At 49.6% G+C, this 576,716-nt stretch overlaps 2 long non-coding RNA genes across 4 annotated transcripts; both read left to right on the top strand.

Moving 5' to 3' along the window:
* Positions 1 to 150,549: 150,549 nt before the first annotated feature.
* Positions 150,550 to 442,808, top strand: LOC140384831 (uncharacterized). 3 transcript variants are annotated; one of them, XR_011933158.1, is made up of 4 exons: positions 150,550 to 150,643; positions 154,041 to 154,110; positions 422,744 to 422,842; positions 442,776 to 442,808. It is a non-coding gene; the product is annotated as an uncharacterized lncRNA (long non-coding RNA). The 3 variants fall into 3 exon arrangements; XR_011933159.1 differs by lacking the exon at positions 442,776 to 442,808 and adding an exon at positions 439,670 to 439,750; XR_011933160.1 differs by lacking the exons at positions 422,744 to 422,842; positions 442,776 to 442,808 and adding an exon at positions 154,632 to 156,153.
* A 20,732-nt stretch (positions 442,809 to 463,540) lies between these two features.
* LOC140430654 (uncharacterized) lies at positions 463,541 to 573,158 on the top strand. Its single transcript, XR_011949488.1, has 4 exons — positions 463,541 to 463,614; positions 548,932 to 549,029; positions 561,030 to 561,115; positions 572,617 to 573,158. It is a non-coding gene; the product is annotated as an uncharacterized lncRNA (long non-coding RNA).
* The last annotated feature ends 3,558 nt before the right edge of the window (positions 573,159 to 576,716 follow it).

The following is a 576,716-nucleotide window of genomic DNA, read 5'->3' as shown; positions in this document are numbered from 1 at the left end:
TCTGTGGGCCCCGAATGAGACAAAGAGCCTAAATACTATATGTGGCATGCTGAAAGGAAATTCAGGGAATAGTGACAACATACTTTGCCAGCAATTGTCAATTAGTAGACATACATATTGCTGAAAATAGTTCAGGCATTGAAAACCGACTAAAGAGGCTGCCTACCTTGGAGGGTTACATACACCCATTCAAACTACAAATTTGGAATGCCTATTAGTTTAAGAATAAAGTACAGTCTTACATTGGTGCTCCTTACCTCTATGTGCCGTTGGACAAGTTTGAGCCAGTTCATTAGACAAGAAACATCCAGTGACAGCTAATAAATCGTCAGGCCCCAGATGGGAAGGGTGGACCCTTGGAGATTTGCAAGGCCGGGGGCTAGGGAATTTTCATTCTTCTCGCATGTTCAAAGGCTTATTCCCGGATCGACTTCTTTATTATGAGTAGGGCGCTGATAGCGAGAGTAGAGGATACCGAGTACTCGGCGATAGCCATTTCAGATCACGCCCCGCAGTGGGTAGACCTAGAGCTGGGGGAGGAGAGGGACCAGCGCCCGTTGTGGCGCTTGGTGGTGGGGCTGTTGGCGGACGAGGAGGTGAGCGAGCGGGTCCGAGGAAGCATAGAGAGATGGTTGACCTGGAGGCCACGATAACGGGGAGGTCCGAGTGGGGATGGTATGGGAGGCGCTGAAGGCGGTGGTTAGGGGAGAGCTGATCTCCAATAGGGCCCACAAGGAGAGCAGAGAGCAGAGGGAGAGGCTGGTGGGGGAGATGGTGAGGGTAGACAGGGGGTATGCGGAGGTGCCGGTGGAGGGACTGTTGGTTAAGAGGCGTAGCCTCCAGGCCGAATTCGACCTGTTGACCACCAGGAAGACAGAGGTGCAGTGGAGGAAAGCCCAGGGGGCGATTTATGAGTATGGGGAAAAGGCAAGTCGGATGCTGGCGCATCAGCTTCGGAAGCGGGACGCAGCAAGGGAGATCGGGGGAGTTAAGGATAGGGGAGGGAGTGTGGTACGGAGTGGGGTTGACATCAATGGGGTCTTCAGGGACTTTTATGAGGAATTGTATCGGTCCAAGCCCCCACTGGAGGATGGAGGGATGGGCCGCTTTCTGGACCAAGTGAGGTTTCCGAAGGTGGAGGAGGGACTGATAGCGGGATTGGGGGCCCCAATTGGGCTGGAGGAGCTGGCCAAAGGGATAGGGAGCATGCCGGCGGGGAAGGCACCGGGGCCGGATGGTTTCCCGGTCTAATTCTACAAGAAATATGTGGACCTGTTGGGCCCGTTGCTAGTTAGGACCTTCAATGAGGCAAGGGAGGGGAGAGCTTTGCCCCCGACGATGTCCCGGGCACTGATCTCCTTGATCCTGAAGCGGGACAAGGATCCACTGCAGTGTGGGTCTTGCAGGCCGATTTTGTTGTTAAATGTAGATGCCAAGGTGCCAGCGAAGGTCTTAGCCACGAGAATTGAGGATTGTGTGCCGCAGGGGATACACGAAGACCAGACGGGATTCGTGAAGGGGAGGCAGTTGAGAGTTTTTTGTTCCTGTTCCAGTGCCTCCCCATGTTTATCCCGAAGGCCTTTTTCAGGCGGGTCAAAAGAAGCATAACGGGGTTTGTGTGGGCGCGAGGGACTCCGAGGATGAGAAGGGTGTTCCTGGAGCGGAGTCGGGATGGGGGGGCTGCTGGCACTGCCCAACCTCTGTGGGTACTACTGGGCCGCCAATATGGCGATGGTGCGCAAGTGGGTGATGAAGGGGGCTGCATGGAAGAGGCTGGATGCGGCATCTTGTGAGGGTACGAGTCTGGAGGCGCTGGCAACGGCGCCGCTGCCGCTCCCTCCAATGAGGTATACCACGAGCCCGGTAATGGCGGCTACCCTCAAAATCTGGGGGCAGTGGAGGCGGCACAGGGGGGAAGTTGGGGCCTCGGTGTGGACCCAAATACGGGGGAACCACCGGTTTGTCCCAGGGAGAATAGATGGAGGGTTTTCAGGGTGGCACAGGGCAGGGATAGGAAGGTTGGGGGACCTGTTTGTGGATGGGAAGTTCGCGAGCCTGGGTGAACTGGAGAAGTATGGGCTCCCCCTGGGGAACACCTTCAGATATTTACAGGTAAGGGCGTTTGCCAGGCGGCAAGTGGTGGAATTCCCGCGGCTGCTGCCACGCACAGTACAGGACAGGGTGCTCTCGGGGGTGTGTGTTGGAGTGGGGAAGATCTCGGAAACTTACCAGGTGATGCAGGAGGAGGAGGAGGCCTCAGTGGTGGAGTTGAAAGGCAAGTGGGAGGAGGAGTTGGGAGAGGAGATCGAAGAGGGGACATGGGCAGATGCCCTCGGGAGGGTGAACTCTTCCTCTTCGTGCGCGAGGCTCAGCCTAATACAGTTTAAGGTGCTGCACAGGGCACACATGACCGGGACAAGGATGAGCCGGTTCTTTGGGGGAGAGGACAGGTGTGTTAGGTGCTCAGGGAGCCCAGCAAATCACACCCATATGTTCTGGGCATGCCCAGCGCTGGGGGAATTTTGGAAGGGCGTGGCCAGGACGGTGTCTGGGGTGGTAGGATCCAAGGTCAAGCCGGGCTGGGGGCTCGCAATATTTGGGGTTGCAGGGGAGTTGGGAGTGCAGGAGGCAAAAGAGGCCGATATTTTGGCCTTTGCGACCCTGGTAGCCCGGCAAAGGATTCTTCTTCAGTGGAGGGATGCGATGCCCCCAAGCGTGGAATCCTGGATCAATGATATGGCGGGGTTTATTAAATTGGAGAGGGTGAAATTTGCCTTAAGGGGATCGGTACAAGGGTTCTTTAGGCGGTGGCTACCGTTCTTGGACTTCCTGGCAGAGCGGTAGACAATGGTCAGCAGCAGCAGAAACCCGGGGTGGGGGGGGGTTATTATTAATTTTTATTTATTTACCCTGGGGGATCTGAGGGGGTGTATATATTTGCTATGTTTGCTTTGTGTTAACTTGGGGTGTTAATTTATTATTTATGTATAGGGGGGAGGGGGGGCACGGGGTTGTTTTACTTTGTTCTGTATTTAATTCTATTGGGTTTATTTTTCATTCTGTTGTTGATATTTTGTGAAAATCCTAATAAAAGTTATTTTTTTTAAAAAATCGTCAGTCCCTGATTCTTCGACAGTGAATGAGGGTAAATAACAGTGAGGGAATTAGCATCAAATCGGGTAAAGTAAAAGTGACAAAGAGAGGAAAATAAGGATTGAATTGAAAGAGAAAAAGCGAAAGAAGTACAGAAAGGAAAAGTACAAATAAAAATTTGGCATCTTTAAAATATCCAATAACTTACTGCATGTGACAATGAGGCTGAAAACTTTAAATTGTTCCCTTTCTGGGCTAACAAGGTTGCTTGGCCTTGCATTCACATTGCATTATCTGATTTGATTACCCATCCTTCTTCACTGCATGTCTCTGTCTCTTTCTCACTTCTTAATTCTCATTATTTAAGAAGGTCGACCGTTGGTCCCGCTGTTCACTAAGATCCCAGATGCCCTATTGCCTCACCATAGGGCATTGTAAACTTGCACTGCCAGCAAATTGTGGCGCAAAACATTTTGAGGTGAAAGGCACAGGAAAGGTTCTAATGGAATATGCTGCCGCATGATCCAGTCCAACTTCCTGCAGCAAAGTTTAATGTGCAATTAATGTGTAAATTCTTGTATTTAAATATAAATTTAGAGTACCCAATTATTATTTTTCTAATTAAGGGGCAATTTAGCATGGCCAATCCACCTAGCCTGCACATCTTTGGGTTGCGGGGGTCAGACCCACGCAAACATGAATTAATGTGTAAATTCCGCAAGTTCTGAAAACCTACAGGTAGGTTCAGGGTGCGATGCCATGCATATGAAGCAGCATTATTCGACCAGCAAGTTATGGAGATTTGCAAATCTCTTATTTCCCTCAGTTATTGGCCATTTTGCGCATTAAAAAATGTGCTCCCTTCGGCCAAAGCGATAGTCCTTCTCTGGTGTTTCAAACAGTGGTGCCCTTGGTCTCGCTCTATTTCTTTGTGTTGTGCATGTCTTTAATAAAACATGTAAGCTTCAAATTCTGTTAAAGATAGATGCTGTTACTTTTGCTGCTACTGCGTCATTTTGAGAGTGCCACGCCCACATTGTTATGCTTGCAAATTTATGAAAAATGGACCCTTAATTTTAAAAGCAGAATGAAAAATGGACAATTTATTTTGAAATAAGATGGAGTCAAGGGGGGGGGGGGGGGGGAGGGGGTCAGGTGACTTCCCTCCTTGTATGAAACAGCCCAAGTTTGGAATTAGCCTGTTTGTCTGGTTAGGATGTTAAAGTGTAACTGACTGTTTTGGGATAGTCCATTGAAGGGACATTTGAAAATGCAACAGATCTCTCCTGTGGAGTTAACAGCTACCTTTGTCTAAATGTCTGCAGAAACAGATGTAAAATGGCCATATAAACGTAGTGGCTGCAGAATGAAACTCCACAAAAATGGGTGTGAAGAAAAAGAAGCATTCTACCACAAAGAGATGCATGGTTGAGATTCAAACCATATTGTGCGTCACTGTGAATGTCATTAGGGACCAATTGGGCACACTGAGACTATGGGTTCTGTGATGATATGTGCCTGCATGCATTATACGGTAAAGGTGCTTGACACAGCAAAGGTTAACATCCAACTGGAGAGTGGCACCACCCACAGTGTCATTTATATAGTCACATGGTCAGAGAATAGTTTAGAAGAACACTCTAAACTAGCCTGCATGGTGGTAATAACACCATACTTGGAACTGTAAATAGTTAAAGCCTACCAATAAAGGTGTTTATGTTTAAGCTCACAAGCCTCAAGATCTCATTGATGAGCCACCACTACTGAAGCATGAAGAACCCATGCTATGTACATGTTATGGCCAGGTGTCGGAACGGGATTTGGGGATAGTACCATGCTGAACGATGATGGTGATCCATAGTGGTAAGAAAGGTGGCAACTAAATGCAGGAACACAGAACTATATCCAAGGTATGGACCACTGAAACTAACTAGAGGCATACCTAAGAGATATTGCCAGACCCTAAGTAATGTTGAGTCAAAGAACAGGGCAGTTACAAGATGGGTGAGCACTATGGAGAAAGAGGCAAAACTCCTGAGATAGAATCCACAAGAAAAGTGAGAAAAATACAGAAATGTAGCTGCACTTACATTTTTGAATAGGTGGTGGTTCCAAGAGGCTCAGTAGATTGAAGAAGCTAAAAGACAGGTGAAGAAAAACATGTTCAAAAAATCAGGTACAGAAGAAAAACCTATATTTAATAAAAAGGCAGATAGAGAAGAAAAAACCTGTAAAATTATCCGGCAGATTTAGAAGTTAAAAAATTAAACTTAGAGTTTAAAAAAGAGAACTCTGTGGAGCTGACAGCAGGGATTGCCGTGGCTTTAACTTAAAATGATAAAATAACATAAGTAACAAAAGAGTTGCTACTGTTCTGAAGGTTACGTGCCATAACAAGATTGCCAAAATGGTCGCACTAATGGTAAACCAATATGCGTCGGTGACATGGATGCTGAATTGAAATGCCTAATGCTGGAAAGGAAAAGAACTAAATATCAACTTATCTTAAAAAAAAAGCCTATGGAAATTGAGCTATTTGCCGGAATTCTCTGGTCGTTGCGATTCACTTTTTCCGCTGGCAACGGAGCCCCGCCCATTGGTTTCCCGGTGGCGTGGGAGTGGGATGGTTTCAATGGAAATATCCATTGACAAGCGGCAGGATTCCTGCCCTCGGGGAATGGCACGCTGCTGAGAAACACATGGCTGGGGAAACGGAGAATCCCACCCATTGTCTGTTAAGGATGAGCTCTCAGTTATAAAACAAGAACTTAGGAAAGTAACTGAGGAAAAAGCAGTTTTGCTAGATAAACTAAAACAATGAAGAATATCGTCAAATCTTTGAGAGATGAATTAAAGTGAAAGGCCTGAAAAGCTATCTTCATATTACAATATCCAGTTAGCAGAGAAGAAACATTATCGGAAGATCTAAGTACCAGAAATACTGAGTACTCCTACCATTTCTCCACATGTGACAGACCGAGATGCGAAAGAACTGTCAAGACATAAGACCCTGTTGTATTGTGACAGGAAGTAGCCATTGTATTGTAGTCTCTGTTAGAGGTGAGGAAACCTTCTGAAAAAGGATTATGTGCCTGCATTCATTATAGTGTAATGGTGTTCAGTAGAGCAAGATTAACATGGGACTGTAGAGTGACACTGCACACAGTGTGATGCATGTAGCCAAATGGTCAGAGAACAGTCTAGAAGAACACTTTGTAAGCAATTAGCCAGTATGGTGGGAGCAACACAATACCTTGAACTGTAAATAGTTAAAGCCCGCCAATAAAGGTGTTTATGTTTAAACACACAAGCCTCAAAGTCCCATTAATGAGCCACTACCATTGAACCATAAAGAACCCCAATTCCATGCATATTATGACAGTTACTTGACAGAAACCAGCTTATGATAAGAACACACATCTTACGAGCAGAAGTGAGTCATTCTTGGAGACAAGGAGACCTCAGAGGGAAACGATCCCACCCAGCAAAACAAGAACCCTATCTACATCCCTGTAATAGGCAGAGAAGTGGGACTATCACTTTACCTGCAAATTTGCAGAACCAGGCCAAGTTTGCTACAGGAACCCGACTGCAACGTGACTGGAGCAGAGCCAGAAACTACTGTTGAAAGGTGCAAGCCACTGTGAATTCATTGCCAGAAACTTTCAACCTCCATTTCCTTCAGTGAATCAAAAAACAATCACCTGGCCAGCAACATTCGCAGCTCCCATCTCAAAGGACAATATTATAGTGACATTTCGGACTCTTCAAAGCCCCAATTGCATGGTATTTCTTTTGTAACTATATTTTCTTGTATGTGTTTGAGAGTGTGAATGGGTGCTGCTGTGGTTACATTCGGTTGTTGAGAAATAAACATTTATTTTTCCTTTTGTTTCCAAACTTAAGAGAAAATATGTCTCGAGTCTGCCCTTGAGAGTCACAGATTTAAAGCAGTTAAACACTTCTTTCAAACACATCTTGTTGCGGAGAGATGGAATATGGAGGGGAGGGGAACCAACCGACCATCCTACCCTGTCTGTAAACTGGGTCAGTAGTCCAGTCTGTCCAATGCAACTTCCACAAAATGGACCTTCGAGCAAGAACTGATGGCTGATATTTCACACAAAGTAGACACCATTTTCATGCCTAAACATTGTTTCATTTGGTGCTTGCTTTTACAAGCACTATCAGAATACTCAGAAGTTTGAAATAGGTATAGAAGCCAAGATTTATTGGCAGCTTGACATTCTCAACGTTTCTCCGAGAACACAAATAACTTGGGCTGACTCATAAAGCTAAACAAGTACCTGATAACTCCAATTAACTCAACTATGTGCAGTTTTTTTTATTCAAGTATTCCTTGATTACTGCTTCTCTTTTATCCAGCTTTTCACAAATTCAATTAAATCTAGCTGATAAAATTCTGCAAGTATATGTAGATGTTTCAAGTGAACTGGCTAACAATCCATTGTAATCTGAGGATGATTACTAACCTATTACTGCCCTACAAATAGCTCAACAATCTGCAAATTCAGTGCAGATCAATTTGCCACCAGATAAAAATTTAATGAAACTCTTCAGACCAAAGTCCACTCATTCCTGAAGTAGTCAGCATTAGTATCTGTTTCTCCTGCATGACTTCACCTTTATCTGCGAGAAGCAATTCTAGTTTTTAACGTAAATCATAGGGAACAGTTATATGGCCTCGTTGCGCCCAGATTAATGTCACGTCGAGGCCATTGAATCTCACTAGAGGCTTCTCGCGAGATACGCAATGCTCGAGACGTCTCGCGAGATTCAACTGAACCTCAAGAAACGTTGCGATCTGGATCTCACCTGGGCTGGGCGAGATCCAGATCAGCATATTTAAATGAGCCATGGCCTAACGGCACCTGGGCTTCCCCAGCCCATTGGAGACCGCTGGATGATTGAGGACATGGCAGGGTGGCACCCGGGCACCTTGGCACTGCCAACCTGATGTGGCGAGGGTTAGGGTAGCACTGCCAGGGTGCCAGGGTTGCAGTGCCAGAGTGCCCAAATGCCAGGGTAGCACTGCTAAGGGCTGGGGCCTGAGGGACCATGCCTTTAAAAGGGGGGATGAGGGGGGTATGAAGGGTGGGGGTGAAGGGCAGGTATGAAGGTTGGGGAGGTGAAGTGTGAGGTTCCTAAAATGGGGGATCTAAAAGGCGGAGTGGGGGGGACCCAAAAGGGGGTTGGGGAGACTTGAAAAGAGAGGCCTTATCAGGGTATCCTCACTTAAGGGGAGGGGAAATGCTCATGTGTGCGAGGGGTGATATTGCCCATGGGTGGGGGTTGTGGGGGACCTTCACGCTCATTTAGAGTTCGGAGCACCCTTTCAAAATGGCGGCCTGATCTCTGAGGAGCTGGGCTTGCCAGCGGGTTCGGCTCCTCAGTGATGAAAACATTTCTAACTGTGGGATGGACGAGGGAGAAACTCCCCAGGGCCAAACAAAATGACCTAAGGGCGCGGTTTAACGGAAAAGTTGTAAGTGTGGTAGCGAGCGGGAGCTGCCGCAAGCTTCGCGGTGCCTGGCTCAGCGTGGCCGTCACCAGTATCAAACATTAATTGGACCACTTAAAGAGGTGCCGTATGGTACAGAGGTGAGGCTCCACCGGGCCTCACCAAGATGACCTGTCACACGTGAGTTGTTAATGTCATAAAGACTGACCCTTCGCTCCCACGACCACATGTCCATTCTCCTGCAGGATCTCCACCAGAGCACCAAACTGAGGAGCATTGCTGAGGGTGTCGACACGATGCTACAGACATTGTGATATGCCAGGGTCAGCAGTGCTGTGCCCTCCACCTCCAGCACATTGCCACGCTGCTGTGCCAGGTTGTGGAGGGCACAGCAAACCGCCATGAAGCGGGCAACCCTCTGGGAGATTTATTGCAGTGCACCACCAGAGCGGTCGAGGCATCGCAACTGCATTTTGTGGAGTCTAATGCACCACCCAGTGACAGCCTGGGTGGCAGCATGGACCTTGTTGGATTGGGTCTCCGCATAAATAACTGGCCTCTGCACCAGCACCATTAGCCAAGTCCTCAGCGGCTACCTCTTATCCCCCAAGAACCAACCGACTATCCTGGGGTGGTCCTCGAAGAGGCCGGGGTGTCCGACTGCCCCAGGATGTGGTTGTCGTGCATTTTCCCTGGGAAGCGTGCACACACGTGCATGATCTTCATGTGGTGGCCACACATGAGCTGGACGTTCAGGGAGTGAACCCCCTTCCTATTGATGTAGGGCACTCTCTGACGGCCTGGTGTGCGTAAGGCGACATGTGTGCTATCTATTATGCCCTGGACATGGGGCATCCCATCAATGGCAGCACGGTAGCATTGTGGATAGCACAATTGCTTCACAGCACCAGGGTCCCAGGTTCGATTCCGGCTTGGATCACTGTCTGTGCGGAGTCTGCACATCCTCCCCGTGTGTGTGTGTGGGTTTCCTCCGGGTGCTCAGGTTTCCTCCCACAGCCCAAAGATGTGCAGGTTAGGTGGATTGGCCATGCTAAATTGCCCTTAGTGTCCAAAACTGCCCTTAGTGTTGGGTGGGGATACTGTGTTATGGGGATAGGGTAGGGTGCTCTTTCCAAGAGCCGGCGCAGACTCGATGGGCCGAATGGCCTCCTTCTGCACTGTAAATTCTATGATAATCTATGATAATGGCGGAGAATTCTTCTGCCCGGGCATCTTGTTGAGCCTTCAAGTCAATGTAAATGTTTATATAATTCGCTGCCTGGGGAAACATTGCATCTATTACCTCACAAGCCCCCGCTCGAGCCGTGGAATGATTTCTGAGGCTGTGGTGACCTTGAGGGTCACCAGGACCGGGTATCCTCCTCCTCCATGTGGTGCCAAATCCGCGAGGACATGGCACAGGTGTGGCACAGTCCCCTTGTTGAGGCGGAGCCTCCTTTGGCACACACTGTCTGTCATCTGTTCAAAAAACCAGTGAGGCCTGTACACCTTGGGTCATCGTCAGCCTCCCCCTCTGGGTCCCTCTCTGGCCTGATGGGCGGCTGTGTCCTCGGGGTATGGGGTGGGGCCCTGCACATGGGCTGCCGCCTTGAGCCTCTGTCGCACTGCTGCCGCCACCTTCTCTGTCGTCTGGCCACCTGGCCTTCAAGCAGCAACGTGAGGGCAGGTCCAAGATAGCATCCATCTCGTGTAATATCTATAAGGAATTGAAGAGGGTGTGAGATTGACAACCAGTGGTGTTTTCCACCCCATTGTGTGTGTGTGTGTGTGTCCCACCCCACATCCCCTGCCATCCAACACACCCTGCCCATGCAAGCCCGGCTGCAAGGGGGGTTCCTGGTCACCAGACCCCACACCCTGTACCACAGACACCTGCACATAACGTTACCTGTACCGGGCGCTGGCCCCCTCACCGGTGCATCACTCACTCTCTGATCGTGGAAATGTCCCAGGTGCTGGGGCTCAACCCCTGGGTGTTCAGATCTTGGCTGCTGCGTCCGTAGCGTTGCTTCCTGCAGTGCTCAGGCATAGTGTCCAGGCATCTGATTGGAATGCTGTGCAATAACTCCCACATGCTACATGGCCTACCCACGCAAAACCACTTGAGAGCTGTGAAATGCTCACTTAACTATGATTGACAATTCCCTATTAGCAAGATCCTTAATGGGCGGCACAGTGGTTAGCACTGCTTCACAGCGCTGCGAAACCAGGTTCAATCGCGGCCCCGGGTCACTGTCCGTGTGGACTTTGCACATTCTCCGAGTCTCTGCGTGGGTCTCACCCACAACCCAAAAAAATGTGCAGGGTAGGTGGATTGGCCACGCTAAATTGCCCTCTAATTGGAAAAAATTGTTTTTTAGATTTATAGAATTTACAGTGCAGAAGGAGGCCATTCGGCCCATCGAGTCTACACCAGCCCTTGGAAAGAGCACCTGACTTGAGCCAATACATCCAACCTATCCCTGAAACCCCACCCACCATTTTTTTGGACATGAAGAGTAATTTAGCATGGGCAATCCTCCTAACCTGTACATCTTTGGACTGTGGGAGGAAACCGGAGCACCCGGAGGAAACGCACGCAATCACGGGGAGAACGTGCAAATCTGCACAGACAGTGACCCAAACCGGGAATTGAACCTGGGATTGTGGAGCTGTGAAGTGACAGTGCTCACCACTGTGCTACCATAAAGCAACAGTGCTAACCACTGTGCTACCATAAAGCAACAGTGCTAACCACTGTGCTACCATGCCCTCCCAGTCTCTCAAGGGATGAGGAATTGAAGCCAAGATGAGCCAAGACTGTATTGAATGGTTGAGTTAGTTCGATGGGCAGTACAATCTAATCCCACTCCTCCTTCTTGTGTTCATCCAAGACTAGATGTTAAGATTCAATGTTAGCAGTTTGGACAATTCAAAAATTGCAAACTCCAAGCTCACTATTTTTTTTTTCAGTTAAGGGGCAATTTAGCGATCCTTGGCTTGTGTGGTGAAACCCACGCAGACATGGGGAGAATGTGTAACTCCACACAGACAGACCCGATGCCGGGACCGAACCCGGGTCCTCGGCCCCCCGAGGCAGCAGTGCTAACCATTGCACACCGTGCTGTCCTCAAGCTCAATATTTAATGGATTTTTAAAACATAATCAACACTGGGTTTTGCACGGAGAAGCCTCTACAAGGAAAGATCAAAGGCAGTAATTCCACAAATGCTACCAACCTCTCTCACTTCCTCCATCCTGTTCCCTTCGTCCTGTCACTTTTTAACCCTCTCACTCTTTCCTCACCCACTTCACCCCACCCACACCCTAACTCTCTCAACCCTAATCCCACATCCCATCAACCCTTTAACCTACAATGGCCTCCCCACCACCACCTCATCTCCTACTTCCCTTGCCCACATGGTTCCCCCCATCCCACTCCCCTTGCCCACTTTCCCCCCACCCCACCCCCTTGCCTGCCCTCTAACCCGTGAACCCCAGCCTATGTGCCCCCTTGCCTCATCCCTTGCTTGCTCTCTCCACTCCCACACTAGTCCACTTGCCCGCTCCCCCCACCGGCCCGCTCTCCCGCCACGCACACCCCCTGGCCTGCTCTCGCCCGCCCCCTGCCATTCTTCCACCTATCCACCCACCTCTGCCCTCTCTAATCCCCCCCCCCCCCTACTCCAAATTTATTTATTTTTTAAAGAAAATATTTTTTTTTTAAAGCAATATCCTTAAGCCACGTGGCCTTAGGCCTCCACGGTCAGTGGTAGTTATGGGTGATTGGGGTTGGGGTTGCCCCTGTAGCAATCCAGGGGGAGGCATGGCAGACCCGCAGGCGCTGAGTCACCCACCCTCCCTCCAGCCCATAGGCGATCTCCCCCCACCGATGACGGCCCACCCTGACCGAGGCTGGCCCCTTGGGGGCTGGGCTTTCCCACCCTCCGAGCATCGGGGCAGCAACCCCAGTGCTCCTGGGCTTATTGCCTGGGAGTGAAGATGGCTACTCACTTCCTCGGGTCCCCACAGCAGCCATTCCACTGACTTCACTATTTTAAAAAGGTGAACTATTGGGCGCCATGTGAACACTTGCTAGAAAGGTGGTTAGATCAAGGGAGGCCGTTAGATACGGGGTCTTTCCTGTTAATTGTATGGAGATTGGTTTAAGGTGTAATTATTGGTTTCTCGCCATTTGTGGTGGGATCCTGATTTCGCCAACGGGAGCAGGCCGGTTAGATCGCAGATTGACGCCTGTGGTTCTCAATTTTGGCCTCTCCCATGATCTGACGGCCACGTCGCACTCTCACTCAAGTGCAAAGCGTCCATTAAATTGCCCCCTAAATGTTGTTGAACACTGGTGTGGATCTATCCCAAAAGGCCAGCGGGAAACACCCCGCCAAACTCGCCCAAAATGACACCTAGAAATTTGTTTGGTTAAATCGCCCCCAAAGTTTCTTTTGTTCACTGTGGCCTGACTTTCACTGAGTTGGATTGACTTGGGAGCCCTTGCAAATGGCAGGAAAGTCAGGATTCTGGGATTCCTGACCACATTCCCGGGCTATCTGAAGCTTGCATCCGGCATTCCCAACCTGGCCAACTCCATTTCGGAGACAGGCATCTTATACTTTGTTGCAATTTTCATGTAGTCGGGCAAAGTTATAAAGAATCGTGGTTCACAGCCCCTCAGAGAAGTTGTGCTAATGTCTGGAAGAGGACGGCATGGTAGCACAGTGGTTAGCACTGTTGCTTCACAGCGCCAGGGACCCGGGTTCGATTCCCGTCTTGGGTCACTGTCTGTGCAGAATCTGCACGTTCTCCCCATGTCTGCATGGATTTCCTAAAGACGTGCCTGTTAGGTGAATTGGACATTCTGAATTCTCCCTCAATGTACCCGAATGGTGGTGTGGTGACGAGGGGATTTTCTCAGTAACTTCATTGCAGTGTTAATGTAAGCCTACTTGTGACACTAATAATGACTATTATTAATAGAATAACAGGGTGAATCTAGGCACTGCAGGCACCAAGAAACACCCCACCAAATGCATCCAAAAGCAGACTCGACCTTTTTTCCACTGAATCACACCCTATCTCTAAATTAATTTAAATTGTGCATTATATTTTAAAAATAAATTTCTCAAGGTTTTGTACTCCTGAGTAGGACTGGGTGAATCACTTGACTTACCTTCAGCAAAAGTAGGTATTGTTTGAGAGTTGTGAACAAAAGGACGGAGATTTTGGAAGTGAAATTGGTCTTTGTTAAAAGGGCAAAATGCGCAATAACAAATGGCAGCTTGTTTCACACATCACCCAATATCCATTACATTGAAGACAATTTCAACCTCTTGTATCCAGCCATATCTAAAGATTACAGCTGATAATTTGTGGTGCGTTTTATGCTGTGTTGAAATTGTAAATTTGTAAGTACTGAATTTACCTTCTACCTCTGTACCTCAGCATAAGCATCCAGTATATTTATATTAGGCCACCCAGGAATAATGAAGGGAAAATCTGGCAGGAAATATCTTCCCAACACTGTGTCAAAGCGTTGAGCGTTGAAGTGTCGAGTTCCCCAAGCTGTCAAGGTTTTTTATAGTGTGCATTCACTTTCAGGCTTTGTATTTTATATGTATACACAAAGACAAATAATTATTAACGTTCTATCAATCTGTTGACTGTGCAATGAAATTATTTTCACTCTCTTTCAAGCACCTTCACCATTCCTTCACTATCACTGGGCCAAAATCCTGGAACTCCCTTCTTTACAGCCACCATATGGATGGCAGTGGTTCAAAAAAACAGCTCACCATCACCTCAGTGATCATTCAATTGATCAGCAGATGTTGGGATATTTATTGGAAGGATGCTTTTAACTGCCCATTTCCCCTCTTTGAAAGGGTGCTAAAATATTCTTTAAAATCAGATTCAAGGAATAACCTGTCTCTGGCTCCCGAGATGAGCCTCACAGCCACTAATCAGCAAACTGGTGCAGTGATTCTGTGCCCAGTGGATCCCAAGCCAGGAACAGGGAAATACCCGGCTTGGAATGCGTGGCCCTGTCCTAAACCGAAAATTCATTCATAAAATGAATTCTTACATAGGGCGTCCGTGTCGCTGGCTAGGCCGGCATTTATTGGCCATTCCTAATTCTCCTCGCTGCGCTGATGGCCCATGGGCAATTACCAGACAAATAATCTAAAATCCAGACCAAACACAAAATGAGGACTTTGGTAAAAAGGATTCTTAAGACATGATAGCTTCAGGATTAAATAAAAAGACAGAAACTGAACTGGTGAATACACAAATTTATTCAGTAGGTCTGATAGCCGTTGATAATATTGTGAGGCAAGGAATAAATGAATCCTGCGGTAAATTTGATGAAGTTCTAAAATTTGTTACATATATTTTAATCTAACACGCAACAAACTTTTAGAGAAAACAACCATGATCTTAAATCAGAACTCATGAAGAACAGAATTGTTGGCCCGAGATGCTGATGATGCCCTTTCAGATGTACGACAGGATAAGGGAGATTTGACTTCAGAAAAGTCTGTCCTAATAGTCAGACAGTCTGAAATTTGTCGACAGCACTGACCCACCTTATATGGCAAAAGCATGCGTGGTACAGAACAACTCCAGCTGTTCAGCTAGTAATGTAACTGAAGCAACCAAAGTGGTTGAGAAACTCCATGCCTTGAAAAGCAATGCCCAAACCGACCACAAGAGGGTAAGTGGCCATGTCAGTGCTGTGGAGCCAAACATCCACATAGATGAGGGCGATATCCAGCAATCTTAGTGCAGTGTTAAACTGCAACCACCTCGGACACTTTGGAAAACTATGTAAAGCACAACCCCCCATACGAGTGGAGGATCCCAAGACAATCCAGGAGATTGAGGTACCTTACCAGGAAGAGACCCAACCATGCTTACTGAGTGAGGTCAAGGATCCTGGATTCTCTTGTTGGACTGTAGACATCTCAGTAAACGGTCACCTCACCAGTTACAATCCTTGTGAAGAAGGAGCCACAACTTGTGACACAAGATCACAAAGCCTGATGCCACCCTCAACAAAGCTATACAGACCAGGCAGCATCAAATGCACAAAAGGCTCCGCTGTACTGGGATGCTGGCAGGAAGCAGCGTTAACACTGAGCACAAAATGTGAGTTCTCCAAGACCTCTACTTTAGTTCTGTCAGCAGCAAAGGATTGACAGCGGACCCACAAAAACAGAAGCTATCAGTAAGTTCCCAACCCCATCATCTATTCCAGACCTCCAGAGAACCCGTGGCATGGTGAACCAGTTGGCAAAGATTCTACCCAGCCTACGCAAGTAATAACCTTTATTAGTGTCACAAGTAGGCTTGCATTAACATTGCAATGAAGTTACTGTGAAAATCCCCTCGTCACCATACTATGGCGCCTGTTCGGGGACACTGAGGGAGAGTTCAAAATGTCCAATTCACCTGACAAGCACGACTTTCGGGACTTCTGGGAGGAAACCGGAACATCTGGAGGAAACCCACGCAGACAGGGGAAGAACGAGCAGACCCCGCACAGACAGTAACCCAAGCTGGGAATCGAATCCAGGTCTCTGCCGTTGTGAAGTCACAAAACACCTGCAACATTTTCTCAAAACAGGCCAGGCATTGTACGAGGACGCGCACCAAGAGCAAACATTTGGGCACATCATAACAATGCTGCTCTCACCCAATATCCTGGCCCATTATGGCCCATCCCTGCCCACTACTATAGCAGCAGATGCCTCGTCTACAGGCCTAGCAGCAGCTTTATTTCAGCAACAACGAGATAGTTGTCACCGACCAGTATATTATGCATTTACAGAACCGTCAGACCAGAGATATGCTATGCGATTACTGAAAAAGAAACTCTCGCAGTCAAATGGGCTTGCACAAAGTCCTTTGTCTACATTATCAGCCTAAAAGTCACCATTGAAATGGATCATGAGACACTGGTCTCACTGTTAGATGAGAAGGAAATTGAAAAGCGATGTAGTATGTTAAGGGAAACATCACACGACTGCAGACACACCCATGTAGGGCCACAGATTACATTACTGTGACACATGGGGCAGGATTCTCCGCAAATGGCGCAATGTCCGCCGACCGGCGCCAAAAACGGCGCAAATCAGTCCGGCATCGCGCCGCCCCAAAGGTGCGGAAGTCTCCGCATCTTGAGGGGCCGAGCCCTCACCTTGAGGGGCTAGGCGCGGGCTGGACTGATTTCCACCCCGCCAGCTGGCGGGAAAGGCCTTTGGTGCCCCACCAGCTGGCGCGAAACTGACTTTGCCGTGCGGCGCATGCGCGGGAGCGTCAGCGGCCGCTCACGGCATCCCCGCGCATGCGCTGTGGAGGGGGTCTCTTCCGCCTCCGCCATAGTGGAGACCATGGCGAAGGCGGAAGGAAAAGAGTGCCCCAACGGCACAGGCCCGCCCGCAGATCGATGGGCCCCGATCGCGGGCCCCCCCGGGGCCAGATCGCTCCGCGCCCCCCCCAGGATCCCGGAGCCCACCCGCGCCGCCTTGTCCCGCCGGTAAGAGAGGTGGTTTAATTCTCGCCAGCGGGACAGGCATTCCAGCAGCGGGACTTCGGCCCATCGCGGGCCGGAGAATCGCCGGGGGGGTGGCCCGCCAACCGGCACGGCGCGATTCCCACCTCCGCCGAATATCCGGTGCCGGAGAATTCGGCAACCGGCGGGGGCGGGATTCACGCCAGCCCCCGGCGATTCTCCGACCCGGCGGGGGGGGGGGTCGGAGAATACTGCCCATGATGTCAACCTCTTTGAGGAGCCCAAGTCGTACTCCCACTTGGTGAGGAGATGACTGTCAGTTATCTCAGGGCATTTCAGCAGATCCTCTAGGAGCAGATGTGAGAAGAGAGGTGTGATTGCATCCGCTGTTACTGTCAACAAGGGTGGTCACAGCAGAGGCGAGGTGGTAGCAGTATGAAAATTTGGTTTGAGCAGCAGAAACATTTGGCCATCCCAGTCTCCCTTCCACCGGAGGTTCTCCAAAAACTTCACCAAGGCTAGCTGGGCATTACAAAGTGCAGAGCACGTGCTAAATCTTCAGTATAATGCCCGGGCATATCCAGGCCCTTTGAAGAAACAATTGCAAAGTGCCAGATGTATGCACTGCACAAACCAGTCAAAAGAGAGCCCCTAATCCCAAAAGAGTTTCCATATGGTGAAATAATGACACTCGATGACCAGTGAGGCGATTGTGAGATCTTTGAAGGAAATATTTGTGAACCATGGCATCCTGGGCCGGGTGGTGTCTGATAATGCCCTACAATTTGCAAAAAAGTACTTCTTGCAATTTGGCACCAATTACAGCTTTCAACACCCTACTAGCTCCCCAAGTCATCCACAATGAGGCGGGCAGCATGGTAGCATAGTGGTTAGCACTATGGCTTCACAGCACCAGAGTCCCAGGTCCGATTCCCGGCTTGGGTCACTGTCTGTGCGGAGTCTGCACGTTCTCCCTGTGTCTGCGTGGGTTTCCTCCGGGTGCTCCAGTTTCCTCCCACAAGTCCCGAAAGACGTGCTGTTAGGTGAATTGGACAAACTGAATTCTCCCTCTGTGTACCCGAACAGGCGCCGTAATGTGGGCGACTAGGGGTTTTTCACAGTAACTTCATTGCAGTGTTAATGTAAGCCAACGTGTGACAATAACGATTATTGTTTTTATAAAGAAAGGGGGGTCTACACCACTAAAGCTCCCTTGAGAAAGAACAATGACTTCCCTATGGCGCTTTTAACTTATGGATCCAGTTGCAATCTAGAGCTTCTGATGGGCAGAAACGACTGCCCCCAACTCCCAATGCTGCCAAAAAAACTAATCCCAAGGGTTGGCAGTCAAGGACTACCGAAGCATTCAATACTGGTAAGGGTCTTAGAGGAAGCAGCAGGCAGTGGCCTACAAGAAGGTACCACACTAGAAACCTGCCACAATTACACAAAGGAGACAGGGTAAGGAACATGGACCTTGAAAGAGAAAATATCATTGTCTGGAGAGACGATGACCAGCCGAAGTCAGAACACAGCCATTCACTGGAAGGTATGATCAGGGCGAGCAGGAGGAGCAGGATAGGGTGGCATAATAGTAATGTAAATACTTTGGGTAACGATTTGGGGGAAAGTATATTTTTAGGGTAGCTGGCATCACAAGAGTTAACTTGGGACTGGAAAATAGAACCGCCCACAGTGTGGTGTAAAGAGACATGTGTCAGTTAATGTTCAACACACAAGACGTCAAACCTCTTCGTGAGACCAACCAAGGAGATAGAACAAAGCTCAATTCATAGAATCATAGAATTTACAGTGCAGAATGAGGCCATTCGGCCCATCGAGTCAGCACCAGCCCTTGGAACAAGCACCCTCCTTAAGCCCACACCTCCACCTTATACCCGTAACCCAGTAACCCCACCTAACCTTTTTGGACGCTAAGGGCAATTTAGCATGGCCAATCCACCTAACCTGCACATCTGGACTGTGGGAGGAAACCGGAAAACCCAGCGGAAGCCAACCCAGATGCTAGGAAAACGTGCAGACTCTGCACAGACAGTGACCCAAGCCAGGAATCAAACCCGGGACCCTAGAGCTGTGAAGCATTAGTGCTGAGCACTGTGCTACCGTGCTCTCGCCTATTATTCACGTTCTAATATGAGTTATTTAACAGCAACCGAGTGTAGAAACCTTTGCTGACATGGTCTAGACTCTAAGGGAAACCACTAACCTAGCTGAAATTAGCGAACACAGCCTAGACCTAAGACTGTGTGTGTCAGTCACAAACGCAATGGATGGTACTGTTACCTGCTGGGCTATTGAGGAACTCACTTACTGCAGATTAAATTAAAGCAGACAATATGGGGAATACTCATCATCATCTGTGGTGAGAGAAAAACAAGATTAACATTTCAGGGCGAGATAGTTGGTCTGTTTTTATGCCATTAAGGAACTCTATTCTTCTTTGGAAAGTACCATTTTGGCATTTTACATTACAATTTTACAATCAGAAATCAACTACTCCCTAAGACAGTTGGTCACATGAATAAGTGCTGCAGATACTCTTGTCCCATTCAAATGTTATCAGCTATATACAGAAAATCCTGAAAGCAATAAGGCTTTACAATATTAAAAATATGCTCAAAGTATCTTTAAGGTATGCTGAGATGCTGAAGAGTATGAAATTACATCCGAGAGAAAAATAATGGTGCTTCACTTTGTTGTGATTAAGGGTAATGTCTTTCCCGCAGCAGTTAAAATTATGAATAAAATAAGTAATTACCATTTATCCTATGCATTCTAAACAATTGCACAATGCTTTAAGCTATTTTTCCCTCAAACACAAGCTCAATTTTAGTCCATGGAAAATTATGAATGTTATATTTTAAGAAACAACATTCATTCTTTTAATTTTCTGTCTCAAAAATTGTAATGTTATCAAATAAAGAATGCATATTCACTATTAATCTGCTAATTAAGTTAACATTTATTTATAAGATTTGAGGAATGACTGACTCAGCTAATATTGACCATTAAATGCAACGATTTCCACTGTTCCTGCAAAGGTCAAAGGACAAGGTTAGTTTATGAGCTTATTCTGCCATGTATCACTGCAGGCAGCACCAGTGAACAGCAGGATGGATAAACGCCACTCACCTCTCCATTTATTACCCCTGTCAACTGGTAAGGGATTTCTTATGTTGTGAAAAGCCCATCAACAATGAATCAGTGGAGTGAATATGACAGTTGATTTGTGAATTCAGATTATATGAAGTGACTAGATTTCAGTGGACTATGTAGATAAAGAAACTGTCATGATAAAATAGGATGCACAATTCAGCAAACAAAACTCATCATATATCTGAAAATGCTCTTTCAATGTCAGGAAATAATTTGAAAATGTAAATTGTTTGACACTTAATTTCTTTCTGCTTTTATTTGTTGCACAAAGACAGTAAAACGTTCATTGACACTAATTATGCTGCACATTAGCATTTATTACCTTGCATAATCTATGTATGAATCATCATTTGTTTCTGATTTTGTCCAACACAAGATGTTAATCATATGCAATAGGTCTTGTAGGGAGTTAGTTTGATACCTCAAAAATCTTTAAGATGCCAACAATACAGTTGTTGTAACCAATGGATTAGAAATATTTACTGAATGATTATTTCCATTGAGTGCAGTATCCAATCGTTTTATTGAAATTTGCCCATGTGCCAAACATGCAAATGAAATATTGATTTACATTTGGTCTCGCAGCTTATTCAAACTTTTGCTGGTAATCATGCAAACTAATTTTTTGTTGTGTGATTAACAATGTGCTTGATACACCAAATACTGTATAGATTAAAAATAATTCACTGTTAAAAGAAATATGCATTTGATTCATTATTCTGATCTGTGCATTTTAGCATGGGTTTGAGCTAATGTATATGTTGCACTGTAAATGTTTGCCTCATTGACCTTTAATTTAATTGATCCCATGAGCAATTAATATGAGCTTATTTATTTAGATATAGTCATATTTTCTCTTTCTCTAACATGAACTGAAAATCACTCAGAATTCTCTTTTTGTAAACTGACAGCTCTGAAAGGTGGCTTTAATGTGAATATCAGCTACTTTATTGCCTTGACTTGTGTGACCTCATCTACTCGAATGAAGTCATTCACTGAGCTAAGGAAGACAAACCTTCGTTCCAGGGAATTAATCAAGTCCATCAAGTGCCCCGCTTTACAGCCTTATCTCTAGCTAGTGAGAGAGTGAGCAGTAAGAAACTTGACAGCCACCAGATAGCCTCCTGTCCTTCACGTTATGCCAACATCAAAGGGGAACAAAGAGGTTTCCAGAAGCTGAAACTATCTCTGCACGGATAAGTGCAGCTGACATAATTTCTAGCTCGGGGATTACATTGTTTTAGAACAAGGTATTTTAGGGAGAATGACTACAATACATTGCACTGAACTTTAACTTTTTGACGATTAACTCCTCCGATAGGAATGCTCAACACATAATCGCTTGGCCTGCCTTTTCATCCCAAGCTATCGCAGAAGCCATAAACATTCCAATTAGGCAGCCAATTAAAATGAGAAAGAACCTCCTGAATTATACAGCAGTTGGAAGCTGTTCTGCCTTTTAGTTGTCAGACTGTGAAAGGTTTTTATTGCATTTGAACTGAAGGAGGTGAAAGAATTAAGTGAAACAGTTGTTTGAAAGGATTGTATGAAGGGGCAGAGCAGTGATAATAGTTCTCAGCACTAGTGTTAGAGAGCCATTAGTAGGGTATAAAAAAGTATTGTTATGCTAAGGGTGGACATTGTAGAAGTTAGACGGATCCATTGACGCAATGAAACTAAAATCAAATTTTATTTTATTGTTGCCTTACTGGTGAGCGGCAGGACAAGGTAGCCATTTGCAGCTTTCAAATAATAGGAATGTGCACTCCATCCTTGCAATTCTTCCCTGATGACATGCAGGAAAAGTGAAAATAACTTTTTGTAGGATTTTTAAAAAATAAAAAGCTCAACTCAAAATAAAATAACGAAATTCACACCATCAGTATGGAGCCCAAGTACTACCAAAAACAGATGGTTTCTTGTACATTATATAGATTTCTTATTGTCACTCATTTAGTCATTGGTGGCAGACTGGAAAGTTAAACAAATGATACCATGAATGAAGCTGCCTTTGAAGCACTGAAGTAACCACTTTCAGTAATTAGGATATCCTTGAACAAGTGTTTCTGAAGTATTGGCTGGTTCCTTGGCATTTGCGTCCTTTCCTGCCTACTAACTAGGAAGGCTTGATCTTAGATAATTATCCACCCACTGAGCATCCAACTATGACAGTCAGCTCCCAGGGGATTCTGGGATGCCTGTACTGTTGACTGATGACTTCAAAATGCCAGAAGCGTTAGGTCTGAATGTTAAGCAACAAAATTATCTGTTTTCACTGCCTTCAATCAAAGTTATTATGGATTTTGTAATTACTTACTGTGGGAACAATTTCCTCCAGTAAGAGTAGGTGAAGAACAAATAGCACAAATGAAAAGTCTCCAGTATAGAAGGTTTCATTATCTTCTGCATTTAAATCAACTCTAAAAATAAGTGCCTTTGCCACAGATGTACGGCATCATTGATATGATGTACATTTCTTTCCTCGTTTATATTAAGCCTCTGATCAATCATTGCTGACAGTGCAGTGTCTTTGTGTGAGAGGCTGTAGGACAAATGTTTTACCTTGTGAGAAGAAATTGTTAGCATTTGAAAAGGGAACAGTGCAGGGAGGATTAATGGCCCACTTTGATGGATTATAATGTAGGGAAATTGCTCAATATTGATATGAAAATGTTTGTGAATTGGCTGCATGGAACTGCCAATGGAAAATGAAGGCTGTTAATTTCATCTTGTCACCGTTATCAGTCCAGGCTCAGCTCGTACGAAAGGCTGGTCAACAAAGACCGATGAGAGTGCTTGAAAAACAGATGAATAGGGCTGCAGTGAAAATCGATGTAATCAAAACACTGAACTGCCCAGTGTTACAATGTCAATTATTTTGTGCTTTATAATAATATGATTATATGAAAGAACAGTTTCCTGCTAAATACCAATTATGGAAGGCTATTTGAGGCTACAGTGTTTGTTTTCCAACAATATAATTGTCGACTTGATATGCAATATTTATAAAACGAGTAATTATAATCTGCACCCCAATGATGTGTACATTTACTCATTTTATTTGGCCTTAGAACTGCCAGGAATTGGATAATTGCAATGTGGCATTATAGTCAAAAAGATACATTCAGATACCAAATTTGAAGCAGTTTAATTTTTGTCAATTTTGATCGCGATGCCACAGAAACCACATTTTTATTATAAATCTGTACCATCAATTTAAAGATTATATCCATACTATGGATATATGCTTAATGCAGTGTACTGCTTCTTACTTAATGTTCATTTCACAGTGTATGGCATTAATGTACATATAAACAAACATTTTATTGAAATATTTATTGTCCATATAACTGTTTACATGGTAACTAAATTGTAGGATAAATTTACTTTTATTTGTTCTTGGGATGTGAACTAGGAAGGGGTATTGCTCTAACTGGGCTAAATGGAGTAAATGCCTGTGGGAAAACACTTGGGTAAGAGTTTAGATTACATAAACATAGACATAGAATGTAAAGTGCAGAAGGAGGCCATTTGGCCCATCGAGTCTGCACCGGCTCTTAGAAAGAGCACCCTACTCAAGGTCAACACCTCCAACCTATCCCCATAACCCAGTAACCCCACCCAACACTAAGATTAGTAATGAAGAAGAATGAGGCGGCACGATGGTTAGCACTTTTGCCTCCTGGCGCCGAGGACCCAGGTTTGACCCCAGCCCCAGGTCACTGTCTGTGTGGAGGTTGCACATTCTCCCTGTGTCTGCCTGGGTCTCACCCCCACAACCCAAAAAGATGTGCAAAAAAAAGAATTGGGTACTCCAATAATGAAGAAGAATAAGAAATAATCCAAAGAACAACCTAAATTGGTAAAAGGGCTAACTTAAATGGGATGAGGAGCAACCTAGCCAGGGTAATGGAACCAAAGTTTGACAGGAACAATTGGCAGGTGAACCAAAGCCAAATCTCCTTGGATGAGAAGAGAGATAGAGAAGGGGAAATCTTCAAGGGAGGACCGGGTCAAATTCTATAAATTGAGAGGGGAAGTAAAAAGGAAAATAAGATTGACAAAGAGTGTATAAGAACGGAGTAGCAGTTAACATAAAAGGTACCCCAAAACCTTCTACCGGCGTGTAAATAGTAAGCAGGTAGCAGGAGGTGGTGTGACAAAAAAGGTGATATATGCAGGCCAAGACTATAGGATGCCCATTGTGTACTTTGTATTGGCGTTTACTAAGTAAGAGGATGCTAACAAAATATTGGTCGATACAGAGATGATAATGGTAACGGATCGGGTGAATTTAGAAAAAAAAATCTTCAATGGGCTATGAGCATTACAGGCAATGCCAGTATTTGTTGCTCATCCTTAATTGCCCTTGAGGAAGTGATAGTGAGCCATCTTTTCAAATCACTGCATTCCATCTGGTGTAGGTGCACCCACAGTGCTGTTAGGAAGGGAATTCCAGGATTTTGAATTGACCACAATGAAGAGCAGCGATGTAGTCCCAAGTCAAGATGATATGTGGCTTGGAGGGGAACTTGTAGATGGTGTTGTTCCCATGTGTCCACTGCCCTTGTCATTTTAGCTTTAGAGGTCACAGGTTTGTTTGGTGATGTCAAAGGAGTCTTGGTGAGTTACTGTAAGGCATTTTATATGTGGTGCACACTTCTGCCTCTGTGCATCGGTGAATGTTTTTAAAAATAAATTTAGAGTACCCAATTTTTTTTTTTCCCAATTAAGGGCCAATCTACCTAACCTGCACATCTTTGGGTTGTGGGGGTGAAACCCACGCAGACATGGGGAGAATGTGCAAACTCCACACAGACGGTGACCCAGGGCTGGGATTCGAAACTGGATCCTCAGTGCCGCAGTCCCAGTGCTATCCACTGCGCCACATGCCGCCCCCTCGGTGAATGTTTAAGGTGGTGGATGGGGTGTCAATCAAGCAGGCTACTTTGTTTTGGATGACGTTGCGCATTTTAACATTGTTAACACTGCACTCATCCAGGCAAGTGGAGAGTGTATTCTATCACACACCTGACTTGTGCCTTGTCGATGGTGGGTAGACATGGGGGAGTCAGGAGGTGAATTACTTGCCACTGAATTACCAGCCTCTAACTTCCTGTTGTAGGCATGTATTTATATGGCCATTCATTTAAATTTCTGGTCAATAGTAACCTCCAGAATGTTGATGGCGGGGGATTCAGCGAAGTTAATGTAATTGAATGCCAAAGTTCATAAGTTCATAAGATCTAAGAGCAGAATTAGGTCATTTGGCCCATCGAGTCTGCTCTGCCATTCGATCAGGGCTTATCTCATCCTGGCCTTAACTCCACTGTCCTGTCCGTTCTCCATCACCCTTCAACCCATTACCAGTTAAAAATCTATCTAATTCCTCCTTAAATTTACTCACTGTCCCAGCATTCATCGCACTCTGGGGTAGCAAATTCCACAGATTAACAACCCTTTGGGAGAAGTATTTTCTCCTCAACTCTGTTTTAAATTTGCTACCTCTTATCCTAAGACTATGGGGTGAGATTCTCCGACCCCCCGCTGGGTCGGAGAATTGCCGGGGGGGCGGCGTGAATCCCGCCCCCGCTGGCTGCTGAATTCTCTGGCGCCGGGGTTTTGGCGGGGGTGGGAATCGTGGCGGCCGCTGGCAGCGCCCCCCCCCGGTGAATCCCCGGCCTGCGATGGGCCGAGTAGCCGCCCGTTTTCGGCGGGTCCTGCCGGCGTCAATCACAACAGGTCCTTACCGGCGGGACCTGGCTCCATGGGCGGACTGCAGAGTCCTCGGGGGGGAGGGGGGGGAGCGCGGGGGGATCTGGCCCTGGGGGGTGCCCCCACGGTGGCCTGGCCCACGATCGGGGCCCACCGATCCGCGGATGGACCTGTGCCATGGGGCACTCTTTCCCTCCGCACCGGCCGCTGTCAACCTCCGCCATGGCCGGCGCAGAGAAGAACCCCCTGCGCATGCGCTGGGATGACGCCACCACACGCTGATGCTCCCGCGCATGTGCCAACTCGCGCCGGCCGGAGGAGGCCCTTCGGCGCCGGTTGGCGTGGCGCTAAGCCCTTCCGCGCCGGCTGACGCGGCGCCGGAGTCCTCGCCTCTGAAGGTGCGGAGGATTCCGCACCTTTGGGGCGGCCCGACGCCGGAGTGGTTCACGCCACTCCTCGGCGCCGGAGTGGCCTGCCCCGCCGGTTCGCGGAGAATCCCGCCCTGATCTCTCATTCTAGAATGCCCCACAAGAGGTAGCATCTGCTCCACGTCTACTTTATCCATACATTCTAGCATTTTGCATGCCTCAATTTGATCAAAGGGGGGAGATGATTAAATTCTCTCTTGCTGGAGGTGGTTATTGCCTGCATGGCACTGTGGATTGAATATTTCTTGTGACCATATTAGGTCAAGCCTGAATGTTGTCCAGGATTGCTTCAGTATCTGGAAAGCCCCAAATGGTACAAAACACTGTGCAATCATCAGCAAATGTCCCTTCTTCTGACTTTAATGGACGGACGATCAATAGTGAAGCAGCTGATGATTATTGGGCCTAAGAATCTAACCTGAGGAACTCCCACAGCAGTGTCCTGGGCTGGGAGAATTGGTCTCCAAAAACAATAACTGTGTTCTTTTGTGGTCGGTATGAATCTAACCAATGAAGAATTTCCCCCCAAATTCCCATTGACTCCAGTTTTGTTCGGGCTCCTTGATGCCACATCCCATCAATGCTGCCTTGATATCAAGGGATCTCACCTCACCTCTCAATTTCAGCTCTTTTGTCCATGTTTGAACCAAGACTGTAATGAGGTGAGGAGCTGAGTGGCCATGGTAGAACCGAAACTGAGCATTGAGAGCAGGTTATTGCTGTGTACGTGCTGTTTGATACCACTGTTGATGACCCCGTCCATCACTTTGCTGATGATTGAGTGCAGACTGATTGGGTGGTAATTAGCCAGGTTGGTTTCGTCCTTTTAGTGACCAGGACAAACTGGACAATTTTTCAGATTGTCGGGTAGTTGCCAATGTTGGAGCTGTGCTGGAACAGCTTGGTTAGGTGTGCAGCTAGTTCTGGAGCACAAGCTTTCTGTACTCCTGCCAGAATGTTGTGAGGGTCCATAGTCTTTGGCCTTCATCTATTTCTTGATATCACATGGAGTGAATCAAATTGGCTGAAGACTGGAATCTTTGATGCTGGGAACCTCAGGAAGAGGCCAAAATGGACCATTCACTCAGCACTTCTGGCTGAATGCAGTTAGAAATTCCTCAGCTTTATATTTTGCATTGATGAGCTGGGCTCCCCATTATTGAAGCTGGGAATGTTTGTGGAGTTTAATTGGCCACCACCATTCATAACTGGATGTTGAAAGACTGCAGAGCTTTATCTAATTCAATGGCTGTGGGATCACTTAGCTCTCTCTGTTGCAGACGGATTCTGCTGTTTAGAATGCATATAGTCTCGTTGGAGCTTTACTAGGTTGGCACCTCATTTCTAGGTTTGCCTGGTGCTGCTCCTGGCATTCTCTCCTGTACTCATTAACCACGGTTGATCCCCTGGCTTAATGGTAATAATGGTGGTGAGAGTGTTATGCCAAGCCATGAGGTTGCTGAATCTGGATCAATACAGTTCTGCTGCTGCTGATAGCCCACGGCATATCGAAGGTGCTCAGTTTTGAACTGCTGGATTTGTTCTGAATCCATCCAATTTAACGCTATGGTAGTGCCACACAACTAAGAAAAGGTTAAATGATTTAATCACTCTTTGGCATCTCATCTCCTTTTAAATACAATGGGGCACATGTCCCGCAACATGAAACAGCAGGGAATAATCCAATAAGACCCAAAAATGAGGGAGATATATTCCAATAACTCACTGAATTCCAACTGAACTCGAGGGTGGATGGACATTGTGTTTATCTTCAGTTCCCCATGTCAGTAAGAAGGTGAGGCAAGGGTGATGGTATTTCTTGTCAAAATTACCATACCTCTCACCTTGTGACTGTCCCGTGACATGGGTGCCAGGTCTTGACCTGGAACATTAAGAAGATTGATATTGAATATATATATATTTATATATATTAAAGTTCTTGACCATATGTGCAGGTGAGCAAATCAATTATCCACAACCAGTGAGCAAATCAATTCCATAGCCTAAATAATTGCGTAATGTGTAAGTGACCAGCATTTCTGAGTACAAAACACCCAAATCGCCTTGATCCTTTACAATAGCTTATTGTTCCCACTGCCCAAGTACATCACTGACTGTTCCCAACTCTCAGAGCCTCATGTACAAGCTTCCCGCAATCAACGTTGTTCAAAGGCTATCCTGCAGTTGCAATCCAAAATCACTTTTTGCTGTTGAAATGTTTTGAGAGTTTTTAAAACTCAATGAGTGAGCATGACAAAAGCAAAATACTGTGGATTCTGGAAATCTGCAATAAAAATAGGAGATGCTGGAAGTACTCAGGTTGCCTAGCAATATCAGTGGAGAGAGAAACAGAGGGCAAGATTCTCTGGCCTCCCTGTCAAGTGTTTCCTGGCGGTGGGAGACGGGGTTCACTGTTTGACGCCGGCGGGATCTAGCCCTGAGTTAACTGGCAAAATGTAATGCTTCCCCAGGAGCTGACCTAGAGGTGGGGAGCATATAATGGAGCAGGAAGGTTTATGGTGGAGATCCTGTCACCTTTCCCCCCAATTAAATCTGCGATGGGAAAGTGCATTGCTTGCATTCAATTTAATGGTCCATTAAACTTTTACCAGCCTCTTGATTGACAGGTCCGGGTATTTCAACAGAGGGATTAGCTTTGTTTGTTTTTAGAGCTCTTCACGGTCCCTTAACTCTAAAGTGCATTCTCTTTTGAGCAAGTGTGCTTTCTAACTGCAATTTTTCCATAAAGGCTTTTTCCATGTTCTGAAGTGCTTCCTAGAAAGACCAGGGGTGGGATTCTCCGACCCCCCGCTGGTTCGGAGAATCGCCGGAGGGCGGCGTGAATCCCGCCCCCGCCGGCTGCCGAATTCTCTGGCACCGGAGATTCGGCGGGGGTGGGAATCGCGCCGCGCCGTTCGGCGGGGCCCCCCCCCCCCGACGATTTTCCGGCCCGCGATGGGCCGAAGTCCCGCTGCTTCTATGCCAGTCCGCCTGCATAAATTGAACCAGGTCCCTTACCAGCGGGACCTGGTGGCGCAGGCGGGCTCCGGGGTCCTGGGGGGGGGGCGGTTCGATCTGGCCCCGGGGGGTGCCCCCACGGTGGCCTGACCCGCGATCGGGGCCCACCGATCTGCGGGCGGGCCTGTGCCGTGGGGGCACTCTTTTCCTACGCGCCAACCATCAGCCTCCGCCATGCAGCCGCTGATGCTCCCGCGCATGCGCCGACTCACGCCGGCTGGCGGAGTCCCTTCGGCCCCGGGTGGCGTGGCGCCAAAGGCCTTCCACGCCAGCCGGCGGGGCGCCAACCACTCCGGGGTGGGCCTAGCCCCTAAAGGTGTGGGCCTAGCCCCTAAAGGTGTGGAGGATTCCGCACCTTTGGGGCTGCCTGACGCCGGAGTGGTTCACGCCACTCCGTCCCGCCGGGACCCCCCGCCCCGCCGGGTAGGGGAGAACCCCGCCCCAGGTGTTGTTTCTAGCGGTAGATTTTGTCTGCTGAGGTTTCATCTGTTCTTATGTCCTTCCTAGAAAGACTAAGTGCTCTGTCCGAGTGCCGCCCCCGCACCCTGGCAGTGCCAGCCTGGCACTGCTAAGGGGAAGGACCTGAAGGGGGAAGCTGAAGGGGTGGAAGGCATGAAGAAGGAGCCCTGGGGCGAAATTCTCCCCCAACGGCGGGATGTCCGCCGACTGGCACCAAAGCCGGCGCCAATCAGACGGACATCGCGCCGGCCCAAAGGTGCGGAAGGCTCCGCATCTTTGGCGGCCTAGCCCCAACATTGAGGGGCTAGGCCGACGCCGGAGGGATTTCCGCCCCGCCAGCTGGCGGAAATGGCGTTTGTTTCCCCGCCAGCTGGGGCGGAAATGCGGCGCATGCGCGGGGGTGTCAGCGGCCGCTGTCAGTTTCCCAGCGCATGCGCGGGAGCGTCAACGGCCGCTGTCAGTTTCCCGCGCATGCGCAGTGGGGAGAGTCTCTTCCGCCTCCGCCATGGTGGAGGCCGTAGCGGAGGGGGAAGGGAAAGAGTGCTCCCACGGCACAGGCCCGCCTGCGGATCGGTGGGCCCCGATCGCGGGCCAGGCCACCGTGGGGGCACCCCCTGGGGTCAGATCGCCCCGCGCCCCCCCCAGGACCCCGGAGCCCGCCCACGCCGCCTGGTCCCGCCGGTAAATACCAGGTTTGATTGACGTCGGCGGGACAGGCAATTCCTGGGCGGGACTTCGGCCCATCCGGGCCGGAGAATCCAGCGGGGGGTCCCGCCAACCGGCGCGGCCGCATTCCCGCTCCCGCCCAATCTCCGGGAGCGGAGACTTCGGCGGGGGCGGGATTCAGGGCAGCCAACGGCCATTCTCCGACCCAGCGGGGGGGTCGGAGAATGACGCCCCTGAAGTGGGTGGGGGATCTTTGGTGAACCCATAACATGGTGTTGCTCACTTGGAGGGGGGCCTAGCCAATAAATGTGGTGGTGGGGGGGGGGGTGGGGGGGGTGGGGGGGGGGGGTTGGCCTTGCCAGTCAATTTGTGAGGAGCTTTAATGTTATTCTGGGATCGGTGGGCCCTTTAAGAAAAGGCATTGCCTGCTTTTTCAGGTCACACAGTGAATCACCACGGCTCCAAAAAAATCTCTAAGTGTGGGTGGATTGCAATCTGTATCACGCTGAGACTGCTGGCTTCAATCACACCCCATTTCCCACCGGAAACCACACACAGAAGGTCTCCCCAACGAGGCCTCGACGGGATGCCGATTAGTATTGGTCCACAAAAATGTGCAGCAGGCGTAATGCCACGGGGGTGTGTGGGGGTGGGTTGGGGGGGGGGGGGGGGCGGGTGGGGGGGGGGGGGGGCAGGCCACTGGAAACTTCGGGGGGCAGGCCATTGGAGCCATTGCAGACTTCACTACAACACTTAGAAGTCTTTCCAGAGAATCGCGTCCACAATATTTTGGTTGAATCACTCCGGAATTTCTCCTGACTTCCCTTTTGGCTTTCTTAGTGAATATCTTAAATTAATGCTCCTTACTTTTGGTTCACACACAAGTGAAAGCATCTGCTCTGTTTCTAGGGTGGCGGGGGGGGGCAGGCCATTTGAGACTTCTGGGTGGTGGGGGGCGGACAAGGCAGGGTGACCCCCTGGATCTTCTTCTGGCTCTCCATCCGGGCACTGCCAAGGTGCCCGAGTGGCACGTCCAAGCTGGCAGGGGCACTGCCAGGCTTCCTGGGTGGCTGGGTGGCACTGCCAAAGGTCTGGGACTGAGGGCGGCCATGCCCATGAAAGGGTAGGGGGGGGTGAAGGGCAGGTATGCATGGGCCTCATTGAAAGTTGGGGAAGTTAAGGCTGGGGGTTCTGAAAGGGGGACCAAAGGGGGGGTGGGGAGGCCTGATTAAGTGGACCAATTAACGTTGAAGCGCATTGCCGGCTTTGCTGGGCCGAGCGCCGGGAAGCTCGCTGCACTGCCAGTCGCTACAACACTTAGAAACCTTGGCAGAGAATCGCGTCCACAATTTCTTGGTTGAATCACTCCGGAATTTCTCCTGATTTCCCTTTTGGCTTTCTTAGTGAATATCTTATATTAATGCTCCCTACGCAAGTGAAAGCATCTGCTCTGTTTCTACCTAGTTCAGCAATTAAAATTTTCCAAACAACTACCTGTTTATCTATGGACGCGGTTTAATACCCTAAAAACGTTTTGGGCACATTTTGCGGGGTGTTTCTCAACGGGACTCTGTTTCTTTTGGACTCTTGTCGGGAATGCCCTGCCGAGGTCTCACTCACCTCACTTCCTGCGCTGACGAGTTGATCGGGGAAGCATTTAAAGATGCTCTCAGCCTACCACCACAGCTTCTGAAACCCCCCACCCCAAGACCCAATTTATCTCTTAGGGGGTCCTCGACCCCCAACTCCCCACCTTCCCACCTTTTAAGGGCCTGATTCCTAGCACGGGCCACAGTGGCACTGCCAAGGAGCCCAGGTGGCAGTGGGAGTGGTAGGGTACCACCCTGTCCAGAGCCTGCCCACCAAGGGGCCTCTGATGGCCTGGGAGATAACCCCAGGTGTCATGCACGGGTGTTCGTTTCCGGGCCTCAGGAGAATTGGACGCCAACATATTTAAGTGAGCCATTAAATCGGGATCTCGCCCTGTGAGAGTGAGATCCAAATTGCGACGTCTTGTGAGATCTCGTTAGATCTCACGAGGCGTTCCGAGCATCGCAAATCTTGTGAGAGGCCTCTCCTGATATTTAACGCCCTTGTCACATCACCAAGTCGGGCTGCTCTGCCCATCTGACCAACCCATCTATATATTCCTGTAATCCACGATCCTCTTGTTAACCACCTTACTAATCTTGGTGTCGTCTGCAAACTTACTGATCATTCCCCACATGTTCTCGCCTACATCATTTATGTTTAACAAACAATAAGGACCCGGCACTGATCCCTGTGGTACGTCGCTGGACACTGGTTTCCAGCTACTCAAACAGCTTTCTACCACCATCCTTTGTGTCCTATTACTAAGCTAGTTTCAGAACCAGCTCGACAAGTTTCCTTGAATTCCATGGGCTTCAACCTTCTCAATCAGTCACCCATGTGAGACCTTGTCAAAAGCTTTGCTAAAATCTATATAAACTACACCATCTACACTTCCTTCAGCCACACACTCAGTCACTTTATCAAAAAAATTCTGTCAAATTTGTTCGGCATGTCTTCCCTCCGACAAAGATATACTGACTATTCCTAACCAACCCATGCCTCTACAAGTGGAAATTAATTCTCTCCTTCAGAATTTTCTCCAATGATTTTCCTACCACTGACGTGAGACTCACCGGTCTGAAATTCCTTGGTTTATCTCAACCACCCTTCTTAAAAAATGGAACAACATTCGCTGTTTTCCAGTCCTCTGGCACTTCCCCCATGGCCACAGAGGAATCAAAAACTTGCGTCAGAGCCCCTGCAATTTCCTGCCTCACCTACACACAGCAGCCTGAGACGCAATTCATCCGGGCCTGGGGATTTGTCTATTTTTAAGCCCGTCAAAGCCTCCAATATCTCCTCACTTCCTGTGTCAAACTCTCACGGTCCTCACAGTCCCATTCCCTGAATTCCGTACCTATGTTCTCCTTCCCCTAAGTGAAGACCGATGAGAAGTATTCATTTAACATCCTAGCAATTTCCTACGGCTTCACACACAGATTGCCCCCTTGGTTTCTAATGGGTGCTATTCTTTCCCTGGTTAACCTCTTCCCATTGCTGTATTTATGGAATATTTTGGGGTTCTCCCTAATCTTACTCGCAAGTCCTTTTTTATGCCCCCCTTTTGCTCTTCTAATTGCTTTCTTATTTTCCTTCTTGCACTTCCTATATTCCCCTACGGCTGCAGTTGAAGCTTCTCATATTCTTGTCAGCCAAGAATGTGGCAACAGCTTATTTTTCACCCGTCCACGAATGTTACCCTTGATCTATTACCAAATAGTTAGGAGAATCCTTCTGAGATGGCACCACACACCAGTAAAAGGATTGGCACTCTGGCTGGGGTTGGGAATGAGATTTAGGAATCTGCACATGGTACGACACCCAGCACTGGTGAGCAACAACAGGTACAGTACTAATGCCAAAAAACAGGAGCCAAGTCACAGGAGGGCTAGATCCCCTCCCAATTCTGCCAAGGAAGCTGCTTGCTTCACGTAGGCAGTCCAGGTTTGGAATAAGCTGTTTTTTACCAAAATGACTGTAAATATGGAAGAGTGGCTTCTCATACGGCACCAACATTCGGCAATCTACTTGGGAATGTGTGGCCACCCACAGGGATGCTGTAACCAAATCCTCTCAAATGGTAGAACCCCCCATGAGCAACAGCAACTTTCTATCAGCTCTGTTAACTATTCCGCCATTGTTGGTAAACGTTCTTAAGGAATTCATTACAATAACTGCTAGCAATTAAAATAATCACCTTTATTAAATATTAGACTTAGGTCAAGAGTTTCTTTTCAATATAACTTTTTAGTTTGCATTTTCAGCATATCAGGAATGTGTAGTTTGGATAAAAGGTTTTGGCATTCTTTGACAGAAAATCAAGGGGGTGAAGTTGGGGTATCAAGGATTTTCAATGCAGAAAGGCTTTATGGTAGGAGGATTGATCAGGTTGTTGAAAACCATGCTCCATCAACTGCTCCATTTGCCTCTCGAGCATTAATGCGATGATGAAGTAGAAGCCCTCCCTGTTAACAAAATTGCCTGGCTCATCCTCTGAGGTTTTGATAGCTGCACAGATACAATATACTAAGTCCTAGATAAAAGGCCTCTGATCTGATCTCGCCAAGGTCTTCTACAAGCAAATCCTCCCACCTCCTCGAAAAGGAAGGAAAAAATAGTTCAGACCAGTATTCTTATTTCCCCATTTTACTGTTTTTTAAATAAATTTAGAGTACCCAATTACTTTTTTTCAATTAAGAGGCAATTTAGCGTGACCAATCCACCTACCCTGAACATCTTTGGGTTGTGGGGGTGAAACCCATGCAAACACGGGGAGATTTGCAAATTCCACACGGACAGCAACCCAGAGCCGGGATCGAACCTGGGACCTCGGCGCCATGAGGCAGTAGTGCTAACCACTGCGCCACCATGCTGCCATGCTTTACTGTTTTTTCCCTTCTGGATCACTTGATGCTTGCCCGTGTTTTTCATGCTGTCGTTGCTGCTGCTCTTTCTCCAACTATTCCGCCATTGGGAAAAATTAAGCCCAGAATATAAGCTGTAAGCAATGAATCAAGGACAAAGTTGGTAAGAAGCAAATTCCAAACTTGGAAGTTCCTTGGAAATCCATAAACAAAATGGCACACAGATCCAAATGAACTGAGGGCCTGAAACAAATGTCCCTTTAAATATGGATTCCCATCATATCAGTCAACTCACCGACTCATGCAGCGTTTACCACTGGGCAGGTCTATGGATTCTTCCAATTGAAATAGTGGCAGGTCCTGCTGACATCATTTGACCCCGATTTATATTCAGCAAGGAGTCACATTCGTGTTTCTGATAGATCCCGAGTTAAAATGGTGGTTGCTAGATTTCTGGTGCTCTTGCAAACGGCTGCAAGTCAATTTCTGTCATTTGAACCACTCATCTATCCTGTTCTCACCAGGTGGAACATTGAAGTCAGTAGTTTTTCATTCTAATGGTAACTGTCATAATATACACCAGTAGATCATGGTGCAGACACACACTGATGGACACACAGTGGGACCAATCAACATACACAACACCGCAGCCAATCACCAATGAGAGCACATGCACTATAAAGACAGGGGACATCAGAGTTCCCGTTCATTCGAGTATCAGCTAGCTAGGAGGCAGAGCTCACAGCCTGCAACACAGACATTCACCATGTGCTGAGTGCATCAACTGGTTAGGACAAGGCAAAGGTCTTTAGTTAAAGCTGGTATCGTATTTACCCACAGTTCAAGTATGTTTAAATAGTTAACCTTTTAATAAAATAGTGTTGCACTACTTCAAGTGTTGGTGACCTGTATGCGATCCAGAACACCCAACACATCATGATACCAGGATTGGTTGCATACTAGCACTTCTTAGACCTACCTGCAAGTGATCTGCCTTCCGCCAGCATTCCGTCATCCTGCAACATGGACAACATCAGCCCGCTGCCGCCGCTCAGCATCGCCGGCAACCTCGGGGTCAACTGGAAGATTTTCAAACAGCGCTTCCAGCTCTACCTCGAAGCCACGGACAGGGAGGGCGCCTCGGACACCAGAAAGATTGCTCTTCTCCTCTCCATGGCCGTGGACCATGCCATCCATATTTTCAACTCTCTGACCTTTGCAGATGACGAAGACAAGACGAAGTTCAAGACGGTTCTCCTCAAATTTGACACTCACTGCAGCGTAGAGGTGAATGAAAGTTTTGAACGCCAAATGTTCCAGCAGCGTTTGCAGGATAAGGACAAACCTTTCCAATCCTTTTTAACGCACCTCTGCATCCTTACGCAATCTTGCAGCTACGGGCCCACCTCCGATTCCATGATACGCGACCAGATCGTTTTTGGTGTTCAGTCGGACCCCCTACGTCAGCAGCTCCTCAAATTAAAGCAACTCACCCTAGCGACCGCCATCGAGACCTGTGTCCTACATGAAAATGCCACGAGTCGGTATTCCCATATACAAGCGGCTGAAACAGCGCGGCAAGGTCACCACGAGGCGGAACGGGTCCAAGTGATTGAACACCTCCAGGGCCTCAGCCTGGAAGAGGGCGGCCATTTTGCGTGTTTTTCGCGGACTCCCGCATTTGTACGCACCAAACGAGGGGACGGCGACATGGAGGAACGTAATGTGCAGGCGCGCACCACGCAGGACCGCACCGCGCATGCGTGGTGGCGCAGCGAACGCGCTGACATCACAACGTGCACCAACAGTGGCTCCACCCAGTTAAATCGGCAATGCCCCCCAAAATCTCGACAATGCCTACGATGTGGAAGACTTGGCCACTATGCTGCCTGCTGTCGAGCAGCTCAGCCTTCCAATTCATATCGCTTCAGCCAGCCTCGCAGGAATGTTCGGGCAATTCAACCCACAGTCACCGAGTCCGATGCGGACCTCCCACACAGCAGTGACACCGAGGGCCTGAAGGCGCCTTTTTGAGTCGGTGTCGTAACGAAAAACAGGCTGTCCCCGAAGCAAAGACACCAGCCGCTGTCGGTATACAGCATTGATCCAGCCGACGAGTGGTGTGCCACCCTGACGGTCAACCGGTCCCAAAAACGATTCCGCCTGGACACTGGTGCCTCCGCCAATCTCATGGCGTGGTCTGCTTTCCAAAGCCTTCGTGTCAAACCAACCATTCTCCCATCGGCCTGTCAGCTATTGGACTACAATGGCAACATCATTCCTGCTACCGGCTCATGCCAACTCGAAGTGATGCACAAGTCACGAAAAGCCATCCTTCCTTTCGAGATCGTGGGCTCCTCGAAGGACTCTCTGCTTGGCGCACAGGCGTGCAAATTGCTAAACCTCATTCAAAGAGTTCACTCTCTCTCTCCTGATGACACGTCTGCCTTCCAGGATGCTGACTTCAGGGCGCAACTCAACGCCATCATCGACCAGCACCGCGACGTCTTCGAAGGCATGGGCATGTTCCCATATACGTACAAGATCATACTCAAACAGAACGGCACGCCTGTGGTGCATGAACCTCGCAGAGTCCCAGCACCCCTGAAGGACCACCTCAAGCAGCAGCTGCAGGACTTCCAAGACCAAGGAGTGAACTCCAGAGCTACGGAACCAACCGACTGGGTCAGTTCCATGGTGTGCGTAAAGAAGCCTTCCGGCGAGCTCAGAATCTGCATTGATCCAAAGGATCTGAATCAAAACATAATGAGGGATCATTACCCAATCCCCAAGCGCAAAGAGATCACATGCAAGATGGCTCGGGCCAAGCTCTTCACCAAACATGACACCTCGAAAGGATTCTGGCAAATTCAACAGGACAGATCCAGCAGGAAACTGTGTACCTTTAACACCCCTTTTGGCAGATATTGTTACAACAGGATGCCGTTTGGGATCATATCGGCGTCAGAAGTATTCCACAGGATCATGGAACAAATGATGGAAGGCATTGAAGGTGTTCACGTCTATGTTGACGACATAATAATTTGGTCCACCACTCCACAGGAGCATATCAGTCGCCTCCAGCGCGTGTTCAAACGCATTTGGGAGCAGGGCCTACGCCTCAACAGAGCCAAATGCTCCTTCGGCCAGATGGAACTCAAGTTCCTAGGGGACCACATGTCCCAGTTGGGTGTGCGGCCGGATGCGGACAAGGTGGCTGCCATCACAGCCATGAAAAAGCCAGAGGACAAGAAGGCAGTCCTCCGATTTCTGGGCATGGTCAACTTCCTAGGGAAGTTCATCCCTAACCTCACCTCTCATCCACAGCTCTCAGGAACCTGGTCAGGAAGACGACAGACTTCCAATGGCTTCCTGCCCACGAGCGCGAATGGAGAGAACTTAAAACCAAACTTACCACGGCCCCGGTATTGGCCTTTTTTGATCCAGCGAAAGAGACAAAAATGTCAACCGATGCCAGCTAATCTGGCATTGGGGCAGTGCTCCTGCAACGCGATGAGGCCTCATCATGGGCCCCCATTGCATATGCGTCACGCGCCATGACCCCCACGGAACAGCGCTACGCGCAGTTGGAAAAGGAGTGCCTGGGCCTGTTGACCGTTGTCGTCAAATTTCATGATTATGTGTACGGCCTTCCCCAATTCACCGTCGAGACCGACCATCGCCCGCTGGTCAATATAGTACAAAAAGACTTGAACGACATGACGCCTCGTCTCCAGCGCATTCTGCTCAAACTTCGGCGTTACGACTTTCAGCTCGTATACACCCCGGGCAAAGACCTGATCATAGCCGATGCTCTGTCCCGGGCAGCCAACACCCCGTGTGACCCAGCGGGATTCGTCTGCCAGGTTGACGCCCATGTGGCCTTCGTGGCCTCCAATCTACCGGCCACGAATGAACGCCTCGTCCAAATTCACCGCGAGACTGCAGCTGACCCCCTGCTACAGCGTGACTTGCGCTACCTAACAGATGGGTGGCTCAAGGGCCAATGCCCATAGTTCCACAACATCAGAGACGATCTGGCGGTAGTCGATGGTGTCCTCCTGAAGCTGGACCGCATTGTTATCCCGCACAGCATGCGCCAGCTTCGCTTGGAACAGCTACACGAGGGCAATCTTGGCGTGGAGAAGTGCCGCCGATGGGCCCGAGAGGCAGTGTACTGGCCCAGCATCAATGACGACATCGCCAACACAGTACTCAACTGCCCCGCCTGTCAGCGGTTCCAGCCGGCCCAACCACGCGAGACCCTACAGCCCCATGAGTTGGTCACGTCCCCTTAGTCCAAGGTCGGCATCGACCTGTTCCACGCGCTGGGCATGGACTATGTTCTGATTGTCGACTATTTTTCAAACTACCCAGAGGTGGTACGTTTGCACGACATCACATCGTCTGCAGTCATCTGTGCCTGTAAGGACACCTTTGCTCGTCACGGCATCCCACTCACTGTGATGTCGGACAATGGCCCCTGCTTCGCAAGCCAGGAATGGTCCAACTTTGCCAGGAGGTACAACTTTGTGCATGTGACATCCAGTCCCCTGTACCCCCAATCCAATGACAAAGTGGAGAAGGGTGTCCACATAGTCAAACGGCTCCTCTGCAAGGCTACCGATGCGGGATCCGACTTCTACCTTGCCCTGCTGGCCTATCACTCGGCCCCACTGTCCACTGGCCTGTCGCCAGCCCAGCTGCTCATGGGTCGCACCCTGAGGATGACGGTGCCGTCCATTCACGTCCCAGACCGCGACACGTTCCGGTCCTTCAACGAATGCAACTGTCTCGTCCACAGCACAAGGCAGCTCATGACGCCCGTGCAGCTAATCTCCCTGCTCTGGCTCCAGGTGACAACGTCCGCATCCATCTTCCGGATGGTGGCTGGTCTGCAACTGCTGTGGTTCTTCGGCAGGTGGCTCCCTGCTCCTTCCTAGTTCGTCTACCGGATGGTTCCATTCTGCGCCGTAATCGGCGTGCCCTTCGTCTCGTTCCGCGCTCGCTACGTGATCCTCCGCCAGTGCCACGTCCTCCTGTTGTCCCTGACCTGTACTATGCAGAGATTCCGGTTACTCTGCATCCTCCTCACTCTGACGCAGTCGAGCCCGCTCCTCAGCTGGTGGCTCCTGACCCACCCTTGAGGCGGTCAACCAGAATTCGTCGCCCACCTCAGAGACTTAATTTGTGAACTTTGCATTAATGGAATCTCTGGTCTGTTTTGTTCTTCCGTTTAATCGTTCAAGTGGTTTGTATATAGGGTTCATCTCGTTATTTGTGTGACACACTTTTTTTCTGCACCAGGCACCTTCCCATGTAAATAGCTTCGTTTTATGTACATAGTCCTGTAAATATTTCATACACACGTAGTCAGGAACATTCACCACACACTATTTATTGTCATGCAGGCACATTTTTTTATATAAAAGGGGGGATGTCATATTATACACCAGTATATCATGGTGCAGACACACACTGATGGACACACAGTGGGACCAATCAACATACACAACACCGCAGTCAATCACCAATGAGAGCACACGCACTATAAAGACAGGGGACATCAGAGTTCCCGCTCATTCGAGTAGCAGCTAGCTAGGAGCACAGAGCTCACAGCCTGCAACACAGACATTCACCATGTGCTGAGTGCATCAACTGGTTAGGACAAGGCAAAGGTCTTTAGCTAAAGCTGGTATCGTATTTACCCACAGTTCAATTAAGTTTAAATTGTTAACCTTTTAATAAAATAGTGTTGCACTACTTCAAGTGTTGGTGACCTGCATGTGATCCAGAACACCCAACACATCAGTAACCGTCAATTCCTGGTGACATTCTAATGAACCGATACTGCACTTTTTAAAATGTTTTTATATCTTTCCTGTAACGGGTGCTCAAAGTCATACAGAGTAGATCAAGTGTGGTCTAGCGAAGTTTCAAAAGTTCAATATCACTTCCTGCCTTTGTACTTTATGCCTCGAGATACAAAGAAAAATATTCTATTTGTATTTTTATGGACTCATCTACTTATGTCACCAGCTTCTATGACCTATATTTTTCCAACCGCTCTACTCCTCTATTCCATTTAAAATCTCACCGTAAAATTACACTTCATCTCAAAGGCCACATCTGTTTTCCTTGGCAAACTGACCAAACTGGAAGCTCCAAAATAGCATCGGCCTAAAGCTTGACATACCTCAGGATTGATTTTATATTAGTGACAAACTTGATGCATGAAAAGTGCCGAAACTGGCAGTGGACCATCATTCAACTCCCTGCATCTACTTCCACAAAGCCAGAGAACTTAAGTAAAAGGCAATGTTTTAAAGATTATGGTAACAGCAGGTTTCTGGGTGCAAATTTAATTTAAAGAAGCACTCCAAATTTTGTGTTGTATTTACAAATATGAACATGCAAATTAGGAGCAGGACTGAGCCAGTCAACTCCTTGAGCCTGCTCTGCCATTCAATAAGATCATGGGCAGATCTGATTGTAACCTCAAATCCATATACCTGCCCACCCCCAATATCATTTGACCATAATTTTTAATGTAAAATCTATCTGAAATGCAACACTGTAAGAGTCCACTCCTATACACTTTGTAAGAAATTAGAATTAAATTATTGTTATGGGCCAGGGTTTTGAGAACCCAAAGTGTATCATGGAGTTCACCTGACCCACAACTTTTAATAGATTGTGGTATGGGGAGCACACGGCCCACACTACAGGTGTGGTACAGCAGAAATGGAAAAGTATTTTTTAAAGCAAAACAATGTTTATTCTATGAACTCAAGTTAACCTTTTTAAAACATACAGCAACCATTAATTCAAATACAACCCCCAAAGAATACAACACTAAGTAATGTTTAATACCTTCCCAAACAACATCCCGACAAAAGAAACACCTTTTAACAGAAGCACATTAGGTTTATATTCACTACTGAGAACATTTATAATTCTGAATTCACCAAATGGTCAAGAGATAGTCTTTTGATGGCAGAGAGAACAGTAGTACCTGCTTGGTCTGGCTTCAGCTCCAACACTGAAAACAAAACTAAAACACACCCTGCAGCCTGCTCAAAAATGAAAGTAAAAAGTTGACAGACAACCCAGCTCCACCCACTCTCTGACATCACTGCAGTAGTAAACACCAATTTCTTAAAGGTACCCTCACTACAGATATTTATATACACACCCATTTTTAAACACCCATTTCTGAAAGGTACTCTCACATGACACCTCCCCCACAGAAAGAAAACCCCATCAACTTCAAGATGATTTCATTTTTCACCTTTTCACTATCCTTTAAGAAATGCACACAGTAAATATACTTTTTTGTTTAAAAAAAAACAACACACGCAAACAGGCACAATAATATAGTCCATTTTTCTTTCTTCCTCCAACTGAAATCCTTCTTGATGGACAGTCTCTTTGAACAAGAAGGTTACTGCACGATCCGTCCATTGCTCTACGCCTCGGCATTTCTCTTTAAAGTCAGATACTTTGGTTCAATCTGATCACAGATGTCCTTGCAATTCTCCAACCCATGAGCATTGGTTATCACAGCTTTCAGGCAGTCAAATGCCTGTTGAAAGACCGCTGTCCATTGAAATTTTCAACGTTTCTTCAGCAAGTCCATCGTGCTCCAAAACGTTTTCACAAATGTTCGATCAAATCCGCTCATGCCAAGAAATCGCATTATTTCCCATTGTCTTGAGGGTACCGGAAACTCCTCAATAACTGTTGGTTTCACATCCCGTGTGACCATTCGACCGTGTCCGATTGTATGGGCCTTTCCAAATTCACTTTTGGCTAGATTCATCACTAAACCTGCCTCCTGAAGTCGATCAAATAACTCCATCACATGTTTTAAATGTTCTGTCCACATCTGGCTGAAAATTACCAGATCGTCGATGTATACTATACAATTGGGTAATCCTGAAACAACTTTGTTAGTTAACCGTTTAAATGTGGCTGGGGCATTTCTCATGCCAAATGGCATAACTTTGAATTGGTATATACCATCTGGAGTCACAAAAGCTGAAATCTCCTTCGCCCTTTCGGATAAAGGTACCTGCCAGTAACCTTTAAGTAAATCCAGTTTGGAAATAAAAGCTGATTATCCCACTTTCTCAATGCAATCCTCCAAATGTGGGAGAGGATAAGAGTCCGTTCTTGTAACTGCATTAACCTTTCTATAGTCCACACACAGTTGTTGGGTACCGTCTGGTTTAGGTACCATCACTATGGGTGAGCTCCATTGGCTGCAACCCACTTCAATTATGCCATTTTTAAACATATTCTCAATCTCTTTGTTAACCTGTGCCAATTTTAAAGTGTTAAGACTGTATGGATGTTGTTTGATCGGAGCAGCCGTTCCCACAGCTACATCATGCATAGCCATTTTAGTACTTCCCAATTTATCTCCACAAACTTGCCCATGTGATATCAATAACTCTTTCAGGTCAGCCCGTTTTTCCTCTGGAAGGTAACTCAACAATTAATCCCAATTTTTAAGAACATCTCATTTTCCAATTTAATTTGAGGTATGTCAAATTCACAGTCATCTGGATATGGTTCATCACTTTGAGTTAGAATCATTAAAACCTCCTCCTTTTTCTCTCCTTCCATTTCAAAGTACCTTTTAAACATATTCACATGACACACTCGGTGAGTTTTCCTTCTATCTGGTGTTTGTACCACATAATTCACCTCACTTAGTTTCCTTTCAATCTGATAAGATCCACAAAATCTAGCTTTTAAAGGTTTACCTACCACTGCTAACAGCACTTTTCCTTATTCCCAAATGACCTCCCACTGGTACCTCATGTGCAACTCGCAACACCTCCTTTCTATACCCTACCGGCAATACTACTTGATGAACTTCTGCCCACTTTTCATCTGCCTGCATATGTAAAGGTCTCCATTTTCTCATCAAGACATCGCTTTTACGGTAATAACACTCTGGTATACACTCAGATTCCTCTTCCGTGTATGCTTTCTGATTCATCCGTTTTATTTCCACATCTTTTTGTTGTAACTCTGCCAATTTTCCTGAACTAAAAATATCCGTCTCATCCTCCACCTGTTCTTGTTCTTTTTCAACCATCTGATCAAAAATTGTTTCTGATAATTGCACTTCAACTTCATCTTCACTCTTTGATTTCTCGTCTTGTCTTACCTGTGACTTTGTGACCTTGTTACGACACAATCCGGAAAAATCCCAGGATATTTGTCCTTCAACACTTCAGTTGTCTGATTTTGCACTGGCTTATCCACCACTGTAGGCATCACTCCCACCTGAGATCTAGCTATATCATTACCCAAGATAAACCGTATTCCTGGACAAGATAGTTTCTCTATTACTCCTACTACCACTTCCCCACTCTTCACTGGACTTTCCAACCTTACCTTATATAATTGAACACTACTCCTCTCACTTTGAATTCCACATATTACCACCTTTTCTGGCAACATTCTTCCCAAACTACATAACTCCTCATCTCTTACCATTAAAGATCGACTAGCTCCCGAATCTCTTAAAATTGTGACTTCTTTACCTGCTCCTCTTGATGCATATGAGTAAACTTTACCCACACAAGTAAATTCTTTCACGAGATCTGGCACCTTCTTATCAACTACTTCTTGATCAGGCTGTACAATCTTTTGCACCTCCTTCGCTTCACTTGGGCTTTCCTTTACCACGTTAACAAACCCCACTGTCTTATCCTGTTTTACCACATCAGCCTTCCCAGTGCTTTTCTTCAACCACCAACACTGTGACTTTACATGGCCTAGTTTATTACAGTGAAAACATTTGAAACTTTTCATTCCTTTTCCACCCTTCTGGATTTCTTTTTATTCTGAGGTACACTCTCATTATCTCCCATCAGATTACCTTTACCTTTACCTCTTGAGTATTTCTTATGTCCCCAGTTTCTATCCCTCACAGGCTGAAACTGATGTTGGAAACCAAGCTTTGATTCATGAACTAATTCATAATCATCTGCCATTTCTGCTGCTATTCTCGCAGTTTTAACCCTCTGTTCTTCCACACGAGTTCTCACTGCATCTGGAATTGAATTTTTAAACTCCTCCAAAAATATAATTTCTCTGAGAGCTGCATACAATTGGTCTATTTTCAAAGCCCTTATCCACCTATCAAAATTACTCTGTTTGAGCCTTTCAAACTCCCTGTATGTTTGACCAAATTCTTTCTAAAAATGTTCTTTCTTTAAAAATTATTTCTTAAATTTCTAAACCTTTGTCTATAGGCTTCAGGTACCCGTTGATATGCACCAAAGATGGATTTTTTCACCTCCTCATACCCAGGTACCTCCTCCGGTAGTGTTGCAAACACTTCACTTGCCCTACCTACCAGCTTTGTTTGAATCAGTAATACCCACATGTCCTGTGGCCATTTCATTTGTTTAGCCACCTTCTCAAGTGAAATGAAAAAGGCTTCTACCTCCTTCTCGTCAAACCTTGGCAATGTTTAGATTCCCACGAAGCCTTCGACTTAGATGCTCTTTCCCACTATCCTCATCACTATCCTCCAGCTGTACGTTTCCCTTTGCGTCTGCCAATTTTAACTGACTGTCATGTTTCATGGCCATTTTCTGAAGTTCAAACTCTCTCTCTTTATCTTTTTCCCTGATCTGTATCTCCCTTTCTCTTTCTTTTTGTTCTGCTAGGGCTATTCTTTCTTTTCTCCTTTCTTGTCTCTCTCTTTCTTTTTCCTCTCTCTTTCTTTCTCTCTATCTTTCTTTTTCCTCACTATCTTTTTCATATTCAAGCTGCTTTAATTCTTTCTCATGTTACATTTGTTTAATTTGCAACTGAATTTTTGCCATTTCCAATTAGTCAAATTGTATCTCAGGCAACTTTAAATGCTTAACCACTGCCATAATTACCTCATCTTTTCGCATTTTGTCAGGTAATGTTAACTGCAATGTTGTTGCCAAATCTAACAGTCTGCTTTTAGTCTCTGTCCGTAAGGTACTGCGTGTGACTGTTTCCACCCCCAAAATCTTCTGAGCCTCTGAAAGAGCCATTGTCCACAACACACTCCCCACTTAAACTAGAATACCACGCCTGAAAAGCAACCACAATATGCTCACCCCTCACTGTCTTTAAGTTCGCTAAGCCAATCCAATAGATAGACTTTTATCCCCCTCGAGCCCCCAATTTGTTGTGGGCCAGGGTTTAGAGAACCCCAAAGTGTATGATGGAGTTCACCTGACCCACAACTTTTAATAGATTGTGGTATGGGGAGCACATGGCCCACTCTACAGGTGTGGTACAGCAGAAATGGAAAAGTATTTTTTAAAGCAGAACAATGTTTATTCTATGAACTCAACTCAACCTTTTTAAAACATCTTAGCAACCATTAATCCAAATACAACCCCCAAAGACTACACCACTAAATAATGCTTAATAACTTCCCAAACAACATCCAGACAAAATAAACACCTTTTAGTAGAAGCACATTAGATTGACATTCACTACTGAGAACATTTATGATTCTGAATTCACCAAATGAAATGAAATGAAAATCGCTTATTGTCACAAATAGGCTTCAAATGAAGTTACTGTGAAAAGCCCCTAGTCACCACATTCCGGCGCCTGTTCGGGGAGGCTGTTATGGGAATTGAACCATGCTGCTGGCCCGCCTTGGTCTGCTTTAAAAGCCAGCGATTTAGTCCTGTGCTAAATGATCAAGAGATAGTCTTTTGATGGCAGAGAGAACAGCAATCCACCTGCTTGGTCTGGCTTCAGCTCCAACACTGAAAACGAAACTAAAACACACCCTGCAGCCTGCTCAAAAACCAATGTAAAAAGCTGACAGACAGCCCAGCTCCACCCACACTCTAACATCACTGCAGTAGTAAACAACCATTTCTTAAAGGTACTCTCACATGACATTATAAATAATCCTGTCTTTGTTCACTATTACCTCGATAAATTTCTGCTTTAATTTACTCATCTGTTGGGGAAAAAGAATTATCTTAAAATTATTTGACATTTTTGCATGTGTTCATAATAGGGGAGCTCAAACAACATGCAACAATTCAAGAAAGCTATAAGGTGGAATTCTCCCAAAAGAATTCTGGGCGAGATTCTCAGCGTGAGAGGGAAGTGGTGGAGCCTGCTGTAGAGCAGCGAGCGGCAGTGGGGTACGTGCAAGCCGCCCAGGCCACAGTGCCGCACGCCCAAGAGGCGCAGGAGGAGCACCACGCCATGCAGGAGCAACAGCACGGGGATGCCGAGGGGGAGGCGGAGGTGGAGGAGGAGGGGGAGGAGGGTGTGCCACAAAAGCGTCCGATGATATACCGTGTGTACCGGCCCCTCATGTCCTTCGAGGACCTCCCGGACAGGGCGTGCAGGAGGAGACTGCGGATGAGCCGTGAGACCGGCGCCCACATTTGCCACCTGATGGCACACCTGGCACCACGCGGGACCGGGGGTGGACATGCCATCCCGGTGGCCGTCAAGGTAACGGTCGCCCTCAACTTCTTTGCGATGGGGTCGTTCCAGTCGCCGAGTGGGGACCTGTCTGGCATTTCCCAGCCATCAGTGCACAGGTGCATCTGGGCCATCACCGACACCCTGTACGACATCGCGGACCGGTACATACAGTTCCCTGCGGACTGCGACCACCAGGATGCCCGCGCAGTGGGGTTCGCTGCTGTTGCCCAGATGCCCATGATGCAGGGGGTGATCGATGGAGTGCACATCGCAATGCGGCCCACCTCGGAGGAAAGTACCATGTGCCTAAACAGGAAGGATACACATTCAATGAACATGCAGGTTGTCTGCGACCACAGGATGACAATGCTGCACGTCTGCGTCAGGTACCCTGGCAGTGTGGATGACTCCTTTATACTGGCCCAATCGTTCATCCCTGCCATGTTTGAGGGATACCCCCCTCCTACCCCCGGCTGTGGGGCTGGTTGCTGGATGACAGTGGTTACCCGTTGCGGTCGTTGCTGATGACGCCTATACAGAGGCCACAGACCGACGTGGAGCAACGCTACAACGATGCCCATGCAGCGACCAGGAGTGTGGTTGAGAGGTGCTTTGGGCTGCTCAAGATGCGCTTTTGATGCCTGGACTGCTCTGGAGGAGCCCTCCAGTACCCGTCGGAGAGGGTCGGCCGCATCGCCGTGGTCTGCTGCGTCTTGCACAACGTAGCCCAGCAGAGGGGCGATGTGCTGGAGGAGGACGGTCAGGATGAGGGGAACTCCTTCCCAGATGAAGGGGATGGCGAGGGGGGAGCCAATGCACGTGACATGGAGGATGGACGGGAACACGAGTCTGCCCGGCGCCGCTGGTTGGGCCAGGAGGCACGGGAGACGCTGGTAGCTGCCTGTTTCGGCGACCACAGTGGGCGGCAGTAGTGATGGGTATGGGCACAGGCAGCGGGTCGGCACCTCCCCAACGGACGACCACCCTCACCTCCCCCTTCCCCCCCACCACCACCGCAACACCCGCACCTCCCCCCACTCCCCCCCCCACCCCCACCCCCACCCCCACCACAATACCCGCATGCACACCACCGCTCCTCGACACATCCGCCTGCGGCACAACGGGATGGGGGCACGGTCGATGGTGTACGCGGGTCTGCTACAAGGCATGGAGGATGATGACAGCCCGCTCTGCGATGGGTTCCGAGCCATACATCGCTCGACAATGTCTGACTCATGGCCACATCACGACCCTCCACCTGGGTGGACTCTGCACGCAACCCTGACACTGCATCACACGGCCCTGTCGTATGGCCGGGTGGCGTCGGGGAACCATTTGGCGGGGGGCTGTGGGGGGGCATGGGGAGGGGGGAGGTTGTGGGGGGGGGGAGGGGGGCCGTGGGAGGGGGGCCGCAGGTCACACGCTCTGGAGCCCAACCTCTATCGCAGCACCCCTCACACACACTGGCACGCAGTCCCCACGCCACTCCCGCACGCATCAGACAGAGTACAGAGGCTGTTCGCATATATGTGGAATGTGTTTAATAACAGACGGCCTGTATATGTGCCCTAGCCCATCTAACTAATCTGTGCCCTGCACCCGTGTCAACTCACTCATCCGTGTCTTCCTTTCTGGCCTTACGGGCCCTGTGATTACGTCTCGGTGTTCCCCCAGACAGTACAGCAGAACTGGAGGTGGACTCCTGTGATTTCCTGACCTGCGACTGGGGTCCCCGTCGGCGGCCGCTTCCTGGGGCGGCCCGGCCTGGATGGGCCAGGCCGCACCTCAGGCAATTGGGATGGCGTGCTGCCACCCTGTTCTGCCCGCTGCCCACCAGGTGCACCAGGGGCAGTGGGGGGAGGCGGAAGTGGTGGGGGTTCCAGGACCCCCCTTGCAGGGGGACCTGGGACGGGCCCCTGCATCTCCTCCCCCCCTCCTCCCACCCCGGGGTGCCCGGTGGCCCCCGGGGCTCTCCATGGGATGGTGGTGTGGGCGGATCCAGCACCTGGGGCACCGGCATCATCTGGCATTGCCAGTCCTGTAGGCCCACACTGGTATCGACCAGGGTCTGGGCGTTCACGGCCATGGAGCTCAGGGAGTGCGCCATTCGTGTCTGGCTCTGTACAATGCCATCCATCACCCGGCCAATGGCGCTGATGCAGTCAGCGATGGCCTGCCGAGACTAGGCCAGGGCCTGCTTAGACTGGGCCATGACCTGCAGAGACTGGGCCATGGCCTGCTGGGACTGGGCCGTGGCCTGCTGGGACTGGGCCGTGACCTGCAGAGACTGGGCCATGGCTTGCTGGGACTGGGCCGTGACCTGTTGGGACTGGGCCGTGGCCTGCTGGGACTGGGCCAGGTTGTTGAGCGCCTCTGGGATGTTCAGCTGGCTCTGGCCCATGGCTTCCTGTGCGATGGCAGCCCTGTCCCAGGCCTCAGAGTCCGTGTGCCCAGATAGCCCTAGGCCTTGCAGGCTCAGACCCATGCCCGACACCGTCACCACCATTGTCTCCACCGCGGACGCCACCCGTGTGGTGTTGGCCTGTGTGGCACGCTTGACTGACACCATTTCATGCTCCTGGACGCGGATGCACTCCTGCACTTGCGTCTGCAGGTGCTGGAAGCCGCCCCTCACCTTCTCACGCCCCTGAATCCCTGATTGCATCGGGTCTATGGGTTGGCAGGGGAACTCCAAGGACTTGGGACCCGTCCGGGCGACAGGTGTTTGCCGGGGCTGGACCGCTCTCCCACCGTCCGGCCCCTCGGCTGCTCCTACCTCCACCTGCTGTACCGGAGCGGCTGAGTGGTGCGCACCAGTTAGTGTCCCAGAAGCCTCACCACTAACATGGCCAACCGAGGTGAGAGTCTCTGCGATGGCAGGGGGTGGAGACTATAGCTGTGACGCAATCTCAGTGTCTTCATCGGACCTGTGGTCAGTGTCCCCTGGGGTGCCGTGTCCTGTCTGTCCATCCCCTCCGTGTTGGTCATGTTGTGTCCTTTCATGTCTGTCGGTCCCCTGTGTGCTGGTGTTCTGTGTGGGCGTGTCGTGTCCGTCTGTCCCTGTGTGCTGGTGTCCTGTGTGGTCGTGTCGTGTCCGTCTGTCCCCTGTGTGCTGGTGTTCTGTGTCGTCGTGTCGTCACTGGATTGGGCCGGAGGGCTGTTTTTGGAGCTGCCCTCCCCGTCGCTGCTAGAGACCCTGTGGGTTGGCCGCCCAGGCGCTGGCTGGTGGCGGTGTAAGCCTGATACGCCCGGTTGGTCCGCGTCGGCTGGCTGTCCAGGTGCTGGATGCGGGTGGTGTCTGCCAGGTGCGCCCGGTTGGTCCGCGTCGGCTGGCCGTCCAGGTGCTGGATGCGGGCGGTGTCCGCCGGGTGCTCCGGGTCGGTCACCACGTGGCCCTGCAACACACAATACACCATCATGGTTAGGCAGGTGCAGGGGGGTCTGGGTCGTGGTGAGGGGAAAGGGCTGAGGGGAGAGTGCTGAGGGGGAGGGCTGAGGGGAAGGGGGCCAGGCAGGGGGGGGAATCCCCGACCTCGGCATTGGCAATCTCCCAGTCCTCGGGTGCACCGGCTATAACCAGTGCCCTCTGCTCGTGCACGGTGAGCTGGTGCAGGTCAGGTTCACCCCCTCCAGTTCGGGCACGCTCCCGTTGGTTATGGGCGCTCTTCTCATGGTGGGGGGAAGGAATAACAGCATTGTTAAGCAGTCCACTGCATGCAGTTGGGTCTATGTTGGCATGGGTGCACAGTGCACACGGCCAACACGGCTTGTATGGATGGCTGCAGCCATGTACCTCACGGTTGCGGTTGTACCATCCCCCTGGGGAGAGGGTGGGTGTCACACATGTGGGGGCTAGGGGGGTTGGTGCCTTGGGCACACTGCTGGGTACTGACCCTGGCTGCACTGCTCCCCAGTCCTGGGTGTCACCGCGGTGGCACTCACGGCTACGCCCACCTCCCTCCACAGACGCCAGGCCATGTTGGCTGGCACCCTCTGGCTGGATCCGGGGTACAGCTCTCCACGAGGGCATCCAGCAGCGTCTCCAGGTCGTGGTGTGTGAACCTGGGCGCTGCTCGGCGTGGCGCCATGGTCCCCCATTGGCCTGCGCGCTCACGTCACCTGTTGTGCGCCACGTCATTTACGTGGCGCCGGGTCTCCGAGGCCGCACCCCTGCGCTTCCCGCCATGCCCCTGCTAGCCCCCTTGTAGGCCGGAGAATGCCGTCTCGGAACGGGTGCCGGCAGCGAGGTAAAACGCTCCCGTTTTCCCTCCGGCGCCCGCACTCTGTCGCCGGAGCGTAGAATCGTGGCCCGGGTCTCGGAAACGGCGCCGGAGTAAAGTACTCCCGTTTTGGCGCTGGCACTCTGGCGCCGGACCAGAGAATCGCGGCCAGTGTTTTCGGGCCTTGGGAGAATATGGCACAAACATATTTAAATGTCTAGATCTCACCCAGCGAGTCCTTGACGATCAACGAGATTCAGATAAATCTCATGAGACGTTGTGAATCTCGCAAAAGGAACCTCGCGAGATTCAACGGCCTCGTCGCGACACAAAGTCAGGCCGTTGAATCACGCCCTTCATTTCTCAAGGAGTGATTCGAATGTGAAACTCTATGGATGAAAAATCTTAGATATATTTAAAGGGGAGCTTCATAAGCACAAAGGAGAAATTTAAAGGTATGCTGATAGGGGTAATTGAAAAGTCCGGGCTGGGATGTGTGTTGCTGGAGGCTTGTATCAAGCATTTTTTAAAAAATTTTAATTAAGAGGCAATTTAGCGTGGCCAATCCACCTACCCTGCACATCTTTTGGTGAAACCCACGCAAACACGGGGAGAATGTGCAAACTCCACATGGGCAGTGACCCAGAGCCGGGATCAAACCTGGGACCGCGGCGGCGTGAGGCAGCAGTGCTAACCACTGTGCCACCGTGCTGCCCTTGTATCAAGCATAAACACTAGCATGAACCAGTTGAATTGAATGGCTTGTCTCTGTGCCGTACATTCTTTGTAGTTCTACATAAACTGTTAGAATTTAATACTGGAAGTCGAGACACAAAGAGTGGTTTTGAAAATTCCCTTGAGTTTGTATTGAAATGTATGCCAACTAATACCATGATTAAACTAGCTTGTGAACACATGCATTTTCATGCTTGCATGAGTTCAAAGTGTACAATTTAGCAGGATTTCTTCTGCCAGGTTCATGCAAGAGTGTTGTCTAGGCCAAAGTCACTCTGGGCTAAATCTGACAAACAAACAAGGTATTGGATTTGACTGCAGAATGGGACCGGCTCTGAAATCAGTCAGACAGAATGACATACAAACCTTGTCGCATTTCCCAACAGATTAAGAGGTGAAGAACTCACTTTCTTCATTTAAGAGGTTCCATCACGTATATTTTATTTTCAGTGAAAGGCCAAGTTCAAAAACAATTTCATTCCTTACATATTCTGCCCATGGTCCTTGATTATTTGCAAGGAAAATTCAACTCCTGTTTACAAAACGCGGAGATAAATTCAGACAGTTGTGATTAAAATTCAATTTCCTGGCTATTTCCCTGCTTTCAACAGGATAGTTCACACCCTAAAAATGTTCTTTGATATTAATCTTAAATATATAACTAGCTTTCTATTGAAGAAGTTAGTGATAGCATGAATACAGATTATTTCATTGGTTCAACAAAATATTATACGTCAGATGCTTAAAATAAATTAATTATTTGTCATGAACATGTAAAATGGTTGTTAGTTGGGGAACTATATTCCATTAATAGATACCTCAGAATGAGAAGAATATACAAACAGAAACCAATTTTGTCTTATGTCATTTATGTTGTCTTCTTACATTCCTATGAAGTGTTTTGGGCCATTTTTTACATTAAAGGCGTCATATAAAGACAAACTATTATTGTTGACTTGTTAATGGGGTGATATCAACTACTTTCACAGACATCCACATTTTTTCACCTATGCTGAACTAAGAATTTTGTCAGCTATTGTCTATCATATGTGGTAGGGTTAGGGCGGGGGAGTTGGTCTGGGTAAGGTGCTCTGTCAGTGGGTTAGTGCAGACTTGATGGGCCGATGGCCTCCTTCTGCACTGTAAGGATTAGGCACAGTAGTCAGTGTTACAGCCCTAAAGGACAATACAGCATAGGAACAGGCCCTTCGGCCCTCCAAGCCTGTGCCGACCATGGTATCGGCCTAAACTAAAACCGTATGCACTTACGGAGTCCGTATCCTTCCATTCCCACCCTATTCATATATTTGTCGAAAGAACAAAAAACATGGCACCTCTGACAGTACAGCACTCCCTCAGTGCTGCACTGGAGAGGGACTTTAACCCACAACCTTCTGACCCAAAGACAAGAATTTTACCCACTGACCCACAGCTGACATACTATCCTGTTGGATAAAGAACCATGGCTGGTGACCCAGGGGCTTGCGTCGCCCATGAAATACCTACACGGGGCAGGCGCTCCTGGGGAAAGGCACTCTGCAGAAGACACTGATATACAAGAATAAAGCAATCCCTGAGACCCTATTCGTAATGCATAGCCAGGACTGTTCATTACCAAACCGCAAAGCATGTGTTGAACTTAACCTGCCCCAGAAGATTGACGAGTTAAATCAGCAAGAGTCTGGCTCCAAGTACAAAAGCAAATTCCTAAAACACTTCACACAGGACAAGGGCAACAGTAAAATGCATACAAATTCACACAGAGAGGTTGCTAAACCTGTGTGCCTATTCACACCAAGTTACCCCATCTCCTCCCTTCAAGTCCTTGAATTCAAAGGTCCAGGCAATCTGCAGGCCACAAGACTGTCGGTCTTTATTGCTGCTGATTTTTCTGTAGGTTTTGTATGGATTCTTCCTGTTGATTCCCTTAGTTCCTATTTCTTTTATTTTGCTTTTATTGTTTTGATGCCATCACTATTATCTACCTCCTCTTTTTAAGGTCCTTGTTCAGTGCTGGTTCCATGCATTGTGCCTATTGCAGAGTAAAGTTGGTGCAGCACTCTGCAAATCATGAACAGATGAGGCTTTCTTGTAGGTTGCCTTGTAGGAAAATATTACATCTGTCCAGGTAACTGAATAATTTTTAAGCTTTCTAAAGGTCATTTTACGAAGGTCATAATTGCAACAATATTTTATCATGTCACCAATAGGGCCTTGCTAACGTCAAGTTAATGCTGTTTGTGGGCTAATATAAAAAAAGTATATTTATTTGTGAAAGCTATTTTATTTTTAAACAGGGTGGCCATGACCAAGAATCATTGAGGAAGGCAGCACAGTGGTTAGCACTGCTGCCTCACGGTGCCGAGGTCCCAGATTCGATCCCAGCTCTGGGTCACTGTCCGTGTGGAGTGTGCACATTCCCCCCCGTGTTTATGTGGGTTTCGCCTCCACAACCCAAAGATGTGCAGGGTAGGTGGATTGGCCACGCTACAAATTGCCCCTTAATTGGAAAAAACAAATTGGGTACTCTAAATTTATTTTTAAAAGAAGAATCACTGAGGATGACCTTCAAAGTGTTACAACTGCATCTGCAGTGGTAAGGCTTTCGTGAAATTTCTTAAATGGTTTTACATTTGTACTTTTGTGGAAATTGAAGTGTTATTGATATTCGATGAGCTCTTTTTTTCATCATGTTGATCCCAAATGTTAGACTCCAGGAGGAGTCTGACAAAATGTTGGTGAAACCGGCAGGGATATAGTGGATTCTCGCGGACTTTCAGAAATCTGAGCCAGCCTTGTAAAGGCTGGAACTTCTGTCCCTCAAAATAATGCACGTGTGACCTGACATAAGAATGCAGGATGAGGATCGTTAGGAGCAGTGAGGCATGGCTTGCAGAAATGTGCAAGTGAACCCATTGTGGGAAGGGAGCAGGTCCAGGATATAGAAGCTGCATGAACCTCCAAGGTTAAGGTAAGATTTTCTATTTAAAAGTCTGTGGCACTATCCCTACACTGGAGCTGGGATAGTACTCTCAGGGGGATTGGTGGTGAGGAGGGGATAGAAAAGGACTGGACCCCCCTCCCCACAGTGGCAGTTAGATGCTGGATTTTCTAGAGCTGCATCTGCCTGACCCATTCTAATTAGGTGCATTTCCAGGAGTTCACAGGTTTTGGGGGCCATTATTGATGTTACTGCTTGCTAATAATCATGCCTTAGCTACGGCACATCGCTGAAAAGAGAGACATGCTACTAAAGCTTTTCATTGTGCACTCATCATGATAAACACAAGAATACCAAATTTCAAACAATCACATCAATATATATTACAGGAGAAAAGGATGCTGATTGATTGACAAGTCAACTCTGACTGAGGTGCGGAGAAAACAATGGAAAACTATAAGGTCAAGGCTTGAACATATATGGAGAACAAGTCCCTTCATGTGCGTGTATGTCGCTTCCAGCAAGCATAAACGAGCCACTTTACACGCTCAACTGATTACCTTAAACTGGTTGTTGGTGAGGCTATTGGCACAGTCAGGATCGTTCAACAATCACAGGGAGACATTTTTTAAATGACATATTGTTAGTTACTCCAGTTACTTTCTTTATTAACCTAGAATCTCTTTATTAATAATGCATGTGCTAAACATGCTAGTGGAAGCAAGGAGTTACATTACATAATGTAGACTGCAGTGTTCATTAAGAATCAAAAACAGAAAATACTTTTTTTTGTGGGGGCCACGCTGGCAATGAACTGCCACGAGACCCAGAAGTTAAAACTTTAATATGCTCCAACACAGCGTCCCAGTGAAAACTTGTTGGCAATGACATCAACATCAGCACTGGGAAGTTAAAATTGATGACCGCTGTGAGAAAGGTCCGAAAATGGTCCTAGCAGTATAATTAAAGATTTAGGGAGGAGAATGGGTCTATAATCAGGATTATGATCAAGTGTTTTCCAATGATGAAGTAGGGTTTATAGAAACAACAATGTAAGGATAGTACTGGGCCTCAACTTGACTTTACCCCATTCCTCTCCTTCTCTGCCCTCCATGTCAATGAATCTTTTCAATGGCTTCCTCAAAGACACTCAGGGACCGTCCTACAGTCCATTCCTGCTTTTTGCCATTATGTATTGCTTAGGCCTGCAAACAAATAGGAGAGTTGAGATGGGTGTGGTAGAATACATCCATCTATGCACCCTACAGCTATTCATGTATGTGAGTGAGTACATGCACATGATACATTTACTCACAGCCATGATAATGACCCGGATTTCCCGCAATGTAACCATCAGCATAGGTCGCTGCTCGACTTGAACTTTTTCATGACTAGACACCGCTCCACATTTCTTGCTGGGTCTTTGAGCCCAGCTTCTCCAGAAATGTGGAGCATAGCATCCAGTGGAAAGCTCCATCGCAATGTTGGAGCATTGTGGGAAAGAGAAAACTTGCCGCTTTTATACTCTGCTGGCTGCCATATGGTAAGTTTAAATGTTAAGTGTGAATGTCAATGACTGGGTGAATGAATTAATTAATTCGTGAATGGGTAGGATGGTAGGGTGAGTAGGTGGTGAGGTAGGTGGATAGATGGCAGGTGGGTGAGGTGGCAGGTGGATCAGGAGGTAGTTTGATCGGGTAAGGGGAAAGTTGGAGAGATCAGGAGAGTAGTTGGGGGTTGGGGGGGGGCGTCAGAGGAACATAGGAAAATGAATAGGCCATTCAGCCCTTCGAGCCTGTCCTACCATTTAATGCGATCATGGCTGTTATGTGGCCTAACTCCATATCCCTGCCTTTGGCCCATATCCCTTAATATCTTTGCTTAACAAAAATCTATCTATCTCAGATTTAAAATTAACAACTGTTTTAGCTTCAACTGCTGTTTGTGGGAGAGAGTTCCAAACCTCTACCACACTTTGAGTGAAGAAGAGGGGTCAGCATGAGCAATTGGGGTGACAATTCTGTAGTTACCCAGGAGAAGACTAGGATTTTTTTGTCCAACATTTCCGGGGTAACTATTCAAGTGAGGCTCATGGAATTGTCTGAAGTTTCCGACTAGCAGAGGGTTCCAAGGATTAGAGAAATTACTTGTCGGAAGTTCAAACTTCCTGGGCAGTTCTCATGGAGGTCAGTACATCGGGACCTCCGTGGGGATCCCGACAAGCATCTTGGGTTGTTACATTCGGTCTCTGACAATCCGGAGACCGGAAAATCTGGGTCATATTTGAAGTAATTTTTCGGGTGAAACCCTTTAAGGATATCTGTTTGGCAAGTGTACTTATAAGTCATTGGTACAAACTGTGCTCTACTGCAGAGTTGCCATTTATGATAAGCATTCTGAAGCCTGTGCAGTAAACTGAGTGGAAGAAAACGCATGCTTTGCCATCCACTTGGTGTACAGTTGTTATGGACAGTGTTACCTTGGCTGATGTTCTGAAGTGCCGGAACACTTTCCCTATTTGCAGTCAGGTCCCCTGTGTAATGGTAGCAGCGGAGTCATGGACTGACACCTCCTCCTAAGCACCCTATGCGGTATGACTGTCGAGAAATGTGGGACACCCTTTCCCAAACACATTGCTTTCAGGAGCATTTATTCTAATGGCACAGCAAATTGAGGAACTTGTGGGTTTCTTGACTCCATTATGCCAGTGATTTATAAGGTGGTGAAACTTTAATTCACCAAAAATACTCTTCCCCTGGAACCTGCTGCTACAGGCATTTTAACCGCTGCAGCAGCATCAGATATCCCACGCCTCCCCCAACTGTAAGGTTCCAGTGATTGGAACATTGAAGGCAAGCACCCACTGTGCATGAATAAATTGACCTCACCCTGGAGCGGTCAGCAGTGTCAGGTGTTTACTGTGCTAGGCAGTAAAGTGTAACGTTCTATGTAAGGCTTTTACCTTAAAACAATCTATTCTTGATTTAGAAATTCTTCCAATCTCGGCATTGAATACAAGATACTCCCATCAGAAGGACAGAGAAGTAAAGATGCAAGAAATAGTAAACAAAGTGGGGATTCAGTCTTTTGCGAACAATGGTTTTCCTATTTCCACTGTTTTTGAAGTATATCCTAGGTACACTGCCAGAAAGGCAATCAATCTCTTTAAGCTGGATGGATACATTTGCTATCTTAACTGAGCCAGCTCTGCTTCACCAAATGACCTCTTTTGTATTTTTAAAACCAAAATTGTTTCCTTTGACCTTTGGACATTGCATAAGAGTAACTGTGGGAAAATGTGTAACAGTGCACCAAGTGTCATTTGCAGTGCCAGGAAGAAGAAGAATTTTTGCATATCGACATTGAGTTGTGAAGCATGAAAAGTTATAGCTCTGCCAGTTTCCAGTTTGTTCGCAGTATTGCCTTCCGTTTCTGGTTAAAGAAGCTTTTTTAACAAAACCCGATCTGTTTAGCCTGGACAGAAAGCCTTAGCTGTCCTTCCTGTGCGACCACGGAGAGAATGAGAAATGAAGGGTGAAGGCCTAGACAGTTTGCAAGGGGAAATGCACACAAGGTCAGGAAGAAATGAGAACTTGCTCGCTTTGTGCTCCCCGGGTGATATTCAATAACCCTTTCAGCTTTCAAACTGTAAAACACAGATTCATTTGCTCAATTCAGAGAGACAGGAGCAGATTTTGTCAGAAACTTAGCTGGAGTTAAATATGACAGAGCCTTACATAGTAGAAGAAACACTTCCTTTATCTAAGCAACTGGAGGGCATGAAAATGTAAGGACTTGGCAGAAATAACATAAATTCAGTGTTTTTCTGATCTGACCCAGACCGGGTGGAAGGAATGCATAGTTTTCTTTTGACCGTCTGATTTCCTGACTGACGTTTGAGAAGTTGTCTAGCCTGGCCACTAAAGAAAGTCTACATCAATTACTTAAAAGGAAGCCAGCCTTGGCTCTGAAAGCTTTGCTGTAGAAGTGGTTATTGTTGAAGTAGAGCGAATGAACTTACTCTTCTTGCATTTTCAAAGACTCAATTATTTGACTTAAGGTCACAAGACCCTTAAGAACTTCAAACGCAGCCTGCTATGGAACTGAAATCTCATTAGATCAGATAAATCGCAGCAGGCTCCTCATGGTGTACTATGAAGCTTTCTCTGCTCCAGTTTCTCATTTTCTGAACAAAAAAAATCTTAATTATGGTTCGCTATTTTAATATGCATGTGACAAAAGCTCACCTCACAACTTCTTACTGTTAGTTGTGTTTCACAAGTAGGACTGAGCTTTATCCCATAGATGTACACACCTGCTGCTATGTTGGTAAAGTACTTGCAAAATTCTTTCTGAAAAATATTTATCCACCTTTGAAAGCCTGTTTACTGTACTTAAGGATATTTCATCATGTTTGTCCATGTATTTGTAAACGGATCGGCACAGCAGGTGAAATGTAGATATATGCCTGTCAAACCCAACGTACTTCGGAACAGTTTTCTCTCCACAGGGATAGTTGGAACCTTTGATGGTGTTCAACAGGCGCTATTGGATTGGGCATTCAGTATATTCTGAATTCTCCCTTCCATCACTTCATGGAGCAAGTCCACTGATGGTACAAATCTCAATGTGCAGTTTGAGAATCAACTTTCAAAACTGTAATACCACTTCGAGGTTGAAAAATTTGATCAGAATCAAATCAATTTGAGAAACACTTTGGGCCCGATCTAATGGCCTCGTCGCATCCGACTTGGTGACGCGACAAGGCTGCTAAATCTTGTGAGAGGCCAATGTAGCTCAGTAAGGGCAAAGGTAAAAGTTGAATGGGGTTTGGTGCAGATTAGGATAAATCGCGGCCCACCGATCGGCGAAGCCGCACCCCCCCCCCCCCCCCCCCCCCCGGGGCCTACTTTCCAGCGCAGCCTGCCCCTGAACACAGACCCCATGTTGGGTCGGGGCCGGCACATGTAAGAAGTTCCCCGCGCATGCGCAGGATGGCGTGGCCCAACTGCGCATGCACAGGATTGAGCTGGCCTAACTACACATACGCGGGTTGGCGCGGCGCCCATTTGGCATAAGGAGGCTGGAGCACTCCAGCATCGTGCTGGCCCCCTGCGTGGGCCAGAATAGGTCATGCCGGGGGCCTGTTCGCGCCGTCGTGAAACGCGACGGCGTTCACAACGGCACGAACACTAGGCCTCCATATCGGAGAATCGCCCCACTAATAGGAGAGATTCAAACAAGGATAATGAAAAGATTGACACAGATTTAAGGTGCCGCCACATTCAAAAATTTTGGAAAAGATGAGGAGGTTGGAGATGGGCTGTTATTTTAGGAGGAGATCGGTTGAGAGTGCAATGTTAAAAGCAATCAATATGAATTTACAGACAGATTAACTTTAATTTGGGCTATTTTCTGAAAAACAAATTTGGGGCTGTAAAAACACGCATACTTCCCAACGTGAACACTTCTTCAACAATTGCCTTTGCCCCCTGAAGATCCTTTATTAATAACAGGCTTAGATTTTCAGAGTTTTGGGGCAGCACAGTAGCATAGTGGTTAGCACAGTTGCTTCACAGCTCCAGGGTCCCCGGTTTGATACCCGGCTTGGGTCGCTGCCTGTGTGGAGTCTGCACGTTCTCCTTATGGATTTCCTCCTGGGTGCTCCGGTTTCAAAGATGTGCGGGTTAGGTGGATTGGCTATGCTAAATTGCCCTTAGTGTCCAAAAAGGTTAATTGGGGTTACTGGGTTAAGGGGATGGGGTGGAGGAGGTATGTGCTTGAGTGGGGTGCTCTTTCCAAGGGCCGGTGCAGACTCGATGGGCCGAATGGCCTCCTTCTCCACTGTAAATTCTATGATTAATAAAATTAAACCAAAGTGCTGGACAAACCCAGCAGGTCTGGCAGCATCTGCGGAGAGATAAACAAATTTAATGGGCAGGATTCTCCGGCCTTGTTACACTCTTGTTCGAGCGAAACGAGGCCGGTGAATAGCAGGACAGGTCAAAAATAAGAAACGCGCCAAGCACCAAACAGTTTGCAAAATTGGGACCTCGCCGTAACATGGCGAGAAACCAATTATCACCACTTAAGCCCTTTTTCCATGCAATTAACGAGAGCCACCCCATATCCAACGGCCTCCCATCATTCAGCGGCCTCCCCAACAAATGGTCACGCAAATGGCACTGATTACTACTCTTTTTGAAAAACCTGAACCTGGCGGAAGGGCTTCTGTGGGGAGCCAAGGAGGTGAGTAGCCACCTTTGTTCGCAGGGAAAGAAATAGCCCGGGCACTGGGCGTGCAACCTCAGTGCTCAGCGGGAATTGAGGGGGGGACTCTCTGCAGGGGTGGGTCGCTATGGGAGGGTGGGGGAAGACACTGGGGGGGGCAAACTCACGGGGCACCAGCATGTGAACCCCTGGATCATGTGTACCCATTCTGAGGGAAACCCTTGTCCCTGCCCGTCAGACTCACCGACAACGCATAATGCCAATCGACTGCCGAGTCCTCTGGCCGTACGGCTGATGGCTATTGCTGATAGGGAATTGGGTTGTTTGAATTCAGGAACGGCAATCGGGCAGAGAATTTCATCTGACGCCGGATTCAGGGTTGGCGCCAGTTTGACGGCGGTGCACCCGCCCCTCCAAATTGGCATCATCGGATGAACGCAGCTACAATGCCGTTGGCATGTCATCAGCTGCCCCACCCACGAGCTTCCACCCCCGATGGACCGGGTTTCCGATGGCGCAGGCCATGTGGGGTCCCAGCGGTCAGGAACTTGGTGTGCTGGCTGCGGAGAGTGTCCAGCGCCGCCATACTTGGCTGAGATCCGTTCTGCTGCCCGGCGGGCTTCTGCTAGGGCTGTGGGGTCGGGGTCAGCGGGTACACAGTCCAGCACGGCTGGTGCCATGATTCCCGGCAACACCAGTGGGGGCGTAGACGTGCCTGACTGCAGCTTGTCAGCCCTGCGCATGCGCAGCCTGGGACCCAGCGATTCTCAGGGCTTTCTCTGCGCGATCCGCGGGTGTTCCACACGGTGCCGGTTCTAGCCCCTCACCGGTACCGGAATTGGTGATGGATTCGCGCTGATTTTCCTGTCGTGGAGCACCGCGGATTCTCCGTTGGCGCTGTCACTCAGCCTCAGAAACGGAGAATGCAGCCCCTATCTCGCTGATCTTCCTCCCCCAAGCCAGCTGAGACAGGAACAGCGAGGTGCGTCTCCAGCTCCAGCAGTGTGGTATAAATGGAGCGCAGTGAGGGAGAACACCCCCCACTGTAGGTGTTTAATGGTGCTATAAAAGGGAATAGATAAGTTTCAAAGGTAAGTGGAGGTTCAAACATAGGAATGGGATGGGAGGCATGGGGCGGGATTCTCGTCTCGCTGCATCCGTTTTCTGGTGCCGTGCATCTCCATCGGCAGCGGGAGTCTGCATCCCGGCAGCCGGCCAATGCAGTTTCCCATTGTGGGCATCCCCACGCCGTCGGGAAATCAGCGGGTGTGAGTGCACCGCCGTCAAAACGGAGGATCCTGCTGATGGAGAATCCGGCCCATGGTTTCAGACTGGGTGAGTGGATTCGGATAAGGGTGTAGATGGAGTTGGACGGATCTCAGAACAGAGTCAGATTTGTTTGAGGGTGGTGGTGGTGATGGGTCGGTGGTCGGGCACAGTTTGATGTTGCGGGGGTAGGGGGGGGGGGGGTCGTACCGGAGAGGTTGGTCGGACTGGGGGGGGGGGGCGGGGGTAGTTGCACATCAGGGAGGGGTGTCCGATGTTGGTTTGTGCTAAGGGGCAGACCAGGGGTGGGGATGTTGTCTGATGTCAGGTCAGGCTGGGGTCGAACCGGGGGGTGGGCCTGGTGTGGGCGGTCATCTGAAAATCAGATTTATCCCATGTGGGGCTCTGTCCGAGTCTTTTAATAATAATGATAATCTTTATTGTCACAAGTAGGCTTACATTAACATTGCAATGAAGTTACTGTGAAAAGCCCCTAGTCGCCACATTCCGGCGTCTGTTCAGGTATACCGAAGGAGAATTCAGAATGTCCAAATTACCTAACAGCATGTCTTTCGGGATTTGTGGGAGGAAACCGGAGCACCCGTAGGAAACCCACGCAACGCAGACACGGGGAGAAAGTGCAGACTCCGCACAGACAGTGACCCAAGTCAGGAATCAAATCTGGGACCCTGGAGCAGTGAAGCAACAGTGCTACCCACTGTGCTACCATGCTGCCCACAGGTTAAATAGTTACTCTGAAGTTAAAGTGCTATTTTTCCTTCTAGCTCTTTCAAGGTAACAATGAAGGTAAAACTAGCAGAACCATCTGAAGTTAGCGATTTAAATCATTTTATCAGATGGTTCCCAGCCCAGCGCAGTTGTCCAGGGGAAGTTAGCCCTTCTGAACAATTGCTGGGTAAATCCTTACAGGGGAACCAGAGGGATTCCCCAATGCACCTTTGGGCTATCCCCTAAATGTGATGCTGGGGAGCCAGGAAGTTATGGCCCCTTGTCATAATGGAACTCAAACAGTGAGATCTCTCTTTGTGTCCTTCTATTGGTCAGATTATATTTGTTACATCAGACGTTAAAATATTTTGCCCACAAATTTGTTGGAAGTGCAAGTTGCTAAAAGCGTAATGAGGGCATCAAGGCAATTAAGAACTTGGTGAACAATGGGACAAACCAATTATCAATGAGATTAAAGGATGGAGAAATAAATTGAGGAGGGACTAAGAGGGAGTGTAATTTAGATGGGCTGAATTCAATGTCAAACTCTGAAGCCAAAATAATTAGAGAGATAAAAAGATTGGCTTGAGAGAGAGAGAGAGACAGACAGACAGACACAGAAAAGAAAGGAATGAAAAAAATGTAAAAGTTAAAAATTTGACTTGGAAAATCTTATCACATTAAAAATCTCCTGAAATAATTCAAAAGCCAAAAGAATTAAATTTCATATTAACTGGGAAAAAGAGGTGGACTGGCAGCCATTATAATGACAGGATTATTGTTACTTATGCTGTTACTCAATGTAATTTTCTGTGGCATGTTTAATGGGCAATGAAAATCATGGTGGAGCTTAAGCGTGAGTTGCTGTTTTCACAAAGCTGGTAGGAGAGTAACACAAACTGGCCAGCAACTGGTGGTGATTTGAACGTACTTCTTCTTTGTCACAAATCACTAGCCATTTTTCACATTAATAACCATGTGCATTACGTTTTTGAGGAAAAGCAGCCCATTGTGTTTGAACGTGTCCTTCTTTCAACTTCATTGCATTCACCATTGCATCCTTCAATTGAAAGAAAATAGAAGGTGAGGACCTACAAGGGTTGTAAGAGTGCGATATAAATTCTGTCAAAATGGACTGTCATCTTGAGCATAAAGAATGAAGCATCCAGTTTTCAACGTCTCTATCATTTGTTGTTTTAATGGTATTTGGAAACAAAATCATTTGAAGACTGCTTCATCTCTACTGAGTAATTTGCTGTATTTTCACAATCTGAGACCCCATTTGTGGCACAGTTATGACCCTTGGTTCTTGGAGTCACAATAAGCACTTAGATACCTTCTCACGTTAGATGTTTCACTATATTGAACATGGTTTTCTGTACTGATGTAGTGTACAGCCAGTATTTTATTTCATTTCATCTGATGCCTTTGCAGCATAGATCACAATGTAATAATACAACAAGCTGGAAATACTTATTGTATAAGGTCAATAAAATAAGTGTCACTTCACCTCTACAGTTTCAAAATTACATCTAGGTTAGAAGAACATATTTCTTTTGATATATTTTAAAGGTATTCCTCATCACAAAGTCACCCTTTAAGACAACAAATTCCATTTATCGAGTTCCAATAACATTGAAACAATCCCAACAGTGTTCACAACTAGGCATAAGAAAAATGGATGCCAGGATGTGGGTAGATTAAGGTGACATAAAGCTTTGACAAATAGGTGGATTTTCAAGAGGAATATCGAGGAAGGTTTAAAGAGGGACTGCCAGAGAACAGGTCCAATGGGACTGAAAACTTGCCAGCCATGGTGGGCTACAGGATAGGGAATATACTTCAAGGACGAAGCATGCAAGTGGGGATTTAGTGCTGGAGAAGTTTGCAGAGAAAGAGTGTAATGAAGCTATATGGGGGTGTGGGGCAAGACAAGAAATTTAAATTTAATATATTGGAAAACAGGGAGCCAATGCTGATCAGCAAGGATGGACCATGAGTAAGCATGACTTGGCATGGGATGGGATCAGTCAGTCGATTGATCAGAGGTAAACAAATGCTCACAAACTTTGACAAGGTTGCTATCAATGGCAGCATGTGATCAGCGAACAGTAGTTGGGATTCAAAGGTGTATCTGCCAATATTCCCTATTGCCACCAAGTGATTGATTTCCATATTGTGCTCCATCCACAAACACAAAAGAAAAAATAATGTTTTGCAGTGTTTTTAAAAATATAACTTCTAGCAAGACATAACTTTATTTATATATGAGAAGACCAGATGCAATCCACACCTGAATCCAAAATGCTTGGAATATTTTTAAAATTTACATAGGACCTCCACAATTTTTCAATGGACGTTGTAAACTAATTTAGCTGTGTTCTTCCTGATTTCTTGGTGCAGCTTCACAAGTGCACCTTTTTCTTATTTTTTTGGTCCTTACTGCGCTTTTCACTCCCAGACTTTTTGTGCTGATCAAAGGTGTGAAATTTCTAATCATTGAGCCCCAAAACACACAGCTTCAGCAGTGAAGAATATAAAGTGTGACAACTGACAGAATTTAAACAATGCCTTAAATTAAATGCCTAATAAATAAATAGAAGTTTTACAATATGCAGCTGTTGTCAACGTGAAGTATTTTGTATACCAGGAAGAATGTAAGAAACATAGCCAAACAATATAGCCACAGTCGGTTAAAAGGCTGTCTAGTCTCTATGGATTCTTCATGCTGCTCATTGTCTGAGATTACTTTTTCCCTCCGATTCATTTGCATTTGAGGGACAAAGACCTTCTGTTAGAGACCCACAGCAGCTCTTCACATTTTATCTTTCAAGCAACATTGGTATCCATAGGGTGGGGAGTTTTCATTACTTCACTCCTTGAGTCTACAGGAACCAATACAAATCTGCCTTTTAACACAACTAACAGCACAAAAGTGGTGCTTTCTCCAAGAATAAAGCTGATGGTTTGAAAAGCTGCCTCAAGAATAGAAGCCTTTACTGTGAAGGGGTTGAGGAAAGGAAGAATGCTCAGGATGATCAGATTGCTTACACAAATAAGATTGTTAGGGGGTCTATTCAGGCTGTCTGCTCTTAGTTTATACTGTAAGGAAGTTGTGACTTCTGGAATGACAACAGAGGACTCCCAGCTTCCGATGCCTACATGTGTTATATGTCTCTGAATTATGTATGTGACTTTTATTAATACTCAGCAACAAGCTGCATGCTAAGCATATCTTGTACCTGGCAAACTATTAAGCGGCAAATATGTTTAACTTTCACCACTTGTGAATGAAAAGAATTAGATGTTTTCCCATTGAGTAACTATAATATGGTTGGTAGGATCATAATTGCTCGAAATGTGAAATCAGCAATTTTCCCTTATTGATGGACTTTGGCCACTAAAAGTGTTGTAATTGCTCTGTACAAATTACACTGTAATACAGTAAATTACACTAGTGTCTACTGGTGGTCTGGAATACTTCTAAACTGCATGTTAATTCCACTTGAAATCTTGAACTCATACCATAAACGAAATGACCACTAAGACGTTATTTAAGTATCAAATTGCAGTCTGTTTTACTGGAGCGCTGTGGTACATTTCCATTACTGCCTTATGCTTGGAGTTTACTATTAGTTGGCAACTCTTAACGACCGAGAGAGACACTGCTCCTCATGTTTTTTTTAAATATAAATTTAGAGTACCCAATTCATTTTTTCCAATTAAGGGGCAATTTAGTGTGGCCAATCCATCTACCCTGCACATCTTTGGGTTGTGGGGGCATAACCCAAGCAAACACGGGGAGAATGTGCAAACTCCACGCGGACAGTGATCCAGAGCCCGGACCGAACCTGGGACCTCGGCGCCGTGAGGCAGCAGGGCTAACCCATTGCCCCACAGTGCTGCCCTGCTCCTCATGTTTTTAAGGGAGTTTCTGACCTTCCAACCTGAGAGTAGACCTAACCAGTTGTTGAAGATATGAAGTATAACCAAATTTGATGGTGATCTAGAGGTAGTGTATGATCCCAGAAACTTTAGGGAGTCAAGTCTTTTTTTCTGTTTAATGCAAACTATAGCAGTAAACTAAGTAAAAGTTATATGTATATTCAAAAATGGGTAGAGTATTCCGAATATTGGGTATTTTAATGAATACATTGATTCCTGTTAGAGCATACTGTGCTGCTAAATTCTTATGATGTCACCTATAAACAGGCAAGAACTTTGACATGCACACAGCATGAAGCTACTTAAATCAGGGCCTCATATACAGGATCCCGCTGTCTGCAAAATGGCTCTAATGGCATTATCCCCAGGCCTGAGGGGCGAGCTGAATAACAAAACCCAAAAAGCTCTCTTATGTGGAAAAATAAAGCTAATCTCTGATAATATAACCTAATCGCCTCTTGATCTGCTCTCAAGCACCTCTGAAGTTGAGCAAAAGAAATCACAGCAGAAGACTTTGTAGAGCAACAGTGTAATGTGTGTAGGCAGTCCTATGAGGAAAATAATTGTTTTAAAACTTTTGGACACCATCATTACCATCAGCTGCATACCATTTCTTTACGACCTGGCTCGCAGTGAGGACTGAACCTTTATAATTTTCTGACAATTAGCACAGCTGAGAGATATCCTTCATACAGTTTCATAGTTTTAACCTAATTCAAGAATATTAAATCATTGCTCAGTGGGCCTCAAACATGCTTTACATTATGGCTTATTTCATTAGTAATTATATGGAATTCATCAAGTCTTATGCAATCGTGTATGTTAATAAAAAAGCACATTTTTTTTCAAAAACAGGTTTACTTGCAGTTATCCACAGGACCTCTTACGACTTCAGCAATAAAATTTTATTGAGCATCCACCTGATCTCAAATTGGAAATTTGTGTTGGAACCAACCTAACCAACTATTATGGTTCTCAACTGTTGTTAATTTTACATTTGACCAATAAAACACAGCAGGAGTTACAGTAGTTCTCTGTAATAGGCAGTTTTAACACAAATTGTTTTGGGCTAATTTCTGAACTTATTGCTCTAACATTTATTGAAGCAAATGGAAAATACTCCAGGGCCTGATTGTAATTTATAATATGTTTTTTTCCAGTTTCAATAAGAGCATAAAAATCTCGGGTTTTCTTTCCAGTTGTTCACGGCAGTGGGATTTTCCGTCCTTGCCGACGGCCATGGGTTTCCCGGCAGCAGAGGGTGGATTCAATGGGAAATCCCATTGACAGGAGGGGGACCAGAAGATGCAACGGCATGCCATCTCCCACCACCAAGAAACACTCCTTGGGGTACGGAAAATTACCCCCATTATTTTAGCGAGCTAAGAAGTGATAAGACAATAATACATCATGGGGATGCTGCTGAAGAATCCAAAACATAGCACAAGGAAGGCAGAAAATATTTTATTTTATATTCTCTTTGAACACCGGTCGTGATTTAACGGAAATGAAACAGAGTCCTGTGTCGAGCACGTTTAGCTGGGTGTTTCCCAGCGCTACGACCCCACTATTAAAGAGGACTCTGCATCATTTCTGTGCCTTGCCGAGGAACACCCTGCTGAGGCTGCACTTAGTCCTGTTTCCTGCATGAATGAACTCCTCTCGCCAGTGCAGGAAGAGATCGGGATGCCATTTAAAAATGGTGCCCTGATCTCTAGACTGCTACCGGACCCCCCCCCTCCCCCCAAACACCACAACTCACCAATTAGGGGGGTCATCAAGCCCACTGCACCTCACCTCCGTGTAGTTTGCACAATTGCAGTGGCATTATTTGCTGATAAATTTGAATTGTAGCAAAATGTATTGCGGCTTCAGAGGAAGTCTACTTGCATTTATCAGTTTAGTCCTGCTGTGCAAGCAAAGATTAAAACGCTATATTCAAAATACAGTCCTAGTGTTTCCTTCCAACACTAAATGAATGTTGCTTTTATTAGCATTTCTTCATATGCAATGTAAAATAAGCCTTGATTTTTGCGATTCATAATGATATTTTCCCAGGCGATGGCATGGTGGTGCAGTGGTTAGCACTGCTGCCTCACGGTGCTGAGGACCCGGGTTCGATCCCAGCTCCGGGTCACAGTCCGTGTGGAGTTTGCACGTTCTTCCCGTGTCTGCGTGGGTCTCACCCCACAACCCAAAGATGTACAGGGTAGGTGGATTGGCCACGCTAAATTGCCAATTGGAAAAATTTAAGAAAACAGCTTATTTTCCCATCAATGACCAACCAGTTAGTTGTGTTTTTGTATCTGTTCATACAAAGCTCTTTTTGCATGACTTCTCTATAATGTTGCTCAAGACATATTTTCATTTACTAATGCGGTTGACAAAGCAATGATTTGTTAAGCACGAGTGAGCTTTCTGCATCTTTTTTGTAGTAATTGGTTACAGAGTAAAGTAAAACAACAACTGACTATTAAGAGAAAGGATCTAAAAATTGTGAACTAATTTTCCTCTACCGGCTCAATATTCTTTGACTTGTAAATAACCAGAAACATATTCATAACGAATTGCCTGAGGATTTTCTTGGCTCAGACAGGATTGATGTGTTTGTGTGCTTAATTTTCATTAACAGTTCTTTATCATTCAACAAATCGAGTACAGGAACAATGATAGCCTTGAGACTTCTCTAGGTTGTTAATGACATAAAATCGCTCACTCAATTTTGTGTGCTTTCTCCTATGAAAACTGATCTCGCAGTGAAACGCTGATGAAAAAAGTGACCTTGTAATATAATTCAAAATTCCATTATTTATCATCATTAGTGTGTGAAAGCGTCTTTGGATTCAGTTTCCTGATACGGGGAAGAATGTAGTCAGCATGAAGATGGGGCGACAACTCAATTTAGAGGAATGTAGATTTGAAGGGAAATGATCCTTAAATAGGATTAATACTGGACTGGGATACACAGTTCACGATTGAAAGTTTTCCCCACTTACATTTCTGCACGTGGTAAAGTGTTTGAAAGGAAGTCAAGTTTTTTTTTCAGTTCTTGCCGCATATTGTCACCATCAATCATGTTCCGTTTGTTGACTGAGCAACATGTTGTCAGTGTTTATTTCATGGATGTTCTAATGGGGTTCAGAACAAAGAGCTCTCCTCCCAACAGGCATTTGATTTTTACACCTCGCCTATTGAATTGTTCGTTCTCTTGTTTCTTGTTAGTGATATTAGTTCATTAGAGAAAACCTTGTTTTTTTTGTCTGCATTATGGTATTTTTAGAATGATTTATAAACAATAAGAAAGTCTACTTAGCATATTTTATTCATTGTAAGAAGCAAAGATATTAACTCGTTAGGCAATTGAAAAGCCCTTCAATACCAACTAGTAGCTCAAGTACCCTTTCATCATATTTATAAAAAAAACACTTTTAGATGTCAGCACTGCACACTCTAGATTAATTCAAATCAGCATCACATAACTACTTCTATTGACTGGTGAGTTGAACATTCCACAAAGGAGTTGGAGAAGCTAAAACTTGCATATTTCATTTTTTAAAATAAATATTTTTGGGGAAAAACAGTTGGTGTTAAGGGGATAGGTATGTGCTGAGGGTTTTACAGTCAAAGATCTATGCATTGAAAATAATTGTATGAAACTCTATGAATAAGGACGTCTTCTGCTATGAACTGAGATAAAGGCACATAAATTTATTAAAACTCAGCTCAGCTTTTATAAACTAAAACAGTCAGCTACGCTGCAACTGGTTTGAATAGTTTCATCATGAAATACAAGTAGAAACTGTCACTGGTTTCACATGTGTATCTTTAATATTTGTTCCTAAACATGATTATTTATTACCTTCTTTATTATTTTAAGACCCTGGGTTCTTGTAGGATGTGTTGTATCAGGTCAAACATCTCCCCTTCTTCAATTTATCAAGCTTTTGATCTCTTGTCAGTTCTATACATTGGCAAGTCATACCTCTAACAGTATGTTTCAGGGTCACAAAAGGGCACTATTACATCTCAAAACTTACGGGAATCCTGGTGTTGCATCCCCACATAGCAGTACAGATGTGGTTTTCTGTTCCTGTTAGTCTGCTCTACCTTGCTGTCCATTATATTTTTATAGGTCTGTTCTGCATTCCTTTGAGTCAACCCGTAGGAGATGGAGGCCTGTTAGTTTATTACTTACATATGTCTGAGCCCCTTTACCTCAGCAGGGAAAGACAAAATATGAAGGAGTAACTGTAGATTTGGGACGGTCGACTAATCTTTCTCCACCTTGAACTAATCGACAAGCCTATGTGTTATTGCACTGAATGTTGTTCTGCAGTGCATAGCCAGTGGGGTTTCAATTTGTAGAAGCATAAACAGATACTAAACTAGAAGAAATGGTGCAGTGATTTATTAACAGTGCACAGATCAAATTATCACAGCAATTCCCTGCTGTCAAACCAACAATTGCCTCCTTATTCCAGTTACTGCAAGTTTTTCTACATTATTGTCTGATTTTCTTCTGTTAGACTAAATCATTTGACCTGTGTACCGGATCATTAAAATTAACTTCAACATTTGTTTCTACTCTTTTCTTCCCTCTCCTTTCCCAACCCTTGACTTTCTCCCTCTTGTAGTTACATTTGTACATTTCTTACAGTTCTTCTGGGACTGATTTATCATCATTTGTGACCATATATGTCTCAAAACCGTGGCTTTGATCATGTTGTATTTTATAACCTGTGTCTGTTGTGAGCTTAACCTTCTGTTATGAAGTTTTAAACATCCATCTTCTAAGATGCAAAGGAATTATTTAGTTGGAAACAATGAAATTCTGTCTTTAAAAAAAAAATCTATCATCTTCATCTCCTACCTCTTCATCTGCTGTTATCATTCTTTCTGGAATTCTGTTTACATCTTTTTTTCTCCACTGATCTTTAAGTGGCTTAACTCTTGTCACCTTCCAACTATTTTTAAATCTTTAAACTTCACAGTCCCAATCCCTATCCCTTTTCCAATGCTTACAGCTTGATCCAGTGGAACATGATTGGATTCGCTTTGCTGCTATGGGAAACACAGCTGCTTTGACCGACCTTTTGCTCCAGGAGCCAGCCCTTGCATTATAAAAGGTAAGATGCAGAGAATGAAAATTCAGTTAGTTGAAGTGTATGTTTGAAAATTACTGAAGTGCTCAAAAACAATGCGTTTGAAAACTCTTTTAAAATGTCTGCATTACTCATTGCAAAGCACAATTAAAGCACCAGCTCAAGTGAATAAACCTTACAAATAGAAAGCAATAGATGATTTAGCCAACAAGATTTTTGCATGCATGGTATTAATTGGTGAAACCATACATCCGCAGTGTATTGGCCTCATATACTTGATGCTGCTGTGGTAAATCTTGTAATGGTTACTTGCTGCTTTCCTTGTTTCTTTTTTGTAGAGCTCACTAAAACATTGGAGGCACTTGAAATTCTGGATAATATGTTAGAGAGTTTTCTTAATATTCAGGTAAAATCAGCAAATCTATTTATTTTAATAAAATATGGTTAAGGAAGATTATATTGGCAAAACAAATCTTGGTTCGCAAACATATTGCAGGTTAAATATTTTTAATGTCTCCTATAGTCAATACTCAAATTCTAGACCACTAGACACTTCGGGTGGATGACTTCACAACTCCAATCTGAATTCTAAGAAAATTGAATATAACTTGGGGGAGAATCAAAAGCTCCATTTCCATGGCGTTTTATTTGATGTGAGGTCGATGTGCCAACCAGTTTCGTATCAAATTTGCTTTCACTTCATAATCTGAAAACACTGCCATTATTCTGCTGTGAAGTTGGCAAGTATTTTTAATGTGGTGTTTAAGCTGGTCTGAATTGTTAACTCTGAAGCTGAAGTCAGGAAATATTGGTGGAGAAATATTCATCCTGAATCACTAACAACAAAACTGAGTTGGAGAAAAACACCCAGTCTAAAGAAAATATTGATTTTTGCGGTAGGAACACCATCTTCTTGTAATGAAATTTGTGGAAACAGAAAAGCTGTGTCTCCAATTAATATCACACACCAATGATACATTAAGGCTTTCCACTGTGATTTACTATGCTGCTTGTTTGTAAACAAATGAAAAAAAGTTTTCAACCCATTTTTCATGAAGATCGTGCTCCTTTAATGTTATAATCAAATAACAGATAAAGTCCAGTTTAAATTATTGTTTGATGAGGGTTGCAGGTGTAGGGATCACAAAGGTATCATATTTGTCCAGATAATTTAAGGGAAGACATTTTGATTGCATTTATCTTTTTTTTAAAAACACTTTGAACATGCCGCTCAGTGCAGCCCACTTATGCTTTCTCAAATCAGTAAAGACTCTGGTTAGTAGATAAGGGTTTCTGACCACTAAAGGGCAGATGGCTGCCTTTCATCTTCCACTTCACTGTGTAAAGTGCAATGTTTGCTTGTCCTAGTCTTGGTATCAGGAGTGGGTTTTTAAACTCACCCCAATTATTTAGTTTTTACACAGTATACAAACAAATGAGTTAAAACTGTTGTGCATGTTTCAAAAAACTATCTTGAAATAATACATTTGCTGCACATACTTGACCTTTATGTATTAAGTAGCATAATAGTTAACACCAATAGTTGTCAATTACTAACTAGATAAATGAGGGATCATGCACTCAGGCGCTTTGGTTTCTAGCATGCATTATACGGGGAAAATAATTGCCTCTATTCAGTATGATAACAACTAAATAAACATTCCTTGTTTTGAATAGTTCTTACTTCAAGGAAATTGTAAGAAGAATGGAATGTGAATGACTATTTTAACTTTTGCACACTTGCAGCTTGGGATTAAGAGAGTATTTTTTTCAACCAGCTGTAAATAATTTCAGAGAATAAGAAAGATACGAATTTGATAAATTCTTCACAATGAGTAGACAGATATAAATGAAATAGTTGGAAGCAGTTGTGCTAACAGTGGTCTTTTTTGTTTTGCCAGAGGAAAATAATGTAATTTCTATGAGCCTAAATTGTGCTGGGCAGCATTATCAGCTGGAAGACCCTACATTTTGACAGGCTGCACTGTATAATGATTAATTACTTCTCAGCTTCATTGGACTTTTCTAATTTCCTTTTGCCATTTGCTGGAGGCTACAAGCGATAACTGCAGCTCTTATTACTTTGTGCAAAAGGGAAATGTCTATTACTGCCCTTATTCTACAAGTGATCAGAATGAAAAGCTGGCCAATCAGCGGTTCCTATAAGTGCACTTAACTGTCATTATATGCCCTCCATCCTTGATATTCTCTTCCACATATAATATCAAGTTTATGAACTCGAAATTAAACTTGGCAGGTACAAACCATGAAATTTTGACCCGATTCAAAAGGAACAATGCCTATTTCTGCCAGGGGACACATTTTCAGCAGTATCTTCCATTAATCCTTTAGATTCTAAAATTTCATTGTGAATTTAGTTTTTTTTAAAAGCATGTCCCTAATTATCATTCATATTATTCTTTTCATTTGTTCATTTGTGGGCATCACTGGCAAAGCAAGCATTTATTGTCCATTCCTAATTGCCCTTGAGAAGGTGGCGGTGTGCTGCATTCTTGAACTGCAGTCCATGTGTTAGAGGAATACCCAGAGTGCTGGTAGGAAGGCAGTTCCAGGATTTTGACCCAGTGACAGTGAAGTGATGGTTATATCGTTCTGAGCCAGGATGGCCTGACCTGGAGGGGAGTTTGTAGGTTGTGGTTTTCCCATGCATCCCTTGCCCTTATCTTTCTAAAAGGATAGAGGTCACCAGTTTGAAAGTGTTGTCGAAAGTGCCTCGGTGAGTTGCTTCATTGCATCTTTTAGATGGTACACACTGTTGTTATTGTGCATTGGCGGTGGAGGGAGTGAATGTTTAAGGTGGTAGATGAGGTGCCAATCAACAGGCTGCTTTGTCCTGGATGGTGTTGAGCTTTTTGAGTGTTGTTGGAGCTGCACTCATCCAGGCAAATGGAGTGTATTCCATCACACTCCTGAATTGTGCCTTGTGGATGGTGGACAGACTTTAGGGAGTCTGTCCACCATAACAGGTGAGTTATTCCCCACAGAATTCCCAGCCTCTGACCTACTCTTGTAGCCACAGTATTTATATGGCGAGTCCAATTCAGTTTATGGTCCATGGTAGCCCGAAAGATATTGATCGTGAGGGGTACAGCGATGGGATACAGCAATGGTAATGCCATTGAATGTCAAGGGGAGTTGGCTCTTGTTGGAAATAGCCATTATCTGCCACATGTGTGGCGCAAATGTATTTTCCACTTATCAACCCAAGACCAGGTCTTGCTGCACAGTAACTGTGTCTATGGAGTCGTGAATGGTGCTGAACATTGTGCAATAATCAGTGAACATCCCCACTTTTGTCTGTGTGAAGGAGGTAAGGTCATTTATGAAGCAGCTGAAGATGGTTTGGCCAAGGAAACTACTTGAGGAACTCCTGCAGTGATGCCCTGAGACCGAGTTGATTGACCTCCAACAACCACAACCATCTTCCTTTGTGCTAGGCGTGACTGCAACTAGTGGAGAGTTTTCCCCCGATCCCCATTGACTTCAATTTAACTAGGCCTTCTTGATGCTATGCTCAGTGAAATGCAGCAGTTGTCAAGCGCAGTCATTCACACCTCAAAAGAGTTTGGCTCTTTTTTCCATTTTGGACCAAGACTGTAATGAGCTGAGTGACCTTGACCGAACCCAAACTGAGCATGTTATTGCTGACTAAGTGCCGCTTAATAGCACCGTTGATGACACTTTCCATCACATTGCTGATGAATGAGAGTAAACCGATAGGGCAGTAATTGGCTGGGTTGGATTGGTCCTGCTTTTTGTCAGCAGAACATCTGGACAGTTTTTCACATTGCCAGGTAGATGCCAGCATTGTAGCTATACTGGCCAGGTGCATGGCTAGCTCAGGAGTACAAGTCTTCAGTGATATTGCTGGAATATTGTCAGGGCCATTATCCTTTGCAGTATCCAGTGCCTTCAGCCATTTCTTGATATCACATGGAGTAAATCAAATTGGCTGAATATGGCATCTGTGATGCTTGGGAACATTAGGAGGAGGCCTACATGGATCACCCATTCAGCACATCTGGCTGAAGATGACTGCAAATGCTTCAGCCTTGTCTTTTGCACTAATGTACTGGGCTCTCCCATTATTGAGGATTGAGATATTTGTGGAGCCTCCACTTCCAGTTAGTTGTTTAATTGTTCACCATCATTCATGACTGGATGTGACAGGACTGCAGATGTGCAGATGTGGGAGTGTGCTTAGCTCTGTCTATCACATGCCGCTTCTGCTGTTTGATATGCAAGTAGTCCTGCGTTGTAGCTTCACCAGATTGACACCTCATTTTTAGATATGCCTGGTGCTGCTCTTGGCATGCCCATTGATCTAGTGTTGCTCTCCCGCTTGTTGGTAACGGTCGAGTGGGGATATTTTGGTACATGTGGTTATAGATTGTGGTTGTATACAATTCTGCTGCTGATAGCCCACAGTGCTTAATTGATGTCCAGTTTTGAGTTGCTATATCTGTTCGAAGTTTATCCCAGTTAGAATGGTGGTAGTGCCACAAAACATGATGGAGGGTCTCCTCAATTTGAACACAGTACTTCATTTTCACAAGGACTGCGCTGTGGTCACTCCTACCAATACTGTCATAGATAGGTGGATCTGTGGCAGGTATATTGGTGAGGATGAGGTCAAGTAGATTTTTTCAGCACCTGCTGAAGACCCAGCCTAGCAGTTATGTCCTTAAGGACTTGGCTAACTTGGTCAATGGTAGCAGTTCCAAGCCACTCTTTTTAATGGACACTGACGTCCTCTATCCCAAGTATATTTTCTGTCCTTGGCACCTGCAGTGCTTCTTCCAATTGATGTTCAACATGATTCAGCAGCTGAGAGGGGACGATTGCTAATAACCAGCAGGAAGTTTTCTTTGGAGCATATGAATGAAAGAACAACAGTATTAAGTATTTAATGAAATTATTCTTGTAGCCTTCATTGACTTTTTTAACAGCATCCTTTTAAATAAAACTGTATTACATGTTGCCCTCTTGATTAAATGTTAGCATGAATTTTCAATTTCAGATTAGAAGTAGTTTGGTAGTTTCTTGCCTTTTATTTGAAAATGGGTTGGCTTCTTGTGGGTGTAAAAGTGAAAATATGTCTCATACTGAACCAATGAAAGAAAGTAAAGTGGAATTTAAATTAGCGTAATGTTGATAAAATATTGCCTGTTTATAATCTAATCCCAGAAAATTATGATCATGTTCCACAAAAGCTAAGAAAAATAACCTAATTTTAAAATACTTTCTATGAAAAACTTTTAAAACTAAGTAATCTATATTTTGCTAGCAAGTTTTGGGATTTTATTTATGTCAAATTACAAAATCTAAATTGTCTTATCGTTGAGGCAAGAGATTTTAAAATTAATCATAACATAAATTTAATAATTTATGACAGTTAGATTTACATATATAATGCTATAAAATTACAGTTAAGATACAAAACCCTAGTGCACGGTAGCACAGTGGTTAGCACTGTTGCTTTACAGCGCCAGGGCCCCAGGTTCGATTCCCGGCTTGGGTCACTGTCTGTGCGGAGTCTGCACGTTTTCCGCGTGTCTGGGTGGGTTTCCCCTGGCTGCTCCGATTTGTTTCCACAAGTCCCGAAAGACGTGCTGTTAGGTAATTTGGCCTTTCTGAATTCTCTCTCTGTGTACCCGAACAGGTGCCGGAGTGTGGTGACTATGGGCTTTTCACAGTAACCTCATTGCAGTGTTAATATAAGCCAACTTGTGACAATAATAACGATTATTATTACTATTAAGTGTGTTAACTTACTAGCTATGGGATAGTGGATATTGCATTGTACTATAAATGACAAAAACATTTCATTTGGGGAACTGGACCACATAGCTTACAAGTAACAAGGTTATGACGACGATCTAGGAATCCAGTTCTCTCAATTATTATCAACAATATCATAACTTTGTGCTTTTGTTTAAAATGAAATAAGGGCGGCACGATGGTGCAGTGGTTAGCACTGCTGTCTCACGGTGCCGAGAACCCGGGTTCGATCCTGGCCCCGGGTCACTGTCCGTGTGAAGTTTGCACATTCTCCCCATGTCTGCGTGGGTCCCACCCCCACAACCAAAAGATGTGTAGGTTAGGTGGATTGGCCACGCTAAATTGCCCCTTAATTGGAAAAGAAAATAATTGGGTTCTCTAAAATTATTTTTAAAATGTTCACGAAAGAAGAACCATCTCTACACGATAGGGATCAAAAGGCATAATTGCCATTGTATAGCTTCGAGGCCTTATTTGCAGTAAGCAGACTCACAGCTAGTGTAAAAACTAGTTTGTCAGTCTTACTGCACTGATGGTTGTACTCTTTAGTAACTCGCACAGATATGGCTACCAAGTCAGTAACCAACTCACAAACTATTTGTACAGTAGTTAATGGACTATATTAAAGTACAGTACATAATTTTCACAGTTATATTGACAATGTTACTGTTTTTATTACTTTGCATATGTTTGTGAGCTTTAGGGAGGCAACTCATACAGTTCTCGTGGCAGATGGTGGTGCTGCATAGTTCCAATGGAGCTGCTTCAGGTTAATCAGTTGTCAGTGTGGTGCTGGTTTCCATGGAGTTTAGGATATGCAGTGATCTTTGAAAAGGGCTGCTGGGAAAAAAGGCAACTTTGGTTTACTGCTTCAGGATTATAAACATGACAGAGATAGCAGCAGAGTATTTTCCCCCTGTGGGTTCCTGTCTTTTCGGTTGCTATGGCTGTTTTAGGAAATGAAGCACTGGTAGGAACTGGATTTTACCCATTTGTCAAGGCCTACTGAATCACCTGAATGAAAATCACACCGCACATTGGATGGTCCAGAGCACGATACATCCAAAATGTCATTCCATGGACCAATTGCATACACAACATAAAAGGTTACACTTTAACTATTGGCTGGAAGCCTTAAGAGAGAGTTTGGAAATATTAATTAGAAAATTTAGGTATACTACTGTTTGCCTTTTCCCAAGGTAAATTGAATCCTTTAAATAATAATACGATTCAGTGGCAGTGGTGCCAATTGGGATATTTACTAGCAAACTTAATTTCTGAAGCAGCCTGCTTCGTAAATGTTGCTGCAGTTCTGTCATATTGATTGTTGATGAAAGTTCAAGGAGTACAAAATGCTATTGTAGCAATGCCATATTCTTCTGGTCTATGGGTGGGATTCTCCATCAGCCGACACCGGAATCTGGAAACGCGATTAGCTGGAGAATGGGTTCTGACGCTAAAATCGCGGCGAACGCCGATTTCACGCCAAATCGCAAATCTCCGTCGCCTCAACAGCGGCGTCAATGCATCCCAGAACGCACGTACTGTAAATGCCGTTGGCATAACATTCGTCGCCAGACCCAGTATTCTCCAGGGCCTCCGCGATTCTCCACATACAATGGACCGAATTCCTGACAGCGAGGTTCACTTGTATTGATAAAAATTGTGAAACAGGCGCTGTGGCTGCTGAGGGAGAAAGAGGGGCTACGGAAAGTGTCCAACATCACCATTGTTTGCTGACAGTTGTGCCGCTGGTCGGAGGGCTTCTGCCAGGGCCAAGGCAGTACAGGGGGTGGCCAGGAGGTGGGCTGTGGGGTTGGGATGGGATAGGCACGGAACACTATTACCGCAGTCTGCAAGGCAGCCATGCAGCTGCGCACGCCGCTGACTGCCCACTGTCATATGGGTGTACCCCAGGTTTCCCCCCCCACCCCCAGGTGCTCTCTGGCCCCAGTCAACCCATCAGCCGTATGGGCATGCTCCAGCACAACTAGTGCCATCTTGTTGGCCGGGATGGTATTTGTGGGGAGTGAAGTGTATATATGCAGCTGCAGCTTATTGGCCTCCTGAGTGTCAATCGCGAATCCGGCGAATTGGCCACCGTTTCTCACTGGAAATGATTGTGTTCCACGTGGCGCCGGTGCTAGCCCCTTAACAGTTGCTGAATTGGTCCAGGTGCAGTACCAGTTTTGCTGTCCTGGAAGTTCGCGAATCCTGTCCTGGTGTCAACACTTGGTCTCAGGAACTGAGAATCCCGCTGTGTATTTTTCTTCTCCAAAGCTATACAATGAATAGTGGACTTGTAGGGGCAGGTTGAATCAATGTTATCGTGATGTGATTAAATTGCTGTCCACCAGCCGTGGCGATCACTGGTAGCTTGATCCCAAAGCTTGTGGTCCACATCACAGGACTTCATGTGTCATTTGCAGACAGCATTGAAGTGGAGGAATGGGCAGCAAGTGAGTGTGAGGACACAGTCGGTTCACACACCATGTGTGGTGGTGATGCACCATTGTACTGGACTATGCCTTTCACATTGTCACGTAATGAGGTGATGATGCTCAGTAACTTTGGCAGATATCCGGGGCGGGATTCTCCACGCCCGCGTCGAAGTGCCCACGCCGTCGTGAACGCCATCGAGGTTCACGACAGCGCGAAACAGCCCCTATCCCGACCGATTCAGGGCCCGATAATGGACTAGGATCGGGGACGCGTCATCTACACGCGCCAGGCCTTGTCGCCGCGTAAAGGCGGCGCCGCATACATGACGTGGCCGGCGCCGCATAACTGGCGTCACCCGCGCATGCGTAGTTGCCGTCCTTTCCAAGTCCGCCCCGCAAGAAGATGGCAGACGGATCTTGGGGGGCCGCGGAAGGAAGGAGGTCCTCCTTCAGAGAGGACGGCCCGACGATCGGTGCCCACCGATCGTCGGGCCATCCCACATTTGAGGTACCCCCCCGGTGCAGGATCCCCCCTTCCCCCCCCCCCCCCCCCTCCCCCCGCAGGCCGCCCCCCCAGCGTTCCCGCGCTGTTCCCGATGGCAGCGACCAGGTGTGGACGGCGCCGGGGTGAACCCGCCGTTTTGGCCTGGCCGCTCGGCCCATCCGGGCCTGAGAATAGCGGGGATGCTGGAGAATCGCCATTTTGGGTGTCTCCGGCGATCCTCCGGCCTGCGGCCCGCGGAACTCGACGGGGCCGTTCCTGCTGCTTGGGAGAATCGTGAGAGGGCGTCGGACCGGCGTCCCGGGAAATTTTGGCAGCCCAGGTGATTCTCCCAACCGGCGCGGGAGTGGAGAACCTCGTCCCCGATCTTTGCTAATAAATTGAAGAGCCCACATCTGCTGATGATGTCAAAGGCTTTGGTAAGCTCTGTGTAAGCAATGAAGAGTGGCATCCATTGCTCGTGGTATTTCTCCTGTAGTTGGCAAAGGGAGAACAACATGTCGATAGTAGATCGCTGCACGAAAGCCGCATTGTGCCTCAGGGTAAACACGATCAGACAGCTTCTGAAGTCTGTTTGAAATCGGGTAAAGGTTTTGCCTACTGTGCTGAGCAGGGAGATTTCACGGTAGTTGTTGCAATCACCGTGGTCACCCTTGTACTTAGAGGGTGATGATGTTGGCATGTCCTGTGGTACTGTTCCTTCATCCCAGCACTGGCAAAGCAGTTTGTGGGGCTTTGAGAGAATAGCTGGCTTGACACACTTGATTATTTCAGGGATAATGTTGTGCTTTCCAGGCGCCTTTCTGCTGACGAGAGAATCAATGATGTTGCTGAGCTCCGGCTCTGTTGGCTGTTCATCCAGTTCATCTATGACTGGCACAGGCTGAACTGCATTAAGGGCGGCATCAGTGACAGTGTTTTCCCTGGAGTATAGTTCTGGGTAGTGCTCCCCGCAGCCGTTCAATTGGCTGCTTCGGTCAGTGATTGTTTCCCCTGATTTATCTTTGGGGGTGGGGGGATGGTATTCTTGATGATTGGCCCAAATGTTTCCTTGATGCCTGTTGTGAGGGCCATGAAGAATCCTGCATGTATTTTAAGGATACAAAGAAATAACATTTATTTACAATAACATATATATATACACAACAGCAGCAGCAATTTCGCTTGCTGCTCACTCCTTCCTGGCTGGTTCCAAACTGGCCAGCTTTATTTATACAGGGAGTCTGCTAATGATTTCTTTGCCCCCCCTAATTGGGGAAGCTCATACTCCCACAGGATTGTGGGATTGTCATTAGTTATCAGCTAATGGTAAGCAGGCAGGTGATAACATCCCTCCCCCCCAAAGTCCAAGGAATCCACCGAAGACCCTGGTGAAGGTGGGCGTCGGACTCGTTTTGCCGCAGGCCGGACACCATTTGCATGAGGCGCTGGATCGGGCGGCGTGTAACGAGATGAAGACCGGCGCTTCCGTGATGAACGGCGTAACGGTTGTACATCCACGGCCCGTGGGCCCGAGGATTCCCCCTCTGATACGTCCTGTGTCTCCATCTCGGAGTCAGAGTCTGCTGCCTCCTTCATTCCGGCGTTTCTATCTCCACGCGGTTCTGTAATGACCTGCGATGGCTTTGAGTGAGGCACCAGCGGAAGATTGTGAGGACTACTTTCCATTGCCTCTGGTCTCTGTGGCTGTAGAAATGAGCTCTGGGGGCGGGGAATCTTTGGAAGGGATAGTCTTCTGGACCGAACGTGGTCTACATGTTTGCTCTGGAGACGACCCTGGGCTTGCACCTGGTAAGATATAGGGCCCGTTTGGCAAAAGATTACGCCAGGGACCCACTGGGCACCACCAGCAAAATTCCGAACGAACACTGGGTCAGCGGGCACAAACTGCCGAATCGGCCGATGCCGAGAAAAAGCATGTCCCTGCCGTTCTTGTGTGCGGCGTACTTTTGCGCCAATGTCCGGGAAAACCATGATAAGGCGGGTGCGAAGTCTCCGGCCCATTAGGAGTTCTGCGGGAGCTACGCCAGTCACCGCATGGTGAGTGGTCCTATACGAAAACAAAACGCGAGCCAGTCTCGTGTCCATTGACCCGGAAGACTGCTTCTTTTGGCCTTGTTTGAATGGCGCGCTCCGCCAACCCATTTGAAGCCAGGCAGTGCGGATATGGCGTATGCCGTTCATCTTCATGAACCTTGCAAACTCCTCACTTGTGATTGGAGTGCCGTTATCCATGACCAGCACCTCGGGGAGGCCATGCGTACTGAAAGACAAACGCATCTTCTCAATTGTTGCGCAGGACGTTGTCCCCTGCATCTTATGCACCTCTAGCCATTTAGACTGGGCGTCGATTAATAGAAGGAACGTGGATCCTTGAAAAGGGCCGGCGAAATCCGCATGCAAGCGCGCCCAAGGCCGCCCTGGCCATTCCCAGTGATGGAGGGGCGCGGCCGGTGGAAGCTTCTGATGCTCCTGGCAAATGGAGCAGTTTTGGGCCACCTTCTCAATGTCGGTGTCGAGGCCTGGCCACCAGACATAACTCCGGGCCAACATTTTAATTTTGATCACACCTGGATGCCCATTGTGCAAGTCTCTTAGTATCAGCTCCTGTCCTTTTTCCGGGACAATCACACACGTCCCCCACAAGAGGATGCCGTCTTCCACGCTGAATTCTGACAGCTTGGAGGAAAATGCTCGCAACTCGCCTGGGAACTTTCTATGCTACCCACCATACAGGACTATTTGCCGAACCTTTGACAGGACTGGCTGCGTCTGGGTCCACTCACGGATCTGTGATGCCGTGACAGGCAAGGTGTCCATAAACTTTAGGGTTGCAACCACCTCACAGGTCATGGGGGTCGACATGGGGCCGGTCGATAAAGGCAATCGGCTCAGTGCGTCGGCATTCGCTATCTGCGTTCCTGGTTTGTGCTCCAGAGAATACTCGTATGCAGCGAGCAACATAGTCCAGCGCTGGATCCGTGCTGAAGCAATAGGCGTATTGGCTTATCCTCTCTGAAAAGTCCCAGCAGAGGCTTATGATCAGTCACGATAGTGAAGTGGCAGCCATACACGTACTGGTGGAAACGTTTCACCGCAAGGACCACTGCCAGGCCCTCCTTCTCGATCTGCGCGTACTTTTTTTCCGTTGCAGTCAATGTGCAGGAGGCGAACGCTATCGGCCGCTCGGCCCCGTTCTCCATCTTGTGGGACAGGCTGGCCCCAATACCATACGGGGATGCATCACATGTGTCGAGCAAAGGCTTTCCAGGATCATAGTGGGTTAGTAACCCAGACGACGACAATTGTTGTTTTACCCGCCGGAAAAGGGTTTCTTGCGGCTCAAACCCAGGTGTGATTCTTCTTTCGCAGAAGGTGCAACGGGGACGGCGTAGTTGCCAGATTGGGGAGGAACTTCCCGTAATAGATTAGGAGGCCGAGAAAAGAACGAAGATGCGAAGTGTCAGTCGGGGCGGGGGCCTGTTGAATTGCGCGCACCTTCTCTGCGACGGGGTGCAAACCTTCGCGGTCCATTCGATAACCCTGGTAGACTACTTCCTTCACCTGAAAGACACACTTTGTGCGACGTAAACAGACTCCAGCCTCCGAAAAGCGTCTAAGGACAGCCTCCAGATTTTCCAAATTTTCCAGCTCCGACGTCCCTGTGATCAAAACATCATCTAAGTAGACAGCGACATGCGGTAACCCTCTCAAAATGCCCCATAACGCGTTGAAAAATAGCGCAGGCAGAGGATACTCCAAAGGGCAAATGTGTATATTCATACAGGCCCCGGTGTGTATTAATCGTTACATATGGTCGGGAGGCAGGGTCCAGCTCCAACTGTAGGTAGGCGTGACTCGTATCTAATTTTGTGAACAAGAGTCCGCCTACAAGCTTCACGTAGAGATCCTCTATGCGAGGCATTGGATATCGGTCGAGTCGGGAAGCCGTATTCACTATAAGTTTATAGTCGCCGCACAAGCGAACTGTGGCATCTGGCTTCATTCCAGGTACAATTGGTGCTGCCCAGTCAGTGAAACGGACGGGCCTGATAATACCCAAAGTCTCCAAATGAGTGAGCTCCCCTTCAACCTTCTTGAGCAAGGCGTAAGGCACCGGGCGCGCCCGGAAATAGCGTGGCGTGGCTCCTGGTTCGACTTAGATACGGGCTACTGCCCCTTTTATCTTCCCCAAACCGGGCTGGAATACATCTGGGTACCGTCCTAGCACCTCAGTCAACCCTCCAGAAACTGTTTGGAGGGTGTGCTGCCACTGCAACCACAAACAGTGCAACCAGTCCCGACCCAACAGGCTGGACCCATGGCCACACACCACGATAAGTGGGAATCGCCCCTCCTGGCGTCCATAGACAACAGGGGTCATCGTAGTTCCTGCAATGTCCAATGGTTCCCCCGTGTAGGTGGCCAACCTGGCCTGTGTGTCTGTAAATATAAGGGTCTGTATACCCTGCTTGATGCGGTCGAATGTCCTCTGGGTGATCACGGAAACCGCTGCGCCAGTGTCCAACTCCATCTCAAGCGGGTGACCGTTGACCCGTATTGTCACCTGAAAGGGGGCCACACGGGGAGCTGCCACACAATGCAGCTGCAGGCAGTCGTCCACCGTCTCCACGTCCTCAGGAATAGTCGCCGCAGGTTCATCCACATGGAAGGTACGGCCCCTGGGCTGGTCCCAGTTTCGGTTGGAACGTCGGCGCCTCTGGCGCCCTCAGGACCGGTGTCCGCGATGGGGTCGGCGCCTACAAGTCTGACATGGACATGGCTACTCATCCATTGGTTCTGGAGAAGGCTCCCTTCGGGGAGGAATGTCCGACTGCTACTGGTGTCAATCTGGATGTCGCCTCGCCCAAGGTACCGCAGGAGTGCGGGGGGATGTTTTCGGACGGAAGGGGTTGCGCTCCAAGGCATGCACCTCCATTCCCTGTAGCTCCTGCACTCCTCGTTCTGTGCTCTCTCGGGACAATACTATTTGAATGGCCTGTTGAAAAGTCAATGTTGGCTCAGCTAACAACTTTCTCTGGGTGGCCGCATTGTTAATACCGCAAACCAAACGGTCGCGTAACATTTCTGACAAGGTGTCACCATAGTCACAGTACTCCGCAATCCTGCGTAGCCCGGATAGAAAGTCGGCAAGTGATTCTCCAGGGGTCCTCTCAGTGGTATTAAACCGGTAACGTTGGACTATCGTGGACGGGGTTGGGTTAAAATGTTGCCCCACTAAATTCACAAGTTCATCAAACGTTTTGGTGTCCGGCGCAGCTGAGTACGTAAGGCTCCTAATCACCCCAAACGTATGCGGGCCGCAGGCGGTGAGCATTATGACCACCCGCCGCTCATTTTCGGTGATGTTGTTTGCCCGGAAATAGTAACGCATCCGTTGTGCATACTGGTTCCAGCTTTCCAGCGCAGCATCAAAAACGTCCAAACGTCCGTACAGAGGCATGGTGTAATAGAAACCAACTTCCAACATGTATCCAACAAAAATCCAGGGAGGTGGTTTCAGTAGTATCAACAGCTATTCACTTTAACCCTCGTCACCAGTTTTGTGAGGGCAACGAAGAATCCAGCACGAGTTTTAAGGATCAAAGTAATAACATTTATTTACAATAACATATATATATAACAGCAGCAGCAACTTCCCTTGCTGCACACTCCTTCCCGGCTGGTTCCAAACTGGCCAGCTTTATTTATACTTGGAGTTTACTAATGATTTCTCCGCCCCCCTCATTGGGGAAGCTCATACTCCCACAGGATTGTGGGATTGTCATTAGTCCTCAGCCAATGGTAAGCAGGCAGGTTATAACATTGCCATCATACATTTCCCTGATTTTCCCAGTGTTAGATTCCAGCTGAATATGGCTGCATAGATGTTGCCAGTAGTCATTGCACAGTGCCTAACTGTTATTTGTGTGATGCCTCTGGCAGCTTTAAGTGTGAAAGATGTTTTCGCACTGAGGGCTTGCTTGTAGTTCAGCAGTTCAGCATGCGTGGCAACTAAGACTGGTTCCATCTCCTTAAAATGGACTTGTAACCAGTCGATATTCTACTTCTCGCATTTGCCAAAGGTAGCCCTTGCTGAGTTATAGATGATGTCTCTAATAGTTTGAAGGGCTTATTTAATGGAATTGAGAAACTGCTGGAACAGCGATGGGTGAGAAATTCTGGTAGTGATGATACATGGGTGACCATTTTGCTTGGAATGATGTATCCTCTTTGGTTGGAGTTCAACATTACTGCACACCAGGGAGTGGCCAGTGTCACAGTCCATGCTGTGGAAGCTGTGTGTGATTAGAATACTTTATAAAGTCTCTCCTGGTGGTAATGCGGTCTAGCCTTTGCCACCGGCATAATCTTTGATATCTCCATGAAATCTGGCGACATGGTTTGGTTTGAAAGAACACATTGGTAATGCAGAGGTAGTAAACATACTACTCCAGCAGTCTCTGTCCATTCTCATTCATCCTTCCAATGCCATGTCGTCCAAGCAGGAGGGCCATAAACCATGGTCAGCCCCAACCCTGGCATTAAAGTCACCAGCAGGAACAGATGTTCGGTGTTAGGGATGCTGCTGAGTTCCTTGTTGAGTTGTGGGTTGTGGAGTCCCTTGCCTTTAACGTTGAGTGAGGAACAGAGTGATGGGCATAGTTGCTGAGCTGGTGTACAGGCCTAGGAGCAGTGGACAGTATGTGTTCCCAGCCATTTGTGGATGGCTCAATCATACCGACCAAGGGGTTTCTGATGGAAAAGCCCACTCCATGCTGTCTTGGCTCTTTTGTGTCTCTGTGCGGCCAGTAAAAAGTGTAGTCTTGCTTCCTTATTAATCCACTTGCAGGGAGGCGTGTTTCCTGAAGTAGTACAATGCCCACATCAAGTCTATTCAGCTCGCAGTTGATAATGGTATTCTTCCAGGAGTCATCAATCTGTGAGGCAGGCCCAGGCACATGATTCTGATGTTCCAGCTTGCAAAGTGAAGGACTGGTACCTTATTTCATTCCCTCATGTTGCTTGGTACGGTCCTTGACATCCCGGATGGTCTAGATAAGGTGTACGTGCAAAGGATGTTTCCACTTGTGGACAAGTTTGTGCTAGGGGGTACTGTTTAAAAAGAAGGATTGCTCTTTTAGGCAAAGATTCCAGAACGCAGTGGAAGGGGGGTCACTGAATATTTTCAGGCGGAGATCGATAGATTCTTGTTAGACAAAGGAATCCTAGGTTATTGGGGGTAGATCAGAGTTTGGAACTCGAAACACAAACGGATCAGCCATGATCTTATTGAATGATGCAGCAGGCTCGAGGGGCCAAATAGTCTACACCTGTTTCATATGTTCCTATGTTTGTAAGGAAGAATTTGCCTGTGGCATGAAAGAGCCTCGTAAAATTGGCCAATGGGAATCAGGGGGAAAACTCTCCACTACCTCAAGTCTTATATAGGACAAAGGAAACGGTTGCGCTTGTTGGAGGCCAATTATCTCAACCTCAGGGCAGAAATTCCTCTGGGCATTGTCCTAGGTCCAACCATCTTCAGCTACTTCATCAATAACCTTCCTTCTATCATGAGGTCAGAAGTGGAGTTGTTCACTGACGATTGAAGTATTCAGTTCCATTCATTGTTCACCAGATAATGAAGTAGTCCATTATCTTTCATAGAAAAACTGGAATAACATATAATGTTTGACTGATAAATGGCAAGTAACATTTGCACAACAGAAGTGCCAGGAAATGACCATCTCTACGAAGATAATGCCTAATTGCTTCTTCTTGACATTCAATGGCATTACCATTGTTATCTCCCAGCATCAAAATCTTGACAGCCAGAATTAACCAGAACCTTAACTGTGGTCATAAGAATAGTTCAGGCACTGGGCATTCTGTAAGCGCTCTGACCCTCTCGCAAATGAGTATGAGTAGCTGCAAATCACTTGTGCTGGTGACTCACCATGTGCAGGTCCGAACTCCATACTACCCTCTGAAGTTCACACAGTGCCAACATTGGAGCTAGTGGCTGAGTGTCAGGTCAAACGATGGTGCTTCTTCATCAGTGATATGCTGCTGCCCTCCCTCTCCCTCCTGAGCATACAGTGGTGGGCAGGCAGCTGTCACTGTGTACCTGAAAGCAGAAAATCACAAGGGAAAGTTTGAGATGAGGGGGAAGGCAGGGTGGGAAACAAGAGGCTCATAGGGCACGATTTAACGGAAACATTTCCAAGTGTGATTTTGGGCGTGATGGTTTTGACAGGGTTTTTCTCAACGGCTGTGTTGGCAAGATCACGGCCCGAATTTAACAGCACTTAGTGCTGGAAAAGAGCCCCCAGCCATTACTGGCTGCCGTGTGGTCTGATTCGCCAGATCCATGCCTCAGCATCTCGCTGTTAACAAGAGGGAGCTGCTTTTAAACGCTCCCTCACCATTCAGTCCCAGTCAACACACAAGCATGGCAGCACGCAAACCTGCTTATCGCTTTGGGGTCGCTGACCTGGCCAGACTTCTCGACCCCGTCAATGTGAGATGTCCAGCATCTCCTTGAAGGACCAACGACGCCTGTAGACCTTGGGCCGTCGCTGGCGTTCCCCTCTGCATCCCGCCTTGGCCTGATGGGCAGCCGGGTGTTCAGGATGTGCAGCAGCCCCCTGCACATCGGGTGCCGCCTCCAGCCTGCACCAAAGCTGCTGGTGCCTTGTCCGGCATCTGCCTGCTTCAGCTGCCACCAGCCCCGCGAGGGCAGCTTCTGTGGGACCGACATAACCAGCTGTATTGTTACATCTGTAAGGAATTGTAGAAGGTGAGAGACAGCCAATCAGTTAAGGCTTCCACCCCGGGACCTTCAAATACCCCAAGCCTCTCCCACACTTACCTGTCCCGCTTTCTCAGAGTGCCATCTACCAAGCCAGTTGTGCTGGAAAACCTTGCTCTGCACACCCATCCTGGCGGCAGAAAGAGCCCCTAGAGCCCACAACCCTGCTGGGAACATCAGGGAGACCATGCTCAGGTGCCCTCCCCTGATCCACACACATCCTATGGCCGCGAGGATAGCCCCAGTGCTGAGCCTAGCTCCTGAGTGCTTGCTCATTGGTTGCTGCCTCAATGATGCTGACCCTTCTTGAGTTCAGGTAAATTGTTCAGGCTACAAAATTTGATAGAAATGCAGTGGAATGATCATCATCTGAGACATGGCACATGTACCTATGAGAAGCCCCTGGAGAGCTGTGAACTGAGAGCTCTCACAACTAATAAAGCCAATTACTCATTAGCAATAGGCTTCTGTTGTGAAGCTGGAGGCTACTCACAGTTAAAGAGAGTTATAGTGACCTTCAGCATAGAACCAAGAGCAGGGTTCTGTCCTGTGAGTGTTTGGCAGGACAGACAGGCTGCAGCTGTAATTGCCGATGTTATGGACATCCCCCCCCCCCACCCCACCCCTGCCCGGGGGTGACCCCCGGCCTGGAATGTTTCAGCCCCCGACCAAGCCTGACCCCCCCCACCCCAAAGGGGTCCCCCACCTCCCCCGAGCACTGGGGTAGCAGCTCCAGTGCCTTTGAGCCGCATGCCGGATAATGGAAATGGCTATTCACCTCCTCAGTTCCCCTCAGCACCCATTGCACCAGATTCACAATTTTAAAAAGGAGTATCAAATGACGCCCGCGTGATTTCTCGCTAGGGAGGTGGTTAATTCCTGCGAGGCCGTTGCATTCGACTTTCTCGAATGAGCTGGAAATAAATGTAAATAAGGGTTAATGATATGCTTACCATATTTGAACGTGATCTGGAACTCGCCATTGGAAGTGGGTCGGTTAGATAGCAAACCGATTCAGCACCGGCCCGAATCTCGATTTCAACCGGTGAGCCGAGATCTGCGTTCGACGCAACGCGGTGTTTAAATCGTACCCAAAGTCTCACCATCTGTAGGTTGCGCTTCATGCCAGATAGCAGCATGAAAATGTGCTGGAAGTTTTGAAGGGCCATAAGGCAGGAACATACCTTCATCCGTAATTTTCGCATTGACATCCAATGCAGCACGCTCTGTCTCAGCCGGATGGATCCATGATATGGAGCACCATCTTCTCTATGTGACTCAAGAGATGCAGGTATGTCTGTCCTGCAGCAGTTCTGTTCTGCTCCCTGTGGTTGTGCCTAATCTTGTCATTTAGGAGAAAGAGAAGAATGTCAAAGATTCTGTTGTGCTGTATTTAGGTGATGCATTGCCAAAACTGAATAGCTGCACATGTTTGGAAGCTGAAAGGGGTAGGATTTTAAAAAAATTATTTCTTCAGATGTGGGTGTTGCTAGTTAGGCCAGAATTTATTGTCATTACCTAATTACCCTTGAGAAGGTGGTGATGAGATGCCTCCTTATAATAATAATAATCTTTAGTAGTGTCACAAATAGTCTTACATTAACACTGCACTGAAGTTACTGTGAAAATCCCCGAGTCGCCACACTCCAGCACCTGTTCGGGTACACTGAGGGAGAATTCAGAATGTCCAAAATTACCTAACAGCACATATTTCGGGACTTGTGGGAGGAAACCGGAGCACCCGGAGGAAACCCACGCAGGCACGGGGAGAACGTGCAGATTCCGCACAATGACCCAAGCCGGGAATCAAACCCGGGTTTCTGGCGATGTGAAGCAACAGTGCTAACCACTGTGCTGCCACCATTAAGCCATTGCAGTCCATGCTTTGAAGGTACATTTACAGTGCTGTTAGGAAGGGAGTTCCAAGATATTGACCCAGTGTTAGTGAACGAATGGTGTTACATTTCTAAGTCAGGGTGGTTGTGACTTGGAGGGGAATTTCCAGGTGGTGATGTTTCCATGTGTCTGCTGCCCTTGTCCTTCTAGATGGTAGTGGTTGTGGGTTTGTAAGGTGTTGTGTTACGAGCCTTGGTGAATTCCTGCAGTGCATCTTGTAGATGGTACACACTGCTGCTACTGTACGTCAGTGGTGGGGGGTGTGAATGTTTGTGGATGTGGTGCCAATCAAGTGGTTGCTTTTTCCTGGAAGGTGTTGAGCTTCTTGAGTGTCGTTGGAGCTGCACTCATCCAGGAAAGTGGAGAGTAGTCATCGATTTTGTGAAGTTATATAAAAGACCTAATCAATTTGATCTAGAAATTCCAAAGCTGTACTTGTGTTCAAATTATTAGATTGTGCACAAATCTCACATATAAATAGACTTTTGGGTTTGACAGGTGTTCAATTTCATGGTGAGGACTCTCTTTTTGAAGAAATGGCTGCTGCTCTCAAAGGTTTTTGAGGAAACAATTGTTTCCACCTACCTTTTGTGAGCGATGTTGGAAATTTTGCAGTGGTACAGAGAATTAAGAACTCCATGATTACTGACTTTCAAAATAAAAGGGCACCTAGTTGCAGGCGCTTGTACAAAAAAAGGAATTGCTTGAAGATGTTCTGAGGTGGGTCATACCTTTTAATCTACCTTTGGATCAAGGTGAAAAGCAAGATTGGGGTAATAGTCAGCAGCGAGTGAATCCCAGAAATGCACAGGGAATCATGACCATAAATGTCACAATATAAGGAATTGTCCAAAAGTCAGGAATCATGAAGAAACTCATGAAACAGATGGTTCTGATGACGAAGGTGATCAGGATGAATGGCAAGTATCGTATTAGTGACAGAAAGCTTAATTTGGCCCATGAGTATCTTGGTTGCCGATTCATTCAATTGTACGAGATAGTGACAGTGTGGGGATCGATTGACTAAACTGTTATTTGGAAGTCCTTGACAAAGCAGATAAAAGGAGTGTCAAGGAATATGAAAGCACTACCTGCTTTAGATTCAGAGATGATAATACATTCATGTCTTTAAAGAGAGTGGTCCTTCTATGTGAAATTGCAGGAATGTGTCATTTCATCAGCATTGATGTGGTTGAGCGTGACATACCGTTATTGCTGAGTAAGTCCTTGATGGATAAAAACAAAGATGTGTTTGGACGTGGAGAATGTAAACACAGTTATTTTTGGTGAAGCGGTGAACTTACAGTTCATTGGATCTGGATATTATTTTATTCTGTTGTGGAAACGGAGTTTCCAGTCATGAATTCAATAAGTATTGTTGACCTCTTGAGGCAAGAGTCTGGCTAACAAAACAGAATCATCTGGAAATTATATTAACAATTTTCCCATCCTTCACCACAAAGGTTAAAGCTACTGCTAAAGGGTGCCAGAGTTGTGGATAAAGAATATGAATCCCTTGTAGAACAGGTCACATCTAAATGTGATGTATGTATTAAAAGTCGGGAGACACCGCCATGCCCGACTGTAAGTGTTCCACTAGCCCAGGATTTTAATGAAGTGGTATCTATTGACTTGAAGGTGAGGGACAAGGATCAGGGTATTTATCTGTTACGTTTTGTAGATATGGCAACGAGGTTCAGCATATCTGCCAAAATAAACAACAAGGTCACATGACAATCGTGGAAAAGTGGGTCGGCACACGCCTTGGGTCCCCAACAAAATTCCTAACAGATAGTGGAGGCAGATTTGCGAATGAAGAGTTTAGGGACATGTGTGGGAACTTAAATATTAGCATCATGGACATTGCTACAGATAGTCCGCTAAGCAATGACTTGTGAAAAAGAACCATGCCATAATTAATGAAATGTTACACAAAATATTGGCAGATCAGCTAGGTTGCAAATTGGACATGGCACTGGCATGGACAATACATGCAGATGATTGGAGGGAATAGTCCTTACAAATAGTATATGGCTGGGATCCAAAATTGGGTTTGGTATTATATGATGACCCTCCAGCACTAGAGGGAACAACAAGTAGCTCTATCTTTGCCATTCACTTAATGTGCTCCATGCTGACAGAAAAGCACTTATCAAAGCTGAAAAATTAGGAGAGCCTTAAGACATCATATAAGACTGTCTGGGGGAGATTTCTGTTCTGGTGACCTGGCTGTCCTAAGAGAGAAGGACTCAGAAAATGGAATAAAATAATTGGAAGTAAAAAAGACAACAACATATTTAGCACACTAGTTAGCACTGCTGCCTCACAACACCAGATACCCCTGTTCAATTCAGACCTTGGGTGACTATGCGGTGTTTGTACATTCTCCCCGTGTCTGTGATTTCCTAGACCCGTGGAATAGAGCCATAGAATTCCTACAGTGCAGAAGGAGGCCATTCAGCCCATCAGGTCTGCACCAACCCTCTGAAAGAGTACCCTATCTGGGTCAACTCCCCCGTCCTATCCCTGAAACCTAACCTGTAGATCCCTGGACACTAAGTGGCAACTTAGTGTAGCCAATCCACCTAACCTGAACACCTTTGGACTGCGGGAGGAAACCAGAGCACCCAGAGGAAACCCACGCAGACATGGGGAGAAAATGCAAACTCCACACAGTCACCCCAAGGCTGGAATTGAACTCGGAACCCTGGCAGTGTAAGGCAGCTGTGCTAACCACTGTACCACCATGCTGCCGGCATTTCCTCTGAGTGCTTCGGTTTTCTCCCACAGTCCAAAGATGTTCAGGTTAGGTGTATTAGCCATGCTAAATTGCCGCTTAGTGTCCAAAGATTAGGTAGGGTTCTGGGGATGGGCAGGGAGCATGGGCCCAGGTAGGGTACTTTTTTGGAATGTCAGTGCAGACTTGATTGGCCCAATGGCTTTCTTCTGCACTGCAGTGATTCGATAAATACTAATAAAAAGAAAATCAGGGGCGTCATTCTCCGACCCCCCGCCGGGTTGGAGAATCGCCGGGGGCTGCCGTGAATCCCGCCCCCGCCGGTTGCCGAAGTCTCCGGCACCGGATATTTGGCGGGGGCGGGAATCGGGCCGCGCCGGTTGGCGGCCCCCCCCCCCCCCGCTCGATTCTCCGGCCCAGTTGGGCCGAAGTCCCGCCGATAAATTGCCTGTCCCGCCGGCGTAAATTAAAGTACCTATTTACTGGCGGGACAAGGCGGCGTGGGCGGGCTCCGGGGTCCTGGGGGGGGCCCCCCACGGTGGCCTGGCCCGCGATCGGGGCCCACCGATCCGCGGGCGGGCCTGTGCCGTGGGGGCACTCTTTCCCTTCCGCCTCCGCCACGGTCTCCACCATGGCGGAGGCGGAAGAGACTCCCTCCACTGCGCATGCGCGGGAAACTGTCAGCGGCCGCTGACGCTCCCGCGCATGCGCCGCCCCGACATGTCATTTCCGCGCCATCTGGCGGGGCAACAAAAGCCGTTTCCGCCAGCTGGCGGGGCGGAAATTCCTCCGCCGTCGGCCTAGCCCCTCAATGTTGGGGCTCGGCCCCCAGAGATGCGGAGCATTCCGCACCTTTGGGGCGGCGCGATGCCCGCCTGATTGGCGCCGTTTTGGGCGCCAGTCGGCGGACATCGCGCCGTTTGGGGAGAATTTCGCCCCTGATGTCCAAGCAAAAAGCCCTGGGATGCTTTTAAAATCTTATGACCATACTCTAAATTAAAACATACAAACATTTTTAAGCATGAGAAACGTAAAATTATATAATAAAATAGTTCAGATTTAAATAGTTTCACAGATTTAAAATAAATAACCAAACAAATGCACTTATAAATAATCACGTTTAACCATTAAAAAAAATTAAAAATTACTTTAAAAGAATCAACAACAATAGTATTGCCTATTTAAAAGAAAGAGCAAAAATAAACTGTTAAAAAAATGTCGACATACTTTGAAATCACTTGTTAAAATAGTTGCCTGTTGTTTTCAATATAAATCATCTATTTAAATGCCTTCCCTCAATGGTCGTTCCCAAGCTGGCCACGTCATCAGAGTACGGGGCTGCACTCCTCCTGCACTGCTCTGGAGCCTCAGGCCTCCGAAAAGAAAGGAAGGTTCGACGCATCATCGGAGCCCAGGTAAGTGTGCAGATTTCTCTTTCAAAATCGGCGGCCCATGGCTTCCCGCCGCAAGCAGGACGTTACGGACCAATGTCTTCTGCTGCCTAATTCAGTAAATGGACATTCATTTGTAAAACACTTCAAGCATACACCAATTATCCTCTATTATGCATAGAAATTCTGAGGGATGTCGCCCAAGGTGTTAGAGGAATGATTGAGAATGTGTTGTCAAACACAAAGTTGATGGGTGTAAGCGTGAATATATTCTTGGTTCATTTCTGTAACCCAAGCAGCAAATGTTTATCACTTATCGCTCAAAAGCTTAAGGTAATATTTGCTTTTTCATCCTCTTGGGCTGAACTAAATAAAAAGTATGGAAAATTGCAATGGCCCAAAATTGGCTTTGTGATCCCAGCAGGTTTTATTTTCTCTGCTACCAACACGAAACGGTGACCAACATGTGTTTACTAACAAATGACCCTTTTTTAACAAATCACAGTTAATATTTTAAGTGAAGGAGCAGATTATCCTGAAATCAAGAAATGTTAAGAGAAAGCTAATTGGACAATTGAAAACAACTGTTAAATTTTCCAGGAAGGATGTGTATATGGTACATGTCTATCAAATCAACCTAATTGAAGTTGATTCAAAGGAAAATATCACATGCATGTAAATTGAGAGCAATTATACAAAACAAAGACAATGGAAGGTAAATTTATTGATTATATTCAAATGTACCATTAGAAAGACTGTACCCCTGACACTTGTGAATAGTAAGATGTCTACTAAATATTACTCGGGGAATGAATTCTTCTTTCAGTTGCGTCTGGTCAAGGGCATAAATATTGGTCCATACAGTGCATTATAAGATTTAATTTGATCAGTGATTAAAAATGTGTTCAGAATATGCTCCAAACAGGCTAAAATTCTAAGGTCATAAAATTGTTGTATTTTGTTTTAGAGCTCGAAAGGAAAAAACATTTACCTTTTTTTTGGGGGGTGTTGCCATTGCTGGCAAGGCCAATCATTTGTTCCTCATGAACTGAGTGGCTTTCTGGACCTTTGCAGAGGACAGATAAGAGTCAACCACATTGCTGTGGATCTGGAGTCACATGAAACAACAGATGTCCTTCCTTAAAGAAAGAGAACTAAAGGACATTAGTGAACCAATGGGTTTCAACAACAATTGGCGATAATTTCATGGCCACTATTACTGAGACCAGTTTTATATTCCAGATTTATTACTTGAATTTAAATTCCACCAGATGCTGTAGCGGTATTTGGGGGCCGAGCCCCAACATTGAGGGGCTAGGTCGACGCCGGAGGAATTTCCGCCCCGCCAGCTGGCGGAAACGGCCTTTGTTGCCCCGCCAGCTGGCGCGGAAATGACATCCCCGGGCGGCGCATGCGCAGCGGCCGCTGACAGTTTCCCACGCATGCGCAGTGGAGGGAGTCTCTTCCACCTCCGCCATAGATTATCATAGAATTTATCATAGAATTTACAGTGCAGAAGGAGGCCATTCGGCCCATCGAGTCTGCACCGGCTCTTGGAAAGAGCACCCTACCCAAGGTCCACACCTCCACCCTATCCCCATAACCCAGTAACACCACCCTACACTAAGGGCAATTTTGGACACTATGGGCAATTTAGCATGGCCAATCCACCTAACCCGCACATCTTTGGACTGTGGGAGGAAACCGGAGCACCTGGAGGAAACCCACGCACACACGGAGAGGATGTGCAGACTCCGCACAGAGAGTGACCCAAGCCGGAATCGAACCTGGGACCCTGGAGCTGTGAAGCATTTGTGCTATCCACAATGCTACCGTGCTGCCGTGGAGACCGTGGCGGAGGCGGAAGGGAAAGAGTGCCCCCACGGCACAGGCCCGCCCGCGGATAGGTGGGCCCCAATCGCGTGCCAGGCCACTGTGGGGGCACCCCCCGGGGCCAGATCGCCCCGCGCCCCCCCCCCCCAGGACCCTGGAGCCTGCCCACGCTGCCTTGACCCGCCGTTCAAAAGGTGGTTTAATCCACGCCGGCGGGACAGGCAATTTATCGGCGGGACTTCGGCCCATCCGGGCCGGAGAATCCAGCGGGGGGGCCCGCCAACTGGCGCGGCCCGATTCCCGCCCCCGCTGAATATCCGGTACCGGAGACTTCAGCAATCGGCGGGAGCGGGATTCACGGCAGCCCCCGGCGATTCTCCAACCCGGCGGGGGGTCGGAGAATGATGCCCCAGCTGTTCGTAAATCTGAGTGATATGAAACTGCATCGTTGACAGGTTTACCAATGACACGATGGGCGGGATTCTCCCGTACCCGGCGGGGCGGGGGGTCCCGGCACAGAGGGGTGGCGTGAACCACTCCGGCGTCGGGCCGCCCCAAAGGTGCGGAATCCTCCGCACCTTCAGGGGCTAGGCCGGCCCCGGAGTGGTTTGAGCCGCGCCGGCCGGCGGGGAAGGGGCTTGGCATCACGCCAACTGGTGCCGAAGGGCCTCCGCCGGCCGGTGCGAGTTTGCGCATGCGCGGGAGCGTCAGGTCCCGCCAGTAAGGACTTACTCTAATTTACGCCGGCGGGACCGGCAAAAAACGGGCAGCCACTCGGCCCATCGCGGGCTGGAGAATAGCCGGGGGGGCTGCTGCCTGCGACCGCCGACCGGCGCGATTCCCGCCCCCTGCCAAATCTCCAGCGCTGGAGAATTCGGCAGCCGGCGGGGCGGGATTCACGGTGCCCCCTGGTGATTCTCCGACCCAGCGGGGGGTCAGAGAATCGCGCCCCATATCTAACCAACTGCAATCCAAAGAGGACTTAACTTTGGAGAAGGCAACAATCAAAGGCCCATTGACAAAATACTAAGAAGACCAAGATAAACCGTGGTTCAGAAAACCCCCAATGACGGTACAGCTTATTAAACAAAAGAATGTCAAAAACACTCCAGGAGCTTTACGGAACAAAGGTTCAAGATGCCATTAAACCACGCCAGTGCTGTGACACCAGAAAGCCCCACAGGTGTAAACCGAATCATAGAATCCCCACAGTGCAGAAGCAGGCCATTTGGCCCATTGAGTCTGCACCGACCCTCCGAAAGAGCACCCTATCTACATCCAATCCTCTGCCCTTTCCCCATACCCCCCTAACCTTTGGGCACGAAGGGGCAATTTTGCATCGTCAATCCACCTAACCTGTCCATCTTAGATTTAAGCTAAGTGATAGGAGGTTTAGAGGGGATGTGAGGAAAACCTTTTTCACCCAGAGGGTGGTGGGAGTCTGGAACACACTGCCAGAAATGGTGGTGGAGGCAGAGACTCTCATAACATTTCAGAAGTATTTAGATGTGCTCTTGTGATGCCAATGCTTACCAGACTATGGGTCAAGTGCTGGAAAATGGGATTAAAAAAGTTTGGTGATTCTTTTTGACCAGCGTAGATGCAATGGACGGAAGGGCCTTTTCTGTTCTGTAGTCCTCTATGACGCTGATGCCTGAAACCTTCTACAACCCAGTTATATAACCTAGGAGGAATCAAGCTACAGGTCAAAGATACTGATGCACAATCAATTACTCGCGAGACAAGGTGAGTCATAACTAATCGGCTTTAATCAGCTAGAACTGTACCCAGCAGCTTCGATACAGAAAGTGAAGGCTGCTGGGATGGCATTGGTTCTTATACCCCGCCTCTCAGGGCGGAGCTATGTACGTTAGCCAATGGTAGACTCCTAGGTCTAGCCAATGGGCAGCCACCTCTCAGGTACTGCAATACCTGGTATTACCACAGATACGTTGCAAGAAATGCTCCAATATAAGAACAAATAGGAACGGGAAACATATGTGCTTCACAACCAGGAATGCTCTCTTCTAAGCCGAAATGCCTGGGTCAACTTGAACCTCATCCAAATGATTGAGGAAATCAAGGGTCTAGGTCTGAATTCAAAAATAATTTTCCAAACTGATTCACATGGGCTGAGGCAATTGAAGACTGAATACAACATAACACTGGAAAAAGATGCTAAAACTGTTTCATTTCACACCAAGGAAGAGACGGCATTCACTCATGAATCAAGTCCAACTTCAACTTGACAAGATGACCAAGCTGGGAGCCACCTCCTTCATTCCGAAGCAGTCGGAGTGGTGCTCTGGTATGCTTCCAGTTTCTAAGACAAATGGGTCTCTGCTCTGTGGTTAACCTGACTCAAACCAACAAGGCTGTGGTCAGGGACATCTGCCTGCTGTCCCCAGTGGATGGACACTTGATAGGATCTCCAGGAGTATAGTATTCTCGAAACTCAATGCCAACAGTGACTTTTGGCAGGTACTGTTAGATACAAACCTAAATTTATTGACAATCTTTATTACCCCAATCAGCAGATTGTGCTTTAATCATTTGGCATAACCCCAGAATCCCCAATTTTTCAGCAAGCCGTGTCTATCATCTTGCAAGGCTTTAAAGGTGTAATATGCTACATGGATTACTTCCTTCTCCATGGAGCAGCTGCCGAAGAATACAGCCTGAAACTTAACGCTGTATGAAGAAAGACTGACACTTAACGATAAGTGTGAATTCTCAATGTTTAGGCCACGTTGTGAGTAGCACAATGGACCCCCCCCCCCAAAAAAAGGGCCATCAGTCAAGTTCTGACCTCGTCATCCATTCCAGATCTTCACCAATTCTTTGGTATGGCAAATCAGCTGGCAAAATCCCTGCCGAATTTAGCGCAAGGCATAGAGCCCTTGACACATCAGTTGAAAAAGGCTGAAGAATGGTGTTGGGATGCACACCAAGAGCAAACGTTCCACCAGATTAAAGACAGGCTGCTCTCACCAGATATCCTGACTCACTACAACCCGTCCCGATCGACCACAATCGCAGCTGACGACTCATCTAAAGGACTAAGGGCAGTCCTGTTTGAAGAGTAACTGAATGGGTGCTGTCAACCAGTCAATTAGGCCACTTGGGTACTATCTGACAGGGAAATGAGGTACAGAAACAGAAAATACTGGACAATCTCAGCAGGTCTGACAGCATCTGTGGAGAGAGAAGGGAGCTAACGTTTCAACTCTGGATGATTCTTTGCCAAAGCTCTGACCTAAGTTTTGTCAAAGCTCAAATGAAGCATGCAGTTATCGAGAAGGAGGCTCTCACAGTCACGTGAGCTTGTGGGAAAGTCTCTGACTATTGCATTGAAGTAAAAGTATCCACTGAAACAGACCACAAACTGTTAGTCTCAATACAGAATGAAAAGGAACTCATCAGAATGTCCCCAAGAATCCACAGATTCCCCTTGCGACTAATACGATTTACTGTTTGTTTGCATCCAAGGAAATCTACAAATGACTGCAGCCACATTGTCCAGGGCCTCATTCAACCAACCAACAATACATGATATTAATCCGATCAGCAAGGTTAAGTCCTATTCCTAGTATGTGGCAATGCAATTGCCATTGAGTTCCAGAAAGTTACAACAAATACGCCAAGAGCAAATGCAGGATTAGGACTCCATCCGCTTTCGTCAATACTACATTCAGTAAAAAGCTTGGCACAGCAGCGACCCAGTGGAATGGTAATGAAAATATTCTTCAAACAATGGAAACAGAGTCACAGAATTGTTACGACGCAGAAGGAGGCCATTTGGCCCATCGGAGGAGGGGAGTTTCTGTGTGACCACGTAGTGTATTTCTCGGCGGCGAAAGTCAGCCTGTCATTGCCAGCTGCGAGATACTCTGGTTAGCCGCTGTCCACCACCCCCCACTTCCGGGAAACTGCCCATTGGATGTTCGCCATCGGCGGGACCGGAAGATTCTGCTAGCGAGAATGGCTGGACGGCTGGTTCCTGATGCAGAGCGATGCCAACAGTGCGGGTTCAATCACCGTGCCAGCTGAGGTTATCCATGAAGGCCCACCTACCTTCTTAAACTTGCCCCTCACCTGAGGTGTGTTGATCCTCAGGTTAAATCACCGCCAGTAAGCTTTCCCCCTCAAAAGAGGAAAGCAGCCTACGGTTATTGGGACAATGGCACCTTTACTAACTTCTATATATTCTGTCTATTTTTGTATACTTAATGTCTCAATTACTTTCGTCTAAACTTCATTGTAGTTGAGACTATATTAAAGATCAGTATTCTATTATTTGCAACATATTTGTTCGTTTATTTTTGGAAAATGCTTTTATATGCTCGAGAACACCACTTGCACATATAACAAAGTTTCCTAATGTAGTTTGCATAATTTAGAAAGTGGGTGAAATTCAGTATTCAACATTGCATGCATTTGTTACAAATAATACAACCTAATATAAAATATTTTCATAAGACAACGTGCTGCAAAAGTTCCGTTTAAGGTCATTTATAGCAGTATTTCATTTTTAAATTTGCGCAGCACAGACACAATGTGCGGAATCTATTTGAGGCATTGGGGGTTTCACTGACTGGCTGGCGAGCCAGTGCGAAACACATGCTGCTTCTTTACTGCTGAGCCACAAGCCAGTCAGGCAGTGGGGAGGCCAGTAGCTGGCCTTCCCCTGGAAACAAGACCCCAGGGGCCGCAGTCTCAGCTACTGAGAGCTGCCAGTCAATCCGGGAGCTCCTGTACTCGGCAGTGGCACAGGGGAGGCTGTGGCAGCTGCCGGAAGGACAGGCAACAGAGTCCCAGGATCACAGAAGGACCCAGGCCACAGGTAAGTAATGGAGTAGGGGATTGGGTTTGGTGGACGATTCGGGTGTGTGGGATGGGCGGTGTTCTCGGGGAGTGGGAGGGGGAGAACGGGGGGGGGTGCGGTGTTCTCGAGATGAGGAATTGTGGGGAGAGGGGTCTTGGGATGTCAGTAGCAAAGGCAGTTTGTTTCCTCTCAGTGCAACCCCTCCACCCCTCCTGATGTCTACTCCCTCAATCGGGCACTTGAGTGCCTTTGATCAAGAAGACCCTCACGAGGTGAGAAGCTGGTCACGTGGTTTTAATGTCTGAGCATGCCGAATAGCAACAAGCCTGCCTCCAGCTGGGTTAACATCAGCGGCAGTGGGTTGAGGCTAAGTGGTTACAAGGGCCTCAATTTGGGATGGGAAAGTTGACCATGGACCTTCCCACCCACAATCTAAACGTGGCAGAGGCAGGATGGCGGCAGGGTTCAGATACCCCACCTTCCCAGCTACTTAAATGCCTTTCGCACCTCCAAGCTCACAACCAGAGAGAGAAGACAATTCCGCCAATATGAATGGGTATTTGGAAAATATAGTTATGAGAGTGCAATTTAATGCTCCTCTTGCTCCCAGAAGTGGGCTTGGAGGGGGAGGGAGTGACGTGTAATGAGATGGGAAGGCTTGAGCTGGAGAGCACATTGCTGTCCCAACTCCCCACAATTAAGTCTGAGATAGAAAGAGTCAAGAATAACCGTCGCGCTCAGAGGCCAATTGAGCTCCTGAAGTAGCCTTTTAAGAGCCCCATCCTTCCGCTGCTGGTATTTAAATCCCTGGATTTCAGCCCCCACTGTCCATGATCCTACATGCCAGGTGCCTGAGCACCACTGGATTGGGTGGGCCTGCTTGGAAAAAGGCAACGCGGGTTTGTCACCGGCTTTCCAACTGGTGGCCGAGACCCTTAACGCCGCCCCAAGATTCTGCCTGAGAAATCAGGATTCACTGTGATAAATTCAAAATAATCAATGTGGATTCTGGTTCCACTTAGACCAGGCATTGTCAAACTCGGGGGCGCGACCCTCGGGTGGGTCGCGGGCGGGTGTCGGGAGGGTCGCGGAGCCGTCCGTCGCGGCGCTCCCGATCGCGCAAATCTGCGTGCAACAGCCGCAGCAGCCAGCTGTTAATAACGCCGGCTGCAAGCAGCCATCAAAATGGCCACGAACATGTAAAAGAAATGTGGCCGCACTACGCATGCGTGGCAGATCATCGGCGGCATGCGCAATGCGCGCCGATGATCGGGGACGCATGCGCAGTGCGGCTGATTTTTTTTTTAAACGGTCGCAACTTTTTGTTTTACATGTTCCGGAGTGTTTTATTCATTTTATTCTTTTATTTTATTCCTTTTATTTTTATTTTTTTCATTTATTTTATTCATTTTATTTTTTTATTTTTTCGAAGTTCGGGGGGGTTTTATTTGACAAAATTTTACAGGAAAAAAAATGCAGAACTTTGGATCGATGGAGACTCCATACTTTCCGACACCGGAAGGCTTCGCCTTCATCCAACAGGTTCCATTGGAGGAGCGTGTACGAGGCCAAACGGACCCAAAACCATTTCCTCCATTTTTGTCAGCAGCAAACAAGGTAAGAGAAAAGAGTGGGTCGCGCAGGTCAGCTGGCGTCGGCTGCGAAGGTCGGCTGGCATGGGTCGCAAAGAACGGCCGGCGTGGGCAGCAAAGGCCGGCCGGCGTGGGTCGCGAAGGTTGGCCGGTCAGTAAAAATGGGTCCCCGGAAAAAAAGTTTGAAAAACACTGGGCGTCATTCTCCGACCCCCCGCCGGTACCGGAGGTTGGGCGGGGGCGGGAATCGGGCCGCGCCGGTTGGCGGGACCCCCCGCTCAATTCTCCGGCCCGGATGGGCCGAAGTCCCGCCCAGAAATTGCCTGCCTGGCCGGCGTAAATCAAACCTGGTATTTACCGGCGGGACCCGGCGGCGTGGGCGGGCTCCGGGTTCCTGGGGGGGGGGCGCGGGGCGATCTGACCCCGGGGTTGCCCCCACGGTGGCCTGGCCCGCGATTGGGGCCCACCGATCCGCGGGCGGGCCTGTGCCGTGGGGGCACTCTTTCCCTTCCGCCTCCGCTACGGCCTCCACCATGGCGGAGGCGGAAGAGACTCTCCCCACTGCGCATGCGCGGGAAACTGTCAGCGCCCGCTGACACTCCCGCGCATGCACCGGGAAACTGTCAGCGGCCGCTGACGCTCCCGCGCATGTGTCGCATTTCCGCGCCAGCTGGGGGGGCAACAAACGCCATTTCCGCCAGCTGGCGGGGCGGAAATCCCTCCGGCGTCGGCCTAGCCCCTCAATGTTGGGGCTAGGCCGCCAAAGATGTGGAGCATTCCGCACCTTTGGGCTGGCGCGATGCCCGTCTGATTGGCGCCGTTTTTGGCGCCAGTCGGCGGACATCGCGCCGTTGGTGGAGACTTTCGCCCCAGGTCTTAGACTACCCATATATACTGTGGATATCTGTACATGGGCAAAGATCAAAATCGAATAATTTTGCAGAATGTACGACTCCAAGGAAATCTGTAGTGTTATGGATAAATTAGAATGCTCAGAGAATTGTCAATCTGAGCATTGAACATTTTTTAAGAATACGTAGAATTACATTGGATGTACTGCACAGAAACAGGCCACTTAATCCAAACAGCCCATACCAATGTTTATGTTCCACTCGAACCTCCTCCATCTTTTCTTATGTAAAACTACAACCATAGCCATCTTTCCTAAATACTATACTGGATCAAAAGTAGGCCATTCAGCCCATTGAATCTTCTTGACAATTTTATTAACCAAGACAGCTTTTAAATGCTTAAAACTGCATCCTCTCCTTTTAATCCATGTGCCTTAATACCACTACCGTATGCAAGTATGAGCTTCCTATTAAATATCTCAGCTGATTCTCTTTCTATCTTTCTGGACAGTATAGTTTGCAATCTGACAAACCCTTAGGGCACGATTTAACAGAAATGAAACAGGGTCCTGATTCAAGCGGTTTCTTTTTGGGGCCTCAGCGAAGAACGCCTCGCTAAGGCCGCACCTAGTCCCGTTTCCTGCACTGAGGAGCTCCGCTTACTGCAGCACCTTAATACGCAGATTAGCTAGATCACGCCATCTCACGAGGCGTGGCAAGCCGGGTAGATCCCGCGAGAGGCCTCTCGCGTGATTTACTGGCCACGTCCTGTCCCGGTTCAGGCACAGACGTTAGATTTTGCCCTTTATTTGGATTCACAATTTACCAATTTAGTTTTCACTTTAAGAATATTTTGATTTGTCTCTCAATTTAGAAAGCCTCCTTCACTTATTTAATATGAGCATTTGAATCAGTGAAGCAGGCCTTATGACTCACATGACATAGTATTGAGGGTAGTCAGACAAGTCTGCCTCCCATAAACAGAGAAGGACACAAAGGCTGCAAAGAGATATAGGCAGATTAAGTGAGTGGGCAACAAGGTAGCAGATGGAGTATAATGTGGGAAAATGTGAAGTTCTTCACTTAGGTTACAAGAATAGAAAAGCAAGGACTTGGATGCGTTCGTATAAGAAACAGAGGAAGTTAGCATTCTGGTACTGCAAACAATGAGTAAAACAAATGGCACATTGGATTTTATTGCAAAGGGATCAGAGTACTAGAATACAGATGTTTTGCTGCAAATGTACAGGGTTTGGTGAGACCACAGCTGGACTGCTGTGTGCAATTTTGATCTCCATGTTCAAAGAAGGATATTCTCGCATTAGAGGCGGCACAGTAAAGGTTCACCAGATTGGTTCTTGGGGTGAGAGGGTTGTCCTGTGATGAAAGGCTAAGTCAATTGAATCTACATATTTGGAATTTAGAAGAATAAGAGGTGATCTTATTGAAACATACAAGATTCTGAAATGGCTTGACAGAGTAGACACTGAGAGGTGGTTTTCCCTGGCTGGAGAATCTAGAACGTGTAGGCACAGTTTCAGGATCAGGGAACAATCATTTTGGAATGAGATGAGGAGAAATGTCTCTACTCAAAATGAATCTTTGGATTTCTCTACTCTTAGAATACATTGAATCATTGAATACATTTCAAGCTGGGATAGACAGATTTGTTTCTCTCAGGAAATCAAGGAATATAGGGAACAGACAGGAAAGTGCAGTTGAAGCCAGAAATCAGTCATGATCATATTGATAAGTGGAGCAGGTTCAATGAGGTGTATGGTCTACTCGAGCTCCTATTTCTTATGTTATTATGCCTGTGCTGAAAAATGTCTGACTCGTGTTCTCATCAAGCGCGTGATTTACATCACTGTGTTTTGTATTTTTGTTGGTTTAAATTAGGTTTTAGAGCCATATTTACTTGGGAGGAATTTATTTTCCCAATAATGTGGAATTGTATGGTTTATGGAGCTTGTGCTGTACATGGAAGTGGCTTCAGACAGTAGCGCAGAATGTCTGTAGTTTATAATGATCCCACAATATCACAGGAGCACAGATTTGTTATAGCACAGAAGGAGACTATTTGGTCTATCATGTCCGCATTTGCTCTCCAAACAAGCGACAAGACTTAGTACCATTCCCCTGCCTGTCGCTGTACCCCCGCATGTTGTTTCTATTCAAGTAATCATCTAATTGCCTCTTGAATGCCTCGATTGTACCTGCCTCCGCCACATTTCCAGACGGTGCATTCCAGACCCAAACCACTCACTCTTTTTTCACATCACATTTGCTTCTTTTGCAAATTACTTAAAATCTGTATGACAAGTGTCTCTCATTGTTATGCTGGTGACATTGTGATGAAAATAAAAGTTCTCATTGTAGTTTTCACACATTCTGCGATAAACATTGCATCTCCTGGGCAGGAAGACTGGTTTATTTCATGGAAATCATCACATTATATAAACGGGGCATTCCATGCTTTTGAGAATGGGTTCTCTCTCCTTATACAACAGAAATAAACCATTTGGCTTACAAGGCCTGTAGTTATTTGGAAACAGATGGGTAGTATTGACAAAACTATGGCATAAACATGGAATTTTACAAGAAACACAATTGTGTTATTATTGTTCTTAAAATAAAACTAGAAAACCATAGGGTACTGACCTTTATCTCATATTTAAAACCCTTGCTTTAATAGAAATTCATTTTCAATTTATTTTTCAATCATATAAAAGGAAAGAAAAAATTACTACACTGAACCCTTTTAGCTCGCAAAAGGTTACAATAAGATACACTTGAGGCTTTCCAGGGAGTAACCAAGAATGTCCCTAAGGAACAACCTTAATCGAATAAACTAATCTTTGCTGTGGAGATTAACTGGATGGGTTCAGCAGTGTAATATCAGCAGAATGCTAAGTATCAGCACCATCAGCTGCTTCAAAGGTACTGGAGGCAGTGGGAGAGGCTCCCTGTTGGGCTCGGCAGTGGGAGAGGCTCCCTGTTGGGCCCACCCTACTGATCCTGCAAATTTGGTAAACTTCATAGAAATTTAGTAAGTCCTGCTGCTTTGTGTTTGTAGAGCAAACAGCCTGGTGCTGGGAGGCATATATGCCATAATTTACAAGCATTTTGGAGGCTGTGGTAGCTGTAGAAGCCTGGGGCCTGTGCCGTTTAAGCCAATATACGTACATCCTTAAGGTAAATAATATTTGAAGGTAATGAATTGGTTCAAAAGCTTTAGCTGCTTTGTATGTAACTATTATTTTGAACATCATGTGTGTCTAAACATCTTCCATATTGCACACAAGATTTCTGCTTCTGACTTTCTCACTGTCTGGTGGTAACCGTATTCATTTACATCTTACGACTACCCCGCAAGCATATAATAGATGAACAGATATTTGGACACTTAAAAAACTTATAAAACACCTTCTTCGAATGCAACTCTATTGGCAGCAGACAGGCTTGGCTGTTTAATAAGATCTGAGTTCTTTGTCTAATGGAGAGGTGGGAGAAGGAAGTAGGAAAAATGTGTAACAAGAAAAACAGAGGAGGTGATGGGGTTGATATTAATAACACATGGATAAAGAAAACCAAGGACTTCTATGTTTAATATGAACTAATATAGTTTGATAAATCTCTTGTATTTTCCTCAAGCTATTTCTTTTTATTTGGTTTCCAGCTGCTTTTCCATTTCCAACACTTCATCATTCCCTGAATCATCTAAACCCAAGCCTATTCTGTATCCCAGTCATGCAGCTGCTGTACTTGCATGTCTGTGGTTAAAAAGATTGGAAGGTGTTTAGTTGCTTTAATTTCATCCTTGAAATTCATGATTGCTAACAGGACAACTTTTTTATTTGCTCTATTGTCTCGAATCCCATAGCTGACAATCTGTTCCACGAGGTAGGCTTTTTAATCAATCAACTAGATAATCAAATGTCACTGGCTATCTGCTCCATGTAATTACTTTTGCAATTAAACACCAACCTCTAGTTGCCTCATCTAATTAGAGGGATGGGCAGATTTTCATCGAGATTGATTTTTTAATAAATATTGACTTAAAATATCATGATCTCATCATATTCCTTCATTTCTTTGCACCAAAAATCAAACAAATGGTCAATTTAACAAGGAGAGAGATTCCTGGGACATCAGAGGGTTTTCTCAGTTCAGCATACACAATTGCAATGAATAGAAGCGCAGCCAATATCATTCTAATGATAACACTCAAGTGCTTCCACTACTTTATGAAGGAAAGGGAACAACAATAAAGTGAATGACAAGTGAATCAAGTGTTCATTTTGAAAATACACAAAGAGAAATTAAAAATTGTGGATGGCTTTTCAATTAGGAAGAAAATGCAAATATAATTATCACAAATTTGAATCTAGATTAATGCATATATTTATTCACGTTAAATATTATCACCGCCTCTTCTTTTATATCAACCATATTTCCATACTGATATATTTGTGTCAACCATTATAAAACATATACAGAGTAGTAGGGCCCTACTCTCACCTGGCATGGTGCTCTCACTAGGCTGCTAAACCATAAGCTCACTGAAACCCCAATCACTGCCAACATCAAGTAAGAGTTCCCCAAATTGTCCAAGGACTTTACAATGACGCAAGGTAGCCATTGCTACCTCATGGGGCTTTACTTTGTGGTGACTGCCTAAAAATTACAATATGATTACAATAGATAAAAACAAGTAAAAACACTTGTTCAATTTTGGGTTGATTTTGTGTGTAATTTTATTTATATTGAATCTTGTTGATTTAATGTGTGACACATTGTAAATCTCATGTCAAATACATGCTTGATATCAGATTATTATTACTGAGCATAGCATTTTTGATGATCTTTTTGTTGTTTAGATAATGGTGCACAAGAGTAAAAAGGTAATGGTAAGTATGCATAAAAATGTTGATTAAGTCACAGGTGGATGCAGGTTTCGGCATCCGAATACATTAAAAACACAGACAGTGTCATCCACTAGAATGACGCCAGGGATTGGAAGCTAAATTACGAAGACAGGCTTATTTCCAACTGAAGCAGAGAAGAAATGTAACATAACATAAGAACATAAGAACTAGGAGCAGGAGTAGGCCATCTGGCCCCTCGAGCCTGCTCCACCATTCAATGAGATCATGGCTGATCTTTTGTGGACTCAGCGCCACTTTCCGGCCCGAACACCATAACCCTTAATCCCTTTATTCTTCAAAAAACTATCTATCTTTATCTTAAAAACATTTAATGAAGGAGCCTCTACTGCTTCACTGGGCAAGGAATTCCATAGATTCACAACCCTTTGGGTGAAGAAGTTCCTCCTAAACTCAGTCCTAAATCTACTTCCCCTTATTTTGAGGCTATGCCCCCTAGTTCTGCTTTCACCCGCCAGTGGAAACAACTTGCCCGCATCTATCCTATCTATTCCCTTCATAATCTTATATGTTTCTATAAGATCCCCCCTCATCCTTCTAAATTCCAACGAGTACAGTCCCAGTCTACTCAACCTCTCCTCATAATCCAACCCCTTCAGCTCTGGGATTAACCTAGTGAATCTCCTCTGCACACCCTCCAGTGCCAGTACGTCCTCTCTCAACTAAGGAGACCAAAACTGAACACAATACTCCAGGTGTGGCCTCACTAACACCTTATACAATTGCAGCAGAACCTCCCTAGTCTTAAACTCCATCCCTCTAGCAATGAAGGACAAAATTCCATTTGCCGTCTTAATCACCTAACAGAAGTTTAAAAGTTAGAGAGGGTAAGGGAAAATACTATTTTCTATGGTCGAGGAGTTAGTGACAAGGAGTTTAATTTAAAATTGTCCCGAAGAGAGTGTGAACGAGTTTACGAGAGATATCTTGGGCTGGATTCTCCGTTCTTGGGACTAAATCACCACGCCGTCCGAAAACTGTAGTCTTTTACACCAGGAAAACTGGAGTCAAAAGACCACATATTCCACGTTTTGCTAGGGGCTAGCAGGCAGCCGTCGTAGAGCTCGCAGCTCCAGCTGCCGATATGGCCCCCCACACTTCGAGGTCAGAGGCCGCGCATGCGCATGGCGGCGGCCTCCAGCGGCCGCGCCGTGCTCCATGGTGGACTCGCCGTGCTCCATGGTGGACTCGCCGTGATCCATGGCGGACTCAGCCAGCGGACCTAGACCAGCAAAATAATGCCCGCATCGGCCGCCTGCATGCGCCTCGGACTGCCCGCACACATTGCCCCCCACCCCAAATGAAGCCCCCCACGCCCACCAATTTTTCCTTCCCGACTGTGTCGGCCCCAGACTGCCGCCACACGAGGATCCTGAACGGTGGGACCATGAGAGGTCCACGTCGTAGGGAATTCGGCCGGTCGGGCATGGAGCTTACGGGGCGGGCCTCAGGCAATGGCTTGAGGCGGTGGATACTCGGCGTACGCCGATTTTTGGGGGGGCGGAGAATTGGAAATCCAGCGTCACTCCCGATTTTGTGCGCCAAAATGGATTCTCCGCCCCGTCGCCGAACACAATTTTGCCGTCGGGGGGCGGAGAATCCAGCCCCTTTAATCAGATAGTTGCTGAAATACTAATTGTTTTGCTGTAGGAAATAGTTGATTCAGCGTACTGAATCTTTGAATTTAAAATTGGATAACTATTTGAAACAAGTGAACATACAGGGCTTTGGGAGATAGAGGCACAGTGAGAGTGGTTCTGGATTAGACTGACAAAGAGCCTATGTAGTAATCATAGGCCAAATACAGGAGCATCCCTTATCACTACCCAGTTGCAGAGGGGGGTCCCCCAAGTGTCCTGGGGGTTGGGTTGGATTGGGCTGTGGATAAGGGCTTCACCCCAGGACCCCATCCCCCACCAGGATGGGGGTCCCATGTCTGATCTGCCCCTTCCAGCTAAGGGTGATCTTCAGGTTGGTTGCCCAGGGCTGGAAGGAGAAGACCAGGCACTGAACCTCAATCCTGGGGGTTTGGAAATCCTGGGGTCAAGCCCTCACCCATAGCCCGTGCTCAACCAATGACCAGGACCCTTTGAGAACCATCCTCTGCAGTTTGGCAGTGGCAGAGGGGCACATTATCAATGGCCTTGGGGCTCCAGCATGCCAGGGCTGTGCTTGGCAAACCTCGCACCAAAGCCTGACCAGTGAATTTCCAGCTGTGGGGGTCGGAGCATCACGGTGGGGGTTGAGATTTGGGCTCCCAGCTCGTTAATTGCATATTCCTGCTGGTGTGGGGTGGGTAGTGCGCTAAGGCTGGTGGTGGGCAGTGGAGAATGGCGACAGGTCTGGCCCCCGGCACCAATCCTGTGTTACGGCCGGCACTCAATTCTCCGTCCGATTGGGGATTCCCAATCATAGCGGAGGGGAATGGAGAATCCAGGCCTGAGTATAGATGAGCAGGTTATTGGTGACTAAGTGCCTCTTAATAACATGGCGGACAACTCCTTTCACACCTTTTGTATTGAGAGTAGACTGCTGGAGCAGTAATTAGATGGTTTGGATCCAAAGCCTGTCCACCATTATCCATTGGATGGGAGTGCAGTCTATCTATTCAGACACAGCCAGAGAATTACCTGCTATGGTTTCTCTTCTCATTTCCACACCAATACCCCTGGAGTGCTGTAATGATATATCCTTGTCTTCATTCTATTTCACATCTACTTGCTGCACCTTGCAAATAGCACTCTAAAAGATGGTGTCAGTTTCCAAATGCACACTGATGGACCCAAGTCGACCTCACCATCATTTTACCAACCCTCCACTGATTCTAAGTTGTTCGATTGCTTGCCCACATCCAGTAGCAGATGAGCAGACATTTTACCCAACAAAATATTAGAAAGACTGAAGCCATTGGTTTTGGTCCTCACCACAAACTCCATTCCTTAGCTACTGGTTCCATCCCTTTCCACGGCAACTGAAGTTGACCCTGAAGGCCCACAACCTTATATGCCTAATTTGACCACATCAAGATCTTCCAACTTTGTTTGCATGCCATCACTTAAACTGCACTCAGACTCCATCTCCACAACTTCATCCAACTCTGTTCCTGCCTCAGCTAATCTACCTCTTTTGCTATATCTAGGCTTGACGACACTCCCAGCTGATGTCCCTCATTCTACCTTCTACAAATGTGAGGTCATCTAAAACATTGCTGCCTAACTGCGAGCTTGCGCCAAACCCGGTTCGACAATGTCCCCCGTGCTCACTGACCGACATTGGCTCCTAATTAATCAAGCAATTTAAAAATGCTAATCCTTGTTTTGAAATTTCTTCATGGCCTTACTATCTATCCCTTCTATCTCCTCTTGCTCCACAACACCCCAAAGCTATGTGTTCCTCTAAATCTGGTCTCATGTGCATACCTTGCTTCACCACTGGCAGTAGATGCATTCATGTTCATTTTCTAAAATTCACTGAGATTCTAGAAAGATTCCATCAGACTGGAAAGTGGAAAATATAACCCCTCCATTCAAGAGGGGAAGGAGGCAGTAAATATGAAGCTAAAGGCCAATTAGTTTGACAGCAATTAGCTGTCGTGGAAGATGTTCAAATCAACCGTTAAGGCAGTTATAGCTGGACACTTAGAAAAACTCAAGGTAATTTGGGAGAGTCATCATAGTTTTGTGAAAGGGAAAACATGTTAACTAATTCATTAGAATTATTTGAAGGGGTAACATGTTCTATGGATAAAGGGGAATCTGTAGATCTACTGTACTTGGATATCCAGAAGACATTTGATAAGGTGCTGCATCGGCAGCACGGTAGCATTGTGGATAGCCCAATTGCTTCATAGCTCCAGGGTCTCAGGTCCCAGGTTCGATTCCGGCTTGGGTCACTGTCTGTGCGGAGTCTGCACATCCGCCCCGTGTGTGCGCGGGTTTCCTCCGGGTACTCCGGTTTCCTCCCACAGTCCAAAGATGTGCAGGTTAGGTGGATTGGCTTTGATAAATTGCCCTTAGTATCCAAAAGTGCCCTTAGTGTTTGCTGGGGTTACTGGGTTATGGGGATAGGGTGGAGGTGTTGACCTTCGATAGGGTGCTCTTTCCAAGAGCCGGTGCAGACTCGATGGGCCAAATGGCCTCCTTCTGCACTGTAAATTCTATGATAATCAAATGTTAGCGCAGAAAATAAATGCTCATGCTATAGAAGGTAACATATTAGCATGGATAGAAGATTGGCTGGCAAGCAGAAAGCAGAGCATGCATAAATGGGTCTTTTTTCCCTGATTGACAGGATGTGACAAGTGGAGCCCTGCAGGGTCTATACTGAGGTCTCAACTTTTTATAATTTACATCAATGATTTAGATTAGGAGAGCAAAGGCATGGTAGATAAATTTGCAGGAGGACAGAAAGATAGGTAGGAAAGTATGTTGCGAAGAGGACATAAAGAGGTTGCAGATGGATGTAGAGTAGGCGAAACATCTGGCAGTTGGAGTATATGTGGGAAAATGTGAAGTTGTTCACTTTGACAGGAAGAATAAAAAAAGCATAGCTAATTAACCGGAGAACAACTGCAGATTTCCGAGATGCAGCAAGATCGAGGTGTTCTATTGCATGAGTCATAAAAGGTTACTGTGCAGGTACAGCACATAATCAAGAAGGCTATCCTTTATTACGGGAGGAATTGAAGATAAAATTAAGGATATTATGCTTCAATTATACAGTAAGAAGTCTTACAACACCAGTTAAAGTCCAACAAGTTTGTTTCAAATCATTAGCTTTCAGAGCACTGCTCCTTCCTCAGGATTCACCTGAGGAAGGAGCAGTGCTCCGAAAGCTAGTGATTTGAAACAAACCTGTTGGACTTTAACCTGGTGTTGTAAGACTTCTTACTGTGCTCACCCCAGACCAATGCCGGCATCTCCACATCAGTTATACAGAGCATTGGTGAGACCACATCTTGAATACTGTGTGCAGTTTTGGTCTCCATATTTAAGGAAGAATGTAAATGTATTAGAAAAAGTTCATAGGTGCTTTATTAGATTGATTCTGAAATGAGTGGGTTGTCTTATGAGGAAAGATTGTACTAACTGGGCTCGTTCCCACTGAAGTTTGGAAGAGGGGGGACTTTATGAAGTATACACAATCCAGAATGGTCTTGGCCAGATGGGCGTGGAAAGAATGTTTCCTCTTGTGGTTGAGTCCAGAACTTGGGGCCACTGTTTTAAAATCAGGATTTGCTCTTTTAGGACAGAGATGAGGGGAATTCCCCCCCCCCCCCCCCGAGGTTTGTGCAACTTTGGAACTCTGCCTCAGGGGATGGTGGAAGCGGGGGGGGGGGGTCAATGAATATTTTAAAGGTGGAGGTAGATCATTCTTGTTAGGCAAGGGAATCAAAGGTTATCAGAAGTAGAAGGAAATGTAGAACTCGGGATATAAACCGGTCAGCCATGATCTTATTAAATGGCGGAGAAGGCTTGAGGGACAGAATAGCCTATTTCTGGTCCTAGTTCATATGTTCCTATATTTGTATGTTTGTCCTCAGCTGCTGAGGACCTAAGCTCTGGAATTTCCATGCTAACCCTCTGCACCACTCTATACTACTTCAGAACTTTCCTGTAGGATAGAATCCGTACAGTTCAGAAGGAGGCCATTCTGCACTGACCCTCTGAAAAAGTACCCTACCTAGTTCCACTCCCCAGCCCTATCCCCATAACCCCACAAACCTGCACATCTTTGGACTGTGGGAGGAATCCGGAGCATCCGGAGAAAGCACACACAGACACGGGAGAACGTACAAACTCCATGCAGACAGTCAGCCAAGGTCGGAATTGAACCCGGGTCCCTGGTGCTGGGAGGCAGCAGTGCTAACCACTGTGCCACCGTGCCATTTCTATCTCTAAATCTACCTCTTTGCTCAATCATTTAATTGTCTGTCCTAATATCTCCCTAAATGATTGCGTTTCAAATGTTGTTTGCTGCGAAGCATCTTGGAATGTTTCACTACATTAAAGGCACTCTATTAATAAAAGTTGTCACAGTAGTAGATAACTTTTAATGGTTCCCTTGCCCATTCAGTGAAATGGGCACTGATAAAAGAAGGGAATAGAGATTACAGCTGCTAACTATGGAGAACATTTGCTTCTTAAGTACTTTGTGAGAAGATTCAGTTGCTGTGACCTCTTCACATTGGACATTGTAATATGATTATTCGTATCCATTCAAGGGTTGCATAACAATACTGCGGGAGGATCTTGCATTACTGACATCAAATCTCACCAGTGGAAGTGAAATCACTCATATAAAGGATACATTCCATGCTGTCTCAAACTTGTATTTTTCTAGCCTTACATTGTAGCTTAGGCTCCCAGAAGGTTCAAGTGCTGCTGGTGGCTGTCTTGCCAGAGTCCCAAAAGGAAGGCCTTATCAATCAGTTTTCTAGATATACAGGTACTGGATCCCAGGAGCCACTCTCACCACTGACAGGCATTTATTAAACAATAAGGAAGTATACATAAGGCCAAAAGGGAATATTTTGTACCAGTAAAGCAGTCCTTCCAAGTTGAACCAAGGATATTTTCTGAGACATTTTCTTTGTGTCACCATAATCCATCCTTGAGATTGATACCGGTGGGCTGGTCTCCAGGGTACACGTAGTTTTATCTGTAGAATAACTACCATCTCAAACATTTTCTTGCAAATGAAAGAATTCACACCATCTATACTAGAATCGACATGTGCTGTTTGAGTCTGCAAAATAATGAAACTAAGTTTCTCTTGGTTATTTAATTTTGAATAAAAGTGATAAGACTCCTATGATTGTGAACGTATGCATGTTGATGCAAAATACTAGTTGGTTCATCAATTCTGCCACGTTTAAACACCTTCAACTGGCCCCTTGCCCTCCAACCACATCCCCCACCACAACCCAAACGTCGACCATATAAGCTCCTGGGAAAGGCAAAATAAAAATTCTTGACAATCCCAAAAGGTGTTCGGCCAGGTTCCAGGATAGCACAGCAACTGGGAGATACATCACCACTACTGCATCTGCCCCCTATACATAGTCACGTTGGCCACAATGGAGAACATTCAGCATTTTTAGCTTGACTATTTTGGAGTAGAAGGCATCTTTCATATTCAACACTGTAGGATGGTACATGTCTCTATAGAGTTTTCTTTAAGGTGTGCATTGGTCCAATTTCATAGACAAGATAGTAATTTTGGAGATTATAAGCATGAATCTGTTCATGGTGACCCAAGATTAATGGCAATTCAAAAAAAATCATTGTTTTTTGGGAATTGCAAATCAAATGGAATGTCAATTTTGTTTTAAATCATAAGCAGAAGTTCTCTTTAGTTGCACTAGTTTTTCACAGCGCAATTCGGCTGAAAGTAGCCAAGGCAGAACAAAAGATTGAAGGCCCGATTGAACGTCCTTGTCATACCCTCGGGATGCGCCAAGGCTGTTAAATCTCGCGAGAGGCCTCTTGCGAGATTTGCGATGCTTGGGCTACCTCGTGAGATCTAACAAAATCTTGCAAGCCATCGCAATCTGGATCTCGCCCTCACTGGGTGGGATCCGGATTTGCATATTTAAGTGAGTAGTTAGGCTCACTTAAATATGTCTGCGGCAGGTTCTCCCAAGGCCTGCAATCGAATGCCAGAGCCTGGGAGACCTTCCCATGGTGCCATTTAGCACTGGTTCACACAAACGTGGAGCAGGCGAAATGATGCCTGCGCGGTCCACCAGCCCATCAAAGGGTCCTGGGCAGTCGGGCTCTGGGCAGGGTGATTCCCTGGCACTCCCACTGGCACCTGGGCACCTTGGCACGATGCAGCATTCAGGCTGGCAGGGGCACTGCCAGGGATTGGGCCTGAGAGTGCCCTGCCCTTATGAGGTTGGTTGAGGGAGGGCTTGAAGACTCCCTAACAGCTAAATTGGGGGTGGGGAGTACTTGTCAGTGCACGATATGAAGGTAAGTGCGGCCTAGGCGGGGTGTTCCTTGCCTAGGCCAAAAGAAAACAAGTCCCTCTTGATAGCGGGGTCGTTCTCAACGCTGCAGGTGCCAAGAAACACCTCACTATACGTGTGGGACTCTTTTTTCCTGTTAAATTGTGCCCTGAGAAATTTCAATGCCAAATTATGCCGAAGCAAATAGAGCTTCTGTGATTTTCTGCCCTAGTTTAAATAAATCAGCCGCAACCACAAAATTGGCCCAGCCTCCAGATTGAATGACTGGATACATTAAATTTCCAAGAATTTCACATATTTGTGGGCCTTTGTGGAGGCTCAGGAATTAGGTTTTTATTTGGCACAAGAACATTATTGGGCACTTTTTAAAGGTTTTTATATTTTTAAATTTAATTAGGAACTGACACCTGTGAACCAAATACAAGCAAATGGTTCTGAATAGTTTTCAAAAGTCAATTTCAGTTATTTAAAACCACATTACGCCTCGAGGGTGGATGAGATTTAATATATTTTTTACAATAAACCCATTTTACATGTACTAATAAAACAGCTTTTAAATGCCACTTAAATTTATTACTTAAATATATCAAGGAATAATTTTTAATGCAAACATCTTTTTCAAAATGTTAAGTTTAAAACACTGTTCAATTGTGCTGGTTAATGGAAAGTTTTATATTTGGTGATGTGTAAATGAGTTTGATCGAAAATTTTAGCAAAAAGATCATTTTAAAATTAGCATTATTTTGTGCACAGTTTATGCTCGAATCACCGATTGTAACGAAGGTGCAGACTCTTTGCCCACATGTGGATGCAATGTCAGAATTCCAGAATTATTTCATACAAGGGGCGGTGCCAAATCACCCTTGTGCATTTTCTGAGTGCCTGTCTTCCATGAGCCATTACCTGTCAACATGCTCCCCCAGTCTCTGCAGCATGGCTGGTGGGAGTTGCTGCCTTACAGTGGAGGATGGCCTTGCAGGATGAACTCAAGCAGCTCTAGCCCTAGAAGCTCCAGCTGTGGACGACACTATCCCACCTGGAGTGGAGCAGTCTGGGCTAGCTGGCTGACAGGTAATAGCATGGGCATTGGCAGAGTTGCAGGGGTGGAGCACAAAATGCTGTCATCCGGAGAAAGCACATCGGGTTTGTGCTCCATGGAGCCATTTCCACTACTCTGGGGTGGTGCATCAGCTATCCTGTAATCTATTGGAGGACAGATCCCTGCACTGCAATTGCAACCAAAAGCCCCTTTTTAAGCCCCCAACAGTGAGGGCTGACGTGGCAACAAGTTGACTTTGCGTGACTGCAGTCTGAGTTTCCACTGTAGCACTCAGACTTGTGGTGAAAGCTGTTTATACTGCACTGGAAGCTGAGACATCAACTGTTGCATTGTGGGTGTGTCCACAACTGTGAAAATGGAGTTGGCCACCACTTCCATGCTGGAAAGGGCGCACTCCATCTCTCCCCAAAGCTTTGTGCCAAAGTGGTGCCAAAATTCCTCCATGATCCAACCCCAGGCTTTCTGGTAAGCTTCACAATGCACCAAACATTTTGTTGTGTATACCTACCAACTTTCACCTGTATGCTGTCCCATTGAAGTCCTCGCCAGAGTCCTCTTCGAAGAACTCATGTGCGGCCTCATCCTCCGGCGATCTGGGAGGAGCTAGTCTTTCCACCTGCCCTGGCTTCAGGTCACTCGTGCCCAGTGTCTCACAACATGTAGACCCTGCCTCTATATTATCCTCAAAATTACATACAGTCAGTATATGAACTGGTAACTGATGTGAGATCCAGTGACAGTGTTCTGTTTTCATATTCGGTGTCTTCTTGCTGCTCCAGCTTTGCTTGGCCAGGTTGCACCTTTTGGGTCTTTGAAAGAGCAAAGATACAGGGTTAAGGAAGTGGTGTGGTCAGCTGGACGAAAGAGATGTATGCTTATACCGTTGCTCTTTGTAAATCAGAAGATGGGGGAATGAGGGGCAAGTGGGAAATAAGGAGGAATGGCAGAGGATACCATCATCTTCAAAGGTTTCAGCACCTTCACTGGCCTCAGCATCCCAATAATCCAAACATTGTCTCTTCCATGCAGAATATATCATGCAGATACTTTGTCCCCCTCTGGTTAGTTTCTGTTGCCTCTGGTTATGTGCCACCTTGTCCTGCCAGAGAGGAAAATATGTCATGCAATCTGATTGGCTGATTTGACTGTCATGGTTGAATAGCTGGCAGTGTGTGTAAGGCATGAGATGTGTTGTGAGGCTTGCAGCAGTCCAAGTTGTGTGGGAGCGCAGTGCAGTATTTGAATATCAGGTATGAGTCCTGATTAATAGAGATTGTGGTTAGCTGAATGCGTGATGGGCTCTTTGGTGTGCATTAAACCGTACCTAGTAGGATAAGGCATTTGAAGATGCATTCACTGACCTTGACCATGCACGTGAGTCATTGAATTTCTGGTGACACTGCAGACACTGCATCAAGGTTCCCTAGGCTTGACTCCTGGCATTGACCTCCACAACTATCTGCTTCCACTAACTTTTAAACTTGATTCTGGAGGGTCTCGTGGCTCTCTGTTGATACAGGGTGTAATGATACATATATATATAGGTAAGTTAGTGAAGGGTTAGTTATTACATCTCTGTGTAATTCAAACACTAGAGGGCACCACCATTTCTCTGTATGTAAATCAGACCTCAGGGAATGCTGGGTAGTTAGTGAAGGAGAAAACCTTCAGTGTGAGATTAGAGAGAGTTTACACGTATGAGATTAGAGAGCATTTACACAAGGATATTATTAGTGACTATTAGATTATTGATTACTGCTAGACAGATTCAACATTACTTTATTATTAACTATAGCTCAGTAGCGTGTGCAAACTTCATTTAATTAATCGTTATACAATAAATTAGTTTTATTTCAATCGAATGATTGGTGGATTCTTTGTCATCAACTCGACTGACTATTCTGGAACAAAAGACAAAGGACACAACATATTACCACCAAGGGTAATATAACACAGGGCAACTTCCTTCCATCCACCTTCTCCCCCATTATAGTGTCAGATAACTTTGGAGCCTGTTCTTTCAAATGTTATGCCATTCTTCTGTCCCTCCCAAGTCAGATTCAACTTACAAAGTACTCCAGACATCTGCTCCAGCCACTCCCTTAAGAGTGCAGGCCAACTTTAAGTCAAGCAGGTGAGGTTGAACTGGTGCTAGCCACGCTTGATTTTTCCCATGCTCAGTCATCCAGCCAGTCAACAGTGCAGTTAACATGGTACTGCAATTATGTTAAACAGCAGGCAACACAAAATTAGCACGCTGCTTGCATTGCAGTCAAAGTGTGCAAATTAATCAGGCACCGCATTTCCGGCATCTGGTTTTGTTGTGTATCGAATTTAACCACCAATTGTCTTATATATTTAACAAGCTTTTTTTTTTCTTTACCTTTAATTCAAAGGTTCCTATACACATTATCTAATCATATTAGACCATTTTATTTTTGCACAGTTCTTTCTAGGTTTCAAAGAAATCATTAATGGTATCAAATAAAAACCCCAATAACAGTTCACTGACTTCTTTAATGAAATGTGTAGTTAAGTTACCTTTTTCATCTGTTCCTTTTCCATATGAATGTAATCTCCCACTTTGGATCTCCAACATGTCTTCTACGCACATATCAGCTGAGTATTTAGAATAGCTTTCAGAAGTTTGAGTTAACATTTGGCCTAACACTCGTAGGTTCCCAATCATAAGGGCAAATTAGTTTGTAAATATTACTCGAAGCATAACGAGGAAGGTGAGGTGAATTTCATAGAATAGCATCATAGAAACCCTACAGTGCAGAAGGAAGGACATTTGGCCCATCAGGTCTACACCAGCCCTTGGAAAGAGCACCTTAAGCCTACACCGCTGCCCTATCCCCGTAACCCAGTAACCCCACCTAACCTTTTTGGACACTAAGGGGCAATTTAGCATGGCCAATCCACCTAACTTGCACTTGGATTTGTTTATTGTCACGTGTACCGAGGTACAGTGAAAAGTGTTGTTCTGCGTGCAGCTCAGACTGATCATTCCGTACATGAAAAGAAAATACATAATCCCGGCAAACATAAAATACACAATGTAAATACATAGTCATAGGCATCAGGTGACGCATACAGGACAGGAGTGTGGTCCTACTTGATAGAGAATATGTGTGAAGAGATCAGATCAGTCCATAAGAGGGTCGTTTAGGAGTGGTAACAGCAGGGAGGAAGCAGTTTTTGAATCTGTTTGTGCGTGTTCTCAGACTTTTGTATCTCCTGCCCGATGGAAGAAGTTGGAAGAGTGAATAAGCCGGATGGGAGGGGTCTTTGATTATGCTGCCCGCTTTCCCCAGGCAGCGGGAGGTGTAGATGAAGTCAATGGATGGGAGGTAGGTTTGTGTGATGGACTGGGTGGTGTTCACGACTCTCTGAAGTTTCTTCCGGTCTTGGGCCGAGCAGTTGCCATATCAGGCTCTGATGCAGCCAGACAGGATGCTTTCTATGGTGCACTTGTAAAAGTTGGGAAGAGTCAATGTGGACATGCCGAATTTCTTAGTTTCCTGAGAAGGTATAGGCGCTGTTGTGCTTTCTTGGTCGCTGCGTCAACGTGGGTGACAGCATTTTATGACAGCAATGTATTCTGTAAGCTAGTATCCCATTGTACGAAGTAACTTGGGTGACATGGTGGCACAGCTGTTAGCACTGTTGCCTCACAACTCCAGGGACCTGGGTTAAATACTGGCATCGGGCGACGGTCTGTATGGAGTCTGTGTTTTCGCCCTGTGTCTGCATGGGTTTCCACCAGGTGCTCCAGTTTCCTCTGACAGTCCAATGCAGATAAATCCTTCCTTAGAAATGGAGACCAAAACTGCACATGATACTCCATGTGTGGTCTCGCCAAAACAATTGCCACAAGAAATCCTTATTCTTGTACTCCAAATAACAGTGCTATTAAATGAGTATCTGAATGCAAAATGTAAGTTTATCAGAACAAACAACACTTAAAAAATTTTTTTTTACAGTACCCAATTATTTGTTTTCTAATTAAGGGTCAATTTAGTGTGGCCAATCCACCTAACCAGCACATCTTTGGGTTGTGGGAGTGAAACCCACGCAGACACGGGGAGAATGTTCAAACTCCACACGGACAGTGACCCAGGGCTGGGATTCGAACCCGGGTCCTCAGTGCCGTAGTCCCAGTGCTAACCACTGCACCACCATGCTGCCACTACACTTAATGTTAGTATTCTGAAATAATAACCTTCCGGGACCTTGGATTCATGTCGCATTACATTCATCCCCCACCATCCGGCCTGGGGTTGCAAAATCCTACCAACTGTCCTGTATTGAGACAATTCACACCTCTTTAACCTGGGGTTACCCCTATCTCTGGATCTGTAAAGACTTAATTACCTGCAAATGCTCACATTCAAAGCATTGTCTTGCACCTTTGACTTTGTCTATATATATGTTTCTGGAACATACCTCTTCATTCACCTGATGAGGAAGCAGTGCTCTGACAGCTAGTGATTTGAAACAAACCTGCTGGACTTTGTAATGTGAGAGTACCTTTACGAAATGGGTGTTTATAAATGGCTGTGTATATAAATATCTGTAGTGAGAGTACCTTTAAGAAATGGGTGTTTACTACTGCAGTGATGTCAGAGAATGGGTGGGGCTGGACTGTCTGTCAGCTTTTTACTTTTGTTCTAGGCTGTTTGCTGCAGGGTGTGTTTTAGTTTTGTTTTCAGTGTTGGAGCTGAAGCCAGACAGAGCAGGTGTACTGTTGATCTCTCTGCCATGAAAAGACTATCTCTTGATCATTTGGTGAATTCAGAATTATAAATGTTCTCAGTAGTGAATGCAAACCTAATGTGCTTCTATTAATAGGTGTTTCTTTTGTCTTCTGGATGTTGTTTGGGAGGTTGTTAAGGATTACTTAGTGTTGTATTCTTTGGGGGTTGTATTTGAATTGATGGTTGCTAAGATGTTCACTGTATGTTTTAAAAAGGTTAACTTGAGTTCATAGAATAAACATTGTTTTAATTTAAAAGTACTGTAAAGCTCTGTTGGCACCATACCTGTAGAGTGGACCCTGTGCTCCCCATACCACAATCTATTAAAAGTTGTGGGCCAGGTGAACTCCATGATACACTTTGGGGTTCTCTAAACCATGGCCCATAACAAATTGGGGGCTCGAGGTGGATAAAAGTCTTATCTATTGGATTGGCTTAGTGAACTTAAAGACAATGAGGGGTGAGCACATTGTGGTTGCTTTTCCGGCGTGGTATTCTAGTTTAAGTGGGGAGTGTGTTGTGGACAATGGCTCTTTCAGAGGCTCTGAAGTTTTTGGGGGTGGAGACGTTCACACGCAGTACCTTACGGACAGAGACGAAAAGCAGACTGTAAGAGTAGGCAAAACATTGCAGTTAACATTACCTGACAAAATGCGTAAAGGTGAGGTAATTATGGCGGTGGCTAAGCATTTAAAGTTACCTGAGATACAGTTTGACTCATTGGAAATGGCAAAAAATTCAGTTACAAATTAAACAAATGGAACATGAGAAAGAATTCAAGCAGCTTGAGGAAAGAGAAAGAGAGAGAGAGGAAAACGAAAGAGAGCGTGAGGAAAAAGAAAAGGAGCGAAAAGGAGAAAAGAAAGAATAGCCCTAGCAGAACAAAAAGAAAGAGAAAGGGAGATACAGATCAGGGAAAAAGATAAAGAGAGAGGGTTTGAACTTCAAAAAATGGCCATGAAACATGACAGTCAGTTAAAATTGGCAGACGTAAAGGGAAACGCATAGAACATAGAACATAGAACATAGAAAAATACAGCACAGAACAGGCCCTTCGGCCCACGATGTTGTGCCGAACCTTTGTCCTAGATTAATCATAGATTATCATTGAATTTACAGTGCAGAAGGAGGCCATTCGGCCCTTTGAGTCTGCACCAGCTCTTGGAAAGAGCACCATACCCAAACTCAACACCTCCACCCAACACCAAGGGCAATTTGGACATTAAGGGCAATTTATCATTGGCCAATTCACCTAACCCGCACATCTTTGGACTGTGGGAGGAAACCGGAGCACCCGGAGGAAACCCACGCAGACACGGGGAGGACGTGCAGACTCCGCACAGACAATGACCCAAGCCGGAATCGAACTTGGGACCATGGAGCTGTGAAGCAATTGCGCTATCCACAATGCTACCGTGCTGCCCTTAAGAACAAATAAATCTACACTATATAATTTTACCGTCATCCATATGCCTATCCAATAGCTGCTTGAAGGTCCCTAATGTTTCCGACTCAACTACTTCCACAGGCAGTGCATTCCATGCCCCCACTACTCTCTGGGTAAAGAACCTACCTCTGATATCCCTCCTATATCTTCCACCTTTCACCTTAAATTTATGTCCCCTTGTAATGGTGTGTTCCACCCGGGGAAAAAGTCTCTGACTGTCTACTCTATCTATTCCCCTGATCATCTTATAAACCTCTATCAAGTCGCCCCTCATCCTTCTCCGCTCTAATGAGAAAAGGCCTAGCACCCTCAACCTTTCCTCGTAAGACCTACTCTCCATTCCAGGCAACATCCTGGTAAATCGTCTTTGCACCTTTTCCAGAGCTTCCACATCCTTCCTAAAATGAGGCGACCAGAACTGTACACAGTACTCCAAATGTGGCCTTACCAAAGTTTTGTACAGCTGCATCATCACCTCACGGCTCTTAAATTCAATCCCTCTGTTAATGAACGCGAGCACACCATAGGCCTTCTTCACAGCTCTATCCACTTGAGTGGCAACTTTCAAAGATGTATGAACATAGACCCCAAGATCTCTCTGCTCCTCCACATTGCCAAGAACTCTACCGTTAACCCTATATTCCGCATTCATATTTGTCCTTCCAAAATGGACAACCTCACACTTTTCAGGGTTAAACTCCATCTGCCACTTCTCAGCCCAGCTCTGCATCCTATCTATGTCTCTTTGCAGCCGACAACAGCCCTCCTTACTATCCACAACTCCTCCAATCTTCGTATCGTCTGCAAATTTACTGACCCACCCTTCAACTCCCTCATCCAAGTCATTAATGAAAATCACAAACAGCAGAGGACCCAGAACTGATCCCTGCGGTACGCCACTGGTAACTGGGATCCAGGCTGAATATTTGCCATCCACCACCACTCTCTGCCTTCTATCGGTTAGCCAGTTCGTTATCCAACTGGCCAAATTTCCCACTATCCCATGCCTCCTTACTTTCTGCATAAGCCTACCATGGGGAACTTTATCAAATGCCTTACTAAAATCCATGTACACTACATCCACTGCTTTACCTTCATCCACATGCTTGGTCACCTCCTCAAAGAATTCAATGAGATTTGTAAGGCAAGACCTACCCCTCACAAATCCGTGCTGACTATCCCTAATCAAGCAGTGTCTTTCCAGATGCTCAGAAATCCTATCCTTCAGTACCCTTTCCATTACTTTGCCTACCACCGAAGTAAGACTAACTGGCCTGTAATTCCCAGGGTTATCCCTAGTTCCTTTTTTGAACAGGGGCACGACATTCGCCACTCTCCAATCCCCTGGTACCACCCCTGTTGACAGTGAGGACGAAAAGATCATTGCCAACGGCTCTGCAATTTCATCTCTTGCTTCCCATAGAATCCTTGGATATATCCCGTCAGGCCCGGGGGACTTGTCTATCCTCAAGTTTTTCAAAATGCCCAACACATCTTCCTTCCTGACAAGTATTTCCTCGAGCTTACCAATCTGTTTCACACTGTCCTCTCCAACAATATCGCCCCTCTCATTTGTAAATACAGAAGAAAAATACTCATTCAAGGCCTCTCCTATCTCTTCAGACTCAATACACAATCTCCCGCTACTGTCCTTGATCGGACCTACCCTCGCTCTAGTCATTCTCATATTTCTCACATATGTGTAAAAGGCCTTGGGGTTTTCCTTGATCCTACCCGCCAAAGATTGTTCATGCCCTCTCTTAGCTCTCCTAATCCCTTTCTTCAGTTCCCTCCTGGCTATCTTGTATCCCTCCAATGCCCTGTCTGAACCTTGTTTCCTCAGCCTTACATAAGTCACCTTTTTCCTCTTAACAAGACATTCAACCTCTCTTGTCAACCATGGTTCCCTCACTCGACCATCTCTTCCCTGCCTGACAGGGACATACATATCAAGGACACGTAGCACCTGTTCCTTGAACAAGTTCCACATTTCACTTGTGTCCTTCCCTGCCAGCCTATGTTCCCAACTTATGCACTTCAATTCTTGTCTGACAACATCGTATTTACCCTTCCCCCAATTGTAAACCTTGCCCTGTTGCACGTACCTATCCCTCTCCATTACTAAAGTGAAAGTCACAGAATTGTGGTCACTATCTCCAAAATGCTCCCCCACTAACAAATCTATCACTTGCCCTGGTTCATTACCCAGTACTAAATCCAATATTGCCCCTCCTCTGGTCGGACAATCTACATACTGTGTTAGAAAAGCTTCCTGGACACACTGCACAAACACCACCCCATCCAAACTATTTGATCTAAAGAGTTTCCACTCAATATTTGGGAAGTTAAAGTCGCCCATGACTACTACCCTATGACTTCTGCACCTTTCCAAAATCTGTTTCCCAATCTGTTCCTCCACATCTCTGTTACTATTGGGGGGCCTATAGAAAACTCCTAACAAGGTGACTGCTCCTTTCCTATTTCTGACTTCAACCCATACTACCTCAATAGGGTGATACTCCTCGAACTGCCTTTCTGCAGCTGTTATACTAAACTAGCATAGTTGGATGATAGTGATGAGGATAGTGAGAAAGAGCGTCAAAGTCGAAGGCTTGGTGGGGATCTATTTAAATATGTCCAAGCATTGCCAAGATCTGACGAGAAGGAGGTGGAAGCCTTTTTCATTTTATTTGAGAAGGCAGCTAAACAAATGTAATGGCCACAGGACAGGTGGTATTACTGATTCAAACAAAGCTGATAGGTAGGGCTAGTGAAGTGTTTGCATCACTACCGGAGGAGGTATCTGGGACGTATGAGGAGGTGAAAAAATCCATCTTAGGTGCATATGAACTAGTGCCTGAAGCCTACAGACAAAGGTTTTGAAATTTAAGGAAAGAATTTGGTCAAACATACATGGAGTTTGAAAGAATCAAACAGAGTAATTTTGATAGGTGGATAAGGAATTTGAAAATAGACCAAATGTATTAAGCGCTCAGAGAAATTATAATTTTGGAGGAGTTTAAAAATTCAATTCCTGATGTAGTGAGAACTTGTGTGGAAGAGCAGAGGGTTAAAACTTCGAGGTTAGCAGCAGAAATGGCAGATGATTATGAGTTAGTTCATAAATCAAAGCTTGGTTTCCAACATCAGTTTCAGCCGGTGATGGATAGAAACTGGGGACATGAGAAATACTCAAGAGGTAAAGGTAAAGGTGATCTGATGGGAGATAATGAGAGTGTACCTCTACAGATTAAAAAAGAAATCCAGGAGGGTGGAAAAGGAATGAAAAGTTTCAAATGTTTTCACTGTAATAAACTAGGCCATGTAAAGTCACAGTGTTGGTGGTTGAAGAAAAGCACTGGGAAGGCTGATGTGGTAAAACAGGATAAGACAGTGGGGTTTGTTAAAGTGGTAAAGGAAAGCCCAAGTGAAGCGAAGGAGGTGCAAAAGATTGTACAGCCTGATCATGAGGTGATTGATAAGAAGGTGCCAGGCCTCTTGAAAGAATTTACTTGTGTGGGTAAAGTTTACTCATGTGTATCAGGAGGAGCAGGTAAAGAAGTCACAATTTTAAGAGATACGGGAGCTAGTCAATCTTTAATGGTAAGAGATGAGGAGTTATGTAGTTTGGGAAGAATGTTGCCAGAAAAGGTGGTAATATGTGGAATTCGGGGTGAGAGGAGTAGTGTTCCATTATATAAGATAAGGTTGGAAAGTCCAGTGAAGAGTAGTGAAGTGGTAGTAGGAGTAATAGAGAAACGATCTTGTCCAGGAATACAGTTTATTTTGGATGAGGATATAGGTGGATAGCAGGTGGGAGTGATGCCTACTGTAGTTGACAAGCCAGTGCAAAATCAGACAACTGAAGTGTTGAAGGACGAATATCCTGGGATTTTTCTGGATTGTGTAGTAACAAGGTCGCAAAGTCACAGGTTAAGACAAGAGGAAAAATCAAAGAGTGAAGATGAAGTTGAAGTGCAATTATCAGAAACGATTTTTGATCAGATGGTTGAAAAAGAACAAGAACAGGTGGAGGATGAAGTGGATATTTTTAGTTCTGGAAAATTGGCGGAGTTACAACAAAAAGATGTGGAAATAAAACGGATGTATCAGAAAGTATACACGGAAGAGGAATCTGAGTGTATACCAGAGTGTTATTACCGTAAAAGTGATGTCTTGATGAGAAAATGGAGACCTTTACATTTGAGGCGGATGAAAAGTGGGCAGAGGTTCATCAAGTAGTATTGCCGGTAGGGTATAGAAAGGAGGTATTGCGAGTTGCACATGAGGTACCAGTGGGAGGTCATTTGGGAATAAGGAAAACTCAAGCTAAAATCCAGAAACATTTTTATTGGCCTGGACTACATAAAGATGCAGTTACATTTTGTCAATCATGTCACACGGCCTTTCCAGTCCGTAATATTACAGCTAAAAAGATTGTGGAGGAGTTACTTAAATTCTTTACTCGATATGGACTACCCACAGAAATACAATCGGATCAAGGATCAAATTTTACCTCAAGGTTATTCAAAGAAGTTATGGATAGCTGGGGAATAAAACAATTTAAATCAACTGCGTACCATCCAGAATCGCAGGGGGCATTAGAAAGGTGGCATCAGACATTAAAGACAATGTTGAGGGCTTATTGTCACGATTATCCAGAGGATTGAGACAAAGGAATTCCATTCGTACTGTTTGCAATTAGGGATGCACCTAATGAGTCAACCAAATGTAGTCCTTTTGAACTAATCTTTGGTCATGAGGTAAGAGGACCACTTAAATTGATTAAGGAAAGATTGGTGAGTGAGGAGTCGGAAATTGCATTATTGGATTACGTGTCAAATTTTAGGGAACGATTAAATAGGTGAATTGGCGAGACAACATTTAAAAGTTGCACAAAATTTGATGAAACGGGTAGCGGACAAGAAATCCAAAGTTCGTAGTTTTGCCAGTGGAGATAAAATTTTAGTATTGTTACCAATGGTAGGCGAACCTTTAAAAGCAAGGTTTTGTGGACCTTATCAGATTGAAAGGAAATTAAATGAGGTGAATTATGTGGTAAAAACACCAGATAGAAGGAAGACTCACCGAGTACGTCATGTGAATATGCTTAAAAGGCACTTTGAACGGGAAGGAGAGAAAAATGAGGTTTTAATGATTCTAACTCAAAGTGACGAACCAAATCCAGATGACTGTGAATTTGACATACCTCAAATTAAATTGGAAAACGAGGATGTAATTTCTTGCGTGCGCGATTGGACCGGGCTTGCCCGGTGTGGGTGTTGTGGGGTGTGGGGCGGGGGGACCCTCCTATGTTGCGTTCGGGTTGGGGGTGGGGGGAGGTTGGGAATTCTTTTTGGGGCCCCGGTGATCGGGATGCCATTCAAAAATGTGTTTCGGGAAGCACGGTGGTGCAGTGGGTTAACCTTGTTGCCTCACGGCGACGAGGTGCCAGTTTCGATTCCGGCTCTGGGTCACTGTCCGTGTGGAGTTTGCATTTTCTCCCCGTGTTAGCGTGGGTTTCACCCCCACAACCCAAAGATGTGCAGGCCAGGTGGATTGGCCATGCTAAATTGCCCCTTAATTGAAAGAAATGAATTGGGTAGTCTACATTTATATTTCGATCAATAGCAAAGAAGTTTCCACTTCTCGGCCATGTGAAATGTGTGTTTATACCAAAATTGTGACCAGCGATCTAACTCCTAATCGCATTAGAACATGGGAAGCAAAATACACACTTGAACCATAGATCCCATGTAACCTAACCACGATCTTCAAAATATCATGAACAGTCGGTGGGATCTCTAGAATATTGTCGCACTATGACTACAATATGTTGTCAAGGCTTCAAAATCTATGCAAAGTCAGAACATCATTGGTTTTGAAAAAAAGTGCAATTCCCCTTTCCAGAACACAATGAAGAGTGGTTTATTATTCCCTCAGGAAGATGAACTTTTACTGCATAAAGTACATTATTTGGCAGGTTTCTTGTGTTCAAAGCTCATGATTTAAATTTTGTGTATTAATGTTTCTTACCATAAAAACAGTAGAAGTATTTCACATTAGATCAAGATAAAATATTTGTACTTTAAGCAGAGTAAAAACATGCAAGTCACCATTTTGTTCAGGTTTGGAGCAACGATCTACCTAATTTAGTGCAATTCAAGCAAGATTATGTGCACTTAAATAATTGCTCAGATTACAAATTGCAATATTGATTTGTGTGCAGAATAATTGCCTTAAATTTCTATTTTTAGGGGCAATAAATTAATTCTACAATGCCATCAGACGTCTCCAACATAACCATCAACAATAATTATAATGTATGTACTGTTGTAAATTAAGTTGTGGAGGATATCCCTACTAGTACGTACATACATACGTAACAATGAGCCTGTTGCTGTACATCTACTTGTGCCAATAACCATAATTTCCTTGACCAGGAAATAAACTGTTTTGCTTAACCCTCGAATTTGTCTTGCCTCTTTATTTATTTCAGACTCATAATGTGATATAAGCAAAAGGAAGAAAACATGGCTGTTACCTGGAAACCAGAGCCAGGATTTTTATGCCTCCAACTATGTTGGAATGCAAGTGGGTATTTAAAAGTGGTGAACGTGGCCTGATTCCGAGAATCCTGACCCTATTCCCAACACCGCCAATTTTCCATTGGGAAATTGGTGGGATAAGGATGCAGGAAACAAGCCCGCACCTAGCACTCCCAGCCTGGCTGGCTCCATTGCTGGGGTTGATATCCTGTAGCCCCCTGCATATTTTGTGGAGTCGGGCTGACTTCTCCATAGCACACGGTTCAAGGATCCCAGAGGCAACATTAAGCATTCAGGAAGCTTTTAAAAGATATGTTCAAAAGGTCTAACCCATCCATCCTCCATGTCCATTTCATATAAACCCATGCTTTGTTGTAATGTGACTCTTGTTGTATCTTTCCTTGACTCCATTGACAGGTGACATCAGCCAGAAGCTCAAAGGGTAGTTGTGGGGAGCCCCCCACTTAATCTGCTCAGAGTTGTGAAAACCTGTGGTAGAATTGACTGGTACGCGATGATGAAGTTATGGCAGCTTCAATGAAATCTTGCGCATACATGCATAATAAGCTACTGGTTGATGAATGTTACAGAATTATCCAATGGCATCATGACTGTCTCATGTGCAGTTGATGATCTCCTGAACCTGTGAAAATCTAGCCAATGCTGCAAAGGGCAGAGCTCTGTTTCTGACTGCCATCTTAGGTGCACATATTGGCACCCTTGGCACACCTTGGTCTTTGAAGTGGGAGACAAACCTTTGGGCTGCAGATTGTGAGATCCTGCGGATGTCTCCAGGCTGATGCCTTAATAGAGCCAAAGGCAAACAAATTCCAGGTTGTGGTTACCTTGATGGTAACAGGCAGTGCAAGCCTATCCAACCCTCTTCGAAGGAGGTCTTCATAGAATTTACAGTGCAGAAGAAGTCCATTCGGCCCATTGAGTCTGCACCGGCTCTTTTGAAAGAGCACCCTACCCAAGTCCACACCTCCACCCTATCCCCATAACCCAGTAACCCCACCCAACACTAAGGGCAATTTTAGACACTAAGGGCAATTTAGCATGGCCAATCCACCTAACCTGCACATCTTTGGACTGTGGGAGGAAACCGGAGCACCCGGAGGAAACCCACGTAGACACGGGGAGAACGTGCAGACTCCGCACAGTGACCCAAGCCGTGAATTGAACCTGGGACCCTGGAGCTGTTAAGCAATTGTGCTAACCACCATGCTACCGTGCTGCCCTAAGACAATACAAGACAATACAAATATCCATAATTAAATATCCACAAGAGCCTGAGCCTCCCGAGACACTGTTGCTCGGTCATGTTGATGAAGCTAATCCTCTGTCAAAGGCATATAACCCCCTTTGAGCTTCATCTCTAAATCCTTCCCTTCTTCTCTGTGGAGAGGTGTGTGGCTGTGTAGAAGTCAGCTGTTGTTGATGTTCCTGGTGTTGTTGGTGTCAGTGTTGCTGGTCATCTTGTTCCTCTTCAGAGGTCAATATTATGACCTCAGAAGCTATTCCAGTTTCACAGTGAAGGCTGAGAGCTGATAAGCTTACATCGAGGTCTGTATGATCCAAGGTACTGCAAGTCAAATGACTTGCACAAAGTTGTACCTGCCCTATAAATTATGAGTAAAGCCCTTTCTATAAGCGTGGTTGTAGCTGTTCAGTTTCTCTATTTAACTGTTTCCTATCAGGCAATGCTCTATAATATCCCGCTGTGGTCTTGCCTTGTGAACCCTGGTGAGGTCCACAAATAACAGAAAATCAGTGCGCTAGCTGTTAAAGGCTGAATTGAAGATGAGCTTACCACTTAATTGCTATTTAACGCAGTTAAATATCTGACCTAACATCTTCAAAAGAATTGCCAACTCGCCTCTCTCGCAGAAGAGAGTGAGAACATGTTGGATTCCCCTCGTGCTGTCATTTATTGGGGGCTTTAACTCCCTGAGCATACCTGATCCCTTCTCCTTTGCAGATAAAATTCTGCCCAGAGATGTTCAGGGCTGAATTAAATTTGAAGTCTTTGGCAGGGCCTTGCCTATCTTGGAACGTGGCTGCAGTTTAGGTTGCAGCACACAACACTGATATGCCTCTGTGGCATCTTAAACTGCACATTTTATTGCTGAACAAGCCCGGGTATAACTGCAGGTGAGCTGAGCCCACCTCTGGTGCAATCTGATCGATTTGGCATCTCAATATCTTTTCTTCCTTTTCTTGGCACTCATACAGCAGCTGAGAGAGATTTCCATTGGGCCACCCAGTGTGGTTGCTTTCCTTAGCTGAGTTTGCCAAATAAAACTTCCCAAATCCTTTAAAAACACGCATACATGAAGCTCCCAGACTGTTTCTTTAAATATCTTCATAAACAAAGACGTAGCCTAGTAGCCCCGAATGGACAGTCTTATATGGCCAGAATTAAGCAGCAATGTGCTTTTTATGTAAAGATGGGAAATGTCATCAATATGTAAATGATGTCATATATTGTAATGAAGCTCTCGCCTATTTCTGTTGAAATGTTCTTTTGCTGTGTTGGAAATACACATGATACATATTATGTGTGGAGATTGAATGCAACCGATCTCTTTCTATATTTCTGCTCTGTTACGCCCAATTGAGCTCACTTATGGGGTGTAACAGAAACAAACACTGGGCTGATATATTCTCCTATTATTGGTACCTTTTGATATTCAGTTTGTTCAGGTTGTAATTGTGATTGTATGTGACCCATAGTTTGATGCTGAGAAAGCCAGGAGAGCAGCTGGTGATGAAAATAATGGGGCGACAGTGGGAGGAATGATATTTAACGAGAGAGATTATTTTAGATGATTACTTTCAGCTATTGCAGACTCTGATTGTGAGAAACCTTCTTGTTTCTCTTTTGGGGACTGGAGAATCGTTATCTGTTGTTAAGGTTGTTAAGATAATGATTTTCTCGCCCTCTATGCTATAGCCTGTGAAGCCAGACATTATATCACTGGCCTCCTGATTACATTAGTGTGGCATTACTACAGGTTCAAGTTGCACATGAGGTTAACCTTCTGTGTTCTTAAGTCTCTTCCAGTTAGGATAGAACAGTTGTGAAAAATTGTTCATGTTAACCCCAGAAAAATAATTTTATTATAATTAGATAGTTTCAGTTAAGGTTGTAAATGATTTAGTGTAATTACAAAATGATGTACTCCACTGTAAAATTGCCACATAATACCTTCAGACTGGGGCAGAAAGCAGGATGGGACTGCATCAGATAAAACACAAGACAAAAGCTATATTTTGTTCATGGTGAGTGCTTAAAAGGTCAATTCAATAATCAGGTCATGTATGATTGTAGTACAAATAGAAGATTGGATTTGCCTACCTGTGATTTATTTTAAATTGTGCCAGATGAATATAAAAGTTACTTTTTCTTGTGGAAACTACTGGAAAGCACTTTGTTCCTTGGTGGCCTAAGCCTTTTGTTTTCCCCTTTAGCTCACCCTGTTATGATACACAAGTCATTGTCCACTAAACCAAATCAATTACATCTTGTCCTTTCTCTTTTTTTCTGTTTCCCTCTTTGGTGCCTGCCTCCACAATGGTGTTTGGAAAACTACTAATCCCTTCACAATGTGCTCCTAGGACTTCAACTCTGTAAGTACCAGTGTGATAAAGCCTCGACCCAGTAAAACCTCCCTCTGAGACGAACTCAGCTTATGCTGATTGTTGCAGGAGGGCAGTCAAGATGTTCATGTGTCTGATCATATGGTATTTTATATATCAGATTGAATTTTAGCCATTGCTTTAATGTTTTCTTTTCACCAGGAAGACCATCACAATATAGTGTTCGGGGCGGCAGTGCTAAACCTCTGTCTTAAAGCTGTTCTGTCTGGAAGAGGGAATGCTCAGGGGAGGCAAGGTAGTGACCTCATAAAGAGAGAAAGAAAAGCAGCGTTGGGAATATGGGGGTGGAGGGTAGAGGGGTTGATGTGCACCTTTTAGGAGTTATTTACAAAGTATCATTAGTGGCAGCTGAGGAAAAGGTTGCCATCTCACTTCCATGCTTGGAGGATGGTAGATGTAATGGAAGTCAGGTGATGGTATAAGGTAGTGTGACAATGTAAAATAATAATGCATTGGTCACAGCCATACAAAATGTTGTTGGTAACTTTGATTAGGGTGTCCTAGGAACAGCATGGAAGTCAAACTGAAGTGAATTTAACAGAGTATGGTAAAATACATGAGATATCAAGCAGAATACTAAGTATTAGAGCAGTGCTTTGCAAACCTTTCGCTCTGGGACCCCATTTTGAGGCTTTTAAATTGCCATGACCCCTCAGACAAACCTGTGAGAGTGTGAGTGGGGGGCAGGAGTGGGAGGTGGTGGGGAGACCTGATTTGGGGGGTGGCGATGCCATGGTACGGGACACCTGTGCGGGTGGGGGACAGAATTTTCACCAGTGCTTTTGATGTAATTTTTCAGATTTTACCTTTTCAGTTGCCTTTTTTTTGAGCAGGGGTCATGCCTCAAGCAAGGGCCTTTTAGGTCACATCCACCATTTTGAAAGAAGGCAATTATTTAAGTGTCCTTGCAGGTGTGAACATTCAGTTGGAGTTCCACAGCAGCCATTGCTGCTGCAAAGATCATGACTCACAGTTTGGGAAGCCCTGGGTTAGATGGAGGAGGGTTTGATTATTGGCTTTTCAAGGAGGGGACTATGGAATAACAGTTTTGTAAGGGTGTACCTAAATGCCCTAACTGGTTTAATTTTTAATGGAGAAATTGCCCTTTATTTTATGCATCGCTGCACATGTCAAAACAGGAGTGTTTTATTCCCACTGTACAGGTACAGCCCTAGGTTGTTATGTTAAAGTAATTTTGGCAGTCACTCATTTTTTGTGGTGCAAGGGCCTGAGGCAAATAGATGGTAATGTGCGTTCTGCAGTGTTGCCACCTTGCAGGGAAAACCCTGAAGCTTCCTGGGCATCCCTCAATCGTCTAAACTTCTCTGTTTATTCTTATACAAAATCAGATAAAAGCAGGAATGTTTAGATAACGCTAAGTGATGGCACAACCATGAGACTAAAGTCTGAGTAGTTTAAATTGTGACCTACTGCACATCCCTGATTTCATTCCGCCCACCATTGGTGACCGTGACTTCAGCTGCCGAGGCTCTAAGCTTTGGAATTTCCTCACACAACCTTCCCGCTTCTTGACCTCTTTCTCAAGCTTTAGCTGATTTGTCCTAGGTGATTGCCAAAAGACTCAATATTGTGATTGCATCTTGTTATCATTCTTGCAAGCGTTACCATTTTTCAATAATCGCTTAAACATATCAAGTGAAATTCCACGATTTGTTGCCAGGAAATCACACATTTAAAATGCATTATTATTGATATAGTTTGACTGATTAATCTAACGACAGCAAATGTTATAAAAATCAAACTCACTCTGTGTGTGACATCAGCAATGTAAGGTGCGTGACTGTATGCCCACAGGTCCCTGCACAGGCTACACACAAGTTGGCTGCCTTTAAGTTATTGTATATGTAGGGAGACACTTAATTAATTGAGCATCAGCCGTAGCTCAATTGGTAGCACTATTGACTCTTATTCACAAAGTTCTGGCTTTAAGTACCACTCCACTGCTTGAATAAAAACTCAAGGCTGATGCTCCTATGCAGCACTAAGTCTTTCAGATGAGACATTAAACTGAGGCCCCATTGACCTGCTTGCAGGGTGTATTTGAAAGATCCTATGCCACAATCTCAAAGAAAAACAGAAGAGTTATCCCTGGTGTCCCGCCCAATATTTCTCTCTCAATTCACAAACACAGAATAGCTGATCATTATCAAGTTACAGTTTCTGGGAGTTTTTTCTGGACATTTTGGCTGCTGCGTTTCCCACATTACAAGTCACTACACTTGTACTTCATTAGTTGTAATGTAAAGCGCTTTGAGATGCCTGCTGGGCATGAAAATATTACACTACTACCACTACTGTATGCACTGATGGACAGCTAGATGTCAAATTTGAAATTGTTCAGCCAGTTGGCAGCCTCCTTCCTCAGCCTGGTGAAGGGCCATGGAAGTGTCACTGAAGCACAGGTCAGGCACATGTCGATTATATGCACCATGGTTTGCACTTGGCCACAATTGCACGGGGTGAGTCACAGTGTCCTCAAAGGAAGAGATTGTTGTGGCAGGGTCCGACTCCAGTGCGAAACCTGTTCAGTTTGACCCATTCACCACGCGGTAGATCGAAGCCTGGGATTTCCAACATGGGATCATCAACCAAGTGTTGAGTTTGGGCTGTATTATTGGTGTTATGCCACAGGTCCTTCCGCCTTCAGCAGAACTGCCTAGCTCGGGCAGGTTGGTCTAGATTGGATATCTTGAGGTGTTTGCTGGGTGGGTGGGCGATATCGTCTACTGTTGAGCTGCTCGCAGAAAAATACTTTTCACTGTACCTCGGTACTCGTGACAATAAACAAATCCAATCCAATCCAACCAGTGACAGATCTGGAATTTTGTGAGCTCTTTTCAGCAATCGTGCTGTGCTAGCTATATGGTGGATTTGTGCGCAATGTTGCAGAGACAATTTGTGCTGGTCGACCTGATTACTCCTGCGATGTTCTTCTTGATCTCATTCTTCTCATTCAGCTGGACATCTACTAGTTTACAATTCTTCCACCCAGAAGCGCAATATTCAGCTACTGAGTAGCAGAGAGCCAAAGAGGAGGTGCTTAATGTTCTGGTGTTGGCTCTCCAAGAGGTTCCCGCTAGTTTGTTGATGAAATTCTTGAGAGTCTTCAGTTTAGCTGGAGGTGTGGCTTGGAGGTCAGCGTGCATTTGAAAATGACACCAAGATAGGTTGGTGTTGGGTGCTGTTTGATGTGGCTGCTGTTTAGGTAGAGGTAAAGTTCTTGATGATTTCTTGCGTTGTCAAGGAGGTTGACAGATGAAATGGTTTTGGCAGCACTTAGTTTAGGCTCCAGCTTTGACAGCAGTTAGAGTATTTAGTAAGGTTGTCATTTAGAGCACTGTTAATGTCCTTGAAATTTCTCGCTTGGTAAGCACAGCAGATGTCATCTGCATCAATGAACTTGCAGCTGCATTGGCTAGCAGGTCATTTATGTACAGGTTGAACAGGAGGGGGGCCAGTACTGATCCTTGAGGTAGGCCATTTCACTGCCTCTACAATGTGTTGGCTTTGGGCCCCATGTGGACTCAAAATAGTCTATTTTGAAGAGAAGCGATGATATTGACAACCCAGGGTGGTAGGATCCTAGACAGCTTGACCAGCCTTTATGGTACCCAGTGTCATAGGCTGCAGTGAGATCGAGGCAGATGACTCCAGTCATCAGGTGTTTTTGAAAGCCATTTTTGATGTAGGTGGTGAGAGCAAGTACCTGGGATTCTGTGCTGGGCTCCTTATGGAATCCAGCTAGATAGTGTGTCCTCCACAGTTGGTTGGGTACGATACAAGATGATTCTTTAACAACTTATAACAAATGGATAGAAGAGAAATTGGGCAGCATGGTAGCCTTGTGGATAGCACAATTGCTTCACAGCTCCAGGGTCCCAGGTTCGATTCTGGCTTGGGTCACTGTCTGTGCGGAGTCTGTACATCCTCCCCGTGTGTGCGTGGGTTTCCTCCGGGTGCTCCGGTTTCCTCCCACAGTCCAAAGATGTGCAGGTTAGGTGGATTGGCCATGCTAAATTGCCCTTAGTGTCCAAAATTGCCCTTAGTGTTGGGTGGGGTTACTGGGTTATGGGGATAGGGTGACGGTGTTGACCTTGGGTAGGGTGCTCTTTCCAAGAGCCGGTGCAGACTCGATGGGCCGAATGGCCTCCTTCTGCACTGTAAATTCTATGATAATCTATGGTCTGTAACTGGACGATTATTTACTGGATTCTTGCCAGGCTTGGGGATTGCAATGATCTTGGCTTTTCCTGGATGAAAATGCTATACAAATGCAGGTTTTTAAAAATCTGGGCACATCAAAAAACATAGCGAATGTAACACTATTCAAGAAAAGAGGGAGACAGAAAGCAGGAAACTACAGACCAGTTTGCTTAATATCTTTCATAGGGAAAATACTAGAATATATTATTAAGGAGATTATAGCAGAATATCTTAATGTAATTAGAAAGAGTCAACGTGGTTTTGTATGGCCCCGGGTCACTGTCCGGGTAGAGTTTGTACATTCTCCCTGTGTCTGCGTGGGGTCTCACCCCCACAACCCAAAGGTGTGCAGGGCAGGTGAATTGGCCACGCTAAAATGCCCCTTAATTGAAAAAAAGAATTGGGTGCTCTAAATTTAAAAAAAACATGGTTTTGTAAAAGGGAAATCATGTTTGACTAATTTATTAAAACTTTCAGGAAACAACAAGTAATCTGGATAAAGGGGAACATGTAGATGTGGTGTACTTTGATTTCAAAAAGGCATTTGATTAGGCGCCGCATCAAAGGTGACTGCACAAAATAAGAGCTTACAGTGTGGGGGATAACATATTAGTATGGATAGAGGATTGGTTAGCCAACAGGAAGCAGAAAGTATGGTTAAATGGGTCATTTTGGGGTTAGCAATCTGTAACAAATGGATGTGCCACTGCAATCATTGCTGTATCTGAACTATTTACAATCTAAAGCAATGTCCTGGATGAAGGGATGGAATGTATGGTTGCTAAATTTGCTGATGACACAAATATACGTTGGTGCATAAGTTGTGAAGGGGACATAAGGGGCGGGATTCTCCACCCCGCCGGTGCGGCGCTCTGGCCAGCTGGCCAATGGGGTTTCCCATTGTGGGCAGCCCCACGCCGCTGGGAAATCCCTGGGCGTGGGTGCACTGCCGGCGCAATGGAAAATCCCGCCAGTGGAGAATCCAGACCAAGGAGCCTGCAAAGAGATATAGAGATAGGTTAAGCAAGTGGGAAAATAATTGGCAGATGTGGTAGAATATGGGAAAATGTGAATTTGTCCACTTTGACAGGAAGAATAGAAAAGGAAAATATTATTTAAATGGTGAAAGATTGGAGAACTTTGTGGCAGAGGGATCTAGGTGTCCAGGTACATGAATCACCAAAGGTTGGTGTGATTAAGCAGGCAATTAGAATATTGGGTGTAATCTTAGCAAAACTGCACAAAGTGCTGGATCAGGTGAGAAAAGCTATCTGAAACTCACTGGCTTCACAGGTCATCTTTTCTCACCTGATTAAATAGCTCTCGGTGCAATTTCAGAATGCAGGTGAGGATCACACAGCCAGCTGGAGAGGCGGCACCTAAACATGCAGGCAAGTCCGAGAATCTGCGATCAGGGCACCATTTTTAAAGGGCACCCGATTTCAAGGTTAAATTTAAGGCCCCCCCCCCGCCGATTGGATATCAGACCCTCCCACCCCGCCGCGGACACCAGGACCCCTGGAGGGCAAAGAAAACACCACCACCTCCTCCCATGGATAAGGGGACCCGCATGTGACCCCACATGTGCCCCCTTGGCAGTGCCTTATGCCACTACCAGGGAGCACTACAAGGGGGCAGTGCTTAGGTGTTGGGAAATGCCTAGGCATGTCCTTCAACCGCCGGGGCCTACAGGCACTTCCATGCCCCCAGTGTGCTCATCAGGACTAGTTTTTGTTTCTGAAAACCAGCCGCGATTCGCATTGGCATGACATCACGCCGCCAGTGGGGCAGGATGTATCGTGGGCGGAAACTACGGCGTCAAGCCCCATAATAACATTCTGAATGGGGGGGTGGGGGGGGGGGGGGGGTGCGGGGGGGGGGGGGGGGGGCTGCAGGGAAGATCTCAAAGTTGAGATCTCACCGGTGCTAATCCTGTTTTTGGCCACTCACAAGATTTAGCAGCCATTATACGATTTACGGCCGCGATAAACGGGTCCGCTTCCGCTAGGTTGCAAGAGGAATGAGGATAAAAACAGTTTTGTTCAATTGTATGAGGCAATTGTGAGAGCACATCTGGAATACTGTGTACAGTTTGGACATAATTGTGTTTGAAGCAGTTCAGAGAAGGTTCATTTGTCTGATTCCTGGGATGAAGGAGTTATCTTATGAGGAAAGGTTGGACTGGTTGGTCCGTATTCTCTCTTTCTCTGCTTTCTCCCCGTGTCTGCGTGGGTTTCCTCTGGGTGCTCCAGTTTCCTCCCACAGTCCAAAGATGTGCAGGTTAGATGGATTGGCCATTGTAAATTGTCCTTAGTATCCAAAAGGTTAGTTAGGTGGGGTTACTGGGTTATGGGGATAGGGTGGAGCATTTTCAGAAGGTCGGTGCAGACTCGATGAGCCAAATGGCCTCCTTCTGCACTGTCAGGAGTCTATGTATTCATTGGAGTTTAAAAGAATGAGAGGTGATTGTATTGAAACATCTAAGATCATGAGGGGACATGACAAAGTGTTTGCTGAGAGGATGTTTCCTCTTGTGGGAGATACAAGAACTAAGACATGGTTTAAAGATAAGAGGTCTCCCATTTAATATGGAGATAGGGAGAATTTTGTTTCTTTCATAGTGTCTTAGTCTGTGGAATTCTCTTCCCCAAAGAGCAGCGGAGGGAGGGTGATTGAATATTTTTAAGGCTGCGTTAGCTCGATTCGTGATTAACAAGGGAATCAAAGGACTTCGTACCCCTTAAGTCCTTTGATTTAAAAGTAGAGTTGAGGCCACAATCAGATCAGTCATGATCTTATGAAATGGTAGAGCTGGCTATGGGGACTGTAATGACCTCCAATTGGCATTATTGGTTGGCCAATTGGAGTGTGAGCTCCCTCAATGATAGGTCATTGAGGGGGCCCATATAAGCACCTGTGTAGGCTTTGTGAACCAGTCTTAAGTTGACTGGAATGCTAGCAGCACTGTTTGGAGCCGCTCTTGGATATAGTTATTGGAAATAAATACTGGTGTAGTGACGGTACCCCTGCCTCCTGTGGATTATTACAGGGACCAAATGGCCTAATTTGTATGTTCATGCATTTGTATGTATAATAGTGAGGGTACCTTGATCATCAACTGTCATATTGGTATAATTTCTCAATCAGGCAGAAAGCCATGTTACTGAAGATATTCTATAACTTCTTTTGTCTTTTTTTAATGCATCGTACCACACTGCAACATGTTGCAGGGAACTGAAGCAATCGGAATGTCTGTCCTTCCCTTTGGTGTAGTGGGCAATGATAGATTGGAAAATATATAGAAGTACACTAACCAACAGTTTTTAAAGCTATCTCAAGCCTGTTGTTGCTTGGGTCTTGCATGGAACTCGAACAACCATAGCAAAGAGAGTGGCCAGTGAACCTGTTCGCAAACTTTCACCAATGCCACTCTTTGAGTAACCTCTAAGAGATCTATAATAGCTACATGCTGATCACTCTCCCTCTAATTTTCCCATTTCTGTATAACGAGTTAAGATTTCAACCCATGGCCCTTCCTTCTACAGTGGTGAATATTGATGTTTCATGATAAGGATCGAAATTCCCAATGTCTCTATCTTTCCAGAAAATAAATCAGTTTTATCTTACTAATTTCAAATCACAAGGCTAGAAATTCATACTATGTCTGAGTCACTTGATAAAGAATTAACTGGAAGGTAAATGGTAAATGTGACTGTATTCAAAATAGGACCCAAGCTATCGTTGGACCTAACGCAAGGTCACAAGAATATACTTAAGTGCTTGCCAATGAATGTTTGTAACAACACTCATTAAAATATAATTATAGGACTGTTAATGTGTTAGTGATAGGATACACTGTGGAAAGCAATGCATCTTGGTTTGAATGTTCAATTGCGAGGCAGGCTATCTTTTAAAATAAACTTTCCAAAATATTACATAACATTAACAGTGTGTCTAAGTTTGTGCCTTTAATATAAGGCATGATTTACCACCTCGATGCGCCCGACGTGGTGACGTGACGAGGCCCTTGAATTTCGCAAGAGACCTCTCGCGTGATTTGCAAAGCTTGAGATTCATCCGAACCTCACGAGACATCACACGAGATTCATCTGAACCTCGCAAGAGGTCACGATCTCGATATCGCGCTTGCTGGGTGAGATCTTGATATACATCTTTAAATGAGCCATTACACTCATTTAAATATGTATGCCCTGGATTCTCTGGACTCACGGGAACTAATGACCTCCCCAGTGAGGCCTGGACCAGGTGTTTAGTACTGGTCCACACAAATTGGACAAGGCGTAATGGCAAGGGGTGGGGGGTGGCATTGTATACCCCTCAGTGGCCAGGGACAGTGCAGAGGGGGGGCCTCCTGGCACGCTCACTGGCAATTGGGCACCTTGCCAGTGCCAGCCTGGCATCTCGGCATGGCCACCCTGGCACTGCCACGGTGTCCAGGTGGCGCTGGCAGGGGTACTGTCAGGGTGCCCAGGTGATAGTGCCAGGGTGCCACTTCAAAAGGTCTGGGCCTGAGGGGGGCCATGTTCATGAAAGAGGGGTTGAGGGGGACTATGAAAGGTGAGGGGGTGAAGGGCAGGCTTGAAGGGGCCTCATAAAGGGTGGGGGTCCTGAAAGGGTGTGTTCCAAAAGTTTTTTTTTTTGAGGCCTGAAAAAGGGCCCCGTTGTGACACCACAACGGGGTTTCCTCACTTTGGGAGGGGGGGGGGGGTTGGGAAAAGCCCGTTTGTGCAGGGGTGACATTGCCCATGGTTGGGGGTGGTGTATGGGGGATCCTCAAGCTCACTTAGATATTGGGGCACCCTTTCAAAATGGCAGCTCGAGCAGGGCTGGTTTAGCTCAGTGGGCTAGACAGCTGGTTTGTAATGCAGAACAAGCCCAGCAGCGCGGGTTCAATTCTCTGTAGGAGAATTCTGAATTCTCCCTCTGTGTAGCCGAACAGGCGTCGGAATGTGGCAACTAGGGGTTTTTCACAGTAACTTCATTGCAGTGTTAATGTAAGCCAACTTGTGACAATAAAAGATTGTTATTATTATTATTTCTGAGGAGCTGGTCTCACTGGTGAGTTCAGCTCCCCAGTGTTGAAAAAGCTTGTAGTATGGGCTTGGCCAGGGAGTGACTCCCCAAGGCCCCAAAAAATGACTTAAGTGTGGTTGAATACAGCTGTGGATCTCACCCAGAAAGCCGGCAGGAAACATCCTGCCAAACTCACCCAGAATGACACTTAGAAATTTTGTGGTTGATTCATGGCCATGGAAAAGCAAGACTCTTCACAGAAGAGGGATGAACAACTGACTCTTAAGCAAAGAAGAAGCAATTAGATTGGGTGATTAAAAGCTTGCACCAAGAGGCAGGTTTTAAGGAGGGTCTTAAAGGAGGAGAAAGAAATATGAAGGAAGAGAGATTAATGGAGGGAATTTCCAAACATATGGGCTAGAATAGACTCTTGGGAGCGGTTATATTTGTTTCATATCAAGCACATCTAAGTTTCGACAAATATGCTGTGAGTTCACAATGAAATCTGTGGATGGAATATTGTGGGAAATGCACCCATGATGTTTGCTCCTGAGGTGGATGAGTAGAGTCGGGAAATTACCCAGCTTGCTGCGCCTTCCTGTGGAAAAGTGCTCCAAATAGCAGGATCTTTGTTCTGGGGGTGTTGGGTGCATGCTGAGGTTGCGCTCATCACCCCCAGAGACTGGAGGCAGCCATAGTGGCTTCTTGAGTGCTGAGTCGGGCTGCTTACAAGACCCACCTTGGTGATCTGGGAGCTATGCTGAGATGAAAAAAGTAAAGCTCTTAAGTATCTATTACAGACTTCAATATATATATATTTTTTAACTCTCACTGATAAAAGCACATTCAAAAAAAAAAAATCTAAATTCCCTCAAGCACTTAATCCCTTATAAAACAAACATTTATATTCAAAACCCCACATGAAAAACAGCTCATTCTTTAATACCCTCTTGAATATATCAATCAGTTATGAATTTACAGCCACACACTGTGGGAGGTTGTGTAAGCAGTCAAGCAGTAAAAATACTACAATGGTGGGTTATGTGAACAAACTGCTATTAAATCTGTGGGCATCATTTTTTTTCAATTCAGACTTTTTTTTTAAAGTTTAAAGGGCAGTGGATGTAAACAACTTGAGAGCTTGACAGTTCCACTGACCTTTTTCGAACATTCACATCTACTCTAAAAAATGATATAAGTCACAGACTGAACCGTTGGCGGGATTCTCTGATCCTGAGACTAGGTGTTGACGCCATCGTGAACGCCGTTGTGTTTCCCGACGGGGTCAACATGGCCTCAGGAGCAGCGATTCTGACCCCTACAGGGGCCAGCATGGCACTGGAGCGACCCACACTGCTCCAGCTGCCGATCCTGGCATCAGATGGGCACCGCGGGTCTGTGCATGCACAATGGGGGCGGCTCCAATGCGCATTTGCGCAGTGGGACCTACGCGATTGCCGCGCATGCACGGTGGCTCCCTTCTCTGCGCCGGCCCCAAAGCAACATGGCGTAGGGCTACTGGGGCCAGCACAGAACAAAAGAGGCCCTGGCCCAAGAGGCTGGCCCGCCGATCGGTAGGCCCCGATCACGAGCCAGGCCACAGCGGACCGGGGTCAGACCCCCCCCCCCACTAGGCCGCCCCCGGATCCATTCATGCCGAGGTCCCGCCGGGTAAGACCAGGTTAGAACGGCGCCAGCGGGACTCAGGTTTTTTTGTACAGCCGCTCGGCCCATCCCGTGCCGAGAATCGCCAGGGGGGCCGTGTAGAGACCGGCGCCAATGGCGGCAATTCTCCGCTCCCCGGAGAATAGTGTCCCGGCGTCGGAGCGACATTGCGGGATTTGCGTGTCTCCTCTGGGATTCTCTGACCCGGCGCAGGCTCGGCGAATCCTGCCCCCGATCTCTCTCAAGCAAAATTGGGGCCTGTATGAACTCAGCACTAAGTTCAAATGGTCTTTATGGACCCAGATATCCCCCATGTGTTAATCACATCCTGTTCCCTTTTTCCTACCAGGATTTGCCAGAAATGGGGTGAAACTCCCAGATCCAGGATCCCTGTGCCATTTTGCATAATGCACAGAATCTTCATGACTCTACAAAAATCCGGGCCTTTGTACGCTCTGGGTTCAGCGAAGCTGCCATCGTGTTCTTGCCTGTGTGCCTGGAGTAACTCTTTCAGAGCTAGAAATCTTTCTTTTTTAAAATAGCAACTTTTAGCTTGGTACGACATTTACAATGAGCACCTATAGTAGCAACATCTTCTATCCCTGTTTCTCTTTTCCACCCCTCTGTGGGTAAAATAATTTTAGGGTATGAATCTCCAGGAACCCTCAGCCCACCAGTGCTTTCCACAACTGGCCTCTTTACAAGCTGTTACCATATTGAAGACAAGTAACATTTAAAAAAAAAGAAATCTAAAATCTTAGTTATTTACTAAAATAATAATGCCACAACATTCCGTGGTTTAAAACTTGTACAGCAGTTAACACTACTGCCTTACAGTGCCAGGGACCCGGGTTCAATTCTCATGTTGGTTGAGTGTGTGGAGTTTGCACATTCTCCCTTTATCTGCATGGGTTTCCTCCAGGTGCTCCGGTTTTCTCCCACAGTCCGAACATATGCAGGTTAGGAGGGGATACGGGGATAGGGCGGGCAAGTGGTCCTAGGTAGAGTGCTCTTTTGGAAGTTCCGTGCAGATTCGATGGGCCAAACTACCTCCTCCTGTACTGTAGGGATTCTATGATAAAACAGGAACCAACCATGCTCTAAAACCCAGAATCACCATAAGTTAAACATGAATTCATGCAAACTGTGGTTGATTATAAACTATACATTACACATTAAATGGCAGATCCAACTTTGGCAGATCTAATGAATTGGCTCAACTGTCATCAAACTCAGTCACAAAAATCTCAGCATTCTCTCTTCCTTACGGAGTATTTCAGCTTCTTTCCTTCTCGGAGCTAGCCTGACCCCCAGCTAGAGCAACGCACAACCAACCCAAGTTCCACTGGCACAGTCTTCATCAAATTAGTACATGTCTGCAGAACCCCCTCAACTCAGTCTGGGTGGCACAGATCCACCAATGTTAGCTTCAAGCAATAGAAAGAGCTGCGGCAACTGTGTATTTGCTTATTCTCGGCTTCTGCATCTATCCTTTATCGCCTTCTGCTTCTCTGCACTGTACCATTGGATTCATCAACTTCCACTGGGCTTGGATTAACCTGCGTCCTTTTATATCTTTCAATCAGTTTCAGCTCCTTCGAAGTTTTAGTTTCCAATCGCAATTTCAGTTTTAATTTCCTTAAAATTAGGGTGGGGGTGGGGGTGGGGGGGCGGGGGGGAGGGGTTGGGGGGGGGGGCGGGGGAGAGGAGTCAGTTTCCTTTCCCTGTTTCCCTTTTCAGCTTCCTTTTTCAATTTAAGGTCTGTCTCAAACAGTACAAACTTTGTCCGCACATTACATCACAATGGGTGAGCCTGGATCCATGAGTGTTAGTGGGCTTTTCCACCACAGCGGCATCATACTTTTAATTTGCTACCTAGGCACAGGCACTTACAACAGACTTCAAAGAATGTTGATAAAGACGAGGAGTGCTGGCTAATGTTCTCTGCCCTAGTGACAAGTGTTGAGGCCAGTTGTCTTGTTGTCTGCCGCCACTCTGGCTGAAGAGAGCTCATTCAACATAAACAGAGAATCAAACCTATGACCTGCCCAGTCTGTAAGACTCAGCAGCTCAAACAGCTGCACAAAGAAGTCAGCAAAATATTCATGACTGTTATTTTGATTCTTTCTTGGTTGAAAAAGCAAACTTTATGACTGACAACTGTTTTGCCAGCTTGTTAACATTATTCCAAAACCATGGGAGAGTCCATGTAGTTGAGTCAGAAACATAGTTATTGGGATTGTTACATTTCAAATTATGTGGTCCAGTCTCTGTCAGCAACCGAGTGGGCCAAAGCATTGCCTGGTGTGATTTTAAGGCAAGGAGGGTCCAAGGCTTAATTCCTGGGTTGCAATGGGCAAACTGAACTGGGATTGAGTGGTGGTTTGGATGCTGCACTTGGCCTTGGTGTCACCTGCTCAGCAAGGTGAACAGTCAATCAAAACTCTCTCATCTGATCGCGGTTGAGTGACCTCTAATGGAAAGTATCCATGTGTCACCATCAGTTTAAAGCCTTTATGGTGAAACTGCCTGCCAACACTCACATACGAAGAATGACCATTTGGGCGAGATATGGGAGAGCTGCAGATGTCCATGAAACTGTTTCTCAGCAACAGTTGGGAGCGGTGGGGTAGGGGGTGGGGGGAGGTGGAATAAACTGGGGGAGGGGTTGGGATCATTGATTGGAAAAAGTTGGAGGTCTGGTATGTTTGGGATGCCCACTGAATGTTAATACAAAAAATGTTGAGAGTTGGATTTCTTTTGACAAACCCCATCCTACCCCTACCACTGCCACCACCAATTATTTAAAATACTCTATCCATAATAGTGAGTGATCCTGCTCTGCAAATTTTATGCAACAATATTGGAGACTTGAAGAGAGAGCTATCGTTACGAATGATAATAGGCAATATACCGTGGATGACTGAGTGCCACAGAAAGCAGTACGTACGTTCTCCAACCGGAAGCCATGGCTCAATCGCGAGATTGACTCCCTACTCATTGGATAGACATATGGATGATAAGGGAATAGTGTAGATGGGCTTTAGAGTGGTTTCACAGGTTGGCGCAACATCAAGGGCCTGTACTGCGCTGTAATGTTCTATGTTCTATGCGGTCTCTGAAGTTTGCCGTTATCTGATTGGTCTGGATACAGCAAAGAAACAGTCTTGAAGGTTCAGAGTGAATGAGTTTTTTCCCCCTGACTCCATGATTATGGCCCAGTCTCAGTTTAAGAATAAATGGGATATTGTTCTTTGAGCACTCCCTCAGGAATCACAGTCAATTTTCTATGATATATATGAAGCTGTTCCCAACTCGTCCAGGAGCACGAGTGAGTGAAGTTGATCCTTTGTCGTTGAAATTCAATCAAGGGCATTAAAGTGTAAACCAGTTGGAAAAACAAAGTGCTTAGGGAAATCAGATGCGTAAACAACAACAAACATGTACTTTGTAATCTTCTTAGAGAAATTAATGAAGGGAAAACCCCTGTGCTTGGGGGGATAATGATCCACTGCGATCATATAGCAGTCCTGGGAGGATCAGGCTGGAGGTGAGAATGCAGCAGACTAGATTAAAGAAAACCCCCACAGGAATGAAAGGAAATTAGGAAAAAGGATCACAGCCAACCCATCCACATATCCAAACAGATTTTTTACAAGTCAGAGGGCGGACCTCAGTTTATTTTACAGGAATTTGTGCAGACTGAAACACTGTCACTTCCAGTTACTTCATTTGATATGCCTATTTTAAACACCAGTTCTGTCTGTAGGTTGTGGGCAACAGGATCTAAAAGTGCATTGATATAAATATTTTCTGCGAGTAAGATTAGGCCTTTTCCATGAGAATGTGCTTATTTTCATAGAAATTTCCTTTGTGTTTGCTCCACCCCAGTTGAATTCTTCTGACATCCAATGATACTCCCTGATGGACAACTGTGGCTGAAGTGCAGTATCTCCCTCAAACAAATCACGTAAACAAAGGGGGTAAGTCTTGTTTTTCTAATGATGGTGTCTTTAATATGGCTATTGATCTAATAGGCTGCATCCGGAAAGTTTGATATGGGCCAGTGGAAGTGCCGAAAGATCAGTGTTGCAAGGAAATAAATGTTGATTTGATTATAATGTCTCTGATAAGGAGCAGTGGTTGTTTTTCAAGAGGCCTTTAAAAGAAGCTCTTCATTAGTGCTGGTTATCAAGTGATTATTTCAATCCCTCCCAAATAATTTACAGATGAGCCTCATTTATTTCTGTCAGCAAAATTCATTTAACCACGAGAAGTCAAGATTGGCCAAATAAAGCCTGATGGTTAAGTGTAATTCAAACTGTTTTCCGGGCACTACCGGAATGACTAATGTGCATTTGGAATCAAAGATCATCAACCATCTTTTTTCATGTGCCTAACCAAAGGTTAGCAAGTGCACAAAACCTTCAGGCAAGAGGGTCCAGCATTTTTGTTCTTCAGACACTTTTTACTGAAGCAAACTATATTAAGAGCAACAAATACGGACCTTGTAAAGAGCATATGGGCAAAAAGCGACATGATGTGGCTACCACTGCCCTGCTTGTCATCCCCAATCATGTTTAGTATAATCCTTGTTTTAATTTACTTTGCTTGTATGGCACCAATCTTGCCAGTGCATTCCTCCGGGTCCCTTCATTCCTGCCATTTATGACAAGGAATATGCAAAGGCACAATTATTCATCCGCTAAGGTGACAGAGAAGGGCTCTGCCTGGGAATATGTTTTCAGTGGCTCAGCATCTTAATGTCAGTTACTAAAACACTTTGCAGTTACAAGCAATACTTCAGAGACCATTTTATTAATATGTTGATCTGAGAAGCGATTAGGCTTGGTATACATGCATAAATATATTTATTTCAGGAGAGGTAATCTTCAGCATTTCAAATTGATGACATGAAAAGACCCTTACATATAATACTGTTCAGTGGATTATTGTTTTGCTATCTCTATTTGGCTATTTTGTTTTGTTTAGAGTTGATTTCAATGACTGCTATGTTTATTTTTAGATTCTATCTTTAGTTTATTTCACACAGTAAAGTGAACTACAGTCACAAAAATGCAAGAAGTCCCAAGTGCGGCATTCAGTTTCTTCATGCCATGATGTATTGCATTTGCCACGGTCAGAGCAGTTTTAACAATGGCTTTCATTTTCTTCTGTTCTGCAACCATTTTCCTTTTGCAAGGCCTATTCTCCAACACTTCTCTTGCCTTTTCAGGGTATCATTTGCAATTTAAAGCTCACCTGGTGTGTGCACTAACAATAGGCTTCAGCATGAAATGGTTCAAGGCCTGCCTGCATGCCTAATGAGGTTGATGTTGAGCTATTTAGCTCTTTGTCCCACCATAATATCTACTTAATGCAACTCAATGGGAGTGGATTGTTAGAAGCGTTAAAGATTCTATTAAGTCTTTACAAAAGCCACTCTATTCTGCTTCCAACTCTATAGTGGTGGCAGCATAAGATTTAAGAACGCAAGAGTGGGAACAAGTGGTCCAAATGAGCCCATATAAAGAAAATCTGTTGGAAATTTTAAAGGAAGTTTGTTACAAAAACATAAGACCCTTCAGTTACAAGATTATTGCAATTGTTCATCACTTATTGCCCAACTTGCGACAATCTGAGTTTTATTCAGCAAATTTAAAGTTAAACACTATTATATGCATTAGCCCTTCAACCTCTTTCATTATTTGCACATCACTTTAAATGTTTTTAAATCTGATGAGGTCAAAGGACGGTAACAAATCAACAATAAAACAGTATAGATTAATTCACAATCCCGACTCCACCTGTTATTCTTGCAGGAGATTATTTAAACCCTGCCTCCTGGAATAACACTAAACACAAAAAAAAAAGTATTTATTCAGCCCTTTTTATTTTTTCCTTGTGGGATTTTATCAGACACGTATGGTGCTAGCCACCAGCTATGAAAAGCAGAGTGTAGTAGGGGCAGGATTTCACACAGTTGGCATTGACTTGGCTTGAAGAAGGGAGCACTAAGCTTTCTTTTCAGACATGGTAAAATCCTCCATCTGGCCACCCTAAACTCTCAGTTAGCTTGTTCAACTTGCTGTCGGCTGATTGGGCTTCCTGAAGCAGAAGTAACAACATCAATAGTGTAAACCCTTGCCACTTGAGAGTATTACATTTCATTTCATGCTTGACTTAATCAAAACTGGGGAAATGAAATTTACACCTTTTTGATGTTCTTTTCCCTGCTGTTTAAGAGAAAAAATCTTAACCCTTTTGATCTTCACAAGGACCTACTAAATGACCAAATATGCCAAACTGCCAGGAGCAGACGCCTGGCAGTTGCCAAATTATGTCAGGTCAACATTCAGGCACTTGCTGCCACACTGTTTCAGCAGAAGCCCCAAAATGGAAAATGACAGTTGCTGTAGAAGCGCTGGTTTAATTACTCATTGGTGTGATGAGCCCTCAGATCCAGCCAGGCTCAGGGAGAAGCCTGCATCTTGCTGGCTGTGTGCTGCAATCCAGAATCACTGTGCACTGTTTGCTCCTCTTAATGAAACCAGGGTTGTTAAAGCAGTTGGCAGCATCCTGCTGCTCATGGCACTGTGGTTGATCGTGACAAACACATGCAGGGAAAAAAAATTGTGTTTTTTCTCTCGGAAGCTTCCAGTGGCTCGGACGCTCTCCTGCAGGCTTTCTGCCTTTTTCTCACCCTTACTAAAGCCTCCATTTGTGACTTGATGAAAACATTTGTGATAGATAATCAGATGCCTGTGTCTTGCAGGGAACAACGTCGTGTTTGTTAAATATAAATTACCATTAACGCAGATAGCATTGCAGAAGGCAAAGGGTTTTGACACATTTTCAATGAAGCAGGCTGGGCTTCGATGAAGGGAGCCAAGTGCCTGTAAAGAAACTTGTCTGGGACCGTGATGTTCGGACAGTTTTTGTGTGACAAGATACATAGTTTCTATTCAGCTATGGGGAGATTATTGGTTACTATAGTTTCACTAATGCTCAATTGAAGCTGATGGCTAAGCTGAACAGAATAGGTTAAAAGGTGCCGATGTTCAGACCCACGAAACCACATGTTGAGAGTCAGGAACCAAACAAAACAAAGAGCACATCTCTGTGTTCTTTGATGTCTTCTCTGAGGGTTGTAGAGTGAGAAAAAAAGAATACTCTGCCCTCAGATTGGATGGCTTGATGGGGCCTGTGACAATACTTTAGTGCAAAGACACAATCTAATGGTCCAAACAAAATAGGGCAATAAAAAGCATTCACTGCCATGCGTATTTATTTTGAATTTATTTCTCATAACTTTTGAAACTAATATATTTTCCCCCTCTACCTTGCTTTACCAAAATAAAACACTTTTTACCCACTTAGGTGACCTGTCCTATTGGGATCACTTCACATTCACGGGATGAATTGTCTGCAGCATAACATAAATCAGTTTGTAAGTATGAGAAATTTGTATGTTCTAAAATGCTTATTGAGGCCCTGTTGTCAAATAAATGGCATGTAACATTGTGCATCAACTAAAATTTAAGATCTGAAAGAGCGCCTGTGTCACCTTAAGGTAGAATGCACGTCTGATTACGCTGGAACCCTGAACTTCACTTTATATTTGATACCGTTGCAAAGTGGAGGAGTGCCTAGGGCATGTAATATTTTTGTGCGACTTCTGACATAAATCAATAATGGAACATTGTTGGAGAGGAACAATCTGAGATAAGACTTGCAAATTAAGGAGCCACTGCACCTCTTAGCCTCACTGTACTTTTTAAAATAATAAGCGTTTCAACACTTTAAGCAAAAAACACATACATAATGCTCACAGACGTTACATAAATCAGGAATTATTTCTATACTGAAAGTTAGAGGCAAAGCTCCTGGGTTATTCCATTAACTTCTTAGTCTTATTTTGACAGCATTAAGAAACTTTAATAGCAGAATAACATTTTCTTTTTGTTACAGCATTGGAAAGTCACACTCCACAACAGAAGTGAACCACAAGCTATTAGATGTACCATAAAGAGAGAACATTACATTATATTCAGGATATTTTTGAATGCAAATATTCATTTGCACTGGAGTCGCAGGCACTAAGCAATTACCACCAGTGCTAACATATATTAAATCATGCTCATTGCCTCTTAGTTCATGTTTAATTTATATCCAGCAAGCTCTAAGTCATGGTTTTCATATGAGTATGTAATTTGTACTTACTGTGCTCACCAAGTAAACACTTTAAGAAAATTCAGTCCTTACAGAAAAAAAATCATTAAACAATAGCATTGGGATCGCTGTCCTTGAATTTGAGTCTTTAGTGATGCATCAGTGAGTTTACAATATGCAGAATTACCAAGCATATTAATGACCAGATGCAGTACCAGCTCATTCTCCTCACTGAAATCTTCTTATGCAAATACCCCATGAATCCAGTTCAAAGGGATGGTTTCAAAATGAGCTACTACACACATTCAAATGAGTCCTTTCACTGCCTGGGAGAGGCCCTGTAAAGAAAGTGACATGAGAGAAGTTTGGACACTTGTTTTTATAACTGAACATGATCCTGTTATCATAATCTTATACTAGTTTCTTGCTCAGTTTGGTTTTTGATTTCTAAGTATTTAACAGAGGGGGATAATCTCAGCTTTTGTATCACTATGTACTAAATTTGGCACTCAATGAGAAATTGTTGTGTATGGCTGCATGTTTAAACTATCTTTTCAGTTAAGAAGGGGTATAGTGTTGAACTGAATAGTCTTTTGGATTTGATAACTGCGTGCATTTTGCATTAGAATGTTGGGGAGACTTTCCAGGCAAATTAATTACGAATACTTTGAAGTTACAGTTGGTAAAATATGTTGCTGTGATTTGTTTTTCTGAGCTATGGGTGAAAATTCAGCAAATATTTTTGCACCATGTCATTTGAAATTCTTTTGCATTTGAAACTGATACAAGCATTTGTACCTGGTAAAAATTGAAAAAAATATTTTATATTGTCTTCCGATCTTGGATTTTCAGTAGATAATGATATGTCGCACTGGTAGATAAATGTCTTTTTGATTTTCCAAGTGCTGATGTTTCATCATTTAAATGTTGATTTTCCAAGAATTAGGAACGAGTTTATTTTTATGTACCTATTTTCACAAACTGGTCTAAAAAATCTTTGGAACTTAATTTAAGACAACAAAGTAATCCTGCTGTTAAAATCAGTAAATTATCTTTAATATGTTTTCAAATAATGTTTGGAGTAAGTGAGGTAGAATTGCATTTGTTCTTTTGTCTAAAAATATTTAGGTTTTTGAAGCTAACGGCTTGAAAAGATCATGCAATACAACAGTAGAAATAAATATACCTTGTGATAAAACAAATTAATGGTGTATCGTTGCCATGCAGCTCCCTTTTGAGTGCTGAATTTAGTGTACTATTACATGGATTTATTTTTGCTTTAAATATTTTAGAACCAGTTCCCAAGATGTTTAAAGAAGGAGATTTATATTAGTAAATCTTTCAAAAATTCTTCTACCAAATGTTGATCTCATTTTGGAAGAGGAGTAGGGAGCGTGAATGGGATTTAGATTGTATTGTGCCGTTTTGGTATAATTGCCGTTTTAGTTCCCTTGCACATAAATGAAAGTTAATGACTGAGTGGCCACAGGCGGCAGCACTTCACAAAGCATTTGCAGCCCGTCTTTCATTAGATAGTTAATAGGCAAATGTTACTGTAATCATACTGAAATAGGTGGCATTACTTGACAGCCCAAATAAAAAGATACATTTTACTACTGCAAAATTGAATCTCTATAGGAGGTAATGACTATTAAAAGTGCATTTGTGACAGAAGTGTCTAAGAAACTATAAAGCCACAAACAGAGCTGAAACCTTGCACAGTATTCTGAATATGAGGAAAGGCAGCATAATAGGAAACTGCACAACAAAAGTTTGGACTTGACAAAGGTATAAAACTCATTTTTTTTTGAATGCTTGGCGATGTCACATCTTATAGTGACTCCCCAGAAAATAACGAATGCATACAATCCATTTATTAAGAAGAAGAGACAATATAATTAAAGATATGTCAATATAAATAGAGGCAAATGCATAAAATATCATATATATATCTTTATGGCCAGATGAAAAGCAGGCTTATAGTGTTTGATTCCAGTATGTTTTTTGTAAATTCTGATATAAACTGAGGTGGGTATACAGCCAGAACAATGCAGAGGACTCCAAATAAGTGAGTTAAGGAGTTCATGAAAATGTTGTTAATCTGTCTTACTTAATCCTTTTCAATTGATTCCAGTGAGGGCAGATTTTGAGAATTGATTCCCAAGCAAGATGTCAGTCCACTGTGCTGCTCTTGGTTGATAGCCATTACTTGCTGATCAAACTTCGTCTACAAGGGAATACAGACCCTGATTTTCTTTTCCTCTTTGACTGGCACATATTATTCAATTAAGTTTGCAGGACTACAACTTGGCATAATAATGTACCTGTATGCTACTTTTCTGCATTTTTTTGTGTGAATACATCCGAGTCCATCACCATTTACAAGTTTCACACCTTTCAAAAAAAAAATATTGTGCTTTTCTATTCTTACGACCAAAGTGAATAACCCCACACTTCCCCACATTTATTCTCCGTGTGCCGGCTTGTTTCCCACTCACTGAATGTGTCTCTATTTCTTTGCAACTTCCTTGTGTCCTCCCGTTTTTTATTTATCACCATATCTTTTAGTCTCTTTACCTCCTTTCAGACCTATGTAATTGGCTTTGTTTAATGTCAAGATGACCTGTGCTACTGGCTGGCTGGTAAACACAGGATCCTTTGGGTAACCTACAGCTCTTAAAGGCAATGTTTCCCTCTAAAAGTGGAGTTGCACTGACAGAAAAGAAGTTGCTACTAAATACCAGTACTGCAATTGGCAAGAATTGGAAACAAAGAAAATGGAGCACCAGGGCAGAGAGAGGGTACTCAGCTTCACATGCACTGGACGCCATTCTCATGGACATTGACAGGAGAGAGCCCAGATTTCCCTGAGGAGGCCAGACGTCATCACGGAATGCCCTCTGAAGAAAATGCGAGAAGGTGGCAAAGGAGGTTGATGCAATAGGTTTGCTTTCGAGGGCCTGTGCAGCAGAAGGTTCAGTGACGTCATGTGGGTGGTCAAGATTAATGAATGCCTCCTCACAGGATATCATGTTGTTCAATGTATCGCTTCCCCAGCAGTCAGATCTTACATTCAGATCCTCCACCTCACCCTCACCCATTTTTCACTGATGCCAGCTGTGGTGGTTTTAAGACTATGTCTGCAGGCCTCAGAGGTTCAAACAAAGAACTTTATTCATGAGATGTGAACACTACAGGCTGCTATGTTACACTGCCCATTTGTCCACGCAAAGGTCCGGAGATGATGTCATGTGCCCTTGTTCCACTGCAAGGTTGTAATGATATGCAGACACGTAACCAATGGGTCATCAGGACAGGGCACAACCAATAGGTAATCAGGACACCCAAGAGGGCACAGCACGGCCACTATAAAAAGGACAAGGCACACAGGCCCTGCCTCTTCCACTGGCAGAAACCTAGAGAGCAAGATGTGTGTGGTTAACAGCACCGTCACACCATAGCACGTGGTCTAGAGCAATCTCATATAGTTAGTAAAGTATACTGTGTTACTAGAGTCAGATTAGTAGAGTGTAGAACTCATTTAGGAGCTTTGTTAATCGCTCAATAAATACGTTCAACTTACCTCAAGACCTGGAATATCCTTCAGCAATGCCTACACCAAGTAGCGGCTTATGTTATCATAACAGCACATGGTACAGGAGTGGCTACTCAATCTACCTACTTCAACTCAGTAAGGTCAGAGACAAACTCAGACAAACAGCTACCGAATCCAGGCACGATGGACAAGATACAGGCTCCTCATCAACTCAGGACCACCGGTAATCTTAGTGCTAACTGGCGTTCGTTTAAACAAAAATTCCAACTATACGTAGAAGCATCCGACTTGAACGGCGCGACCGATGCTCGGAAGATAGCTCTCCTACTGACCACTGGGGTGACCACGCGATAGAGATCTTCAACTCATTTCAATACACAGAAGGGCAGGACAGAACGAAATACCAAACCATCCTGAAGAAATTCGATAGCCGCTGCGAGGTTGACACGAACGAAACATTTGAGCGCTACATCTTTAAACAGAGGATGCAAGGTAAAGATGAATCCTTCAGTAGTTATCTCACTAACCTTAGACTGCTAGCGCCACCCTGAAACTTTGGTGACATAACTGACTCCATGATCAGAGACAAAATCGTTTTTGGAATCCACTCTGACACTCTGTGAGAGCAATTGCTAAAAATCAAACACGACCTTAAAGATCACTATTGAAACGTGCACTGTAAATGAACATTCAAAAAATCGCTACTCACAATACAAAAATGCTGAGAGTGAAAAACAAACCTCCCACGAGGTGGAGAGTGTTCAGGCCATCTCCTGGATGCAGCCCCTCCACATCTCCGATGGCAGCCATTTTGCGCGCTCCTCTTGGGGCCCATATGCGCAGTACGACCAGGAATACGAATCGGCCGAGAACCGCACTGCGCATGTGCAAACGGCTGAGAACCGTACCTCGCATGCACGGCGACGCACGGAACATCATAACACCGACGTCATGGCGTGAGCAAACTGTGGAACCGCCCACTTTAGAAAAAAAATGCCCTGCAAAAGGCAAACAATATCTCCAATGTGGGAAACTCAACCACATTGCAGCCCTGTGCAGATCTGCACCACAATTTAGGAGTCAGCGACCACAGTTCAAACAGAACCGCATCAGAAGTGTGCAACAGCAAGCGCATGACTCTGATCAAGGTATTGCAACAGATCCAGATGATGACTACATGGATAAAACATACCGAGGAGGCATCATCACAAAGTGCGAATGCGCCACACCGGACACTTCGCAAGTTCAAACAATCCTTGCCGTTGATTTCGAGGGTGAATGGAACGCTGTGATGGATGTTAACTGATGCCCCATCCAGTTCAAACTGGACCCAGGTGCCCCCGCCAATGTCATCATGAAGTTGGACTTCACAAAAATCAAGAAGACTCCCAAAATCCTTCCAGCTGCTTGCCAACTCCAGGACTACAATGGCAACGCATTTACAGCACTGGGGTCACGCCATCTGACAGTGTCCGACTGACACATAGAGACGAGCCTGAGATTCGAGATTGTCCAATCAGACAGGGCGTCCCTGCTAGGTGCGCAAGGCTGCAAGCAACTGAACCTCATCCAAGGAGTCTACACCATGACGCAGTCTCATCAGGATCTTTAGGCCAGCATCGACAACATACTGACCCAATACCCAGTGTTGCCAATCGCCACCAGAGTCACCAATAATGTTGCCAATTAATAATGATGCTCTTTAGAGTCGCCAGGTATCAAGAAGTGATACCACCACAAGGCTTTACCGGATATCGATCAAAGGACCACACAACCATTAGTCAGTTCAAGTTCAAAGGTGGTTTATTTACACACAAGGATTACTTCGACATGCAACACAAAACACTACAAGTTAAACTACACCTAACAACTACAATAACCTATACTTAACTTCAGGGCAACCGGCTCTGTGCAGATGGACAAGGCCTTTGTCCGGATCTTGCGTGGCTGGATGGAAGAAGTGGCTCTGTTTCTGCTTGGCTCATCCATCTGGTAGCGATCGTTGGTCTTGAACTTGTCTGTCTGGTCGTTATGCTGCACTTGGGTTGGCATAGGCCGGATCCAAGAGAGACCGAGCACATGGCTGTGTCTCTTCTTATCTCTCTGGGATTTCGCGCTCTTTGGGGCGGTCCTTAACTTGGACCCAATAATTCGACAGGCTTCGATCACTGCCTTTGATTTTGGCCAATAAAGGGGCGGGTGCCTTGATGGGTGGGCGTGTCCTTAGCGGTCATTGACCTTGGCGTTTAGGCTCCCCGAGTAAAGGGAGTGGCGCCGATTAGTCTGTATCTGTATCGGTTACCTGAGTACAGTTCTTTTGTTCTGGGGAAATGGGCCATTAGAATGCAAATGAGCGGGGGTTTCGATCACGTCTAGCTAGCTGGGTTGCAAATACACACACTAGCTCTGAGTCTGTCTGAGTCCTGGGTTGGCCATAATTCCCATGATTCTTTCTGGTGCCCATCTGAGGTGGCTACATCCTGTCCTCTTGATCCTGAACGCGAAGCGTGGTGGATCACACTGTTGATCCCTTATCTACCCCTGGTGTGCCGGTTACCCTTGGTCAAGGACAGGTTCTACACTACTCTGTCCTATGTTTTTGGAGCATTTACCTAACATTTTTATGAACACATCATACATTCATAATTTCTAACGGGTCACTATAAAACATTTCACTGTTCCGCACAATTGAATATCTAACTAACACTATCTAAGCTACTCTCATGCTGCTGGCAAATATCAAAAAGAACTTATGTACAAAACAGCAGCATCAGGTTCCTACTTAATCCATCAAAGTGAGAGAGGTATACGGTCTTTATTTTTATCAGCGATTACAGTGATGGTTGAGTTGGGTGAATTCGAAAGAAAGGGGCTCGGAGTGTATATATCGGGGAGCCGGAGGCTCATTTCGCCATTTGTGGAGTCTAAGTGTCTGTATGACATTGCAGATTATTGCAATTACCAGAAGGGCCTCTACTGTGTATGAAAGGGGGTACCATTGGCAATGTTTTTGCACCAAGTGGGGGTTTCAGTGTCTATCTCTATGAGTGGTGTGGTGTCTGGGCTAGGGGTGTCGTGTTGTGTGATGGTGTTCAAGGTTGGTGTGGTGTGTGGTACAGAGGCTTGTAACGCGCGCAGTTACAGGAGTCCAGCGATGATCACAATGCAGTCATCAGTCCTCTCTTCATCTTGTCTTCTGTCTTCCGTTTTCCGTATATTCCTGGGGGTGCAAGCATAATATCTGTTATTATCTTCGATTAATAACTTGTTTATTTGTCTTTCTCTCCTTAACTTCAAGTACCCATTAGAATCGTCACCATGTGTGACTCCCTCATTTTCATTTTTTAAATAACATTTTGAGAGACAAGACATTGCCAAAAAAAAAATGTCTTTGTTAGTGCAGATTCATCCAGCCTTTCCTTTACTGTAACCAGTGATGGCTGAGGCTCATCTTACTAGCCAAATTTTAGAGCGGCCAGTTTTATAGAGTTTTGTCGTCCCAGGGTCCAGAGATAGTTCGCGTGTGGCAGCATATGTGGCAACCAAGTGTGTAAAACATATAAATAGCAGGTGGGGAACGACCAGAGGGTCACGGGAGGTAAAGGGATGAGTGGACAGACTGTGGCAAAGGGCATTCTTTAAACCACAATGAAAGAGCAGAGAAGGGAAAACTAAGAACTGCCAAAGACAGTGAAAAGTGTAAAGAACCATTCCAGAGTACTCGAAGTGACGGGAACATGAGGTGCTTGTGGGCCGCTGCAGGGCAAGAATGGGTGGAATCCCCGGGGAGGGCAGCGATCGGTGCCGTTGCTCCACTACCCGAGCTTAACTGAGCGGGTGCATTTGGGGTCCTCAGGCAGGGCGGGGATTAGTGCCGTTATTTCACCTGGGTGATCTAAACGAGTGGAAAGAATTTGTAACACATGTGAGATCCAACAATTGTTCCTTTAACAGCCATTGGTCAGTAAATGGCGTCAGAAGAGTAACTATGACTGTATCAAGAAATTGGGTGTCAGGCCAACATTAATTAAAGCCATGTAACAAGAAGAAAGAAAGAAGGAAAATAAAAAGGCGGGCAGGCTCCATCAAAAAATAGGACACCGTAATTCTTATGCGGGATCTTTTTCTATGGAATACACCAGTGGTACAAAATGTGAATGTTGCGGTTACCTTGACCGTCCCTGTTAATGCTGTACCAATGTTTGAGGCTGTAGGCCTTCGTGAATCAGACGCTGCAGCTGTGTGACTGCCTCTTTAGTAAGCCTGAGTGCTTGACAGCTATGCCTGGGGCTGTAGAGTCAATAGGTGGGATAGAGGCATGCCCGGAGATGCACCTCTAAAGTCCAATCTGACATCCCTGGCAACCCTTTCGATTTTTTCATACCCTTAACCCACAATTGCCACTGGCACAATGCTGAATGTCAGCAGCAATTTGTAGGCTTTAATGATGGCAAAGCTTGAATGGTTACCAATAGTTAGAAAGAAAAACTCTCTCTGACCTTATATTCCACCTTACAAACAGCCAGAATTTATAGCACAGCTCATAGGTTTCTATGAATAATATGGACAAAACCATTTTAAAAATTGCATTCAGTAAGCCTACTTAAAGAACTACCTATATGTCTATGGTCTCTGAAATCCTAATTTTCAATGCATAGGTTGATAGGTTGAGCCTGCAACGTCATTTATAGGTTTCTCAATTCTGGTGTTCAGAATCATTAACAACTCTTAAACATATACCTGATGTATGAGTATCCAACGATTCAAAATACAGGAATTTCCTGTATTCTGACATACAATAACCTAGTCCGAGATGATATTTGATACTCATTTTTGTGCATATTAGAAGCATATCATTAAGGCTGCAATTTATTATGCTCCCCACTTCGAAATGCTTATAATAACAAATCTGTTTTGCAAACAATGGGCGCACCTCCCGCTATTCCCAGAAAATAGCAGGAGAGCTCCTAAACGGGGTTTACATCGGGCACCAAATGGAGCATGTTGCTCACGGCCCGTGGCACCCGAGGCGATCTGGCTCACTCCCTTGTTGAGTGTGAACCAGACTCGGATATTCAAATGAGTCTTGAAACTAATTTAAGTATGCTCAACCCATTCAAAGCTGGAGTCTCCTGTCTCCCGGAAGAGAAGGCGGGTCTGACATATTAAAGGCCAGGGAGGGATGCAACATGGATTCCCTGTGGGGCTTAAAGGCACTGTGCAAGGTCAGGCAGCCAGGTGCATTGCGCGTGATGGCATGACAATAATAAGATCTTGTGTTGTCCAAGGCTGGGTATTGAGCATGCATAGTAGTATCTCCCCTCGTTGACTCTGTTAGATCTTGTGTCCTCTCACAGTCCAGCAAGTCAGGCCGCTTAAACTACTTGGCAGCCACTCTCAGCTGCATCACCCTCCAGCTCAGGGGAAGACTCCCTCACTGGCAAGGGCTGAGGGTCGAGGGCCAGGCAACTTGTGTGGTTGCCAAGGGCACCGGGATTGTGATGGCCTGGATCATGAGGACAATGGGTTGTGGGGCTTGAGGGCTCTGGGAAGGATGACCTCACTGATTGTCGTTCCCTCTCCTTCTCCACATCCTACCAGATACAAAATTAATTTTGGGATCAATCCAGCTCAGAAGGGTGTTGTCCTGATAGTCGCAGCTGAGGTGGGCAGATGTTGCCGACTGCATCAAGCCAAATAGAGGTCATGGATGCTCTGCATGCCTGGGCATCTACCTACATCAACGTCAACCTGGACCAGGCCCAACAAGATGCCCAGGATGGTGGATTTACTGCCATCGGCAGGTTGGCCCACGTCCAGGGAGCCACCGATGGCACACGTGTCACCCTGCAAGCATTGGGTATCAAGGTGTGCCCTTTATCAACAGGAAGAGTTTCCACTGCCTGACTGTCCATGTTGTCTGCGACCACTGCCTCAGGACCATGCACGTGTGTGCCTGCTACCCTGGAAGCTTACATGACAGTTGGGAGCACTCGGAGATCCCCCGGGTCTTCAAGGACCACCCAGGTTGACGGGTTGGCTTGAGGAGACAAGGATTACATGCTGAGGTCATGGCTGATGGTGCCACTGTGGAAACCCCAGACCGAGGCAGAGCCCCTCTACACTGAGGCCCACTTGCCATCGTATTGTCATTGAGCAGTGCATTGGGCTGCTTAAAATGTAGTTCCGCTAACAGGACCACTCTGGCGGTGTATTGCAGTACAGCCCTCAGGGGGGCTCCCGCTTTATTGTGGTCTCCTGTGCCCTCACAGCTTGCCATAGCAAAAGGGCCTCGTCTGAGGAGGAGGACCAGGAAGGGACAGAGGAGGACTCAAAGGATGGAGGACAGGCGTCACCGCGGGTCCAACATGCCAGCAGGACCAGAGAGGAACTCATAGCCTCCAGATTTGCATGACAGGAGGCTCTATGTCCATCACCTCAACACCTCACACATCAAACCATTCCTTCCCCGATCGCCATTTTCCACCTTCCCTGATTGCCCTGTTCCCTATAAACCCGGTCACACTGTTCCCTGTTCCCCAATCACCCTGTTCCCCTTTCCCCGATCGCCCTGTTCCCCTTTTCCTGATCGCCCTGTTCCCCTTTCCCCGATCGCCCTGTTCCCTCTTTCCCAATCACACTGTTCCGCTTTCCCCAATCACACTGTTCCACTTTCCCCAATTACACTGTTCCCCCTTCCCCAATCACACTGTTCCCCTTTTCCCGATCACACTGTTCCCTCTTCCCCAATCGCCTTGTTCCCTTTCCCCAATCACACTGTTCCCCCCCTTCCCCAATCACACTGTTCCCCTTCCCCAATCACCCTGTTTCCCTTTACCCAATCGCCCTGTTCCCCCTTCCCCGATCGCCCTGTTCCCTCTTCTCCAATCGCCTTGTTCCCCTTTTCCCGATCACACTGTTTCCTCTTGTCCGATCGCCCCGTTCCCTTTCTCCAATCACACTGTCCCCCTCTTCACAAATCACACTGTTCCGTCTTCCCCAATCACACTATTCCCTCTTCCCCAATCGCTCTGTTCGTGTTTCCCCAATCACACTGATCCCCGTTCCCCGATCGCCCTGTTCCGTCTTCCCCTATCGCCCTGTTCCGTCTTCCCCAATCTCACTGCTCCCTCTTCCCCAATCGCCCTATTCCCCTTTTCCCGATCACACTGTTTCCTCTTCCCCGATCACACTTTCCCCTCTTCCTCAATCGCCCTGTTCCCGTTTCCCCAATCACACTGTTCCGCCTTCCGCGATCACCCTGTTCCCCTTTTCGAAATCACACTGTTCCCTCTTCCCCAAGCACACTGTTCCCCCTTCCCCGATTGCCCTGTCGGTCTTCCCCGATCGCCCTGTTCCCTCTTCCCCGATCGCACTGTTCCCCTTTCGCAAATCACACTGTTCAGTCTTCCCCGATCGCACTGTTCCGTCTTGCCCGATCACACTGTTCCCCTTTCACCAATCACACTGTTCCTCCTTCCCCGATCACCCTGTTCCCCTTTTCCCAATCACACTGTTCCCTCTTCCCCATCACACTGTCCCCACTTCGCCAATCACACTGTTCCCTCTTCCCCAATCACACTGTTCCCTCTTCCCCAATCTCACTGTTCCCCCTTCCACGATCGCCCTGTTCCTCTTTCCCCAATCACACTATTCCCTCTCCCAAATCACATGGTTCCCCTTTCCCCAATGACATTGTACCCTCTTCCCCAATCACATTGTACCCTCTTCCCCAATCACACTGTTTCCCCTTCCCCAATCACACTGTTCCCCTTTTCCCGATCGCCCTGTTCCCCTTTTCCCAATCACATTGTTCCGTCTTCCCCAATCACACTGTACCTCTTTCCCAATCACACTGTTCCCTCTTCCCCAATCACACTGTTCCGCCTTCCGCGATCACCCTGTTCCCCTTTTCGAAATCACACTGTTCCCTCTTCCCCAAGCACACTGTTCCCCCTTCCCCGATTGCCCTGTCGGTCTTCCCCGATCGCCCTGTTCCCTCTTCCCCGATCGCACTGTTCCCCTTTCGCAAATCACACTGTTCAGTCTTCCCCGATCGCACTGTTCCGTCTTGCCCGATCACACTGTTCCCCTTTCACCAATCACACTGTTCCTCCTTCCCCGATCACCCTGTTCCCCTTTTCCAAATCACACTGTTCCCTCTTCCCCATCACACTGTCCCCTCTTCGCCAATCACACTGTTCCCTCTTCCCCAATCACACTGTTCCCTCTTCCCCAATCTCACTGTTCCCCCTTCCACGATCGCCCTGTTCCTCTTTCCCCAATCACACTATTCCCTCTCCCAAATCACATGGTTCCCCTTTCCCCAATGACATTGTACCCTCTTCCCCAATCACATTGTACCCTCTTCCCCAATCACACTGTTTCCCCTTCCCCAATCACACTGTTCCCCTTTTCCCGATCGCCCTGTTCCCCTTTTCCCAATCACATTGTTCCGTCTTCCCCAATCACACTGTACCTCTTTCCCAATCACACTGTTCCCTCTTCCCCAATCACACTGTTCCCCGTCCCGCGATCACCCTGTTCCCCTTTTCACAATCACACTGTTTCGTCTTCCCCAATCGCCCTGTTTCCCCTTCCCTAATCACACTGTTCCCCTTTCCCCAATCACACTGTTCCCCCTTGCCCGATCGCACTGTTCCCCCTTCCCCAATCACACTGTTCCCCTTTCCCCAATCACACTGTTCCCCCTTCCCTGATCAGCGTGTTCCCCTTTCCCCGATCGCCCTGTTCCCTCTTCCCCAATCACATTGTTCCCCGTTCCCTAATCACCCTGTACCCTTTCCCCAATCACACTGTTCCCCTCTCCCCGATCGCCGTGTGCCACTTTTCCCAATCACTCTGTTCCACCTACCCCGATCGCCCTGTTCCCCTTTCCCCAGTCGCCCTGTTCCCCTTTCCCCAATCACACTGTTCCCTTTCCCCAATCACACTATTCCCCCTTCCCCGATCGCCCCCTTCCCCTTTCCTCGATCGCCCTCTTCCCCTTTCCCCGATCGCCCTCTTACCCTTTCCCGATCGCCCTCTTCCCCGATCGCCCTGTTCCCCTTTCCCCAATCGCTCTGTTCCACTTTCCCCTATCGCCCTGTTCACCCTTCCCCGATCGCCCTGTTCCCTCTTCCCCAATCACACTGTTCCCCTTTCCCTAATCGCCCTGTACCCTTTCCCCAATCACACTTTCCCCTCTCCCCGATCGCCGTGTTCCACTTTCCCCAATCACACTGTTCCCCCTTCCCCGATCGCAATGTTCCCCCTTCCCAGATCGCACTGTTCCCCCTTCCGCGAGCGCCGGCTACCCATTTCCCGATCTCTCTGTTCCCTCTTTCCCCGATCGACCTGTTCCCTCTTTCCCAATCACATAGTTCCCACTTCCCCAATTGCCCTGTTCCCCTTTCCCCAATCGCTCTGTTCCCCTTTCCCCAATCACACTGTTAACTTTCCGCAGTCGCCGTGTTCCCCTTCCCCGATCTCCCTGTTCCCTTTCCGCAGTCGCCGTGTTCCCCTTACCCGATCTCCCTGTTCCCCTTTCCCCGATCTCCCTGTTCCCCTTTCCCCAATCGCGCTGTTCCCTCATCCCTAATCACACTGTTCCCTTTCCCCAATCATATTGTTCTCTCTTCCTGAATCACACTGTTCCCTTCCCCCAATCACACTGTTCCCTCTTCCCCGATCGCCCTGTTCCCTTTCCCCAATCTCACTGTTCGCTCTTCCCGAATCACACTGTTCCCCTTTCCCCAATCACTCTGTTCCCTCTGAGCCGATCACCCTGCTCCCCTTTCCCCAATCACACTGATCCCAATTCCCCGATTGCCCTGTTCCCCTTTCCCCAATCACACTGTTTCCTCTTCCCCATCACACTGTTGCCTCTTCCCCAATCGCCCTGTTCCCTCTTCGCCAATCACACTGTTCCATTCCCCAATCACACTGTTCCCTCTTCCCCAATCAGACTGTTATCCGTTGCCCGATCGCCATGTTCCCCTTGACCCGATTGCCCTGTTCCCTCTTCCCCGATTGCCCTGCTCCCTATTCCCCAATCGCCCTGTTCCCCTTTCCCCAATCACACAGTTCCCCCTTCCCCGATCACCGTGTTCCCCGTTCCCCGACCGCCCTGTTCCCTCTTCCCCAATCACATTGTTCCCCGTTCACTAATCGCCCTGTACCCTTTCCACAATCACACTGTTCCCCTCTCCCCGATCGCCGTGTGCCACTTTCCCCAATCACACTGTTCCACCTTCCCCGATCGCCCTGTTCCCCTTTCCCCAGTCGCCCTGTTCCCCTTTCCCCAATCAGACAGTTCCGTTTCCCCAATCATACTGTTCCCCCTTCCGCGATCGCCGTGTTCCCCTTTCCCCGATCGCTCTGTTCCCTCTTTCCCAATCACACTGTTCCCCCTTTACCGATCGCAGCGTTCCCTTTCCCCAATCACACTTTTCCCCTCTCCCCGATCGCCGTGTTCCACTTTCCCCGATTGCCGTGTTCCACTTTCCCCAATCACAATGTTTCCCCTTTCCCCAACCACACTGTTCCCCCTTCCCTAATCGCCTTGTTCCCCCTTGCCCAATTGCCCGGTTCTCTTTCCCGAATCACACTGTTCCCCCTTTCCCGATCGCACCGTTCCATTTCCCCAATCACACTGTTTCCTTTCCCCAATCACATTGTTCCCTTTCCCCAATCACAATGTTTCCCCTTTCCCCAACCACACTGTTCCCCCTTCCCGAATCGCCCTGTTCCCCCTTGCCCAATCGCCCTGTTCCCTTTCCCGAATCACACTGTTCCCTCTTTCCCCGATCACTCTGTTCCCACTTCCCCGATCACCCTGTTCCCACTTCCCCGATCACACTGTTCTTGCTTCCAAGATCGCCCTGTTCCCCTTTCCCGAATCACATTGTTCCCCCTTCCCCGATCAACCTGTTCCCCTTTCCCCAATTACACTGTTCCTCCTTTACTGATGGCCCTGTTCCCCTTTTCCCAATCACACTGTTCATCTTTCCCCGAACGCCCTGTTCCCGCTTCCACGATCGCACTGTTCCCCCTTCCCCGATCACTCTGTTCTCTCTTCCTGAATCGCACTGTTCCCCTTTCCCCGATCGCCCTGTTCCCCTTTCCCCAATCACACTGTTCCACCTTCCCCGATCGCCCTGTTCCCTGTTCCCCCGATCGCCCTGTTCCCCTTTTCCCAATCGCTCTGTTCATCTTCCCCGATCGCCCTGTTCCCCTTTCTCCAATCAAACTGTTCCCGCTTCCCCAATCACACTGTTCCCCCTGCCCCGGTTGCCCTGTTCCCCTTTCCCCGATGGCCCTGTTCCCCTTTCCCAATCGCTCTGTTCCACTTTCCCCTATCGCCCTGTTCACCCTTCCCCGATCGCCCTGTTCCCTCTTCCCCAATCACACTGTTCCCCTTTCCCTAATCGCCCTGTACCCTTTCCCCAATCACACTTTCCCCTCTCCCCGATCGCCGTGTTCCACTTTCCCCAATCACACTGTTCCCCCTTCCCCGATCGCACTGTTCCCCCTTCCCAGATTGCACTGTTCCCCCTTCCGCGAGCGCCGGCTACCCATTTCCCGATCTCTCTGTTCCCTCTTTCCCCGATCGACCTGTTCCCTCTTTCCCAATCACATAGTTCCCACTTCCCCAATTGCCCTGTTCCCCTTTCCCCAATCGCTCTGTTCCCCTTTCCCCAATCACACTGTTAACTTTCCGCAGTCGCCGTGTTCCCCTTCCCCGATCTCCCTGTTCCCTTTCCGCAGTCGCCGTGTTCCCCTTCCCCGATCTCCCTGTTCCCCTTTCCCCGATCTCCCTGTTCCCCTTTCCCCAATCGCGCTGTTCCCTCATCCCTAATCACACTGTTCCCTTTCCCCAATCATATTGTTCTCTCTTCCTGAATCACACTGTTCCCTTCCCCCAATCACACTGTTCCCTCTTCCCCGATCGCCCTGTTCCCTTTCCCCAATCTCACTGTTCGCTCTTCCCGAATCACACTGTTCCCCTTTCCCCAATCACTCTGTTCCCTCTGAGCCGATCACCCTGCTCCCCTTTCCCCAATCACACTGATCCCAATTCCCCGATTGCCCTGTTCCCCTTTCCCCAATCACACTGTTTCCTCTTCCCCGTCACACTGTTGCCTCTTCCCCAATCGCCCTGTTCCCTCTTCGCCAATCACACTGTTCCATTCCCCAATCACACTGTTCCCTCTTCCCCAATCAGACTGTTATCCGTTGCCCGATCGCCATGTTCCCCTTGACCCGATTGCCCTGTTCCCTCTTCCCCGATTGCCCTGCTCCCTATTCCCCAATCGCCCTGTTCCCCTTTCCCCAATCACACAGTTCCCCCTTCCCCGATCACCGTGTTCCCCGTTCCCCGACCGCCCTGTTCCCTCTTCCCCAATCACATTGTTCCCCGTTCACTAATCGTCCTGTACCCTTTCCACAATCACACTGTTCCCCTCTCCCCGATCGCCGTGTGCCACTTTCCCCAATCACACTGTTCCACCTTCCCCGATCGCCCTGTTCCCCTTTCCCCAGTCGCCCTGTTCCCCTTTCCCCAATCAGACAGTTCCGTTTCCCCAATCATACTGTTCCCCCTTCCCCGATCGCCGTGTTCCCCTTTCCCCGATCGCTCTGTTCCCTCTTTCCCAATCACACTGTTCCCTTCTCCCCGATCGTCGTGTTCCTCTTTCCCCAATAACACTGTTCCCCCTTCCCCGATCGCCCTGTTCCCCAGCCGCCCTGTTACCTTTTCCCCAGTCGCCCTGTTCCCCTTTCCCCAATCACACGGTTTCCTTTCCCCAATCACAATGTTCCCCCTTCCCTGTTCCCCTTTCCCCAACCACACTGTTCCCCTTCCCCGATCGCCCTGTTCCCCTTTCCCCAGTCGCCCTGTTCCCCTTTCCCCAATCACACTGTTCCCTTGCCCCAATCACAATGTTTCCCCTTTCCCCAACCACACTGCACCCCCTTCCCTAATCGCCCTGTTCCCCCTTGCCCAATCGCCCCGTTCCCTTTCCCGAATCACACTGTTCCCCCTTTACCGATCGCAGCGTTCCCTTTCCCCAATCACACTTTTCCCCTCTCCCCGATCGCCGTGTTCCACTTTCCCCAATCACAGTGTTGCCCCTTCCCCAATCGCCCTGTTCCCCTTTCCCCAGTCGCCCTGTTCCCCTTTCCCCAATAACACTGTTCCCTTTCCCCAATCACACTGTTCCCTTTCGCCAATCACAATATTCCCCATCCATGTTCCCCTTTCCCCAACCACACTGTTCCCCTTCCCCGATCGCCCTGTTCCCCTTTCCCCAGTCGCCCTGTTCCCCTTTCCCCAATCACACTGTTCCGTTTCCCCAATCAAAATGTTTCCCCTTTCCCCAACCACACTGTTCCCTCTTCCCTATTCGCCCTGTTCCCCCTTGCCCAATCGCCCTGTTCCCTTTCCCGAATCACACTGTTCCCCCTTCCCCTGATTGCCCTGTTCCCCCTTCCCAAATCGCACTGTTCCCTCTTTCCCAGATCACTCTGTTCCCACTTCCCCGATCACCCTGTTCCCACCTCCCCAATCACACTGTTCCTCTTTGCCCAATCGCCCTGTTCATCTTTCCCCGATCGCCCTGTTCCCATTTCCCCAATCACACTGTTCTTGCTTCCAAGATCGCTCTGTTCCCCTTTACCCGATCGCCCTGTTCCTCTTTCCCCAATCACATTGTTCCCCCTTCCCCGATCACCCCGTTTCCCTTTCCCCAATCATACTGTTCCCCCTTCCCCAATCGCCCTGCTCCCTTTCCCGAATCACACTGTTCCCTCTTTCCCCGATCACTCTGTTCCCACTTCCCCGATCACCCTGTTCCCACTTCCCCGATCACACTGTTCTTGCTTCCAAGATCGCCCTGTTCCCCTTTCCCGAATCACATTGTTCCGACTTCCCCGATCAACCTGTTCCCCTTTCCCCAATCATACTGTTCCCCCTTCCCCGATCGCGCTGTTCCCATTTCCCCAATCGCCCTGTTCCCCTTTCCCCAATCATACTGTTCCCCCTTCCACAATTGCCCCGTTCCCCTTTCCCCAATTACACTGTTCCTCCTTTACTCATCGCCCTGTTCCCCTTTTCCCAATCACACTGTTCATCTTTCCCCGAACGCCCTGTTCCCGCTTCCACGATCGCACTGTTCCCCCTTCCCCGATCACTCTGTTCTCTCTTCCTGAATCGCACTGTTCCCCTTTCCCCGATCGCCCTGTTCCCCTTTCCCCAATCACACTGTTCCACCTTCCCCGATTGCCCTGTTACTTTTTCCCCCGATCGCCCTGTTCCCCTTTTCCCAATCGCTCTGTTCATCTTCCCCGATCGCCCTGTTCCCCTTTCTCCAATCAAACTGTTCCCGCTTCCCCAATCACACTGTTCCCTTGCCCCAATCACAATGTTTCCCCTTTCCCCAACCACACTGCACCCCCTTCCCTAATCGCCCTGTTCCCCCTTGCCCAATCGCCCTGTTCCCTTTCCCGAATCACACTGTTCCCCCTTTACCGATCGCAGCGTTCCCTTTCCCCAATCACACTTTTCCCCTCTCCCCGATCGCCGTGTTCCACTTTCCCCGATTGCCGTGTTCCACTTTCCCCAATCACAATGTTTCCCCTTTCCCCAACCACACTGTTCCCCCTTCCCTAATCGCCTTGTTCCCCCTTGCCCAATTGCCCTGTTCTCTTTCCTGAATCACACTGTTCCCCCTTTCCCGATCGCACCGTTCCCTTTCCCCAATCACACTGTTTCCTTTCCCCAATCACATTGTTCCCTTTCCCCAATCACACTGTTTCCCCTTTCCCCAACCACACTGTTCCCCCTTCCCTAATCGCCCTGTTCCCCCTTGCCCAATCGCCCTGTCCCCTTTCCCGAATCACACTGTTCCCTCTTTCCCCGATCACTCTGTTCCCACTTCCCCGATCACCCTGTTCCCACTTCCCCGATCACACTGTTCTTGCTTCCAAGATCGCCCTGTTCCCCTTTCCCGAATCACATTGTTCCCCCTTCCCCGATCAACCTGTTCCCCTTTCCCCAATTACACTGTTCCTCCTTAACTCATCGCCCTGTTCCCCTTTTCCCAATCACACTGTTCATCTTTCCCCGAACGCCCTGTTCCCGCTTCCACGATCGCACTGTTCCCCCTTCCCCGATCACTCTGTTCTCTCTTCCTGAATCGCACTGTTCCCCTTTCCCCGATCGCCCTGTTCCCCTTTCCCCAATCACACTGTTCCACCTTCCCCGATCGCCCTGTTCCCTTTTCCACCGATCGCCCTGTTCCCCTTTTCCCAATCACTCTGTTCATCTTCCCCGATCGCCCTGTTCCCCTTTCTCCAATCAAACTGTTCCCGCTTCCCCAATCACACTGTTCCCCCTGCCCCGATCGCCCTGTTCCCTTTTCCACCGATCGCTCTGTTCCCCTTTCCCCAATCACACTGTTCCCCCTTCCCCGATCGCCCTGTTCCCTCTTCCCCAATCACATTGTTCCCCCTTCCCTAATTGCCCTGTACCCTTTCCGCAATCACACTTTTCCCCTCTCCCCGATCGCCGTGTTCCCATTCCCCAATCACACTCTTCCCTCTTCTCCAATCGCACTGTTCCTTCTTCCCCAATCACACTGTTCCGCTTTCCCCAATCACACTGTTCCCACATCCCCGATCATACTGTTCCCCCTTGCCCGATCGCCCTGTTCCCCTTTCCCGAATCACATTGTTCCCCCTTCCCCGATCAACCTGTTCCCCTTTCCCCAATTACACTGTTCCTCCTTTACTGATGGCCCTGTTCCCCTTTTCCCAATCACACTGTTCATCTTTCCCGAACGCCCTTTTCCCGCTTCCACGATCGCACTGTTCCCCCTTTCCCGATCACTCTGTTCTCTCTTCCTGAATCGCACTGTTCCCCTTTCCCCGATTGCCCTGTTCCCCTTTCCCCAATCACACTGTTCCACCTTCCCCGATCGTCCTGTTCCCTTTTCCCCCGATCGCCCTGTTCCCCTTTACCCAATCGCTCTGTTCATCTTCCCCGATCGCCCTGTTCCCCTTTCTCCAATCAAACTGTTCCCTCTTCCCCAATCACATTGTTCCCCCTTCCCTAATTGCCCTGTACCCTTTCCGCAATCACACTTTTCCCCTCTCCCCGATCGCAGTGTTCCCATTCCCCAATCACACTCTTCCCTCTTCTCCAATCGCACTGTTCCTTCTTCCACAATCACACTGTTCCGCTTTCCCCAATCACACTGTTCCCACATCCCCGATCATACTGTTCCCCCTTGCCCGATCGTCCTGTTCCCCTTTCCCCAATCGCACTGTTCCCTCTTCACCAATCGCACTGTTTCCTATTCCCTGATCACACTGTTCCTCGACCCCGATCACCCTGATCTCCTTTCCCCATCACACTGTTCACCCATCCGCATCGCCCTCTTCCCCTTTCCCCAATGATACTGTTCCCTTTCCCCTATTACACTGTTCCCACTTCCACGATCGCCTTGTTCCCCTTTCCCCAATCACACTGTTCCCTCTTTAACTATCGCCCTGTTCCCCTTTTCCCAATAACACTGTTCATCTTTCCCCGATCGCCCTGTTTCCGCTTCCAAGATCGCACTGTTCCCACTTCCCTGATTACTCAGTTCCCCATGCCCCGATCACCCTGTTCCCCATTCCCCGATCGCCGTGTTCCGTCTTACGCGCTAGCCCTGTTCCACTTTCCCCAATCATACTGTTCTACTTTCCCCTATCGCCCTCTTCCCCTTTCCCCGATCACGCTCTTCCCCTTTCCCCGATCACCCTCTTCCCCTTTCCCCGATTGCCTTCTTCCCCGATTGCCCTGTTCCTCTATACCCAATCGCTCTGTTCTATGTTCCCCTATCGCCCTGTGCCCCTTTCTCCAATCGTCCTGTTTCCCTTTCCCCAATCACACTGTTCGCCCTTCCCCAATCACACTGTTCCCTCTTCCCCAATCACACTGTTCCCCCTTCCCCAATCAAACATACCCCTTTCCCCAATCACACTGTTCCCACATCCCCGATCATACTGTTCCCCCTTGCCCGATCGTCCTGTTCCCCTTTCCCCAATCGCACTGTTCCCTCTTCACCAATCGCACTGTTTCCTATTCCCTGATCACACTGTTCCTCGACCCCGATCACCCTGATCTCCTTTCCCCATCACACTGTTCACCCATCCGCATCGCCCTCTTCCCCTTTCCCCAATGATACTGTTCCCTTTCCCCTATTACACTGTTCCCACTTCCACGATCGCCTTGTTCCCCTTTCCCCAATCACACTGTTCCCTCTTTAACTATCGCCCTGTTCCCCTTTTCCCAATAACACTGTTCATCTTTCCCCGATCGCCCTGTTTCCGCTTCCAAGATCGCACTGTTCCCACTTCCCTGATTACTCAGTTCCCCATGCCCCGATCACCCTGTTCCCCATTCCCCGATCGCCGTGTTCCGTCTTACGCGCTAGCCCTGTTCCACTTTCCCCAATCATACTGTTCTACTTTCCCCTATCGCCCTCTTCCCCTTTCCCCGATCACGCTCTTCCCCTTTCCCCGATCACCCTCTTCCCCTTTCCCCGATTGCCTTCTTCCCCGATTGCCCTGTTCCTCTATACCCAATCGCTCTGTTCTATGTTCCCCTATCGCCCTGTGCCCCTTTCTCCAATCGTCCTGTTTCCCTTTCCCCAATCACACTGTTCGCCCTTCCCCAATCACACTGTTCCCTCTTCCCCAATCACACTGTTCCCCCTTCCCCAATCAAACATACCCCTTTCCCCAATCACACTGTTCCCTCTTCCCCAATTAGACTGTTATCCGTTTCCCGATCGCCCAGTTCCCTTTCCCCGATCGCACTGTTCCCCTTTCCCCAATCACACTGTTCCCCCTTCCCCGATCGCCCTGTTCCCTTTTCCCCCGATCGCCCTGTACCCCTTTTCCCAATCGCCCTGTTCATCTTCCCCGATCGCCCTGTTCCCCTTTCCCCAATCACACTGTTCCCTCTTCCCCAATCACACTGTTCCCTCTTCCTCAATCACACTGTTCCCTTTCTCCAATCACACTGTTCCCTCTTCCCGATCGCCCTGTTCCCTTTCCCCAATCACACTGTTCCCGCTTCCCCAATCACACTGTTCCCTTTTCCCCGATCGCTCTGTTCCCCTTTCCCCAATCACACTGTTCCCCTTTCCCCGATCGCCCTGTACCCTTTCCCCAATCACACTTTTCCTCTCTCCCCGATTGCCGTGTTCCCTTTCCCCAATCACACTCTTCCCTCTTCCCCAATCACACTGTTCCCCTGTCCCCGATCATACTGTTCCCCCTTCCCCGATCTCTCTGTTCCCCCTTCCCCGATCGTCCTGTTCCCCTTTCCCCAATCGCACTCTTCCCTCTTCACCGATCGCCCTGTTCCCCTTTCCCCATCGCACTGTTCCCCGATCGCACTTTTTGCCATTCCCTGATCACATTGTTCCTCTTCCCTGATCGTCCTTCTCCACTTTCCCCATCACACTGTTCCCCCATCCCCATCGCCCTGTTACCCCTTCCCCAATCACACTGTTCCTCTTCCCCATCTCACTGTTCCCTCTTCCCCAATCAGAGTGTACCCACTCCCCGATCGCAATGTTCCCACTCCCTGATCGCCCTGTTCCCATTCCCCAATCACACTGAGCCCTCTTCCCCAATCACAATGTTTCCCCTTTCCCCAACCACACTGCTCCCCCTTCCCTAATCGCCCTGTACCCCCTTGCCCAATCGCCCCGTTCCTTTTCCCGAATCACACTGTTCCCCCTTTCCCGATCGCAGCGTTCCCTTTCCCCAATCACACTTTTCCCCTCTCCCCGATCGCCGTGTTCCACTTTCCCCAATCACAGTGTTCCCCCTTCCCCGATCGCCCTGTTCCCCTTTCCCCAGTCGCCCTGTTCCCCTTTCCCCAATAACACTGTTCCCTTTCCCCAATCACACTGTTCCCTTTCGCCAATCACAATATTCCCCATCCCTGTTCCTCTTTCCCCAACCACACTGTTCCCCTTCCCCGATCGCCCTGTTCCCCTTTCCCCAGTCGCCCTGTTCCCCTTTCCCCAATCACACTGTTCCCTTTCCCCAATCAAAATGTTTCCCCTTTCCCCAACCACACTGTTCCCTCTTCCCTACTCGCCCTGTTCCCCCTTGCCCAATCGCCCTGTTCCCTTTCCCGAATCACACTGTTCCCACTTCCTCGATCACCCTGTTCCCACCTCCCCGATCACACTGTTCCTCTTTGCCCAATCGCCCTGTTCATCTTTCCCCGATCGCCCTGTTCCCATTTCCCCAATCACACTGTTCTTGCTTCCAAGATCGCCCTGTTCCCCTTTACCCGATCGCCCTGTTCCTCTTTCCCCAATCACATTGTTCCCCCTTCCCCGATCACCCCGTATCCCTTTCCCCAATCAAACTGTTCCCCCTTCCCCGATCGCCGTGTTCCCATTTCCCCAATCGCCCTGTTCCCTTTCCCGAATCACACTGTTCCCTCTTTCCCCGATCACTCTGTTCCCACTTCCCCGATCACCCTGTTCCCACTTCCCCGATCACACTGTTCTTGCTTCCAAGATCGCCCTGTTCCCCTTTCCCGAATCACATTGTTCCGACTTCCCCGATCAACCTGTTCCCCTTTCCCCAATCATACTGTTCCCCCTTCCCCGATCGCCCTGTTCCCATTTCCCCGATCGCCCTGTTCCCCTTTCCCCAATCATACTGTTCCCCCTTCCTCGATCGCCCTGTTCCCTCTTCCCCAATCAGATTGTTCCCCCTTCCCTAATCGCCCTGTACCCTTTCCGCAATCACACTTTTCCCCTCTCACCGATCGCCGTGTTCCCATTCCCCAATCACACACTTCCCTCTTCTCCAATCGCACTGTTCCCCCTTCCCCAATCACACTGTTCCCCTTTCCCCGATCACTCTGTTCTTCTTTCCCCGAACACCCTGTTCCCGCTTCCACGATCGCACTGTTCCCCCTTCCCCGATCACTCTGTTCTCTCTTCCTGAATCGCACTGTTCCCCTTTCCCCGATCGCCCTGTTCCCCTTTCCCCAATCACACTTCCACCTTCCCCGATCGCCCTGTTCCCTTTTCCCCCGATCGCCCTGTTCCCCTTTTCTCAATCGCCCTGTTCATCTTCCCCGATCGCCCAGTTCCCCTTTCTCCAATCAAACTGTTCCCGCTTCCCCAATCACACTGTTCCCCCTGCCCCGGTTGCCCTGTTCCCCTTTCCCCGATCGCTCTGTTCCCCTTTCCCCAATCACACTGTTCCCCCTTCCCCGATTGCCCTGTTCCCTCTTCCCCAATCACATTGTTCCCCCTTCCCTAATTGCCCTGTACCCTTTCCACAATCACACTTTTCCCCTCTCCCGATCGCCGTGTTCCCATTCCCCAATCACACTCTTCCCTCTTCTCCAATCGCACTGTTCCCTCTTCCCCAATCACACTGTTCCGCTTTCCCCAATCACACTGTTCCCCCATCCCCGATCATACTGTTCCCCCTTGCCCGATCGTCCTGTTCCCCTTTCCCCAATCGCACTGTTCCCTCTTCACCGATCGCACTGTTTCCCATTCCCTGATCACACTGTTCCTCTTCCCCGATCGCCCTGTTCTCCTTTCCCCATCACACTGTTCCCCCATCCGCATCGCCCTCTTCCCCTTTCCCCAGTGATACTGTTCCCTTTCCCCTATTACACTGTTCCCACTTCCACGATCGCCTGGTTCCCCTTTCCCCAATTGCCCTGTTCCCCTTTCCCCAATCACACTGTTCCCCCTTCCCCGATCGCCCTGTTCCCTCTTCCCCAATCACACTTCTCACCTCTCCCCGATCGCCGTGTTCCACTTACCCCAATCACACTGTTCCCCCTTCCCCGATCGTCCTGTTCCCCTTTCCCCAGTCGCCCTGTTCCCCTTTCCCAAATCAGACAGTTCCGTTTCCCCAATCACACTGTTCCCCTCTCCCCGATCGTCGTGTTCCTCTTTCCCCAATAACACTGTTCCCCCTTCCCCGATCGCCCTGTTCCCCAGCCGCCCTGTTCCCCTTTCCCCAGTCGCCCTGTTCCCCTTTCCCCAATCACACGGTTTCCTTTCCCTAATCACAATGTTCCCCCTTCCCTGTTCCCCTTTCCCCAACGACACTGTTCCCCTTCCCCGATCGCCCTGTTCCCCTTTCCCCAGTCGCCCTGTTCCCCTTTCTCCAATCACACTGTTCCCTTGCCCCAATCACAATGTTTCCCCTTTCCCCAACCACACTGCACCCCCTTCCCTAATCGCCCTGTTCCCCCTTGCCCAATCGCCCCGTTCCCTTTCCCGAATCACACTGTTCCCCCTTTACCGATCGCAGCGTTCCCTTTCCCCAATCACACTTTCCCCTCTCCCCGATCGCCGTGTTCCACTTTCCCCGATTGCCGTGTTCCACTTTCCCCAATCACAATGTTTCCCCTTTCCCCAACCACACTGTTCCCCCTTCCCTAATCGCCTTGTTCCCCCTTGCCCAATCGCCCTGTCCTCTTTCCCGAATCACACTGTTCCCCCTTTCCCGATTGCACCGTTCCCTTTCCCCAGTCGCCCTGTTCCCCTTTCCCCAATCACACTGTTCCCTTTCCCCAATCACAATGTTTCCCCTTTCCCCAACCACACTGTTCCCCCTTCCCTAATCGCCCTGTTCCCCCTTGCCCAATCGCCCTGTTCCCTTTCCCGAATCACACTGTTCCCTCTTTCCCCGATCACTCTGTTCCCACTTCCCCGATCACAGTGTTCTTGCTTCCAAGATCGCCCTGTTCCCCTTTCCCGAATCACATTGTTCCCCCTTCCCCGATCAACCTGTTCCCCTTTCCCCAATCATACTGTTCCCCCTTCCCCGATCGCCCTGTTCCCATTTCCCCGATCGCCCTGTTCCCCTTTCCCCAATCATACTGTTCCCCCTTCCACGATCGCCCTGTTCCCATTTTCCCAATCACACTGTTCATCTTTCCCCGAACGCCCTGTTCCCGCTTCCATGATCGCACTGTTCCCCCTTCCCCGATCACTCTGTTCTCTCTAACTGAATCGCACTGTTCCCCTTTCCCCGATCGCCCTGTTCCCCTTTCCCCAAGCACACTGTTCCACCTTCCCCGATCGCCCTGTTCCCTTTTCCCCCGATCGCCCTGTTCCCCTTTTCCCAATCGCTCTGTTCATCTTCCCCGATCGCCCTGTTCCCCTTTCTCCAATCAAACTGTTCACGCTTCCCCAATCACACTGTTCCCCCTGCCCCGGTTGCCCTGTTCCCCTTTCCCCGATCGCTCTGTTCCCCTTTCCCCAATCACACTGTTCCCCCTTCCCCGATCGCCCTGTTCCCTCTTCGTCAATCACATTGTTCCCCCTTCCCTAATCGCCCTGTACCCTTTCACCAATCACTCTTTTCCTGTCTCCCCGATTGCCGTGTTCCCTTCCCCCAATCACACTCTTTCCTCTGCCTCAATCACACTGTTCCGCTTTGCCCAATCACACTGTTCCCCCGTCCCCGATCATACTGTTCCCCCTTCCCCGATCTCTCTGTTCCCCCTTCCCCGATCGTCCTGTTCCCCTTTCTCCAATCGCACTGTTCCCTCTTCCCCAATCACACTGTTCCCCTTTCCCCAATTACACTGTTCCTCCTTTACTGATGGCCCTGTTCCCCTTTTCCCAATCACACTGTTCATCTTTCCCCGAACGCACTGTTCCCCTTTCCCCAATCACACTGTTCCACCTTCCCCGATCGCCCTGTTCCCTTTTCCCCCGATTGCCCTGTTCCCCTTTTCCCAATCGCTCTGTTCATCTTCCCCGATCGCCCTGTTCCCCTTTCTCCAATCAAACTGTTCCCGCTTCCCCAATCACACTGTTCCCCCTGCCCCAGTTGCCCTGCTCCCCTTTCCCCGATCGCTCTGTTCCCCTTTCCCCAATCACACTGTTCCCCCTTCCCCGATCGCCCTGTTCCCTCTTCCCCAATCACATTGTTCCCCCTTCCCTAATTGCCCTGTACCCTTTCCGCAATCACACTTTTCCCCTCTCCCCGATCGCCGTGTTCCCATTCCCCAATCATACTCTTCCCTCTTCTCCAATCACACTGTTCCCCCATCCCCGAACATACTGTTCCCCCTTGCCCGATCGTCCTGTTCCCCTTTCCCCAATCGCACTGTTCCCTCTTCACCGATCGCACTGTTTCCTATTCCCTGATCACACTGTTCCTCGACCCCGATCGCCCTGTTCTCCTTTCCCCATCACACTGTTCCCCCATCCGCATCGCCCTCTTCCCCTTTCCCCAATGATACTGTTCCCTTTCCCCTATTACACTGTTCCCACTTCCACGATCGCCTTGTTCGCCTTTCCCCAGTCACACTGTTCCCTCTTTACCTATCGCCCTGTTCCCCTTTTCCCAATCACACTGTTCATCTTTCCCCGATCGCCCTGTTTCCACTTCCACGATCGCACTGTTCCCACTTCCCTGATTACTCAGTTCCCCATTCCCCGATCACCCTGTTCCCCATTCCCCGATCGCCGTGTTCCGTCTTCCGCGCTAGCCCTGTTCCACTTTCCCGAATCATACTGTTCTACGTTCCCCGATCGCCCTCTTCCCCTTTCCCCGATCGCCTTCTTCCCCGATTGCCCTGTTCCTCTATACCCAATCGCTCTGTTCTATGTTCCCCTATCGCCCTGTTCCCCTTTCTCCAGTCGTCCTGTTTCCCTTTCCCCAATCACACTGTTCGCCCTTCCCCAATCACACTGTTCCCTCTTCCCCAATCACACTGTTCCCCCTTCCCCAATCAAACATACCCCTTTCCCCAATCACACTGTTCCCTCTTCCCCAATTAGACTGTTATCCGTTTCCCGATCGCCCAGTTCCCTTTCCCCGATCGCACTGTTCCCCTTTCCCCAATCACACTGTTCCCCCTTCCCCGATCGCCCTGTTCCCTTTTCCCCCCGATCGCCCTGTACCCCTTTTCCCAATCGCCCTGTTCATCTTCCCCGATCGCCCTGTTCCCCTTTCCCCAATCACACTGTTCCCTCTTCCCCAATCACACTGTTCCCTCTTCATCAATCACACTGTTCCCTTTCTCCAATCACACTGTTTCCTCTTCCCGATCGCCCTGTTCCCTTTCCCCAATCACACTGTTCCCGCTTCCCCAATCACACTGTTCCCCTTTCCCCGATCGCTCTGTTCCCCTTTCCCCAATCACACTGTTCCCCCTTACCCGATCGCCCTGTTCCCTCTTCGTCAATCACATTGTTCCCCCTTCCCTAATCGCCCTGTACCCTTCCCCCAATCACACTTTTCCTCTCTCCCCGATTGCCGTGTTCCCTTCCCCCAATCACACTCTTCCCTCTTCCCCAATCGCACTGTTCCCTCTTCCCCATTCAAACTGTTCCGCTTTCCCCAATCACACTGTTCCCCCGTCCCCGATCATACTGTTCCCCCTTCCCCGATCTCTCTGTTCCCCCTTCCCCGATCGTCCTGTTCCCCTTTCCCCAATTGCACTGTTCCCTCTTCACCGATCGCCCTGTTCCCCTTTCCCCATCCCACTGTTCCCCTATCGCACTGTTTCCCATTCCCTGATCACACTGTTCCTCTTCCCTGATCGCCCTTCTCCCCTTTCCCCATCACACTGTTCCCCCATCCCCATCGCCCTGTTACCCCTTCCGCAATCACACTGTTCCTCTTCCCCCATCTCACTGTTCCCTCTTCCCCAATCACAGTGTTCCCACTCCCCGATCGCAATGTTCCCACTCCCTGATCGCCCTGTTCCCATTCCCCAATCACACTGAGCCCTCTTCCCCAATCACAATGTTTCCCCTTTCCCCAACCACACTGCTCCCCCTTCCCTAATCGCCCTGTACCCCCTTGCCCAATCGCCCCGTTCCCTTTCACGAATCACACTGTTCCCGCTTTCCCGATCGCAGCGTTCCCTTTCCCCAATCACACTTTTCCCCTCTCCCCGATCGCCGTGTTCCACTTTCCCCAATCACAGTGTTCCCCCTTCCCCGATCGCCCTGTTCCCCTTTCCCCAGTCGCCCTGTTCCCCTATTCCCAATAACACTGTTCCCCCGTCCCCAATCTCCCTGTTCCCCCTTCCCCGATCGTCCTGTTCTCCTTTCCCCAATCGCACTGTTCCCTCTTCACCGATCGCCCTGTTCCACTTTCCCCATCACACTGTTCCCCGTTCCCCGATCGCACTGTTTCCCATTCCCTGATCACACTGTTCCTCTTCCCGGATCGCCCTGTTCCCCTTTTCCCAATCACACTGTTCATCTTTCCCCGATCGCCCTGTTCCCGCTTCCACGATCGCACTGTTCCCCCTTCCCTGATTACTCAGTTCCCCCTTCCCCGATCGCCCTGTTCCACTTTCCCCAATCGCCGTGTTCCGTCTTCCGCGCCAGCCCTGTTCCACTTTCCCCAATCACACTGTTCTACTTTCCCCGGTCGCCCTCTTCCCCTTTCCCCGATCGCGCTCTTCCCCTTTCCCCGATCACCCTCTTCCCCTTTCCCCGATCGCCCTCTTTCCTAATCGCCCTGTACCCTTTCCCCAATCACATTGTTCCCCCTTCCCCGATCACCCCGTTTCCCTTTCCCCAATCATACTGTTCCCCCTTCCCCCATCGCCGTGTTCCCATTTCCCCGATCGCCCTGTTCCCTTTTCCCCGATCGCCCTGTTCCCCTTTCCCCAATCATATTGTTCCCCCTTCCCCGATCGCCCTCTTCCCCTTACCCCGATCGCCCTGTTCCCCGATCGCCCTGTTCCCCTATAGCCAATTGCTCTGTTCCACTTTCCCCTATCGCCCTGTTCCCCTTTCTCCTTTCGTCCTGTTCCCTCTTCCCCATTCACACTGTTCCGCTTTCCCCAATCACACTGTTCCCCCGTCCCCGATCATACTGTTCACCCTTCCCCGATCTCTCTGTTCCCCCTTCCCCGATCGTCCTGTTCCCCTTTCCCCAATCGCACTGTTCCCTCTTCACCGTTCGCCCTGTTCCCCTTTCCCCATCGCACTGTTCCCCGTTCCCCGATCGCACTGTTTCCCATTCCCTTATCACACTGTTCTTCTTCCCTGATCGCCCTTCTCCCCTTTCCCCATCACACTGTTCCCCCATCCCCATCGCCCTGTTACCCCTTTGCCAAACACACTGTTCCCCCTTTCCCGATCGCCCAGTTCCCTCTTCCCCAATCACAATGTTCCTCATCCCCCATCGCACTGTTCCCTCTTCCCCAATCACAGTGTTCCCACTCCCCGATCGCTATGTTCCAACTCCCTGATCGCCCTGTTCCCATTCCCCAATCACGCTTGTGTGACAACGCTGAGCCCTCTTCCCCAATCACAATGTTTCCCCTTTCCCCAAGCACACTGCTCCCCCTTCCCTAATCGCCCTGTACCCCCTTGCCCAATCGCCCCGTTCCCTTTCCCGAATCACACTGTTCCCCCTTTCCCGATCGCAGCGTTCCCTTTCCCCAATCACACTTTTCCCCTCTCCCCGATCGCCGTGTTCCACTTTCCCCAATCACAGTGTTCCCCCTTCCCCGATCGCCCTGTTCCCCTTTCCCCAGTCGCCCTGTTCCCCTTTCCCCAATCACACTGTTCCCCTTTCCCCAATCACACTGTTCCCTTTCCCCAATCACACTGTTCCCTTTCCCCAATCACAATGTTCCCCTTCCCTGTTCCCCTTTCCCCAACCACACTGTTCCCCTTCCCCGATCGCCCTCTTCCCCTTTCCCCAGTTGCCCTGTTCCCCTTTCCCCAATCACACTGTTCCCTTTCCCCAATCACAATGTTTCCCCTTTCCCCAATCACAATGTTTCCCCTTTCCCCAACCACACTGTTCCCACTTCCCTAATCGCTCTGTTCCCCCTTGCCCAATCGCCCTGTTCCCTTTCCCGAATCACACTGTTCCCCCTTCCACGATTGCCCTGTTCCCCCTTCCCCAATCACACTGTTCCTCTTTCCCCAATCGCCCTGTTCATCTTTCCCCGATCGCACTGTTCCCATTTCCCCAATCACACTGTTCTTGCTTCCAAGATCGCCCTGTTCCCCTTTCCCCAATCGCATTGTTCCCCCTTCCCCGATCACCCCGTTTCCCTTTCCCCAATCATACTGTTCCCCCTTCCCCGATCGCCGTGTTCCCATTTCCCCGATCGCCCTGTTTCCCTTTCCCCGATCGCCCTGTTCCCCTTTCCCCGATCATATTGTTCCCCCTTCCCCGATCGCCCTCTTCCCCTTTCATCGATCGCCCTGTTCCCCTATACCCAATTGCTCTGTTCCACTTTCCCCTATCGCCCTGTTCCCCTTTCTCCAATCGTCCTGTTGCCCTTTCCCCAATCACACTGTTCGCCCTTCCCCAATGACACTGTTCCCTCTTCCCCAATCACACTGTTCCCTCATCCCCAATCAAACTTACCCCTTTCCCCAATCACACTGTTCCCTCGTCCCCAATCAGACTGTTATCCGTTTCCCGATCGCCCAGTTCCCTTTCCCCGATCGCCCTGTTCCCCTTTCCCCAATCTCACTGTTCCCCCTTCCCCGATTGCCCTGTTTCCTTTTCCCCCGATCGCCCTGTTCCCCTTTTCCCAATCGCCCTGTTCATCTTCCCCGATCGCCATGTTCCCCTTTCCCCAATCACATTGTTCCCTCTTCCCCAATCACACTGTTCCCTCTTCCCGATCGCCCTGTTCGCTTTCCCCAATCACACTGTTCCCGCTTCCCCAATCACACTGTTCCCCTGCCCCGGTTGTCCTGTTCCCCCTTCCTCGATCGCTCTGTTCCCCTTTCCGCAATCAGACTTTTCCCCTCAACCCGACCGCCGTGTTCCCATTCCCCAATCACACTCTTCCCTCTTCCCCAATCGCACTGTTCCATCTTCCCCAATCACACTGTTCCGCTTTCCCCAATCACACTGTTCCCCCGTCCCCGATCATACTATTCCCCCTTCCCCGATCTCTGTTCGCCCTTCCCCGATCGTCCTGTTCCCCTTTCCCCAATCGCACTGTTCCCTCTTCACCGATCGCCCTGTTCCCCTTTCCCCATCACACTGTTCCCCGTTCCCCGATCGCACGGTTTTCCATTCCCTGATCACACTGTTCCTCTTCCCCGATCGCCCTGTTCCCGCTTCCACGATCGCACTGTTCCCCCTTCCCTGATTACTCAGTTCCCCCTTCCCGATCGCCCTGTTCCCCTTTCCCCGATCGCCATGTTCCGTCTTCCGCGCCAGCCCTGTTCCACTTTCCCCAATCACACTGTTCTACTTTCCCCGGTCGCCCTCTTCCCCTTTCCCCGATCGCGCTCTTCCCCTTTCCCCGATCACCCTCTACCCCTTTCCCCGATCGCCCTCTTCCCCGATTGCCCTGTTCCCCTATACCCAATCGCTCAGTTCCACTTTCCCCTATCGCCCTGTTTCCCTTTCCCCAATCACACTCATAGATTCATAGAATTTACAGTGCAGAAGGAGGCCATTCGGCCCATCGAGTCTGCACCGGCTCTTGGAGAAGAGCACCCTACCCAAGGTCAACACTTCCACACCCTATCCCCATAACCCAGCAACCCCACCCAACACCTAGGGCAATTTTGGACATTAAGGGCAATTTATCATGGCCAATCCACCTGCACATCTTTGGACTGTGGGAGGAAACCGGAGCACCCGGAGGAAACCCACGCGCACAAGGGGAGGACGTGCAGACTCCGCACAGACAGTGGCCCAAGCCGGAATAGAACCTGGGACCCTGGAGCTGTGAAGTAATTGTGTTATCCACTATGCTACCGTGCTGCCCACTGTTCGCCCTTCCCCAATCAGACTCTTCCCTCTTCCCCAATCACACTGTTCCCTCTTCCCCAAACAAACTTACCCCCTTCCCCAATCACACTGTTCCCCTTTTCCCAATCACACTGTTCATCTTTCCCCGATCGCCCTGTTCCCGCTTCCCCAATCACACTGTTCCCTCTTTTCCAATCACACTGTTCCCTCTTCCCCAAACAAACTTACCCCCTTCCCCAATCACACTGTTCACTCTTCCGCAATCAGACTGTTATCCATTTCCCAATCGCCCAGTTCCCTTTCCCCGATCGCCCTGGTCCCCTTTCCCCAATCACACTGTTCCCCCTTACCCGATCGCCCTGTTCCCTTTTCCCCCGATCGCCCTGTTCATCTTCCCCGATCGCCCTGTTCCCCTTTCCCCAATCACACTGTTCCCTCTTCCCCAATCACACTGTTCCCTCTTCCCCAATCACACTGTTCCCTCTTCCTGAATCACACTGTTCCTTTTCTCCAATCACGCTGTTCCCTCTTCCCGATCGCCCTGTTCCCTTTCCCCAATCACACTGTTCCCCCGTCCCGATTGCCCTGTTCCCCTTTCCCCGATCGCTCTGTTCCCCTTTCCCCAATCACACTGTTCCCCCTTCCCCGATCGCCCTGTTCCCTCTTCCCCAATCACATTGTTCCCATATCCCAAATCGCCCTGTACCCTTTCCGCAACCACACCTTTCCCCTCTCCCCGATCGCCGTGTTCCCTTTCCCCAATCACACTCTTCCCTCTTCCCCAATCGCACTGTTCCCTCTTCCCCAATCACACTGTTCCCTCTTCCTGAATCACACTGTTCCCTTTCTCCAATCACGCTGTTCCCTCTTCCCGATCGCCCTGTTCCCTTTCCCCAATCACACTGTTCCCGCTTCCCCAAGCACACTGTTCCCCCTGTCCCGGTTGCCCTGTTCCCCTTTCCCCGATCGCTCTGTTCCCCTTTCCCCGATCGCTCTGTTCCCCTTTCCCCAATCACACTGTTCCCCCTTCCCCAATCACACTGTTCCCTCTTCCCCAATCACATTGTTCCCATATCCCAAATCGCCCTGTACCCTTTCCGCAATCACACCTTTCCCCTCTCCCCGATCGCCGTGTTCCCGTTCCCCAATCACACTCTTCCCTCTTCCCCAATCGCACTGTTCCCTCTTCCCCAAACAAACTTACCCCCTTCCCCAATCACACTGTTCCCCTTTTCCCAATCACACTGTTCATCTTTCCCCGATCGCCCTGTTCCCGCTTCCCCAATCACACTGTTCCCTCTTCCCCAAACAAACTTACCCCCTTCCCCAATCACACTGTTCACTCTTCCGCAATCAGACTGTTATCCATTTCCCAATCGCCCAGTTCCCTTTCCCCGATCGCCCTGTTCCCCTTTCCCCAATCACACTGTTCCCCCTTCCCCGATTGCCCTGTTCCCTTTTCCCCCGATCGCCCTGTTCATCTTCCCCGATCGCCCTGTTCCCCTTTCCCCAATCACACTGTTCCCTCTTCCCCAATCACACTGTTCCCTCTTCCTGAATCACACTGTTCCCTTTCTCCAATCATGCTGTTCCCTCTTCCCGATCGCCCTGTTCCCTTTCCCCAATCACACTGTTCCCCCTGTCCCAATTGCCCTGTTCCCCTTTCCCCGATCGCTCTGTTCCCCTTTCCCCAATCACACTGTTCCCCCTTCCCCGATCGCCCTGTTCCCTCTTCCCCAATCACATTGTTCCCATATCCCAAATCGCCCTGTACCCTTTCCGCAACCACACCTTTCCCCTCTCCCCGATCGCCGTGTTCCCTTTCCCCAATCACACTCTTCCCTCTTCCCCAATCGCACTGTTCCCTCTTCCCCAATCACACTGTTCCCTCTTCCCGATCGCCCTGTTCCCTTTCCCCAATCACACTGTTCCCGCTTCCCCAATGATACTGTTCCCCCTGTCTCGGTTGCCCTGTTCCCCTTTCCCCGATCACTCTGTTCCCCTTTCCCCAATCACACTGTTCCCCCTTCCCCAATCACACTGTTCCCTCTTCCCCAATCACATTGTTCCCATATCCCAAATCGCCCTGTACCCTTTCCGCAATCACACCTTTCCCCTCTCCCCGATCGCCGTGTTCCCTTTCCCCAATCACACTCTTCCCTCTTCCCCAATCGCACTGTTCCCTCTTCCCCAAACAAACTTACCCCCTTCCCCAATCACACTGTTCCCTTTTTCCCAATCACACTGTTCACCTTTCCCCGATCGCCCTGTTACCGCTTCCCCAATCACACTGTTCCCTCTTCCCCAATCACACTGTTCCCTCTTCCCCAAACAAACTTACCCCCTTCCCCAATCACACTGTTCAATCTTCCGCAATCAGACTGTTATCCATTTCCCAATCGCGCAGTTCCCTTTCCCTGATCGCCCTGTTCCCCTTTCCCCAATCACACTGTTCCCTCTTCCCCAATCACACTGTTCCCTCTTCCTGAATCACACTGTTCCCTTTCTCCAATCACGCTGTTCCCTCTTCCCGATCGCCCTGTTCCCTTTCCCCAATCACACTGTTCCCCCTGTCCCGATTGCCCTGTTCCCCTTTCCCCGATCGCTCTGTTCCCCTTTCCCCAATCACACTGTTCCCCCTTCCCCGATCGCCCTGTTCCCTCTTCCCCAATCACATTGTTCTCATATCCCAAATCGCCCTGTACCCTTTCCGCAACCACACCTTTCCCCTCTCCCCGATCGCCGTGTTCCCTTTCCCCAAACACACTCTTCCCTCTTCCCCAATCGCACTGTTCCCTCTTCCCCAATCACACTGTTCCCTCTTCCCGATCGCCCTGTTCCCTTTCCCCAATCACACTGTTCCCGCTTCCCCAATCACACTGTTCCCCCTGTCCCGGTTGCCCTGTTCCCCTTTCCCCGATCGCTCTGTTCCCCTTTCCCCAATCACACTGTTCCCCCTTCCCCAATCACACTGTTCCCTCTTCCCCAATCACATTGTTCCCATATCCCAAATCGCCCTGTACCCTTTCCGCAATCACACCTTTCCCCTCTCCCCGATCGCCGTGTTCCCTTTCCCCAATCACACTCTTCCCTCTTCCCCAATCGCACTGTTCCCTCTTCCCCAAACAAACTTACCCCCTTCCCCAATCACACTGTTCCCCTTTTCCCAATCACACTGTTCACCTTTCCCCGATCGCCCTGTTCCCGCTTCCCCAATCACACTGTTCCCACTTCCCCAATCACACTGTTCCCTCTTCCCCAAACAAACTTACCCCCTTCCCCAATCACACTGTTCAATCTTCCGCAATCAGACTGTTATCCATTTCCCAATCGCCCAGTTCCCTTTCCCCGATCGCCCTGTTCCCCTTTCCCCAATCACACTGTTCCCCCTTCCCCGATCGCCCAGTTCCCTTTTCCCCCGATCGCCCTGTTCATCATCCCCGATCGCCCTGTTCCCCTTTCCCCAATCACACTGTTCCCTCTTCCCCAATCACACTGTTCCCTCTTCCTGAATCACACTGTTCCCTTTCTCCAATCACGCTGTTCCCTCTTCCTGATCGCCCTGTTCCCTTTCCCCAATCACACTGTTCCCGCTACCCCAATCACACTGTTCCCCCTGTCCCGATTGCCCTGTTCCCCTTACCCCGATCGCTCTGTTCCCCTTTCCCCAATCACACTGTTCCCCCTTCCCCGATCGCCCTGTTCCCTCTCCCCCAATCACATTGTTCCCATATCCCAAATCGCCCTGTACCCTTTCCGCAACCACACCTTTCCCCTGTCCCCGATCGCCGTGTTCCCCTTTCCCCAATCACACTGTTCCCTCTTCCCCAATCACACTGTTCCCTCTTCCTGAATCACACTGTTCCCTTTCTCCAATCACGCTGTTCCCTCTTCCCGATCGCCCTGTACCCTTTCCCCAATCACACTGTTCCCGCTTCCCCAATCACACTGTTCCCCCTGTCCCGGTTGCCCTGTTCCCCTTTCCCCGATCGCTCTGTTCCCCTTTCCCCAATCACACTGTTCCCCCTTCCCCAATCACACTGTTCCCTCTTCCCCAATCACATTGTTCCCATATGCCAAATCGCCCTGTACCCTTCCGCAATCACACCTTTCCCCTCTCCCCGATCGCCGTGTTCCCTTTCCCCAATCACACTCTTCCCTCTTCCCCAATCGCACTGTTCCCTCTTCCCCAAACAAACTTACCCCCTTCCCCAATCACACTGTTCCCCTTTTCACAATCACACTGTTCATCTTTCCCCGATCGCCCTGTTCCCGCTTCCCCAATCACACTGTTCCCTCTTCCCCAAACAAACTTACCCCCTTCCCCAATCACACTGTTCACTCTTCCCCAATAAGACTGTTATCCATTTCCCAATCGCCCAGTTCCCTTTCCCCGATCGCCCTGTTCCCCTTTCCCCAATCACACTGTTCCCCCTTCCCCGATCGCCCTGTTCCCTTTTCCCCCGATCGCCCTGTTCATCTTCCCCGATCGCCCTGTTCCCCTTTCCCCATTAACACTGTTCCCTCTTCCCCAATCACACTGTTCCCTCTTCCTGAATCACACTGTTCCCCTTTTCCCAATCACACTGTTCATCTTTCCCCGATCGCCCTGTTCCCGCTTCCCCAATCACACTGTTCCCTCTTCCCCAAATACACTGTTCCCTCTTCCCCAAACAAACTTACTCCCTTCCCCAATCACACTGTTCACTCTTCCGCAATCAGACTGTTATCCATTTCCCAATCGCCCAGTTCCCTTTCCCCGATCGCCCTGTTCCCCTTTCCCCAATCACACTGTTCCCCTTTCCCCGATTGCCCTGTTCCCTTTCCCCGATCGCCCTGTTCATCTTCCCCGATCGCCCTGTTCCCCTTTCCCCAATCACACTGTTCCCTCTTCCCCAATCACACTGTTCCCTTGCCCCGATCGCCCTGTTCCCTCTTCCCCAATCACATTGTTCCCATATCCCAAATCGCCTTGTACCCTTTCCGCAACCACACCTTTCCCCTCTCCCCGATCGCCGTGTTCCCCTTTCCACAATCACACTGTTCCCTCTTCCCCAATCACACTGTTCCCTCTTCCTGAATCACACTGTTCCCTTTCTCCAATCACGCTGTTCCCTCTTCCCGATCGCCCTGTTCCCTTTCCCCAATCACACTGTTCCCGCTTCCCCAATCACACTGTTCCCCCTGTCCCGGTTGCCCTGTTCCCCTTTCCCCGATCGCTCTCTTCCCCTTTCCCCAATCACACTGTTCCCCCTTCCCCAATCACACTATTCCCACTTCCCCAATCACATTGTTCCCATATCCCAAATCGCCCTGTACCCTTTCATCAATCACACCTTTCCCCTCTCCCCGATCGCCGTGTTCCCTTTCCCCAATCACATTCTTCCCTCTTCCCCAATCGCACTGTTCCCTCTTCCCCAAACAAACTTACCCCCTTCCCCAATCACACAGTTCCCCTTTTCCCAATCACACTGTTCATCTTTCCCCGATCGCCCTGTTCCCGCTTCCCCAATCACACTGTTCCCTCTTCCCCAATCACACTGTTCCCTCTTCCCCAAACAAACTTACCCCCTTCCCCAATCACACTGTTCACTCTTCCGCAATCAGACTGTTATCCATTTCCCAATCGCCCAGTTCCCTTTCCCCGATCGCCCTGTTCCCCTTTCCCCAATCACACTGTTCCCCTTTCCCCGATTGCCCTGTTCCCTTTCCCCGATCGCCCTGTTCATCTTCCCCGATCGCCCTGTTCCCCTTTCCCCAATCACACTGTTCCCTCTTCCCCAATCACACTGTTCCCCTGCCCCGATCGCCCTGTTCCCTCTTCCCCAATCACATTGTTCCCATATCCCAAATCGCCTTGTACCCTTTCCGCAACCACACCTTTCCCCTCTCCCCGATCGCCGTGTTCCCCTTTCCACAATCACACTGTTCCCTCTTCCCCAATCACACTGTTCCCTCTTCCTGAATCACACTGTTCCCTTTCTCCAATCACGCTGTTCCCTCTTCCCGATCGCCCTGTTCCCTTTCCCCAATCACACTGTTCCCGCTTCCCCAATCACACTGTTCCCCCTGTCCCGGTTGCCCTGTTCCCCTTTCCCCGATCGCTCTCTTCTCCTTTCCCCAATCACACTGTTCCCCCTTCCCCAATCACACTATTCCCACTTCCCCAATCACATTGTTCCCATATCCCAAATCGCCCTGTACCCTTTCATCAATCACACCTTTCCCCTCTCCCCGATCGCCGTGTTCCCTTTCCCCAATCACATTCTTCCCTCTTCCCCAATCGCACTGTTCCCTCTTCCCCAAACAAACTTACCCCCTTCCCCAATCACACTGTTCCCCTTTTCCCAATCACACTGTTCATCTTTCCCCGATCGCCCTGTTCCCGCTTCCCTAATCACACTGTTCCCTCTTCCCCAATCACACTGTTCCCTCTTCCCCAAACAAACTTACCCCCTTCCCCAATCACACTGTTCACTCTTCCGCAATCAGACTGTTATCCATTTCCCAATCGCCCAGTTCCCTTTCCCCGATCGCCTTGTTCCCCTTTCCCCAATCACACTGTTCCCCTTTCCCCGATTGCCCTGTTCCCTTTCCCCGATCGCCCTGTTCATCTTCCCCGATCGCCCTGTTCCCCTTTCCCCAATCACACTGTTCCCTCTTCCCCAATCACACTGTTCCCCTGCCCCGATCGCCCTGTTCCCTCTTCCCCAATCACATTGTTCCCATATCCCAAATCGCCTTGTACCCTTTCCGCAACCACACCTTTCCCCTCTCCCCGATCGCCGTGTTCCCCTTTCCACAATCACACTGTTCCCTCTTCCCCAATCACACTGTTCCCTCTTCCTGAATCACACTGTTCCCTTTCTCCAATCACGCTGTTCCCTCTTCCCGATCGCCCTGTGCCCTTTCCCCAATCACACTGTTCCCGCTTCCCCAATCACACTGTTCCCCCTGTCCCGGTTGCCCTGTTCCCCTTTCCCCGATCGCTCTCTTCCCCTTTCCCCAATCACACTGTTCCCCCTTCCCCAATCACACTATTCCCACTTCCCCAATCACATTGTTCCCATATCCCAAATCGCCCTGTACCCTTTCATCAATCACACCTTTCCCCTCTCCCCGATCGCCGTGTTCCCTTTCCCCAATCACATTCTTCCCTCTTCCCCAATCGCACTGTTCCCTCTTCCCCAAACAAACTTACCCCCTTCCCCAATCACACTGTTCCCCTTTTCCCAATCACACTTCATCTTTCCCCGATCGCCCTGTTCCCGCTTCCCCAATCACACTGTTCCCTCTTCCCCAATCACACTGTTCCCTCTTCCCCAAACAAACTTACCCCCTTCCCCAATCACACTGCTCACTCTTCCGCAATCAGACTGTTATCCATTTCCCAATCGCCCAGTTCCCTTTCCCCGATCGCCCTGTTCCCCTTTCCCCAATCACACTGTTCCCCCTTCCCCGATTGCCCTGTTCCCTTTTCCCTGGATCGCCCTGTTCATCTTCCCCAATCGCCCTGTTCCCCTTTCCCCAATCACACTGTTCCCTCTTCCCCAATCACACTGTTCCCTCTTCCTGAATCACACTGTTCCCGCTTCCCCAATCACACTGTTCCCCCTGTCCCGGTTGCCCTGTTCCCCTTTCCCCGATCGCTCTGTTCCCCTTTCCCCAATCACACTGCTCCCCCTTCCCCGATTGCCCTGTTCCCTCTTCCCCAATCACATTGTTCCCATATCCCAAATCGCCCTGTACCCTTTCCGCAATCACACCTTTCCCCTCTCCCCGATCGCCGTGTTCCCTTTCCCCAATCACACTGTTCCCCGTTCCCCGATCGCACTGTTCCCCCTTCCCTGATCACACTGTTCATCTTCCCCGATCGCCCTGTTCCCCTTTCCCCATCACACTTTTCCCCCATCCCCATCACCCTGTTATCCCTTCGCCAATCACACTCTTCCCTCTTCCCCAATCGCACTGTTCCCTCTTCGCCAATCACAATGTTCCGCTTTCCCCAATCACACTGTTTCCCCGTCCCCGATCATACTGTTCCCCCTTCCCCGATCTCTCTGTTCCCCCTTCCCCGATCGTCCTGTTCCCCTTGCCCCAATCACACTGTTCCCTCTTCTCCGATCGACCTGTTCCCCTTTCCCCATCACACTGTTCCCCGTTCCCCGATCGCACTGTTTCCCATTCCCTGATCACACAATTCCTCTTCCCCGATCGCCCTGTTCCCATTCCCCAATCACACTGATCCCTCTTCCCCAATCACCTGTTTCCTCTTCTCCCATCGCCTTGTTCCCTCTTCCCCAATCACACTGTTCCCTCTTCCCCAAACAAACTTACCCCCTTCCCCAATCACACTGTTCACTCTTCCGCAATCAGACTGTTATCCATTTCCCAATCGCCCAGTTCCCTTTCCCCGATCGCCCTGTTCCCCTTTCCCCAATCACACTGTTCCCCCTTCCCCGATTGCCCTGTTCCCTTTTCCCCCGATCGCCCTGTTCATCTTCCCCGATCGCCCTGTTCCCCTTTCCCCAATCACACTGTTCCCTCTTCCCCAATCACACTGTTCCCTCTTCCTGAATCACACTGTTCCCTTTCTCCAATCATGCTGTTCCCTCTTCCCGATCGCCCTGTTCCCTTTCCCCAATCACACTGTTCCCCCTGTCCCAATTGCCCTGTTCCCCTTTCCCCGATCGCTCTGTTCCCCTTTCCCCAATCACACTGTTCCCCCTTCCCCGATCGCCCTGTTCCCTCTTCCCCAATCACATTGTTCCCATATCCCAAATCGCCCTGTACCCTTTCCGCAACCACACCTTTCCCCTCTCCCCGATCGCCGTGTTCCCTTTCCCCAATCACACTCTTCCCTCTTCCCCAATCACACTGTTCCCTCTTCCCCAAACAAACTTACCCCCTTCCCCAATCACACTGCTCACTCTTCCGCAATCAGACTGTTATCCATTTCCCAATCGCCCAGTTCCCTTTCCCCGATCGCCCTGTTCCCCTTTCCCCAATCACACTGTTCCCCCTTCCCCGATTGCCCTGTTCCCTTTTCCCTGGATCGCCCTGTTCATCTTCCCCAATCGCCCTGTTCCCCTTTCCCCAATCACACTGTTCCCTCTTCCCCAATCACACTGTTCCCTCTTCCTGAATCACACTGTTCCCGCTTCCCCAATCACACTGTTCCCCCTGTCCCGGTTGCCCTGTTCCCCTTTCCCCGATCGCTCTGTTCCCCTTTCCCCAATCACACTGCTCCCCCTTCCCCGATTGCCCTGTTCCCTCTTCCCCAATCACATTGTTCCCATATCCCAAATCGCCCTGTACCCTTTCCGCAATCACACCTTTCCCCTCTCCCCGATCGCCGTGTTCCCTTTCCCCAATCACACTGTTCCCCGTTCCCCGATCGCACTGTTCCCCCTTCCCTGATCACACTGTTCATCTTCCCCGATCGCCCTGTTCCCCTTTCCCCATCACACTTTTCCCCCATCCCCATCACCCTGTTATCCCTTCGCCAATCACACTCTTCCCTCTTCCCCAATCGCACTGTTCCCTCTTCGCCAATCACAATGTTCCGCTTTCCCCAATCACACTGTTTCCCCGTCCCCGATCATACTGTTCCCCCTTCCCCGATCTCTCTGTTCCCCCTTCCCCGATCGTCCTGTTCCCCTTGCCCCAATCACACTGTTCCCTCTTCTCCGATCGACCTGTTCCCCTTTCCCCATCACACTGTTCCCCGTTCCCCGATCGCACTGTTTCCCATTCCCTGATCACACAATTCCTCTTCCCCGATCGCCCTGTTCCCATTCCCCAATCACACTGATCCCTCTTCCCCAATCACCTGTTTCCTCTTCTCCCATCGCCTTGTTCCCTCTTCCCCAATCACACTGTTCCCTCTTCCCCAAACAAACTTACCCCCTTCCCCAATCACACTGTTCACTCTTCCGCAATCAGACTGTTATCCATTTCCCAATCGCCCAGTTCCCTTTCCCCGATCGCCCTGTTCCCCTTTCCCCAATCACACTGTTCCCCCTTCCCAGATTGCCCTGTTCCCTTTTCCCCCGATCGCCCTGTTCATCTTCCCCGATCGCCCTGTTCCCCTTTCCCCAATCACACTGTTCCCTCTTCCCCAATCACACTGTTCCCTCTTCCTGAATCACACTGTTCCCTTTCTCCAATCATGCTGTTCCCTCTTCCCGATCGCCCTGTTCCCTTTCCCCAATCACACTGTTCCCCCTGTCCCAATTGCCCTGTTCCCCTTTCCCCGATCGCTCTGTTCCCCTTTCCCCAATCACACTGTTCCCCCTTCCCCGATCGCCCTGTTCCCTCTTCCCCAATCACATTGTTCCCATATCCCAAATCGCCCTGTACCCTTTCCGCAACCACACCTTTCCCCTCTCCCCGATCGCCGTGTTCCCTTTCCCCAATCACACTCTTCCCTCTTCCCCAATCGCACTGTTCCCTCTTCCCCAATCACACTGTTCCCTCTTCCCGATCGCCCTGTTCCCTTTCCCCAATCACACTGTTCCCGCTTCCCCAATGATACTGTTCCCCCTGTCTCGGTTGCCCTGTTCCCCTTTCCCCGATCACTCTGTTCCCCTTTCCCCAATCACACTGTTCCCCCTTCCCCAATCACACTGTTCCCTCTTCCCCAATCACATTGTTCCCATATCCCAAATCGCCCTGTACCCTTTCCGCAATCACACCTTTCCCCTCTCCCCGATCGCCGTGTTCCCTTTCCCCAATCACACTCTTCCCTCTTCCCCAATCGCACTGTTCCCTCTTCCCCAAACAAACTTACCCCCTTCCCCAATCACACTGTTCCCTTTTTCCCAATCACAATGTTCACCTTTCCCCGATCGCCCTGTTCCCGCTTCCCCAATCACACTGTTCCCTCTTCCCCAATCACACAGTTCCCTCTTCCCCAAACAAACTTACCCCCTTCCCCAATCACACTGTTCAATCTTCCGCAATCAGACTGTTATCCATTTCCCAATCGCGCAGTTCCCTTTCCCTGATCGCCCTGTTCCCCTTTCCCCAATCACACTGTTCCCTCTTCCCCAATCACACTGTTCCCTCTTCCTGAATCACACTGTTCCCTTTCTCCAATCACGCTGTTCCCTCTTCCCGATCGCCCTGTTCCCTTTCCCCAATCACACTGTTCCCCCTGTCCCGATTGCCCTGTTCCCCTTTCCCCGATCGCTCTGTTCCCCTTTCCCCAATCACACTGTTACCCCTTCCCCGATCGCCCTGTTCCCTCTTCCCCAATCACATTGTTCTCATATCCCAAATCGCCCTGTACCCTTTCCGCAACCACACCTTTCCCCTCTCCCCGATCGCCGTGTTCCCTTTCCCCAAACACACTCTTCCCTCTTCCCCAATCGCACTGTTCCCTCTTCCCCAATCACACTGTTCCCTCTTCCCGATCGCCCTGTTCCCTTTCCCCAATCACACTGTTCCCGCTTCCCCAATCACACTGTTCCCCCTGTCCCGGTTGCCCTGTTCCCCTTTCCCCGATCGCTCTGTTCCCCTTTCCCCAATCACACTGTTCCCCCTTCCCCAATCACACTGTTCCCTCTTCCCCAATCACATTGTTCCCATATCCCAAATCGCCCTGTACCCTTTCCGCAATCACACCTTTCCCCTCTCCCCGATCGCCGTGTTCCCTTTCCCCAATCACACTCTTCCCTCTTCCCCAATCGCACTGTTCCCTCTTCCCCAAACAAACTTACCCCCTTCCCCAATCACACTGTTCCCCTTTTCCCAATCACACTGTTCACCTTTCCCCGATCGCCCTGTTCCCGCTTCCCCAATCACACTGTTCCCACTTCCCCAATCACACTGTTCCCTCTTCCCCAAACAAACTTACCCCCTTCCCCAATCACACTGTTCAATCTTCCGCAATCAGACTGTTATCCATTTCCCAATCGCCCAGTTCCCTTTCCCCGATCGCCCTGTTCCCCTTTCCCCAATCACACTGTTCCCCCTTCCCCGATCGCCCAGTTCCCTTTTCCCCCGATCGCCCTGTTCATCATCCCCGATCGCCCTGTTCCCCTTTCCCCAATCACACTGTTCCCTCTTCCCCAATCACACTGTTCCCTCTTCCTGAATCACACTGTTCCCTTTCTCCAATCACGCTGTTCCCTCTTCCTGATCGCCCTGTTCCCTTTCCCCAATCACACTGTTCCCGCTTCCCCAATCACACTGTTCCCCCTGTCCCGATTGCCCTGTTCCCCTTACCCCGATCGCTCTGTTCCCCTTTCCCCAATCACACTGTTCCCCCTTCCCCGATCGCCCTGTTCCCTCTCCCCCAATCACATTGTTCCCATATCCCAAATCGCCCTGTACCCTTTCCGCAACCACACCTTTCCCCTGTCCCCGATCGCCGTGTTCCCCTTTCCCCAATCACACTGTTCCCTCTTCCCCAATCACACTGTTCCCTCTTCCTGAATCACACTGTTCCCTTTCTCCAATCACGCTGTTCCCTCTTCCCGATCGCCCTGTATCCTTTCCCCAATCACACTGTTCCCGCTTCCCCAATCACACTGTTCCCCCTGTCCCGGTTGCCCTGTTCCCCTTTCCCCGATCGCTCTGTTCCCCTTTCCCCAATCACACTGTTCCCCCTTCCCCAATCACACTGTTCCCTCTTCCCCAATCACATTGTTCCCATATCCCAAATCGCCCTGTACCCTTCCGCAATCACACCTTTCCCCTCTCCCCGATCGCCGTGTTCCCTTTCCCCAATCACACTCTTCCCTCTTCCCCAATCGCACTGTTCCCTCTTCCCCAAACAAACTTACCCCCTTCCCCAATCACACTGTTCCCCTTTTCACAATCACACTGTTCATCTTTCCCCGATCGCCCTGTTCCCGCTTCCCCAATCACACTGTTCCCTCTTCCCCAAACAAACTTACCCCCTTCCCCAATCACACTGTTCACTCTTCCCCAATAAGACTGTTATCCATTTCCCAATCGCCCAGTTCCCTTTCCCGATCGCCCTGTTCCCCTTTCCCCAATCACACTGTTCCCCCTTCCCCGATCGCCCTGTTCCCTTTTCCCCCGATCGCCCTGTTCATCTTCCCCGATCGCCCTGTTCCCCTTTCCCCATTGACACTGTTCCCTCTTCCCCAATCACACTGTTCCCTCTTCCTGAATCACACTGTTCCCCTTTTCCCAATCACACTGTTCATCTTTCCCCGATCGCCCTGTTCCCGCTTCCCCAATCACACTGTTCCCTCTTCCCCAAATACACTGTTCCCTCTTCCCCAAACAAACTTACTCCCTTCCCCAATCACACTGTTCACTCTTCCGCAATCAGACTGTTATCCATTTCCCAATCGCCCAGTTCCCTTTCCCCGATCGCCCTGTTCCCCTTTCCCCAATCACACTGTTCCCCTTTCCCCGATTGCCCTGTTCCCTTTCCCCGATCGCCCTGTTCATCTTCCCCGATCGCCCTGTTCCCCTTTCCCCAATCACACTGTTCCCTCTTCCCCAATCACACTGTTCCCTTGCCCCGATCGCCCTGTTCCCTCTTCCCCAATCACATTGTTCCCATATCCCAAATCGCCTTGTACCCTTTCCGCAACCACACCTTTCCCCTCTCCCCGATCGCCGTGTTCCCCTTTCCACAATCACACTGTTCCCTCTTCCCCAATCACACTGTTCCCTCTTCCTGAATCACACTGTTCCCTTTCTCCAATCACGCTGTTCCCTCTTCCCGATCGCCCTGTTCCCTTTCCCCAATCACACTGTTCCCGCTTCCCCAATCACACTGTTCCCCCTGTCCCGGTTGCCCTGTTCCCCTTTCCCCGATCGCTCTCTTCCCCTTTCCCCAATCACACTGTTCCCCCTTCCCCAATCACACTATTCCCACTTCCCCAATCACATTGTTCCCATATCCCAAATCGCCCTGTACCCTTTCATCAATCACACCTTTCCCCTCTCCCCGATCGCCGTGTTCCCTTTCCCCAATCACATTCTTCCCTCTTCCCCAATCGCACTGTTCCCTCTTCCCCAAACAAACTTACCCCCTTCCCCAATCACACAGTTCCCCTTTTCCCAATCACACTGTTCATCTTTCCCCGATCGCCCTGTTCCCGCTTCCCCAATCACACTGTTCCCTCTTCCCCAATCACACTGTTCCCTCTTCCCCAAACAAACTTACCCCCTTCCCCAATCACACTGTTCACTCTTCCGCAATCAGACTGTTATCCATTTCCCAATCGCCCAGTTCCCTTTCCCCGATCGCCCTGTTCCCCTTTCCCCAATCACACTGTTCCCCTTTCCCCGATTGCCCTGTTCCCTTTCCCCGATCGCCCTGTTCATCTTCCCCGATCGCCCTGTTCCCCTTTCCCCAATCACACTGTTCCCTCTTCCCCAATCACACTGTTCCCCTGCCCCGATCGCCCTGTTCCCTCTTCCCCAATCACATTGTTCCCATATCCCAAATCGCCTTGTACCCTTTCCGCAACCACACCTTTCCCCTCTCCCCGATCGCCGTGTTCCCCTTTCCACAATCACACTGTTCCCTCTTCCCCAATCACACTGTTCCCTCTTCCTGAATCACACTGTTCCCTTTCTCCAATCACGCTGTTCCCTCTTCCCGATCGCCCTGTTCCCTTTCCCCAATCACACTGTTCCCGCTTCCCCAATCACACTGTTCCCCCTGTCCCGGTTGCCCTGTTCCCCTTTCCCCGATCGCTCTCTTCTCCTTTCCCCAATCACACTGTTCCCCCTTCCCCAATCACACTATTCCCACTTCCCCAATCACATTGTTCCCATATCCCAAATCGCCCTGTACCCTTTCATCAATCACACCTTTCCCCTCTCCCCGATCGCCGTGTTCCCTTTCCCCAATCACATTCTTCCCTCTTCCCCAATCGCACTGTTCCCTCTTCCCCAAACAAACTTACCCCCTTCCCCAATCACACTGTTCCCCTTTTCCCAATCACACTGTTCATCTTTCCCCGATCGCCCTGTTCCCGCTTCCCCAATCACACTGTTCCCTCTTCCCCAATCACACTGTTCCCTCTTCCCCAAACAAACTTACCCCCTTCCCCAATCACACTGTTCACTCTTCCGCAATCAGACTGTTATCCATTTCCCAATCGCCCAGTTCCCTTTCCCCGATCGCCTTGTTCCCCTTTCCCCAATCACACTGTTCCCCTTTCCCCGATTGCCCTGTTCCCTTTCCCCGATCGCCCTGTTCATCTTCCCCGATCGCCCTGTTCCCCTTTCCCCAATCACACTGTTCCCTCTTCCCCAATCACACTGTTCCCCTGCCCCGATCGCCCTGTTCCCTCTTCCCCAATCACATTGTTCCCATATCCCAAATCGCCTTGTACCCTTTCCGCAACCACACCTTTCCCCTCTCCCCGATCGCCGTGTTCCCCTTTCCACAATCACACTGTTCCCTCTTCCCCAATCACACTGTTCCCTCTTCCTGAATCACACTGTTCCCTTTCTCCAATCACGCTGTTCCCTCTTCCCGATCGCCCTGTTCCCTTTCCCCAATCACACTGTTCCCGCTTCCCCAATCACACTGTTCCCCCTGTCCCGGTTGCCCTGTTCCCCTTTCCCCGATCGCTCTCTTCCCCTTTCCCCAATCACACTGTTCCCCCTTCCCCAATCACACTATTCCCACTTCCCCAATCACATTGTTCCCATATCCCAAATCGCCCTGTACCCTTTCATCAATCACACCTTTCCCCTCTCCCCGATCGCCGTGTTCCCTTTCCCCAATCACATTCTTCCCTCTTCCCCAATCGCACTGTTCCCTCTTCCCCAAACAAACTTACCCCCTTCCCCAATCACACTGTTCCCCTTTTCCCAATCACACTTCATCTTTCCCCGATCGCCCTGTTCCCGCTTCCCCAATCACACTGTTCCCTCTTCCCCAATCACACTGTTCCCTCTTCCCCAAACAAACTTACCCCCTTCCCCAATCACACTGCTCACTCTTCCGCAATCAGACTGTTATCCATTTCCCAATCGCCCAGTTCCCTTTCCCCGATCGCCCTGTTCCCCTTTCCCCAATCACACTGTTCCCCCTTCCCCGATTGCCCTGTTCCCTTTTCCCTGGATCGCCCTGTTCATCTTCCCCGATCGCCCTGTTCCCCTTTCCCCAATCACACTGTTCCCTCTTCCCCAATCACACTGTTCCCTCTTCCTGAATCACACTGTTCCCGCTTCCCCAATCACACTGTTCCCCCTGTCCCGGTTGCCCTGTTCCCCTTTCCCCGATCGCTCTGTTCCCCTTTCCCCAATCACACTGCTCCCCCTTCCCCGATTGCCCTGTTCCCTCTTCCCCAATCACATTGTTCCCATATCCCAAATCGCCCTGTACCCTTTCCGCAATCACACCTTTCCCCTCTCCCCGATCGCCGTGTTCCCTTTCCCCAATCACACTGTTCCCCGTTCCCCGATCGCACTGTTCCCCCTTCCCTGATCACACTGTTCATCTTCCCCGATCGCCCTGTTCCCCTTTCCCCATCACACTTTTCCCCCATCCCCATCACCCTGTTATCCCTTCGCCAATCACACTCTTCCCTCTTCCCCAATCGCACTGTTCCCTCTTCGCCAATCACAATGTTCCGCTTTCCCCAATCACACTGTTTCCCCGTCCCCGATCATACTGTTCCCCCTTCCCCGATCTCTCTGTTCCCCCTTCCCCGATCGTCCTGTTCCCCTTGCCCCAATCACACTGTTCCCTCTTCTCCGATCGACCTGTTCCCCTTTCCCCATCACACTGTTCCCCGTTCCCCGATCGCACTGTTTCCCATTCCCTGATCACACAATTCCTCTTCCCCGATCGCCCTGTTCCCATTCCCCAATCACACTGATCCCTCTTCCCCAATCACCTGTTTCCTCTTCTCCCATCGCCTTGTTCCCTCTTCCCCAATCACAGTGTTCCCACTCCCCGATCGCCCTGTTCCCATTCCCCAATCACACTGATCCCTCTTTCCCAATCATCTGTTCCCTCTTCCCCAATCACACTGTTCCCTCTTCTCCAATCACAGTGTTCCCACTCCCCGATCGCCCTTTTCCCCCTTCCACGATCGCACTGTTCCCCCTTCCCCGATCGCACTGTTCCCCCTCCCCCGATCGCACAGTTCCCCCTTCCCTGATCGCCGGGTACCCCTTTCCCCGATCGCCCTGTTCCCTCTTTCCCCAATCACACGGTTCCCATTTCCGCAAACACTCTGTTCCCTCTGACATGATCACCCTGCTCCCCTTTCCCCAATCACACTGATCCCCCTTCCCCGATCACACTGATCCCCCTTCCCCGATCGCCCTGTTCCCCTTTCTCCAATCACACTGTTCCCTCTTTCCCAATTACACTGTTGCCCCTTCCCCAATCGCCCTGTTCCCCTTTCCCCATCACACTGTTCCCCATTCCCCGATCGCACTGTTCCCCCTTCCCTGATCACACTGTTCATCTTCCCCGATCGCCCTGTTCCCCTTTCCCCATCACACTTTTCCCCCATCCCCATCACCCTGTTACCCCTTCGCCAATCACACTGTTGCCCCTTCCCCAATCGCCCTGTTCCCCTTTCCCCATCACACTGTTCCCCTTTCCCCATCACACTGTTCTGCGTTCCCCGATTGCACTGTTCCCCCTTTCCCGATCACACTGTTCCTCTTCCCCGATCACACTGTTCCCCTTTCCCCATCACACTGTTCCCCTATCCCCATCACCCTGTTACCCCTTCGCCAATCACACTGTTCCCCCTTTCCCAAACGCCCAGTTCCCCCTTCCCCAATCACAATGTTCCTCTTCCCCAATCATCTTTTCCCTCTTCCCCAATCACACTGTTTCCTCTTCCCCAATCACAGTGTTCCCACACCCCGATCGCCCTGTTCCCCCTTCCATGATCGCACTGTTCCCCACTTCCCCGATCGCACTGTTCCCCCTTCTCCGATCGCACTGTTCCCCCTCCCCCGATCGCACTGTTCCCCTTTTCCCAATCACACTGTACATCTTTCCCCGATCGCCCTGTTCCCGCTTCCCCAATCACACTGTTCCCTCTTCCCCAATCACACTGTTCCCTCTTCCCCAAACAAACTTACCCCCTTCCCCAATCACACTGTTCAATCTTCCGCAATCAGACTGTTATCCATTTCCCAATCGCCCAGTTCCCTTTCCCCGATCGCCCTGTTCCCCTTTCCCCAATCACACTGTTCCCCCTTCCCCGATCGCCCTGTTCCCTTTTCCCCCGATTGCACTGTTCCCTCTTCCCCAATCACACTGTTCCCTCTTCCTGAATCACACTGTTCCCCTTTTCCCAATCACACTGTTCATCTTTCCCCGATCGCCCTGTTCCCGCTTCCCCAATCACACTGTTCACTCTTCCGCAATCACACTGTTCCCCCTTCCCCGATTGCCCTGTTCCCTTTTCCCCCGATCGCCCTGTTCATCTTCCCCGATCGCCCTGTTCCCCTTTCACCAATCACACTGTTCCCTCTTCCCCAATCACACTGTTCCCTCTTCCTGAATCACACTGCTCCCGCTTCCCCAATCACACTGTTCCCCCTGTCCCGGTTGCCCTGTTCCCCTTTCCCCGATCGCTCTGTTCCCCTTTCCCCAATCACACTGTTCCCCCTTCCCCGATCGCCCTGTTCCCCCTTCCCCAATCACATTGTTCCCATATCCCAAATCGCCCTGTACCCTTTCTGCAATCACACCTTTCCCCTCTCCCCGATCGCCGTGTTCCCCTTTCCACAATCACACTGTTCCCTCTTCCCCAATCACACTGTTCCCTCTTCCTGAATCACACTGTTCCCTTTCTCCAATCACGCTGTTCCCTCTTCCCGATCGCCCTGTTCCCTTTCCCCAATCACACTGTTCCCGCTTCCCCAATCACACTGTTCCCCCTGTCCCGGTTGCCCTGTTCCCCTTTCCCCGATCGCTCTCTTCCCCTTTCCCCAATCACACTGTTCCCCATTCCCCAATCACACTATTCCCACTTCCCCAATCACATTGTTCCCATATCCCAAATCGCCCTGTACCCTTTCATCAATCACACCTTTCCCCTCTCCCCGATCGCCGTGTTCCCTTTCCCCAATCACATTCTTCCCTCTTCCCCAATCGCACTGTTCCCTCTTCCCCAAACAAACTTACCCCCTTCCCCAATCACACTGTTCCCCTTTTCCCAATCACACTGTTCATCTTTCCCCGATCGCCCTGTTCCCGCTTCCCCAATCACACTGTTCCCTGTTCCCCAATCACACTGTTCCCTCTTCCCCAAACAAACTTACCCCCTTCCCCAATCACACTGTTCACTCTTCCGCAATCAGACTGTTATCCATTTCCCAATCGCCCAGTTCCCTTTCCCCGATCGCCCTGTTCCCCTTTCCCCAATCACACTGTTCCCCTTTCCCCGATTGCCCTGTTCCCTTTCCCCGATCGCCCTGTTCATCTTCCCCGATCGCCCTGTTCCCCTTTCCCCAATCACACTGTTCCCTCTTCCCCAATCACACTGTTCCCCTGCCCCGATCGCCCTGTTCCCTCTTCCCCAATCACATTGTTCCCATATCCCAAATCGCCTTGTACCCTTTCCGCAACCACACCTTTCCCCTCTCCCCGATCGCCGTGTTCCCCTTTCCACAATCACACTGTTCCCTCTTCCCCAATCACACTGTTCCCTCTTCCTGAATCACACTGTTCCCTTTCTCCAATCACGCTGTTCCCTCTTCCCGATCGCCCTGTTCCCTTTCCCCAATCACACTGTTCCCGCTTCCCCAATCACACTGTTCCCCCTGTCCCGGTTGCCCTGTTCCCCTTTCCCCGATCGCTCTCTTCCCCTTTCCCCAATCACACTGTTCCCCCTTCCCCAATCACACTATTCCCACTTCCCCAATCACATTGTTCCCATATCCCAAATCGCCCTGTACCCTTTCATCAATCACACCTTTCCCCTCTCCCCGATCGCCGTGTTCCCTTTCCCCAATCACATTCTTCCCTCTTCCCCAATCGCACTGTTCCCTCTTCCCCAAACAAACTTACCCCCTTCCCCAATCACACTGTTCCCCTTTTCCCAATCACACTGTTCATCTTTCCCCGATCGCCCTGTTCCCGCTTCCCCAATCACACTGTTCCCTCTTCCCCAATCACACTGTTCCCTCTTCCCCAAACAAACTTACCCCCTTCCCCAATCACACTGCTCACTCTTCCGCAATCAGACTGTTATCCATTTCCCAATCGCCCAGTTCCCTTTCCCCGATCGCCCTGTTCCCCTTTCCCCAATCACACTGTTCCCCCTTCCCCGATTGCCCTGTTCCCTTTTCCCTGGATCGCCCTGTTCATCTTCCCCGATCGCCCTGTTCCCCTTTCCCCAATCACACTGTTCCCTCTTCCCCAATCACACTGTTCCCTCTTCCTGAATCACACTGTTCCCGCTTCCCCAATCACACTGTTCCCCCTGTCCCGGTTGCCCTGTTCCCCTTTCACCGATCACTCTGTTCCCCTTTCCCCAATCACACTGTTCCCCCTTCCCCGATTGCCCTGTTCCCTCTTCCCCAATCACATTGTTCCCATATCCCAAATCGCCCTGTACCCTTTCCGCAATCACACCTTTCCCCTCTCCCCGATCGCCGTGTTCCCTTTCCCCAATCACACTGTTCCCCGTTCCCCGATCGCACTGTTCCCCCTTCCCTGATCACACTGTTCATCTTCCCCGATCGCCCTGTTCCCCTTTCCCCATCACACTTTTCCCCCATCCCCATCACCCTGTTACCCCTTCGCCAATCACACTCTTCCCTCTTCCCCAATCGCACTGTTCCCTCTTCGCCAATCACAATGTTCCGCTTTCCCCAATCACACTGTTTCACCGTCCCCGATCATACTGTTCCCCCTTCCCCGATCTCGCTGTTCCCCCTTCCCCGATCGTCCTGTTCCCCTTGCCCCAATCACACTGTTCCCTCTTCTCCGATCGACCTGTTCCCCTTTCCCCATCACACTGTTCCCCTTTCCCCATCACACTGTTCCGCGTTCCCCGATTGCACTGTTCCCCCTTTCCCGATCACACTGTTCCTCTTCCCCGATCACACTGTTCCCCTTTCCCCATCACACTGTTTCCCCATCCCCATCACCCTGTTACCCCTTCGCCAATCACAATGTTCCTCTTCCCCAATCATCTGTTCCCTCTTCCCCAATCACACTGTTCCCTCTTCCCCAATCACAGTGTTCCCACACCCCGATCGCCCTGTTCTTCCTTCCCTGATCACACTGTTCCCCCCTTCCCGATCGCACTGTTCCCCCTTCTCCGATCGCACTGTTCCCCCTCCCCCGATCGCACTGTTCCCCCTTCCCTGATCGCCGGGTACCCCTTTCCCCGATCGCCCTGTTCCCTCTTTCACCAATCACACTGTTCCCTCATCCCCAATCACTCTGTTCCCTCTGACCCGATCACCCAGTTCTCCTTTCCCCAATCACACTGTTCCCCTTTCCGCAAACACTCTGTTCCCTCTGACATGATCACCCTGCTCCCCTTTCCCCAATCACACTGTTCCCTTTCCCCAATCACACAATTCCCCCTTCCCCGATCGCCCCCTTTCCCTTTCCTCGATCTCCCTCTTCCCCTTTCCCCGATCGCCCTCTTACCCTTTACCCGATCGCCCGCTTCCTTGATCGCCCTGTTCCCCTTTCCCCAATCACTCTGTTCTACTTTCCCCTATCGCCCTGTTCACCCTTCCCCGATCGCCCTGTTCCCTCTTCCCCAATCACACTTTTCCCCTTTCCATAATCGCCCTGTACCCTTTCCCCAATCACACTTTTCCCTCTCCCCGATCGCCGTGTTCCACTTTCCCCAATCACACTGTTCCCCCTTCCCCGATCGCACTGTTCCCCCTTCCCAGATCGCACTGTTCCCCCTTCCGCGAGCGCGGCTACCCATTTCCCCGATCTCTCTGTTCCCTCTTTCCCCGATCGACCTGTTCCCTCTTTCCCAATCACATTGTACCCACTTCCCCAATTGCACTGTCCCCCTTTCCCCAATCGCTCTGTTCCCCTTTCCCCAATCACACTGTTAACATTCCGCAGTCGCCGTGTTCTCTTTCCCCGATCTCCCTGTTCCCTTTCCGCAGTCGCCGTGTTCCCCTTCCCCAATCTCCCTGTTCCCCTTTCCCCGATCGCCCTGTTCCCTTTCCCCAATCTCACTGTTCCCTCTTCCCGAATCACACTGTCCCCCTTTCCCCAATCACTCTGTTCACTCTGAGCCGATCACCCTGCTCCCCTTTCCCCAATCACACTGATCCCAATTCCCCGATTGCCCTGTTCCCCTTTCCCCAATCACACTGTTCCCTCTTCCCCATCACACTGTTGCCTCTTCTCCAATCGCCCTGTTCCCTCTTCGCCAATCACACTGTTCCCTCTTCCCCAATCAGACTGTTATCCGTTGCCCGATCGCCATGTTCCCCTTTTCCCGATTGCCCTGTTCCCTCTTCTCCGATTGCCCTGCTCCCTATTCCCCAATCGCCCTGTTCCCCTTTCCCCAATCACACAGTTCCCCCTTCCCCGACCGCCCTGTTCCCTCTTCCCCAATCACATTGTTCCCCGTTCCCTAATCGCCCTGTACCCTTTCCACAATCACACTGTTCCCCTCTCCCCGATCGCCGTGTGCCACTTTCCCCAATCACACTGTTTCCCTTTCCCCGATCGCCCTGTTCCCCTTTCCCCAGTCGCCCTGTTCCCCTTCCCAAAATCACACTGTTCCCTTTCCCCAATCACAATGTTCCCCCTTCCCTGTGCCCCTTTACCCAACCACCACACTGTTCCCTGATCGCCCTGTTCCCCCTTTCCTGATCGCCCTGTTCCCCTTTCCCCAATCGCCTTGTTCCCCTTCCCCGATTGCCCTGTTCCCCTTTCCCCAATCACACTGTTCCCACTTACCCGATCGCACCGTTCCCCCTTCCCCGATCACACTGTTCCCGCTTCCACGATTGCCCTGTTCCCCATTCCCCAATCAGACTGTTCCTTTTCCCCAATCACACTGTTTCCTTTCCCCAATCACACTGTTCCCCCTTCCCCGATCGCCCCCTTCCCCCTTCCCCTTTCCCCGATCACCCTCTACCCTTTTCCCCGATCGCCCTCTTACCCTTTCCCCGATCGCCCTCTTCCCCGATCCCCCTGTTCCCCTTTCCCCAATCGCTCTGTTCCACTTTCCCCTATCGCCCTGTTCCCCTTTCCCTGATCGCCGTGTTCCACTTTCCCCAATCACACTGTTCCCCCTTCCCCGATCGTCCTGTTCCCCTTTCCCCAGTCGCCCTGTTCCCCTTTCCCCAATCAGACAGTTCCATTTCCCCAATCATACTGTTCCCCCTTACGCGACCGCCGTGTTCCCCTTTCCCCGATCGCTCTGTTCCCTCTTGCCCAATCACACTGTTCCCCTCTCCCCGATCGTCGTGTTCCTCTTTCCCCAATAACACTGTTCCCCCTTCCCCGATCGCCCTGTTCCCCAGCCGCCCTGTTCCCCTTTCCCCAGTCGCCCTGTTCCCCTTTCCCCAATCACACGGTTTCCTTTCCCCAATCACAATGTTCCCCCTTCCCTGTTCCCCTTTCCCCAACCACACTGTTCCCCTTCCCCGATCGCCCTGTTCCCCTTTCCCCAGTCGCCCTGTTCCCCTTTCCCCAATCACACTGTTCACTTGCCCCAATCACAATGTTTCCCCTTTCCGCAACCACACTGTTCCCCCTTCCCTAATCGCCTTTTTCCCCCTTGCCCAATCGCCGTGTTCCCTTTCCCCAATCACATTCTTCCCTCTTCCCCAATCGCACTGTTCCCTCTTCCCCAAACAAACTTACCCCCTTCCCCAATCACACTGTTCCCCTTTTCCCAATCACACTGTTCATCTTTCCCCGATCGCCCTGTTCCCGCTTCCCCAATCACACTGTTCCCTCTTCCCCAATCACACTGTTCCCTCTTCCCCAAACAAACTTACCCCCTTCCCCAATCACACTGTTCACTCTTCCGCAATCAGACTGTTATCCATTTCCCAATCGCCCAGTTCCCTTTCCCCGATCGCCCTGTTCCCCTTTCCCCAATCACACTGTTCCCCTTTCCCCGATTGCCCTGTTCCCTTTCCCCGATCGCCCTGTTCATCTTCCCCGATCGCCCTGTTCCCCTTTCCCCAATCACACTGTTCCCTCTTCCCCAATCACACTGTTCCCCTGCCCCGATCGCCCTGTTCCCTCTTCCCCAATCACATTGTTCCCATATCCCAAATCGCCTTGTACCCTTTCCGCAACCACACCTTTCCCCTCTCCCCGATCGCCGTGTTCCCGTTTCCACAATCACACTGTTCCCTCTTCCCCAATCACACTGTTCCCTCTTCCTGAATCACACTGTTCCCTTTCTCCAATCACGCTGTTCCCTCTTCCCGATCGCCCTGTTCCCCTTTCCACAATCACACTGTTCCCTCTTCCCCAATCACACTGTTCCCTCTTCCTGAATCACACTGTTCCCTTTCTCCAATCACGCTGTTCCCTCTTCCCGATCGCCCTGTTCCCTTTCCCCAATCACACTGTTCCCGCTTCCCCAATCACACTGTTCCCCCTGTCCCGGTTGCCCTGTTCCCCTTTCCCCGATCGCTCTCTTCCCCTTTCCCCAATCACACTGTTCCCCCTTCCCCAATCACACTATTCCCACTTCCCCAATCACATTGTTCCCATATCCCAAATCGCCCTGTACCCTTTCATCAATCACACCTTTCCCCTCTCCCCGATCGCCGTGTTCCCTTTCCCCAATCACATTCTTCCCTCTTCCCCAATCGCACTGTTCCCTCTTCCCCAAACAAACTTACCCCCTTCCCCAATCACACTGTTCCCCATTTCCCAATCACACTGTTCATCTTTCCCCGATCGCCCTGTTCCCGCTTCCCCAATCACACTGTTCCCTCTTCCCCAATCACACTGTTCCCTCTTCCCCAAACAAACTTACCCCCTTCCCCAATCACACTGCTCACTCTTCCGCAATCAGACTGTTATCCATTTCCCAATCGCCCAGTTCCCTTTCCCCGATCGCCCTGTTCCCCTTTCCCCAATCACACTGTTCCCCCTTCCCCGATTGCCCTGTTCCCTTTTCCCTGGATCGCCCTGTTCATCTTCCCCGATCGCCCTGTTCCCCTTTCCCCAATCACACTGTTCCCTCTTCCCCAATCACACTGTTCCCTCTTCCTGAATCACACTGTTCCCGCTTCCCCAATCACACTGTTCCCCCTGTCCCGGTTGCCCTGTTCCACTTTCCCCGATCGCTCTGTTCCCCTTTCCCCAATCACACTGTTCCCCCTTCCCCGATTGCCCTGTTCCCTCTTCCCCAATCACATTGTTCCCATATCCCAAATCGCCCTGTACCCTTTCCGCAATCACACCTTTCCCCTCTCTCCGATCGCCGTGTTCCCTTTCCCCAATCACACTGTTCCCCGTTCCCCGATCGCACTGTTCCCCCTTCCCTGATCACACTGTTCATCTTCCCCGATCGCCCTGTTCCCCTTTCCCCATCACACTTTTCCCCCATCCCCATCACCCTGTTACCCCTTCGCCAATCACATTGTTCCCCGTTCCCTAATCGCCCTGTACCCTTTCCACAATCACACTGTTCCCCTCTCCCCGATCGCCGTGTGCCACTTTCTCCAATCACACTTTCCCTTTCCCCGATCGCCCTGTTCCCCTTTCCCCAGTCGCCCTGTTCCCCTTCCCAAAATCACACTGTTCCCTTTCCCCAATCACAATGTTCCCCCTTCCCTGTGCCCCTTTACCCAACCACCACACTGTTCCCTGATCGCCCTGTTCCCCCTTTCCTGATCGCCCTGTTCCCCTTTCCCCAATCGCCTTGTTCCCCTTCCCCGATTGCCCTGTTCCCCTTTCCCCAATCACACTGTTCCCACTTACCCGATCGCACCGTTCCCCCTTCCCCGATCACACTGTTCCCGCTTCCACGATTGCCCTGTTCCCCATTCCCCAATCAGACTGTTCCTTTTCCCCAATCACACTGTTTCCTTTCCCCAATCACACTGTTCCCCCTTCCCCGATCGCCCCCTTCCCCCTTCCCCTTTCCCCGATCACCCTCTACCCTTTTCCCCGATCGCCCTCTTACCCTTTCCCCGATCGCCCTCTTCCCCGATCCCCCTGTTCCCCTTTCCCCAATCGCTCTGTTCCACTTTCCCCTATCGCCCTGTTCCCCTTTCCCTGATCGCCGTGTTCCACTTTCCCCAATCACACTGTTCCCCCTTCCCCGATCGTCCTGTTCCCCTTTCCCCAATCACACTGTTCCCTCTTCCCCAATCACACTGTTCCCTCTTCCCCAAACAAACTTACCCCCTTCCCCAATCACACTGCTCACTCTTCCGCAATCAGACTGTTATCCATTTCCCAATCGCCCAGTTCCCTTTCCCCGATCGCCCTGTTCCCCTTTCCCCAATCACACTGTTCCCCCTTCCCCGATTGCCCTGTTCCCTTTTCCCTGGATCGCCCTGTTCATCTTCCCCGATCGCCCTGTTCCCCTTTCCCCAATCACACTGTTCCCTCTTCCCCAATCACACTGTTCCCTCTTCCTGAATCACACTGTTCCCGCTTCCCCAATCACACTGTTCCCCCTGTCCCGGTTGCCCTGTTCCACTTTCCCCGATCGCTCTGTTCCCCTTTCCCCAATCACACTGTTCCCCCTTCCCCGATTGCCCTGTTCCCTCTTCCCCAATCACATTGTTCCCATATCCCAAATCGCCCTGTACCCTTTCCGCAATCACACCTTTCCCCTCTCTCCGATCGCCGTGTTCCCTTTCCCCAATCACACTGTTCCCCGTTCCCCGATCGCACTGTTCCCCCTTCCCTGATCACACTGTTCATCTTCCCCGATCGCCCTGTTCCCCTTTCCCCATCACACTTTTCCCCCATCCCCATCACCCTGTTACCCCTTCGCCAATCACATTGTTCCCCGTTCCCTAATCGCCCTGTACCCTTTCCACAATCACACTGTTCCCCTCTCCCCGATCGCCGTGTGCCACTTTCTCCAATCACACTTTCCCTTTCCCCGATCGCCCTGTTCCCCTTTCCCCAGTCGCCCTGTTCCCCTTCCCAAAATCACACTGTTCCCTTTCCCCAATCACAATGTTCCCCCTTCCCTGTGCCCCTTTACCCAACCACCACACTGTTCCCTGATCGCCCTGTTCCCCCTTTCCTGATCGCCCTGTTCCCCTTTCCCCAATCGCCTTGTTCCCCTTCCCCGATTGCCCTGTTCCCCTTTCCCCAATCACACTGTTCCCACTTACCCGATCGCACCGTTCCCCCTTCCCCGATCACACTGTTCCCGCTTCCACGATTGCCCTGTTCCCCATTCCCCAATCAGACTGTTCCTTTTCCCCAATCACACTGTTTCCTTTCCCCAATCACACTGTTCCCCCTTCCCCGATCGCCCCCTTCCCCCTTCCCCTTTCCCCGATCACCCTCTACCCTTTTCCCCGATCGCCCTCTTACCCTTTCCCCGATCGCCCTCTTCCCCGATCCCCCTGTTCCCCTTTCCCCAATCGCTCTGTTCCACTTTCCCCTATCGCCCTGTTCCCCTTTCCCTGATCGCCGTGTTCCACTTTCCCCAATCACACTGTTCCCCCTTCCCCGATCGTCCTGTTCCCCTTTCCCCAGTCGCCCTGTTCCCCTTTCCCCAATCAGACAGTTCCATTTCCCCAATCATACTGTTCCCCCTTACGCGACCGCCGTGTTCCCCTTTCCCCGATCGCTCTGTTCCCTCTTGCCCAATCACACTGTTCCCCTCTCCCCGATCGTCGTGTTCCTCTTTCCCCAATAACACTGTTCCCCCTTCCCCGATCGCCCTGTTCCCCAGCCGCCCTGTTCCCCTTTCCCCAGTCGCCCTGTTCCCCTTTCCCCAATCACACGGTTTCCTTTCCCCAATCACAATGTTCCCCCTTCCCTGTTCCCCTTTCCCCAACCACACTGTTCCCCTTCCCCGATCGCCCTGTTCCCCTTTCCCCAGTCGCCCTGTTCCCCTTTCCCCAATCACACTGTTCACTTGCCCCAATCACAATGTTTCCCCTTTCCGCAACCACACTGTTCCCCCTTCCCTAATCGCCTTTTTCCCCCTTGCCCAATCGCCGTGTTCCCTTTCCCCAATCACATTCTTCCCTCTTCCCCAATCGCACTGTTCCCTCTTCCCCAAACAAACTTACCCCCTTCCCCAATCACACTGTTCCCCTTTTCCCAATCACACTGTTCATCTTTCCCCGATCGCCCTGTTCCATCTTCCCCAATCACACTGTTCCCTCTTCCCCAATCACACTGTTCCCTCTTCCCCAAACAAACTTACCCCCTTCCCCAATCACACTGTTCACTCTTCCGCAATCAGACTGTTATCCATTTCCCAATCGCCCAGTTCCCTTTCCCCGATCGCCCTGTTCCCCTTTCCCCAATCACACTGTTCCCCTTTCCCCGATTGCCCTGTTCCCTTTCCCCGATCGCCCTGTTCATCTTCCCCGATCGCCCTGTTCCCCTTTCCCCAATCACACTGTTCCCTCTTCCCCAATCACACTGTTCCCCTGCCCCGATCGCCCTGTTCCCTCTTCCCCAATCACATTGTTCCCATATCCCAAATCGCCTTGTACCCTTTCCGCAACCACACCTTTCCCCTCTCCCCGATCGCCGTGTTCCCGTTTCCACAATCACACTGTTCCCTCTTCCCAAATCACACTGTTCCCTCTTCCTGAATCACACTGTTCCCTTTCTCCAATCACGCTGTCCCCTCTTCCCGATCGCCCTGTTCCCTTTCCCCAATCACACTGTTCCCGCTTCCCCAATCACACTGTTCCCCCTGTCCCGGTTGCCCTGTTCCCCTTTCCCCGATCGCTCTCTTCCCCTTTCCCCAATCACACTGTTCCCCCTTCCCCAATCACACTATTCCCACTTCCCCAATCACATTGTTCCCATATCCCAAATCGCCCTGTACCCTTTCATCAATCACACCTTTCCCCTCTCCCCGATCGCCGTGTTCCCTTTCCCCAATCACATTCTTCCCTCTTCCCCAATCGCACTGTTCCCTCTTCCCCAAACAAACTTACCCCCTTCCCCAATCACACTGTTCCCCTTTTCCCAATCACACTGTTCATCTTTCCCCGATCGCCCTGTTCCCGCTTCCCCAATCACACTGTTCCCTCTTCCCCAATCACACTGTTCCCTCTTCCCCAAACAAACTTACCCCCTTCCCCAATCACACTGCTCACTCTTCCGCAATCAGACTGTTATCCATTTCCCAATCGCCCAGTTCCCTTTCCCCGATCGCCCTGTTCCCCTTTCCCCAATCACACTGTTCCCCCTTCCCCGATTGCCCTGTTCCCTTTTCCCTGGATCGCCCTGTTCATCTTCCCCGATCGCCCTGTTCCCCTTTCCCCAATCACACTGTTCCCTCTTCCCCAATCACACTGTTCCCTCTTCCTGAATCACACTGTTCCCGCTTCCCCAATCACACTGTTCCCCCTGTCCCGGTTGCCCTGTTCCCCTTTCCCCGATCGCTCTGTTCCCCTTTCCCCAATCACACTGTTCCCCCTTCCCCGATTGCCCTGTTCCCTCTTCCCCAATCACATTGTTCCCATATCCCAAATCGCCCTGTACCCTTTCCGCAATCACACCTTTCCCCTCTCCCCGATCGCCGTGTTCCCTTTCCCCAATCACACTGTTCCCCGTTCCCCGATCGCACTGTTCCCCCTTCCCTGATCACACTGTTCATCTTCCCCGATCGCCCTGTTCCCCTTTCCCCATCACACTTTTCCCCCATCCCCATCACCCTGTTACCCCTTCGCCAATCACACTCTTCCCTCTTCCCCAATCGCACTGTTCCCTCTTCGCCAATCACAATGTTCCGCTTTCCCCAATCACACTGTTTCCCCGTCCCCGATCATACTGTTCCCCCTTCCCCGATCTCTCTGTTCCCCCTTCCCCGATCGTCCTGTTCCCCTTGCCCCAATCACACTGTTCCCTCTTCTCCGATCGACCTGTTCCCCTTTCCCCATCACACTGTTCCCCGTTCCCCGATCGCACTGTTTCCCATTCCCTGATCACACTGTTCCTCTTCCCCGATCGCCCTGTTCCCATTCCCCAATCACACTGATCCCTCTTCCCCAATCACCTGTTCCCTCTTCTCCCATCGCCTTGTTCCCTCTTCCCCAATCACAGTGTTCCCACTCCCCGATCGCCCTTTTCCCCCTTCCACGATCGCACTGTTCCCCCTTCCCCGATCGAACTGTTCCCCCTCCCCCGATCGCACAGTTCCCCCTTCCCTGATCGCCGGGTACCCCTTTCCCCGATCGCCCTGATCCCTCTTTCCCCAATCACACGGTTCCCATTTCCGCAAACACTCTGTTCCCTCTGACATGATCACCCTGCTCCCCTTTCCCCAATCACACTGATCCCCCTTCCCCGATCACACTGATCCCCCTTCCCCGATCGCCCTGTTCCCCTTTCTCCAATCACACTGTTCCCTCTTTCCCAATCACACTGTTGCCCCTTCCCCAATCGCCCTGTTCCCCTTTCCCCATCCCACTGTTCACCGTTCCCCGATCGCACTGTTCCCCCTTCCCTGATCACACTGTTCATCTTCCCCGATCGCCCTCTTCCCCTTTCCCCATCACACTTTTCCCCCATCCCCATCACCCTGTTACCCCTTCGCCAATCACACTGTTGCCCCTTCCCCAATCGCCCTGTTCCCCTTTCCCCATCACACTGTTCCCCTTTCCCCATCACACTGTTCCGCGTTCCCCGATTGCACTGTTCCCCCTTTCCCGATCACACTGTTCCTCTTCCCCGATCACACTGTTCCCCTTTCCCCATCACACTGTTCCCCCATCCCCATCACCCTGTTACCCCTTCGCCAATCACACTGTTCCCCCTTTCCCAAACGCCCAGTTCCCCCTTCCCCAATCACAATGTTCCTCTTCCCCAATCATCTCTTCCCTCTTCCCCAATCACACTGTTCCCTCTTCCCCAATCACAGTGTTCCCACACCCCGATCGCCCTGTTCCCCCTTCCATGATCGCACTGTTCCCCACTTCCCCGATCGCACTGTTCCCCCTTCTCCGATCGCACTGTTCCCCCTCCCCCGATCGCACTGTTCCCCTTTTCCCAATCACACTGTACATCTTTCCCCGATCGCCCTGTTCCCGCTTCCCCAATCACACTGTTCCCTCTTCCCCAATCACACTGTTCCCTCTTCCCCAAACAAACTTACCCCCTTCCCCAATCACACTGTTCAATCTTCCGCAATCAGACTGTTATCCATTTCCCAATCGCCCAGTTCCCTTTCCCCGATCGCCCTGTTCCCCTTTCCCCAATCGCACTGTTCCCCCTTCCCAGATCGCACTGTTCCCCCTTCCGCGAGCGCGGCTACCCATTTCCCCGATCTCTCTGTTCCCTCTTTCCCCGATCGACCTGTTCCCTCTTTCCCAATCACATTGTACCCACTTCCCCAATTGCACTGTTCCCCTTTCCCCAATCGCTCTGTTCCCCTTTCCCCAATCACACTGTTAACATTCCGCAGTCGCCGTGTTCCCCTTCCCCGATCTCCCTGTTCCCTTTCCGCAGTCGCCGTGTTCCCCTTCCCCAATCTCCCTGTTCCCCTTTCCCCGATCGCCCTGTTCCCTTTCCCCAATCTCACTGTTCCCTCTTCCCGAATCACACTGTCCCCCTTTCCCCAATCACTCTGTTCACTCTGAGCCGATCACCCTGCTCCCCTTTCCCCAATCACACTGATCCCAATTCCCCGATTGCCCTGTTCCCCTTTCCCCAATCACACTGTTCCCTCTTCCCCATCACACTGTTGCCTCTTCTCCAATCGCCCTGTTCCCTCTTCGCCAATCACACTGTTCCCTCTTCCCCAATCAGACTGTTATCCGTTGCCCGATCGCCATGTTCCCCTTTTCCCGATTGCCCTGTTCCCTCTTCTCCGATTGCCCTGCTCCCTATTCCCCAATCGCCCTGTTCCCCTTTCCCCAATCACACAGTTCCCCCTTCCCCGATAACCGTGTTCCCCTTTCCCCGACCGCCCTGTTCCCTCTTCCCCAATCACATTGTTCCCCGTTCCCTAATCGCCCTGTACCCTTTCCACAATCACACTGTTCCCCTCTCCCCGATCGCCGTGTGCCACTTTCCCCAATCACACTGTTTCCCTTTCCCCGATCGCCCTGTTCCCCTTTCCCCAGTCGCCCTGTTCCCCTTCCCAAAATCACACTGTTCCCTTTCCCCAATCACAATGTTCCCCCTTCCCTGTGCCCCTTTACCCAACCACCACACTGTTCCCTGATCGCCCTGTTCCCCCTTTCCTGATCGCCCTGTTCCCCTTTCCCCAATCGCCTTGTTCCCCTTCCCCGATTGCCCTGTTCCCCTTTCCCCAATCACACTGTTCCCACTTACCCGATCGCACCGTTCCCCCTTCCCCGATCACACTGTTCCCGCTTCCACGATTGCCCTGTTCCCCATTCCCCAATCAGACTGTTCCTTTTCCCCAATCACACTGTTTCCTTTCCCCAATCACACTGTTCCCCCTTCCCCGATCGCCCCCTTCCCCCTTCCCCTTTCCCCGATCACCCTCTACCCTTTTCCCCGATCGCCCTCTTACCCTTTCCCCGATCGCCCTCTTCCCCGATCCCCCTGTTCCCCTTTCCCCAATCGCTCTGTTCCACTTTCCCCTATCGCCCTGTTCCCCTTTCCCTGATCGCCGTGTTCCACTTTCCCCAATCACACTGTTCCCCCTTCCCCGATCGTCCTGTTCCCCTTTCCCCAGTCGCCCTGTTCCCCTTTCCCCAATCAGACAGTTCCATTTCCCCAATCATACTGTTCCCCCTTACGCGACCGCCGTGTTCCCCTTTCCCCGATCGCTCTGTTCCCTCTTGCCCAATCACACTGTTCCCCTCTCCCCGATCGTCGTGTTCCTCTTTCCCCAATAACACTGTTCCCCCTTCCCCGATCGCCCTGTTCCCCAGCCGCCCTGTTCCCCTTTCCCCAGTCGCCCTGTTCCCCTTTCCCCAATCACACGGTTTCCTTTCCCCAATCACAATGTTCCCCCTTCCCTGTTCCCCTTTCCCCAACCACACTGTTCCCCTTCCCCGATCGCCCTGTTCCCCTTTCCCCAGTCGCCCTGTTCCCCTTTCCCCAATCACACTGTTCACTTGCCCCAATCACAATGTTTCCCCTTTCCGCAACCACACTGTTCCCCCTTCCCTAATCGCCTTTTTCCCCCTTGCCCAATCGCCCTGTTCCCTTTCCCTAATCACACTGTTCCCCCTTTCCCGATCGCACCGTTCCCTTTCCCCAATCACACTGTTCCCTTTCCCCAATCACACTGTTATTGCTTCCAAGATCGCCCTGTTCCCCTTTCCCCAATCACACTGTTCATCTTTCCCCGAACGCCCTGTTCCCGCTTCCACGATCGCACTTTTCCCCCTTCCCCGCTCACTCTGTTCTCTCTTCCTGAATCGCACTGTTCCCCTTTCCCCGATCGCCCTGTTCCCCTTTCCCCAATCACACTGTTCCACCTTCCACGATCGCCCTGTTCCCTTTTCCCCCGATCGCCCTGTTCCCCTTTTCACAATCGCTCTATTCATCTTCCCCGATCGCCCTGTTCCCCTTTCTCCAATCAAACTGTTCCCGCTTCCCCAACCACAGTGTTCCCCCTGCCCCGGTTGCCCCGTTCCCCTTTCCCCGATCGCTCTGTTCCCCTTTCCCCAATCACACTGTTCCCCTTTCCCCAATCGCACTGTTCCCTCTTCACCGATCGCCCTGTTCTCCTTTCCCCATCACACTGTTCCCCCATCCGCATCGCCCTCTTCCCCTTTCCCCAATGATACTTTCCCCTTTCCCCTATTACACTGTTCCCACCTCCACGATCGGCCTGTTCCCCTTTCCCCAATCACACTGTTCCCCCTTTACCTATCGCCTTGTTCCCCTTTTCCCAATCACACTGTTCATCTTTCCTCGATCGCCCTGTTCCCTTTCCCCAATCACACTGTTCCCGCTTCCCCAATCACACTGTTCCCCCTGTCCCGGTTGCCCTGTTCCCCTTTCCCCGATCGCTCTCTTCCCCTTTCCCCAATCACACTGTTCCCCCTTCCCCAATCACACTATTCCCACTTCCCCAATCACATTGTTCCCATATCCCAAATCGCCCTGTACCCTTTCATCAATCACACCTTTCCCCTCTCCCCGATCGCCGTGTTCCCTTTCCCCAATCACATTCTTCCCTCTTCTCCAATCGCACTGTTCCCTCTTCCCCAAACAAACTTACCCCCTTCCCCAATCACACTGTTCCCCTTTTCCCAATCACACTGTTCATCTTTCCCCGATCGCCCTGTTCCCGCTTCCCCAATCACACTGTTCCCTCTTCCCCAATCACACTGTTCCCTCTTCCCCAAACAAACTTACCCCCTTCCCCAATCACACTGCTCACTCTTCCGCAATCAGACTGTTATCCATTTCCCAATCGCCCAGTTCCCTTTCCCCGATCGCCCTGTTCCCCTTTCCCCAATCACACTGTTCCCCCTTCCCCGATTGCCCTGTTCCCTTTTCCCCCGATCGCCCTGTTCATCTTCCCCGATCGCCCTGTTCCCCTTTCCCCAATTACACTGTTCCCTCTTCCCCAATCACACTGTTCCCTCTTCCTGAATCACACTGTTCCCGCTTCCCCAATCACACAGTTCCCCCTGTCCCGGTTGCCCTGTTCCCCGATCGCTCTGTTCCCCTTTCCCCAATCACACTGTTCCCCCTTCCCCGATTGCCCTGTTCCCTCTTCCCCAATCACATTGTTCCCATATCCCAAATCGCCCTGTACCCTTTCCGCAATCACACCTTTCCCCTCTCCCCGATCGCCGTGTTCCCTTTCCCCAATCACACTGTTCCCCGTTCCCCGATCGCACTGTTCCCCCTTCCCTGATCACACTGTTCATCTTCCCCGATCGCCCTGTTCCCCTTTCCCCATCACACTTTTCCCCCATCCCCATCACCCTGTTACCCCTTCGCCAATCACACTCTTCCCTCTTCCCCAATCGCACTGTTCCCTCTTCGCCAATCACAATGTTCCGCTTTCCCCAATCACACTGTTTCCCCGTCCCCGATCATACTGTTCTCCCTTCCCCGATCTCTCTGTTCCCCCTTCCCCGATCGTCCTGTTCCCCTTTCCCCAATCACACTGTTCCCCCTTCCCCGATCGCCCTGTTCCCTTTTCCCCCGATTGCACTGTTCATCTTCCCCGATCGCCCTGTTCCCCTTTCCCCAATCACACTGTTCCCTCTTCCCCAATCACACTGTTCCCTCTTCCTGAATCACACTGTTCCCCTTTTCCCAATCACACTGTTCATCTTTCCCCGATCGCCCTGTTCCCGCTTCCCCAATCACACTGTTCACTCTTCCGCAATCACACTGTTCCCCCTTCCCCGATTGCCCTGTTCCCTTTTCCGTCGATCGCCCTGTTCATCTTCCCCGATCGCCCTGTTCCCCTTTCACCAATCACACTGTTCCCTCTTCCCCAATCACACTGTTCCCTCTTCCTGAATCACACTGCTCCCGCTTCCCCAATCACACTGTTCCCCCTGTCCCGGTTGCCCTGTTCCCCTTTCCCCGATCGCTCTGTTCCCCTTTCCCCAATCACACTGTTCCCCCTTCCCCGATCGCCCTGTTCCCTCTTCCCCAATCACATTGTTCCCATATCCCAAATCGCCCTGTACCCTTTCCGCAATCACACCTTTCCCCTCTCCCCGATCGCCGTGTTCCCTTTCCCCAATCACACTCTTCCCTCTTCCCCAATCGCACTGTACCCTCTTCGCCAATCACACTGTTCCGCTTTCCCCAATCACACTGTTTCCCCGTCCCCGATCATACTGTTCCTCCTTCCCCGATCTCTCTGTTCCCCCTTCCCCGATCGTCCTGTTCCCCTTGCCCCAATCACACTGTTCCCTCTTCTCCGATCAACCTGTTCCCCTTTCCCCATCACACTGTTCCCCGTTCCCCGATCGCACTGTTTCCCATTCCCTGATCACATTGTTCCTCTTCCCCGATCGCCCTGTTCCCATTCCCCAATCACACTGATCCCTCTTCCCCAATCACCTGTTCCCTCTTCTCCCATCGCCCTGTTCCCTCTTCCCCAATCACAGTGTTCCCACTCCCCGATCGCCCTGTTCCCATTCCCCAATCACACTGATCCCTGTTTCCCAATCATCTGTTCCCTCTTCCCCAATCACACTGTTCCCTCTTCCCCAATCACAGTGTTCCCACTCCCCGATCGCCCTGTTCCCCCTTCCACGATTGCACTGTTCCCCCTTCCCCGATCGCACTGTTCCCCCTTCCCCGATCGCACGGTCACCCCTCCCCCGATCGCACAGTTCCCCCTTCCCTGATCGCCGGGTACTCCTTTCCCCGATCGCCCTGTTCCCTCTTTCCCCAATCACACTGTTCCCCTTTCCGCAAACACTCTGTTCCCTCTGACATGATCACACTGCTCCCCTTTCCCCAATCACACTGATCCCCCTTCCCCGATCACACTGATCCCCCTTCCCCGATCGCCCTGTTCCCCTTTCTCCAATCACACTGTTCCCTCTTTCCCAATCACACTGTTGCCCCTTCCCCAATCGCCCTGTTCCCCTTTCCCCATCACACTGTTCACCGTTCCCCGATCGCACTGTTCCCCCTTCCCTGATCACACTGTTCATCTTCCCCGATCGCCCTGTTCCCCTTTCCCCATCACACTTTTCCCCCATCCCCAACACCCTGTTACCCCTTCGCCAATCACACTGTTGCCCCTTCCCCAATCGCCCTGTTCCCCTTTCCCCATCACACTGTTCCCCTTTCCCCATCACACTGTTCCGCGTTCCCCGATTGCACTGTTCCCCCTTTCCCGATCACACTGTTCCTCTTCCCCGATCACACTGTTCCCCTTTCCCCATCACACTGTTTCCCCATCCCCATCACCCTGTTACCCCTTCGCCAATCACAATGTTCCTCTTCCCCAATCATCTGTTCCCTCTTCCCCAATCACACTGTTCCCTCTTCCCCAATCACAGTGTTCCCACACCCCGATCGCCCTGTTCTTCCTTCCCTGATCACACTGTTCCCCCCTTCCCGATCGCACTGTTCCCCCTTCTCCGATCGCACTGTTCCCCCTCCCCCGATCGCACTGTTCCCCCTTCCCTGATCGCCGGGTACCCCTTTCCCCGATCGCCCTGTTCCCTCTTTCACCAATCACACTGTTCCCTCATCCCCAATCACTCTGTTCCCTCTGACCCGATCACCCAGTTCTCCTTTCCCCAATCACACTGTTCCCCTTTCCGCAAACACTCTGTTCCCTCTGACATGATCACCCTGCTCCCCTTTCCCCAATCACACTGTTCCCTTTCCCCAATCACACAATTCCCCCTTCCCCGATCGCCCCCTTTCCCTTTCCTCGATCTCCCTCTTCCCCTTTCCCCGATCGCCCTCTTACCCTTTACCCGATCGCCCGCTTCCCTGATCGCCCTGTTCCCCTTTCCCCAATCACTCTGTTCTACTTTCCCCTATCGCCCTGTTCACCCTTCCCCGATCGCCCTGTTCCCTCTTCCCCAATCACACTGTTCCCCTTTCCATAATCGCCCTGTACCCTTTCCCCAATCACACTTTCCCCTCTCCCCGATCGCCGTGTTCCACTTTCCCCAATCACACTGTTCCCCCTTCCCCGATCGCACTGTTCCCCCTTCCCAGATCGCACTGTTCCCCCTTCCGCGAGCGCGGCTACCCATTTCCCCGATCTCTCTGTTCCCTCTTTCCCCGATCGACCTGTTCCCTCTTTCCAATCACATTGTACCCACTTCCCCAATTGCACTGTTCCCCTTTCCCCAATCGCTCTGTTCCCCTTTCCCCAATCACACTGTTAACATTCCGCAGTCGCCGTGTTCCCCTTCCCCGATCTCCCTGTTCCCCTTTCCCCGATCGCCCTGTTCCCTTTCCCCAATCTCACTGTTCCCTCTTCCCGAATCACACTGTCCCCCTTTCCCCAATCACTCTGTTCACTCTGAGCCGATCACCCTGCTCCCCTTTCCCCAATCACACTGATCCCAATTCCCCGATTGCCCTGTTCCCCTTTCCCCAATCACACTGTTCCCTCTTCCCCATCACACTGTTGCCTCTTCTCCAATCGCCCTGTTCCCTCTTCGCCAATCACACTGTTCCCTCTTCCCCAATCAGACTGTTATCCGTTGCCCGATCGCCATGTTCCCCTTTTCCCGATTGCCCTGTTCCCTCTTCTCCGATTGCCCTGCTCCCTATTCCCCAATCGCCCTGTTCCCCTTTCCCCAATCACACAGTTCCCCCTTCCCCGATCACCGTGTTCCCCTTTCCCCGACCGCCCTGTTCCCTCTTCCCCAATCACATTGTTCCCCGTTCCCTAATCGCCCTGTACCCTTTCCACAATCACACTGTTCCCCTCTCCCCGATCGCCGTGTGCCACTTTCCCCAATCACACTGTTTCCCTTTCCCCGATCGCCCTGTTCCCCTTTCCCCAGTCGCCCTGTTCCCCTTCCCAAAATCACACTGTTCCCTTTCCCCAATCACAATGTTCCCCCTTCCCTGTGCCCCTTTACCCAACCACCACACTATTCCCTGATCGCCCTGTTCCCCCTTTCCTGATCGCCCTGTTCCCCTTTCCCCAATCGCCTTGTTCCCCTTCCCCGATTGCCCTGTTCCCCTTTCCCCAATCACACTGTTCCCATTTACCCGATCGTACCGTTCCCCCTTCCCCGATCACACTGTTCCCGCTTCCACGATTGCCCTGTTCCCCATTCCCCAATCAGACTGTTCCTTTTCCCCAATCACACTGTTTCCTTTCCCCAATCACACTGTTCCCCCTTCCACGATCGCCCCCTTCCCCCTTCCCCTTTCCCCGATCACCCTCTACCCTTTTCCCCGATCGCCCTCTTACCCTTTCCCCGATCGCCCTCTTCCCCGATCCCCCTGTTCCCCTTTCCCCAATCGCTCTGTTCCACTTTCCCCTATCTCCCTGTTCCCCTTTCCCTGATCGCCGTGTTCCACTTTCCCCAATCACACTGTTCCCCCTTCCCCGATCGTCCTGTTCCCCTTTCCCCAGTCGCCCTGTTCCCCTTTCCCCAATCAGACAGTTCCATTTCCCCAATCATACTGTTCCCCCTTACGCGACCGCCGTGTTCCCCTTTCCCCGATCGCTCTGTTCCCTCTTGCCCAATCACACTGTTCCCCTCTCCCCGATCGTCGTGTTCCTCTTTCCCCAATAACACTGTTCCCCCTTCCCCGATCGCCCTGTTCCCCAGCCGCCCTGTTCCCCTTTCCCCAGTCGCCCTGTTCCCCTTTCCCCAATCACACGGTTTCCTTTCCCCAATCACAATGTTCCCCCTTCCCTGTTCCCCTTTCCCCAACCACACTGTTCCCCTTCCCCGATCGCCCTGTTCCCCTTTCCCCAGTCGCCCTGTTCCCCTTTCCCCAATCACACTGTTCACTTGCCCCAATCACAATGTTTCCCCTTTCCGCAACCACACTGTTCCCCCTTCCCTAATCGCCTTTTTCCCCCTTGCCCAATCGCCCTGTTCCCTTTCCCTAATCACACTGTTCCCCCTTTCCCGATCGCACCGTTCCCTTTCCCCAATCACACTGTTCCCTTTCCCCAATCACACTGTTCCCTTTCCCCAATCACACTGTTCTTGCTTCCAAGATCGCCCTGTTCCCCTTTCCCCAATCACACTGTTCATCTTTCCCCGAACGCCCTGTTCCCGCTTCCACGATCGCACTTTTCCCCCTTCCCCGCTCACTCTGTTCTCTCTTCCTGAATCGCACTGTTCCCCTTTCCCCGATCGCCCTGTTCCCCTTTCCCCAATCACACTGTTCCACCTTCCACGATCGCCCTGTTCCCTTATCCCCCGATCGCCCTGTTCCCCTTTTCACAATCGCTCTATTCATCTTCCCAGATCGCCCTGTTCCCCTTTCTCCAATCAAACTGTTCCCGCTTCCCCAACCACAGTGTTCCCCCTGCCCCGGTTGCCCTGTTCCCCTTTCCCCGATCGCTCTGTTCCCCTTTCCCCAATCACACTGTTCCCCTTTCCCCAATCGCACTGTTCCCTCTTCACCGATCGCCCTGTTCTCCTTTCCCCATCACACTGTTCCCCCATCCGCATCGCCCTCTTCCCCTTTCCCCAATGATACTTTCCCCTTTCCCCTATTACACTGTTCCCACCTCCACGATCGGCCTGTTCCCCTTTCCCCAATCACACTGTTCCCCCTTTACCTATCGCCTTGTTCCCCTTTTCCCAATCACACTGTTCATCTTTCCTCGATCGCCCTGTTCCCGCTTCCACGATCGCACTGTTCCCACTTCCCTGATTACTCAGTTCCCCCTTCCCCGATCACCCTGTTCCCCTTTCCCCGATCGCCGTGTTCCGTCTTCCGCGCTAACCCTGTTCCACTTTCCCCAATCATACTGTTCTACTTTCCCCGATCGGCCTCTTCCCCTTTCCCCGATCGCGCTCTTCCCTTTTCCCCGATCACCCTCTTCCCTTTTCCCCGATCGCCCTCTTCCCCGATCGCCCTGTTCCTCTATTCCCAATCGCTCTGTTCCACGTTCCCCTATCGCCCTGTTCCCCTTTCTCCAATCGTCCTGTTTCCCTTTCCCCAATCACACTGTTCGCCCTTCCCCAATCACACTGTTCCCTCTTCCCCAACCACACTGTTCCCCCTTCCCCAATCAAACATACCCCTTTCCCCAATCACAATGTTCCACCTTCCCCAATTAGACTGTTATCCGTTTCCCAATCGCCCAGTTCCCTTTCCCCGATCGCACTGTTCCCCTTTCCCCAATCACACTGTTCCCCCTTCCCCGATCGCCCTGTTCCCTTTTCCCCCGATCGCGCTGTACCCCTTTTCCCAATCGCCCTGTTCATCTTCCCCGATCGCCCTGTTCGCCTTTCCCCAATCACACTGTTCCCTCTTCCCCAATCACACTGTTCCCTCTTCCTCAATCACACTGTTCCCTTTCCCGAATCGCACTGTTCTCCCTTTCCCGATCGCAGCGTTCCCTTACCCCAATCACACTTTTCCCCTCTCCCAGATCGCCGTGTTTCACTTTCCCCAATCATAGTGTTCCCCCTTCCCCGATCACCCTGTTCCCCTTTCCCCAGTCGCCCTGTTCCCTTTTCCCCAATCACACTGTTCCCTTTCCCCAATCACACTGTTCCCTTTCCCCAATCACAATGTTCCCCTTCCCTGTTCCCCATTACCCAACCACACTGTTCCCCTTCCCCGATCGCCCTGTTCCCCTTTCCCCAGTCGCCCTGTTCCCCTTTCCCCAATCACACTGTTCCCTTTCCCCAATCACAATGTTTCCCCTTTCCCCAACCACACTGTTCCCTCTTCCCTAATCGCCCTCTTCCCCCTTGCCCAATCGCCCTGTTCCCTTTCCCGAATCACACTGTTCCGCCTTCCCCGATTGCCCTGTTCCCCCTTCCCCAATCGCACTCTTCCCTCTTTCCCAGATCACTCTGTTCCCACTTCCCCGATCACCCTGTTCCCACCTCCCCGATCACACTGTTCCTCTTTCCCCAATCGCCCTGTTCATCTTTCCCCGATCGCCCTGTTCCCATTTCCCCAATCACACTGTTCTTGCTTCCAAAATCGCCCTGTTCCCGTTTACCCGATTGCCCTGTTCCCCTTTCCCCAATCACATTGTTCCCCGATCAACCCGTTTCCCTTTCCCCAATCATACTGTTCCCCCTTCCCCGATCGCCGTGTTCCCATTTCCCCGATCGCCCTGTTTCCGCTTCCACGATCGCACTGTTCCCACTTCCCTGATTACTCAGTTCCCCCTTCCCCGATCACCCTGTTCCCCTTTCCCCGATCGCCGTGTTCCGTCTTCCGCGCTAACCCAGTTCCACTTTCCCCAATCATACTGTTCTACTTTCCCCGATCGGCCTCTTCCCCTTTCCCCGATCGCGCTCTTCCCTATTCCCCGATCACCCTCTTCCTTTTTCCCCGATCGCCCTCTTCCCCGATCGCCCTGTTCCTCTATACCCAATCGCTCTGTTCCACGTTCCCCTATCGCCCTGTTCCCCTTTCTCCAATCGTCCTGTTTCCCTTTCCCCAATCACACTGTTCGCCCTTCCCCAATCACACTGTTCCCTCTTCCCCAACCACACTGTTCCCCCTTCCCCAATCAAACATACCCCTTTCCCCAATCACACTGTTCCACCTTCCCCAATTAGACTGTTATCCGTTTCCCGATCGCCCAGTTCCCTTTCCCCGATCGCACTGTTCCCCTTTCCCCAATCACACTGTTCCCCCTTCCCCGATCGCCCTGTTCCCTTTTCCCCCGATCGCGCTGTAACCCTTTTCCCAATCGCCCTGTTCATCTTCCCCGATCGCCCTGTTCGCCTTTCCCCAATCACACTGTTCCCTCTTCCCCAATCACACTGTTCCCTCTTCCTCAATCACACTGTTCCCTTTCCCGAATCACACTGTTCCCCCTTTCCCGATCGCAGCGTTCCCTTACCCCAATCACACTTTTTCCCTCTCCCCGATCGCCGTGTTCCACTTTCCCCAATCACAGTGTTCCCCCTTCCCCGATCACCCTGTTCCCCTTTCCCCAGTCGCCCTGTTCCCTTTTCCCCAATCACACTGTTCCCTTTCCCCAATCACACTGTTCCCTTTCCCCAATCACAATGTTCCCCTTCCCTCTTCCCCATTACCCAACCAGACTGTTCCCCTTCCCCGATCGCCCTGTTCCCCTTTCCCCAGTAGCCCTGTTCCCCTTTCCCCAATCACACTGTTCCCTTTCCCCAATCACAATGTTTCCCCTTTCCCCAACCACACTGTTCCCTCTTCCCTAATCGCCCTCTTCCCCCTTGCCCAATCGCCCTGTTCCCTTTCCCGAATCACACTGTTCCGCCTTCCCCGATTGCCCTGTTCCCCCTTCCCCAATCGCACTGTTCCCTCTTTCCCAGATCACTCTGTTCCCACTTCCCCGATCACCCTGTTCCCACCTCCCCAATCACACTGTTCCTCTTTGCCCAATCGCCGTGTTCATCTTTCCCCGATCGCCCTGTTCCCATTTCCCCAATCACACTGTTCTTGCTTCCAAGATCGCCCTGTTCCCGTTTACCCGATCGCCCTGTTCCCCTTTCCCCAATCACATTGTTCCCCCTTCCCCGATCAACCCGTTTCCCTTTCCCCAATCATACTGTTCCCCTTCCCCGATCGCCGTGTTCCCATTTCCCCGATTGCCCTGTTCCCCTTTCCCCGATCGCCCTGTTCCCCTTTCCCCAATCATATTGTTCCCCCTCCCCCGATCGCCTCTTCCCCTTTCCCCGATCGCCCTGTTCCCCGATCGCCCTGTTCCCCTATACCCAATCGCTCTGTTCCACTTTCCCCTATCGCCCTGTTCCCCTTTCTCCAATCGTCCTGTTGCCCTTTCCCCAATCACACTGTTCGCCCTTCCCCAATCACACTCTTCCCTCTTCCACAATCACGCTGTTCCCTCATCCCCAATCAAACTTACCCCTTTCCCCAATCACACTGTTCCCTCTTCCCCTATCAGACTGTTATCCGTTCCCCGATCGCCCAGTTCCCTTTCCCCGATCGCCCTGTTCCCCTTTCCCCAATCACACTGTTCCCCCTTCCCCGATTGCCCTGTTCCCTTTTCCCCCGATCGCCCTGTTCCCCTTTCCCCAATCACATTGTTCCCTCTTCTCCAATCACACTGTTCCCGCTTCCTCAATCACACTGTTCCCTTTCTCCAATCACACTGTTCCCTCTTCCCGATCGCCCTGTTCCCTTTCCCCAATCACACTGTTCCCGCTTCCCCAATCACACTGTTCCCCTGCCCCGGTTGCCCTGTTCCCCTTTCCCCGATTGCTCTGTTCCCCTTTCCCCAATCACACTGTTCCCTCTTCCCGATCGCCCTGTTCCCTTTCCCCAATCACACTGATCCCGCTTCCCCAATCACACTGTTCCCCTTTTCCCGATCGCTCTGTTCCCCTTTCCCCAATCACACTGTTCCCCCTTCCCCAATCGCCCTGTTCTCTCTTCGCCAATCACATTGTTCCCCCTTCCCTAATCGCCCTGTACCCTTTCCCCAATCACACTTTTCCTCTCTCCCCGATCGCCGTGTTCCCTTTCCCCAATCACACTCTTCCCTCTTCCCCAATCGCACTGTTCCCTCTTCCCCATTCACACTGTTCCGCTTTCCCCAATCACACTGTTCCCCCGTCCCCGATCATACTGTTCCCCCTTTCCCGATCTCTCTGTTCCCCCTTCCCCGATCGTCCTGTTCCCCTTTCTCCAATCGCACTGTTCCCCCTTTCCCGATCGCCCAGTTCCCCCTTCCCCAATCACACTGTTCCTCTTCCCCCATCGCACTGTTCCCTCTTCCCCAATCACAGTGTTCCCACTCCCCGATCGCCATGTTCCCACTCCCTGATCGCCCTGTTCCCATTCCCCAAACACACTGAGTCCTCTTCCCCAATCACAATGTTTCCCCTTTCCCCAACCACACTGCTCCCCCTTCCCTAATCGCCCTGTACCCCCTTGCCCATTCGCCCCGTTCCCTTTCCCGAATCACACTGTTCCCCCTTTCCCGATCGCATCGTTCCCTTTTCCCAATCACGGTGTTCCCCCTTCCCCGATCACCCAGTTCCCCTTTCCCCAGTCGCCCTGTTCCCTTTTCCCCAATCACAATGTTCCCTTTCCCCAATCACACTGTTCCCTTTCCCCAATCACAATGTTCCCCTTCCCTGTTCCCCTTTCCCCAACCACACTGTTCCCTTCCCCGATCGCCCTGTTACCCTTTCCCCAGTCGCCCTGTTCCCCTTTCCCCAATCACACTGTTCCCTTTCCCCAATCACAATGTTTCCCCTTTCCCCAACCACACTGTTCCCTCTTCCCTAATCGCCCACTTCCCCCTTGCCCAATCGCCCTGTTCCCTTTCCCGAATCACACTGTTACGCCTTCCCCGATTGCCCTGTTCCCCCTTCCCCAATCGCACTGTTCCCTCTTTCCCTGATCACTCTGTTCCCACTTCCCCGATCACCGTGTTCCCACCTCCCCGATCACACTGTTCCTCTTTCCCCAATCGCCCTGTTCATCTTTCCCCGATCGCCCTTTTCCCATTTCCCCAATCACACTGTTCTTGCTTCCAAGATCACCCTGTTCCCCTTTCCCCAATCACATTGTTCCCCCTTCCCCGATCAACCCGTTTCCCTTTCCCCAATCATACTGTTCCCCCTTCCCCGATCGCCGTGTTCCCATTTCCCCGATCGCCCTGTTCCCCTTTCCCCGATCGCCCTGTTCCCCTTTCCCCAATCATATTGTTCCCCCTTCCCCGATCGCCCTCTTGCCCTTTCCCCGATTGCCCTGTTCCCCGATCGCCCTGTTCCCCTATACCCAATCGCTCTGTTCCACTTTCCCCTATCGCCCTGTTCCCCTTTCTCCAATCGTCCTGTTGCCCTTTCCCCAATCACACTGTTCGCCCTTCCCCAATCACACTATTCCCTCTTGCCCAATCACGCTGTTCCCTCATCCCCAATCAAACTTACCCCTTTCCCCAATCACACTGTTCCCTCTTCCCCAATCAGACTGTTATCCGTTCCCCGATCGCCCAGTTCCCTTTCCCCGATCGTCCTGTTCTCCTTTCCCCAATCACATTGTTCCCTCTTCTCCAATCACACTGTTCCCTCTTCATCAATCACACTGTTCCCTTTCTCCAATCACACTGTTCCCTCTTCCCGATCGCCCTGTTCCCTTTCCCCAATCACACTGTTCCCGCTTCCCCAATCGCCCTGTTCCCATTCCCCAATCACACTGATCCCTCTTTCCCAATCATCTGTTCCCTCTTCCCCAATCACACTGTTCCCTCTTCTCCAATCACAGTGTTCCCACTCCCCGATCGCCCTGTTCCCCTTTCCCCAACCACACTGTTCCCCTTCCCCGATCGCCCTGTTCCCCTTTCCCCAGTCGCCCTGTTCCCCTTTCCCCAATCACACTGTTCACTTGCCCCAATCACAATGTTTCCCCTTTCCCCAACCACACTGCACCCCCTTCCCTAATCGCCCTGTTCCCCCTTGCCCAATCGCCCCATTCCCTTTCCCGAATCACACTGTTCCCCCTTTACCGATCGCAGCGTTCCCTTTCCCCAAACATACTTTTCCCCTCTCCCTGATCGCCGTGTTCCACTTTCCCCGATTGCCGTGTTCCACTTTCCCCAATCACAAAGTTACCCCTTTCCGCAACCACACTGTTCCCCCTTCCCTAATCGCCTTGTTCCCCCTTGCCCAATCGCCCTGTTCCCTTTCCCGAATCACACTGTTCCCCCTTTCCCGATCGCACCGTTCCCTTTCCCCAATCACACTGTTCCCTTTCCCCAATCACACTGTTCCCTTTCCCCACTCACACTGTTCTTGCTTCCACGATCGCACTGTTCCCCCTTCCCCGCTCACTCTGTTCTCTCTTCCTGAATCGCACTGTTCCCCTTTCCCCGATCGCCCTGTTCCCCTTTCCCCAATCACACTGTTCCACCTTCCACGATCGCCCTGTTCCCTTTTCCCCCGATCGCCCTGTTCCCCTTTTCCCAATCGCTCTGTTCATCCTCCCCGATCGCCCTGTTCCCCTTTCTCCAATCAAACTGTTCCCGCTTCCCCAATCACAGTGTTCCCCCTGCCCCGGTTGCCCTGATCCCTTTTCCCCCGATCGCCCTGTTCCCCTTTTCCCAATTGCTCTGTTCATCTTCCCCGATCGCCCTGATCCCTCTTCCCCAATCACATTGTTCCCTCTTCCTTAATCGTCCTATACCCTTTCCGCAATCACACTTTTCCCCTCTCCCCGATCGCCGCGTTTCCATTCCCCAATCATACTCTTCCCTCTATTCCAATCGCACTGTTCCCTCTTCCCCAATCACACTGTTCCGCTTTCCCCAATCACTCTGTTCCACCGTCCCCGATCATACTGTTCCCCCTTCCCCGATCTCTCTGTTCCCCCTTCCCCGATCGTCCTGTTCCCCTTTCCCCAATCGCACTGTTCCCTCTTCACCGATCGCCCTGTTCTCCTTTCCCCATCACACTGTTCCCCCATCCGCATCGCCCTCTTCCCCTTTCCCCAATGATACTGTCCCCTTTCCCCGATTACACTGTTCCCACTTCCACGATCGCCTTGTTCCGCTTTCCCCAATCACACTGTTCCCCCTTTACCTATCGCCTTGTTCCCCTTTTCCCAATCACACTGTTCATCTTTCCTCGATCGCCCTGTTTCTGCTTCCACGATCGCACTGTTCCCACTTCCCTGATTACTCAGCTCCCCCTTCCCCGATCACCCTGTTCCCCTTTCCCCGATCGCCGTGTTCCGTCTTCCGCGCTAACCCTGTTCCACTTTCCCCAATCATACTGTTCTACTTTCTCCGATCGGCCTCTTCCCCTTTCCCCGATCGCGCTCTTCCCTATTCCCCGATCACCCTCTTCCCCTTTCCCCGATCGCCCTCTTCCCCGATCGCCCTGTTCCTCTATACCCAATCGCTCTGTTCCACGTTCCCCTATCGCCCTGTTCCCCTTTCTCCAATCGTCCTGTTTCCCTTTCCCCAATCACACTGTTCGCCCTTCCCCAATCACACTGTTCCCTCTTCCCCAACCACACTGTTCCCCCTTCCCCAATCAAACATATCCCTTTCCCCAATCACACTGTTCCACCTTCCCCAATTAGACTGTTATCCGTTTCCCAATCGCCCAGTTCCCTTTCCCCGATCGCACTGTTCCCCTTTCCCCAATCACACTGTTCCCCCTTCCCCGATCGCCCTGTTCCCTTTTCCCCCGATCGCGCTGTACCCCTTTTCCCAATCGCCCTGTTCATCTTCCCCGATCGCCCTGTTCGCCTTTCCCCAATCACACTGTTCCCTCTTCCCCAATCACACTGTTCCCTCTTCCTCAATCACACTGTTCCCTTTCTCCAATCACACTGTTCCCTCTTCCCGATCGCCCTGTTCCCTTTCCCCAATCACACTGTTCCCGCTTCCCCAATCACACTGTTCCCCTTTCCCCGATCGCTCTGTTCCCCTTTCCCCAATCACACTGTTCCCCCTTCCCCAATCGCCCTGTTCCCTCTTCGCCAATCACATTGTTCCCCCTTCCCTAATCGCCCTGTACCCTTTCCCCAATCACACTTTTCCTCTCTCCCCGATCGCCTTGTTCCCTTTCCCCAATCACACTCTTCCCTGTTCCCCAATCGCACAGTTCCCTCTTCCCCATTCACACTGTTCCGCTTTCCCCAATCACACTGTTCCCCCGTCCCCGATCATACTGTTCCCCCTTCCCCGATCTCTCTGTTCCCCCTTCCCCGATCGTCCTGTTCCCCTTTCCACAATCGCACTGTTCCCTCTTCACCGATCGCCCTGTTCCCCTTTCCCCATCGCACTGTTCCCCGTTCCCCGATCGCACTGTTTCCCATTCCCTGATCACACTGTTCCTCTTCCCCGATCGCCCTGTTCCCATTCCCCATCGCACTGTTCCCCGTTCCCCGATCGCACTGTTTCCCATTCCCTGATCACACTGTTCCTCTTCACTGATCGCCCTTCTCCCCTTTCCCCATCACATTGTTCCCCCATCCCCATCGCCCTGTTACCCCTTTGCCAAACACACTGTTCCCCCTTTCCCGATCGCCCAGTTCCCCCTTCCCCAATCACACTGTTCTTCTTCCCCCATCACACTGTTCCCTCTTCCCCAATCACAGTGTTCCCACTCCCCGATCGCCATGTTCCCACTCCCTGATCGCCCTGTTCCCATTCCCCAAACACACTGAGTCCTCTTCCCCAATCACAATGTTTCCCCTTTCCCCAACCACACTGCTCCCCTTCCCTAATCGCCCTGTACCCCCTTGCCCAATCGCCCCGTTCCCTTTCCCGAATCACACTGTTCCCCCTTTCCCGATCGCAGCGTTCCCCTTCCCCGATCACCCTGTTCCCCTTTCCCCAGTCGCCCTGTTCCCTTTTCCCCAATCACACTGTTCCCTTTCCCCAATCACACTGTTCCCATTCCCCAATCACAATGTTCCCCTTCCCTGTTCCCCTTTCCCCAACCACACTGTTCCCCTTCCCCGATCGCCCTGTTCCCCTTTCCCCAGTCGCCCTGTTCCCCTTTCCCCAATCACACTGTTCCCTTTCCCCAATCACAATGTTTCCCCTTTCCCCAACCACACTGCTCCCTCTTCCCTAATCGCCCTCTTCCCCCTTGCCCAATTGCCCTGTTCCCTTTCCCTAATCACACTGTTCCGCCTTCCCCGATTGCCCTGTTCCCCCTTCCCCAATCGCACTGTTCCCTCTTTCCCAGATCACTCTGTTCCCACTTCCCCGATCACCCTGTTCCCACCTCCCCGATCACACTGTTCCTCTTTCCCCAATCGCCCTGTTCATCTTTCCCCGATCGCCCTGTTCCCATTTCCCCAATCATACTGTTCCCCCTTCCCCGATCGCCGTGTTCCCATTTCCCCGATCGCCCTGTTCCCCTTTCCCCGATCGCCCTGTTCCCCTTTCCCCAATCATATTGTTCCCCCTTCCCCGATCGCCCTCTTCCCCTTTCCCCGATCGCCCTGTTCCCCGATCGCCCTGTTCCCCTATACCCAATCGCTCTGTTCCACTTTCCCCTATCGCCCTGTTCCCCTTTCTCCAATCGTCCTGTTGCCCTTTCCCCAATCACACTGTTCGCCCTTCCCCAATCACACTGTTCCCTCTTCCCCAATCACGCTGTTCCCTCATCCCCAATCAAACTTACCCCTTTCCCCAATCACACTGTTCCCTCTTCCCCAATCAGACTGTTATCCGTTCCCCGATTGCCCAGTTCCCTTTCCCCGATCGCCCTGTTCCCCTTTCCCCAATCACACTGTTCCCCCTTCCCCGATTGCCCTGTTCCCTTTTCCCCCGATCGCCCTGTTCCCCTTTTCCCAATCGCCCTGTTCATCTTCCCCGATCGCCCTGTTCCCCTTTCCCCAATCACATTGTTCCCTCTTCTCCTATCACACTGTTCCCTCTTCCTCAATCACACTGTTCCCTTTCTCCAATCACACTGTTCCCTCTTCCCGATCGCCCTGTTCCCTTTCCCCAATCACACTGTTCCCGCTTCCCCAATCACACTGTTCCCCTGCCCCGGTTGCCCTGTTCCCCTTTCCCCGATTGCTCTGTTCCCCTTTCCCCAATCACACAGTTCCCCCTTCCCCAAGTGCCCTGTTCCCTCTTCGCGAATCACATTGTTCCCCCTTCCCTAATCGCCCTGTACCCTTTCCCCAATCACACTTTTCCTCTCTCCCCGATCGCCGTGTTCCCTTTCCCCAATCACACTCTTCCCTCTTCCCCAATCGCACCGTTCCCTCTTCCCCATTCACACTGTTCCGCTTTCCCCAATCACTCTGTTCCCCCGTCCCCGATCATACTGTTCCCCCTTCCCCGATCTCTCTGTACCCCCTTCCCCGATCGTCCTGTTCCCCTTTCCCCAATCGCACTGTTCCCCGTTCCCCGATCGCACTGTTTCCCATTCCCTGATCACACTGTTCCTCTTCCCTGATCGCCCTTCTCCCCTTTCCCCATCACACTGTTCCCCCATCCCCATCGCCCTGTTACCCCTTCCCCAATCACACTGTTCCTCTTCCCCCATCTCACTGTTCCCTCTTCCCCAATCACAGTGTTCCCACTCCCCGATCGCAATGTTCCCACTCCCTGATCGCCCTGTTCCCATTCCCCAATCACACTGAGCCCTCTTCCCCAATCACAATGTTTCCCCTTTCCTCAACCACACTGCTCCCCCTTCCCTAATCGCCCTCTACCCCCTTGCCCAATCGCCCCGTTCCCTTTCACGAATCACACTGTTCCCCCTTTCCCGATCGCAGCGTTCCCCTTCCCCAATCACACTTTTCCCCTCTCCCCGATCGCCGTGTTCCACTTTCCCCAATCACAGTGTTCCCCCTTCCCCGATCGCCCTGTTCCCCTTTCCCCAGTCGCCCTGTTCCACTTTCCCCAATCACAGTGTTCCCCCTTCCCCGATCGCCCTGTTCCCCTTTCCCCAGTCGCCCTGTTCCCCTTTCCCCAATCACACTGGTCCCTTTCCCCAATCACACTGTTCCCTTTCCCCAATCACAATGTTCCCCTTCCCTGTTCCGCTTTCCCCAACCACACTGTTCCCCTTCCCCGATCGCCCTGTTCCCCTTTCCCCTGTCGCCCTGTTCCCCTTTCCCCAATCACACTGTTCCCTTTCCCCAATCACAATGTTTCCCCTTTCCCCAACCACACTGTTCCCTCTTCCCTAATCGCCCTGTTCCCCCTTGCCCTATCGCACTGTTCCCTTTCCCGAATCACACTGTTCCCCCTTCCCCGATTGCCCTGTTCCCCCTTCCCCAATCGCACTGTTCCCTCTTTCCCAGATCACTCTGTTCCCACTTCCCCGATCGCCCTGTTCCCCTTTCCCCAGTCACCCTGTTCCCCTTTCCCCAATCACACTGTTCCCTTTCCCCAATCACACTGTTCCTTTCCCCAATCACAATGTTCCCCTTCCCTGTTCCCCTTTCCCCAACCACACTGTTCCCCTTCCCCGATCGCCCTGTTCCCCTTTCCCCAGTCGCCCTGTTCCCCTTTCCCCAATCACACTGTTCCCTTTCCCCAATCACAATGTTTCCCCATTCCCCAACCACACTGTTCCCTCTTTCCTAACCGCCCTGTTCCCCCTTGCCCAATCGCCCTGTTCCCTTTCCCGAATCACACTGTTCACCCTTCCCTGATTACTCAGTTCCCCCTTCCCGATCACCCTGTTCCCATTTCCCCGATCGCCGTGTTCCGTCTTCCGCGCTAGCCCTGTTCCACATTCCCCAATCATACGGTTCTACTTTCCCCGATCGCCCTCTTCCCCTTTCCCCGATCGCGCTCTTCCCTTTTCCCCGATCACCCTCTTCCCCTTTCCCCGATCGCCCTCTTCCCCGATCGCCCTGTTCCTCTATACCCAATCGCTCTGTTCAACGTTCCCCTATCGCCCTGTTCCGCTTTCTCCAATCGCCCTGTTCCCTTTCCCGAATCACACTGTTCACCCTTCCCTGATTACTCAGTTCCCCCTTCCCGATCACCCTGTTCCCATTTCCCCGATCGCCGTGTTCCGTCTTCCGCGCTAGCCCTGTTCCACATTCCCCAATCATACGGTTCTACTTTCCCCGATCGCCCTCTTCCCCTTTCCCCGATCGCGCTCTTCCCTTTTCCCCGATCACCCTCTTCCCCTTTCCCCGATCGCCCTCTTCCCCGATCGCCCTGTTCCTCTATACCCAATCGCTCTGTTCAACGTTCCCCTATCGCCCTGTTCCGCTTTCTCCAATCGTCCTGTTTCCCTTTCCCCAATCACACTGTTCGCCCTTCCCCAATCACACTGTTCCCTCTTCCCCAACCACAATGTTTCCCCTTTCCCCAACCACACTGTTCCCTCTTCACTAATCGCCCTCTTCCCCCTTGCCCAATCGCCCTCTTCCCTTTCCCGAATCACACTGTTCGGCCTTCCCCAATTGCCCTGTTCCCCCTTCCCCAATCGCACTGTTCCCTCTTTCCCAGATCACTCTGTTTCCACTTCCCCGATCGCCCTGTTCCCATTTCCCCCATCACACTGTCCTTGCTTCCAAGATCGCCCTGTTCCCGTTTACCCGATCACCCTGTTCCCCTTTCCCCAATCACATTGTTCCCCCTTCCCCGATCAACCCGTTTCCCTTTCCCCAATCATACTTTTCCCTTTCCCCGATCGCCGTGTTCCCATTTCCCCGATCGCCCTGTTCCCCTTTCCCCAATCATATTGTTCCCCCTTCCCCGATCGCCCTCTTCCCCTTTCCCCGATCGCCCTGTTCCCCGATCGCCCTGTTCCCCTATACCCAATCGCTCTGTTCCACTTTCCCCTATCGCCCTGTTCCCCTTTCTCCAATCGTCCTGTTGCCCTTTCCCCAATCACACTGTTCGCCCTTCCCCAATCACACTGTTCCCTCTTCCCCAATCACACTGTTCCCTCATCCCCAATCAAACTTACACCTTTCCCCAATCACACTGTTCCCTCTTCCCCAATCAGACTGTTATCCGTTTCCCGATCGCCCAGTTCCCTTTCCCCGATCACCCTGTTCCCCTTTCCCCAATCTCACTGTTCCCCCTTCCCCGATCGCCCTGTTCCCCTTTTCCCAATCGCCCTGTTCATCTTCCCCGATCGCCCTGTTCCCCTTTCCCCAATCACATTGTTCCCTCTTCCCCAATCACACTGTTCCCTCTTCCTCAATCACACTGTTCCCTTTCTCCAATCACACTGTTCCCCTTCCCCGATCGCCCTGTTCCCTTTCCCCAATCACACTGTTCCCCTGCCCCGGTTGCCCTGTTCCCCTTTCCCCGATCGCTCTGTTCCCCTTTCCCCAATCACACTGTTTCCCCTTCCCCGATTGCCCTGTTCCCTCTTCCCCAAACACATTGTTCCCCCTTCCCTAATCACCCTGTACCCTTTCCGCAATCACACTTTTCCCCTCTCCCCGACCGCCGTATTCCCATTCCCCAATCACACTCTTCCCTCTTCCCCAATCGCACTGTTCCCTCTTCCCCAATCACACTGTTCCGCTTTCCCCAATCACACTGTTCCCCCGTTCCCGATCATACTGTTCCCCCTTCCCCGATCTCTGTTCCCCCTTCCCCGATCGTCCTGTTCCCCTTTCCCCAATCGCACTGTTCCCTCTTCACCGATCGCCCTGTTCCCCTTTCCCCATCACACTGTTCCCCGTTCCCCGATCGCACTGTTTCCCATTCCCTGATCACACTGTTCCTCTTTCCCGATCGCCCTGTTCCCCTTTCCCCATTACACTGTTCCCCGTTCCCCGATCGCCCTGTTCCCCTTTTCCCAAACGCCCTGTTCATCTTTCCCGATCGCCCTGTTCCCCTTTCCCCAATCACACTGTTCCCTCTTCCCCAATCACACTGTTCCCTCTTCCTCAATCACACAGCTCCCTTTCTCCAATCACACTGTTCCCCCTTCCCGATCGCCCTGTTCCCTTTCCCCATCACACTGTTCCCGCTTCCCCAATCACACTGTTCCCCTTTCATCGATTGCTCTGTTCCCCTTTCCCCAATCACACTGTTCCCCCTTCCCCGATCGCCCTGTTCTCTCTTCGCCAATCACATTGTTCCCCCTTCCCGAATCGCCCTGTACTCTTTCCCCAATCACACTTTTCCCTCTCCCCGATTGCCGTGTTCCCTTTCCCCAATCACACTGTTCCGCTTTCCACAATCACACTGTTCCCCCGTGCCCGATCATACTGTTCCCCCTTCCCCGATCTCCCTGTTCCCCCTTCCCCGATCGTCCTTTTCCCCTTTCCCCGTATCGCATGTTCCCTCTTCACCGATCGCCCTGTTCCCCTTTCCCCAACACACTGATCCCCGTTCCCCGATCGCACTGTTTCCCATTCCCTGATCACACTGTTCCTCTTCCCCGATCGCCCTGTTGCCCGTTCCCCATCACACTGTTCCCCCATCCCCATCGCCCTGTTCCCCTTTCCCCAATGATACTGTTCCCTTTCCCGTTTTACACTGTTCCCACCTCCACGATCGGCCTGTTCCCCTTTCCCCAATCACACTGTTCCCCCTTTACCGATCGCCCTGTTCCCCTTTTGCCAATCACACTGTTCCACTTTCCCCTATCGCCCTGTTCCCATTTCTGCAATCGTCCTGTTTACCTTGCCCCAATCACACTGTTCCCGCTTCCCGATCGCCCTGTTCCCTTTCCCCAATCATACTGTTCCCGCTTCCCCAATCACACTGTTCCCCTTTCCCCAACCGCTCTGTTCCCCTTTCCCCAATCACACTGTTCCCTCTTCCCCGATCGCCCTGTTCCCTCTTCGCCAATCACATTGTTCCCCCTTCGCTAATCGCCCTGTACCCTTTCCCCAATCACACTTTTCCCCTCTCCCCGATCGCCCTGTTCCCCTATACCCAATCGCCCTGTTCCACTTTCCCCTATCGCCCTGTTCCCATTTCTGCAATCGTCCTGTTTACCTTGCCCCAAACACACTGTTCCCGCTTCCCGATTGCCCTGTTCCCTTTCCCCAATCATACTGTTCCCGCTTCCCCAATCACACTGTTCCCCTTTCCCCGACCGCTCTGTTCCCCTTTCCCCAATCACACTGTTCCCCCTTCCCCGATCGCCCTGTTCCCTCTTCGCCAATCACATTGTTCCCCCTTCCCTAATCGCCCTGTACCCTTTCCTCAATCAGACTTGTCCCCTCTCCCCGATCGCCGTGTTCCCTTTCCCCAATCACACTGTTGCGCTTTCCCCAATCACACTGTTCCCCCGTCCCCGATCATACTGTTCCCCCTTCCCCGATCTCTCTGTTCCCCCTTCCCCGATCGTCCTGCTCCCCTTTCCCCAATCAGTCTGTTATCCGTTTCCCGATCGCCCAGTTCCGTTTCCCCGAACGCACTGTTCCCCTTTCCCCAATCACACTGTTCCACCTTCCCCGATCGCCCTGTTCCCTTTTCCCAAATCACACTGTTCCCTCTTCCCCGATCACACTGTTCCCTCTTCCTCAATCACACTGTTCCCTTTCCCCATCACACTGTTCCCGCTTCCCCAATCACACTGTTCCTCTTTGCCCGATTGCTCTGTTCCGCTTTCCCCAATCACACTGTTCCCCCTTCCCCGATCGCCCTGTTCTCTCTTCGCCAATCACATTGTTCCCCCTTCCCTAATCGCCCTGTACCCTTTCCCCAATCACACTTTTCCCTCTCCCCGATCGCCGTGTTCCCTTTCGCCATTCACACTGTTCCGCTTTCCCCAATCACACTGTTCCCCCGTCCCCGATCATACTGTTCCCCCTTCCCCGATATCTCTGTTCCCCCTTCCCCGATCATCTTGTTCCCCTTTCCCCAATCGCACTGTTCCCTCTTCCCCGATCGCACTGTTTCCCATTCCCTGATCACACTGTTCCTCTTCCCCGATCGCCCTGTTGCCCTTTCCCCATCACACTGTTCCCCCATCCCCATCGCCATGTTCCCCTTTCCCCAATGATACTGTTCCCTTTCCCGTTTTACACTGTTCCCACCTCCACGATTGGCCTGTTCCCCTTTCCGCAATCACACTGTTCCCCCTTTACCGATCGCCCTGTTCCCCTTTTCCCAATCACACTGTTCATCTTTCCCCGATCGCCCTGTTCCCGCTTCCACGATCGCACTGTTCCCCTTTCCCCGACGGCCGTGTTCCGTCGACCGAGCTTGCCCTGTCCCACTTTCCCCAATCACACTGTTCAACTTTCCCCGATTGCCCTCTTCCCCTTTCCCCGATCGCGCTCTTCCCCTTTCCCCGATCACCCGCTTCCCCTTTCCACGATCGCCCTCTTCCCCGATCGCCCTGTTCCCCTATACCCAATTACACTGTTCTACTTTACCAGATCGCCCTCTTCCCCTTTCCCCGATCGCACTCTACCCCTTTCCACGATCACCCTCTTCCCCTGTTCCCCTATACCCAATCACACTGTTCACCCTTTACCGATCGCCCTGTTCCCCTTTTCCCAATCACACTGTTCATCTTTCCCCGATCGCCCTGTTCCCGCTTCCACGATCGCACTGTTCCCCCTTCCCTGATTACTCAGTTCCCTCTTCCCCGATCGCCCTGTTCCCCTTTCCCCGATCGCCCTGTTCCCCTTTCCCCAATCACATTGTTCCCCCTTCCCCGATCAACCCGTTTCCCTTTCCCCAATCATACTTTTCACTTTCCCCGATCGCCGTGTTCCCATTTCCCCGATCGCCCTGTTCCCCTTTCCCCAATCATATTGTTCCCCCTTCCCTGATCGCCCTCTTCCCCTTTCCCCGATCGCCCTGTTCCCCGATCGCCCTGTTCCCCTATACCCAATCGCTCTGTTCCACTTTCCCCTATCGCCCTGTTCCCCTTTCTCCAATCGTCCTGTTGCCCTTTCCCCAATCACACTGTTCGCCCTTCCCCAATCACACTGTTCCCGCTTCCCCAATCACACTGTTCCCTCATCCCCAATCAAACTTACACCTTTCCCCAATCACACTGTTCCCTCTTCCCCAATCAGACTGTTATCCGTTTCCCGATCGCCCAGTTCCCTTTCCCCGATCACCCTGTTCCCCTTTCCCCAATCACACTGTTCCCCCTTCCCCGATTGCCCTGTTCCCTTTTCCCCCGATCGCCCTGTTCCCCTTTTCCCAATCGCCCTGTTCATCTTCCCCGATCGCCCTGTTCCCCTTTCCCCAATCACATTGTTCCCTCTTCCCCAATCACATTGTTCCCTCTTCCTCAATCACACTGTTCCCTTTCTCCATTCACACTGTTCCCCTTCCCCGATCGCCCTGTTCCCTTTCCCCAATCACACTGTTCCCGCTTCCCCAATCACACTGTTCCCCTGCCCCGGTTGCCCTGTTCCCCTTTCCCCGATCGCTCTGTTCCCCTTTCCCCAATCACACTGTTTCCCCTTCCCCCATTGCCCTGTTCCCTCTTCCCCAATCACATTGTTCCCCCTTCCCTAATCACCCTGTACCCTTTCCGCAATCACACTTTTCCCCTCTCCCCGACCGCCGTATTCCCATTCCCCAATCACACTCTTCCCTCTTCCCCAATCGCACTGTTCCCTCTTCACCGATCGCCCTGTTCCCCTTTCCCCAATCACACAGTTCCCCGTTCCCCGATCGCACTGTTTCCCATTCCCTGATCACACTGTTCCTCTTCCCCGATCGCTCTGTTCCCCTTTCCCCATTACACTGTTCCCCGTTCCCCGATCGCACTGTTTCCCATTCCCTGATCACACTGTTCCTCTTCCCCAATCGCCCTGTATCCCCTTGCCCAATCGCCCCGTTCCCTTTCCCGAATCACCCTGTTCCCCTTTCCCCAATCACACTGTTCCCCCGTTCCCCGATCGCCCTGTTCCCTTTTCCCCCGATCGCCCTGTTCATCTTCCCCGATCGCCCTTTTCCCCTTTCCCCAATCACACTGTTCCCTCTTCCCCAATCACAATGTTCCCTCTTCCTGAATCACACTGTTCCCTTTCTCCAATCACGCTGTTCCCTCTTCCAGATCGCCCTGTTCCCTTTCCCCAATCACACTGTTCCCGCTTGCGCAATCATACTGTTCCCCCTGTTCCGGTTGCCCTGTTCCCCTTTCCCCGATCGCTCTGTTCCCCTTTCCCCAATCACACTGTTCCCCCTTCCACGATCGCCCTGTTCCCTCTTCCCCAATCACATTGTTCCCATATCCCAAATCGCCCTGTACCCTTTCCGCAATCAGACCTTTCCCCTCTCCCCGATCGCCGTGTTCCCTTTCCCCAATCACACTCTTCCCTCTTCCCCAATCACACTCTTCCCTCTTCCCCAAACAAACTTACCCCTTTCCCCAATCACACTGTTCCCCTTTTCCCAATCACACTGTTCATCTTTCCCCGATCGCCCTGTTCCCGCTTCCCCAATCACACTGTTCCCTCTTCCCCAATCACACTGTTCCCTCTTCCCCAAACAAACTTACCCCTTTCCACAATCACACTGTTCACTCTTCCGCAATCAGACTGTTTTCCATTTCCCAATTGCCCAGTTCCCTTTCCCCGATCGCCCTGTTCCCCTTTCCCCAATCACACTGTTCCCCCTTCCCCGATCGCCCTGTTCCCTTTTCCCCCGATCGCCCTGTTCATCTTCCCCGATCGCCCTGTTCCCCTTTCCCCAATCACACTGTTCCCTCTTCCCCAATCACACTGTTCCCTCTTCCTGAATCACACTGTTCCCTTTCTCCAATCACGCTGTTCCCTCTTCCCGATCGCCCTGTTCCCTTTCCCCAATCACACTGTTCCCGCTTCCCCAATCACAATGTTCCCCCTGTCCCGGTTGCCCTGTTCCCCTTTCCCCGATCGCTCTGTTCCCCTTTCCCCAATCACACTGTTCCCCCTTCCCCGATCGCCCTGTTCCCTCTTCCCCAATCACATTGTTCCCATATCCCAAATCGTCCTGTACCCTTTCCGCAATCAGACCTTTCCCCTCTCCCCGATCGCCCTGTTCCCTTTCCCCAATCACACTCTTCCCTCCTCCCAATCGCACTGTTCCCACTTCCCCAATCACACTGTTCCGCTTTCCCCAATCACACTGTTTCCCCTTCCCCGATCATACTGTTCCCCCTTCCCCTATATCTCTGTTCCCCCTTCCCCGATCGTCCTGTTCCCCTTTCCCCATCACACTGTTCCACGTTCCCCGATCGCACTGTTTCCCATTCCCTGATCACCCTGTTCCTCTTCCCCGATCGCCCTGTTTTCCTTTCCCCAATCACACTGTTCCCTTTTTACCGATCGCCCTGTTCCCCTTTTCCCAATCACACTGTTCAACTTTCCCCGATCGCCTTGTTCCCGCTTCCACGATCGCACTGTTCGCCCTTCCCTGATTACTCAGTTCCCCGATCCCCGATCGCCCTGTTCCCCTTTCCCCGATCGCCATGTTCCGTCTTCCGCGCTAGCCCTGTTCCACTTTCGCCAATCACACTGTCCTACTTTCCCAGATCGCCCTCTGCCCCTTTCCCCGATCGCCGTGTTCGGTCTTCCGCACTAGCCCTGTTCCACTTTCGCCAATCACACTGTTCTACTTACCCTGATCGCGCTCTTCCCCTTTCCACGATGACCCTCTTCCCCTTTCCCCGATCGCCCTCTTCCCCGATCGCCCTGTTCCCCTATACCAAATCGCTCTGTTCCACTTTCCCCTATCGCCCTGTTCCCTTTTCTCCAATCGTCCTGTTTCCCTTTCCCCAATCACACAGTTCGCCCTTCCCCAATCACACTGTTCCCTCTTCCCCAATCACACTGTTCCCTCTTCCCCAATCAAACTTACCCCTTTCCACAATCACACTGTTCCCTCTTCCCCAATCAGTCTGTTATCCGTTTCCCGATCGCCCAGTTCCCTTTCCCCAATCGCACTGTTCCCCTTTCCCCAATCACACTGTTCCCCTTTTCCCAAACGCCCTGTTCATCTTTCCCGATCGCCCTGTTCCCCTTTCCCCAATCACACTGTTCCCTCTTCCCCAATCACACTGTTCCCTCTTCCTCAATCACACAGCTCCCTTTCTCCAATCACACTGTTCCCCCTTCCCGATCGCCCTGTTCCCTTTCCCCATCACACTGTTCCCGCTTCCCCAATCACACTGTTCCCCTTTCATCGATTGCTCTGTTCCCCTTTCCCCAATCACACTGTTCCCCCTTCCCCGATCGCCCTGTTCTCTCTTCGCCAATCACATTGTTCCCCTTTCCCGAATCGCCCTGTACTCTTTCCCCAATCACACTTTTCCCTCTCCCCGATCTCCGTGTTCCCTTTCCCCAATCACACTGTTCCGCTTTCCACAATCACACTGTTCCCCCGTGCCCGATCATACTGTTCCCCCTTCCCCGATCTCCCTGTTCCCCCTTCCCCGATCGTCCTGTTCCCCTTTCCCCGTATCGCATGTTCCCTCTTCACCGATCGCCCTGTTCCCCTTTCCCCAACACACTGATCCCCGTTCCCCGATCGCACTGTTTCCCATTCCCTGATCACACTGTTCCTCTTCCCCGATCGCCCTGTTGCCCTTTCCCCATCACACTGTTCCCCCATCCCCATCGCCCTGTTCCCCTTTCCCCAATGATACTGTTCCCTTTCCCGTTTTACACTGTTCCCACCTCCACGATCGGCCTGTTCCCCTTTCCCCAATCACACTGCTCCCCCTTTACCGATCGCCCTGTTCCCCTTTTGCCAATCACACTGTTCCACTTTCCCCTATCGCCCTGTTCCCCTTTCTCCAATCGTCCTGTTGCCCTTTCCCCAATCACACTGTTCGCCCTTCCCCAATCACACTGTTCCCCCTTCCCCAATCACGCTGTTCCCTCATCCCCAATCAAACTTACCCCTTTCCCCAATCACACTGTTCCCTCTTCCCCAATCAGACTGTTATCCGTTCCCCGATTGCCCAGTTCCCTTTCCCCGATCGCCCTGTTCCCCTTTCCCCAATCACACTGTTCCCCCTGCCCCGATTGCCCTGTTCCCTTTTCCCCCGATCGCCCTGTTCCCCTTTTCCCAATCGCCCTGTTCATCTTCCCCGATCGCCCTGTTCCCCTTTCCCCAATCACACTGTTCCCCCTGCCCCGATTGCCCTGTTCCCTTTTCCCCCGATCGCCCTGTTCCCCTTTTCCCAATCGCCCTGTTCATCTTCCCCGATCGCCCTGTTCCCCTTTCCCCAATCACATTGTTCCCACTTCTCCTATCACACTATTCCCTCTTCCTCAATCACACTGTTCCCTTTCTCCAATCACACTGTTCCCTCTTCCCGATCGCCCTGTTCCCTTTCCCCAATCACACTGTTCCCGCTTCCCCAATCACACTGTTCCCCTGCCCCGGTTGCCCTGTTCCCCTTTCCCCGATTGCTCTGTTCCCCTTTCCCCAATCACACAGTTCCCCCTTCCCCGAGTGCCCTGTTCCCTCTTCGCGAATCACATTGTTCCCCCTTCCCTAATCGCCCTGTACCCTTTCCCCAATCACACTTTTCCTCTCTCCCCGATCGCCGTGTTCCCTTTCCCCAATCACACTCTTTGCTCTTCCCCAATCGCACCGTTCCCTCTTCCCCATTCACACTGTTCCGCTTTCCCCAATCACTCTGTTCCCCCGTCCCCGATCATACTGTTCCCCCTTCCCCGATCTCTCTGTTCCCCCTTCCCCGATCGTCCTGTTCCCCTTTCCCCAATCGCACTGTTCCCTCTTCACCGATCGCCCTGTTCCCCTTTCCCCATCGCACTGTTCCCCGTTCCCCGATCGCACTGTTTCCCATTCCCTGATCACACTGTTCCTCTTCCCTGATCGCCCTTCTCCCCTTTCCCCATCACACTGTTCCCCCATCCCCATCGCCCTGTTACCCCTTCCCCAATCACACTGTTCCTCTTCCCCCATCTCACTGTTCCCTCTTCCCCAATCACAGTGTTCCCACTCCCCGATCGCAATGTTCCCACTCCCTGATCGCCCTGTTCCCATTCCCCAATCACACTGAGCCCTCTTCCCCAATCACAATGTTTCCCCTTTCCCCAACCACACTGCTCCCCCTTCCCTAATCGCCCTGTACCCCCTTGCCCAATCGCCCCGTTCCCTTTCACGAATCACACTGTTCCCCCTTTCCCGATCGCAGCGTTCCCCTTCCCCAATCACACTTTTCCCCTCTCCCCGATCGCCGTGTTCCACTTTCCCCAATCACAGTGTTCCCCCTTCCCCGATCGCCCTGTTCCCCTTTCCCCAGTCGCCCTGTTCCACTTTCCCCAATCACAGTGTTCCCCCTTCCCCGATCGCCCTGTTCCCCTTTCCCCAGTCGCCCTGTTCCCCTTTCCCCAATCACACTGTTCCCTTTCCCCAATCACACTGTTCCCTTTCCCCAATCACAATGTTCCCCTTCCCTGTTCCGCTTTCCCCAACCACACTGTTCCCCTTCCCCGATCGCCCTGTTCCCCTTTCCCCTGTCGCCCTGTTCCCCTTTCCCCAATCACACTGTTCCCTTTCCCCAATCACAATGTTTCCCCTTTCCCCAACCACACTGTTCCCTCTTCCCTAATCGCCCTGTTCCCCCTTGCCCTATCGCACTGTTCCCTTTCCCGAATCACACTGTTCCCCCTTCCCCGATTGCCCTGTTCCCCCTTCCCCAATCGCACTGTTCCCTCTTTCCCAGATCACTCTGTTCCCACTTCCCCGATCGCCCTGTTCCCCTTTCCCCAGTCACCCTGTTCCCCTTTCCCCAATCACACTGTTCCCTTTCCCCAATCACACTGTTCCTTTCCCCAATCACAATGTTCCCCTTCCCTGTTCCCCTTTCCCCAACCACACTGTTCCCCTTCCCCGATCGCCCTGTTCCCCTTTCCCCAGTCGCCCTGTTCCCCTTTCCCCAATCACACTGTTCCCTTTCCCCAATCACAATGTTTCCCCATTCCCCAACCACACTGTTCCCTCTTTCCTAACCGCCCTGTTCCCCCTTGCCCAATCGCCCTGTTCCCTTTCCCGAATCACACTGTTAACCCTTCCCTGATTACTCAGTTCCCCCTTCCCGATCACCCTGTTCCCCTTTCCCCGATCGCCGTGTTCCGTCTTCCGCGCTAGCCCTGTTCCACATTCCCCAATCATACTGTTCTACTTTCCCCGATCGCCCTCTTCCCCTTTCCCCGATCGCGCTCTTCCCTTTTCCCCGATCACCCTCTTCCCCTTTCCCCGATCGCCCTCTTCCCCGATCGCCCTGTTCCTCTATACCCAATCGCTCTGTTCCACGTTCCCCTATCGCCCTGTTCCGCTTTCTCCAATCGTCCTGTTTCCCTTTCCCCAATCACACTGTTCGCCCTTCCCCAATCACACTGTTCCCTCTTCCCCAACCACAATGTTTCCCCTTTCCCCAACCACACTCGTCCCTCTTCACCAATCGCCATCTTCCCTTTCCCGAATCACACTGTTCGGCCTTCCCCAATTGCCCTGTTCCCCCTTCCCCAATCGCACTGTTCCCTCTTTCCCAGATCACTCTGTTCCCACTTCCCCGATCGCCCTGTTCCCATTTCCCCCATCACACTGTCCTTGCTTCCAAGATCGCCCTGTTCCCGTTTACCCGATCGCCCTGTTCCCCTTTCCCCAATCACATTGTTCCCCCTTCCCCGATCAACCCGTTTCCCTTTCCCCAATCATACTTTTCCCTTTCCCCGATCGCCGTGTTCCCATTTCCCCGATCGCCCTGTTCCCCTTTCCCCAATCATAATGTTCCCCCTTCCCCGATCGCCCTCTTCCCCTTTCCCCGATCGCCCTGTTCCCCGATCGCCCTGTTCCCCTATACCCAATCGCTCTGTTCCACTTTCCCCTATCGCCCTGTTCCCCTTTCTCCAATCATCCTGTTGCCCTTTCCCCAATCACACTGTTCGCCCTTCCCCAATCACACTGTTCGCCCTTCCCCAATCACACTGTTCCCTCATCCCCAATCAAACTTACACCTTTCCCCAATCACACTGTTCCCTCTTCCCCAATCAGACTGTTATCCGTTTCCCGATCGCCCAGTTCCCTTTCCCCGATCACCCTGTTCCCCTTTCCCCAATCTCACTGTTCCCCCTTCCCCGATCGCCCTGTTCCCCTTTTCCCAATCGCCCTGTTCATCTTCCCCGATCGCCCTGTTCTCCTTTCCCCAATCACATTGTTCCCTCTTCCCCAATCACACTGTTCCCTCTTCCTCAATCACACTGTTCCCTTTCTCCAATCACACTGTTCCCCTTCCCCGATCGCCCTGTTCCCTTTCCCCAATCACACTGTTCCCCTGCCCCGGTTGCCCTGTTCCCCTTTCCCCGATCGCTCTGTTCCCCTTTCCCCAATCACACTGTTTCCCCTTCCCCGATTGCCCTGTTCCCTCTTCCCCAATCACATTGTTCCCCCTTCCCTAATCACCCTGTACCCTTTCCGCAATCACACTTTTCCCCTCTCCCCGACCGCCGTATTCCCATTCCCCAATCACACTCTTCCCTCTTCCCCAATCGCACTGTTCCCTCTTCCCCAATCACACTGTTCCGCTTTCCCCAATCACACTGTTCCCCCGTTCCCGATCATACTGTTCCCCCTTCCCCGATCTCTGTTCCCCCTTCCCCGATCGTCCTGTTCCCCTTTCCCCAATCGCACTGTTCCCTCTTCACCGATCGCCCTGTTCCCCTTTCCCCATTACACTGTTCCCCGTTCCCCGATCGCACTGTTCCCCTTTTCCCAAACGCCCTGTTCATCTTTCCCGATCGCCCTGTTCCCCTTTCCCCAATCACACTGTTCCCTCTTCCCCAATCACACTGTTCTCTCTTCGCCAATCACATTGTTCCCCCTTCCCGAATCGCCCTGTACTCTTTCCCCAATCACACTTTTACCTCTCCCCGATCGCCGTGTTCCCTTTCCCCAATCACACTGTTCCGCTTTCCACAATCACACTGTTCCCCTGTGCCCGATCATACTGTTCCCCCTTCCCCGATCTCCCTGTTCCCCCTTCCCCGATCGTCCTGTTCCCCTTTCCCCGTATCGCATGTTCCCTCTTCACCGATCGCCCTGTTCCCCTTTCCCCAACACACTGATCCCCGTTCCCCGATCGCACTGTTTCCCATTCCCTGATCACACTGTTCCTCTTCCCCGATCGCCCTGTTGCCCGTTCCCCATCACACTGTTCCCCCATCCCCATCGCCCTGTTCCCCTTTCCCCAATGATACTGTTCCCTTTCCCGTTTTACACTGTTCCCACCTCCACGATCGGCCTGTTCCCCTTTCCCCAATCACACTGTTCCCCCTTTACCGATCGCCCTGTTCCCCTTTTCCCAATCACACTGTTCCACTTTCCCCTATCGCCCTGTTCCCATTTCTGCAATCATCCTGTTTACCTTGCCCCAATCACACTGTTCCCGCTTCCCGATCGCCCTGTTCCCTTTCCCCAATCATACTGTTCCCGCTTCCCCAATCACACTGTTCCCCTTTCCCCAACCGCTCTGTTCCCCTTTCCCCAATCACACTGTTCCCTCTTCCCCGATCGCCCTGTTCCCTCTTCGCCAATCACATTGTTCCCCCTTCGCTAATCGCCCTGTACCCTTTCCCCAATCACACTTTTCCCCTCTCCCCGATCGCCCTGTTCCCCTATACCCAATCGCCCTGTTCCACTTTCCCCTATCGCCCTGTTCCCATTTCTGCAATCGTCCTGTTTACCTTGCCCCAAACACACTGTTCCCGCTTCCCGATCGCCCTGTTCCCTTTCCCCAATCATACTGTTCCCGCTTCCCCAATCACACTGTTCCCCTTTCCCCGACCGCTCTGTTCCCCTTTCCCCAATCACACCGTTCCCCCTTCCCCGATCGCCCTGTTCCCTCTTCGCCAATCACATTGTTCCCCCTTCCCTAATCGCCCTGTACCCTTTCCTCAATCAGTCTTGTCCCCTCTCCCCGATCGCCGTGTTCCCTTTCCCCAATCACACTGTTGCGCTTTCCCCAATCACACTGTTCCCCCGTCCCCGATCATACTGTTCCCCCTTCCCCGATCTCTCTGTTCCCCCTTCCCTGATCGTCCTGCTCCCCTTTCCCCAATCAGTCTGTTATCCGTTTCCCGATCGCCCAGTTCCGTTTCCCCGAACGCACTGTTCCCCTTTCCCCAACCACACTGTTCCACCTTCCCCGATCGCCCTGTTCCCTTTTCCCAAATCACACTGTTCCCTCTTCCCCGATCACACTGTTCCCTCTTCCTCAATCACACTGTTCCCTTTCCCCATCACACTGTTCCCGCTTCCCCAATCACACTGTTCCCCTTTGCCCGATTGCTCTGTTCCGCTTTCCCCAATCTCACTGTTCCCCCTTCCCCGATCGCCCTGTTCTCTCTTCGCCAATCACATTGTTCCCCCTTCCCTAATCGCCCTGTACCCTTTCCCCAATCACACTTTTCCCTCTCCCCGATCGCCGTGTTCCCTTTCGCCATTCACACTGTTCCGCTTTCCCCAATCACACTGTTCCCCCGTCCCCGATCATACTGTTCCCCCTTCCCCGATATCTCTGTTCCCACTTCCCCGATCATCCTGTTCCCCTTTCCCCAATCGCACTGTTCCCTCTTCCCCGATCGCACTGTTTCCCATTCCCTGATCACACTGTTCCTCTTCCCCGATCGCCCTGTTGCCCTTTCCCCATCACACTGTTCCCCCATCCCCATCGCCATGTTCCCCTTTCCCCAATGATACTGTTCCCGTTCCCGTTTTACACTGTTCCCACCTCCACGATCGGCCTGTTCCCCTTTCCGCAATCACACTGTTCCCCCTTTACCGATCGCCCTGTTCCCCTTTTCCCAATCACACTGTTCATCTTTCCCCGATCGCCCTGTTCCCGCTTCCACGATCGCACTGTTCCCCTTTCCCCGACGGCCGTGTTCCGTCGACCGAGCTTGCCCTGTCCCATTTTCCCCAATCACACTGTTCAACTTTCCCCGATTGCCCTCTTCCCCTTTCCCCGATCGCGCTCTTCCCCTTTCCCCGATCACCCGCTTCCCCTTTCCACGATCGCCCTCTTCCCGGATCGCCCTGTTCCCCTATACCCAATTACACTGTTCTACTTTCCCAGATCGCCCTCTTCCCCTTTCCCCGATCGCACTCTTCCCCTTTCCACGATCACCCTCTTCCCCTGTTCCCCTATACCCAATCACACTGTTCACCCTTTACCGATCGCCCTGTTCCACTTTTCCCAATCACACTGTTCATCTTTCCCCGATCGCCCTGTTCCCGCTTCCACGATCGCACTGTTCCCCCTTCCCTGATTACTCAGTTCCCTCTTCCCCGATCGCCCTGTTCCCCTTTCCCCGATCGCCCTGTTCCCCTTTCCCCAATCACATTGTTCCCCCTTCCCCGATCAACCCGTTTCCCTTTCCCCAATCACACTTTTCACTTTCCCCTATCGCCGTGTTCCCATTTCCCCGATCGCCCTGTTCCCCTTTCCCCAATCATATTGTTCCCCCTTCCCTGATCGCCCTCTTCCCCTTTCCCCGATCGCCCTGTTCCCCGATCGCCCTGTTCCCCTATACCCAATCGCTCTGTTCCACTTTCCCCTATCGCCCTGTTCCCCTTTCTCCAATCGTCCTGTTGCCCTTTCCCCAATCACACTGTTCGCCCTTCCCCAATCACACAGTTCCCGCTTCCCCAATCACACTGTTCCCTCATCCCCAATCAAACTTACACCTTTCCCCAATCACACTGTTCCCTCTTCCCCAATCAGACTGTTATCCGTTTCCCGATCGCCCAGTTCCCTTTCCCCGATCACGCTGTTCCCCTTTCCCCAATCACACTGTTCCCCCTTCCCCGATTGCCCTGTTCCCTTTTGCCCCGATCGCCCTGTTCCCCTTTTCCCAATCGCCCTGTTCATCTTCCCCGATCGCCCTGTTCCCCTTTCCCCAATCACATTGTTCCCTCTTCCCCAATCACATTGTTCCCTCTTCCTCAATCACACTGTTCCCTTTCTCCATTCACACTGTTCCCCTTCCCCGATCGCCCTGTTCCCTTTCCCCAATCACACTGTTCCCGCTTCCCCAATCACACTGTTCCCCTGCCCCGGTTGCCCTGTTCCCCTTTCCCCGATCGCTCTGTTCCCCTTTCCCCGATCGCACTCTTCCCCTTTCCACGATCACCCTCTTCCCCTGTTCCCCTATACCCAATCACACTGTTCACCCTTTACCGATCGCCCTGTTCCCCTTTTCCCAATCACACTGTTCATCTTTCCCCGATCGCCCTGTTCCCGCTTCCACGATCGCACTGTTCCCCCTTCCCTGATTACTCAGTTCCCTCTTCCCCGATCGCCCTGTTCCCCTTTCCCCGATCGCCCTGTTCCCCTTTCCCCAATCACATTGTTCCCCCTTCCCCGATCACCCCGTTTCCCTTTCCCCAATCATACTTTTCACTTTCCCCGATCGCCGTGTTCCCATTTCCCCGATCGCCCTGTTCCCCTTTCCCCAATCATATTGTTCCCCCTTCCCTGATCGCCCTCTTCCCCTTTCCCCGATCGCCCTGTTCCCCGATCGCCCTGTTCCCCTATACCCAATCGCTCTGTTCCACTTTCCCCTATCGCCCTGTTCCCCTTTCTCCAATCGTCCTGTTGCCCTTTCCCCAATCACACTGTTCGCCCTTCCCCAATCACACTGTTCCCTCTTCCCCAATCACACTGTTCCCTCATCCCCAATCAAACTTACACCTTTCCCCAATCACACTGTTCCCTCTTCCCCAATCAGACTGTTATCCGTTTCCCGATCGCCCAGTTCCCTTTCCCCGATCACCCTGTTCCCCTTTCCCCAATCACACTGTTCCCCCTTCCCCGATTGCCCTGTTCCCTTTTCCCCCGATCGCCCTGTTCCCCTTTTCCCAATCGCCCTGTTCATCTTCCCCGATCGCCCTGTTCCCCTTTCCCCAATCACATTGTTCCCTCTTCCCCAATCACATTGTTCCCTCTTCCTCAATCACACTGTTCCCTTTCTCCATTCACACTGTTCCCCTTCCCCGATCGCCCTGTTCCCTTTCCCCAATCACACTGTTCCCGCTTCCCCAATCACACTGTTCCCCTGCCCCGGTTGCCCTGTTCCCCTTTCCCCGATCGCTCTGTTCCCCTTTCCCCAATCACACTGTTTCCCCTTCCCCCATTGCCCTGTTCCCTCTTCCCCAATCACATTGTTCCCCCTTCCCTAATCACCCTGTACCCTTTCCGCAATCACACTTTTCCCCTCTCCCCGACCGCCGTATTCCCATTCCCCAATCACACTCTTCCCTCTTCCCCAATCGCACTGTTCCCCTTTCCCCAATCACACAGTTCCCCGTTCCCCGATCGCACTGTTTCCCATTCCCTGATCACACTGTTCCTCTTCCCCGATCGCTCTGTTCCCCTTTCCCCATTACACTGTTCCCCGTTCCCCGATCGCACTGTTTCCCATTCCCTGATCACACTGTTCCTCTTCCCCAATCGCCCTGTATCCCCTTGCCCAATCGCCCCGTTCCCTTTCCCGAATCACCCTGTTCCCCTTTCCCCAATCACACTGTTCCCCCGTTCCCCGATCGCCCTGTTCCCTTTTCCCCCGATCGCCCTGTTCATCTTCCCCGATCGCCCTGTTCCCCTTTCCCCAATCACACTGTTCCCTCTTCCCCAATCACAATGTTCCCTCTTCCTGAATCACACTGTTCCCTTTCTCCAATCACGCTGTTCCCTCTTCCAGATCGCCCTGTTCCCTTTCCCCAATCACACTGTTCCCGCTTGCGCAATCATACTGTTCCCCCTGTTCCGGTTGCCCTGTTCCCCTTTCACGATCGCTCTGTTCCCCTTTCCCCAATCACACTGTTCCCCCTTCCACGATCGCCCTGTTCCCTCTTCCCCAATCACATTGTTCCCATATCCCAAATCGCCCTGTACCCTTTCCGCAATCAGACCTTTCCCCGCTCCCCGATCGCCGTGTTCCCTTTCCCCAATCACACTCTTCCCTCTTCCCCAATCACACTCTTCCCTCTTCCCCAAACAAACTTACCCCTTTCCCCAATCACACTGTTCCCCTTTTCCCAATCACACTGTTCATCTTTCCCCGATCGCCCTGTTCCCGCTTCCCCAATCACACTGTTCCCTCTTCCCCAATCACACTGTTCCCTCTTCCCCAAACAAACTTACACCCTTCCACAATCACACTGTTCACTCTTCCGCAATCAGACTGTTTTCCATTTCCCAATTGCCCAGTTCCCTTTCCCCGATCGCCCTGTTCCCCTTTCCCCAATCACACTGTTCCCCCTTCCCCGATCGCCCTGTTCCCTTTTCCCCCGATCGCCCTGTTCATCTTCCCCGATCGCCCTGTTCCCCTTTCCCCAATCACACTGTTCCCTCTTCCCCAATCACACTGTTCCCTCTTCCTGAATCACACTGTTCCCTTTCTCCAATCACGCTGTTCCCTCTTCCCGATCGCCCTGTTCCCTTTCCCCAATCACACTGTTCCCGCTTCCCCAATCACAATGTTCCCCCTGTCCCGGTTGCCCTGTTCCCCTTTCCCCGATCGCTCTGTTCCCCTTTCCCCAATCACACTGTTCCCCCTTCCCCGATCGCCCTGTTCCCTCTTCCCCAATCACATTGTTCCCATATCCCAAATCGTCCTGTACCCTTTCCGCAATCAGACCTTTCCCCTCTCCCCGATCGCCCTGTTCCCTTTCCCCAATCACACTCTTCCCTCCTCCCAATCGCACTGTTCCCACTTCCCCAATCACACTGTTCCGCTTTCCCCAATCACACTGTTTCCCCTTCCCCGATCATACTGTTCCCCCTTCCCCTATATCTCTGTTCCCCCTTCCCCGATCGTCCTGTTCCCCTTTCCCCATCACACTGTTCCACGTTCCCCGATCGCACTGTTTCCCATTCCCTGATCACACTGTTCCCCGATCGCACTGTTTCCCATTCCCTGATCACCCTGTTCCTCTTCCCCGATCGCCCTGTTTTCCTTTCCCCAATCACACTGTTCCCTTTTTACCGATCGCCCTGTTCCCCTTTTCCCAATCACACTGTTCAACTTTCCCCGATCGCCTTGTTCCCGCTTCCACGATCGCACTGTTCGCCCTTCCCTGATTACTCAGTTCCCCGATCCCCGATCGCCCTGTTCCCCTTTCCCCGATCGCCATGTTCCGTCTTCCGCGCTAGCCCTGTTCCACTTTCGCCAATCACACTGTCCTACTTTCCCAGATCGCCCTCTGCCCCTTTCCCCGATCGCCGTGTTCGGTCTTCCGCACTAGCCCTGTTCCACTTTCGCCAATCACACTGTTCTACTTACCCTGATCGCGCTCTTCCCCTTTCCACGATGACCCTCTTCCCCTTTCCCCGATCGCCCTCTTCCCCGATCGCCCTGTTCCCCTATACCAAATCGCTCTGTTCCACTTTCCCCTATCGCCCTGTTCCCCTTTCTCCAATCGTCCTGTTTCCCTTTCCCCAATCACACAGTTCGCCCTTCCCCAATCACACTGTTCCCTCTTCCCCAATCACACTGTTCCCTCTTCCCCAATCAAACTTACCCCTTTCCACAATCACACTGTTCCCTCTTCCCCAATCAGTCTGTTATCCGTTTCCCGATCGCCCAGTTCCCTTTCCCCAATCGCACTGTTCCCCTTTCCCAATCACACTGTTCCCCCTTCCCCGATCGCCCTGTTCCCCTTTTCCCAAACGCCCTGTTCATCTTTCCCGATCGCCCTGTTCCCCTTTCCCCAATCACACTGTTCCCTCTTCCCCAATCACACTGTTCCCTCTTCCTCAATCACACAGCTCCCTTTCTCCAATCACACTGTTCCCCCTTCCCGATCGCCCTGTTCCCTTTCGCCATCACACTGTTCCCGCTTCCCCAATCACACTGTTCCCCTTTCATCGATTGCTCTGTTCCCCTTTCCCCAATCACACTGTTCCCCCTTCCCCGATCGCCCTGTTCTCTCTTCGCCAATCACATTGTTCCCCTTTCCCGAATCGCCCTGTACTCTTTCCCCAATCACACTTTTCCCTCTCCCCGATCTCCGTGTTCCCTTTCCCCAATCACACTGTTCCGCTTTCCACAATCACACTGTTCCCCCGTGCCCGATCATACTGTTCCCCCTTCCCGATCTCCCTGTTCCCCCTTCCCCGATCGTCCTGTTCCCCTTTCCCCGTATCGCATGTTCCCTCTTCACCGATCGCCCTGTTCCCCTTTCCCCAACACACTGATCCCCGTTCCCCGATCGCACTGTTTCCCATTCCCTGATCACACTGTTCCTCTTCCCCGATCGCCCTGTTGCCCTTTCCCCATCACACTGTTCCCCCATCCCCATCGCCCTGTTCCCCTTTCCCCAATGATACTGTTCCCTTTCCCGTTTTACACTGTTCCCACCTCCACGATCGGCCTGTTCCCCTTTCCCCAATCACACTGTTCCCCCTTTACCGATCGCCCTGTTCCCCTTTTCCCAATCACACTGTTCCACTTTCCCCTATCGCCCTGTTCCCATTTCTGCAATCATCCTGTTTACCTTGCCCCAATCACACTGTTCCCGCTTCCCGATCGCCCTGTTCCCTTTCCCCAATCATACTGTTCCCGCTTCCCCAATCACACTGTTCCCCTTTCCCCAACCGCTCTGTTCCCCTTTCCCCAATCACACTGTTCCCTCTTCCCCGATCGCCCTGTTCCCTCTTCGCCAATCACATTGTTCCCCCTTCGCTAATCGCCCTGTACCCTTTCCCCAATCACACTTTTCCCCTCTCCCCGATCGCCCTGTTCCCCTATACCCAATCGCCCTGTTCCACTTTCCCCTATCGCCCTGTTCCCATTTCTGCAATCGTCCTGTTTACCTTGCCCCAAACACACTGTTCCCGCTTCCCGATCGCCCTGTTCCCTTTCCCCAATCATACTGTTCCCGCTTCCCCAATCACACTGTTCCCCTTTCCCCGACCGCTCTGTTCCCCTTTCCCCAATCACACCGTTCCCCCTTCCCCGATCGCCCTGTTCCCTCTTCGCCAATCACATTGTTCCCCCTTCCCTAATCGCCCTGTACCCTTTCCTCAATCAGACTTGTCCCCTCTCCCCGATCGTCGTGTTCCCTTTCCCCAATCACACTGTTGCGCTTTCCCCAATCACACTGTTCCCCCGTCCCTGATCATACTGTTCCCCCTTCCCCGATCTCTCTGTTCCCCCTTCCCCGATCGTCCTGCTCCCCTTTCCCCAATCAGTCTGTTATCCGTTTCCCGATCGCCCAGTTCCGTTTCCCCGAACGCACTGTTCCCCTTTCCCCAACCACACTGTTCCACCTTCCCCGATCGCCCTGTTCCCTTTTCCCAAATCACACTGTTCCCTTTCTCCAATCACGCTGTTCCCTCTTCCCAATCGCCCTGTTCCCTTTCCCCAATCACACTGTTCCCGCTTCCCCAATCACAATGTTCCCCCTGTCCCGGTTGCCCTGTTCCCCTTTCCCCGATCGCTCTGTTCCCCTTTCCCCAATCACACTGTTCCCCCTTCCCCGATCGCCCTGTTCCCTCTTCCCCAATCACATTGTTCCCATATCCCAAATCGTCCTGTACCCTTTCCGCAATCAGACCTTTCCCCTCTCCCCGATCGCCCTGTTCCCTTTCCCCAATCACACTCTTCCCTCCTCCCAATCGCACTGTTCCCTCTTCCCCAATCACACTGTTCCGCTTTCCCCAATCACAATGTTTCCCCTTCCCCGATCATACTGTTCCCCCTTCCCCGATATCTCTGTTCCCCCTTCCCCGATCGTCCTGTTCCCCTTTCCCCATCACACTGTTCCACGTTCCCCGATCGCACTGTTTCCCATTCCCTGATCACACTGTTCCCCGATCGCACTGTTTCCCATTCCCTGATCACCCTGTTCCTCTTCCCCGATCGCCCTGTTTTCCTTTCCCCAATCACACTGTTCCCTTTTTACCGATCGCCCTGTTCCCCTTTTCCCAATCACACTGTTCAACTTTCCCCGATCGCCTTGTTCCCGCTTCCACGATCGCACTGTTCGCCCTTCCCTGATTACTCAGTTCCCCGATCCCCGATCGCCCTGTTCCCCTTTCCCCGATCGCCATGTTCCGTCTTCCGCGCTAGCCCTGTTCCACTTTCGCCAATCACACTGTCCTACTTTCCCAGATCGCCCTCTGCCCCTTTCCCCGATCGCCGTGTTCGGTCTTCCGCACTAGCCCTGTTCCACTTTCGCCAATCACACTGTTCTACTTACCCTGATCGCGCTCTTCCCCTTTCCACGATGACCCTCTTCCCCTTTCCCCGATCGCCCTCTTCCCCGATCGCCCTGTTCCCCTATACCAAATCGCTCTGTTCCACTTTCCCCTATCGCCCTGTTCCCCTTTCTCCAATCGTCCTGTTTCCCTTTCCCCAATCACACAGTTCGCCCTTCCCCAATCACACTGTTCCCTCTTCCCCAATCACACTGTTCCCTCTTCCCCAATCAAATTTACCCCTTTCCACAATCACACTGTTCCCTCTTCCCCAATCAGTCTGTTATCCGTTTCCCGATCGCCCAGTTCCCTTTCCCCAATCACACTGTTCCCCCTTCCCCGATCGACCTGTTCCCCTTTTCCCAAACGCCCTGTTCATCTTTCCCGATCGCCCTGTTCCCCTTTCCCCAATCACACTGTTCCCTCTTCCCCAATCACACTGTTCCCTCTTCCTCAATCACACAGCTCCCTTTCTCCAATCACACTGTTCCCCGTTCCCGATCGCCCTGTTCCCTTTCCCCATCACACTGTTCCCGCTTCCCCAATCACACTGTTCCCCTTTCATCGATTGCTCTGTTCCCCTTTCCCCATCACACTGTTCCACGTTCCCCGATCGCACTGTTTCCCATTCCCTGATCACACTGTTCCCCGATCGCACTGTTTCCCATTCCCTGATCACCCTGTTCCTCTTCCCCGATCGCCCTGTTTTCCTTTCCCCAATCACACTGTTCCCTTTTTACCGATCGCCCTGTTCCCCTTTTCCCAATCACACTGTTCAACTTTCCCCGATCGCCTTGTTCCCGCTTCCACGATCGCACTGTTCGCCCTTCCCTGATTACTCAGTTCCCCGATCCCCGATCGCCCTGTTCCCCTTTCCCCGATCGCCATGTTCCGTCTTCCGCGCTAGCCCTGTTCCACTTTCGCCAATCACACTGTCCTACTTTCCCAGATCGCCCTCTGCCCCTTTCCCCGATCGCCGTGTTCGGTCTTCCGCACTAGCCCTGTTCCACTTTCGCCAATCACACTGTTCTACTTACCCTGATCGCGCTCTTCCCCTTTCCACGATGACCCTCTTCCCCTTTCCCCGATCGCCCTCTTCCCCGATCACCCTGTTCCCCTATACCAAATCGCTCTGTTCCACTTTCCCCTATCGCCCTGTTCCCCTTTCTCCAATCGTCCTGTTTCCCTTTCCCCAATCACACAGTTCGCCCTTCCCCAATCACACTGTTCCCTCTTCCCCAATCACACTGTTCCCTCTTCCCCAATCAAACTTACCCCTTTCCACAATCACACTGTTCCCTCTTCCCCAATCAGTCTGTTATCCGTTTCCCGATCGCCCAGTTCCCTTTCCCCAATCACACTGTTCCCCCTTCCCCGATCGACCTGTTCCCCTTTTCCCAAACGCCCTGTTCATCTTTCCCGATCGCCCTGTTCCCCTTTCCCCAATCACACTGTTCCCTCTTCCCCAATCACACTGTTCCCTCTTCCTCAATCACACAGCTCCCTTTCTCCAATCACACTGTTCCCCGTTCCCGATCGCCCTGTTCCCTTTCCCCATCACACTGTTCCCGCTTCCCCAATCACACTGTTCCCCTTTCATCGATTGCTCTGTTCCCCTTTCCCCAAGCACACTGTTCCCCCTTCCCCGATCGCCCTGTTCTCTCTTCGCCAATCACATTGTTCCCCCTTCCCGAATCGCCCTGTACTCTTTCCCCAATCACACTTTTCCCTCTCCCCGATCTCCGTGTTCCCTTTCCCCAATCACACTGTTCCGCTTTCCACAATCACACTGTTCCCCCGTGCCCGATCATACTGTTCCCCCTTCCCCGATCTCCCTGTTCCCCCTTCCCCGATCGTCCTGTTCCCCTTTCCCCGTATCGCATGTTCCCTCTTCACCGATCGCCCTGTTCCCCTTTCCCCAACACACTGATCCCCGTTCCCCGATCGCACTGTTTCCCATTCCCTGATCACACTGTTCCTCTTCCCCGATCGCCCTGTTGCCCTTTCCCCATCACACTGTTCCCCCATCCCCATCGCCCTGTTCCCCTTTCCCCAATGATACTGTTCCCTTTCCCGTTTTACACTGTTCCCACCTGCACGATCGGCCTGTTCCCCTTTCCCCAATCACACTGTTCCCCCTTTACCGATCGCCCTGTTTCCCTTTTGCCAATCACACTGTTCCACTTTCCCCTATCGCCCTGTTCTCATTTCTGCAATCGTCCTGTTTACCTTGCCCCAATCGCACTGTTCCCGCTTCCCGATCGCCCTGTTCCCTTTCCCCAATCATACTGTTCCCGCTTCCCCAATCACACTGTTCCCCTTTCCCCAACCGCTCTGTTCCCCTTTCCCCAATCACACTGTTCCCTCTTCCCCGATCGCCCTGTTCCCTCTTCGCCAATCACATTGTTCCCCCTTCGCTAATCGCCCTGTACCCTTTCCCCAATCACACTTTTCCCCTCTCCCCGATCGCCCTGTTCCCCTATACCCAATCGCCCTGTTCCACTTTCCCCTATCGCCCTGTTCCCATTTCTGCAATCGTCCTGTTTACCTTGCCCCAAACACACTGTTCCCGCTTCCCGATCGCCCTGTTCCCTTTCCCCAATCATACTGTTCCCGCTTCCCCAATCACACTGTTCCCCTTTCCCCGACCGCTCTGTTCCCCTTTCCCCAATCACACTGTTCCCGCTTCCCCAATCACAATGTTCCCCCTGTCCCGGTTGCCCTGTTCCCCTTTCCCCGATCGCTCTGTTCCCCTTTCCCCAATCACACTGTTCCCCCTTCCCCGATCGCCCTGTTCCCTCTTCCCCAATCACATTGTTCCCATATCCCAAATCGTCCTGTACCCTTTCCGCAATCAGACCTTTCCCCTCTCCCCGATCGCCCTGTTCCCTTTCCCCCATCACACTCTTCCCTCCTCCCAATCGCACTGTTCCCTCTTCCCCAATCACACTGTTCCGCTTTCCCCAATCACACTGTTTCCCCTTCCCCGATCATACTGTTCCCCCTTCCCCGATATCTCTGTTCCCCCTTCCCCGATCGTCCTGTTCCCCTTTCCCCATCACACTGTTCCACGTTCCCCGATCGCACTGTTTCCCATTCCCTGATCACACTGTTCCCCGTTCCCCGATCGCACTGTTTCCCATTCCCTGATCACCCTGTTCCTCTTCCCCGATCGCCCTGTTTTCCTTTCCCCAATCACACTGTTCCCTTTTTACCGATCGCCCTGTTCCCCTTTTCCCAATCACACTGTTCAACTTTCCCCGATCGCCTTGTTCCCGCTTCCACGATCGCACTGTTCGCCCTTCCCTGATTACTCAGTTCCCCGATCCCCGATCGCCCTGTTCCCCTTTCCCCGATCGCCATGTTCCGTCTTCCGCGCTAGCCCTGTTCCACTTTCGCCAATCACACTGTCCTACTTTCCCAGATCGCCCTCTGCCCCTTTCCCCGATCGCCGTGTTCGGTCTTCCGCACTAGCCCTGTTCCACTTTCGCCAATCACACTGTTCTACTTACCCTGATCGCGCTCTTCCCCTTTCCACGATGACCCTCTTCCCCTTTCCCCGATCGCCCTCTTCCCCGATCGCCCTGTTCCCCTATACCAAATCGCTCTGTTCCACTTTCCCCTATCGCCCTGTTCCCCTTTCTCCAATCGTCCTGTTTCCCTTTCCCCAATCACACAGTTCGCCCTTCCCCAATCACACTGTTCCCTCTTCCCCAATCACACTGTTCCCTCTTCCCCAATCAAACTTACCCCTTTCCACAATCACACTGTTCCCTCTTCCCCAATCAGTCTGTTATCCGTTTCCCGATCGCCCAGTTCCCTTTCCCCAATCGCACTGTTCCCCTTTCCCAATCACACTGTTCCCCCTTCCCCGATCGCCCTGTTCCCCTTTTCCCAAACGCCCTGTTCATCTTTCCCGATCGCCCTGTTCCCCTTTCCCCAATCACACTGTTCCCTCTTCCCCAATCACACTGTTCCCTCTTCCTCAATCACACAGCTCCCTTTCTCCAATCACACTGTTCCCCCTTCCCGATCGCCCTGTTCCCTTTCGCCATCACACTGTTCCCGCTTCCCCAATCACACTGTTCCCCTTTCATCGATTGCTCTGTTCCCCTTTCCCCAAGCACACTGTTCCCCCTTCCCCGATCGCCCTGTTCTCTCTTCGCCAATCACATTGTTCCCCCTTCCCGAATCGCCCTGTACTCTTTCCCCAATCACACTTTTCCCTCTCCCCGATCTCCGTGTTCCCTTTCCCCAATCACACTGTTCCGCTTTCCACAATCACACTGTTCCCCTTTCCCCAACCGCTCTGTTCCCCTTTCCCCAATCACACTGTTCCCTCTTCCCCGATCGCCCTGTTCCCTCTTCGCCAATCACATTGTTCCCCCTTCGCTAATCGCCCTGTACCCTTTCCCCAATCACACTTTTCCCCTCTCCCCGATCGCCCTGTTCCCCTATACCCAATCGCCCTGTTCCACTTTCCCCTATCGCCCTGTTCCCATTTCTGCAATCGTCCTGTTTACCTTGCCCCAAACACACTGTTCCCGCTTCCCGATCGCCCTGTTCCCTTTCCCCAATCATACTGTTCCCGCTTCCCCAATCACACTGTTCCCCTTTCCCCGACCGCTCTGTTCCCCTTTCCCCAATCACACTGTTCCCGCTTCCCCAATCACAATGTTCCCCCTGTCCCGGTTGCCCTGTTCCCCTTTCCCCGATCGCTCTGTTCCCCTTTCCCCAATCACACTGTTCCCCCTTCCCCGATCGCCCTGTTCCCTCTTCCCCAATCACATTGTTCCCATATCCCAAATCGTCCTGTACCCTTTCCGCAATCAGACCTTTCCCCTCTCCCCGATCGCCCTGTTCCCTTTCCCCCATCACACTCTTCCCTCCTCCCAATCGCACTGTTCCCTCTTCCCCAATCACACTGTTCCGCTTTCCCCAATCACACTGTTTCCCCTTCCCCGATCATACTGTTCCCCCTTCCCCGATATCTCTGTTCCCCCTTCCCCGATCGTCCTGTTCCCCTTTCCCCATCACACTGTTCCACGTTCCCCGATCGCACTGTTTCCCATTCCCTGATCACACTGTTCCCCGTTCCCCGATCGCACTGTTTCCCATTCCCTGATCACCCTGTTCCTCTTCCCCGATCGCCCTGTTTTCCTTTCCCCAATCACACTGTTCCCTTTTTACCGATCGCCCTGTTCCCCTTTTCCCAATCACACTGTTCAACTTTCCCCGATCGCCTTGTTCCCGCTTCCACGATCGCACTGTTCGCCCTTCCCTGATTACTCAGTTCCCCGATCCCCGATCGCCCTGTTCCCCTTTCCCCGATCGCCATGTTCCGTCTTCCGCGCTAGCCCTGTTCCACTTTCGCCAATCACACTGTCCTACTTTCCCAGATCGCCCTCTGCCCCTTTCCCCGATCGCCGTGTTCGGTCTTCCGCACTAGCCCTGTTCCACTTTCGCCAATCACACTGTTCTACTTACCCTGATCGCGCTCTTCCCCTTTCCACGATGACCCTCTTCCCCTTTCCCCGATCGCCCTCTTCCCCGATCGCCCTGTTCCCCTATACCAAATCGCTCTGTTCCACTTTCCCCTATCGCCCTGTTCCCCTTTCTCCAATCGTCCTGTTTCCCTTTCCCCAATCACACAGTTCGCCCTTCCCCAATCACACTGTTCCCTCTTCCCCAATCACACTGTTCCCTCTTCCCCAATCAAACTTACCCCTTTCCACAATCACACTGTTCCCTCTTCCCCAATCAGTCTGTTATCCGTTTCCCGATCGCCCAGTTCCCTTTCCCCAATCGCACTGTTCCCCTTTCCCAATCACACTGTTCCCCCTTCCCCGATCGCCCTGTTCCCCTTTTCCCAAACGCTCTGTTCATCTTTCCCGATCGCCCTGTTCCCCTTTCCCCAATCACACTGTTCCCTCTTCCCCAATCACACTGTTCCCTCTTCCTCAATCACACAGCTCCCTTTCTCCAATCACACTGTTCCCCCTTCCCGATCGCCCTGTTCCCTTTCGCCATCACACTGTTCCCGCTTCCCCAATCACACTGTTCCCCTTTCATCGATTGCTCTGTTCCCCTTTCCCCAAGCACACTGTTCCCCCTTCCCCGATCGCCCTGTTCTCTCTTCGCCAATCACATTGTTCCCCCTTCCCGAATCGCCCTGTACTCTTTCCCCAATCACACTTTTCCCTCTCCCCGATCTCCGTGTTCCCTTTCCCCAATCACACTGTTCCGCTTTCCACAATCACACTGTTCCCCCGTGCCCGATCATACTGTTCCCCCTTCCCCGATCTCCCTGTTCCCCCTTCCCCGATCGTCCTGTTCCCCTTTCCCCGTATCGCATGTTCCCTCTTCACCGATCGCCCTGTTCCCCTTTCCCCAACACACTGATCCCCGTTCCCCGATCGCACTGTTTCCCATTCCCTGATCACACTGTTCCTCTTCCCCGATCGCCCTGTTGCCCTTTCCCCATCACACTGTTCCCCCATCCCCATCGCCCTGTTCCCCTTTCCCCAATGATACTGTTCCCTTTCCCGTTTTACACTGTTCCCACCTCCACGATCGGCCTGTTCCCCTTTCCCCAATCACACTGTTCCCCCTTTACCGATCGCCCTGTTCCCCTTTTGCCAATCACACTGTTCCACTTTCCCCTATCGCCCTGTTCCCATTTCTGCAATCGTCCTGTTTACCTTGCCCCAATCACACTGTTCCCGCTTCCCGATCGCCCTGTTCCCTTTCCCCAATCATACTGTTCCCGCTTCCCCAATCACACTGTTCCCCTTTCCCCAACCGCTCTGTTCCCCTTTCCCCAATCACACTGCTCCCTCTTCCCCGATCGCCCTGTTCCCTCTTCGCCAATCACATTGTTCCCCCTTCGCTAATCGCCCTGTACCCTTTCCCCAATCACACTTTTCCCCTCTCCCCGATCGCCCTGTTCCCCTATACCCAATCGCCCTGTTCCACTTTCCCCTATCGCCCTGTTCCCATTTCTGCAATCGTCCTGTTTACCTTGCCCCAAACACACTGTTCCCGCTTCCCGATCGCCCTGTTCCCTTTCCCCAATCATACTGTTCCCGCTTCCCCAATCACACTGTTCCCCTTTCCCCGACCGCTCTGTTCCCCTTTCCCCAATCACACTGTTCCCCCTTCCCCGATCGCCCTGTTCCCTCTTCGCCAATCACATTGTTTCCCCTTCCCTAATCGCCCTGTACCCTTTCCTCAATCAGACTTGTCCCCTCTCCCCGATCGCTGTGTTCCCTTTCCCCAATCACACTGTTGCGCTTTCCCCAATCACACTGTTCCCCCGTCCCCGATCATACTGTTCCCCCTTCCCCGATCTCTCTGTTCCCCCTTCCCCGATCGTCCTGCTCCCCTTTCCCCAATCAGTCTGTTATCCGTTTCCCGATCGCCCAGTTCCGTTTCCCCGATCGCACTGTTCCCCTTTCCCCAATCACACTGTTCCACCTTCCCCGATCGCCCTGTTCCCTTTTCCCAAATCACACTGTTCCCTCTTCCCCGATCACACTGTTCCCTCTTCCTTAATCACACTGTTCCCTTTCCCCATCACACTGTTCCAGCTTCCCCAATCACACTGTTCCCCTTTGCCCGATTGCTCTGTTCCCCTTTCCCCAATCACACTGTTCCCCCTTCCCCGATCGCCCTGTTCTCTCTTCGCCAATCACATTGTTCCCCCTTCCCTAATCGCCCTGTACCCTTTCCCCAATCACACTTTTCCCTCTCCCCGATCGCCGTGTTCCCTTTCGCCAATCACACTGTTCCCCCGTCCCCGATCATACTGTTCCCCCTTCCCCGATATCTCTGTTCCCCCTTCCCCAATCATCCTGTTCCCCTTTCCCCAATCGCACTGTTCCCTCTTCACCGATCGCCCTGTTCCCCTTTCCGCAACACACTGTTCCCCGTTCCCCGATCGCACTGTTTCCCATTCCCTGATCACACTGTTCCTCTTCCCCGATCGCCCTGTTGCCCTTTCCCCATCACACTGTTCCCCCATCCCCATCGCCATGTTCCCCTTTCCCCAATGATACTGTTCCCTTTCCCGTTTTACACTGTTCCCACCTCCACGATCGGCCTGTTCCCCTTTCCCCAATCACACTGTTCCCCCTTTACCGATCGCCCTGTTCCCCTTTTCCCAATCACACTGTTCATCTTTCCCCGATCGCCCTGTCCCGCTTCCACGATCGCACTGTTCCCCTTTTCCCGACCGCCGTGTTCCGTCGACCGAGCTTGCCCTGTCCCACTTTCCCCAATCACACTGTTCAACTTTCCCCGATTGCCCTCTTCCCCTTTCCCCGATCGCGCTCTTCCCCTTTCCCCGATCAGCCGCTTCCCCTTTCCACGATCGCCCTCTTCCCCGATCGCCCTGTTCCCCTATACCCAATTACACTGTTCTACTTTCCCAGATCGCCCTCTTCCCCTTTCCCCGATCGCACTCTTCCCCTTTCCACGATCACCCTCTTCCCCTGTTCCCCTATACCCAATCACACTGTTCACCCTTTACCGATCGCCCTGTTCCCCTTTTCCCAGTCACACTGTTCATCTTTCCCCGATCGCCCTGTTCCCGCTTCCATGATCGCACTGTTCCCCCTTCCCTGATTACTCAGTTCCCTCTTCCCCTATCGCCCTGTTCCCCTTTCCCCGATCGCCGTGTTCTGTCTTCCGCGCTAGCCCTGTTCCACTTTCCCCAATCACAATGTTCTACTTTCCCAGATCGCCCTCTTCCCCTTTTCCCGATCGCGCTCTTCCCCTTTCCACGATCACCCGCTTCCCTTTCCCCGATCGCCCTCTTCCCCGATCGCCCTGTTCCCCTAAACCAAATCGCTCTGTTCCACTTTCCCCTATCGCCCTGTTCCCCTTTCTCCAATCGTCCTGTTTCCCTTTCCCCAATCACACAGTTCGCCCTTCACCAATCACAGTGTTCCCTCTTCCCCAATCAAACTTACTCCTTTCCCCAATCACACTGTTCCCTCTTCCTCAATCACACAGCTCCCTTTCTCCAATCACACTGTTCCCCCTTCCCGATCGCCCTGTTCCCTTTCCCCATCACACTGTTCCCGCTTCCCCAATCACACTGTTCCCCTTTCATCGATTGCTCTGTTCCCCTTTCCCCAATCACACTGTTCCCCCTTCCCCGATCGCCCTGTTCTCTCTTCGCCAATCACATTGTTCCCCCTTCCCGAATCGCCCTGTACTCTTTCCCCAATCACATTTTTCCCTCTCCCCGATCACCGTGTTCACTTTCCCCAATCACACTGTTCCGCTTTCCACAATCACACTGTTCCCCCGTGCCCGATCATACTGTTCCCCCTTCCCCGATCTCCCTGTTCCCCCTTCCCCGATCGTCCTGTTCCCCTTTCCCCGTATCGCATGTTCCCTCTTCACCGATCGCCCTGTTCCCCTTTCCCCAACACACTGATCCCCGTTCCCCGATCGCACTGTTTCCCATTCCCTGATCACACTGTTCCTCTTCCCCGATCGCCCTGTTGCCCTTTCCCCATCACACTGTTCCCCCATCCCCATCGCCCTGTTCCCCTTTCCCCAATGATACTGTTCCCTTTCCCATTTTACACTGTTCCCACCTCCACGATCGGCCTGTTCCCCTTTCCCCAATCACACTGTTCCCCCTTTACCGATCGCCCTGTTCCCCTTTTGCCAATCACACTGTTCCACTTTCCCCTATCGCCCTGTTCCCATTTCTGCAATCGTCCTGTTTACCTTGCCCCAATCACACTGTTCCCGCTTCCCGATCGCCCTGTTCCCTTTCCCCAATCATACTGTTCCCGCTTCCCCAATCACACTGTTCCCCTTTCCCCAACCGCTCTGTTCCCCTTTCCCCAATCACACTGTTCCCTCTTCCCCGATCGCCCTGTTCCCTCTTCGCCAATCACATTGTTCCCCCTTCGCTAATCGCCCTGTACCCTTTCCCCAATCACACTTTTCCCCTCTCCCCGATCTCCCTGTTCCCCTATACCCAATCGCCCTGTTCCACTTTCCCCTATCGCCCTGTTCCCATTTCTGCAATCGTCCTGTTTACCTTGCCCCAAACACACTGTTCCCGCTTCCCGATCGCCCTGTTCCCTTTCCCCAATCATACTGTTCCCGCTTCCCCAATCACACTGTTCCCCTTTCCCCGACCGCTCTGTTCCCCTTTCCCCAATCACACTGTTCCCCCTTCCCCGATCGCCCTGTTCCCTCTTCACCAATCACATTGTTCCCCCTTCCCTAATCGCCCTGTACCCTTTCCTCAATCAGACTTGTCCCCTCTCCCCGATCGCCGTGTTCCCTTTCCCCAATCACACTGTTGCGCTTTCCCCAATCACACTGTTCCCCCGTCCCCGATCATACTGTTCCCCCTTCCCCGATCTCTCTGTTCCCCCTTCCCCGATCGTCCTGCTCCCCTTTCCCCAATCAGTCTGTTATCCGTTTCCCGATCGCCCAGTTCCGTTTCCCCGATCGCACTGTTCCCCTTTCCCCAATCACACTGTTCCACCTTCCCCGATCGCCCTGTTCCCTTTTCCCAAATCACACTGTTCCCTCTTCCCCGATCACACTGTTCCCTCTTCCTCAATCACACTGTTCCCTTTCCCCATCACACTGTTCCCTTTCCCCATCACACTGTTCCCGCTTCCCCAATCACACTGTTCCCCTTTGCCCGATTGCTCTGTTCCCCTTTCCCCAATCACACTGTTCCCCCTTCCCCGATCGCCCTGTTCTCTCTTCGCCAATCACATTGTTCCCCCTTCCCTAATCGCCCTGTACCCTTTCCCCAATCACACTTTTCCCTCTCCCCGATCGCCGTGTTCCCTTTCGCCAATCACACTGTTCCGCTTTCCCAAATCACACTGTTCCCCCGTCCCCGATCATACTGTTCCCCCTTCCCCGATATCTCTGTTCCCCCTTCCCCAATCATCCTGTTCCCCTTTCCCCAATCGCACTGTTCCCTCTTCACCGATCGCCCTGTTCCCCTTTCCGCAACACACTGTTCCCCGTTCCCCGATCGCTCTGTTTCCCATTCCCTGATCACACTGTTCCTCTTCCCCGATCGCCCTGTTGCCCTTTCCCCATCACACTGTTCCCCCATCCCCATCGCCATGTTCCCCTTTCCCCAATGATACTGTTCCCTTTCCCGTTTTACACTGTTCCCACCTCCACGATCGGCCTGTTCCCCTTTCCCCAATCACACTGTTCCCCCTTTACCGATCGCCCTGTTCCCCTTTTCCAAATCACACTGTTCATCTTTCCCCGATAGCCCTGTTCCCGCTTCCACAATCGCACTGTTCCCCTTTCCCCGACCGCCGTGTTCCGTCGACCGAGCTTGCCCTGTCCCACTTTCCCCAATCACACTGTTCAACTTTCCCCGATTGCCCTCTTCCCCTTTCCCCGATCGCGCTCTTCCCCTTTCCCCGATCAGCCGCTTCCCCTTTCCACGATCGCCCTCTTCCCCGATCGCCCTGTTCCCCTATACCCAATTACACTGTTCTACTTTCCCAGATCGCCCTCTTCCCCTTTCCCCGATCGCACTCTTCCCCTTTCCACGATCACCCTCTTCCCCTGTTCCCCTATACCCAATCACACTGTTCACCCTTTACCGATCGCCCTGTTCCCCTTTTCCCAATCACACTGTTCATCTTTCCCCGATCGCCCTGTTCCCGCTTCCACGATCGCACTGTTCCCCCTTCCCTGATTACTCAGTTCCCTCTTCCCCGATCGCCCTGTTCCCCTTTCCCCGATCGCCGTGTTCCGTCTTCCGCGCTAGCCCTGTTCCACTTTCCCCAATCACAATGTTCTACTTTCCCAGATCGCCCTCTTCCCCTTTTCCCGATCGCGCTCTTCCCCTTTCCACGATCACCCGCTTCCCCTTTCCCCGATCGCCCTCTTCCCCGATCGCCCTGTTCCCCTAAACCAAATCGCTCTGTTCCACTTTCCCCTATCGCCCTGTTCCCCTTTCTCCAATCGTCCTGTTTCCCTTTCCCCAATCACACAGTTCGCCCTTCACCAATCACAGTGTTCCCTCTTCCCCAATCAAACTTACTCCTTTCCCCAATCACACTGTTCCCTCTTCCCCAATCAGTCTGTTATCCGTTTCCCGATCGCCCAGTTCCGTTTCCCCGATTGCACTGTTCCCCTTTCCCCAATCACACTGTTCCCCCTTCCCCGATCGCCCTGTTCCCCTTTTCCCAATCGCCCTGTTCATCTTTCCCGATCGCCCTGTTCCCTTTTCCCAAATCACACTGTTCCCTCTTCCCCAATCACACTGTTCCCTCTTCCTCAATCACACTGTTCCCTGACTCCATCACACTGTTCCCGCTTCCCCCATCACACTGTTCCCCTTTGCCCGATTGCTCTGTTCTCCTTTCCCCAATCACACTGTTCCCCCTTCCCCGATCGCCCTGTTCTCTCTTCGCCAATCACATTGTTCCCCCTTCCCTAATTGCCCTGTACCCTTTCCCCAATCACACTTTTCCCTCTCCCCGATCGCCGTGTTCCCTTTCCCCAATCACACTGTTCCGCTTTCCCCAATCACACTGTTCCCCCATCCCCGATCATACTGTACGCCTTCCCCGATCTATTTGTTCCCCGTTCCCCGATCGCACTGTTTCCCATTCCCTGATCACACTGTTCCTCTTCCCCGATCGCCCTGTTGCCCTTTCCCCATCACACTGTTCCCCCATCCCCATCGCCCTGTTGACTTTCCCCAATCACACTGTTCCCGCTTCCCCAATCACACTGTTCCCCTTTCCCCGATCGCTCCGTTCCCCCTTCCCCAATCACTCTGTTCCCCCATCCCCGATCATACTGTTCCCCCTTCCCCGATCTCTTTGTTCCCCGTTCCCCGATCGCACTGTTTCCCATTCCCTGATCACACTGTTCCTCTTCCCCGATCGCCCTGTTCCCCTTTCCCCAATGATACTGTTCCCTTTCCCGTTTTACACTGTTCCCACCTACACGATCGCCCTGTTCCCCTTTCCCCAATCACACTGTTCCCCCTTTACCGATCGCCCTGATCCCCTTTTCCCAATCACACTGTTCATCTTTCCCCGATCGCCCTGTTCCCGCTTCCACGATCGCACTGTTCCCCTTTCCCCGACCGCCGTGTTCCGTCTTCCGAGCTTGCCCTGTCCCACTTTCCCCAATCACACTGTTCTACTTTCCCCGATTGCCCTCGTCCCCTTTCCCCGATCGCGCTCTTCCCCTTTACCCGATCACCCTCTTCCCCTTTCCACGATCGCCCTCTTCCCCGATCGCCCTGTTCCCCTATACCCAATCGCTCTGTTCCACTTTCCCCTATCGCCCTGTTCTACTTCCTCCAATCGTCCTGTTTCGCTTGCCCCAATCACACTGTTCCCTCTTCCCGATCGCCCTGTTCCCTTTCCCCAATCACACTGTTCCCGCTTCCCCAATCACAGTGTTCCCCTTTCCCCGATCGCCCTGTTCCCTTTCCCCAATCACACTGTTCCCGCTTCCCCGATCGCCGTGTTCCCTCTTCGCCAATCACATTGTTCCCCCTTCCCCAATCACAGTGTTCCCTTTTCCCCGATCGCTCTGTTCCCCTTTCCCCAATCACACAGTTCCCCCTTCCCCGATCGCCGTGTTCCCTCTTCGCCAATCACATTGTTCCCCCTTCCCCAATCACAGTGTTCCCCCTTCCCTCATCGCCCTGTACCCTTTCCCCAATCACACTTTTTCCCTCTCCCCGATCGCCGTGTTCCCTTTCTCCAATCACACTGTTCCGCTTTTCCCAATCACACTGTTCCCCCGTCACCGATCATACTGTTCCCCCTTCCCCGATCTCTCTGTTCCCCCTTCCCCGATCGTCCTGCTCCCCTTTCCCCAATCGCACAGTTCCCTCTTCACCGATCGCCCTGTTCCCCTTTCCCCATCACACTGTTCCCCGTTCCCCAATCGCACTGTTTCCAATTCCCTGATCACACTGTTCCTATTCCCCGATCGCCCTGTTCCCCTTCCCCCATCACACTGTTCCCCCATCCCCATCGCCCTGTTCCCCTTTCCCCAATGATACTGTTCCCTTTCCCCTATTACACTGTTCCCACCTCCACGATCGGCCTGTTCCCCTTTCCCCAATCACACTGTTCCCCCTTTACCGATCGGCCTGTTCCCCTTTTCTCAATCACACTGTTCATCTTTCCCCGATCGCCCTATCCCGCTTCCACGATTGCACTGTTCCCCCTTCCCTGATTACTCAGTTCCCCCTTCCCCGATCGCCCTGTTCCCCTTTCCCCGATCGCCGTCTTCCGTCTTCCCCGCTAGTCCTGTCCCACTTTCCCCAATCACACTGTTCTACTTTCCCCTATTGCCCTCTTCCCCTTTCCCCGATCACGCTCTTCCCCTTTCCCCGATCACCCTCATCCCCTTTCCCCGATCACCCTCTTCCCCGATCGCCCTGTTTCCCTTTACTCAATCGCCCTGTTCCACTTTCCCCTATCGCCCTGTTCTACTTTCTCCAATCGTCTTGTTTCCCTTTCCCCAATCACACTGATCGCCCTTCCCCAATCACACTGTTCCCTCTTTCCCAATCAAACTTACACCTTTCTCCAATTAGACTGTTCCCTCTTCCCGATCGCCCTGTTCCCTTTCCTCAATCACACTGTTCGCCCTTCCCCAATCACAGTGTTCCCTCTTCCCCAATCAAACTTACCCCTTTCTCCAATCACACTGTTCCCTCTTCCCGAACGCCCTGTTCCCTTTCCCCAATCACACTGTTCCCGCTTCCCCAATCGCTCTGTTCCACTTTCCCCGATCGCCCAGTTCCCTTTCCCCGATCGCCCTGTTCCCCTTTCCCCAATCACACTGTTCCCCCTTCCCCGATTGCCCTGTTCCCTTTTCCCCCGATCGCCCTGTTCCCCTTTTCCCAATCGCCCTGTTCATCTTCCCCGATCGCCCTGTTCCCCTTTCCCCAATCACATTGTTCCCTCTTCCCCAATCACATTGTTCCCTCTTCCTCAATCACATTGTTCCCTTTCTCCAATCAGACTGTTCCCTCTTCCCGATCGCCCTGTTCCCTTTCCTCAATCACACTGTTCGCCCTTCCCCAATCACAGTGTTCCCTCTTCCCCAATCAAACTTACCCCTTTCTCCAATCACACTGTTCCCTCTTCCTGAACGCCCTGTTCCCTTTCCCCAATCACACTGTTCCCGCTTCCCCAATCACACTGTTCCACTTTCCCCGATCGCCCAGTTCCCTTTCCCCGATTGCCCTGTTCCCTTTTCCCCCGATCGCCCTGTTCCCCTTTTCCCAATCGCCCTGTTCATCTTCCCCGATCGCCCGGTTCCCCTTTCCCCAATCACATTGTTCCCTCTTCCCCAATCAAACTTACCCCTTTCTCCAATCACATTGTTCCCTCTTCCTCAATCACACTGTTCCCTTTCTCCAATCAGACTGTTCCCTCTTCCCGATCGCCCTGTTCCCTTTCCTCAATCACACTGTTCGCCCTTCCCCAATCACAGTGTTCCCTCTTCCCCAATCAAACTTACCCCTTTCTCCAATCACACTGTTCCCTCTTCCCGAACGCCCTGTTCCCTTTCCCCAATCACACTGTTCCCGCTTCCCCGATCACACTGTTCCACTTTCCCCGATCGCTCTGTTCCCCTTTCCCCAATCACACTGTTCCCCCTTCCCCGATTGCCCTGTTCCCTCTTCGCCAATCACATAGTTCCCCCTTCCCTAGTCACCCTGTACCCTTTCCCCAATCACACTTTTCCCCTCTCCCCGATCGCCGTATTCCCTTTCCCCAATCACACTGTTTCGCTTTCCCAAATCACACTGTTCCCCCGTCCCCGATCATACTGATCCCCCTTCCCCGATCTCCCTGTTCCCCCTTCCCCGATCGTCCTGTTCCCCTTTCCACAATCGCACTGTTCCCTCTTCACCGATTGCCCTGTTCGCCCTTCCCCAATCACACTGTTACCTCTTCCCCAATCACACTGTTCCCTCTTCCCCAATCAAACTTACCCCTTTCCCCAATCAGACTGTTCCCACTTCCCCAATTAGACTGTTATCCGTTTCCCGATCGCCCAGTTCCCTTTCCCCGATCGCACTGTTCCATTTCCCCAATCACACTGTTCCCCATTCCCCGATCGCCCTGTTCCCCCTTTCCCAATCGCCCTGTTCATCTTCCCGATCGCCCTGTTCCCCTTTCCCCAATCAAACTGTTCCCTCTTCCCCAATCACACTGTTCCCTCTTCCTCAATCACACTGTTCCCTTTCTCCAATCACACTGTTCCCTCTTCCCGATCGCCCTGTTCACTTTCCCCAATCACACTCTTCCCGCTTCCCCAATCACACTGTTCCCCTTTCCCCGATCGCTCCGTTCCCCTTTCCCAAATCACACTGTTCCCCTTTCCCCGATCACTCTGTTCCCCTTTCCACAATCACATTCTTCCCTCTTCCCCAATCGCACTGTTCCGCTTTCCCCAATCACACTGTTCCCCCGTCCCCGATCATCCTGTTCCCCTTTCCCCAATCGCACTGTTCCGCTTTCCCCAATCACACTGTTCCCTCTTCACCGATCACCCTGTTCCCCTTTCCCCATCACACTGTTCCACGTTCCCCGATCGCACTGTTTCCCATTCCCTGATCACACTGTTCCTCTTCCCCGATCGCCCTGTTCCCCTTTCCCCATCACACTGTTCCCCCATCCCCATCGCCCTGTTTCCCCTTCGCCAAACACACTGTTCCTCCTTTCCCGATCGCCAGTTTCCCCTTCCCCAATCACACTGTTCCTCTTCCCCATCGCACTGTTCCCTCTTCCCCAATCACACTGAGCCCTCTTCCCCAATCGCAATGTTCCCTCATCCCCAATCACAGTGTTCCCACTCCCCGATCGCCCTGTTCCCATTCCGAAAACACACTGATCCCTCTTCCCCAATCATCTGTTCCCTCTTTCCCAATCACACTGCTCCCTCTTCCCCAATCACAGTGTTCCCTCTCCCCGATCGCCCTGATCCCCCTTCCACGATCGCATTGTTCCCCCATCCCCGATCGCACTGTTCCCCCTTCCCCGATCGCACTGTTCCCCCTTCCCGATCGCACAGTTCCCCTTCCCCGATCGCCAGGTACCCCTTTCCCCGATCGCCCTGTTCCCACTTTCCCCAATCACACTGTTCCCTTACCCCAATCACTCTGTGCCCTCCAACACGATCACCCTGCTCCCCTTTCCCCAATCACACTGATCCCCCTTCCCCAATCACACTGATCCCCCTTCCCCGATCCCAATCACACTGTTCCCTCTTCCTCAATCACACTGTTGCCTCATCCCCAATCGCCCTGTTCCCCTTTCCCCATCACAATGTTCCCCGTTCCCCGATTGCACTGTTCCCCCTTCCCTGATCACACAGTTCCTCTTCCCCGATCGCCCTGTTCCCCTTTCCCCATCACACGGTTCCCCGTTCCCCGATCGCACTGTTCCCACTTTCCTGATCACACTGTTCCTCTTCCCCGATCGCCCTGTTCCCCATTCCCCATCACACTGTTCCCCCATCCCCATCACCCTGTTACCCCTTCGCCAATCACACTGTTCCCTCTTTCCCAATCGCCCAGTTCCCCCGTCCCGAATCACACTGTTCCTCTTCCCCCATTGCACTGTTCCCTCTTCCCAAATCACCGTGTTCCCACTCCCCGATCGCCCTGTTCCCAATCCCCAATCACACTGATCCCTCTTCCCCAATCGCAATGTTCCCTCATCCCCAATCACAGTGTTCCCACTCCCCGATCGCCCTGTTCCCATTCTAAAACACACTGATCCCTCTTCCCCAATCATCTGTTCCCTCTTTCCCAATCACACTGCTCCCTCTTCCCCAATCACAGTCTTCCCTCTCCCCGATCGCCCTGATCCCCCTTCCACGATCGCATTGTTCCCCCATCCCCGATCGCACTGTTCCCCCTTCCCCGATCGCACAGTTCCCCCTTCCCGATCGCACAGTTCCCCCTTCCCCGATCGCCAGGTACCCCTTTCCCCGATCGCCCTGTTCCCACTTTCCCCTATCACACTGTTCCCTTTCCCCAATCACTCTGTGCCCTCCAACACGATCACCCTGCTCCCCTTTCCCCAATCACACTGATCCCCCTTCCCCGATCACACTGATCCCCCTTCCCCGATCCCAATCACACTGTTCCCTCTTCCTCAATCACACTGTTGCCTCTTCCCCAATCGCCCTGTTCCCCTTTCCCCATCACAATGTTCCCCGTTCCCCGATTGCACTGTTCCCCCTTCCCTGATCACACTGTTCCTCTTCCCCGATCGCCCTGTTCCCCTTTCCCCATCACACTGTTCCCCGTTCCCCGATCGCACTGTTCCCTCTTTCCTGATCACACTGTTCCTCTTCCCCGATCGCCCTGTTCCCCATTCCCCATCACACTGTTCCCCCATCCACATCACCCTGTTACCCCTTCGCCAATCACACTGTTCCCTCGTTCCCAATCGCCCAGTTCCCCCTTCCCGAATCACACTGTTCCTCTTCCCCCATTGCACTGTTCCCTCTTCCCAAATCACCGTGTTCCCACTCCCCGATCGCCCTGTTCCCATTCCCCAATCACACTGATACCTCTTCCCCAATCATCTGTTCCCTCTTCCCCAATCACACTGTTCCCTCTTCCCCAATCACAGTGTTCCCACACCCCGATCACCCTGTTCCCCCTTCCCCGTCGCACTGTTCCCCCTTCCGCGATCGCACTGTTCCCCCTTCCCCGAATGCACTGTTCCCCCTTCCCCGATCGCACTGTTCCCCATTCCCCGATCGCACTGTTCCCCATTCCCCGATCGCACTGTTCCCCCTTCCCCGATCGCACTGTTCCCCCTTCCCCGATCGCACTGTTCCCCCTTCCCCGATCACCGGGTACCCCTTTCCCCGATCGCCCTGTTCCCTCTTCCCCGATCTCTCTGTTCCCCATTCCCCGATCGTCCTGTTCCCCTTTCCCCAATTGCACTGTTCCATCTTCACCGATCGCCCTGTTCCCCTTTCCCCATCACACTGTTCCCCGATCCCCGATCGCCCTGTTCCCCTTTCCCCGATCGCCGTGTTCCGTCTTCCGCGCTAGCCCTGTCCGACTTTCCCCAATCACACTGTTCTACTTTCCCCGATTGCCCTCTTCCCCTTTCCCTGATCGCGCTCTTCCCCTTTCCCCGATCACCCTCTTCCCCTTTCCCGATCGCCCTCTTCCCCGATCGCCCTGTTCCCCTATACCCAATCGCTCTGTTCCACTTTCCCCTATCGGACTGTTCCCCTTTCTACAATCGTCGTGTTTCCCTTTCCCCAATCATACTGTTCGCCCTTCCCCAATCACACTGTTCCCTCTTCCCCAATCACACTGTTCCCTCCTCCATCCAATCAAACTTACCCCTTTCCCCAATCACACTGTTCCCTCTTCCCCTAATCAGACTGTTATCCGTTTCCCGATCGCCCTGTTCCCCTTTCCCCGATCGCCGTGTTCCGTCTTCCGCTCTAGACCTGTCCCACTTTCCCCAAACACACTGTTCCCTTTCCCCAATCACTCTGTTCCCTCCGACACGATCACCCTGCTCCCCTTTCCCAATCACACTGATCCCCCTTCCCCGATCGCCCTGTTTCCCTTTCCCCAATCACACTGTTCCCTCTTCCTCAATCACACTGTTGCCTCTTCCAAAATCGCCCTGTTCCCCTTTCCCCATCACAATGTTCCCCATTCCCCGATCGAACTGTTCCCCTTCCCTGATCACACTGTTCTTCTTCCCCGATCGCCCTGTTCCCCTTTCCCCATCACAGTGTTCCCCATTCCCTGATCGCACTGTTCCCCCTTCCCTGATCACACTGTTCCTCTTCCCCGATCGCCCTGTTCCCCTTTCCCCATCACACTGTTCCCCCATCCCCAACTCCCTGTTACCCCTTCGCCAATCACACTGTTCCCCCTTTCCCAATCGGCCAGTTCCCCCTTCCCCAATCACACTGTTCCTCTTCCCCCATTACACTGTTCCCGCTTCCCAAATCACAGTGTTCCCACTCCCAGATCGCCCTGTTCCCATTCCCCAATCACACTGATCCCTCTTCCCCAATCATCTGTTCCCTCTTCCCTAATCACACTGTTCCCTCTTTCCCAATCACAGTGTTCCCACTCCCCGATGGCCCTGTTCCCCTTTCCCCATCACACTGTTCCCCGTTCCCCGATCGCATTGTTTCCCATTCCCTGATCACACTGTTCCTCTTCCCCGATCGCCCTGTTCCCCATTCCCCATCACACTGTTCCCCCATCCGCATCACCCTGTTACCCCTTCGCCAATCACATCACACTGTTCCCTCTTTCCCAATCGCCCAGTTCCCCCTGTGGTGTTGGGTGCTCTGGTGCACAGATGAGCCAACACAGTTGTATGTGGTACAACTCTCTTTTATTATAACTCTTATAATACAGTTCGTTCTGGATACTCTGCACGTGCTGTCTCCCTAAGTGTGTTTGGCAACAGATGTGTCCTGGTTCTCCTCTGCAGCTAATACTGACCACCGGGGGTCGTGTCTGTGCTTTTATATCTTTCTGTCATTGGTTGTGGTGTTGTGTGTTCTGATTTGTCTGTTGGTGTGTCTATCATGATGTGTGTGTTTGAATATCATGACATCCCCCCTTTTTACAAAGATATGTGCCTACGTGGTTATAAATATAATTGTGTCGTGAGTGCATCGAAGAGTGTGTGTGTGTGTTATGTACAGCGTGTGTATATGACGTAACTATTTACATGGGGCGATGTCGGGTGCGTCACACTAACAAGGTTGTACCATAACAAAACTTGGATGCGAGAGAAAAAAAAACTTGAACATTGGTCTGGTCAGACGATATCTGGAACAATAAACAACAACAGGTTATAATACAGAAGTGTTTGACTTTTTGAACGTATGAACAGCGTTATAAGTCCAGTCTAATGGGTGACCGCCTCAAGAATGGGCTGGTCCTCAAGCCGGTTCAGCTGTGGAGATTCGGGGTCACACTGGTTCACCTTGGACTGTTGGAGGTGATGCTGTTGCCGAAGTCTCTACTTTACCATTTGTTGTACTTCGTGCAGTGCTTGGTTTTTTCATTCGTGCAAATATAACATTCAACATCTTTGTTAGTGGTGCCTTGGCTGTGGTTTGGTTCTGGTGGCGATGGAAGGGGCATGATCCGTGGCATCTCCACAAAGTCATCCTTGGGAACCAGTGGAGGATCCGGCGTGTGCGTACGGTTCAGTTGCGAGCGTGGAAGGCGGCGCAAAGCTCGCTGATTGCGCCTACGCACCAATCCATCCGCCCTGCATGCCAGGAACAAGGTGGAGTCTTTTTCTTTTTATGTTTGTGGTGGACGGCATCTTGTAGCCGATGGGTCGTCGCCATCGAAGTAGCACCATCACTAATATCATGCAAGGCGATGACTGTGCCAGATGTGGAAGTTGGCCGAGACCGTGTATGCTGGTTCCGGCCACCTGCTGTGCCGGAAGGGCGACTCCGCAGAGAAACGTCGAAGCATGTCGCCTTGGAGAGAGAATTGTTGCTCGCATCAACGTCTGGCGATGGCGCGAATTGGTGTGTCCATCTTGGACCGCCGGTGCTGGTTGCCACTGCCGACCCAGTGGGACTGCCACGCGATCCATTCCCTGTCGCCGTGGCATCCGCCGTCACCCTGAGCGTGCCATCACCGAGGCCGCGACACTGCCCGTCCGGAGCAAGGTCTGGCGTGCGCGAATCAGAGTCGGCGCTTGGCTGCTCCCCATCTGGAGTCCGGTCTGCCTTCCGTCGATGCCCCCCGTCCGGAGTCCCAACAGGTTCACTGGAGGCAGCCGAGATTCCCTGAAGCTGCACTTCTGGAGTCGGAACATGCAGGAATGCACCAACCAGTGGAGAGGGTCGAGCCATCGAGGGTGGAAGCGGTGCGCCGCCACCGCAGTCGTCAGTGGTCCCACCGTGATCGTCGAGTGCCTCGGTACGCACTAGGCGAGGTCCGTCACCTTGCACCTTTTGCATGGGAAGTGGGATGCTGTCGTCACTCGTCTCACATCCCGTGGATAGATCCTCATTAGCAGCTTGCTGTTCACTAGGGTTGGGTAAATTGTCAGAGTTTTCATCTGGTGGTGCACACCATGTCGGTGGACTGTCATTGTCTTGCCGTTGTCCTTCATTTGGGCTTTTCTTCTTTGGAATTTTAAATCTTCCCCCAGACATTGCAGAACCTTGTTTATTACCCCCAAATTCTCCCATAGGTATGGTCTCGAATATAGGATCCAATGTTTCTATCGACATTGTACTATTTTCCAAAGAACATTCCGTTTCACTTTTCTTCTCAGGTGCCTCATATGTATCTTTGTCTAATGTACATGCCTTCATGGTCTCTGGGTCTGATTTTGCTGGGACTGGCATGGTCACAGTCTCTCTTTTACTGTTCTCAATTGCCCACATTATACTCCCCATACATAACTGCTTAATCACTGGGGTTAGTGTGGTACAATGGATAATCGGGTCGACCTTATCTGCATCTTCACCATTAGTGGAAAGCACACTTGGTTCACTTGAAACTGCTGTGGGTTTTAAATTCGTTATCTGGCTACTCGATGTCGGTGTCCTCAGGATTCTTGCTCCAATGTTCTGCTCAATAATCAGTGGAGCGTGTATAGGTTCAATGCAATTAATGTTCCCCTCAAGGTTTGAAGAGTCATTACTGACTAACTGCTGGTCTCCGAAGTTGGGATTTTGCGGTGTTGTGTTGAAGGGAGACATTTGTCCCTGCTGTAGATATGATTCAGGTTGTGTTATTTCCATTGCCTGAGGATCAATGTCTTGTCCATTTTTTTGATCCGTACTAAAACACTGGCAATTCTCAGTCTGCTCCTTGCAAGTTAAACATTCAATTAATTTCGTTAGCAAATCCTCAGCATCCTTCTGTGGCCGTGCAGCATTATTAATCTCTGTTCGGCTATAATGATCCTGAAGGTCAGCGCATAAACCTTTTTTCTTCGGGCTTGGACGAGGCGATTCCTTTGGCTTGTCTTCAGTTGGGCTTGAACAGTCTTCAGCGCTGTGCCCTTCATTGTAGCATGAGAGACCGTCATGTTCATGCTGCTGTGTAGTGGAGCATGGTAGGCTGTTATAGCCTTCTTGCTGTTCACGTGAGCATGGCAGACTTGCATCGTCTGCCGCTGGTTGGTCAGGAGAGGTTGCTAGACCCTCATGGTCTTGTTCCTGCAAGGACTGCGCTCTGGAGTCTTGCGTTCCTTCCATCGTGGAGTCCGTCCACGAGCTCTCTGTGGAGGCTTGTGACACTGGAGTCACTTCTTGTTCGTGCAAGGACTGCGCTCTGGAGTCTTGCGTTGCTTCTATCGTGGAGGCTGTCCACGAGCTCTCTGTGGAGGCTTGTGACACTGGAGTCACTTCTTGTTCGTGCAAGGACTGCGCTCTGGAGTCTTGCGTTGCTTCTATCGTGGAGGCTGTCCACGAGCTCTCTGTGGAGGCTTGTGACACTGGAGTCACTTCTTGTTCGTGCAAGGACTGCGCTCTGGAGTCTTGCATTTCTGCAATTGTGGAGTCTGTCCACGAGCTTGCTGTGGAAGCTTGTGACACTGGAGTCACTTCTGGTTCATGCGAGGACTGCACTCTGGAGTCTTGCATGTCTTCTTTCATAGAGTCGGGAACGTTGAGCGGGACGTGGACCACGCTCTGTGTGGCAGCAGGGCACTCTCCGTGTGCTTGCACCGCTCCCTGTCTGTTAATGTCAGGCTGCAGCATCATCCGGTACTGATAAGTTGGAACGTCATATCTGCTGGATTGAAGATCCTCAAATCCGAAAAATGAATCCGCATCTGCGTCGGATTCAATGTGGGGGCCGCCAATGTGCAACACGAAAGGTTCGTCCGAGTCATAGTCATATAGGACCACGGAGCTATCATTGGGCTCGCGAGGTCCGGAAACACTGTAAAGATCGTCATCGAAGTATTCAAGGTCGGAATCATCGGCTTGTGCGTAAGTAACTGCTTGTCGGAGGGTTCTTCGGAGGTCAAATTCATCTCCTGGGTCAATTTGCGGCACTGTGCTGTCATTCCAGGTGAGGGAAGGTTGTTTTACAGCTTTAACAGATTTTTGTTTTTTTGATTTGGGACGTTTCCCTTTTAAATTGGATTTGGGACGTTTCCCTTTTAAATTGGTGCAGTCTGGGGCCTCTGACATCCTGACGCTCGGTATGTAGCACGTAGGAAGCGACTGCGCATGCTCAGATCGCTGTTCCTTTACCGATGGCCGTTTTCTTGACTGCGCATGCGCAGCATCTCGCGCATGCGCAAACGAAACTTCCGGTTCTGCGCACTGCTCGCGCAACTGTGCTAGCGTGATACCTTTAGCAAGATGGCCGCCGACCTCGACCCAGCCTTCTCTCAGGCCCGGGATTTCGGCCTCTGGGAATTCGGGCTCCGGGATCCCAGCCACGAGGTGAGTACTGCAGCTTTTCTTACCTTTATGTGCCGATTGGATTCCGTTTTCTTCACAGTACTTGGAGAATTTGCCCAGGACTGCCTGGTAATCATACCTTTGCTGCCTCCTGAAGAACCTGAACCTTCTGAATATTTCTCTTGCCCTTGCACCGACGATGGTGAGGAGAAATTCAATTTTTTCCCTATCATCCAGGTCATGGAGTTCAGCTGCCACCAGGAACAATTCGAACATTTGCCGGAATCGCCGCCAGTTTTCGCGGAGGTCGCCGTGGCACTGGAGCGGCTGCGGAACCGGGAGCTCGTACATCATGCCTGGGCACTGCTGGTTGTCTGTGTACACGGAGGTATGCCGGCAGGTATCGATCCACTCCTGTACCATGTGGTGTTGGGTGCTCTGGTGCACAGATGAGCCAACACAGTTGTATGTGGTACAACTCTATTTTATTATAACTCTTATAATACAGTTCGTTCTGGATACTCTGCACGTGCTGTCTCCCTAAGTGTGTTTGGCAACAGATGTGTCCTGGTTCTCCTCTGCAGCTAATACTGACCACCGGGGGTCGTGTCTGTGCTTTTATATCTTTCTGTCATTGGTTGTGGTGTTGTGTGTTCTGATTTGTCTGTTGGTGTGTCTATCATGATGTGTGTGTTTGAATATCATGACACCCCCTTCCCCAATCACACTGTTCCTCTTCCCCCATTGCACTGTTCCCTCTTCCCAAATCACCGTGTTCCCACTCCCCGATCGCCCAGTTCCCATTCCCCAATCACACTGGTCCCTCTTCCCCAATCATCTGTTCCCTCTTCACCAATCACACTGTTCCCTCTTCCCCAATCACAGTGTTCCCACTCCCCGATCGCCCTGTTCCCCCTTCCCCGTCGCACTGTTCCCCCTTCCCCGATCGCACTGTTCCCCCTTCCCCGATCGCACTGTTCCCCCTTCCCCGATCGCACTGCTCCCCCTTCACCGATCGCACTGTTCCCCCTTCACCGATCGCACTGTTCCCCCTTCCACGATCACCGGGTACCCCTTTCCCCGATCGCCCTGTTCCCTCTTCCCCAATCGCTCTGATCCCTCTTCCCCAATCACACTGTTCCACTTTCCCTAATCACACTGTTCCCCCGTCCCCGATCAACCTGTTCCCCCTTCCCCGATCTCTCTGTTCCCCCTTCCCCGATCACCGGGTACCACTTTCCCCGATCGCCCTGTTCCCTCTTCCCCAATCGCTCTGTTCCCTCTTCCCCAATCATCTGTTCCCTCTTCCCCAATCACACTGTTCTCTCTTCCCCAATCACAGTGTTCCCACTCCCCGATGGCCCTGTTCCCCTTTCCCCATCACACTGTTCCCCGTTCCCCGATCGCATTGTTTCCCATTCCCTGATCACACTGTTCCTCTTCCCCGATCGCCCTGTTCCCCATTCCCCATCACACTGTTCCCCCATCCGCATCACCCTGTTACCCCTTCGCCAATCACATCACACTGTTCCCTCTTTCCCAATCGCCCAGTTCCCCCTTCCCCAATCACACTGTTCCTCTTCCCCCATTACACTGTTCCCTCTTCCCAAATCACAGTGTTCCCACTCCCAGATCGCCCTGTTCCCATTCCCCAATCACACTGATCCCTCTTCCCCAATCATCTGTTCCCTCTTCCCCAATCACACTGTTCTCTCTTCCCCAATCACAGTGTTCCCACTCCCCGATCGCCCTGTTCCCCCTTCCCCGTCGCACTGTTCCACCTTCCCCGATCGCACTGTTCCCCCTTCCCCGATCGCACTGTTCCCCCTTCCCCGATCGCACTGTTCCCCATTCCCCGATCGCACTGTTCCCCCTTCCCCGATCGCACTGTTCCCCCTTCCCCGATCGCACTGCTCCACTTCACCGATCGCACTGTTCCCCCTTCACCGATCGCACTGTTCCCCCTTTCCCGATCACCGGGTACCCGTTTCCCCGATCGCTCTGTTCCCTCTTCCCCAATCGCTCTGTTCCCTCTTCCCCAATCACACTGTTCCACTTTCCCTAATCACACTGTTCCCCCGTTCCCGATCATCCTGTTCCCCCTCCCCCGATCTCTCTGTTCCCCCTTCCCCGATCGTCCTTTTCCCCTTTCCCCAATTGCACTGTTCCCTCTTCACCGATCGCCTTGTTCCCCTTTCCCCATCACACTGTTCCCCGTTCCCTGATCGCACTGTTTCCCATTCCCTGATTACTCAGTTCCCCCTTCCCCAATCGCCCTGTTCCCCTTTCCCCGATTGCCGTGTTCCGTCTTCCGCGCTAGCCCTATCCGACTTTCCCCAATCACACTGGTCTACTTTCCCCGATTGCCCACTTCCCCTTTCCCTGATCGCGCTCTTCCCCTTTCCCCGATCACCCTCTTCCCCTTTCCCGATCGCCCTCTTCCCTGATCACCCTGTTCCCCTATACCCAATCGCTCTGTTCCACTTTCCCCTGTCGGACTGTTCCGCTTTCTACAATCGTCGTGTTTTCCTTTCCCCAATCACACTGTTCGCCCTTCCCCAATCACACTGTTTCCTCTTCCCCAATCAAACTTACCCCTTTCCCCAATCACACTGTTCCCTCTTCCCCAATCAGACTGTTATCCGTTTCCCGATCGCCCTGTTCCCCTTTCCCCGATCGCCGTGTTCCGTCTTCCGCTCTAGACCTGTCCCACTTTCCCCAAACACATTGTTCCCTTTCCCCAATCACTCTGTTCCCTCTGACACGATCACCCTGCTCCCCTTTCCCCAATCACACTGATCTCCCTTCCCCGATCACACTGATCCCCCTTCCCCGATCGCCCTGTTTCCCTTTCCCCAATCACTCTGTTCTCTCTTCTTCAATCACACTGTTGCCTCTTCCAAAATCGCCCTGTTCCCCTTTCCCCATCACAATGTTCCCCATTCCCCGATCGCACTGTTCCCCCTTCCCTGATCACACTGTTCCTCTTCCCCGATCACCCTGTTCCCCTTTCCCCATCACAGTGTTCCCCATTCCCCGATCGCACTGTTCCCCCTTCCCTGATCACACTGTTCCTCTTCCCCGATCGCCCTGTTCCCCTTTCCCCATCACACTGTTCCCCCATCCCCAACTCCCTGTTACCCCTTCGCCAATCACACTGTTCCCCCTTTCCCAATCGGCCAGTTCCCCCTTCCCCAATCTCACTGTTCCTCTTCCCCCATTACACTGTTCCCTCTTCCCAAATGACAGTGTTCCCACTCCCCGATGGCCCTGTTCCCCTTTCCCCATCACACTGTTCCCCGTTCCCCGATCGCATTGTTTCCCATTCCCTGATCACACTGTTCCTCTTCCCCGATCGCCCTGTTCCCCATTCCCCATCACACTGTTCCCCCATCCACATCACCCTGTTACCCCTTCGCCAATCACATCACACTGTTCCCTCTTTCCCAATCGCCCAGTTCCCCCTTCCCCAATCACACTGTTCCTCTTCCCCCATTGCACTGTTCCCTCTTCCCAAATCACCGTGTTCCCACTCCCCGATCGCCCTGTTCCCATTCCCCAATCACACTGATCCCTCTTCCCCAATCATCTGTTCCCTCTTCACCAATCACACTGTTCCCTCTTCCCCAATCACAGTGTTCCCACTCCCCGATCGCCCTGTTCCCCCTTCCCCGATCGCACTGTTCCCCCTTCCCCGATCGCACTGTTCCCCATTCCCCGATCGCACTGTTCCCCCTTCCCCGATCGCACTGTTCCCCCTTCCCCGATCGCACTGCTCCACTTCACTGATCGCACTGTTCCCCCTTCACCGATCGCACTGTTCCCCCTTCCCCGATCACCGGGTACCCGTTTCCCCGATCGCCCTGTTCCCTCTTCCCCAATCGCTCTGTTCCCTCTTCCCCAATCACACTGTTCCACTTTCCCTAATCACACTGTTCCCCCGTCCCCGATCATCCTGTTCCCCCTCCCCCGATCTCTCTGTTCCCCCTTCCCCGATCGTCCTGTTCCCCTTTCCCCAATTGCACTGTTCCCTCTTCACCGATCGCCTTGTTCCCCTTTCCCCATCACACTGTTCCCCGTTCCCTGATCGCACTGTTTCCCATTCCCTGATTACTCAGTTCCCCCTTCCCCAATCGCCCTGTTCCCCTTTCCCCGATTGCCGTGTTCCGTCTTCCGCGCTAGCCCTGTCCGACTTTCCCCAATCACACTGTTCTACTTTCCCCGATTGCCCTCTTCCCCTTTCCCTTTCGCGCTCTTCCCCTTTCCCCGATCACCCTCTTCCCCTTTCCCGATCGCCCTCTTCCCTGATCACCCTGTTCCCCTATACCCAATCGCTCTGTTCCACTTTCCCCTATCGGACTGTTCCGCTTTCTACAATCGTCGTGTTTTCCTTTCCCCAATCACACTGTTCGCCCTTCCCCAATCACAGTGTTCCCACTCCCCGATGGCCCTGTTCCCCTTTCCCCATCACACTGTTACCCGATCCCCGATCGCATTGTTTCCCATTCCCTGATCACACTGTTCCTCTTCCCCGATCGCCCTGTTCCCCTTTCCCCATCACACTGATCCCCCATGTCCATCGCCTTGTTACCTCTTCGCCAAACATACTGTTTCCCCTTTCCCGATTGCCCAGTTCCCCCTTCCCCAATCACACTGTTCCTCTTCCCCATTACACTGTTCCCACTCCCCGATCGCATTGTTCGCATTCCCCGATCGCCCTGTTCCCATTCCCCAATCACACTGATCCCTCTTCCCGAATCATCTGTTCCCTCTTCCCCAATCACAATGTTCCCCTTCCCTGTTCCCCTTTCCCCAACCACACTGTACCCCTTCCCCGATCGCCCTGTTCCCCTTTCTCCAGTCGCCCTGTTCCCCTTTCCCCAATCACACTGTTCCCTTTCCCCAATCACAATGTTTCCCATTTCCCCAACCACACTGTTCCCCCTTCCCTAATCGCCGTGTTGCCCCTTGCCCAATCGCCCTGTTCCCTTTCCTGAATCACACTGTTCCCCCTTTCCCCATCGCACCGTTCCCTTTCCCCAATCACACTGTTCCCTTTCCCGAATAACACTGTTCCCTTTCCCCAATCACACTGATCCCCCTTCCCCGATCACACTGATCCCCCTTCCCCGATCGCCCTGTTCCCCTTTCCCCAATCACACTGTTCCCTCTTCCCCAATCTCACTGTTGCCTCTTCCCCAATCGCCCTGTTCCTCCTTGCCCGATCGCCCTGTTCCCTTTCCCGAATCATACTGTTCCCTCTTTCCCCGATCACTCTGTTCGCACTTCCCCGATCACCCTGTTCCCACTTCCCCGATCACACTGTTCCTCTTTCCCCGATCGCCCTGTTCCCCTTTCTCCAATCACACTGTTCTTGCTTCCAAGATCGCCCTGTTCTCCTTTCCCCGATCGCTCTGTTCCCCTTTCCCCAATCACATTGTTCCCCCTTCCCCGATCACCCTGTTCCCCTTTCCCAAATCATACTGTTCCCCCTTCACCGATCGCCCTGTTCCCCTTTCGCCGATCACCCTGTTCCACTTTCCCCAATCACACTGTTACCCTTTCCCCAATCGCCCTGTTCCCCATTCCCGAATGATACTGTTCCCTTTTCCCTATCACACTGTTCCGCCTTCCCCTATCACACTGTTCCCACCTCCACGATCGCCCTGTTCCCCTTTCCCCAATCACACTGTTCGCCCTTTACCGATCTTCCTGAATCGCACTGTTCCCCTTCCTCAATCATACTGTTCCCTCTTCTCCGATTGCCCTGTTCCCCCTTGCCCAATCGCCCTGTTCCCTTTCCTGAATCACACTCTTCCCCCTTTCCCGATCGCACCGTTCCCTTTCCCCAATCACACTGTTCCACCTCCCCCGATCGCACTGTTCCCCCTTCCCCAATCTCACTGTTCCCTCTTTCCCTGATCACTCTGTTCCCACTTCCCCGATCACCCTGTTCCCACTTCCCCGATCACACTGTTCGCCCTTTACCGATCTTCCTGAATCGCACTGTTCCCCTTCCCCAATCACACTGTTCCCTCTTCCCCGATTGCCCTGTTCCCTTTCCCCAATCACACTGTTCCACTTTCCCCAATCACACTGTTCCCACCTACACGATCGCCCTGTTCCCCTTTCCCCAATCACACTGTTCCCCCTTTACCGATCGCCCTGTTCCCCTTTTCCCAATCACACTGTTCATCTTTCCCCGATCGCCCTGTTCCCGCTTCCACGATCGTACCGTTCCCCCTTCCTTGATTACTCAGTTCCCCCTTTCCCCGATCGCCCTGTTCCCCTTTCCCCGATCGCCGTGTTCCGTCTTCCGCGCTAGCCCTGTCTGACTTTCCCCAATCACACTGTTCGACTTTCCCCGATTGCCCTCTTCCCCTTTCCCTGATCGCGCTCTTCCCCTTTCCCCGATCACCCTCTTCCCCTTTCCCGATCGCCCTCTTCCCCGATCGCCCTCTTCCCCTATACCCAATCGCTCTGTTCCACTTTCCCCTATCGGACTGTTCCCCTTTCTACAATCGTCGTGTTTCCCTTTCCCCAATCACACTGTTCGCCCTTCCCCAATCACACTGTTCCCTCTTCCCCAATCACACTGTTCCCTCTTCCCCAATCAAACTTACCCCTTTCCCCAATCACACTGTTCCCTCTTCCCCAATCAGACTGTTATCCGTTTCCCGATGGCCCTGTTCCCCTTTCCCCGATCGCCGTGTTCCGTCTTCCGCTCTAGACCTGTCCCACTTTCCCCAAACACACTGTTCCCTTTCCCCAATCACACTGATCCCCCTTCCCCGATCGCCCTGTTTCCCTTTCCTCAATCACACTGTTCCCTCTTCCTCAATCACACTGTTGCCTCTTCCAAAATCGCCCTGTTCCCCTTTCCCCATCACAATGTTCCCCATTCCCCGATCGCACTGTTCCCCTTCCCTGATCACACTGTTCTTCTTCCCCGATCGCCCTGTTCCCCTTTCCCCATCACAGTGTTCCCCATTCCCCGATCGCACTGTTCCCCCTTCCCTGATCACACTGTTCCTCTTCCCCGATCGCCCTGTTCCCCTTTCCCCATCACACTGCTCCCCCATCCCCAACTCCCTGTTACCCCTTCGCCAATCACACTGTTCCCCCTTTCCCAATCGGCCAGTTCCCCCTTCCCCAATCACACTGTTCCTCTTCCCTCATTACACTGTTCCCTCTTCCCAAATCACAGTGTTCCCACTCCCCGATCGCCCTGTTCCCATTCCCCAATCACACTGATCCCTCTTCCCCAATCATCTGTTCCCTCTTCACCAATCACACTGTTCCCTCGTCCCCAATCACAGTGTTCCCACTCCCCGATCGCCCTGTTCCCCCTTCCCCGTCGCACTGTTCCCCCTTCCCCGATCGCACTGTTCCCCCTTCCCCGATCGCACTGTTCCCCCTTCCCCGATCGCACTGCTCCCCCTTCACCGATCGCACTGTTCCCCCTTCACCGATCGCACTGTTCCCCCTTCCACGATCACCGGGTACCCCTTTCCCCGATCGCCCTGTTCCCTCTTTCCCAATCGCTCTGATCCCTCTTCCCCAATCACACTGTTCCACTTTCCCTAATTACACTGTTCCCCCGTCCCCGATCATCCTGTTCCCCCTTCCCCGATCTCTCTGTTCCCCCTTCCCCGATCACCGGGTACCACTTTCCCCGATCGCACTGTTCCCCATTCCCCGATCGCACTGTTCCCCCTTCCCCGATCGCACTGTTCCCCCTTCCCCGATCGCACTGTTCCCCCTTCCCCGATCGCACTGCTCCACTTCACCGATCGCACTGTTCCCCCTTCACCGATCGCACTGTTCCCCCTTCCCCGATCACCGGGTACCCGTTTCCCCGATCGCCCTGTTCCCTCTTCCCCAATCGCTCTGTTCCCTCTTCCCCAATCACACTGTTCCACTTTCCCTAATCACACTGTTCCCCCGTCCCCGATCATCCTGTTCCCCCTCCCCCGATCTCTCTGTTCCCCCTTCCCCGATCGTCCTGTTCCCCTTTCCCCAATTGCACTGTTCCCTCTTCACCGATCGCCTTGTTCCCCTTTCCCCATCACACTGTTCCCCGGTCCCTGATCGCACTGTTTCCCATTCCCTGATTACTCAGTTCCCCCTTCCCCAATCGCCCTGTTCCCCTTTCCCCGATTGCCGTGTTCCGTCTTCCGTGCTAGCCCTATCCGACTTTCCCCAATCACACTGGTCTACTTTCCCCGATTGCCCTCTTCCCCTTTCCCTGATCGCGCTCTTCCCCTTTCCCCGATCACCCTCTTCCCCTTTCCCGATCGCCCTCTTCCCTGATCACCCTGTTCCCCTATACCCAATCGCTCTGTTCCACTTTCCCCTATCGGACTGTTCCGCTTTCTACAATCGTCGTGTTTTCCTTTCCCCAATCACACTGTTCGCCCTTCCCTGATCACACTGTTTCCTCTTCCCCAATCAAACTTACCCCTTTCCCCAATCACACTGTTCCCTCTTCCCCAATCAGACTGTTATCCGTTTCCCGATCGCCCTGTTCCCCTTTCCCCGATCGCCGTGTTCCGTCTTCCGCTCTAGACCTGTCCCACTTTCCCCAAATACGTTGTTCCCTTTCCCCAGTCACTCTGTTCCCTCTGACACGATCACCCTGCTCCCCTTTCCCCAATCACACTGATCCCCCTTCCCCGATCACACTGATCCCCCTTCCCCGAACGCCCTGTTTCCCTTTCCCCAATCACTCTGTTCTCTCTTCCTCAATCACACTGTTGCCTCTTCCAAAATCGCCCTATTCCTCTTTCCCCATCACAATGTTCCCCATTCCCCGATCGCACTGTTCCCCCTTCCCTGATCACACTGTTCCTCTTCCCCGATCACCCTGTTCCCCTTTCCCCATCACAGTGTTCCCCGTTCCCCGATCGCACTGTTCCCCCTTCCCTGATCACACTGTTCCTCTTCCCCGATCGCCCTGTTCCCCTTTCCCCATCACACTGTTCCCCCATCCCCAACTCCCTGTTACCCCTTCGCCAATCACACTGTTCCCCCTTTCCCAATCGTCCAGTTCCCCTTCCCCAATCACACTGTTCCTCTTCCCCCATTACACTGTTCCCTCTTCCCAAATCACAGTGTTCCCACTCCCCGATCGCCCTGTTCCCATTCCCCAATCACACTGATCCCTCTTCCCCAATCATCTGTTCCCTCTTCCCCAATCACACTGTTCCCTCTTCCCCAATCACAGTGTTCCCACTCCCCGATGGCCCTGTTCCCCTTTCCCCATGACACTGTTACCCGATCCCCGATCGCATTGTTTCCCATTCCCTGATCACACTGTTCCTCTTCCCCGATCGCCCTGTTCCCCTTTCCCCATCACACTGATCCCCCATCTCCATCGCCTTGTTACCTCTTCGCCAAACATACTGTTTCCCCTTTCCCGATTGCCCAGTTCCCCCTTCCCCAATCACACTGTTCCTCTTCCCCATCGCACTGTTCCCACTCCCCGATCGCATTGTTCGCATTCCCCAATCACACTGATCCCTCTTCCCGAATCATCTATTCCCTCTTCCCCAATCACAATGTTCCCCTTCCCTGTTCCCCTTTCCCCAACCACACTGTACCCCTTCCCCGATCGCCCTGTTCCCCTTTCTCCAGTCGCCCTGTTCCCCTTTCCCCAATCACACTGTTCCCTTTCCCCAATCACAATGTTTCCCATTTCCCCAACCACACTGTTCCCCCTTCACTAATCGCCCTGTTGCCCCTTGCCCAATCGCCCTGTTCCCTTTCCTGAATCACACTGTTCCCCCTTTCCCCATCGCACCGTTCCCTTTCCCCAATCACACTGTTCCCTTTCCCGAATAACACTGTTCCCTTTCCCCAATCACACTGATCCCTCTTCCCCAATCTCACTGTTGCCTCTTCCCCAATCGCCCTGTTCCTCCTTGCCCGATCGCCCTGTTCCCTTTCCCGAATCATACTGTTCCCTCTTTCCCCGATCACTCTGTTCCCACTTCCCCGATCACCCTGTTCCCACTTCCCCGATCATACTGTTCCTCTTTCCCCGATCGCCCTGTTCCCCTTTCTCCAATCACACTGTTCTTGCTTCCAAGATCGCCCTGTTCTCCTTTCCCCGATCGCTCTGTTCCCCTTTCCCCAATCACATTGTTCCCCCTTCCCCGATCACCCTGTTCCCCTTTCCCAAATCATACTGTTCCCCCTTCACCGATCGCCCTGTTCCCCTTTCGCCGATCACCCTGTTCCACTTTCCCCAATCACACTGTTACCCTTTCCCCAATCGCCCTGTTCCCCATTCCCGAATGATACTGTTCCCTTTTCCCTATCACACTGTTCCGCCTTCCCCTATCACACTGTTCCCACCTCCACGATCGCCCTGTTCCCCTTTCTCCAATCATTCTGTTCGCCCTTTACCGATCTTCCTGAATCGCACTGTTCCCCTTCCTCAATCATACTGTTCCCTCTTCTCCGATTGCCCTGTTCCCCCTTGCCCAATCGCCCTGTTCCCTTTCCTGAATCACACTCTTCCCCCTTTCCCGATCGCACCGTTCCCTTTCCCCAATCACACTGTTCCACCTCCCCCGATCGCCCTGTTCCCCCTTCCCCAATCTCACTGTTCCCTCTTTCCCTGATCACTCTGTTCCCACTTCCCCGATCACCCTGTTCCCACTTCCCCGATCACCCTTTTCCCACTTCCCCGATCACACTGTTCGCCCTTTACCGATCTTCCTGAATCGCACTGTTCCCCTTCCCCAATCACACTGTTCCCTCTTCCCCGATTGCCCTGTTCCCTTTCCCCAATCACACTGTTCCACTTTCCCCAATCACACTGTTCCCACCTACACGATCGCCCTGTTCCCCTTTCCCCCAATCACACTGTTCCCCCTTTACCGATCGCCCTGTTCCCCTTTTCCCAATCACACTGTTCATCTTTCCCCGATCGCCCTGTTCCCGCTTCCACGATCGTACCGTTCCCCCTTCCCTGATTACTCAGTTCCCCCTTTCCCCGATCGCCCTGTTCCCCTTTCCCCGATCGCCGTGTTCCGTCTTCCGCGCTAGCCCTGTCCGACTTTCCCCAATCACACTGTTCGACTTTCCCCGATTGCCCTCTTCCCCTTTCCCTGATCGCGCTCTTCCCCTTTCCCCGATCACCCTCTTCCCCTTTCCCGATCGCCCTCTTCCCCGATCGCCCTGTTCCCCTATACCCAATCGCTCTGTTCCACTTTCCCCTATCGGACTGTTCCCCTTTCTACAATCACACTGTTCCCCCTTCCCCGATCGCTCTGTTTCCCTTTCCCAAATTACACTGTTCCCTTTCCCCAATCACACTGCTCCACTTTCCCCAATCACACTGTTTCCCCTTCCCTTATCGCCCTGTTCCCCTTTCCCCAATGACACTGTTCCCTTTCCCCAATCACTCTGTTCCCTCTTCCCCAATCACACTGTTTATTCTTCCCCAGTCACACTGTTCCCTTTCCCCAATCACACTGTTACCTCCTCCCCAATCGTCTTGTTCCCTTTTCCCAATCGCCTTGTTCCCTTTTCCCAATCACACTGGTCCCTCTTCCTCAATCACACTGTTCCCTTTCCCCAATCACACTGTTCCCTTTCCCCAATCACACTGTTCCCCCTTCCCCAATCACACTGTTCCCTTTCCCCAATCACACTGTTCCCTCTTCCTCAATCATACTGTTCCCCCTTCCCCGATCGCCCCTGTTCCCTGTTCCCTCTTCCCCGATCGCCCTGTTGCCCTTACTCCAATCGCCCTGCTCCCCTTTCCCCAATTACACTGTTCCCTCATTCCCAATCACACTGTTCCTCCTTCCCCAGTCAAACTGTTCCATCTTCCCCAATCACACTGTTCCCCCTTCCCCGATTGCCCTGTTCCCCTTTCCCAAATCACCTGTTCCCGTATCCCCAGTCACACTGTTCCCTCTTCCCCAATCACACTGTTCCCTTTCCCCAATCACACTGTTCCTTTTCCCCAGTCACACTCTACCCTTTCCCTAATCACACTGTTCCTCCTTCCCCAATTGCCCTGTTCCCTTTCCCCAGTCGCACCCTACCCTTTCCCTAATCACACTGTTCCTCCTTCCCCAATTGCCCTGTTCCCTTTCACCACTCGCACTGTTCCCTCTTCTCCAAACTCACTGTTGCCCCTTTCCCGATCGCCCTGTCGCCTTTTCCCCAATCACACTGTTCCCTTTCCCCAGTCACACTGTTCCCTTTTCCCAAACACACATTTCCCTTTCCCCAAACACACTGTTCCGCCTTCCCCAATCACATTGTTCACTCTTCCCCAATCACACTGTTCCCTCCTCCCAATCACACTGTTCCCTCTTCCCCAATCACACTTTTTCCCTTTCCCCAATCACACTGTTCCCCTTTCCCCGATGGCCCTATTCCCCCTTCCATGATCTCTCTGTTCCCTCTTCTCCAATAATACTGTTTATTCTACCCCAGTCACACTGTTCCCTTTCCCCAATGACACTGTTCCCTTTTCCCCAATCACACTGTTCCCCCTTCCCCGATCGCCCTCATCCCCTTTCCCCAATCAAACTGTTCCCTATCCCCAGTCACACTGCTCCTCCTTCCCCAATCACCCTGTTCCCTTTCCCCAGTCGGACTGTTCCCTCTTCCCCAAACTCACTGTTGCCCCTTGCCCGATCGCCATGTCCCCTTTTCCCAATCACACTGTTCCCTTTCCCCAAACACACTGTTCCCTTTCCCCAATCACACTGTTCCCCCTTTCCCGATCACCCTGTTCCCCTTTACCCGATCATCCTGTTCCCCATTCCCCAATCACACTGTTCCCCCTTCCCCGATCGCTCTGTTTCCCTTTCCCCAATCACACTGTTCCCATTTCCCCAATCACACTGTTTCCCTTTCCCATATCGCCCTGTTCCCCTTTCCCAAATTACACTGCTCCACTTTCCCCAATCACACTGTTTCCCCATCCCTTATCGCCCTGTTCCCCTTTCCCAATGACACTGTTCCCTTTCCCCAATCACTCTGTTCCCACTTCCCCAATCATACTGTTTATTCTTCCCCACTCATACTGTTCCCTTTCCCCAATCACACTGTTAGCTCCTCCCCAATCGCCTTCTTCCCTTTTCCCATTCGCCTTGATCCCTTTCCCCAATCACACTGTTCCCTCTTCCTCAATCACACTGTTCACTTTCCCCAATCACACTGTTCCCTTTCCCCAATCATACTGTTCCCTTTCCCCAATCACACTGTTCCCTTTCCCCAATCACACTGTTCCCTATACCCAATCACACTGTTCCCTCTTCCCCAATCACACTGTTCCCTTTCCCCAATCACACTGTTCCCTCTTCCTCAATCACACTGTTCCCCCTTCCCCGATCGCCCCTGTTCCCTGTTCCCCGATCGCCCTGTTGCCCTTTCCCGAATCGCCCAGTTCCCTCTTCCCCCATCGCCTTGATCCACTTTCTCCAATCGCCCTGCTCCCCTTTCCCCAATTACACTGTTCCCTCATTCCCAATCACACTGTTCCTCCTTCCCCAGTCAAACTGTTCCATCTTCCCCAATCACACTGTTCCCCCTTCCCCGATTGCCCTGTTCCCCTTTCCCAAATCACCCTGTTCCCGTATCCCCAGTCACACTGTTCCCTCTTCCCCAATCACACTGTTCCCTTTCCCCAATCACACTGTTCCCTTTCCCCAGTCACACTCTACCCTTTCCCTAATCACACTGTTCCTCCTTCCCCAATTGCCCTGTTCCCTTTCCCCAGTCGCACCCTACCCTTTCCCTAATCACACTGTTCCTCCTTCCCCAATTGCCCTGTTCCCTTTCCCCAGTTGCACTGTTCCCTCTTCCCCAAACTCACTGTTGCCCCTTTCCCGATCGCCCTGTCGCCTTTTCCCCAATCACACTGTTCCCTTTCCCCAGTCACACTGTTCCCTTTCCCCAAACACACATTTCCCTTTCCCCAAACACACTGTTCCGCCTTCCCCAATCACATTGTTCACTCTTCCCCAGTCACACTGTTTCCTCCTCCCAATCACACTGTTCCCTCTTCCCCAATGACACTTTTTCCCTTTCCCCAATCACACTGTTCCCCTTTCCCCGATGGCCCTATTCCCCCTTCCATCATCTCTCTGTTCCCTCTTCTCCAATAATACTGTTTATTCTACCCCAGTCACACTGTTCCCTTTCCCCAATGACACTGTTACCTCCTCCCCAATCGCCTTTTTCCATTTTCCCAATCACCTTGTTCCCTTTCCCCAATCACACTGTTCCCTTTCCCCAGTTACACTGTTCCCCTTCCCCAGTCACACTGTTCCCTTTCCCCAGTCACACTGTTCCCCCCTCCCCAATCTCACTGTTCCCTTTCCTCAATCACACTGTTCCCTCTTCCCCAATCACACTGTTCCCACTTCCCCAATCTCCCTGTTCCCCTTTCCCCAATCACACTGTTCACCCTTCCCTATTCACACTGTTCCCGATTCGCACTGATCCCCTTTGCCAATCACATTGTTCCTCCTACCCCGATTGCCCCGTTCCCCTTTCCCCAATCGCCCTGTTCCCTTTCCCAAATCACATTGTTCCACCTTCCTCGATCGCCCCGTTTTCCTTTCCCCAACACACTGTTCCCTCTTCCCCAATCACACAGTTCCCTCTTCCCCAATCACACTGTTCCCCCTTCCCTATTCACACTGTTCCCTCTTCCCCAATCGCCCTGTTCCCCTTTCCACAATGACACTGTTCCCCCTTCCCTAGTCACACGGTTCCCAATTCGCATTGATCCCCTTTCTCCAATCACATTGTTCCCCCTACCCCGATCGCCCTATTTCCCTTTCCCCAATCGCCCTGTTCCCCTCTCCCAAATCACACTGTTCCCACTTCCCTGATCACCCTGTTCCCCTTTCCCAGATCGTCCTTTTCCCTTTCCCCAATCACGCTGTTCCCCCTTCCCCGATCACCCTGTTCCCTTTCCCGAATCACACTGTTCCCCCTTCCGAGATTGCCCCGTTTCCCTTTCCCCAATCACACTGCTCCCCTTTCCCCAATCACACTGTTTCCCCTTCCCTTATCGCCCTGTTCCCCTTTCCCCAATGACACTGTTCCCTTTCCCCAATCACACTGTTCACCCTTCCCCGATCACTCTGATCCCTCTTCCACAATCACACTGTTTATTCTTCCCCAGTCACACTGTTCCCTTTCCCCAATCACACTGTTACCTCCTCCCCAATAGCTTTGTTCCCATTTCCCAATTGCCTTGTTCCGTTTCCCCAATCACACTGTTCCCTCTTCCACAATCACACTGTTCCCTTTCCCCAATCACACTGTTCCCTTTCCCCAATCACACTGTTCCCTTTCCCCAATCACACTGTTCCCTTTCCCCAGTCACACTGTTCCCTTTCCCCAATCACACTGTTACCTCCTCCCCAATCGCTTTGTTCCCATTTCCCAATTGCCTTGTTCCGTTTCCCCAATCACACTGTTCCCTCTTCCACAATCACACTGTTCCCTTTCCCCAATCACACTGTTCCCTTTCCCCAATCACTCTGTTCCCTTTCCCCAATCACACTGTTCCCTTTACCCAATCACACTGTTCCCCCTACCCCAATCACACTGTTCCCTCTTCCTCAATCACACTGTTCCCTTTCCCCAATCACACTGTTCCCTCTTCCCCAATCACACTGTTCCCTCTTCCCCAATCACACTGTTCCCTCTTCCCCAATCACACTTTTTCCCTTTCCCCAATTACACTATTCCCCCTTCCCTGATCTCTCTGTTCCCTCTTCCCCAATCATACTGTTTATTCTTCCCCAGTCACACTGTTCCCTTTCCCCAATGACACTGTTACCTCATCCCCAATCACCTTTTTTACATTTTCCCAATCACCTTGTTCCCTTTCCCCAATCACACTGTTCCCTCTTCCTCAATCACACTGTTCCCCTTTCCCCAATGACACTGTTCCCCTTCCCCAATCACACTGTTCCCCCTTCCCCGATCACTCTGTTCCCTCTTCCCCAATCATACTGTTTATTCTTCCCCAGTCACACTGTTCCCTTTCCCGAATCACACTGTTACCTCCTCCACAATCGCCTTGTTCCATTTTCCCAATCACCTTGTTCCCTTTCCCCAATCACACTGTTCCCTCTTCCTCAATCACACTGTTCCCTTTCCCCAATCACACTGTTCCCTTTCCCCAATCACACTGTTCCCTTTCCCCAGTCACACTGTTCCCCCCTCCCCAATCTCACTGTTCCCTTTCCTCAATCACACTGTTCCCCTTTCCCCAATCACACTGTTCCCCCTTCCCTATTCACACTGTTCCCGATTCGCACTGATCCCCTTTCCCCAATCACATTGTTCCTCCTACCCCGATTGCCCTGTTCCCCTTTCCCCAATCGCCCTGTTCCCTTTCCCAAATCACATTGTTCCACCTTCCCCGATCACACTGTTCCCTCTTCCCCAATCACACTGTTCCCCCTTCCCTATTCACACTGTTCCCTCTTCCCCAATCGCCCTGTTCCCCTTTCCCCAATGACACTGTTCCCCCTTCCCTAGTCACACGGTTCCCAATTCGTACTGATCCCCTTTCCCCAATCACATTGTTCCCACTACCGCGATCGCCCTATTCCCTTTTCCCCAATCGCCCTGTTCCCCTCTCCCAAATCACACTGCTCCCACTTCCCTGATCACCCTGTTCCCCTTTCCCATTTTGTCCTGTTCCCTTTCCCCAATCACACTGTTCCCCCTTCCAGGATCGCCCTGTTCCCTTTCCCGAATCACACTGTTCCCCCTTCCGAGATCGCCCCGTTTCCCTTTCCCCAATGACACTGCTCCCCTTTCCCCAATGACACTGTTCCCTTTCCCCAATCACACTGTTCACCCTTCCCCGATCACTCTGATCCCTCTTCCACAATCACACTGTTTATTCTTCCCCAGTAACACTGTTCCCTTTCCCCAATCACACTGTTACCTCCTCCCCAATCGCTTTGTTCCCTTTTCCCAATCGCCTTGTTCCCTTTCCCCAATCACAATGTTCCCTCTTCCACAATCACACTGTTCCCTTTCCCCAATCACACTGTTCCCTTTCCCCAATCACACTGTTCCCCCTACCCCAATCACACTGTTCCCTCTTCCTCAATCACACTGTTCCCTCTTCCCCAATCACACTGTTCCCTCTTCCCCAATCACACTGTTCCCTGTTCCCCAATCACACATTTTCCCTTTCCCCAATCACACTGTTCCCCATTCCCCGATGGCCCTATTCCCCCTTCCCTGATCTCTCTGTTTCCTCTTCCCCAATCATACTGTTTATTCTTCCCCAGTCACACTGTTCCCTTTCCCCAATGCCACTGTTCCCTTTCCCCATTGACACTGTTACCTCTTCCTCAATCACACTGTTCCCCTTTCCCCAATGCCACTGTTCCCTTTCCCCAATCACACTGTTCCCCCTTCCCCGATCACTCTGTTCCCTCTTTCCCAATCATACTGTTTATTCTTCCCCAGTCACACTGTTCCCTTTCCCCAATCACACTGTTACATCCTCCCCAATCGCCTTGTTCCATTTTCCCAATCACCTTGTTCCCTTTCCCCAATCACACAGTTCCCTCTTCCTCAATCACACTGTTCCCTTTCCCCAATCACACTGTTCCCTTTCCCCAGCCACACTGTTCCCTTTCCCCAGTCACACTGTTCCCTTTCCCCAATCTCACTGTTCCCTTTCCTCAATCACACTTTTCCCCTTTCCCCAATCACACTGTTCCCCCTTACCTATTCACACTGTTCCCGATTCGCACTGATCCCCTTTCCCCAATCACATTGTTCCTCCTACCCCGATTGCCCTGTTCCCCTTTCCCCAATCGCCCTGTTCCCTTTCCCAAATCATATTGTTCCACCTTCCCCGATCGCCCCGTTTTCCTTTCCCCAACACACTCTTCCCTCTACCCCAATCACACAGTTCCCTCTTCCCCAATCAAACTGTTCCCCCTTCCCTATTCACACTGTTCCCTCTTCCCCAATCGCCCTGTTCCCCTTTCCCCAATGACACTGTTCCCCGTTCCCTAGTCACACGGTCCCCAATTCGCACTGATCCCCTTTCCCCAATCACATTGTTCCCACTACCCCGATCGCCCTATTCCCCTTTCCCCAATCGCCCTGTTCCCCTCTCCCAAATCAAAACTGTTCCCACTTCCCTGATCACCCTGTTCCCCTTTCCCAGATCGTCCTTTTCCCTTTCCCCAATCACACTGTTCCCCCTTCCCCGATAACCCTGTTCCCTTTCCCGAATCACACTGTTCCCCTTTCCCCAATCACACTGTTTCCCTTTCCCTTATCGCCCTGTTCCCCTTTCCCGATTAAAACTGTTCCCTTTCCCCAATCACACTGTTCCCTTTCCCCAATCACACTGTTCCCCTCCCGATCGCCCTGTTCCCTGTCCCCATTCCCCAATCACACTGTTCCCCCTTCCCCGATCGCTCTGTTTCCCTTTCCCCAATCACACTGTTCCCCTTTCCCCAATCATACTGTTTCCCTTACCCTTATCACCCTGTTCCCCTTTCCCCAATTACACTGTTCCCTTTCCTCAATTACACTGTTCCCTTTCCCCAATCACACTGTTCCCCCTCCCCGATCGCCTTGTTCCCTGTTCCCCTTCCCTCAATCATACTGTTCCCCCGTCGACGAACGCCCTGTTCCCCTTTCACCAATCACACTGTTACCCCTTCCCCGATCGCTCTGTTCCCAGTTCTCCTATCGTCCTGTTCCCCCTTCCCCGAACTCCCTGTTCCCCTTTCCCCAATCAAACTGTTCCCCTTTCCCCAATAACACTGTTCCCCCCTCCCCGATCGCCCTCATCCCCTTTCCCCAATCAAACTGTTCCCTTTCCCCAGTCACACTCTAGCCTTTCCCGTTCACACTGTTCCTCCTTCCCCAATCACCCTGTTCCCGTTCCCCAGTCGCACTGTTCCCTCTTCCCCAAACTCACTGTTGCCCCTTGCCCGATCGCCATGTCCCCTTTTCCCAATCACATTGTTCCCTTTCCCCAAACACACTGTTCCCTTTCCCCAATCACACTGTTCCCCCTTCCCTATTCACACTGTTCCCTCTTCCCCAATCGCCCTGTTCCCCTTTCCACAATGACACTGTTCCCCCTTCCCTAGTCACACGGTTCCCAATTCGCACTGATCCCCTTTCCCCAATCACATTGTTCCCCCTACCCCGATCGCCCTATTCCCCTTTCCCCAATCGCCCTGTTCCCCTCTCCCAAATCACACTGTTCCCACTTCCCTGATCAACCTGTTCCCCTTTCCCAGATCGTCCTGTTCCCTTTCCCCAATCACACTGTTCCCCCTTCCACGATCACCCTGTTCCCTTTCCCGAATCACACTGTTCCCCCTTCCGAGATCGCCCCGTTTACCTTTCCCCAATCACACTGCTCCCCTTTCCCCAATAACACTGTTTCCCCTTCCTTTATCGCCCTGTTCCCCTTTACCCAATGACACTGTTCCCTTTCCCCAATCACACTGTTCACCCTTCCCCGATCACTCTGATCCCTCTTCCACAATCACACTGTTTCCCCTTCCCTTATCGCCCTGTTCCCCTTTCCCCAATGACACTGTTCCCTTTCCCCAATCACTCTGTTCCCTCTTCCCCAATCATACTATTTATTCTTCCCCACTCAAACTGTTCCCTTTCCCCAATCACACTGTTACCTAATCCCCAATCGCCTTCTTCCCTTTTCCCATTCGCCTTCTTCCCTTTCCCCAATCACACTGTTCCCTCTTCCTCAATCACACTGTTCCCTTTCCCCAATCACACTGTTCCCTTTACCCAATCACACTGCTCCCTCTTCCTCAATCACACTGTTCCCTTTCCGCAATCACACTGTTCCCTTTACCCAATCACACTGTTCCCTCTTCCCCAATCACACTGTTCCCTTTCCCCAATCACACTGTTCCCTCTTCCTCAATCACACTGTTCCCCCTTCCCCGATCGCCCCTGTTCCCTGTTCCCTCTTCCACGATCGCCCTGTTGCCCTTTCCCGAATCGCCCAGTTCCCTCTTCCCCCATCGCCCTGATCCCCTTTCTCCAATTGCCCTGCTCCCCTTTCCCCAATTACACTGTTCCCTCATTCCCAATCACACTGTTCCTCCTTCCCCAGTCAAACTGTTCCATCTTCCCCAATCACACTGTTCCCCCTTCCCCGATTGCCCTGTTCCCCTTTTGCAAATCACCCTGTTCCCGTATCCCCAGTCACACTGTTCCCTCTTCCCCATCACACTTTTCCCTTTCCCCAATCACACTGTTCCCTTTCCCCAGTCACACTCTACCCTTTCCCTAATCACACTGTTCCTCCTTCCCCAATTGCCCTGTTCCCTTTCCCCAGTCGCACTCTACCCTTTCCCTAATCACACTGTTCCTCCTTCCCCAATTGCCCTGTTCCCTTTCCCCAGTCGCACTGTGCCCTCTCCCCAAACTCACTGTTGCCCCTTTCCCGATCGCCCTGTCCCCTTTTCCCCAATCACACTGTTCCCTTTCCCCAGTCACACTGTTCCCTTTCCCCAAACACACATTTCCCTTTCCCCAAACACACTGTTCCGCCTTCCCCAATCACATTGTTCACTCTTCCCCAATCACACTGTTCCCTCCTCCCAATCACACTGTTCCCTCTTCCCCAATCACACTTTTTCCCTTTCCCCAATCACACTGTTCCCCCTTCCCCGATGGCCCTATTCCCCCTTCCCTGATCTCTCTGTTCCCTCTACTCCAATCATACTGTTTATTCTTCCCCAGTCACACTGTTCCCTTTCCCCAATGACACTGTTACCTCCTCCCCAATCGCCTTTTTCCATTTTCCCAATCACCTTGTTCCCTTTCAACAATCACACTGTTCCCTTTCCCCAGTTACACTGTTCCCCTTCCCCAATCACACTGTTCCCTCTTCCCCAATCACACTGTTCCCCCTTCCCTATTCACACTGTTCCCTCTTCCCCAATCGCCCTGTTCCCCTTTCCACAATGACACTGTTCCCCCTTCCCTAGTCACACGGTTCCCAATTCGCACTGATCCCCTTTCCCCAATCACATTGTTTCCCCTACCCCGATCGCCCTATTCCCCTTTCCCCAATCGCCCTGTTCCCCTCTCCCAAATCACACTGTTCCCACTTCCCTGATCAACCTGTTCCCCTTTCCCAGATCGTCCTGTTCCCTTTCCCCATTCACTCTGTTCCCCCTTCCACGATCACCCTGTTCCCTTTCCCGAATCACACTGTCCCCCTTCCGAGATCGCCCCGTTTACCTTTCGCCAATCACACTGCTCCCCTTTCCCCAATAACACTGTTTCCCCTTCCCTTATCGCCCTGTTCCCCTTTACCCAATGACACTGTTCCCTTTCCCCAATCACACTGTTCACCCTTCCCCGATCACTCTGATCCCTCTTCCACAATCACACTGTTTATTCTTCCCCAGTCACACTGTTCCCTTTCCCCAATCACACTGTTACCTCCTCCCCAATCGCTTTGTTCCCTTTTCCCAATCGCCTTGTTCCCTTTCCCCAATCACACTGTTCCCTCTTCCACAATCACACTGTTCCCATTCCCCAATCACACTGTTCCCTTTCCCCAATCACAATGTTCCCTTTCCCCAATCACACTGTTCCCTTGACCCAATCACACTGTTCCCCATCCCCAATCACACTGTTCCCTCTTCCTCAATCACACTGTTCCCTCTTCCTCAATCACACTGTTCCCTCTTCGCCAATCACACTGTTCCCTCTTCCCCAATCACACTGTTCCCTCTTCCCCAATCACACTTTTTCCCTTTCCCCAATCACACTGTTCCCCCTTCCCCGATGGCCCTATTCCCCCTCCCTTATCACTCTGTTCCCTTTTCCCCAATCATACTGTTTATTCTTCCCCAGTCACACTGTTCCCTTTCCCCAATGACACTGTTACCTCATCCCCAATCACCTTTTTTACATTTTCCCAACCACCTTGTTCCCTTTCCCCAATCACACTGTTCCCTCTTCCTCAATCACACTGTTCCCCTTTCCCCAATGACACTGTTCCCTTTCCCCAATCACACTGTTCCCCTTTCCCCGATTACTCTGTTCCCTCTTCCCCAATCATACTGTTTATTCTTCCCCAGTCACACTGTTCCCTTCCCCAATCACACTGTTACCTCCTCCCCAATCACCTTGTTCCATTTTCCCAATCACCTTGTTCCCTTTCCCTAATCACACTGTTCCCTCTTCCTCAATCACACTGTTCCCTTTCCCCAATCACACTGTTCCCTTTCCCCAGTCACACTGTTCCCCTTCCCCAGTCACACTGTTCCCTTTCCCCAGTCACACTGTTCCCCCCTCCCCAAGCTCACTGTTCCCTTTCCTCAATCACACTGTTCCCCTTTCCACAATCACACTGTTCCCCCTTCCCTATTCACACTGTTCCCGATTCGCACTGATCCCCTTTCCCCAATCACATTGTTCCTCCTACCCCAATTGCCCTGCTCCCCTTTCCCCAATCGCCCTGTTCCCTTTCCCAAATCACATTGTTCCACCTTCCCCGATCGCCCCGTTTTCCTTTCCCCAACACACTGTTCCCTCTTCCCCAATCACACAGTTCCCTCTTCCCCAATCACACTGTTCCCCCTTCCCTATTCACACTGTTCCCTCTTCCCCAATCGCCCTGTTCCCCTTTCCCCAATGACACTGTTCCCCCTTCCCTAGTCACACGGTTCCCAATTCGCACTGATCCCCTTTCCCCAATCACATTGTTCCCACTACCCCGATCGCCCTATTCCCTTTTCCCCAATCGCCCGGTTCCCCTCTCCCAAATCACACTTTTCCCACTTCCCTGATCACCCTGTTCTCCTTTCCCATTTTGTCCTGTTCCCTTTCCCCAATCACACTGTTCCCCCTTCCAGGATCGCCCTGTTCCCTTTCCTGAATCACACTGTTCCCCCTTCAGAGATCGCCCCGTTTCCCTTTCCCCAATCACACTGCTCCCCTTTCCCCAATCTGTTTCCCCTTCCACAATCACACTGTTCACCCTTCCCCGATCACTCTGATCCCTCTTCCCCAATCACACTGTTTATTCTTCCCCAGTCACACTGTTCCCTTTCCCCAATCACACTGTTACCTCCTCCCCAATCGCTTTGTTCCCTTTTCCCAATCGCCTTGTTCCCTTTCCCCAATCACACTGTTCCCTTTCCCCAATCACACTGTTCCCTTTCCCCAATCACACTGTTCCCCCTACCCCAATCACACTGTTCCCTCTTCCCCAATCACACTGTTCCCTTTCCCCATTCACACTGTTCCCTTTCCCAAATCACACTGTTCCCTTTCCCCAATCACACTGTTCCCTCTTCCTCAATCACACTGTTCCCCCTTCCCCAATCGCCCCTGTTCCCTGTTCCCTCTACCCCGATCGCCCTGTTGCCCTTTCACGAATCGCCCAGTTCCCTCTTCCCCCATCGCCCTGATCTCCTTTCTCCAATCGCCCTGCTCCCCCTTCCCCAATCACATTGTTCCCTTTCCCCAATTACACTGTTACCTCATTCCCAATCATACTGTTCCTCCTTCCCCAGTCAAACTGTTCCATCTTCCCCAATCACACAGTTCCCCCTTCCCCGATTGCCCTGTTCCCCTTTTCCAAATCACGCTGTTCCCGTTTCCCCAGTCAGACTGTTCCCCCTCCCCGATCGCCCTGTTCCCTGTTCCCCTTCCCCCAATCACACTGTTCCCCCTTCGACGATCGTCCTGTTCCCCTTTCCCCATCACACTGTTCCCCCTTCCCCGATCGCTCTGTTTCCCTTTCCCTTATCGCCCTGTTCCCCTTTCCCGAATTACACTTTTCCCTTTCCCCAAGAACACTGTTCCCTTTCCCCAATCACACTGTTCCCCCTTCGACGATCGCCCTGTTCCCCTTTCCCCAATCATACTGTTTCCCTTTCCCTTATCGCCCCGTTCCCCTTTCCCCAATAACACTGTTCCCTTTCCCCACTCACACTGTTCCCCCTCTCCGATCGCCTTGTTCACTGTTCCTTTCCCCCAATCACACTTTTCCCCTTCGACGATCGACCTGTTCCGCTTTCACCAATCACACTGTTCCCTCTTCCCCAATCGCGCTGTTCCCTTTACCCGATCGCTCTGTTCCCTTTCCGCAATCAAACTGTTCCCACTCCCCGATCGCTCTGTTCCCTTTCCCCAATCACACTGTTCCCCTTTCCGCAGTCACACTGTTCCCTTTCTCCAGTCACACTGTTCCCCCTTCCCCAATCACACTGTTCCCTTTCCCCAATCGCACTGTTCCCTTTCCCCGATCGCCCTGTTCCCTTTCCCCAATCACACTGTTCCCCTTTACCCAGTCGCACTGTTCCATCTTCCCCAATCGCACTGTTCCCTTTCCCCGATCTCCCTGTTCCCTTTCCCCAATCACACTGTTCCCCTTTCCCCCGTCGCACTGTTCCATCTTCTCCAATCACACTGTTCCCCCTTCCCCAATCGCCCTGTCCCCCTTTTCCCAATCTCACTGTTCCCCTTTCCCCAATCACACTGTGCCCCATTTCCCAATCTAACTGTTCCATTTCCCCAGTCACAATGTTCCCTTTCCCCAATCGCATTGTTCCCCCTTGCCCGATCGCCCTGTTGCATTTTCCCCAATTGACCTGTTCCCACTTCGCTGATCGCCCTGTTCCACTTTCTCCAGTCACACTGTTCCCTCTTCCCAATCACACTGTTCCCTTTCGCCAATCACACTATTCCCTTTCCCCAATCACACTCTACCCTTTCCCTAATCACACTGTTCCTCCTTCCCCAATCGCCCTGTTCCCTTTCCCCAGTCGCACTGTTCCCTTTCCCCAAACACACATTTCCCTTTCCCCAAACACACTGTTCCGCCTTCCTCAATCACACTGTTCACTCTTCCCCAATCACTCTTTCCCCCTTCTCCAATCGCCCCATTCCCCTTTCCCCAATCACACTGTTCCCTTTCCCCAATCACACTCAACCCTTTCCCTAATCAAACTGTTCCTCCTTCCCCAATTGCCCTGTTCCCTTTCCCCGGTCGCACTGTTCCCTTTCCCCAAACACACATTTCCCTTTCCCCAAACACACTGTTCCCTCTTCCCCAATCACACTGTTCCCTCTTCCCCAATCACACTTTTTCCCTTTCCCCAATCACACTGTTCCCCCGTCCCCGATGGCCCTATTCTCCTTTCCCCAATCGCTCGGTTTCCCTTTCCCCAATCACACAGTTCCCCTTTCCCCAATCACACTGATCCTCCTCCCCGATCGCCCTGTTCCCTGTTCCCCTTCCCACAATCACACTGTTCCCCCTTCGACGATCGTCCTGTTCCCCTTTCCCCAATCACACTATTCCCCCTTCCCCGATCGCTCTGTTTCCCTTTCCCCAATCACACTGTTCTCCTTTCCCCAATCACACTGTTTCCCTTTCCCTTATCGCCCTGTTCCCCTTTCCCGAATTACACTGTTCCCTTTCCCCAATAACACTGTTCCCTTTCCCCAATCACACTGTTCCCCCTTCGACGATTGCCCTGTTCCCCTTTCCCCATTCACACTGTTCCATCTTCCCCAATCGCACTGTTCCCTTTCCCCGATCGCCCTGCTCCCTTTCCCCAATAATACTGTTCCCTTTCCCCAATCACACTGTTCCCCCTCCCCGATCGCCCTGTTCCCTGTTCCCCTTCCCCCAATCACATTGTTCCCCCTTCGACAATCATCCTGTTCCCCTTTCCCCAATCACACTGTTCCCCCTTCGACGATCGCCCTGTTCCCATTTCCCCATTCACACTGTTCCCCGTTCCCCGATCGTCCTGTTCCCCTTTCCCCAATCACACTGTTCCCCTTTACCCAGTCGCACTGTTCCATCTTCTCCAATCACACTGTTCCCCCTTCGCCGATCGTCCTGTCCCCCTTTTATCAATCTCACTGTTCACCCTTCCCCAATCACACTGTGCCCCTTTTCTCAATCTCACTGTTCACTTTCCCCAGTCACACTCTACCCTTTCCCTAATCACACTTTTCCTCCTTCCCCAATCGCCCTGTTCCCTTTCCCCAGTCGCACTGTTCCCTTTCCCCAAACACACATCTCCCTTTCCCCTAAACACACTGTTCCGCCTTCCCCAATCATACTGTTCACTCTTCCCCAATCACTCTTTCCCCCTTCTCCAATCGCCCCGTTCCCCTTACCCCAATCACACTGTTCGCTCTTAACTAATCACACTGTTCCCTCTTCCCCAATCACACTGTTCCCTCTTCCCCAATCACGCTTTTTCCCTTTCCCCAATCACACTGTTCCTCGTTTACCGATCACCTTGTTTTCCTTTACCCGATCGCCCTGTTCCCTTTTCCCAAATCACACTGTTCCCCCTTTCCCGATCACCCTGTTCCCCTTTACCCGATCATCCTGTTCCCCTTTCCCCAATCACACTGTTCCCCCTTCCCCGATCGCTCTGTTTCCCTTTCCCCAATCACACAGTTCCCCTTTCCCCAATCACACTGTTTCCCTTTCCCTTATCGCCCTGTTCCCCTTTCACGGAATACACTGTTCCCTTTCCCCAATAACACTGTTCCCTTTCCTCAATCACACTGATCCCCCTCCCCGATCGCCCTGTTCCCTGTTCCCCTTCCCCCAATCACACTGTTCCCCCTTCGACGATCGTCCTGTTCCCCCTTCCCCGATCGCTCTGTTTCCCTTTCCCCAATCACACTGTTCTCCTTTCCCCAATCACACTGTTTCCCTTTCCCTATCGCCCTGTTCCCCTTTCCCGAATTACACTGTTCCCTTTCCCCAATAACACTGTTCCCTTTCCCCAATCACATTGTTCCCCCTCCATGATCGCCCTGTTCCCCTTCCCCCAATCACACTGTTCCCCCTTCGACGATCGTCCTGTTCCCCTTTCACCAATCACACTGTTCCCACTTCGACGATCGCCCTGTTCCCCTTTCCCCAATCACACTGTTCCCCTTCCCCATCACACTGTTCCCTCTTCCTCAATCACACTGTTCCCTTTCCCCAATCACCCTGTTCCCTTTCCCCAATCACACTGTTCCCTTTCCCCAATCACACTGTTCCCTTTCCCCAATCACACGGTTCCCTCTTCCTCAATCATACTGTTCCCCCTTCCCCGATCGCCCCTGTTCCCTGTTCCCTCTTCCCCGATCGCCCTGTTGCCCTTTCCCGAATCGCCCAGTTCCCTCTTCCCCCATCGCCCTGATCCCCTTTCTCCAATCGCCCTGCTCCCCCTTCCCCAATCACACTGTTCCCTTTCCACAATTACACTGTTCCCTCATTCCCAATCACACTGTTCCTCCTTCCCCAGTCAAACTGTTCCATCTTCCCCAACCACACAGTTCCCCCTTCCCCGATTGCCCTGTTCCCCTTTCCCAAATCACCCTGTTCCCGTTTCCCCAGTCACACAGTTCCCTCTTCACCAATCACACTGTTCCCTTTCCCCAGTCACACTCTACCCTTTCCCTAATCACACTGTTCCCCTTTCCCAAATCACCCTGTTCCCGTTTCCCCAGTCACACAGTTCCCTCTTCACCAATCACACTGTTCCCTTTCCCCAATCACACTGTTCCCTTTCCCCAGTCACACTCTACCCTTTCCCTAATCACACTGTTCCTCCTTCCCCAATCGCCCTGTTCCCTTTCCCCAGTCGCACTGTTCCCTTTCCCCAATCACACTGTTCCCTTTCCCCAAACACACTGTTCCCTTTCCCCAGTCACACTCTACCCTTTCCCTAATCACACTGTTCCTCCTTCCCCAATCGCCCTGTTCCCTTTCCCCAGTCGCACTGTTCCGTTTCCCCAAACACACATTTCCCTTTCCCCAAACACACTGTTCCGCCTTCCCCAATCACACTGTTCACTCTTCCCCAATCACTCTTTCCCCCTTCTCCAATCGCCCCGTTCCCCTTCCCCCAATCACACTGTTCCCTATTCCCCAATCGCACTGTTCCCTCTTCCCCAATCACACTGTTCCGACTTCCCCAATCACACTTTTTCCCTTTCCCCAATCACACTGTTCCCCCTTCCCCGATGACCCTATTCCCCTTACCCCAATCTCCCTGTTCCCTTTTCCCAAATCACACTGTTCCCCCTTTCCCGATCACCCTGTTCCCCTTTACCCGATCGTCCTGTTCCCCTTTCCCCAATCACACTGTTCCCCCTTCCCCGATCGCTCTGTTTCCCTTTCCCCAATCACACTGTTCTCCTTTCCCCAATCACACTGTTCCCCTTTCCACAATCACACTGTTCCCCCTTCCCTATTCACACTGTTCCCGATTCGCACTGATCCCCTTTCCCCAATCACATTGTTCCTCCTACCCCGATTGCCCTGCTCCCCTTTCCCCAATCGCCCTGTTCCCTTTCCCAAATCACATTGTTCCACCTTCCCCGATCGCCCCGTTTTCCTTTCCCCAACACACTGTTCCCTCTTCCCCAATCACACAGTTCCCTCTTCCCCAATCACACTGTTCCCCCTTCCCTATTCACACTGTTCCCTCTTCCCCAATCGCCCTGTTCCCCTTTCCCCAATGACACTGTTCCCCCTTCCCTAGTCACACGGTTCCCAATTCGCACTGATCCCCTTTCCCCAATCACATTGTTCCCACTACCCCGATCGCCCTATTCCCTTTTCCCCAATCGCCCGGTTCCCCTCTCCCAAATCACACTTTTCCCACTTCCCTGATCACCCTGTTCTCCTTTCCCATTTTGTCCTGTTCCCTTTCCCCAATCACACTGTTCCCCCTTCCAGGATCGCCCTGTTCCCTTTCCTGAATCACACTGTTCCCCCTTCAGAGATCGCCCCGTTTCCCTTTCCCCAATCACACTGCTCCCCTTTCCCCAATCTGTTTCCCCTTCCACAATCACACTGTTCACCCTTCCCCGATCACTCTGATCCCTCTTCCCCAATCACACTGTTTATTCTTCCCCAGTCACACTGTTCCCTTTCCCCAATCACACTGTTACCTCCTCACCAATCGCTTTGTTCCCTTTTCCCAATCGCCTTGTTCCCTTTCCCCAATCACACTGTTCCCTTTCCCCAATCACACTGTTCCCTTTCCCCAATCACACTGTTCCCCCTACCCCAATCACACTGTTCCCTCTTCCCCAATCACACTGTTCCCTTTCCCCATTCACACTGTTCCCTTTCCCAAATCACACTGTTCCCTTTCCCCAATCACACTGTTCCCTCTTCCTCAATCACACTGTTCCCCCTTCCCCAATCGCCCCTGTTCCCTGTTCCCTCTACCCCGATCGCCCTGTTGCCCTTTCACGAATCGCCCAGTTCCCTCTTCCCCCATCGCCCTGATCTCCTTTCTCCAATCGCCCTGCTCCCCCTTCCCCAATCACATTGTTCCCTTTCCCCAATTACACTGTTACCTCATTCCCAATCATACTGTTCCTCCTTCCCCAGTCAAACTGTTCCATCTTCCCCAATCACACAGTTCCCCCTTCCCCGATTGCCCTGTTCCCCTTTTCCAAATCACGCTGTTCCCGTTTCCCCAGTCAGACTGTTCCCCCTCCCCGATCGCCCTGTTCCCTGTTCCCCTTCCCCCAATCACACTGTTCCCCCTTCGACGATCGTCCTGTTCCCCTTTCCCCAATCACACTGTTCCCCCTTCCCCGATCGCTCTGTTTCCCTTTCCCTTATCGCCCTGTTCCCCTTTCCCGAATTACACTTTTCCCTTTCCCCAAGAACACTGTTCCCTTTCCCCAATCACACTGTTCCCCCTTCGACGATCGCCCTGTTCCCCTTTCCCCAATCATACTGTTTCCCTTTCCCTTATCGCCCTGTTCCCCTTTCCCCAATAACACTGTTCCCTTTCCCCACTCACACTGTTCCCCCTCTCCGATCGCCTTGTTCACTGTTCCTTTCCCCCAATCACACTTTTCCCCTTCGACGATCGACCTGTTCCGCTTTCACCAATCACACTGTTCCCTCTTCCCCAATCGCGCTGTTCCCTTTCCCCGATCGCTCTGTTCCCTTTCCGCAATCAAACTGTTCCCACTCCCCGATCGCTCTGTTCCCTTTCCCCAATCACACTGTTCCCCTTTCCGCAGTCACACTGTTCCCTTTCTCCAGTCACACTGTTCCCCCTTCCCCAATCACACTGTTCCCTTTCCCCAATCGCACTGTTCCCTTTCCCCGATCGCCCTGTTCCCTTTCCCCAATCACACTGTTCCCCTTTACCCAGTCGCACTGTTCCATCTTCCCCAATCGCACTGTTCCCTTTCCCCGATCTCCCTGTTCCCTTTCCCCAATCACACTGTTCCCCTTTCCCCCGTCGCACTGTTCCACCTTCTCCAATCACACTGTTCCCCCTTCCCCAATCGCCCTGTCCCCCTTTTCCCAATCTCACTGTTCCCCTTTCCCCAATCACACTGTGCCCCATTTCCCAATCTAACTGTTCCATTTCCCCAGTCACAATGTTCCCTTTCCCCAATCGCATTGTTCCCCCTTGCCCGATCGCCCTGTTGCATTTTCCCCAATTGACCTGTTCCCACTTCGCTGATCGCCCTGTTCCACTTTCTCCAGTCACACTGTTCCCTCTTCCCAATCACACTGTTCCCTTTCGCCAATCACACTATTCCCTTTCCCCAATCACACTCTACCCTTTCCCTAATCACACTGTTCCTCCTTCCCCAATCGCCCTGTTCCCTTTCCCCAGTCGCACTGTTCCCTTTCCCCAAACACACATTTCCCTTTCCCCAAACACACTGTTCCGCCTTCCCCAATCACACTGTTCACTCTTCCCCAATCACCCTTTCCCCCTTCTCCAATCGCCCCATTCCCCTTCCCCCAATCACACTGTTCCCTATTCCCCAATCACACTGTTCCTCCTTCCCCAGTCAAACTGTTCCATCTTCCCCAACCACACAGTTCCCCCTTCCCCGATTGCCCTGTTCCCCTTTCCCAAATCACCCTGTTCCCGTTTCCCCAGTCACACAGTTCCCTCTTCACCAATCACACTGTTCCCTTTCCCCAGTCACACTCTACCCTTTCCCTAATCACACTGTTCCCCTTTCCCAAATCACCCTGTTCCCGTTTCCCCAGTCACACAGTTCCCTCTTCACCAATCACACTGTTCCCTTTCCCCAATCACACTGTTCCCTTTCCCCAGTCACACTCTACCCTTTCCCTAATCACACTGTTCCTCCTTCCCCAATCGCCCTGTTCCCTTTCCCCAGTCGCACTGTTCCCTTTCCCCAATCACACTGTTCCCTTTCCCCAAACACACTGTTCCCTTTCCCCAGTCACACTCTACCCTTTCCCTAATCACACTGTTCCTCCTTCCCCAATCGCCCTGTTCCCTTTCCCCAGTCGCACTGTTCCGTTTCCCCAAACACACATTTCCCTTTCCCCAAACACACTGTTCCGCCTTCCCCAATCACACTGTTCACTCTTCCCCAATCACTCTTTCCCCCTTCTCCAATCGCCCCGTTCCCCTTCCCCCAATCACACTGTTCCCTATTCCCCAATCGCACTGTTCCCTCTTCCCCAATCACACTGTTCCGACTTCCCCAATCACACTTTTTCCCTTTCCCCAATCACACTGTTCCCCCTTCCCCGATGACCCTATTCCCCTTACCCCAATCTCCCTGTTCCCTTTTCCCAAATCACACTGTTCCCCCTTTCCCGATCACCCTGTTCCCCTTTACCCGATCGTCCTGTTCCCCTTTCCCCAATCACACTGTTCCCCCTTCCCCGATCGCTCTGTTTCCCTTTCCCCAATCACACTGTTCTCCTTTCCCCAATCACACTGTTCCCCTTTCCACAATCACACTGTTCCCCCTTCCCTATTCACACTGTTCCCGATTCGCACTGATCCCCTTTCCCCAATCACATTGTTCCTCCTACCCCGATTGCCCTGCTCCCCTTTCCCCAATCGCCCTGTTCCCTTTCCCAAATCACATTGTTCCACCTTCCCCGATCGCCCCGTTTTCCTTTCCCCAACACACTGTTCCCTCTTCCCCAATCACACAGTTCCCTCTTCCCCAATCACACTGTTCCCCCTTCCCTATTCACACTGTTCCCTCTTCCCCAATCGCCCTGTTCCCCTTTCCCCAATGACACTGTTCCCCCTTCCCTAGTCACACGGTTCCCAATTCGCACTGATCCCCTTTCCCCAATCACATTGTTCCCACTACCCCGATCGCCCTATTCCCTTTTCCCCAATCGCCCGGTTCCCCTCTCCCAAATCACACTTTTCCCACTTCCCTGATCACCCTGTTCTCCTTTCCCATTTTGTCCTGTTCCCTTTCCCCAATCACACTGTTCCCCCTTCCAGGATCGCCCTGTTCCCTTTCCTGAATCACACTGTTCCCCCTTCAGAGATCGCCCCGTTTCCCTTTCCCCAATCACACTGCTCCCCTTTCCCCAATCTGTTTCCCCTTCCACAATCACACTGTTCACCCTTCCCCGATCACTCTGATCCCTCTTCCCCAATCACACTGTTTATTCTTCCCCAGTCACACTGTTCCCTTTCCCCAATCACACTGTTACCTCCTCCCCAATCGCTTTGTTCCCTTTTCCCAATCGCCTTGTTCCCTTTCCCCAATCACACTGTTCCCTTTCCCCAATCACACTGTTCCCTTTCCCCAATCACACTGTTCCACCTACCCCAATCACACTGTTCCCTCTTCCCCAATCACACTGTTCCCTTTCCCCATTCACACTGTTCCCTTTCCCAAATCACACTGTTCCCTTTCCCCAATCACACTGTTCCCTCTTCCTCAATCACACTGTTCCCCCTTCCCCAATCGCCCCTGTTCCCTGTTCCCTCTACCCCGATCGCCCTGTTGCCCTTTCACGAATCGCCCAGTTCCCTCTTCCCCCATCGCCCTGATCTCCTTTCTCCAATCGCCCTGCTCCCCCTTCCCCAATCACATTGTTCCCTTTCCCCAATTACACTGTTACCTCATTCCCAATCATACTGTTCCTCCTTCCCCAGTCAAACTGTTCCATCTTCCCCAATCACACAGTTCCCCCTTCCCCGATTGCCCTGTTCCCCTTTTCCAAATCACGCTGTTCCCGTTTCCCCAGTCAGACTGTTCCCCCTCCCCGATCGCCCTGTTCCCTGTTCCCCTTCCCCCAATCACACTGTTCCCCCTTCGACGATCGTCCTGTTCCCCTTTCCCCAATCACACTGTTCCCCCTTCCCCGATCGCTCTGTTTCCCTTTCCCTTATCGCCCTGTTCCCCTTTCCCGAATTACACTTTTCCCTTTCCCCAAGAACACTGTTCCCTTTCCCCAATCACACTGTTCCCCCTTCGACGATCGCCCTGTTCCCCTTTCCCCAATCATACTGTTTCCCTTTCCCTTATCGCCCTGTTCCCCTTTCCCCAATAACACTGTTCCCTTTCCCCACTCACACTGTTCCCCCTCTCCGATCGCCTTGTTCACTGTTCCTTTCCCCCAATCACACTTTTCCCCTTCGACGATCGACCTGTTCCGCTTTCACCAATCACACTGTTCCCTCTTCCCCAATCGCGCTGTTCCCTTTCCCCGATCGCTCTGTTCCCTTTCCGCAATCAAACTGTTCCCACTCCCCGATCGCTCTGTTCCCTTTCCCCAATCACACTGTTCCCCTTTCCGCAGTCACACTGTTCCCTTTCTCCAGTCACACTGTTCCCCCTTCCCCAATCACACTGTTCCCTTTCCCCAATCGCACTGTTCCCTTTCCCCGATCGCCCTGTTCCCTTTCCCCAATCACACTGTTCCCCTTTACCCAGTCGCACTGTTCCATCTTCCCCAATCGCACTGTTCCCTTTCCCCGATCTCCCTGTTCCCTTTCCCCAATCACACTGTTCCCCTTTCCCCCGTCGCACTGTTCCATCTTCTCCAATCACACTGTTCCCCCTTCCCCAATCGCCCTGTCCCCCTTTTCCCAATCTCACTGTTCCCCTTTCCCCAATCACACTGTGCCCCATTTCCCAATCTAACTGTTCCATTTCCCCAGTCACAATGTTCCCTTTCCCCAATCGCATTGTTCCCCCTTGCCCGATCGCCCTGTTGCATTTTCCCCAATTGACCTGTTCCCACTTCGCTGATCGCCCTGTTCCACTTTCCCCAGTCACACTGTTCCCTCTTCCCAATCACACTGTTCCCTTTCGCCAATCACACTATTCCCTTTCCCCAATCACACTCTACCCTTTCCCTAATCACACTGTTCCTCCTTCCCCAATCGCCCTGTTCCCTTTCCCCAGTCGCACTGTTCCCTTTCCCCAAACACACATTTCCCTTTCCCCAAACACACTGTTCCGCCTTCCCCAATCACACTGTTCACTCTTCCCCAATCACTCTTTCCCCCTTCTCCAATCGCCCCATTCCCCTTTCCCCAATCACACTGTTCCCTTTCCCCAATCACACTCAACCCTTTCCCTAATCAAACTGTTCCTCCTTCCCCAATTGCCCTGTTCCCTTTCCCCGGTCGCACTGTTCCCTTTCCCCAAACACACATTTCCCTTTCCCCAAACACACTGTTCCCTCTTCCCCAATCACACTGTTCCCTCTTCCCCAATCACACTTTTTCCCTTTCCCCAATCACACTGTCCCCCCGTCCACGATGGCCCTATTCTCCTTTCCCCAATCGCTCGGTTTCCCTTTCCCCAATCACACAGTTCCCCTTTCCCCAATCACACTGATCCTCCTCCCCGATCGCCCTGTTCCCTGTTCCCCTTCCCACAATCACACTGTTCCCCCTTCGACGATCGTCCTGTTCCCCTTTCCCCAATCACACTATTCCCCCTTCCCCGATCGCTCTGTTTCCCTTTCCCCAATCACACTGTTCTCCTTTCCCCAATCACACTGTTTCCCTTTCCCTTATCGCCCTGTTCCCCTTTCCCGAATTACACTGTTCCCTTTCCCCAATAACACTGTTCCCTTTCCCCAATCACACTGTTCCCCCTTCGACGATTGCCCTGTTCCCCTTTCCCCATTCACACTGTTCCATCTTCCCCAATCGCACTGTTCCCTTTCCCCGATCGCCCTGCTCCCTTTCCCCAATAATACTGTTCCCTTTCCCCAATCACACTGTTCCCCCTCCCCGATCGCCCTGTTCCCTGTTCCCCTTCCCCCAATCACATTGTTCCCCCATCGACAATCATCCTGTTCCCCTTTCCCCAATCACACTGTTCCCCCTTCGACGATCGCCCTGTTCCCATTTCCCCATTCACACTGTTCCCCGTTCCCCGATCGTCCTGTTCCCCTTTCCCCAATCACACTGTTCCCCTTTACCCAGTCGCACTGTTCCATCTTCTCCAATCACACTGTTCCCCCTTCGCCGATCGTCCTGTCCCCCTTTTATCAATCTCACTGTTCACCCTTCCCCAATCACACTGTGCCCCTTTTCTCAATCTCACTGTTCACTTTCCCCAGTCACACTCTACCCTTTCCCTAATCACACTTTTCCTCCTTCCCCAATCGCCCTGTTCCCTTTCCCCAGTCGCACTGTTCCCTTTCCCCAAACACACATATCCCTTTCCCCTAAACACACTGTTCCGCCTTCCCCAATCATACTGTTCACTCTTCCCCAATCACTCTTTCCCCCTTCTCCAATCGCCCCGTTCCCCTTACCCCAATCACACTGTTCGCTCTTAACCAATCACACTGTTCCCTCTTCCCCAATCACACTGTTCCCTCTTCCCCAATCACGCTTTTTCCATTTCCCCAATCACACTGTTCCTCGTTTACCGAATACCTTGTTTTCCTTTACCCGATCGCCCTGTTCCCTTTTCCCAAATCACACTGTTCCCCCTTTCCCGATCACCCTGTTCCCCTTTACCCGATCATCCTGTTCCCCTTTCCCCAATCACACTGTTCCCCCTTCCCCGATCGCTCTGTTTCCCTTTCCCCAATCACACAGTTCCCCTTTCCCCAATCACACTGTTTCCCTTTCCCTTATCGCCCTGTTCCCCTTTCACGGAATACACTGTTCCCTTTCCCCAATAACACTGTTCCCTTTCCTCAATCACACTGATCCCCCTCCCCGATCGCCCTGTTCCCTGTTCCCCTTCCCCCAATCACACTGTTCCCCCTTCGACGATCGTCCTGTTCCCCCTTCCCCGATCGCTCTGTTTCCCTTTCCCCAATCACACTGTTCTCCTTTCCCCAATCGCCCTGTTCCCCTTTCCCGAATTACACTGTTCCCTTTCCCCAATAACACTGTTCCCTTTCCCCAATCACATTGTTCCCCCTCCATGATCGCCCTGTTCCCCTTCCCCCAATCACACTGTTCCCCCTTCGACGATCGTCCTGTTCCCCTTTCACCAATCACACTGTTCCCCCTTCGACGATCGCCCTGTTCCCCTTTCCCCAATCACACTGTTCCCCTTCCCCATCACACTGTTCCCTCTTCCTCAATCACACTGTTCCCTTTCCCCAATCACCCTGTTCCCTTTCCCCAATCACCCTGTTCCCTTTCCCCAATCACACTGTTCCCTTTCCCCAATCACACTGTTCCCTTTCCCCAATCACACGGTTCCCTCTTCCTCAATCATACTGTTCCCCCTTCCCCGATCGCCCCTGTTCCCTGTTCCCTCTTCCCCGATCGCCCTGTTGCCCTTTCCCGAATCGCCCAGTTCCCTCTTCCCCCATCGCCCTGATCCCCTTTCTCCAATCGCCCTGCTCCCCCTTCCCCAATCACACTGTTCCCTTTCCACAATTACACTGTTCCCTCATTCCCAATCACACTGTTCCTCCTTCCCCAGTCAAACTGTTCCATCTTCCCCAACCACACAGTTCCCCCTTCCCCGATTGCCCTGTTCCCCTTTCCCAAATCACCCTGTTCCCGTTTCCCCAGTCACACAGTTCCCTCTTCACCAATCACACTGTTCCCTTTCCCCAGTCACACTCTACCCTTTCCCTAATCACACTGTTCCCCTTTCCCAAATCACCCTGTTCCCGTTTCCCCAGTCACACAGTTCCCTCTTCACCAATCACACTGTTCCCTTTCCCCAGTCACACTGTTCCCTTTCCCCAGTCACACTCTACCCTTTCCCTAATCACACTGTTCCTCCTTCCCCAATCGCCCTGTTCCCTTTCCCCAGTCGCACTGTTCCCTTTCCCCAATCACACTGTTCCCTTTCCCCAAACACACTGTTCCCTTTCCCCAGTCACACTCTACCCTTTCCCTAATCACACTGTTCCTCCTTCCCCAATCGCCCTGTTCCCTTTCCCCAGTCGCACTGTTCCGTTTCCCCAAACACACATTTCCCTTTCCCCAAACACACTGTTCCGCCTTCCCCAATCACACTGTTCACTCTTCCCCAATCACTCTTTCCCCCTTCTCCAATCGCCCCGTTCCCCTTCCCCCAATCACACTGTTCCCTATTCCCCAATCGCACTGTTCCCTCTTCCCCAATCACACTGTTCCGACTTCCCCAATCACACTTTTTCCCTTTCCCCAATCACACTGTTCCCCCTTCCCCGATGACCCTATTCCCCTTACCCCAATCTCCCTGTTCCCTTTTCCCAAATCACACTGTTCCCCCTTTCCCGATCACCCTGTTCCCCTTTACCCGATCGTCCTGTTCCCCTTTCCCCAATCACACTGTTCCCCCTTCCCCGATCGCTCTGTTTCCCTTTCCCCAATCACACTGTTCTCCTTTCCCCAATCACACTGTTTCCCTTTCCCTTATCGCCCTGTTCCCCTTTCCCGAATTACACTGTTCCCTTTCCCCAATCACACTGTTCCCCCTCCCCGATCGCCCTGTTCCCTGTTCCCCTTCCCCCAATCACATTGTTCCCCCTTCGACAATCATCCTGTTCCCCTTTCCCCAATCACACTGTTCCCCCTTCGACGATTGCCCTGTTCCCCTTTCCCCATTCACACTGTTCCATCTTCCCCAATCGCACTGTTCCCTTTCCCCGATCGCCCTGCTCCCTTTCCCCAATAATACTGTTCCCTTTCCCCAATCACACTGTTCCCCCTCCCCGATCGCCCTGTCCCTGTTCCCCTTCCCCCAATCACATTGTTCCCCCTTCGACAATCATCCTGTTCCCCTTTCCCCAATCACACTGTTCCCCCTTCGACGATCGCCCTGTTCCCATTTCCCCATTCACACTGTTCCCCGTTCCCCGATCGTCCTGTTCCCCTTTCCCCAATCACACTGTTCCCCTTTACCCAGTCGCACTGTTCCATCTTCTCCAATCACACTGTTCCCCCTTCGCCGATCGTCCTGTCCCCCTTTTATCAATCTCACTGTTCACCCTTCCCCAATCACACTGTGCCCCTTTTCTCAATCTCACTGTTCACTTTCCCCAGTCACACTCTACCCTTTCCCTAATCACACTTTTCCTCCTTCCCCAATCGCCCTGTTCCCTTTCCCCAGTCGCACTGTTCCCTTTCCCCAAACATACATCTCCCTTTCCCCTAAACACACTGTTCCGCCTTCCCCAATCATACTGTTCACTCTTCCCCAATCACTCTTTCCCCCTTCTCCAATCGCCCCGTTCCCCTTACCCCAATCACACTGTTCGCTCTTAACCAATCACACTGTTCCCTCTTCCCCAATCACACTGTTCCCTCTTCCCCAATCACGCTTTTTCCCTTTCCCCAATCACACTGTTCCTCGTTTACCGATCACCTTGTTTTCCTTTACCCGATCGCCCTGTTCCCTTTTCCCAAATCACACTGTTCCCCCTTTCCCGATCACCCTGTTCCCCTTTACCCGATCATCCTGTTCCCCTTTCCCCAATCACACTGTTCCCCCTTCCCAGATCGCTCTGTTTCCCTTTCCCCAATCACACAGTTCCCCTTTCCCCAATCACACTGTTTCCCTTTCCCTTATCGCCCTGTTCCCCTTTCACGGAATACACTGTTCCCTTTCCCCAATAACACTGTTCCCTTTCCTCAATCACACTGATCCCCCTCCCCGATCGCCCTGTTCCCTGTTCCCCTTCCCCCAATCACACTGTTCCCCCTTCGACGATCGTCCTGTTCCCCCTTCCCCGATCGCTCTGTTTCCCTTTCCCCAATCACACTGTTCTCCTTTCCCCAATCACACTGTTTCCCTTTCCCTATCGCCCTGTTCCCCTTTCCCGAATTACACTGTTCCCTTTCCCCAATAACACTGTTCCCTTTCCCCAATCACATTGTTCCCCCTCCATGATCGCCCTGTTCCCCTTCCCCCAATCACACTGTTCCCTCTTCGACGATCGTCCTGTTCCCCTTTCACCAATCACACTGTTCCCACTTCGACGATCGCCCTGTTCCCCTTTCCCCAATCACACTGTTCCCCTTCCCCATCACACTGTTCCCTCTTCCTCAATCACACTGTTCCCTTTCCCCAATCACCCTGTTCCCTTTCCCCAATCACCCTGTTCCCTTTCCCCAATCACACTGTTCCCTTTCCCCAATCACACTGTTCCCTTTCCCCAATCACACGGTTCCCTCTTCCTCAATCATACTGTTCCCCCTTCCCCGATCGCCCCTGTTCCCTGTTCCCTCTTCCCCGATCGCCCTGTTGCCCTTTCCCGAATCGCCCAGTTCCCTCTTCCCCCATCGCCCTGATCCCCTTTCTCCAATCGCCCTGCTCCCCCTTCCCCAATCACACTGTTCCCTTTCCACAATTACACTGTTCCCTCATTCACAATCACACTGTTCCTCCTTCCCCAGTCAAACTGTTCCATCTTCCCCAACCACACAGTTCCCCCTTCCCCGATTGCCCTGTTCCCCTTTCCCAAATCACCCTGTTCCCGTTTCCCCAGTCACACAGTTCCCTCTTCACCAATCACACTGTTCCCTTTCCCCAGTCACACTCTACCCTTTCCCTAATCAAACTGTTCCCCTTTCCCAAATCACCCTGTTCCCGTTTCCCCAGTCACACAGTTCCCTCTTCACCAATCACACTGTTCCCTTTCCCCAATCACACTGTTCCCTTTCCCCAGTCACACTCTACCCTTTCCCTAATCACACTGTTCCTCCTTCCCCAATCGCCCTGTTCCCTTTCCCCAGTCGCACTGTTCCCTTTCCCCAATCACACTGTTCCCTTTCCCCAAACACACTGTTCCCTTTCCCCAGTCACACTCTACCCTTTCCCTAATCACACTGTTCCTCCTTCCCCAATCGCCCTGTTCCCTTTCCCCAGTCGCACTGTTCCGTTTCCCCAAACACACATTTCCCTTTCCCCAAACACACTGTTCCGCCTTCCCCAATCACACTGTTCACTCTTCACCAATCACTCTTTCCCCCTTCTCCAATCGCCCCGTTCCCCTTCCCCCAATCACACTGTTCCCTATTCCCCAATCGCACTGTTCCCTCTTCCCCAATCACACTGTTCCGACTTCCCCAATCACACTTTTTCCCTTTCTCCAATCACACTGTTCCCCCTTCCCCGATGACCCTATTCCCCTTACCCCAATCTCCCTGCTCCCTTTTCCCAAATCACACTGTTCCCCCTTTCCCGATCACCCTGTTCCCCTTTACCCGATCGTCCTGTTCCCCTTTCCCCAATCACACTGTTCCCCCTTCCCCGATCGCTCTGTTTCCCTTTCCCCAATCACACAGTTCCCTTTTCCCCAATCACACTGTTTCCCTTTCCCTTATCGCCCTGTTCCCCTTTCACGGAATACACTGTTCCCTTTCCCCAATAACACTGTTCCCTTTCCTCAATCACACTGATCCCCCTCCCCGATCGCCCTGTTCCCTGTTCCCCTTCCCCCAATCACACTGTTCCCCCTTCGACGATCGTCCTGTTCCCCCTTCCCCGATCGCTCTGTTTCCCTTTCCCCAATCACACTGTTCTCCTTTCCCCAATCACACTGTTTCCCTTTCCCTTATCGCCCTGTTCCCCTTTCCCAAATTACACTGTTCCCTTTCCCCAATAACACTGTTCCCCCTCCATGATCGCCCTGTTCCCTGTTCCCCTTCCCCCAATCACACTGTTCCCCCTTCGACGATCGTCCTGTTCCCCTTTCACCAATCACACTGTTCCCACTTCGACGATCGCCCTGTTCCCCTTTCCCCAATCACACTGTTCCCCTTCCCCATCACACCGTTCCCTCTTCCTCAATCACACTGTGACCTTTCCCCAATCACATTGTTCCCTTTCCCCAATCACCCTGTTCCCTTTCCCCAATCACACTGTTCCCTTTCCCCAATCACACTGTTCCCTTTCCCCAATCACACTGTTCCCTTTCCCCAATCACACGGTTCCCTCTTCCTCAATCACACTGTTCCCCCTTCCCCGATCGCCCCTGTTCCCTGTTCCCTCTTCCCCGATCGCCCTGTTGCCCTTTCCCGAATCGCCCAGTTCCCTCTTCCCCCATCGCCCTGATCCCCTTTCTCCAATCGCCCTGCTCCCCCTTCCCCAATCACACTGTTCCCTTTCCCCAATTACACTGTTCCCTCATTCCCAATCACACTGTTCCTCCTTCCCCGATTGCCCTGTTCCCCTTTCCCAAATCACCCTGTTCCCGTTTCCCCAGTCACACAGTTCCCTCTTCACCAATCACACTGTTCCCTTTCCCCAATCACACTGTTCCCTTTCCCCATTCACACTCTACCCTTTCCCTAATCACACTGTTCCTCCTTCCCCAATCGCCCTGTTCCCTTTCCCCAGTCGCACTGTTCCCTTTCCCTAAACACACATTTCCCTTTCCCCAAACACACTGTTCCGCCTTCCCCAATCACACTGTTCACTCTTCCCCAATCACTCTTTCCCCCTTCTCCAATCGCCCCGTTCCCCTTCCCCCAATCACACTGTTCCCTACTCCCCAATCGCACTGTTCCCTCTTCCCCAATCACACTGTTCCGACTTCCCCAATCACACTTTTTCCCTTTCCCCAACCACACAGTTCCCCCTTCCCCGATTGCCCTGTTCCCCTTTCCCAAATCACCCTGTTCCCGTTTCCCCAGCCACACAGTTCCCTCTTCACCAATCACACTGTTCCCTTTCCCCAATCACACTGATCCCTTTCCCCAGTCACACTCTACCCTTTCCCTAATCACACTGTTCCTCCTTCCCCAATCGCCCTGTTCCCTTTCCCCAGTCGCACTGTTCCCTTTCCCCAATCACACTGTTCCCTTTCCCCAAACACACTGTTCCCTTTCCCCAGTCACACTCTACCCTTTCCCGAATCACACTGTTCCTCCTTCCCCAATCGCCCTGTTCCCTTTCCCCAGTAGCACTGTTCCCTTTCCCCAAACACACATTTCCCTTTCCCCAAACACACTGTTCCGCCTTCCCCAATCACACTGTTCCGACTTCCCCAATCACACTTTTTCCCTTTCCCCAATCACACTGTTCCCCCTTCCCCGATGACCCTATTCCCCTTACCCCAATCTCCCTGTTCCCTTTTCCCAAATCACACTGTTCCCCCTTTCCCGATCACCCTGTTCCCCTTTCCCAAATCACCCTGTTCCCGTTTCCCCAGTCACACAGTTCCCTCTTCACCAATCACACTGTTCCCTTTCCCCAATCACACTGTTCTCCTTTCCCCAATCACACTGTTTCCCTTTCCCTTATCGCCCTGTTCCCCTTTCCCGAATTACACTGTTCCCTTTCCCCAATAACACTGTTCCCTTTCCCCAATCACACTGTTCCCCCTCCCCGATCGCCCTGTTCCCTGTTCCCCTTCCCCCAATCACATTGTTCCCCCTTCGACAATCATCCTGTTCCCCTTTCCCCAATCACACTGTTCCCCCTTCGACGATCGCCCTGTTCCCCTTTCCCCATTCACACTGTTCCCCGTTCCCCGATCGTCCTGTTCCCCTTTCCCCAATCACATTGTTCCCCTTTACCCAGTCGCACTGTTCCATCTTCTCCAATCACACTGTTCCCCCTTCGCCGATCGTCCTGTCCCCCTTTTATCAATCTCACTGTTCACCCTTCCCCAATCACACTGTGCCCCTTTTCTCAATCTCACTGTTCACTTTCCCCAGTCACACTCTACCCTTTCCCTAATCACACTTTTCCTCCTTCCCCAATCGCCCTGTTCCCTTTCCCCAGTCGCACTGTTCCCTTTCCCCAAACACACATCTCCCTTTCCCCTAAACACACTGTTCCGCCTTCCCCAATCATACAGTTCACTCTTCCCCAATCACTCTTTCCCCCTTCTCCAATCGCCCCGTTCCCCTTACCCCAATCACACTGTTCGCTCTTAACCAATCACACTGTTCCCTCTTCCCCAATCACACTGTTCCCTCTTCCCCAATCACGCTTTTTCCCTTTCCCCAATCACACTGTTCCTCGTTTACCGATCACCTTGTTTTCCTTTACCCGATCGCCCTGTTCCCTTTTCCCAAATCACACTGTTCCCCCTTTCCCGATCACCCTGTTCCCCTTTACCCGATCATCCTGTTCCCCTTTCCCCAATCACACTGTTCCCCCTTCCCCGATCGCTCTGTTTCCCTTTCCCCAATCACACAGTTCCCCTTTCCCCAATCACACTGTTTCACTTTCCCTTATCGCCCTGTTCCCCTTTCACGGAATACACTGTTCCCTTTCCCCAATAACACTGTTCCCTTTCCTCAATCACACTGATCCCCCTCCCCGATCGCCCTGTTCCCTGTTCCCCTTCCCCCAATCACACTGTTCCCCCTTCGACGATCGTCCTGTTCCCCCTTCCCCGATCGCTCTGTTTCCCTTTCCCCAATCACACTGTTCTCCTTTCCCCAATCACACTGTTTCCCTTTCCCTTATCGCCCTGTTCCCCTTTCCCGAATTACACTGTTCCCTTTCCCCAATAACACTGTTCCCTTTCCCCAATCACACTGTTCCCCCTCCATGATCGCCCTGTTCCCTGTTCCCCTTCCCCCAATCACACTGTTCACTCTTCGACGATCGTCCTGTTCCCCTTTCACCAATCTCACTGTTCCCACTTCGACGATCGCCCTGTTCCCCTTTCCCCAATCACACTGTTCCCCTTCCCCATCACACTGTTCCCTCTTCCTCAATCACACTGTTCCCTTTCCCCAATCACCCTGTTCCCTTTCCCCAATCACCCTGTTCCCTTTCCCTAATCACACTGTTCCCTTTCCCCAATCACACTGTTCCCTTTCCCCAGTCACACGGTTCCCTCTTCCTCAATCACACTGTTCCCCCTTCCCCGATCGCCCCTGTTCCCTGTTCCCTCTTCCCCGATCGCCCTGTTGCCCTTTCCCGAATCGCCCAGTTCCCTCTTCCCCCATCGCCCTGATCCCCTTTCTCCAATCGCCCTGCTCCCCCTTCCCCAATCACACTGTTCCCTTTCCACAATTACACTGTTCCCTCATTCCCAATCACACTGTTCCTCCTTCCCCAGTCAAACTGTTCCATCTTCCCCAACCACACAGTTCCCCCTTCCCCGATTGCCCTGTTCCCCTTTCCCAAATCACCCTGTTCCCGTTTCCCCAGTCACACAGTTCCCTCTTCACCAATCACACTGTTCCCTTTCCCCAATCACACTGTTCCCTTTCCCCAGTCACACTCTACCCTTTCCCTAATCACGCTGTTCCTCCTTCCCCAATCGCCCTGTTCCTCCTTCCCCAATCGCCCTGTTCCCTTTCCCCAGTCGCACTGTTCCCTTTCCCCAATCACCCTGTTCCCTTTCCCCAAATTACACTCTACCCTTTCCCTAATCACACTGTTCCTCCTTCCCCAATCGCCCTGTTCCCTTTCCCCAGTCGCACTGTTCCGTTTCCCCAAACACACATTTCCCTTTCCCCAAACACACTGTTCCGCCTTCCCCAATCACACTGTTCACTCTTCCCCAATCACTCTTTCCCCCTTCTCCAATCGCCCCGTTCCCCTTCCCCCAATCTACCTGTTCCCTTTTCCCAAATCACACTGTTCCCCCTTTCCCGATCACCCTGTTCCCCTTTACCCGATCGTCCTGTTCCCCTTTCCCCAATCACACTGTTCCCCCTTCCCCGATCGCTCTGTTTCCCTTTCCCCAATCACACAGTTCCCTTTTCCCCAATCACACTGTTTCCCTTTCCCTTATCGCCCTGTTCCCCTTTCACGGAATACACTGTTCCCTTTCCCCAATAACACTGTTCCCTTTCCTCAATCACACTGATCCCCCTCCCCGATCGCCCTGTTCCCTGTTCCCCTTCCCCCAATCACACTGTTCCCCCTTCGACGATCGTCCTGTTCCCCCTTCCCCGATCGCTCTGTTTCCCTTTCCCCAATCACACTGTTTCCCTTTCCCTTATCGCCCTGTTCCCCTTTCCCAAATTACACTGTTCCCTTTCCCCAATAATACTGTTCCCCCTCCATGATCGCCCTGTTCCCTGTTCCCCTTCCCCCAATCACACTGTTCCCCCTTCGACGATCGTCCTGTTCCCCTTTCACCAATCACACTGTTCCCACTTCGACGATCGCCCTGTTCCCCTTTCCCCAATCACACTGTTCCCCTTCCCCATCACACTGTTCCCTCTTCCTCAATCACACTGTTCCCTTTCCCCAATCACATTGTTCCCTTTCCCCAATCACCCTGTTCCCTTTCCCCAATCACACTGTTCCCTTTCCCCAATCACACTGTTCCCTTTCCCCAATCACACTGTTCCCTTTCCCCAATCACACGGTTCCCTCTTCCTCAATCACACTGTTCCCCCTTCCCCGATCGCCCCTGTTCCCTGTTCCCTCTTCCCCGATCGCCCTGTTGCCCTTTCCCGAATCGCCCAGTTCCCTCTTCCCCCATCGCCCTGATCCCCTTTCTCCAATCGCCCTGCTCCCCCTTCCCCAATCACACTGTTCCCTTTCCCCAATTACACTGTTCCCTCATTCCCAATCACACTGTTCCTCCTTCCCCGATTGCCCTGTTCCCCTTTCCCAAATCACCCTGTTCCCGTTTCCCCAGTCACACAGTTCCCTCTTCACCAATCACACTGTTCCCTTTCCCCAATCACACTGTTCCCTTTCCCCATTCACACTCTACCCTTTCCCTAATCACACTTTTCCTCCTTCCCCAATCGCCCTGTTCCCTTTCCCCAGTCGCACTGTTCCCTTTCCCTAAACACACATTTCCCTTTCCCCAAACACACTGTTCCGCCTTCCCCAATCACACTGTTCACTCTTCCCCAATCACTCTTTCCCCCTTCTCCAATCGCCCCGTTCCCCTTCCCCCAATCACACTGTTCCCTATTCCCCAATCGCACTGTTCCCTCTTCCCCAATCACACTGTTCCGACTTCCCCAATCACACTTTTTCCCTTTCCCCAACCACACAGTTCCCCCTTCCCCGATTGCCCTGTTCCCCTTTCCCAAATCACCCTGTTCCCGTTTCCCCAGTCACACAGTTCCCTCTTCACCAATCACACTGTTCCCTTTCCCCAATCACACTGTTCCCTTTCCCCAGTCACACTCTACCCTTTCCCTAATCACACTGTTTCTCCTTCCCCAATCGCCCTGTTCCCTTTCCCCAGTCGCACTGTTCCCTTTCCCCAAACACACTGTTCCCTTTCCCCAAACACACTGTTCCCTTTCCCCAGTCACACTCTACCCTTTACCTAATCACACTGTTCATCCTTCCCCAATCGCCCTGTTCCCTTTCCCCAGTCGCACTGTTCCGTTTCCCCAAACACACATTTCCCTTTCCCCAAACACACTGTTCCGCCTTCCCCAATCACACTGTTCACTCTTCCCCAATCACTCTTTCCCCCTTCTCCAATCGCCCCGTTCCCCTTCCCCCAATCACACTGTTCCCTATTCCCCAATCGCACTGTTCCCTCTTCCCCAATCACACTGTTCCGACTTCCTCAATCACACTTTTTCCCTTTCCCCAATCACACTGTTCCCCCTTCCCCGATGACCCTATTCCCCTTACCCCAATCTCCCTGTTCCCTTTTCCCAAATCACACTGTTCCCCCTTTCCCGATCACCCTGTTCCCCTTTACCCGATCGTCCTGTTCCCCTTTCCCCAATCACACTGTTCCCCCTTCCCCGATCGCTCTGTTTCCCTTTCCCCAATCACACAGTTCCCCTTTCCCCAATCACACTGTTTCCCTTTCCCTTATCACCCTGTTCCCCTTTCACGGAATACACTGTTCCCTTTCCCCAATAACACTGTTCCCTTTCCTCAATCACACTGCTCCCCCTCCCCGATCGCCCTGTTCCCTGTTCCCCTTCCCCCAATCACACTGTTCCCCCTTCGACGATCGTCCTGTTCCCCCTTCCCCGATCGCTCTGTTTCCCTTTCCCCAATCACACTGTTCCCTTTCCCCAATCACACTGTTCCCTTTCCCCAATCACACTGTTCCCTTTCCCCAATCACACTGTTCCCTTTCCCCAATCACACGGTTCCCTCTTCCTCAATCACACTGTTCCCCCTTCCCCGATCGCCCCTGTTCCCTGTTCCCTCTTCCCCGATCGCCCTGTTGCCCTTTCCCGAATCGCCCAGATCCCTCTTCCCCAATCACACTGTTCCCTTTCCCCAATTACACTGTTCCCTCATTCCCAATCACACTGTTCCTCCTTCCCCGATTGCCCTGTTCCCCTTTCCCAAATCACCCTGTTCCCGTTTCCCCAGTCACACAGTTCCCTCTTCACCAATCACACTGTTCCCTTTCCCCAATCACACTGTTCCCTTTCCCCATTCACACTCTACCCTTTCCCTAATCACACTGTTCCTCCTTCCCAATCGCCCTGTTGCCTTTCCCCAGTCGCACTTTTCCCTTTCCCCAAACACACATTTCCCTTTCCCCAAACACACTGTTCCGCCTTCCCCAATCACACTGTTCACTCTTCCCCAATCACTCTTTCCCCCTTCTCCAATCGCCCCGTTCCCCTTCCACCAATCACACTGTTCCCTATTCCCCAATCGCACTGTTCCCCCTTCCCCAATCACACTGTTCCGACTTCCCCAATCACACTTTTTCCCTTTCCCCAATCACACTGTTCCCCCTTCCCCGATGACCCTATTCCCCTTTCTCCAATCTCCCTGTTCCCTTTTCCCAAATCACACTGTACCCCCTTTCCCGATCACCTTGTTCCCCTTTACCCGATCGCCCTGTTCCCTTTTCCCAAATCACACTGTTCCCCCTTTCCCGATCACCCTGTTCCCCAATCACCCAGTTCCCCTCTCCCAAATCACACTGTTCCCACTTCCCTGATCACCCTGTTCCCCATTCCCAGATCGTCCTGTTCCCTTTCCCCAATCACACTGTTCCCCCTTCCCCGATCACCCAGTTCCCTTTCCCGAATCACACTGTTCCCCCTTCCGAGATCGCCCCGTTTCCCTTACACCAATCACACTGCTCCCCTTCCCCAATCACACTGTTTCCCCTTCCCTTATCGCCCTGTTCCCCTTTCCCCAATGACACTGTTCCCTTTCCCCAATCACACTGTTCACCCTTCCCCGATCACTCTGATCCCTCTTCCACAATCACACTGTTTATTCTTCCCCAGTCACACTGTTCCCTTTCCCCAATCACACTGTTACCTCCTCCCCAATCGCTTTGTTCCCTTTTCCCAATCGCCTTGTTCCCTTTCCCCAATCACACTGTTCCCTCTTCCACAATCACACTGTTCCCTTTCCCCAATCACACTGTTCCCTTTCCCCAATCACACTGTTCCCTTTCCCCAATCACACTGTTCCCTTGACCCAATCACACTGTTCCCCCTACCCCAATCACACTGTTCCCTCTTCCTCAATCACACTGTTCCCTTTCCCCAATCACACTGTTCCCTCTTCCCCAACACACTGTTCCCTCTTCCCCAATCACACAGTTCCCTCTTCCCCAGTCACACTTTTTCCCTTTCCCCAATCACACTGTTCCCCCTTCCCCGATGGCCCTATTCCCCCTTCCCTGATCTCTCTGTTCCCTCTTTCCCAATCATACTGTTTATTCTTCCCCAGTCACACTGTTCCCTTTCCCCAATGACACTGTTACCTCATCCCCAATCACCATTTTTACATTTTCCCAATCACCTTCTTCCCTTTCCCCAATCACACGGTTCCCTCTTCCTCAATCACACTGTTCCCCTTTCCCCAATGACACTGTTCCCTTTCCCCAATCACACTGTTCCCCCTTCCCCGATCACTCTGTTCCCTCTTCCCCAATCATACTGTTTATTCTTCCCCAGTCACACAGTTCCCTTTCCCCAATCACACTGTTACCTCCTCCCCAATCGCCTTGTTCCATTTTCCCAATCACCTTGATCCCTTTCCCCAATCACACTGTTCCCTCTTCCTCAATCACACTGTTCCCTTTCCCCAATCACACTGTTCCCTTTCCCCAGTCACACTGTTCCCCTTCCCCAGTCACACTGTGCCCTTTCCCCAGTCACACTGTTCCCCCCTCCCCAATCTCACTGTTCCCTTTCCTCAATCACACTGTTCCCCTTTCCACAATCACACTGTTCCCCCTTCCCTATTCACACTGTTCCCGATTCGCACTGATCCCCTTTCCCCAATCACATTGTTCCTCCTACCCCGATTGCCCTGTTCCCCTTTGCCCAATCGCCCTGTTCCCTTTCCCAAATCACATTGTTCCACCTTCCCCGATCGCCCCGTTTTCCTTTCCCCAACACACTGTTCCCTCTTCCCCAATCACACAGTTCCCTCTTCCCCAATCACACTGTTCCCCCTTCCCTATTCACACTGTTCCCACTTCCCCAATCGCCCTGTTCCCCTTTCCCCAATGACACTGTTCCCCCTTCCCTAGTCACACGGTTCCCAATTCGCACTGGTCCCCTTTCCCCAATCACATTGTTCCCACTACCCCGATCGCCCTATTCCCTTTTCCCCAATCGCCCTGTTCCCCGCTCCCAAATCACACTTTTCCCACTTCCCTGATCACCCTGTTCCCCTTTCCCATTTTGTCCTGTTCCCTTTCCCCAATCACACTGTTCCCCCTTCCAGGATCGCCCTGTTCCCTTTCCCCAATCACACTGTTCCCCCTTCAGAGATCGCCCCATTTCCCCTTCCCCAATCACACTGCTCCCCTTTCCCCAATAACACTGTTTCCCCTTCCCTTATCACCCTGTTCCCCTTTCCCCAATGACACTGTTCCCTTTCCACAATCACACTGTTCACCCTTCCCCGATCACTCTGATCTCTCTTCCCCAATCACACTGTTTATTCTTCCCCAGTCACACTGTTCCCTTTCCCCAATCACACTGTTACCTCCTCCCCAATCGCTTTGTTCCCTTTTCCCAATCGCCTTGTTCCCTTTCCCCAATCACACTGTTCCCTTTCCCCAATCACACTGTTCCCTTTACCCAATCACACTGTTCCCGCTACCCCAATCACACTGTTCCCTCTTCCCCAATCACACTGTTCCCTTTCCCCATTCACACTGTTCCCTTTCCCAAATCACACTGTTCCCTTTCCCCAATCACACTGTTCCCTCCTCCTCAATCACACTGTTCCCCCTTCCCCGATCGCCCCTGTTCCCTGTTCCCTCTCCCCCATCGCCCTGATCTCCTTTCTCCAATCGCCCTGCTCCCCCTTCCCCAATCACACTGTTCCCTTTCCCCAATTACAGTGTTACCTCATTCCCAATCACACTGTTCCTCCTTCCCCAGTCAAACTGTTCCATCTTCCCCAATCACACAGTTCCCCCTTCCCCGATTGCCCTGTTCCCCTTTTCCAAATCACGCTGTTCCCGTTTCGCCAGTCACACTGTTCCCCCTCCCCGATCGCCCTGTTCCCTGTTCCCCTTCCCCCAATCACACGGTTCCCCCTTCGACGATCGTCCTGTTCCCCTTTCCCCAATCACACTGTTCCCCCTTCCCCGATCGCTCTGTTTCCCTTTCCCTTATCGCCCTGTTCCCCTTTCCCGAATTACACTTTTCCCTTTCCCCAAGAACACTGTTCCCTTTCCCCAATCACACTGTTCCCCCTTCGACGATCATCCTGTTCCCCTTTCCCCAATTACACTGTTCCCTTTCCCCAATAACACTGTTCCCTTTCCCCACTCACACTGTTCCCCCTCCCCGATCGCCTTGTTCACTGTTCCTTTCCCCCACTCACACTTTTCCCCCTTCGACGATCGACCTGTTCCGCTTTCACCAATCACACTGTTCCCTCTTCCCCAATCGCGCTGTTCCCTTTCCCCGCTCGCTCTGTTCCCTTTCCGCAATCAAACTGTTCCCATTCCCCGATCGCTCTGTTCCCTTTTCCCAATCACACTGTTCCCCTTTCCGCAGTCACACTGTTCCCTTACTCCAGTCACACTGTTCCCCCTTCCCCAATCACACTGTTCCCTTTCCCCAATCGCACTGTTCCCTTTCCCCGATCGCCCTGTTCCCTTTCCCCAATCACACTGTTCCCTCTTCCCCCATCGCCCTGATCCCCTTTCTCCAATCGCCCTGCTCCCCCTTCCCCAATCACACTGTTCCCTTTCCCCAATTACACTGTTCCCTCATTCCCAATCACACTGTTCCTCCTTCCCCAGTCAAACTGTTCCATCTTCCCCAATCACACAGTTCCCCCTTCCCCGATTGCCCTGTTCCCCTTTCCCAAATCACCCTGTTCCCGTTTCCCCAGTCACACAGTTCCTTCTTCACCAATCACACTGTTCCCTTTCCCCAATCACGCTGTTCCCTTTCCCCAGTTACACTCTACCCTTTCCCTAATCACACTTTTCCTCCTTCCCCAATCGCCCTGTTCCCTTTCCCCAGTCGCACTGTTCCCTTTCCCCAAACACACATTTCCCTTTCCCCAAACACACTGTTCCGCCATCCCCAATCACACTGTTCACTCTTCCCCAATCACACTTTCCCCCTTCTCCAATCGCCCCGTTCCCCTTCCCGCAATCACACTGTTCCCTATTCCCCAATCGCACTGTTCCCTCTTCCCCAATCACACTGTTCCGACATCCCCAATCACACTTTTTCCCTTTCCCCAATCACACTGTTCCCCCTTCCCCGATGACCCTATTCCCCTTTCCCCAATCTCCCTGTTCCATTTTCCCAAATCACACTGTTCCCCCTTTCCCGATCACCCTGTTCCCCTTTACCCGATCATCCTGTTCCCCTTTCCCCAATCACACTGTTCCCCCTTCCCCGATCGCTCTGTTTCCCTTTCCCCAATCACACAGTTCTCCATTCCCCAATCACACTGTTTCCCTTTCCCTTATCGCCCTGTTCCCCTTTCACGAATTACACTGTTCCCTTTCCCCAATAACACTGTTCCCTTTCCCCAATCACACTGTTCCCCCTCCCCGATTGCCCTGTTCCCTGTTCCCCTTCACCCAATCACACTGTTCCCCCTTCGACGATCGTCCTGTTCCCCTTTCCCCAAATACACTGTTCCATCTTCCCCGATCGCTCTGTTTCCCTTATCGCCGTGTTCCCATTTCCCGAATTACACTGTTCCCTTACTCCAAGAACAATGTTCCCTTTCCCCAATCACACTGTTACCCCTTCGACGATCGCCCTGTTCCCCTTTCCCCAATCATACTGTTTCCCTTTCCCTTATCGCACTGTTCCCCTTTCCCCAATTACACTGTTCCCTTTCCCCAATAACACTGTTCATTTCCCCCAATCACACTTTTCCCCCTTCGACGATCGCCCTGTTCCGCTTTCACCAATCACACTGTTCCCCCTTCCCCGATCGCCCCGTTTACCTGTCCACAATCACACTGTTCCCTCTTCCCCAATCGCGCTGTTCCCTTTCCCCGATCACTCTGTTCCCTTTCCGCAATCAAACTGTTCCCATTCCCCGATCGCTTTGTTCCCTTTACCCAATCACACTGTTCCCCTTTCCCCAGTCACACTGTTCCCTTTCCCCAGTCACACTGTTCCCCCTTCCCCAATCACACTGTTGCCTTTCCCCAATCGCACTGTTCCCTTTCCCCGATTGCCCTGTTCCCTTTCCCCAATCACACTGTTCCCCTTTACCCAGTCGCACTGTTCCATCTTCCCCAATCGCACTGTTCCCCCTCCCCGATCGCCCTGTTCCCTGTTCCCCTTCCCCCAATCACACGGTTCCCCCTTCGACGATCGTCCTGTTCCCCTTTCCCCAATCACACTGTTCCCCCTTCCCCGATCGCTCTGTTTCCCTTTCCCTTATCGCCCTGTTCCCCTTTCCCGAATTACACTTTTCCCTTTCCCCAAGAACACTGTTCCCTTTCCCCAATCACACTGTTCCCCCTTCGACGATCATCCTGTTCCCCTTTCCCCAATTACACTGTTCCCTTTCCCCAATAACACTGTTCCCTTTCCCCACTCACACTGTTCCCCCTCCCCGATCGCCTTGTTCACTGTTCCTTTCCCCCACTCACACTTTTCCCCCTTCGACGATCGACCTGTTCCGCTTTCACCAATCACACTGTTCCCTCTTCCCCAATCGCGCTGTTCCCTTTCCCCGCTCGCTCTGTTCCCTTTCCGCAATCAAACTGTTCCCATTCCCCGATCGCTCTGTTCCCTTTTCCCAATCACACTGTTCCCCTTTCCGCAGTCACACTGTTCCCTTACTCCAGTCACACTGTTCCCCCTTCCCCAATCACACTGTTCCCTTTCCCCAATCGCACTGTTCCCTTTCCCCGATCGCCCTGTTCCCTTTCCCCAATCACACTGTTTCCTCTTCCCCCATCGCCCTGATCCCCTTTCTCCAATCGCCCTGCTCCCCCTTCCCCAATCACACTGTTCCCTTTCCCCAATTACACTGTTCCCTCATTCCCAATCACACTGTTCCTCCTTCCCCAGTCAAACTGTTCCATTTTCCCCAATCACACAGTTCCCCCTTCCCCGATTGCCCTGTTCCCCTTTCCCAAATCACCCTGTTCCCGTTTCCCCAGTCACACAGTTCCTTCTTCACCAATCACACTGTTCCCTTTCCCCAATCACGCTGTTCCCTTTCCCCAGTTACACTCTACCCTTTCCCTAATCACACTTTTCCTCCTTCCCCAATCGCCCTGTTCCCTTTCCCCAGTCGCACTGTTCCCTTTCCCCAAACACACATTTCCCTTTCCCCAAACACACTGTTCCGCCATCCCCAATCACACTGTTCACTCTTCCCCAATCACACTTTCCCCCTTCTCCAATCGCCCCGTTCCCCTTCCCGCAATCACACTGTTCCCTATTCCCCAATCGCACTGTTCCCTCTTCCCCAATCACACTGTTCCGACTACCCCAATCACACTTTTTCCCTTTCCCCAATCACACTGTTCCCCCTTCCCCGATGACCCTATTCCCCTTTCCCCAATCTCCCTGTTCCCTTTTCCCAAATCACACTGTTCCCCCTTTCCCGATCACCCTGTTCCCCTTTACCCGATCATCCTGTTCCCCTTTCCCCAATCACACTGTTCCCCCTTCCCCGATCGCTCTGTTTCCCTTTCCCCAATCACACAGTTCTCCATTCCCCAATCACACTGTTTCCCTTTCCCTTATCGCCCTGTTCCCCTTTCACGAATTACACTGTTCCCTTTCCCCAATAACACTGTTCCCTTTCCCCAATCACACTGTTCCCCCTCCCCGATCGCCCTGTTCCCTGTTCCCCTTCACCCAATCACACTGTTCCCCCTTCGACGATCGTCCTGTTCCCCTTTCCCCAAATACACTGTTCCATCTTCCCCGATCGCTCTGTTTCCCTTATCGCCGTGTTCCCATTTCCCGAATTACACTGTTCCCTTACTCCAAGAACAATGTTCCCTTTCCCCAATCACACTGTTACCCCTTCGACGATCGCCCTGTTCCCCTTTCCCCAATCATACTGTTTCCCTTTCCCTTATCGCACTGTTCCCCTTTCCCCAATTACACTGTTCCCTTTCCCCAATAACACTGTTCATTTCCCCCAATCACACTTTTCCCCCTTCGACGATCGCCCTGTTCCGCTTTCACCAATCACACTGTTCCCCCTTCCCCGATCGCCCCGTTTACCTGTCCACAATCACACTGTTCCCTCTTCCCCAATCGAGCTGTTCCCTTTCCCCGATCACTCTGTTCCCTTTCCGCAATCAAACTGTTCCCATTCCCCGATCGCTTTGTTCCCTTTACCCAATCACACTGTTCCCCTTTCCCCAGTCACACTGTTCCCTTTCCCCAGTCGCACTGTTCCCCCTTCCCCAATCACACTGTTGCCTTTCCCCAAGCGCACTGTTCCCTTTCCCCGATTGCCCTGTTCCCTTTCCCCAATCACACTGTTCCCCTTTACCCAGTCGCACTGTTCCATCTTCCCCAATCGCACTGTTCCCTTTCCCCGATCGCCCTGTTCCCTTTCCCCAATCACACTGTTCCCCTTTCCCCCGTCGCACTGTTCCATCTTCTCCAATCACACTGTTCCCTCTTCCCCGATCGCCCTGTCCCCCTTTTACCAATCTCACTGTTGCCCCACCCCCAATCACACTGTGCCCCATTTCCCAATCTCACTGTTCCATTTCCCCAGTCACACTGTTCCCTTTCCCCAATCCCATTGTTCCCCCTTGCCGATCGCCCTGTTGCATTTTCCCCAATTGACCTGTTCCCACTTCCCTGATCGCCCTGTTCCACTTTCCCCAGTCACACTGTTCCCTCTTCCCCAATCACACTGTTCCCTTTCCCCAATCACACTCTACCCTTTCCCTATCACACTGTTCCTCCTTCCCCAATCGCCCTGTTCCCTTTCCCCAGTCGCACTGTTCCCTTTCCCCAAACATACATTTCCCTTTCCCCAAACACACTGTTCCGCCTTCCCCAATCACACTGTTCACTCTTCCCCAATCACTCTTTCCCCCTTCTCCAATTGCCCCGTTCCCCTTTCCTCAATCACACTGTTCCCTTTCCCCAATCACACTCTACACTTTCCCTAATCACACTGTTCCTCCTTCCCCAATTGCCCTGTTCCCTTTCCCCAGCCGCACTGTTCCCTTTCCCCAAACACACATTTCCCTTTCCCCAAACTCACTGTTTTCCTCTTCCCCAATCACACTCTTCCCTCTTCCCCAATCACACTGTTTCCCTTTCCCCAATCACATTGTTCCCCCTTCCCCGATGGCCCTATTCCCCTTACCCCAATCGCCCTGTTCCCTTTTCCCAAATCACACTGTTCATCCTTTCCCGTCACCTTGTTCCCCTTTACCCGATCGCCCTGTTCCCTTTTCCCAAATCACACTGTTCCCCCTTTCCCGATCACCCTGTTCCCCTTTAACCGATCGTCCTGGCCCCCTTTCCCCAATCACACTGTTCCCCCTTCCCCGATCGCTCTGTTTACCTTTCCCCAATCACACAGTTCCCCTTTCCCCAATCACACTGATCCTCCTCCCCGATCGCCCTGTTCCCTGTTCCCCTTCCCCCAATCACACTGTTCCCCCTTCGACGATCGCCCTGTTCCCCTTTCGCCAATCACACTGTTCCCCCTTCCCTGATCGCTCTGTTTCCCTTTCCCCAATCAAACTGTTCTCCTTTCCCCAATCATACTGTTTCCCTTTCCCTTATCGCCCTGTTCCCCTTTCCCCAATTACACTGTTCCCTTTCGCCAATCACACTGTTCCCCCTCCCCGATCGCCCTGTTCCCTGTTCTCCTTCCCCCAATCACATTGTTCCCCCTTCGACAATCGTCCTGTTCCCCTTTCCCCAATCACACTGTTCCCCCTTCGACGATCTCCCTGTTCCCCTTTCACCAATCACACTGTTCCCCTTTCCCCAATCATACTGTTTCCCTTTCCCTTATCGCCCTGTTACCCTTTCCCCAATTACACTGTTCCCTTTCCCCAATCACACTGTTCCCCCTCCCCGATCGCCTTGTTCCCGGTTCCTTTCCCCCAATCACACTGTTCCCCCTTCGACGATCGCCCTGTTCCCCTTTGCCCAATCACACTGTTCCCCTTTCCCCAATCATACAGTTTCCCTTTCCCTTATCGTCCTGTTCCCCTTTCCCCAATTTCACTGTTCCCTTTCCCCAATAATACTGCTCCTCCTTCCCCGATCGTCCTGTTCCCCTTTCCCCAATCATACAGTTTCCCTTTCCCTTATCGTCCTGTTCCCCTTTCCCCAATTTCACTGTTCCCTTTCCCCAATAATACTGCTCCTCCTTCCCCGATCGTCCTGTTCCCCTTTCCCCAATCACACTGTTCCCCCTTCCCCGATCGGCCCGTTTTCCTGTCCCCAATCGCACTGTTCCCTCTTCCCCAATCACAGAGTTCCCTCTTCCCCAATCGCCCTATTCCCTTTCCCCAATCGCCCAGTTCCCCTCTCCCGAATCACACTGTTCCCCCTTCCCCGATCACTCCGTTCCCTCTTCCCCGATCATACTGTTTATTCTTCCCCAGTCACACTGTTCCCTTTCCCCAATCACACTGTTACATCCTCTCCAATCGCCTTGTTCCATTTTCCCAATCACCTTGTTCCCTTTCCCCAATCATACTGTTTATTCTTCCCCAATCACACTGTTACCACCTCCCCAATCGCCTTGTTCCCTTTCCCCAATCACACTGTTCCCTCTTCCTCAATCACACTGTTCCCCTTTCCCCAATCACACTGTTCCCTTTCCCCAGTCACACTGTTCCCCTTCCCCAATCACACTGTTCCCCTTTACCCAGTCGCAATGTTCCCGATTCGCACTGATCCCCTTTCCCCAATCGCCCTGTACCCCTCTCCCAAATCACACTGTTCCCCCTTCCCCGATCACCCTGTTCCCCTTTCCCAGATCGTCCTGTTCCCTTTCCCTAATCACACTGTTCCCCCTTCCCCGATCGCCCTGTACCCTTTCCCGAATCACACTGTTCCCCCTTCCCCGATCGCCCCGTTTCCCTTTCCCCAATCACACTGCTCCCCTTTCCCCAATCACACTGTCTCCCCTTCCCTTATCGCCCTGTTCCCCTTTCCCCAATGACACTGTTCCCTTTCCCCAATCACACTGTTCACCCTTCCCCGATCACTCTGTTCACCCTTCCCCGATCACTCTGTTCCCTCCACCCCAATCACACTGTTTAGTCTTCCCCAGTCACACTGTTCCCTTTCCCCAATCACACTGTTCCCTTTCCCCAATCACATTGTTCCCTTTCCCCAATCAAACTGTTCCCTTTCCCAAATCACACTGTTCCCCCTTTCCCGATCACCCTGTTCCCCTTTACCCGATCATCCTGTTCCCCTTTCCCCAATCACACTGTTCCCCCTTCCCCGATCGCTCTGTTTCCCTTTCCCCAATCACACAGTTCTCCATTCCCCAATCACACTGTTTCCCTTTCCCTTATCGCCCTGTTCCCCTTTCACGAATTACACTGTTCCCTTTCCCCAATAACACTGTTCCCTTTCACCAATCACACTGTTCCCCCTCCCCGATCGCCCTGTTCCCTGTTCCCCTTCACCCAATCACACTGTTCCCCCTTCGACGATCGTCCTGTTCCCCTTTCCCCAAATACACTGTTCCATCTTCCCCGATCGCTCTGTTTCCCTTATCGCCGTGTTCCCATTTCCCGAATTACACTGTTCCCTTACTCCAAGAACAATGTTCCCTTTCCCCAATCACACTGTTACCCCTTCGACGATCGCCCTGTTCCCCTTTCCCCAATCATACTGTTTCCCTTTCCCTTATCGCACTGTTCCCCTTTCCCCAATTACACTGTTCCCTTTCCCCAATAACACTGTTCATTTCCCCCAATCACACTTTTCCCCCTTCGACGATCGCCCTGTTCCGCTTTCACCAATCACACTGTTCCCCCTTCCCCGATCGCCCCGTTTACCTGTCCACAATCACACTGTTCCCTCTTCCCCAATCGAGCTGTTCCCTTTCCCCGATCACTCTGTTCCCTTTCCGCAATCAAACTGTTCCCATTCCCCGATCGCTTTGTTCCCTTTACCCAATCACACTGTTCCCCTTTCCCCAGTCACACTGTTCCCTTTCCCCAGTCGCACTGTTCCCCCTTCCCCAATCACACTGTTGCCTTTCCCCAAGCGCACTGTTCCCTTTCCCCGATTGCCCTGTTCCATTTCCCCAATCACACTGTTCCCCTTTACCCAGTCGCACTGTTCCATCTTCCCCAATCGCACTGTTCCCTTTCCCCGATCGCCCTGTTCCCTTTCCCCAATCACACTGTTCCCCTTTCCCCCGTCGCACTGTTCCATCTTCTCCAATCACACTGTTCCCTCTTCCCCGATCGCCCTGTCCCCCTTTTACCAATCTCACTGTTGCCCCGCCCCCAATCACACTGTGCCCCATTTCCCAATCTCACTGTTCCATTTCCCCAGTCACACTGTTCCCTTTCCCCAATCCCATTGTTCCCCCTTGCCGATCGCCCTGTTGCATTTTCCCCAATTGACCTGTTCCCACTTCCCTGATCGCCCTGTTCCACTTTCCCCAGTCACACTGTTCCCTCTTCCCCAATCACACTGTTCCCTTTCCCCAATCACACTCTACCCTTTCCCTATCACACTGTTCCTCCTTCCCCAATCGCCCTGTTCCCTTTCCCCAGTCGCACTGTTCCCTTTCCCCAAACATACATTTCCCTTTCCCCAAACACACTGTTCCGCCTTCCCCAATCACACTGTTCACTCTTCCCCAATCACTCTTTCCCCCTTCTCCAATTGCCCCGTTCCCCTTTCCTCAATCACACTGTTCCCTTTCCCCAATCACACTCTACACTTTCCCTAATCACACTGTTCCTCCTTCCCCAATTGCCCTGTTCCCTTTCCCCAGCCGCACTGTTCCCTTTCCCCAAACACACATTTCCCTTTCCCCAAACTCACTGTTCCCTCTTCCCCAATCACACTCTTCCCTCTTCCCCAACCACACTTTTTCCCTTTCCCCAATCACACTGTTCCCCCTTCCCCGATCGCCCCTGTTCCCTGTTCCCTCTTCCCCGATCGCCCTGTTGCCCTTTCCCGAATCAGCCAGTTCCCTCTTCCCCCATCGCCCTGTTCCCCTTTCTCCAATCGCCCTGCTCCCCCTTCCCCAATTACACTGTTCCCCCTTCCCCGATCGCCCCGTTTCCCTATCCCCAATCACACTGCTCCCCTTTCCACAATCACACTGTTTCCCCTTCCCTTATTGCCCTGTTCCCCTTTCCCCAATGACACTGTTCCCTTTCCCCAATCACACTGTTCACCCTTCCCCAGTCACACTGTTCCCTTTCCCCAATCACACTGTTACCTCCTCCCGAATAGTTTTGTTCCCTTTTCCCAATCGCCTTGTTCCCTTTCCCCAATCACACTGTTCCCTCTTCCTCAATCACACTGTTCCCTTTCCCCAATCACACTGTTCCCTTTCCCCAATCACATTGTTCCCTTTCCCCAATCACACTGTTCCCTTTACCCAATCACACTGTTCCCCCTCCCCGATCGCCCTGTTCCCTGTTCCCCTTCCCCCAATCACACTGTTCCCCCTTCGACGATCGTCCTGTTCCCCTTTCCCCAAATACACTGTTCCCTCTTCCCCGATCGCTCTGATTCCCTTTCCCTTATCGCCCTGTTCCCTCTTCCCACATCGCCCTGTTCCCCTTTCTCCAATCGCCCTGCTCCCCCTTCCCCAATCACACTGTTCCCCCTTCCCCCTTCGCCCCTGTTCCCTGTTCCCTCTTCCCCGATCGCCCTGTTGCCCTTTCCCGAATCGCCCAGTTCCCTCTTCCCACATCGCCCTGTTCCCCTTTCTCCAATCGCCCTGCTCCCCCTTCCCCAATCACACTGTTCCCCCTTCCCCGATCGCCCTGTTTCCCTTTCCCCAATCACACTGCTCCCCTTTCCACAATCACACATTTTCCCCTTCCCTTATTGCCCTGTTCCCTTTTCCCCAATGACACTGTTCCCTTTCCCCAATCACACTGTTCACCCTTCCCCAGTCACACTGTTCCCTTTCCCTATTCACACTGTTACCTCCTCCGCAATAGCTTTGTTCCCTTTTCCCAATCGCCTTGTTCCCTTTCCCCAATCACACTGTTCCCTCTTCCTCAATCACACTGTTCCCTTTCCCCAATCACTCTGTTCCCTTTCCCCAATCACATTGTTCCCTTTCCCCAATCACACTGTTCCCTTTACCCAATCACACTGTTCCCCCTCCACGATCGCCCTGTTCCCTGTTCTCCTTCCCCCAATCACACTGTTCCCCCTTCGACGATCGTCCTGTTCCCCTTTCCCCAAATACACTGTTCCCTCTTCCCCGATCGCTCTGTTTCCCTTTCCCTTATCGCCCTGTTCCCATTTCCCGAATTACACTGTTCCCTTTCCCCAATCACACTGTTCCCTTTCCCCAATCACACTGTTACCCCTTCGACGATCGCCCTGTTCCCCTTTCCCCAATCATACTGTTTCCCTTTCCCTTATCGCCCTGTTCCCCTTTCCCCGTTTACACTGTTCCCTTTCCCCAATAACACTGTTCCTTTCCCCCAATCACACTTTTCCCCCTTCGACGATCGCCCTGTCCGCTTTCACCAATCACACATTTCCCCCTTACCCGATCGCCCCGTTTACCTGTCCCCAATCACACTGTTCCCTCTTCCCCAATCGCGCTGTTCCCTTTCTCCGATCGCTCTGTTCCCTTTCCGCAATCAAACTGTTCCCATTCCCCGATCGCTTTGTTCCCTTTCCCCAATCACACTGTTCCCCTTTCCCCAGTCACACTGTTCCCTTTCCCCAGTCACACTGTTCTCCCTTCCCCAATCACACTGTTCCCTTTCCCCAATCACACTGTTCCCTTTCCCCAATTGCACTGTTCCCTTTCCCCGATCGCCCTGTTCCCTTTCCCCAATCACACTGTTCCCCTTTACCCAGTTGCACTGTTCCACCTTCCCCAATCGCACTGTTCCCTTTCCCCGATCGCCCTGTTCCCTTTCCCCAATCACACTGTTCCCCTTTCCCCCGTCGCACTGTTCCATCTTCCCCAATCACACTGTTCCCTCTTCCCCGATCGCCCTGTCCCTCTTTTACCAATCTCATTGTTCCCCCTTCCCCAATCACACTGTGCCCCATTTCCCAATCTCACTGTTCCATTTCCCCAGTCACACTGTTCCCTTTCCCCAATCGCATTGTTCCCCCTTGCCCGATCGCCCTGTTGCATTTTCCCCAATTGACCTGTTCCCACTTCCCTGATCGCCCTGTTCCACTTTCCCCAGTCACACTGTTCCTTCTTCCCCAATCACACTCTACCCTTTCCCTCGTCACACTGTTCCTCCTTCCCCAATTGCCCTGTTCCCTTTCCCCAGTCGCACTGTTCCCTTTCCCCAAACACACATTTCCCTTTCCCCAAACTCACTGTTCCCTCTTCCCCAATCACACTCTTCCCTCTTCCCCAACCACACTTTTTCCCTTTCCCCAATCACACTGTTCCCCCTTCCCCGATGGCCCTATTCCCCTTACCCCAATCGCCCTGTTCCCTTTTCCCAAATCACACTGTTCCCCCTTTCCCGATCACCCTGTTCCCCTTTACCCGATCGTCCTGGTCCCCTTTCCCCAATCACACTGTTCCCCCTTCCCCGATCGCTCTGTTTACCTTTCCCCAATCACACAGTTCCCCTTTCCCCAATCACACTGATCCTCCACACCGATCGTCCTGTTCCCTGTTCCCCTTCCCCCAATCACACTGTTCCCCCTTCCCCGACCGCCCCGTTTCCCTTTCCCCAATCACACTTCTCCCCTTTCCACAATCACACTGTTTCCCCTTCCCTTATTGCCATGTTCCCCTTTCCCCAATGACACTGTTCCCTTTCCCCAATCACACTGTTCACCCTTCCCCAGTCACACTGTTCCCTTTCCCCAATCACACTGTTACCTCCTCCCCAATAGCTTTGTTCCCTTTTCCCAATCGCCTTGTTCCCTTTCCCCAATCACACTGTTCCCTCTTCCTCAATCACACTGTTCCCTTTCCCCAATCACACTGTTCCCTTTCCCCAATCACATTGTTCCCTTTACCCAATCACACTGTTCCCTTTACCCAATCACCCTGTTCCCTTTCCCCAATCACACTGTTACTTCTTCCTCAATCACACTGTACCCCCTTCCCCGATCGCCCCTGTTCCCTGTTCCCTCTTCCCCGATCGCCCTGTTGCCCTTTCCCGAATCGCCCAGTTCCCTCTTCCCCCATCGCCCTGTTCCTCTTTCTCGAATCGCCCTGCTCCCCCTTCCCCAATCACACTGTTCCCTTTCCCCAATTACACTGTTCCCTCATTCCCAATCACACTGTTCCACCTTCCCCAATCACACTGTTCACTCTTCCCCAATCACTCTTTCCCCCTTCTCCAATCGCCCCGTTCCCCTTTTCCCCAATCACACTGTTCGCTCTTCACCAATCACATTGTTCCCTCTTCCCCAATCACACTGTTCCCTCTTCCCCAATCACACTTTTTCCCTTTCCCCAATCACACTGTTCCTCCTTTCCCGATCACCTTGTTCCCCTTTACCCGATCGCCCTGTTCCCTTTTCCCAAATCACACTGTTCCCCCTTTCCCGATCACCCCGTTCCTCTTTACCCGATCGTCCTGGTCCCCTTTCCGCAATCACACTGTTCCCCCTTCCCCGATCGCTCTGTTTCCCTTTCCCCAATCACACAGTTCCCCTTTCCCCAATCACACTGTTTCCCTTTCCCTTATCGCACTGTTCCCCTTTCACGAATTACACTGTTCCCTTTCCCCAATAACACTCTTCCCTTTCCCCAATCACACTGATCCCCCTCCCCGATCGCCCTGTTCCCTGTTCCCCTTTCCACCAATTACACTGTTCCCCCTTCGACGATCGTCCTGTTCCCCTTTCCCCAATCACACTGTTCCCCCTTCCCCGATCGCTCTGTTTCCCTTTCCGCAATCACACTGTTCTCCTTTCCCCAATCACACTGTTTCCCTTTCCCTTATCGCCCTGTTCCCCTTTCCCGAATTACACTTTTCCCTTTCCCCAATCACACCGTTCCCTTTCCCCAATCACACTGTTCACCCTTCCCCAGTCACACTGTTCCCTTTCCCCAATCGCACTGTTACCTCCTCCCCAATAGCTTTGTTCCCTTTTCCCAATCGCCTTGTTCCCTTTCCCAATCACACTGTTCCCTCTTCCTCAATCACACTGTTCCCTTTCCTCAATCACACTGTTCCCTTTCCCCAATCACACTGTTCCCTTTCCCCAATCACACTGTTCCCTCTTCCTCAATCACACTGTTCCCTTTCCTCAATCACACTGTTCCCTTTCCCCAATCACACTGTTCCCTTTACCCAATCACACTGATCCCTTTCCCCAATCACACTGTTCCTTCTTCCTCAATCACACTGTTCCCCCTTCCCCGATCGCCCCTGTTCCCTGTTCCCTCTTCCCCGATCGCCCTGTTGCCCTTTCCCGAATCGCCCAGTTCCCTCTTCCCCCATCGCCCTGTTCCCCTTTCTCCAATCGCCCTGCTCCCCCTTCCCCAAACACACTGTTCCCTTCCCCCAATTACACTATCCCTCATTCCCATTCACACTGTTCCGCCTTCCCCAATCACACTGTTCACTCTTCCCCAATCACTCTTTCCCCCTTCACCAATCAACCCGTTCCCCTTTCCACAATCACACTGTTCGCTCTTCACCAATCACACTGTTCCCTCTTCCCCAATCACACTGTTCCCTCTTCCCCAATCACACTTTTTCCCTTTCCCCAATCACACTGTTCCTCCTTTCCCGATCACCTTGTTCCCCTTTACCCGATCGTCCTGTTCCCCTTTCCCCAATCACACTGTTCCCTTTCCCCGATCGCTCTGTTTCCCTTTCCCCAATCACACTGTTTCCCTTTCCCTTATCGCCCTGTTCCCCTTTCACGAATTACACTGTTCCCTTTCCCCAATCACACTGTTCCCCCTTCGACGATCGCCCTGTTCCCCTTTCCCCAATCACACTGTTCCCTTTCCCCAATCACACTGTTCCCTTTCCCCAATCACCCTGTTCCCTTTCCCCAATCACACTGTACCCTTTCCCCAATCACACTGTACCCTTTCCCCAATCACACTGTTCCCTTTCCCCAATCACACTGTTCCCTTTCCCCAATCACACTGTTCCCTCTTCCTCAATCACACTGTTCCCCCTTCCCCGATCGCCCCTGTTCCCTGTTCCCTCTTCCCCGATCGCCCTGTTGCCCTTTCCAGAATCGCCCAGTACCCTCTTCCCCCATCGCCCTGATCCCCTTTCTCCAATCGCCCTGCTCCCCCTTCCCAATCACACTGTTCCCTTTCCCCAATTACACTATTCCCTCATTCCCAATCACACAGTTCCCCCTTCCCCGATTGCCCTGTTCCCCTTTCCCAAATTACCCTGTTCCCGCTTCCCAAGTCACAATGTTCCCTCTTCACCAATCACATTGTTCCCTTTCCCCAGTCACACTCTGCCCTTTCTCTAATCACACTGTTCCTCCTTCCCCAATCGCCCTGTTCCCTTTCCCCAGTCGCACTGTTCCCTTTCCCCAAACACACATTTCCCTTTCCACAAACATACTGTTCCGCCTTCCCCAATCACACTGTTCACTCTTCCCCAATCACTCTTTCCCCCTTCTCCAATCGCCCCGTTCCCCTTCCCCCAATCACACTGTTCCTTTTTCCCAAATCACACTGTTCCCCCTTTCCCGATCACCTTGTTCCCCTTTACCCGATCGCCCTGTTCCCTTTTCCTAACTCACACTGTTCCCCCTTTCCCGATCACCCTGTTCCCCTTTACCCGATCGTCCTGTTCCCCTTTCCCCAATCACACTGTTCCCCCTTCCCCGATCGCTCTGTTTCCCTTTCCCCAATCACACAGTTCCCCTTTCCCCAATCACACTGTTCCCCTTTCACGAATTACACTGTTCCCTTTCCCCATTAACACTGTTCCCTTTCCCCAATCACACTGTTGCCCCTCCCCGATCGCCCTGTTCCCTGTTCCTCTACCCGCAATCACACTGTTCCCCCATCGACGATCGTCCTGTTCCCCTTTCCCCAATCACACTGTTCCCCCTTCCCAGATCGCTCTGTTTCCCTTTCCCTTATCGCCCTGTTACCCTTTCCCGAATTACACTGTTCCCTTTCCCCATGAACACTGTTCCCTTTCCCCAATCACACTGTCCCCCTTTGACGATCGCCCTGTTCCCCTTTCCCCAATCATACTGTTTCCCTTTCCCTTATCGCCCTGTTCCCCTTTCCCCAATTACACTGTTCCATTTCCCCAATAACACTGTTCCCTTTCCCCACTCACACTGTTCCCCCTCCCCGATCGCCTTGTTCCCTGTTCCTTTCCCCCAATCATACTGTTCCCCCTTTGACAATCGCCCTGTTCCCCTTTCACCAATCACACTGTTCCCCCTTCCCCGATCGCCCCGTTTTCCTGTCCCCAATTACACTGTTCCCTCTTCCCCAATCGCGCTGTTCCCTTTCCCCGATCGCTCTGTTCCCTTTCCGCAATCAAACTGTTCCCATTCCCCGATCGCTCTGTTCCCTTTCCCTAATCACACTGTTCCCATTTCCCCAGTCGCACTGTTCCATTTTCCCCAATGACACTGTTCCCTCTTCCCCGATTGCCCTGTCCCACTTTGCCCAATTTCACTGTTCCCCCTTCCCCAATCACACTGTGCCCCCTTCCCCAATCACACTGTTCCCCTTTACCCAGTCACACTGTTCCATCTTCCCCAATCGCACTGTTCCCTTTCCCCGATCGCCCTATTTCCTTTCCCCAATCACAATGTTCCCCTTTCCCCAATCGCCCAGTTTTCCTGTCCCCAATTACACTGTTCCCTCTTCCCCAATCGCGCTGTTCCCTTTCCCCGATCGCTCTGTTCCCTTTCCGCAATCAAACTGTTCCCATTCCCCGATCGCTCTGTTTCCTTTCCCTAATCACACTGTTCCCATTTCCCCAGTCGCACTGTTCCATTTTCCCCAATTACACTGTTCCCTCTTCCCCGATTGCCCTGTCCCCCTTTGCCCAATTTCACTGTTCCCCCTTCCCCAATCACACTGTGCCCCCTTCCCCAATCACACTGTTCCCCTTCCCCAGTCACACTGTTCTCCCTTCCCCAATCACACTGTTCCCTTTCCCCAATCGCACTGTTCCCTTTCCCCAATCGCACTGTTCCCTTTCCCCGATCGCCCTGTTCCCTTTCCCCAATCACACTGTTCCCCTTTACCCAGTCGCACTGTTCCATCTTCCCCAATCGCACTGTTCCCTTTCCCCGATCGCCCTGTTTCCTTTCCCCAATCACAATGTTCCCCTTTCCCCCGTCGCACTGTTCCATCTTCTCCAATCACAATGTTCCCCCTTCCCCGATCGCCCTGTCCCCCTTTTACCAATCTCACTGTTCCCCTTCCCCAAACACTGTGCCCCATTTCCCAATCTCACTGTTCCATTTCCCCAGTCACACTCTTCCCTTTCCCCAATCGCATTGTTCCCCCTTGCCCGATCGCCCTGTTGCATTTTCCCCAATTGACCTGTTCCCAATTCCCTGATCGCCCTGTTCCCACTTCCCTGATCGCCCTGTTCCCCTTTCCCCAGTCACACTGTTCCCTCTTCCCCAATCACACGGTTCCCTTTCCCCAATCACACATTTCCCTTCCCCCAATCACACTCTACCCTTTCCCTGACCACACTGTTCCTGCTTCCCCAATCGCCTTGTTCCCTTTCCCCAGTCGCACTGTACCCTTTCCCCAAACACACATTTCCCTTTCCCCAAACACACTGTTCCCTCTTCCCCAATCAGACTGTTCCCTTTTCCCCAAACACACTGGTCCCTCTTCCCCAATCACACTTTTTGCCTTTTCCCAATCACACTGTTCCCCCTTCCCCGATGTCCCTATTCCCCTTTCCCCAATCGCCCTGTTCCCTTTTCCCAAATCACACAGTTCCTCCTTTCACGATCATCTTGTTCCCCTTTACCTGATCGCCCTGTTCCCTTTTCCCAAATCACACTGTTCCCCCTTTCCCGCTCACCCTGTTCCCCTTTACCCGATCGTCCTGTTCCCCTTTCCCAAATCACACTGTTCCCCCTTACCCGATCGCTCTGTTTCCCTTTCCCCAATCACACAGTTCCCCTTTCCCCAATCACACTGATCCTCCTCCCCGATCGCCCTGTTCCCTGTTCCCCTTCCCCCAATCACACTGTTCATCCTTCGACGATCGTCCTGTTCCCCTTTCCCCAATCACACTGTTTCCCCTTCCCCGATCGCTCTGTTTCGCTTTCCCCAATCACACTTTTCTCCTTTCCTCCATCACACTGTTTCCCTTTCCCTTATCGCCCTGTTCCCCTTTCCCGAATTACACAGTTCCTTTCCCCAATAACACTGTTCCCTTTCCCCAATCACACTGTTCCCCCTCCCCGATCGCCCTGTTCCCTGTTCCCCTTCCCCCAATCACACTGTTCCTCCTTCGACGATTGCCCTGTTCCCCTTTCCCCAATCACACTGTTCACCCTTCTCCAATCATACTGTTTCCCTTTCCCTTATCGCCCTGTTCCCCTTTCCCCAATTACACTGTTCCCTTTCCCCAATCACACTGTTCCCCCTCCCCGATCGCCTTGTTCCCGGTTCCTTTCCCCCAATCACACTGTTCCCCCTTCGACGATCGTCCTGTTCCCCTTTCCCCAATCACACTGTTCCCCCTTCCCCGATCGCTCTGTTTCCCTTTCCCCAATCACACTTTTCTCCTTTCCTCCATCACACTGTTTCCCTTTCCCTTATCGCCCTGTTCCCCTTTCCCGAATTACACAGTTCCCTTTCCCCAATAACACTGTTCCCTTTCCCCAATCACACTGTTCCCGCTCCCCGATCGCCCTGTTCCCTGTTCCCCTTCCCCCAATCACACTGTTCCCCCTTCGACAATCGTTCTGTTCCCCTTTCCCCAATCACACTGTTCCCCCTTCGACGATTGCCCTGTTCCCCTTTCACCAATCACACTGTTCACCCTTCCCCAATCATACTGTTTCCCTTTCCCTTATCGCCCTGTTCCCCTTTCCCCAATTACACTGTTCCCTTTCCCCAATAACACTGTTCCCTTTCCCCAATCACACTGTTCCCCCTCCCCGATCGCCATGTTCCCGGTTCCTTTCCCCCAATCACACTGTTCCCCCTTCGACGATCGCCCTGTTCCCCTTCCACCAATCACACTGTTACCCCTTCCCCGATCGTTCTGTTGCCTGTCCCCATTTCTCCAATCGTCCTGTTCACCCTTCCCCGATCACCCTGTTCCCCTTTCCCCAATCCCACTGTTCCCCCTTCCCCGATCGTCCTGTTCCCCTTTCCCCAATCACACTGTTCCCCAATCACACTGTTCCCCCTTCCCCGATTGCCCCGTTTTCCTGTCCCCAATCGCATTGTTCCCTGTTCCCCAATCACAGTGTTCCCTCTTCCCCAACAGCCCTGTTCCACTTTCCCCAATCACACTGTTCCCCCTTCCCTATTCACACTGTTCCCGATTCGCACTGATCCCCTTTCCCCAATCACATTGATCCCCCTACCCCGATCGCCCTATTCCCTTTCCCCAATCGCCCTGTTCCACTCTCCCAAATCACACTGTTCCCGCTTCCCCATCACCCTGTTCCCTTTTCCCAGATCGTCCTGTTCCCTTTCCCCAATCACACTGTTACCCCTTCCCCGATCGCCCTGATCCCTTTACCGAATCTCACTGTTCCCCCTTCCCCGATCACTCCGTTCCCTCTTCCCCAATCATACTGTTTATTCTTCCCCGTCACACTGTTCCCTTTCCCCAATCACACTGTTACCTCCTCCCCAATCGCCTTGTTCCATTTTCACAATCTCCTTGTTCCCTTTCCCCAATCACAGTGTTCCCTCTTCCTCAATCACACTGTTCCCCTTTCCCCAATGACACTGTTCCCTTTCCCCAATCACACTGTTCCCCCTTCCCCGATCACTCTGTTCCCTCTTCCCCAATCATACTGTTTATTCTTCCCCAGTCACACTGTTCCCTTTCCCCAATCACACTGTTACCTCCTCCCCAATCGCCGTGTTCCATTTTCCCAATCACCTTGTTCCCTTTCCCCAATCACACTGTTCCCTCTTCCTCAATCACACTGTTCCCTTTCCCCAATCACACTGTTCCCTTTCCCCAGCCACACTGTTTCCCCCCTCCCCAATCTCACTGTTCCCTTTCCCCAATCTCACTGTTCCCTTTCCCCGATCGCCCTGTTCCCATTCCACAATCACACTGTTCCCCTTTAACCAGTCGCAATGTTCCCGATTCGCACTGATCCCCTTTCCCCAATCACATTGTTCCCCCTACCCCGATCGCCCTATTCCCCTTTCCCCGATCGCCCTATTCCCCTTTCCCCAATCGCCCTGTTCCCATCTCCCAAATCACACTGTTCCCCCTTCCCCGATCACCCTGTTCCCCTTTCCCAGATCGTCCTCTTCCCTTTCCCTAATCACACTGTTCCCCCTTCCCCGATAGCCCTGTTCCCTTTCCCGAATCACACTGTTCTCCCTTCCCCGATCGCCCCGTTTCCCTTTCCCCAATCACACTGCTCCCCTTTCCCCAATCACACTGTTTCCCCTTCCCTTATCGCCCTGTTCCCCTTTCCCCAATGACACTGTTCCCTTTCCCCAATCACACTGTTCACCCTTCCCCGATCACTCTGTTCCCTCTTCCCCAATCACACTGTTTAGCCTTCCCCAGTCACACTGTTCCCTTTCCCCAATCACACTGTTAACTCCTCCCGAATATCTTTGTTCCCTTTTCCCAATCGCCTTGTTCCCTTTCCCCAATCACACTGTTCCCCCTTCCTCAATCACACTGTTCCCTTTCCCCAATCACACTGTTCCCTTTCCCCAATCACACTGTTCCTTCTTCCTCAATCACACTGTTCCCACTTCCCCGATCGCCCCGTTCCCTGTTCCCTCTTCCCCCATCGCCCTGTTCCCATTTCTCCAATCGCCCTGCTCCCCCTTCCCCAATCACACTGTTCCCTTTCCCCAATTACACTGTTCCCTCATTCCCAATCACACTGTTCCTCCTTCCCCAGTCAAACTGTTCCATCTTCCCCAATCACACAGTTCCCCCTTCCCCGATTGCCCTGTTCCCCTTTCCCAAATCACCCTGTTCCCGTTTCCCCAGTCACACTGTTCCCTTTCCCCGATCGCTCTGTTTCCCTTTCCCCAATCACACAGTTCCCCTTTCCCCAATCACACTGTTTCCCTTTCCATTATTGCCCTGTTCACCTTTCACGAATTACACTGTTCCCTTTCCCCAATCACACTGTTCCCTTTCCCCAATCACACTGTTCCCCCTCCCCGATCGCCCTGTTCTCTGTTCCCCTTCCCCCAATCACACTGTTCCCCGTTCGACGATCGTCCTGTTCCCCCTTCGACGATCGCCCTGTTCCCCTTTCCCCAATCACACTGTTCCCTTTCCCCAATCACACTGTTCCCTTTCCCCAATCACTCTGTTCCCTTCCCCCAATCACACTGTTCCCCCTTCGACGATCGCCCTGTTCCGCTTTCACCAATCACACTGTTCCCCCTTCCCCGGTCGCCCCGTTTACCTGTCCCCAATCACACTGTTCCCTCTACCCCAATCGCGCTGTTCCCTTTCCGCGATCGCTCTGTTCCCTTTCCGCAATCAAACTGTTCCCATTCCCCGATCGCTTTGTTCCCTCTCCCCAGTCACACTGTTCCCCCTTCCCCAATCACGTTGTTCCCTTTCCCCAATCGCACTGTTCCCTTTCCCCAATCGCCCTGTTCCCTTTCCCCAATCACACTGTTCCCCTTTACCCAGTCGCACTGTTCCATCTTCCCCAATCGCACTGTTCCCTTTCCCCGATCGCCCTGTTCCCTTTCCCCAATCACACTGTTCCCCTTTCCCCCGTCGCACTGTTCCATCTTCTCCAATCACACTGTTCCCTCTTCCCCGATCGCCCTGTCCCCCTTTTACCAATCTCACTGTTCCCCCTTCCCCAATCACACTGTGCCCCATTTCCCAATCTCACTGTTCCATTTCCCCAGTCACACTGTTCCCTTTCCCCAATCGCATTGTTCCCCCTTGCCCGATCGCCCTGTTGCATTTTCCCCAATTGACCTGTTCCCACTTCCCTGATCGTCCTGTTCCCCTTTCCCCAGTCACACTGTTCCCTCTTCCCCAATCACACTGTTCCCTTTCCCCAATCACACTGTTCCCTTTCCCCAATCACACTCTACCCTTTCCCTAATCACACTGTTCCTCCTTCCCCAATCGCCCTGTTCCCTTTACCGAGTCGCACTGTTCCCTTTCCCCAAACACACATTTCCCTTTCCCCAAACACACTGTTCCGCCTTCCCCAATCACACTGTTCACTCTTCCCCAATCACTCTTTCCCCCTTCTCCAATCGCCCCGTTCCCCTTTCCCCAATCACACTGTTCCCTTTCCCCAATCACACTCTACCCTTTCCCTAATCACACTGTTCCTCCTTCCCCAATTGCCCTGTTCCCTTTCCCCAGTCGGACTGTTCCCTTTCCCTAAACACACATTTCCCTTTCCCCAAACTCACTGTTCCCTCTTCCCCAATCACACTCTTCCCTCTTCCCCAATCACACTTTTTCCCTTTCCCCAATCACACTGTTCCCCCTTCCCCGATGGCCCTATTCCCCTTACCCCAATCGCCCTGTTCCCTTTTCCCAAATCACACTGTTCCTCCTTTCCCGATCACCTTGTTCCCCTTTACCCGATCGCCCTGTTCCGTTTTCCCAAATCACACTGTTCCCCCTTTCCCGATCACCCTTTTCCCCTTTACCCGATCGTCCTGGTCCCCTTTCCCCAATCACAGTGTTCCCCCTTCCCCGATCGCTCTGTTTACCTTTCCCCAATCACACAGTTCTCCTTTCCCCAATCACACTGATCCTCCTCCCCGATCGCCCTGTTCCCTGTTCCCCTTCCCCCAATCACACTGTTCCCCCTTCGACGATCGCCCTGTTCCCCTTTCCCCAATCACACTGTTCCCCCTTCCCCGATCGCTCTGTTTCCCTTTCCAAAATCAAACTGTTCTCCTTTCCCCAACCACACTGTTTCCCTTTCCCTTATCGCCCTGTTCCCCTTTCCCGAATTACACTGTTCCCTTTCCCCAATCACACTGTTCCCTTTCCCCAATCACACTGTTCCCCCTCCCCGATCGCCCTGTTCCCTGTTCCCCTTCCCCCAATCACATTGTTCCCCCTTCGACAATCGTCCTGTTCCCCTTTCCCCAATCACACTATTCCCCCTTCGACGATCGGCCTGTTCCCCTTTCACCAATCACACTGTTCCCCTTTCCCCAATCATACTGTTTCCCTTTCCCTTATCGCCCTGTTCCCCTTTCCCAAATTACACTGTTCCCTTTCCCCAATAACACTGTTCCCTTTCCCCAATCACACTGTTCCCCCTCCCCGATCGCCTTGTTCCCGGTTCCTTTCCCCCAATCACACTGTTCCCCCTTCGACGAGCGCCCTGTTCCCCTTCCACCAATCACACTGTTACCCCTTCCCCGATCGTTCTGTTGCCTGTCCCCATTTCTCCAATCGTCCTGTTCCCCCTTCCCTATTCACACTGTTCCCGATTTGCACTGTTCCCCATTCCCCAATCACATTGTTCCCCCTTCCCCGATCGCCCTATTCCCTTTCCCCAATCGCCCTGTTCCCCTCTCCCGAATCACACTGTTCCCCCTTCACCGATCACTCCGTTCCCTCTTCCCCGATCATACTGTTTATTCTTCCCCAGTCACAGTGTACCCTTTCCCCAATCACACTGTTACCACCTCCCCAATCGCATTGTTCCATTTTCACAATCACCTTGTTCCCTTTCCCCAATCACACTGTTCCCTCTTCCTCAATCACACTGTTCCCCTTTCCCCAATGACACTGTTCCCTTTCCCCAGTCACACTGTTCCCCTTCCCCAATCACACTGTTCCCCTTTACCCAGTCGCAATGTTCCCGATTCGCACTGATCCCCTTTCCCCAATCGCCCTGTTCCCCTCTCCCAAATCACACTGTTCCACCTTCCCCGATTACCCTGTTCCCCTTTCCCAGATCGTCCTGTTCCCGGTTCCTTTCCCCCAATCACACTGTTCCCCCTTCGACGATCGCCCTGTTCCCGTTTCACCAATCACACTGTTCCCCCTTCCCCGATCGTTCTGTTGCCTGTCCCCATTTCTCCAATCGTCCTGTTCCCCCTTCCCCGATCACCCTGTTCCCCTTTCCCCAAACACACTGTTCCCCCTTCCCTATTCACACTGTTCCCGATTTGCACTGTTCCCCTTTCCCCAATCACATTGTTCCCCTTCCCCGATTGCCCTATTCCCTTTCCCCAATCGCCCTGTTCCCCTCTCCCGAATCACACTGTTCCCCCTTCACCGATCACTCCGTTCCCTCTTCCCCGATCATACTGTTTATTCCTCCCCAGTCACACTGTTCCCTTTCCCCAATCACACTGTTACCTCCTCCCCAATCGCCTTGTTCCATTTTCCCAATCACCTTGTTCCCTTTCCCCAATCACACTGTTCCCTCTTCCTCAATCACACTGTTCCCTTTCCCCAATCACACTGTTCCCTTTCCCCAGCCACACTGTTTCCCCCCTCCCCAATCTCACTGTTCCCTTTCCCCAATCTCACTGTTCCCTTTCCCCGATCGCCCTGTTCCCATTCCACAATCACACTGTTCCCCTTTAACCAGTCGCAATGTTCCCGATTCGCACTGATCCCCTTTCCCCAATCACATTGTTCCCCCTACCCCGATCGCCCTATTCCCCTTTCCCCGATCGCCCTATTCCCCTTTCCCCAATCGCCCTGTTCCCATCTCCCAAATCACACTGTTCCCCCTTCCCCGATCACCCTGTTCCCCTTTCCCAGATCGTCCTCTTCCCTTTCCCTAATCACACTGTTCCCCCTTCCCCGATAGCCCTGTTCCCTTTCCCGAATCACACTGTTCTCCCTTCCCCGATCGCCCCGTTTCCCTTTCCCCAATCACACTGCTCCCCTTTCCCCAATCACACTGTTTCCCCTTCCCTTATCGCCCTGTTCCCCTTTCCCCAATGACACTGTTCCCTTTCCCCAATCACACTGTTCACCCTTCCCCGATCACTCTGTTCCCTCTTCCCCAATCACACTGTTTAGCCTTCCCCAGTCACACTGTTCCCTTTCCCCAATCACACTGTTACCTCCTCCCGAATATCTTTGTTCCCTTTTCCCAATCGCCTTGTTCCCTTTCCCCAATCACACTGTTCCCCCTTCCTCAATCACACTGTTCCCTTTCCCCAATCACACTGTTCCCTTTCCCCAATCACACTGTTCCTTCTTCCTCAATCACACTGTTCCCACTTCCCCGATCGCCCCGTTCCCTGTTCCCTCTTCCCCCATCGCCCTGTTCCCATTTCTCCAATCGCCCTGCTCCCCCTTCCCCAATCACACTGTTCCCTTTCCCCAATTACACTGTTCCCTCATTCCCAATCACACTGTTCCTCCTTCCCCAGTCAAACTGTTCCATCTTCCCCAATCACACAGTTCCCCCTTCCCCGATTGCCCTGTTCCCCTTTCCCAAATCACCCTGTTCCCGTTTCCCCAGTCACACTGTTCCCTTTCCCCGATCGCTCTGTTTCCCTTTCCCCAATCACACAGTTCCCCTTTCCCCAATCACACTGTTTCCCTTTCCATTATTGCCCTGTTCACCTTTCACGAATTACACTGTTCCCTTTCCCCAATCACACTGTTCCCTTTCCCCAATCACACTGTTCCCCCTCCCCGATCGCCCTGTTCTCTGTTCCCCTTCCCCCAATCACACTGTTCCCCGTTCGACGATCGTCCTGTTCCCCCTTCGACGATCGCCCTGTTCCCCTTTCCCCAATCACACTGTTCCCTTTCCCCAATCACACTGTTCCCTTTCCCCAATCACTCTGTTCCCTTCCCCCAATCACACTGTTCCCCCTTCGACGATCGCCCTGTTCCGCTTTCACCAATCACACTGTTCCCCCTTCCCCGGTCGCCCCGTTTACCTGTCCCCAATCACACTGTTCCCTCTACCCCAATCGCGCTGTTCCCTTTCCGCGATCGCTCTGTTCCCTTTCCGCAATCAAACTGTTCCCATTCCCCGATCGCTTTGTTCCCTCTCCCCAGTCACACTGTTCCCCCTTCCCCAATCACGTTGTTCCCTTTCCCCAATCGCACTGTTCCCTTTCCCCAATCGCCCTGTTCCCTTTCCCCAATCACACTGTTCCCCTTTACCCAGTCGCACTGTTCCATCTTCCCCAATCGCACTGTTCCCTTTCCCCGATCGCCCTGTTCCCTTTCCCCAATCACACTGTTCCCCTTTCCCCCGTCGCACTGTTCCATCTTCTCCAATCACACTGTTCCCTCTTCCCCGATCGCCCTGTCCCCCTTTTACCAATCTCACTGTTCCCCCTTCCCCAATCACACTGTGCCCCATTTCCCAATCTCACTGTTCCATTTCCCCAGTCACACTGTTCCCTTTCCCCAATCGCATTGTTCCCCCTTGCCCGATCGCCCTGTTGCATTTTCCCCAATTGACCTGTTCCCACTTCCCTGATCGTCCTGTTCCCCTTTCCCCAGTCACACTGTTCCCTCTTCCCCAATCACACTGTTCCCTTTCCCCAATCACACTGTTCCCTTTCCCCAATCACACTCTACCCTTTCCCTAATCACACTGTTCCTCCTTCCCCAATCGCCCTGTTCCCTTTACCGAGTCGCACTGTTCCCTTTCCCCAAACACACATTTCCCTTTCCCCAAACACACTGTTCCGCCTTCCCCAATCACACTGTTCACTCTTCCCCAATCACTCTTTCCCCCTTCTCCAATCGCCCCGTTCCCCTTTCCCCAATCACACTGTTCCCTTTCCCCAATCACACTCTACCCTTTCCCTAATCACACTGTTCCTCCTTCCCCAATTGCCCTGTTCCCTTTCCCCAGTCGGACTGTTCCCTTTCCCTAAACACACATTTCCCTTTCCCCAAACTCACTGTTCCCTCTTCCCCAATCACACTCTTCCCTCTTCCCCAATCACACTTTTTCCCTTTCCCCAATCACACTGTTCCCCCTTCCCCGATGGCCCTATTCCCCTTACCCCAATCGCCCTGTTCCCTTTTCCCAAATCACACTGTTCCTCCTTTCCCGATCACCTTGTTCCCCTTTACCCGATCGCCCTGTTCCGTTTTCCCAAATCACACTGTTCCCCCTTTCCCGATCACCCTTTTCCCCTTTACCCGATCGTCCTGGTCCCCTTTCCCCAATCACAGTGTTCCCCCTTCCCCGATCGCTCTGTTTACCTTTCCCCAATCACACAGTTCTCCTTTCCCCAATCACACTGATCCTCCTCCCCGATCGCCCTGTTCCCTGTTCCCCTTCCCCCAATCACACTGTTCCCCCTTCGACGATCGCCCTGTTCCCCTTTCCCCAATCACACTGTTCCCCCTTCCCCGATCGCTCTGTTTCCCTTTCCAAAATCAAACTGTTCTCCTTTCCCCAACCACACTGTTTCCCTTTCCCTTATCGCCCTGTTCCCCTTTCCCGAATTACACTGTTCCCTTTCCCCAATCACACTGTTCCCTTTCCCCAATCACACTGTTCCCCCTCCCCGATCGCCCTGTTCCCTGTTCCCCTTCCCCCAATCACATTGTTCCCCCTTCGACAATCGTCCTGTTCCCCTTTCCCCAATCACACTATTCCCCCTTCGACGATCGGCCTGTTCCCCTTTCACCAATCACACTGTTCCCCTTTCCCCAATCATACTGTTTCCCTTTCCCTTATCGCCCTGTTCCCCTTTCCCAAATTACACTGTTCCCTTTCCCCAATAACACTGTTCCCTTTCCCCAATCACACTGTTCCCCCTCCCCGATCGCCTTGTTCCCGGTTCCTTTCCCCCAATCACACTGTTCCCCCTTCGACGAGCGCCCTGTTCCCCTTCCACCAATCACACTGTTACCCCTTCCCCGATCGTTCTGTTGCCTGTCCCCATTTCTCCAATCGTCCTGTTCCCCCTTCCCTATTCACACTGTTCCCGATTTGCACTGTTCCCCTTTCCCCAATCACATTGTTCCCCCTTCCCCGATCGCCCTATTCCCTTTCCCCAATCGCCCTGTTCCCCTCTCCCGAATCACACTGTTCCCCCTTCACCGATCACTCCGTTCCCTCTTCCCCGATCATACTGTTTATTCTTCCCCAGTCACAGTGTACCCTTTCCCCAATCACACTGTTACCACCTCCCCAATCGCATTGTTCCATTTTCACAATCACCTTGTTCCCTTTCCCCAATCACACTGTTCCCTCTTCCTCAATCACACTGTTCCCCTTTCCCCAATGACACTGTTCCCTTTCCCCAGTCACACTGTTCCCCTTCCCCAATCACACTGTTCCCCTTTACCCAGTCGCAATGTTCCCGATTCGCACTGATCCCCTTTCCCCAATCGCCCTGTTCCCCTCTCCCAAATCACACTGTTCCACCTTCCCCGATTACCCTGTTCCCCTTTCCCAGATCGTCCTGTTCCCGGTTCCTTTCCCCCAATCACACTGTTCCCCCTTCGACGATCGCCCTGTTCCCGTTTCACCAATCACACTGTTCCCCCTTCCCCGATCGTTCTGTTGCCTGTCCCCATTTCTCCAATCGTCCTGTTCCCCCTTCCCCGATCACCCTGTTCCCCTTTCCCCAAACACACTGTTCCCCCTTCCCTATTCACACTGTTCCCGATTTGCACTGTTCCCCTTTCCCCAATCACATTGTTCCCCTTCCCCGATTGCCCTATTCCCTTTCCCCAATCGCCCTGTTCCCCTCTCCCGAATCACACTGTTCCCCCTTCACCGATCACTCCGTTCCCTCTTCCCCGATCATACTGTTTATTCCTCCCCAGTCACACTGTTCCCTTTCCCCAATCACACTGTTACCTCCTCCCCAATCGCCTTGTTCCATTTTCCCAATCACCTTGTTCCCTTTCCCCAATCTCACTGTTCCCTCTTCCTCAATCACACTGTTCCCCTTTCCCCAATGACACTGTTCCCTTTCCCCAATCACACTGTTCCCCCTTCCCCGATCACTCTGTTCCCTCTTCCCCAATCATAATGTTTATTCTTCCCCAGTCACACTGTTCCCTTTCCCCAATGACACTGTTACCACCTCCCCAATCGCCTTGTTCCATTTTCACAATCACCTTGTTCCCTTTCCCCAATCACACTGTTCCCTTTCCCCAATCACACTGTTCCCTTTCCCCAATCACACTCTTCCCTTTCCCCAATCACACTGTTCCCTCTTCCTCAATCACACTGTTCCCTTTCCCCAGTCACACTGTTCACCCTTCCCCAATCACACTGTTCCCCTTCCCCAATCACACTGTTCCCCTTTACCCAGTCGCAATGTTCCCGATTCGCACTGATCCCCTTTCCCCAATCGCCCTGTTCCCCTCTCCCAAATCACACTGTTCCCCTTCCCCGATCGCCCTGTTCCGTTTCCCGAAACACTGTTCCCCCTTCCCCGATCGCCCCGTTTCCCTTTCCCCAATCACACTGCTCCCCTTTCCCCAATGACACTGTTTCCCCTTCCCTTATCGCCCTGTTCCCATTTCCCCAATGACACTGTTCCCTTTCCCCAATCACACTGTTCACCCTTCCCCGATCACTCTGTTCCCTCCACCCCAATCACACTGTTTAGTCTTCCCCAGTCACACTGTTCCCTTTCCCCAATCACACTGTTACCTCCTCCCCAATAGCTTTGTTCCATTTTCCCAATCGCCTTGTTCCCTTTCCCCAATCACACTGTTCCCTCTTCCACAATCACACTGTTACCTTTCCCCAATCACACTGTTCCATTTCACCAATCACATTGTTCCCTTTCCCCAATCACACTGTTCCCTTTCCCCAATCACACTGTTCCTTCTTCCTCAATCACACTGTTCCCCCTTCCCCGATCACCCATGTTCCCTCTTCCCTCTTCCCCGATCGCCCTGTTGCCCTTTCATGAATCGCCCAGTTCCCTCTTCCCTGATCGCCCCGTTTCCCTTTCCCCAATCACACTGCTCCCCTTTCCACAATCACACTGTTTCCCCTTCCCTTATCGCCCTGTTCCCCTTTCCGTAATGACACTGTTCCCTTTCCCCAATCACACTGTTCACCCTTCCCCAATAGCTTTGTTCCCTTTTCCCAATCGCCTTGTTCCCTTTCCCCAATCACATTGTTCCCTTTCCCCAATCACATTGTTCCCTTTCCCCAATCACACTGTTCCTTCTTCCTCAATCACACTGTTCCCCCTTCCCCGATCGCCCCTGTTCCCTGTTCCCTCTTCCCCGATCGCCCTGTTGCCCTTTCCCGAATCGCCCAGTTCCCTCTTCCCCCATCGCCCTGTTCCCCGTTCTCCAATCGCCCTGCTCCCCCTTCCCCAATCACACTGTTCCCTTTCCCCAATTGCACTGTTCCCTCATTCCCAATCACACTGTTCCGCCTTCCCCAATCACACTGTTCACTCTTCCCCAATCACGCTTTCCCCCTTCTCCAATCGCCCCGTTCCCCTTTCCCCAATCACACTGTTCGCTCTTCACCAATCACACTGTTCCCTCTTCCCCAATCACACTGTTCTCTCTTCCCCAATCACACTTTTTCCCTTTCCACAATCACACTGTTCCTCCTTTCCCGATCACCTTGTTCCCCTTTACCCGATCGCCCTGTCCCCTTTTCCCAAATCACACTGTTCCCCCTTTCCCGATCACCCTGTTCCCCTTTACCCGATCGTCCTGTTCCACTTTCCGCAATCACACTGTTCCCCCTTACCCGTTCGCTCTGTTTCCCTTTCCGCAATCACACTGTTCTCCTTTCCCCAATCACACTGTTTCCCTTTCCCTTATCGCCCTGTTCCCCTTTCCCGAATTACACTGTTCCCTTTCCCCAATCACACTCTTCCCTTTCCCCAATCACACTGTTCCCCCTCCCCGATCGACCTGTTCCCTGTTCCCCTTCCCCCAATCACACTCTTCCCCCTTTAACGATCGTCCTGTTCCCCTTTCCCCAATCACACTGTTCCCCCTTCGACGATTGCCCTGTTCCCCTTTCCCCAATCACACTGTTCCCTTTCCCCAATCACACTGTTCCCTTTCCCCAATCACCCTGTTCCCTTTCCCCAATCACACTGTTCCCTTTCCCCAATCACACTGTTCCCTTTCCCCAATCACACTGTTCCCTTTCCCCAATCACACTGTACCCTTTCCCCAATCACACTGTTCCCTTTCCCCAATCACACTGTTCCCTTTCCCCAATCACACTGTACCCTTTCCCCAATCACACTGTTCCCTTTCCCTAATCACACTATTCCTCCTTCCCCAATCGCCCTGTTCCCTTTCCCCAGTCGCACTGTTCCCTTTCCCCAAACACACATTCCCCTTTCCACAAACACACTGTTCCGCCTTCCCCAATCACACTGTTCACTCTTCCCCAATCACTCTTTCCCCCTTCTCCAATTGCCCCGTTCCTCTTCCCCCAATCACACTGTTCCCTATTCCCCAATCGCACTGTTCCCTCTTCCCCAATCACACTGTTCCCACTTCCCCAATCACACTTTTTCCCTTTCCCCAATCACACTGTTCCCCCTTTCCCGATCACCTTGTTCCCCTTTACCCGATCGCCCTGTTCCCTTTTCCTAAATCACACTGTTCCCTCTTTCCCGATCACCCTGTTCCCCTTTACCCGATCGTCCTGTTCCCCTTTCCACAATCACACTGTTCCCCCTTCCCCGATCGCTCTGTTTCCCTTTCCCCAATCACACAGTTCCCCTTTCCCCAATCACACTGTTCCCCTTTCACGAATTACACTGTTCCCTTTCCCCATTAACACTGTTCCCTTTCCCCAATCACACTGTTGCCCCTCCCCGATCTTCCTGTTCCCTGTTCCTCTTCCCGCAATCACACTGTTCCCCCTTCGATGATCGTCCTGTTCCCCTTTCCCCAGTCACACTGTTCCCCCTTCCCCGATCGCTCTGTTTCCCTTTCCCTTATCGCCCTGTTACCCTTTCCAGAATTACACTGTTCCCTTTCCCCAATCACACTGTTCCCTTTCCCCAATCACACTGTTCCCCCTTTGACGATCGCCCTGTTCCCCTTTCCCCAATCATACTGTTTCCCTTTCCCTTATCGCCCTGTTCCCCTTTCCCCAATTACACTGTTCCCTTTCCACAATAACACTGTTCCCTTTCCCCACTCACACTGTTCCCCCTCCCCAATCGCCTTATTCCCCGTTCCTTTCCCCCAATCACACTGTTCCCCCTTCGACGATCGCCCTGTTCCCCTTTCACCAATCACACTGTTCGCTCTTCACCAATCACACTGTTCCCTCTTCCCCAATCACACTGTTCTCTCTTCCCCAATCACTCTTTCCCCCTTCTCCAATCGCCCCGTTCCCCTTTCCCCAATCACACTGTTCCCTCTTCCCCAATCACATGTTCCCTTTTCCCCAATCACACTGTTCCCTCTTCCCCAATCACACTTTTTCCCTTTCCCCAATCACACTGTTCCCCCTTCCCCGATGTCCCTATTCCCCTTTCCCCAATCGCCCTGTTCCCTTTTCCCCAATCACACTGTTCCCTCTTCCCCAATCACACTTTTTCACTTTCCCCAATCACACTGTTCCTCCTTTCCCGATCACCTTGTTCCCGTTTACACGATCGTCCTGTTCCCCTTTACCCGATCATCCTGTTCCCCTTTCCTAAATCACACTGTTCCCCCTTACCCGATCGCTCTGTTTCCCTTTCCCCAATCACACAGTTCCCCTTTCCCCAATCACACTGATCTTTTTTCCCCGATCGCCCTGTTCCCTGTTCCCCTTCCCCCAATCACACTGTTCATCCTTCGACGATCGTCCTGTTCCCCTTTCCCCAATCACACTGTTCCCCCTTCCCCGATCGCTCGGTATCCCTTTCCCCAATCACACTTTTCTCCTTGCCTCCATCACACTGTTTCCCTTTCCCTTATCGCCCTGTTCCCCTTTCCCGAATTACACAGTTCCCTTTCCCCAATAACACTGTTCCCTTTCCCCAATCACACTGTTCCCCCTCCCCGATCGCCCTGTTCCCTGTTCCCCTTCCCCCAATCACACTGTTCCCCCTTCGACAATCGTCCTGTTCCCCTTTCCCCAATCACACTGTTCCCCCTTCGACGATTGCCGTGTTCCCCTTTCCCCAGTCACACTGTTCACCCTTCCCCTATCATACTGTTTCCCTTTCCCTTATCGCCCTGTTCCCCTTTCCCCAATTACACTGTTCCCTTTCCCCAATAATACTGTTCCCTTTCCCCAATCGCGCTGTTCCCTTTCCCCAATCGCTCTGTTCCCTTTCCGCAATCAAACTGTTCCCATTCCCCGATCGCTCTGTTCCCTTTCCCTAATCACACTGTTCCCCTTTCCCCAGTCGCACTGTTCCATTTTCCCCAATGACACTGTTCCCCCTTCCCCGATTGCCCTGTCCCCCTTTGCCCAATCTCACTGTTCCCCCTTCCCCAATCACACTGTGCGCCCGTCCCCAGTCACACTGTTCCCCCTTCCCCAATCACACTGTACCCTTTCTCCAATCGCACTGTTCCCTTTCCCCAATCGCACTGTTCCCTTTCCCCGATCGCCCTGTTCCCTTTCCCCAATCACACTGTTCCCCTTTACCCAGTCGCACTGTTCCATCTTCCCCAATCTCACTGTTCCCTTTCCGCGATCGCCCTGTATCCTTTCCCCAATCACAATGTTCCCCTTTCCCCCGTCGCACTGTTCCATCTTCTCCAATCACACTGTTCCCCCTTCCCCGATCGCCCTGTCCCCCTTTTACCAATCTCACTGTTCCCCCTTCCCCAATCAAACTGTGCCCCATTTCCCAATCTCACTGTTCCATTTCCCCAGTCACACTCTTCCCTTTCCCCAATCGCATTGTTCCCCCTTGCCCGATCGCCCTGCTGCATTTTCCTCAATTGACCTGTTCCCACTTCCCTGATCGCCCTGTTCCCCTTTCCCCAGTCACACTGTTCCCTCTTCCCCAATCACACTGTTCCCTTTCCCCAATCACACTGTTCCCTTTCCCCAATCACACTCTACCCTTTCCCTAACCACACTGTTCCTCCTTCCCCAATCGCCCTGTTCCCTTTCCCCAGTCGCACTGTACCCTTTCCCCAAACACACATTTCCCTTTCCCCAAACACACTGTACCGCCTTCCCCAATCACACTGTTCACTCTTCCCCAATCACTCTTTCCCCCTTCTCCAATCGCCCCGTTCCCCTTTCCCCAATCACACTGTTCCCTCTTCCCCAATCACACTGTTTCCTTTCCCCAATCACACTGTTCCCTCTTCCCCAACCACACTTTTTCCATTTCCCCAATCACACTGTTCCCCCTTCCCCGATGGCCTTATTCCCCTTTCCCCAATCGCCCTGTTCCCTTTTCCCAAATCACACTGTTCCTCCTTTCCCGATCACCGTGTTCCCCTTTACCCGATCGCCATGTTCCCTTTTCCCAAATCACACTGTTCCCCCTTTCCCGATCACCCTGTTCCCCTTTACCCGATCGTCCTGTTCCCCTTTCCCCAATCACACTGTTCCCCCTTCCCCGATCGCTCTGTTTCCCTTTCCCCAATCACACAGTTCCCCTTTCCCCAATCACACTGATCCTCCTCCCCGTTCGCCCTGTTCCCTGTTCCCCTTCCCCCAATCACACTGTTCCCCCTTCGACGATCGTCCTGTTCCCCTTTCCCCAATCACACTGTTCCCCCTTCCCCGATCGCTCTGTTTCCCTTTCCCCAATCACACTTTTCTCCTTTCCTCCATCACACTGATTCCCTTTCCCTTATCGCCCTGTTCCCCTTTCCCGAATTACACTGTTCCCTTTCCCCAATCACACTGTTCCCTTTCCCCAATCACACTGTTCCCCCTTTGACGATCGCCCTGTTCCCCTTTCCCCAATCATACTGTTTCCCTTTCCCTTATCGCCCTGTTCCCCTTTCCCCAATTACACTGTTCCCTTTCCACAATAACACTGTTCCCTTTCCCCACTCACACTGTTCCCCCTCCCCAATCGCCTTATTCCCCGTTCCTTTCCCCCAATCACACTGTTCCCCCTTCGACGATCGCCCTGTTCCCCTTTCACCAATCACACTGTTCCCCCTTCCCCGATCGCCCCGTTTTCCTGTCCCCAATCACACTGTTCCCTCTTCCCCAATCACTCTTTCCCCCTTCTCCAATCGCCCCGTTCCCCTTTCCCCAATCACACTGTTCCCTCTTCCCCAATCACATGTTCCCTTTTCCCCAATCACACTGTTCCCTCTTCCCCAATCACACTTTTTCCCTTTCCCCAATCACACTGTTCCCCCTTCCCCGATGTCCCTATTCCCCTTTCCCCAATCGCCCTGTTCCCTTTTCCCAAATCACACCGTTCCTCCTTTCACGATCACCTTGTTCCCCTTTACCCGATCGCCCTGTTCCCTTTTCCCAAATCACACTGTTCCCCCTTTCCCGATCACCCTGTTCCCCTTTACCCGATCATCCTGTTCCCCTTTCCTAAATCACACTGTTCCCCCTTACCCGATCGCTCTGTTTCCCTTTCCCCAATCACACAGTTCCCCTTTCCCCAATCACACTGATCTTTTTTCCCCGATCGCCCTGTTCCCTGTTCCCCTTCCCCCAATCACACTGTTCATCCTTCGACGATCGTCCTGTTCCCCTTTCCCCAATCACACTGTTCCCCCTTCCCCGATCGCTCGGTATCCCTTTCCCCAATCACACTTTTCTCCTTGCCTCCATCACACTGTTTCCCTTTCCCTTATCGCCCTGTTCCCCTTTCCCGAATTACACAGTTCCCTTTCCCCAATAACACTGTTCCCTTTCCCCAATCACACTGTTCCCCCTCCCCGATCGCCCTGTTCCCTGTTCCCCTTCCCCCAATCACACTGTTCCCCCTTCGACAATCGTCCTGTTCCCCTTTCCCCAATCACACTGTTCCCCCTTCGACGATTGCCGTGTTCCCCTTTCCCCAGTCACACTGTTCACCCTTCCCCTATCATACTGTTTCCCTTTCCCTTATCGCCCTGTTCCCCTTTCCCCAATTACACTGTTCCCTTTCCCCAATAATACTGTTCCCTTTCCCCAATCGCGCTGTTCCCTTTCCCCGATCGCTCTGTTCCCTTTCCGCAATCAAACTGTTCCCATTCCCCGATCGCTCTGTTCCCTTTCCCTAATCACACTGTTCCCCTTTCCCCAGTCGCACTGTTCCATTTTCCCCAATGACACTGTTCCCCCTTCCCCGATTGCCCTGTCCCCCTTTGCCCAATCTCACTGTTCCCCCTTCCCCAATCACACTGTGCGCCCGTCCCCAGTCACACTGTTCCCCCTTCCCCAATCACACTGTACCCTTTCTCCAATCGCACTGTTCCCTTTCCCCAATCGCACTGTTCCCTTTCCCCGATCGCCCTGTTCCCTTTCCCCAATCACACTGTTCCCCTTTACCCAGTCGCACTGTTCCATCTTCCCCAATCTCACTGTTCCCTTTCCTCGATCGCCCTGTATCCTTTGCCCAATCACAATGTTCCCCTTTCCCCCGTCGCACTGTTCCATCTTCTCCAATCACACTGTTCCCCCTTCCCCGATCGCCCTGTCCCCCTTTTACCAATCTCACTGTTCCCCCTTCCCCAATCAAACTGTGCCCCATTTCCCAATCTCACTGTTCCATTTCCCCAGTCACACTCTTCCCTTTCCCCAATCGCATTGTTCCCCCTTGCCCGATCACCCTGCTGCATTTTCCTCAATTGACCTGTTCCCACTTCCCTGATCGCCCTGTTCCCCTTTCCCCAGTCACACTGTTCCCTCTTCCCCAATCACACTGTTCCCTTTCCCCAATCACACTGTTCCCTTTCCCCAATCACACTCTACCCTTTCCCTAACCACACTGTTCCTCCTTCCCCAATCGCCCTGTTCCCTTTCCCCAGTCGCACTGTACCCTTTCCCCAAACACACATTTCCCTTTCCCCAAACACACTGTTCCGCCTTCCCCAATCACACTGTTCACTCTTCCCCAATCACTCTTTCCCCCTTCTCCAATCGCCCCGTTCCCCTTTCCCCAATCACACTGTTCCCTCTTCCCCAATCACACTGTTTCCTTTCCCCAATCACACTGTTCCCTCTTCCCCAATCACACTTTTTCCATTTCCCCAATCACACTGTTCCCCCTTCCCCGATGGCCTTATTCCCCTTTCCCCAATCGCCCTGTTCCCTTTTCCCAAATCACACTGTTTCTCCTTTCCCGATCACCGTGTTCCCCTTTACCCGATCGCCATGTTCCCTTTTCCCAAATCACACTGTTCCCCCTTTCCCGATCACCCTGTTCCCCTTTACCCGATCGTCCTGTTCCCCTTTCCCCAATCACACTGTTCCCCCTTCCCCGATCGCTCTGTTTCCCTTTCCCCAATCACACAGTTCCCCTTTCCCCAATCACACTGATCCTCCTCCCCGTTCGCCCTGTTCCCTGTTCCCCTTCCCCCAATCACACTGTTCCCCCTTCGACGATCGTCCTGTTCCCCTTTCCCCAATCACACTGTTCCCCCTTCCCCGATCGCTCTGTTTCCCTTTCCCCAATCACACTTTTCTCCTTTCCTCCATCACACTGATTCCCTTTCCCTTATCGCCCTGTTCCCCTTTCCCGAATTACACTGTTCCCTTTCCCCAATCACACTGTTCCCCCTCCCCGATCGCCTTGTTCCCGGTTCCTTTCCCCCAATCACACTGTTCCCCCTTCGACGATCGCCCTGTTCCCCTTCCACCAATCGCACTGTTACCCCTTCCCCGATCGTTCTGTTGCCTGTCCCCATTTCTCCAATCGTCCTGTTCCCCCTTCCCCGATCACCCTGTTCCCCTTTCACCAATCCCAGTGTTCCCCCTTCCCCGATCGTCCTGTTCCCCTTTCCCCAATCACACTGTTCCCCAATCACACTGTTCCCCCTTCCCCGATTGCCCCGTTTTCCTGTCCCCAATCGCACTGTTCCCTCTTCCCCAATCACAGTGTTCCCTCTTCCCCAATCGCCCTGTTCCCCTTTCCCCAATCACACTGTTCCCCCTTCCCTATCTACACTGTTCCCGATTCGCACTGATCCCCTATCCCCAATCACATTGTTCCCCCTACCCCGATCGCCCTATTCCCTTTCCCCAATCGCCCTGTTCCACTCTCCCAAATCACACTGTTCCCCCTTCCCCATCACCCTGTTCCCTTTTCCCAGATCGTCCTGTTCCCTTTCCCCAATCACACTGTTACCCCTTCCCCGATCGCCCTGATCCCTTTCCCGAATCTCACTGTTCCCCCTTCCCCGATCACTCCGTTCCCTCTTCCCCAATCATACTGTTTATTCTTCCCCTGTCACACTGTTCCCTTTCCCCAAGCACACTGTTACCTCCGCCCCAATCGCCTTGTTCCATTTCCCCAATCACCTTGTTCCCTTTCCCCAATCACACTGTTTCCTCTTCCTCAATCACACTGCTCCCCTTTCCCCAATGACACTGTTCCCTTTCCCCAATCACACTGTTCCCCCTTCCCCGATCACTCTGTTCCCCTTTCCCAGATCGTCCTGTTCCCTTTCCCTAATCACACTGTTCCCCCTTCCCCGATCGCCTTGTTCCCTTTCCCGAATCACACTGTTCCCCTTCCCCGATCGCCCCGTTTCCCTTTCCCCAATCACACTGCTCCCCTTTCCCCAATCACACTGTTTCCTCTTCCCTTATCGCCCTGTTCCCCTTCCCCAATGACACTGTTCCCTTTCCCCAATCACACTGTTCCCTCTTCCCCAATCACACTGTTTCGTCTTCCCCAGTCACACTGTTCCCTTTCCCCAATCACACTATAACCTCCTCCCCAATAGCTTTGTTCCCTTTTCCCAATCGCCTTGTTCCCTTTCCCCAATCACACTGTTCCCTCTTCCTCAATCACACTGTTCCCTTTCCCCAATCACACTGTTCCCTCTTCCTCAATCACACTGTTCCCTTTCCCCAATCACACTGTACCCTTTCTCCAATCGCACTGTTCCCTTTCCCCAATCGCACTGTTCCCTTTCCCCGATCGCCCTGTTCCCTTTCCCCAATCACACTGTTCCCCTTTACCCAGTCGCACTGTTCCATCTTCCCCAATCTCACTGTTCCCTTTCCGCGATCGCCCTGTATCCTTTCCCCAATCACAATGTTCCCCTTTCCCCCGTCGCACTGTTCCATCTTCTCCAATCACACTGTTCCCCCTTCCCCAATCAAACTGTGCCCCATTTCCCAATCTCACTGTTCCATTTCCCCAGTCACACTCTTCCCTTTCCCCAATCGCATTGTTCCCCCTTGCCCGATCGCCCTGCTGCATTTTCCTCAATTGACCTGTTCCCACTTCCCTGATCGCCCTGTTCCCCTTTCCCCAGTCACACTGTTCCCTCTTCCCCAATCACACTGTTCCCTTTCCCCAATCACACTGTTCCCTTTCCCCAATCACACTCTACCCTTTCCCTAACCACACTGTTCCTCCTTCCCCAATCGCCCTGTTCCCTTTCCCCAGTCGCACTGTACCCTTTCCCCAAACACACATTTCCCTTTCCCCAAACACACTGTTCCGCCTTCCCCAATCACACTGTTCACTCTTCCCCAATCACTCTTTCCCCCTTCTCCAATCGCCCCGTTCCCCTTTCCCCAATCACACTGTTCCCTCTTCCCCAATCACACTGTTTCCTTTCCCCAATCACACTGTTCCCTCTTCCCCAATCACACTTTTTCTATTTCCCCAATCACACTGTTCCCCCTTCCCCGATGGCCTTATTCCCCTTTCCCCAATCGCCCTGTTCCCTTTTCCCAAATCACACTGTTCCTCCTTTCCCGATCACCGTGTTCCCCTTTACCCGATCGCCATGTTCCCTTTTCCCAAATCACACTGTTCCCCCTTTCCCGATCACCCTGTTCCCCTTTACCCGATCGTCCTGTTCCCCTTTCCCCAATCACCCTGTTTCCTTTCCCCAATCACACTGTTCCCTCTTCCTCAATCGCCCTGTTCCCCTTCCCCAATCGCTTTGATCCTTTCTCCAATCACACTGTTCCTCCCCAATCGCCCTGTTCAAGTTTCTCCAATCACACTGTTCCCTCTTCCCCAATCACACTGTTCCCTCTTCCCCGATAGCCCTGTTCCCTCTTCCCCAATCACACTGTTCCCTCTTCACCGAAAGCCCTGTTCCCCCTTCCCCAATCACACTGTTCCCCTTTGTCCAATCGCCCTGTTCACTCTTCCCCAATCACACAGTTCCCTCTTCCCTCATCACAGTTACCCCTCCCCCGATCGACCTGTTCCCCTTACCCCAATCACACTGTTCCTCCTTCCCTGATCGCCCTGTTCCCCTTTCCCCAATCCCACGGTTCCCTCTTCCCCAATCACACTGTTCCCCTTTCTCCAATTGCCCTGTTCCCCTTTCTCCAATTGCCCTGTTCCCCTTTCTCCAATCGCACTGTTCCCTTTCCCCAGTCACACTGTTCCCTTTCTCTAATCACACTGTTCCCTTTCCCCAGTCACACTGTTCCCTTTCTCCAATCAAACTGTTCCCTTTCCCCAATAACACTGTTCCCTCTTCCCCAATCACACTGTTCCCTTTCCCCAATCACATTGCTCCCCCATGCCCGTTTGCCCTGTTCCGTTTGCCCAAACACACTGTTCCGTCTTCCCCATTACACTGTTCCCTTTCCCCATTCACACTGTTCCCTCTTCCCCAATCGCCCTGTTCCCTTTCCCCGATCGCCCTGTTCCTCATTCCCCAATCACACTGTTCCCTCTTCCCCAATCGCCCTGTTCCCTTTCCCCATTCACACTGTTCCCTCTTCCCCAATCGCCCTGTTCCCCTTTCTCCAATCGCCCTGTTCCTCATTCCCCAATCACACTGTTCCCTTTCCCCAATCACCCTGTTTCCTTTCCCCAATCACACTGTTCCCTCTTCCTCAATCGCCCTGTTCCCCTTCCCCAATCGCTTTGATCCTTTCTCCAATCACACTGTTCCTCCCCAATCGCCCTGTTCAAGTTTCTCCAATCACACTGTTCCCTCTTCCCCAATCACACTGTTCCCTCTTCCCCGATAGCCCTGTTCCCCCTTCCCCAATCACACTGTTCCCCCTTGTCCAATCGCCCTGTTCACTCTTCCCCAATCGCCCTGTTCCCCTTTCTCCAATCGCCCTGTTCCTCATTCCCCAATCACACTGTTCCCTTTCCCCAGTCACACTGTTCCCTTTCCCCAATCACCCTGTTCCCTTTCCCCAATCACACTGTTCCCCTTCCCCAATCGCTTTGATCCCTTTCTCCAATCACACTGTTCCTCCCCAATCACCCTGTTCAACTTTCTCCATTCACACTGTTCCCTCTTCCCCAATCACACTGTTCCCTCTTCCCCGATAGCCCTGTTCCCCCTTCCCCAATCACATTATTCCCCCTTGTCCAATCGCCCTGTTCCCTCTTCCCCAATCACACAGTTCCCTCTTCCCTAATCACAGTTACCCCTTGCCCGATCAACCTGTTCCCCTTACCCCAATCACACTGTTCCTTCTTCCCTGATTGCCCTGTTCCCCTTTCCCCTATCACACAGTTCCCTTTTCCCTAATCACCCTGTTCCACCTTCACCGACGCCCTCTTCCACCTCCCCGATCACCCATTTCCCCCTTCCCCAATCGCCCTGTTTCCTCATCCCCAATCACAATGTTCCCGCTTCCCCGATTTCCCTGTTCCCTCTTTCCCAATCACACTGCTCCCGCTGCTTCACCGAACGCCCTCTTCCACCTCCCCCGATCACCCTGTTCCCCTTTCCCTGATCACCCTCTTTCCCGATCTCGCTGTTCACCCCTCCCCGATCGCCCTCTTCCACCTTTCTCGATCGTCGTGTTCCTCTTCCCCGATCTCACTGTTCACCCTTCCCTGATCGCCCTGTTCAGCCTTCCCCGATCATCCTGTTCCCCATCCCCGATCGCCCTGTTCCCCCATCCCCAACCACATTGTTCCCGCTTCCCCGATCATCCTGTTCCCCATCCCCGATCGCCCTGTTCCCCCATCCCCAACCACATTGTTCCCGCTTCCCCGATCATCCTGTTCCCCTTCCCCGATCGCCCTCTTCCCTCTTCCCCAATCACACTGTTCCCCTCTTGCACCTCCCCGATCAACCCTGTTCCGCCTTCCCTGATTACCCTGTTCCCACATCCCCGATCGCCCTGTTCCCCCTTCCGTGATTACCCTGTTCCCACATCCCCGATCGCCCTGTTCCCGCTTCCAAAATCACCCTCTTCCACCTTCCCTGATTACCCTCTTCCCCCTTCCCCAATTGCCCTCTTCCCATTCCCCGATCGCCCTCTTCCCCATCCCGATTGCCGTGTTCCCCCTTCTCCGATTGCCCTCTTCGCAATTTCACTGTTCCCCCTTCCCTGATCGCCCTCTTCCCCCTTCCCTGATCGCCCTCTTCCTCCTTACATGATCGCCCCTTCCCCCTTCGCCCTCTTCCCCGATCTCGCTGTTCGCCTTTCCCTGATCGCCCTTTTCCCCCTTCCTCGATCGTCGTGTTCCTCTTCCCCAATCTCGCTGTTCACCCTTCCCTGATCGCCCTGTTCCTCCTTCCCTGGTCACCCTTTCCTGATCGCCCCACCTTCCTCGATCGCCGTGTTCACCCTTCACCGATTGCCCTCTTCCACCTTCCTCGATCACTGTGTTTCCCCCATCCCTGATCACCGTCTTCCACCTCCTAGATCGCCCTCTTCTACCTTCCCCATAAGACCATGAGAGATATGAGCAGAATTAAGCCATTTGGCCGATCGAGTCTTCCCCACCATTTGATCATGGCTGATATGTTTCTCATCCCCCTTCTCCTGCCTTCTCCCTGTAACCCCTGACCCCCTTATTAATCAAGAACCTATCTATCTCTGTCATAAAGACACACAATGATTTGGCCTCCATGGCCTTCTGCGGCAAGGAGTTCCACAGATTCACCACCCTCTGGCTTAGGTTTTGAAGGGTTTTCTTCAGTCTGAGGTTGTACCCTTGAGTTATTATCTCTCCTGATGTGTTGGGTACTCTGCTACACAGACGAACCAACACGATTGTGAATGGTACAACTCAGTTTTATTACTAACATTTATTTACAGTGGTAAACTGGTTACTGAGGTTCGATCATAACCGTAGAATCTGTGGACCTATTCCTTGCTATGAGCTCTGTGCACTGAGCTGTCTCCTGCTGGAATGCTCAGGAAGTGTCGTGTTCCCTGTTTTGTACTGTGTATGCTCTTGCCTGTGATTGGCTGTGGTGTTGTGTGTGTGTTGATTGGTCCGTTGATCTGTCCATCAGTATGTATGTATGTTTGTGCTATGATGTTCACCTGAATATCATGACATCTCCTACTAGTGAAAACATCTCCTCCACTTCCACTCAATCTAGGCCTCTCGATATTCTGTATGTTCCCCTCCTTATCCTTCGAAACTCCATCGAGTATAGACCCAGAGTCTTCAAACGCTCCTCATATGACAAGCCCTTCATTCCCGGGATCATCTTTGTGAACCTTCTCTGGACCCTTTCCAAGGCCAGCACATCCTTCCCCAGATATGGGGCCCAAAACACAATATTCCAAATGGGGTCTGACCAGAGCCTTATCCAGCCTCAGCAGTACATCCCCTTCTGTCCGATCTCTTACCTTTCATATGTTGAAAAAAAACCAATCCCCGATCGCCCTGTTCCCAATTCTCCGTTCACCTTCTTCCACTTTCCCTCCCTCCCCCTCGAAAGATCTATGTGACATCACCCCAGGATGATGGGCCTGCGTTGGCACTGTCAGCAGGTCACTATTCAAGGCAGGAGGATGATGACCAATAGCTGACTAGCTGTGAGGAAAGCTGTGGCACTCATCAAATTTTGATTACATCTGCCTCCTGTCTTTCTGCTGACAGTGCACTGACGCCCAACCTCATCCTGAGTGTGCATCGGGGGCACTTGATTTTGCCCACTATTGCGGGGGGGGGGGGGGGGGGGTGCGCGGAGGGGTGACGCAGGCGGGTAGGTGACATCAATGTCCAGTGATGTGGGTTTCATGGGCTCTAACTTGTGGCTTCCATAAAGCCTTCCACCATGCCCCCCCCCCCCCCCTTCAACTCCCCCAACCCTTCCTCCACTCCCTTACCTCTTCACACCCCTCCTCTCCCACCACTGTGAACCACGTGCCTGGCTAACAATGCCCCCTCTGTGTATCCTCAGGAAAAGCTCTCCCACAATTGTCAGGAGAGGGCCCAGACTGGCGGTGGGGTGCCGGACATCCGAATCTTCACCTCCGAGGAGCGGACCCCGGAGGTGACCGGTGTGGCAAAGGACAGGGCAGTCACCAATGCGGAGGCTGGCGGACGCCGCAGAGGTGAGGAACCACCGGGTTCCACTCGGAGAGCCTGTCAAACGTGAATACAGATTGCCTTACTGACTGACCCATCCCTCCCACTGACCACATGACCATTCTCCTGCAGGTCCTCCAGTCAACGGAGCCGTCCGTCCGAACACCTCGGTGGGGAGCTCCGAGGATGCAACTGTTAGTCCTGGCAAAGCTGTCATCTCCACCCTCCACCAGCACAGACATTTCCTCCAGCTCACCCAGGCTCGTGAACTTCCCGTCCACAAACAGGCCCCCATCCTTCTAATACCTACCCTGTGCCAGCTCAGAAACCCTCCGTCCATCCTCCCCGGGACAAACCGGTGGTTCCCCCGAATCGGGGAGCACACCGAGGCCCCCACCTCCCCACTATGACGTTTCCATTGCCGCCAAATTTTGAGGGTAGCTACCACCACCGGGATCGTGGTGAACCTCGTTGGGGGAAACGGCAGCGGCGCCGTCACCAGCGCCTCCAGGCTCGTGCCTACAAAGGACGCCATCTCCAGCCTCTTCCATGCCGCCTCATCCCCCTCCATCACCCACTTACGCACCATAGCCACGTTGGTGGCCCAATAATACCCACAGAGGTTAGGCAGCGCCAACCCCCCTCCATCCCTGCACCGCTCCAGGAACACCCTTCTCACCCTCGGGGTCTTCTGCACCCATACAAACCCCATAACGCTCCTGTTAACCCGCCTGAAGAAGGCCCTAGGGATCAGGATGGGGAGGCATTGGAACAAAAACCTCGGGAGCACCGTCATTTTAACTGACTGCACTCTATCCGCCAGGGAGAGTGGCAGCACGTCCCACCTCTTAAACTCCTCCTCCATCTGCTCCACCAGCCTCGTGAAGTTAAGCTTATGTAAGGCCCCCCAGCTCCTGGCCACCTGGACCCCCAGGTACCTGAAACTCCTCTCCGCCGTTTTTAGCGGGAGCTCGCCAATCCCCCTCTCCTGGTCCCCCAGGTGCACTACGAACAACTCGCTCTTCCCCATATATTAAGCTTGAACCCGGAGAAATCTCCAAACTCCCTAAGGATCCTCATCACCTCCGGCATTCCCCCCACCGGGTCCGCCACATATAGCAGCAAATCATCCGCATAGAGCGATACCCGATGCTCCTCCCCACCCCGCACCAGTCCCCTCCAGTTCCTCGACTCCCTCAACGCCATGGCCAGGGGTCCAATCGCTAGTGCAAAGAGCAGTGGGACAGAGGACACCCCTGCCTCGTCCCCCGGTGTAGCCGGAAATCCTCTGACCTCCTTCTGTTCGTGGCCACACTCGCCACCGGGGCCTCATACAGCAGCCTCACCCACCTGACGGACCCCTCCCCGAACCCGAACCTTTTCAATACCTCCCACAGGTACCCCCACTCCACCCTATCAAAGGCCTTCTCCTCATTAATCACCGCCACTATCTCCGCCTCCCCTTCCATCGCCGGCATCATTGTAACATTCAAGAGCCTCCATACATTAGTATTCAACTGCCTCCCTTTCACGAGCCCTGTCTGATCCTCGTGTATGACCTGCAGCACACAGCCCTCTATCCTCATGGCCAAAGTCTTTGCCAGCAACTTTGGATCTACATTTAAGAGTGAGATTGGCCTATATGACCCACACTGTAGGGGATCCTTGTCCCGCTTCAGGATAAGGGAAATCATGGCTCTAGACATCGTCCCTTCCCTTGCCTCGTTGAAGGTCCTTACCAACAGCGGGCCCAGCAGGTCCGCATACGTCTTGTAAAATTCAACCGGGAACCCATCAGGCCCCGGTGCCTTCCCCGCCTGCATGTTCCCTATCCCTTTGACCAACTCCTCCAACCCAACCGGTGCCCCCAACCCCGCCACCTGCCCCTCCTCCACCCACGGAAACCTCAGCCGGTCCAGGAAGCAACCCATCCATCCCTCTTCCAGTGGGGGCTCAGACCGGTACAGTTCCTCGTAGAAGTCCCTGAAGACCCCATTGATACCCACCGCACTTCACACCGTGTTCCCTCCTCCATCCCTAACTCCCCCGATCTCCCTAGCCGCCTATCGCTTCCGAAGCTGGTGCGCCAGCATCCAGCTCACCTTTTCTCCGTATTCAAATACCGCCCCCTGCGCCTTCCTCCACTGTGCCTCCGCCTTCCTGGTGGTCAACAAATCAAACTCAGCCTGGAGGCTACGCCGCTCCCTAAGCAATCCCTCCTCCAGGGCCTCCGCATACCACCTATCCACCCTCACCATCTCCCCCACCAACCTCTCCCTCCCTCTCTCTCCTCTCCCCCCTCTCCGTGTGTGCCCTAATGGAGATCAGCTCTCCTCTGACCACCGCCTTCAGCGCCTCCCAGACCACCCCTACTTGCACCTCCCCATTGTCAATAGCCTCCAGGTACCTCTCTATACACTTCCGGACCAGCCCGCTCACCTCCTCGCCCGCCAGCAACCCCACCTCTCGGCGCCACAGCGGGCACTGGTCCCTCTCCTCCCCAACTCGAGGTCCACCCAGTGCGGAGCATGATCAGAAATGGCTATCGCCGAGTACTCCGTATCCTCCACCCTCGGAATCAGCGCCCTGCTCATGACAAATAAGTCAATCCGGGAGTAGGCTTTGTGGACATGGGAGGAGAATGAAAATTCCCTGGCCTCCGGCCTTGCAAACTTCCATGGATCCACCCCTCCCATCTGGTGCATGAACCCCCTCAGCACCTTGGCCGCCGACGGCCTCCTGCCCATCCTAGACCTAGAGCGATCCAATGTCGGATCCAGCACTGTGTTGAAATCCCCCCCCATTATCAGGCCCAGCATACGTCGCATGAACCCCGCATCGTCCCAATTCGGGGCAAAAACATTGACCAACACCACCCGCTCCCCCTGCAGCTTGCCACTTACCATCACATACCTACCGCCATTGTCTGCCACGATGCTCGATGCTTCGAATGACACTCTCTTCCCCACCAAGATCGCCACCCCCCGATTTTTTGCATCCAGACCCGAGTGAAACACCTGCCCTACCCACCCCTTTCTCAACCTTACCTGATGCGCCACCCTCAAATGCGTCAACTGGAGCATGGCCACATCCGCCTTCAGCCTCTTCAGGTGCGCGAACACCCGGGCCCACTTGACCGGCCTATTCAGTCCCCTTACATTCCAGGTTATCAGCCAGATCAGGGGGCTACTCACCCTTCTCCCCCGCCGACTAGCCATAGCCCTTCCTAGGCCAGCCACGTGCCCGCGCCCCTCCCTTACGGCCCGTTCCCCATAGCGGCAGACCCCCACTCTGACCTCCTCGACCAACTCCAGCTCCCCCTTGGCCATTCCAGCAGCAACCCGGCCCCCCCCTCCCCCTAGCTAGGTCCCCCCCTAGCTGCATTGCTGCTCCCATTGCACTCCCATAAGTCAGCTGACTCCTGCTGACCCCGGCCACTCCCGCCACCCCCCCACCCCCACGGGGCCCCATCTCCCCTACCGACCATCAACCCCCCAAGCAGTTTACCTACCCCCCCCCCACGAGCCCGCCCGCGGACCTAATCAAAACAATGCCCAATCAACCCCCAAAAACAAAGACCCCCCCTCGAAACACAGCCCAACAATCCCCAACCATCCCTCCACCGCGACCGCTCATCCCCGACCCTGAGTCTGAGTCCAGTTTTTCAGCATGAACAAAGGCCCACGCCACCTCCGGGGACTCAAAATAATGGTGTTGATCCTTATAGGTGACCCACAGATGCGCCGGCTGCAGCATACCGAACTTCACCTCCTTCCAGTGCAGCACTGCCTTCACCCGGATGTAACCGGCCCTCTTCTTCGCCACCTCTGCGCTCCAATCCTGGTAGATCCTCCGCGTTCTCCCACCTGCTGCTCCGCTCCTTCTTGGCCCACCTTAACACACACTCTTGATCAGCAAACCTGTGGAATCGCACCAGCACCGCCCATGGTGGCTCGCTGGGCTTGGGCCTCCTCTCCAGCACTCGGTGGGCCCCCTCCAGCTCTAAGGGCCCCTGAAAGGCCCCTGCTCCCATCAGCGAATTCAGCATGGTGACCACGCAGGCCCCCACGTCCGATCCCTCCAGCCCCTCCGGGAGACCCAGGATCCGCATGTTTTTCCGCCTCGACCGGTTCTCCATCTCCTCGAACCTCACCTGCCATTTCTTGTGGAGCGCCTCGTGCACGTCCACCAGGCCCAGGATCTCGTCCTCGTTCTCCGAGACCTTCTGCCGGACCTCCTGGATCGCCGCCCCTTGGGCCGTCTGGGTCTCCAGCAGCTTATCGATTGAAGCCTTCATTGGCTCCAGCAGCTCTGCTTTCAGTTCCTTAAAACAGCGCTGGAGAAGCTCCTGCTGCTCTTGCGCCCACTGCCTCCACGCTGCCTGGTCTCCGCCCGCCGCCATCTTGGTCCTCCTCCCTCGCACCTTTCTTTGCTTCAATTCCACTTTTTTAATCGCCACACTCCTGGTCCAATCCATACACTATCGGGGGAATGTTGCTGTCCCCTTCCCACACCGGGAAACGTCGAACAAGCGCCGTTACGGGCCCTAAAAAGAGCCCAAAAGTTAATTTTTAGCGGGAGTTGCCGAACGTACGACTTAGCTCCGCATAGCCGCAACTGGACGTCTCAAAAGTGAGTCGATTTTTGATATAATTCCCAACACTAATAAATCATCTGGATGTTTATCTGTCAGTTGGATCAGTTACCATTTCCAACTGATTGTTTGCTTGCATGACATCTGTGCGGTCACATTAGAACTTTTAATTATAGCTTTGAAACTGCTGTCAGTGTCAAGCATTATACCAATGGCAATTGAGCGATAGATGTATTAATACCAGGAGTGAAATCGTGTGCTTACTGTGGTAGTATGTATTAGGGGTCATGTGGGACTGGAAGCCCTAATGTCATTGGCTGACAGATCCCGGGTCCTGGTTGGCCGTTGACCTCTAGCTCCGCCCTGAAGGCGAAGTATAAGAAGCCGGAGTCCTCCCCCGCAGGCCAGTCTACTACCGAGCTGCGGGGAACAGACACGCTTAATAAAGCCTCATCGACTTCACTCTATTCGTCTCTCGGAGTCTTTGTGCGCTACAATTTATTAAGCGTGCCTAAAAAGGACTATGGAGCTCAGGATCATCCCGGAATGCCTGAGGATCAGCCCCCACGCAGTGAACGCGGCAGCAGCTTTCAAGCATTGGCAGACTTGTTTCGAGGCCTACCTCAGAACGGCCATCGGCCGGGTCACAGAAGACCAAAAACTACAGGTCCTGCACTCGAGGTTAAGCACGGAGATTTTCTCTTTCATCGAAGATGCAGAGGATTTCCAGACGGCGTTCGCAGCACTGAAAAGTCTCTATGTCCGTCCAGTAAACCAGATCTACGCTCGCTATCAACTCGCAACGAGACGGCAAAGTCCCGGAGAATCGATAGATGAATTCTACGCCGCGCTACTAATTTTGGGACGAGCCTGCAGCTGCCCTTCGGTGAACGCAAATGAACACGCGGACATGTTAATGCGCGCTGCTTTTGTGGCAGGTATGAACTCCTCCCAAATCCGCCAAAGACTTCTAGAAAAAGAGTCGCTAGGACTCTCAGAGGCACGGGCCCTAGCAGCCTCCCTAGACATGGCCGCGCGTAATACCCGCGCCTATGGCCCCGACCGCGCGGCAGCCCATTGGGCTCCGTACGTACCCGTCGCGACAAACCCACCTCCCCCCTGGACACCCCACAGGCTTGCGCGGTCCAAACGCCAAGTCGCACCGGGGGCGCCCGCTGCTATTTCTGCGGCCAGGCGAAACACCCCCGGCAGCGCTGCCCGGCCCGCGCAGCAATCTGCAAGAGCTGCGGGGAAAAAGGGCCATTTCGCGGTTGTGTGCCGGTCCCGCGAGGTCGCCGCTGTCCCGGGAGAACAGGGAGCCCTGCACGCCGCTTACGCTCCCCAACCCCCCCCCAGCGCCCCATGTACGACCCGCAGGCGCAGCCACTCTGGGTCCCAACCACCGCGGTCCCGGGAGAACAGGGAGCCCTGCACGCCGCTTAAGCTCCCCAACCCCCCCCCCACGCCCCATGTATGACCCGCCGGCGCTACCACTTTGGGTCCCGACCACCGCTCTCCCCGGAGAAGAGGGAGTTCTGCGCGGCTCTAACGCCGCCCAACCCCCCCCCCGTGCCCCACGTATGACCCGCCGGCGCTACCAATTTGGGTCCCGACCACCGCTGTCCCCAGAGATGAGGGAGCCCCGCGCGTTCCTAATGCTCCCCAACCCCCCCAGCGCCCCATGTGCGACCCGCAGACGCCGCCATTTTGGGTCCCGGCCACCACGAGGGGAGGAAGGGTGCCGCCATCTTGGACCACCCCAGACCTGTACGACGCATGGGGGCGGCCATTTTGTCCACCCCCGCCGCCATCTTGTGACCCCCCAGCCATGTGCGATGTATGGGGGCAGCCAATTTGTTCATCCCCGACGCCATCTTGGGCGGCAACAACGGACCCCAGTGTCGACGGCTCCACGGGGTTCGAGGAAGACGCTCCACTACTACAACTACTTCTCACTTCAATGACGCTGGACCAAGCTCGGCCCCGGACGCTCCAGACGACAACGACAACGGTGCTGATAAACGGGCACGAGACACCATGCCTAGTCGACTTGGGGAGCACGGAGAGCTTTATCCTCCCCGACACGGTAAGACGCTGTTCCTTGACCACCTATCCCAGCGCACAAAAGATTTCCCTAGCTGCAGGATCCCACTCCGTACAGATCAAAGGTTTCTGCATAGTTACCCTAACGGTGCAGGGGAGGGAGTTCAAAAACTACAAGCTACACGTCCTTCCCCAACTCTGCGCCCCCACTTTACTGGGATTAGATTTCCAGTGCAATCTACAGAGCCTTACCTTCAAATTCGGCGGCCCAATACCCCCACTCACTATCTGCGGCCTCGCAACCCTCAAGGTGCAACCCCCGTCCTTGTTTGCGAACCTCTCCCCGGATTCCAAACCCATCGGCACTAGGAGAAGACGGTACAGCGCCCAGGACCGGACCTTCATTCGGTCTGAAGTCCAGCGGCTACTAAAGGAAGGCATAATCCAGGCCAGCAATAGTCCCTGGAGAGCACAGGTGGTAGTAGTGAAGACAGGGGAGAAGCAAAGGATGGTCATAGACTATAGCCAGACCATCAACAAGTACACACAACTAGACGCGTACCCTCTCTCCCGCATATCCGACATGGTCAATCGGATTGCCCAATATAAAGTCTTCTCCACCGTGGACCTCAAGTCCGCCTACCATCAGCTCCCCATCCGCCCAAGTGACCGCAAGTACACAGCCTTCGAGGCAGACGGGCGATTATACCATTTCTTAAGGGTCCCATTTGGCGTCACAAACGGGGTCTCGGTCTTCCAACGAGAGATGGACCGAATGGTTGATCAACACGGGTTGCGGGCCACGTTCCCGTATCTCGACAATGTAACCATCTGCGGCCACGACCAGCAGGACCACGACGCCAACCTCCAAAAATTCCTCCAGACCGCTAAAGCCTTGAACCTCACGTACAACGAGGACAAGTGCGTTTTTAGCACCAACCGGCTAGCCATCCCGGGCTACGTAGTGCGCAATGGGATAATAGTCCCCGATCCCGAACGTATGCGCGCCCTCATGGAATTTCCCCTCCCGCACTGCTCCAAAGCCCTGAAACGTTGCCTGGGGTTCTTTTCATACTACGCCCAGTGGGTCCCCCAGTACGCAGACAAGGCCCGCCCTCTAATACAGACCACGACCTTCCCCCTGTCGACAGAGGCTTGCCAGGCCTCCAGCCGCATCAAAGCGGATATCGCAAAGGCCACGATGCGCGCCATCGACGAGTCCCTCCCCTTCCAGGTCGAGAGCGATGCCTCCGACGTAGCTCTAGCGGCCACCCTTAACCAAGCGGGCAGACCCGTGGCCTTTTTCTCCCGAACCCTCCACGCTTCAGAAATCCGCCACTCCTCAGTGGAAAAGGAAGCCCAAGCCATAGTGGAAGCTGTGCGACATTGGAGGCATTACCTGGCCGGCAGGAGATTCACTCTCCTCACAGACCAACGGTCGGTAGCCTTCATGTTCGATAATGCACTGCGGGGCAAAATCAAAAGCGACAAGATCTTAAGGTGGAGGATCGAGCTCTCCACCTTCAACTACGAGATCTTGTATCGTCCCGGAAAGCTGAACGAGCCGTCCGATGCCCTATCCCGCGGCACATGTGCCAACGCACAAATTAACCGCCTCCAAACCCTCCACGAGGACCTCTGCCACCCGGGGGTCACTCGGTTTTTCCACTTTATCAAGTCCCGCAATCTCCCATACTCTTTAGAGGAGGTCCGTACAGTCACAAGGGACTGCCACATCTGCGCAGAATGCAAACCGCATTTTTTCAGGCCGGATGGTGCGCACCTGATTAAGGCTTCCCGCCCCTTTGAACGCCTTAGTCTGGATTTCATAGGGCCCCTCCCCTCCACCGACCGCAACACATACTTTCTTAATGTGGTGGACGAGTACTCTCGCTTCCCATTCGCCATCCCCTGCTCTGACATGACCGCGGCCACAGTCATTAAAGCCCTGAACACCATCTTCACACTGTTCGGTTGCCCCGCATACGTCCACAGAGACAGGGGGTCCTCTTTCATGAGTGACGAGCTGCGCCAGTTTCTGCTCAGCAAGGGCATAGCCTCAAGCAGGACGACCAGCTACAACCCCCGGGGGAACGGGCAAGTAGAGAGGGAGAACGGCACGGTCTGGAAGACCGTCCTACTGGCCCTACAGTCCAGGGACCTCCCAGTTTCACGGTGGCAGGAGGTCCTCCCGGACGCTCTCCACTCCATCCGGTCGCTATTGTGTACGAGCACTAATCAAACGCCTCATGAGCGTCTCCTTGTCTTCCCTAGGAAGTCCTCCTCTGGAACGTCACTGCCGACCTGGCTGGCGGCCCCAGGACCCATCTTGCTCCGAAAGCATGTGCGGGCACACAAGGCGGACCCGTTGGTCGAAAGGGTTCACCTCCTCCACGCGAACCCGCAGTACGCTTACGTGGAGTACCCCGACGGCCAACAGGACACGGTCTCCCTGCGAGATCTGGCGCCCGCCGGCAACACACACACCCCCCCGACACCATTCACCCAACCCCCCCCTTCCTGCCACCTCCGCACCCCGCGACCGCCCCCCTTCCCAGGAGGATCGGTCCCCCTCCCCCCAGGCCCGACCAAGAATAAAGCCCAAGCTGAAACCGTAAGGCTCCCGGAGACGACAACACCGGAACAAACACCACCACCACCACCGGGACCGAGGCGATCGACACGGACGACCAGACCGCCCGACCGACTCGTGGCGTCGATCTAAATCAATATATGGACTTTTCATAAGAACATTTTGCTTTTCTCCCGATACCTTCTGTAAATAGTTGAAACAGGACAAAATTGTACATACTGTATTGCCATATGAATGTTTTCCTCCCAGGACCAGCCCTGTAAACCCTTACCACCATGCGAAGCATCACCCCGCCGGGTTCATTTTTGACAAGGGGTGAATGTGGTAGTATGTATTAGAGGTCATGTGGGACTGGAAGCCCTAATGTCATTGGCTGACAGATCCCGGGTCCTGGTTGGCCGTTGACCTCTAGCTCCGCCCTGAAGGCGGAGTATAAGAAGCCGGAGTCCTCCCCCGCAGGCCAGTCTACTACCGAGCTGCGGGGGAACAGACACGCTTAATAAAGCCTCATCGACTTCACTCTATTCGTCTCTCGGAGTCTTTGTGCGCTACACTTACATACTATCGTTTTCCCAGCCCCAAAGTTGTTGAAATGTGAATGTCAATGCACTCAAATCTTGCAATCTAGTAATTAAGGGTCTAAAATGTATTAAAAGGGACAGGGGTTCTGGACGCCACAGTGACGCAGTGGTTAGCGCTGCTGCCTCATGGCACCGAGGACCCGGGTTCGATCCCAGCCCCGGGTCACTATCCGTGTGGAGTTTGCACACACTCCCACTGTGTGCATGGCTCTCATCCCCACAACCCAAAGTTTTGCAGGATGGCGGATTGGCCATGCTAAATTGCCCCTTAATTGGAAATGAATAAATAACTATTTTAAAAAGGGACAGGGGTTCGTGGCATATTGCTGTAAAAATAATCACAGATGTGATGCATTTATCACCTATGCATCATAGATTTATAGGATTTTACAGCACAGAAGGAAATCAATCAGCCCACAGTGCCTGTGCTAACTCTATGAAAGAATTGTTCAGTTATTCCCACTACTTTGTTCTTTTCCCATTGGCCTGCAATTTTCTCCTCATCAAATAAGTAGATTGGGCCTTTATTTCCTCTTTCTAGGCTATTGACCACTATCGGGACTGCAGTAACTCTGCACATGGTATAGAAGGGAATGATGTAGAATGGCATGAATGGCCCTCGACCACTCTGCAAGTCCCCTAATGGCCACCTGATAGCATCAGAAATGTATCTATGGGCAAAGAGGTTTAATAGCATCTCCTTTTCAAAACTGGAATGGGGATCCATACACGACCATCTGCAGCCTTCACAGTAACCGTCACTTTTTATTTATCATTCTCCTTCTAGGCTCAATTGGGGACATTTGTGGTGTTGTCCAGTTTGATCCATGCAGATGTAGCAAAGGGACCGCAGATGTGTAATTCAATGGCATTGTTCCTTTTCTCACTGACTAATAGCAGCAACATGTAACAACAAATTAGATTTTACAATACTGTTGGCATTCCCAAAGGACAGAAAGATATAAACTCTGCCAGTAGACCAGTAAGTCTCTGGGAACAATGCATATTTATTTGTTATTGGTTATAATACAGCTGGAATCTATCAGATGACCAAGGAAAGGGATTTTAAAAAATTTACTATGTATTTGATGTTTTAATTACCAGCTTGGGGTTATGCCAGTACATTATCATTTCTTCACAAGCTTTCACGATGCCTTCTACGACATCTTTATTCGGAATGGAAAGATGAATAGAAAGTTGGCAACAGGGAGATTTAAAAATGTGGGTCTGCAGTAGGTATCTTCACAGTTTCAATGCTGTCAGTTACCCCTGTTGGTGTCAGCTGGGATTCAATTAATATCACTCTTGCCTCTGAGTCAGAAGGTAGTGACTGGAACTCCCACTCCAAAGGTGGGAATTTATGGTCCCAACACTGGCAGGCATCTTCACAAGTGTGATGGGAAAATCTGGACTGCCGCCATTTGACAGCTGTACAAATGTTCCCGTCCCGCCTACAATGATGTCCATCAGTTTAGGGACTGGAAAATCCTGCACAAAGACTTTTTAAAAATTATATATTCATTAAAGTTTTTTAACAAAACAATTTTTTCCCCTTACAAACAATAACCCCCCCCCCCCCCCCCCCCCCCCGTAACAAAATAACACAAAATCGCCCTGAGCAAGATATATACATGGTAAAATGATATATTTACATAGCTTTATACACTGGCTCTCGCCCGTTCGTGCCAGTTTCCCCCACCCTCCATGTTATCCCCCGCTCATCCGTCCCCTCAAACAATTTCTCGTTCCCCCCCCCAGGGTTGCTGCTGCTGCTGACCGACCTTCCTCTAACGCTCCGCGAGGTAGTCTAGGAACGGTTGCCACTGCCTGTAGAACCCCTGCGCAGACCCCCTTAAGGCAAACTTAATCTTCTCCAACTTTATGAACCCAGCCATGTCGTTTGTGCAGGCCTCCACGCGAGGGGGCTTCGCCTCCTTCCACATTAGCAAGATCCTTCGCCGGGCTACCAGGGACGCAAAGGCCAGAATGCCGGCCTCTTTCGCCTCCTGCACTCCCGGTTCGTCCACTACTCCAAATCTCCTCACAAAAGCCCTCACCTGCATATATCTGAATGCATTTCCCGGGGGTAGCTCAAACTTCTCCTCCAGTGCCCCTAGGCTCCCGTCGATGAACAGGACCCCATTCTTCTAATCCCCGCCCGATGCCAGCCCTGGAACCCCCCCGTCCATCTTCCCCGAGACAAACCGGTGGTTACCCCTGATCGGGGACCACACCGAGGCTCCCACTGCACCCCTATGCCGTCTCCACTGGCCCCAGATCCTTAACGTTGCCGCCACCACCGGGCTCGTGGTGTACTTTGATGGCAAGAGCGGCAGTGGTGCCATCACCAGCGCCCCCAAATCGTTCCTTTGCAGGACGCCATCTCCATCCTCTTCCATGCCGCCCCCTCTCCCTCCATAACCCACTTACGGATCATCGCCACGTTTGCTGCCCAGTAGTAGCTCCCTAGGTTTGGTAGCGCCAGCCTTCCTCGGTCCCTACTGCGTTCCTGGAACCCTCTCCTTACCCTCGGGGTCTTGTTCGCCCACACAAACCCCATAATACTCCTACCTACTCTCTTGAAAAAGCCCTTGGTAATCACAATGGGGAGGCACTAGAACACAAACAAAAACCTCGGAAGGACCACCATTTTGACCGACTGCACTCTACCCGCCAACGAGAGTGGCAACATGTCCCATCTTTTGAAGTCCACCTCCATTTGGTCCACGAACCTCGTCAGATTCAATTTGTGTAGGGCCCCCAGCTCCTGGCTTTCTGGATCCCTAGATACCGAAAATTCCCCTCCGCCCTCCTCAGCGGTAGGTCCCCTATCCCTCTTTCTTGGTCCCCTGCCTGTAGTACAAAAAGCTCACTCTTCCCTACATTGAGCTTATAGCCCGAGAACTCCCCAAACTCCCTCATAGTCTGCATGACCTCCACCATCCCCTCCATTGGGTCCGCCACGTACAGCAGCAGGTCGTCCGCGTATAGCGACACCCGATGCTCTTCTCCCCCGCGGACCACCCCCCTCCATTTATTAGACTCCCTCAGTGATATGGCCAAGGGTTCGATCGCCAATGCAAACAACAGGGGAGACAGAGGGCACCCCTGCCTCGTTCCTCGGTACAGCCAAAAGTACTCCGACCTCCGCCGGTTCATCACCACACTTGCCACCGGGGCGCTGTAAAGGAGCTTAACCCAGCTAATATACCCTCCCCCGAACCCAAACCTACGCAACACCTCCCAGAGGTACTCCCACTCTACTCGGTCAAAGGCCTTTTCCGCGTCCATGGCTGCCACTATCTCCGCCTCTCCCTCCTCCGATGGCATCATTATCACGTTTAAGAGCCGCCGCACATTCGTATTTAATTGCCTGCCCTTTACAAATCCCATCTGGTCCTCATGTATCACCCCCGGGACACAGTCCTCAATCCTCGTGGCCAGCACTTTTGCCAATAGCTTAGCGTCCACATTAAGGAGCGAAATGGGCCTGTACGATCCACACTGCAGTGGGTCCTTGTCTCGCTTCAGAATCAAGGAAATTGTCGCCTCCGTCATTGTTGGGGGCAGGGTCCCCTCCTCTCTTGCCTCGTTAAAGGTCCTCACTAGTAGCGGGACCAACAGGTGCGCGTACTTTCTATAGAACTCCACCGGGAACCCGTCCGTCCCCGGGGCCTTCCCTGCCTGCATGCTCCCCAAACCCTTACTCAGCTCCTCCAACCCGATTGGTGCCCCTAAACCAGCCACCTCTTGCTCCTCCACCCTCGGGAACCGCAGTTGGTCCAGGAATCTTCTCATCCCCTCTTCCCCCCCTGGGGGCTGGGATCTGTACAGCTCTTCATAGAAGGCCTTGAATACCTTGTTTATTTCCATTGCACTCTGGGCCATGGCTCCCCCACCATCTTTGACTCCCCCTATTTCCCTCGCTGCCGCCCTCTTACGGAGCTGGTGTGCCAGCATCCGACTGGCCTTTTCCCCGTACTCGTAGGTCACCCCCTGCGTCTTCCTCCACTGTGCCTCCGCCTTCCCCGTGGTCAACAGGTCAAACTCCGTCTGGAGCCGTCGCCTTTCCCCAAGTAATCTTTCCTCCGGGGCCTCTGCGTATCTCCTGTCCACTCGCAAAATCTCCCCCACTAACCTCTCCCTTTCCATGCCCTCTGTCCACTCCCTATGAGCCCTGATGGAGATTAGCTCTCCCCTGATCACCGCCTTCAACGCCTCCCATACCACCCCCACTCGCACCTCCCCATTGTCATTGGCCTCCAGGTACCTTTCAATACACCCCCTTACCTTCCCACACACCACCTCATCTGCCAGCAGTCCCACATCCAACCGCCACAGCGGGCGTTGGTCCCTCTCCTCTCCCAGCCCCACTTCCACCCAGTGCGGGGCATGGTCCGAAACGGCTATGGCCAAATAATCCGTCCCCTCCACCCTCGGGATGAGCGCCCTGCCCAGCGCAAAGAAGTCTATCCGGGAGTATGCCTTGTGCACGTGGGAGAAGAAAGAAAATTCCCTGGCCTCCGGTCTTGCAAACCTCCATGGGTCCACTCCCCCCATCTGGTCCATAAACCCCCTGAGCACCCTGGCCGCCGCCGGCCTCTTTCCCATCCTTGATCTGGAGCGGTCTAGTGCTGGATCCAGCACTGTATTAAAGTCCCCTCCCATTATCAGTCCAGGTCCGGGATGCGCCCCAACATGCGCTTCATGAATCCAGCATCATCCCAGTTCGGGGCGTATACATTTACCAACACCACCCACGTCCCCTGCAATCTACCACTCACCATCACGTATCTCCCTCCATTGTCCGCTACGATAGTCTTGGCCTCAAATGACACCCGCTTTCCCACCAATATTGCCACCCCTCTATTCTTCGCGTCCAGTCCCGAGTGAAATACCTGTCCTACCCATCCCCTTCTTAACCTAACCAGGTCCGCCACCTTCAGGTGTGTCTCTTGGAGCATAGCCACGTCTGCCTTCAGTCCCTTCAAGTGTGCGAACACTCGAGCCCTCTTCACCGGTCCATTCAGGCCCCTCACGTTCCACATTATCAGCCGGATTGGAGGGGCTCTCACCCCCCCCACCCCCACACCACCCCGTCGACTAGCCATCTCCTTTTCTGGGCCAGTCCCGTGTCCGCGTCTCCCTCACCCTCCAGGCCCCCAACCGGGGGACCTCCGTCCCGACCACCTCTTCTGTGTCCCATTCCCTTTCGGCCAGTGCAGCAGCAACCCTGTTTCCCCCCCCTTTCCTACGTTCTCCCTCCCACCTTTTCCCGCGCTTTCCAGAGACTGCCCCGCCCCCCCGACGCAGCTTCTGTTGCGGCCTTGTCTCTCGTCCCCAGCCCATATAACATTCCCTGCGCGTGCTATACAACCGCCATCATACTTCAACCCTCAAATACCCCCCACCCTCACAAACCCTCAATTAGAGTCCAACTTTTCAGTTAGTATAAAGGTCCACGCCTCTTCGGGCGTTTCGAAGTAGTGGTGTTGGCCGTTATATGTGACCAGTCGCCGCGTTGGCTGCAACATTCCAAATTTGGCCCGGTTGAAACCCGCTCTCCGCTTAGCGACCTCCGTGCTCCAGTCCTGGTATATTCTGATCTCAGCATTGTCCCACTTGCTGCTCCGCTCCTTCTTGGCCCATTTCAGGACCCTCTCTCTGTCTGTGAACCGGTGAAATCTCACCACCATCGCCCTTGGTGGCTCATTTGCCTTGGGCTTCCTCGCCAGCACCCGGTGCGCCCCTTCCAGCTCCAGCAACCCCGGGGGGGTCTCCGCGCCCATCAGCGCCCCGACCATTGTGCCCGCATATGCCGCAGCGTCGGCCCCCTCCACTCCTTCTGGGAGACGCAGGATCCTTAGATTGTTTCTCCTCGACCTGTTCTCCAGGTCTTCGAGTCTTCCCGCCCATGTCTTGTGTAGCGCCTCGTGTCGCTCCACTTTCACCGCCAGGCCCAAGAGCTCATTCTCATTCTCACTCACTTTTTCCTGGATCTCCTGGATCTTCACCTCGTGGGCTTTGTGGGTTGCCCCAAGTCCTTCAATTATTGCCAGCATAGGCGCCACCATCTCCTTGTGTAGCTCCTCGAAGCAGCGGTTGATGAATTCTTGCATCTCCTCTTTGTCCCCAGCCGCCGCCATTTTGTTTGTTTTCCCCCTCTTCTCCCGCTGCTCCAGTGCCGCTTTTTTGGCCGTTTCGCTGCGGGTCGGGTCCATACAGGTTAGTGGGGGACCTCTCTCCTCTCTTCTCCACGGGTTGGCTATGTAAAAAGTTCCGTTGGGGCTCTTCTATCGAGCCCGAAAGTCCGTCTTCGCGGGAGCTGCCGAATCGTGCGGCTTAGCTCCGCATAGCCGCAACCGGAAGTCCCTGCACAAAGACTTGACCACAAAATCTACGCTGACACGCCAATGTATTCCTGAGGGAGCGCTGCACTGTTAGACTCGTCGTCTTTCAGATAAAATATTAAACTGAGGCTTGACCTGCCCATTCAGGTGGATGTAAAATTCCCCAGCACCATTTTAAAGAAGAGTTGGAGAGTTATCCTCATAATACTAAGAAATATTTATCCCACCATCAGCAGCACAAGAACAAGTTATTTGGTCACTAACATATTGCTGTTTGTGGGAGCTTGCTGACCACAAGTTGGCTACCGTGTTTCCTGCATTATAACAGTAACGACACTTTCGAATTACTTTATTGCTTTCTCCTTTCTTCTATAACCAGTCCAAGTATGTTACGTTTTATGGGAATTAACTCAAACTGCCCAAATCTACTTGCATGGTAATGCAACCCAAGGATGTAACTATACTCTCCTATGATCTGAACTCAATATTTGTGTCTCATTCATATATTCTTCAATATCTCCAAAGTTGACTATTAACATTTGTCGAGGTGAAGACTGCCGCAGGTCATTAAACTGCTTTATTTCACATCGAATCAGCATAGAGCACAACAATTAGAACAAGGGGCGACATTCTCCAACCCCCCGCCGGTTGCCGAAGTCTCCGGCACCGGATATTCGGCGGGGGCGGGAATCGCGCCGCGCCGGTTGGCGGGCCCCCCCGCTCGATTCTCCGGCCCGGATGGGCCGAAGTCCCGCCGATAAATTGCCTGTCCCGCCGGCGTAAATTAAATTACCTACCTTACCGGCGGGACAAGGCGGCGTGGCCGGGCTCCGGGGTCCTGGGGGGGGGGGGGTGCGGGGCGATCTGACCCCGGGGGTGCCCCCACGGTGGCCTAGCCCACGATCGGGGCCCACCGATCCGCGGGCAGGCCTGTGCCGTGGGGGCACTCTTTCCCTTCCGCCTCCGCCACGGTCTCCACCATGGCGGAGGTGGAAGAGACTCCCTCCACTGCGCATGCGTGGGAAACTGCCTGCGGCCGCTGACGCTCCCGCGCATGCGCTGCCTGGAGATGTCATTTCCGCGCCAGCTGGCAGGGCAACAAAGGCCGTTTCCGCCAGCTGGTGGGCGGAAATTCCTCCGGCGTCGGCCTAGCCCCTCAATGTTGGGGCTCGGCCCCCAAAGATGCGATGCCCGTCTGATTGGCGCCGTTTTGGGCACCAGTCGGCGGACATCGCGCCGTTTCCGGAGAATTTCGCCCCTGATGTGCTTAGTTAAGATGCGACAATTTATCTTGGTTCAATGATCCAAATTAAAGAACAGGCCACACATCCCAATATCAGTAGGTTGTCTCACACAACTTAAGCAAAATAACTGCTTTGCATTCTGGCTTTTAGTCAAGTTTTAAACAACCCCTCCCTACAGTTTGTAACACCTGCCACCCACACTACATCACCAAATACATATATGTCGTTTGTTATGCTCCCAGTTAATGTTACTACTGAACGGGAAGATCCCACCAGACCCCAACATTTATTAGGACACCGGATGAGAAACCCAAACAATTTTTTTTAAACATGTAAAACTGTGAGGAAATTATACTTCACCCCAGGAGTGATTACTCTGATCAATAGGTATCTCTTATGTATTACGGGCCAGGGTTTAGAGAAGCCCAAAGTATATCATGGAGTTCACCTGACTCACAACTTTTAATAGATTTTGGTTATGGGGAGCACAAGGGCCCACTCTACAGATGTGATGCAACAGAGAGCTAAAGTACTTTTAAAACAAAACAATGTTTATTAGATGAATCCAGTTAACATTTTATAAACACACAGTAAACATCTTAGCAACTATCAACTCAAATACTCCCCCAAAGAATACAGTACTCTATAAGTAACACTTAATCTTTCCTAGCAACATCCATAAGACAGATACCCTCTTTAACACAGACATCAGGTTTAAATTCTCCACTGAGAGCAGTTGTCACTTTTAAATTAGCAAGTGCTCTGAAGGCATTCTTTTCATACAGAGAGATCAAATTATATCTTGTTTGGCTGGATGCAGCTCCAACTCTGAAAATGAAACTAAACACACACCATTGCTGCCAGCCCAAAGACGAAAGTAAAAGCAGACAGACAGCCCAGCCCCACCCACACTCTGACATCACTGCAGCTACTTGATAAACACCCATTTGTTAAAGGTACATCCACTACAGCAATTTGATAAACACCCATTTCTTAAAGGTACTCTCACATGACGATGTTAAAACAAACTTTAATTTAAACGTGGAATTAACCACATTAACATCAAAGAAATAGCTTTACAATTATCAGTTAATCAGTTTTTAGCACAAGGAAAAACTTAATCTTACCTTCTATATCTTTTACTAATTCCAGTTAAGCAACCTAAGACAGTTCAAATACTACTTACAAATAAAGTTTTAAAAACAGATTTACTTGCTTAACTGTGCAGATCTTTGGAGAGCGCTCCTTTCGAGACAAGTATTGTTCTGCGTACAGTCCAGACAGATAATTTCATACATGAAAAAAAACATAGGACATATGATAAATATACAATGTAAATACATAGACACAGGCATCGGGTGAAGCAAACAGAGTGCAATACTACTAAGTAGAGAAGATGTGTGAAGAGATCAGATCAGTCCATAAGGGAGTCATTCATGAGTCTGGAAATAGCAGGGAAGCAGCTGTTTTTGAACCTGTTAGTGCATGTTCAGACTTTTGTATCTCCTGCCCGATGAGGGAAGCTGAAAGGGTGAATAACCCGGGTGGAAGGAGTCTTTGATTATGCTGCTCGCTTTCCCCAGGCAGCGGGAGGTGTAGACAGAGTCAATGGATGGGAGGCAGCTTCGTGTGATGAACGGGGCAGTGTTCACGACTCTCTGAAGTTTCTTACGGTCTTGGGCCGAGCAGTTGCCATACCAGGCTGTGATGCAGCCAGATAGGATGCTTTCTATGGTGCATCTGTAAAAGTTGGTAGGAGTCAATGTGGACATACCAAATTCCCTTAGTTTACTGAGGAGGTATAGGCGCTGTTGTGCATTCTTGGTTGTAGCGTCGACATGGGTGGACCAGGGCAGATTATTGGTCATGAGCACACCTAGGAATTTGAAACTGTCAATCATCTCCACCTCGGCACCATTGATGCGCGCTAGACGCCAAACAGTTTGCGATGCAACAGGCCCGCTCCCATAGGCAAAATCAGGATCTCTCCATAGCGTGGCGCGAAACCAATTATCACCACTTCCGTCCCATTTTACAATTAACAGGCAACCAGCCCGGGGGCACTGGGATTGCCGCCCCAGTGCTTGGTGGGGGGTGAGGGACCCTCAGTTGGAGTGCGGGACTCTCTGCAGGGGTGGGCCACCATGGGAGGTGGGGGCGGAGGCACTGGGGGGGGCAATGGAGGGCAAAAGCTCGTGGCACCAGCATGAAAAACCCTGGATCAGTTTTACAAGGGGAAACCCTTGTCCCTGCCCATCTGCCCCAATGAACACCCATAACCTGCACCGACTGCCGAGGCCTCTGGCTGAGCGGCTGAAGGCTATTGCCAATTAGGAATTGGCAATCGTGGTTAAGTGAGCAATTCATGAATGCGGAGTAGATGCGGCCCCATGGGTGGACAGGCCATGTAACATGTGGGAGTCATTGCCTAGCATCCCAATCACACTCTGATGCCTGGACGCTGTGCCTGAACACTGCGGGAGGCAACACCACACACGCAGCATGTGAACACCCAGGGGATGGGACACAGCTCCGGGGAAATGTCCATGGGCGGAAGGTGGATGGGTGCCATGGGGAGGGGGAGGGGTGGGGAGGGATGCCTGGAGCGATAGGCAAAGGGTCCGGAGGTCAGCCCGCATGGCGGAAGAAAGTGACAGAGGCATCATAATGGTTGTGCAAAGAGATGTTTATGTGTATACAATACCCCACTCCCAGCGGCCTCATCAGAGGGCTGGAATTCTGGGGAGCTGGTGGCCACCGCCAGTCCTCCAAGGGACAGGTCCGGGTTGGCACTTAACGCCCCTTCATCCCAGTCAGTGCACAGACTCAGCATCCTGGGATCCAGCAGCTCTCCGACTGCTGTCTCGCTTGGGGGGAGGGGTTCCTGCCTCCACCTGATATACATCAGCAACAGTGTGGTTCACAACAGATTGTGCCCCAGAAGCCTGAATGCTAACATGTCGCACCGAGGTGTGTGTATCGGCGCTGGTGGAGGGTGGGGATGACAGCTGTGCCGTGACTATAACAGTTGCATCCTCAGAGCTCTGCTCCGAGGTGTTTTCCTCTCCTCGGGATTAGGAGAGGGGGCCGTACGGATGGGCCAACGGCGTCAGCTGGGGGTTGTGTGAATGGACATGTGGCTAGTGGGAGGCATGGGTCAGTCATTAAGGCAATCACGACTCACGTTTGACAGGTCCTCAGGGTGGAGCCCAGTGGTTCCTCATCTCTGCGACGTCCGTCAGCCTCCGCATAAGTGACCGATCTGTCCTCGGCCACACCAGTTACCTCCAGGATATGCTCCTTAAACGGGGTGAGGACTCTTAAGTCAGCACCCTTCCATTAGTCTGGGAGCTCTCCCAATGGTTAGGAGAGAGCTTTTCCTGAGGATACACAGAGGGCATTGGTAGCCACAAGCGTGGTTCACAGTGGTGGGGGTGGGTGGTGAAGGAGGGGTTGGGGGTGTTGAAGTGGGAGGGGTGGAGGAGGGCTGGGGTGGTCACCTGGCGAGTTGGGGAGCGGATGCTTGGTTGAGGAGGGGGGTGGGGGGGCGTTGGTGTCTACTCACTCGTGCTGTCCTGTGTTGGTCGTTGACCTTCTTACAGCACTGAAGACCAGTCCTCCTGATCACACTCCCCGAGCTGGCAGTTGCCGCCACCTCATTCCAGGCAGCACTGACTGCCTTGTGGCTGACTCTCTAGGACCATCCGGGGCACAAGACATTTCTCCTGGCATTCACCGCATCTAGGAGCCTCCCCAAGTCAGCGTCCCCGAATCTTGGGGCTGGTCTCCTGGGCGCCATTATTGTGAGCCGGCTGGTGTTGGCTGAGCAAGTGCAGCTTAAGTGCTGTTCGACCTTGTTAGCAGGGGCTGGTGAGCGGTGTCCCGTCGAATCAGCTGGCGAGCCTTCATTTGCAATGAGAAGCCTGTGAGGCCTCGTTAAGTGGACCAATTAACGTTGAATTGGGTCGTTGGGCCAAGCGCCGGGAAGCTCCTGGCAATTCCTGCTCTCTCCCACACTTAGATATTTTTCCAGAGAATTGCGCCCCTTGCCATTCTTTGAGAGAATCGCTCCACACAGTCCCTGTAACCCAACAGGCTGTGATCAGACAACACCCACTCTGAAACCAAGTGGTAGATGCCTCTCAGTGGAGCTTCTGTAGATTCCTCCTCAATTCTCCCCAGGTGATTGTTACACTTTGAGTCAACTGATCTCATTGGACTCCGGCTTCCCCATGACTGCTTTGAAACTCCACTCTCGAAAAGACCCACCTTAGTATCTTTCAAACAATGCCTTCCTTCTGCTGTTCCCAGTAAGAGACTCACTTCCAGGATTTCCAACTCTTCTTTCAGTATTCCTTTGTCTTGAATAATTATGAGCTTTCAACCTCTAGACAATCTCTCAGGGGCCCAGCTATGAACTGCTTCACAATTGCTTCAATTTTTACTTCACCAGCTGTGGAAAAAAATCACCAATCTTCAGGATTACTTCAAATTTCTCTGGTTTCTCATTAGCTAACTTCACGTCTGCACCTGTCAGCTCTGACTTTAACTTCAATTAACAGTAGCCTGTTCCAATTCCAGTTCCTCTTATTCCTTTAACTTCAACTTCCTGGAATTCCTCTTTTCATTCACTGATTTCTCAAACTAATTGTCCTTTAGTTTCTCTGGAACTTGCTTTCTTGCCCATTGTTCTGCTTCTGCATCTGGCAGAACGGAGAGAGCCATTCTCTCTTTCGATGCTAAACTCCTTCTGTCTGTGTCCAGTTAAACTCAACTCAAAAATCTTTCCTAACCTAAAAAGTGGTCCCTGGTTGCTAAGAAACAGCTCAATCCTTCTCCAAGCTTTTGTTTATCTTTCACGGCATAAACTCCCTGAGCACAACAGAGACACAGCTTAAAATAAAACCAAAAGCCCCATACTGACAAACACCTTTGTTCGACATCAATCTAACTAGTGTTTTACCCTTTCTTACACAGAAACACTAAATGAAACTCATTTAAATCTATACCTTATTTCTAATATCCAACCTTACACACATACACCACTTCAAACTACCTCTGCTTCCTGACAAAACATACACACATGCGTAGAGTCCAAGAGCCGAACCTGGCAATGATTCCTGCTGTGTTCAAATAGAGTTGTCGCAACAGCAATGATTGTGAATGATCACTCAAATGTTAAGCTATCTTTCATTGTTTGCAGCGCACTGATTCAGACATCCCGTCGGAATTCTCATTTACATTTCCCAGACCTGCTGTCCTGTGACAATCAGAACCAATGATAAATATATACTCAGCACAGACTTCCAGTCAAGTACAGGGGATTTATTTCTTTTATTATGTAGTGTGTAAATTTTGACTGCTTGAGTTGGCATGGTGCTGCCCCTTGGCAATTGTGCTTTGTTTTAAATTATGGAAACTAACCTACAACTCCTAAGTGATTGTCTTGTGGAAAGAACAAGTAAACTGGCTGATTGCAGATTTTCCAACTGACAGCCATTGGGTTTTGATCATCCTGGACCTCCCTGGGCTGTGTATGGTCAGGACACTGTGTGTGAGTCAGCCACATCTGCCACAGTTGTGACTGACTGATTTGGCTGCTTCAAACTTCATTCTCCTCTGCCCGGCGCGCCAGGCACTTTGAGGGACCTTGAGCAGCCTCAGAAATAGTCTGTCCTCATTGGCTGGATCCAGGCAGGAAGGGCTTGCAGCTTCTGACTTTTCTCACATTGAAATTTGCAGCAATTTGACTTTTAATCGACAGCTTTGCTTTCGCAATGCTATTTATGATACTCAACTGACTCCCAATTATGATTCAAAGCTGACTGGAGGGTTGGTGCTGTCCGTTTCTCATTACAGGAAAGATCATGGCTACAGTTTTGCACACAAACTGAAAACAGCAATTCCCTGTGTAAATCAGTAGGAGGAAACTCCTCTAGAAACTTTTCGTAACACGCATAAATCATGAACCAGCAGAAATTTCTATGAATAATTATGGTATTAACCACCAGCTACTGACAGAAGTATATTTTTCTTTTGCTGTTTCCATATGTCATCTGCTACATAATGTGATATATGCAAAATATGCTACTTTTGTAACATTCTTTGAATTGAAACTATGATTCAAGCCTCATGGTACAAACCACCTCAAACTCAAATGATAGAATCGCACAGCACAGAACGAGGACCTGCATGTTTCCCCATCTCTCTGTTGCTGTGTTGGGGGATCTGGATCCGTGGAACACATACAGGCCACCAATACTTAAAATAGTACAACACTATTTTATTAAGTTAGAAACTGTTGGGTTAACACGATGTTAGGTTAAACTAAAGACCTATGCCTGTCCTAACCAGTCTATGCACTCAGCACACGGTGAAGATCTGTGCTGTAAGCTGTAAGCTCTGTCCTTCTGAGAAGCTGCATCCCGAATGAGCGGGATCTCTGATGCCCTCTGTCTATATAGTGAGTGTGCTCTAACTGGTGATTGGCTGCGGTGTTGTGTGTGTTGATTGGTCTTGCTGTGTGTCCATCAGTGTGTGTGTGTCTGCACCATGATATACTGGTGTATATTATGACATCTGTCAATTTCCGTTCCCCATTTTGCTTCGGAGGACATGAAACTGAAAGGAAAAATTGTAAAAGTGGCCCTGCAAGAAGGTGATCCATGTGGCTTGGTGCTTTCTCAGCTTCAGATGCAGCCTTCATGACTTCTTTGGGTTGACAATTGGCCCACAGGAGCTTTGTTGGTATTTACAATGAGCCAGGCGTCCCATGATGACAGATATAAAACTTGTCGCTTTTAATTTGAATTGTACAAAGTTGAGCATTGTACATCATTACCTGTTATCCAGGCAACAAGCCAAGTATACATGGTTCTGTGGGGAGATGGTAGAATTAATCATACTTCTTGGTTCCAGGACTTTTGCTTAGAAGAGCTGCAGATAAAAGCAGAAGAAAGGTATGTTTAGTAATATATCTCATCTCATCCAGTAAGGAACATAACTTTTAACTTTAGCAGGGTCAGTAGGAAGAAAAGTTGAAGTGGGTTTGTATAACATTTTGACTTGGGCTAATAAGTGCCAAGTAACATTCACACTACTATTGGTGGTGGGTGGGGAGGCCCACACACCAAAGGTCTTTAAAAGCACTGCACACTTGTAGAAGCAAAGCAACAGACAGAAGAAAGAACCTGTAAGTAGTTGATGATCTCTTTAAATAGCACTGGTGTAAATGTTATGGGTTCCCTGAATCACAGACAACAAGGGCTTTCAACAAGGTAGTTTATTCACTAGCTCTGCAGCTACTTCAACACTTATGCTCTGCCTGCCCTCCGAGGAATGATTCCCGCACTGTTTGGCATCACGATTTCCTGCTCTGCGTAATTCCAGTGCCTGTATGCTGAGAAACCCTCTCACCAATTTAGCAGTCTGTGCAACCAGCTCCAATGCCATTTTGTATTCATAAATGGAAGCAAGTTATCCTAATTTCACACTCCACCAGTCTAAATGCTAGGTGGTTGAGCCAGGTTTACCTCGTCTACCTTTTATTTGTTGTCAACTTCCTTATTGTTTTTGTTTTTAATTATAAATCGCGGAGAGAAACTCCACATTCTCATTTGGAATAGAAATTTATTTTATTGGTAATGTTATCCCATTAGATTTACAAAGTCATTGGGTCAAAGTGCTTGCATTTTAAAGGGAGTTTTCTTTCCCCTGCAGTTCATCCAATGAAAGCTTAATGCCTGAATTATAGTCATGTCTTTTTTTGGCGGATATTAGGAAGCATTGGGACATGGATTGGGATAATGGGATTTCATGTTTATCAAGTAACAAATAACTCCTCACCACCCAAATGCCTTGCTTCCTCGTCAGCGTTCTGATATATCTACTCTGCATGTGTTTAGCCAGAACACGCATGGTCAAATTGTTCCTTGACATTACTATAGTGAGCATTCCTGGAATAACAAGAAGTCCGAGGGCAACATCCCCAACAATGATTATTTTCTTTAATAACAAGAAAGCTAAATTCTTTCCCACATTTACAATTATAATCTTGTCAGTTCTCCTTAAATGTTGACACATGTTTTCCAGTAGGGCAAATTGAGTTGTAAATTCTTCCCATCAAAGGTCACAAGCTGTTCTTATTGGAACGGATTTGAGACGCTATCCCCTGTGGGGACGGAAGGAAATTCATAGCGTAAGTGACTTCAGGCTGCTCTGCTACCTCATGCAGCACTTAGAAGGCACTGTTGACAGTGGACTGTGAGTAGCTCTGTTGCATACCACCTCTTTCCAGGGAAATTGCATGATAATGCAGGCAAAAGAGGAAGCATTCACTTGATATTGTATACAACATACTTCCGGCATGGCCTCAGTGCATGCACACTGCATGCCGTATTACATCTTTTAGTACCCGTCTCTGAGGTGCACAACTGAATTTCTGGACCAATATCTTAATCAGCATGCCAGAAACCTGCTATGATAAAAAGCTACTCTCTTGAAGGTCAGACATGTTTATATATTGTTTCCCTGGAACTGTTGGCATTTACAGGTGTGTGCATGATTCTTCTGCATCACATTAAGAATAAACTTATCATTTTCTTTTGCACCTTTAAATCTCTTTTACATTTTAAATGTCTAAACTTGTTTGTGTATGTGTGTGTAATACTGAGAGGAAAAAGAGTAAAGGTGAAAGGGAAGTACAAAGGGGATAGGGAAAGAATTTAAAATGGGAATCATGAAAAACGATGCGTACAGGACGAAAGAGACACAAATTTCAGTTTACTTTGTTAAGGATGTAACAAAGGATAAGCTGTCAAGACAGCTAGCTTGGGCCGGGATGCACGCTGTGGACGAGTCCATTCCATTCCAGGTGGAGAGCGATGCGCCAGACTTTGTCCTGGCCTCTACCCTCAACCAGGCGGGCAGGCCCGTGGCTTTCTTCTCCCGTACCTTCCATACCTCCGAGATTCGACACTCCTCCGTCGAAAAGGAAGCCCAAGCCATTGTAGAAGCTGTGCGACATTGGAGGCATTACCTGGCCGGCAGGCGATTCACTCTCCTCACTGACCAGCAGTCGGTTGCCTTCATGTTTAACAATACACAGCGGGGGGCAGCACGGTGGCGCAGTGGGTTAGCACTGCTGTCTCACGGCGCGGAGGTCCCAGGTTCGATCCCAGCTCTGGGTCACTGTCCGTGTGGAGTTTGCACATTCTCCCTGTGTTTGAGTGGGTTTCGCCCCCACAACCCAAAGATGTGCAGGGTAGGTGGATCGGCCTTGCTAAATTGCCCCTTAGTTGGAATAAATGAATTGGGTACTTTAAATTTTTTTTAAAAGACAGCTAGCTAACCATCCAAAGTTCATTCAAAGAAACCGAGGGTGTCTATCATAACATCAAATTGCATCTTGAATAATGTCCGAGACTTTACCTCCAGTGCCATATCCTGAAGACCAAACATTACTGTTTGCATGAAGAAATGATGTCATCAGTTTTTTTTCCTTTCATCAGTTTTCCCCATGACCCATTGCCCATCAACTGAATTTCTCACTCTTCACAGTTGTATATGGCTTAGTGTTGCCAAATTAATAGCTTGTCTGCCTTTATGAACAGAATGAAAGCAAAGTGGTTGATGGTCAAAAAAGGAACTATACCAGTTGAAGTGATGAATACTTAGTACACAAGAGACGAATTGCTTCAAATCAGTCCCACATACCCAACAACTATATTGCTGGAGGCAAACATGTCTCCTGTTTTTTTTATATAATCAGTCTTTTGTAAAGTACTGATTTTCTCCTTTTGATCACTGTACTCTTTTCTCCCTTTGATCGCATGTGGTAGAATATACTGTTCTTTAATACTGGATAATGGTTAGCACAGAGCACTTATAATATAGACATCTAATCAAGACTTTCAGATATCATCATTTGCTATCAACTGAACCCCAATGTTAGATTACAGCCTCCCAGTTCCTGGTATCTGTTCGTCTTAATAATATATGCTGTTTTGATTTTACATGTTTACGCATGTGCTGGAGTAGGAACTCTGCTTTTCATCAGGCATTCGAGAGACATTTGCTGTAAATGTGCTTCAGATCTTTCTTACATGATGGCATCCACATACAGATGACTGATGAATATAAAATTATTGCTGCAAGTTTATTAAAAGAATAACTGCAGTTCATCGCCAGAAATTATTTTGCAATGTATTTTAAACATAGAATGATGGCAGAATTGAAATGCAGTATTTTTACCGAGCAGAAGGAGGCCTTTGGCCCATCGTATCAGCACCGATCCTTGGAATGAGCAATTCACTAAGTACCATTCTCCTGATTTCTCTCTGTAACTCTGCACATTCTTCCTTTTTAGATAACTGTCCAATTCTCTTTTGAATGCTCCAATTGAACCCGCCTCCACCAAACCCTCAGGCAGTGCATTCCAGACCTTAACCACTCGCTGCGTGAAAAAGTTTTCCCTCATGTTGTTTTTGCTTCTTTTGCCAATTACTTTAAACCTGTGTCCTCTCATTGTCGATCCTTTTATGAATGAGAACAGTTTCTTCCCATCTACCCCATCTAGACCCCTCACGATTTTGAATACTTCTTTCAAATCTCTTCTCAGCTTTCTTTTCTCTAAAGAAAGTTTTAACTTCTCCAGTCTATCTTCATAACTCAAGTTTCTCATTGCTGGAGCCATTCCTGTGAATCTTTTATGCACACTTTCCAATGCCTTCATATCCTCCCTAAAATTGTGGCACCCAGAACTGTATGCAGTACTCCAGCTGAGGTGGAACTGGTGTCCTAGACAAGTTCAACACAACCTCTTACTCTTGGACTCTATGCCTCTATTAATAAAGCCTAAGATACTTTATCAACAGTGTGCACAACCTGTCTTGCCACCTTCAAAGACATATGCAGATATACACCCAGGGCACTCTGCTCCTGTATCCCCTTTAGAATTGTTCCTCTTATTTTCTATTGTCTCTCCATATTCTTCCTACAAAAATGAATCATTTCACATTTCTCTGCATTAAACTTAATCTGCCACCTGTCGTCCAAACTACCAACTTGTCTATGTCCTTTTGAAGTCCACATGATCCTCCTCACAGTTCACAATGCTACCAAGTTTTGTATCATCCACAAACTTTGATATTGTGCCCTGTACCAAGGTCTAGATCATTAATATGTATCAGAAAAAGCAAGGGACCCAACACCGATCCTTGGGGAACTCAACTACAAACCTTCCTCCAGCCTGAATAACATCCATTAACCACTGTTTCCTGTCATTCAGCCAATTCCGTATCCATGTTGTTACTGTCCCTTTTATTCTGTGAGCTATAACGTTACTCACAAATCTGTTGTGTAGTACTGTATCAAACACCTTTAGGAAGTCTGTATAAACCACATCAACAGCATTGCCCTCATCAAGCCGTCTCTGTTACCTTTTCAAAAAAATCCAGCAAGTTGTTCAACTTGATTTTCCTTCAAGAAATCTACACTTACGTTAATTAATTATTTGCATTTGTCCATGGTCTAATAGTTTTGTCTCAAACTATTGTTCTATGAATTTTCCCATAACCAAAGTTAGACTGACTGGTTTGTAGTTTCTGGCTTACCTTTACACTTTTTTGAACAAGGGTGTAATGTTTGCAATCCCCTAGACCTCTAGCACCAACTCAAACCTAAGGAAGACTGAAAAATTATGGCCAGTGAGTCTGCAATTTCCACTCTCATTTCCTGAGTCCATAGATGCATCTCATCCAATCCTGGTGTTTTATCCACTTTTAAGCACAGACAGCTTATCTAATATCTCCTCCTTATCAATTTACGCTCTTTTAGTGTCTGAATTTCTGAAAGAGCTATACTTCTTCATTCACCTTTCCAGATCTTTGTCCATAGACCTCTTGCTAAAATTCTCCATTTCTCGCAACATCTTTGTAAATTTCCTCTGTACTCTCTCTTGTGCGATCACATCCTTCCTGTTATATCGTGACCAGAACACTTCTCAGGATCTTACCATTTATTGTGCCTTGTTTGCCCTTCCCAATTGCATTACCTCACATTTCTCTAGATTTAATTTCATTAGTCACTTTTCTGTCCAGTTGTTCCATTGATTAATATCTTCCTTCAATATACAATTGTCTTCCTCACGATCAACCACACAACCATTTTTTGTATCATCTGTAAACTTCTTAATCACGAGTCCTACAGTTAAGTCTAAATCATTGCTATACACCACACAAAGCAAGAAGTTTAGCACTGATCCCTATGGAACCCCCTGGAAATAGCCTTCCAGTTACAATAACACCAATTGTTCCTGAGTCAATTTTGGATCCAATTTGCCACTTGGCCTGGGATCCCATGGGCTCTTACTTTTCTGACCAACATGCTATGTGGGTACTTGCCACAAACCTTGCTAAAATCTACCTCGTCCATTAAATGTGTTTCTACTTGTTGCCTCCTCAAAAAACTAAATCAAGTTAGTCAGACATCATCTTCCCTTAACAAATCCATGATGACTGATCTTGATTAATCCATGATTTTCTAAATGATTAGTAATACTGTCCCAAATATTTTCTTCCAATACTTTTGTCACCGTCGAGGTTACGCTAACTAGACTATAAATTACTCAGACCTTCCGCCCTTTTTGAACTATGATATAACTTTGGTAGTTCTCCAATCCTCCAGCACCACACCTGGAGCCAGGTGAATGGAAAATGGTGGTCAGAGCATCTGCTATTTCCTCCCTTCCTTCTCTTAGGAGCTGGGATGATAAGCCATAGTCTTTTTGAATGATGGCACAGGCACGAGGGGCCAAATGGCCTACTCCTGCCCCTAATTCAGAGGCATGGGAAACATTTCATCCTAGCCTAGCAATTTATCGAGTTTCAAGAATTCAATGCACTAATATTTCCTCTCTTACTTTGTATCATTCAATATTTCTCACTTCTCCTTAACTACAATATCTGCACAGCCCCCTCCTATCTGAAGACAGGAACAAAATATTTATTAAGAACTGTGCCCATGTTTTCCACTTCCACTTACAAATTATGTTTTTGGTTTCTAATTGGTCCTACTATTTTGTTATTATCCTCTTTCTCTTTATGTATTTATACAACACCTTTGGATTTTTCTTGATTTTACCAGCCAATAGTTTTATACTTGCCAATAATTTCCCATGCCATCTCTTTGCTTTCCCAATATTCTTTTTTAATTGTTTCCCTTGCACTTCCTATACTCCTATAGGCTTTCTATAGATTTTGCTGTTGGTACCTGATGTAAGCTTTTCCTTTTTGCCTTATCATACTCTGTATGTCCTTTGACATCCAAAAGATCTAAGACTGGATTCTTCCGCCCGCCTGCCGCAAGATCGTCACGGGCGGGACGCGGACCACGTAAAGGTCCATTGACCTCGGGCGGGAATATCCGGTCGCCGGGAGTGCACGGCCGAAGAATCCCGCCCCTAGATTTGGGAGGCCCATTATTTTTCTTTCTGGGAACGTATTTGTTCTGAATCCTCACTATCTTTTACTTGAATGCCACCCACTACTCTGACACACTTACTTTCAAGTAGCTGTTTCCAGTTCACTTTTGAAAAATCTCAGCCTGGTTAAATGGATCGTTCCACAATTCAAAACTATAAACTTTTACTCTTGATTTATCTATGTCCTTTTCTATGACTAGGTTGAATCTTAACTGAATTATGAACACTATTATCAGAATGCTCTTCCACTGATACCCCTTCCACCTACCTGGCTTCAGTTCCTAAAACTGAATGCAGCATTGATATGTTTTACTCACAAATGTTAAACTCTGTGTTTATTAAATACCAACAGATCCTTCATAGTTAGTCAGAGTTTGTACTTTTGGAATAAGAGATGCTAGGATGGGGAAATGGGCAAGATGTACATTTTGATTGAAAGTATTTGGAACATAGTTTGCAAGCATACCACTAAAATGGGAAGCGTTTTTTTTTTCATATTTGATTGGCTCCTAGAAATGGACCAATATTGTTTTCCTAACCTACTGTAGAAAGAAAAAGTAACAAATACATTCACTTCTCATGCCGTAGTTACATAACTACATCTCTGAATGACTAACGGAGAAGACATTTCCAACTTTATTACCCTTCCACATGGGTGTCTGAATACTGTTTCTGGTGGTACTTTTCAGTTGTTGCTTTTATTACACATTGGTTGCTCTAGCTTAGATATTCGTACAAATTAGTGAAGAATAGGTATTAACAATTTTCAAACAAACAGTAAAGGGAAGTGTGCTTTACGCACCCAGTTTTCCAAGATTATCTAATTTGTTTCCAGTAAAAGTTTAGATTTGTGTAAGGATTACACCAATGAGTTTAACATAAAAGTACACAAAAACTAAAGGGAATGGGCAAGTAAAGGAATGAAAAATTGGCAAGGATTTGGAGTAAATGAGAAGGAAACTCATCTCATCAGTGGATTAAGTCAAGGCTGAATAAAGAAAGGACTACAAAGTTACTGCCAAAAACAAAATCAAATAAAATACAAGGTGTGGCAATATCCTCCAAATAAGAGTTGGTGTGGCCTATCACCTAATGGCCTCTTGTGTGCCGACTCAAGTGTCGGTGATATTGCATGAGTTTTTGCAAGAAGGGCTCATTGTACTGGGTCACGCACAGCTCTATGTCTGCAATTTCCTTGCTGCTAACTTTGATTGTGCACTTTGTGGGAGGTGTGGGGAGGTTTTGGTGGAGGACCAAGAGTACCATTAGAGCTGTACTTTATTAGAGCAACAGATGGAATTCTTTAATCTAACTGAATGGGAAAGGACCCTAGTGGCAGAGCAAGGTAAAAACAATGTGGCAAAGTGCACTTGTAGCAGCAGGCATATCTAAAACATTATAATTGGTACCTTTGACTCCTGTGGCATTGGCAAATGGTTTTTGGACTATTTAAATGGTGGCGGCTTTATACTGTTAGAAGCTGACAGGCAAGTGCCTAGCAGAATCCTACTGACACATTGTGCACATTGCACGCACTCAGACTGTGGCATTCTAAGAACTGCAGGGACAGGTGTGTCTGGCACCTCCCTTGAGCTAAAAGGATGACCAATCTAGGAAAAATATGTGCCTGGATTTTTGGTCCTCAGCATACATCAGGTGGGCCTGCACTGATGGTCACCTCACTATTTTATGATAGCAGTTAATCCAACAGTCAGCCACAGAAACCATGCCTGCAGCAATGGATTAAGATGGAAGGCTGAGCTGTTTGGGAATTGGGGATGTAGAGCATTAATGAAGGAGTGAATGATTATCAATAAGGAGTAGGGAAGGCAATGAAGCTCATCTTGAAACCAAATGTCTGTCAATAAAAGTAATCTTTAGGCTTGACAGACTTGGTTCCAATGGTTCCGTCTGTTTTGCAGTTTCACCACTGGACAGGTATCCTGCTAAAGACCACACAAATGGCATTTGTCAATGGACAATAGATTTATACAGCATAATGAGGTTATAACTTGTTTTAGTGTGAGCACTGGCATGCCTCTTCCCTCACTATAACCTGACCCGTGTGCCTTTTTATTTACCACACTGCCTCCGCCGCAATGAACAATCACATGTTCATTATGAACCACCATCCCCATATTTGTTTTTGGGTGTCCCCAATGACGATAATGTTTGTCTCTGTTGCCTCCTTTTTTAGCTTGAACGGGGTGATAGTGAGTTTAAAATTGCAAATAATATTTATCACTAACTTACTAACCAAGGTTCTTGATTTAGGTGGTCAGTGCTCATTCATTGTCATTCAGGTAGTGTGGTAAAATAATTGGCAGATTCTACTACAACCGTCAGCTGGGGCCTGATATCGTGGAGCTAGTGAGACCAATGCACCTCTTAAAGTGAGGTGCATGGCAGCCAAAAGAAGTGGTGAGTTTTTCAAAAATCAATCTGGACTGCAATACTTTGAGCAATAAAGAGGGAGGAAGGAGGAGAAATGTTTTGTATTTGCAGGGTGCAGGGATAAAAGTGGCAGGAGGTCTTCCACACATAAGCTCCGGATCAGTGAAAAGAAATGGTGGCAGATGCTATGGGTGTTACTCTAACAACATTGATACAGTGTGGGAAGAGGTGAGTTCACCTTCAACTGGCACATCCTACCAATTATATTACCAGCCTGATCCACTGCTCAGTGCATTCCACCCAAAAAGATTAATAAGGAGGGAAGAATTAGAGTATGGAAGAAGGCTAGCTAGTACAAAGAACAAGAACAAAGAACAAAGAAAAGCACAGCACAGGAACAGGCCCTTCGGCCCTCCAAGCCTGCGCCAACCATGCTGCCCATCTAAACTAAAATCTTCTACACTTCCTGGGTCCATATCCCTCTATTCCCATCCTATTCATGTATTTGTCAAGATGCCCCTTAAATGTCACTATTGTCCCTGCTTCCACCACCTCCTCCGGCAGCGAGTTCCAGGCACCCACTACCCTCTGTGTAAAAAACCTGCCTCGTACATCTCCTCTAAATCTTGCCCCTCGCACATTAAACCTATGCCCCCTAGTAATTGACCCCTCTACCCTGGGAAAAAGCCTCTGACTATCCACTCTGTCAATGCCCCACATAATTTTGTAGACCTCTATCAGGTCACCCCTCCACCTCCGTCGTTCCAGTGAGAACAAACCGAGTTTATTCAACCGCTCCTCATAGCTAATGCCCTCTATACCAGGCAACATCCTGGTAAAACTCTTCTGCGCCCTCTCTAAAGCCTCCACATCCTTCTGGTAGTGTGGCGACCAGAATTGAACACTGTACTCCAAGTGTGGCCTAACTAATGGCCGATACAGCTGCAACATGAATTGCCAATTCTTATACTCAATGCCCCGGCCAATGAAGGCAAGCATGCCATATGCCTTCTTGACTACCTTCTCTACCTGTGTTGCCCCTTTCAGTGACCTGTGGACCTGTACACCTAGATCTCTCTGACTTTCAATACTCTTGAGGGTTCTACCATTCACTGTATATTCCCTACCTGCATTAGACCTTACAATATGCATTCCCTCACATTTGTCCGGATTAAACTTCATCTGCCATCTCTCCTCCCAAGTCCCCAAACGATCTAAATCCTGTTGTATCCTCTGACAGTCCTCATCGCTATCCGCAATTCCACAAACCTTTGTGTCGTCTGCAAACTTAATAATCAAACCAGTTACATTTTCCTCCAAATCATTTATATATATACTATGAACAGCAAAGGTCCCAGCACTGATCCCTGTGGAACACCATTAGCCACAGCCCTTCAATTGGAAAAGCACCCTTTCATTGCTACTCTCTGCCTTCTATGACCTAGCCAGTTCTGTATCCATCTTGCCAGCTCACCCCTGATCCCGTGTGACTTCACCTTTTGTACCAGTCCACCATGAGGGACCTTGTCAAAGGCCTTACTGAAGTCCATATGGACAACATCCACTGCCCTACCTGCACCAATCATCTTTGTGACCTCTTCGAAAAACTCTATCAAGTTAGTGAGACACGACCTCCCCTTCACAAAACCATGCTGCCTCTCGCTAATACATCCATTTGCTTCCAAATGGGAGTAGATCCTGACTCGAAAAATTCTCTCCAGTAATTTCCCCACCACTGACGTAAGGCTCACTGGCCTGTAGTTCCCTGGGTTATCCTAGTAATATAAAGACAGACAAGTAAGAGTTTCCATAGATATTTTAAAAAGAAAAGAGTTAACAAAATGAATGTTGGTCCCATATAAAGTGAGTCTTGGAATTCATAATGGAAAGTAAGGCTATGGTGGAAGAGTTAAATAGGTATTTTGCATCGGCCTTCACTGTAGAGGACACAAATAACATCTCAGAAATAGCTCTAAATCAGGAAATGGAAGGGAGGGAGGAGAATTTACTGATGAGAGAACAGTAAGTTTGCTGATGAATAGGATAGTAAGTTGTGAAGCGGACATAAAGAAGCTACAAAGGGATATCAATAGGTTAAGTGAGTGAACAAAGAGGCAGCCGCGCGTTGGAGGGCTCCCGTTCAGGAACGGCATTGTCGGGGGTTACCGCCTGGTCCTAGGGCCAGCGAAGGCAGTAAAAGTCGGGAGACAGCACAGAGGAGGGGAATGTCGAAGACCAGCAAAACAACGGCCGTGAAAAAAGCGGCTGAAAGTCCGTTGGGGAGTGGAAAGGTCACCGCAGGGTCAGTAAAGAAAATGGAGGCTGGAGCACCAGGGGAGGCCGCATTGCTTACGGCTGAAGAAATAACTAAGGTGATGGCTGCGGAATTCAAAAGGCAGTTTGCAAAATGCATGGAGACGGTGAGGAAGGAGATGAGGAGGTTTTGAGTGCACTGGTGGAGGAGGCGATTTCCCCGGTGATGACGGCGGTGGCGAGCGCAGTGGCGGAGGTGCGAGAGCAAGGGGAGGCTCTGAAGGAAGTGGAGGAGACGTTATTGCAGCACGGTGATCAACTTGCCTCGATGGGGAAGGAGATGCGGAAGGTGATGGACATTAACAAGGATCTGCGAGGAAAAATGGAAGACCTGGAAAATAGATCCAGGCGACAGAATTTGAGGGTTGTGGGGCTGCCCAAAGGAGTTGAAGGACCGAAGCCGACTGAGTATTTTGCCGTGATGCTTGCAAAACTATTAGGCGAGGGGGAGGATCCCTCCCGATATGAACTGGATTGGGCTCATCGGTCGTGGAGGCCTGTACCAAAGGGCAGTGAGCCGCCAAGGGCAGTGACTCTGTGCTTCCGTCAGTACAGTGTGAAGGAGAAGGTCCTGAGCTGGGCCAAGCAGAAGCGGGTGGTGCAGTGGGCTGGAGCTGGTATACGTGTATACCAGGACTTTACGGTGGAGCTGGCGAGGAGGCGGGCTGCCTTCAACCGGGTGAAGAGGGCACTGTACATTAGCAAGGTGTAATGCGGCATTGTATATCCAGCGAAGCTGAGGGTGACGTATAAGCTCAGGGACTTTTACTTTGGAACGGCGGAAGCAGCGGGGGAGTTTGCGAAGGCAGAAGGACTGTGGCAGAACTGACAAATTGAGAAATGGCCATGTGCCGATGTAATCTCATGACTGTATTTTCTTCTTTTTTGTTTCACTGCGCGCGGGTGTAGGGGCTAAAGGAGCCAATGTTGTATATATTTGGACAAGGAAAGGGATAGGACTTTCACTCGAAATAAGGGCTCTTTGGGGTGTAGGTGGATATGCGGGGTGTGTGTGCTAAAAGGGGATCTCTGGGCTTTCCTAGGGCCGGGCAAGGGGGAAAGGGGCCCGGGCGGGGGGCCTCCACGCTGGCCGGTTTAAGCCAGCCAGTGAACGGGAGTGAGGTGGGGGAGGGGCTGCGGCCATCGGAGCCTGGCAGAACAGTGTCCGAGTGGTCTAGCCGGGGTGGAAAGTTGGGGGGAAGGAACCGAGGTTGGGAGGAGGAGTTTTACAAGAGGCAGTGGACGGGAGGAGCTGGAGACTTGGGGGGGGGGCGGGTACAACTCTTGGGTATCATGTACGATACTCTTTCAGAGGTTGGATGGCGTTGAGTGTAGGGGGGAGGGGGAAGTGGTCTCTATAGGTCAATGGTGACCATGGGCGGTCCCAGACTCCTTTTTCTTTTTCTCCTCTGTTTTTTGTTTCCACCGTGGGAGGGTTTGGTTTATTGGATGCATATATTGACAGGTGGGCCGTTGTTTGGGGTGGTGGGAGGATGGGATCGTTGGTATTGTTAAGGGGATTGATTTTGTATTTGTTACCATTTACTGTTTGTGGGTGGGGTGTAACTTTTTGAAGGAAAATGTGAAAATGTAGAATAAAAAATATATTTTTTTTTAAAAAGTGAGTGAACAAAGATTTGACAAATGAAGCATAATATGGGCAAATGTTGAATTCTCCATTTTTTGCAGGAAGAATAAAAAAGATGCTTATTATTTAAATGATGAGAGATTGTAGAGCTCTGAGATTCTGAAGGATCTGGTTCTCCAGAGGGTCCCCAGTGCATGATACAGGTACAACAAGCAATAAGGAAAGCTCGTAGAATGTTATCGTCTATTGTGAGGGGAATTGATTACACATGTAGGGAGTTTATGCTTCAGTTATACGGGGCATTGGTGAGACCACATTTGGGGCATTGTGTACAGTCTCCTTATTGAAGGGAAGATGTAAATGCGTTTCTGAAGTGAGAAGGTTTATAGGCCAATACCAGGAATGGGCGGGTTGTCTTATGAGGAAAGATTGGACAGGTTAGGTTTGTATCCACTGGAGTTTAGAAGAGTAAGAGGCATCTTGATCAACCTTTAAGGGGCCTTTGACAGGGTGGATGTGGAGAGGATGTTTCCTCGGTCCAAAGAATCGAGAAATGGGGGTCACTTATTGAAACAGGGGGTCACTCATTTAAGACAGAGATGTGGAGAAATTCTTTCTCTCAGAGAGCCACGAGGCTCTGGAACTCTCTTCCTCAAAAGGTGGTGGAGCAGATAGATTCTTGATTCACAAAGGGGTGAAAGGTGATCAGTGGTAGGCAGGAATGCAGGGTTGTGGTTACAATCAGATCAGCCATGAACTAATTGAATGCTGCAGCAGGCTCGAGGGGCCGAGTGGCCTACTCCTGCTTCGAATTTGTGTGTTTGTTTGTATAGACTCCCGTACCATCAATCGCTATCAATCATTACTCAACACTTCAGTTGATATGCTTCATCTTACCCTCACATATTTAGCACTGTTGTAAGCCTTACATGCACAACACACAGCTCACACCCATTGTCAGCTATTCAACCATAGCAGCCATGTTACATAAGTATATTGCAGGACATTGGCACAGTTTTCATTATCTTGTAACAAAAGGTGGTACCTAACAGCAGACAGAAGGAAGGAATTGGATAAGACAAATGTACATGCATGTTTTAACTCCCATGGAGGAGACCATGCTGACCATCATGGGAAGATGCATCATTAAGGTCATGGCTACTGGTGGGTCTGAAGGAATCAATGAGCATATCTGCATACTTAATCCACTTTCCCCTCTTATCCCTCTCCTCTCTGATCTTCCTATCTCTTCTGAATCATTAACTGCAGATGGTACACATTTCTTACTTCTCTCGTCTTCCCACAGCTAAACCTATGCCTTTTCATTTCAGCTACCCAAGAACTAGAACCTTTCCAGTCAATGGAGAAAGAGAAAGAAGGCAAGGAAGCTGAAGCCACTAACTCAGGGATTGACACTGCATATTTCAGAAATTAGGATAAAGCAGGGATCTGTACATGGTGGTACACTGGACTCAAATGCGTAGGAGCCAGGGCAAGGGGAAGGATAACGGAGGTACCAGATTACTGGAGAAATAAGCAACAGCTTGCTCTCTGGCAAAGTAAAGTCGCCATAGTCCCAGATGACCATATTGAGGGGGAGAGCTGACTGGTGGTGATTTAACCTGAGGGTCACCACACCTCAGATGGGGTGGAGGGGCAATTTTCAGAAGGGTGGGGCCTTCATGAATAACCTTCCGGCACAGGAAATGAACCCGCGCTGCTGACCTTGCGCTGCATCACGAATTAGCTGTCTAGCCAAGTGAGCTAAACTGTCCCCCACTATCTCCAATAGCAACCTGGAAGAAGCCAAACACATGCACATTAAGAGTCACAATCACCTTACAGTCACAGACAATGCTCTCTTGCTCTAATTTGAGGTTGCAGTTGTGGCTGAAGCAATTAAGAGGTTTTAGGCCTGGCCCCTCTTGTGAAGCGCAGATATTTGAAACATTTGTCCTTGTTGAAGTTGAGGTACAGGAATTATTTCCGAAAGACCTTTGACAGATATGGCCTCCTGCTGAGAGCCATTCTCCCTCTCTCCTCTTCCATCGGCATGTCCTGCACTGCGAGGTCTCTCTTCATTCCCCCAGATGTTTAGTTCCCACGTGAAGGTCTATCAGGCCACCCCATGTCTGGCAACAGTTTATTTCAGCTCAAGATTTGAAATTTTAAGGAAGTATTTACACACCAACCGGATCACTCTCTGAAGACTATTGAAACTTTAGCCAAATATAGGAAAGCTCCACAAATGAGTTCAATTACAACAGCAGCCAGCGGAAATAATCCAGCTGGTGGTCGTTAGGTGTGCATGTGCACTGTAGCCATCTAAGATGGCCACCTGCAAAGGACCATGGGAATTATGGCCAACCCAGGACTCAGAGAGATACAGAGCCGATATGTATTTGAAACACAGGTAACCAGACCTGATCGAAACCCCCCGCTCATTTGCATTTTAATGGCCCATTTTCCCAGGGCAATAGAACTCCAATCAATCAGCCACAGACTGATCGGCGCCACTCCCCTTACTCAGAAAGCACAACTGCCAAGATCAATGACCGCTAAGGACCCGCCCAGTTACCAAGGCACCCGCCCCTTTATTGGCTGAAATCGAAGACCGTGATCAGAGCCCTGTTGAACTATTGGGTCCAAGGTTAAGGAACGCCCCAAAGAGCGCAAAACCCCAGAGGGATAAAAGAGAGCATAGCCATGTGTTCTGTCTCTTTTGGATCCGGCCTGTGCCAACCCAATTACAGCAGGACGAGCCAGCCAAGTTCAAGACCAACGATCGCTACCTGACAGATGAGCCGAGTAGAGACAGAGCCACTTTCTTCGAACCAGCCAAGTGAAATCCAGATAAAGGCCTTATCCATTTGCACAGTGCCGGTCGCCCTGAAGTTAAGTATAGGTTATTGTAGTTGATAGGTGTAGTTTAACTCATAGTAGATATTGTGTTTGCATGTCGACATAACTCTTGTGTGTGTAAATAAACCATCTTTTGAACTAACTAACTAGTTGTGTGGTCATTTGATCGATATAAGGAAAGGCTTGTGGTTCACCAACATTATCATTAATATTAGCAACAGTATTGCGACGCTGTTGGGATCAAAACGGGCAACAGCATCATCGTCAAGATGGCATACAGCTCATTTCCAATCAGAAGTGTCCACACATCTCAAACAAGGATTCGCATAGATCCTAAAAAGACAGATCATACAGAGTTCTCCATTTAGAGTCTAAGCCCAAATTCCAAAGAGAGGTTTAGGCCTGCAAACGTGAGAAAAAAATACAGAAATCAGTCTCATATGTAAATTTAATCATCTTATGCAAGGGGGAAAAAACTTCTTGTGATTTTATTATTGTTGCGCACTTATTTAAATCCTTAATCAAGAATAAAGCCGCAACAAATATTTTGAGTTCACTTTATCCAGCTTCTCCTTTCTAGAACATTGGCATATGAATTAATTGCAATAGTATGTTTGAATTACAATTTATGACTTTCCATCTGAGCTAGTCAGATGATGTGGAAATGTGCCTGATACAGGTACAATTTAATGCCAGAAAGTAGGCACTAGCCATATAGATAGGTGAACAAATAGATAACATTGAAGTTTGTACTATTTTGACATATTTTAAACAATTAACGACATCACAAATTGTAATAATTGTGTTAAAATCATTTTAAATGTTTCAAATAAATGTCACACAAAAAGTCAAATACAGCGTACAGCACCTTAATTCCCCACATGATTATCCTCTTCCCTGAAAACAGGTTGGAGTTAGGAACACTTCTCTGTCCATAAGGAAGGCCTTCCTAACTCCATCTGCCAAGGAGCTAGTTAGATTTTCACAAAGGTCAATTCTAGGTTTATATATTCAAGCTGCTGACCTATGCACTTTGCCCCTTTACTCCTGCCAATCACAGATGCAAAACTCAGGGGTAAAGGTATAGATCAGCATTATAGCCACATCAACTGTACCATATTGAAGTTGACCTCCACCACAAAAATGTGAATACCTTTGCAATCTATGCTACCGAGTTATCTTTTAACTGAACAAAAAATAGCAGGGATGAATCGTTAAACTAAATTATAATTTAATCCTATTTTAAACCTATTAAATTGTCATTTAATCCTATGGTTTGTGAGTCTCCCCAAGCATACATTATTCCTCTATTAAGAAGACAGGCAGGTGATAACAGGCCTTTGTGAGAATTGCCACAAAGTGACTCATCTACAACAACTCACATTTTTATAGCACCCTTCGTGTAGTAAAATTGAAACCAATCCCAAAAGGGAGATATGACAAATGATCAAATGCTTAATCGAAGAAGTAGGTTTGAAGCTTAATCTATGGAGCTAAATTTTGACTGGGGCAACCTGACGGCAAGTAGCATACTTGCCCTTGTACATTTTGAATTTCTGGCATAAAAAGGAGCTTCTCTTGGTTTCCATATGGAGGGAGAACAGCTTACTTTACAGAGAGCCTTAGAATTCTGGCAGCAGAAATCATCTATGTCAGCCATTTGTTCCCTGAAGGACTCATGCAGAATCAGAAGGCAGGCAGGGCCATGAAATTAGCAAGGTGCAACAGACCATGTTCGTTTCAGAGATATCTCGCCTTACTGAAAGACTCAATTAACTGTCCCATTCCAGGGAATCCTCACTGAAAGCCAGGATACCCCTACCTCACTTTCTTCTTCCACTATGGTAGGCTCAAAAGAAGCACTGGGAAATCGAATTACTGTACAATACGATACATTGTTACATGGGAAGATCAAGGCACATAAACAGTGGATGACACAGGGAACAGATTTATCTCATAAATTTCAAACAATTTTACTTGTGCCGGAGTTTCCTTTGTGCTGTTATGCCTTTTTGCTTGAACATATTATTGGATAGTGAGTTATAGTAAGGGCCCCTAAAGTTACATGGTGTGACATGGAATGCCTTTGGAGTCATTTTATTTTCATTACATATGTGACAGCATCAATGGAAAGTGCACCAACGCTGCTCCTATTCCTGAAGAGCCAGGGACCAGTGTTAGAATCCCCATAGAGACCAATTGCTTTTTAAAAGAAATTCGAACTTCCAGTTAGTAGCTGAAAGAATGATACAATAATGTTTTAAAACATCTACACTAACAAATGACGAAAATCACACTATTGACTAAACCCTATTTCTTTTTGTTGGCAACTTATATTTTAAACTACAAAATGAAGTGTTTTCCATCTATACTCTTTACTCATACATTGCACTCTATGTGGAATAATAATAATCACAAACAGTCCACAGTTGCTCCCAGCTTCCCATGAGTTTGCCTTTCATCATATCACCAAGTAGTAACTTTGAGTTACTGCCACCGGGTCCTTCCCTTGGTTTTTGGAGAGTTTCCTAAATCACAACCAGCAGTAAAGCCTGTCCCGATGATTCTTCCTCTCTGGCCGTGGACAAAACTCCCTGAATCCTTAGCTGGTTATGGAATGTGTCCCTTTAACTGGAGACCATTTCTCTCCTGCAACCGCCTGGGGTAGTTCAAAAAAGCCAAGCAGCCTCTTTTCTCTGGAGTCTGTAATATTCATTGACTTGTAGGGGAGCCTGAAAACTGATCTCAAAAAAGGCTTTGTCTGCACACTTCCCCATTGCAAAATGAAACACAGTAGTCTTGTATCCAGGTAGAAATCTTGATTCGTTATTTTTAAACCCAACTTTTTTTTCATCTTAGAAGTAAATGGACAGTTTCCAGCACAACTGTTTACAACAAGATACTTTCAACACCTTTCTGGAATTTTGGGCGACTGATGTCTGGATTTTCATTTCTGAGGTACGTAACGTGGATCAGGAAATTTCCAGTTTCATGGAATCATAGTCATAGAATTTACAGTGCAGAAAGAGGCCATTTGACCATCGAGTCCACACGGGCCCTTGGAAAGAGCACCCTATCCAAGCCCATACCTCCACCCTACCCCATAACCCAGTAACCCCACCCCACCTTTTGGACACTAAGGGCAATTTAGCATGGCCAATACACCTAACCTGCACATCTTTGGACTATGGGAGGAAACCGGAGCACCTCGAGGAAACCCACGCAGACACAGGGAGAACGTGCATACTCCACACAGACAGTGACCCAAGCCAGGAATCGAACCTGGCACCCTGGAGCTGTGAAGCAGCTGTGCTAACCACTGTGTTACCTTGCTGCCCACATCGTTTGCATTGGTAGAAAGGCCACCAAATAGTATGATGCTCACGCCAGAGGGGCAGGTGCAGTATAGTGTTGAGTCCGTCAGAAGTGGAGCATTGGTGGCTACAGAGGCAACCGAGTGCTGAGGTGGACTGATTAAAAGGCATGCCTCAATGCTCTAGGGCTTAGTCCCAGTTATATTGATATGTTAGAACCTCCAACCTACATCCTCACAACCTCTCGCCTCCACCCTTACCCATTCCCCAACTCATGGCCCCCATCCATTCCCATGGCCACTTATAGCTTCCATGTCAACTTATAGCCTTTTCAAGTCCATTCACCCACCCCCATATCCTGTTATAGCCCCATGCCAACTTAAATTCCAACTCATGCCAGTCTGCCCCAAGGTTCCTTCTTTCTTCGCTTTGAAAATTAGAGCACTGGGAAGAAATGACTTTGTGTCAACACCCACCTGCGGCCTTCGTGATACTTTGTTTTAATTAAACAGCTGGATTCCCCTGGTTCGCAACAGTTTCAAAGTAGCTGCCAGGTGCCAGCTGAGGTCACCCACCTTCCGAGGAAGCCAATGTGCACCTCAGCTGGGGAAATCCACTGGAAGGACCTGGCATGTGTCCAGAGTTGTCACTGCCCCAGATGGCGGTACCTCGTCCAACCATGGCCCATGCCCAGTCCCGCTTTGTGCCCCAGCTCGACGGACATAGCCCTTAGAACCAATCCTTATCTCAAAGTTATGCAATGTCCCTTATAAAGCCCATGTCTATTGTGTACAGTTAAACTTGGGATAGCCCAGACTCTTGAAAGGATTATCTGATTGCAAGTTTGTTTTGACAGCTGCAGAGAACTGTTGACTTTGCTTTATTAACATCTTTATGTGGTACAATAAGTTTTTTAAATGATCTCTTTTGTCAATGTCTCAATGTTTATTTGCACAAGATTAAGAGGTGTGTAGTGTTTGAATCTTCTTATTGATGCTTTGATTGACATTTTTACAAGGTTGTGAGAACAGTGTACTTTTTCAAATGAAGATTTATAAATCAGTGTTCCACACATGCCACTGTTATTGTACGGTACATTGGTTCTGTACAAGGCGTATACTGGGTAAATGGACATGGAAGGGTTATGAGCTTGTACAGAGGTCAAACACTCTGTGAGAGCGGCTCACAAAACTGGCCATTGGATATTTGCATGCCCGAGTGCTGCTCTGTTGAATTTTGGAGGCACAGCTTGGGACTAATTTAGAAATTCCTGGCCCTTGCACCTGGGGTTTGGAGCTGGGAGAAACGAGGAAAATTATAAAAATGGCCTTGGACAGGAATGTCAAAATGTTCCCATCTCCTCCTGCTTTTCCCAGAGATGGCTTCTGTGCATTGACAGCAACCCATTCCGCAGCAATGGGAAGCCAATTGAAGTTGTTAATGAAGCAATTAACAGGTATTTTCCAAGGGCATTGCAACTTTGCAGTGTTTGTGACTTGTCAATTCACAGGAGGGAAGTGCACAGTTGGGAGGTCAGAGCACCATGAAAAAACCTGCAGTCTGCATTTTAAAGGTCATCCACAGACACAGGCTAGCAATTGCATGATTATCTCCTGAAGACTGATGTCAGGGATAATGCTGGTGGTAAAGAAGTGACTGCCATTTCCTGAAGCCATTTTGAACCTTCATTTTATCCGACCCTATTCCTATCCCATCACATTTGCCTCAGCAACACTTAACATCCCCCCCCCCCCCCCCACCACCAAAACCCCCCCTGGGACCCACAGAAATTAGACCCCTGTCTGGAAGCAAGCAGTCCAGATAGTGAAAGAAAATCACTGTTCTAACACTCACCTGACCATACACATACTAGCTCAGACAGAGGAATCACCATGTGTCAATTCCTGCAAACAAAAAGCAGTGTTTAAACCCTTCATATCTGAGAGCTGCAAGCCATTCATACATTTCCCTTAGTGGGCTGTGATTGACAGTTTCCATATGCACACAGCTGTGAGCCTTGCTTCATTCATCTTCCTTCATAGTTCAGTAACTCTGAAGTGCTCTGACAGTGTTTACAAACATCAACCACTTCACAGAGAGTTAACTGCATTCTCATTACCACCCTTCACAATTGCATGATTTTGAAGTGCTCAGCTGGGAATTGACAGCACTTAACTCTTTGATATTGACTTTGAAGTAGTCAGTTGTGAAACTAACAGAAAGCACCAACTCTCTTTGATGTGATGTAGAATGCCGACGTTGGACTGGGGTGGGCACAGTAAGAAGTCTTACAACACCAGGTTAAAGTCCAACAGGTTTGTTTGGAATCACCAGCTTTTGGAGCACAGCTCCTTCCTCACTTATCTGATGAAGAAGCTGCGCTCCAAAAGCTCATGATTCCAAACAAACCTGTTGGACTTTAACCTGGTGTTGTAAGACTTCTCTTTGATGAGGTTGAGGAGCTGTAAATCAAAAGCTGATGTTTATAAACATTGTGGTTAGTTTCATAGATGACTACTTCAAAATCGCAAGTGTGAAGGGACATGAATGGACCAATGCAGACAGCTGGATGGGTGTGGAAACTGTCAATCTCAGCCAAGTAATAACAATATCAAAGGGAAATGAAAGATCTGAGGGGGTTTAAACCCAGCTGACTCGTTTTCTCGTTCCAGGGATTGACAAGTGCTGCTTCCTCTGCCTGAACCAGCGGGTGTTTTGCACAGGTGAGTTTTAAAGCAGTGATTTTTTTTCACTGCCTCTGTCTTGGACTGCTCTCAAGTTTCCAGACAGGGGTCTCTCTTCTGGGGGGGGGGATTCCAGACAGGCGTCTCTCTCCAGGATGCTATAGACTCTGGAACAGAACCTGCAGATTGGAGGGTAGCTAATGTAACTCCACTATTTAAAAAGGGAAGTAGAGAGAAAATGAGGAATTATGGTCCAGTAAGAAGCTTGACGTCGGTAGTGGGGAAAATTCTAGAATCCATTTTCAAAGATTTTATAGCATACCACTTAGAAAACAGTGGCAGGATTGGACAGAGTCAGCAAGGAAATCATGCTTGACAAATCTACTTCAATTCTTGAATTCTTCAAGAATGCAACTAGCAGAGTCGATGAGGAGGAGCCAGTGGATGTGGTTTATTTGGACTTTCAGAAGGCTTTTGACAAAGTCCCGCATAAGAGATTAGTGTATAGCGCATTGGACTAGGGGTATTGTATTAAGATGGATAGAAAACTTTTTAAATATAAATTTAGAGTACCCAATTATTTATTTATTTTTTTCCAATTAAGGGGCGATTTAGCGTGGCCAATCCACCTAACCTGCACATCTTTGGGTTGTGGGGATGAAACCCACGCAGACACAGGGAGAATGTGCAAACTCCATATGGACAGTGACCCAGGGCCGGGTTTCAAACCCAGGTCCTCAGCGCTGTAGTCCCAGTACTAACCACTGCGCAACATTCCACCCTAAGCTGGATAGAAAACTGGTTGACAGACAGGAAACAAAGAGTAGGAATTAAAGGGTATTCTTCAAATTGGAAGGTGGTGTCTAGTGGGGTACTGCAGGGATCGGTGTTAAGATCCCAGCTAAACACAACATATATTAATGATTTCAATGAGGGAACAAAATATCTCCAAATTTGCAGATGACCCAAGTTGGGTAGGAAGGTGAGCTTTGAGGAGGATACAAACATCCTTCAGTGTGATTTCGACGAGTTGACTGAATGGGCAAATAAATGGCAGATGCAGTATAATTTTGGTATAACATTGGTAGCAAAAACGGGACGGTAGACTATTATCTGAATGACCATAAATAAGGAGAAGCGAATTTGCAACGAGACCTGGATGTCCTTGTACACCAACCAATGAAGGTAAGTATTTAAAAAAATATATATTTAGTGTACCCAATTCTTTTTTTCCAATTAAGGGGCAATTTAGCGTGGCCAATTACCCTACCCTGCACATCTTTTTTTGGCGGGTTATGAGTGTGAGAACCAAACTCCACACAGACAGTGACCCGGGGCCGGGACTGAACCCGGGCCTTCGGCACCATGAGGCAGCAATGGTAACCACTGCGCCACCATGCAGCCCCAGCACTGAAGGTAATCACGCATATATAGCAGTGGTAAAGAAGGCAAATAGTATGTTGGCCTTCATAGCGAGAGGATTAGAGTACAGGAGCTAGAACGTCTTTGCTGCCATTATACAGGGCCTTGGTGAGGTCACATCTGGAATATTGTGTGCAGGTTTGGTCTCCGTATCTGAGGAAGGATGTTTTTGCTATGGAGGGAGTGCAGTGAAGGTTTACCAGACTGATTCCTGGGATGGCACGACTGATGTATCTGGAGAAATTGAATCAGTTAGGATTATATTCCTTGGAGTTCAGAAGAATGAGGAGGGAATCTCATAGAAACCTATGAAATTCTAACAGGACTAGACAGTGTAGATGCAAGAATGATGTTCCCAATTACGATGGTGTCTAGACCAGGAGTTATAGCCTGAGGATACAGGGTAGACCATTTAGGACAGAGATGCGGAGACCCAGAGCGTGGCCGGCCTGTGGAATTTACCACTACAGGAAGTAGTTGAGGCCAAAACATTGTATGTTTTCAAGAAGCATTTGGATATAGCACTTGGGGAAAAGGGGATCAAAGGATATGGGGGAAAGCGGGATTAGGCTATTGAGTTGGATGATCTGCCATGATCATAAACAATGAATGATGGAGCATGCTCGAAGGGCTGAATTTCGTCCTCCCGCTATTTTCTATGTTTCTATGTTTTTGAGGGCCTTCCAGACAGGGGCTTCTCTTCTGGGGGTGTCTCTTTAATTCGGGAGTCTCTGGGGGTAATTTAATTTGGGGGGGGGTCTGGTGGGGATGTTGGGCAGGTCTTCCATTGTCGGGGAAGGGTGACGCTCCGATGGACTTTGGGGGCAATCCCTTTAAGAGTTACCCCTATTGGCCCACCGCGAGGTTCACCACATCAGGTACATGCTTGTCAAGACCTGCACTAATTCTCGCCCACGTGAATCCCGGCCCACGGGACCGGAGAATAACGAGTGCCCGGATAATAGGTGCCCGGCCCGTTAATAGGGTGCAAATTGGTCCCATTTGCATCCTATTACCGTGCCAGGCACCATATTCTTAATGACCCATTCGCATCCTCCCTCTGGTGTGGGGCACGAACCTCGACACCGACACCAGTGAAATACCGAGTGAGGTACCGGAACACCGGAATGGGATTGCGCCAGGTGTCGATCCTGTTTTCTGCCCAACAATGGATTCTCCACCGCCCGCCATCGGTCACGGAGTTCCCAATGCGACGGAGAATCCAGCCCGTTGACTGTTCTTGCTAGACTCATTGGAGCCCAAATGTGCCCTAGCGATAACACCACATGTTCTTTCTTAAAGCTACATTACCATATTTGGGCACTTAAAGAGACGCCACTCAAAGACTTCTTAACATTCCAATAATACATACAAATTAAGACTCTTCATCACTAAGATTAGGCACAATACAATTTGATAACTTAGCCTTATTAATTGCACAAATGTGACTTTCAAGATCATGTCAGGGGACTTCTACCACATCAGTTAGTCTTCAGTTCACATCTGTATCAATGAAGTCACAGATTCCACATTTGCACATGTCAATCATTTTACACCTTGGTCCAGAACCTCTATCTGCATTTTCAGATTTCAGAATGTCATGGATGTGGCATCAAGGCCATCAGGACTCTGCATCATCTGGAGTTGTTTTGGAACACACAAATCGCACCTGCATGTAAGCACATGTTATCGAGGAAGTACCCATGACTCCTTCATACTGAAACAGTCTGCACTGTTTGAAAGAGATAGTAGGATGTCTGGACAGCTCTTTGGAGAGTAGGTTACCGATTGCTCCCAAGAATTTGGACACCAATTCGGAACCCTCGTTTGACAGTGGAAAAAAGTGTTTCCAAACAGCTCAATGAGAATGTCGTCTCTGCTCAGATGAGCAACCTCTCTCTGAAGGAGAATACGCCGCCTCCTTTGAATAACCTGGTAATTAGCGAGGTGAAATACCGGGCGCGATTTAACTAAGTGGGAACAAAGTTCCACAGGGAGCACGTTTAGCCGCGTGTTTCCCAGTGCTCACAGCACCAAGAAAGGCAACGCTATCGAACGTCACTCAGGTTAGATAAGGGCTTCAGTGGGAAATGCGTGGCCGAAGCTTACCGGATCTCCTCAGTGTAGCGAGAGGTTGGGGCGCCACCTTTAAACTGTTTCCTGATCTCTGGAGCTCCCAAGCCCCAATTCACTATGGGAGGGTCTCTGAGCCCACCAATACCGTGCAGGGCACCCTCAGCCCAATCACTGCTGCATGGAAAATGCCAGCTTGGCACTTTGGCAGTGCCAACCTGGTACCCTGGCAGGGCCCCTGGCAGCTGATTGGGACACCTTGGTAGTGCATTACTGGCACCTGGGTGGCACTGCCATGGTGCCAGGCTAGTAGTGCCAGGGTGCCCAGGTGGCACCAGCAGTGCCAGGGTACCATTCTGCCTAAAGGGCAAGCACCTGGGGCCTCCGATACCCTGGGAGATGCCCACTACTGCCATTCTGTCTCGTCACCGTTTTCACCGTTTGTGGAGACCAGGGGCTGGATTCTTCGCTCCCCGACGCCGGAACTGCATTCGTCGACGGGGCGGAGAATCCGTTTTGGCGCCAAAATTGGGAGTGGCGCCGAATTCTCCAGCCCCCGAAAAGCGGCGTAGTTCGCCGCGCCAATTAACCACTGCCTCAGGCGATTGCCTGAGGCCCGCCCCGCAATGCTCCGTTCCCGACCAGCTGAGTTCCCGACAGCGTGGGCTACATGTGCTCACACCGTTTGTGAACTTGGCGTGGCAGCTGTGGACTCAGTCTGGGGCCGCCATAGTCAGGGGAGGGCTGATCGGTGGGCAGAGGGGGGCTTCATTTGGGGCTGGGGGCACTGTGGGCAGGCGGCCTGGATCGCGCAAGCAGCCAATCGGGGGGCAGGGGGAGGGAGGGGGGCAGGGCACTACTTTGGCAGTACAGGTCCACAGGCTGCAGGCTGCCGTCGTGCGCATGCGTGGCCTCTGAAGCGGAGGTACTGGGGGAGGTATCGGCAGCTGCGAGCCCTACACTGCCTCCCTGCTAACCCCCAGCAAAACAGGGAATCAGTGGCCCAGTATTGAATGCCACTTGCCCGCCGTCTCCGAGGCTAAAGGATTAGATCCCAATGCCATGGATGCCTCAGGAAACTACATATTAAAGTGAGACTAGCTGCCAAAAAGTGATTTTGCCTGTTTTGCTATGTCTCGCGAGATCGCATTAGATTGGTGCAAAATTCATCAGGAGGCCCAAAAACCCCTTTAAGCTGGCAGGAATTTTTCACTGGATCTTCTGCTGGTGCCCACTATAGCGGATCGGGAAACCCGCTGCTGGTCAGGAATGAACTGATTCGCTGCCAGCTAATGGGATGCAGATACCACGATACCAGTGGGAAAACACGTTGGTCCAAATCACATCTGGAACATTGTGGTCTGCAGGAGTCGGGAATTTCCTGAAGAATGCCTGAGGCTTCCTCTAGAGTTTAGGATGGACGTCGCCAGCATCGCTGAACCCCAGCACACCACAGGGGTGGGTGGGGAGAGCATCTATCAGGTGGATATTCCAACTTCAGTGTCATCGAGGAGGTCCATTTTCCAGCCTGGAGAACCATCTTCTTTCTTATAGAGGTCCACCTTATTTCTTCTGGGGGTCCATCTTTCTTCTTCAACGATGGGTTAGTGAATTTTAGCACCTTTTAAATATGGCACCCAGATATGACGGCGGGATGCATGCAATCATCAGCGTGCCCACCACAGAATATGGCACAAAACCCCCAGATGTATAATTGATAAGGTCAAGACCGCAAGGTATGACATGGTTGTCCATCTGCCTCAGCAGTCCCTGTCACCGGACTTAGTCCAAGATGTGAAAATTCTGACCTGGGTCTCGAGGATAGCTAATCGGAGTTCAAAACCATAAGACGTAGGAGCATAGGAGCAGAAATAGGCCATTCGGCCCATCAAGTCTGCTCCGCCATTCAATGAGATGGTGACTGATCTGATATAATCCTCAACTCCTCTTTCCTACCTTCCCCTCATAACCCTCAATTCCCTTACTGATTAAAAATCTGTCTATCTCAGCATTGAACATACTTAATGACCCAATTTCTGCAGCCTTCTCTGGAAATGCTTCATTACATTCTGAGAGAAGAAATTCCTCCTCATCTCTGACTTAAATGGCGACCCCTTCCTCTGAGATTATGTCCTCTGGTCCTAGACTCTCCCACAAGAGAAAACATTCTCTCAACATCTACCCTGTCAAGCCTCCTGGGAATTCTCTATGTCTTAATAAGTTTGGCTCTCATCTTCTGAACTCCAATGAGTACAAGCCCAATCTACTTAACTTCTCTGCACAAGAAAATCCCTTCATATCCGGGACAGTGATACCTTTCTGGACTGCCTCCAATGCCAGTATATCTTTTCTCAGATAAGGGGACCAAAACTGTTCACACTATTGCAGGTGTGGTCTAACTAGTGTCTTACTTCGGGTGGAATTCATCCAAATATCCTCTAAAGGCGCCGTTCACCGGAAAGATTTCTAGGTGTAGTGGCGAGTGGGAACTGCCGCCAGCTTCACGGCGCTCAGCGCTACAATGCAACGTTAATTGGTCCACTTAAGGAGACTCCATGGGTTTCACACCTCAAATGAAGGTTCACCAAACAGTTCGCCGGGACGGCGCTTGCCAGCCCCCGGCTAACAAGGTCGAGCAGCATTTAGACAGCTCTTGCACAGCCTGCCACACAGTTTGCAGCGATGGTGTTGAGACATGAGGCTTCAAGATTTGGAGATGCAGACCTGGTGAGGCTCTTGGATGTGGTCAAGAACAGGAGAGATGTCCTGTTCCCCCGAGGGTCCCGGAGGGTCAGCCACAGGGCAGCCAGCACCGCCTGTGATGAAGTGACGGTAGCTGTCAGCTCGGGCAGCATTACGAGGAGGACAGGCCTCCAGTGTCATGAAGAGGTTAACGAACTACACCGGGCCACATGAATGAGTTGGCACCAGACCCCCCCCCCACCCGCCAAAACCCGCCCCCCCCCCCCCAAAACCCTTCCTTCCCGCCCGCCTTGCTCATGATGCCCTCACTGTGTTCCTGCAGGAGGGGTTGTCCCACAACTGTTGCAAGAGCCCAGATTGGCAGCGGCGTGCCGGACATCATAATCCTCACCACATTCAAGGAATGGGCCCCGGAGGTTACGGGCTGGCCGAGAACAGAGCAGTCATATGTCACAGATGTGAGGATCCACCCAGCCCCAATTGGGTGTCCTGTCACACGTGAGTTGTTAATACCATACAGACTGACACGTCCCTCCCACCGACTGTGGTGATATGCATCGCTGTAAATACACAAGGGGTTAATGCAAATACACTAAGGCTAGATAAACACTAGAGGGAGCACCAGAGACATTATGACACACAGACATTCAACCAATAGGTCAGTAAGATAGGACACGACCAATGGGCATTCAATTGCGCTGACAGTTGTACGGTTGGCTGGGGTGCTTCTGCCAGGTCCAGTGGGAGTAGGTGGGGGCGGCCAGAAGGTGGGCCATGGCGTTGGGCTGGCAGGCATGGGCCACCATTTCTGCAGCCTGCAAGGCAGCTAAGCGGCTGCGCATGCCACTGACTACCCACTGTGAACTTAGCGCCATGGGTCAAATGGGTGCTTCCCCAGCCCACCCCCTAGATACCCTCTGACCCCAGCTGACCTATCAACGTCAGGCATGCTCCAGTGCAATCAGTGCCATCCTCTTGGCTGGGATGAGGGTGTGTGGGGAGTGGAGTGCTTATATGCAGTTTCTGCTTGTCAGGCCCTCCAGTGCCAATCCCGACCCCGGCGAATCACATGCCAGCATTCGTTGGAATTGCACTCATTCCATGTGGCGCCTCAAAGCCCATTAGGATGTCCTGAATCATTCCGGGACCGGCACCACCTTTGGGGCTGTAGAACTCACGCGACTCAGTCCTGGCGTCAGCACTTCATGTTTGTACACTCATTGTGGTCACTGAACTATTATGAGATCCACCAGCTCTCGCATGCTGAAGCTACAACACGTCGACTGGCCCTGCATCTCAATTTTATTTAATTAGATTTTCAATTTGTTTTTAATTTTACAACTGATCTTTAGTTTTCACACTAACTTTTTTCTACCTGGCCTTCAATCTCAAAGCAAGTTCGAAAAGGTAGAAGAGCGAAATACTCACCGACCAACACCGGTAGGTCGTTGACCTTTTTTGGCACTGAAGGCCAGTCCTCCTGGTCACACCTCCCGAGCTCACAGCTGCCGCCAACTCATCCCAGGCAGCACTGGCTGTCCTGTGGCTGACTCTCCTGGGCCCTCGGGGGAACAAGACACCCTCATGGCCTCTACGGCGTCGAGCACGCCCCCAGATCTGCGTCTCTAAATCTTGGGGCTGGTCTCCTGGGCACCATTGTTGTGAGCTGGCTGGATTTGGCTGAGCAAGTGCAGCTTAAGTGCTGCTCGACCTTGTTAGCGGGGAGCTGGCGAGCGTGATGCCGGCGAATCAGTTGGCGTGCCTTCATTAGCAGTGAGAAGCCCATGAGGCCTTGTTAAGTGGACCAATTAACATTTAATTGCATTGCCAGCCTTGCTGGGCCGAGGGCCGGGAAGGTTGCGGCAATTCCTGTGCGCTACCACACTTAGAAACTTTTCCGGAGAATTGCGCTCCTTGTTTTTTTTTACTTTCCTTTGTCCTGAAAATGTGAATGCCTGCCCTTCAGTTACCAGCAATTTATGTTAGATCTTAGGAAGGTGTAAGTCTAAGATTGATTTTCTTAAACTCTCACACTTGCCTTAACTCCAGATTCTCACTCACTGCAGCTAGCCCTCCTGGATACAAGGACGATGCGATTGATATTGCCGTTAAGATAGGCTTTGAAAAGGGAAGTATTTCTAAGATTTCCCTGAAAACTTACAGTCAAGATTATTCTGTCAGAATCTGGAGAGGGAGAGCAACTATTGGCAGCATGGTGGGAGGCATCATGAGGGCTGCAGGTGGGAGCTCAAGCTCATATTGTCAAGTCCAATTTTATGAGGAGTTAAAAGGATGTTGGAAGATTCGCCTTATTAGAGGAAGAGAAAAAAAACCACCGTAACAGATTGTTCTGAGATTAAAAGTTCCCAGACTGATAGGAAAAGAACAGAAGTAAAGCCTATAAAGGTAAGACTCATCTTGGATAGGATCTTGGAGAATTGACTGTCTACTTAAAGGACAGTGTAAAGTATACCTGTGAAGTTTGTTTTCCGTTGCATTAAAAGAAAAAGGAGAGTATTCTGTTTTGTGGTTCAAAGTGCAAGTTTCCTATGAAGATCGTGAGCCAGGCCTTCCTGTGATTTGCCATTTCACAACTCACTGTCCTGCTGTCATGCCCATGCTTGGCCTACTGCAATGTCCCAGTGAAGCCCAACGGCAACTGGAGGAACAGCACCTCATCTTCCGATTGGGCATGTTACAGCCTTCTGAATGTAACATGAGTTTATCAACTTAAGTCTGTGAACTCTCTCCTCCACCTTCACCCCGTTTTTATTTCTATCAATTTACCTTCATTCATTTCATCGATCCGTTTTTCCCTCGCCATTGTCTCCTCTCCTCCCTCCACCACACTAAGGCTATCTGTTCCCTGTTCCAAGTTGTCCCTGGACACACTGCTAAACTTTGTTTTGCCATTAACACATTCTGATCTCTTAATGAGTCACTTTCAGCACCTTCTTAGCCATGATCACCACCAATTACATTCCCTTTGTCTTTTTGTCTGACGTCTTTGCCAATCTCCACCTAGCGCTGACCCTCTGCCCAGCCCTATCTCTCCCCCCCCTACCCCCACACAACAGTAGAAATCTGAACCTTTTCCAGTTCTGTCTAGCTTTGACAAAGAATCATCCACACTTGAAACATTAGCTCTGTTCTCTCTCCACAGATGCTGTCAGACCTTCTGAAATTGTTCCAGCATTTCTGTTTTTGTTTTAGATTTCAGCATCTGCAGTAATTTGCTTTCATTTTATTTTATTATATAGTGTTTGTCGTGTTGGGTGTTCTGGTCTACAAACAGGTCAACACAGCTGGCGATGGTGTAACTCTATTTTATTAACAACTCAACTGTAATAACATACTGTAAGCTTGGTACATGCATTACCAGCTTATCTGTGGACCCTGTCCTATCACTATCTAGGTGAGGCACTCAGCACATGGTGAATGTCTGAGAGGCAGGCTGTGAGCTCTGTACTCTGAGCTGGCTGCTGCTAGAATGAGCGGGAACTCTGGTGTCCCCAGTCTTTATAGTGCGTGTGCTCTCACTGGTGATTGGCTGCGATGTTGTGTATGCTGGTTGGTCCTACTGTATGTCCGTCAGTGTGTGTGTGATTGCACCATGATATGCTGATGTATATCATGACAGTGTTTAGTCAAGAGTGCTTTTCGTCTTTTGTTACACTAAGTCTTAAAACCTGAACTCTTGTTGTATCATCCTCTCAGCTATTAGCTGGAAGTTCAAATTTATTGTTAACAGTTAATGGTTGCTAAAGAGATCGCACAATCTACTAACCCTGGCACTTCAACAGATGTCTGAAAACAATTTCTTCATTTGTTATCATATAATTTACAGTGCAGAAGGAGGCCATTTGGCCCATCGAGTCTGTACCGGCTCTTGGAAAGAGCACCCTACCCAAGGTCAACACCTCCACCCTATCCCCATAACCCAGTAACCCCACCCAACACTAAGGGCAATTTTGGACACTGAGGGCAATTTATCATAGCCAATCCACCTAACCTGCACATCTTTGGACTGTGGGAGGAAACCGGAGCACCCGGAGGAAACCCACGCACACACGAGGAGGATGTGCAGACTCCTCACAGACAGTGACCCAAGCCGGAATCGAACCTGGGACCCTGGAGCTGTGAAGCAATTGTGCTATCCACAATGCTACCGTGCTTGCTTCTGTGTAGGGAGACCCTCGGGACCTGCTGTACCATCTCTTTCCATTCATATGGTCAGTGGAGTTAGAGCAGATGACAGAAGGCATCATCAAAATGGTGGTTCATCAGGAAGCGTTTTGAGGAGGACAAGAGAAATAAGGCAGAAAGTCTTTGGAATAAAGCTCTCATGTAGGAGAAGGATGGCTGAAGGCTATGCTACTGATGGTAGAATGGTATGCAGAGAGATTAAAGGCACATTAAAGGGCAAGACAGAACATAGAACTGGGGGAGATTTCAGAAATAGGTTTTCGAGGCCATAGACAGATTTGTAAATGAGGACCAGAAATGAGACCTTCATGACTCTAATTAACTGGTTTCCTGAGGGTTAAACTAATGTCTTTGAGTTTTTATTGGTCTGTGCCAACCACAGACTAAGTGTTCCAGAATTTCCAGGCCTGACGTGCCATACAGAACCCTGAAACCTTTCTTAGTATTAAAACCATAATTGAGAACACAGACAACAAAGACCATGCTAGTTAAGCAGAGTCATGCAGGCACGTTCAAACCACCAATTAACCTCCTGCTTTGCCTGTCCAAGACTCATGAACCAATTGACATGTTTTTTTGACAGTGACATCCTTTGAAAATAGTAGGAAACCTTTAAGCCTTTATCATGAAAATTAATTTTATTTCACTATGCGAGCATTTCACTAGTCCTGATGTGTTTTTAGCCTAATGGCCTTTAGACTCGAGGAGCACTATTTGTACATATCGAAACAATATTGCATAATTTGTCTTGGGAAAATGCTTAAAAGCATTGTGCCATTTTTCTTGATTTAACTTGTGTATTATCCAAGCCTTTTAACGTTAAATGACCATGCGTTAAAATGTATCCAGCTCTAACCCACTTCATGTCACCAAATTTCTAGGGAGGACACTGATACAGTACTTATCCAACTCCAAAATCTATACAAACAAAATTAAACTCACCAGTTTCAGTCGTGCTCAGTTAGTTTTATGCATCATCATTTAATCTGTAGAAGGAATTTATAAGAGACAGCAAAAACAATTTGGGTTCCAATTGGCACAATGTAGAATTGATTGATGTGACTATTTATTTTCGAGAAGGGCATTAGCTTACCAGCGTGCAAATATTGAAATGCAGCAGCTGAAACAGTTTCAAAAATGTATGTTTTTTTCTGTCTGAGGATATTTTTGCATCTAGCTATACTATAGAGGAAAATAATGTTTATCAATATACTGCATCGCTGTTTGATGTATTAGCAGGATAAATGCACCAAATTATTTTATGGTGAATTAGAGAATACATACTTTGTTACTGGTTATATGTTCTTTTCAAAAACAATTAAACTAATATTTCATGTCCAGTTTGGTTAGACAGCAACATCCACTCAAAATAAAATGATCTTGGGTAAATTATTTTAAATGCTCTAATAGTTATTTACCTCTAATAAACTAAATTCTTACCTTCACAGACACATTTAATTGATCCACTTTAGAATTTATATCCAGTGCAGATTTATAAATAGTTATACACCGAATCGGTCGAGGAAATGTTTAATAGGGCAGTTGCGCATTAGTAAAGCATTGACTGCTGTACACTAGGTTGAACAGTGCATTGTCATGTGTTTCAGTAAATTGATAAGAGTTCCAAAAGGGTTTCATGGAGGTGACACATTTTCCTTCGCATAAAAAATGTCCCTTAGTATTTTGTTCTTTGTGGCTGAGCTTACGGGTCGCTTCTAAGTAAAAGGGTTGTTCTTGTCACCTGCCATTTTCACAGCCTGCTTGACACCCTAGGGCTTCCCAGCAGCACTCTCCAGCAGGAGCTGTCTCTGAGCTTTTAGCACCACCAAATAATTGAGGTTGTCACATCTCTTGTTCATTGTTTTTTTAGCCTGGAAAAAATGCAAATATTTCATTGTAGTCATTAATTTTCCCATACTTTTCTTAAAGCATTTTCTTGGTTTGATCAGATGAAAAGGGCTGAAGGCATTATTGCAAACATGCTGGCATCTAGGTCTGCCTGTAGTGGAGAGAATCTCATCAGATAAAGTCTCAGGGAGGTCATCAATCATTGGTGCTGACAACCATTTTGCCTTCGTTTGTTACAGATGTGAACATGCTTAATTATTTGTAGTGTAATTAGTTCATGAAATGTCAGGAAATGTCAAACTGTGTTCACAGTGCAGATTTCTTCAGCAAACTGGAATGAGAGCAAAGTGTCAATGGGAGACATGCAGGACTGATGAGCAAAAACATGTCTGCAGGCAAATGAGGAGATGGCTTCGGGGTGATGAGAGAGGGTCAAAAACTACTTAGCATTATCCTCCAGGGGTGACATTTTTAAATATATGTCATAAATATGTAAAAAAAATAAAAACCAACATCAGTCCAGAGAGTAAAGAATTTCAGAAGTAAATATTCATTTCAATTTCAAGCATTTTCATTTAATCAGTTTTGTGACACTATTTTTATTACAGTTCCAAAAATAGTAGAAAATGCCCTGTTGGGTTTGACTGCTCGATCTGACCCTTCTTTATATTTACTGTAAGTAAGTTCAATAATATTAAGCCAATTAAGGATCTTGGTGCTGCTGCCTGAGTTTAAATAGTATTATTTCTGAAACTTTACAAAAAAAATCCACCTCAACAGTTGGGGAGATAGCCTTTGCTCTCTAATGACTGTTAAATAGTCTTAAGTATAATATGTTTTGGCATTCTCAACCCAGTTCCCAAAGAACAGGAGACCACTGCTCCAAACTGCCCATAATTCAGCGCTAATTAGGCAGTCTCACTGGGAGAGGCAGGATGGTGCGGGAAATGAAACCATCGTGTTGGTACAGGAAGGTGTTCTTCTCCCGCATTCGGTTGAGCCACAGTGTACGAGTTCTAAACCATGAATCTAAATCATGCTCGCCAGCACCTACGAGTGTTTAATTCTGTTGCTAGAAGAAAGCATTCCATTCCCTAGTGCTTGAACAACACAAATTTTACAAAAATGATTTGTTCCTAATTTGAGCCTTTTTTATAGGAAAAAGAACCCAAAACTCAAACAATGTAATGTAAGATGGGTTCTCACAAATGCAGTCTGCAAGCTGAACAAGATAATTCATATGCATATTAGGAAATCATAATGGATACATACTAATTAATCCCTTGTTGCTAAAACCCCAATTAGTACTATTTTGTTGTCACTAGGTTATCAAGTTAACATGGAATAATAAAATAATTGTGACCATTTGCTGGGAAGTGTCATTTCTTTGTGGAGTTATTAGAAAGAATGAGGCCACAACCATTAGAATACTGTTTATATTGCCCAAAGAAGACCTTTTGTCTACGATACGATGACAATAAAATGAGCTCTATGCTACAGAAGGTATTTAGTTGGCTTATGTGTGAATTTCTTAGACAGCACTCCACTGGGCAGCCAAGCATGGCAATGAGGAAATGGCAGAGACACTCGCCAGAGATGGCATTGATGTCCATGTTAAATCTGTAAGTGACTGAGATGTTAACTGATGTTTGATTGGTCTCTTGAAATCTTATGCATATTTTCACGCTCCTCCCCACCTCCCGCCTCCAACCCCCACTCTTGTCTTTGTACTTTCACCCCCTGCTGGCATACTTTAAAAAAAACACCTTTCTTCTATTAAACAGACAGGGGCTTTTTTATAGTGATCTTGCTCGACTGTCACTCAGACCTGTCAAAACTGCCACCTTAGCAGGCTATTAAACCAGAGTATGGTGCTACTGTCAGTTTAGTTCAGGAAATTTATTAAAAATACTTTGAAGAGTCTAATGTGGCTCGAATATGCATTGGCAAATGCTGTATGGATGCAATGAATGCATTTCTTTTTGAAAATTAAAACCTATCTGTTTTATGTATACATGACCACATTCAATTTAATGGGTACATTTTAGGCATAAACTGATTACTGATCACTTTGTTAAAGCTATTGAATTTTTGTGGTGGGAAATGTATTGACTGAGATGTTTTATATTGAGGTGCCAACATTAGCAGACCATTCTGTCCTAGAGGAGTGAGAGAAACTTGCAATTTGTATCATATTTAGTTATTATAGATTTTGAATTAAATTACAATTTCAGCTAAATTTGGTAACATCAGTCAGGCTGTATTGTCAGATTATACTCTTTCTCACCAAAGGAACATCAAGTTTTATTTGAGAAAAATCGTGACCCTGGATGGGACAAAATGGAGTTAGATTTTTAACTTGCTGCTCAGACCAAAAAACTGAGATTGTGGATTGGCCTTGTCATAGAAACTGCCTGACGATAATTTCCCTTAACTTGAAAGGACTGAAAATTGGTCAGTTTCTGTAATGGGTTGACAATCTGCAATGTCACTTTTGTGCCCAGGTGGCATTGAAAATCTGCACCAAAGTGCTCTGAATTGAACCGATTCCTAACATTCAAACTTTCGGGCAGCACGGTGGCGTAGTGGGTTAGCCCTGCTGCCTCACGGTGCCGAGATCCCAGGTTCGATCCCGGCTCTGGAGTTGGCACATTCTCCCCGTGTTTTGCATGGGTTTCGCCCCCACAACCCAAAGATGTGCAGGCTAGGTGGATTGGCCACGCTAAATTGCCCCTTATTTGGAAAAGATGAACTGGATGCTCTAAATTTCTATTAAAAAAAGAACATTCAAACTTTCAATTTTCAGGTGCAGATTAAATAATGTCAGTTTCATTCCTTTTGTCACATCAATATTTGTTTTAGAGATGACACTGTAAACACCACACCACAGTTAAGCACAAAGTTAAAATTAAAGTTCTTACAAGTGGTCAATCCTGCAATAAATTGCGTGGAGCAAAAATGTTTGGCTCTATTAATTGAGGAGATTTATCTCCTATTTTACACAATCTTAAATTTAATATGAAGTTTTAATTTGAGAATTGTGAATATTTTCACTGACTGATAAACCTATTCTAAGAAACAAAAAACTTTTAATATAGACATCTTCATAAAATGCAAAAGACTAATTGTTTGATTGCAATTGCCTGCATTGCGGGTTATTCACCAGGGTGTAGCAATCAAGAAAAAGAAGCCACCTTTCCATCAAAATGTATTTATTACTTCAGTTGTCCCTTAATTGCCTTAATTTCATCAATAGCATTATTTTGTCACAGGGCACCACAATGTTCTTCGTTTAAATAAAAGAGAGAATTTTTCCTTTGTCTTGCATTAATTTGTATATATATATGTATTAACTTGCAATGATTACTATATATTACATTTGGAACAAGTGCCCTACAAATAAAGATTGTAGCTTTATTGATTTTAACCATATATTTTAGCATCTGTCTCATCTTGATTCAAAGTTCACTTGAAATCCTTGAATAATTTTTGTGTGTTGAAAAATGCCAAGAGAATATTATGGTGACTCGATTATTGACAGTCTTTATAAATCCAAGCTATGGTGACTAATAAAATGGATATTGTCAAATGTATTAGCAGAAAAAATAAGTCATGTTAGTAACACCAAGGAATATCCACTTTAATTTCACCGAATGAATCATCTTGAAATATTGCAAAACTGCAACTCCAGCCCTGAAAGATTTTTTTCAAAAACCTTTACATTTGCATTTTTTAGCACTGATTTCCCCATAACTGTAGTTATTCTTCAAGGTGAAACCCATTCCTAGGTTTATCTTAGCTACTGCATCCAGGCTTTAATTTCTTTTCTCCAACCTTTTCATTTTCAAATAAATTGAGGCATCCCATTTAAGACCTTTTTTTCCCACAGTGTGCCTGAGGCTTGGTTTGCGTTCAAGTCAAATAAAATTGGAATGCTCCATTGCACCTTTTTTCCACTTTTCCACCTTTTGTATGTGAAGTGGCAGACGTGAATTTAATAGAGGAAGAATGCTGTGATTACTTAATGGTTTCCCAGACAGCAATGGCCTGGAGAATTAAATTTCACATCTGCTTTGATTGTGTTAATCTCTCTCTTCACATCCAGGCTGTTATGATGTGCACATGAGAGATAATGTTTAAACTGACTAAAGCAAAGTAAACCAGACAAGTCTGTTATTGGCTTTATAATTACATAATTAACTTTTTGTCTCTAATCGTTATGGAGGTAATGGTGCTGTTAAAATGGGTTTCTGGTGAGCAGAAACTAAATCAAAAATCAATAATCCATAGAATGCCATTAAGGGCTGTAACAGCGCTTGTTTGATTCACTCAAGTTTTTGTACTGCAAATGAATTTCATTATGGTGCAGAATGTTATCTGGCAAGCTGACTTTCAACTGATAGAAGTGAGCAAGAGCATTGTAATCAGCAGTGTGCAGGAAAATGGACAAATGTTGCCATAAATTACACTCTGCTTGAAATGCAGTTATTGTAGAGCGATTGACCTACTTGAAATTAATTCTATTTTCCATGAACCCTCCTTTATTTCTAATTTACATTACGATCATATAGGTCTGAAAAATGATATCATAAAAAAGATTAATGTACTAATTACTTGTCTTCTTATCTCCCCCTCCCTCAGTTCCAACACCTTTGGACCAACTCGCTCAGCATGTAAGTATGTCACTTATTTCATTGTGACAGGGGTAATGTATTTGCAAACTGTGCTATAAATATTGGAATTCAGGGTAGCTATCTCATATTCAGACACCAGCCTTTTGAGCTATGCTTTTCCAAATGAGTTTAGAATTGACAAAGATTTTCAAAGCCAAATTACCTGTATGTCACTGTGAAATTAGGTTCTTGACCCTGCCTCTGATGTATGCTTATTTTCTACATATTTTCTCCCTCAATTTTATGCATCACTATTCACTGTTGGAACTGGTGACATGTCTATCCTGAAAGGGGGTAAGTAATACTTTAATACACCTGTGAAATGAGTCTGCGTTTGTCATGAATATGCTGAATGCCACCAGCGTCTGCAGTCAAATTGTTATTCCAGTGGCTCAGCGTGACCTGAGCTTTCCTTCAGTAGGGCAACCATGACGATCCTGCTGTCTTAACACTGCTTCAAATTTTAAAAACAGTGGAAATGTTTCCTTCGCTCCTAATTTTAATCCCACTGTACCCGACTATCCCCATCCCCTCACATTTTTTTCTTTTAATAATGCATGTTTCAAAATGACACATCAACTACTTTTTTATAAAACAAAATTCTTACATGATGTATAATATCAGGAATATCATTATTATTACATCCATTATAGGTAATATTATTTTCAAGTTGTCTTGATATAGAAATTTGCGGTTCCCCCATGTGTCTGTTCCATGTGTGAGTTCACAAAACAATTTTTGTGACGGGGAGTGGGATGGGGCTCCCTGAATGGGGAGTGGGATGGGGCTCCCTGAATGGGAATGCCATCTGATGGTTTCCTCTTCCCTGTCCCTACTTTTCTGTCAATGGGAAAGTTGTTTTAGCCCTTGCAATATGGACCTGTGGGGTGGTGCAGTGGTTAGCATTGCAACCTCAATGCTGAGGTCCTGGGTTTGAACCTGGCTCTGGGTCACTGTCCGTGTGGAGTTTGCACATTCTCCCCATGTCTGCGTGGGTTTCGCCCCCACAACACAAAGATGTGCAGAGTAGGTGGATTGGCCACACTACATTTTTGGCCCTTAATTGGAAAAAATGAATTGGGTACTCTAAATTTTTTTTTTTAAGTTATGAAATTTGCTTCTAAGGACTGCTATTTACCTTTTTGCAAATAAATATAAGAAAATCCTCCCTACTTAAAATCAGCATAAAAAATCTAAGTGAAATAAATTTGAGATGTGTTAAGTACAGTGCGAAGGCAAAGTATAGTGAATAATTACATGAAATAACTGTTCATTGTTTTTATTTATTCATTCACAAGATGTGATCATTGTTGGCAAAGCCATCATTTATTGGCAATACCTAATTGCCTTTGCGAAGGTGGTTTTAAGCGACCTACTTGAACTGCTGCAGGACATTGCAACGGTTTTGATGCTACTGTGGGTTCACTTAGCTATTCCAGAGGACAGTGCAGGTTTGACTACATTGTTCTGAATCTGAGGTCACATATAGGCCAGACCAGGTAAATGCTGCAACCTTCCTTCCCTAAAGGATGTTTGTGAGCCAATTGAATTTTTAGGCCAATCCTGTAATTTTAAGATCATCATCACTGACATTAGGGGCTGGATTCTCTGATCAGTGACGCCGAAACCGCATTCGGCGATTGGCCGGAGAATCCATTTTCACTCCAGAATCGGGGCCGTTTCCGATGCTCCGCCCCCTCAAAATCAGTGTAATCGAGGAATATGCCGCATGCTGTCGGGGTGGCCTCAGGACGTCACCTGAGGCCGTCCCCCGATGCTCCGCCCCTAATGGGCCAAGTCACCGGCGGAGTGGGCCACGTGTCCTCTCTCCTTTCGGGGACCTCACGTGGCGGCTCCGGGCTGAGTCCAGCGTCGCCACAGTTGGATGGGGGAGCGAGCCGTTCCGTTGGCAGGGGGGGGGTGGTTTGGTGGGATCTGGGGGGGCTGATGGGGGGTGGTCCGGGGGCAGTGAGGGGGGTTACAGGGAGGCAGTTTTTGGCAGGCCGGGCCCAAGCGCGGCCTGCGCCATGTTGTACGGCGCAGCCACTGCACTGTGCCCATGCGCAGTCACGGACCCGGCCATTCTGCGTCTGTATCAGCAGGGGGGGCTTTATGTGGCGTGGCTGCTAGCCCCCCACCAGGTGGAACATCAGTGCGGGAGTGGCGCCGACTTTCTGGTCGTAAGACCAGACAAATCCTGTGAACGTAGCCGCAGAATCGGAGAATCCAGCCCGAGGTTTTTAGCCTCCATTTACTTTAGGGAAAACCTATCCATGCCACCTTTCCCTTTGGAACTGGAGTGCACTGTCCCCATTCAGGCTCCTGTCTATACACATATACTGGTTGATGTGTGTTGCAAACATCCCTTCTGCCACACAAACCAATTTACAATCGCCTGTTCTCAAACACAGATGCCGTCTGAACCAATTGTCAAAAAGATTTAACAGTTTAGCTCTAGAGATTAGTAAGCCTTGAAAAAAAATACAAGCAAGCAGTTACAACTGACAGGTATGTAAGAAATAGCATATCATGGGCTATATTCTCCGTTTGGAGACTAAGCGTTGACGTCGGGACTGAATTGCGTGCGATTTGCATTCCCATTGGAGGCACTATTTGGTAAGCGTGTCAGGACATGCAAATGGACCAGCACTCTGTTGGTGCGAGTTCCGAGCAATTCCCAGCCCAGCAAGCGTTCTAACCGCTGGGGCTGGAGTTTGCGCCAAAGAGCTGTTTTTAAGCCCTCCACTCACCACACACTCACTGCAGCCACCAAGATGGCTCAGGGAAGACCTGCCCCCCAAGGTCAGGAGTCCAAGGTGGACCCACAGCCCAATGCCAGTGAGGAGCGGAGGGATACCCTCTTCCCCGACGTGGGCTGCGGACCCGAGCCAGCCCTCCTGAACACTGCCTGGCAGGTGGTGGTAGAGCCAGTCACCATTGCGAGTTTCACTGGGAGGGAACAGCTGGTGATCCAGAGGGTTAGGGGTCACTGATGAGTCCTCTGCCCTCATGGGGGCAGAGAACCAGGGACGGTTCCAAAGGCTGTGCTGCAGGTGTCCTCTGGTTAGCTCTTCTGATCCCCAGATTCCTCTGCACTGGGGCAGCACTTCTGAAGAGTGCCAACACCTGGTGGGCTCCTGACTGAACTAGGCCACGCCCATCCCGTTGATGCTACAGCAGGGGTATGAGGGTGTCGAGGGGTGACCGGGTGGGCTCCCAGATGACCAGAGGCCTTTTGAGTATTTAAAGGACACAGTGAGCAGTCAGCAGTGTGAGCAGCCAGGAACCCCTAAGTAGCATCAAAGGGAAGCATTTGAAAGACAGATTGCAGACATGGCAGTCTGAACCAGGCCACCCCGATCGCGAGGGAGACATCCCAATCCACATACCTGGCACCAAGTCACAGCCCACTACTGTCCCGTCCCAGGCAGCCTCCCCAATAGACCCAACAGTTTTCAATAGTTTTACAGAGTTCTTTTAAACTCCCACTCCCCCTCCGCAGCCATGGCACCCAATCCACCTTTTTCAACACTTGTAGCAATTGACGCCCATGAAATATCAGCCTGAGAGGGGTGGAGCATCTTGGAATGGCGGATCATTCTGTGTCCACCCCGCTAATCACATTTTAATGCATGCAAATGCAGGTTTTACATGCTCCCGCTTGTGCGGGGCGCAAACCCCGTTTTCACCGCCAGGGAGGGACCGGAGCATGGCTCCCCACTGAGCGTCGGAAACAGACCTCGATTTTGGCAGGATGCCAGATTATCTGCCCGATTGCCTTTACAGCCCCATATGTTACTTTTATAAAGTGTCAATTTTTAAAGTTTCAATTTTTGTAATTTAACATTTTTGATGTTTAATAAAATGATTTGCCTTTTAAGATTAACTGTTTCAGGAAAAACTACTTGATTCTATATATGTTATACATTATTGTCTCAGCTAAACTTTTTTCGCCCTTAACGATGTTTTTCGCACCCGCAGACATGTTTAGCACTTGACAGTCTTGTAAGTCTACAAATTAACTTGACACATTGTTCCCCTAAAATGAGTTCCACTACTTTTTTTGTGGGTTTTTAGATTTCAGTGAGTTCTTTTACGTGGACGAGATTGCCTTCACTCCCGGAGGCAAGACACCTGGCTCAACTGGAGCAGTAATTCATTTTTAGTGTTTGGGGTGTGATCATCATTCAGATAGGTCTCAGTCTTTGGATGATGGATGGTGAGTAAACTGGAGACTGATAGGACATAGCCCATGAATCTGTTCTACATCATCAGTTCCTTTGATCACTGGCAGAAGTTCAGAGATGCCTCTGTGCATCTGTCCAAATAAACAAAGTACCAGTTATATCCTCTGGAGCCGCATTCACAAACATAGAACCCACCTCCATTTCACACTCACCTCCTTCACCAAGATGCCTCCAGTATAAAATAAATGCCACAGTTCCTTTATTTGGATGGAACTATTTGAAAAGGCCTAAGATAATGACAGATTCTGTAGATAATAGATGACCCATGAAAGATGATAGCTGTGCTGACAGCAGGGGCTGGTTTCGGCATAGCTGCCATGCAACATTAAGGCCTACAGCTGTCATGACAAGAAACTCAAAAGTTACAGCAATGCTATAGCGATTACATCATTTATCTTTTGAAGCCTGTTCCCTGATTAGCGTCTTGCATTCATTCTACTCACTGTCGGTGCTCAGCTTGAAGTAACTTGTCAGTTCATTTTCCAAGAATAAATCAAAGGATGTTTGTCTCATAGTCGGGTTGGGTTTAGTATATGTGACAGTTGATTCTGCTTATTGGTCTGTTTAACAAATATTGATCATGTTTTATAAAGAACTTCCTCTATAAATGCCACCTTTTCCTTTGTTTAAAATCTTTGACCTTTCTGTGCTTCATTAAATTTACACATAGCAAAAAAAAAGGTTGAAGAGTCTGTGGCCTTTATATATTACACAACATACATGACTATGCCTGTCACCAAACTCCAAATTCCTTTTATTGGGATAATGAGGCAACTCTCAAACCTATATATAAAATATACCAGGTATTCAAGTGCCTTTTAAATATAAGATGTACTATTTTATACTAATGAAGAACGATTTCCCTTAAGCATGAATTAGATTTTTTGTGGAAGCAATGTTAAATCTCCCAAAGCTATTTCAGCAGTAACATAGGGGGCGGGATTCTCCGTACCCCCGCCGGGTCGGAGAAGCGCCGGGGGCTGGCGTGAATCCTGCCCCCGCCGGTTGACGGATTCTCCGGCACCGGATATTCGGCGGGGGCGGGAATCGCGCCACGGCGGTTGGCGGCCCCGCCCGCCTCCCCGGCGATTCTCCGGCCCGTGATGGGCCGAAGTCCCGCCGCTGTCAACCCACGCCAGCCGGCGTGAATTGAACCACCTACCGTACCGGCGGGAGCAGACGGCGCAGGCGGGCTACGGGATCCTGGGGGGGGGCGTGGGGCGATCTGGCCCCGGGGGGTGCCCCCACGGTGGCCTGGCCCGTGATCGGGGCCCACCGATCCGGGGCGGGCCTGTGCCGTGGGGGCACACTTTTCCTTCCGCCTTCGCCATGGTCTCCACCATGGCGGAGGCGGAAGAGACCCCCTCCACTGCGCATGCGCGGGGATGCCGTGAGCGGCCGCTGATGCTCCCGTGCATGCGCCGCCCGGCAAAGTCAGTTTCACGCCAGCTGGCGGGGCACCAAAGGCCTTTCCCATCAGCTGGCGGGGCGGAAATCAGTCCGGCGCGGGCCTAGCCCCTCAAGGTGAGGGCTCGGCCCCTCAAGTTGCGGAGACTTCCGCACCTTTGGGGCGGCGCAATGCCGGACTGATTCGCGCCGTTTTTGGCGCCGGTCGACGGACATCACGCCGATATCGGAGAATCCCGCCCAGGCTCTCAGACCATTATCGCTCAATTATTAGGTTTATTTCAGAAACTTAGAAGATCTATAGGCTCAAGTAAATCTTTCTAACAAATGAAAAACATCAAGTTGTACAGATATGACATTCTGTTTTTTTGACATTTTAATAAAAATGATAAAAATGAGTATTTTTAAGTACAAGAATGCATTAAATTATCGTTGTCGGAGTCGTGAATAGTTAGTTCACAGGAACGGTTTGCATTAAAATTTATACCACTGTTGGTTAATGATTTTTGTCATTATGTCACTAGTGCACATGAAGTAGTTGGCGGGTGCGATTTAATACGCAAAAATCAATGGCCTGTTTTGGGCACGTATAGCAGGAACTGAGAACGACCCCGCTTTCTAATGGGACTCTGGCATTTTTTTTGGCCTCAGTTGGGAACACCCTGCAGAGGCCACACTTACCTCATTTCCTGCACTGACGAGCTGAGCCATTTTTAAATTTCAACTCGATATTTTGACCCCTGCCTCGGAATCCCCACTGTGGCTTCTGGACACCCCCCCCCTCTCCACTGCCTACTGCCTTAACTTGCATCTTAAGGGGTCCGCAAGCCGCTCCTCAACCCACCTCTTAAGAACAGGGCACCTCCAGGCCTGATGCTTGGCATGGGCAACCTGGCACCCGGGCACTTTGGCACTGCCAGCCTGGCACCCAGGCAGTACCCCTGCCAGCCTGGAAATGCTATCCAGGCACATTATCAGTGCCAGGGCGCCACTACCAGGGTGCCCAGGTGGCAGTGCCAAGGTGCCTGGGTGCCATCAGGAGTGCCAGAGTACCACTTTGCTCAGAGCCCAATGACCAGGGGCTTCCGATGGATATAGAGACCCCTCCAGCACGTTATGCTTATTCCACGTTTGTGTGGAACAGTGCTAAACAGTACCATGGCGAGGTCTCCCATCCGCGGGCCTAAATTTCATGCGGGGCTCATTTTCTTACATTGAATGTAGGAACCAGCATAAATCAAGTGTCAATGGAGTGCCACCAATTGGGTTAATAGTGAATGGATGGGCAGTCTTCTCGTGTCTCTTGGTTCTCAGACCCTCTTGCTTCCACTTATTTTCCTCGTCCATTATGATGCAGAAAAATACCACGTCATTTGGGCGGCCATTCCAGCCACTCAGTCCTTCTGATCATGTGCAGGAATTCTGAGACTGAGACAGATTTGGTTAAATATCTTGCAGGTTGGGCAGCACGGTGGTTAGCACTGCTGCCTATGGCGCTGAGGACCCGGGTTCAATCCGGGCCCCAGGTCAATGTCTGTGTGGCATTTGCACATTATCCCTGTGTCTGCATGGGTCTCGCACATACAACCCAAAGACTGTGCAGGTTAGGTGGATTGGCCATGCTAAATTGGAAAAAATAATTGAGTACTCTAAATTTTTTTTTTTAATCTTGCAGGTTTTAATAAAATTGTAAATAAGTGCTTTGAAAATTGCTATCAAATTCCAGGATTCTCTCAAATTCTGATACCAAGTGAATTCAGGCTGAGCTGAATCTAAATCTACTCCAGTGTTGTTTGTTTAAATCCAGGTAAATTGCATGAGCTGGTCTTTTGAATGGTGTTTAAGTTATGTAAGTGAAAGGCTTTTGGTAGATGTATCTGGGAAGGGGCAAAAACGATCAAGAAAATTTGGGCACACTAGTGTTTCAATGTGAAACTAACATAATGGGAATTTAATGAGACATCGTTTAAAATAAATGAAGTGGCACAGCCGTGCCACCAAAACCTTCCAGGAAATATTCAGCCATTGTTTTTGGTGTTTTGGTACAGATTATCATGCATCATAAATGCATATTCTACTGGAGTTTATGAATTGGTGTATGCAGCGTAACTCCCTGGCTATTGAGTGACAGGGGTTCAATACCCTCTACTGGAATCTGAATAGTCTGCACATTCACACATAGAACAGTAATCAAGAGGTATTGGCTCAGTCTTGCTGAATGGATAACTCCATTAAAGTGGTATCCATTACCTAGCTATTTTAGAATAGTTACACGACATTAATTATTTGGGAGCTCTCCAAACTATTTATTCACAGTTAGATGAGCACTTGCTTTTATTTCATCTTCAAAGACCCTGAGGTTCATAGAATCATAGAATCCCTACAGTGCAGAAGGAGGCCATTTGGCCCATCGCATCTGCACCGACACTCGGAGGGAACACCCTACCTAAGACCAATCCCCCACCCTATCCCCGTAAACCCACCTAGGGGCAATTTAGCATAGCCAATCCACCTAACCTACACATCTTTGGAATGTGGGAGGAAACCGGAGCAGCCAAAGGAAGCCCACGCAGACATGGGGAGAATGTGCAAACTCCCCACAGACAGTCACCCGAGGTTGGAACCGAACCCGGGTCCCTGGTGCTTTGAGGCAGCAGTGCTAACCACTGTGCCACCGTGCTGCCCCATTTCAGATTTGTGTACCGTCTGAAGCAAAAAACAATGCCTGTAACTTAACTTGGTCAATAAACTTTCCATTGTGGAATGGTAGTGCATTTCGCCTCGTTAGTTAACCAGAGTGCAGGCACATTCATGCCTTCTTGTCACCCTGCTAGACTTCAAAGGATTAGATGTTTGCTTATCATCAAATACAAACACTGTGAGAAAATAATGCCTTAGAATTAAGCTTTGGAAAATAATTAAATCATGTAGTCTAATTCTGTAGCTTTAACACATGTCAGACTCTAAGTGAGTTTTTGTAAACTTGGCTTGTAGACTTGCTTCTGACGGCATGGAACTGTATTAGACTAGTCCGACCTAGAACAGTATCAATTGGTAAGGCGGCTGGGTGTGTGAGAACTTCCTTCTTTAGGAATATTATAGATCAGAAGCTATTGCCAGAAACCAATTGAAAATCAATTATGTGTCCTGGCGTCTGGTCAATTGACTAAAATGGTTTGTAATGGAGGAGCCTAATTAACAGTTTAGGATATAAGAAAGGAGGTCAAAACTATATTGATTATAGCAGAGAGAAAACAGATCCAAAAAAGGGGGGCTACCTCTACTCAGGATCCGAGAAGTTTGCAAAGTCTGAACAGGGTACAGAAATATGAAGAGACTATGAGGCCAGAATTTCACAGAGAGAAGCTCTCCAGCTGTGCAAAAATAGCAATGGAGGCCTGGATCTAGAAGTCCTTCTCTGAATCTAACCTCCACCATCTTTGCCGGGGGTGTGGAAAGATTTCAAATGGATTTTAATGTGCAGATGCATGTGCTCATGGAGGCAGCTGTGCATGTTAAAGTGCATTTGCTTCAGTCAGATCTGATTTTTGTTAGTGGGATGTCGAAAACATGGTGTGGGATTTTCCTCCTCCTCCGCAGCGTGTTCCGCAGTGATGGAGGGTGGCTCGCCAGTGGCCAGTGGTGGCATCTTCTTGGCCCGCTATTGTCAACAGGGTTTCCCATTGCATGCACCCTTGCCGCAGGGAAACCCGCAGCGGGGGTGGGCCATTGACCGGACCATAAGAACCCATCAGCGTGAATGGCCAGAAAATCTCACCCATGTCTTGTGCAATTTAGACCTGGTAGGGGAAGATTTATAGCTGCTGGAGCTTTTTGGAGAGGAAGGGTATTTTTTGGAGAGGCACGGTACCCTTTTGGATATGATCTTGGAACACCTTTGGGAGAGGTCAGGTGTCCTTTGAGAGTGGTATAGTGTCCTTTGAGAAAGGTAAGCTGCTCTTTGGGATTGTTAAAGGTAGACATGAAGGTGCACACTGTCAAGAGAACTGTTAAAAAACTGTTCAGTTCTCAAAGCATTTAAATGTCCTGCCTTTTAAATATTAGGGAAAAAATGTCCATGGTGTTGAAAAAAATATCCGTGCTTGCTATTTTATGCTATCTGCTGACATAAGACTGAGGGTTATACTTACAAGATTAGGGCTGCATGACTGATTTCACATTATCGTTATCACAGTGGGATGCCTGTCAGTTCACAGTTTAAATAATAGCTCCAAGTGGTTCCAAATTCTTTGAAGTTAGACTAGGAATACGAATACTTGGCGTTATATGGGATTAAAGGAAGTTAAATGCAGTGAATGGGTTTTTATCAATGAGACTTTTTTAATTAAAATAGCAAATTCATATTGCGGCATGTGGCGCAGTGGTTAGCACTGGGACTGTGTCGCTGAGGACCCGGGTTCGAAACCCGGCCCTGGGTCACTGTCGGTGTGGAGTTTGCACATTCTCCCTATGTTTGCGTGGGTTTCAGTCCCACAACCCAAAGATGTGCGGGGTAGGTGGAGTGGCCACGCTAAATTGCCCCTTAATTGGAAAAAATAATAATTGGGTACCCTAAAAAAAAATGTTTTTTAATAGCAAATTCATCAGTAAACACTTCAGGACTTTGGCTGGAACTTTCCAACCATTCACGCTGGCGAGATCTTCCAGTCCTGCCAATGGCACACCCCTGCCATGGGTATCCTGGTGGTGAAGAGTGCCTTCAATGCGAAATCCCGCTGACTGCCCATGGCCTACCTTTGTGGCTGGTGGTGCAGAATTCCCGGCCATTATTTAATCTCAGCATGGGTCTTCACATAGTGAATATTGAGTGAGTTGACATGGTAGGTGTAAGGACAAAGGGTGCTAGTGGGAGATGCCTTGGTTGGCATGAGTTGGCACTGTTAGCATAGGGGCTATAAAGGGGCGAGAGGATGAATGGAGATGCATAAGTGGGCATCGTGGATATTGGGGGACGGGGGATCAGGGTGTGAAGTGGAATGCTGGTGCATGGGGAGTTTGAGGGCTGGAGGATTGTTTTTTACTTTCTTCTTTTTTTTGAAATCTTCAACAAAGTGCCCGGAATACTTAGACTGGCCTACAATCCAGCTCCACTCTTTTCAGGATCGCCGCCATGGCTCCCATTTTCACCGACACCCCATGGACCCAAACGTTCAGGCACAAACTCAGGTTTGTGGAGCTGAGCGTTATCCCGACTCTGCGCTGTCAACTCAGGAATGAAAACTCAGGCTCAAGAGTTCAAGAGAAAGTCAGAGTTGGAGAAGTATGTGAGAAGGATCCAGTCTGGATTTGTGCACACTCTGATATCCATAGCTGGAATGGGAAATATAACCCGTTAAGCTAATTACTGTCTTGTTTATTAAGCATATTATGCTTAATAAATCTTTCCACTTTGCTACAATTTGTCACTCTTGCTGTTGACATATTAATAACACCTGAAATCTCTGCACCACAATTCTATCTTATCCATCAGGTTTGAAACTAGGGCCGGAATTTTCCAGAACTGCCCGCTACCGGGATCTTGTGGTACCGCCGAAGGTCAATGGACCTTTGGTTGATCTGCTGCATTGTTCACGGCAAATCCCACCATGGCGGAGCCGGAAAAATCCCTGCCAAGGAGTTGGAGGGACATTTACCATAACTGCCCAGATAATACATGAACACGTACTGTCTCAACCCTAATAGAGCTACAGAAATTATAAGCACACTTATCACCAACAACCCTCACACCAAAATATCTCAATAAGCTACTAAGAACATATATGCTTAAGAAAGTATGTTATGTGAGTGATGTGGGTAGTTAACTCTTGCTGTTTAAATAGATATATCTCTATTTTCTAATATCTTTGTCCAAATTTTTTTTAAGTTGCCCTGGCCATCAATTGTAAATGCTGAAAATCTTTAACAACAGATCAGGTACATACCAAAAATGATGTAAAAACAATTTATTTCCTCACATATCATAAATATGGCATTAGAATAAAGGTACATAAGGTTGAAAAGCTTCCTATAATATTTTTGAAGAGCTTTATTTGCATTTATCCCACGTTATGGATGTGATCTGTAGCCACCTGAGTTGACCACTTCCCGACTTAAAATGGAGAACCGCAAAGGCTGAAGGGAAATTCAGCCAACACAGGCAAAGATTAGCAAATACAGAGATCATGTATATTGGAACCTGCAAAACAACCAGACAGCACTGAAACCAGCAGCCATCTGCATAGTAATGTAGCAGCCATCTACATATTAATGAGCAATCCCCGGGAATAATCGAAACATTTTAAGGTAAACGAGGCCAAGCCAGACTCCTCGGCACCAGCAGGAGCCAACACAAAAGACGTTAACGGACACTTAAAGACCGCTCAATGATCAGGGAATCGCTCCAGCATTGGAGAAATCGAACCAAGTGATTGGAACGAAGTCCAATCACTTGAAACCAGGTACGGGGTCCGCACCAAAGGGCGGGAAGCCCCTGGGGACTATAAAGTAAAGTCCCCAAGTTCAAATCGTCCTTCTTGACAGGATCACTCAGCAACGCAAAGCAACCCCTGAGAGTGAACTGTCCAGCGGCCGCCAACCAAGTAAGTCTCAAGTCAACGCTCGCTACGAGATGGGCACTCCTAGCTACCAGTCCATACCAGCTTTTGAATCCTGCGGTTTCAGAACCCGAACGAAAGGCCATTTGTTCCCCTGACCTGGTGGGCCAGTCCAAAGCTAAGTATAGGCCTGTTAGTTATAGAATTAGCCTAGAAAGTAGAATTTATGCATGAGTAGCGATTGACTGTATAATAAATGTGTTTTGATTTAAATCTTACTAATTGGTGTGTTGACTTATTGATCAGTACTTGAACTTGAACCTCGTGGCGGTATCATAAAGATACCTGGCAACTCCAGAGCAAAGGTGATAAAACAGAGCCAATTGAACCAACCAAAAGTTAGCAACAGATCTAATGGAAAAGTTTTTAAGTGTCATTTGTGGCGGGTTTGCTGTGAATTTCACCTTGGCTCTGTAGGCATGTTCCCCACCGCTATCTAACCACACTTAGTCTCTGTTCTCTCGCCGGAAGAGAATTGCACCTGTTTTACGATCACCCGAGAGTGCACAGCAGGAAGCAATTCCGTAACCCTTGCCTTATAAGTTTCTGCATGACGAGCAATGCAAGGGATTCCTGAGGGAATCCCGTTATCAGGCCGGCATTTTGGAGCGGGGGGCCCGATAGCGAAGTCCCACGGCCATCCATCGCTCCCGCACCGCAAATCGGCCCTGAACCCCCCCCCAGCACATAGAATCCCAACTCCGGATTGCCTGTGTGCACCCCCCTCCTGCCAAGTAAGGGGGTGACCCGATGCGTGCCCCGCCCCCCCCCCCAGGACTCACTAATGAGGGAGACCCCCTCCAGGACCCCTGCTGTAGGTAAACTCTCCCCCCGGGACCTCTGCAGTAGGGAGACCCCCTCCCAGGACCTCTGCATAAGGGAGAATGCCCCAGCGACCCCTGTAAAAGGGAAGACCCTCCAGGGGCACCTGTAATAGCCCCCCCCCCCCCCCGAGACACCTGCAATAGGGAGAACCCTCCCAGGGACCTCAGTAATATGGAGATCCCCCCCAAGGACACCTGCAATAGGAAGACCCATCCCCCCCCGGGCCCCCTAACTAAAGGGACCCCCTCCACAGGGAGCCCCTAACTAAAGGGACCCCTCCACAGGGACCTCCTAACTAAAGGAACTTACACAGAGGCACCAATTTAAAGGACCACCCACAGAGACCCCCTAATTAAAAGGAGCCCCAACAGAGACCCCCAATTAAATGAACTCACTACAGAGACCCCCTGACTAAAGGGACCGCCCAGAGGGACCCCCTGCCTAAAAGGATTCCCCCTCCCCCCTCTAAGTAAAGATACCCCTGTCTGGAAACTAGAGCAGTGCTTTTCAAACTTTTTTGCCCAGGACCTATTTTCACCAACTGGCCGACGTTGGTGACCTACGCCCGACGACCTTCATGACCCACCATTTTCACTTACCTTCAATGTGACAGGTGAGCCCATTTGGTCCTCGCGATCTCACTTGCTTTGTCATTCAATGTCACATTTTTGTTTAAGGACTTGAGCTGACAATTTAAGATCTCACTGCATCCATTGAAAAAAATCAAGAGGTTTGTCCTCGAACTCGCAATGCTTAGCCTTGAAATGCCTTTGAGGTTTTGGGGGTTTTAATCTTTCATTTGCCAGTATTTGCCTGCATATAACAAACATGAACTTTGTATCCTGATTTGCATTGGTACAATTAATAAACCCATTCCTCAAATAATCATCTTTATGCTGCTTTGTTCCTGTTTTCTGCTTTTTCTTTATGGGTTGTTCGCACACCAGCACTGCTGGCAGCTACAAAATGGAGGAATCTCATCTTGCGCCCAGAGCACGTGACGTCAATGTACGGGGCACGTGACTCGCTCTCTGCCGCTGCTTCTGGAGAGAAGACTCCATCGATTGTTTAAAAGAATCTGCTCCTGGGTCAGCATGCTGACGTCAGGAGGAGGTGGTCTATCACGCTGTGCCCCAGGCCTGCGCACTACTGAGGTGGCATGCATGTGCGGGTCGGCCAGCATTCATGGGAAGAATAAAAGCAGTGATTGGGAACACCGCGGCCGATAACCTCGCGACCCTCCCAACACCAGCCCCGCGATCCACTGCAGGTTGTGACTCTGACTTTGAAAATGAATATGCTGGATAGCAATCCAGACAAGGGCAGTGAAGATAAGCACAGCAGTAACACCTACCTGGAAGCTCCACGTGTCCATTCCTCGAAGGAGGACAGCTGTGACCTGTGTTTCAACCACACAGATCCATTTGCTGCAGGTCATTCATAACTTTCTAGTAGTGGACTGTGATTGACAGCTTCCACAAAAAAGTTGCAACCTTGATTCATTCATCTCCCTTCATGGATGAGTGACTCTAAGCGGTAAAACCCCAATGTTTACAAACATTGACCACATGAAAGAGAGGTAAGTGCATTTCCAATCAGTCAAGCGTTCCTTTAGGGGTCCCTTTAGTCAGGGGGTCCTTGTGGGGGGAGGTCCCTTTAGTCAAGGGGTTCCTGCAGGGAGAGGACCCTTTAGTCAAGGGGTTCCTGTGGGGGGAGGTCCCTTTAGTCAAGGGGTTCCTGTGGTGGGGGGTGGTCCCTTTAGTCAAGGGGTTCCTGTGGAGGGGGGTGTTCCTTTAGTCAGGGGGTCCCTATGGGGTGTCTCTTAAGTTAGGGGGTCTCTTGGGCAGCACGGTGGTGCAGTGGTTAGCATTGCTGCCTCACGGCGCCGAGGTTTTGGGTTCGATCCCAGTTCTGGGTCACTGTCTGCGTGGAGTTTCGCCCCCACAACCCAAAGATGTGCAGGGCAGGTAGATTGGCCACACTAAAATTGCCCCTTATTTGGCAAAAATGAATTGGGTACTCTAGATTTAGTAAGGGGGTCTCTGTCGAGGGTTTCTTCAGTTACAGGGTCCCGGTGGTGGGGTTCCTTCAGAGGGAGAGTTCCGGAGATGGTCTCCATATTCAGGGGTTCCTGGGGGGTGTCTCTCTATGAAGGAGGTCCCTGAGTGTGGTCTCCCTATTAAGGGGGTCCCTGGGGGTGTGTGGGGGAGTCTGGTAGAGGAAGGGTGGGCAGCTAGTGCATTGTGGGGGGGAAGGGTGGCCCTAAGATGGACTCTGGTGGCAACCCCCCTCTCTAACTCTGACTTTCTCTTGAGCCTGAGTTATTGCTCCTGAGATGAGAGCGCAGAGTCGGGACAACCCTCAGCTCCACAAACCCGAGTTTGTGCCTGAACGTTTGGGTCCATGGGGTGCAGGTGAAAATGGGCCATGCTGGTAGAAACCACAAGTGATCCCCGCCCATGTGATTCCCGGTCAAGGAGGACCGGAGACTCTGGTGCCAGACTCACTAAATGGATGTAAATGGTTCATTAAGATCTATTGCATTCATGTACATCCTCCCTCTGGTGCGCAGTCGTGGACCTTCATTCCGGCGACAGTGGGGGGGTTGGAGCATTGCATCCAGGTCAGCATCTGCTGATGCCTGGCACCAATCCCGATTTTGTGATTCACCGCTGTATCATGGACCTTGACACCAGCGTTGGCCAACAGAGAATCCAACCGTTAGTCATTTTTTTGGCCTCTGGGTTGTTTCCCACCAGGGGTATCTCCCACCTAGAATTATTTTTATCACTGGAGACCTGAATTCACTGGCCAGACCGGCTCCTCTGAGATCAGGCCATCATTTTGAAATGGTACCCTGATCTCTAAGTGGTTTTGAGGGTCCCCCACATAGCCCACCCATGGGCATTACCTCCACCCTCCTGCAAGTGATGACACCCCGCTAGTGGGTCGCTGAGGGTTCCCCATTTTCAGGCCTTCCTGTGCCCCATTTTGGGCCCCCCCTTCCAGGATCCCCACCCTTCACCCCCAACCTTCAAGTGATCCTTTCTTGCCAGCCCTGCAACCGCCCCCCCCCCATTCCTTCATACTCCACCCACCCTCCTTTCCTGTGCATGGCCCCCCCTCAGGCCCTGACCCTTGGCACCCGGGCACCCTGGCACTGCCTCCCTGGCAGTGCTCTTGCTGACTTTGCAGTGCCATCCAGGGTGGCAGTGCCAAGGTGCCAACCTAGCAGTGCCAAGGTGCCCGCATTCAGGGGGAGAGCCAGGGGGCTACCCTGCACTGTCTCTGACCTCGGAGATCCCCGGGTGCCGTTGCGCCTGATCCATGTTTGTTTGGACAAGTACTGAATGGCGGCCAGCTGAGGTCTTTCTGCGGAGGCCAGTAGATGCCTGGAGCCCGATAGATCCCGGGTCAGCACGCCTAAGCAGGTTATAAAACTACTTGTGAATGCGGCGCTTGGTCCTGCCAATTGTGGGTGGGATCCTGATCGCAGCATCTCTCGAGATCTGGTTAGATCTCGCGAGGCACGCTGGCTGTCAGGAAGCCCATGCTAGGCCTCTCCCGGCCGTGTCGTGCTCCCATTCGGGCGCAACACGATCGGTAGATTGCGCCCTATATGTGTCCAGGGTTTTGGGGGGGAAATCGTGTGAGAAGTACTGACACTGCTTAGTCATAGGGCGGAATTCTCCCAGAGCCTTTCAGCATGCATGGCAGGGAATATGATGGGATACCCAGAAATCAGTTTAATGCCGGCATGAGTTTACCATGGGACCTTATGCTGGTGCCTGCCGTGGCAGGTCGGAAAACCTACCGGAGAACGGCATGAATCTCATTAATGGGATGCACATGAAAGTCCAAGCCTCTCCACTACGGGTTCTCTGCGATGCCAGTGGGAAAACATGCTGGTGCGAAACACGTTTGCAACACCATGGCATATAGATGTTGGGACTTCCTGAACAATGCCTGGGGCTGCCTCTGGAGTTCAGGATGGAGCCAAACCATGGCACACGACAGCTGTGGGTCGGGGACCATCTGCAGGCGGTCCTTCCAAATTCAATGACCTTGAGGGGGTCCATCATCCAGCCTTAGAATGTTCCTAAAGATCAATATTCTTTCTCAGGCGGTTCATCTTCCGCCCTCAGAGTGCTTCCAGAGATCTATCTTCATTTTCAGGATGTCCTCTTCTTTCTTCATCAGTGGGTCAGTTTGGTGCTTTTTCAATATGGTATCTGCATAGGACGGCAGACTTCCCACTATCAGGCCTGCCCTGCCAAGAAATATGGCGCAAATCACCCAGGAGCATAATTAATGTGGTTTGGGCTGGATGATTTGGCGTGTTTTCTTGCCGGCCTCTGCAGTGGGGAAGCTCCACTTTTCCGCTCCGCCATGGGACTTAATCCCACAATGAGAGAATGTTTTATCATGCGAATTCAGAGTTTTCATAATCTGAAGTCTGTTTCTCAAATCCAGTGGCAGCACCTGCAAAATGACAGATACTGCTAGACCACCCATGATGGAACAAGTGGTACCGTTTCTGTCCCTGGGTCAGGCAGCCCTACGAGTTGATTTCTCCGGTCCCGCCGTCGCGTGTTTCTCGGCAGCGTGGCATTCGCTGGTGGCGGGATTCTCTACTTCCACTGCTTGTCAATGGGATTTCCCATTGAAGCTACCCCATGCCACCAGGAAACCTGCAGGGGGGTGGTGCCCTGCCAGTGGGAACAGAGAATCCCGATGCTGGATAATTCTGGCCCAGAGCTCCCGCTGTAAAGTCCAGATTGACATCCAACAGGTGCAGTTCTGAAGAAGAATCATATTGAACTTTAAACGTTGGGTGTGATGCTCCCATCGTTCGCACCCAGCTCCATGGTGGGTCAATCGCGGTAGATCCCCAAATCTAAGGCTCATTTAAATGTCCCGCCACAGTATTGACCTGACTCCCGGGAGACAACAGCAGTGCCTGTGAGGCCTCAACCAGGCACTGTTTAGTGCTGGTTTCCACAATCGTGGACCAGGTGTGATGGCACCTCGAGGGGGTCACACAGGCTATTAGAGCCCCCGGGTGGTCGGGGATAGGGCAAGGTTCTAGCTTGGCACACCCCCAGGGCACCTGAGCACCTTGGCATTGCCAGCCTGGCACCTTGGCATTGCCAGCCTGGCACCCTGGCAGTGCCACTGAGGCACCCTGGCAGTGCCAGGTTGGGCACCACCAAGGTTTGGGGCCTGCAGGCCATATCCATGAAAGGAGGCGGGGGGTTTGAGGGGGCTGCAGAAAGGCTGGGGGAAGTGAAGGGGGTCCTGAATGGGGAGAGGGGGTGTAGAGCTCAGGATATCCTTTCATAATGGTGTCCCAATCTTTGAGGCGCCAGTCCAGCTGGCGAGCTCTGCTCCCCAGTGCTGGAAAACTTTCAAAGTGCAGCCCTGATGGGGAGAAACTCCCCAAGGCCCAAAAAGCAACAAAGTATTGTTGAATGGTGGTGCCAATCTCGGCACTGCAACTGTTACAAAACACTCCGCCAAACGCACCCGAAACTAGACTTTGAAACGTTTCTAGTGATTCGCGCCCACAAACCTTCCTTCTCCACAAGTGCTGCCAAACCTGTTGAATTGTTCCAGCATTTTCTGTTTTTATTTGACATCCAGCAGGATATTCCCATCCATTGGGTGTGGGCCTCCTCATCATATGAGTTGTGGGAGTCAACAAATCCCTCTCACTTATTGGACTAACCAAAATATGGTTACCATCATAGAATAAATGTTCATCTCACAGCCTGTCAACTGCAAATTCTTCCACGACTGCAAGGAAAGTGTGTAAAGATGCTAAAGCAACAACCTCCCATGATATAATGCACCCAGAGGGATTTGATAGAATGTGTCTGAGCTTTGATAAACATCTATTTGTCAAGAACTGTTATGCTTAATCAGGATTTCTGTGAACTTTAACTGAAACTATCCAAAGCTAAAATGGTAGCTCGCTGAATTATTGCGCTGTCTTATCTTGGAGGCAGGGAAGGAAGAGAGCTGAGTGGGTATTTGTTTTAAGATGGAAGAATACATTTTTTTGAAGGTCTTGCGGAATTTAGTGACAGCATTTTTTGTCTCCTTTTTCTGGATGCAGGCAGCCAAATTGACAGGCCGGCTGTCTGTTGGGCAGGTAATCTTTCAACACTGCACCTCAGCTGGGAAGTGGAGAGGAGCCAGGCAAGATCAGGGTGGCCATGAGTGCAAGGGTCAGAGAAAGATCAGAGTTCAGAACCAAGGGAGATGGGGAGGGATGGTGGCAGGGGGGGAACGGGGAGGAAGATCAAAGCCCGGCGCAAGGGACAATCGGGGAGATTGGAGTCAGGGAGCAGAGATCAGAGCCTGGAGTGGAAGATCAGCCTAGAGGGAGGCAGGAGGGGCAAGGATGGCAAGAATGGAATCCAGTGCTAGAAATGATCAGGAAGGCTTGAGCAGGAGGTAATGCAGGTTACGGAGCTAGGTGACATTGGAGAGGCTGAATTTGGGTGGTGATCGCAGACCAGACTCAGATTGGAGATCTCAGAGAGGAAATTGCAAGGGTTTGTTTCAGGCTTCCAATTATAAGGGTTTGGTGAAGCAGGTATACTGTGTCGGGCAGGTAAGTTGGAAGAGATTTACTCCTGAATCCAGCAATCCTTGCCCCGTTTTGTCCTTTATCTGTCCTCCTGCCAGCTGATTAGTTGTCGACCCACTGTTATTCTATCTCCCTGGGCAGGTTGGAACTGGGGTGGGGTTGGAATTCAGATTTATTACATTTCAATCTGCCGACCCAAACCTGCTTATTTTTGGACTTTAAAATTCCTCCCACACACCACCCCACCAACATCACAGCCATTAATTCAGCAATTCAATCTAAACATAAAAATAATTTATTGGAAAAATGGTGCATATTTTCACCAAAAATTCATTTGACTTTTAATGTGGCAGTGAAACAACCGGATTTGATGTGCTAAGCATTTGAGAAGAATTTGATGCTTGCAGCAGGATTTTGTATTTAAGATTTATGCTTGAATTAGCTATTCAATATATTTAGAGTGAATGGAACATGATTTAATACACTGGGATTCTGTACATAAATTTGAATCATCCTTCAATTGAGTATCTGTAGTTAATAAAACAGTTGTACTTGATCTAATTGTTTGCTGAGGATTTTTCTCAGCATCCGCAAAGATTTTATTCCTTAGAATTGTATGTTTAATTAGAAACACATCACTGAGCATTGTATAGATTCGTTCTTGTAGCTGGCCTTGAATGTATTTGGAATTTACATTTCTTCCTCATTTTTCAGTCAACCTTGATCCATTCCTTTTACCAAAGGTCCTGATTGGCTCAGTCTTACGTCTTGAGTGATGCAATGTTTTTGAAATGCACAAGTGGATAATAATTTAGTGTCCCCTCACTTGTTGAAAATCAGTAAAATAAGATAACGATGTCTGCATTATTTATAGTACATAATCTAAAATGTATACTATCCCAATTGTCGCTTAAATAGTGGCATGCGTTAGGTTTTTGATACAGTGCTTTTGTCTATACATATTACAGTTGTACTTCTGTAAATCAACTAATTGCACAGTTTTCATTTAATGCTTTACAATTTGTTGTCTTCTGTTCAAATCCTAGGACCATATGCCATTACACATAGCAGCCCTTCATGGCCACCGATACATCATTCGGCTGCTGATCAACACATACAGTAAGTGACTGGCAACTCTTTTAATACCCTTGTTTCTTTATGAAACACTTTCCTCCCAGACCAGTGAGGTCTGCCATTTCCATAATCTCAATTTAACACATATTTGAAGTGCTGAACAGGGACTGTCTAGGCTTGAAAGTAGTAAAGTATAACAAAATTGCATTGACAGAAAAACAAAACATCTCTGCTGCCCTTATTAGCAGAGATGCTTAAAATGAAAGTGAGCGAGACCAAGGATTTGACGTGGAAGCAGGGGATAAATTGAAAACCAGTTAAAACTAGCTGAGAAACATCAACATGGCAAGCTAACAAAGACAGGGACCCCGAGGGGGAAGAAAGGGACAGAAAGAGCAAGCGGTTTGAGCATCATCAGATAATTGCTTATACTACAGCTAAATATTTGTGATTGAATGTTTTCCTAATTTGTTTCACAAATTTTAGTGGTGCACTTTAGATTGGCTGAGATAGGCTAATACAGCATAGATGACTGTTCATTAAGATGTTGATTCGCTCAGTCTCTTGAAGCATAGCAGCTTTTTCGAGGATGCAGCCTTCCCTTTAAGCAGAACTAATTTCTCCTTAATTAGCCAGACCTTGCTATTGTTATTTACAGCTCCGCTGTGCACCAGACTAAAAGTTTTCTTCTGCCAAGGTTTCAATGCCCCGAAAGTTCAAGAGGGAGCAAGCAAAAAAGGTCATGCAGAATAAACCGCAGTAGGCTAGTTGTATAAATGAAATGGCCACTATAAAAACACAGGTTCAAGGTCAACTGGAAGTCAGGAGTCTCACAGATGGTAAAGTGAAAAAAAGTGAAAGGGGGAGAAAAACAATCGTTGTCTTGTCACATAAAAATTCTGTGAAATATCTGGTGTGAACACCCATCGGCTTCCACCAATTTTGTAGTCTGTTTGCCTTTGGGCGGAGATTACTAGGTCTTTCCTTATGCATCCTCCCATTGAGATTGCAATAGGCCCCAAGGGAGGAGAAACCACCCAGATTTTCTTTGCAGTTAGTGTTTTATTTACGTCATCGACACCGCAGAGAAATCTGAAGCTGATGTTGCTGCCACAAGTTTTGAAGGAAAATAAGACTAAACTTTAACCTCTAAAATATAATCAGCATCAACCACTTTTTCAGAGCCACTGGGCTCAGCTAGTGCTGGAAATATTTCAGGAAACAAATTTGCACATCTTTTTTTTACAATGCAGGCGTCAAAGTGATCTTTATCTGCATTTTACATTCAGCATATTTCCCCAGGGACCATCACAAAGCCTGTTCACAAATTGTGTTACTGCTGTTAGTTGTAATAATGATTGTGAAATCTATGATAATAAAATACAAGACATATGTAGCTGTGTTTTTTTTTAGAAAAAAGGAATATTGAGGGGGAAAAAAAGACAAAAAAAATAGAACTGCCCTAACCCTGCCCTAACCAAAAATCAGTCAGCTTAAACTGGAACAATCTGGCATGTGGGGACAGATTTGCAAGGTTTCCATTTCTGCGGCTCCATGGCTGCCGGGTATTTTGGTTCACCCATCCTCGGAACCAATCTGAATGCTTCAGCATTCGCATCACAACAGATAGCAGTAACTTTATATCCACTCGCATAAGTGTAAAAGAAGAATTGTGTGATGTCATGTGAGAACACCATTATACAGCAGATATAATAAAATGCACACTCCAGTATTCAGCCAGGGCCTCATTTACCCTGCACCATGGTTAACCTGCATAAACAGTGTACATTAGTGAATAACTACAGCTCAGAGGTATAATCCAATATTCTAAATGTATTTTTCTATAGCACAGATGAAAATATCACATTGGAGCTTGAACATTCTAAAATGCTAAAATAATAATAGAAAACTGAATCTTATTTGAGAAACTGTTACTTAATATTACTATCTGATATTTTGATGCCCTTACATTCATCTGACCTGCTGTTCATATTGCATATTTAGCCACGGCTCCTACTGCTTATTAATCTGCCATCCATTTCTTGAATAAATAGGTGAGTAGTAATAATTACAGAAATCTTCAAATCTTATCCACTGTTTTTATTTGTCTAACAGGCATCATAAAGAATAGACCCTGAGAAGTGCAATATTTCTCAAATTAAAAATACAAAGCATTATCGTTGGTAAAGCTATGGGTGCTGCTTCAGCTGTATGTGACATGCAGAAATGCTGACCTCGTGTACATGAAATAAGTCTGGGAATTGGCAGCAGTAATGGAGATGGAACATCACTGTGCTTTCAAGAGTGTGAAAGGCCATGGTTAATGAGAGCTACTGATGGCCATTTACATGAGCAAAAGAACAATTGAAGCACATCACATTTTTCTCCTACATTATATGCAAGACTTGAAATAGTCCTGAGCTAAAGACATTTCTGCCTTGCCCTACCTTCAAGCCATGTGAAGGTTTCCACTGCAAGTATTTACAGTAGCTGTAGAGCTTCAGATAATCCAGATCCAAATGATAAACGATGGTGGAAGCTCCAGATGTTCCACTCTTAACCGACAAAATTTTGTGGTAGCAACAAAAGGAATGAAAATAAACTGCAAATTGGAAAACTTGAAATGAAATGAAATGAAAATCGCTTATTGTCACAAGTAGGCTTCAAATGAAGTTACTGTGAAAAGCCCCTAGTCGCCACATTCCAGCGCCTGTTCGGGGAGGCTGTTACGGGAATTGAACCGTGCTGCTGGCCTGCCTTGGTCTGCTTTCAAAGCCAGTATTTTAATAAAGTGTAATGGATTATTAGCAGTGGGTTACACTAGTAATTGAGTTGAGTGGGTCAATGCTAGATTGTGAGAGTGATGGCGAGGTTTAACGGCCTCATTGCGCCTGGTGAGAATTTGTGCGAGCCGGTGAGATCACGAGAGCGGCCTAAATGGGAACCTTGCCGGTCGGCAAGCAGTTTACGATCTAACGGGCTCAGTCTCAATGGGGGATTCCAGAACTTCACGAGACGTGGCGAGAAACTAATAATCACCAATTAAGGTCAATCTCCATCTCTTTAACGAGATGGTCTCCCAATCTAATGGCCTCATGGGATCTAATCGACTCGCAGCGAGAGGTCCTGCGAACGACAATTAGCACTGGTCCACACAAATAAGGACCAGGCAGAACAGCACTTGGGGGGGGGGGGGGGTACCCCAGGCCATTGGAGGGGGGGTATCCCAGGCCATTGGAGGCTCCTGGGTCATCAAGGACAAGGCAGAGTGGCACTCTGGCTCTCCCCCTGGCAACCGGACACCTTGGTACTGCTCAGCTGGCACCTACCCACATGATAGTACCATGGCACTATCAAGGTTCTCCAGTGGCACTGCCAAACTTGCAGGAGCACTGCAGGGTGGCAGTGCATGGGTGCCGTGTGCTGAGGTGCAGTGCCATGGGTCAGGGCCTGAGGGGAACTATGTCTGTGAAAGGAGGGATGAGGGGGGTATGGAGGGTGGGAGAATGAAAGGCGGGTATGAAAGGGCCTCCGAATGGTGGTGGTGGTGGGGAGGGCGAAGGTTGGGGGTCTCAGGAAAGGGGGTTCGTAAGGGGGTTTGGGGCAGCGTGAAAAGGAGGGGCCTCAGTGACCCCATAGCGGGGTGTTCTCACTTGGGGGAAGGGAGGGGTGGGGTATTGTCCATAGGCAGCCCGATCTCTGAGGAGCCAGTCTGGCCAGTGGACTCAGCTCACCAATAATGAAAATAATTCTAAGTGTGGGCTCGCACGAAAGGAACTCGCAGGGGCCCAAAAAATTAAGTGCCATTAGATAGCGGTCAGGAGCTCGCCAATGCGGCTGTCGTAGAGCTCCCGAAAACCTCACTCGCTACGGCACTTAAGAACTTGTCCCATTGAATCGCAGTGAATTACCGCCTTAAAATCACTACTGTTGTTTATATTTAATATTCACTTTTTCTTTCTTGACTGCAATTTTCACCTTTTTTTGAAAGGTGCTTAACAGTATTAATTTTTTAATTCCTAGGCGGCACTGCTGCGCAGTGGTTAGCACTACTGACTCACTGCTTCAAAGACCCGGGTTCGATCCCAGCTCCGGCTCACTGTCCATGTGGAGTTTGCACATTCTCCCCGTATCTGTGTGGGTCTCACTCCAGAACCCAAAAGATGTGCAGAGTAGGTGGATTGGCCATGCTAAATTGCCCCTTAATTGTAAACAAAAAAGAATTGAGTACTCTAAATTTAAAAAAATAATTTTTTAACTCGTCTGATGTCTTAATGGTGACGTGTACTATCCAGTGTGAAGTTGAGCCATAAGGTTTTGCAAGTTCATTCCTAATTCCTACTGAATTGCAAATTATTGACAGGCTGACTAGGGTGGAAAAAATAGTCATCCAATCTGCCCTCTACTGACCTTAATTCCGTGATTAATGCTGAAATATTTGCTGATGTACTTAATGAGGAGAAGATTAGACTTGGTTGTGATGCCCCTATGGTTGAATAGTCTGCCCACCCCAACAGTCTTGACTCATTTGAAAAATGTCTATTTGAATGAGATACTTCAAAGATGTACACACATGTGGAAGCATATTCTAGAACAGCGAGGGCATGAGGATGTAGGGCACAAAAGAGATGGTAGCCAGCAAAAGTGTTTGGGCAAGAGCCAAGTCCTGAGTATATTTTTACCCCACAGATAAATATGGAAATTCAGAAGATAAGTTGTGCTGTGTTACTCTGGTGCATCTCTTAGCAGCCAGCTCAAGATTGGCTCTGGAAGCAATTCACCAGATGCCCACTGTCTCTGAACCAGCAGTAAATGATCGTTAGTGCTGAATGACAGGCTGTACCACTGTAAAGAACAGTGTTCCACTCCATCTGCACATATCTTTTGTAAGGGGCAATGAAAGAAGTCCACACTTAGTTGTGGAGAAAACAAAACTTATTTTATTTAACACGTTGACTATTATATGCAGCTTCAGTAGTTCCCTACTCGGTGCCTGACTAGCCGATTCTATTTATACACAGGCACATGAACTGTGTTAAGGGTCCTCTGCCCCCTTATCAGGTGAACTCGTATTCTGCAAACAGAGACCCATGCAGGTTATAACAATATCGATGTGCATTGATTAAAAATTAGTTTTTCTTCCTTTAATTTTAAATTTTACTTTTGTCAACTCTCTAACAAAGAAACCAGAATGACATTAACAGAAAATGATGCGCAGATGCATTGAATAACTACCTAACGAGTGAGCCACCAATATAAATAAGTTGGATTCTCTCCACCCACAGGTTAAGCAGTCAAATCATTATTCTATACTTAAAATAATCAGCACTCTTCTTCTCCCATTTATGTAGTTTTGTAAAAGGTTGCATTCTATACTAAGTGCAAAAATTAAGTTTATAGCCCCATAATAACTGCCACCTGGTACCATTCAAACAGTCTGCTTTTATTAAAATTTTCATTCACTTTATCCTTTCATTATTCTAGCATGCTGGCAAAAACTTTTTTGCAGTTTCACAAGATAAAAGCTGCTGAAGTCAAATGGAGAATCTCAGAACTTGGCAATTCCTCTGAGTAACTTTGAACTATGAAAACAGAAACACAATACTGAAAATGTAGACAGGAGCTGCTACAGTAACAACACCATAACAAACTAGCTACCACAGCCCGCAACTTTTAAACACATATAATAAGGATTATAATTACATGCATTAATTAAATCAAGCAATCCGTGATACCCTTTACAAGGCGAGAACAAAGTTTCAAGCTTCAGATGTCTGTAGTAATCACTCAAACATAATTCTCACAGTTTATGACATCATGTAAACCTCTCAATTATATTGCGGGGTTGTAACACAGCGTCAGGTGTCTGTTATTTCAAGCCATGAGTAGCATATTAAAGCAGAACAGATCTTGCATTTCTGATGCTCACTTAGTAAAATGCGTTTCTTTCATTCAGTGATCTGGTGCCAACAGTTTCCGTGCCTGGATGTTTGGCATGCAGCTGGATATTTTCTTTTCCACAGCCTGCAAGTGATGTGTATTAAAGCTAACAAACCAAAATGTACTATACTTCCTGAGTGATAGGGGGGATGAATGGCGCAAGGTTGTATTTGGGTTGTGACCACATAAAAGCCATTTCATGACAGGTGGTTATGTGCTATGGAGACCTGCTGTACGCACTTGTGCTTGGCATGGTGAAGAAAGCCATCACCAGGGTGGCATTGTGTTCAACTATTTGTAAACCAGACACTTTTTAAAAAAACTTTTTTTTTATAAAAAAGAAAAACTTGTGAAATAAAAAGATTGATCTGAAGAGGCCAGGCTTCAGCATCAATGAACACCAGAGAACATTCTTAAACTGACAAAATAAATCAGCTCAGCACAGATGACGGCTCTCAGGATTTAACACTGCCTGACAAAGAGAGGCATTCTGGTCTCCTTCAAGGAAACATAGATAAAAATTTTGTTCTTCAACTCTAATGAGGCAAGCTCAGATATGAGTCAATAGAGCAATTCATTAACAAATCTAGTGAAATCCCCCAGGCACCAGGCAAGATGGCAGTGAAAGCGGATGTGTTGTGAAAAGCCCTCCTCCGGAATAGATGCCCATATGCTAAGGGTCAGAGAGCCGGACTGCTTTGCTCTGTTTACTATTCACTGAACACATATGGCAGTTAAGGTCACTGTTATCAGACACTTTCTCTGTACACAAAACAAAATTTCCATATGGGCCATGAAAATGGATATGCTGTGCTCCCAAGCAGCTTCCCACGGCTTTCTTATTGTGCGGCAGCAGTTAGAAGTGAAGGGGTGTGAGGGGTTAGCTTGCCAGTCAATTGCACTCATTGCTTTGTGCGTCAGGCCAATTTAGGGCAAATCTGCGTCACTTTTTTCCCCCCTCTTTCAAACCCAAATGCTCATGTCAGTCTATTAGAACGTGATGGAAGTACTGATCACTGCCTCTTCATTTAAAGTCTTTTGAAAATACGATGACCTGCTGAAGAGGATTTTAAGAAGAGGGCCCTTCACCAGACTCTTTCAAATACACATAAATAAAGCCCTTTACTGGCTAGAAATGGCCTCTTAGATTTAGCACTACAGAGCGCTGAAAGCCACAACACGATTGTCATGGATATTACACGATGCTAACAACAACAGACCATGCAGACAAGTGTCGATATTAAACAAAACTAGACTAGACGTTTTGAAAACCTGGGATGCGGAAACTTGACAGCCAAATAAATCGCCTGTTTAACCCTTTAAAAGTAAATGAAGAGGGGAGAAAATTGCATCATGATAGATTTTATGCCTTTTAAAAATTCATGGCACTAGAAACACATCAGTTTGCTTAAGGGCAAGAAACATAGAATTTTGGAATTGAGATGTTGAAGATGCAGCCTTAAGGAATATATTTACGTGATTTTTAGAAAGCCTTTCTCAATTACATTGATAAATATAATAGATTGTTTCTGATGGAAAGTTGATCCATTGTCTTCATATAAAAATTGAGTTTCATTTGTTTGGTTATTAAGACACCCATTTAGTGAATGCCACTTGGTTTCTTGATAGTCAGTCTAATCTTTGTGCAATATTTACAATTTATATTGTCGGTACTTTTCCACTGGTGAAATCTGTAATTGAAAGACGCAGAGGCACAGTAAGAAGTAAAAGGATTAGTAATGGTACAATAATTGTGAACTAAAAGTTTGATCATGCTGCAGGCTACATTTAAGAAACAAACAGATACAATTGGTTGGACTAATTTTAACGTCATCTAACAAGCATAGACACTTCTGGATGTTTTCCAAAAGGCATTAATGATTTTCTTTTCGGATGATATTCGGGTTTTGCAGAACTGCATTTTTAATAAAAGTAACAGACTAAGATGTCTAAAGCAGAGCTATTTTCTTTGTTAGTTTATGTTTAAAGAAAATGTTTTGCGCATTGAATTTATTTTTAAAGAAAATGTTTTGCACATTGAATTTCAAATAGCAATCAATATACCGTGGCTGTTTGGAATAGTATTTTCTGTTCAAAAATTCATGAGACAAATGTTGAAAACCCTGACAAAAGAAACCATGTCAGAGGTTTGAGGAAAAGTTATATTGGTTTTATGATCATCTGCACTTGACTTGAATGCAGCGTCACAACATATTTTGCCAGCCACAAGATTGTTATAATTCTAAATACCAATGTTCTGAACCTCTGCCCATGTTTTAACCATGTAGAACTCCATCTAATTAATTTAATTGATTCTAATTGTCTTTCAGGGAAGAGGGCTTGTTTTTTGCCAACTCGACTGGCAGTGAAAGGCTGCCTGCTTCGCCACTCACTGTCACACAGAGACACTCATGAAAATGCATGCTATTCCTCTAGGATATTTCAGTAATTGTGCTATTTCCTTAACCGTTTATGTCAGCCAGTTGTTGCTGGAAAACCACTGCTTTTCACAGTGCGGGTGCATTCAGCTATCCTCAGATCATTTTAGTTGAATATTGTGCTGTGACAGCAAATTCTGTGCAATTATCAACTCTGCAAATGATGATGTAGGTAAGTCTATATTGCTGCATGATCCTTTTCCTAAGGACATGTACACCCAGTAAGAACAGAAAATGAGGCAAAATCTTTCTGTGTGGCCCATGGAGGGACCGCCAGCAACAAGGGCCACCCCTGCAGAAATAGACTCTCCTACCCTCCATAATGAATCCCCCCACCTCTTGCCTGACTGGCCCCTGCCTGTTTCGCCTTTTCTGTTCCAGAGTCTGCTGCAGTACCGTCAGTTGCCACCGCACCCAGTGGTGCTCCTGGAACTAATGAGATGCCGGCAAGGAAACATCGAAGGAGGACAGTTAACAACCTGACTCACATTCAATCCAGTTGGAGCTTGCAAAACTAGCCACACTCTGGATGCCCCCAGCAGGGGGTCGGAGAATCCCGCCCCAGGTTTTATTCCTTTAGTCCTGTTGTTCAACATTTTGTTTCTCGTCAGTGGGGCAGCTGATGGGGATCTTGCAGAGGAGACTCCAGAGTTAAAAAAATACCCAAGCCTCATGTTGCCAAGATGGTATGATTCCTATCCACTGTTCCTCCATTGATTTGTATTGGTAATTACCTATGTACACATTGGAGCAAGTTGTGGAAGTTGGCCTGTATCTGTGTAAGCAACAGATGCCTGGAATCAATATCTTCAGAAAAGGGGGAAAGTAGCTTGGAGGCAAAAAAGGAATGCTTAATGCATAAAGAATTGTACGTATCCGCAAAGAGGCAGCAACATTTCCCCAGCTACCAGGACACTCCCTACTGGACAGACTTCTGACCGCAGGCGAAATAAGGATGGTAACTGCGCTGACATGTACAGATGTCTACTAGAGGAGGTCCAGTCATTGCTGGACAGGATACGGGAGAAGTGGGAGGAAGAGCTAGGCATTGAGATATGGGGAGGACTCTGGATCGAAGCAGTGCACAGGGAGAACTCCACCTTCTCAAGTGCAGGGCTGAGCCTAACGCAGCTAAAGGTAGTGCACAGGGCGCACTTGACCAGAACACGCACGAGCCGGTTCTTCCCAGAGGTGGAGGACAATATGAATGGTGTCAAGAGGGCCCAGCCAACCACACCCACGTGTTCTACTCCTGCACCAGACTTGTCAAGTACTGGATCACCTTTTCGAGGCCATGTCCAAGGTTATGGGGTTGAGGGTGGAGCCATGCCCACTAGTCGCAGTCTTTGGGGTATCAGAACAGCCAGAACTCTTTCCAAGGAAAGGGGCAAATGCCCTAGTCTTTGCCTATCTGATTGCTTGTCAGAAACTCCTGCTTGGTTGGAGATCAGCAGCGCCACCCAAGGCTGCAGACTGGCTGTCCGACCTGGCAGGATACCTTAAATTGGAAAAAATAAAATACACCATTTGAGAATAGGAGGAAAGCTTCCACAACATGTGGTAACTATTCATCATATTGTTCCAAGATCTGGTTGTGATCAGCAATCAATAAGTGGGGGGGCGGGGGGGGAGGTGGATCGAAATGGAGAACGGAAGGATGAAAAAAAGAGTGGGCGGAGAAAGGGGGAAGGATTGGGGGGGGAGATAGGAGGAGGGGAAGGGGAGGACCCCAGTCAGAACACAGCAGGGCAGAGGAGCCAGAGGGGACAAGGGGCAAGGAACGCACAGGGGCGACCACAGCTACAACACCAGGATATGTCCAGTTGGCACGAAACATGCCCCAGGTATGTTTTAATACTAGGAGGCCACATATATGTAATTACTAGCCACTGTGACACCGTGCTGCCCACATGTATATAATTAACACAGTGCAGCTGTGTCAACCGAGCACCGGGGCCCAAAATTAGGGGTCCCATATCTTTAGATATGTTACTTTGGTATACATACCTGTTTATTTTTTCTTTTGTATACCCATTTTATAGGTTTCCCTTTATTGTTATGTGATATTCCTTGCAATGTTGTTATGAATAAATATGAAATCAATAAAAATATATTTTTAAAAAGAACTGTATTATGTATTTTATGTTGCTCCATTCAGGAGCTGGACATACACATGACTATATTAACTGAAATGCACTGTATTGGTAATAGCTGTGGAAATAACTCAGACTTCTTGCTGGGTTTTTTGATCATGGATAAGACGATCAGAAAGGTTGAAAAGAGGTGGCAAAGTCAACCTTCTCAACAGCCATCGACACCAAGAAAGCCCAACAGCAGTTCTTTAATTTTGGTGATTAGCAATTGGGGAAATTGCAGGGTTGGTAGATTTATTTATTCACCATTTGACAAGCAAATAATCAAATTATCATGAGCATTGCTGATACAAGATTGTCATTAGTGAGAAAAATATATCCAAGTCCAGCATTACTACAGGGGCTGGTTTAGCACAGTGGGCTAAACAGCTGGCTTGTAATGCAGAACAAGGCTGGCAGCGCAGGTTCAATTCCCGTACCGGCCTCCCCGAACAGGCGCCGGAATGTGGTGACTCGGGGCTTTTCACAGTAACTTCATTGAAGCCTACTCGTGACAATAAGTGATTATTATTGTTATTATTATTATAGACGCTTTTCAGATCAGGTGATTTTTTTTTCTTTTAGCAAGTTACTTTACATTCCTGATTTCTAAATGTAAAAAAAACACAAAAATGGTATTGCAAAACAAAAATAAATTTTTATATAGCTGATTTAGAACTGGTTACAATATGATATGTACACTGTCTAGACTGGAGGATAGATGAGCAATTAATAGATTAGCATTTGCAGTGGTGAGAAAGGGATATGGACTGGAAAACGAAACACTTAACAGAAAATTACCCTTATCATGAAAAGGCAGTTGCTTCTCTATATTAAGGATGGTTGAGCAATACATACAAAATTGCTCACATTAACTGCTTATGGCTCGATTATAGAACAACCCTAAAAGATGAGGCTGAAAAGTTGGGCCAAGATTTGCATTGCATTTCACAATTCAGATGCTTTATGCTGTGACTCAAATTAATGAATCTATTCATTCTCCTCATAAAATCATCAATTTCAAAACAAAAACAGAACACTTCCTTTCAAGGCCAATTGCTGCTTTCGTAATGAAGCTTATATCCGGCCCCCGAGATTTACTTCCTCTGCCCCCTCCTTCTTGAAGAGAAAGTTGTCTTATTAAAGCCCAACCACACCAAATCCCAGTCCTCCTCTGCCGACCAGCTGCTGCTATCTGCCGGGAACAACTGATGGTAGCATTCAAATGAGGCCTGACAGTTAAAATCTGCTGGGCCTCTGATACTCTTGTGCAGGTTTGCCATCTTTCACCACCCCTCCCCCCAATCCACCCCAGCATCATGGCCATCCCCTACACCCAATCTCCGCCCCCCCCCACCCCCACCCCCCCCCCCCCCCCCCCCGACCCCCAGCTTCCCACTGGAGTTAAAATTGGCCTGAGAGTGATATCACAGTATCATAGAATCTTACAAAACAGAAGGTGGTGATTTGTCCTCTTGTGCCGGTGCCAGCTCTTTGAGAGAGCTGTTCAACTTAGTCCAACACATTCCAATTTATTCCCATAACATTGCAAAATAGCTCTCTTCAAATTTTTGAGAGAGCAAGAAAATGAAAACTAATGAAGACGAAATTGCGTTTCTGTTAGTAAATCTGTACCGAACCCAATATATGATTTGGACATAATTTGTTGCGTATTGTACATTGCTCGATGTACAGTCACTAGCCCAGCAATAAAGTGCAGTTGGAATTCTCCCATTCTAATTGACAATTGTCATGCATAATAGGGAACTGTTGATGACTATATTGATAAAGGTTGAAGCAATATCAAGGGATTCAGTTCCCTTTACGTGCCAGCGTTTGCCTATGTAATCTATATAAGGGCACCGATGATATCTAGTCAATACGCACACACTGTTGCAATAAAACAACTTGGAAAAGCCTATAAGTTAGTGATATCTGTGAATTATACTCCTTATCAATTATGCTACAAACAGAACTGTCTTTGGATTATCTGTCTTGTTTTCTCTCCTGGTGTTTTTTTACTTGAAGCAATTTTTTCCTCACCACCTTAAATTATTTCTACTTTTCCCCCTCCTCTTCTGCAGACATTAGTTAACTCTTTTCTAGGGGTAAGCTTTTGCCAACACAGATGCGTCATTATTCTTCATATATAAGCCCACATAGTGTGCTTTGTCAGCTCATCGATGGCCAACCAATCCTCTTCTCCCCAGATATCCACAAACATGATCCTCCAACAGGGTGACCTGGATAGGCAATCAGCAGGTGAAACCCTGACTGAATTTTCTCAGCACTCTCACCCAAGCATATTATGGCCAATTATATTGCATCTAGCACTACCATCGCTGAGATCATCAAAGACCCAAGATCAACGCTGGAGTCTCCTGGTCTGTTTGGCTCAGCCGTTCATTCTGCACGATGTGCATTCAATGATACAACAGCCTCAATCTTAAAAAAGAAAAATTTGCACTTATATAGCAACATTCACAACCATTTTTATTCCAAAGCTCAATACAACTAATTAAAGTAATTTTGAGGTGTGGTCACTGTTCCAATATAGGAGCCGTGACAGACAATTTGTGCATAGCAAACAGGAATGAGATAATAATGAGATAATCTGGGCGGGATTCTCCAACCCCCCGCCGGGTTGGAGAATCTCCGGGGGTCGGCGTGAATCCCGCCCTCGCCGTCCTTCGAATTCTCCGGCCCCCCGAAAATCGCCCCGGCGTGAATCGTGCAGCCCGCCTCGGAGAATGACGGGGACCGGCGCGACTCAATGGGTCCCGGGGCCGCCCGAATTCTCCGGCCCGCGATGGGCCGAAGTCCCGCCCGTTTTTTGCCAGTCTCGCCGGCGTAAATTGGAGTAGGTCCTTACCTGCAGGACCTGGCGGCGCGGGTGGCCTCCAGGGTTCTTGGGGGGGGGGGGGGGGGTGCGAGGTATCTGGCCCCGGGAGGTGCCCCCATGGTGGTCTGGCCTGCGATCGGGGCCCACCGATCCGTAGGCGGTCCTGTGCAGTGGGGGCACTCTATTCTTCCGCACCGGCGGCTGTAGCGGTCCAATATTGCCGGTGCGGAAACAAAGCCCTCTGCGCATGCGCGGGGATGACGCCAGCACACACTGGCACTCCCGCGCATGCGCCAACACGCTCCGGCCGACGGAAGCCCGTCAGCGCCGGTTGGCATGGCAACCAAGCCGCTTTCCCACCGGCCGGCGGGGCGCAAACCACTCCGGGGCGGGCCTAGCACCTGAAGATGCGGAGGATTCCGCACCTTTAGGGCGGCCCGACGCCGGAGTGGTTCACACCACTCCGTCCTGCCGGGACCCCCCGCCCCGCCAGGTAGGGGAGAATCCCACCCCATGTGTTTGTGACGTTGACTGAGGGATAAATATTGGCCCAGACATTGTGTAAACAGTAACAAGGATGATCCATTTTAAAACTGCCATATTAAAAAAATATGTATTTTCAGTCAAACATAATCAAACCACCTCAGTGAAAATATTCACAACTTTTGGTAATTCTGGTTATCTGCTGAACTGGATATACTGTTACCAAAGATTGGTCTACAAGCCCATATGTAGTAGATACAGAGGCCTACCTCATATCCAATTAAGAAGCCTCACTGAAACCAGGCTTGATATGGATTCTTGCCACTGAGCCATTGCCAGTAAATCTGGTGATATATGATATAACAAGAGAGTGAGGAAATCTATTGCTTCTCCACTTTCAATTAATCGAGCTTCAAGTTACATATTCATTTCACAGCATGGATAGAACATTTTCCTGAAAGTTAGTAATTCATTGTCTGCTAATGTACTTGGTTTGCTTAAATTTGGAATGCAGATTGCAGATATCATTGTTATATGTTATATTTTATTGGAGAATACTAATGTATTTTGCATTCTCAGCAATAGCTGAGAGCTCTAATACTATGTTGCTTGATTGTATTCTTTAGCACATTATTGGTGAAGAACAATTTTACTGCTAAAGGTTAGGCACGATGTATTAAATTGTCTGTTTGTGGTGACATTCAAAGCAAAGAAAAGAAAAACCACATGGGTATTATTGCAGTGCTGCTTATGCAGCTCTCAATGTGGAACCTTTATTGTTTCTGCTTTTGAGAGAATTACTTTCTGATTTCCAGTAGCAGGTCACATTGAACTTTCAAATCAGAAGTGATTACTTCCAGTAGTATGGAGGTACCTGCACATGTGGCAGCATCCAAAATGGCAAATACAAATGAAATTTATATTATCGCAGTCATTTAACACGGCACACTATCTTCTGCAAAAGTTCCCCGAGCTTTCCATTGTATATTACATTGAATTTAATAAGTCATTATAGTGTGTTTTAGTCAAATAAAATATTTCTGCATGAATGGACTTCTGGATATTACTCCTCAATATGAAGGATAAATTCATGTTTAAAATGTAATTATTATAAAGATAGGAATATAAGCGATTAATTAGCACTTTTAATACTTCCTCTAAAACATCAAGTAGAATTTTCACTAGGATTCTCCTTATCTCTCACTATAACTTTGGCAAAGGAATGGCAGAAACCTCAGCGACACAGCTAAAACACAATTACCCCAGGGTTTCTACTGATGCTCCATCAGTCTCACAGCAGGAGATTGGGACAATCTCTGTGGAAACTCTACCCTCATAACCTTTAGTATCCTAACAACTTCTTCATGACATCAGTGTACATATTCTCACAGTATTGAAATTAACTTTATAGTCTACTGAAATTTCAGTGATGGGACTTCAGTCTCCAGCATAAAACACATTATGATGCATGAAGTAACCACAATCAATTAGAAGTTTTCTTATCTGTTAGTGGACTAATGGAATTCCAATAGTATCCTCCAGGCCCAACATACCAATCAAAACTCTAGAGAACTAATGGCCAGACACCTGTCAATCAAAATACAGAATTTCTTAACTGGAAATTCTTAACTATATTGCTGAACAAAAAAAAATATTTTTTTACTGAAATCAGTGTCAGGAGGTGAAATATATTTTTGTAAACAATTTATAAATCAATGTTTTGCTATTTTCCGTTCTTCTGTTTACGGTAATACAAGGTTTTCATTTATTTTGTCACTTCAAGCTTAACAAAATCACCTCTCAGGAGGCGGCACGGTGACACAGTGGTTAGCACTGCTGCTTCACTGCGCCAAGGTCCCGGGTTTGATCCCAGCCCCGGGTCACTGTCCGTGTGGAGTTTGCACATTCTCCCCGTGTCTGTGTGGATCTAACCCCGACAACCCAAAGATGTGCAATGTAGATGGATTGGCCACGCTAAATGACCCCTCAATTAGGAAAAAAATGAATTGGGTATTTTAAATTTAAAAATAAATAAAACCACCTCTCAGAATTTCTATGGGAGTTGGGGTAAGTCTCCTATCTCCTGCCATAGAATTGGTGGAAATGGCTTAAAAGTGACAGTTAAGATAGATTGTCCAAGGCTTCCACCAATCTCTGCCAAAGTTGCAGAGGAGAACCCTGCGGAAATTGTTCCCTTACATATTTTATTCATTAATTAATTTCCACCAATTTAGAAGTCTAATTGACAAATCCCAAATTCCAGAAGTGCTGACATGTCCACTCAATGAGTTTCTAAGTTTATTTGGTCAGTGCAGGTCATTTTGTTACATTGGCAGAACAATATTTAATCTTCGAGTACTGTTTCTGAGGACATCACAACCCCAGGACACTAAAACACACACGTGACCTTGTCATTCAGGTGAGAGGTTACAGCGATCTTGTAAAACAAAGTACAGTTTCCATTTTGGATCATTTTTCTACTTGGCAATGTTTAGTTCATGTAGTTAATACACGGCGATTGTGATTAGTAATCTATTATCACTATTTGTACTATGGTTTCAACATTTTGTGCTGCGTTTTGATGTGTGGCCATAGCCCTGTGGAACAAAAGGGCTATTCTGTAAGAATGCCCGAATATATCCACATGAGACACATATCTCATTGAAATGCTTGCACACGGTATGTGTATTATAAATCATCAAAGTAATGACATACAACTTTCAATGTCATAAATTACATGCCTTCAACATATTGGATAATCTTTAGATAAAGCTTTAGATGAAGAGCCACTCGTTCCTCTCATGGGCTAGATTTTGAGTGAGTGTCAGGACCCTGCGGTTAAGTCTATATGTTGTTAGCACATCCACCAGTGCAAACTTCAGAGGGGCAACATCCTACCTGGTCAGCACCATGCTTGCTGCACTATTAAGGATAGTGGGAAGACTCCTGAGGCAACAGGTCCAACCAGAGGGTCAGCTGCGATGTCAGGCCAGCAGCCCCACATAGAGACACTCTTGGCTGCCTGTATTGAAGTTACAAATTAAAGGGGCCCAAAGCCTGTACAGCCATCGGGCTAGAGGGGAAATGCCTCTGCAGACCTATTCACAATCAGAGTTTTGGCCTTTCACACCAACAGTTCCTTCATTAGGTCATGGAATCTCCAGCACCGATGTTTCCCTTGTGCTGCCTGGAGACCGCCTTGACTGTGACCTCCACACGTTATGAGTGGGCTGCTCCAATGCCAGTAAAATACCAAGACCAGCTCAAAATGACCTCTAGGTAGCCTTAATTGGGCTACCTGACCGCTCATCTGGTTCCCTATTTGTCCCTGTGAAAGTCATCTCCAGGCAGGAATGCATTGGGCAGCCAACCCAATGTAGTCACCACATATTTTCTTGGACCCCCAACTCCAATCTGGTCTCTACGGGGCTGGAAAAACTCAGTTAAATGTGTCCTATTCAAAGTCAGATTCCCTTGAAGAGGAGTTCTGGATCTGAAAACGAGACATGTAGGAAGATGCTCTGAACAGTTAGATTTGTGAAAAAAACCACAAGAGTTCATAGGCCAGAGTAATTGGGCAGAATCTAGTGCTCGCCAAAACTGTCCATCTTGTTGGCTTGGTGGCGGGTCACATTTAATCAGGTGAGAGCGGGCGTGGTTGAGGACTCTGCTTCCTTCCCACCTCCACCTCGATTAGGTTCATGGCCAGAAGGCCTGTGGACAGCCATCCCACCACGCTGCCAATTAAGGCCCCGAAGTGGGCAATTAATGGCTACCTAAGGGTTTCATCTGACCACCGTTGTTATTAATCTAGAAGTGGCAAGCAGAGAGACTCATTATGTGGGGAGCACAGCAAACAAACTCTAGTGCGTGTGCTTGTAGGCTCCGGGCGGAAATCCCTCATTCAAAAGCACTCAATGCCTGATCGAGGGACCTGGTATTGGGAAGGGGTGACATGCTGAGAGCCACCCGCCTGGCCTTGCCACCGACCCCGCTCCTCTGCCCTTCCTTGCAAATCCCCTAGCATAATTGCTCAATTGTGCCTGTGCCCGTCCTCAATCCAAGGCCTCAGGTGGGTATTACATCCACAGCCGCCATTGCCACCCCGGTGGCAGTGCTGAATTCAGAAGAGCTGTTGGCACCTCTCAGCAGGCAAGTATTCTGCCCCTAGGGTCTTTGGTCCTGAGGGAAGACTCGCCACTGGCCAGTTAAATGCCAGTCTGGCACAAAATGTGGCAGCACATGCCAAGATTCCGGTCCGTCTGCAAATTCTGCTCATTATCTCTGATTCAAATCCTCCTTCACCGAGAAGTCAAAACGAATTTACTGATGGAGGGAACAAAAAGAAGATTTTTTAAAAATTGTACTGTGGCATGATTTGAAAGGAGCCTCGTCGGCTGTTACTCCATTTTATGGTTTATCCACCGTGAGCTTGGGTAACTGCAATGCAAGTTTAATGCTGTCTATAAATATTCTGGATTTCAAGTGATGTTAATTGTTTTTGTAATGGGTGTGCATGTTTCTATTCACGTTCTAAGTAACAGAACCTTTGTTTGAAAGTTTAGTCCAATGTCGCCTTCAATCATGGTTTCCAATGGGATGCCAGTCCTCACATTCGACAATTGTCAAGAAGTAGGCCCACTTTATTTGCCAACACAAGACAACAAATAAATCAGCCCAAATGCAACAACAGTGCCAAAGACAATAGCATAAAGAACACCGTCAGGTCTTTCATAGGTTGTCAAATAGACAGGAAAATGACATTCTTTCAGACCTACCGAGAAGATTCCCTGGGCAGGATTCTCCATTTCAAAAGCTAAAGTGTTGACGCCAGGACTGAATCAGTGGACTTCTACAACAACTAAATTGGCGCCGGTCCCGGAGCAATTCACGATCCGTTAATGGGCTAGCACCGGTGCCACGTGGAACGCCATCGATTCCAATGAACAATGGTGTCCGATTCACCAGGGTCAGGATTGCCACTTGAGAGGCTGACAAGCTGCAACCGCATATTAGCACTCCGCTCCCCATACACACTCATCTCAGCCAACAAGATGGCAGCATGGAGAGTGGCAACCCGGTTTATGGACAGCGAGCTGGAGACCCTGCTGGGTGCCGTGGAAGCGAGGTGGGCCACCCTGTCCCCTGAGGTGGGAAGGAGGCTGCCACTCACCAGCATACACTGGGCCTGGGCGCAGACGGCAGAGGCTGTGAAGGCAGTGGGCCCAACCGCCAGGACAGGCCAGCAGTGCTGAAAGAAGCTACATGACCTCCTCAGGGCGGCCAGGGTGAGTAAGCAGCACTGTGCCCCTGGTACGAACCCCCCCCCACCAAACACCCGCAAACCCCCCCCCCCCCCAACCTGGAGGGTGACTAAACCTCACCCGCTGTCAGTGTGTGCGCTCCCCACCCTGCACCACATGACAGTACCCATACCGGCCGCCACGGCTGGATGTCCTAGCCTCGAAGGCCACCAGCTGCCCACCCCGTGTGCTACCGCGTCCAACTGCCTAACACTGTGCACTTTCTGTCTCCTGTCACCGCGGCCCCTCTCCCCCCACCCAGGAGAAGGCGGCCCTGCAGGTGTCTCACAGAATCACTTGTTGGCAGCGAGGCAGGTCCTTCGCTACCCCAAGCAGAGTCCAGCGATGAGGAGACAACAGATCGCGAAGACAGCCCCCAAACGTCAGTCTAAGACACCCCAGAGCACCAGTCCGAGGACGCCACTGACGTCCTGTCACAGCTGTCTTCAAAACCCTCCACCATCCCAGAGACACTCACCTCGGCTGGGCACTTTAGTGAAGAGGCTCCTGGGGCACTATCTGGAGCGCACCACACACGTGCTTTGGTATGTCCGGTGAAGATGGAAACCCCCGAGCGGGTGGACGGTTGGAGGGCGGCCTGACCCCCGGGACTGGCTGCCATCCAGACGAGTCTCGAGCTTCTGGAATGGGCGGTCCCATCGCTAATGGAGATACAGATACAGAAACAGGGACTACATGGGCGGGCCGTCAACAACCATCCAGCGCCTACAGATGCTGTTGGAGGAGTCCAACCGTGTGTCGGGACAGGAGGCGGAGCCACCCAGGCCAACACTGCAAAGGCAGTGGAGGCGTTGGGGGGCATAGGTATTGGCCATGGGTCCGGATGTCCAAGGCCTGGGGCATTCTGTGCAGGCGGTGGCTGAGGCAGAGGGCAGAGCTGTCTTGTCACAGGAAACTATGTACCAGGGCCACCTGGATATTGCAGCAGTGCTCCAGAGCTTGACCCAGTCACAACGGGTCATGGCTAAGGGCGTCATCAGCATTGCCTGGCCGCTGGCTGACCTGCACCAGTCCCAGAGGGAGGTGACTCAGTACTTATGCTCCATGGCTGCCAGCATGAAGACTCATGTTGAGACGAGAGTGGGCCTCCAGGATTGGCAATGTCAGGTGTTGGGGGTGCCCCAAGAATTCGCTCCAGTTACCCCCCCCCCCTCCCAAGGAGTAGCCCAGGGGCCATCAGGCACCCAAAGGGAGCAGGAGGTGATGGGGTCTGCGCTGGCGACTCCTGCAGGGGAGGTGCCAGAACATCATAGCACCTCGGACTCCCCCCACCCACCCCCGTCCCTGGTGCATCCGATGGGCAGCAGACAGAACAGGGTGGCACCACACCACTTGGGACACCCAAGCAACTGCCAGGTCCATCCAGGCCCACTCGTTCCAGAGAACAGCTGCCAAAGGGGACCCACGTCACAGGGAGGGATTCGCAGCAAGGCGCTTCCACACCTGATGTACTGTCTGGGGATCCACCTCGACCTAGCATTAGGGCCTATAAGATCAGAAGGGTAGACAACAGTTAAGGTGGCACGGGTACAGCACAGAGGGCCTAGGGCAATAACTATTATGGAGATGTTTACATGTTCTTTGTAAAATAAACACCTGTGCACAAAAGTTCCAACCTGCATCAGTGCTCTTTCAGAAGGATGTGAGTGATGGGCTGAGATGGGCTGGGCTGGCTGCAGAGAGGGAGCTGGGGGGGGTGGGTGGACAGTGGAGGTGGTCGCGGGTCGGGGAACATAGCAGGCCACCATTATGTGGGAGACTCTCCTTGCGCAATACTGGAGGGCCGCTCCAGAGTGGTTCAGGCACCTGAATTGCATCTTCGGGATGCCGAAGCACTGCTCGATCATGTCCCTGGTCGCGGCATGGGCGTTATTTGGCTCCGCGTCGGTCTGTGGCCTCTGGAATTGCATCATCAGCCACAACCGCAGCGGATAACTCCTCTTGTCCAGGAGTCAACCCCTCAGCCAAGGGTACACCTCAAAGGTGCCAGGAACTGTCAAGTGTGCCAGGATGAAGGCGTTGTGCACACTGCCCGGTATCGGGCGCAGGCGTGCATGTTGTGCAGCTCATGGTCACACACTAACTGCACGTTCATTGAGTCGAGTGTTTGTGAAGACCGGCCCCTCATGAGCCTGTGCTCTTGCTCGGACATACATCCCATCAATCCCCCCTGGACCTGGGGCATCCCAACGATGGCGATGACTCCTGCCATCCTGGTGGGCTCGGTCCACATTGAATTTGATATACTGTGCTGACTGGTCATAAAGGGCCTTGGTTACGGCATCGATGCACCGGTGCACCGAGGTCTGTGAGATCCCTGAAAGGTCCCCACTCGGCGCCTGGAAGGACCGCATGGTGAAAATGTTCAGAGCGACCGTCACCATAACGGCCTTCGGGGTGTCCTCCCCCATTCCCCTACGGTTCCAGGTGTAGCATCATCTGGCAGATATGTCGCACTGGCCCCTTGTTCAGCTGGAGTCTTCGATGGCATGCCCTGTCCGGCAGGTCCTCGAATAACAGGCATTGCCGGTACACACGGGGCCTAATGCGGTGCCTCCTTCCCACATCCTCCTCGGCCTGTTGGGTGGCCGGCTCCCCATCCTCACTGGCTGCCTACTGTTCCTCTGGAGCAGGCTCCACTTCTGCAGGTTCATCCCCGTGCAGATCCCGCTTGCACAGCTTCAGACATCCCCCAGGGCTGCGGATTACAAGATGAAGGCCACCATTCCTGATTGGATTCTGAAGTTCATTGTCTGTAAGGGATGACATTTAGACATGTTAGCATGGTGCCTAACCCCCTGCCTAACCAGGTTCACTGGGCTACATAGTGGGCCTGGCCTGCACTGCAGCCCTTGTCCCTGCATGTCCTTCATCCCCCCCCCCTCCCCCCATCTCCACACCCAATCTCGGCCGATTCCCCTGGCAAGCTGCCCTCCACACCGCACCCCTGGACCCGTTGGAGCCTGACAACTGTCCCTGCCAGTAGGAGTACCTGATTCTGGTGCTACATATGCCAGTGGTACACTCTCCGGCTCCCGTCCGACGCCCTCCTGTAGGGGTTACTGTGGGCGTTACGCTTGGGCGGGCCGCATCACGCCATGCCGGCGGGTGGCATCCAGTTGTGTGTGGAGGGGTTGGTGGGGTTATGGGGTGGAGGTGGGGGAGGGTTGGTGGAGTGGAGGTGAGGTGGAGAGAGGGAGGGAGGGAGGGGTGCAGGGTGGGTTGCGGGATGGGGGGGATGGTGGTGTGGAGGGAGGGGTTGCTGGGGGGGGTTGGTGGGATGAAGGTGCGGTTGAGGGACTGATTGGGGGTGGGGGTGGGGTGGTTGGCGCCCATACAGCCGGTGTCACTCAGTGGAGTGTGCAGCAAGACGGCTGTCCTGCAGACCGCAACAATGGTTCGCGCCTGGGCACCGTCCGGTCCCGGGGTCCACCCCGACCCCACCGTCCATCCTCTGGTCGCCCTTCGCTACACCACCCCCCCCCATCGACCCCGGTAGACGCCCCCCCCACCCCCTCCAGGCAGCCTGGCAGCGATAGGACCGGCAGCCCACGGTCGCACCTCTGAAACATGTCCTACCTCCGCTCTCTCCCTCAGCAGCCACGGCGCCTGTTTCCCGATTTTTAAAAGCACAAGTGAACCTCGCCCACGGCAATTCCTCCTGGCAGTGGCGGAGCATCGCGGGAGCCCCGGAGAATATGGGATTGAGCCCGTCAATGACTATATGTGTGGAGTAGAACGCAATGATGCTGCTGTTGAGGTACCGGAGCATGGCATTCCATCGGGGCACCAGCCACGATTCGCGGCTCAAACGCAACCCCGCAATCGCGTTTCGTGATTCTGCCGTAACTGGAGGGAGAATCCTGCCCCCCCGTTTCTCAGAAACATACATCCCTACCCTGAATAATGCATTCCTTGTGCAAGAGTCAAATAGAATTCACAACACAAACATGATTCTGAATCAATTCCAATCAATTTTCAAATATCCAACCATTGCACAATTTAATTAATTTAGAGTCTAATTTAATTTGTTTTCTCAAAATACCATCACATTTCTGCCCACCATCAGCACTGTATGCATTTTGCTATCAGTTCCCTCCAGTATAACCAGTGAAAGATGTAAAATTATGATTTGCGAATCGTGCAACAATGAAACAGAACAGATTTAGGATTTCAGCTGGAATACCCCAGGTTGACCATTCTCCTCGACCACAATTGCTGACTACTCAGTCACAGCCTGGCGAGAAGAAAAACTCTCACCGCCTTTTCACTGCTGGTTACCACCTTCACAGAATTGCCCTCCCCCACCCTTCACCCCCACCAACACCTTGAACTCAAAATGTGCTGAATTATGGATTTTAACTTGTATCCAAATTAAGATGGCAAATTGATAACTTTTGCACTCCTGGGCTTCCCCGAAGGTCCTCTCTCTTATTTTCCCTCCACTCAATTGTTCCCTCACCCTTCCCAATGTTTGCAATGCCACCTCACTGATCAATAAAATCTGTTACTTACTCTCTTGACCACCCAGATTTAATCTCTTCAAGCTTGCCAACCTTAGCATCCTATGGGCACGATGCAATGACTATGTTGAGCCCGAAAAGCAGCTCGTGGCTGCTAAAAGCCGGGAGCCCCCACTCCCGGAATCTACCTGGCTGGCAACGCCTCGCGAGATCCAACGTGACCTCACAAGAAGTTGCGATGTTGTGGGCGGGATCACCTTTTGGAAAATCTGCATATTAGAGCAAGACAGCTAGTCCCACTCTAATGTGCAGATTCCCGAGGTACCTGAGGCTTTGTGATTTATCCCTATCACCTTGGAGACCTAGAGCGAGAGAGAGCGCCGTTCGATGTTGGTCTCCACAAATGCGGACCAGACGGACCGGCACTTATGGAGGCTTCCCAGGGGGTCAGAAGCCCCCATCTGGGGAGTTCCGTAGCTCCTCAGTGTGCTGAATGGGGCTATGTGTGGCCTCGGCCGCGCATTCCCCACTGGGGCTTCTTATACAATGCGAGTTGCGTTGTATGGACAAGTGTTTCTCCGCGCTGTGAGCACCAGTGATGTATCAACTCCCTTCCCCATTGTTCCCTGTTATAGTGAACACACATGCGCTACAGCTGCACAGTGTTCAATTGAACCCTTGTATGTGAATTGTGTAAATAAAGCATTCTCTATAATTTGGTCCTTGACTGTTATCTGGTCGCAGGACACACTCATTAATGATTCTCTGTCTTTAAGAATTTAGCAGCGAGCAGCTTGTGTGGTTTTTAAGCTTGTATGCTTGTTAACCCTTTTAGCAATGATCTCACCACCCTCTTTCCCCCCACGGAAGCATAAAATTCTGTCCAATATCTTGAGCATTAATGACCCTGGCTTCCTATCTCTGCTAATCCTCTACTGCCTTTGACAATTTGACACTCATTTTTTATCCAGTCCCTCTCCTATGCTGTGTACCTTTGGGACCTTGATCTCTCCTGACTTCATTCTTATTTCACTCAATGCAAGCACTTTATTACTGCTAATATCCCCGCTGGGTCACTGTCTGTGTGGAGTCTGCACTTTCTCCACAGGTCTGCGTGGGTTTCCTCCGGGTGCTCCGGTTTGCTCCCACAGTCCAAAGACGTGCAGATTAGGTGGATTGGCAATGCTAAATTGCCCTTAGTGTCCAAAAAGGTTAGATGGGGTTATTGGGTTACGGGTGGAAGTGAGGTCTTAAGTGGGTCGGTGCAGACTCGATGGGCTGAATGGCCTCCTTCTGCACTGTATGTTCTATGTCTATGTCCACAGACTAACCACAATCTAATTGAATGGCAGATCAAATTCAAAGGGTCGAATGGCTACTCCCGTTTCTATGTTCCTGACCATTACAGATATTATGGTTAAAGGTCATTTTTTCTCCAAAATGAAACCCTGAGGTCAGATGGTAAATATAGGAGTACCGTACTTGACACCAATGTTGCCAGTTTGGCCATGAAGAATAACAATGTTTTACTTTCACCAGCTAGTGCATAATTTATGGGAGACTAACACTACAGCTTCTCTTTTAACTCCTTATAGAGGTCAAACAACATCTGCTTATTGAATCTAAATCTATGCTAACAGCAAGTGTCAGATTAGTCAATAATATAAATTCACTCTCAGAAGATCCTTTGGGACTATATTGCTCTCCTGGGCCTTCTCTGACTTATCAGCAAAATCCCTTCTGCCATTTTGGAACTTTGGCTGGCTGGAGAGGTATTTGTTTTTGCACATGTAACTTCTGTGGCACCAGGTTTTAAAATCTACAGAAAATATGGTCTTAATAATGAGACTCCCAACACCTGGCAGCCTCGTAGTATAACAAGTCAATACATGAAAAGGCTGCTAATTGAATGGAGTTTCACTGCTACACTATCTCATATCACCAATTTCCCTGCTTTCAGGTGACCTATGTATGGGAGGTGTCATATATTGAAACTATCCGCTTCCCCAGGAAACGGAAAATCAGTACGAATCAAACTGGGATGTGTTTTCACACTCTTTAGCAGTTAACTTTTTTTCTATTCATTCATGGGAGGTGAGCGTGACTGGTAAGACCAGCATTTATTGCTAATTCCTCCTCCTTGTTCGTCAGAAGGGGGATAATGAGCTATCCTCTAGACCCAATGTAGTTGTTGTCGTGTAGGTCCGCCAACAGTACTGTTAGGAAGGGATCTCCAGGATTCTGACCCAGGAACAGTGACGGAATTATAATGGGCGGCATTCTCCAGCCTCCCTGCCGCCTGTTTCTCGGCAGCGGAAGGTGGTGCACCATTCTCTGGCAGTGGGATTCTCTTTCCATTGAAGCCACGGACAGGGGTGTGTTGCCGGCAGGACCAGAGAATCGGGCGGCAGCGAACGACCGGAGAATTGCAGCCAATATATTTCCAAGCAAGAATGGTGTGTTATTTGGAAGAGTGCTTGCAGGTGGTGGTGTTCCCGTGTGCCTGCAGCCTTTGCCCTACCACGTGGGAGAGGTCGCTTCGGGGGTGTTGCCAAAAAAGCAATGGCATGTTGCTGCAGCACACTTTATAGACGGTACACATTGCAGTTGCAGTGTGCCAGTGGCGGAGGAAGTGAATGTTTAAGATGATGGGAAATGGGCCTAGGTAAGGTGCTCTTTCAGAACATTGGTGCAGACTTGATGGGCTGAATGGCCACCTCCTGCATTGTAGCAATTCTATGGATGGGATGCCAATCAGATGGACTGCTTTTGTCTTGGAACTTCTTGAGTGTTGTTGGTGCTGCACTCATCCAGGCAAATGGGCAGTATTCCATCACACTGCTGACTTGTGCCTTTCAGATGGTGGCAAGGCTATGGGGAGAGAGGGAGTGAGTTACAGGTCACAGAATTTATAGCCTCTGACCTGCTCTTGCATATTGTACTTATGTGGTGTGTGTCAAGGGGAGGTGCCTGTTGGTGGTAATCATTGCTTGGCACTTGTGTGTCGTGAGTGTTACTTGCCACCAGGGTCCCTGTAAATGTTTCCTTATGTGCACAGCCATCTTTTCTCAATTTTAACAAGGAACAAGGCCTGCATGGTACTCTCCAGACTGCTGTGTGTTGCACATACCCACAGTTTAGTGAGCGCATTGCATGCCACTTACCAGTCCGAGCCTGAATGTGTTTCCAGATCTTGCTATCTGCATGCACAGATGACTTAATTATGTGAGGAGTTGAGACTGGAACGGAAAGTCCACAATTATCAGTAAGCAACCTCAGATCTGATCTTATGATGGAGGGAAGGTCTTTGGTGAAGCTGCTGAAGATGTTTGGGGTTAGGGAACTGCAGTTATGTCCTGAGGCTGATATGATAGGCCCCAACACAACCATCTTGCATTGCAAGGTATGACTCCAGCGTGCGAGGCGCAAGGGGCAAGGTTTAGAGGAGATGTACGAGGCAAGTTTTGTACACAGAACTCACTGCTCCGCGGAGGAGGTGTTGGAAGCAGGGACGATAGTGACGTTTAAGGGGCATCTTGACAAATACATGAATATAATGGGAATAGAGGGATCCGGACCCCGGAAGTTTAGAAGATTTTAGTTTAGACAGCAGCACGGTCGGCGCAGGCTTGGAGGGCGGAAGGGCCTTTTCCTGTGCTGTACTTCTTTGTTTTCCCTCTGTTTTCAGTTTACCTCAATTTTACAAGGGAACATTGATGCCGCACTTAGTGAAATGATGCCCTGGTGCCAAGTGCTGACACTCTCAGCTTGTTTCTGGGATTCCACCATCTTGGAGCTGGAACTCTTTTGTCCCTGTTTGGACTAAGGCTGGCTGTTTGGAGCTGAGGGGTCCCTGGCTGAACCCAAAGTGGAAACTGGTGAGCAAGTTATTGGTGATATAAGTATTGTTTGATATCACTGTCGATGACCCCTACTCTCGCTCAAAAACAATTTTGGCTGAACTCTATGAGGACAACACCTTGCCTCTCCCCTCTATCATAGAATGATACAAAACTAAAGGGTTGGAGAAACTCTGCAATGTCTACAGAAGAAAATAGCAAATAATGTCACAAACATTTAACAGCTCCAAGACAGTGCATTAGATTGTGTTCTTGACTGTTATTTGTCATTACGTACGTACCTACAGAATAAAACACAGCTTGGCAACGAACAGGGATAGCACCATACCAAGGCAGTGCCGGGGATTAGCAGAATTACTAAATATAATAGAAGATTCCCCTTTGCCTGAACTTTAAAATCAAATCAGTTATTATAATACCGCGGAGAATACAGGGGAATCATTAGCATGAGAGCCTTTGAGAATGGAAGCATCAATCAGTGTGAGGGGCGCACAGTGGCTCCTCAAACAACTTAAACTTCTTTTGACATCTAGTTATGTCCAAGTGAAACTGATAACTCTGGGGTTCAGTTCCCTGTGAGGAAAGTTCACTGACAGACAGCATACAAATCTGATCTTAAATGAGAATTAAGAGAAACTAGCTTTCCAAAAACCTGACAGTCCACAGCTGCTACCTGGGTCAGCTTAACAAAGCCAATCCTGCTCTGCTGAACAGTGATATTAGCATCTGCATGTCTCAGTCTCATTATCAGACATCTGCCCACCTTTATTCTAACCCATAACCCACAGCCCTCCTTCTGCATTGACAGCCCTGCTTTTGTCATTGAAGTGATATTATTGAATTAGGTCCCGGATTGCTCGGAAGATAGGTCTCACCACCCTTGGTGATAATTTATTTTCTCCTCTGAAGGTGCTGAAGGTTTTTGACTTACATAAGTCTGAAATGTTATACAGACATGACGTATCTTCCCATAATATATCAAGGTTTTTACTCTCTGCGTGTGTATTTTTTTCCCCCTCAACTGATTATTGGAGAAAGCCCTACTATTTTGCAACAGTGGCGATCAAAGTCATAACAGCCCACTCTGACAGGTAAGAATAGCTTATTCAGATTGGTTTGGCAGCCGCACACTTAGAATTGCAAAGTCGAATTCAAAATGAGATATTCATAAAACTGGTAACATTGTCTTTCATTCCAAAAAGACATTACAGACTGTCAACAGTGCGCTAAAAAATAAGAAATGTTGACCTTTTTACTATAGAGGTTTTTTTTCCACCATCACCTCCTTTCAAATGCACAATCCCCCCACTTCAGCTGTATGTTATCTCAAATAATTACCCTGCGCTTCTGACTGTCCCTTGTGACTTAGCCTGCAAAAAGCTACTCATTGTAGGATAGTGTAGAGGGATTTAAAATCTGCTTCTTGTGGCCCAGCAACAGCTCTTAATTAACCACTCAGGTATTGGGAAGCCTCCCAGCCCAGCTCCTATCCATATGGCAGGAACATGTCCGCAGTGATAATCACTGAAGGAAATGTTGTATCAAAAGAGTTTGCTGAACAGAAAGCTTGTGCAAATTATTTTTAATGATTCCCCTCTGGTGAGTCAGCTTATTTATTATTTCAAACAGAGGTAGCAGGATCTACTTGTCCTTGACCTTTCTTTCCCCAGCACTTGCCCCTACGCAGACCTGCTACTCTGCTTCACCTCCTTCTAACTAGAATATGAAGGGAATGCCTTCATACAGAATAGAAGCAGGCAGCTTATATAAGAATCATTTTGTTTCTTCAAACCATAATGGATGCGCTTTATAGTTATTTTGCATGACTCGTTCTTCGGCCATTTCCTGTACTTAATTTTTTTAAAACACAGCAATTTAATGTTGAATGGTAAACATAAAAGGTGTAAGGCGACAGACTTCATTTTGGCAGTACAGATATAGACCTTACCCAACAGATTTAACCTATAATAGATTATTAAATGTGGTTCATGACCATTTAGAAATGGATTTGCATCTTCGCTGTTTCACAAATATAATAGATGCTTAAGTGCAGAGAAAGATTCTACGTCCATGCAAGAGTGGCAGCAGATAGCGACGGGAGAAAAACTATTTTTTGCCAACCTAAATGGTAGATTTAACACAAAATAAATGTGCCAAGTTCAACATTTGGACAAATCTGTTACAGGAAATAAACATTTCCCCCTCCCCCATCATTTTCTCATTATCTATTTTGTTTATATATACATTATCTAAATTTAGCTTTATAGAAATAAACAGTCATTCAGGCGTAAGATTTCACAATGCTGAAAGGTGTGAGACTCATTACAATTTGCCCAGCTGTACCTGGAACAGTGTCAATCTCCACCTTCTCAAGCACTACCTTGTGTTATCTTGTTAAGCTGCATCTGGAGTGAGGTGCAGATCACTGCCACTTCTGCTTTTGTTGCCTTTCAAATAGGGAAGACACATGAAACGCCAACTAATTTCCTTTTTATTCCTCTGTACTATGCTGCATGTACAGTTTGTAACATTGATGGCTGATTTAAAAGAAACAGGAGCAATGTTTATAGTGTCTCTTGTGCAGAATTTATTTCTCAATTCTGTTTCATGTTGCAATCTGTTATTCTGCTATGTTGCATTCTGTACTTCATGTAACACAGGAGTGGACTTTCCATGCTAGTCACTATTGCTGCAGCCATTTCTCCTCTATTCAATTATGGTAAACCACTATTGTATTGTATTGTACTGTTGTATTGTTAGATGCCTGGGCTTGTCCCCGCTGGCTCCGCCTGTGGCTCCTCCCCTCGGACTAATGTATAAAGGTGGCTGGTCTCCGCCTCTGATCCAGTTCGGGATCAGAGGCCAGGAGACTTTCTGTTTAGTGTATTAAAGCCTCAGTTACGTTCACCACTCGTCGTGTGTTCATTGATGGCATATCAATTTAATACACGAAACATCTAATATGAATTCGTCACTCAAGCCTGATCGCCTGGAGCTGGACCCACAGGCAGCCGATGCCACTGCAACATTCGAGCACTGGCTAAGCTGCTTCGAAGCGTACCTCGGATCCTTCACCGAACACTTCACCGCAAGTCTTTCTTCTCATCAGGGACGCCCCCTCGTATACGGAGGCGATAATGCTGCTGAAGGGACACTAAGACTATGAACGAGGTGTATACTAGGCACCTTCTCGCCACGAGACGACAACGTCCTGGTTAATCACTAGCAGAATTCCTGCGGTTTTGCGGGTACTCTGCCGGAACTATGGCTGCCAGGCACTACCCAATACGCAGAGCTGTTGGTCAGGGACGCTTATGTTGCAGGCATGAAATCAAACTACATCCACCAGCGATTGCTAGAAGGGAGTACACTCAGCCTCCCAGAGACAGTGCAGCTCTCAAACTCCGACACCTCCGACCGCGCGGCACCCTCGTGGACCTCGTGGGCGCTGGCATCATCCGACCCAGATGAGGCGCAAGCCTGTGCCGCGCAGCAGCCCGTCAACGCCAGAAGCCCGAAGTGCTACTTTTGCGGCCAGGGTAATCATCCCAGACAACGCTGCCCTGCACGGAACGCGACTTGCAACGGGTGTAGGAGGAAGGGCGTGGAAGGAAGGGCCACTTTGTGAAAGCCTGCCAGGCCCGATCTCTCGCTAAAGCTTATAGGCCCAGCAGCGCTGCCTGCTGCCTGTCGGGGCCGCCCCCAGCTACCGCGCCACCCACCATGTGCGACCCCTGGGTGCCGCCATCTTCACCACCATCTTTGATTTCGGCCGCCACGTGCAACCCATGGGGGCCACCATCTTTAACGCCATTTTGTGCTTCACCCGCCACGCGTGACCCATGGGGGCCGCCATCTTTGACGCCATCTCCGATGTCACCTGCGACCCATGGGGGCCGCCATCTTGGGATCACTCCACAGCCTCCCGGGAGCCCTGCTCACCCGATCGTACCCATCACCTCTGACCGGCCTACCCATCACCTTCCGAAGCTCGCCTCCATCACCCTCGACCAGTCCCGGCCTCATCACCTCACTAAATCTACGATGACCGTCCGGATCAACGGGCACGATTATTGATCAGCCAGATACGGTAAGGCGCTGCTCCCTCCCAATCTTACCCGCGACCCAGAAAATCTCCCTGGCTTCCGGATCACATGCAGTAGAAATCCGGGGGTACTGTGTCCTTACCCTTACTGTACAAGGCGTAGAGTACACTAACTTTAAGCTCTACTTCTTTCCCCATCTCTGCGCTGCCCTATTACTGGGCCTGACTTCCAGTGCCACCTCCAGAACCTTACTTTAAAGTTCGGTGGACCCCTGCCCCCCCCCCCCTCACCGTCTGTAGCCCCACCCTCGCTCTTCGCTAACCTCACCCCGGACTGTAAGCCTGTCGCTACTAGGAGCAGACGATACAGTGTCCGGGATAGGACCTTTATCAGGTTGGAGGTCCAGCGACTCCTACGAGAGGGGATCATTGAGGCTAGTACCAGCCCCTGGAGAGCCCAAGTGGTGGTCGTCAAGACTGGGGAGAAGCACCGGATGGTCATCGACTACAGTCAGACCATCAACCGGTACACGCAGCTCGATGCATACCCCCTCCCCAGCATATCTGACATGGTCAATCAGATTGCGCAGTATTGAGTCTTCTCCACAGTTGACTAGAAGTCCGCATACCACCAGCTCCCTATTCGCCCGGAGGACCACCAATACACTGCCTTCGAGGTAGATGGCCACCTCTACCACTTCCTCAGGATCCCCTTCGGCGTCACCAATGGGGTCTCGGTCTTCCAACGGGAAATGGACCGAATGGTTGACCAGTACGGGCTGCGGGCCACGTTCCCGTACTTAGAGAATGTCACCATCTGCGGCCATGACCAGCAGGACCATGACAAAAACCTCCGGCACTTCCTCCACACCGCTAAACTCCTGAACCTCACCTACAATAAGGGAAAATGCATTTTCTGCACAACCCGTCTAGCCATCCTTGGCTACGCTGTGGAAAACGGAGTCCTAGGCTCCCCCCCCCCCCCCCCCCCCCCTCGCATGTGCCCGTTCCTGGAACTCCTCCTCCCCCACTGCCCCAAGGCCCTGAAGAGATGCCTGGAGTTCTTCTCCGACTATGCCCAGTGGGTCCCCAATTATGAGGACAAGGCCCGTCCACTTATTAAATCCACCATTTTTCCCCTGACGGCTGAGGCCCGCCTGGCCTTCAACCGCATCAAGGCAGATATTACCAAAGCCACGATGCACGCTGTGGACGAGTCCATTCCATTCCAGGTGGAGAGCGATGCGTCAGACTTTGTTCTGGCCTCTACCCTCAACCAGGCGGGCAGGCCCGTGGCTTTCTTCTCCCGTACCTTCCATACCTCCGAGATTCGACACTCCTCCGTCGAAAAGGAAGCCCAAGCCATTGTAGAAGCTGTGCGACATTGGAGACATTACCTGGCCGGCAGGCGATTCACTCTCCTCACTGACCAGCGGTCAGTTGCCTTCATGTTTAACAATACACAGTGGGGGGCAGCACGGTGGCGCAGTGGGTTAGTACTGCTGCCTCACGGCGCCGAGGTCCCAGGTTCGATCCCGGCTCTGGGTCACTGTCCGTGTGGAGTTTGCACATTCTCCCCATGTTTGTGTGGGTTTCGCCCCCACAACCCAAAGATGTGGATTGGCCACACTAAATTGCCCCTTAGTTGGAAAAAATGAATTGGGTAATCTAAATTTAAAAAAAACAATACACAGCAGGACAAGGTCAAGAACGACAAGATTCTGAGGTGGTGGATCGAGCTCTCCACCTATAATTACGATATCTTGTAGCGACCTGGGAAGCTCAATGAGCTCCAGATGGGGGAAATGGGAGGCCCGAGGTGGGGGAGCTGGGATTAGGCCGCAAAAGGGAGCTGCGCCAGAGAGGGCGGGGCCGGTTGGATAGAAAGCGCAGGCTTTTTCCCGCGCTAGGGAAGGAAGGGGGCAGGGTCGAGGGGGAAGGGCGGTGTCACGCTGATGGACAGGAGAGCAGGGGCGGGGGGAGGGGAGACTACCACACTGGGGGGTCGATGGAGTGGCGGGAGTGGCTGGGGTCAGCAGGAGTCACCTGACTTACGGGAGTGCTATGGGGGGAGCAACTCAGCTAGGGGGGGGACCTAGCTGGGGGGGAGAGGGGGGTGGGGGGGGGAAACTGGGTTGCTGCTGCATTGGCCAAAGGTGAGCTGGAGCTTGGAGAGAGAGTTGGGGCGGGGGAGGCGCGGGCACGTGGTTGGCCTCGAAAAGGGGATGGCTTATCGGCGGGGGGTAGCGGGAAGCCCCCTGATCCGGCTGATAACTTGGAATGTGAGAGGCCTGAACGGGCCAGTCAAGAGGGCCCGTGTGGGAGGCCTGAATGGGCCGGTCAAGAGGGCCCGTGTGTTCGCGCACCTGAAGGGACTGAAGGCAGATGTGGTTATGCTCCAGGAGACGCATTTGAGGGTGGCAGATCAGGTTAGGCTGAGAAAGGGGTGGGTAGGGCAGGTTTTCCACTCGGGGTTGGACGTAAATAATCGAGGGGTGGCGATTTTGGTGGGGAAGCGGGTGTCGTTTGAGATGCTGACCAACGTGGCAGACAATGGAGGTAGGTATGTGATGGTGAGTGGTAAGCTGCCGGGGGTGCGGGTGGTATTAGTGAATGTATATGCCCCGAATTGGGACGATGCCGGATTTATGCGGCGCATGTTGGGCCGGATTCCGGACCTGGAGGCAGGGAGTTTGATAATGGGGGGGGACTTTAACACGGTACTGGATCCAGCATTGGACCGCTCCGGGTCCAGGATGGGTAAGCGGCTGGCGGCGGCCAAGGTGCTGAGGGGGTTTATGGACCAGATGGGAGGAGTGGACCCATGGAGGTTTGTCAAGCCGGAGGCCAGGGAATTTTCTTTTTTTTCCCACGTCCATAAAGCCTACTCCCGGATAGACTTCTTCGTTATGAGCAGGGCACTAATTCCGAGGGTGGAGGGCACGTAGTATTCGGCCATAGCCATCTCAGACCATGCCCCGCATTGGGTGGAGCTGGAGCTAGGGGAGGAGATGGACCAACGCCCGCTGTGGCGCCTGGATGTGGGCTTGCTGGCGGATGAGGAGGTGAGCGGGCGGATCCGGGGGTGCATTTAAAGCTATCTAGAGGCTTAACGATAATGGGGAGGTGCAGGTAAGGGTGGTCTGGGAGGCGCTGAAGGCGGTGATTAGAGGAGAGCTAATCTCCACTCGGGCGAAGAAGGAGAAGAAGGAGAGGAGAGAGAGGGAGAGATTGGTGGGGGAGATTTTAAGGGTGGATAGGAGGTATGCAGAGGTCCCCGAGGAGGGACTACTCAAGGAGCGACGAAGCCTCCCGGCTGAGTTCGACCTGTTGACCACCAAGAAGGCAGAGGTGCAGTGGAGGAAAGCGCAAGGGGCGGTGTATGAGTATGGGGAGAAGGCTAGCCGGATGTTGGCACACCAGCTTCGGAAGCGAGAGGCAGCGAGGGAGATTGGGGGAGTTAAGGATAAAGGGGGGAACACGGTGCGGAGTGTGGTGGGAATAAATGGGGTATTTAGAGACTTTTATGAGGGGCTGTATAGGTCTGAGCCCCCGACGGAGGAGGGGGGGATGCGTCGATTTTTGTATCGACTGAGGTTCCCGAGGGTGGAGAAGGAGCAGGTGGCTGGGCTTGGGGCACCGGTAAGGCTGGAGGAGCTGACTAAGAGGCTGGGGAGTATACAAGCGGTGAAGGCACTGGGGCCAGATGGGTTCCCGGTGGAATTTTACCGGAAGTACATGGACCTGCTGGGCCCTCTATTAGTGAGGACTTTCAATGAGGCGAGGGAGAGGGGGGGGGCCCTACCTCAGACGATGTCCAGGGCGCTGATCTCGCTGATCTTGAAGCGGGACAAAGACCCATTACAGTGTGGGTCGTATAGGCCAATCTCTCTCCTCAACGTGGACGCGAAGCTGTTGCGAAGGTGTTGGCTACCAGAATTGAGGACTGTGTCCCGGGGGTGATTCACGAGGACCAGGCGGGTTTTGTTAAGGGAAGGCAGCTGAATACCAATGTGCGGAGGCTCCTTAACGTAATAATGATGCCTACAGTGGAGGGGGAGGTGGAAATAGTGGCGGCTATGGATGCGGAGAAGGCCTTCGATAGGGTGGAGTGGGGGTACCTCTGGGAAGTGTTGAGCAGGTTTGGGTTCGGGGAGGGGTTCATTAGTTGGGTTAGGCTACTTTACGAAGCCCCGGTGGCGAGTGTGGCCACGAATCTGAGGAGGTCGGAATACTTTTGGCTGTACCGGGGGACGAGGCAGGGGTACCCCCTATCCCCCTTGCTATTTGCATTGGTAATTGAGCCTTTGGCTATGGCTTTAAGGCAGTCTAGGAACTGGAGGGGGCTGGCCCGGGGGGGGGACGGGGGGTGGGGGGGGGGGGGGGGGGGGGGGAGGGGGGGGACACCGGGTATCGTTGTATGCCGACGACCTGTTACTGTATGTGGTGGACCCAGTGGGGGGGATGCCGGAGGTGATGTGGATCCTCAGGGAGTTTGGGGACTTTTCTGGGTATAAGCTCAACGTGGGGAAGAGTGAGCTCTTCGTGATACACCCAGGGGACCAGGGAAGGGGAATTGACGAGCTTCCACTGAAGAGGGCGGAAAGGAGTTTTCGGTACCTGGGGAACCAGGTGGCCAGGAGCTGGGGGGCCCTACACAAGCTCAACTTGATGAGGCTGGTGGAGCAGATGGAGGAGTTTAAAAGGTGGGATATGCTGACACTCTCCTTGGCGGGTAGGATACAGTCGGTGAAGATGACAGTGCTCCCGAGGTTCCTTTTTATATTCCATTGCCTCCCCATCCTGATCCCTAAGGCCTTTTTTAAGCGGGCCATTAGGAGCATCATGGGATTCGTGTGGGCGGAAAAGACCCCGAGGGTGAGAAGGGTGTTTCTGGAGCGGAGTAGGGACAGAGGAGGGTTAGCGTTACCTAATCTGTGTGGGTATTACAGGGCTGCCAATGTGGTGATGATACGCAAGTGGGTAATGGAGGGGGAGGGGAGGCGTGGAAGAGGCCGGATTGGCGTCCTGTGTGGGCACGAGTCTGGGAGCGCTGGTGATAGCACCGCGGCCGCTCCCGCCGACTAGGTACACCACGGGTCCGGTGGCGGCGGCGACTTTGAAAATCTGGGGGCAGTGGAGGCGCCACAGGGGTGAGGTAGAGGCTTCGGTTTGGTCCACGATCCGGGAGAACCATCGGTTTGTCCCGGGGAGAATGGATGGAAGGTTCCTGAGCTGGCACAGGGCAGGAATTAGAAGGATGGGGGACCTGTTTTTAGATGGGACGTTTGCAAGCCTTGGGGCGCTGGAGGAAAAATATGGGCTTCCCCCCCGGAAATGCCTTCAAGTACATGCAGGTAAGGGCGTTTGTAAGACGGCAGGTGAGGGAGTTCCCGCTGCTTCCAGCACTCAGGATCCAGGATAGGGTGTTCTCGGGGGTGTGGGTTGGAGAGGGCAGGGTCTCGGCGATTTACCAGGAGATGCAGGAGGAAGAGGAGACCTCGGTGGAGGAGCTAAAGGGTAAATGGGAGGAGGAGCTTGGGGAGGAGATAGACGAGGGTAGAACATTACAGCGCAGTACAGGCCCTTCGGCCCTCGATGTTGCGCCGACCTGTGAAACCACTCTAAAGCCCATCTACACTATTCCCTTATTGTCCATATGTCTATCCAATGACCATTTGAATGTCCTTAGTGTTGGCGAGTCCGCTACTGTTGCAGGCAGGGCATTCCACGCCCTTACTACTCTCTGAGTAAAGAACCTACCTCTGACATCTGTCTTATATCTATCTCCCCTCAATTTAAAGCTATGTCCCCTCATGCTAGACATCACCATCCAAGGAAAAAGGCTCTCACTGTCCACCCTATCCAATCCTCTGATCATCTTGTATGCCTCAGTTAAGTCACCTCTTAACCTTCTACTCTCTAACGAAAACAGCCTCAAGTCCCTCAGCCTTTCCTCATAAGATCTTCCCTCCATACCAGGCAACATTCTGGTAAATTTCCTCTGCACCCTTTCCAATGCTTCCACATCCTTCCTATAATGCGGCGACCAGAATTGCACGCAATACTCCAAATGCAGCCACACCAGAGTGTTGTATGTGGGCAGACGCCCTGGGTAGGGTTAATTCTTCCTTCTCTTGTGCCAGGCTTAGCCTGATACAATTTAAGGTTCTTCATAGAGCGCATATGACAGGGGCGAGGCTGAGCAGGTTCTTTGGGGTGGAAGACAGGTGTGGGAGGTGCTCGGGGAGCCCAGCAAATCATACCCATGTATTCTGGGCGTGCCCGGCGCTGGATGGGTTCTGGAGGGGGATTGCGAGGATGGTGTCTAAGGTGGTGAACACCCGGGTTAAGCCGAGCTGGGGTTAGCACTATTTGGGGTATCGGACGGGCCGGGAGTGCAGGAGGCGAAAGAGGCCAGTATTCTGGCCGTTGCGTCCCTGGTAGCCCGGCGGAGGATTCTGCTACAGTGGAAGGATGCGAGGCCCCCGAGCGTGGAAGCCTGGATCAGCGACATGGCAGGGTCCATTAAACTGGAGAGGGTAAAATTCGCCTTGAGAGGGTCTGTGCAAGGGTTCTTCAGGCGGTGGCAACTATTCCTAGACTTTCTAGCGGGGCGTTAGGAGGTGGTCAGCAGCAGCAACCCAGAGGGGGGGTGTACTTTGTGTTTTCTACTGTGTTTATTATTGCTTAATGGGGGGTTTGTATATTGGGGGAATTCGTGATGTAGTTGTAAGATATTTATTTATGTGTTTTTTGTTTTTCTTTTTTCTGTAAGGGGGGGTTTGTTGAAAATATTAAAACATTTGAATAAAAATACTTTGAAAAAAAAAAGAGCCCCAGATGCCCTATCCCGCGGTACATGTGCCAACACACAAGTAGTTTGGGCCCTCCATAACAACCTCTGTCACCCGGGGGTCACCCGTTTTTGTCACTTTAACAAGGCTCGCAACCTGCCTTACTCCATCGAGGAGGTCAGGACCGTGACCAGGGACTGCCAGGTCTGCGCGGAGTGCAAACCGCACTTCTATCGGGCAGACAGGGCACACCTGGTAAAGGCCTCTCGCCCCTTTGAGCGCCTCAGCATCGACTTCAAATGGCCCCTCCCCTCCACTGGCCGTAACGTGTACTTCCTCAACATTGTTGACGAATACTCAAGATTCCCTTTTGCCATCCCATGCTCTGACATGACCTCCGCCACCGTCATCAAGGCCTTTCACCCCGTTCGGGTTCCCCACCTACATCCATAACGATCGGGGTTCCTCCTTCATGAACGACGAGTTGCGTCAGTTCCTGCTCAGCAAGGGCATCGCCTCCAGCAGGACGACCAGCTACTCATCCACTACGAGACGCAGAAGACGACACGCTCCCGGACACGCAGGCTTCGACACCTCATCCGACACCAGTGTCCACATCACAGCCGGGACTGAGGCGGTCGCAGCGGAAAGTTGGAGCCCCCGACAGACTCGATCGATAACTCAACCCGTCCACTTCACTCCCGCCGGACTCTTTTTTTTAACAGGGGGTGAATGTGGTAAACCACTGTATTGTATTGTACTGTTGTATTGTTACATGTCTGGGCTTGTCCCTGCTGGCTCCGCCTGTGGCTCCTCCCCTCTGGCTCATGTTGAAAGGTGGCTGGCCTCCGCCTCTGATCCTGTTTGGGATCAGAGGCCAGGAGACTTTCTGTTTCGTGTATTAAAGCCTCAGTTACGTTCACCACTCGTCGTGTGTCCATTGATGGCATATCATCAATGTTACCAGTAAACAGCAATGTGAGCAATGAAGGATTTTGACTTTTTGTAAATTTTGAAGTTAATTCCCGAGCTGTCGACTCCAACCCCCTCCCTGGCAACTGAGACTGCTTCATATCCTCAAGGAGAAGCATCATCTGAGAAAGCATAATTTCAGCTGGTGCTACACATACGATAGCGACCCCAGCTTTACTTTACCATCATCTCCCCACTGTCTCTATTGTCAAACTGCTTGTCCGAAATGTAATCCTGGGTGAGTACTCCTAGCCGGACTCTTGCCTTCCACCCTTCATTAACTTACATTCTCCACCTTGCTCTCACTCTGTCTGACTTCAGCTTCCTGAGGTGTTCCACTGAAGCTCCCTGCAAACGTGTGGAACAACACCCCGCTCATCTTCCCACTCGTATTTTACAGCCTCCTGGTCTCAACATTGAGTCCGATCATTTTAAATTGGAACCTCTGCCCTATTTTGTTTCCTCTTTTTCGTCTGGTTTCTCTATTTTTCCTTTCCTTGGCTTTTGGATGGCATCCTCCAGATGCATATTTTGTTGCTTTTCTTGCCCAGTTACCATTTCTTTTGGCGTTGCGTCACAAATCCTTTTGTCATTTTAATCTTTCCTGCCCTCCGAGCACAGGCCTTCCATGTTTCCGGAGATCACGCCGGGGGGGGTGTATTGAGTGGGTGGGGGGGGGGGCGGTTGTAGCCAACTGGGTTGACCACTTCCCGACTTTAAAATGGAGATCCGCTAAGAATGCAGGGAAATTCAGTCAAACGCAGGAAAAACAAGCAGGTGCAAAGTTTGTACCCAAATTGTGGTGTGGGGGGTTGGTGGGGGGTGGGGGGGGGGGGTGGGGGGGGGGGGGGGGGGGTAGTTGCTGTGAGGAATGGAGGTTTGGGTGGTAGTTGTTGTGAGGAATGGAGGTTTGGGTGGTAGGTAGTTGCTGTGAGGATTGGATGTTTGGGTGGTAGGTAGTTGCTGTGAGGAATGGAGGTGTGGGTGGTAGTTGCTGTGAGAAATGGAGGTTTGGGTGGTAGGTAGTTGCTGTGAGGAATGGAGGTGTGGGTGGTAGTTGCTGTGAGGAATGGAGGTGTGAGTGGTAGTTGCTGTGAGGAATGGAGGTTTGGGTGGTAGGTAGTTGCTGTAAGGAATGGAGATGTGGGTGGTAGTTGCTGTGAGGAATGGAGGTTTGGATGGTAGTTGCTGTGAGGAATGGAGGTGTGGGTGGTAGTTGCTGTGAGGAATGGAGGTTTGGGTGGTAAGGGAGGTGCCATTTCTTACTTATTTCTTCCATTGACGCCTTATTAGTTCACAGTAGCCACCCGTAAATGTCTCCGATATTTTTCTCCCCCAGGTAGTCCCGAGTCAACAACCCCTCCAATAGCGTCCATTCCAGCAGATGAGCAAACGAGGGTTGTTCTTTGTAAGCAAAGATGCAGAGTGAATGTATCTAAATTCGCTTCCCCCTAGGCAACTCAAATTTCCCATGCAATTCCTCCAGTTTCGCAAACCTTCCTTTAATAAACAGGTCCCTCAACAGTTCTATCCCTTCCCCTGTACCAGCTCACCATACATCACATCCATCTTCGTGGCAGAAACCGATAATTCCTACATAATGGGGTCATTGTTGACATGCCTCTTGGCCCAAAGTGTCACCTCAATTGGTTCCATACCCTGAGCGAAGATGCAACCACGGAATTCCTAGTATATTTGCCTGGAGAGAACTGGAGTGGGGCCTCCGCCAAGGCCCTCAAGCACGACCCCACACAGGAGGCCTCCTTCACCCGAACCCGCTCTGATTCCTCTTCTCCCCCCCCCCCACCGCTTCAGATCCCCCTTCACTATCTCAACCAAGCTGGATAAGTTTCATTTGTGCATTGTGTCCCATTCATATACCCAAATATCTAAATCTTGCCCTGGCCAGTTTGAATGGCAAAACTCCCAAATTTGCTCTCCTTCCCTGGGCATTAACCGGAAATACCTCATTCTTCGACAGATTTAGCTTATATCCCAAAGGCCTCCCAAATTTCCTGAACAGATCCATCATCTTGTCCATAGACTCCAGAGGGTTTGATACGTATAACAATAGGCCATTGGCATAGAGCGATATTCTATGCTCCCAGCCTCACCTAACAATGCCCCTCCACTCTCTGAACTCCCTCAATGCAATGGCAAGGGGTTCAATCGCCAGCGTGAATAATACCAGTGCAACAGGCGTCCCTGCCGTGTTTTCCTACGCAAGCTGAAGTACCCCGAATCCATCCCATTTGTCCTCATACTCGCCGTGGGTGCTGCATTTAACAACCATATCCATGCGATAAATCATAGTCCAAACCCAAACCTCCTCAGGGTCTCAAACAAGTACCTCCATTCTACCCGGTCGAAGGCCTTCTCTGCATCCATCGATATAATAACCTCCGGATCTCTCCCACTTGACGGAGTTATTACAATATTTAACCCAACCGCCTAATAATACTGGCAGCTGCTGCCCCATAACGAACCCAGCCTGGTCCTCCGAGACCACCTCCAGCACATATCCTTCTAAATGTCTTGCTAGTACTTTGGCCAAGATCTTCACAACCGTATTTAACAGGGAGATAGGTCTATAAGACTCGCACTCTGTCGGGTCTTTATCCTTTCTCAGTATCAACAAGATAGAGGCCTGTATGAGCGTGGCCAGCAGTTCCCTCTGCAACATCGATTCATTGTACATAGCCAGGAGATGGGGCACCAGTTCCGGCAAAACGGTGAATAGAACTCGACCGTGAATCCATCTGGGCTTGGTGCTTTCACCGATTCATCAACCTTGCCCCCTCCATTATCCCCGGCATCTCGAGTGACTCCTCCAATCCTTGCCTTCTCCCCTCATCATCCTCTGGAAACATCAACCCATCTAAAAACCGCCTCATCTCTGGGCTCTGATCTGTAAAATCTCTGGTAGAAATCCTCAAAGATCCTATTTATTTTTCCTAGAGTTGTTACCAAGTCTTCCCTTGCCTTTCTTATTTGTGCAAGCTTGTGACAGCCTGCCACCTCAACTGATGGGCTAGTAATCGACTAGCCTTTTGCCCCATATTCATACTGGACCTCCCTCTCATAATGAAGCTGTCCCACCGCCTTCCCAGTTGTGAGAATATCAAAACCCCCCTTAAGCTCCTTCCACTCCACCAATAACTCTTTAGTTGGAGTCACTGCATACCGCCGATCTACTTCTATGATAGTACCCACCAACCTTTGTCTTTCTACTCTCTCCAGTATATCCGTGGGGGCCTTATAGGAGATAATCTTTTCCCGAACCACTGCCTTCAGAACCTCGCAAAATGTTGAGGCAGAAACCTCCCTATTTTGGTTAAGGTCCACAAAGTCTTTAATCACCTGGGTCATTTTCATACAGAATTCCTTTCTGTCAGCACCCCCGAGTCCACCCTCCATCCTGGCCTTTGGGCCCGACCTGAGTCAAACCTTATATCTACATAGTGTGGGAGCACGGTGGCACAGTAGTTAGCATTGCTGCCTCATGGCGGACACCTGTGGTCTTTAACTGGACCGTTCAGTCCATGCAGATTCTCCCCGTGTTTGAGTGGGTTTCTCCCCCAAAGATGTGCAGGGTAGGTGGGTTGGCCACGGTAAATTGCTCCTTAATTGGAAAAAATAATTGGGTACTCAAAATTTATTTTAAAAAAATATCTACAGAGTGTGGCACATGCTCTGAGATTACAATCCCTGCATACTCCGGGAATACATAGAACAAACAGTGCAGAAGGAGGCCCATCGAGTCTGCACCGACCCACTTAAGCCCTCATTTCCACCGTAACCCAATAACGCCTCCTAACCTTTTTGGACAATAAGGGCAATTTAGCATGGCCAATCCACCTAACCTGTACGTCTTTGGACTGTGGGAGGAAACCGGAGCACCCGGAGGAAACCCAGGCAGACACGGGGAGAACGTGCAGACTCCGCACAGACAGTGACCCAGCGGGGAATCGAACCTGGGACCCTGGAGCTGTGAAGCCACAGTGCTATCCACTTGTGCTATCGTGCTGCCCATGATTGGTGATGTGAGTGCTTTTCTGTATAGGAGAGGATGGGGAGGACATTCATCTTGTTTGGGCCTGTATGAGGGAGAGAAATGTGTCAGATGGTACTGGTAGTCTCTAGGGGAGGGGGAGGATGAGGATGAGTTCCCCCGGTAAGAATAGTAATGTGGAATGTGCATGGACTGAATGTGCATGGTCCGATTAAAAGACCACGGGTGTCCGCCCATGTAAGACATTTGAGGGCAGATGTGGTTTTCCTACAGGAAACCTATCTGCAAGTGAAAGATCAGGCGCGATTGAGTAAAGGATGGATGGGACAATCATTCCACTCGAGCTTTGATTCTAAGGCAAGGAAAGTGGAGATCCTGCTTAATAAAACAATGGCATTTGCAGTGACCAGGGGGGTACGAGGCCTGGGGGGAAGTTACTGATGGTGGGCCACTGGTGGTTTTAGTTAACATACATGTGCCAAATTAGGACAATGCAGACTTTGTAAAGAAAATGTTGGCGTCCATCCCGGATTTACACTCTCATCAATTGATAATGGGAGGAGATTTTAACTCTGTGTTAGACCCAAGGGTGGATAGATCCAACCCCAAATCAATGGCTAGATTAGGGATGGCAAGAGAGTTCGGGGTAATTATGGAGCAGATGGGTGGGGAAGGGGGTGGAGGTTCATGCACCCAGGAGAGTGAGTTTTCCTTTTACTCCCATGGACACAAGGCATACTCCCGCACTAACGTTTTTTGTCGTGGGGATGTCCGTGTTATCGGGATTAGTGCGGGCAGAGTATGCAGGGATAGTAATCCTATTTATTTCATTTTAAAAGTTATTTCACTTACAAATATAGGAATTTATCAATTTAAATTGTTTCAACTTACAAGCTATAATGTTTTAATGGATTTTACTGATAATAAAGGCCCTACAGAATCTAACTACAGCTTTTCCATTGGTATAATGGGAACATCCAATTCATTTAAAGTTGTTTCACTTAAAGTCGCACCATCCAGCAAATGCAAGACAACGTTAAGTGAGGACTTAATGTACATGATGGATGGTAAAGCCAAGAAAAAAAGAATGTAAAAATAAATAAATAAATAAATTTAAAGTACCCAATTATTCTTTTTCCCAATTGAGGGGCAATTTAGTGTGGCCAATCCACCTACCCTGCACATCTTTGGGTTGTGGGAGTGAGACCCACGCAAACACGGGGAGAATGTGCAAACGTCACATGGACAGTGACCGGGGCCGGGATCGAACCTGGGTCCTCAGCGCCATGAGGGCAGCAGTGCTAACACTGCGTAATCGTGCTGCCTCACCAAGAAAAAAGGATAATCCTGCATATACGTACTGCTTTTCATGACCTCAGGACATCTCAAAACACTTTGGGCGTCATTCTCCGACCCCCCGCCGGGTCGGAGAATGGCCGTTGGCCGCCGTGAATCCCGCCCCCGCCCCCGCCGAAGTCTCCGCTCCCGGAGATTGGGCGGGGGCGGGAATCCGGCCGCGCCGGTTGGCGGGACCCCCCGCTGGATTCTCCGGCCCGGATGGGCCGAAGTCCCGCCCAGGAATTGCCTGTCCCGCCGGCGTAAATCAAACCTGGTATTTACCGGCGGGACCAGGCGGCGTGGGCGGGCTCCGGGGTCCTGGGGGGGGCGCGGGGCGATCTGGCCCCGGGGGGTGCCCCCACGGTGGCCTGGCCCGCGATCGGGGCCCACCGATCCGCGGGCGGGCCTGTGCCGTGAGGGCACTCTTTCCCTTCCGCCTCCGCTACGGCCTCCACCATGGCGGAGGCGGAAGTGACTCTCCCCACTGCGCATGCGCGGGAAACTGACAGCGGCCGCTGACGCTCCCGCGCATGCGCTGGGAAACTGACAGCGGCCGCTGACGCTCCCGCGCATGCGCCGCATTTCCGCGCCAGCTGGCGGGGCAACAAACGCCATTTCCGCCAGCTGGCGGGGCGGAAATCCCTCCGGCGTCGGCCTAGCCCCTCAATGTTGGGGCTAGGCCGCCAAAGATGCGGAGACTTCCGCACCTTTTTGCCGGCGCGATGCCCGTCTGATTTGCGCCCGCTTTGGCGCCAGTCGGCGGGCATCCCGCCGTTGGGGGAGAATTTCGCCCTTTATATCCAATGAAGTATATTTTTAAATATAGGCTGAATTTTAGCAATCGTGCGGCTATCTGAACATTGGGATGAAAAGCAGGCTTCGAGTCTACACTTACTGGCAGCGGCACCTGCTCAGAGGTTTTACCACAGCTGGCCTCCTGATTGGTTGCATGTGAGTCTGCCACCCAATTAAGGACATCAATTAAGGGTGGGCTATCCAAGCTGCCAGCCAAATCAGGGGGCTCACAGCTCTGAAGCTTCAGCAACATCGTCGGCAGAGGAGACATCTGGCACTCAAGGAGCAAAGTTCTTTTAAAAAGTGAAAAACGCAGGGGATAGTCGATTGGATGGGAACACTGGCAGGGGAAAACACTGGGGCCTTGGGGCTGACCTTCCCTGCCCAAAGTCCTCTTTGTCCCTTGGAGCATCTGGCTTTGACTGCACCGTAGGCTGCCTGGTGTCCTTCCCCACATTCAGGTGGGCTGTTGCAAAAATGCCTGCTGGATAAAGTAACCCTTGAAAGGGTTTTAAATATACAGATCCTTGCAGCAGGCAGCTGATCTATGTCACAGCCTTCTGCTGAGAAAATGCCCAAAGCCATTCCAATACTTCTCCCCACTATCTTACTGCTCCCGTCCCACCTCCAGCCTGTCACCCAAGGGCCTGTTAAAATCTGCCCATGGTCACTGCTGTAGTAAACGTGACAGCCTATTTGCACAGCACACGTCCACAAACAGCAATGAGAGAAATGGCTAAATGTTTTCATGAATTTAGTTGAGGGATAAATCTTGGCTGGAGACACCAGATCATTGCCCTGCCCTTCTTCCTAATAGTGCTGTGGAGTCTTGTACATCCGCCTGAGAGGGCTGACGAGGGGCTTTGGTTTAATGGCACTCCAAAATGACAACATCTCCAACAGCACAGCACTCTATCAGTACTGCATTTGAGTACAATACTCAGATATGTGCTCAGATCGCCGTCGTGGAACTTGAACTCACAGCCTTCGGACTCAGTGATGAGTGCTACCATTGAGCCACAAATTACACCAAAGTAACCAATATACCTTCGTCTTTCTCTTCAAGAAAGGAAGTCTCCAGTTAACAACTGCCTTTTCGAATTGTTAGCAGTCGCATCCAGAATCGCATCACTGAGTAATCACACTTTAACACTACAAAGAGCTGATTGAATTGCTTGAAGACCCAATTTTGCCTGAAATTAGCAGAACTTATTGAACTATTAAGTGCATGAGGGCAAGGACATATTGAGTGCCTCAAATAGTCACTGGGTTTTAAATGTTTGAAGCGCCGACTTTGTATTAACTCCTGTGGCAAAATTGTTAGAGCTATTTACAGGGTGTGGGTGACTGTTTGTGATAAACCTGGATGGTCTTAGCTTACTTTTTAAGTGCAGTAACATGCCTCTGCCAGAGCATTGTCCAAAAGCAGAAATAAGATAGATATGAAAATAAATACTTGTTTGCCTGTTGTATTCTCTAGGGGGAAATGCTGGCCTAGATGTGAGGGCTACTCTGTTCTTCATCAATGTCTCCATAACCCATAATTCGGGCCTCAGTTTAACAATTTATCTGAAAGGTATCATCTTCAAGCATACAGCACCGCTCAGTTCTGCACTGGAGTATCAGTGTGGATTATGACCTTAAACCCTTTTATGGGGCTGAAGTTTGCAACTTGGTGACCCAGACGTAAGAGTGCTACAAGCTGAGCTTAGCTGCTACACAGGCTTGTCAGTAGGTTAGGAAAGGAGGTCGTGGACATAAACGATTATTTCAGACTCTGTCCTTTTCACCTTTTCTGGAGTTTAAAAAAAATATATTCTCATTGCATTGTTCATATTTTCCCATTGTCAATGCTAGATCCAATTTTATTAACTCCATTGTTCTAATTGATAGAGGAAATGGAAGCAATCCCTCCCGATGGTTACTGTTATCCGGTAAATCTTGAAGTTTCAGACCATAATCCACAGTAACACTCCATCGTAGCACTGAGGGGCTGTTGTGTTCATGGAGGTGAAATCTGACAGTTGAGGCTTGCTCATGTGGACTATGTGGACGTCGATAAAGATAACTAAAATACCACTTTAATTTCAAGGATATAAAATATTGCTTTTTATGGTAACTGAGGGAAGCGGGTGAGCAGAAATTTCTCTTGCATATTAATTAAGTCTTACTGTTGATCTAGAATAAGTTTATTCAAGGTCTGCTTGTACAATGGCAAGGTAATCAGCCATAGTGCTCACAATCTGTAAAGACTACTTGAGGGATGAGAGTGAATGTGAAATGTCGGCCACTAAATGGAATCATTAGTTGGATTTGGTCAGCACTGTGCCAAGGTTCATTCATTCTTTGAAAGCGAAATTGGTAAATTTGAGCAACCATCAAGGGGTACACCTCGATAATGCATTTTCCTGCAAATCGTGTTGTGCAAATTAATCAGCAAAATTTATTTCCTTAAAGCATATTAACAACAGCCTTGAACAAAAGCCAACTCTGACTTCAGACAGCATTCAAACACATGTTGTTCCAGGACTGGTCTGTAAGGAACATGAACTGTGAGACACAGTACATTCAGTTACAGACAGGGAGAGAGACAGTACCATACTGTCCATAATTAGTGTGGTTTAATTTAGATCAAGCTGAGCTTTATTCCCAAAGCCCAATTTGTACGTGGTCAGTTATTATAAAAGTGACTAGGAGCAGACTTTCATGGATTTTAAAATCAGAAGCATTATTTATTCACCCACAATTTTCCCAGAAAAGTGTATTGCTATTTCACACACATCACATACAGGCAAGAAAGATACAATGGAAAAAAAAAGTTTCACTTCTGCAAAATTAAAACCAAACAGTTCACGGGTTTATAAGTTTCCAGTGAGAGACGCTTTTCCTCTTAGGAACTGAAGTTCAGATGAGTCCAGACAGCTGAAGACAAGTCGACAGTCTTGAGAATACTTGTAGCTAGGAGACCAGTTTCCCTTTTCTAGGCAAACTGAGGACCTTTCGGAAACGGGCTATCAAGGAGGTTTTAAAACTTTAAGCCTTGTAGCTTGGTAGATCGCTAGATGTTATAATCTGATCTCAGCAGTGATGTTCCTATTGATGTCTCTCCTGTGCTCTGCGGTCTGCTGCAAAAAAACAAGCAGGACTTTATAATGAAAAGCTTTCAAAAGTCAAAGAGTTTCAGTAATGTGATGGCTGGCCATTGATATATGATGGAAAGCAATCAATAATCTGTTCATATTCACGAAGTAGCTTCCATGGTCAGAACCATCAGTATACAATAGAGGTCCTTAGCATTTCTTTGTGCAAGATCAGTTTCATTAGATCCCTTCATTGCCTGACAGATCTGGAGTCAGAGGGCACGATCTAACCAAATTGGAACAGAGTACTGTGAAGAATATGTTTTGCTGGGTATTTCCTGGTAATTGCAGTGCTATCTATCGGGGCTGTTTCAATCCGGGGCCTCAGTAGGGATCCTCCAACCCCCCCCAAACCACCTATAATAGGGTCCTTGCCCCCCCCCCCACTCCCCACACACCCCATCTCACACACACAGGGCAACCCTGGGCCCAATCCCCGCTGCAGGAAAAATGCCAGACTGGTACCTTGGCAGTGCCGGGTTGGCAGCCAGGTGGCAATGCCAGGGTGCCAGGGTGGCAGTGCAAGAGGATGGCAGTACCAAGGTGCTGGGTGGCACCAGCAGTGCAAGGGTGCCTCCCTGCCCAGTAAGCAAGCAATGGGGGCCTCCAATCCCCTGGGAGACCCCCACAAGTGCCATTCCATCTAGTCCCCATTTGTGGGGACCAGCACTGAATGGCACTCCCAGGAGGTCTCCAAGGGTTAGATCCTTTGCTGTCTCGTAGATGTGCAAAACAGTGATCCCACCACAATGGGCGGGATTCAGATTGCAACATCTCACAAGATTGCGTTAGATCTCATGAGGCGTAGCAAGCTGGTAGATCCCAGAAGAGGGATCTCCTGGCATCTACCAGACACGCCACCTTCTGGGCGCAACGTGGGTGGTAGATCGCGCCCAGCAAGTCTGTGAGCTTGCTGCCCTTGTTCTTTGGAGGAAGGTCCAGACAATGGCTGGTGCAATATTGCACAAGGATGTTGTTTTGGCATGTTTATTGCAATCCATTTTAGAAGCTACCAGAGGCTTGGGGAACATGCCAAATGTCAGGTGACCTGTGGTAACCATCTTAAAGATCCTTTTTAAAGAGGGTGTTGTAACCTGCACAGATCCTATTGGGTAGAGACAATTGATGACGCCATGGATCTTGGGCAATAGGGGGAGGGATTCTCCCATCCCGCGGCAGAGTGTCCACGCCATCGTAAACGCTGTCGCACCGCTCCAGCTGCAGATCCTTGCGCGAACTGTGCGCCGCGGGATCCGCGCATGCGCAGTTGCGCCGGCACCAAAGCGCGCATGCGCAGTGGCCTCCTTTAATGCGCCGGCCCCGTGCAACATGGCGCAGAGCTACAGGGGCCAGCGCATAAGAAAGGAGGCCCCCAGCCACAGAGGCCGGCCTGCCGACCGGTGGGCCCCAATCGCGGGCCAGGCCACATCGGAGGCCCCCCCCCCTCATGGAGGTCGGACTCCCCCCCCCCCCCAAAAGCCGCCACCCGACCCTTACACGCCAAGGTCCCACCGGCCCAGAGTAGGTTAGAACGGTGCCAGCGGGACTCGGCTCTTTTCTTACGGCCGCTCGGCCCATCTGGCCGGAGAATCGGCGGGCCGGCTACGCCGAGCGGCCTGCGACCAGCGCCGCGCCAACCACGCCAGCGCCAATGGCGGCGATTCTTTGCTCCGCGGACAATCGCATGTCGGGGCGGCGTACCATGATGCGCGCGGCCCGCCGGCGATTCTCCGACCCGACGCGGGGAGAGCAGAGCAGTAGTGAAGTACTGGTGCTGTGTAAATATTAGTGTAAATAAAGTTAAGTTTCATTTGACTCACAAACACTTGATGAACTATTCGTGGCCCTCACAAAAGAGAGAATACTGGTTTTCCAAAATTTGTAGTGTTCTCATGTCTGCTCAGCATGACAATTCCAAGCACAGTTATATTTGATCAACTCCTTGCCAAAACTGTTCCAATTACACCAGGGTTTCACCAGGTTGGATATGTGTTTGGATAAATATGGGGGTCTTGCGTCCAATTCTAATGATCTCAATCCAAATTCATATTCCATTTTTAAAGTTGCTTAGATAGGATTTAGCAGCGGCAATGACAATGAAACTGGCAGCAATATCTGGAATCTGCACATGTGCACAATAATATTGTTATGGGCCAAGGTTTAGGGAACACCAAAGTATAGCATGGAGTTCATCTGACCCACAACTTTTAATAGAGTTTGGTTGTGGGGAGCACAAGGGCCCACTTTACAGGTGTGATGCAACAGAGATCTAAAGTATTTTTCAAACAAAACAATGTTTATTCTATGAATCCAATTAACATTTTATAAACCCACAATAAACATCTTACCAACTATCAACACTGATAACCCCCAAAAGATACATTACTCTATAGATAACCCTTAGTAGCTTTCCTAACAACATCCACAAGCCCAAACACTTTTTAACAAAGCCAGTAGGTTTGAATTCTCTACAGAGAACAGTGATCACTTTTAAATTATCAAGTGATCTAAACACCTTGTTTAACATACAGAGAGGGACCAGTATACATCAGCTTGGTTTGAATGCAGTTCTCCAACTGAAAGTGAAACTAAAACACAGAGCCAAAAGGAGCTTCCAGCTCAAAACGAAAGTAAAAAGCAGAATCGCATTCCAGCTCCACCCACACAATGACAACACTGCAGCCATTTGATAAAACATGCTTTTCTTAAAGGGACTCTCACATGACAATATGGAAATTCTGAAGTTGTTCTCAGTAAATCTCTGCATCTCTAGAACGTATGCTATGAACTAATGAAGACTTCTTCCACTCTTATACTGTTAGACTCACTTTAGAAATCACTGAAAAGGCTACACATTTTTGGATGAGGTGTAATTGGGGTGTTAAGGGTGTACCAACTTCATATTTCTGCTAAATCCCCTTACTGGCCCTAAAAAACAAATTTCATAATTGCGGAAAGTCAAATTTCTACGTTATGATGAAAAATTCCCCATATTTTTTTAAATAAAACCTTTGTGATATTTTAGCTACTATCTTAATCTATTCATTAATTTCACTGTCTGAAAATTTAATATAAAAATGAAGGATATGAAATGGTATTAACTTCCTGATTTGCTATGTGTGAGATTACTTCAATGCGATTGGCTGCTTACTTGCTTGCAGACATCACTGCTGCTGCACATCTCCTTGACTAGGAGCCAGATTTAAACTGTTGTCAGGAAAGAGAAAATCAATGGCACAGAGATTTTTCAATCGTTGTGAGCAGTTTTCTTCAAGGTCAGTAGCAATGCAATTGCTTTGCTACTGACTGCAAAATCCTACCAATGGAATGAGGAAAATATTCACTCTTCCCTCACCTTCCCTGGACACTCTCCTAGAATAGAATAGAATAGAATCTCTACAGTGCAGAAGGAGGCCATTTGGCCCATCGTTTCTGCACTGGCCCTTGGAAAGATCACCCTAGTTAAGCCTTACTTAAACCAATGCCTCCACCTATCCCCGTAACCTAGTAACCCACCTAACATTTTAGACACTAAGGGACAATTTATCATGGCTAATCCACTTAACTTGCGCTACTTTGGACTGTGGGAGGAAACCGGAGCACCCAGAGGAAACCCACGCAGACATGGGGAGAAAGTGCAAACTCCACACAGTCACCTAAGGCCGGTATTGAACCCGGGTCACTGGAGCTGTGAGGCGGCAGTGCTAACCACTGTGCCACTGTGCAGTCCCCCCCCCCCCCACTTCCCCGGACACACTTGCCCCCCCCCCCCCCCGCCCCCGCTGCCTTTCCCAGACACACTTTTCCCCCTTTTCTGGGACACTCTTTTCCCCCCTTTCCCGGACACACTTTTCCCCCCTTTCCTGGATACACTCTTCTCCCCTTTCCGGGACACACTTTTGCCACTCCCCGTTCCCTGGACACTTGCCCCCCCACCCCCCCTTCTCCAGATACTCTTTCCCCCCCTTCCCAAAACATTCTTCCCTGCTCCTCAGACACTCTTTCTCCCCTTCCCCAGATTCTCTTCTCCCCCTCACCCCTCCCCTCACCCCAGACAATCTTTCCCCCACTTCCCTGGATACTCTTCGGTCCCCCCTCCCAGCCTAGCCTCGTCCCCTGTACAGCCTTCGTTCCACCCTGTCCCCACCTCTTCCAGCCTTCACTTGCCTCCCGCAGGCCAGCCTTGGTACACCCTTTACTACCAGCCCTCGATATGAGTGAAAATATGCAAGGTCCCCAAGACGGACAAAGCAACATCTGCTTAACTCAAAGTTGTGGAAGAGGTGAAGCTCATCAGGTGCAAGCCATATAACTGGCAAGGGAGCTTAATTTGGCAATGTGACCTTTTGATGCATTAGATGCTGATGTATGCAAATTAAATTCCTGACATTGCTCATTGGGAAGCACAGCCCACTGGGCTTCCCGCCAACAAAACCCCGTTGACAATGGCAGGACCAGAGGTTCTCGCTGCCGGCCAATGACAGGCTGCCTCTGCCACCGTGAAACACGCGATATGTTGCGCAGAAAATCCTACCCATAGTCCCATTCCATACCCACAGAAGGGTAACTACAACCATTATGACTGTGTGTGTTTTATAATTTAAATGTTCTATTTAGCGGACTTAGGTTTCAACTTTCAGAAATCACACACCCATCCGTTTTAACTAATTGAATTGGTAGAAATGTGCACTGTGTATTAACCAATGAATGAATAAGTTCAGTTGGTGGTTGGAAACAAGTAATACAGATGAGAAAAGTTCCTGGTAAGTTCATGGCTGGCTGTAGCAGTGGTAGGATTCTATATTTAGCCTCAATATCACTGGGTTAGGAATGGAAAAATCAACCAGGGCTGGTCATCCATAAGATACACCAGTGACTCCTGTTGTGATGACCGAATGCCAAATGTTTTTCATATCTCAAGCTGCAGCTTCAAATTGAAAGTACAATAACATCAGCAATATTATTTTTTTCGAATGGGCTGTGGAAAGAAAGAAATAAGTTAATCCATTTAGTACTTTTGAGGAAAAGAAGTGTGCAGCATAGTCACAGAAGTTGTCAATGGTGGCTTTAGCTACAGGGTCTCGGTGTGGTTGGCGATGCAGAAACTTAGACTGGAGGAATATGAAAAGGAATAATCATCATAGGTGTCTGCCCAGCTACCTGTTCCATATGCAATACTACAATTTAGCTTAGGCCCCCTCAAGATTTTACTTGGTGCACAACATGAACTCCTACCATACCTCCTTCATCCCACCTCCTGAAGTTAAAATAGGCCCTTTTAAAAAAGTGATTGCTTTTTACACATAACAAACAAATCCTGATTGAGCACTGTACATCCCCAACCCTATGAATGTAGAGGTAGTACTGCCTCCATAGCTTCCTCTTTTTCTTGCCAGGGTTTACAAGTACAAGTGAGCACATTTCTCAGGTGGGAAAGTGGAAGATCATGATCACAATTTCGCACCTCACGAAATGTGAGAGAGTTGGTAGACCTGAATATAAGTTGGGCTGCCACATTAATATTGCTGCTCTTTGATATTTAGTGGATAATAGACTGGCAACTAGGCATATCAGATTAATGATGAGTATATTTTGGATTCGCTGGGTGTGGGTCCGGTTGCATGGGGATAGTAGGGAGGCGTGCTGTGGCTATCGTCCGAGTCACAGTCGCTGTCTCTGCTGCTGCTGTCTGTGGCCATTCCGGAGCGGAGTGTATCTTTCGGGGGTGGAGTCGAGGTCGAGTCCATGGCTGGGCTGGACGTGTTGGGGGATGGTAGTGTTATGTTGGCTGTGGGCAGGGTGTGGTGTGCTGCGTCGACCATGATGTCGTGTGAGTGGTTAGACTGTGTTCCATATGCCTTCAGCTGGTTGATATGGAACCACGCAGTCTTACCGTTGGGATACTTTATTTTATATACGGAAGGGCTTACTTTGTCCGCAATGGAGTACGGACCCGAGTATTTTGGTGACAGGAATGTGCTGGGGTTATATACGGAGTGCATGACTTGCTTTCCTATACTGTACTCAGTCGCATGCACTGTCTTGTCGAAACAAGCCTTGCTTTGTTTCTTCCTTGTGCCCAATTTCACTGCGGCTGCTAGCTGAGCCATTTTATTATTCATTAATTGCTCGACTGCTTTCTCGTGTGTGAGGGCCATCACCTCGGGGCTGGTCAAGTCTAAACCTAACAAAACTTCTGTGCGTTTCATGGGGCGTCCGGTCATGAGGGTGTTTGGGGTGTAACCTGTGGAAGTAGAAATTGTATTACTCAAAAACATCAGCGCGAAAGGGAGGACTGAGTCCCAAGTGGTGTTGTTCTGCTGGACCATTTTTCTGAGGGTGGATTTTAGGGTCCGATTCATGCACTCCACGATACCACTCAACTATGGGTGGTATGCTATGTGGACTTTTTGGGTCATGCCAAATATCGTGAGGACGTTCTGCATGACACGTCCTGTAAAATGGGAACCTTGGTCTGATTCAATGCTACGGGGGAATCCCCATCTTGTAAAGATGTGGTGGGTCAAAATCTTGTCTGTGGTTTTTGCAGTGTTTGTGCGGGCTGGGAATGCTTCCACCCATTTCGTAAACGTGTCTATCACCACGAGTACATATTTATTGCCATTCCTGCAAGGGGGCAATGGTCCTATAAAATCAATCTGGAGGTTAGTCGAGGGGCCATTAACGGGTCAGTGTGGCTGAGTAGAGCCTTTTTGGCATATCTGTCCGGATTATTCTGGGCACAGATAAGACAATTCTCGAAGTAGTGATTTACATCATCCTTTAAATTCGGCCACCAACAAAGCTGCTTGAGATGGGCTGTAATGGGATCGATTCCCTGATGTCCATGACCGTCATGGAACAAACAAATCAGTTGATTCCTGTCCTGTTCAGGAACCACATAAAGGGTGTCTTTTAACACCACACCGTCATGTGTGGTCAGAGTATTTTTAAACCTATCGTAAGGTGCCGTAAATTTTCCTTTTAAAATCTCCCTGAGATTATTATCCTGCTTCTGGGCCTGAACTAAATCCTCGATATTAGTCTGTGAGACCTGAACTGCACTCACTGGTGCGCTTTCGGGGGGTGTCCAAAAATATCCATGCCTGGAACCTGCCTTCGCCAGTGCGTCGGCTTTCACATTTCCAGCGGGGAGGAACGATGGTGACTACGAACCTTGACTATCCCAAAAGTCCTGTTCTGGGCTCTCTGTAAAATGTGACGGAGCAATAGGGCTGAGGGGAGGGGTTTTCCGTCTGCGGAAACAAATCCTCTTCCTTTCCACAGGGGCAGAAATTCCATGAGGCAGACATAGAGGTTGTCCGAGTATATGTCTGCTGGGCTGGGGAAGGCATCTGGGTATTCCACTATATACGCAATGGCTGCGAGCTCTGCTGCCTGTGCGCCTAAGTGGCCTGGAAGTTTTATTGCGATTTCTTCGAGGGCGCGTCCCTGCGCGTCCTCGACATAAATGCCGCAACCTGTTATGCGCTTCCCATCCAAGACTGTGGAAGATCCATCCACATAGATCTTTATGGGCTCACACGTGTCTGTGTGCTGGGGGCTCTGGGTTGAACTACCTATTTTTCTGGGGGGTGTTGTGATGTGGTGAGATAATTTCACATTCATGGGGGGTTCCGGGGCACTGTAAGTTGTCAGCTAAAAAGGTGTGCGTCTTTGTCCGTTTAACAGTGATGTCCCGTCCCTGCAAGAGAAGGGTCCATCTAGCTGCTCTAATCTTGCTTACTGTACCGTCCTTGAGTCGTCCGTCCAGTAAACGTTGGGTGGGGGTGTGTTCGGTAAGAATTATGATGGGGTTCAGTCCGGTAATATACGAAAAGTACTGAGCTGCCCAAAATACTGCGAGCAGATGCCTCTCACAGGCTGAAAATCCCAGCTCCACATCTAAAATTCTGCAGGCGTAAGCTACGGGCCGTAACTGGTCGTGCCGTTCCTGGAGGAGCACGGCCGAAAGGGTGCGGTCTGTGGTGCCTGCCTCTATGGCGTAAGGGGAAAGCGGGTCTGGAACTTGTAGTGCGGGGGCTGCTATGAGTGATTGTTTCAACGCGTCCACAGCATCCGTATACTGCGAAAGCCATTCCCAGGGGGCTCCTTTCTTTAGGAGGTCTGAAAGGGGCGCTGCCTTGCTGGCGAAACCGTCAATGTGGTTTCGGCAGCAGCCAACCAGTCCTAAAAACGACCGGAGGGCTGAAACGTTCTGGGGAAGGGGCAATTTAGCAATCGCCCGTTCAGATCAGACAGACTTGACCGGAACGGACTGATGGTGTTCGGGCTCCCCCAGTTGGGTCTGCGACACCCTTTGGGATAGGTCCGGACGACCGGTAGTTGCAGCGACAATTCGGGGACAGCCCATCGAATTTCTCTGGGACACAGGAGGGTCCCGCGCCACAATAAATTCCTCCACCCTGTTTCAAAAAGACACGTGGCCCACTACAGCCACTATCACCCTCAGCGGCTTTACAGGCCACTCACAGCAGGGACACATCACAGCCCCTGTACCAATTCAAATCGGTACCATCACCACCAAGCACCCCGTAGTTTTAGTTGACCTGCCCCACACAGCAGAACACATTCTGGGAATCGACTTCATGAATCGAGTCAATCCTTTTATGCTCGATCTCGCGTTTACCATGTGTGATAATTGTTCCCAAATATATCACCTTATCTTCCAAAATCTGGGCCTTTTTGGGGTTGACTTTACAACCGATTGAGTTTAAGAGTTCCAGGAGTTTGGACAGAAGCTCAATGTGCTCTTCCTTGGTGTCTGTCTGCAGTAGTAGGTCGTCTACGTACTGGACCAGACATTCGGGGCGAGAGAATTTGGCTAAACCATTTGCCAGCTGTCGGTGGAAAATGGAGGGGGAGTTGTGGAAGCCTTGTGGCAGGCATGCCCTCATGTACTGCTGTGCTTTAAAGGTGAAGGCAAATTTGTACTGGCACGCCTTTGCCAATGGAATGGACCAGAATCCATTACTGACGTCCAAAACCGTAAAGAATCGGGAATTGAGTCCCTGCTTGAGCATGGTCTTGGGACTTGTGGCTACTGTGGGGGCTGCTGCAGGGGTGATTTTGTTGAGTTCCCGGTAATCGATGGTCAGTCGCCATGATCCATCGGGCTTTCTCACTGGCCAAATCGGGGCATTATTAGTGGAGGCTACTGATCTAAGTATGCCCTGCTCTAATAAGCTTTCTATTACCTTGGAGATTTCTCCCTCTGCGTCTTGGGGAAATCCATACTGTTTTTGGGGTCTAGGGTCAGGTCCTGTTATTTGTACGGAGCCAGTCATCCGTCCACAGTCGTGCTTGTGGGTCGCGAATGCTGCCCTGTTCTTTTGCAGAACTGCCCTATCCTGCTTGTCCGTGCTCAGCGTGGTCGGGTTGAACCAAAATTCGCCTACTGCGCTAATTTTGTTTGCGTACTCTCCTATGTTGAGCGTTGCGGGGGCTCTTGCGGATCTTGCCTTCTTCCAGACACACTGGTTGACTGGATCAAATGATAAGTTGTGGGAATTCATGAAGTCGATTCCCAGAATGTGTTCTGCTGTGTGGGGCAGGTCAACTAAAACTACAGGGTGCTTGGTGGTGATGGTACCGATTTGAATTGGTACAGGGGCTCTGATGTGTCTCTGCTGTAAGTGGCCTGTAAAGCCACTGAGCGTGATAGTGGCTGTAGTGTGCCACGTGTCTTTTTGAAACAGGGTGGAGGAATGTATTGTGGTGCGGAACCCTCCTGTGTCTCAGGGAAATTCGATGGGCTGTCCCCGAATTTTCGCTGCAACTACCGGTCGTCCGGACCTATCCCAAAGGGTGTCGCAGACCCAACTGGGGGAGCCCGAACACCATCAGTCCGTTCCGGTCAAGTCTGTCTGATCTGAACGGGCGCTAACACTATGAATGGGCTCTGTCTTCTTCTTACTCAGAGTGCCCGTCTGCTGGGCTCTCTGTGGCTTTCTAGGGGCATTGCACTCTCTTGCAAAGTGCCCCAACTGTCCGCAGTTGTAACACTCCTGTGACTTGGGTGGGGGGCTGTTCTTTCCTTCATTCACCCATGCGGGGTTGTGGTGTGTTGTAACTGCCTGTATATCTGCGCCGACCTGCTTTTCCGCGGGATTCTTGACTGCGGGTTTGCTTTGTATAGATTGCTCCCAAGCGCGGGACAATCTTTTCACTACCCACTTCTCGTTATGGGCCTCCTCTGAGGGATCATAACTCGCGCAAGCTTTCTGTCCTGTTTCTGTGGCATGGGAGATAAGGGTGCGGGTCCATTTGGCCATGTTGTCTGGGGACAAATGGGCACGTCTCCAAAGACTGCTGCAAAGTGGATCCACAGGCATCCAGCAAAGGCTGTGGGGTGCTCGGATTTCTTTTGCCTGCATTTGTTGAGGCCATCTACGGGGTCACCCCGGTTATACCCGATCGCATCCAGGATCACGGTATGCATTTCTGCAAGGGTGCCTCCTCCTACATTCTGTGGGTCGGGAAGGGCTGCTGCGACTGAAGGGTCTAAGCTTAAAACTGTGAGCTTTACATGCTCTCGCTCATCCAGGCCATACATGGTCGCCTGATGCTTGACTGTGGCAAAGAAATGGTGGGGGTCTGAGGTGGGGAGGAACGGTGTGATCTTGTCGCACGCGTCCCGTAGTTGGGTCACTGTTAAGGTGGTGGAGTATAGAAATTCCGCATTGTCCGATGTGGCTGTGCGGTGGGTGGTGACTGGATTCATTGGAGCTTGAACTATCTGCTGTGTGGGGGGTTGGGGCGCTTTCCTCGTTTGTGGCTTTCCCTGCGCACATGTTCCCTGAACATATCTCTGCGCTGTTTCATTCAATTCTTCCCAATCAGGGCCGTCTTCCTGATCTAATTTCGCTCCAAAGGTTTCCTGGAAGCCTTTCTGAACTGAAAGCAGCGATTGCAGCTCTGCAAACTGCTTCCGGCACTTTGCGTGATCTAGCGTACTTTGTCTTTGTTATGTGGTGGCAGCATGGAGCCCTCTTAATGCTGCCTTTAGGGCACTACACTGTCTCTGTAATGCCTCTACCTGCTTTTCTGTTTCTTCACGTACCAGGACTGCACATTGCGTGTCCTGATAGGCCTTTTCACATTGAGACTGGAAGCTGCCGAAGTGCGCCAGACAAGACTGGTGTGCCCTTTTGGCATCCTCCACCTCTCCATCTTTTGCTGCCAATTTCCTTCTCAATTCTAAATTCTCCTTTTCTACCTCGCTTACATCGACCTTACTCATTCGATGTATGCCCTCAACTTCTTTCCGGAGCGTCCTAACGACCTCCTCTGTGCCTCACAATTGTGCCAAGGAGGACACGATTGCCATCGGCTTGCGAGCTTTCCCTAAGCTCTTTTTGTGGATCTCGCTCAGGTTCTCCCACCAAGTATGTCCTAAACCCCCGGGGCCTGATTCCTCGTTGTCACAGAATTCATTCCAAAGGGGCCATCCTTTCCCTTTGTGATATTTCCTGATTTCTTCCTCCCAAATGGGACATTGTCCCACTCTACTGCTGCTGGTCGCTGCGACCGCAAATTCCTCTGGGTTCATGAGGCGCTGCATTGCCTGCATTGCCATCTTTCCTATCCAAATGCTGCTCTTCAAATTTGGGACAGGGGTATTAAGGCAGTGCTGTAAATATGGGTATGGCTTTCGCTACTTTCCGATATACAAACTTCCGACAGTTTTGTCGCAACAAAAAATCTATCAGTTTTACCTTATCGCCCTGTTAGTTATGCATGCATACACACACTTCCGAATTATGAGTATTGATCAGAACTGCTTGAACACTTGTGGTTTTCTGTTTCCAATTGGATCTCTAATTCAAGTTCTTGGGATCTCCCAGAGTGGTTGTGCCACTTCTAGATCGGGTCCCGGCGGAGTCGCCAAATAATGTTGCTGATTTTCTCTTTGGTTCAATTGCTCTGTTTTATTACCTTTGCTCTCGAGTCACCAGGTATCTTTATGATACCGCCACAAGGTTCAAGTCCGAGTAATGGTCAATAATCCAATACACCGATTAGTAAGATTTAAATCAAAGCACATTTATTATAAACAGTAATCGCTACTCATGCACAAATTCTACTTCTAAGCTACTTCTACACCTAACAGGCCTATACTTAACTTCGGACTGGCCCACCAGGTCAGGGGAATAAATGGCCTTTCGTTCGGGTTCTGAGTCTGCGGGATTCGAAGTTGGTACGGATTGGTAGCTAGGAGCGCCTATCTCGTAGCGAGCGTTGAATTAAGACTTACGTCAGTCGACGATCACTGCACCGGTCACAGTCAATGTTGGTTCGTGTTGCTGGGTGACCCGGGCAGGAAGAAGAGAGGTGAAGAGGGCTGAAGAGAGAGAGCGATTTGAACTTGGGGCTTACCTCTTATAGTCCCCAGGGGCTTCCCGCCTTTTGGGGCAGACCCTGTACCTGGTCCCAAGTGATTGGACATTGTCCCAATCGCTTGGTTCAATTTCTCCAATACTGGAGCGGTTCCTTGTTCGATGGGCGGTCTTGAGGTGCTCGTTCACCTCCTTTGTGTTGGCTCCTGCTGGCGCCGAGGAGTCTGGCTTTGCTTTGTGTGTCCAAAATGTTACTTATTGTTCCCGGGGATTGCTCATCAGGATGCAGATGGCTGCTACATTGTTATGGTGATGGTCGCTGGTATCGATGTTGGCTGGCCTTTGCAGAGGTAAATACCCAGCAAACCTGCAGCTGCTGGTTTCTGTCTATGTTGGCTGACTTTCCCATCAGCCTTTGCCGTTCGCCATTTTAAATCGGGAGCTGGCCAATTTAGGTGGCTACAGGTTCATGATCCTGTTGATGACCATTTTAAGTGTCCACTACTAAATAGGTTTCCAGGCACTTGATCAGAGTCATACAAGTTCCGAATTTGATATCACTTCCTTACTGATGAATTAGAATGTAAAATAAGGGCATTTATTTTGATGCCTATGTGTGTATTGTCCTGGTGGGTTTTACAATTATAAAGTTCAGAAGTGTTTTCATTAGTATCATTATAGTATTCATAGAACATAGAACATAGAACATAGAAAATACAGCACAGAACAGGCCCTTCGGCCCACGATGTTGTGCCGAACCTTTGTCCTAGATTAATCATAGATTATCATTGAATTTACAGTGCAGAAGGAGGCCATTCGGCCCTTTGAGTCTGCACCAGCTCTTGGAAAGAGCACCCTACCCAAACTCAACACCTCCACCCAACACCAAGGGCAATTTGGACATTAAGGGCAATTTATCATTGGCCAATTCACCTAACCCGCACATCTTTGGACTGTGGGAGGAAACCGGAGCACCCGGAGGAAACCCACGCAGACACGGGGAGGACGTGCAGACTCCGCACAGACAATGACCCAAGCTGGAATCGAACCTGGGACCATGGATCTGTGAAGCAATTGTGCTATCCACAATGCTACCGTGCTGCCCTTAAGAACAAATAAATCTACACTATATCATTTTCCCGTAATCCATGTACCTATCCAACAGCTGCTTGAAGGTCCCTAATGTTTCCGACTCAACTACTTCCACAGGCAGTGCATTCCATGCCCCCACTACTCTCTGGGTAAAGAACCTACCTCTGATATCCCTCCTATATCTTCCACCTTTCACCTTAAATTTATGTCCCCTTGTAATGGTGTGTTCCACCTGGGGAAAAAGTCTCTGACTGTCTACTCTATCTATTCCCCTGATCATCTTATAAACCTCTATCAAGTCGCCCCTCATCCTTCTCCGCTCTAATGAGAAAAGGCCTAGCACCCTCAACCTTTCCTCGTAAGACCTACTCTCCATTCCAGGCAACATCCTGGTAAATCTTCTTTGCACCATTTCCAGAGCTTCCACATCCTTCCTAAAATGAGGCGACCAGAACTGTACACAGTACTCCAAATGTGGCCTTACCAAAGTTTTGTACAGCTGCATCATTACCTCATGGCTCTTAAATTCAATCCCTCTGTTAATGAACGCGAGCACACCATAGGCCTTCTTCACAGCTCTATCCACTTGAGTGACAACTTTCAAAGATGTATGAACATAGACCCCAAGGTCTCTCTGCTCCTCCACAATGCCAAGAACTCTACCGTTAACCCTGTATTCCGCATTCATATTTGTCCTTCCAAAATGGACAACCTCACACTTTTCAGGGTTAAACTCCATCTGCCACTTCTCAGCCCAGCTCTGCATCCTATCTATGTCTCTTTGCAGCCGACAACTGCCCTCCTTACTATCCACAACTCCACCAATCTTCGTATCGTCTGCAAATTTACTGACCCACCCTTCAACTCCCTCATCCAAGTCATTAATGAAAATCACAAACAGCAGAGGACCCAGAACTGATCCCTGCGGTACACCACTGGTAACTGGGATCCAGGCTGAATATTTGCCATCCACCACCACTCTCTGACTTCTATCGGTTAGCCAGTTCGTTATCCAACTGGCCAAATTTCCCACTATCCCATGCCTCCTTACTTTGTGCAGAAGCCTACCATGGGGAACTTTATCAAATGCCTTACTAAAATCCATGTACACTACATCCACTGCTTTACCTTCATCCACATGCTTGGTCACCTCCTCAAATAATTCAATAAGATTTGTAAGGCAAGACCTACCCCTCACAAATCCGTGCTGACTATCCCTAATCAAGCAGTGTCTTTCCAGATGCTCAGAAATCCTATCCTTCAGTACCCTTTCCATTACTTTGCCTACCACCGAAGTAAGACTAACTGGCCTGTAATTCCCAGGGTTCCTAGTTCCTTTTTTGAACAGGGGCACGACATTCGCCATTCTCCAATCCCCTGGTACCACCCCTGTTGACAGTGAGGACGAAAAGATAATTGCCAACAGCTCTGCAATTTCATCTCTTGCTTCCCATAGAATCCTTGGATATATCCCGTCAGGCCCGGGGGACTTGTCTATCCTCAAGTTTTTCAAAATGCCCAACACATCTTCCTTCCTAACAAGTATTTCCTCGAGCTTACCAATCTGTTTCACACTGTCCTCTCCAACAATATCGCCCCTCTCATTTGTAAATACAGAAGAAAAGTACTCATTGAAGACCTCTCCTATCTCTTCAGACTCAATACACAATCTCCCGCTACTGTCCTTGATCGGACCTACCCTCGCTCTAGTCATTCTCATATTTCTCACATATGTGTAAAAGGCCTTGGAGTTTTCCTTGATCCTACCCGCCAAAGATTGTTCATGCCCTCTCTTAGCTCTCCTAATCCCTTTCTTCAGTTCCCTCTTGGCTATCTTGTATCCCTCCAATGCCCTGTCTGAACCTTGTTTCCTCAGCCTTACATAAGTCACCTTTTTCCTCTTAACAAGACATTCAACCTCTCTTGTCAACCATGGTTCCCTCACTCGACCATCTCTTCCCTGCCTGACAGGGACATACATATCAAGGACACGTAGCACCTGTTCCTTGAACAAGTTCCACATTTCACTTGTGTCCTTCCCTGCCAGCCTATGTTCCCAACTTATGCACTTCAATTCTTGTCTGACAACATCGTATTTACCCTTCCCCCAATTGTAAACCTTGCCCTGTTGCACGTACCTATCCCTCTCCATTACTAAAGTGAAAGTCACAGAATTGTGGTCACTATCTCCAAAATGCTCCCCCACTAACAAATCTATCACTTGCCCTGGTTCATTACCCAGTACTAAATCCAATATTGCCCCTCCTCTGGTTGGACAATCTACATACTGTGTTAGAAAAGCTTCCTGGACACACTGCACAAACACCACCCCATCCAAACTATTTGATCTAAAGACTTTCCACTCAATATTTGGGAAGTTAAAGTCGCCCATGACTACTACCCTATGACTTCTGCACCTTTCCAAAATCTGTTTCCCAATCTGTTCCTCCACATCTCTGCTACTATTGGGGGGCGTATAGAAAACTCCTAACAAGGTGACTGCTCCTTTCCTATTTCTGACTTCAACCCATACTACCTCAATAGGGTGATACTCCTCAAACTGCCTTTCTGCAGCTGTTATACTATCTCTAATTAATAATGCCACCCCCCCTAATAGAGCAAGTTTTCATGGAAATGGGCAGAAGAAATGGCTTTTGAACAACAGAACACCTAAACAGAGTAAATATTTTGCTGGTGCACTCAGGATAAGTGAATGTACTCATGATCAGATATGTTTTGCTCCAGGACAAAGGAAAGCTTTGTTCCACCTATTTTTTCCATATCCTCCTCTCCATAAGGATATCCGGTAGGAAGCTAAATGTGTGGATTTATGGGAGGAGGCAATGTGAGGGGAGGGGAGAATTTAGAAATGCAAATTAGGGCAGTTCCCCAAACTGCTCCCCACTCCCTCCACAACTGATTGCTGTGTGCACATAAAGTCATATAGCATTGATATAATGCATGCAATTTTGTTTTGTTTTGTGTTAAATATAAATTAATCTTATTTAGGTAGAGAATCAATCATATTTTGCAAAACAGTGGTTATTTTTCCAACAAGAGCAATGGTGCATGAGCTTAAGGAGAGTTGTTTACATACATTCCTCCCACAGGTGAGAGTTAAAATGGCTTCTGGGGGTTACAGGACTGCATGCTCAATCCTTTTTACCTCATTGCACTGTTAAATTTGCCTCATTTGATGTGTAGCATCAATAAGGAGCATTGCACAATTCTTGTGCAATACCCGTTTTCACAATGTGTACGTTTTTGGCATTTGTGCCCTTTCACACTTTCAGAGAAAAACAGAATATCTTTGCATATACATTTAGTGGAGGAGGCTACAGTATTTTTCATAGCAAGGTTACAGTGTTCCATTGACGAGGAGAATAAATCCTGAAACCTGCAATTTATTTTGTACTGTAAGCTATGACTGAACCATGTGAAACATTTTCAGTATTCCTCCACTCTTTCCATTTTCAATATAGTTGCTTGAGTGCTTGTCAATGGTGCATGTAGTTCACTAAAGTGGCTATTTCCTTATAATCCACTGAGTCCAGTTACAATGTTTGTTCAGGTATTAAGGAAGAATTGTCATTTATGCTCAAGCCCCTAATTACCCAATTTGTTATATAAATTGTAACTTTTCCCGTTTTGTGTTGATGACAGAATCATTTAGAGGATGTTTGAAGTGCAGATGCTGAAAAAAATTGATTCCATACTCTTACCCTTTGGTTGAGTTTCTTAATAGTCCCTAGAGTGAAAGCAAGACAAGTTCATTGCAGGTTTTCGCAAAAGTTATTTTTTACCATCTGCTTGTATGAGGATATAGTTGTGTACGTTGAAACAGCACAGTCGAGCACCCTTCGGGGCTGACTCTGCCTTGCTGCTTCCCTCTACTTGGAGCCAATCACAATATGTCAGGAACCTTGGACATTTCCGATTCCAACACCCCTAATAATTCTCTTCCTCAGCTGTCGAGGGCTGTTTTTGTTAGGAAGTCAACAATGAGTGGGTCGAGGCTGGCCTGGAATCTGCCCTGTTTAAGAGAATAGACGGCCCCTCCCCCATACACCTTTATAACACTGATATGTGGAGGTCACATCCACCAAATCACATATTTGTGACCCCACCATGGAACACTACGACACGTCCCTTATTATAAGGCTCTATTTCGACTCCATGCTCACCTTGTTGATATATTCTTAGCAGAAGCTATATGCCTTCACTGCATGTTTGGAGTTCAGTAATTAACTGTGAACAAGCAAAAAAGTAAACCGATCACAAAACAGCCCCTTATCCTCTGGGTACTGTGCAAGAAGAGCTGTTTTGATTTTTTTTTTGAAGTGCAAAGCATTTACTGAAAAAACGCACTTATCGCAGCACTGGCTGCTGACAGCTGTATGAAACTAGAGCATAAAAGCTCGTTTATGTCTTTAATGACCCACATAATGATGGAGCAAGTAAGTTATTCACAGTAACATACCATGGAATAATCTGAATACCCTAATGTATGGTGCCGGTAGATTAAGAAACATCTGTTCTTACCTTGAAAATAATGTGTTCTTAGTAGCTCTTTGGTTACACTTACTGCAGTTGGGAAGTTTTAATCCAATCAAAGGGAACAATGCTTTGAACTAGATTTACATAACTGAAAAGTGATGCATTTTAACTCATAACGACTAGCAATGCGAAACAGTTTAGATTGAAATGCAATTTTAAGACCAAACAACTACTTCTTGTGAATTTTAAAAAGATAATTTCACAGTGCTTTCCACAGAAGTGTTAACTATTCTATTTTGAAACTGAATAAAATGGTCAGAATTTTTGTTTCTTTGTAAGTTTCCTGTCACAAAGGATTATTAATGAATTTACTGGGTGTATAGCTGTATCTCTGTACATTAGTGCTACTTAGTGATAGCATTTACAGATTGCAAGAGCAATTTCTAATTCTGGGATAAAGTTTGGTAAAAATACAAACAGTTTGAATTCTGAGGATTTGAGCTATGCCAAATTTCCCTCCATTCCATTCCTTTTTAAAAAATGTATGGATTTTTCTTTGTTCCCATTTCAAGAATAGCTAAGGCCATTGTACGACAGCAAACGTGCACGAGTTAAGGAATCAGGTCAGAAAGCACATAAAGGAAAGACCGAGAGTAGAAATTTGTAGAAAAAGTTTAGAGTGAGCATGTGTAAAGGGGAGGTTTAGAAATGGCAATGCATCGGGAGGAGGCATCAGTAGAGAGAAGTGCAGAAAAGGACAGCTGAGAAGGAAGGATGAAATTGGAAATCTCTTACGGTAAAGGGGGAATGTGTCATGTGAATGCCTGAAGTGAGGAATGTGTACAACTTGTGAGCAGAAAATATGTAAAGGGAGGATCGAGAGGAAATGCTTTGAGTGAATGTTCAGAGAGAAAAATGTGTGGAGCAAAGGAAGTGGGGTATGTCTCATGGAGAGTGGGAAATGTTGCAAAAAAGCCTGAGTGTTAATGCAGAGAAACTTTGAGTGTACAACATGTGTACAAAATACACTGTGTGCAAGGGTGAGTCAAATATTTGGGGTTGAGAGAGCAGAGTGGGCAGAGGAAATGTGAGTGTGTGACACATTTTGAGGGACAACTAACAGCAGACAATATGTGGAGAGAAGACAGCTGAAATGCATGTAGAAGGTTGACAATGGAAACGTGTAGAAGCAAAGCCAAAAGTGGGAATGCTGTAAGATGTGAAGTCAAGAGAGAGAGCCTGCAGGAGGAAGGCTTAGCTGTGGAAAATGTAAAAAGAAAACTGAAATTTGGCAATGTGCAAAAATAATTTTGAATGTGAAATGTCTGGAGAGAAAATGGAGTAGATATGTTCAGAGAGAAAGCTGAAAGCACAAAAGGTAGAGAGGACATGTTGAGAGTGAGCTTATGCAAACAATAACTGAAAGTGGCATTGGTATAATTTTTAAGTCTTCTTTGGGTGTCCCCCGCAAGCCCGTTCCCCACATAAAGGGGGAATGTGTTTATAGGAGTTCCTGGGCTTCACCAGAAATTTCAGCTTGTAAAAACCCATGAAAGGCTTGTGTGGAGCTTGCATTTTCCAAGAGTTGGTTCTTTAAGCCTTCTCAAATGTTGGAAAGCACTATTAGGCTACAATAATCAATCAGGGAAGGGTGGATCCTCCAATTGGCTAGGACTTAATGGACTTAAGAGGGACCTCAGTCACAGTAGATCTGGGTTTCGGCTCCTGACAAGAGTAGATCAGGGCAGAAATGTTTCAGGTCGATGACAATTTTTTATCAGAGCCCCAAACAGATGCCACAGATACTGCTGGCTCTCTGGGTATGTAACTGACCCAGGATTTGTGACAGTATCCACAGTCTATGGGCAGGGTGAGCAGGAATTTCACACCATTGCACTTATGCCAGCAAAGTGCAACCCCTGGAATTTTGGGTTAATATTTTAACTCTTGGAAATGTAAATGCCACAAAACTGAATTTAATTATGAAAGCACTTTAGTGAAATATTGAGTCTTTCTTCACCAAATTCATTCATTGGATACATAATTTCTCAACTAATTGGACCACTGGATCACTGCAATACTGGTTCAACCTGGGCTGGTATTCTGTCGGTCCCTGCTGCGCTGTAAACCATGGCTGTGACCTTTTTACATTATGTAAATAAAAGGGTATGGCTTTGGAAGACTGGTCTTGGTGGGATTATTACATTGGCGACGAGAAGTAAACAAGATTTATTTTCTTGAGCAACTTTCATTGTTGAGGACAAACAACTCCTCCAATCAGAAAAAAAATGCCTCTATTCAGTAAACTTGAACCTATGATAGAAGCAGAGAAGAATGGCCCTAATGCACAAAACAGATGAGTTACTTCTTCCAGGCTAAAAACATTGAGGGAGATGAAAAACAGAAAGCTATTTTACTGACATTCAGCATGATAAAACGACTGACCTATCCAGCTGCCCCGACTCGACTTTTAATGAGTTAGTAGGCTTGGTTAAAAAAACACTATAATCTGAAGTCCTTGGTTACACTCAAAAGATTCAACTTTAACACAACAGGGAGAACCTAAGGGAACTTGTCACTGAATATTTGCCTACAATATGAAAATTGACAGTACACTGTGAATTTCGACCATCCCTGAACGAAATGTTGCGTGACAGGTTGGTATGAGGAATAAACATCTTGACAACCCGAAAGAAATTGTTGGCAGAACCCAACATAATTTTTTTTTAAAGGCCATCTAAATAGCTCTATCATTGGAAAATGCTGAAAAAGGGGCTCAGGAGCTACAAGGGGTGCCAGACAGCAATGTCCTCTGGTTAGGAGGAAGGGCATTTTCTAACAGTGACCATTCCTCAACTGAAATCTGTAAGTAACATGTCAGACAGTCCATTAGAGTATCAGGGGCGTCATTCTCCGACCCCCCAGCGGGTCAGAGAATGGCCGTTGGCCGCCGTGAATCCCACCCCCGCCGGTTGCCGAAGTCTCCGGTACCGGATATTCGGCGGGGGTGGGAATCGGGCCACGCCGTTGGCGGGCCCCCCAGCTGGATTCTCCGGCCCGGATGGGCCGAAGTCCCGCCGATAAATTGCCTGTCCCGCCGGCGTAAATTAGAGTACCTATTTACCGGCGGGACAAGGCGGCATGGGCGGGCTCCGGGGTCCTGGGGTGGGCGCGGGGCGATCTGACCCCGGGGGGTGCCCCCACGGTGGCCTGGCCCGCGATCGGGGCCCACCAATCCGCGGGCGGGCCTGTGCCTTGGGGGCACTCTTTCCCTTCCGCCTCCGCCACGGTCTCCACCATGGCGGAGGCGGAAGAGACTCTCCCCACTGCGCATGCGCGGGAAACTGTCAGCGGCCGCTGACGCTCCCGCGCATGCGCCTCCCCGACATGTCATTTCCGCGCCAGCTGGCGGGGCAACAAAGGCCGTTTCCGCCAGCTGGTGGGGCGGAAATCCCTCCGGCGTCGGCCTAGCCCCTCAATGTTGGGGCTCGGCCCCCAAAGATGCAGAGCATTCCGCACCTTTGGGGCGGCGCGATGCCTGTCTGATTGGCGCCGTTTTGGGCGCCAGTCGGCCGACATCGCGCCGTTTGGGGAGAATTTCGCCCAAGATAACCTCCAAACTTGAATTCAACTCTTGATCTTAGAAGTCATCAAGCCACCTACACTGGAGAACCATTACGAATAAAGGGCACCAAAATGACCGCAGTGACCCAGAGACAGCAGTCAGCCTGACTCCCACTCATCATTGTGCTGGGGCAAGGACCAAGCCTAAAGGGGAGAGATTGGCTCCAATGGATCCGGCTGAACTGGTTGGAGATCTTCAGGCTGGCGTGGGAGGACTGTATGAAGTCATCAGCAATACCCTGAAGTCTTCCAGGAAGGACTGGGGAAAATAAGAGGAGCCAAAGTTAAGATTTATGTCAATCCCAATGCTCCGCCTAAATACTTTAGAGTGAGACTGGTTCCCATACTCCCAACTGGAAAAGGCAGAGACCAAACTTGAGCACCTTGAAAATCTAGGCATAATAAGCCCTGTGCAGTTTGCAGAGGGCCCGGCCCTGTCATCCCGGTCCTTAAGAAGGAAAAATCGGTTTCTCTCTGCAAAGATTATAAGTTAATGGTCAATCGGATTTCCAAGCTAGATAGACACCCCATTCCTCAAATCGAAAACCTGTACACCAGGTTATCAGGTGGCTAGATTGTCACCTCGTTGTATATGAGCCACATTAGCACAGTGGGCTAAACAGCTGGCTTGTAATGCAGAACAAGGCCAGCAGCACGGGTTCAATTCCCGTACCGGCCTCCCTGAACAGGCGCCGGAATGTGGTGACTCGGGGCTTTTCACAGTAACTTCATTGAAGTCTACCTGTGACAATAAGTGATTATTATTATTATTATCTATCTTCAACTTGAATTCCCGTAACAGCCTCCCCGAACAGGCGCCGGAATGTGGCGACTAGGGGCTTTTCACAGTAACTTCATTGAAGCCTACTTGTGACAATAAACGATTTTCATTAGATGAGGTTTCTGGAATATATTACAATTAACATGCACAAGGGCCTGCTCTTCAGGGTCTCATCAGCATGCACCATATGCCAAGGATCACGGAGAACATACTCCAAGGATTACCCAGAGTGGCGGTGTACTTGGTTGATGTCCTGGTCACTGGGACTTCAGAACGAGAGCTGGTGTACACCTGAAGTGGAAAAAATGTGTTTTCGAGAAAATGAAGTGGCCTACTTGGGAGTCAGGTGGATAGAAAAGGTTTACATCTGGTAGAGGGCAAGGTAAAGGCCATCAAGGAAGCACCAACTCCAAGAAACACCACAGAGTTGAAATCCTTCCTGGGATCATTAAATTATTACGGGAAATTTATCCCAACTTTGGCCTCCTTATTGACCCCCTCACATGACCTAGTACGGAAGTACCAAAGATGGTCTTGGGAGGCATCACGGTGGAAGCTTTCAATTAAGTTAACCAACAACTGCCATATTCCAACCTATTGGCCCATTTTCACCCTAAAAAAAACTTGTTTTGATAATGTTTCCCCTTGTGGGGTTGGGCAGTACTTTCGCACCGCTGCAAAGACAGAACGGGAAGGCCTATCGCACACACACCCAGGACCCTTTCGGGTGCCGAGTGGAGATATTCTTAAAATGAGAATGGGGGCTTGGTGGTTGTGTTGTTGGGTGTAAAGAAAATTCCACCAAAGAATTTTGGTAGGCGTTTCACAATACTAACCAACCACAAGCCCTTATTAGAACATTGTAAAGAGGATAAGGCAATTCCCCAATTGACTCCACCCAGATCAGAGGTGGACTTTCAATGAGAATCACAGTGCTGCAGCGTGGGGCTCCTGCCAATGGGGGTGGGGGGAGCTCATACAGAGGGGTGCCTGTTGTGGTGGGAACACCTATCAGAGCCTTGGTAGCTCTAAATTTGATGATAGGTTTATTCAGGGATTACAGGACATTGGGCTCTGATTGGTGGAGTCCCCTTTAGATTGGGTATACAGTTTGCCAAACAATGGGAGGTGATGGAGACCAAGGGCAGTTCAAACATGGATCTCCCGAATTGGTGTGACATTTCTGAACTTTCATTGAGTAAGAGTTGCAAAGCAGCAGCCAGATTTCTGGCATTCGGTCTGGCGGGCAGCCTGAGGCAAAAGTGAGGTCATCGACCTAAAAACGGGATGCGGGCCTACAAAGCCCTCAACGAGGTATGGAGAAGGGCTGGCCAACAGCCGTCGAGGATGGCAGCAGGGTGATTCTCGATCTTTACACCAGGGCTGAGGAGGGTGGGCAACCGACCACAAAGAACGGAGGCCACCAGGCCAGATGGCCAGCAGCAGCAACCAGGCAGCCGGCCAGGAGCACTCGCGGCCATCGGGGGTCGAGGGCCGGCCACCCGAGCGAGAGCCGAGGGATGTGCATTGTAGCAGTCGGGAGGTGTGAAGAAGACCAGGCAAGCGCTGCTGTCGTATCGTGGGGAACCAGGGAGCAGCAGCCAGCTGGTGGGGTGGGGCTTGACATCATTGGGGGCGGGCTGCCATGTTTCTAGGAGGCGGGGTGTGACACGGGGCTCCTGCAAAGAGGGTAAGCACAGGGCGTCCAAAAGTGTAAGTCCATCTCTGGCCCATATACAGCGTTGGGCTTATGAATACCTTTTAGAGGACCGCCCTGAAACCGGATAGCTAACGTCGATGCATTGAGTCGCCTCCTGCTGCCCATAAGCCCAACTCCTTTACCAGCATTGGAAGACGACGCAATGTCTTTAAAAAAAAATTTAGAGTGCCCAATTCATTTTTTCCAATTAAGGGGCAATTTAGCATGGCCAATCCACCTACCTTGCACATCTCTGGGTTGTGGGGGCGAAACCCACGCAAACACGGGGAAAATGTGCAAACTCCACACGGCCAGTGACCCAGAGCCGGGATCGAACCTGGGACCTCGGCGCCGTGAGGCCGCAGTGCTAACCCACTGTGCCACCGTGCTGCCCCGCAATGTCTTTTTAAGGTCTTTTTAAGGACTTTGCCTGTGTCCAACAGGCTTGGATGCAAAAAGTTCCAACCGTGTCCAAACTAAGATACATGATTCTGAATGGTGGTGTCCGAGGACAACTCTCAGAAGAAATGAAACCCGATCTGACAAAGAAAGATGAGTTTAATGTTGAGGATGTATCATTCTGTGGGGATTCCAAGTATTTTTCCCTCTGCCAGTGTGGCGCCCGATACTTATGGAACTACATGAGGGCCACCCTGGAGTATTGGAAATGAAAATGCTCACTAGGCGCTACGTCTGGTGGCCTGGCCTCGACACAGACATCACGGACCTCGTGAGACAGTGAGAGATATGTTCGCAAAATCAAACCTCCCTCCCTCAGCCTCCCTACATCCCCGGGAGTGGCCTGGCAGGCCATGGGTGTGAGTGCACGCAGACTTTGCTGAGCCTTTTATGGGTTCAATGTTTTTAATCTTGGTAAATGCAAACTCCAAATGGTTGCAGATGCACTGCATGAGCTCCACTACCTCGCACGCTACAATCGAGAAATTACAGCAGAGTTTCTGCACGGAATGCCAGATGTTCTGGTTTTCGTTCACGGCCCTGCCTTTACCAGTAAGGAGTTCCAAACTTTTATGCTATCAAATGGCATCAGACACATCAGCACCTTATCACCCTTCATCAAATGAAGTCACCCTGAAAAGAGAGATGGAACATTCAGATAAGTATCAGATGCTGGAGTGGGTTAAAATTTCCTCATTGAGGTTTGATTGTTCCCCTTTCTTTCCTCCCATTCGTGATCAATGTATGCTCTTCCCATTCAGTGCTGAGGCCTTGAATACACCTTTACATAACTTTAGATTTGCCTTTCTTTATGTCTTCACAGGAATGGCCAATTGATCAGAGGTAAAACCATCCATAGCGTTTGCAAGAAGCAACAAAACTGGTGCTCCACTGCCATTCTTTGACTTGGCATTCAGATGCTCAGTTAGAATTCAATTGGAATGGGGAGGGTGGTGTTGGAGGCACAGAAAGAAAGTATGTGGAGAGTACTGAGGTAGACCATTGAACACTGGTGATCGGGAGCAGGACGAAGAAGAAGGGGAGAGGGGTTCCCTAGCAATCACACAGGAAGAAAATCCAAAAGAAAACTGCTTTCATCCGACTGTACACTGTTGCTGGCATGCTGAGCAACTTCCACACCATGGCAATGAGTGTGGGGCATCCACATTGTGGATGTGTGAGACGCAAATGTGCAATATTTAAAGCGTATTGAAAACCGTGCTGCAAATATCAGCTCCGGGGCCTTCTGTGTAACCATTCTCCTGGTGACCCCACTTACATGCAACATCAGACAACTTAGCCGAGCACAGAAGGCAGTTACTGTTAAAAAGAGGAGACATCATTTTGTAAACAATCGCAATAGGATATGTATGCAATAAATATGTTAGTTACAGATCATGCTTTGTGCCAAGATCTTTTGTTGTTTCTCGGGTTGAGGTTTTTCCAATAGAAATCCACGTGATATTTTACAGTGGCTCCTCCATTGGAGCTCAAGTAGAAAGGATGGGACATGTCAGTTGTATTGGATGAGATGATGAAGAGAAGAATGAGGTTTCTCCTGATGCTTTGTCCAGTAGCATCCTGGAAGCCTGTGGTTGGCTGGAGTCTCCTGTTTGTCATCTTTCTCTTACCTGTGTCACTTCTTGCTTCTCTCGGAGTATGCCCTTGTCAATGGAGCACAAAGATGTCCAATGTAATCCCAGATACCTTCCCTGGATAATATTGAAGGACAAACCTCCAGGCATTGGAGTGTCTGCTTCAGATGTTCTTGGAGGTCATTCTAGTGGAAGGATTAGTTACATCATTTCTGAACATCCTTAGATAGAGTCTGGATGAACCACAGCAACAGAGGTTGTAGCTAAAGGCTGCTAGCAGTTCAGTACTTGACCTTCTGCAAACAGGAGTGAAATGGTAGATTGTCAGTCAATGAAGGTGACATACAAGCTAAGAGGGAACCTAGCATTATCTTTGAAATACTATGCTGGCGATCATATGATAATTATTGAGTGGTTTCAAATGATGCAAGGGCCATTGCTTTCCATGGGAATTACCCGCGGACTGACTTTGTGCATGTGCTTTTGCTCCCTGGTGTCTGTGGGAAAACTCTATAGAGTAAATCTTTTACCTTCTGCCTGTATTCTTCCCAGACAATGCCTAAATCCCAGGTGTCAAAGATGAAGATTTAGCAATTTTCCCTGGAAAGCAGGGCATCCACAGTCTGTTGAATGCACCCCTGACTGGTTCCTGCAACCTTTGTCTCTAATGGCTTCTTGAAACCTTCTTGTGCCATAGAAATCTTTACTGGCACAGATAATGTGGTGGAGGTTCAATGTTCTGTCTCAGCAGGTGTCACAGCTCCTTGACCACCACCCCTACAAATCTGGAGCTTCCAATGAAATTGCTCCTCCCTAAGGTCCAGAAATGTCAGGTGAGACAGGAAATGTGCTCTATTGGGTGTCTCCCAGTTGGTGCTATCTTCCTTAGATGCAACCTAACTGCAGTTGCATCTAAAATATTTTCCTGCTCATCATCCTCCTCCAAATAATGTGTGTAAAAATAGGTCCACGTGCAACCCCCTTTCTACAGCTTTGGCAGTTGTCCTGACTGCAGAAAAATATTTGGAAGACTGTATAATTTTATGATCTAATATAGCAACAAAACAATTATGGATCTTTAACTAAAGTTCCTGTACCACAGAGCTTTTGCTGACTCACTTTTATGTGGGCGGCCCAGGGTTTGGATAAGAAATCAGGCCACAGGTTGCCTTGATGCCATTAAATGCAACAAAGCTAAATTCTTGAGGCGCAACGTTGCAGGGGCCTTTACAGATGAGAACTGGCAGTTTGGAGACAGTCCTCTGAGGGACGAGACCCAGCAGTACAGCTGGGCCCATGTTACCTGCTGACTCAAACCCCCATTCAGATATTCTTGGGGTGCTGCAGCCAAGATGAACAACCCTCTGTTCCTCTAAGATAGCATCCAATGTCTTTTAAATAATCTCAAGTTTTCAGTCCCCACTACTCTACATGGAAGTCGTTGAAGAGGAATTTCCTAAATTAAATTTTAATTTGCTTTCTTTGCCTCTCAACATCTCTGCTCCCTTGAGCAACTGTTTTGATTGAGCTAAGCAATGTTCCAGAATTACCCTTTCTGAACCATTTTTAACTCATGTTTCCATCAGGTCTGTTTGAAGTCTTTTGTTAAGGATGAAGAGGCCAATTTCTTCCAGTCTTTCCAGATTTCAACCTTTGTCAACTGTTCTTGCAATAAGAAGGAATGAAAGAACTTTCATGTTTGTGACACCATATCAAATTCCCAAACTGCGTTTCAGTAAATGGAACGATTCTGAAGTGGTCGGCAGCATATGGAGCAGTTAACTGGCACAAAGCAAGGCCTCACAAATAGTGAACAACCGGTTGTTTTTAGCAGAGTTGGTCAAGGTTACTGGAGAACTCCTCGTTCATTTCAAATAGCAGTGCCAATCTAGAGGGAAATCAATGCATGAATAACCTCATGCCCTCCTTATTTACCTTTGAGTAAAGGTCAGTTCCCCACCTCTCAGCCAGAATGGTTCATATTGTTAGTGTGAATCTGGTGAGGGGATAGATAAGATACGTACGCCTGTAGCCAGATGAGTTTGAATGAAATGCCTCAATCAGAGACATTAATTTGTTTTGAGGTGCGCAGTGTAATTCCCTATTGTGCAGCTTGGTCGATGAACCTGTGAGTGAAAAGCAGATGGAACAAATTTTGCCCACTAAGTACATTGACACAATTTTGAATATTTTGTTTCCAAATACTGTCAGAACCGGTTTATTTACGATTCATTAAAAGAAATGCCTTAGGAGCCGAATAATTTTCTCTGGTAACCAGTTTCCATTCTAAATATAATTCAATAAACCGTTTAACATTTCCGAACTGAAACATCCTGATACTATTCAACAAACCCCCATTGCTTATTGCTTGTTCAACTGAAGCAGTTACCTAGACTGGGTAAATGGTATTTTAGTGCAAATGTGGACTTTGAAATTACAGTGTGCAAATATTAGAACACAAACATTTGGCACATTTGTGCGAAATTCTTTACTCAGCTGTTTTATTGAAGGCACTAACCCACAATGGGACAATGCCTTTGTTAAAGTAGTGGATAAAAGGACATATGAACATATGAATAAGGAGCAGGAATAGGCCACTTGGCCCTTTGAGCCTGCTCTGCCATTCAATAAGATTATCGCTGATCTGATTGTAACCTCAACCCCACATTCCTGCCTGTTCCCGATAATCTTTCACCCCTTTGCTAATCAAGAATCTACCTACCTCTGCCTGAAAAATATTTCAAGACTACTTCCACCATCTTTTGAGGAAGGCCCCCAAACGCACATAACCCTCATGAGGAGAAAAAGTTTCTTCTCATCTCTGTCCTAAATGGGTGACCCCTTATTTTTAAACCATGGCCCGTATTACTAGATTTTCCCACAAGAGGAAACATCCTCTCCACATCCACCCTGTTAAGGACGCTCAGGACCTTACATGTTTCAGTCAAGTTTCCTCTTATTCTTCTAAACTCCAGTGGATATAAGCCTAAACTGTCCAACCTTTCCTCACATTACAACCCACCCAATCCAGGTGTTAGCTTAGTAAACCTTCTCTGAACTGCTTCCAGCACATTTACACCTTTCCTTATACTGCGCACAATACTCCAGATGTAGTCTCACCAAATTCTCTGTACAACTGAAGCACAACCTCCCTACTTTTCTATTCAATTCCCCTTGTAATAAATGATAACATTCTATTAGCTCTCCTAATTCCTTGCTGTACCTGCATACAATCCTTTTGTGGTTCATGCATTAGGACACCCAGATCCCTGTGTGCCACAGAGTTCTGCAATCTTTCACCATTTAAATAATATGCTTTTTAAAAAAAAAATCCAGCCAAGTTGCCAATTTCCCACTTTCCCACTTCATTATCCATTTGCCACGTCCTTTCTCACTCACTTTACCTATCTATATCTATGTCATGCGATTATCTTTCTAAGCTACCTATCTTTATGTAATCAGCAAATTTAGCAACAATGCCTTTTATAAATTGCAAAAAGTTGAGGCCCTGACACTGATCCCTGTGGCACACCACTCATTCCATCCTGCCAACCAGAAAAAGATCCATTTATGCTGGCCCTCTGTTTCCTGTTAGCTAGCCAATTTTCTACCATATGCTTTTATTTTTGAAATAATCTTTGATTTGGCACCTTATTGAATGCCTTCTGGAATCTAAGTACAGTATATCCACTGGATCCCCTTTGTCCACAGTACATGCCACTCTTCTAAGAATGGCAATAAATTGGTTAAACATGATTTCCCTTTCACAAAACATGTTGACTCTGCCTGATTACCCTGATTTCTTTCCAAGTGCCCTGCTCTAATGTCTTTAATAGTAGGTTCTAACATTTCCCCTATGGCAGATGTTAAGCTAACTGTATTTCGTGCTTACTGTCTCCCTCCATTTTTGAATGAAAGGTTACATTTGCCATTTTCCAATCAATTGTAACTTTCCCCGAATTTAAGGAATTTTGGAAAATTAAAACCAACACATCATATATCTCACTAGCCTCCTGCTACAAAACATACAGGTACCTTTCCCCCTCCTGCAGTGTCTGCAGCTCAATGACTGTGGCCTAAAGCCCCTCGAGCCACAAAGACTCATTGCCGATATGTTTGCCCTGGATCACACTGGCATCCAGGAGCTCCCACATGCTGCAGCCTTGACATATACGCTATTTGAAACCTTAAGACTGGAACAGATCTTAATCATTTAACAGATGCTCACCAAACAGCTAGCTCCTTTTCCTGTAATAAATTAAGAACCCATTCCCGAGGGTGAGAAAGGTAGAAAAAACAAAAGGAAAGAAACATCTCCTTATCCTTCTCACTGAACACCCCCATTCAGTTCCAAAACTGCACTTGTTTGCCATCAGCAAGCTTCTTCCAACTCATATTAACATGTTAAGCATTGGTGTGGTAGAATTTCGAGACTGTGGATTGATACCTCAGCAAATGGATGCTGAGTGCATTGGGCAGAAGTCAGTGTCTGTAGAGTTTGATCTGGGCCTGAGTCAGGATCAGGCAGGATCGGTTACAGAATCATATACAAGGCTGTAGTGTTGGACCAGTATCTTTGTCAGATGCTGTAGAGTCACATATTTCAAACATTGTTTCATAGAATAGTATCGTAGAATTCCTACAGTTCAGAAGGAGGTCATTCGGCCCACTGAGTCTGCACCGACCCACTGAAAGAGCACCCTACCGAGGCCCAAACCCCCACCATATCCCCGTAACCCCATCTCAGGGCATTTAGCATTGCCAACCAACCTAAGCTGCACATCTTTGGACTGTAGGAGGAAACTGGAGCACGCGGAGGAAACCCACGCAGACATGGGGAGGAAGTGCATACTCCACACAGACAGTCAACCGAGGTTGGAATCGAACCTGGGTCCCTGGCGCCATCAGGCACAATGCTAACCATTGTGTCACTATGCCGCCCCAAATGTTTTTGGACTTTTTTAAAGCATTTGTGCCAGCAGTTCTGTGAGGCAAAACAATGATCGAATCCACCCATCCAATGGAAGAAAATATGAAACAACCATTTTATTACGTATTAGATATTGTGACCCAGATATCCCGTAGCAGCCTCCCCGAACGGGCGCCGGAATGTGGCGACTAGGGGCTTTTCACAGTAACTTCACTTGAAGCCTACTTGTGACAATCAGCGATTTTCATTTCAATGTTTGCTCTTTGAGCTGTTTCCTTCCTCTTCAATAAAAAGTCAGAATGATCCAGCAATGTAAAATTGTAAATAGCATTTTCCTTAATTATCACAATGTGACCATCCAAGTGGAAGCCTTCATCTGGGCTGTTTCCAACAGTAGCTCCTGTGGCCCAAAATAATCCTGGATAGGAGTTCACTTCCTGTACTTTCCCCCTCCCATTACCGCCTCCTCTTCCTTCAATGACTCTTTTCAGTTGGGGCACAGTTCCTGACTTAGCTGTGTTTTATAATTTTATGAATTATAATTAAAAACTTTAAATGCTTAACTATTCTACTGGCTTTCTTATTCTAAACTATTATTTTTGCCAGAGAACATGATTGCAGATTTTACACTTTTGCAGCCTACAACAGATATTTATGTTGAAAAATTGGAATGGATACCCTGAACTCAGAAAATGGTCTGTGCTGTGATTCTGGCCGCGTCCAATGCACTCCGCTTGGTGCCCCATGCTGGGTATGCTGTGCATTCTCAGCAGCGGCAGATCGTGACATCAAATATTCATTCAGACTGAATTGACACATGTCTTTAAACTTTGATGTGCAAAGATCGAATGAATGCCTGGGCTAATCACTCTGATGGGGAACATCCCACATTATTTAAAGTGGTAGGCATCCATCCTGCAGGTGAGATGTGTTTGACTTGCATCTGCTTGCGTCTACAGTGCGTATGGTTTGTGAAAGTGTTGTGATCCTAACTGATGTTACGACCAGACAAGTTGGATCACAGGGTGGAACCTGGCTTCATTGATTCTTGCTTTTATTTTTTGTTTAGAACATGGAAGGTGGCCACTGAATGGAGTCACAATTCACTGATGAACTTTGAGCAAAATTTCAGCCTTTTTTAATGAATGCGGGTTACCCGACGGCGTGGAATGGTCACAATGAGAAACCCCTTTGGCTGGCTGCGGGAACGGAGAATCCCGCTGCCGGCAGGGGCACATCACAAACTGGAGAATCCTGCAGCTGTTCTTTTCCTTTCTCCAGAAGGTCTTTTTGGGACCTTTCTCCTGTTCAATCTTTTGGTTTCTTCTTTAGTTTGGGCCCTCTGTTCCTTTTCATGTCCTGTCTGTTCTGGCACTTGTTTCCAACTGAACAAAAACCACATTTTTGTTTTTCCCTGGATCTGTGGGTTCCTCTCTCTGGACCACTGTTGCTAGGCAACAGCACATTGGTTTTTTTTCTCCCTTGTGTTTGCTTTATCTTCACTTCAAGAGTTGTAAAACCTCATTAAAAATGCACATGTACAAATAGCTCCAAACCTGCTGTCTCCATTCAAAAATTAAACTAGACCCAATTTTCATCTTTTTAACTCACAAATAGAAAAATATGTATTAAACTTAATGTTATAGTTTATTCCTAACACCACATGTACAATTTACTTCTTCTGGGGTTTGTAACAGAAGCACTATGGAGTGTTCGCAAAGGTGTTGTGGTGGTGACTTGCTGGATCTGGCAGGAACTGATTCCATGTGTCAATGAGAAGAGGTGCACAAGTAGCCGGGATGTCTTTATCCTGAGACAGTCTGTCATTCCACCATCTTCAGGCCAATTAAGAAGAACTGAGGGTGGCTGTTCAGAGGTAAAAGTTGTGCCCTGAACACATTACTCGTAATTATTCTTCACTTTGTGGACAATTGGCATACACCAAAAGCCAGGCTGCCACCAAAGACATGGAGCAGACCAATTTGCCTTGTTGAGCAACCACTTTCCTGCCTGGACTATTCGGATAGAGCCCGACAGTAATTTGCAGACCGTGGGCGGGATTCTCCAATAATGGGGCTATGTCCCCAAGCCAGCGTATAAATGCTGGTGAATCACTCTGGACTTTCCTGAAGAAAGCTCTGAGTGATTCTCCTATCTGCAGAGGGCCGGCAGGGCCCCGGAGTGCTCCTCGCAGCTCTGGCTGTGGATACGGGGCCCTGCAATTCCAGTCGGGAGTTCGCGCATGCGCACAGTGGTGGCCTGCAGCGGCCGCCCCATGGGACATAGCGGACTCAGCCCACGGAGCGGCACCAGAAATGTAGGTCTCCCGAGATCGCGCGCGTCCGCGGGCCCGTGATGCCTGATCGCCCTCTTGGCCGTTCATGAGGCGCCCCACCGATGATCAATCCCCCGCCCCTCACCAGAGCTGCTGTGGACTGAGTCTGCAGCCGCCACCGGCCGTTCCCGACGGCCGATAGGTGGATAGAACCACGCTGTTGGGAACTCGGCCAGTTTTCCTCGGGGAATCGCGGGCGGTGGGCCTCTGTCAATGGGTCCCTACCCGTGCCACGTGGTTCGTGCACACGCAATTCACGAACGATTCTCCGGGGAGAATTGCGGGAGCGGTGACGGACCGGATTTTGGAGTAAACGATCATTCTCCGCCCCTGTGCCGATTGCGATTCCGGCATGGAGGTTTGGAGAATCCAGCCCCATGTCTCCAAGTTCATGGTTGTATGTTGCATCCTCCACTATATTGCACTCATGAGAGTGCAGGCACTGCCACCAGGCTTCTAGAGGAGGAGGAGTAAGAGAAGAACGAGGAGCAATCAGGGACCCCTTCGTTCTGAAGTATGAACACCTAATCAGACTACAGTTCCCTCAAGACATCCCTTACTACCATAGCCCCTTGAGACATTGATCTTCAAATGTTGCATTACGGCTAGGTCTGCAAGAGCAGTCTTGGTAGTTGGGAAGGATGGATTCCAAACTCTCCACATGCTACAATCAGGCAAATAAGGAGGCAACTTGAAGTTTGCCTGTTACCAGCCTCAACGGGACCGATAACGGGCAGACTGTAAATCGCAATCCGTGCTCCCAAAACATAAGACCATAAATAGGAGTAGGAGTAGGCCATATGGTGCCTCGAGCCCATTCTGCCACTGAATTAGACCATGGCTGTTTTAAGATTGGCCTCAACTCCTCTTTCCTGCCTATTCCTCATAATCATTGACTTCCTTATAGTTCAAGAATCTGTCTATTTTAACCAAGACTATAACCAATGGCACAACCTCCACAGCTCTCTCGGGTACAGAATGCCAAAGATTGACCACCCTCCGAGAAAATATATTCCTACTCACCTTCATCTTTAATGGATGGAACTGTGCTGAAACTGTGCCCCTTCCCATGAGAGAGAAACACATTTATAGTCTTTAAGGTTCAGACGGTTAAACCCACTAAATGCGCAGTTACCGCTCAGATCCATAATCAAAGCAAATGTGAATAATGATCTTAAAGATGGGCACAAACTTGTGACCTCAGTGCTGCTTCAAAACCTGCTCCATTCACAAAGGTGCCAGAGTCACGATTATCGTACCTTGTCGCTGGATCACAAAATAGTAAAACACTAGGTAAAAATTTAAAGGAACGTTGTTGCCTCATTGAGTGTCCTGCACAGCTTCACTTTCCAGCTCGACAGGTATTGCATTTACGGCACCATGTTTTCAATGCTTGTGAATTTTCACCTGAGATTAAAGTAAAACATTTAAATGAGTAACATCAGATGTAATCAACACTATGATATTTTAATCTTCATTACAAAAGTGTTCAGAAAACACAGGCCGTAGAGATCCTAATTGGCAGTCTCATGGTGATCATGTGCTCACACAGAGAAATTAATGAATTTTATAGCTAATATATGATCTTCATATGGAAATGACTAAATGTTTTTTAAACTTTCTTTAAAATACAGCTTTGTTTATCAGGATTCAAGTAACATCTCAGTTCTCAAGTGTCATTTTAAGTACAAGTAGTGTGCTAAAATATAATACTGATAATACTTTACTAATAGGCTGGTTTAGCACAGGGCTAAAGAGCTGGCTTTTAAAGCAGACCAAGGCAGTCCAGCAGCGCGGTTCAATTCCGGAAACAGCCTCCCCGAACAGGCGCCGGAATGTGGCGACTAGGGGCTTTTCACAGTAACTTCATTTGAAGCCTACTTGTGACAATAAGCGATTTTCATTTTCAATAATCAATCATTTAATCACCAACGTTCATGTAAACCATATCATTTTATTTAAGTAAACAATGAACTGAAGTCCAATATCAGATTAATTCCTGTAACTGAGCATCAGTGAGCGTTTCAAGGAAAACAAATGCAACATTGTTGGTTTAATTTTGAAAGAAAACATTTAAGCAATGTAAAGTATCTAGTGTATTGGTAACAAACATAAGGCGTTAAACCTTCCTTTTTCTGACGCTGAGTTTACAGTACTGTTCCTACTGTGCACACATCTCCGCCCAATCTTCTCCCCTCTTCTCCGGGAGATGCCGGCCCATGCTGGGGCATCACTCCAGATGCCCTCCGGCACCTCATTTTGAAGAACGCTCATGCTGAGAAATGAATGAATCGATTCCATGAGCATGGGAAGATTCCCAGGGAAGCCAGCAGAAGTCAGTTCATGGCTGCTTGTAGGGAATAGGGGCAGGCCAGGCAGCTGCATTTCCCACATGCTTCCCCTGAACCTGTCACTGACTATTTTCCATTGTAAGTACTAGCTGTGCTAATCTTGACACTCCTTCATAAGGCTACCCCAATTCAGGGAGCACCTTTCCACTCTGTTCCCCGCATACAGTAAAGCACAATAGCTTTATCATGATGGACGTTTCCATTTTTTTCCGCAGTCCTCAAGATATCTGTCACATGTTAACTATTTCCTTTTTTTCCCACTTTAGGATGTAGAGAAGACTCTAAATCCCAGAATAACAGATAAAAAATGAATCACTGCTCATCTTCAGGTGTTGATTCATGCCTACGTTTTGTGAAAATTAACATTCATATACATACCCTGCAAAGCATGCTAAAAACCTCCAACATTCATAACTCAAATTTATAGAAAAAAACGTGTACGATATTTAACTATGTTAGAAGGGATCCTTTGGAATCAAATATTGTGCTATGAATGATCCACAGATTTTATGTTAGAATAGGGGACATTGAGCTAATTAAAGTACTAAGCCTTCTCCTCATGCTTTAATTAGCTTTTCTGTCTCTTGTTCTGGCATAAACCCAACTGGATCATTCATTGTAGCCACAGTAAACTTCAGTAACTGTTATGTATTAGCTGCATTACTGCTGTACTTTCAAAATGTACCTGCTATTAAGATCAGTGCTTTTATTTACATAAAAATTCCTGGAGGATTTTAGATGTAGTAAGGACTTTGCACTGTATTAAATGTGCTGAACGGGATTTATTGTCAAATATTTTGGGAACGATCAGGATAAATTCAGCCAGTTGCTAACTGCTGTTACCATCCATTGGGCCCTCTGCCAACGAGGCTAGTGTAATGGCAAGAGCTGTCTCAGATTTGCATGGTTTGGAAGGGATGGTCCTAATATCAAATTATTAGTGTAATGGAAACTGGCTGGAAATGGAAATGGAAATGGAAAAGATATATTTTTTTTTAAAAACTCCAATACGTGTTGTTATTTGCAGCGTTTCTTCCCACTCCTTTCTTTTTGTTGCAGGTGCCAAAGCAAACATCAAGGATTACTATGGGAAGATGCCAAAGCTCCACTTACTGTTTAGGGGTCGAAGATTTATTCAAGCCCAGCTTTTCACTCTTGTAAGTCTCAACTTCCTCACTGATTCCCCCCCCCCCCCCCCCCCCCCCCCCCCCCCCCACCACCCGTCAGCTTTGGCACCAAGAAGGCAAAAAGACAGGAAAAAAAGGCGCAGCAGATCATTAAAAAAAGGCAAGAGAAAAATCTCCAGTTGTTGAAAATGATATGCAATTGACCTTCATGTTATTGCTGAGGAACAGGTTTCATAGTTAAGACATTTTTTAAACTGTCATTTAAGGAACAAAGTACACACAAAATATACCGCTCGCACTTAAATGAACAATGGCCAATATCTCCACCATTTGGTTTAATTATGCACTTCACTGTTTAAGTTAAAAAAATTGCCAAGTTAATTACTTTTTCCAAAAAGATGCCCCCATCTCCTTGACACATACTTTAGCTCTAAAGTAGAGGGCACTGTGCAATGTAACGCACTGATGCAGATTAGTGGAATTTCAAATTCACACTGATTTAATTTACAAAGGTTCTTTGCATGACACAGTAATATGTTTTAATGGAATCTTTACTAAACTGTTACTTGGTGTTTCATGATTTGCTCATCTAGAATATTGCACAACGTATTGCAAAACATCACTGAATGCAACTTATTTAAAATGAGTGACAAGAATACGTGCATAATGAAATTCCTATAACGAAATTAGATTTTTAGCAGTTAAGTGGTTAAACTTTACAGGATCGTTATTTCTTTTTAAATCTCTGAGTTAATTTATCTGCATGAAACGATGCCTGGAGCGTCTTTCTTTGTATGTGAATCTGACAAAGAAATATAATGTTATGCAAAAGTAGTTTGTGTAATTTGAAATTAATCAGCATTAAAATTATATATGGTGTAATTTATCAAGATTTGTTAATGGCTCTCCAGATTTGACAGCTTTCATGATGGGGGGAGGGAGGGGGGATATGGGGAGGAGTCAGGGAAGGGTGAACCCTCAGAGCAGCCATCACCTTTTGGCTACTCACTGATGCACCTACACCTTATTGACCAATGTGCTTGGGTGCTAACAAAATGGTAAAGAGTCATATCATGTTAAAAATCCTGTAAGCATTTTACACTTACAATATACTGCATTTTAGGCCTTGTCTCCCAAGTTTTATGGAAGCTTACTTGAGAACTCCTATATTCCATTTTGTTAAACGGTGGGACTGCTGTATGTTATAAATCTTAATTCCTATGCCGGCAATAAATACATTTTCATTATTCAGAGAGCTATATTTCTCTTTCACAGTATTCAGAACTGTGTAGAAGGGGGTCAGATGTTGAAAAATGCAGAGGATGACATTTTTCCTAAATCTTTCAATTTATTAATAAAGCATAGTTTCATCATATTCGTGTAAAGAACATGTTATAAAGCAATATTTAGCAGCTCAGTTATTATTCTAGTGTATCCTTCAGTTAATTAAAATTTTGAAAACAATGAAAAATTCAAACTTTTCTTCTGCTTGTAGCTTCAAATGATTTATTCCTATAGTGAAATTACAGTCCTATCAAATTCTGTGGGGAAAAGAGCTCATTACAGATGGAGACTTTATTTCCATAAAACAAAAGCATTTGCCTTGGTGTACTTAGTACAGGAACTATATTATGACTTGCTCATTGTAAAATAAATATGCTTCTCTATGCATCGGCCAATTCTCAAGCTAACCCTTTAAGCAGGCATAGTGAACATTATATTGAAATAATACATCGTTACATAAACGTAAAGGACACTGCATGGAAATACAGAACTGAAGTATATACCATGTTTCATTGTAACATGTGTAATTTAAATCTATGATGTACTGTTTTTTTCTACAGTTGGAACAAAAGTAAAACAGTTTTAATATAACAACATTTTGTCAAAAATAAATGGTTGTATGTGTAAACTAGAGAAGTAAATAATCTCGGTCCTATTCCGATATTATACACATATTCTTTTAAAGATTATTGTGTTGAATGACCTGAAGCCACCACAAAAATAATATTTTTCTTTGTTTTCTTTTGAAAGAGCATTGTAGTGTTGATTTAAAAAAATAAAGACTCACTCCTCCAAATAAATTAGGAATCTAACAGACACATATTAGGCTATTATACAATTCCCATTTTTGTGATCAAGACTGGTCACACAGAGAGACAGCACTCAAACAGTAAACAGTATTTATAGTTCAACCATTCTACGTTTTGCTGTAGACCTACTGGCTTTATTTTCTCAGCACCAAGGTTTTTCTTATTTCCACAGGACCAGTGGCTTCTGGATCAAACACACAGGACAAGTGATCAACATGTGTTCAAATCCAGTCAATGTGAAGATTCATTGGCTGGTTCCAGGCTACTGATGTTTGGGATGGAAGTAAATACATGGGTGCATTGTAAAAACTGCACATAAGCCACTCAGGAGTCCATGTTCAAACACCTAGCAGTAATTTGCAATAGAGATGCTATGCTTAACATGCAGGTGCAGTCATATTCAATGAATTAGAGGTATTTTGGTACAGAAGGAGACTATTTGATCCACCATGACCCTCATGGTGATAGTTCGACAAGAGACCTATCTTTCAACCCTGGAAAACTGAATCAACTTTCCATCCAATTCCCATTCATTTTTCTGGTTGATCTCCAACTTGTTCCTTCTCTTTTTCCACATCAGTTTCCACTCCTGGGGATGGGCTATCAATGAATATTCAGTATAAGCCATGGACACCCACATCAACCTCGACTACATTTCTTCTCACCCTGCTTTCTGCAAGGACTCCATTCCTTCTCCCAGTTTCTCCATCTCAACGCATCTATTCTCATGGTACTACCTTCCACATCAGCGCTTCTGATATTTCTTCCTTTTTCTTCAATCAAGAAATTCCTCCCCATGGGGGTTGACAGGGTCCTCGACCATGTCCATCTAATTTTCTGTCTTTTTGCTTCCACCCTGTCCCTCCGTCCCAAAACCATGATAGTATCCGTCTTCTTCACCTTTCATCCCACCATCCTCCATATTCAACAGATCATCCTCTGCCATTTCTGCCACTTCCCCTTTCAGTATTCCAAAGAGACTGTTCCCTCTGTGACACCCTGGTCCACTCTTCCATCTCCCCCATTAATCCCTCCTTTCTCATGACACTTTTCATGCAAGTACAGAAGATACAAAACCTTTTACTTCATTTTACCGCCTCTCTCCTCACCACCCAAGGCCTTAAACACTCCATTCACGTAAAACAGCAACGTGCATGTACTTCTTTTAAATTAGCATACTGTATTCGCTGTGTATGATATCGTCTCCTCTACATAGGGGAGACAAAATTCAGACTGAGTGACCGCTTTGTAAAATGCCTCCATGCAGTCCGCAGGAGTGACTCCAAGCTTCTGGTCCCTGTCATTTAATTCTCCACTTTTCTGTCACACCGACCTCTCTGTTCTCGGCCTCCTGCAGTATTCCCAATGAAGCGCAACATAGGCTTGAGAGACAGGTACACATCTTTCCATTAGGCACTTTGCAGCCTCCTGGACTCAACTTTAAGTTCAACAATTTCAAACTGTAATCTCTGCCTCCAGTTTGTTTCCTTTGTCTTCGCAGATTTCAGTTTTTCTCTTGTTTTGCTTTTGGATGTCAGCTGTTCATCATTCTGCCTTTCACTCTTTCCCTAGACACATTTTTGTCTCATTACTTCTCCCTTTAGTCTTGCAATACTAAACATTTTGTCTTTACCGTTTTCCTCCCTATCACAGACCTTCATTTAGTTCATTTTCCATCCTCCCGCCTTTCATTTTCTTAAAAGCACTTCTAACTTGCCCTGTTCTGGCAAATATTGTGTGGAGGAACCTGAGGGATGGCAATCGCCGTGTGGAGGAACCTGAGCGATGATGATCACTGTGTGGAGGAACCTGAGTGATGATGATCGCTGTGTGGAGGAACCTGAGCGATGATGATCACTGTGTGGAGGAACCTGAGGGATGATGATCACTGTGTGGAGGAACCTGAGGGATGATGATCACTGTGTGGAGGAACCTGAGGGATGATGATCACTGTGTGGAGGAACCTGAGGGATGATGATCACTGTGTGGAGGAACCTGAGGGATGATGATCACTGTGTGGAGGAACCTGAGGGATGATGATCACTGTGTGGAGGAACCTGAGGGATGATGATCACTGTGTGGAGGAACCGGAGCGATGATGATCACTGTGTGGAGGAACCTGAGTGATGATGATCACTGTGTGGAGGAACCTGAGGGATGACGATCACTGTGTGGAGGAACCTGAGCGATGATGATCACTGTGTGGAGGAACCTGAGTGATGATGATCGCTGTGTGGAGAAACCTGAGCGATGATGATCACTGTGTGGAGGAACCTGAGGGATGATGATCACTGAGTGGAGGAACCTGAGGGATGATGATCACTGTGTGGAGGAACCTGAGCGATGATGATCACTGTGTGGAGGAACCTGAGCGATGATGATCACTGTGTGGAGGAACCTGAGCGATGATGATCACTGTGTGGAGGAACCTGAGGGATGATGATCACTGTGTGGAGGAACCTGAGGGATGATGATCATTGTGTGGAGGAACCTGAGTGATGATGATCACTGTGTGGAGGAACCTGAGCGATGATGATCACTGTGTGGAGGAACCTGAGCGATGATGATCACTGTGTGGAGGAACCTGAGCGATGATGATCACTGTGTGGAGGAACCTGAGCGATGATGATCACTGTGTGGAGGAACCTGAGGGATGATGATCACTGTGTGGAGGAACCTGAGGGATGATGATCACTGTGTGGAGGAACCTGAGCGATGATGATCACTGTGTGGAGGAACCTGAGGGATGATGATCACTGTGTGGAGGAACCTGAGCGATGATGATCACTGTGTGGAGGAACCTGAGGGATGATGATCACTGTGTGGAGGAACCTGAGGGATGATGATCACTGTGTGGAGGAACCTGAGGGATGATGATCACTGTGTGGAGGAACCTGAGGGATGATGATCACTGTGTGGAGGAACCTGAGGGATGATGATCACTGTGTGGAGGAACCTGAGGGATGATGATCACTGTGTGGAGGAACCTGAGGGATGATGATCACTGTGTGGAGGAACCTGAGCGATGATGATCAATGTGTGGAGGAACCTGAGCGATGATGATCACTGTGTGGAGGAACCTGAGGGATGATGATCACTGTGTGGAGGAACCTGAGCGATGATGATCACTGTGTGGAGGAAACTGAGAGATGATGATCGCTGTGTGGAGGAACCTGAGGGATGATGATCACTGTGTGGAGGAACCGGAGCGATGATGATCACTGTGTGGAGGAACCTGAGGGATGATGCTCACTGAGTGGAGGAACCTGAGGGATGATGATCATTGTGTGGAGGAACCTGAGGGATGATGATCACTGTGTGGAGGAACCTGAGGGATGATGATCACTGTGTGGAGGAACCTGAGAGATGATGATCCCTGTGTGGAGGAACCTGAGGGATGATGATCAATGTGTGGAGGAAACGGAGCGATGATGATCACTGTGTGGAGGAACCTGAGGGATGATGCTCACTGAGTGGAGGAACCTGAGGGATGATGATCATTGTGTGGAGGAACCTGAGGGATGATGATCACTGTGTGGAGGAACCTGAGGGATGATGATCATTGTGTGGAGGAACCTGAGCGATGATGATCGCTGTGCGGAGGAACTGGAGCGATGATGATCACTGTGTGGAGGAACCTGAGGGATGATGATCACTGTGTGGAGGAACCTGAGGGATGATGATCACTGTGTGGAGGAACCTGAGGGATGATGATCACTGTGCGGAGGAACGTGAGGGATGATGATCACTGTGTGGAGGAACCTGAGGGATGATGATCACTGAGTGGAGGAACCTGAGGGATGATGATCACTGTGTGGAGGAACCTGAGGGATGATGATCACTGTGTGGAGGAACCTGAGGGATGATGATCACTGTGTGGAGGAACCTGAGAGATGATGATCACTGTGTGGAGGAACCTGAGCGATGATGATCACTGTGTGGAGGAACCTGAGGGATGATGATCACTGTGTGGAGGAACCTGAGGGATGATGATCACTGTGTGGAGGAACCTGAGGGGTGATGATCACTGTGTGGAGGAACCTGAGGGATGACCATGACCGTGTGAGGAACCTGAGCGATGATGATCGCTGTGTGGAGGAACCTGAGGGATGATGATCACTGTGTGGAGGAACCTGAGGGATGACCATAACCGTGTGAGGAACCTGAGGGATGATGATCGCTGTGTGGAGGAACCTGAGGGATGACCATGACCGTGTGAGGAACCTGAGCGATGATGATCACTGTGTGGAGGAACCGGAGTGATGATGATCACTATGTGGATGAACCTGAGGGATGAGCATCACTGTGTGGAGGAACCTGAGGGATGAATTGAAGCAAGCATTGCTGCTCAATTGTTCAGTCAAGGAGACAGATCGCAGGCTCCAATATATATGCTGGAGGGAAGACATCCTGTGACCCCACCACTTAATAATGCCTCTCTACATGTTTTACTCCAGGCTGCAAGGACAAGGCCGGTGCTACTTTTCCCACGAGATGGCAAGAAGAGTCCTCTGGTCTGATAATGGCAGTCTGGACAGATAGCAGCAGAGGTTACTAACCATGGCTCACCCTACCCCCTGGTCCTGGGCGCTGTGCAACAAATAGCTTAATGACTTCCTATGCTCCATCAGTCCTACTTACTGTTCCCCTCGGTCGAGCTTGAAATCAAGAATGCAGAATGGATTGCTGTATGGGGAGAGAGTGACAAACCAGGCACTGGCATTGGGGAGTGTCAGCAATGGCTGCCTGATGATGCACAGCTGCATCTGGACAACAGGCATTTGTCTACCTTTGCTCACCCCCGCCACGTACCTTGAGAATGGACGTATGGAGGAAACATTTAAGTGACCCCATCACAGACCAGAGGAAAGCCACCAACATATTTGTTCAGATGATCCTTCGGTGGTGACTAAGTGTTCATCCTTCTAGTTGCAGGGGAAATGGGCACACAACACCAAGGAGAGAGCTCAGACCAGTGGTGGAGTCCTGACATTAAAGCACTGACACCTATTGAGGAGGAGGGCTCAAATTGTCTGGAGTGCACATTGGCTAAGCAATAGCGGACGGCAAGTGGGGGATCCAACAGAATGAGGATGCATTGACCTCATGCTCCACTACTAGACATATGGAGATTCACAGCAGCCATGTGTTATTGTAAAAATTGATATATATTATATTTCATATTATTAAAAACCCTGGTTTAAAATGCATGCAGGCAACGTGTCTAGTAAAATTATAATTAAAGTGTTGTAAAAGAGTGAGGTAATCATTTATTCCAACCACTTTCTTGGTTGCAGATTAAGGTCTGATGGAATAGTGTTTTGATTGCTAGAGATTCCCTGGAGTGTAGATAATTTATGCAGGAGTGATGTTTAGTCCTAGTTAAGCAGGTCATGGAACTTAGTGGGATACAAATGAAATTAATGGGAGGAGCCAGGTCTGCCTGTAGTTTGCAGTCTGTTATCAGATTTTAAGATGAACAGCATTTTTGTCAAATTCAGTGAGGTTGAGCAGAGGTGTACTGGACCTACTCTTGAAAGGAACTCTCTCCAAAGGTCTGCACAGCTAAGCAAGTAAACCTGTTTTGTTAACTTTATTTATAAGTGAAATTTGAACTATATTGGGTTGCTTAATTGGAATTAGTGGCAGCTGTAGATAGTACTTTCAGGTTTCCTATTATTTAAGAACTGTTTAACTGATAATTGTAAAGCTATTCTTTGATATTAATGTGGTAAATTCTGTGTTTAAATTTAAGTTTGTTTTTAACATAAAAGATACCTTTGGTCAGAGTCATCACTCCTGGGGTGAAGTATCATTTCCTCTCAGGTTTACCAATTGAAAAATTGTTTGGGGTTCTCGTCTCGTATTCTAACAAAAGTTGGGGTCTGGTGTGTTACCCTACCACATAGATGGTAGCAGGAGAAGTGTAACCCGACCTCTTTATCTCATGCTGGTTTCCATACTGCAGAAGGATGTTCAGCTGCTGAAACCATGGGCCTGCAGTCCACCTCTCCGAGGACCAGGTGGAAGATTTGTCAAAGGGTCCACCATTACTTAATTCATTACTTGATTCACCTGCATCCTCCACCATTGCAGATACTCTCACGCCAATAGTTATAAGTTTATGATTGGTCTCGGGGCTGATGACAGCACGATACACATGACAGAGCTGCTGACAGAGGCTGTGACAGCCAAGGCCACAGACAGTTGGAGGAATGTTGGAGGCCAGGCCCTTGATGAGTCCAAGATTGATAATGGGCCTCTGGTGTCAGCCACATGGAACCCTTTGGAGTTGCAGCGAGAGGCAAGGAAAGATTTGGCAGAGATGCAAGAGGCTTCTCACAGCCCTGAGCGCACAATGCAGGAGTCCAAACAGGTCAGAAGTGCTACCATGTCTCAGCACTCCAATGAGAGATTGGTGACTCGCATGGAGAGCAAGATGCAGCAGACCAGTCAGTGGATGCTGGAGATGTGCACAGACCAGCATACCATCACCTTGTCAATGAGCAGTGGCAAGACAAGTGGAAAACAAGGCTACTGGAGTCTTCCCCAGTTGATTCTTCATTTCTGGTTAGCAAGGGGGTGCAAGTGTACCTTGGAAGGAGGAGCGATGCCCTCTGCATCTGGGACTCCCCCCACAGCACTCCGTGTGTGGACAAGAACTGTACGTGTTTGGACTCGGCACATGCTAAAAATTGATAGATAATTCCAGTGATATATGTCAAAGTTATAGATGTGGCTCTGTTATGGAGCTTTGCTGCTTTGTCAGATGTTACCTGTACCTGTCCAGAACCTTAGCAGGTTCCTGGTGTACAGGCAGGCCAAGCCAGGTAGGCCAAGCTTGGCTAGCTCCACAGATATGTCAGTGTGCGTGTAGAGCTAGGGCATTTGGCGATCGTGTGCGATCTGAATGGCCGGCTGAAGGAGGGATGAGTCTTTATTAGACAGGCATTGAAAGGCATTGTGGTTGCAGGAAGCAGGTGTGAAATACCCCTATGGTTTGTCACAAGCCTCCATCTTAATGGTCCTTGCCTCCCGTGCAAGGGGCTTATCATCCTGCCCTTCCTGCTCTGCCCCTCCTCCATCTTCTTCATCAGATGTGGAGTGAGGTTCATCAATATTCTCTTGATGCAAGCCTCCGCCCGCTGCAGTGCAAGGTTGTACAGAGAACAGTAAATCACAATGATATGAGAGACCTTTGTTGGGGCATACTGCAGTGCTCCACCAGATTGGACCAAGCAAGGGAACCTGATCTTTAGAAGGCTCTTTAGCAACCATGTCTAGGTTAGGTAGCCTTTGTCCCTGACGATTCCTATTTGAAGGCGCCTGGGGAACTGGACCAGTTACAGTGCCTGGGATGGTCAAAGTCATACACATCATGAATGCTTCCAGGGAATGGAGCAAGATGCACTTTCAACGATCGAATGCTAACTAAGTGGAATCCCTCTCTTGATGGAGGTCCTTGAGAACCACATGTGCAATTGATGATATTCTACACTTGGGGAATCTAGTAATGCCCCAAAGCCACTGGGCCTCTCTGCCTAGCTGTCAGGGTTGGGTCCGGTAGGACACATAATCACCCACCCTCTTAAACACGGCATTGGTGATCTCCTTAATATAGGGGTGAGATGCTGCCAGAGAGACCTTCCATATGTCCTCAGTGGATCCCTGGAAACAGCTGCATGTGTAAAAATTCAGTGTAATGGTTATCACCAAGTCCACAGGCATTGGGGGAAACCTGCATTGAATCATGCCCTCAGCGTGTCTTGCGTATAGGCCATGACCACAGTCTGACCCTACTGCTCCTGTGAGCCCAGAAGTGGGCTTCTTTCCTTCAACTCTTATGGGCGCAACAATAGACTACTGTCCCCTTCCTTGAAGCTGACCACCATACTCTAATCTCCTCTCCCCTTTCTTCCACCAATATGAATGACAAACGAAGGCAGCTACAATCTGGCTGACTTTCACAGGTGAACGTGAGGTCACCCCTCAGTGCCAGCAGATTTTATTGGTCAGGATTCTGATGGCCCACGATCCCCATGCATGCTCCACTCATGTAATGTGCACCAATGTAAATTTGACTAAATTTCCTTGTCAATTAGCACAGTTGGCGTCCCCGCTCGTCTTAGCATCAGCTCGGCCATTGCAGTTTCCCGTTGCTGTGAGAATGCAGAAGCGATGTTACACCACTAGAGTTCACTCCAATGCATCCCATCCTGATGCTGCAGCCCCCACTGCCGTGCAAACTGATCCTGAAAGCCACATTACACTGTATCTGTTAATTCTGTATCTCTCTCCACAGATGCTATCTGACCTGCTAAGCATTCCCAGTATTTTCTGTCTTTACTTTAGATTGCCAGCACCTTCCATACCTTGCTTTTGTATCTTTAAATTCAGTTCACTACTCTTTCCTCATGCACTATGATATTTAATCTTCAAGGGTTTATGTAATTCTCTCTTACACACCTTCAATAGCCACCCGTGACAATGCATTCAATATTGCAGTAACCTTTTGTTTGAGGGGCAGCACGGTGGCGCAGTGAGTAGCACTGCTGCCTCACGGCGCCGAGGTCCCAGGTTCAATCCCGGCTCTGGGTCACTGTCCGTGTGGAGTTTGCGCATTCTCCCCGTGTTTGCGTGGGTTTCGCCCCCACAACCCAAAGATGTGCAGGTTAGGTGGATTGGCCATGCTAAATTGCCCCTTCATTGGAAAAACTGAATTGGCTACTCTAAATTTAAAAAAAAACCTTTTGTTTGCAAAAATATAGACCAAACTCTCAAATTATGGGCTGGATTCTTCCGCCCCGCCCAACGGAAGAACGCCATAGGCAAGCCGCGGACAATAGAGAAGTCCATTGACCTCGGGCGGGATTCTCCGGTCACCAGGCGGATGCAGCCTTATGTTTTTACAACAAATCTTTAACGTATGAATTTTTAAATCAATTCACTAACCATTGGAAATAATTCTTCATATGTTATGAGATCAAAGCCCTTTCATGATTTTGACGATTTGGATTTGATCCATAATACAGTGAAGACAATTTTTGGGTTGTTCAAATCAGTCATAACTATATTCTGCCATCCCAGGTATCATGCAAGTGAAACTATATCATGTATTTTACTGTTGTGTCGCTTTGGATAATATTTTCCAGTGTTCTACTTTTCGGATTGATTTATTTTTCTTAGATTTAGAATACCCAATTCTTTTTTTCCAACAAGGCGCAATTTAGCGTGGCCAATCCACCTACCCTGCACATCTTTTTGGGTTTTGGGAATGAGACCCATGCAGACATGGGGAGAATGTGAAAACTAAGTTACATCTCATGTTATATCATGCTATAATATCAGCTATTTTCAGAACTTAAACTACATGCAGTATAATTACGTTGGAACTAAATCTCAGTTGTGAACTAATTTATTTCATTTTGGGTGGGATTTACCGGGCAAGCCTCCGTGTCTGTTTCTGTTCCTGCCGTTGTCAACGGGATTTCCCTTTAAATTCACATGCACAGTGATCCGGGGCCAGGATCGATCCCGGGTCGCTGGCGCCATGAGGCAGCAGTGCTAACCACTGCGCCACCGTGCTGCCTCTTTCGGATTGATTTTAATGAAAACCTTCTATATAGCCTCCTCTTTCATGTTGGATCTTTCATTTCATGTCTAGTCATTCATTTCATCATACGTTTCATGTTTCTCTCAAAATAAACATTCCTTGTGTTTCTCAAAATGTTGTGATTCCTTTTGTTAGAACAATCTGTGATAATTTATCATCTACATTTCAGTGTCAGATGTCATCCTGCTAATAATTACGGGTAAATTATTGCACCATTTGCTTGCAGTTCTGTGTAAGTCCTGCATCAATTAAGATAAAACTATCGTTTTGGAGCATAGCAAAATTTACACAAGAATTTTAATTACATACTTTATCTTTTTGCAGGAAAACTATGTTATGATTGGCAACCTCGGGGCCCTCAAGAATTGCACGTGAATATTCTGATCAAAGGGATAAGCAATATTAACAAGGTGCGAGTAATGTAATCAAAGAAATTATTTCACAATTGAGATTTAGTTCTAACTTAATTATACTGAATGTAGTTTAAGCTATGCAAATAGCTGATATTATAGCCTGATATAACATGATGTTATGGGCCAGGGCTTAGAAACTCAAGTCCACCTGACCTGCAACCTTTATGTTGAATTTTGCTAGGATGAGCATAATCACCCTTCAGGTGTGATTTAATAGTCTTCCTAGACACTTTAATCAAAATAAGCTTTATTCTAAGGATTTAGTTAACCAGTTATATAAACACACAGCAAGAATTTTTATCAATTACAAATATAAAGGCACCCCACAGTTACAGTAATCTTTGTATAACACTTAATGAATTCCCCCTCAACTGTTCCAATTCAAAAACAAAATCCCATAAACCAAAAGTCCTACGTAGGTTTTCCTACGATTCTGACCCCGTCTCACCAGCTGGTTTAAATGCTTCCGGAAAGCAAACTATATATTTTAAGTTACCAAAGCAGGTAGCTACAATCAATGAGTTTTTATTTGGAACAACTCTTTGAAATGAAAATAGAGAGAGACAGGCGAAAACACTTATTTTCTCTGTCTGTAGTCCACAGCAGTCAAATCTGAAAGTGAAAGTAAAAACCTCACACAGCTATAGCCCAGCTCCACCCACAAAATGACATCACTGAAGCCATGTGATAAAACAAAAACCTTTCTTAAAGGGACACTCTCATGACAATGAGATGTAACTTGGTTTGGATTGGAACATCATAATGCACAACAAAGTCAACTGACAGAAATTTAGGGCATTTAAAAGGGTTGCCCATGGTCGCTGAGTTCTTGTCCTGCATGTTGCCATTTATTAACTTGTACAAAACCCTGACAGCAGAGGAGGTATAGAACTGGAACATGTGACACTGTGCTGTTGATTAACAGAGTGATCTGGCTTTTCTACCTTCTTAGATCCAGTACAAAAAGTAGTTCACATTTATCACTTCAAAATCTAATTGCCAATCTTGGTTGTTTCACGTGATCGAGTATATTTCAAGTGCGTGAATGACTCAGATTAAACAACAACAGTAACAATTTGCATAGTATTGTTATTGTAGTTAAATGTCCCAGGGCACTTCACAGTAGCAATATAAAACAAAATATGACAGCAAACCCTTAAGGAGAATTTGGTCAGATAACCAAAGTTTTTCTCAAAATGGTAGGTTTAAGGAGCATCTTAAAAGAAGAGAGAGGTGGAGCAAGGGAATTCAGTAGTTTAAGTCCCAGGCAACTGTCATGGACAGAATTTTATGTGTTGATTTACTGTCTGTGATCAAAGTGTTTTTGTATGTGAGATGTGTGTATTTTCTTACCTTCAGAGCAAGCTGTTCTGCTCGTTTATAAAAATAAAGGTTATTATCATGCTTGAGATTTAAAACAAAAACATTGACTCACTCACTCATTGACCACAATAGTACTCATGCAAAAATTAGATACAGATTAAGAAAAAACACAATATGATTACGATGGGTTTTTGTCCCAGTCTCTCTTCCATGTAGTTTTTTAGATGAGTTGATGTTTTTAATTGAAGTGGAGGTCTTGTAAGCAGAGGTTTCCACGTAAGCTGCTCGGCTTATAGTTGACTTTCCAGACTGGTTCTCAGGTGAACCTGAAGGCAAAATAGGTTGGGCAAAGTCTTCTCCCACTTTCAAGGTTTGGTTGTTTATTAGCTTGGCTATATAAGCTGTTTCGGAATGTCCATATGTAATTAAACATTTGCTTGAACCTCAGGACAGTTAAGGACCTGATACTGCCAAATGTCACATGGCATGCAGCATGTTTTCTTCAAAATTTTGAAGTATTATTTGGAAGTTCATAATATACTGAAACATGACACAACTGAAGGCACAGCCGTCAATAATGGAGTGATGAAAATCAGTGACGCTCAAGAAGCCAGATTATATCAGCCTAGATATCTTGGCGCCTTGAGGGGTTGAAGAGATTACAAAGATCGAAATGGACGAGGCCATGGCACACATTGATAACAAAGATGAACATTTCAAAATCAGGATATTGCTTGACCAGGAGCTAATAAACATCAGTGAGCACAGGTGTGAAAATTGAATGGGACCTTCTGCAAGTTAAGTCACGGGCGGCAGAGTTTTGGATGTCCTCAAGTTTGTGGAGGGTAGAATGTGGAAGGCCAGCCAAGATTGCATCGGAAAAGATAACCAAGGCATGAATGATGAGACAAGGGGGAACAAAATTGGGCACTGGTAGGGAGGTGGAAAAAGGGAATCTTAGTGATGTTGCACATGTGGTCAGAAGTTCACCTCGGGGTCAAATATGACACCAAAGTTGCAGATAGTGGTTTTGTCTCAGGCTGCTGCCAGGAAGCGGTATGGGGTCATTAGCTTGGGATCGGAGTTTGGAGCAAGGATTGAAAACAATAGCTTTGATCTTCCCAATATTTAATTGGGTCAATCTTTTGCTCATCACTCCTGGATGTTGGATAACCAATTGTCATAGACCCCTCACACCCAGGCTTTGCCCTGTTCCAGACCCTTCCATCAGGCAGAAGATACAGAAGAGCTTCTTCCCCACAGCCAACAGATCATTAAGTACATGAAAAGAAAACGAAATGAAAGAAAACACATAATAGGGCGACACGCGGACACAATGTAACTACATAACACTGGCATCGGGTGAAGCATACAGGGGTGTAGTGTTAATGAGGTCAGTCCATAAGAGGGTCATTTAGGAGTCTGGTAACAGTGGGGAAGAAGCTTTTTTATGAGACTGTTTGTGCGTGTTCTCAGACTTTTGTATCTCCTTCCTGATGGAAGAAGTTGGAAGAGTGAGTAAGCCGGGTGGGAGGGGTCTTTGATTATGCTGCCTGCTTTCCACAGGCAGTGGGAGGCATAGATGGAGTCAACGGATCGTGTGATGGATTGGTTATTATCACGCATCCAGGCGTGGAAGAGCTTCTTCCCCACAGCCACTAGACCCCTCGGATTGATCTGTTTCCTGTAAGAACACTATTCACGACGCCCTACACTGCTCTTGCTCATGTATTGCTGTTTGGCCCTTGTTCCACATTGTAACCAAATACTATTTGTGGATGTACCATTTGTCAATGTATTCTGTCGATTATTCTTTTATTCTTTTGTCTACTATGTACGTATTGTGTGCGTTCCCTTGTCTGCAGAAAAATACTTTTCACTGTACTTCGGTACATGTGACAATAAATATTAATCAATCTGATAATTTAGCAACAGTGGTGGAGTCAAGAGTGATGATGGTGAGGCAGAGCTATATCTGAAAACTGACTGTCCTTTCAGATGATGTGGGAATGCCGGTGCTGGACTGGGGTGGGCACAGTAAGAAGTCCAACAGGTTTGTTTCAAATCACTAGCTTTCGGAACACTGCTCCTCCCTCAGGTGAATGAAGTGGTAGAAGTCACAAATGACATGCTATGTGACTGTGAAAAAAGACAAACTATCTTTCTTTGTCCTTCCTGACATACCAGTAGCATAGTGGTTGCACGGCAGCACAGTTGCTAGCATTGTGGCTTCACAGAACCAGGGCTCCAGGTTCGATTCCCTGCTGGGTCACTGTCTGTGTGGAGTCTGCATGTTGCCCCTGTGTCTGCGTGGGTTTCCTCCGGGTGCTCCGGTTTCCTCCCACAGTCCAAAGACGTGCAGGTTAGCAGGATTGGCCATGCTAAATTGCCCTTAGTGTCCAAAAAAAAAGATTAGGGGTGGTTGTTGGGTTAGGGGGATAGGGTGGAAACGAGGGCTTAAGTGGGACGGTGCAGACTCGATGGGCCGAATGGTCTCCTTCTGCACTGTATGTTCTATGTTTTATGACCACACCATTCCAATCCACCATCTCCTCCATCATTCAGCTGGGTGGGACTGCTCTTATCCTATTCCATTCTTTCCTATCTAATTGTAAATTGCTAATGTATCGCTAACAATGCCTTCTCCTTCCACTCTTGCACTGTCACCCCTGGTGTCCCCCAAAGATATATCTTTGGTCACCTCCTATTTCACATCTACCAGCTGTCGCTTGGTGATGTCATCTGAAAGCGTCTGAAGTGCTGACATTGGTACTGAATCGGCGGTGTTCTATGACAACGGAAGAGTCGCCAGACCTGGAGCAGTTCAGGATCCGTTAGTGGGCTAACACCGGCACGGGGTGGGAAGGAGGCTGTCACCCATCAATGTACGCCGGGCCTGGGCCCAGGTGGCAGAGACAGTAGTGCGATGGGCCTCGCTTCCAGGACCGGCCTGCAGTGCCAGGAAAAGCTGCATGACCTCCTCAGGACGGCCAGGGTGAGCAGCCGACATCGTGCCCCTGCTACCAACCCCCGATCCTCACACCCATAATCCCCCACCCAGAGGGTGAGCGAACCCCACATGCCGGCAGTCTGCTCGCACCCCAACCTTGCATCACCTGCCAGCACCCATACTGCCCGCCATGGCTGGGTGCCCTGTTCACAAAGGCCACCAGCTGCCCAACCCCATGCTGTCCATGATTGACTGCATAAGAATGTGCATTTTTGTCGTTTCCCCCCCCCTCCCCCCCCGGAAGAAGGCGGCACACAACCGGGGAGAGCGAGAAGACTGGTGGGCCCCACCGGACCTGCGGCCACTCACCGTCGCAGAGCGGCAGGCACTGGGCCTGGCCAGTCTGCCTGGGGAGAGGGCAGTCACTGAGGTGGAGGTTGGCATCAGGGAACCAAGTGAGCCCCGCTGAGTTGTGAGGTCCCTATAGCACGCATGGCACAACCCCATACCACCCCGTCACTACCGCGCCAAAGGAGACTCGGGTCGCAGGGCAGGAATCACAGCAGGCTGCCTCCACCCCTTGTGTACCACCTGGCGATGCACCTAGACATAGTATTAGGGCCCGTAAGGCCAGAGCGTTAGACACCAGTTAAGTTGGAACGGGTGCAGCACCCAGGATAGCATTAGGGCGTAGGGCACAAACCTGTCGAAACTTGTTCACCTGTTCAGAATGAACACCTGTTCACAACTGTTTCAACCTGCCTCTGTGCTCTGTCAGAAGGATGTGAGGGATGGGCTGGGCTGGCTGCAGAGGGGATGTGGGGGGGGGGGGGGGGGGGGGGGGGCGGGGGGGGGGGGGGTTAGCGTGACGTGTGGTCATTGGAGTTGGGCACAGGCCAGAGGCTCCAGGAAATCCACCGCTCACCATCCCAGTTCCCGGACCCACATCCATTCCTCGTCCCCCACACCCGCACCCACCTCCGCCGCCCCAAGGGTTCGATGGGACTGTGTGATGGAATGGCCAGCTCATATGCAGGGATAACCCAGGTGAAGGGTGGAAAGTGCTACCATGGGCAGGCGTCAGACATTATTAAACGATGTGGAGCACCAGAGCTCATCACAGAGCGGATGGTCATCATCCCGCTGTTACTGTCAATCCAAGGCTCGCACCCCATAGCGAGATAGGTAGGAATCACGGAGGGGGTTGCAGATGCGGGGTTTGGTGCAGGGAGGATGGCCAAAGGAGGGGGTGGCCGGCTGTTGGTAAGGAGGATTGTGGGGGTGGAGGCGGGATGTTTGTGCAGCCGTCGGCCAGGCCGCCTAGGCGGCGTGCCTGGAGGCGGTTAGAGCGTCGCATGCAAGGTGGCCCTGGTGCACACATTGCGCAGCTTCCTGTGCCAGCCCGGGCCCCAAGCCCTTCCCATCCTGACCCTCCCCCGTATCCTCCAGAATGGTCCAGGCACCTAAACCGCACCTTCAGGACACTGATGCACCGGTCGATCATGGCCCTGGTTGCGACATGAGTGTCATTGTAGCGGGTCTCCATGTCAGGCTGCGATCTCCGGATAGGCATCATCAGCCATGCCCGTGGCGGATAACCCCGTAACCCTGGAGCCAACCCCTCATCCGGGGTGCACCTCAAAGATGTCAGGAACCGTGGAGTGTGTTGTGATGAAGGCTTTGTGCATGCTGCAGGATACAGACGTGCATGATGTGCATCACATGGTCACACACCAGCTGCACGTTCATGGCGTGGTACCACATTCTGTTTGTGAACACCGGCCCCTCATGTGCCCGTGCTCATAATGGAACATGGATCCCATTGATCACCCCAGAACCTTGGACATCCCAGTGATGGCAGTGAACCTCGCTGTCCAGGCATCCTGTTGGGTTCGGTCCACATTGAAGCTGATAAATTGTGCCGAGCGAGCATATAGAGTCTCCATGATGGCGTGTTTGCACCTGTGCATGGAGGTCTGTGAGATCCCTGACAGGTCCCATTTGGCACTTGGAAGGACCCTGTGGCAAAAACGTTCAGGGTGATCATCACCGTAGTGGCCACTGGGAGCAGGTGTCCTCCCTCATTCCCCCACAGTTCCAGGTACGCTATCATCTGGTAGATATGCCGCACTGTCCCCCTGCTCAGCCAGAGTCATCGACGACATGCCCGGTCCGGCAGGCCCTCGAATGACAGGCGCTGCCAGTACACACGATTCCTAATGCGGCGCCTCCTCCTCGGTCATTTGGCTGGCTCCTGTTCCTCTGGGGCAGGCTCCACTGCTGCAGGGTTCTCCCTGAGCAGTTCTTGCTCGTACAGCCTCAGTGCATCCCCCAGACTGCACGGCAAGGCAGATAATAATAATAATCGCTTATTGTCACAAAAAGGCTTCAATGAATTTACTGTGAAAAGGTGGCAACCATTCCTCGTTGAATTCTGTAATCCATTGTCTGCAGGGGGTGAAAGGAAGGTATGTTAGCATGGTGTGTACCGCCATGGCCAACCAGATTATCATATCATAGAATTTACAGTGCAGAAGGAGGCCATTCGGCCCATCGAGACTGCACTGGCTCTTGGAAAGAGCATCCTACTCAAGGTCAACACCTCCACCCTATCCCCATAACTCAGTAACCCCACCCAACACTAAGGGCAATTTTGGACACTAAGGGCAATTTATCATGGCCAATCCACCTAACCTGCGCATCTTTGGACTGTGGGAGGAAACCGGAGCACCCGGAGGAAACCCACGCACACACGGGGAGGATGTGCAGACTGCGCACAGACAGTGACCCAAGCAGGAATCGAACCTGGGACCCTGGTGCTGTGAAGCAATTGTGCTATCCACAATGCTACCGTGCTGCCCAACGGGCTACACAGTGGCCCCTGCCTGCACTGCAGCCACTGCCCTTGTAGGTCCCCCTTCCCCTTCCCTCTCCTCCCACATCCTGATGGCTGCAGTTCATGTGTTGTATGACTACCCACAGTGCAATTAGGAATGGGGTTACAGGATTTTGACCCGGCCGTTCCCCCCGGCACTCTGCCATTCGCACTGAACTTGTGGCCCCATCGGTGCCTGGCACCATAGAGGCCCCTGGCCCTTGCACGCGTCCTTGCCAGCAGAGGTAGTAGTGGCTGGCACTACCCATGCCAACGGTAGTCTCTGCAGCCCCAGTCCAGCACCCTCCTGTAGGGGCTACCATGGGCTTGCCTTTTGGTGGGCCGCGTGATTCCCCGTCGGCGGGTGGCACCCAGCTATGGGGGTTGGGGGCAGTTTCGTTCTAAGAAACCACGGGCCACGGTGGGTGGTTAGTGGGGAGCGCAGTAAGGTTGCGCAGCAGGCCGCAGCAATGGCGATCCATGCCTGGATACCCTGGTCCCAGCGGTCCCCCGATTACACGGCCACCCCCAGTCACCTCCCGCTAGTCCTCCCAGCCAGCCATACCAGTGGCAGGACCAGCAGCCATGGTCTCATCTCGGGAACATGTCCTACCTCTGCTCTCTCGCTCAGCAGCCAATGCACCTGTTTCCCGATTTTAAAAACCACAGGTGAACCTCGCTGTCGGTAATTCCTCCTGGAAGGAGTCGGAGCATCGCGAGAGCCTCGGAGAATACTGGGTGGGGCCCGGTAATGATATGCCAACGGCATATACTGTACATGCGGCATAGAATACATTCACGGCGCTGTCGAGGCACCAGAACATAGCATTCTATCGGGTCGGCGCTGGCCTCGGTTTTCCGCTGACCAGCGATTTTCGCCCAATCGTATTTCCTGATTCTGGCATCAGCCGATGGAGAATCCTGCCCCCAATCTCAGAAGTCCTGTGCCCAAACCTGGCACCCCTCAGTTCTTTCGCCAAGGGGTGAATGGAGGTGGGTTATAGTTTTCACATCTATGCTTTATGTAACAGTGCAGCTGCCTTCAAACAGCTCCAATGTTTGTAACTGAAATGTCCAAAACATGACTTGTGAGCTTTAGTCATTTCAGGAGAAGGCCTAACGCTGCCAGAGTTCTTTGGAGAGGCAAAGTATAATTTTTGACAGATAGGGTACCCTTTTGGATAGGTCCTCTTGGGAGAGATAATGTGCCTTTTGGGAGAGGTCACGTTCTCTTTGGGATGGTTAAAAGTAGACATCAATGTGCATAAAATTGGATAAGTTAATTGAAACTGCCAATCTGAAAGGAACTGTCGAGCTGCTTGGAACTGTCAAACTGTCATGGCTTTAAATCTCCTGCCTTTTAAATGTGGAAAAAAAAACTTGTTGCTGTTTTAAAAAAGTACTTGCTTTTTCACTCTGTTAACATAATCTTACAGGTTATTATTAGAAGAATTGTGCTGCATGATTAATTTCATTATCACTGTGGGGTGTTTGTCAGTTCACAGTTTGACAGAGTCAAGTAGTTATAAAGTCTTGATATGGGGCTCTGAGTATAAATGCTTGTTTTTATCTGGGATTAAGCATCAAATTAAATGTTTGCTTTATTAAGGATTTATTTAGTTGAAGGAATGTAAAAATAGTGAACGGGTTTTATGAATGAGTGTTTTATTTTTATCTTATTCTTAAAATTACAAAGCCAATGCACAAAGTGGACAGAGCAAGCCCTTAATCCATCTCATTGCTTGCTCTAAAAACGTATTCAAATTCAAATTGAATCCAATTCATGGTCTCCAAAAGAGAAACATACAAGATCCAAACTGACAAGAAAAAATATTGTACCTCATCTTGGGCTTGATATCATGCTTGATTTTAGCCAGAAGACAAGAAAGTAGTGTCTGAAATAGACACCTGGGGCGCGATTCTGCGACCCCCCACCGGGTCGGAGAATCGCCGGGGGCTGGCGTGAATCGCGCCCCGCCATGTCCCGAATTCTCCGCCACCAGAGATTCGGCGGGGGCGGGAATCATGCCGTGCCGGTCGGCGGGAATCTCGCCGGTCGGCGGGCCCACCCCTGGTGATTCTCCGGCCCGCGATGGGCCGAAGTCCCGCCGCTGTCAGCCCTCGCCAGCCGGCGTGGATTAGACCTCCTTTTCACCGCCGGGGCAAGGCGGCGCGGGCAGGCTCCGGGGTCCTGGGGGGGGGCGCGGAGCGACCTGGCCCCGGGGGGGGGGGGGTGCCCCAAGGGTGGCCTGGTCCGCAATCGGGGCCCACCGATCCGCGGGCGGGCCTGTGCCATGGGGGCACTCTTTTTCTTCCGCCTTCGCCATGGTATTCACTATGGCAGAGGCGGAAGAGACCCCCTCCCCTGCGCATGCGTGGGGATATCGTGAGCGTCCGCTGACGCTCCCGCACATGCGTCATCCGGTGAAGTCCTTTCGGCGCCAGCTGCCGTGGCGCCAAAGGCCTTTCCCGCCAGCCGGCAGAGCGGAAACCACTCTGGCGCGGGCCTAGCCCCTCAAGGTAGGGCTTGGCCCCTAAAGGTGCGGAGAATTCCGCACCTTTGGGGCGGCCCGACGGCAGACTGATTTGCGCCGTTTTTGGCGCTGGGTAGCGGACATTGCGCTATTTGCGGAGAATCCCGTCCCAGAGCTTTATTTTATTTAATCTCATCATGGGTCCTGAGGCCTTCCCATGGTGGATACTGGGTAAGTTGACATGGAGGGTGCTTGGACAAAGGCTGCGGGTGGGGGGCGGGGGTTGGGGCGGGCTGCATGGCTTTGCATGAGTTGGCATTAGGTTAGCATAGGGGCTATAAAGGACCATGGGGATGGGTAGTGGGACATAGATTAGCATAAGGATAATAAAGGGTCACGGAGGTGGATAGTGGGGCATAGGTTGACATGGAAAAGGCATGGGGAGAGTGTGGGGGGTGAGGTCTCCTGGGCTGCTTTTTGTTTTTTTTACAGCTGGTTCAAAGTCCAAAAACACCAAGGCAGGTCTTTTGAATAGCCCATCTCAGAACCCAGCAGTCCCTGTGGCTGCCTCCAAACTCTTTCGGCGGATAGCAGGCCGGACCCCAAAAGGAATGGCGATATAGTTCCAAGTCAGCATGATGAGTGACTTGGAGGGGAACTTGCAGGTGGTGGGGTTCCCATTAATCTGCTGCCTTTTTCTTTCTCAGTGGTAGAGGTAGTGTGTTTGAAAAGTTAATTGCTGCAGTGCCTCTTGCACATGGTACACACTGCTGCCGGTGGGAGAGGGAGCGAATGTTGAAGGTGGTGGATGGGGTTCCAATCAAGTGGGCTGCTTTGTTCTTGGATGGTGTCAAGCCTCTTGAGTATGGTAGAGGGTTGGTTGAGTGGAGGCTGTCAGGTGGTTGGCAGGGGTCAGGTGGTTGGAGGGGGTAGTTGGAGGGGGCGGTTGGGGCGAGGATGGGGCTCAGATAGTCAGTAGGATGGATTTGTCGGGGGTATGGAGGATTCAATTGGAGTGTGTGAGGTCGGGGGGTTGTTTAGTCAGAGGGTAGTCGGGGTTGAGGTGGTTAGTCAGTGGAGTCAGAATGGGGGTTGGGGGTTCGATGTGTAGTCGGAAGGGGAGTGGGGTAGACAGCCAGCGGCTGAAGTGCAGAGGTATAGTTACCCAGGAGTTCAAACTGGTTTTAATCTTTCTAACCTACCCTGGATAACTATTCTGCTAAGTGAGTTGTAACCATCCAAAGGCTCCAACTTTAAATCGGCATTTTGGAAGGTTCCAGACACAGGCTAATTGAAACTTCCCAGGCTATTCCCATCAGGATGGGAACATCCTAGTGGGGTCGCCCAGAACATTCTCCGGGATAAGGCCCCCGGGGGAACAGGAGATCTGAGCCACTCTCTGTACCGAGAACTGACTCATACAAGTTAGCTTTCTGCTCCTCCACTGGCAAACCTCCTTTAACTCCGGATGAGCTGAATAGACTGTGGCAATATCCTTACAATAACCCAAAGGAAAGAGATGCTGCTGCCATTCCAGACACAACCTGAGACACCTCATTCAATGATGAGATGTTTAAAAAAAAGAAATCAGTGTTAAAAATATAAAATGAAGGTCCCCATCTGAAACATTAATATATTTTTGTTTAAGCTGCTGACCTGTTTTGCACTTCGAGCATTTTCTGTTTTTATTTAACTTAGTGACTACATTGTTTAGCCATTTCGATAGAAAAACCGCCGAATCGTAGGTAAAGAAATCCCCATGGTAAGTAACTGCAGTTCTGGTCCTGTTTCTGAAAATAGCATTCCATTGAGAAATAACACCATAAACTAAAGATCTCCACCACAGACTAAGAACTTTTTTCCTTTGGATTTGCAGGATAACCAATGTTTTTGGAAGATGCGCAGAGCTGCTTTGAGATCTATGGTCAGCTGAAGTCACTCACAAGAGAAAGTAGCTTCTGGTATCAGCTAACAGTTTAATTGCTGGTGCTTTGAATGGCTAAGTATGAGCCGGTCTAGTCCACAGTACAGCCCTACTTTAAAAATTATTGATCAACTCAAATGCCTATTGACGTGAACAGAAAATACTGCATAGATTGAACTTCGCTTCAGATGGTGTTTTAAGAATTTGCTATTTCATCATTTAATTATAGAAGTGCCTTAATTTCCTGCATGGGGCATTATATACAGCCTAATTTACATCTTCCGTTTTCAATGAATCTTTTTCATGTCTGGAATGTGCAGTTGTGAAATAAAAAACAAAATTAATTAAGCTTTTAAAATCAGGAAACAATGCACTACTAAATAAAATATGTCACCAATTAAAATGTAGGTGGCATCATATCATGGATTTAAAAGTATTCTTCCACTAATTTGTCTTTATTTTGGAGGCTCGTTATTTTACTTTATTAAACTGTACATGGAAATATTTTATTTAGCATAAAATCGCTTTTGGTTCATTTTCTTCCGTAAGGAAAAAGTATAGGAAAATACCTGGTCAAGAATGGCCAATGTATGTTAGATACAAACTTGAGTTACATTCAATTATCCATGGGAGCAGGGACAAACTTTGCAAATTTTTCTATCCAGACAAATATGTTGGGTAGGTGCCATGACAGGGCATGTTGCACATCAATTGGTTGTAAGGCCAGTTTGATAAATTGATTGGTATTTTCTTGTCCTTGAACTAGGGCAGCATGGGACGCTAACTTAAAATACTCAACATAAAGTCGGGGGGAAAGTTCATCTTCTCCATTGCCTAGGCAATAACCTGGCAGGTCACATCATCCAACAGATATAGAATCTACCTGATTTCCATTCCTTCATTCATTTAATCTTCAGATTTTCCCTGGCTGCCTTGTCAGAAGCAAAACCACTTGTCTGCCTCTCACAAAGCCAGGTATAGACAGAGGTCAATGGAAAAATAAAATTATAGGCTGCCGCCAACCTCGTTTAGGGGATTTGTGGAACCGTATGTCCAGAATCAGAGGATGGAAGGCAGAATATCGCTATTGGTGGTTTATTAAGGGGCCACCACCGGGACCCCCATCCAATTGACAATGGTGTCCCATCTCCTAGAGCTGCCAGACCAATCAGAGAGCTGGATGTGTGGCAGCTTCAGTTTCAGGAAGACGAGGGCACCACCATGTTGAGGCGTTTTACTGAGCTAGGGACCAGGCAGTCAGGCCCTGATGATCAGAGGGTCCAGCAGTGGCACTGGAACCGCAAACAATGGCCATAGCCCCGAGAAGTCTTTCCTTGGACCATGGAGCAGAGCATAAAGACGCGTCCTCCCCCACATTGGTACGCATTGGTACATTACCAAGGTTTACCTACCACCAGCAAAATACCAACAGGAAGTGGCCATTAATTAACCAATTAATTGGTTTAATAATTGGCTGTCCATCTCCGGTTGGCAGGTGACTGTGTTGCTGCTATTCCCTCTTGGGAATATCCCATGGCAGTGAGAAGATGTCAGGTTCCCCTCCAGGCACCTGCCATTTTCCGAAGCTTCCACCCTCAGCCTGACTCCAGGGGATTAGTAAAAACCAGGTTGATGTGTTTGGAATTTGCAAAATTGAACATTGGTAAGTTCATACACATGTATAATGTGGACTTTAAAAAAATATATTGATGGGATGTGGGTGTCGCTGACATTTCCCATCCCTTTTTGTCCTTGAGAAAGTGGTACCAAGCTGTCTTTTGGTGTAGGAACACCTAGAACGTTTGATGGAGTGAGTTCCAGGATATTGATCCAGCAACACTGAAGGAACAGCGATATAATTGCAAGTTAAGATATTTTGTGACTTAGAGAGGAAATTTCAGCTGGTCGTGTTCCTATTCGCCTGCTGCCTTGGTGTGTCTGTGTGAAAAAAGGTCAAGGGTTTGGGAGGTGTTGTCAAAAGGAAGCCTTGATTCTATCAACTGAAGTTTACATGTGAAGCAGTCAGGAACAGAAATGATATCATAAAGGGTATTCACTGATAACTGCTGGAATGTGCTGCACAATATCTGCCATGTAACGTTTCAACAAGAAAATAAGGTTTTTTCAACTTTCACAAAAATCCCGAAAGGTGACACTTTTACAACAATGAAGTATTTCTTGAAAATAAGATTTATCCTTCTCATGGTTTTTTGGCTGAACACCATCACAGAATATTCACCAAGTAATTATTAATTTGCCAAGAGGTGAAAGCTTGATACTCACAACAAAATGGCTGCCATGTTAGAAAACATTGGAGCTAAATTTCCAGCTGGCTCGCTAGAAAATGGGTATTCCTACATCTAAATTAATACTCTTGCCTTCTTTAGGTCGCAAGGTACCAGGTAAAGACAAGCATGCTCAGAAGCATGTGTAATTCTGGAGCCTTTTGCTCATTGGTCGACCCTACGGCCAAAGGCGAACCATCGGAGCTCTTGTCTTGTTGAGACGTGACTGACTGCAAGGTAAAAAAAAAAACAATATTGGGGAAGGGATACTCGCCCTCCTGTACCAGAAATCGATGAGAGCCCACAACTTAGTGAAACAATGTAACGCAGCAAGTATTTGAATGCAGAATGTTCAAGGTAGCTTCTGGCAGTCACTGTGGAAAGAGTTAACGTTTTGAGTCCATTATGACTCTTTGGAGCGAGAAAGAGACAATCGGACTCGAAATGTTAACTCTGTTTCTCGCTCCACGGATGCTGCCAGGCATCTTGAGTTTTTCCAGCATTTTCTGTATTTATTTCAGATCTGCAGCATCCGCAGAGATTTGCCTTTATTCTGGCAGTGACTGGGTCAGGCCAACTTGCACTTTTCAATAATTTATAATGTGCAATACTCTGAGGTATTGCACAATCTCATTATCATTTTTTTTTGCATATTTAACTACAGTTTTTTAATTAGATGTAGTTTATTATTCATGCACATAATTTGACTGTTGCTCTCGTAGCCCTTCTGCATCTAAAAAATAAAGGATTCCAACTTTCCTGCTTGTGGTCCTAAACTGACAAGTGGTTCGACTCTCCACTACAGTAATGGCTCTCTTTTAATTTAGCTAATAGCTATCATGTTATGTACCTTTATAAATTTGCTAAATTCATAGCACTGGGAGTTGTCTCTCCATGCGGTAACTGTAAGTAGTTTGCTGTGTTTGGCTTTCGCATAGAACTGTTTGCTCAGGGTATGGCTCCTTGATGTATTATTAAAATTGGTAATGGACTCCAGGGACTCTTTCTAGTTATAAGCCTTCATTTTCAGTATAAACCATGCGTTGTTTTCATCTTTCCTCATGATTGTTAATGGCAGTGATGATGAGCAGGGTGTTTTTCCACTACCTTTATGAGAGCTGCTTTATTATGCAGTAGAAATAGCCAAGCTGCTGATTTTGTTTAAGGTTTTCAATTATTTATTTGACTGAACACATCTGTTACTGGCAAAGACCCAAGCATGGACCAGAGCTATTACTAGTTTACACCTGCTGAACCACAGCCATAGATGTGCACATGTAACCACAAATCTGAATGAGTATTCTGGCTCTGCTCACACATTTTGTTTTAACGGTAAAAGTTACACAATTTTTCTAGCCACACAGCGGTCAGATTTTACACCTATTATAAGGATCGAACCCTCCTTTGAAGTAATAGAATTTTATGAAAATATTTATTGCAACAAAGATTGTTTTTCTCATTTTGAATTCAGGGACATCTTTGGTAATATAAGGGAGAGGCTGGAACACCAGTACTGGAGGACCCTTTTCAACTCCATCTTTCCATGGCCTGTTAGAAGATTCTAACAACGCTCATGCTTATCAATGTAACAGTTGAAGTTGTAAATCTTCTCGGGTAGCCTTGTGTTAATATTGCAGGCATAATCTAGCAATGTGGGCAAGTTCTGCGTATAGACTGGTGTCCACTGTGGGTCGAAGGGAGACCCATTTCTCTTATGAATCCTCCTCTGCTAATTTCCATTTCCCAAAATTTGTTTTAATCTACATG

This window comes from Scyliorhinus torazame, chromosome 10 (assembly GCF_047496885.1).
Source record: "Scyliorhinus torazame isolate Kashiwa2021f chromosome 10, sScyTor2.1, whole genome shotgun sequence".
Classification (NCBI taxonomy): domain Eukaryota; kingdom Metazoa; phylum Chordata; class Chondrichthyes; order Carcharhiniformes; family Scyliorhinidae; genus Scyliorhinus; species Scyliorhinus torazame.
Note: the sequence above shows the minus strand (reverse complement) of the source record. Positions and strands in the feature narration are given on the sequence as shown.